The sequence below is a fragment of the Anser cygnoides genome, chromosome 2, assembly GCF_040182565.1.
Source record: "Anser cygnoides isolate HZ-2024a breed goose chromosome 2, Taihu_goose_T2T_genome, whole genome shotgun sequence".
Taxonomy (NCBI): Eukaryota; Metazoa; Chordata; class Aves; order Anseriformes; family Anatidae; genus Anser; species Anser cygnoides.
The window spans coordinates 66,268,455-66,772,500 of record NC_089874.1 but is presented as its reverse complement, the minus strand read 5'-3'; the positions used below and the strand labels follow the sequence as shown (position 1 = coordinate 66,772,500).

The window sequence follows — 504,046 nt, the reverse complement described above, 5'->3', positions numbered from 1 at the left end:
TGTTTAGTGTGAAACAACAGATTTTTCTGTGCAAATGTTTTTGTAGGAGCACACTGTTTTCAGATGTGACCTTATCTACAGAGACTAAAAAGTGCGAAGACAGATCTTGGCAAGATGGTTTCTCAATTTCATGCGGAAAACAAACAGCCCCTCAGCAAAAACAGACATTTCAAGAGGTAAATGCTGTTTGAACAGATGTGCTCATTATTGTGTCTTCTAGAATAAGTGGAAAGCAAACAACTTTTAGAGTATTTAGCATAACAAGATTACAAGGTGGACATTTTCTGGCATTATGTAGGCCTGAGCAGAAAGACATGTACTTCCCAGTCCACTAAATCAGGAAATTTGGTATTTTAATGCACGTACTAACTGGTGAAGTCAGGCAATTGAAAAGTGCTGAAAAAGATGAATGTGAAAAACTCTTTGGGGGAGTTCATCAAAACCTTCCATCACTCAAAAATGGGATTAAATTGGTGTTACATAAAAAAGTTTAATTTTGTTACATAACAACAACAGCCAAACCCTCAGATGAGGGGAGGAAAGACAGCAAAAGGAAGAACATGAAGTTTGAATTTAGGTCTTAATGTTCTCACTCCTGCCTTGTGCATTTGCATGTAACCACAATGGTCACCCAAGCCATGATCTTTCATCTGACACTAATTTTTTAGTTTTCAGACATCACCTGTGCCTCCAAGGACTGAGATGGGACAGAAGGATGTTGTGGACTCCACTTCTGCAAAGCTCAAGAAAGAACTGGAGTGGCAGGTGGAGGAGGTAGGGCGCTACAGTTTGGAGGGGGCTCCTATGTGTCTGTGGTCAAACAGATGCACAGTGTTGTAGTTCCTGCAGCTGATTCATGGTGAAACTGTGGGCAAGTCACTTGTAATCCTGTAGTCTCACTGCAATTGGCAGAACTTTTCAAGCTGATTAAAAATGGATTTCACCCTCTGCTTCCTGTGCTTCTGGGCAGACAGGGAATATGCACACAATCACACATCAAAATGCTTACCAACAGCATCACAATAAAGGCTAACCTGTAAGGTCAGGGGATGTTTACCTCAGCTAATTGCAAAGAAGCAAGTACTCTGAAAATTAAAAAAAAAAAAAAAGTTTTATTTATGTGCTTTTCAAATGCTGTCAACTTCCTGACAACTAAAGGCAACCGGAAAATATGACCAAAATATATTTTAAGGTACTTGAAGACTTACTTTGAAAGCAACCTTCATCTTTCCAATGTCATTAAACAACACTTATTGCTATCTTAATGTTTCAGGCATCTTTCAAAAATGAAGTTATGTCCTTGATCGAAAGCATAACTAAAATTGCAGTTCTTGCAAAGACGCGCCTTCAGACATTTTTTACATTTTCGTTCCATTTTATTTCATAAGTAGGCCTCACAGGGAAACTTTCTGTCATCTTGAACAGAAACTCGTAAGTCTGAAGAATCAAGAACGCTTGTATAAAGAAAATGGAGGAAAAAAAACTACTTCCCACTGCATTGTTTCTCTTTCAAGCATATTTTATTTTAATTTTCAGATTTCTGAATTCCATGAATATAAACTTCATAGGCATCAGCAGGTTCCTTGTTTGGAGGACATAAGACATTTGAAGGTAAGTGGTTTAATAACAACATATCCTGCTATTAAAGCTTTGAGAAAATCTGTAATATGCAGACTTTACATTTTTACAGGATGCACAGAAATGTTCAAACCAAGACATCCTTATTTCCCAAGAGCTAGTTAACTTACATTAGAGCATCTTTTCTGAGGAAGAAAGCAAGTGAAAGATACCCTGGTTAGTGGTTAATACTGAAGTAACCTGTGGTATGCAGGGCTCTTAACCAGGGATGGTGTTTGGTACATAAGATATTTTACCCATGGAAGGAAAAATCCAGTTCCTCTTCTAAAGCCTCTGCAATTTAGACAGATGCAGAAGAATACTTGAGACCAGAGTTGCTGATATTGGTAAAAAAAATCAAGAGGACTCTTTTTTTTTTTTCCCGTTTGTCTGGCTATTCCATTAGTTCCTACATATATCTGCTGTAAGGAATCAGTTGTTGGCTGAATGCATGAATGCACACACATGCATTCTTCCTCTATCTTCTTTTGATTGTAAAACATCCACAAATAACTGGCACAGGTATGATTTGATTCATCATTTTCCGAGAGGAATAAAACCAAATGTCATAGTTAACATTTAGAATGCCTATGGATGGTTATAGAGACATGCAAATCTTACAGCATAGCTCGTGTTTGGTTTCCCATCTTGTCAAACCTGTGACTTCTCCCTCCGCCTCACCCTGCCCAACCTCACCCCCTTCTACCGTTTTCTTGTGACAGGTATGTTTGCAAAAGCTGATGAAAGGGATAGAAGAAAAGGAAAGGGACATTATAAAGGTATCAAAATGCCCTTATGTAGAAAGAAGTATTCATGAGATATGAAGAAAGAGTGTGAAAGTCTACGTGAAGATTATTAACAGTTTGTTGTGTTTGGACTCGGAGCAGTAAAGGTTGTGTTGCTGTAGCTCTGTGATGCTTAACTTTGCCCAGACACAGGCCCACCAAAGATTTGGCTGGCTGTCACTGGCATGACAAAAGTCCCCCATCATTGCTGTCACTGATGCTGGGATGACATAAGACTTGGCTTTCAGATGAGTCAGAGTGACTTTGAGTTTGTGACTTACTCTTTGTGGTTGCTTCTGAAGCTGCCCAAAGCGCATCATATATTATTTGCTCCTGTCACATGCTTTTATCCATGAAGGTATGGGTATGGATATGGTGGTATGGGGTACAAAATCTCTTATTTTGTGGGCATAATAATGACCCTATACCAACAAGCTTTCTTCTCCTGTTTTACTACAGAAGCATGTATTAACACTTGGGTAGCTAATACCTTGGTTGGTCCCTCCAGTGGGAGGGGCTTCAGATTTATGAACATGCTGCTGGGATTTGAATTAGCTTCTTGGAAAATAAATCCTCTATATTCCATCAATCATCATAAGACTTTGAAAAAGCACTATGGTAAACAACATTGACTGTTTTGATTTTCAGATTCCATTTCCTACCTCTCTGCTTTGACTGGTTGATACTTTCTTTTTGTTCAGTATGAATAAAGATTATTTTTTCCCAGCAAATCAATTAAGTACAAGCACTTGTAATAACAAAGTCTACAGCAAAGTTTTGAAATAGTGCATATGCCTGCTAAGCTACAGAAAAGCAAATCTTTTACTGAGGAGGGGCCTCCATAAACCAAGCTGATTTCATTTATGAGTCAGCAGAGCCATGGGATCACAGAGTAATTCAGGTGGGAAGGGAACACAGGGAGGGTCTCTAGTCCAGCCTCCTGCTCAAAGCTCAGTCCAATGTGCTTAGGGCTGTATCCAGATGGGTCTGCAAAAACTCCAAGGACAGAGCCAGCACAACCTCCAAGGCACCTGGACAACCGCCTTGGAGGATCCCCCTGAACTCACTCCATTTCATTGGTATCCATCCTGTATTGGGGGTGATGCAATAGCTGCACATGGTCTAAAGAACGCTGAATAAGAGTGGATAATCCCTCCCTTTGAGCTACGGGCTGTGCTCCCATCCATAGAGGCCAGATGCTGCTGGCCTCCATTGTGGCCAGGGCACACTGGTAGCTCACACTCAGCTCCCTGCTCACCATCCCTAGGCTTTTCCTGGGCTGACTACCTCCTGAGGATGCTTTCATGCTCAGGGCATTCTGCATCCCACCAGCTACTGAGCCCACCACCCATGTGTTTGCATTAGTTTCTACTGATATTGATTAAAAATCATCCCACAGCTTGCTCCTGTGTAGATCCTCTGGGGCCTGCTAAAATAGTCATGCTCCCTCAAAGCCCTTGCCCCAGCATGGACACCAGCTTCGGCTTCTGTCTTTTATCCCATTGCCTATTGTTACCAAAAATAATTTCATTCCTATGAGATTTCTCTTCATTGCTGATATCAGCCACAACTTCTGAAGCTAGAAAGACTGTCAAGCACGCAGTGTGATCACATAATCCTCACTTCTGATAAATGTTTGATGGATAGAAAGTGCTTGTTTGTAGCTTTTTAATACAGTCTATTTACCTTAAAATTTTAACCAATGCTACTGTTTTAATATTAATGCTTTTCCCCTAACATGTTATATTTGATTTTGTTGATTTTTAGGAAAAAAGAGAAATATTGGAAGAAAGAGAACTAGTCTTACAACAGGACAACATCTTAAAGGTATGACATCCTATTACATATCACAGTACATTTTCTTTCTTTGTTTAGACCAGTACCATTCAGTGCTAGCCTTTTGCAAATTTAATTACAAAGCTGTAAAACAGCAAAGCAATAAAGTGAAATACAGTACAAGTAAGAATGCAGGGAGTTAGTCTGTTGTTAGTTTCAGGAACAAAAAAAAAATAATGTAACATTGAGAAATTTTAGTTTAGAAGTTTTGCAGACTGTAGCCAGCAAACCAGAAACTATGCATTTAAAATGATTAAGCTTGTATTGTAGGGAATTTAAGTCATCAAGAAAGTTACTGTAATCCAAACTAATACTGGGAGTGCAGATTCCTGTAGATTTCTATCAGAGACAGTTTGGGAGAGGAGAATAAGGTATTTCCAAGGACAGCACTGATGCAGATCACATGCTAATAAGCTCTGACTTGACTTTTATTTCACTCTAGACTGATGGACTAATATTAAGAATGTTTGTTTTTCTTTTGAACTTTTAAGGACATGCAGATAAAAATAAGCCACTTAGTAGAACAGCTCAAGAACTCTGAACTAATTGGGTTGTAAGTATTAGCAATGCCTTCTATCTTATTTGATAGTATCAAGAATATTTCCACATCAGCAATACCTGAAACATATGTTATTGATTATAAGTTAATACAGTTTATGCAGTATCAAACAAGCTCCTCAAATTTATATGGACTATCTTCTTTTTCTGTTACCTAATCATCCAACCACAGAAATGCAAATTACATTTAGATGTGGAAAGTCTCATCACACTCTTAGCAGATTCCAGGAGCAGCTTATCTTTTCCTCAGAATAGACAAATTGCAGGGCATATCCTGGTTATTTATTTCAATTATCTTTCTGTACCAGGTTCATGTTATTACTTTGCAGAATAAAGAGCAAAAACAACAGCTTGAACAGCAGCAGGAAAGGCTGCAGCTACACAGTTATTTTCAGAGAGTTATTTTCAGAGCAACAGCTCTCTTTTCTTAGCCAGAGTTCAAGTGTCATTAAAATCATGTCCTACCATACTACTGGGCTGTAGTTGCCTGTATGTAGTGAGATACATAAAATCTCTGAATTTCAAAACACCACATCCTCACAGCATGATATAAATAGAGACCAGCCCATGTGCGTTAAGCACTAGGCTTTTCACTCTCACTCTTCCCTTTCTCCACTGTTCTATGGTTCAGAAATCCTCTAAATTCAGTAAATGTGAAGGATTAAGTATTCCTCCTAGCAATCACTCCCTAATTAAGCACAAAGTATGAAGTGCTGGCAGTAGGTATGAGCTGTTTAAAAACTCCTCTTTCAGTCATGTGAAGTGATTTTAGACTCAGTTTTGTTCTCTGTGTTCTGAAGAGTAATGACATTAAGTATGCATCATATGAACTGTAACTACAAAGGCTGAAATATAATATAAGGTTTAAATTAACAAGATTTTTTGAGGTGATTTTTCAGCTCTTCTGCTGTTTACACTGTTAGGGCTCTCGCACACCTAATGGGAAGTTCAGATGCTCTACTTTTAATTGCTGTAGTGTCTCCATCAGACAAAGTTGGAGGACATCACAGAAGAAAATACCAGACCCTTTTTCCCACTGCCATGGTAGTGTACGTTTGATGGGAAGAATCCAGAAATACTAATGCTACTCTCCTGCAATACAATAATCTAAAAAGTATTAGCTCAATACCAATGTTATCCACTCTTACTACTGTGTGGGTTCTTTGGGACTGCAGAGTTTTGTTTGTTGTCCAAGAGTGGATGAACCCACAAATTCAGTTTCCATACAGTAATTGCTAAAAATTACTAGAAAGTAAATGAGTACCTAATCTAGGAGCTTATAAATACATGAGAAGGGACAATACCTCACCAAGAGAAGTTTGGGCCTCTCTGTAAGTAATTGTATAAAATTCAGCAGAAGAATGTATAGCAGCCTTGAAATAATACTGAGAACAACTAAGCAGATGGTCACTACTTTTTTTTTTCTGATTACAGAAAACTTTCAAAGCAATTGCGGAATCAGATAGAAGCCTTGGGAGCAGGAAGCAGGTAAAAGAGAAGGGATGAAAAAATACTCAAGATAAAAGGCATGTGATTTGGTGGAGGGAGAAGTTTGAGTAGTCTGGCAATAAAAGCTGACAAGAAACAAAATCCTGGTTTCAGCCTGTTAGCACAGTCAGCTGGTGTCAACACTCGGCCTGGAAATTCAGCATGTACCTCTCCTCGTCTCTGCTGTTGCTCCTGAAGGATGACTCCAACCTGGAAATCCTTACTGCTCCCCCTTTACCTAAGGTGATGCTGGAGAGAAATGGTTTTTGGAATTTGACTGCCCCCAGACACCATGCTCTTGAGGTCTTTGCTCATGCCTAGACAAAGCAAAGTAGAGATGTCCAACATGAAACATAGCAACATGTACTTCAGGAAAAGAAGGAAACAAAACAAGACCAACCTAGAGACATGAGATTTAAGATAGGCAAAAATAGGAGGAAAGGAGAATAAAATGTTTCTTATAAAGTTCTCAAAGGAAATTCTTGGTTGTGCCATCCGTCTAGTCTTTACCCTTTATTTGTTGCTCTGCAATATTATTTTTAATGAAATTCCGTTTGTAATAAAAAATCAGTAAGAAAGTCCTCTCCACAATCCAAGCATCTGTTAGGTTGCAGCTTCTACTCTTGCTGTAGTTTCATTGTCTTCATTAATGAGCATGAATTGCACAGAGCTGTGTCAGGTGCAATTCCATTGGTGTTTCTTTTTGCTCTGCAGCCAACAAGAAGAGAAGGTGGACAACTGCACAAGCTCTCCCACTCAGAAGACAACCATGGTGAAACAGGTTAGAGAAAAGAGCATTACACTCCTTACACCTGCTCTTGCAGGGCATCCTCCATCTTTCTCTGTTCCAAGCTGGAAACCTCCTTGTTTCATAAGATGTGACTCATCTTTGAGGTTTTCAGCCCCAGTGGTTCCTTATATCACGTCAGCCCGTGGCTTGGGCTCACTACTCCACACTCAGTTTTGTTACTTTGCATCACACTTAGAATTCTTCAATGTTTGTCCTAGAAAAGAGAAAAATTCATTTAAAAGTGATTTATGTCTCTTTTTTCCCTTTCTAGACCCAGACATCAATGACTGGCTACCTAAAAAAATTATCTTCATGTCTTAGGTAGGTGAAATATTTTCAATGCTTGCACATTTGGTTAGTTACACCTACAGCACCATGGTGTTGAGATTATTCTGACTAGTGCTGGAACATCATGGGAGAAACAGCACAAGCAGGGAAGAGAAATGTGCTGCAGGAGTAGAGCTGTTCATGTGTGCAAGCTTAGTGGAAAAACATTAAATACTGAAGTAATTGGGGTGCAGACTGTTCTGGCCCTTGGGTATGTTTAGCTATGAATCTGCTCATCTGCCAACTCTGAAAATGCAGCACTTGCAGCTGGCAAATGTCTCCTTCCCTCAGCATGGGGAAAGGGAGGAAGGCCTAAAGTCTGGGCATGTGGTTCTCTCCTGGGTACGCTGTTGTCAGCCCTCCATTAAACCACTTCTCTGCAGTACTTCCCCCATGAGATGGATCTTGAGAGCAGCTCCTCATGGAAGCAGTTCTCCTTTCACCTGCCTGGACTAAAGTAATGTGGACTCCCTGAGCACCAGGGCAAGTGATGCCACCTCTCTATTTTCTTAGTCTTGGCAGAAGGTGGTTTGAAGAAAAGGAGATATTAATAGATAAAATCTTCAGTTAGTTATCTTGTTGTCACCATAGAACTACTGCTGAAAGTATTTATGTGTATTTCATTAAGGCCGTTGGTGTTAGAGTCACCAACTATTGCTCATTTGCTTTGTCCCCTTACATCACTCCAACACCCACAGCAGTGTCTCCTGACATACATTTGCCTCTCTGTGGTGGTTTTATAAAAGGAAAACAACCTTCAATTTTCCTCTCTGTGGTAGGAAGATTTGGGATTGATCTTGTAGGTAGTTGTCCAGAAAATGGATCAACTGTTGTTTCCCGTCCTGAGGATGGAGAAGCATTTTTACTGCTGCATGACCAAACACAACTGGAAAGTGCTTCTGGCTTGCTTTATCAGTGAGGCTTCATTTCCATTTAAATCTGTGCATTTTATTGTCAGGAAACTGTTAGTGCTAACACAGGGCATTCACCTGTGGAATTAATATTCCAAAAGGAACAGGTAGAAACACATAGGGTTTCTTTGAACAAAACAATGGAAAAGCTGTATTAACTGAGCATGGCTGGGCTCACACTGAATGATATACATTTCAAATATGACCTCAGGCAAATTTCTTCCTTCTAGGCTTCAGTTCCCCACCTGTAAAATGACAATAGTTTTATTTTTCTCCATTTTGTGTCCTCCTCATGTATTCACACTACAAAACCCTTGGTGGCAAGAGCTGTTGTTAAGTATTACACACTTCTCACTGATGGACTACGTGGTAATATTGCCAGCAACAGGAAGGGAGAAGTTTGCTTTGATCAGGGCAAAGAAATACAAGACCAGATACTCCAATAGGCTTTAATTTTAATAGAACTGTTTTGCAGTGTCTCTATTTTTTCCTCTGTGCACTTGTCTTCCTTGTTACAGGAACAGTTTATGGCAGATTGGCAGGCTCTTGCTACATTCTGGCTGCTCTTTTATAGTAATGCTTTTATTTTACAAATACTTATCTGATTTTACCTGGATATGTTGTCTACTGAAGAGCATCTCCCAGAAGTACTTCAAAACTTGTGCATGGCCACATTAACCCTAGAAAATTTTAAAGACTCCACACTGGGCTTTTGTATGGTTGCTGTGTTGCTTCTATGAAGACCCCACTTTACAATAAAGCTGTCATTAATGCTGAAACCACGTGGTGATGTCCGTCTTTCCTGTGTGAACTGCATCAGCCCCTCAGAGGAAGAAACTAAATGCCGTGTACCTCAGCAAGAGGGTGTGTGCTCAAATGCATTCTGCTGTTTGCTGCTGGAGGTGGGTCTGAGATGCAAAAATTGCTTCAACTTCCACATTCTGATCTATCCCCCAAGTCCCCAAATGTCCTGCCCCTATCAGCACAAGCATAGAGATGGAAATCTGTAATTAAATCTAAATAGGATCTTCTGTTGATGCAAATTAAAATGACCCCATTTTAAGCAGAGCAGTGATAACTGATAGGAGCTGAAAATCTATTCTAAAAAATGCCACTTGCAGACAATTGACCTCCTTGCTGCCTAAAAACAGAAGACGTGCAAATGGCCACCCTTGTCCACACAGAGCAATACCACTGCACAACCACAGCGAGCTGCTCATGAAGGATGTTAGGTTTCCACCCTTGTTTACAGTGTAGGGACTATCTACAGCAAGCCCTGGTGTACTTTGGAAGTATCTGTTTTGCACAGACTGCGTGTGTGACAGGGCTTCAGATTTCAAATGCCCTGCATGTCTTCTGTGTGCTTCACTGAGTGGTCAGGCCATCCCCATCCACCACAGCATGCAGAAGGCTTTGATCAAGTTCTCACTGGTCCCATAGGACAGTTCTTTGTGCATGCTTAAAGAAGACTTCCTTTCAGGCTTGGCTGCCTAAGGGCCCTCCATGTCCAAATTTTCTACTCTCCAGAAAGCAAATCTGCACCATCCATCTTTGAATCAGTAGGCTCTCTTTAATCACTGTGGAAAACACACTACATGGTAATGTCATATGGAAGCATTATAAGACATGCAGATTGTTTGTCCTCATTACAAATTTCCTTGCCAAATATCTAAAAGGAGACCAGGATGGCTTTACATACAGAAGATGTGTCTACTTCTGGGTTTTAAAAGGATGTCGAAGTGCTCCAGCAAGTATCAACTGGTATCACTGTTTCCAAGTCTTGCTGATAATGTTCTTCCCTGCGTCTTCCTAATTCACCACTCCTTGGCTGCATGAGAGCTGTGGGACAGTCCTGTCCAGCTGTGGTTACTGACTAAGTCATGCAACACTGAATTAGAGGTGCTGAAGATTAAAATATCCCAGAAAATGGTTTTAACTTCCTTCTTATGTGATCTCCTGGTGCAGATATTTTTGCTCTTTTTAACCGATTAGGAGGAGGATGAAAATTGTTCCCTAATAAGTCATTATCTTGCAGGGCTGTCTTGTTATATGCCCAGTTGCTTTTCATGGGAAGTACCTGATGTGCAAAAGGAGCTAAAACACCAAAGGTTGGGAAATCAAATACACCAAATGTTTATGATGGAGAGAAAGTGTGCTGAAAGCAAAACATGACAGCAAAATGTCCTGTTTCTATGTAGAAAATGGGAGTTTTCAAGTTTGAAAAAGAAAATTCACTAAAGCTATAAAGAGGAAATAGGACTGTAGGAAGCCCATCTTATGAGACGGGACATCTGTAGGAACTGGTGGAGAGCCTCAATGTATGACAAACATCTGTGAAAGTCTGTGAAAATACCATCTAACTGACACGAAATGTTGCATGCTATATTTTCTGCTGCTTTCTGCTTTCCTGCATGCAGCTCAGGGCATGCCTTTAACACAGGCACTCTGTGTCTGACTCCCCACACAGCACAGGGCTCTTGTAACCTGAGGGGAAATTTAGAAGTGTGCTCTGAGAGGAACATCTGTGCTTGTCTCCATTAAAAAAAAATTTCCTAAGCTTGCATTATTTCCTGTAATTGCCATAACCCATCAGTTGTGATCCTTGTGACAGAAGTCATTAATAGAAGAAAGTGCAGTGGGGAATAATTTTAGTACTGTTGTTCAGCTCTGTAAGTGTGAATCTTTGTGGCCAAATGATGACAGAGTTTAAAACACAAGATAAAGCAGCATGGCACTTGATGGTGACAGGAAAGAAAAGAAAAGAAAAGAAAAAAGAAAAGAAAAGAAAAGAAAAGAAAAGAAAAGAAAAGAAAAGAAAAGAAAAGAAAAGAAAAGAAAAGAAAAGAAAAGAAAAGAAAAGAAAAGAAAAGAAAAGAAAAGAAAAGAAAAGAAAAGAAAAGAAAAGAAAAGAAAAGAAAAGAAAAGAAAAGAAAAGAAAAGAAAAGAAAAGAAAAGAAAAGAAAAGAAAAGAAAAGAAAAGAAAAGAAAAGAAAAGACGTTAACAGCCCAGCTTGCAGCTGTGCCAGATGGAGCGGGTGGAAGTTGCTTCAGGGGGGGCATGTGTGGGCAATGGTAGAAGTACAGGAGAGATCAGTTCTCTCTTTGCTGCTAGAAGCCAAAGTAATCTCCCTGTGTGGTCAACTGTCAGCTCTTCCTTCTCTCCTTGGGCAGGAGGAAAGGAACTTTCTGTGTCAGCCCCACAATGCCATGCTGGATGGGACACATGGAAGTATCTCCAGGATCCACAGTGGAAGTGGTAGTGAAGGTGCTGCTGGGAGCTGCCTTTTGAAGTCTGGTAAATAGCTACAGATGCATCTGCCTTGATTTACTGGATCTGCAAGAAGGTCTCAGTTGCCTGGACCAGGGAATAATACCATTCTTTGATATATTGTCACCATTATGCTGGTTGGGATGCTCAGGAGTGCCCCATCCTGATGTAAGCCTGCTTCCCCTGATCAGCAGTGGCTCCACTTCATGTGGCCTGCACCATTGTCCTGGTGTCCACTGTGTCTTGTGGTTGGGGTCACTGGTGTCTGTGATCTCCTCTATAAGGTTTTGTCCTTTTGCCACTTTTTCTACTCTGAGGTGGAGAAAAGGATACTAAAACCAGGTGGCTGATGTGGTCATTTGGGTTCAGGCTGAATTGCCCAATAGATCCTTCCAAATATCTGCAACTGTTTCTCTCTGAACCAGGGAAATGTGTTTAAGGGTTTTCTTTATAATTTAGAAACACAGTGTTAATGAATACTCACAGACCCTCCTCAAAGAGCCTGGAGGTATGGAAGGGCACAGATGTATAACCAGGCACACTGCAAAGCAAGGTCCCATTCCTGTGTGCAGGAGAGCCACCCAAACATTGACACTCTCTAGGGGTCCTAGACAATTATCATTTCTCCCTTCTTTTACTGTTGTTGCCCTGGATGGATTTAAAAAAAAATGCCAGTTCACTGAGGTTTGTTATGGTTGGCTGTGTGGTTACTATATTTGCATGACCCGTTGCCCAGAACAACACTGCCCCTACCAGGTGGCCTTCAACCCACAAAGGACTGAGTGATGTGCATGCAAAAAGTTTAGATGGGTTCACATCTGAAAGCCTGAACAAGTATCTAGAAGAGAAGTTTCTTGAAGGTGACTAAATAGGAAACCACATCAAGCTCAGGAAATCCTTTGCGCTGAAAATAGCTGAAGGACAGCACTCAGGGGAAGTGCCATGTATCTTTGTCCTGTTCTTATTGTCCATGGAGTCTTCTTATGGACATCGTTCTTATACGTTCTGCATGTTAGACACATTTATCAGTGCTATCAGTCCTAACAAAAATGAATACATTTCCCTCCACCCTCACAAAACTCAGGTCCTAAAATAAAAATAATTCATGATTGCGTGGGGGTGGGAGGACACTGGGGGGGGGGGGGGGGGGAGGAGGGAGCCGAAGGAAAATAGTAAAGGCTCAGTAGTCAAAAATGAAGTGGTTTGGGCCAGCCTAGCCCCACTGGTCAGAGGCAAAGGGCCTGACTACGGCTTTATGTGAGGAGCACTGCCACCGGGGATGGGTTGCACAACAGCAGTGCACAAAGCACCCCACATGCAGACCCTGTGGGCATTTTGGGCAGCCCTTTCCCCACCTCTGCGGGTGGTGGAGGCTCACTGCCCAGGGCGCATGCAGTGGTAGTCTTGTTGTAGCCCCTTTGGCTAGATCTTGGAGCATTACTGCAGACAAACATGTTAAGGTGGCCCTCAGGACAGCACTTTAGTCAGAAAATGAGCCTGCTGGCAGGTAACACAGTGGTGATACAGCATTTTCATTTATTCAGGTGCATCTAAGTAGATATGCTGATGTCTTCCATTTTAGATATTTGCATACACTGTGACGGTACCTGCAGGCCTGGGAGAATGAGCAACAGTGGTTTTTCAGGTCTTGTACAAATGCAGTCCTTGTGTTGGCAGGTGGAGATACTCAGATACTGCCAGAGAGAAGACAGAAAGGATGAGTCTGAATAGGAACAGTCCGAAGAGGAACAGGAAGCACGTTCCTCTGTGATTACAGTGGGCTAGTGTCCAGGCATTTGCATGCATTATCTGAATTACTGGGGAGAGGCTTAAGGCTACAGGAGTTAAAGCCAATGATTTCCATATCAAAGGGCTTTTTGAATAAGTATCAGAACAGACATTTCCCTCTCTATGTGTTACGGGTGCTTTTTGTTTTTTTTTTTTTTTCTTTCTTCCTGGGATCAGACAAAGTAACAGCTTAATCTTCTTAAAGAAGCCTTGATAATTTGTTAAGCAAAAATCTGGCTCTGGGATGAGGTTCATAACTTAAAGCCATAGGTGGCCAACCTTGAGCAAACAAGAAATGTCTAGATTTGGAAAAAGGAGATGAAATAATTTCTGTAATTTTCAGGGGAAAAATGCCTAATGTCTCCTAAAACATATCATACTTCCAGGGTGTATTAATGTAATTTCCAAAAACTAAGAGAACTATACTTTAAAGTCTGAGTCACACCATCTGGTTCTGTCACTGCTCAGTGCCCAAAGCATATGGTCAGAGAGAGCATATTTCTTTTCTCCTTCTCTTCTCTCTCCCTTTTTATTCTGCCTAGCCTCAGTATCTTAGTTTTCCTTACAATGAATTTATGTGCATAAGCTATTTATTTGCCTTCTCTCTTAATCTATCTCTGTGGTTGTGAACATTACTTAAGCTGGACCGGTAACTCCACATTTCACCTTGTCAGAAAAATTATTCACCTTGATGCATATTCAGTCTCCTAAATCATGATGTATAAAGAATTAAATTGTTCCTAAATATGTTCATTGTGTCATTTTGCTGCTTGTTTCCCATCACCAAGAACCATTTTCATGTCAATTTACCATTCTGTTTCCAAACTCCCAGGTACAGGGAAATTGTGGTGATAAGGTAAAGCTGTTATCTGCTGATAAAAATGGCTTTGAGCAGCCCTTGTATGCACTATGTTTTTTTAACTACATCATATTTCACTTGAGTGAAACTCTTTGAATACGACCTTTTCATGCTAAATAACTTGAAAAACACACTGAAAGCCATTTTTTGCTAAGACCTTTTAGCTGTGTTGATCTTCAGGTGTGGATCCATAGCACACATGCCTCTCTATCTTAGAATATATATTAACTTTAATGTGAAGAAGATGATATTGTTTCACTCATTCTTGCCTGTAGGCTGCCTGACTGAAGCACTGTTTTCTGACTGTGAAAAACTTCTGAAGCTAGAGAGAAACAAAGGTTAATGGAGGTCCAGCTGCCTGATTCTCGTGGTGGTCGTAGTGATGAAGTTATTGCCAGTGCTGTGCAGTGTGTAATTCCATTAAACCTCCTTGTTACTTTCTGCAAAAACCTCACCATTGCAGAGGATTTGGTTAATACTTCTCTCTCCCTTGTGCCATGTGCAGCTTCCATCTAAGTTTGTGTCCAAAGCATGAGGCATCACTACCATAAGATTATTTCTCCAATGCAGGTCTGCTGGGCATTGCGCATAGCTGTTTATAGAGAAACTGCAGAATTAGTGCCCACAGAGCCACATCAGAGGAGGGCTACTCACAGATTACTGTGTTTCCGTGGAAAGCAGTTCAGTTGCAAGGAGATGAACAGGTCCTGCACAACAATCTCTCCAGCAGAAACTGAATATCCTCAGTTCTCTTTCTGTTTATGATCCCTGACTAAGGAAAAGAGTTTCTGTAGCCCATTATAGTCTTTACTACAGTGATATGTCCAAAATATGGAATGGAATTTGAATAATTGTTTTTACTTCAAGCAAATTTCTGTGGTAGTATTTCAGTTTTACTGTTAATCAATACAGCCTAGCAAAATTCATCAAATTCATCAGTGTGAGAAGAAGCAGATGTGCTGATGTCCTTAACAGCAATCAGGACTGTCTTGATAGAGGGATGTTTAACCTGGATTGACTTATCCAGATGCAGCAATGTTCAACAAAATAACAAATGCATCAACATATGGTACAGACTTGACGTTTTCATTTGACTTTCATTGGTGACCCAATCTTACGGTAAAGGTTTGGAAGAGAAATATACCACCCCAGTTTGGAAAGAAAATACAGTATGACTGCTCAGTAGGAAAACTACAGAGACAGACTTCTGTTTTCAGGGATGAGAACAATTTTGCTGCCTTTGACCAGGAGCTTAGGGAAAGCTGAATGATGCTGGGAAGCAATTAGCGTTACTGCCTGTTATCTGTGGAGTGGTTTGCATGCAGTAGGGAACAATACAACCAAACCTGATGTCCAACAGAACAGCCAGAAGTGTTTTATCTCCCCAGTATGTGAAATGCTGTGTTAAACATAACTAGTATAAATGTTTATTTGAAGAAAAGATTGTCTTTAAGTTAGGGCTTTGGCTTGACACTTTGGATATGTCAAGTGTCTTTCCACCTCTGCCTGGTGCCATGGGTAAATTATTTAGTTCCTGTGAGCCTGAGTATCTTACCTACAAAATTCTGACCCTATTTAATTGTTCTGCTTTGTCTTTCAAAACTTTATAGGTCTAAAATACATGGTCAGCAGTGGATTGACTGTGTGTTTGAGGAGTGTCGGATGCAGCTGCACCCTGACAGTGGGATAGCTGTCCCTAGTGAACAGAAGGGAAGAAAACCTCTCCAAAACGAGTGATCAGTACCTTCCTGAAAGATCTGTGGCTCTGATGTTGTGCTTCACGCAGGAACTTCTCCCCCTGAACGTAGAGCAGACCTCAGGCATCACAGCAGCGCTGCTCTGCCTGGAGCTGCTGAGATGAACCTCTCTCCTACTTCAGAAGAGGAGACAGGGGGACCCTGAGGTGCCTCTCCAGGGGCAGACTGCAGCAGCATTGTCTCTCAATGTTTTCTTTTCCCAAATGACTGTGAAAGCAAAGAGAAAAATACGTATCTCATCTGCATTGAAATTCTCTGCAGAAGAAAACTGAAATCCTTTTAGACCTCTTGCAGCACAGCTCTTTCCCACACACAGGCAAAGCATCAAGCCCTGGTGTGACAAAAACATAGGCAGTAGATCACCTTTCTCCTCCTGCCACCCAGAGATGGCAGGATGCTCGCTAGGGGCAATCCTTGCTCTCTGAGCATCCTGGGGAGCACCTGAGGTTCAAACAAAAGACCAAGGCCCTGAAAAACACAGCAGATGCAAAAATGCCTTCACTTCAGTCAATTTTGTAAATTGCTTGTTTCAGTGGCCATGAAAAAATCTTTCTTTTTATGTTGAAAAATTATTAACTGAGTTGTGAGTTGCCATGGATGCAGTATTTGGTTTATTGCAGACTTTGTTTCTTACTGTTCAGGACTTCACTCTCAGCACTCTCCTGGGCTTATAAATATTGAATAAATTGGCCCACTTTTTCTCAGAAGTCAGAGGCAAAATTGTCAGTAATTTAGAGGTGTGGGCTCAGGTCTGTTATATTGCATTATGTTTTTTATAGCTGTGATCACCTCTATTTTGGCAGTCTCCCGATTCTGCCTGGCAGGTCAGGCTTCCAGTCAGGTATAAATAAATCTTCCAAACAATAAAGAAAAATCATTAAAAAAAAATACCTTCCCCTCTATAAACCCACACAGGCGACTATTTGTCCCTTGGAAGGCTTTTGGCTGGGACTCCATGGCAAACACTCTCGAGTACACAAAAAATTGTAGAGAAACTGCCTCTGCATTGCAGCAAAGTATTTGAAGAAACCAAAGTGATCTGCATATACTGTGGTGTTTAGCTGCAGTAGTTTTCCAGGCAGCCAGTGGCAGGGACTGAATGGATGGTGCTGACAGATAAATATTGTAAAATTTCTCAGACTGACTATAGCTGCAATTACTGTAATGAAACAAAATTTGTCTCTGGCCCTGTCAGAAGTTATTTGCAAAGAAATAGGTAGGGATAGGGTCTAAATCTTCAAAGCCAGTTGGCAATATTGGCAAACTTGCTAAAAAAAATATGGAAATTGCCTTATACTCGGCAGTTCATTCTTCTTCTTCTCTAAACCATTATCTCCCTTTTCAGAGGAAGGAGCTCTGCAGATGCACAGCTTTTTGTATAAATATTCTTTCTCTACAATTAAATCTTAAGTATTTCTTCATGATTAGACAAAAGAAAAAAAGAAAAAAAAAGATTCTCACCACTTCAGGGACAGTCTTGAATTTGAAGCTGCATTTCCTGTGCTCTAGTACAAACCATCAGACTTTAATCCTCCTGTTTATCTACCTGTGCAATTCAAGCCACGCAAGGACAGCTTGGACTGCAATGGAGCATGGGGGCTCAGCAGAGCAGGACCTACTCTGTGAGATGCTCCTCACTGGTAGATCCTGGAACAGTTTTCATGCAGGCTTGCTTCAATGCATTTAATAAGCCATCTTGTGATACTTGCAATGGTAAAAACCTGCCAACACAATTCCTCATTTCCTCAAAAATCTTGAAGCTGTCTACAGTGACCCCTGTCTTACTCAAGTGACTTTTGCATGCAAAATGAGATGTCTAAAATGGAGAACAAGGATAATGTAATGGCTTGGCCAAAGTTGCTCTAAGTAGTAGTATCCATCATTATTATTATTTATTCAGTACTGACAGCTTATATGGCTTACTTTAAACAAACAAACAGAGAAAAACATGGCACTTCAATGCTCTTCTTTTAGGACTTGTTATAGCCATCCCATCTTGCTGTTAACAGTCCTGATTCAGGGACTGCAATTTCAGAGCAGGGTAAGTAATGGGAACACTGGATGCACAGACACCTTTCCAGTGTGGACAAGACAATCCAATTTCTAACTGGGCTGGTCAGAAGGAGAGACACTTTATTTTACTAGGCTGATTAAACTAGTTCCACCCCTCCCCGCTCCAATTTTACCCTCCTGTCCCAGAGGACGTCTGTGTGTTCCCAGGGCTCAGCTCCTGTCTCAGCTGAGGGACAAATAGATAGCCAGGGATGCAACAAAAGCTGGGATGCTTCTGCATTGCCTGAGAGAACGTGAGGGGTACAACACCAGGAAGGACTGATAAAAACATTTTTCTCATGATTACCTGCAAAGGATAATAGTCTGATAACCACTGTAGGAGCACAGTGTGTGCAGCGCACGAGTGCCAAGAAGTTCCTGTGCCCTGCTTCATCCTGGCCCAGTAAAGAATATCTAGAATGCCCTTCATAGGAGTGAGAATGGGGAAACTGTCCTTCCAGCTTCATGTGATTAAAGTCTTAATGCTTCACATCCTGATACACTTTCATTTTCTCAGACTTGACATTCTTGCAAAGGCATGTTTTCAGCTGGAAAACAGTTCTCTGAGACAGAGAGAACAAGACAAAGGGAGAGATGCTCAGCACTGCTTCTTGCTTCTTGGACTACTCAAGCAAAATATTTTCTTCTTTGCAAGCTGGGAGCTTTTTGTCATGCAGTGACAGAAGTTTTTCAATAGTTATGGAAAATCAGTGGAGGAAAAATGAATTCTGGAAGAGAACAACAGCAGTACACAAAGGACATCCTGAGGATTATTGGACCATACTGGGCTCAAGGCGATTGGAAATACTGTAGGTGAAGGGCAAATGAGACTTGACAAAAAATGGTGTATTTGACTTTAAATAAGATTTCATAAATCCGGGCTTTGGGAAGCAAGAGAGGACTGGGAGAACGAATCATCCCAAGCAATTTCAGGGTAGTTTACATAGTCTGACCCTTTACGTCAAGCTACCCATCTCTTCTATTTTTAGTATAACTAGAGATGGGTCCAGAATTTGAGGATTAGAGGTAATACTTCCCAGCATTTGCAGATCTTTGGATAGAGATTTTTGGCTCATCTGTCAGCAAAGATTAGGTGCATTTGCAGAGTTTAGAAGCAGAAGTACACAGGAGTTTTTCCAAGGTTCAGGTTGCGGTACATCTCAAGGCTTTGGATCGAGAAAGTTTTACAAATCAAAACCAGAAGTATCTGAATTGTGAGAACAAAGATAGAAAAGATTTCCACCTGATGATAGTTTTTCTGTTATTCAGTAACACATATTAACATGATTGAAGCTACTTTATGAAGTTCTGGGGTAAAGAAGCTATTGTTCTTATTTCCTAATTGGGCTATATAATAGCTACACTGAATTACACTGGAAGTTTGGAAGTACAGAGGAACTTTCTTAAATAATACCAGTTTGTTAAAATACAATTTGATTTTATTTCTTTAAAGGTTTAATTGCTCAAACCATCATCGCTGCTTCTTACTTTTACTTGGATTGGGAAGGAGACTTCAAATACCCCAGGCAATATTGATTCTTCCATCAGCAAGACCTTGGTCTGCCATGCACATAGCTATGACTGCTTTCCCTGTGTTGTATCTTTGAGTTAAAGCATCAGAGCCATATGGGATATCTGTATGTGAAGCCTGGTTCTGGGAGAATCATATTTTGTTTGCTTTCCCATGAAGACTGTACATAAGCTTGTTTTGCTGTGGTTTGTCTGGAGCTTTTTATTACTGGGAGGGCTGTTTTTTTGTGGCATAAAATAAGAGCTGGTGTCCTTGACACAAAGGCAATTCATATCATCAAGGATTTTGCTTAGGGGTATTTTCTGTTCCACTTGTTAGGCTGAGGTGGCACAAAACAAACACCACTCCCACCGTGGTGGTCATCTTTTCTTGCCTTTCCCAAACAGCAAAATTTATGTTAGCCATGGAAAGTTGGGCTGCTTTTGCAGCTACAGCAGGGAGTGGTACAAGGAAAGGGTTGCAGAAGTGGCTGTCTTCATCAAATGACAATCTTCATCCACGTGCCACGCTAGAAAATGTGACATTATGGGCAATATAACATTAGGGTTTTTTTGAGACACCAGTCATAAAACTGCGTGTTTCCTCCAAGGCTTTCATTCAGATGATTTTACAGCCATTTCAAGTGAAAACAAGGCTGCTCTGACCTTGGCTTGATTAAATGATTTCACTTCACTGAAACTATACTCTTAACAAGCATGTGTCAGAGCTGATTACGTTCATACCCACAAAGTGAAGAACAAGTTCAAATTTGTGGAATTTAATGAATTTCCAGTTAAACAGAAGGAGGGGGAAAGAAGAAAAAACAAACAAAACAAAACAAAAAGGGGAGGGGAAAAACACTTTGAATTCCAGTTCCTGGTTTTGTCTGGGAGTCACAGGAAGGCAGGACCCATTCACTGAAGCAAGTGCACTTAGCAGGTATTTGTAACCTTAAACAGTAGGAGACCACATAGTCTTTTGTTATATTAACAGTTGTTACAGTAATTACTGAACTGATTTCTATCCTTCGATATCTATTATGAGAGGTTCGGCACTTGTGACAGCAAGGATCTATTCTGTTGCTGTATTTTCCAGACAAAACTTATCGAGTATACTGATATTTAAAACCAAGCAAGCAAAATTACCATCATCCGTCTAAATTTAAAATATAGGTATACTATGTAGTAAATACTTGCAATCAGTAGAGCTGAATTCTTGAAACTGAATCTGCTGTCTTCTTTTTCTGCCCCATAAGATGACTCTAGTACAAATATAAGGCTTGGCCAATAAAAGACAGCAAGACATATTCCTTTTCACTAAATATAGGAAAGTCCGTGCACTAGCAATCCAGTGATTCAGTGGCTGAGGTTTGGCATGCTGAAGTAAGTCAGGATAATTCAAGGTTATGGTTCCCTCAGCAACTATATTTCAGTCACAGTGCATGTATATAATAAGACATAAAAGTTAGCATCTCATACCGTGATACAAAATGTTACACATGCCCAAGGGGCTTGGAGTTATGATTTTTTGCCGGAGTTAATTTGGTGCTGTTAGTGGAGTGATTCCTTTAAAGATGCAGTCAAGGTAACATTTTACTTTTAATTTCCCCATAGCCATTTTCTTTGGCCTTGTCAGCTGCAAGAAAAAATCAATGATGCATAAATCTCTGCTCATGTAACTAGGTAGTAATAGTGGAAGATGCACAGTAGGGAGGGCACAGATATGACTATGACTACTTAAAATTTCTTGGAGCTTGATAATACACTTTCTTAAGGATTCTCTTTTATTTCCAGATGCTTAACCTCAACCAATGGAAAGGTACCAATAGAGAATAATGGCTAGAAATAGAAGCAAGATAGTTATTTGCCAAGTCTAACCACCATTTTTTTCTGTTTCAGTCTGAGAATATCATGGTTTCACTTTCAAACAGTCTTCCTCTGACATTCCTCACTCTCTAGCAAGATATTGTCCATACAAAAATACAGAAATACTCTTTAGATAATACAATTCACAGTATGATTTAAGGAAGAGTTCCATCTGGGGGTTTCTCCTGGAAAAAATACCTAACCATAAAGCCAGGGGGAAGCATTTCTCTAACGCCAACGTAGTCAGCATTATTGTCCCACGTTTGGGATGCTATAGACTGGTTTCTTGCTGAGCAATAGACTCTTCCTTCTTCTCGCTCTCTTTCCTCTCTCTTCTTTCCTCTGTAATATAATGTCAACAGTAAATGGAATCAGGAAAGTCAAATGTTGTTCATAAGAATGTACAGCAATAGCCTGAGAAATCCTATTTAATTTAGTCCTTCCGATTGGTTATTTTATACATGACAGATGTACCCAGTGTAATCACCCAGACATAAGTGCATTTCTCAAAAAAGCAACAAGATCCATGCAGTTTCATTAGTAGAGACACAACAGATGTGCTGTGAAATCTAGACGTTGAAAAGCAACTGGGATTTGTTGGTAAAGCTCATGTTTCCAACTGATAGAAGAGGGTATCAAACCTCCTATCACTACTGTACAATCCTTCACCTGTTGCTAACCATAGCGGCTGGTGTTATACATATTGCATTTCATCCGCTGAGCCAAGCAGCAGCGGGTATGAGTTACTCTCCGTAGTCCCAAATCAATATGTGCAGTAACTGAAATTTGGTGGTTTTGAAAAACTGAAGATGGAAGCTTGGTTTTGTGGACTTCACCAGGGACAAAATATCATGCCCTAGTTAAACAGCTGCAGCTATATTTTCACATGTGAATTTAAAGAGGTCTGTTTTTTGTCATCGTTGTTGTTGTTGTTTTTGTTTCCAAAAAGGAGCCTGTTCACACAAACCTACTGGGAGCTGCATGCACTTGATGCCTTTGGAAAGTAGGTCATTACTATGTTTGTGCCTAATTTGGTGTAGCCAAGGCTTCAGCACTGCCCTGATTGCCACAGCAAAGACGATGCAGTAGATGAATGAGAATACAAGCTGGTTATCCCACCTTCCAGACCTGGCTATTGGCTGCATAATGTTTTCTGATGGATAGAAATGGAGAAAAAGCCTTAATTGCCCGTTTTATTTTTCTGTGAATCGATAAATGTATTCTTCTTAAGAGTGCCTAAGCATTGGTGCATCCATATTAAAAGATAATCCTTGTTGTGTTTCTGCTCTGGGCACTATCACAACCACAGAAAAAGAAAACATCATTTTTTGTAATGAGGATTTGATGACTTCTTTGTACTCCCCTGTGCCTGTCCTAGCAAATAATACTGTTATCTGAGGTGGTGGGCCTCAGCTGATGTAGCAATTGCTCTGTAGGTACACCCTCACCCCTCCTTCTCAGGAGCATTGTTATTCTGCATCTGCATCCCTCTTCTATCAGGAATTGGCTGCTCACAGCTTGAGGGATTCCTGCTCCACAGCATCCCTGAGGCAGAGATTTATCAGAAAAACAGAATGTCCAGAAAGAGCAACCTATGCAGTGGTACAGCATTTCTGGACCAGATTCTCAAAATGAAGGTTGAATAACACATATTTTTTGTTCACAGGCAATTACTACTGAACAATCATCAACCACTGGATATGGACATGTAAGGATGCGCTGACTATGACCTGTGCAGAGATTCAGGCTACACCTAGACTGAGTGGTCAGTACTTCCCATAGCAGACCTCGGGATCTCAGTTACCTCAGTATCCAGACCACTAGTTTTTTGGCACATACCATGAATCCCTTCCAGCCCACAGACTCAAGCTTCTGTCCAAGGAAAAATAAAGATAAGGGAAAGACTAGGCCAGCAGCAGGGAGGGGTAAGGTGAGAGGAAGGAGGGCTTATTGCACAGCGGACTCATACCATGTATGAGCTGTGCTGGGGACGAGGTACATCCCCAAGGTATGTTCTCAGACCTGGGAGCACAGACACATCACCTCAAAAGGCAAACAGACATGAAAAACCCTAGGCTGCAGCTAAGTAAGAGAGGCCACAATCTGAATGCTTCCCCACAAGCAGCTCCTGTGCCTATTGAGGTCAACCAGCTGAGGAAGACCAGCTTTTTTTTAATTCTGTCCTTGGACTGGGGATTAGGCCACCAGGAGACATATGATAAATGGTTCTTCAGCCCTACCACAACCTCCTGTTGCCAAAAGATTTTGAAATGGAGGAAAATGCTCTCTAAATCAATACAGACAAGTATAGTTCTGGTTCAGCTAGAGGTTAATACCTGAGCTAAAAGATACATGAAGGCAGGAGGGATTAAATGAATCCTAAAAGTACCGAAAGTAGGGAGGACCACCTGTGTGTTCATGAGGCCATTTTTGTTGAGTCTCAAACAGGACAAACATAGACCCAACAGAAGTAGGGCGAGGAAGATTGGGACAATTTAGCCATATGGCCATGACCATGTGTGTATGATGAAAAGCTGCTGCACCTTCCTTAACTCCCTGCACTCACTGAACATCTGCTCTAGAGCCTGAGGAGAAGACAGGGTCTTTGCAGCTCTAATGGCCCATTGTCCATCATAGGTCAACAGGAGGACCCACAACGTGCTGGCTCAGCTGCTCCATGCAGCTTCATCCCGTTTTACAAAATGAGTACCTTGAACCATTTAACAAAATAAAGGCTCTACTCAGGATAATGGAAATACTTTCTGTACTGAAGGGAAAGCAATGTGAGGAAGCTGCCTGTTGGCCTGCTGTGCTCAGTGGAAGCCAAGGTGAGATATTTAATAATCTTGGGGTTTAAGAGGCTGCAAATTATCCACATCCAGACAGATGAGCGTTGAAAGCCAACATAGCTAATTCTGCCAATGGCAGGTGCATGAACCCAATCAGAGAGTTTGTGCACTTCTTTTGCTCATGAGCGATGATGGAAGAAAGGCCTGGAGCCAGCAGACCAAAGAGTTCCCGTTTGCCATTAGTGCCTAATACTGTGCTGTCTGCTTGTGTGATTGCTTTAACCTCATGCAGTGGTGCTGCTGATCAGTACAACTCCGTGTGTTTGGACAATTTGGGATTAAGGAACTGTTCAAGAGCAAATAATTCCAGTGTGCAGGGGGACTTCATGCAGTGGTGTTTTTCCATAGTTAATTACATTTTGCTAAGTGAAATCTGAGCAGAGAAAGAAATACTTAACACCACCTTTATTTATAACTATTATGTGTCTAAAAGTATCCAGCCATCACAGAATCATAGAATCACAGAGTTTAAGGGGTTGGAAGGGACCTCGAAAGATCATCGGGTCCAACCCCCCTGCCAAAGCAGGTTCCTTAGAGCAGGCTGCCCAGGTAGGCGTCCAGACAGGCCTTGAATATCCCCAGAGAAGGAGACTCCACAACCTCCCTGGGCAGCCTGTTCCAGTGCTCCATCACCATCACTGTGAAGAAGTTCTTTTGCATGTTGGTGCGGAACTTCCTGTGCTCTGTCTTGTGGCCATTGCCTCTTGTCCTATCTCCACAAACCACTAAAAAGAGGTTGACCAAATCCCTCTGATTCCCACACCTCAGGTATTTATACACATTGATGAGATCACCTCTGAGTCTTCTTTTCTCCAGGCTGAACAGACCCAGGTCTCGCAGCCTTTCCTCATAGGGAAGATGCTCCAGGCCCCGTATCATCTTTGTGGCCCTCTGCTGGACTCTTTCCAGGAGTTCCCTGTCTTTTTTGTATTGGGAAGCCCAGAACTGGACACAGTACTCCAGGTGAGGCCTGACCAGGGCAGAGTAGAGGGGGAGGATCACCTCCCTTGACCTGCTGGCCACGCTCCTTTTAATGCATGCCAGGATCCCATTGGCCCTCTTGGCCACGAGGGCACACTGCCGGCTCATGGTCAACCTGTCGTCCACCAGGACCCCCAGGTCCTTCTCCTCAGAGCTCCTCTCCAGCAGGTCGTCCCCCAGCCTGTACTGATACATCCAGTTGTTCCTTCCCAGATGCAGGACTCTACACTTGCTCTTATTAAACCTCGTTTGGTTTCTACCTGCCCATCTCTCCAGCCGGTCCAGGTCTCACTGAATGGCAGCACAGCCTTCTGGCGTGTCAGCCACTCCTCCCAGCTTCGTGTCATTGGCGAACTTGCTGAGGGCAGACACTATTTCCTCATCAAGGTCGTCGATGAAGATGTTGAACAAAACCGAACCCAGCACCAACCCCTGGGGAACGCCGCTAGTCACAGGTCTCCAGCTGGACTCTGCGTCACCGATCACCACCCTCTGAGCTCGCCCAGTCAGCCAGTTCTCAACCCACCTAACTGTCCACTCCTCTATCCCACACTTTCTCAGCTTTGCTATCAGGATGTCATGGGAGACAGTATCAAAAGCCTTGCTAAAGTCAAGGTAGATGACATCCACTGCTCTCCCCCCGTCTACCCAGCTGGTGATGCCATCATAGACGGCAACGAGGTTGGTCGAGCATGACTTCCCCTTGGTGAATCCATGCTGACTACTCCTCATAACATTCTTCTCTTCCAATTGCTTGGAGATAGCATCCAGAAAAAGCTGTTCCAACACCTTTCCAGGGACAGAGGTGAGACTGACTGGCCTGTAGTTTCCCGGATCCTCCTTCTTGCCCTTCTTGAAGACCGGAGTGACATTGGCTATCCACCTCTCCTGTTGTTCAGGACCTTTCAAAGATGATAGAGAGCTGTTTGGCGATCACCTCTGCCAACTCCCTTAGCACACGTGGATGCATCCCATCGGGACCCATGGATTTGTGTGCGTTGAGCCCACTCAGACGCTCCCGAACCACTCTCTTATCAACCACAGGGGAGCCCTCCATTTCCCAGCCCCTTTCTCCTCCCGCCAGGGTCGAGGAATCCCAGGGGGGAGTCCTTGAAGCAAAGACTGAAGCAAAGAAAGCATTCAGTATCTCCGCCTTCTCGGCATCTCCCGTTACCAGGACACCCCCCTCGTTCAGCAAGGGACCCACATTATCCCTAGTCTTCCTTTTACTGCTTACATATTTAAAAAAAACCTTCTTATTATCTTTTATCTCTTTTGCAAGCAAACATGCAAGCAAGCAAGCCATGGCAAGTTAAAAAATACTATGACATGCAAAACAATATCTATCTCATGCAACGTACTTGGTAGCTGTGGGAAATGTTTCCTTTGAGTCCTTGGTAACATGGAAAGTTAGCGGATGAGTGGGAGAATGTGCCAAACAAAGCAGTGGGGCACATGGGAGACACCCACAGACAGAGCAAAGGGCAATTTACAGGCAGTTTCTCCCAGTTGTCATGGTTCAACAGCAGAAAGCGGGAAGGTGCTTGTTAGAAAATCCTAGCACAAAGTGAAATGCTCTTCTTCGTATGTTAGGTTTCCCTCCTGCCTACCCATCCATCCCTCTGTCTCCAAGTACCTTCCACGTAAAACTGTTATTTTGCCATGGGTTTGCAATTGAGAGCTTCATCCCTTGGAACTGGCAACCGGTAGTGGTGATGACCTGAACGCTGACCAGGAGGGAGACAGGCATATTGAAGAAACCACTGGCTTTGGAGGAGCAAAAAAAACGTTGTGAGTTCACCCTGGAATTCAGCAGCATTTTGGAAAGGGATGTTGAAGTAGGACTGGAAATACTGTGGGTATCTTTGTACTGTAGTCAGCCACTTCTCCAGAGCCTGCTGCAGGGAGGCTGCCGGCAGTCAGTTAGGTGAAAGACAGTCAAGTCATCTCTACTCTGCAGTTGTGGTTGAAAGAGCTGTGGATATAGACCTCGAAGTCACAGACATTTCTGTTAGTCTTTCTATGAAACATAATAGAAAAGGAGTTCAAGGATGTAGGGGACAACAACACTGAAAGTAACATAATAAGGGGCCTTATAAAAAGGATGGAGAAGGACTCTTTACTTGGGTAAATAAAGATAGGACATTAAAGGACATAAAGTCATAAAGGTGGCCTGGATGCCATCCTGCGCAACGTGTTCTAGGTGATCCTGCTTGGCAGGGGCATTGGACTAGATGATCTTCAGAGGTCCCTTCCAACCCTGCCCATTCTGTGATTCTGTGGTTCTGTGATGATTCTATGATGACATCATCACTTCAGGTAATCAAGAGATGCTGTTCATTTCTACCATCCTCCTTGGATGGCCAATAGCTGATGATGTTCCTGATATTCTTTAAACAACTCTTGATTTCTCATGCATATTCCCACTTTCTTGGGCCAATTTCCTCATGCCCAGGCTCTTTTTCACCTTCCTAGGTGATAAGTTGATCCCCAGGTTCTTGTTGTTCCTCCTTGATGGTCTCTTCAGGACATCTCCAGTGCTCAGGTGTCCAGCGGCACGTCAAGGATGTCCCTGGCTCCCAGGCACAGTTCCCAGGCCAAAGGCTGAGCTCCCGGCCTGGACCCCAGCCTGGCAGTCATTGCTCCTGTCAGCGTGGAGCAGCCATTTCATGTCAGCATCTTCTCAGGACAGTCAGGTTACTTCTGTAAGTGCTGACATCAGGGGCACCCCGAGACCCTTGTGGTGTTACCCCAGAGTCACTGTCACCTTATGGCCTCACAAAAGACAGCTGTCCATAAGTGCCCTGAGCATCCAGCCTGCGTTGAGTCCAGCTGGTGGCACTTGAGAGGTTGAGGTCCCACAGCTGGAACACGAGAGGTGGAGGTGTTACTGGTGGAAGGTGTGACGTCGGGGTCGTTCCAGTTGCCTGTGAGATGTCAAAGTCCTTCCTGCGGCACAAGAGACACGAGGTCCTTCTGGTGGCAGGTGAGGCACACAGGTCCTTCTGGTGGAACATGAGACATCAACATCCTTCTGGTGGCATGTGAGATGCTGAGATCCCTCTGGTTGCAGTCAAGGCATCGAGGTCCTTCTGGTGGGGCGCAAGGCGTTGAGGGGCTGCTGGTGGGCTGCAAGTCTTGGAGGTTCTGCCATCGACCCGCGAGGGAGGTGCTGAGGACCGAAAGCACTTGATACCCATTTGACATCAGAGCAGCATCCCAGGGAGGACAAGCATCTCCACGCCGGAGCACCTGTGGACACCATGCACCAGCCATGCCAGGAGCTGCTAGCGGAGGCCCCAAGAGAAGAGACCTGCACCATCCTCTTGGGCCCACTGGCCAACGCAGCATGGCTGGAGCCCTGCAGGCACTCCTTCTGCAGTGAGTGCATCCAGCCCTGGGCCACCCACAGAGCCACCTACCCGCTCTGCTGCTGGCCCATCATTGCCATTGTGAGGCTGGTGCCGTGCCCTGTGCAGGACGCCTCAGCCCGCTGGCCCCAGGGAAGGTTCCAGTGCAACACAAGGCCGGGGCGGCGGCAGCAGCAGCAGCGGCAGAGCCCCTCCAGCTACTGGTCCAGCAGTGTCTCGCCCAGGTGCAGGGAGCGCAGACCCTCCATGCCACGACAGCTCGTCCGCAGCGTCTCCTTGCAGTGGGAGCAGGACGGGTGCAGACGGACCCAGTCCCCACTGAACGCCAAAGCCGAGGAAGCGTCATGGCTGCGCAGGGCCCAGCAGAAGGAGCCGGGGGCTGGTGACCACGCAGGCCACCAGCCCGGACCCCGCATTTAAGAAAAAAAAAAATAGATCCTAAAAAGCAACGCAGATGGAAGTCATTTGGGGGATGGGAAATTATTATGGCATTGGGTCACTGGGTGAGGGCAGCAGTCGTAAAGGTGACCATGCCCTAATGGGAAAAAGCTGACAGAAAGAGTCTCCTGAACCTGGGGCAGAAGTAAATGCCAGCCGGCCTGAGAAGTGCCAGCCCAGGAGCCGTACCACAGGGAGCAGTCCTTCAGGAGCGGACTGCTCCAGCATGGGCTCCTCTCCACAGAGCAGCACAGGAAGCTTCTCAGACAAAAGGAGTTCCATTTTGGGTAAAAATCAGGCCTGTTTTATACCATTTATACCTCTTACCCGTAAGAAGGCATAGGACAAGGAGGAATGCTCTTAAAGTAAACGAGGATAGACTAGGCATTAGGAGGAAATTCTTCACTGCAGAAGAGTGTTGAGGCACTGGAACAGGTTGCCAAGAGAAGCTGTGTATGCCCCATCCCTGGAGGTGTTCAAGGCCAGGCTGGATGGGGCCTTCGCCAACCTGATCTAGTGGGTGTCATCCCTGCCTATGGCAGGGGGTTGGAGTGAGATGATCTTTAAGGTCCCTTCCAATTCTGTGATTCTGTGATTCTATGGTAATATTTCAGATACTGCTGCAGCTAAGAGAAAACAAAGGACTGTTTGCTGTCACTTCTCATTAAAATGTGAAGCAATGTCTTTGTGCACTCTGTAAACAGGAATATTTCTTCTTCTCTGTCTGTGGACTTTGAACAGATATAAAACTTGGGTATATCAGTTTCCAGGGAAAATAAAATCTAAATATTTTTCCAAGACACATCAAAAAACTCTCTTCACTATGTGTCTTTCATGATGCATATAGACATAGTGCGAGCTGGGATGAAAAAAAAAAAAAAGAAATAAAAAGAGAGTGAATTTAGCATGTATCCTGCCCATTTTGGAAAATAGCATGGACTAAAAATTGAGTACTCTGCAAAAAAGTTCTTATGGGGTTACCCATCATATTTTTTCACCACCTTAATCACCAGTAAACATGTAGTAGAAGAGTCTGCAGTGACTCTTCCTGCTGCTGTTTCTCTTTGTTTGTTGTTTCTCTTTTGCAAGATATTCCAGCAGAAATTGTTCCTCACGCCACTCTGCCTTCCATGCGTCTAACCTGTAGTTTGCAGTGGTCTAAGTGAAACTGGGACCCACAGCCAGTGCTATTCAGGTATTGCTCTAGAACCAGCATCCTTGGGAGATCTTTTGAGTCACTGACCGTCTCCTACTCTAGCTTCACTAGTGCACAGAGGAGGCCATCAAACCTATTTCCAAGGTTAAGCTCCTTCAAAGTACAGTCCCCCATACCACATAGCTTACTGGGAAATCTCCACATGTGGCTTGCAAAAAACAGGTGCTGCTCTGAAGTACACGCCTATCAATGATGGTTTGGTGCAACCCTCATTTTGCTCTGCTGAACTAACGATGAATCATCCAGGGACAAGAGGGTCTTAATTTCTTTTAGTCCTTCATCTTGCATCACCTTCTGCCTTGGGTGTTATGCTGGTGTGTTTTGATCATCACGATCACATTTCCTCTAGGTTGTACCAGTTTAAAAGATACTTTCCCCCATAAACTCTGAACACCATGGACAATCCCACTGATTTCAGTAAAACAGCTGAAAGACAGCCCACTTTTGAAAATGCAGTGTTACCTTCTGCTTTCAGCATCAGTGACACCATTTAGGAAAAGAATATAACATGTACCTAACCAAGCGGAAGTGGGAGAGAGGAAAAACAAGAAATTAATTTAACACATATGCCTTTATTTTCCCTGCAAATCATGTTCAATTTAGGCCATAATGATTTATTCTAAAAGTGCACTTAACTCCAATTTGGTTCTATATAACAGAACAGATGGGAGAAATCCACAGAGCTGTACTTTTCTGCATAAATAAGAATGATTGAGTTCATATACTGTTTCTTTTTTCTTGTTCTCTCCCTCTGTCCATCTTCAAACATTTGATTTTTGAACATAAATTAAGATAAAATGACAAATAATTCATGTCCTGAATTTAAGTTTCATTCATTTGGGGAGGGAGGAGAAGGGTGAGTTCTCAAATTAGCACATTGTTGTGCAAAAACAACTTCGTCATTCTGCTCTTCCCCCTTCCTCTCCTTGTCCTATATTCCCACACAAATTACATTGTTAATATAGGGCCTACATTGTTTTGTGTTCTGCTTGTGAAGAACACACCGACCAGCAGAGAGAGAGATATTATGTGTATTCCCACAGCTGTGCTGGCACAAATGGAGATGCTGGTGCATCAGCATGGGAGCTATCAAAACAAAGGCAAACAAGGCTGCATTGTTTCAATTTCATTGAGGAAAACAAGAAAGAATATTTTCTTTTCCACTCTTGAAAAAGGAGAAAAATAGAATGACTCTCGTGTTATTTCCAGTTTGAGAAATCAACAGCATAAGGAACTTCTAGAAAAAGAAGAATCACACCTTGAAAAATTAAGGCCAAGTCAATTACCCTTAGGCTTCCTATTGCTTTTCTTTCTGTTTGCCAGTGCTTGCTTTCCAGGCCAGAATCTTTCAGCCAAAGCAGGGCTAGTAGCAACTGCTTTTGCTGGTTTCGCCAGAGCCGAGCCTACGTAACCATCCCAGTGCAGGAACTGCTCATGCTGGCAGCCTGCTTGAACTTTTTCCAGCAAACAATTTTACTGCCCTGGAAATGACTCTGGGCTGGCAAATGTCATTATTTTTATGGGCCGTTGCCTCATTGCAGCACTCCGCTCTATCCACTTTAGTGTAATGTGTCTTTTTATACACTGTTTTACCACCCTGTTATCTCAGCTCCTTATATGAGCATCCTGCTACAACACAGTTTCTTACCATGCTGGCAATGTGCCTTGACATGATGCATTAGCCTCAGCAACACTCTTCTGGGTCCTCTCATCTCCAAGGGCCATGTCTGCCATGGGGGGCAGATTTGGGGAACGTTCTTGTGCCTCTGCAAGCATTTTCCCTCCCCCATGCACATATATACCCCTCCCTAGTCAATTTAGTGCTGCACCTTTGGCTAGTGTTCAGACTTCCACTAGCCTTGCACCACCTCTGGTGGCCCCCCCAGGCTCTCCTCCCACTCACGGTGAAATGTAGCCTTATTTTGGGAGGCTTGGGTTGGACTGGGAATGTGCTCGAGTGAAACATGAGAGTTGGGATAGCTGGATTTGGTATAGTTGGCATGACTGTTGTGGTCTACAGGACTGAGGAAGACAAACATGAGTTTATTCTAGTCTTTAGGAGGAGGAATCTGAAGCCCAGAATATCTGTGGTTAATTGGCTTCCCTAATTTATAGATATCATAAGTTCTTGACAGCATGAACAGACCATCTCTTACAGTAAAAAGTCCCTACCTCACTGGGGACCCCACTTCTGGGGCAACAGAGGACTATTAAACCCAGATGTATTTTGTATATAACTAGCACCATCAAAATGGTATGCTTTAAATGTTCTATTCAATTACCTTTAGATTCCTTTGAAACTTCATCACTGAAAACAAACAGGAACTAAGAGGAGGGGACAATCCCTTTTTGGAATAGAGGGTCTTCCCTTGCAAAAAAAACATCCCTCTGACACTCTCTCTGCTTTTCTGACTGTAAATCAATGACTGTGCTACAAGAACCCACACTGGTGCTAGTTCATTACCCATGCTTCCAGAACTATGCCATGCCAAACACTGCTGATAAATGTATAGCCACGTCTGTTAACTCTTTTCAAAAGTCCACGAACAAGTTAAGAACCCAGAAGTCCTCTTTTAGGAGTGCAGGAGTCCTTCTGTAGGAGTCCAGAAGTTCTTTTTTCCAGATGATGACCCATTAATCCCAAGGAGAAAACTCTTCAGAGGTACAAAAGTGAACGGCAATGATGTCAGATGCTTTTGATTATTATTTCCTCCATGTGGAAATTAAATAGCAGCAAAGTGACATAGATTAATGAACACTTTGGAGGCATTAGCTTTATTAAGTATATTTTTCCCAGTCAGTAAGTAGCATACTGTTGCAAAGGAAAAATAAGTTAAAAATAAGTTATCAACTGCTACAGGTTCCTACTCTGATTCTTGAAGCCGCTTAGCAAACTGTTTGCAGAAATTCTCTTGGCAATAACATAAGTGAAATTTTATTCTGAGGCTATCATCTCAGCTTCCTTCTTCTTTTCCCTTGGTAGACCCTGAGGAGAAGAAACTGTGTCCTATATGAAAGGTCTTGATACAAGAAAGATCCTACCTAGGCCAAGAGGTTGGACCTCATGTCTGTCTCTCCCATCAGGGAGAAGCAGTAGAAAGATTAACATTGATGAACATAGCAAAGACTCCAGAGGTTTTACTGATGGATAAGAGATCGGGAAATGAGAACTCTCTTCTGTAGATTAATTGATCAGTCATTACAATGAGCCCTCTAAGTATTCAAAGGTCTTTCTGCATTTTTTGAGTTGATATTTTCCGATTTGTCCCAGCTGGCTATTTCCTCCATCTGCTTCCTCAACATCCCTTGATCTCAGTTTCAAACTACATTTCTTCCTCATCTCTCTTACCCTCCCTTTCTTTCCTTTTCACTCTTCTCCTCATAAATACCCATCTCCACCAGCTCTCGCCATCTTGACTTCACAAACACACTGACCTGGCCTATGCTGGTTTCCTTTGGGCTGCCTCCCTTGCTGCCTGGCCACTGCTAGGCACATCTTTGCTGCCCAGCCTCATGGAGGACTGTAAGATGGTGGTTTCTGTGCAGATGAAAATGTCACTAGCATTCATAAGTCGCAGGGTTCCAACAGTTAGGGGATGTGTTGCTATTCCATAAAACACTTGTACATCAGTTTTATTAAAAACACAAGCTTCCTTTCTTCATTTGTCTTGGGGAGCTGTGCAATGCACATGCTTTTCATCAAAGAAATGTAAGTATAGTAAAATAAATAATGATTCTTTTTCCTGTTAATTTCCATTGGTGTTGTTCCTTTAGGGTTCTTGACCTATAAGGTACCTATTACAAACTTCTGTGGCTCTAGCCCCTTTTACAGACATAAACTGATGTGGCAGTGGCTTGACCTGGAGCTGCTCACCCCCACCCATGGATAGGACGAGACAACCTGCAGTTCCTGGGCCATGTGTTTGCACGCTGTTATAGCTAGCTGTGCATTTAATTGCTCATTTGCAGACACAAGTGTCCATTTGTATTTCATTGCAAATGGACTGCCAAATTAAGAACCCCGCTCACATGCACCAAATTAAATTTGCCATCCCCAGAGTCCTATTTTGATCCTGCACCCTGGAAAAAGGATGTGGCTACATGCATGCCCCTGGGGCAAATGTAGTCTGGTGGAGGAGAGGGGACTTTACACCTTCATTCAACTGAAAGAGCTAAGCAGGAAGCTGTGAAGGGAACACCATACATTCCTGAGAGGCTGATACTCAGAAGAAGGATAGCTAAAGGCTAGAAAGGCTAAAATTCTTTACCACTTGGAAAAGGATTTGGGGGTTGTCATTTTTTTTCAGGTTTGGGTGTTTTTTTTTTTTTTTGGGGGGGGGAGGGGCAGGGATTGATTGATGTACAAAGCTTGCAAAGAGTAAGAGAAATCCTGAGTTAAATTCAATATTCAAAATTCTACATTTGTGAGCTGTTTAACTGGAATTAGTAATGTTCAAAGTATTTATGAATGGAAGAATTCAAATCCAAAAAAGTTGTGAATGTATCTGTCTGGAGTACCAAGGAGACTGTCCCATGACTAGCTGTCCATTGTATACTCCATTTGCACTGTTTGTATTTGTTCCTGAATATCCTTCGCTACCGGAAGCAATGATTTCTGAAAATTGTTAGGAATCCAAGACTGTAGTTTCCTGTCAAACATCTGCATAGAGCTTTGTTCAGCTTCAAAGCTTAAGTCAACTGTGTTTAATATCTGAATTCGTCTCTGGAGCAGCAGCAACAGCAACTGACAGTAATAAAGCCCTACAGGAAATAAGCTCAAAGTACAGCATATGTGAGACAGGTCTTGCTTAGGTCTATCTTAAAAGCCAGGATAAAAGGCAAAGTCAAGAGGACTCTGCATCAGCAGGTTAAAGTGTGGTTGCCAATTGCTTGCTGGAATTAAAGGGTCTTACAGAGCTCTTCTATTCGTCCCCCTCACACAGAGGCTGCTAGGCGTTAAGTCAGCCAAGGGTCTTAGATTTCTAGCTATTTCAGTGCATTCTGAAGTTGTTTCTATTCTTAATACTCTGTAGCCATTAAATTACAGCCAGCTGTGTCCTGTCACTGACATTTTTTGCAAACTGTTTTTAAAATGTAGCGCTTGCAGTGCAGAGATGTTTGGTTATCCTAGGGCTGGATGACAAAACAGCATATGACACAGCAGGGCAGAGAGCAACCCATGAGCTTGTCCTGCAGTATTTCATAATTAATATGAAATGCAGTCGAAGTGGAGAAGGAACTGGATGCTGGGCAAAACTGATCATGAAAGGGGTTTAAGGTGTAAAGGAAATTAAAGCTCAAGCTCACTTTGCTTAAGTGAACAGGAGCGATATTTTGACATGGTGTTTAACATTTCCCATATGGCTGATGTGAAACCTTTCAAATCATTTTCCTTGTGTGTACAAATGACCCTTTAAAACAAAAGAAGGGAAAAAATTAAAGTGTTGGACTGTTAAAGCCATTTTAATTAAACAATTGAACTGGCCTGTGCATCTCCCAGGTGGAGGGCTGGGATGCTGCTTTAAAAGGCAGCTGCTGGCAGGGCTCTGCTTGTTGCTTGGAAAGGGGGAGGGTGTGGGCTGAAATCCCTCTGCCCTAAGCCTGAGCTTCAGGGGAGCTCGTTTGGTTCTACTTGAATCTCATTCCTGGTATGTAATTGACCACCTGATGGAAAGGTGTTTTTAAAAGAAACTCCTGATATTGAGGATGTCAAGGTGGTTGTGCACAGAGCTAGGGGTGGCTCCATGGGAGTGTGATTTTCCTACAGCTGAGAGTTTTTGTGCTTCTTGAAGGAAATGCTCTGAAATGGTATGACAAGACTGGCAGTCCAAACAGCTGTCTGACTTTGTGAATCAGGAACACAAAGATGTGATGATACAGACCTAATGTCTGGCTATTTCTTTTCCTTTTCTAGTCCAAATTTCCACCTCAAGCTCTGGTTGCAATGCAGTGCTATTTGTTTCATGGCACGGTGTAGTTCCTTTACCCCTGGCATGCAGAAGCTATGCCAGGAGACATGCACAACCCAGATGCTGGCTGGTAATTGTCAGAAATAGCTGGTGAACAGAAAGAAAGGAAAAAAAAAAAAACTGGGGGGAGGCAATCTTACTATGAGAAGTCAGGATACCTCTTCAAATCAGTAACCAAAAAAAAGGTTTCATATAAAAATTTATTTGCAACAAGCAGCCTGACCTGCTTGTCAGGTAACCTTAATATGCCTTGCAAAGGAATTGTGAATCCTAATTAGGCCTTGAAAAGCATCCAGCTCTGCTGAAGAAAGATGCTCCTGAGGGCAGGGGAAGGTGATGAGCATTATTTTGCTGTAGGCTTGCTGTGTTCTATCATCATGTGTTCAAGGGTGCTGAGGGCTGGAATTTTAAAGGTCCTCTCTCCACCACTGAGTGCTTGAAGTTAGGGCTTTCTATTCAGGGAACAAAGACAGAGCTAAATCCACTGAGGCCAGAAATCCTAGAGAAGGGAGGGAGTTCTACCACTTTGCAAAGCAAATTGATTTTTGAGGTATAGAGTGTAAAAATGCTCAGAGGACTGATACTACTTTGCTGTAAAAGCACTATTCCTGCATGGTTCTTGACAGAAGCTGATGCTTGCCCCCAAAGGCAGGGGCAGGTTTGCCTATATGGGGCTTTTCCATAGTGTTCATTTCTGCAGCTCTTGTTTGGCACTGAGGGTGGATGATTTAATTGTTCAGTGCTATTGAATAACACCTGGCAAGAAGCTTGTTTATTTTTTGCTTTCTGCTTTTCTGGAGTTATCTCAAGCAAAAAGATCACCTGATAACCCCCCAAAGAGCAGGGAATGCTCTGAATCCCAGTGGGACAGCAAGCAGCACAGATAATTTCCTCTTTCCCAAATTATCTAATTTTTCAAGCAACTGTTGCTGCCAAGCAGTTTGTCAAATAGATTGAGACAGTTTGGGCTGCAAAAAGAAAGATAAAACATAAGATCCACTGTATTCCTTATTTTCAGTGGAAAACCCAAAATGAGTATGGTCCTCCAGAAAGTAGAAGCTAGGGCAAGAAAAGCAGTGTTTTTTTCTCCACTTAGATGTGGATTGGATTGCAGTCAAGGGCATGACAGCTCCTTCAAGGAGAGCAGTAGCCCATGTTACAAACACTCCTGGCAGGAAGAAAAGACTGCAAAAATCCCAGGATCTTCAAGCTCTATGAATTGCAAAACCCAAGCCCATATACTTCTAATGGTGAAGCATCAGTTCACAAATCCTAATAAGCAAATCCAACAGCAGCTATAAAACAACTCTAACAGGCTATAAATCAACATTGCCAGGACTGCATCCCCTCGGTGTCAGAGGCTTGCCTAATATTGATATTCGTCCTGTTTCACTCCTGTGTGAGTCATGCATTTGGCATGCTTTCCTCCCCACTCCCCCACAGGCAGCAGCAGCAGGAGGAGCGTGTCGTGTCCCTAGCCAGGCGCCTGGTGGGCTTGGTGCCAGCAGCAAGCACGGCTGCCTGGCTGGGTGTTTTACCAACAGGTGGGGCTCGGCTCACCATCCTCAAAGGGCTGGTTTCTTATTTCCTTCATTGGAGATAGCAGAAAGCAGGCACGGTCTGAGCTGCCTCACGTTGGAGGTGGGTACTGAACCTGCTCCATCAGTGCAGGACCTCATGGGACTTCAGTGAAACTCACTATAAATTACTTCACTGATGGAGCTGCTGCTGCTTCCCTGGAGATGTTATGAGCCCTTTTAGCTCTCCACAGGAAGTTTTTCTGTACAACATCCTCTCTGATGGAGAAAAGCACTTCTCCCCCACAATTATGCGTTCAGGGTTGTGGTGAATGTGGGATGCTTTCATAATTCCTTTTATGAATGGGCTGCAGGACTTGCTCTGTACGTTGTACTGAGTTGTGTCAGGGTATGAGAAGATTGGCTTCTGCTTGGGAACAGCAGAATAAGGGAGAAAGTGTCTGAAATCCCATTAGCCTGAGCACACTTCCTCAGCAGGTACCAGACATCACCTATCCAGGTTGAGTGCTGTCTGTTTAGGTGGCAACAGTGGCCTGGGATTCAGAATTTCTTTGGGGAGAGGAAAAAAAAAAAAAAAAGGGGGGGGATGGGCACAGCCCCAGTCCAGTCGTGTGGATGTCTAGCTCATTTTCTGGGTATCAACCCCATATATTGGGATTATGATGCTCTGGTATGGTTACAGCTCTGTGCTTTCTGCTTAACCCCAGGTATTTTTGCTCTCCTTGGCTCTATTTTCACTTTGGTAAAGCTGCAGAAACACAAATATTTGGAAGGGCATAGAAGGAGACAAGGTGGGAGACTGCAGGCTGAGGTGCTGTGCATGGCAGGGAGGAAAGGGGCATGAGAATGGTGTCTGAGATACCATGGCAGTACATGGTCATTTAAATCATGTCTGGAATTGAAGGCATGTTCCTATTAGTATAGTGTGGTAGTAGTGTGTAACACGTTGTTCATGTGTGCTCTGTACTCAGGTCCAGTGGACTGAGGCATGCTGGCTTTTTTGGAAAAGCCACATGCATCAGCTGCGGTCACTTCTAGTCACATTGAGGACCATGGCAACAGGTAAGCATAAGCAGCTGCGCTCATTTTGGTTTGAGGACAGACAACAAGCAAAGGGTGCTAAAAGCAAAAGTAGGACTCCAGCCTTTGAAGACATTTCAGCTGTGACTACTTTCTGGGGGTATTTAGAAGAACTACACCTAGAGCTGAGATTTAAACAACAAAGACCAGAGTAATATCAAGAGAAGTGAAAGTATTCGTCCTGGGGAAGCATTTTAAAAACCCAGGATAATCCAGTGTTGGAGGCAGGATGTAGGAAAGCATGGATGAATGGGTCTGAGCTGGTGATGGCAGTTCCTTTGTCCCTAGAAGAAAGAATAATATAGCTGAGATCCAGAGGAAGCTGAGCAATGAGGATAGCCAGCGGAGGCCTCTGGAATTTAAGTGCTTAGTTTAGTGAAGAAAAAGAAATTGCAGTATTGCATAAATGCAAATAGAAGATGGGCAGTCCACCATAACCTATGGAAAGAATGGGAAAGCAGGTGGGGTATTATTAAATAAGGGGTAAGAAATGTTAATTTATTATGTCTTTAAGGGGAGTTATATGACTTTTCTGAAGTGATTTTTAATGAGAAAGAAGTAATTCTGGAAACACAGCTCATAATTCGTATTGGGAATCAGTGAAGCACACCCACCAAACCAGCTGGAGACTGTTGAGGAAGTTTGAGTAGGTACCAACAGAAACATTTGTAGGAAAAGAGTTGCCCTGAAAGTGCTGACCCACTCCCAGTGCTCCTTGGGACCAGACCGTTGGTTACTCAACTGCTGCACAGCGAGAAGGACAACAGCCCTATCTCCACTGGGTCCAACAAGATATGAGATCCACTGTGGCATGGAGAGCACAGGTCATATCCCTGAACATTTGGCAGGCTGCAATTGCAGCCCATGCTTGTTCACAGGTACAAAGAGGGGCTAAGCCCTGTGTTGTCTTTACATACTTCCACAATCCACGCAATAGGGAACCTAAATGGGTGGATACCCTGCACCAGGTTCAGAACAGAGAAAAGTAAACTTTTTTTGATATTTTCACTTGTTATTCACAGCATGTGGAAAATCAGACATCTTAACTATCATGCTATTGCTGCAACTCTTTCTTTCAGCCCTTGGTAGGGAAGATCTGAGCATTTTGGAAAACAGCCTGCTTGATCATTCACTTGCAGATCCTCATCATGTACCAAGCAGGAAGGACTGCTCACTTTCTCCAAGGAGTGCTTCAGGGCATCGTACAGGCTGTTTTTTCTCAGGGTACGAAGGCCTTTCAGAGAAAAAGAATTCAAAATGCAGCTGGGTTAAAAGAATTATTCTGCCTCTCTTCACCACTTCTGTTTGCTAACAATGGGTTGCCTGTTTCAGATAAACAGTAATTTTAGAAAATTGGCAAACAAAAGTATGTGTGCTCTACTGCAATGCATGAATGCACAGGTGGGAAGATGATAATCCTGGGACCGGTGCTCTTAGCTACTTAGAGTTGAAACATGAACCTGGGTTTACGTTTACAAACAGACAAGTTATAAGGTCTGTGATAACCAGTAACCTGATGATTCCTGATCAAAAGTACAGGATTTGCAGTTATAGCTGTAAGCAAAGACAGAGTTAGCTCAGTGATGCCATTAGTCAGAAGGTTTCTTGAGGAGGATGCACTGTTCTCCAAGGGGCATCTTGACCTGTAGGATTTAGAAGGCCACCTTCTCCCTAGCATTCAGTTTGTTACCAATGTTGTATTGAAGATGGTCTTTTTTCAGGAGAACAGCAAATCTTATTGATGACTTCCACCTCTCTGAAAAGCCATAGTAATTCATGGGCTCAGATGGGCTGTTTTGGGATGGGTTCACCAGCTGCAGTCTGGGGTCTGGTTTTAGATCTGGAGCTCCTGCCTCTGCCCTTCAGCTGCAGCACCAGGTTGAGCAAGCAATGCTGTTCTGCTCAGGGACTGCTCCCTTCCAGACTGAACCTTTGGGAACTGAAGGATAAGCTTTCAGTGAGCACAGTCCAGCTGAGCTGCTTGTGTCATCAATTCACAGCAAGATAAACACATGGTCTCAGTTTCCCTTTCCTAAGGGCTGTGTTTTATAGGTGTCTGTAGGGCAGGCGCTTATGCTGACAGCCTGCCACTCAAACCGCAAGCCGGCGAGCTCTGAAGGTCACCAAGTCAGTTATAGGAAGTGAACCAGAATAAACAGCCTCTTTATCAGTCTTTGTTTTCCAGCAGGCTTGCAGCAAGCTTCAGCATTGCTCTCTGAGGGAAGCTGCCTGCCATGAGATGTCTGGGGATTTATCTGGCTGCGGCTCAGCTCACTCACATGCTTGGTCTCCTCTCCTACATCTGCTTCCTTTCCCACCTCATGCTTGGCACCTTCTGCTTCTGGCTGGTGAGCACAGAGGCTCTGTGAGAGCCAATTTGCAGTTCTCCAGGTTCAGGTAAAGACTGTACTGCCTATGTTATCACAGATTGAATTTTTCTAGTGTTTTTCTCTTGGGAAATTAACCTGTTAAGGCAGCTTGTGCTTCCACGAGCTACTGGGGAACCCCCTGCCTAGGCTTCTGTGTACAGCACATCTCTGATTTCAGCTGGTTTCTAGGCAAAAGCTGGAGGTAGAGGGGTAAGGGCAGCTGTATTAGCCATTGCTCAGCACCTGAAGTAAGCGTGGTAGTGCTTGCTCCAGCCCTGAGAGTACAGCAACTTGCCTTGTGCCAGGCCATCTGCACGGGAAAGGAAACAGGCCATTTTCTCACTTCCCACTCACTAAAACAAAAGCTTGTTCTCAAGGTCTCATGCTTTTTCCTGAACTGTTTCTTCACGGACAACTGCTGCAGACCAGCATGTACTGATAGCATCAAAGTTTCCCTTAGAAATGCTCCAAGGGGTTCAGCTCTGTGGACCACACTGTTGCTATTCACACACACTTTAGGAAGTACTGATCTGCCTGCATCAGAGGAGACTTTTTCTTTCTGTGCTATTGACCTCATGCTTTTCTCAAGTACCACACTGAGGTTGGCATTTTCCATCTCTAGCAGTTGTTGTATTCTTCAGGCTTTGTGCATTACTTGGTGTGCATGCAAACACACACATGCCCCTTGGTGTAACAGTGGCACTAAGCTCACCTCTTTGCTCCTTTTAAAGATGTACTTAACAGTTGTACATGCCTAATCAAAAAGGGAAGATATAGTACATTGAGAGTCCAATTAGCATCTTCAACACTCAGCTGTGAGTGCAATCACCCAACCCCAAAAGATGTGACAAACACTCAGTGGCTAAACACAGTCCTTGAAAAATCATTTGAACTGTTCTTGCCATCAAATTGCAACAAATCCATGCTGGTTTCTAATCCAGAAACTTCTCCTAGCTTTTCATCAATTTCTTTTAAGTGTGGGGTGGCTTAGTGGGTAAGCATCTTTGCATGATTTTCTGTTGGGGTTATCTGAAACTGCAGTGAACAGTTACCCAGAATGGTATGAAGCCCCTAAAAGGGATTTAGCCTTTTTGGCATCCCATTATGGAGTTCGGCTTTTTTTTTGGGGGGGGGGGCGGGGGGGAGGGTGTCTTTTTTTTTGCTACTGTCCCTGTGCTACTGGGTCTGTGGTTTTACCCCTTGCTGCATGTAGTTCACAAGGCAACAGCTGCAGTGAAGCAAGAGGGAAGCTTTCCTTCACAGCCTGATGCCTTGTTGTCCACTGTGGACAGAACCTGCACTAGCACATGCTCAAGACATGAGGAAAAATCTCCTTTTTATCCCTGCATGATTTTATCCTAATGGGTTTGCTACTGGGAGAATCCACTTATTTGGCAAGATCATCTTGACATTTTGGTTGTTTACTTTTTGGCATAAGCACAGTTTGAGAAATAGCTTGGTGGGCCTGTGTTGGGGTAAGACATAGCCAAGTTCTGAAGCTGCCCTGCTGGTGCAGGTGGCAGTCAGTGGGAATTCTATAGTGCTGGGGATGTTGTGTTGAGGCACTGCCATTCCATGGGTCTGCAGAGCAGCTCTAGGGGGCTTTTCCCTAGGAAACTGTTGAAATCCTATGTGCATGAGGAGAGAAAAACACCTAGAACTGGTGTTACTTCAAAGTTTTGAGCTTATTCCTACTATGCTTCACACAAGCTTGGAGTACACCATGTTAAAAAAATTAATGATGTTTAAGGCCTCAGGCAATATGCTAAAACAAGTCTAATTGCAGTTAAGAGTGCAGCATAAATGACTCAGGAAAGCTGCTTGTTAGGAACGGATTAGTTTATTACAGGCAGCTTGTATAGCAAGATGTCTCTTCAAGCACTATCTCTGGCAGGAAGAACTCAAAAGCAGTATCTGGTGGGGAATAGGTGCCCTCCAGTGCCCCTCTGGACTGTCATTACTGTTGTTCCTGTTTATAAAAGCATTTTCTGGCAAAGCATGAGTGTCCAGCTTGAGCTGTCAGCCTACATCTGCTGATGGATCATTGTGCAACCTTGGGCAAGTCCTCTGAGTACACTGGACCTTGTTTCCCAGCACTGAAACCTTTACAATAACTGTCCCCATGCTCACACTGGGTTGTCTGTGACACTTATTCAGTGACTGATTCTGCCTTCCTTCTTCATGCCTTCCTCAGCAAGAAGCCACATTAATTTCACTGAAATTGCTGATCGTAATAAGGGTTTCAGTGGATAAGGGCAGCAGTGAGGTCTGCGGTGACCAGTCTGCACTTGGAGATGTGTGTGGGAAAGACACTGTGTCATTACCAACAGCTAATTACATTATTAAGTTCATTACTGTTTCCTGCAGAAAGGATCAGTATTCAGAGCCTGATGCATTCTCACAAGAAATCAATGGGATACAGAGTTTGTATTCATTTCTCTGAGAGCTCAGTATATCCTTAATGAAGACAGCGAATGGCATAAATTTTATTTAAAAAGTAGCTACTGTGCCTACGTAGGAGCACAGTTGAAGCACAGAATGAAATTTGGGGAAAATGTGTATTTTTAAACAGCAAGGTTTTATTTCTCTCAAGTAATAAAAGCTAACAGCTGTTTTTCCCAATGGAGAGTTTGAAAAGTACTTAAATGCACTTATACCTTACCACTGTGTGAACCACTTTATTTTCTCCTTATGCTACTGTAAGCATCTTTTCCAGTTATATTATTGCTCTCCTTTTCCTCCTTCCTTTGACTTTTGTTGAAATAAGTGGTTCTAGGCAACATCCCACTCTGCCCAGATTTTGACATTTTTATTAACATTTGGAGATGCAGATTAACATTTTAGTTATTCATCAAAGATGATTCCAGTATTGAATACTTACTACTATTTTAGCTGCCCTGCAAGAGGAACACCAAGTTCTCAGCTAAGCAGAAGGAGAGGCTACCTAATTTCACTCTAGCTTCAGTATGAAGCACTGTGTATTTCTTGTCCTCCCTGCTGCAGTCGAGTAGCTCACTGTAAATGTCCTGTAACTCAGTGACTGACAGCTACTGCAGCCCTGTCACTCTTCCCAGAACAGGACACACATAAGAACACTTCTCCTTTCTTTGTAACAGGAGGAAGCCAGTCGCAAATACTAGGAGGAACCAAGGCAGCTCTGCTTTCTCCACCATCAACAGCAGTGCAGTCTTTTGCTGAGAACCCAGGCGTGCAATTAAAGCTAATGTGAACTTCGCTGAGGTATGGCTCATGGGCAGAAATCTGCTCAGAGGGATCCTGCTGGAGGCTAGTAACCTGATAAATGCACGTAGTCTTACTTCTCACCGATGTTCAGTTAGTCTTTTCTTAACGTAACCAATGAAAGTTGCGATGTTTGGCTTTGATCTTGCAAACCTGCAAATCTTCCTCATGCAAAGTATGCCACTGAGCAGGTAGTGCTCCAGTGCTGAAGAGGTCCAGCACTGTATCAAACGATTACTAGATTAGGGGTGATGGAAAGCTGGGCTTCTGGAGGTATAGCATCAGTAGCAGGTATAACAGTGGAATTTCTCACTGTGGGAAAGCACAACTCACTGCTCCCATGCATTATAATTTTGCCACATTTTTCTAAAGCATCTGTTCTGGTCAGTACTAAGAAAAAGATGCTGGATACAGGAGTGTTACAATCTGTTATGACACATCTTACATTCTCTGAAATATCAAGAACAAAGCATCTCTCCTGTGCTCCTGTATGCCTGCAGCTTTTTTGTGACCACATAGTGAACATGTACTATTTGTCAGTAAACTAGCAAGACCAGAGGAAACTGTTAGATGTCTTTATTGATTGTATTGCTGTTCTGCAGCTGATGCTCCCTGAAAAGAAAGCAATCAGAGACAAAATAAGTCTACTTTGCTTTCTTCCTTTCCTAGGCAATTATGTTTTTCCAGGGTTAGTATTTTTCAGATCTCCTGAACCATCCTGGAGGTTATAACTGGCATAATATGAAACTTGGAAAAGCTGCTGATATAGAAAATTCTAACAGCACTCCTCAAGACAGGACACAGGTAAGTAACCTTTGTTATCGGTGGACCACTAGCATCAGTTCCTAGTGCTCAGATATATAGGAACACTTAAAAACACTGCAAACAAAAAAAGCTGACTTTTAAGGCAGAGCTATGGATCCAGCCTATAAGTTCTGTGATATGAAATCCGTGATTCTTCTGTGGACTTTTGTTTAGAGAAGATAAATTTTATTTAATCCCTTTAAGATCAAATAGGCAATAAAAAAAAAAAAAGAAATTCATAAGATTTCCTCAAGTGAGACCTGAAAATAGATGTTAGGAAGGTACATTTGTTTTACTTCTCAGGATGATGGATGAGTAATATTGGTTTGTGTTTTGCTAGTGCATATGTCTGTTTGCTTATATATTAAAAAAAAAAAAAGCCTTAAAGTTTTAATCAAATGTAGATTAAAGGAGGAATGAAAAAGTTTTGGGGGACCACCTGTTACCTCTTCATGTATCCATACCAGTATGATGTGCTTTCATACCAAATGCAGACTGAAAACAAGGGTGGACTTGAGCATTGTGCTGGCTTCTGGAACTTTGCCCCACTGCAGGGGTTAGGGGCCCCCAAGGACCACATTACAAAACAAATTCCAAAAAAAGTTTTGTGTGGCTTTGTGCAGCCTCCCAGTGTGGTGCTGCTCAGAAACAGCAGTAAGATGGTCATGGGGAGACCTCCTGCCTGTGGTCTTTAGGACAAACCTTCTGGTCAACAGCCAGGAACTTATTCTTCCAACAGGTTTATTACTGTGCTGGTTCTGCAGCAAGAGATGGTATGAAAGCAGGAGTTGCCCAGGGACATTGTGTTCTGCTGGAACAAAAAATTCTGAAAAGGCTTCTAGTTGTGCAATCCAGCACACTGTAGTGTACTGTGCACTCATCCAGGTATTAACAAAGGAAAAAAAAAATTCCAATAGCCTTACATTTGCCACTGCTGCTATGAGAAGTGTAATGATACCAGACCAAATTCTGTTCCTGCCTGAAGATGAGACATCCAGAAAAATACTCCTGTTTCCCAGTGGAGTGACTCTGGATTTCCAGTATAGCAAAACAGTACCAAATTCAGCCCATTGTGCTTTGCTTTGTTCTGTTTCTTAGGCACAGAAGAAAACTGTACTAAGTCCTGTCCAAGCAGCGGCCACTAGCTGAGCTATTGTAAAAAGCTGCACCGCCCTCAGGACACGTGGTTGGTACTTTGAGGTTTCTCCAGGCAGACATGGAAAAATTAGAAGCAACTTTTATGAATGCAGGCCTGCTAATGATGTTACTGTGGCAGTTCCTGCTGAGATTATTAAATGAAAAGGCATTTTCATTAAGATGGAAATTCTGGCCCTGCTGAAATCAGTGGCAAGGTTTTGGTTGGGTTGATTGGAGCCTGGATTCCCTCAACCATCTTTTAAAAGCTTTGCTGCTCATTCTCCAGGGAGGGAAAAAAAAAAAAAAAAAAAAAAAAAAAACAGGGGAAAATTAAATTTGCCTTTCCAAGTGATTCTTGTCCCCTCTAGCTAGCAGAAAACCTTAGTGTAGATCCCATTTGTGGGTTATGCTCTTGCCTAAAGAAGAACAGGGCAGAAATCCATTCCTATTGCTTAATAAGCAGTTATGCTTCCTTAGCCAGGAAAGCCAGTTGTCTTAATTGAATGAATAATGTTTTTCCACTATTTCTGATCTTCTGTAAATCAATTACTAATTGTTTTCAGTAGCACCCATCTGTGACAAGCATGATCAGGAGCCTGAGTCAATTATGAGATCACTCTGAATTTACACCAGATGCAACAAGAGTGAGGGAACAGCTGCCACTAGGTTTTCTCATGTGAGGTGAAAATGTTTTGAAGCTGCTTTATATCCCCAGGTGAGCAAATGTATAGTGTGAATCCTTCTCCTACGAATCATATTGTGTTTCTCAATTGTTTCAGTGATAGGCTTTGCAGAATAAATCAAGCTTGCCTAGGCTCTTTTGTCCCCAGTAACCTTGCTAAAAGCTATACAGCCATTTCCTAGGGGCTTTTAGGTTCCCTATTTTCAGATCCCATTTTTTTTTTCCTTGCCTTTTCCAGAACTCTCCTCAAGGGTATTCTTTCATCTAAGGTCTTCTTTCTATCTCTCACAAAGAGATGACTGTAAATGCAGCATCTCAAAAGGAACTAGCCCTGAACTGCTTATTGCCTAGGGAAAATGTAATAAAAGGCTCTTGAGAACAAACTGTAGAGAGAAATGGGCAAATGTAGAGCTGATACAGCTGTGCAGGTACTATGAGGATACTGGGTTTTGTAAAAATATATGATTTTCACAAATTCCAGAAATGAACTGCTATGAAAATGATACTTGGTTGCATATTGTACAGTTTAGGTCAATAGTGTGATCCTTTCATCCTGAGAAAATACCCCAGAGATTGAGCCAATAGGCTTGGCTGGGAATAATACAGTTTCTTTGATCCTGTGGAAGTGTACTAGTGTTCTGTTTTTCTTGCAAGTATGTACAACATCCCACATCAGACAGGTCTGTTTAAAATCCATGATTGCAGCAGGCAGCCAAGGACCAGACCCCCAGCTGGAGAAAACCAATTGAGTGAGGCCTCTTGATTTTAATGGGTGGCCGCAGAGCCATACCACTCCAGCATCCACCTCCCTCATATTAGGATGCAAATAATTACAGCAAGTAATTAGATTTCCTCATCCACACCAGATCCATTCTGTAACCTGGTTTTAGTACTTTGGCAGCAGTAGGCTGTCTGCACCCTCAGAAGCTGTGTAGGAGCCCTTTCCCCATAGCGTTTCTATAAAGGAATAGTTCTTCCTATTTTCATTCTTACCATCTGGCTAAAAAAAAAAAAAAAAAAAAAAAAAAAACCACATGGCTTTAGTTGTAAATTCTTTAGAGGGGGAGCAAATAGATTTTTCAACACCTTCAGATTTCACGGAGAGCCTTTGGTGTCCCTCTTTTTTGGAACGAGTAGAAAACCTGTAGAAAGCATGCTAGTAAGGGGACTTTGCAAAAGAATAAAAGTCCAGTAACAGTTTGTTTAGACCTTCTCGGAGCAGGAGAGGGGAGAGGACGGAGGACACATGACACAATGATTTCCAAGAACAAGTGCCTGCCTGCTCTGTGCCAGGCATGCTGTGTTAATTACAGCACAGCTGGTAGCACTCAGGGTCACAAGTGATCTGCAACACATAGGGCATCAAACTGCATGATGCAAACCAGCATGAACACTCTCTTCCCACCTCTCTTGAGATGCCCATGTTTTTGACGTGTTGTAGGCTCCTCATTTAGATATTGTGATTGTGTAATGCAAGAGCCAGAAAGCTAATCCCTGGGAAAATATTTTTGAAGTGCTTCAGCAACTTACTGTTTTCCAAATTACAGTTTGTAGTGGGCTTTAGCGACAGCTTAAAGGAGAGGAAAAGGACCCTTTTGAATGCACTGAACTCTAGGGTGGTACAACAGAAGAAGAAAGGGCTGTCCTTGCCTGGAGGGAGGACAGGGTGCAGGTGCCCAAAGCCCTTCTCTTTCCCTGTGGTCCTGGGCTGAGAGGGGGATTGCTGCTACAGGGAGCTGCGTTCCCAGCAAGCCTTGGCTTTGGGTTGAGGGGGATTCCCCACACCATAGGGGAGGTAATTCCCTTTTGCGCTGGCTGCAGGAATAGACCAAGAGGTACTGTCCAGAACAGCGTAAAAGCAAGCAGCTGCCAGTGGGGTTGGCTGTTTTTTCTGTATATGGAAGAATTTGCACTGCAAAATCCAAATGGCAGCGTGGGGAGCTCATCGTTGCTGAGCATGAAGCTCCTACCAATGCATAGCATGAGCACAAAGCTGCATTTTATCAGCTGTGTAAAAAGCGCTAAGTTGGATTTTGTGGTGTGGTGCCTGCATCTTGCTGTTTTATTGATGAGTGTCAGTGTCAGAACCCAGGAGCTGGTGTAATGGGATGTCAGTAAGTCATGGGAAGGAAGAGCTTGGGAGGAAAAAAGAAATGAAATTGTATGGTTCTTGTCTAAACATCTCTTTGATGATGAGATAGGTGACAGAAGATGCAAGGGGGAGTAGGGGTAGGGACAAGGCCACAGAGCTGCTACTTTTCTGAGATAAAATAAGCCCCCTGCTATCATTTCAAAACCATAAAGCCTTGAAAAAATGTGATGACTAAATAAGAGAGAAAGATGACCTGATGGCTGATAAAGCAGTAAGATAAACAGTTCAGATAAAGATGGAGAACAAAATAGTGAGAGGAAGTATATTTAGGGAAGTACACCTGAACAAAAGGGAAAGCTGGCATGGCTGGGGATAGTGCCACTGAGGCAGTGGGCCATCCTGCAAAAGAATGAGGCTCATCTGTCTGGGGGGACTCCTAAGTCAGATTTAATTTCCTACTTTATGAGACTGTAATGCTGCTTTGGAAACTGTCTTTTACCCTTTCTCAACAGCGGTTTCATAGAAAAATCCACAACAGAGGACAGAAAAAAAAATGAAACAGAAAGGTGTTTAAATCACCTCAGTGATGAGACAGATCTTTATAACACTGAGAACCAGCTACAGGGAAGTAAAGCCATAAATACTGTTGCACTAGACCAACTGTAAACAGGCTCACTTCATTCCTTGTGATCCAAAGAAGTTTCTGGGGGTAAACAATACAAGAGGGAACGACATTGAGGCATTTGCTAGAGGAAAGTTAAATGTGTGAAAAGCGTGACACATCAAAGAAGTAGTGATGGAATAGTCAAACAATGCAGCTGTAACAAACACGGAGAAAAAGATGCAGAGAAAGCTTTTGGCCTATGTACAGATGAGCTAAGTTTTCTATTCCATCAGCTTGTCTTTTGTTGTTATTTAATTTTTGTCAGTGCAATTCAGTTATATTCTCTGAATATAACTTTAGTTATATTTATTAGTTTATTTTATTAGTTATATTTTAGTTATTTTTAGTTATATTCTCTGAAAATTAATAAAACTGTAGCGTGACCTGATATTGAAGTGTGTGGATTTGGGACTGTAATCTGAGAACCTCCCTCTTTTTTGGCATGGTAAAACCTATCTGCCACTAAGGAGGATGAGCATTCATGACAAGAAATGAAGAAGTCAGAAAGGTCCAGCTTCTAACTGAAACAGCAGCAGCAAGACCAACTGCATCTCCAAATAGGTGGCCTGATACGGTAGGGCTGCTTACTTCATGCTTCTCAGAGAAAGCTCCTCATCCTTTCTCTGCTAAATTCCTTGCTAGTGCTTCCCATGGAGAGGGGAGAAATCAAAAAGGAGTCAAGATCACGCTCGTGTCAGGTCAACTGTCACCCCCCAGAAGCCAGGGAGTTTGTCCAACACAATGGTAGAGCAGGGACTAAGAACTGTTCTTAACACATGTATACCTAACGTATACAGAAGGACAAAAACTGTGGGGGAGAAGGGAAGAAAAACAAAACGAAAATCAAGTAATCCTAGCATGTTCAAGCTTTCTGTAATTTGGCCAACCCTAAAGTCTGAGAAGGGGCAAATTTCCCAGAGAAGTTTCCAAGAAAACAGAACTATTGAAAACATGTTTGAGGGGGGGAGGATGAGTTATCTTATTTATGAGCTTAAAAGGAAAAAAAAAAAAAAAGATTGTACTTCGCCAGTAGGAAACATCTTCATCGCTTCCTTTAGAAGGTTTATCTCACCCTTTATCAAAGAGTGTACTATACTGATGTGATGTTTGTAGGAGTAATCTAGACTCTACAATATTGTCCCTTTGAAAGTGCTGTTCGAGTGGGCAGGCTTGATATGTTTAGCAAGTTCAACCTGCAAAATCCTGCCTGTATTTGTTGCACTCTTTTCCTCTGTGTTCTTCCATATATCACAGCTGGTATATGAGGCTATATTTTCTGAGAAGTGCATCAGAATTTATAAGCCAATTAACAAAAGCTTGAGAGCAGTCTTCTTGCTGTTCTTGTGCCGCACAAATTTTTTTCAGCGGAGAATCACAGCGCTGATTTTATCATAAATCATTAGTCATTATTGCTTTCAGTAAAGCCTTTGACAGCTTGCTTTGTGTAGAGTAGTGGAATATTCCACAGGATGACAAAGCAAACATATGTTCAAGGATCTGTGCAAGACGCTAATTGCAGCAGGGCATGAGGACACGTGTGGGAACACAGTTTAGTAAGCTACTTTCAGTGACATAGAGATGATCCAAATCCCCATAGGTTTTGTACTTCATTTACTTGTGGGAAGATACTCCATAATACCATCAGAGACAGGAATGAGAAGAGAAAGCAGAACTGGCAGCGTTTTATGATATTTTACGCTACTGCAAGACAGTGGGGGACTCTGGTTCATCAAGTAGATCAATATTAAAGTTTCTTCTCTTTGAATGCTCACAGCCAGAACAGAAGATTTGCCATCCAGTTCCTCCATCTGTACCCTGGTTCAAAGTGAAAATCATCTGCACTAGTGGACAGTGAAGAGAGTAAGTGCTTCGACAAAACAAAGAATTTCTTTTTAAAGAAAACCTTTAAAATAAAACCATAGCCATCTGTTGTGTTAAAGCAGATATGCTTTTCACCTTCAGAAAGCTTTACACACATTGACTAATTGGTCCTTGTGACATAAGAGGACTGATATTTTCCCAGTTTGGAGTGGGAAGTCAGCAGGGGCATCTTGTATCCTGGGGCAGGAGTTTAGGCTCCCTGTGAGGCAGAAGAATTGTAATCCTTTTGTAGTAGTCAACAACATTTCCAAGTGGGGGTGTGTGAAGTTAGGCACTTCTAAACCTGCTTACACACTCCTGACAAATGAAAGGCTTGATTTTTTTCACAACTGCTGCACATCCAGATGCTCCCATTGACTTCATAAATACTAAATGTTCAACTTGAATAGGAGCTGCAGGTGCTCAATCCTTTGAATATTATGCCATTAGAAAGGGTGTGAATTAGAGCTACTCAAGTAAAAGTGTCCATTGATTTGTTAGCTGAGCTGGAAAATACTTCCCATGCTCTAAATTTTTTTGAGTTAATCTGAAAATTATTTTTAATCAAAATGACCTTCTGCTCCCATGCATTTTTCTTTTATTATTATTTTGTGTTGAATAAAATGTTTCATTTCATTTTATGCATTGCTTTAAAGAACTTCAGGCAGCTTCAGTCTTGAAAGATCATGAGATTTGCTGTTCTGTCATTTAGAAATGCCAGATTAAAAACTTGCGCTCTTTAGAAAGAAATCATTTTTTGACCTAAAGTATGCATCAAGTTTGATATGAATATATGAACAGTTTTTGCTGACTTAGAACTTCACATTTCAGCAAATAAACCACTCTCCTGTCCCTAACTTTAGGCTTGGGAACTGAACTTGTGACATTCATAGAGTGGTGATTGCTCTGCAATGAAAGCCTTGGATTCACATTCTGCTGATGCAGGCTGGGGCACCTCAGGGACTGCAGCCTCCAGCCATTTGCCTTGCCCCTTTGCTGCAGGTTACCGGCTCTGCAGCAAAGATAATTTGCTGCAGAGACACATCATCTTACACGTTATTGTAAGTACCAGTTTACAGTTTATCTTTAAATGCCAGGCTGTGGACTGAGGCCGCTGGATCATGATCTGACCTATGGAGCCCTACCCAACCTTCGTCCTCCCCTCTTCCCTTATCACTGCCATCTGGGAAGAAAACTTGCCCCAAAATGTTGCTTTTTTGCTTAAAAAAGACAGTCAGAGGTAGATCCATGTGGCAATGATCAGCCTCTGAGTTTCTACTGCCCTCACGTTTGAAACTAGCCTGACCAAGCTCAGCGAGGTGCTGGAGACCTAACTGAACAGAAAAGTTAGTTTGCTGTGCCTGAGCCATTTCTAACCATCTCCTGACCTGGGCATTTTATTGTGCAGTGAGCAAGACGCAGAGGGCTGGCCAGCTGGCACTAAGGTACTTGCAGGGCACCTTCACCTGTCCCTTGTCTACCGCTGGCACTTCTGTATGGCACCATGGTTTCCTCATGTTGGCAAGCCACCTGCCACAGCTTATTCAAATAACAGCAATTGTCTGTTTAAATCCTATGCCTGCCGATTTCCAAAGTAGGTCCTACCTGGAGCAGGAGAGGCTGGGGGGAAAAGATCATTGAAAGCAGAAGTGAGAACTCTTTAAAAACAGGAGACTAAAAATAAAAGGGAGAAATAATAATAAGAGAAATGTGATGCAGCTCCCACTTGCTAGCAATGAAAATCATACCAGAGGGCCATAAATTCCTCAAGGCCTTGATGCTGAGAAGCAGGCAGTGTGTTGAGCTATTGAATAAGGTGAGGATAGCAAAAAGGAAGAGCTAAAAGGAGGCATTGAAAATGGATGATGTAGGTACCCGAGACAAACACATTGAAACGGGGGGGTGTGAGAATGGTGAATCACCTCCAACAGGTTATAATATGACAGGATGTTACCTACATGACCTTTGCCTCAGCTCCTCAAAATTTCTGTAAATTAATCTGCAGTCCAACAACGATGTGAATCAAACACATTATTTATGGCCTTGCAATTTCTCTGAAGAGTCACATACACTGAAGTGGGTTGTTTCAAAAACTGTGGCCCAATTTTTATGTACGTTTGTCCTAAATGAATGCTATTTAGGATATCATGTTAAAGAATGTGTGTTTAAGGGTTAGAGTGTGTAGGAGAGTTCTTTGTAACTGGCGCTGAAGTCTTGTGGATATTTTTGTGTTGGACAGTTGCTTTCCGCCATGAACATTGCACTTCTCAAGAAACGTGCAAAATAAAGTATGGCAGCAGAACAAGATATTTTATAGGCAAAGTAACCTTCTTTAATAATGGAATAATAAATGCAGAAGGGGGAAAGGCTAAGTGCAAATGCTGAAATGCATTCACGAGTGCATTTGTACTGCTTCTGCAGCTGCTGGAGTGTCACTTGCTCATGTGAATTCATTCAGTGAAGCATTTGAAGTCAATCACTGTATTAGGAAAGTGGGCATCCAGCATACCTCTGAGCAGTGAGCTTATACACTTCATTGCTACTTTGCTGCCAGCAATTACTGTTTATCAATTAATATTACGAAAGGATTAAAATGGATGATAGAAAAAACAGTCTGTTATTTGCAGCAAGAAAGTCACAAAGCTGTCATAAGGCTTGTGAGTGAGTCCTTGGAAGGGTTTACTAGTGCAGCAGTGTTCTTTGTGTTTCAATTTGGGATAGGAGGATTTGGCCTTGACTGATAGTGAACTGCGCTGTGCTGTTGCTGGAGAAGGATGTTGTGTTACTTCTATCGGACTCTCTGTACCTGTTTGTTTTCACTGTCTGTTAAAGTCTGTGTTTAGGAGAAAGACTGGCATTTATCATGAGTTTGTGCAGTGTTGAGCTTTCTTGCTAGCTGAAGTCTCTGTAGCCTTTTGCAAAATAAATAACACTGCTGCTGCCCAGAAAAGATGGATCTGTTTTTTAATATTAAAGATCTGTAGTGGTACGTGACATGGCTCTTCATCAGTCAGACCTCAACTGCACATACAACACTGCAGTTGAATTGGTTAAAATAGGCCACTTTTATCAAATATTAACCTGTGTAGAATGCAAGGTGACTGAAAATCTGGTGCACGTTAAAGAAGTTTTGTAGCCTGTAGAAAGAGTAAGCAGCCTATGGTTTGTGCAATGTCGAGTGATGTTATTACTTACAAATCAAACCAGATGGCAAACTGGGTAAATCACAATGCAGTGAGTTTCTTCACAAGACTGGGTTTATTAACAATAGCTGTGCTGGAGTTTTATCATGAGACCCTAAATGAAATTGGAGCTAAAATATATGTTATCTACAAAAACACAGAGAAGAAAATATCTGCCTTGGAGAACTTATAGGTTAAAATAACAAGGTCAAAAATATAGAACAAAAGAAAAGGAAAGAAAGAGAAAGAATAGGAAATGCATTCCTGAAGCTGATATAGATAACCCACAGTTTTATGGTGGATTAAGGGCTCAGGGTTGAGTCAAAACTCGAGAGTCCCCATTTGCTGACTGCCCAGCTCTATCCTTTCAAAAGGAGGAAAACAAAATGAGTAGAAAAGATATTGATCCTTAAATATGGTTGAAACAAATAGGAGGTTTTATCATAACATGCTAATCTGATGACAGATGTAAGGAATGTCACTGTGTGGTGGAAAAGAGACATGGCATGCAGCAAACAACTGTTATGTCTTGAAGAAATGATTAGAATTCCTCTGCTGTCTTTTCCAAGGACTTCTTTTAGTGGCTCTCCGTTCAGCAAAATCCTGCCAGGCATCTGAACTCAGAGCTGCGATGGATTCAAGCTCTCTTGCCATTTCTGCTAACCTCTCTTCAGTCACTGTGGATAAGCTGCCAGTGTTAGATATTTACCCTATCAACAGAGAGATTTCTGCTCATTTCCATGAGTGGTGAATTGAGCCCTGGGAATGGAGGGTGAAAACCCCACTTGGTCACTCCTGTTGGTAGCAATGCTGTGGTAAGCTTTCCTCCCTGTTAAACTGCTCTGCTGCAGGTTCAGGAGTAACCATGGTGAGAACTGTGCAGGTTCCTTGGTGTTAAAATTGATGTGCAGAATTTCTTATCAAAATCAATGAGAGTACTAGGAATAAATAAATGATAAAGCTAGGAAGTACCACTGCAGTTGTTCCATGCTGAAGATCATCTAACTCCCTTGAACTCCTTCTTAAAGTAATAAAAGTGAAGTTTGGCTTGGACCACATTATCAACAAAATGTCTAGTTTGATTTAAACATATATAGTTAGGACCAATCTCTGACAGCCACTGGGCAGCTTTAATGAATAACTGCTTTCACTGAGACAGGACAGAAGCTGTGTTTCCATCTGCAGCTTGCTGAGCTTCAGCATTGCATTGCTATTTGTCTTTTTTTTTTTTTAACTTGTCAAACTTTTAGCTCTTCCCAAGTTTTTCTCCTTCAAACAATGTAATGAAATTGCTTCTGGACTTTATTGTTCATGAACTCCTGAAGAGGTCCTTTATAGGCATGCTAAAGTATAGATCAGCAAGTAAATGACAGTAAAACCAGTTTGTAAACATATGTTTTTCTTTGTAGAAGTAAAATAGGTTAATGGCATGAACACTCTGAGAGCCATTCTTGACCTCTTCATTTTCCTGCTTTTATCTGCTTGGATTTCATAATTGGTATAATGATTATAAATATTGTTATTTCCCAATTATAACTTTTAGCAATCTATTTTATTGTAAATCTATGTCCAGATGAGATAAAAATGAATGCATAAAAATACCTAAACTACTTGTTAGTGTGGGGTTGTTCACAGGTTAACCATGTCTTATATGAGATGTATTTATTTCTTCATTAGGCTGGCTATTCTGCAAATGCTGCCTTCTTTTTGTATGTATACTGTATAGAAATGTATATACAACAGCAGATTTACAGCTTGAATAGATATACTAAAACCAACTCATAATAATCCTCATGTCATAGTGACCTTGTTTGAATGCCCTTCACTAGGATGTTCACATCGATGTATACATAAATATAAAATGCATACATATCTATGTCTATTAGTGCAAACTGACAGGTATAATTTAAGGTCCAGACTATGGAGACCTGCAAGTATATTGCAGCCCAGAAAAACAAGCCTGAAGTTTCTCATACAGTCCATTTTTATCAATGTCATTGTTTGTGAATTTAGGTCAGATCTTCAGGACCTATTTAGAAATATCTAATAGGCCATACATGCACATGTGTGCATGCATAAGTAAATGCAAAAAACTCAACCACAAGAGATAGCTCACACTGTCAAAATAAAGAGAAATTGATCTGTGACTTCGAAAACGTCAAAATGCAACAATACTCCTGTATTTTGTTTCTGTATCCCAACTGGCACCTCTGTATGGTTTGATGGTTACAAATAAGATTCTGTAGTAATTGTATTATATACAAATAAAATACTGATATTATGAAGGGCAATTCATAAAGTCCATAAACACAGTAAAATCCAACCATCTTTGCTAGTGGCTGTAACAAAAGCTATCTTGAATAATCAGTGCCTGAGGAAGGCTTTGGCCAGAAACACTATGACAAAACTCTACTTCTTCAAAAATTGTCAGGGGCTCTTTCATCTCAAGAGCTAAGGTTTTCACTGCAAAAATGATTAATGGCTCTGACGCTCTCTACAGTTTTGGGATAGTCAAGCTGAGATTTTTCCAGGCCAGATTTCAACAGGTGATTAGCACCTACTGGAAGATCCTGATACATCCTTGTTGTCAGGTGAGCCATGCAGGACAGAAATTCTTCCTGGAAACATTTTTGTGTTTGTTTGGTTTGGTTTGGTTGTCTTTTTAAGGTCCCAGCTGAAATAGCCATAAAAATTAAAATGCTTAATTCTTGGTGTTTTCTGTTCCTGCGCTCCCTCTTCTGGCTTTCTAGAATTATTTAGTGAACATCTTACACCCACAACATAAGAACAACTCCAGTATGAAAAGCAGCAGTTGTAATGACAACATGTGTTTTGGTGAAAGACACCATGTAAGGGACTACTATTACACAAATGAGGAAATGCACAGAGCAGCCAAGGACTTCTGTACATATGCATTCCAAGTAAAGTCTTTTGGAGAACAGAAATGCTACTACTCCTGGTGCAATACTTGCAGTACTGTCTATGGATAAACAGGGGGCTTTGCTGGGCTATGCTTTCTGGGTTTCTTCTTTGCTCTCTCTCACAAATGTTGCAACTGAACAGTGTTCTTAATTTTTTTCCCCAGAAACTGGTGGAATTTTTTTTTCAAACTTTTTCCTTTAAATTGAATAACAATAGCATTGTTAAAAAAAAAATCTCCCACCCTTTTTTAAAATACAACTATTGTGGTAGTATACAGCTGAAATCAGTTTTAATCATTTTTATTGCTGAGCCTGAGAGGCAAAAGAGGAAAATCAAAAATGTGGTGTTAAAAATTCTGTGTTTCAAATAGTGTTCATTCTTAGTGTTCTTCAAGCGTCCTTCCTACCACTGTGTGTATGTGTGTTCATCTTCCAAGCCAACCCCCCAAGCAAGCATACTGGGAAACTGGCCCTACACTAACAGTGGAAAATGAGGTAAATGAGTCTTTCTTGTACATCTCACGTTACATTTACAATGCCCTTTTCTATTTTGTAAGCACTTCCTGCTTTTGTTTCAGGCACCACAATGCAGGTACACGTACACACAGAAAAAAATCTCAGTGTTACAAAAATAGTTCAGCTGCCAACTGAACAGCCATTCACCTGATGTTGCTGTTGTCCTTCTTTCAATAAACTACATAGCCATAAGAAACTCTTGGGATGGTTTGATAAGTGGCTTCATATAGAAAGAGTTATATCTATATAGACCTCGTGCTTTCAGTTTTGGAGTTCTACCTTAGTAAAGCAGTGTAAAAAGGTGCTTTGAAATGTGTATTAAACACAGGAAACAACACATCCCAGTGTGATGTACTCAGTCTAGCTTCTTCATGGATTTTACCGTAGGAGGGAGGCCCAAAACTCAATGGCTTTAAGGAAATGTCCCTTGATTGTGGAGAATTCCTGCTGTGGAGAAGTTTCAGACCTTATGCAGAGCCATGCATTAGGAAGCTCTGCTTCCAGGCTGTTGAGGTGTGCTCTCAGTCAGCATTGCATTACATTAAATACAGCAACGTGTGACTCCGGAGAGTCATGTCACTTTGTGCCTCACACACAAGCATCTGCTCAGACCCCATGTGTTGCTGACACGGTGCACCTAAGGGGAGACCCAAAGGCTGCTTCCCCTTCTGGAAAGCCCCCAGCCTTTGTGTGGGATGTAAAAGCCCCCATGAGTGACTGTGGTGCTCTCAGGGCAAAAAGCCACAGGCAAGTCCACTGATGCCCCAGCATGTGGTTTTGTGGTCTGAGGCCTGGGTGTTGCAGGAGGGTGGTTTTGTAGGAAATCCCTGGGGACTTCTGACATGCAGAAAGCTACTCTGAGGCATAGCTCTTTGCAAGATTAGAGCCAGCATTTTGCAGGTTTGGGCCTTCAGGTGCCACGTAATAGTTGACCAACAGTACATTTTGTTATGGCAGAGGTTAGGAGCCGCTGCAGGACAGTAGGGCTTCCTGGCTGTGCTATCAGTTCTTGATGAAGTGAGATGTAAAGAATTTAATGGGTTGTCGTATGGTGTGCCATGCATAGTCCACACAGTAGCAGTAGGTCAAGGCGTTAAAAAACCCAACCGCTTGGTGACTGGGGGAGCTTTTCTCTTGAGGGGACTGAGAAGCAGAAGCGGGGATTCCCTATTTCTCCTCCCCAGCTGATATTAGGGCCCGGGGATCGGCGGAGCCAGGCCGCTGCCGCCCTCTGCTGGCCGGGGCGGGGGCACTTTCTGCCGGCCTCCCGCGGCAGCACTGGGGCCGGCCGGTGGCTGTCGGGGAAGAAACACAGCGATAAAGGGCTAAAAAAAACCAAAACCCGCGTTCTGAAGGCGGCGGGGGAGGTTGGAGATCCTCCGCCGGACCTGTGCGGGAGGGGGAGCGGCCGTCACAGCCGGCGTGCAGGGCGGTGGGATAGAGGCGGGGGTGCCCCGTCCCCGTCTCTGTGTGTCCCCGTCCCCTTTCCACAGGTGCCGCCGAGCCGCGGGGGCCCCCGGGCGGCCTGCACGTCGCGGCCCGGCCGGCAGGAGGAAGGAAGAGGAAGTCAGAGCGGCGGCGGGGAGCCGGCGGCGCCCCGGCATGGGATAGCGTCGGTACCGCGCTCCGGGGACGAGGACGAGAAGGAGGAGGAGGAAGAGGAAGAGGAGAAAGGGGTCCGGCTGGCCCCGCTGCCCGCCGCTGGAGGGAGGTAGGCGGCTGGGGGCCGTCCGGCTCCGGCCCCGTCCCCCCCCCCCCCCCCGGTGCTGGGAGGCCGCTTGTGAGGGGGCGCTGGGGGGCGAGGGGCGCAGGGAGGGCGGGGGCGGCTGGGGGCAGCATGGCCGGAGGGGGCCGGAGCTGGCAGCAAGTGCGGCCCCAAGGGCTGCGGCTCGGCGCTGGGCAGTCCCCAGCCCTCCTTCCCCCTCTTTCTTGGGCACTCGGGGGGGTCTCGGCGGTGGTCCCCCCCCTCCCAGAGTTTGGGGTGCTGGCGGTGCTGAATTTGGTGAGGTGATGTTGCTCGGCAAGGTGGGTGGCAGATCCCAAGATCTCCAAGGCTTCAACCCAGAGTTTATTCTGAACCTCTCTTTTTTTGCAGGACTAACACAACCGGCTGGCTGTACCCCAAGAATGTCGTAAAGCAAATAGAGGAGCTCCTGAAAAATAACGGTGAGTGTGCTTCACCCGAGCGGTGCGGTGGTGGTGGTGGTGGTGGTGGTGCTCACCTCAGAGGAGCACCTCGCAACCTGCCAGAGCTCCGCGTGTGCGACAAACCCAGCGAGAGCGCCAGCGACAATAGCAGTGCAGGAAGCGTGCCGTGGGTTAATTGCTCCAGTGTAAACATGGTTGCCTGTAAGCTGCGTTTTGCGATACGTTTACGGTGCAATTTCAGCAAGGGATGTTTTGAAGTGCGTTCGTAAGCAAGTGTTTTTGCTCCTGCTGTTGTCCCTCGGCTGCCTGATTGCCTGCTGTTAAAATATTTATCTTTTAAGAAGAGGGGGAAATTGAGTAAGAACTGTCCAGAGCCCCGTGTTAGCATCTGAGGACGTTTCCTCCTCTTACTCTTAGCTCTCTCCTCCTTTGCCCCCAAATGCCCAAACACACGTGTGCTGTCGCATCCTCTGTTATATAATCTCTGAGGCATTTATGGATCATTCTTTCTGTGTCGTTCCTGTACGATTGAGTGACGTATCTGGCATGTTACACAGTAAAGAGAAATGTATTTTCATTTTTGTGAAGTTCTTTCAGTTAGAGCTGCAAGCATGCTCTCTTTGAAGGCTGTCTTTCCTTAATTACCCCTTCCCCCCTCCTGTTTCTGAAGCTGTATAAGTAGGTGGTAGACATCTAATCTGATGGCCAGTAACTAGATAAGGAAGAGGAAGAGCAGCGGTGTCTGTTTGCTGGCTTAAGTCCCTCTTGCGTGCTTGTCAGGAAAATATCCACAACTCACATTTCATACAGCTGTTGAAAGTCCAGCAGCAGCTTTAAAAACTCACCATTCAGAAAATAGATTAACGTGGCTAAAACAGCAAAAGGATGCAAAGCAGGTATAGGAAGCGACTGCTGTCAGTGTAAGTCTGTGGGTCCCAGTGTGTGAATGGAACCACTGTGGGGTGTACCTGATGGCCAGGGGAGATAGCAGAGGGGAAGTTGTTTTTCTTTTCTCTCTTGTAATCTGTTTGAAAGTCACTGTGCTCATCTTCTCTGCAGCTTGCAAATTAGGTGCAAATGTCATTGTCTGAGTTTTTTTTTTCTTTATAAAGAAAGGGGGAAAGGATAATGAGCAGGTTTATATCCTTACTGTTTTTTTTTCCTAACATTCTGCACATGCCAGGAAAAACTTAATAGATGTACAATTCAAATAGCTTTTAAGTGGATAGGAAAAATTCTTCATAGCTACTTATTCTGTAACAGTCTTACACGGTCACTGAAAGTATCTGTGATTCAGAAGTCATTATATAAAGAGATACCCTCACACCCTGTGTACTTAAAAGGTAGTACTTCTGTTTTCTCACTGTTGATGTAGAAGTTATGCAGCATTATAAAGGTGTAACTGTTGGTGAAACACTGCTGTGTGTGCTGTACTTCCTGACAGCAATATCGTTCTGCAGCAAATTGCAGATCGAGAGTAACGTAGCGCTCCACCCTTCCTTCCGCCCTTTGTTTTTTTTCTACCTAATAGAAACCCCTTTGATTTTAAGGTTTGGGCCCATAGTCTTTCTTTCTCACAGTGTCCAACCTATGAAGTGGTGTTGGATTATGGTCTAATATTTTCCGTGTTGACACACGGACCATGGAGCTTTCACGTTCACAGATAAGATGTGTGGCTTTCCTATTTTGATGCTTCGGATGGATTTGCTATGTGAGGGGCTGGGAGGCTTAATGGCTGTAGATTTAACTGTAACTGGGAAATGTTTCCACTGAGCTCTGCCAGCGCACCTGCATGCTAACAGGCAGTGCCCTTCTGTTCCATTGTCAGGCTTCTTTTTGATAGATTGCCAACCACAACTTTTCTAATTGTGTGACTTTCAGATAAGGATTTGCTTGGGACTTTGAGGCCATCAGGTAGAATTTTGCTCTTCACTTCTGACTTTATCACTCGATTTTTTTTTTTTTTTTTAGTTTTCTAGAAGTAAATCATCTGTAAAATTTAGTAGTTCTCTTTGTCGTGCTGTGGTGCAAATGTGCAGGATGTCCTTGCATTAAAAAATCTTTGTAGAAGGCAGTGGGATTTTAGGAACTGCAAAACATCATACACCCTTAGAGAAGGCAAAAGTAATGCCTCTTCTGGTTTATATCTCTGTGCGGCTCTGCTGAGGTTTAGCAGGCTTTCTTTTCTGCTGCATCCCTGCAGTGTTGCGAAGGTTTGACTTGAAGGAGAGTGAGGCAGTCAGGTTTCCCTCCCTGTTCAGTCATTATCCTATTAAAAAAGAGATTCTGAAAAGATATTGTTTTATGGTTATGAAGTCAGTGTTGTTTGAACCCCTGTGATTAGAAATTAGAGCAGGACTGTTAAGTGGCTTTAACAGCTATCAAGCCACATTCAGTCATGTCTGTGCTGTATCTTTAAAAGATTTCTCTGCTTTGAATGATTTTTTTTTTTTTTTAAAAAAGGTTCTTGTATTCGTGGCAAGAGGAACCTGCCAAGTACACGTTGTTAAACTTGTGTCAATTTAACAGAGCAACTGTTTAAAGGATTTCGGATTATTTTCCTTCTACTTCAGTCAGTCACCTTCTTTTCTCCTTTTTTCCTCTCTCCAAATATAACACTGGAAAAGGAGAGAAAGAAACTAAAAGCAATTGGCAGAAGCCAGTGTGTTGGCAGGCATTTGATAGTATGGATCATAAGAGGTGATAATATATGTGATGCTTACCATAAAATAAGCTGTATACTTATGCTGTTACAGATTGGCATTTAAGAGCTGAATGGAAGAACAGTCACAAATGCAGAGCTGTCTTTCCATCCACGTTTTTGCATCAGTATACTTGTGAGGATTTGGTTCTGAGGTGTCACCTTTCATTATTGCAAGTGTCATGAGATGTGAAAAGCAGACCAAAGGGCAGGTCGCAGCCCTTCTGCAAGTTTCCTTGTTTTTCTGATCACTCTCCTCATTTAAGAGGGTCGTTAACAAGAAGTATATGCCACAGGGGTGGCTAATGAATGCTCTTTCGTATTCTCTCTGTTTCAGTTCTGACAGAGGTAAACTTCTCTGTTAGTGGCATACGTTCAGGCAGGTGCCACGTATGTGGTACCCATCAGTAGGCTACTAATTTTTCAAGCTGCTGAGTGGAGTGGTTTGTAAAGCACAGGCTTGTGTGAGGAGCAAGGTGAACAGTGATTCATGTGGCACTCATTTGCAAGCACTGGGAAATGCATCGCTGTTTCTCCTAATGGCGGTTTTCCATGGCAGGTCTCTTGTTTTGGCTGTGCTAGGCTTGCTTTCAGTGCCTGCTAGGAGGGGAAGTTGGCTGTGGGAGCGCGGAAGTGATGGGTGAGCTGTTTCTCTGTTCAGCACTAAACCACGCTGTCAGGAAGGCTCGAAGCCACTCCTGCTAGGGATGCCCCTAGCAAAGTGTGTTAGCCCATGTGCAAATGAGCTCGCTTTGGTATTTTTGTAGTCAGTGGCCTTTGGAGCTCTTTAGGAAGCTTAACATACTACTTGGAGACCTTATGCAAGTGACCTATTCTCACTGCTTTTGAGGACATGAGCATACTTTGCTTACTGATGCTTCTGCTCTGCCCCATTTACAGTAAAACAACACTGCAAAGCTCCACAGCAGCTAGCACAAGGGAGGGAGTGGGAACTAGCAGTCAGTCCTGAGGGGAAACATTGCCCCTTTCAGGGTGACTTGATTTAAAGTGTTTGTGAAACAGCACATTCAGTAAAGTGGCTAAAGGAGAGAAAAAAAAAAAGAATTGTTCCCAGACAGATCTATTACAAAATCATAGCTGTGTATGTTCTTGACTTTTGTTTCTGCTTTCCTTCCTTTTTTTTTTTTCTTAATTTTATTTCTGAAAGTTAAACTCTCCTTATCACTTCTTTCTGCATATTTTCCACCCCTACCTTGGTAGTTTATTCTTTTGGTCTTTGACATATTTTCTTATTTATCCTAGCTTGCTGTTTTCACCAACTTTGTCCTGTCCTTAAATTCTTTCCCAGATATTCCCAATGTTACTATTCAGTTAACTAATTTTATTTAAAATTCGCAGGAAAAGCTGTGGACTGCAGTGTCTATCACCTCCAATGTTCTTTCAAAGTCTCTAGCTCCAATTCCCTAACTTATGGAAGCACATGAAGCTCTATGAAACATCGTGTTGTCAGTAACTAAGTAATTTTTTAGTCGCTGCATGAATACTAATACTATAAAATCAAATTCTTTTTGAGCTTGCTTCAGCTGAAAGGGAGAATGGGTCACTGCTTATAAGAGAACTTCACATTCTGGAGTTGTGATGACTTTAAACTCACACTCTTTAATAGAGCAGAAAATGCTTGCTTGAAGATGTTCTAATTTCTGAAAGCTTTTTGTAAATTTGAGTCTGCATAAGTATGAACAAAATGTTCCGTATGGACCTTTTTTCCTTAATGTGTAAAGCTGACAAGTTGTAGATCAAACGCATTCAACATCTTGATGTTAGACAAAAGGAGGGATATACAAGGTATGTCAGCAGGCTCACATAATGTTGTCAGCCTGTTAACCTTCCAGCTTCAGTTAAAATTTTATCTAGTCTCAGGAACTGTATATGACTGGTGCTGTTAAACAGTGTTTTCCTTACAGCTTGTTGTCAGCTTGATGGGAAGAACTGGGGCTCCTAACCTGGTCTGTGAGAAATTTCCAAAAAGTTCAGTCTGTTAGAAACTTCTATGAGGTTGAGCATGTAGCTGTCTCCTTGTGACGATACACACGCTGAAAGTAAAGTGTATATTTTGCGTCTTTGCTGACTTGGAGCCTGTATCTGTTGCTTCTGATGTTGACTTGATCTTTCATGTAGTAACAGGATATGCATAAATGTTCTGAAAATGGGAGAACGATCGTAGTTTTAAAATAATTTATTTAAAACGGTTTTTGCTGTGTTTTGGAGTGATGGAAAAAGGTTTGTAAAACCGATGTTTCAGTAAACTTCCACAAAATGTGTATGTTTTAACCTGTATTTCGAGGGATATAGAACTATCTTAGTGAACTATTTATATATTCATAGTACACACATGAATTCTGGTGCTTGAATTTGTAGTCAAAGTGAAAACATTGCTTACCTATTTTTCTTTCTCTTCTGCCAACGTGCATGGATTGTGTAGTCCAGCAGAAGTGTCAGGTCTGCATGGATCTTGGCTAAGATGCTTCATGTGAATGGTTTAGGCTTTTGTCTGGCCAGACTAGCAATCTGCTGTATAGGCTGTTGAATCTTACTGGAGTGACTGCAGTGGGGGTGACTCTTTAAAATGCTGCTTCATATTTTGTGAGAGAATAATCTATCGAGGTACGGCAATGAGGAATTTATAAATATTCACATAATACCCTCTGGCCAGATAATACAGTTGATTTGTACATTTCTCCTCTAATAATAATAAGAGAAAAATGGTTATGACACAGGTTGGTATAATACGACTTTTACTGTTAGTGCCAATGCATATATTTGTTACATTCCAATACAGTCTTTTCCATTGCTTTGCTTTCTGGAATACAATTGCACATTAGTTTTCATAGCAACAGTCGTGGCTTCAGCTGGAAATTGAAACCTGATAAGTGCTGGCTCAGTGCATGGACTTTTGGATAAACTCTTTTGCTAGCTCTGAGCCAAGCCAACTAAAAAAAAATTTCCCCAAACATAAGTACTGATCTTTACATTTTGGAAAGGATGTACCATTTGGTTGCTGGGCTTTTAAAATGTTGGAGTATGGGCCTTTTTTTAGTTCTCCTCCTTCAAATTTGCTATTTTTTTCCCTTCAATCACCAGGGCACTCAGCTGTTGAAGTTGTACCCCCATGGTTCAAGTGCATTCCTCCTATCAACCTTTTCACCCCACTATCCCTCTTCACACATACTGACATCCCTTCTGTTAACTAAACTCAAACAAAGTTCAGGTCTAAATGTGGGGTCTAAGTCTGATCTCTATTTTGTGTAGGTCTATAAGCTCTTCTCCTATAGATATGCATACAACTTTCTTATTGTGTTTAATCTTCTTTTCCTGAAAAAAGAAAAATGAGGGGGGGAGGCAGAAAATCAGAACAAATGAGAGCTTTCATTGGTCAGCATCAGACAGAACTTTTGGTGGTGGTTGTTAACTACGTAAGAGAAGTCTGTAGAGGAGGGGGAAAAAAAGACCCAACCAACCAAAAAGCCTACAAAGCTGAAAGAAAATGCAAGGTCTTTCCCGCTTTGGACCACTTAATGTAATTTTAACCATATTTATGGCAAGCAATTAAAGATTTGATAGCTGATGCCAGGTCCAGAAAAGAAGGAATAAGTATATGAAAAATAGCCCACATCTTGAACAGAAGTACTGGGGTGGTTTGTTTAAAATTGTAGCTTATGCTAGATGTAGGTCAGACTTTTATGAGGTCTTTTTTTGAAAAGACTAATTTTCATATTTTGCAGTTAAAGTGAAATTTTTACAGAAGTGCATTTGTGGAAAACAAGGTATACAATTTGGAAAGGGAAAAAAACATAACTTCCACACTGTGCTGGTCTCAGCCTTTCTGTTCTGGCTTTCTTGTCTGATGAATTTCGACTTAATGAATCGTCTGCGTCTGTTCTTCCCTTTGTATAAAGTGCTGGCAATTTCAGTCTGATTTCTCGGATTTGCCTTAGTTTATAACATACACATAACTTTATAATGAGCTCTTATAAAAAGCAACGACCTGGGCTTTTATTTCTTGACCTACCAAAAATCAGCTATTTTTTCTTCAGCTGCCATAGGAAGTTAGCTTGTTGGAAAAGTGTGCGTTTGTTCCTAACAACAAGAGTTGGTGGCATTGCACTGTGTTGGGATGTTCTGGAAGGCAGAGGTTTTGAAGATTCCATCCCCTGCAGCTGCAAATGAGTCAGAAAGCACTTTATAGTAAAGGGGATGTGTGTAGAGAAAGATGGGAAGAAAATGATCTACATAATTTTAAATCCAAGGTGGAAGTTCAAGTTCTATTTTAAAACAAATGCATAAGTAAAATGGTCTAGGGCTGTTTGTAAACTGGAATTGTAAATTGATTTCCTGGTCCATATGCCAGACGGATCAAAGCTTCCACTGTTTGGTGGAGTGTGAATTCAAACTAAAACAGTATGTTTTAAGAATTTCTCTCTGTTTCGAGTTGAATAATCTTATGAATTTAAATACCTCACTCTAGAGATAGCAAGGCTTTTTGGCCATGAATTAATATATTTAATGTGTAAATCATATATTAAGGTTGAAAAAAGCACCTGTGCTAGCCTGTAGGCTGCTGTTCTGTAATGGAAAATATGATGATATATGGGGGAAGAAAACAGGAGAGCAAGCGGTCAGGCTTTTATCACCTAAATCAGTAAATAGAGAGCCACCAAACTGGACTAGAAAAAAATCAAACCTAAGTCAACCTGCAGATCCTTTGTTTACAACTAATTGTTCTGACCATGTTCATTGGTCCCCATAAGCCTGACTAAGGGGATAACCCTTGCTTTCCTGTCTTGGGGCTTTTCTTTCTTGATCCATTGAAATTCAGAGCGGAGGGCCCCCTTTAGAGAATGTCTTGTCCCTAGCTGTCTCCTCTGTAACAAAGAGACTCCAGCTGTGGCAATGTGGATTGAAAAGGGAGGTAGCCTCCCAGGCAAGCAATTTGGAGTCATTAAGGAAAAGAGTCGTTTTAATTCCGTTTGGAAATGGGAAGCCAAAGTCATTGCAGTTTTCAGAATGTGTGTGTCCTACACCTGAATTCAGAGGGTACTTGCTCCCTGCCTGGACAGGCCCAGTGTATTCTGCTACAGCTTCCATTTCTGAGATGTGTGATTGCAATTGATTGCATTATCAGTATTGGCCAAAGGGGAAGAAAATTTTGTGTTCTAAGCATCCCAGTCCAAGTCTGTTGCCATTTCACATGCATACTGAATGAGATTAGAGACACTACTTTAAGAGAATCCTTGGGAGATGAGTATCTTATTAAAAATTAATCTGGATTTGTTGTTTTGACAGAAGTATTGCCATTGAAAAAGAGTAATTGGTTGTAATTCTGCTAGCTTGTGAAAGCTGCAGCAAGATCTTATAATCAATAGTAATTATTAAAAGGAACAGGTATGTCTAGTAAGGTCAGCATGGGTACTTGATCTTTGCCCGTTTTATGGAGAAGCTGCAAGTGGTTGCAATACATGGGTATGCTCTCTGTTGATAACCTGAATCAGTTAGAAAACTTGGACCTGTTTTTGAGGATCTTCACAAAGTTGAGTTAAATATTCAAGGAGAGATAGTAGGCAGAATCCAGACTTGAAGGGATGTATTTGCAAGTTATTGTCTGAATAAAAGCTGGCAATATGCCTTTCCTAGGGAAAGCACGGATGGTATGCACCAGCAGTGGGAACTCGTGTTCTTTCCTACTGTTTTTCCAAATTGTAACATGAAGTTACTGCTGCAGCTGTAGTGCCTCAATGAGCTGAATCAGCTTAAAGTGAACAGTTTACTTCTACCTGTATATAAAAAGAATAGATGGAAAATCTCTGCTCAATCTACTGGAAAGTGGTAGAAGAGCCCTTCCTCAGCATCAGGAGGAGCTCAGGACAGCTCCGTCTAGGTCAAACTGTCCAGTATTGAATAAATCTATGTATTAACTGTAGGTAAAAATTCTGGAACTCTTCTAGTGTATGCTGAAGGCAAGAAGAAAAGCATTGGTTGAATTCAGTTGGAGATACTCACTATTGTTTGCATTCATTTCTTAATCAGGTGCTGGCACCAAGCCTCATGAACATGAAGCCAAAGAAAAGGAATCTTTTTGAAAGGTACTTTGTCAACAGCTGTGGACAAAGTTGGCTTTAAAGTGTTACTGAGCCCCTGACAGAATAAACTCTTGAAGGAATATACTAAGGAACTCTCTGGAGCCGTCTGGATTTATGTCAGGGACCATCAGCTCTGTCCTTACTGAAAAAGAATTGCTGTTCCAGTGATGCTGTAGGCAACTGCACTGTCTCTTGGGTAGCAGTCTGTGTGTTACTACAGGTTGTCCATAGGTGAAAATAATGAAGTAGCAATGTGATATAATTAAAAAAAATATTTTCACTTTCAATAATTTTCTGTTTCGTTTTCATAGTGATTTTGTGTCTGGATACCTAAACTTAAAACTCAAAAATCTTAGTTTGTGCTCAGAGAAAGGAGAAAGCCTTCCTTGAATTTTATGGTAAGTTGATGCAAGCCACTAAAATATCTGTGAAGTTACTTTTTCCTTCCTAAGGTCTAATACTGACCTTCAACTACATCTGGTCCCATTGACGAATTCAGGAAATTGGTCAACGTTGAGGGTAATACATGCAATAATTGCAAAGGCTTTTGCTATTATTTGCAGAATAATTTGTATACTGTAAGGGAAGAAGTTGTTCGCTTCTTTCTCACTGGTATGCTACCAAAGCAGGATAACTGCATTTAAGAAACAAAGGACTTTACATGATTTTTGTCTCATTAGAGCAACAATGTATTTGTCTTAGGAAGAGCAGTTTCCATCTTGTTGCCATTGTACCCAACCATATTCGGTTGCTGAAACTTCTGCATAAAATAATGCATCTATCTGCAGTCATTCTTTTAAGCTATTTCTGACAAAACCCAGCATCTTTCTGCAGTTGTCAATGGCTTGCATTGTGCAGCTGTCAAATGAAGAGCAAGAATACACTGGGGAGAACCCTCAGAAATTGTAGTGTTTGGCCTCACTGTTCGTTTCTGCAGTAACAGGGCAGAATTGCTGGCGTGTTATTGGATGTCTGTGGGTCTATGGATTTCATGGCGTAATGTCTCTTCCTTTGTTGCAGTGTATTTTTGTGTATGTAAGAGGAGCAGGTGCTCACTGCTGGTGAATGCCCTTGTATGCTGCCAGCCCTTTTGGAAGGGGAGAAACTTGTGTTTTTTCTTCTGTTTCATAATTGTCAGCGCCAGCGGCATTTTTTATTCTCCGTTTTAAAACCATGTCTTGGACTTCCTTATCTTCTCTTGGAAAACCCAAGGCTGCTAATTTTCGGGCTCTTTGCTGGAGCTGTGCTGCCGGAAGCCTTCCTGGCCTCCGACACTGTCAGCAGAAGGTACCCTTCCTGAAGGAATGGCATGTAGCTGGCGGAGGCTGGGGGATGCTAGGGCTGGTAGTGAGAGGCAGAACTTGGCATAGCAGAGAAACATCTAAATAATCGTGTGTGTTCCTTAAAACTTCTGACAACAGTAAAGGTTAAATGAAGGAGGAGGAAGGAGAAATAAAGCAGAAGAAGAAAGTGTTAGGAGGCCCGACAGGAGCAGGGGAAGGGACTGGCCAGTTTGTTTGGGCAAAGTCTCTTCTGCAGATTAAGCCTGGGAGAGGGAGTTGGTGATCCCTAATGTTTTAGTTCAGTAATTCAAATGTGATGCAAAATTATGTTAGTCTATTTCTACCTAGACTTGGCCACACAAGCTTAGTCTGTAAGGTGTATGGAAATTGAGCTAGAATATTGCTGGGTTGTAGCATACCTTATTTCTGGTTCTGACAAAAGGAAGAGTGATATCTAATTACACAGTCATCAGGTAAATACTCCTCAGCAACACCATTTCTCCTTAAGAGTTAATGTGTGCTTATTTATATATAATAGATTGTCCAACCAGGTGTAAAATCTCTAGCTGGTGACAGGGCAGGACCATAACATGTTCTTTAACAACCTTTGCATCTTCTTGGGGATGATGGTGAAGCCCTGTTGCAGCTCATTGCCCTGCAGGTCAGGAGCCATACACAGTGGCCATTCTCAGAACTGTAACTGTGCTTTCATTTATTTTTTTCCTCCCTCCACCCCATCTTTCTGTCTGCTGTTGCAGAGCCTGTCTGAGTCCTCAGCAGGCAGCTCTGTAGGCTGTCTACCATAAGGCTGCAGTGGGAGTAAGGAAGGTCTTGAGCTAGGAAGCTCTTGAGCTTTTAAGGCCAATCCTAGATTATTGTGGGTCTTTTAAGGTAGGGGTGCGTGTGTGAAGACAGGAAGGATTCTTATTCCCATTAGATTAAAGTGAAACGTCCTTAAGTTTCATTTCTCTCTTTTTGTGTTTGTGTCTGTGTGTAAATAATCCTTTTGATTCTGCACAAACCAAGGAAGACATGGTCATATTCTTTTTTTTTTTCCCCAGTATAAGCATGAATAGTGGTGGAGAAAATGAATGCATGGGTCAGATCAGCTGAGTGGGAAGTATCAGTCTTTTGCAGTTACGCTTCTGACAATAGCTACTTTCTAAAGAACTTGGGAAGTTTTTCTGTGAAGATTTTTAATATGTAGGAGACAGATGGTAATTTGTATTCAAGAAACATTCTTTAAGTCAAAACATTTGGCTTTTATATCCACATGCATGTGCATGGGGGGGCCTGTTTTAAGGACTGAGCATCCTTTGTAATTAAGGGATAATAGTGTATTTTCTTGAAGGCTGAAGATGAATTAAATTAAACAGGTGTATATATGGAGAGGGGGGATTTCAAAAGTTCTTTTCAGAAGATCTGGAAGAGGAGAAGCAGTGAGTTACTGTTTAGTTGAGAATTTAGATGATTTTGGATTAACCTGGGTTCTTTTCTTATGCTTGCTCCTGGAGAGGAACCACATTGACTCAGTTACATGCAGCATGCTTGTAAATTTTACCATGGAGGCAAGCTAAACATGGAGAGAGAAGAGTAATGTCTGCATTTATAGCTTGTTGTCTAAATATGACCGGTCTGTGGGGAGTTGCTGGCAGCCCCTTCTGTGCCACACAGGGGCTCCTCAGCGCCACGGCCTTGACTGAATCCAGCAGCTCTGCAATAACTGACTCATCGCTCCTGTTGCACCTGCACAAGCTTTTCTACCTCTCTGAAGTGCTTTAGCATTCATGCAAAGTTATTGAACTGTGATGAATCACAAACATTTTAAGTAATCCTTTTGTCATCCCACTTGGGTCAAGTACACCTTTCCTAAACAATAGCTTGTTTTTCTACCTAATAATACCTTTTATGTTTTCAGTCAGGAAACTAAAAACCTGAGAAACAAAATGGTGTGCGCAAGCTTACCTTAGCAGGCGCTCTGCACCCCCACTTCTCATTTTCACCTCTGTGCTTAATGATGTGATGAGATTAAAAAGCTCACTGGTCCTGTTAATGCGGTGACATGGACAGGCCGTATAGTGTGACACGTGGAGCTTTGGATGCCAACTCCGTCCCCTCCCTGGGTGTTCACCAGTTGACAGCCAGTTTCCACCAAGGGCCGTGTCTGTCTCAGTATTGCTCATTTGGTCAGATGATGGTTACAGAAACTGCCCAGGAACTCCATGACCCTTCTTCACAAGAGGCCTGTGCTGCTCCAGGATCTCGCTGTCATCACACCAACACGAGCCTGCCAAGCGCGTCATTTGATTTACTGTTCTCATTTTGTGTGTGGACTTATGTAACTGGGAAATGAAAGATTAGATGAGAGACTGGCTATGCAAATAACTGTTGGAAATGGAAGAACAACTTACAGATTGTTAGAACAGCTATAGATTTTTTTTTTTTTAACTTCGGATATTCACAGAATAGTCAACTGGTCCAAAGAAGTGATTCTCCCGCTATATTTAGCCTTGATGTGGCCTCACCTTGAGTACCATGTACAGTTCTGGGCTCCACAGTATAAAAAGGATGTAAAGGTACTTGAAAGTGCCCAGAAGAAGGCAACAAAGCTGGTAAAATGGCTGGAAGGCCTGTCCTGGGAGGAGAGGCTGAGGACGCTTGGGTTGTGTAGCCTGGAGAAGAGAAGGCTGAGAGGAGACCTCACTGCTCTCTGCAATGTCCTGAGGAGGGGAAGACTGGAGAGAGGTGTTGGTCTTTGCTCCCTGGTCACCGAAGACAGGACACGTGGGAATGGCACAAAGCTTTGGATTATATAAAAGGAACAATTTCTTTACTGTGAGGATGGTCAGACACCGAAATGGGCTTCCTAGAAATGGTTGATGCCCCATGCCTGTCAGTGTTCAAGAGGCATTTGGACAATGCCCTCAATAATGTACCTCTGGTTAGCCCTGAAGTGGTCAGGCACTTGGGCTAGATGATCTTTGAAGGTCCCTTCCAACTGAACTATTCTATTTATTTGAAAAACTCAGAAAAGCTAAGGATGGTAATAAATGCTGTATTTCACTGGGACTGGAAGTAGGTCTTGTACAATGAAATGGAAATGTTAACTGAAATCATACATGGAAGACAGCATCAGGTTTAATTCTTCGTTGCTTAACATTTCCAACATTTGTAAGCCAAAGCTTTGGAATGGATTTATGCAGGTGAAATGTTCTGTTAGGTGTGGAGAGCAAGAAGGGCTTCTGTTCCAGAAGTCAGGTCATCCTCCCACCCTCTCAATTTTTACCTTGGTACACTTAGAAATAGCAACAGTCTATTGCTTGTACGGGTGGGATTTGTGTCTTTTCCCCTTCCCTTCTCCAGTAACTTGTAAATTGTTGTCTGATTCAAGCCAAGTCAGCAGAACAGTAGAAGTCTCAAAGATAAAAAGTGCAGACAAGTTTGAGGAAAGCAGGAAACTAGATGGAGCAGAAACTGCAAGGGGAAGACTCGAATGCGAGCCTTATTAAACAGCTGAAAACTTACAGCGGGGATTCAGGTCAGTATGCCTTAACCTTGCTGCTCACAGAGAAGGTGTTTGCTTTGCTGGCTTACATAGATACATGAGAAATGGAATCTCTCACTTCTTTAAGAGAAATGATATGAAAAGCCTGAAAGCCAAAACTTCTGCAAAAAGCAGATTGCCATCTCACAACTTACCTGTCTTGTACCCTGAAATGTGTAGGATTTGATTTTTTTTTTCTTTTTTTTTCTCTTGTTCACAAAGCTTCGCTGTCAGACTAGTTATAAAGGGGCTTCCAGTTAAGTGAGATTCAGGCTTCTCTAAAATTTTCATCAATGTTCAAATAAAAATATTTGGGAACACTTGCTTTAAACGTAAGTTTCAAGACTTTAATTAAAGCTCTATTCATTTTCAGGCAGTTCTGTGCTGGTCAGTCAGTGAAAGAGCAGAACTGGGGAGTGATACTGCTGATGAAAGAGACAACAGAAACCTGAAAAAAACGTTACTGTGGGTCCATATGGGATAGTGCTGTCCAGATGGTAGACAAATACAGATGAAGTGTTATAAGAACTTGCTTTGTTGGGAAGCCCAACTAAAAAGTATTTTTTTTCTGCTTGGTAAAGATGGATTACAAATTATTTTTATGTGCTTGATAAGGAATCTGTTGGAACTTAAACACCCTACAGCATGAACACCTTGCTGCTTAGTTTTTGCTTTAACTGTAAAGTCCACAGATTAGACTTAGTCCTGCAGAGTTGTGGAAGGGAAGTAAAAACTTCCCTGAACATGATGGTTAAGGAAAATGGGATGTTAATTGTTTCCAAATGCTGGCTTGCTTATTCTCTAGAATTTATTACTCATCTCCAACTGGGGAAGCCATGTAAATTCAGATGGCAAGTGGCTAACCAGGCATCAGTTCTGGTGGTCATGTGGTAACTTCTGCCACGACTTTCCTCAGACCTCATTTTGTGGATTGCTTTTTCCTTCTGATTCACAGTTAGCCAAGGGTCTAACCAGGTTGTGTCTTTTCCAGCTGTAACTGGGAGAAAGAACTGGGGAGTTTTGTTATTCCTTCCTACCTGTAACATCATTGCTTACTTCTGATACCTGTTCCTAGATGAAATGAATGGGTGCTGTAACTTGACATCTTTAATATTATTTACTTATATATTTGAAATAGTTAAGTCCCTTCCCAAACTTAGCATAACTTCCTTCTTCAACTTGAGGAAAGCACACTTCTTCAAGATTGTGAAGTGCCTCTCTGTTCCAACAGTTTAATTTATTAAGCACCTTTTTTAGTGATGCTGTTCTTTTCTAAGCCCATGTGGCATCAAGACTGTTGTAAAGTACATCCACAGATTGAATTACAGTTGTCATTTCTGGCTGTGTTTTAGCCCACTCCAAACTTGACTGCCATTTTTGCTCCAGTCTTGGAGGTTTTGTTCTCTTCTGCCGTTAAGTGTTTAAATTCTCACAGGTCTGTTTCATTTATAGTTTTTAAAATCAGATTTATTTTCTAAGTCCTTTTTTGAGAAGGAATGTGTGGGAATGTGTGTATAAACCATAAAAATGTTAGTCCTTTGGGAATCACATAATTTTGCAGTCTGTGTTTCCTACCTACTGATATCTTTAACTAGGCCATGTTTTCCTTTCCTTCCTTATTTTCCTCTCTGGGGAACACTGTTTGGGGTGAACTTTCTTTCTTTAGGATTCTGAATCCCAGTTAGAGTTCCAAGAGTGGGATTATTCGTCTTCTACAGACATTAATTCTGAGTTACTGCTTCTGCAGTCATCCTGCATATTATATGCCTCTTCTGGGTTTGTGGGTTAATATTAATTTAATGCAATTATTTTCAGCTGCTGTCTTTTCCCTTTAAATCCTCTGCTCTGCTAAGCTAATGAAACGCAGCTATTGTGGTGTATGCTGCTGCTCCTCTTACTCAAGGTACTCATAATGTGGAATGCAATAACAAAGATTTTCCTGTCAGCAGTACATGATGGTTCGTAAAGGCCTGCAAGATTTTTTCTTCCTCTAAATACTTCTTTTGGCTTACTATTTTGCCACTTCCTTCCATTTGGAATTTTCTTCTCTTGTGTGTTGTGGTTTAAAAAAAAAATAAATCTCAAATATCTTCAAGTGAATTGCTGATGGTATAGAGGGAAGGAGAGTAAAAGCCTCTGGTCTGCTGGTTCACCTTTCCCTCCAATGCAGATGTGTCCTGAGCGTCTTCTAGGTTTTAAGAACCAGATGTCTGGGATAGTGGAAGTTATGCTCGTTCTTTAATATATGGCACCTGGATGGTGTGTTTTGGGATACCTGGGCTGGTGGCTTCTTGCAACAAGAATTATTGCACTCTTGGAGCTGGATGGCTTTCCAGATGAACTAAAAATGCCCACCTACGTGAGAAGGTGCAGGATTCGGCTTGAAGTCAGCAAGATGACTTCACTGCTGTATCATGTAGGAGGAGAGGATTCACTGCAAGGGAGGCAACATATGTTTAAACTTAAATATCATATAATTAGCCAAACTGGCAAAGGAAACTGTGAAAAACATAAGGAATGTGTATTTAGTCTGTTTTGTGATGTTTGAAGAGTTCCCCAGTGCAAGACCCCCCTACTCTACTACTAATATTTTAAAACCCTTCCTGCCACTGTAATGGATACATTCATCTCTTTCAGGAATAGCTGCAGCCTCACTTGCTCCACGTCTTCCTCAGGTGTGTTGATACACCTGTTGTGGTGGGGAATAAGCTCAGTCAGGGAATGGATCCAGGTTAAAAATAAAATGTTTGTTTTTCTTCAGGCGATTTTTTTCTGCTCACTTGAGACTTGGACCAGCTTCCTGTGCCACACCACAAATAGTTTGCCTGACGTGACTGAGGGGCTATACTGGAGGAGGCAATAAAGCAGGAGAGGCGGGGGAAAAGAGGACAGGGACTGAAAACACAGACCCTGGGAGCAATGTCTCCCCAAATAGACCTTGTGAGGAGATCGTGGTTGTCAATATGGATACAGCAAACTTGTGAATGAGAGCAACATGCCACTCTTCCAGCTGTACATATTTTTAAAGAATACTGACGGGTTGAACTGTGTGTACTCTTCATTATTTAAGTGAAAAGATGGTTTTATTCTTGGCATGGTAGATCCGAGTAAAATCAGCCCCTCTCTTTCACTAAGCTATGAGTCAAGCCTATAAGCTGTTGCTCGCCAAGCATGGGGAGAGGCAGTTGCTGCCCTGAAGATTTCAGCCTAATTGTGTAAGCTCGTACAGAGACGGAGAGGAGCAGCAGCACCAAGAAGGAAAGCAGCATGGCCAAGCTGATAAAGTGGGTCAGAAGCTGTGTCAGGCCAGGTCTTCTGCATCTGCCTGGCTTCCTACTCCCAGTCTGGTTATACTGCCAAGCTCTTTGGCTTTCTGCAGTAATCCCCTTCATCTTCTAGATCTGGACCTGTAACTGCTGACGTGTGGGAGAGAAGGGGGAAGAAAAAAGGGTTGGTATTAATAAACTTCTTCTTTGTGTGGCGTATGGCATCTTGAAATTCACTCGTTCTGGATGTGACATCAATTTGTGGAAAAATCACAGGCATGTGTGTGTTCTGGCTGATGGTGCCAGCAATAGCTACTTACTCTGAATATGTGTGTGAGATCTCGGTGTGAAAAGCCTTCAGCAGGGTGATCCTTTATGTATGCTGACTGAGGGCACTTGCACGACATGGCAGGCAATGCTGACTTAAGTATTTTAGTATTTGAACTAGGCTAGCTATCAAATCCTCATCCTCAGTGCAAACTATGATATGCGTGCACATTACAAACTTTTTGTACTGTAGCCAGACTTAGGAGGAAACAGTCATTTATATGTCTTGTGGTGAAAGTGTTGCTTCCATACTAGATTTTTATGCCTGTTTGTGTCTTCCTGTTCTTTATGCAAAAAAAAAAAGATAATTATCTGAAACCTCTCAAACTCATTTTGTTTTCGTATGGTTGCAGTGAAACCACTGATGCCTCTTACTCTGTCCATGTGTGAGGTGTCATGAGGATGCTGTTCTGTCTGATCAGCTTTGTGCTGGACCTTCATGCTTCCTTGCAAGAGGGATTCTTATGTGGCTTGAAAGTTTTGCGCAGTGACTGTTAAGTGTTGAAGAGCTGAAAAAAGAGCTTTGCAAAAGTCTGGGGAAAGAATTTTCATTTAAAGGTTTGTGTATAGGATGACCTCTGATAGCCATGCACCACCTTATTCTTTGGAGTAATGACACTGCACATGAATCACATTTTCATATGGGTCTAATTTATTTACTAACTGCACTGCTGTCATGTGTCAGAAAAAGTATATTATTTCTGGGGTTACTCACAGAAAGCTGGCACAGTGAAGTGTTTTATGGGGGAAAAAAATACAACACCCTGTACAGTTGCCAAAAGTGTATCTGCTGTCCTTTTCACTTGGAGTACCACCAAACTGGAGAAAAAATTAGTCTCCTATCAAGTAAAGAAAACAAACAAACAATGTCTTATTCTGTCTCATATTTGTAGGTGAGGAGAAAGAAAAATAAATTTGAGGGCTAGCATAGGTTGAGAATTTCTTTGGGGGAAAAAGCACATTTATTAAGAAAACAATAACTCATTTGTATGAAGCCCATATGTGACAGCAGTGTTTTTACATTGCCAAAATAACTCTTGGCTAGTATACTCACAAACTTTTTATAAAGAGATGTGACATGTTGGTCTTCTAGTAATGAATGTGCTCTGAAGTCTTGAGAGATTGGCTTTAAAACAAAACAAAACAAAAAAAACCTGCTCATCTTTTTTTCCCCTGACTGCATTACTGTTTCTCTCACTTTAAACAGAAGGTACTGTATTCCTTCATTGCCTGCCTTCATCAGGTAGGTCTCCTGAATAGCCATGACGGTTATTCTAACCATACTGCAGAGCTGGGTAGCTCTGGTCTATCTTCCTCTCATTACATCAGCATCAGCTGCAAGTTCTTACAGCGGCTCTCTATTAACTGTGTTCTAAGTGTCAAGTTCCTGCAGCTTTATTTTCTTATCCTCAGCTCTTTTCAGATTACTTAATTCATCCTTCATGCTTCTCTTCCCTGTGCTAATAGTGATTCCAAATTTGTCTTTTTTGCCTTGTCTTGACTTTGGCTTTCTCTGTGCTACTTCTGCTTCTGAAGTGCCTTACCAATAGTCTGCTCTGAAACACTTGCCCACGTGTCAGCCAACTTGTAGCAAGAACACTGGCTCAGATGTGCAAACAGGAAGCAATCAAATGCAAAGGAATCAAAATATTCATCCTTCATCTTGGCGTTCTCACTGCATCTTCTCTATTCCCTCCTGTCAGTTAGATGGTTAGTTTCTTACAGAAGACGACATTTTCTGTTTAACTTAGATAACACTGAACACTTTTACAAGTACTCGATAAATAGAAAATCAAATAATTTATCATAGAATCGTATGGGTTGGGAGGGACCTTAAAGATCTTCTAATTCCAGCCCCCCTACCATTGGGGGTTGGATATATATCTATATAATACTCTGTTTTTACAAAAATCACATCCTTGTTCTTTACAAATCCCAATTTTTCTCCCCACTGCAAAGGAGTGTTTACACAATGCAGTCAGGCATCTGAAAACTACTTTGAATCAGACACTTAAGTAGATTTTATTACAGTTTTGGGTTGTTTTTTTGGTCATTCTTGCTTTTTTTTTTTTTTTGAGATTGGTTATTACATTGAGGTTAACGATATTGTCAGTCCTGTGCTGTTTGGATGGTACTGTATCTTACCTTTTGCAGCCCATTAAAACTCTGAAGCCATCTGTTCTTGGCCCCTTCAGGGTCGTTGCTGCTGGGGAGCTGTCTGATCTCCCTGCCCTTATCTCCCAAGTGCTAGGGCATTTCTGCTGCTTTCTAATTGATCTGCTATTGCTGTCTGTCTTCTTGTTCTGCTGGAGCCTGGGTCAGTGCTCACTGTGAAAAGCCTGTTGGGAGGAAGGTCAGTCTGCGCTGAACTGGCAACTCAGGATGCTACAACTGCAACCACATTACATGGCAAGTGAATGTGCTCCAAGCTTAATCTGGAAGCTTCACATCAGGAAAGAGGGCCTGGTTAGTTATTGTAGAAGGAATAATAGTTCACAAGGTTCAAAAGTCCCTCTTGATGTGACCAAAGTACTCACGAATACTTCATTCTGTGCAGCGAATGCTTCTGGCTGCTCCTGTAACACATTATACTGCACACATCCCATTAGCTGGGTGAGCTACTCATCTCTGTTTCACTACAGTTTATTCAGTCATTCCAGATTTATGATGGAAAAAAGAAGTTTGGTTTGTCTGGGTTATCACCTTGTATGTGTTCAGTTAAATGGCATATTTTTATCCTCATTTCACCCCAGATTTAGTTCCTGGTTATGCTTAACAGGCACGGAGTGAACGCACTTCACATTGTGTTTATATTGCTTGCACATTTTTGTGCAGCTCTATTCAATTGCTGATCCTATATTTTAAGCTTTTGTATGCTTCTGGTGTACGTGATTACCTAACAGATTTTTCTCTTGATGTAGTAACTAGTGCTGTCTGGTATTGCTATCTAAGGTGGATATCGTGAGCATAAATACATCGGGTTGTGAGATTTAGTTCTGTAGTAATGGCCCACATAAGAAGTTAGTGGGAAAGAGATTATTTGTGTTCAGTTAAAATGATCAGGAATTCTGGGACTTCCAAACAGTAGAGAATTCTTTAGGTAATGAAGCTGTAACAAAAAGTCAGCTATGTAGCTACAGAATATTTTACTGATACTCAGAAGACAGTCAGGCAATTATTTGAAATTATAAATACCTTAAATCTATTATTACAGACTTGTATTCATAAAAAATGTATCCTAATGTTTGAGAGACCTAGTGTGACACATCAAGTAAATAACAAAGCAGTGAGGAGGCATTTCAGAATGCATTTAAGCTGGAGAGAGTTTTATTTAAATAGGCTGATACTTAATAGAATATTGCTCTTTGTTCTAGATTACAAATCTCTGCTATTTAAATATTTTTCTGTGGAGGTGGGTGATAGGAGTGGGAGGAGATGCATTTCTGGTTTCATCTATAGCCTTGAATTAACTATGAAAAAGGGTGGGTTCTTAATTTGACTAATTTAAGCTAAAATCTCAGCAAAAACAGTTCATAGTCTTCTGCACAAGCTAACAGGTTAGGTTTCAGGCTATAGAAGAGTCTGATTTACTTTTGCATGCTGACTTGTATGAATTATGCAACCTCTTTTAATTTTATATTTATTTTACTTTCATTAGTTGACAATATTAGGAATGTGTGTGGTGTTTGTTGTTGTTGTTCTCCTCCCCAGCAAGACCAAGATGTCAAACACCAACTTAACCATACACTAGTTCCTGCACTTTCATGGTTGGGTCTACTTGCCTTCCCCTCCAACTCTGGCTGCTGACTCATTCCCCTGGGCCACCACCTTCCAGGATGTTGATGTGTAGGTTGGGTGAGGTGGTTGTTGGGCTGCATGCAGGACCTGACCTGCAGAACAGTTTCTATGGCTTTGCTATGGAGTAGCAGCTGTTGGGTGGAAAGACAATGTTAGGAAGAACTACATCTCCAGATCTGGTTGTGTACTACTAAATGTTCTGAACTGAAAGGCAGAGTCCTTCTGTGATTTTACAAAGGAGTTTGTGGGCTGGTTGCTGACTCTCATGCATGGTCATCTTGGTGAAGGGTTTTACACATGCAGTTTTTATGGATGTGGGGAAGCTTTGCCCACAGAAGAATCAGCCTACTTCTTATGCCCTCAAGGAACCTCCTGCTACATATCATCTAGTCACAAGGAAATCTGGAAAACTGCTTCCGAAGGAAGAGCGTTTCAATCAACTGAAATGAAGACATATATGTGAAATTAAACAAGCAAAATCTAATCCTTCTGTAGACAACCAATCTTCACATTAGTAAATAAAAGACTAGCTGTTTTGTGTGAAATCTTCCCTTCAGATTTAAGAGACAATAAAACTGAGAATTCTGGTTGAGACTGAGTTTGAAACTGTTTTTTGCTACAAGCTCAAAAATGAAGATTTGATTTCTAGTAGGTGGGTAACATTTAACCTCAGATCAAGGTGATCTGAATTCTGTTACTTGAGGGTAGGTAAGTGGGAAATTGGTGTGTCATAGTCTGAGGTGAATTTATAGGTCTGCAGCAAATCATCAGTAATCTCCATCTATTATGCTACATATAAGGTTGTTCACCTTCTTTGAAAAAGTGACCTTTAGCGTATGCAGAGAGCTTGTCACCATACTAACACTTGGAAAAATTAATCTGCATTAAGGTTCACTTTGGAAATGGAACATTTAAAATTACAGAGTAGTTCTGTGCAAGAGCTTTTAAGTGCAACTTAAGTGGTTTTAGCTCATTTAGCTCCTCGGTGAAGTACATTAAATCAAATTAAAAGCATTTAAATTTTAACTGAATGGCTCTAAAAGTTTAATGTTGTTTTATTAATCTGCTTTTAGTAACATTTATCTGAATTTACTTCCACTATTTTCTTGTAGGCAAATGGAGACGTTCAGATGAGCTGTAGAAGAGAGTAGCTAGTTTAGTGTAAATTCAAGGATTGTATTTCTTGTGCAGTACCATGATCACGTTGACTAGCTCTCTCTGCTAACTTATATTACCCGGTTCAGTCCTCTGGGTCTCAGATCCTTCATTTATAAATTAATGATACTGATTTTAACATCTTCGAGAAGAGACTAAGAGCCCTCTATGTGAGAAATGGTAAATAACATCTTTGTGATGGTCCTTGGTTAGCATCCAAATGGAAATCTAAAATTTGTCTTTGGCTTTGTTCATTAGTGTAAGAATGAGAATGGAGCTGGGGAAAATCAATGGTTTTCAGGAACTTTGCTCATGAATATAGCTATTTTTTTAAATGAAATTGTGATGGAGACGATCAAACTGTAGGTTTAATGTATGTGGAATTCAGACATCTACATCTGGCCTAGTTTATTAATGTAATATTAAAGTGTGCTTTGTATTTTTTTTTAACACGGAATTTTACATGAGGAAAGTATAATCAAATTAATCAAGAGGTGGTAAATACTTTTTCCCCCTTAGAGAGTTGGAGACAAAATGTGAGAGAAACCTTGCTTTGACTGACCAGAACCTAGTAGTGTAGAAGTTAGTTTACAAAATGGCAGCAGCAGTTTTGGACCTTTCAAAAGACACTACTTTTGCTTCATTGTTCAAGGCTTGATGTAAATCCAGTGACATGGGGTACTTGGGAATAGTAAATGTTGTTATGCACAAACAAGAATGAATGGCTTGAAAGTTTCCTCAGAAATTACTCATGTTGGCATTACAGCATGAGGGCTGTATAATGTTGCTATCTGAGCATACAGACAGTGATTGTAAGGGCTCCCTCTGGATACTCAGCATGATGATTTCTGGCACGTAGTTTTCCTGAACGTGGCAAGATCTAGCAGTGGGCAGTTGTAGCATCTGATGATTTGAATTGCCAAGCGATGCCTTTACACTGAAATCCATAATAAACCAACCTTTTCCTCTCCCACCCACAGCCCCATTGAGAAGTGAAACATACTGAGTTGCAAAAAGTATGTCAAATATGCATTTAAATGCCTTACTTTTCTGACGTTTCATTTAATATGTGCTACATGTGACTTTGAAGCATAATAGCACATTGTCTAACTCCATCAGTTTAGGACAGTGTTTAATCTCAACTGAACAAATGTATTGTTTTACTGTTAAGCAAAAGACATTTGAAATAGGAGAACTGATTTTATACATCTTAAAAAGAAACCAGGATATAGCCATGATATACTTTTTTCTTTTGGATTTACAGAAGTAAGACAGCAAGTAAGTATTACGCCCTCAACCCTAAGCTGAATGCTTAAGGGACAGTAGTTTTGGTAGTAATGCTGAGCCCCTTAAAAGCCAGTTATTTTAACTACCCAGTGTGTATAATAAGGTTTTCAAGGTTTCTTTTAAGTTTTTCTTTAGTTTGATTTCTAAGTTATCAACAGCTTTGAAAACTGAGATCCTGAAAAAATATACATACTTTAATGACAGTATTGGAAGAGTAATTGTTGGTGTGCTGATGTTTATGAAACATCTAGATGGTGGTCTTGAAAGGAAAGGACTCACGGCTTCACTTACTAAAATCACGTTCCTGTGGATATAGCAAAGCTGAGGGAGAATGAGAGAATTCCTAAAAGCATACTTTACAAATTCTGTAGCAAATACTGGTTTGTGCCAATAGCCTTTGTTGTCTTCTGGCAAGTCTTCTGAGGCACAAGGTTTCAAATCACGAGGCATTTGCTACGGGTACAGGTAACTCAGTGATACGTAGTTCAAGTACAAATTGATCCAAAATGCTCTGTACTTAGCAATATTTCAGAAAATGCTAGCTAAAACTGGCTCCGTGTGGATCGTCAGCTGATATCAACTAGAAGTGAGATCTATTGGATACCTCCAAAATGAAAATTTTGCCCTAAGATTGTTTTTAAAATCAACCTTCCTTTTGCTCCCCTCCTTTTTTCTTAAATAACTCTACATTTTGAAATAACAACTTGGCTGGTATCTGTTGTGTATGGTTCCTGGCTATACGCAGTTAGGTAAGAGCATGAGCAAAATGTAAATTCTTTGGTAACGACACAAGATACTACTTTATCACAATTGCTATTTAATTTTTGCAAAAGAACCTCCCACGCTGAATGTTCTTTGAGTTATTTGGGGTAGATTTTTCATGAACAAAATTCTTAGTCATCTTCAGAATCTATGCAATATCTTAAAGAAATAAAGACTTAGCACATTTCAGTAGTTAGTTGGTCTCCTTTTGTATCTTTCTTGATTCCTGCACTGCTTGCTGTGTATGTGAGAAGCTGCTCTTACAGCTGTAGCAGAAGCCTTGAATTAAGGAGTTGAGTGCTGAAATCTTTCCTCCTGGAAACCAATGGGAAAGAGTTTTTCTTCATATTTTCTACTTTAAACTCTGCCAGTCACTTTCTGCATGACCTCGGTGAAGGTCTTATCAGCAGAGTTCATGCTGATAATCTGCACTAGGATCTACCAGGGCAGGAATGCATTACGGGCTGCCACTTTGCAACGTTGCATGCAAGTAGATGGTATGTTGGGCAGTTAACGTATTCCTCCTCCTACGTGGTAGGACCCTTCAGGATGCATGAGGTCCTTCAAGTTTTATCAAAATATAGAGAGACTGCCAAATAAAAAGATACGTTGATCTCTGCTCTGGGTCTGTGCCCTGAACCTCTGTTCCTCAGCTGTTCAGTTTTCATGGGTTTCTATTGTGAATGGGCTTGGATCAGTAGTTTTGTGGAAGGGAGTACTGGGATGCTGAGCAAATCAGCCCTGAAATTGTTGCAGTGAGCATAAGCCCATGGGCAAATCACAGAATTTGGTTGTACCTAGGCAATGATTCATATTTGCATGCCTAACAGTATACGTCAGTAACACGTAAACTGGCAAGTTCCAGAACTTCCCGGAAAGTCTATTGAGATATTTGAGGTCACAAAGTTAGCAGTGATACCAACTCCTGGGGCTTTATTGCAAATATCAACTCCTGATGTTACTCTGAAAGCCTGAGCTCATGAAGCTAAATGACTGCATTAAAAAAAACAAAACAAAACAAAATAAAAAACAACAACAAAAAAACCACATTTGTTCACAGAGGTAATAACTCTTGTTAGTCTAATTGTTATGGAGCCGGAGTAGGTAAACAATTTTAGTTGCAAAAATTTTCTATCATGAAGTGCAAGCAGCAGATTTCAAAGCTAAATTCAAGTTAGCGAATATATCTTTGAACTTGCATAGGTATGTGTCTGACAGGAAAGGGTAGTTATCTGCAGAGTAAAGGGCGCGATGATAAAGCAAAAGAGGAAAGAAGGCTGTCATCTGTGGGAAGGAGTGAGTCAACAGAAGGTCTGTAAAACACGGAGATGTACTTTACAATGTGCAGTAAAACTATTATTTCTGAATCTCATTTTTTTTGGAATATCATTAATTTGTTATGTATTCCAACTATGAGCCGAGGCTTGTTTTTGGAAGGTTGTTGGTGTTTTGTTTCTTTTAATCTCCACAGATAAATGGTTGTTTCTTTTAGATTTTGTTTTAATTGGTTACCCATGTGAGTTTGCTCTGGTACAAAGCAGTATGCATTTAGCTATATTTCATTTCAAATTGTCACGTAAAACTATTTAACAAAACAATATACATCTTATTCTTTTAAAGCAACAGGATTTAAACAGTCATGGTTATAGTGAAGATGATGCATTCAAGCTGAGGAAAATAGTTTTTCATTCCAATTTAGGTACTGAGGATAGCAAACTCTGATTATGTTCCTTTATAATCCACCTATCCCAGCAGAGTGGAAAGGAAAATCTGGAAAGCATACACTGTCTTGCACAAATAATTTGAAAAAGGCCTGCAGGAAAGCTAGCAAGAATTATTTTGAAGATTGTTGCAACTGAGATGCTTGCTCATTCGGACTTTGCTGCATTTGTTCTTTGGTTAAGCCTCAGGAAAACTTGTAGAGGTCCACTGAACTTGGAGGCTATGCCTTAATACTTTGTAAAGCTGTGTAAAGCCTATTATGTACTGAATGTATTAATGTTGCTGTCTTCTATTGCATGGGGACATCACTCTGCATGTTGGAGTGATACGAAGAGCTGGAGCACTGTTAGGGCTTCAGTGTTTTTTTTTTTTTTGTTATTATTATTTCTTCCGAGTGGTGCAGATGAGAAAAATATTGATGTTAACTAGACTCACAAATCTTTTCAGTGGAGGAACGAAACAAAAACTAGCTTCATGGCTTCTTATTTGGGTACTGCTGGCATGGTGGTTAGCTCTGGTTCTTGGGTCCAGGCTTTGGCCAGTGGCTTTGGTGTTGGGGTGCGTGTGGGGAACCAACCTGTTCTTTAGTTCCCTCTCAGTCCTGGGGGCAAGTGGAAGGGAACAGGAGATGCTTTCATATTAGAGGTGTAGTGGCAGTATCTTCAGCTACCAGGAGACATGAAGCTCAAGATCCAGGTCAGCACCGTGAAGGAGAGCAGAGCACACCGGTTAGGAGAGGGTGGCTTCCAACTGCACAATGGTGTTGAGACCGCAGGCCGAGGGAGATATGCTGTGCGTAAGGTTGAAAGCCAATGCCTTCTTATCCCAGGCTGGCTGGCCCTTAGGTTGTTGTCTTCTAGGCTGCTATGCCATGCAATTGTGGTTTGCTTTTTTAATTTTTTTTCCTCCTTCCCTGAGAGGGCTTTTACACAAAGGGATGTGTGCTGTATTTAGGCTTTTTCCTATTGCAGGGTCTGTTTTCTGAGCTCACTCTTAAATCACTGAGCTTATTGAGTGGTATGGCTGTGACACATGCACGGGGTATTTAATTACTTCATGAAATCCAGTTTTATTTTGAAAATGGTGTGTTCCTGCTTAGAAACCTGCATGTGGCTTAGTCTTATTGCTAAGAGGAATATCAAAGCCATTCTGTCCTATACTCCTTATGGAATATAAGTGAGCTAATATGAACTATGCTTGCTTCCAAGAGGTGAGAATGGAACTAAGAAAGCTGAGGGAAGAGATGTTTAAATAGAGCTGGAGTGACTTGAATGTGAATTTTCTTTTTGATTAAAACCTCGGTCACTTGAAGTTTAAAATTATCTTTGCTTTGAAGTGAGGTATCTGTTTATGATGTAACTAGGAATTGTTATTACAGCTAATGAATGTTATTTTAATATTGGGTGGAGTTGTAAAAGCCATTAACTTTTTTTCAAATGACAGAAAGGAAACCCTCTTTTCGTAATATGAAAAGTCAATTACTGTGTTATCAGGAAGAGCTTTAACTAAAAGTATTAAAGGGCTGTGCTCACATAATGAGGGCATTATCAAATGAATTCCCTATGCACAGATTTATAGGGTGATGTATCTTAGCTGGAATTATCTTTAAAACTACCACTTAATCTTAAGTTCTTTATAGTGGGTTAGTTCTGATTTTTATTCTCCATGTCAAGAGAAATATGAAAACAGTTCAGTAAGTTTTATTTTTATACTTTGACCTTAGGACAAAAACTTTTTTTTTTGTGACTTAAAAAGTTGAGCTAATGGAGAGGGTGCTATTGTCCGATCTACCCGTATCCTTTGAAAATAAGCACATGAATAAAGATAATTTCTGACAAAAGTCCTAATTCTTAAATGCTGCAGTTGTGGAGCTCCTCTTTAAATTATGAAGAGGTTGTGTAGGGCTGGGACTGAACTTTTTTCAGGTTGAGGTGCGTTACAGTTTTGTTTTAATGGTATAGGATGGCAGAGACAAATTAATTGCTGTTGTGGTGTAGAAGCATGTAGGGGTTTGAAGAATTATGGAGTTTATGTTGTGCTGAACTGGAGTGATGAAGTACAGATAACAGGCCACAGCTGTGGCCACAAATTAGTCCTCTCCAACTTGATGCTGAAAGTATTGCATTATAATTGCTCTTCTAGGATTACCATGTGGAAAGTCTGATGAATAAAAACAGATCCGAAATGGGGAGGCTAGAACTATGTGCTGCTGCAAATGCTTATTGGGGCTTCATTGCTGCAAAAGCAAGGTGAAGTAAGGTCTTTGCTTTCCTAGCTGGGACCAGTGCTCAGGAGCTGGCTGCTCTTCAGATACTTTCACTGATTTTTACATCTCGCCATTTCCTTAGAGTTAGGGCTCTCAGTCACTCCTTCCTCATACAGCCAGCATGGCTCAGGGGAAGATAAGAGTTGTGATCCTTTCTGCTTACACCAACTGTGGGTGTGTTAGCCAAATTCCTGATGTGGAATCCATCAAGAGTTAGGTTTATAGGGAGGTGTGGGCTGCCTGCCCTGCCACCACAACCATAACCTACACCAATGTGAGCTGCCTCAGTCGTGCCCCCTCACTTGTACTGTGCCTGTGGTGAGTGGTTTCCAAGAGCTAACCTGATAACAAGAAAGTCTTCCACTCCTTTCTGCTGCTTACTGTTCTGCCAGTAGGCTTCCCTGAACTGGGTGATGGTGAGTCTAAGTGGCAGAGGGGACAGACTGCAGCAGTACATCTCTGCAGTTTCATCTGCTGCAGAAACTCATTCAGAATCTGCCTTGTGTGAGTAACGGGTCAGAACGGGTGAGCAGGATGCAAAGTGAGGTCTTGAGGTGACTGTTCAAAGCATCCCCTTTACTTAATTTCAGAAGAACACTTGCAAAATTTTTGGTTAGTGTTTAGGAAAAAAGGTGCCATGTCCTCAGCTCTATTTAGGTTAATGATGCTACATAATTTTTGTAAGAGCTAAGGGTTAGTTTCAGTATGTGTAAGACTTCAGTGAAACTTTAAGGACTACCGTTCAATGTGGTATTATAACAAAGTTTAAAATGGTTGTTGCTTGCACATTTGCTTCCTAACTTCAAAAGAATGAGTTGAAAGAGGGAACAAACTGTGTAGATGAGATATTCCATGACCTGTGCTTCTGTGCATTTGTGCACATACATGTATCTATATATGTATCTAAAATACATATATACTGGGTAATACACAACATATTGTCATACAACGTCTAAAAATGCCTTCATAGAAGCGTAATACTAGTGCAGACTGGGTAAAAGTCTGTCAGTCTCAGCCTAGGTATCATGATACCCTGTTGATTGGCTCACATAACTGGCAGGTAAAACCTTATCACGTTTTTACTGAGACTACATCTGAAAAGAAATTGAATTAAATGCTTAAAACATTAGATGATCCCCCAGAATTGTCACTTATAGGATTTTACTTCTACACCTTTTTTATTTTTCCCTCATGAGGAACGCTTACAAGATGTGATCTCTTCATTTTCCTTTGCTCTCCTTGGCATTTTTACATTGCTTCATACAGTCAAACAACTGTATGTTATTGGGCACAATGTTCCAAAACCCAAATACAAACAAATAAATGAAAAACCTATAGGCCCACAGACCTGTGGTTCGAGTCGAATAGCAGACAAGCAATTGCTAAGAGTGTGGATTGTCCAAGAGCAAGAAAATGAACTGGGGTTGACTGGTTGAAGTTGTCACGGCTGTCTTGTGGTTGCCAGGGTCCTATAAAGTTGTCTAGGGCATTGAGTTTTCTTTAAGGTTATAAAAACAAGGGCCAGCTGTGGCCAAGTGAGGTCTGTAAGTAAGCTTCACTTCTCTCTCTGTCAAGCAGAGGGGCTGGAACTAAGAAGACCCTGAGAGATAAAAGGGAGGGACTGTGCAAGGTTTCTCTCCCCGCCACCCAGATGCTCTTGATCAATCAGTGCAGTTCCCTCCTGGCTTGCAAAAACCTGAGCGTTGTGCTAGAGCTAGGAGTTTCCTGAATGCCCAGAGGAAAGTCTGACACACTTTGGAATGTAGAACAAACATCTGCTGGGATGGGATGCCACTGAAAGCATGGCACCTCTTTCTGCATTGGGGCTGTAATCCAGACTTGCATTCCAGTGAAACAATCTGCGCTGGGGAAGGTGTTTGAAACAGATATTCCAATGTAAGGCACACAGTCGTTCCTTGATGTGAGGATTTATGCATGCACAACTTGGCATCAGTCATCTCTGACCTTTTCAGAGGACTGTTCCTTCTTTCTTGTCAGTACTGTAATATCTTCCAAATTCATTTGGCATTTCAGTGGGTTGATAGATGACCAACTGATGTCTATGTACAGTAGCAGAAGCTGTTTTACATTTGGGATGTAGTATTTTATTATCTGAGTTAGCCTACTTTTGCAACTTTCAAACTGGAATTCCCGTCTGGTCCTTGAAAATTATTAATACATGGTTTTGAGAGAGGAAGTAAGATTGATAGCTATTCTAATATTTGGTATATAAGGCTTTCATGATAAATTGTTTTCTTCTGATTTCTCTGTTCCAGATTACTTTCATAATCTTGAAAAGCAAAAACATTAATAAATCAAAGTGGGTTAGAGATCAGGCACGTGGTTTTATTTTAATAAGGGATAAAGCTGAAATCTTACTGAGTGTACATTGTTCACCACTTGTTCTCTGGGACGTATGAATCAGTCCCTTCATTACTGATTTTGGTGTTACTCTTGGTGCTTATGCTCATGTGCAAAGTTAATATGTTAGGAAAAAAGCCTTTTGTAGCAATGTGAAGTTTCAGCTTCAGAGTACATTTGCTTGATTGATTTATATCTGTCAGCAGGAAGGGGATTTTGAGAAAAGGCACAGTAAGCCTGCAAGCTAGAGAATGAGGTATGATTTTCATGGTTATGCCTTGTGCATAAGGGACATTTTTTCTCAAAGGATTCAGGGTAAGATGTGCTCTGGGGACTGTTTGCTATGTGTGTAGGGAGAAAGGCAGCAGGAAAACCCTTTCTCCTAGGCTCTTCTCAGTGCTCGTGGTTAGTCTTTGGGCTGGTGTGCCAAGAAGAGGCTCAGGTCAGAACCTGGTAGAGGGAGAGTCACGAATAAGGGAATTAAGCACTTTGAAACCCATCCCCTCATCCCCCTTGCTGCTGTATCTACACATAAGTTCTTTGGCTTCTTTTTATCAGAATAGCTGAAAGAGGCTGCTAAATGAAGAAACCAGCTTTCCTTTTGAACTTTTAACCTTCGTGAAAGCTTCAGTAATTGGCTTCTGCAGAGCATAGATTGTTTGAATCTGACATTTAAAAAAAAATACAGGAAGAATGAAATATCCATGTGCACTTCTGAAATTCCCAAATTGTCCGTGAAGATCTTGCTTCGATGTGCTTTAAAAGCTTCAGAAGTGCAGAGAGACTGGGGAGGGGTGAAGTGTCCCTGCTGCATCTCAGCCCGTGAGCAGTGCCAGGATGTGGTCGGGCTGAAATAAGAGTGCAGCAGTTGGTAGAAAAGCTTCACCTGAGGAAAAATGGTTGGTGTGTGTGGATGTAATTTCTTTGAGAGAGAGGAAGAAGGCTTGAGGAATGGGTCATGTCAAGGGAAATAAAGGACTTCCAGGAGAGAAAAGGAAAGAAACCAAAAAGACTGCCAAAGGTGAGAGAGATGAATTGTACTGCCTAGGCTAAAGGTGAGCATTATGCTCGGATTTTTCCTGTGAATGAAAGTCCTGTTTAATGATAAATAAATAAATAAGCAAAAGTTTCTATGCTTTTGTCCATGTTGAAGAGAACACAGTGAAACTCCTGACAGTTGCTGCTCTTTTCTAAGAGTTGATCGTGTGAAACTTTTATGTACTAAAAGCAAGGAAAGAACATTAGAGTAAGCAGGGATTAGACTTTAGTGGGTTTTAAAGCTGTCATCACCTTGTTGTACAAAAGCAAAAATAGTGACTTAAATACAAATGACTTTTGGCCTCTGACTTTTAATAGATGTGTTGTAAGTTAATAATAATAATAATAATAATAATAAAAAAAACACAAAACAACCTAACAGCAGATCCAGGTCAAATCATGCTTTAGCTGACATTTAATCTAAATTGAAAGCTATTTTCAAGCATATCATTCCTAGGTTTCTCATCTATATAAAAGCATAATACATTTTTGCAAACTTGGGAATGGAAATTTCGAGGGGTGCAGCCCAGCAGCGGAGACCTGCAGCCCTTCCTTCCCCACGTACGAGCTAATAGCCATGTGTACATCTCCACACGCATAGCTGTGCAACAGGAAAACGTGCTCAGCAAGGCTGTGTAGCTCTCAGCTGCTGTTAGAAACTGCATGGTTGAGTTTTCTTAACGGAAAGCAGCAATGCATATCGTGGTTAACTTGGCTGGGGGCATGCAAAACTACCTTGCCTTGTTCTTCCTTTTATGATTTTTTTTTTTCTTAAATAAGGTTGGCTAATGAAGCAGAATAAAGAGTGGTGAATTTATGAAAGGAACTCTTAAAAACAGGCAGCTCCTTAGTTTTACAACAGTGCTTCAGCTTGATTTGTTAGAATGCAAGAAGCCTTGAATGGTTTCCCCATAATCTTGCGTCCTGAGAAAACTGGGATCCTTTGTAGCTGTGAGATTTTTCATCTTGCTGTCATGTTATGTGTCTTCAAAGCAAGGGGCCAGTGTTTCCTGTCATGTGCCCGTCTCTTAACATCTGTATTTCCACTTGAGCAATTAAATGGCTAAAAGCAAAAGAGGGTGTCACCAGTAGCCATGCATTAATTCACTGTGTAAAACTGCAGAAATTATTTGGGGCCAGTAAGAGGTAACTGTCAGAGGACAGTGGTCTCTTCCTGTCATGTGTATGTGCTGAAAATAAGGCGGTTGCCAGGAATGGCTGAGCTGAAGAGCCACATGACAAGTTATTCTCAGTTGAGGACAGATTAAACTTTCAGAGCTCTAAAACCAAAGCATATGGTGTTTTGCAAAGTCCCCTGTGCTAAATGGTGAAAGCTTGAAGAGAAGGAAGAAGGCAGTAAGGAGCCTAGCGGTTGTTGCTCGCTGGGCTGTTTTGGAGTATTTGCATTTTGATTGGCTCTGCAGACATTTGTGTGTATGCCTCAGGGACTCTTAAGGTGACAAAAAAGAGCTTTTCATGTAAAGCAAAATGGTAATGAGACTTTGGGCTTGCTCCCTACAGCATGTTCTGTGTGCTTTCTGTCTTGTCTCAAATGAATATAGTGGTGGTGCTTTTATTTTGCCTGAAAAAAATAGTTTCCCTTGCTAGTTTGTTTTATATTAATCTACCTAGAAATGTATTTTTCATTTTGTGCTGGTAGTAAAACTTTTTAATTTGGCAGTGAGAATTCGAAGGCATTGGCCAATAAATATAGCCATAAAATGGTTTACCCTCTTTGTCCCAGCACAAAAGCTGGTATCCTTGTGAGCAGCCCAGTGCGAAGGGTAACTGCAGCATTGTGCTCTGAGATGCTGAGAAGCACAGATTGCATCTTCAGAGTCTGTCAGAAACATCCTTCACTTATACATCTTTTAAAAAATATTTATTATTACTTATTTTTATGACAGGTATCATATTCAAATTGAGTATAGTAGCAAGAAATAGGGATGTAAGCCAGTCTGTTCTCAGAACCTTGAGGGCTGTGGAGGTTAAAATGCAGAAAGAACCGAGCGAGTAGTCAGTCCAAACACACAAATAAATAAGGCAGCTGCCTGTTCTGGGTAATCTGTCAGTCTGATTTAGATACACACCCCTGTAGCCTCCAAATGCCTCACAATGTCTCTGAGGAAGTGTAGTGCCCCATTTTATAGTTGTGGGTTGGAGGCACAGAGGGCCAAAGGGCAAGTACGTGGCCACACACAAAGTCTTTGAATAAAAGACGATTAAACACAAGTGTTCTTGGTCCCAAGTTTAACATCCTACTCTTTGAAGCAGCCTTTCTGTTCATTTTTAACAGTGTAATTACCTACGTGTGGTAGGGAGTTCTTTTCCCCACAGCACTGATTAAAGAGAACAAACTTTGTAGATGTAAGATCTGTTTGCAATTTTTTTCTTTTTTTCCCAGTTTATTATTTTTCTCTGTTGTATCGTGCACTAGCTGCTAATGAATTGGCAAGATGTCATTCTCTCAGTGACACTAAGGTCGAATAACAATCTGTTTTTTGTGTCTCGGGGTTTATTTTGCAAATGCAAAAGTATGGTTTTCTCCCTTGTTTAAATGGGAGCGTTAGACTTTGTCCTGGACACTTAGGCGGCATATTGGCACTTTGGGTATACTGCTCCTTCAGAATTCCCTTCAGGTCAGACCTTCTGCCTTACGTGGTGTTTGTCGTCATTTCTTTCTAGTCCTAGTCAAAGCTGTTGGGACAGTGGGTGGTGAGACCAGCAAGGTAAGAGATGAACACTGAAATCCACCTAATTCTTTGCTGATGTTATACCTCAAGAAGAGAGCTTATGAAGATGTGGCTGGTAGGAACCTGCTCCAGAGTTTGGAGAGTAGCACATGTGAAAAGGGAACTTGAAAAACTTATTTTCCTTCATATTCCCATGTACACAGTCTGTTTAAGTTTTGCACGGCCAGATCGGGGGAGGCAACTGGGAACTGCATGCTGTGGAGAACATGTCTTGGAGCCCTACATACTGGGGTAATGTTCCAAGCAAAGTAGAAGGAAGTTGCATTAACTCACAGAAGAGTAAAATCCCATGTTGGGTATATCATACTCATACAATAGGGGGACTATGAAGAACTCATATGGTAGGAAGATATGAATGGGACTCAACTCCTGGTCTTCAGAGATGCGGAGTCCATCCACACAGCTGGAATTCTGGTAGGCCGTGGCCACACTTCTGTGGACACAGCATCAAGACTGCACAGCCACTAATGTGGAGCATCATTATGCTGTAGGGAAGCATGGATGGGGGGTGATGACTTGGAGCACTCTTCTAGTAGAGGTGAGCACTGCCACTTTTTGGAAATGCTTATGCTTTCAATGCAAATGTGAGTATCACATAATGTAGCATAAAATGAGAGTGGGCAGAGTTCTGTGTTTACTGTTGTCACCATGCTGCCAAACCCATAAAAGCCAAGTTTTGATCTTCAAAACAGAGCAAAAAGTATTGTACTGAAGGGAGAAATAGGAGCCCATTCTGTTTTTAAAGTGATTAATAACAATCACATTTATTACTTGAACATTAGAGATCTATTGATGTTACATTACTATTGCAAGCAGGTAAAAAAAAAAATTTGACAGGGATACTGTTTTGTGCTTTCTTATAGTGTTGGTATTTTCACACAAAGGGCTTTTCAGCCAGGTGTTAACCCTATTGGAAGTTCAAAATTGTCAACTTCAGTCAGAAACTATATTTGAAAACACTTCTAACTGTGTCAAATTGAATTAGACAGTTAAGTGAACAGTGATTTGCTACCCCTCAACCCCAAGTGCAGTGGCGAAATTTAATTTGGGAACACTGAAGTCTGAAAGCAAGAATGATAAAACAGTGGTTATGCTCACCGGGGAGTTGGTGAAGGGATGTTACTTCATTTGTGAAAATTATGAGCTCCAGCGATCAGCAGAGCACTATAAATGTACTTGGATTTTATCCAAATACTTTAATCTTTTAATGTCTATTACAATTATAAGGGAGCTCATTGAGTTAATGAAACATACTGTAATGAGCTTGTAACTGCATATTTTTACATCATTTTCTGCTACTGAATTGAATCTCAGCTATGCGCCATGAACTGTGCACAGGTGAAATAAATCTGTTTTTCAGGCTCAGGGAGTTTCCATGACAGTTTAAGATAAGCAGGTTCTTCCTGCTCTCTTCTTTGCCCCTACCCATTCTTTATGGTGGTCACGCTGATGCTCAGGTGGGTGAGTGTTGGATATGTCTTTGTTTTGTTGGGGTTAGTTTTTGAGCACTCCGTCTTTCTGAACCAGCCTGCTGGTCAAGTACCAAATGCCAGGTTGTGCCACAGGGCCATTGGAGATGTAAGAGCTGCTGGGGAACTGCGCCTCTAATGGCAGGAGCCTGAAGGTTTGGGAGTGAAAAGATTTCAGTTTCGCAGAGACCATAAGGATGATGGCTCAGGATGAGGCTATGTATTACAAAATTTTTAGCATAGAATGGTTGTGAGGATTCATTTTTTCTATCTAATAAGTTAGAGGTATACAGGTTATTATACAGCAAGGGCATCGTGTCCTTTTGGCTGTTGCTGCCAGGCTCTCCCTGTCCTGTAGCTGGCATTTGTAAGTTCTTAGCAGGTAAAATACTTGGTAATAGCTCTGGGGTGGAATTGAGAGTATTAAAATATTTGAGGCACTCTATTTGTTGTTAAGATAATACAGAACAGCATCACACAGCAAGTGGTGGTTCATTTTGAATGGATGTTTTGATAGAAGTCAATTGAGTTGCAGCAGCAATCAGTGACAACTGATGTTCTGGCTCCTGAGAAGGAAACTGCCATGAGTTATTTTGCAGAATAATGTGACTGGCACAGTTCAGTCCTCAGTGTGCAGACAGTGCTGGTCATGTCATCTCTATGCATGTATTGTGGGAAGGTTAAGCACTCAGTTCGTAGATTAGACAATTTGGAAGCAGTGAGTGTTTTGCTCGTTCTTGGCATAGCTGTGCATGTTCCCAGAGATGCTGGAGCAGGAGCTTCATCCAGAGCTTGGAGATGGAAACACAGCTGTGCCATCATCAGCTTTTGATGGTGAGCATTAGTCGAAGCCATCTGGGGAGTCTTAGAGAACCTTTGTAATTATAGTTACTTATGAGATGGAAGTCAGATACCTAGCAAAGCAGATCATATATCCTACAAATGTGACTTTTTAATTGATGGCTTCTTACCTGAACAGTGAAGTAAATTGGCTAATATTTTTAATGAGTTAGGTTCAAGACGGTGATTCTGACCGTAAAATTATTGCCACTTTTTTTCAGATAGTTACACAGAGGACTGATTAACAGCTGCCTTTGGTTTAAATGCAGTGGCTGAATTGGTGCCTTTCCCCCCCAGTCCTCCCCCCCCCCCTTTTTTTTTTAATCATAAGCTGACATGTTAGCATAAATTAGATTCAGTGGGTTTTTAAGTTCATATGTGGGTTTTAATCTGGGAGTGAACACATCACGTTCTGCTGTCCCCATGAGAAAGGAGAGACAGTAATCTTCTCAACTGTTGTCCACTGCTTAAATAGCTTGAATCTCTAGAGCTCACGACTGAAATCAGTCAATGGATGACGTTTGCATCATTCCTTCCTCCTTCCCTGTGCCATGTGGGTTTTAGTGTGGAAAATAATGCACAGTAAAGCTATGGGGTGACCACAGACTATATTGAGTGCTTGAATGTGATGTATTGGACTGTAACACAAAAGCAATTTACAGTAGTTTTCCTGTCAGAAATAGTTTCATCTTGATCTTTAAGATCTTAGTTCAAGTTATAGAAGACTGGAATTATTTGAATGAGTGCTGTCGAATTGCTGGCTGGTAAGAGTTATAGAGATTGTTGTTCCGAAGTTAAAACTGACAGCCATTTTTATTATATTTAGAGAACATTGCTATGACATAGAAGGCAGCCTGCTAAAAGAGCTGCCTTTTTTGCTCATTGTACACACATCTGAGTGCAGAAAAGGCATAACATTTGAACACAGATGGGCAGGCTAGGACTTCAAGTGCTTGGGGTAATTACATCAGTGTACTGAATAGAATCGCAGAAAGGTTGAGGCTGGAAAGGGCTAATGGAAGTCATCTTGGCCAACCATCCTGCTCAAGCAGGGTCACTACTACTTGTGGTTTTGTAATGGACAGATGAGCAAGGGATAGTCCCCTGTTAAAACACTCGGATCTCCTGTTACCAAATGTCACGCTTAATGCAGTTCACCAAGATGCACACAGGGTTCATCACCTCTGGAAGTGTACTGGGTGAGCAGAGTGCTGGCACAGCTGTTACCTTGTAGTCACGTTACTTCTGAATGGTCTCTAGCTTCCCGACAAATCACAATCTGCATTCTGCTTCGATGAATGCGGAGGTTGCCCTGTAGTTGTTTTGGGATGACTGTGTTGACATTTCCTTCCTTAGCATCTCTGTATTCCTGTTTCCAAAGTGGGCTTGCTAATGTCCATTAAAATGCCAGAATAGTCTCAACAACAAATATCTGTTGGAGATGGTCTCTTAAATGCAGAATAGTTCAAGTTATTCCACAAGTTTTAGGTACAGACAAGGTCTCCAATATTAAGTATCTTTTTTTTTTTTGTGTCTGGGTGGCCATAACTTTACTTCCCATGTGCAGTTTCATTGTTTTGCTAAATGTCCTTCGGAGTGCAGGCACTGGAAAGTCTGTAAGTGTTAGAGGCAAGTTGTTCTTTGCAAATATGTGTGTTAATAGCAGAGAGCAAGGTGCCTTGCTAGACAGGGATAGAATTAGGAATTGTATAGTGGTGTTAAGTCAGGAATATATGGACTTTCTTTTCTTTTTGTTTGTGTGACTGTTAGCTGGTTTGATGCATTTATTTCAGTAAGTATGAAAGAAACAGCACTGGTAGGAACACCTGTGTAGACAGAACTGCTTTCTGCTGCAAGATTGAGAAATGTGTTTTTTCTTTTGCTTTTTGTCATCTTTGAAGTGCAGTGTCAGTGCCCTAAGCAGAAGGCTGGATTCTTAAACTTCTTACCTTATCAGACTCCTAATGATAAGTGGTATTTTGCTTGCTGTTTCTCTTATTTCTTGTGAGCATGATGATAAGCATTTGGCTCGGTTCACTTACTGTGGAGTATCAATGTGCATCTCTTTTCCACTCTACTTTTCTTTGCAGAATGATTTCTTTAGAAAATAATTTTTTGTTTCAGTCTTTGACATCCTGTCTGTGTACTGTCAGCTAACTTGGTTATTTCCTTTAGTATTCGTGCATTTGTCTTCTCTTCCTCCATTTGACTGCTAACTTCCTGACTATACCAGTAGTTCTTCCATATGTTATAAGCATCAATAAGGTTTAAAAAAAGCACACAAACTTTTTAATATGCTACTTCTTGATCTTGCTTCTAGCATGGTATAGAACTTCTCCCAATCTTGAACTTATCTTCTTGTATCTGCTGCTTTCTTTGGGATATAGCCAGTCATTGCTGCCTAGATCCAGTCTCTGCTGAAATGAAGCAATCAAGTGTCATCATCTTGACTGAAGATGCTCTTTTGTGTGCTCTTTCTAACCCTCTGATTTATCAAAATGCCAGGAAAATCCCAAGTACCATAGCCAGATCATGTTGGTGATAGAAAGGAAGACTGTGACCTTTTGTTCTTTCTTTACTCTTAGTTGAATCCAATTCAAAACTGATTTTCTGGGTCACAGAACTCTTGATGAACTTTCTCTCTTGAACCTCTTTGATATATTTTCAGCCAACCTGTAATAAACTTATTCTATTTCCAATTACATTGAACTCCTTTGGAGTGTTCTTAGGTGAAACATTGCGAAGTCCACAAAAAATTGTTCCTGTTCTTTGGAGTCATTATATTTACTTTGCTTTATTTTAGTTAATTTCATGGTACCAACTCCCTTTTTTCTTTTTCTCCATAGATTTTTATTGCTGAAACTTTTTTTTTTTCTTCCCACCTGTATGAGCAGCAGCACTGGGTGGAATTGAGATTTAATCTTTTCCCCCATTGCTTTTATTTCTCAGGTATGTGAGACTACATTGAGAGGTAGGAAAAGTAAATTTTATTCAGGTGGAATTCTAGATTTTTTTTCTGTTGTTGTTGCTTGCTTCAGTTTACAAACATCTGGAGTTAGAGCCCCCAATGACAAGAAACATCTCCAAACTAAGCAGCAAGCCCTGATAAAATGTGAAAAGTTTAGGTTAATTCTAACACTTTATGCAGGTTAGTATTTGGTTTTGTTTGCTTAATACCTGCTCCGATTTGACATGCTAGATAGGTTCTCAACACATTTGAAAAATCAAACTTATTGTGAAGCTAAATATAACTTCTTTGACTGTCATGTTGTAACTGTTTTTTCCCCTTGGAATAGTTTTTTGAATATTTGAGTGAGTGGTTTGGTACTTTCCTGATCTCTAGCTTGAAGAGTTTAGATATTAACATCTTCAGTAAATATACCATCCAGTCAGCTGAAGATACTATGAGTGTTAATTAAATTGCTAGAGTAGTTCATATTCCTTGAATAATCACAACCAAGTTTTTAGTTCTTCTCAATTTCCTAAATTATAGGTGTGTAACTCAGATTTCCTTAGTAGAAGGAGCATGGTATTCCCAGAAGCAGGGGAGTTCAAATTAAATAAGTACCCACATTTTTCTAGTACGTTCCAATATGTGCTCTAGAAGCAAAACCAGACAGCCAGCTTGCCTGTATTCCAAGTAGAATCACAGAATGGCTTGGGTTGGAAGGGACCATAAAGACCATTCAGTTCCAACTCCCCTAGCCATAGGCAGGGGTGCTGCCCACTAGACCAGGTTGCCCAAAGTCCGATCCAACCTGGCCTTGAACACCTCCAGGGATGGGGCATACACAGTTTCTCTGGGCAACCTGTGCCAGTGCCTCATCACCCTTCAGAGTAAAGAATTTTGCCCTAATACGTAGTCTAAATTTACACTTGTTTACAACCATTCTCCCGTCTCCCATAACTACACTCCCTGATGAAAAGTCTCTCCCCATCTTTCCTGTTGGCCTCCTTTAAGTACTGGAAAGTTGCTGAAAGGTCTCCCTGGAGCTTTTTCTTCCCTAGGTAGAGCAACCCCAACTCCCTCAGCCTGTCTTCATAGGAGAGGTACTCCAGCCCCTGATCATCTGTATGACCTGCCTCTGGATGTGCTCCAACATGCCAATGTCCTTACGTTGGGGGCCCCAGAGCTGAACCCAGTACACCAGGTGGGGTCTCACAAAAGTGGAGTAGAAGGGGAGAATCACCTCCCTCGACTGCTGGCCACACTTCTAATGCAGCCCAGGATACAGCTGGCTTTCTGGGCTGAATATAGCTCATAGCTCCTGTAGAGCTTTCTTTTCCATTTGTGGCACAGCATCTGGGGATTTTTTTTTTTGATGTGGGTCTGCTGGGCTTTTGTGACTTCTGTCTAGTTTGAGGTGGATAACGCTGAGCCTGTAACAAAGACAAGAAGCCAGCATGAAAGCTTCTTTATGTATATGAAGTGCACATCCAGCCCCCTGGCTTCTGTGCCTTGTTTTCATTCCTTGCAGAGATGGCAGAGCGTATTTACAGCTCCTTAGGCTCGGCTGCTCAGTCATGCAGGCTAACTCCAAAAATAACTCTCTTGGGGGTATTAATCTAGTGTTGGATTACCTTTCTAAAATGGTTAATCGGACGTGGTCCCTGGGGGACCTTTCAAAAGAGCTTGCCACTTGGTTCCTGTTGGCCGGGGCCGCCAGAGTGCAGCGGAGGAGGCTGACGAGGTCTGACAGGACACGGTTATGTAAGGGCCCGAGAGGAGTGCAAGCGCTGGGTTTCTTTGCAGTGGGTTCAGACATAGCTGGGCAGGTTTCAGCCATCAGCCGCCTTCGTGGAGCTGTCTCACGGCACGGAGGGAGCAGCGTGGGGGAACCTGCCTGCCAGCGGGGAGGGCAGGCTTCAGGTCATCCCTACAGATGCTGCCTTTCATCTGAGAGGAGAAACACATGCTTCGTTTTATTACATTCCCGAATGCATGTGGTGTTCCTCTAGTTGTTTTTAAATCATCCACTTCCTTACTTCTGCTGTTCATCAAGTGACCTGGCTCCATGTTTGAATGTCGCATTTCTTCTTTTCTGTAAAAGAAGAAATGAGCTGTTGTAGGCTGCTATTTTCACACACGACTAAAACTTCTAGTCACGTAACTCCTTGTAGCCTTCATTTTTTCTCATGTCTATAGAATAAGAATACAGTTTGTTTCTTTGGAGACGTACTCTGATAGCTGTAAGTATTAAAGCACTCAGATCCTTGTATGGGATGTGCCAGGGAAATGGCAAAACAAGTTTAAGACAAAGCATGTTCTTCTGAGAAAGCTAATTTCATACTCGAATAAAATCCTGGTCTCCACATGCAAGGCATAGATATATGGGGAAAGGTAAATAAGTTTTATTGACATGTGTACTGAATTAATCCTTCAGACTCAGGTAGGTAAATTGAGAGCTGGCATGTGTGTGCTGATGCATTTTTTGCATTAAATTTAACATACCTTGATTTCCAGCTTGAGTGTTTATTACTTTGACTTAGTAAACAACTGGAAGCACTGCAGAGTGTAGTTGAGATGTAGGAATATACTGTATATGGTAATAATAACTTGCAGAATTTGCACTTTAATGGACTAATCTGTCATAGTTCTGAAAAATATAGTTGTGTAAGAAGGCATGCTAAAGCAGTAGGGATCTTTTGGTTGTGGTGGTATTTTTTTTTCTCCTTCAAATTATAAAATAGTGTGCTGCTGAGTGTGGAAGTTGCTTAAACCTCTTCCAGGTTACAGCTGCATGCATGCACTAGGGCGAATGGTAGGTGCCCTCTTTTCCCTCAGACTTCTCCTCTACAGTTGTACACACACATGCATTGTATTGCCTTTGGGTTTTAACTTGAAGATGAATGTTGTAAAAATGAGCAAAGTTGTTACATGCCAATGCTTCTCAGATCCCACTAGGAGAGAGAAGGGAATTGTACTCGAGAAAAATACATAACTAACCCTTCAGTGATGTCCTTGTCCTTTTGCTGTTTGACTGCTGCTGGCATAACAAAAAGCAGTTGAACTTGGTTCTAGTTCTTCATTCATGTCATGTGAATTGATTCCAGTTTAGTAAAAAATTCTCACCAGGGACTGTGCCTTCCTTTTTGTATTGGGCAGTGCCTAACACAGTGTACCAGTGGAATAAATAGTAGGTAATTCATAAATTTCTGCACTGTAGGTTGCAGAATTTTCTTTGCAATCATAATTTTGTGATAACAAATGAACATCTATTTTGACTTCAAAAAAAAAGTGTTTCTGGCATTGACACATAGGTAGAACAAAACCACATTATCTTTCAGATTCTGTGTGGAAATCATAAGACTAATAGCTAGGAAAAAAGTCTGAGCACATGTGACTAGGACGTCCACCAAGAAACAGAAAGGAAAGAAGTTTGTAGTGACAATTCTATATATGCTTTTCAGCATTCAGAGTACACAGATGCTTCTGAGTTGGCCTTCTCCTAGTGGGAGAAGTTGAACTACATCCATTTGTATTGGTTAAAGATCTGTCACTTTGCTTTGTCTTTTGTAACTGTATAAGCATGCATATATTAATTATAATTATGTAGGAGATCTTTAGTGCTAGCCTGCATTAAAAACTAGACACACTGAAATTGCCTTCCGAACGTTGTGACAGAGTTCTCTTGCACCATGCTTTGGAATGCAAATGATCATTTTCCATAGCTGAATGTGATTAACTTACAGTCTGTTTTCTCGACTGTTGTTTCTTAAACCATTTGCCTCCTTTCTGCATGACTTGTTAAGATGGACCACAACTCACTAGAGGAAAATGAGGGCTAGTGTCCACATTTGTATGTGAGTGTGGAAGTTTTCTGCAAATTTATTACTGTGTGATGTTGTTTTGCTTTTACAGTCATGGCTAGTAGTTGTGAATCAAAGCATTTCTTTCAGCATTCACAGCGAGCTTTATGTTAGCTAACCCCCTAGGGGGGATGTCCAGTGTCTTTCCTGCCAGGGAACCCTGTGTTTTCCAGGGCATGCAGGGAGAGGTCTCTCAGGTACCAGGGCAGCCAGCTCTGCTTAAGCATTGCAGACAGTTTAACACCAAACCACCAGGCTGAAACTACAGAGGACTCTTCTGCTGTGGAGGTGAGAAATGCCGTCATTGTAAGCATGTCAGCAAAAAGGCGCGAAGGTCTCAGTTTCATTTTACTGTTGAGGTGGATTAACAGCTCACTGCTGCCAACAGGTCTTGCTTCTTCCCTGCCAAGTTGGGCCATCTCTGGGAAGCTGTTTGACTGGAAAACATAGCAAAAAGCAGACAAACAAAATTATTATTATTATTATTATTATTATTATTTTGCTAGTTAGGATGAATTGAGTCAGCGTGCTACACAGCCAGGGGAGCACTCACAAAAGATGCAAACAGTGGGAGCAATGGATGTTAGGGGAGAGGTGATGGGGGCTTTGTATTATTTGGGCTCTAATGGGGAAGCTGCAGTCAGCAGTGAATACCTGACCATTCTTAATCACCAGCAAGCCAGTCACTTGCTTTAATTGTGTTTAATCCTGGTCCCTTTAATACCTAGCAGGAGCTTCTGTGCATGTACCAATGCAGACAATGTCACTGCATTTCTTAATCAGGTTGTTCTGCCTTTCAAGGCATTTCCTGAAATACAGTCTTATTTAGAGACCATCCATTGTCTTATTTATTGCCTTGCACTTTGCTTTGTGATGATGTGTGATGTTGTCAGCATCAGAACTGCCATTGTTGGAAATAAATTGCTGCAGCGTTGAAGTTCATAATTTTTTTTTGTATGTATTGAGAGCTCCACATAGAACGTAGCAGGGCTGGAGGTTGAGGAGGGCTGGGCCTTTTCAGACTAGACCAGAAGACACGTGTTGGGGGTTAGATAGAGCCATATGCATAAAGGCTGGGCCAGCTTGTAAGCAGTAGAAGATGAAAGTACGAAATTTCTAGATGAAAGCATGGTTGCATGGTTTTGCTCAGGCTGCAGAGTTCATGTTTCTGCTGTAGCTGGAGAAGAGTCCATGGTTAGTCTGGGTTAAGATGAAGCAGCAGTGGAAGGTGGTTAGAGACTTTTTTTTGTTTCATTTCCTGTACTTGTTTGTGGCTTTTGGATGTCTGTTTGGTGTGTTCTGTCAACTCATCCCTTGCCTTAGCTCTTCCAAAGGGTGTACATACGAGAACGTGTCCATGCTTTCACCACTTCCTTTTCTTTTCATCTAAGAAGAAGGGGGCTGCACCTCTGGGGATTTCTGCAGTTTCTTTCTAGAGCCCTATGTGGTAGTGCTCTGTTAGGTCTCGGCAGAAGGCGTGGGAAATGCCACAGTCTAAATGGAGGGCTTGGCAAAGCAAGTGAGCATGTTGCTGTCTGCACAAGGTGCTGTGCCTGACAATTGCAGAGCTTTGCTAATTCAGTGGTGGTCCTGCTGCTGAGCTGGGAGAGGGGTGAGGAAGGTTTGCTTGCAAGCTCAGAGATGCACTGCACCTCTCTGCAAAATATATGTTGTTGTTGCAAGGTTACAAACTTCAGTGAGCCAAAAAGAGACAGAACTTAAATTCTACAAAGCCTGAGGATTTGCCTGTTCCACTTTCCTTTTCTTCTCCAAAATTCACAGCCTGTGCTATTTGACATGTGATCCTGTTGACATTCATGTTCTTGCAGAACTGTGAATGTTTTATGTAGCTGTCTGGTATCGTTATTGATGTATACTGTATCCTTGTGTATTCTTGTCTGATATTTGCCATAGAGGTATTTATATATGGTATCTTTGACTTAGTTAGGTGAGGATGTGTGTGTATATGTATATGTGGAAGCTGCTGTGTTCTGCCTTCTTCCTGACATCCTGGTTGCTATAGTGCAGTGATCTATTTGTGAACACTCAGAAGATCACTGCTATAGTTAAAAGAAACAGTGTTTCCTGGCCATAACTTCCTGGGCAATCTCTTCCTCTGGAGCGCGAGCTGTAACCGATGCCATCACGTTCCCTGGGACTCAAGGAGTGACACCGTAATAGGAGCTTCCTCTAGTTTGTCGCTTTACCCCAAGAGCATATTTAATAATATTTAAAAATAGTTTGTCTATTTAAATCTAATGCATGCCTATTATTCACCGTACATTTCAGTGCTTCGGCCATCTTTCAAACAGGCTGTCTGGCTGTGCAGTGTCGTGGCATTGTGTCCTCTGTTTGCTTTTGTAATATGTGTGATTCTTGTGCTCTTGCACATCCACATACACAGATGTTTTCATGCACCTGCCCAGCCAGGCAAAATGTAGGAAATGAAGCAGCAGTGGTAGAGTTCTGTCTGAACTGCTGTCTTTTTTTTTTTTCCCTTTTCCCTGCAGGTGTGAATGAGAGAGGCTCTCTGCAGTATTTAGTGTCCAGTTGTACTGGCTCCGAAGAACAGCAGCGTCGCAATGCCCCCTCCTGCTGATATAGTGAAGGTGGCGATCGAATGGCCTGGTGCCTTCCCCAAGTTGATGGAAATCGATCAAGTAAGTGCTTGTGCATGTGTGCTCCTATGTACATCTATAGAGGGAGATGGGACATGTACATATGTGTGTGTGTATATATATACACGTGTATTTCTGTGTGTCTGTCTCTGCATTATGTTTGTTTATATGTGCACTTTTCTGTAAGTATGCAGTATATATGCATATACATATATACATATGCAGTATAAGGTGTTTTTACAAGGGGTGTAACCCTTTTCCTGTGTTACTGCTTAATATTTTTGATGTGTTCTGCCACGTTTTTAGATTTTCTCTTTCTTTTTAAACAGCTGCTTAAATGAGACATTTACTGCTTGTGTGACCCACTTAACACTTTTGTGCCTTAGTTTGTTCAACTGTAAAATTGTGGTAATGTTGTTATCTATTGACAGAAAGTCTTCTCAAATTTTTACAGTCAGTGCTTTGCATTTGTAGTATGATCATGCTGAATGGCTGCAGCAAGTGCAGATTTTGGAACTTGAGAAGTAGCATGTTTTGAGCAGGGGAGTCTTTGCTGTTCCTTGTGGGTTTCTCATGGGTTGCCCTGTTTCCCTGGTCATTTCTAGTGCAGTGGCCACAAGGACGAGACTGATTTGAGGCAGTGTACAGAAATTAATAAATTAAAATTTACAAATTAAACTTTCATGTAGGTAATTTGGAGGGGGGCACAGGAGGAAGAGATCAAGTTATACAAGTGCTGCATTTTATGTTCTGGACTTCTCTGAGATTGTTTTTTTGTGACACATGCATTAATATTAAAAAGCAACCTCTTTAAAATTTAGCTACTTACCCATAATGTACTGAAATCTTACAGAATGCTACCTGTTTAGAATAATTATTTCTGTAAATAGTATTCAGAGTGAAGGAAAGCTTGCAAGTACTTAATAGTGTGTTTAGACCCTAATGTATCCAGGGACCAAGAACATTATGAAGCTCTATTGAAGAGGAGAAAATCTGAATTCATGCTGAAAATGTTTTACTGAAATAGGATCCTACTTTCTTCACGCAGTGCAGTTTCACTTCTAGTTAACCCCACTGTGGTGTGTGCCCTGTATTTAGCACTTTGTGGCTTGTTTTCCAGAGCCACTGTGCTTTTCCGTTTTCATTTGCTAAAATTTTTTAGTAAGCATATCTGTGCAGATACAAATCTCTTGCCTTCTGGAGTGAAGAATGTTTTACTTTTTTTTTTCCTCTTATATAACAAATGGCAGACACTGTGCACACTGTGTTCAGAGAAAGATGCATGTTAGTCATGATGAACAACAGCTCATTGCTACCAAGTACGGTGGGGATGAAAAGGATCAAATAGTTTTCAGTCTCCTTCCAAGCAGCAGCAAAATAATACCAAAATGATTGTTTTTAATTTACAAAAGGCCTTAAAGTGACTCTCCAGCCGAAACATATGCGTTATCTAAAATGCAAGCTTATTGTCCTGGAACTTCGGTTTTACCTTTATTATATAAGATTTAGAGAGGACAAGGAAAATGAGTGCTGATTTGTGTGGGGTGCCCCTCTTCCTAGCAAGCCTGTGAGGGCCAGCCAGGTTGTTGGCCAGTTTCCTCATGCCATTTTGTGGGAAGAGAGAAGAGGGAAATTGAGGCTGAAGGGGAGAAGGCTAACAGCAACTTAACTCCTCATTTTGGGGGAAAAGGAGGAATGAGGGTTAAGGAAGGAGCTCGCCCCTTGCCTTTCTGACGTGGAAAATATGGGTAGGATGACGAGATGAAGATGGGAGAGATGCAACCCTTCTTCATATGCATACACACATCTGCATGTTCGCTGTTGTTGGGAATGGGAGAAACGTGGGCATGAGCCTTAAAAACCTGTGGGGTACTGCATACTTCTAAACACACAGCTCTGCTTTTGGTTAACTTGATGCTAACTTTTTCCTGATCTGTTTCCCTTAAAACATATATTTAGTTGAAGAGTTCTAGTGGAGAAGATGATTTGTACCTCAGATAGCTTGCTCCCTGAGATGATAAAGGGCAGGAAGGAAAAGGAAGGCAGAAAAGTGAATTGTACATTGGCCGAGGCACTGCAGCCAAAGAGTACAGTGCTTGCCTCCTAGGTGGGATCTGCCCATTCAAGCACCCTACGATACACATTCTGAAACCACCAAACACTTGATCTGCTCTACCATTTTCCTCCCTTTCTTATCTCTTACCAGCAAGGAAATTGGTGTTTAAAAGAACAGCACTGTATTATTAAAGACAAACTACAAAAACAAAGCAAAAAAATCACCTCACTCTAGCATAATGCAAGCTCTTTGTCTTTCAGTGTACTGAAACTATGCCAAATATTGAAATAAAAATACCATGGAAAACACTACAAAAATATGTATCTTTAGGTTGCTTTTTGTATATGCATGGAAGCATTTATTTATACTCAGTTGCACAGTATTCCCAGTTCACCTTCTGTGTATGTGCATATTTTGCTTAGCAATGAAGAGAGTAAGATAGTTTCAAAATAGTTATTGTGAAACCACAGTAATCGACGTTGGTGTATTGGAAGGTGTTAGGCCTGAGAAGAGCTCATGAGTACTTCTTTTTCCAGCAAATGTTAGTGAACTTCGAATATCTCCCCTTCAAGTGCATGACTTCTGACAATCCGAACGCTGACGTACAGACCTTTTCTAGTTGATGCTTTGCACTATGTTTCTGTATAATAATTGACTTGGACTCATCAATGATGGTTTTAATGTTAAGCAGACAAAATTTGTCTCACTAAGTTAGGGAGGCTCTTTGCCTGCACTAGCAATATATAATAAAGTGCTTTGCTGAACCAGCCTCAGTGCCTAACCTTTCTTTTCATTCATCCAGGAGAGGCACAAGATGGATATTTGGGGATGATAACTATTTTAGCCTACCTATTCAAATCCATTTGTGTTTTGTGTGTTAATGTTCCGTACTAAAACCAGGGTTTCTTTAAACTCTGGGATGAACTTCCTGACCATTGGAGGTAAACACTGGTGCTACACAAAAGAACAGTTTGTAATTAAACTTGGCCGTGCAGTCTTTTCCTCCAGATTTAATTTTAGCAGATGTGAATCTTTACTTTTGCGCAAAGAAAGAAAGCAAAACAACCCCAAACAGTTGTATGATGCTGTTCAAAGTATGATCTGGTCTAGTGGGCAATATTTACAGGAGCAATGTCAAATTAAAATTTATTGTTAAAACAGTGCGATGCATTATGTGGTGAGGGGAACCAGGGGCTGCTTTACATTAACGCTTTCTCTAAGGTTTAGACTTAGTCAGCAAGTTTCTAAGAGTGTGTTTCAAGTTATTGTTGTCTCTTTTCTTCTGCCAGTGTATGTTATAAATGCCATTTTAATTGTTTCTTTTCTTCAGAGGAGTTATTGCACTTCACTGCATATTAAAAGGAAACCAAAGAGATTTTTTAAAGGGACTTTTCAAGTTGTTTTGGGTTTCAGACCTTAAATCTGGACCCTTAGGGAGTGTTAATTGATTTAGCTCAGTGTTTCTCAAACTGCAAGGAGAGATGCAGTTCAAAAGGGGTTGTGAAATGCTTAATTAGAGAAAAGAAAGTGGCACATCGTTTCTACCATGTGTGTTGACTAAGAATAGCTGTAGTTCCTGCAAGTGCTGTCACTAGTAATAGCAGTATACCAATACGATCCTAGCAGCATGAATCTAAATGTATGCAGTATTAGTGAGCACCAGAATTGTTCAGGTGCTGAAGAAGGAAGAGACTTTGACTTCTGCTTATACAAGAGGCTGTGCTGTGAAGTGTTACTCCCAATCCTTAGTGCTGGCTGCAGACTTCAACTCTCTTAAAATCAAGTGGTTAGTGCCAAGGGCATGAAGGAGCGAGAGGGGCGCTTACTTCCTTCCCATAGACCTGTAAAACTATATGAAATCTTACTCCAAAATTGGGAAATTGATCCGAAAGTGGATGAGCCAAAAGGTGGCTGACGTTTCAAAAATACCCACTTGTCTAACTTAAGCCAGTTAGCTAAAGCTAGGGCTTATTTAAAACCAGCTTCCAGGTTTTAAACAAAGACCAAAAATCATTTAATGAGTTATATTACTGTCAGTATTTCAGCTTCACAAAACAGTAGATGAAACTGATTATAAACCAGATAGTAACCAGCATATAATCATAGTGAAAGTATTTAACATTTTTTATTATCCTTTTAGTTTTATTATCATCAGGGATTATTAATAGAACTGGTAAAGGAATTCATATCCACTAAATTAATGTACCATTTTCTTTGTTGGAATAATGAAAGGTCTCAATTTTATTTCTATTTCTGGATTAAAAAAAAAAGTTCTTCAGCAACAAGAATAATATTAGAAGGAATAATGCAGATTTTTTAATACATTGATTATAATTCAGTGCGCTAAGACATGTATACAGAAACAGTACTTTGTTAACATAATGAATCAATCATTGTTAATTGCAATGGATGGTGAAAAATAATGTTTCTTTGAAATAGTGTCCCTCCTTAAGGTCTTGCAGAAATAGTGTCCCAGTGTTCCTGACCCATGGCACAGACAGTGCTAAAGAAGAGCCTCTTTAGAAACAAGATGAAAATTAATGGCGTTCCACCTGTTTTACTCTGGGTCTGATTTTGTTAGCACCATATTGCTAGCCAGAACCTCATGATCGGAGCCTGAATTTTGGTACCCTCAGCCGATGGCCTTCTTAAGGTGAAGGCTGAACGTAACTGTAAAGTCGTTGCATCTGTGCAGAGGCATATGCATTAAGACACAGGGATGCTTGTAACAATTTTTAATTTTTTTTTATTTTAAAAACAGCAGTTGTCTCATCTCTTAAAATTTAATTCTGCTGTATTTAAAGGAAACATTCTGTATAATCATGAGATTCCTGGAGTTACACACCACTTGAATTAATTACAAGATAACTTCATTCACATTCCGGCCCACTGGAGTATCCAGGAACACTTTATAATTCAGTTTCATAATTCTCCTTCCAGGACTCCAAGATTGTACTACAAAAGAGAGCACTATTAAAAACAAACAAACAAACAAAAAAACACTACAGTAAAAATTTTAGTGTCTTCATGTGGAGACCCTTCTACACTGGTAGGTCAGCAATGTGTCAGTCATGAGCTGTGGGTTTGGGGGGGGGGTTAAATTTGGTTTTCAAAGGTATCCATGCCTAATAAAGTGGTTATATGAAAAGCCACATCTTAAAGCCCTGCTTTGTAACTCTTCAAGTCTTCTGAATTGTATTTTAAATATGTGGTGCAAGTATGTTGTAAATGTACTGTAATCCACTGAACTATGGGTCCTTAGGTGTTTTATTACCTTTCAGTACTCTTTTGACTGAGATTTTTGGTGTCCCTATTTGCAAACTACTTAAGGAAGCAAGGGATACTACAGCTTGTTAGGATGACAGGATGTGGCGTAAGAATTTGTAAAATTCTGTTTTGCTTGTTTTAATAGTGTGTTTCACACCAGAGCACTGCTTCTTTGTTTTACAGTTGGTTTATCTTAAATATATGATCTGCAGGGCAATGCTTAGATCTAGTGAAATACAGATTTAAGTGTTAAGATGTCCTTGGGGGAGGGAAGGGAGAAACAGAGGAAACTGCAGCTGAGGGTGTAGAGGAAGAAGAAACCAATGCCTACTTTTCTCCAGTCTTGTGTGTTCTGCAGAACCCCTACTGCTAAATTTATACCAGTTTTTCTGCTGGCACATTAAAATGGCCACCTTAAGGGGCTGTACGCTAAGCCAGTAAAAGCTCTCCCATCAGCAAGCAGAACCCACTGTGGGTTTTGTGTGTCCCCTCTGGGGTGTGAATGTTTCCTGCCTTGGGTTGTGTTGCTGTGCTGACAAAACCTTGTAGTGCTAACCTGGTCTTGGCTGGCTTTTGTGGTCTTGGCTGCTGCGGTGCCCCCATGCTTCAAGTGTCCACTCCCTCAGTGCTCCCCCAAGTGATGGAAATCCTGTTTCCCATCTTGTACAGCTGCCCAGTGCCTAACAAATGAGTCAAGTCTCATTGATGCTCCACTGTAGTCAATGGAGAATTGATTCCAAAAGTAGTTCAGAGCAGGGAAGGCAGGCTGGACTGGCTGAAGTCCAAAGCTGTCCAGGACCTTCCCCTTGCAGGCCTCGTCTCTTGCACAGTGAGAAATCAGCAATGAAACTGAGTCAAGGAGCCAGGTTTCCTGGCGTTTGGTGTGCTGGCCACTGGACAGTCCTGCTGCTGTTTCTGTAGCCCCTGCCATATGATAGTTAACAGGTGAAGCCTCTATTGATCATGAGAAGAGGTGGTTTTCTGTTTTGTAATAGCCATAAAAATGACTTTTGCACTAAAAGATTTGTTAGCAGAATGGTAGCATTAATAACAGACAGAACGGTACATTTACTGGCTTGAGATTCTGCTTTTTGACAGATGTACAGACCAGCAACAGAACTTTGTTTCACACTGGGTGTTTTCTGCTAACAGATGTGCTGCATCTGCTGTTTTTCTGTGATCTGCTTAACAACAGCAAGGGTTTTTCTCTTTACTTCTCTAATTAAAAGGTTTCAGGCAAGGAAAGTGATATCCCAATCGTTATCCAAAACAAAGCTGTGAATCTCTGCTGGCTACTTGAAAAGGAAATGTATTCAGCCTTGGTCTAAAGGAAACTAGTATCTGCAATTCCCCGATATAGCACCATCAGAGCATATCTGAACTGCGCATACAACACAGGATTCCACCCAGATTTAGGCTTCTGTGCTCTTTACAGTTCACACATGTAAATACTTTGTGTGATTTAGAAGTGCTTTAAGTCCAGGTCAATGTACTGCTGACCTAGGCAGCAATGAGTGGTCTGAGCATTTTTTTTTTTTTGCTTGTTCCACAGTTTCCCGAAATCAAAGCAGTGACCTGGGTTCATCCAGCATGCTCATGTTTAGTGCTACCTGTTGAGCGGTTGCCTCTATGGGAAACTCAAGGCATAGGCATGAAAGGATGAAGCTGATGGGGAAATAGTGGGAAATCTGTTTGTGCTCTCCAAGCTGCCTCAGAAGAGGTACAAAATACTGCACAGGCAGCAGCATCCTGCACAGTGCAGGGGTGGTACCAAAGTAGACCAAGTTGGGGATTGTGCGCTCCTTAGTGTGTAGCCTGGGGAGGTGTCCTGAGGAATATGCAGGTGGCGCAGACGTGGTGACTAGGTAGTGCTGCATGGTAGATGTCATTAGGACAAGACTTGGCCAGCATCTCAGACACTTGTACTAACCAGCCAATGCAGGTAAAGCTTTACTGGGTGTGCAAATTTATGTCAATTCTAGCACTGCCTATGCTTAGTGTTCTCCATGTGCACACAGATCCACAGGTCATGAGGCCGTAATTCCTTGTTATTGTTTCCCACTGGATTTCAGCTATCAATTTAATAACTACACTAGGAAGATACTTTTATACTAACTGATGTGTTCAATGCAGATGTTTGTGATATGTTAGCTGAAAGGGGTTATCTCCTATAGGGACCATAAGATTTACTTTGATCTGTGTTATTTCATGCATTAAAGCTACAGCTTGATCTTCTTAAAGCTTTAAGATCATCTCAGCATGTGTAAAAGCACGCTTCAATTTTCCTGGTGTAGGAGAGGATACAGAGACAAAAAATATCCAAAACAATTAAAAGACACTAGTACAAAATAATCATTTTGATGAAGGGAATACTTTGAGATTGTTTTGGATTATCTGATGGTAGGAAATTCTTTGAAGCATGTTAAGTAATAAGGTGAATTTCTTTTTAAATGTAAATGCAGCAAAAATGTATATTTCCGTAAAAATAGTTGTGTGAAGATTGAAATAATCAAAACAATATTCTTTTTCCTTGACATCAGGCAAATATTTACATCTGGGCCAAAAACCAAACATATCTTTGAATGGCCTGCAGAGTAGATTTACTCTGCAGAAAGCAAAGGTAGATGTTTACCTCATCTTTCATGTTTCAAAAAACCATATATCTATAAAATTGACCCCTAATGAGGAGCCCATCACTCACCTTTCTGCCCCTTGCAGAGCAAATAAGGTTGTTGGTGTGGAGGCCCCAGGGCAGATGTGCAGAGCCTCCCTGGGAGGCTGTGGCAGCCCTTGCCTGCTTTCAGCAGTGCCCTGCTCACAGCTGTGAGTGCCTGTGCTGGTGACAATTTGCTTTGCGGGAAAGGGTGAAGTTTTGTCTGGAGAGTTACTTGCAGGGGGAGCAGAGCCCAAAGGATTATGAGGAGCAGTAGCTTATTAGGATTGCAAATGTAAATTATTTTACATTTGTTAATTTGTAAAGCTCACTCTAGTGCTATTGAATTACTGATTGCAAACTTTGTGTCCCAGAAGACTTCCACTTTTTCATCATTCTGTTGCTGTTAACTGACTTGTGCTTAGTCACTTCAGTACTGTGGCAAGAGTGACACGTGGTGGTTTTACCCAGCTCGGCAGCTGAGCTCCACCACAGCCCCTCTCTCACTCCCCCTCCTCAAAGGGGAAAGGGGACAAAATACCATGAAAAGGGCTCAAGGGTTGAGATAAGGATGGGGAGATAACTCAACAATTATTGTGATGGGCAAAACAGAGTAGGGAGATTAGAGAAATGTATTACCTATTACTAACAAGCTAGAGGAGTTAGAAACAGAGAAATCAAACTAAAAACACCTTCCCCCCATCCACCCTCTTCCACTTCCTCCCCCTAAGCAGCACAGGGGAATGAGGACTGGGGGCTATGGTCAGCCTGTAGCACTTTGTCCCTGCTGCTCCCTCACGGTCACTCTCTGCCCCTGCTCCCCGTGGGGTCCCTCCCATGGGATGCTGTCCTTCCCGAACTGATCCTGCGGGGGCTGCCCACAGGCAGCAGCTCTTCAAGAACTGCTCCCACATGGCTCTGTACCACAGGGTCCATCCCCCAGGAGCAAACTGCTCCAGCACGGGTCCCCCATGGGCGGCAGCTCCCCCCAGACCCCCTGCTCCTGCGTGGGCTCCTCTCCACGGGCTGCAGCTCTGGCCCAGGGCCTGCTCCTGCGGGGGCTCTCCATGGGCTGCAGCCTCCTCCAGGCCACATACTCCTGCTCCACCGGGGGCTCCTCCACGGTCTGCAGGGGAACTGCTGCTGTGTGCCTGGAGCACTTTCTGCCCTCTTGCTGCACTGACCTTGGGGGCTGCAGGGCTGGTGCTCGCTCCTTTCTCATAGCTGATGTTGCACAGCATTTTCCCCCTCCCCCCAGTTTCTTAAATCTGCTCTCACAGAGGTGCAAACAACATCCCTCACTGGCTCAGCTCTGGCCAGCAGTGGGTCCCTTTGGAGCCAGCTGAAACTGGCCCTTATCTAATATGGGGCAGCTGATGGGCTTTTCTCACAGAAGACAGCCCTGCAGCCCCCCTGCTACAAGAACCTTGCTATGTAAACCCAATACAGCACAGGAAGACAAAGCAGTACCCTGAAAGGCTGCCTGTGTTAATAATTTTTATTATTTAAGATCCTTGCTTTCATTTTTTAACAATCCCTTATAGGTTCTTGTTGATTTGTTTGAAATGAAATACTTGGAAGAAAAATGAACAAAAACCAATGTCAAATAATAATACAAAGATGACATAGCATAGGAAAAGGGGGAGGGAAATGGGTGGCATTGAGAAAGGATGTGGAAGCTGATGGGGTAGAGGATTTAGAAGTACTGGTATCCTGATTTCGACAGTAATTGTATTCAACCTGTGGATTATTGCAGGTCTAGGTTGCTACAGTTCCTTTTCATCCTGGTTTCCTGTAGTGGGTGGGGAGGAGAGGCAATTATTATTGTCCTTTGTTGTTTTAAATCTGTTAGCTGATACCAATTTATTTTGTGAAGGGAATGAATATCCCAGGTACAAATTCAGTTGAAATAAGCCTATATGGCAGAGGGGTGCATGTGAGTATCCTGAGGAGCGAAGGGGAGGCAGCAAGCAGAGCTGCACGCTCCATTTGGGGTAGCTCACCTGCAAGCTGGCTCGTGCCCATTGGACACCAACTGGGCCTTATCCAGAGCTGGACAGCCCAGTGCTCCTCCATCAGTGGGATTTCTTTTCTTTTTCTTTTTTTTTTTTTTTTTTAAGTTGTGGGGAGGAAAACCTTCTTTCTCTTGTGTGATCTGCCTCATCTGGTCCCAGCTGCACACACAAAGGCGAGAAGATGCTATGGAGAAGGTGCATGCTGGCTGCTGCAGAGGAGAATAGTTTCGTGCTTCTTGCCTTTTCTCTTGTGTACTGGCATTTGCTTTTCATTTAGGCACATAGCAAGTCAGATGAGGATATAGATCCAGATGAAAGCTTCTTTTCCTTTGCTTTTTCCTATGTCAATTTTTAGTTTGATCATGTTCCCTTGTGTGACTCATCTGTGTGGTCACATGAGAACAGTAATAGCAGTGAAAGAGGAAGGGTGGAAAGTAAGGACCCAAAGGGTATGGCAAGAGGGGACAGGATTCTTTCAGCAGTTGCTTTCATTTATCGTCCATTAAAATGCTCATTTTACATTTTAACCTGTGTATAAAAAGATTTAGTTGACTGGACTGTTGAAATAACACATCCTTACCTGAATCTGATGTGAGCAGGGATTTTTCATCCCTTGTTTTCTGTCTGTGCTGTGATGCAGTTTAGAAAACAAATCCAAAAGGAAAAATAATTCTCCCTCCCCATAATACACCCTGCTACTGAGCTGACTTTTAGCCTTATCAATTTTCCATAAACACTAAAGGGAGTCTGCTGCTTTTGGCAACAGTGTTGGCTTCTGGGTTGTTTATAGGTTGTTGTGCAGTTTTCTTTTTTTAAGAATTCAATGAACTGTGATTGTTGAAAGTAAAGAGGAGGCTCCTTGGGTCATTTGGGGAGTTCTCACAAAGCAACAGATGTATGTGATAGATTGTGTGGTCACCAAGTCTTGGAAGACCCTGTAGTCATCCAAAAGTGAAATTTGGTCTGTTTCTTTTTTTTTTTGGCCATCTAACTTCATTTATACTTTGGGTTAAAAACATGCATTTTTCTTTCACCCAGCAATTTCCTAAAAGCGCTTGTGTGTGCACCCTATGTTTAGAGCAACATTCAGGGTATTGCACCATCACCAGACTAGACTGCTCCTTCTGCTTTGGGACCCAAAGCAACAGGGCTGTTTTCAGTCAGTCCAAATGTTTGTGCCTGCAGATGCAGAGAATAAAGCAGAACTGATACATCTGGGATTGTAACACCTTCCAGTTTGTTTTATCAGAGGGGATAAAAGCCTGTATATGCATACTTAGAGAGGGTTACTGTCATCACATGTATGGTATCTGAAAAGGACAAAAAAAAAAAAAAGGTTTAAAAATGTTGAATGTCATCTTGCTTCAGATGTCATTGCTGATATCTGAATTTTCTGTTTCTGCTGGGTAGTGAGATGCAGTACACACAAAAGACACTGATTTCTCAGTGGAGAAGCTGAGTTGATGCTGTATAGGTTAACGATGACAAAAAGGACTGATAATATCATGGAGAATATGTATAGAATAGCTGTCTTTATAGATTATCAGCCCAGAACACCAGAAAACTTTTGGGTCCTTCCAAGCTTAATATTGAAAAGAAAAATAAATACTATTAATTTGTTTTCTTATGTGGAATCTGTGGTTTTGGGATTATTTTCAGACCTCAGGCTGTTCTAATTCAGTGATTTTTATTTTTTTCTTCTCTCCTTAACTAGAAAAAACCACTGTCCTCAATAATAAAAGAAGTCTGCGATGGGTAAGTTCTGTCATACACAACATACTAGATACTAAACCTTTTTGATTTAAGCCAACCAGGAGGTTATGAGTATTCTGAAGAAAGTTTAGATATCCTTTATGACAAGTCATTAGATTTTTCAACCTTGCAGTTGTTTTATCTTTAGATTTTTGGATTTGCAATGTATCATGGATTAACTACTTGCAAAATAAGGTTTCAAACAAAGCTCCTCCATCATATGTGAGTGGTTCAATTAGCCAGTTTGTTGCCATTCTGCACAGAGATGCATTTTTATCCCTCTCACTTTACACTTGTGGTCCCTGTAGAGGACCACAGTTAAGGAAGTGCTGCACTGGTTGTGGCTTGGATTTATAAACACTACCTACTGGATGCTGTAGGCTGGTCCAGTTGATGTGAATGCTCACATGAAACTAAAACGTGGCACTCAAGTCCTGCAGCATGAATTAATAACTGGCTAAGGGAAATGTCTTGCTTTAGATTTGGTATGCAAATATTTGAAAAAATGCTGTTTCCAGCAAGTGCTGCCATAGAGGAAAAGCTAGTTTACATTTGTCAAATTGATGCTGAATTAGCGAGGTGATATTTTGAGTAATGTAATATATCAATTTACTACCATATGCATTGGGCATTAGCATAAAATCGTGGTACTGTATATGTTTTTAGTAGTGTAGTGATCTTGCTAACTGCAAGCGAAGAATTATACTTCCTATTTTTTTATGGATCTGGAATGAATTATCAAATCATTATCAACTTATTTTTGGAGCACTGAAGTGTCAGTGCAGTGACAATGTAGAGCTTTGCTTCAGTTATGTAAAGGGAAAATACTAACTTGTGTATTTGGACTGAGGTTTTCCCCATGTAAGCATGCTTTTTTTTTTTTTTTTAAATTTTGGAGCACATAATTGAAGACTGAGTAAGTATGAGAAATACATGGGAGAGACAGGCACTTGTTTCATCATGGTAAAGTTGTGTAAATGTTTTTTATTTTTAAGGTTTAATTTTGTGATTTACCTTGTTTTCATCTTTCTAAGGTGGTCTCTTGCAAATCATGATCAATTTGCACTGCAACATGCTGATAGTTCTAACTTCTACATCACAGAGAAGGTAGGTAAATCAACACAACTCTTGCACAGCCTATCAAAACAATTGCCACTTTTTTTTTAAACTAATATATATAAAAAATATGAAGCTTTTTCTATAATATGCTGTCAGTGAGAGTGTAGGTACTGGGAGATCTAGTTAATGCTTTTGCACTATTTTCTTTTGTTCAGAAAGGCGAAATAAGTTTGAACGTGCCGAGGCTCTCATGTCTATCAAGTTTAATCAAGCTTCAGCACTGAGGCCATCAGGTTTCATATTTGTACATGTTTAGTATTCTGCTGAAAAGTTGTGTGCAGGAAATTGAAATTTGTAAAGCATGAAGGGCTCTTTGAAGTCTGAGGAGAGTTTCAGTGCATATTGTTTCTCTCTTTGGCTGATCAGGTAGAAATAAGCTTTGACTGTAATATTTGCTACTCCTTCCTGCCTCCCGTCCTGTCTCTATCCTGCTCCGTAAGTTATGTTGCTGCCTCTTTTTGGTCTGCAGATAGCATGGCAGTGGTTGATTCATAAAATGATGCAATGATTTCAGCACAGAGTAATGAAATGGCTGTAGCTGTAATAAAAATGGAATGCCTAGTCTGAATAAATTGGACACGTTCATCTGAATTAGACCAAGTAGTACATTCATTCCTAGCATTACTGATAGAAAAGCTGAAATCAGCAAAAAAAAAATAAAAAGTTTGGAAAGTTGCACAGGATAGTGCTGCAGACGTACAGTTTCTAATCAATGGAAATAGAACGTGATTCAAAACCTGCTGAAGTCGGCATGAAGGTTCCCTAACCTCAGGTTTTAAACTAAATAGACCTGAGCTTAGCTGCATAGAGGCAGATAGCCCTTGCTACTGTCTTGTTATCAGTTCAGTTTTGGCTTACTCTTAAGCTGAAGGGTGTTTTGTTTCTGTTTTGCATTTCACAGTTGTTTAGGAGCTGCTAAACACGGCTGAGACATGACTAACTTTTCTCTTGCTGTAATTCTTATCCACACCCAAGAAATAAAAGGAACTTAGATACAGTTAAACATTTAGAAAGGCTAAATTTAGCAAAACATCTAGAACAGTTGTGCATAAGATAGTGCAGCACTTTTTTTTTTTATTTTATTTAACAGACCAGTTTCAGTTTTTCATTTAACTGTTTGTAACCCCAGCCAAACTTCTTAGTATGTCATAGTTTGTTTTGGGATCTTCCCTTTTCTCTCTCTCTTTTTTTTTTAAATCTTTTTTCTCCTCAAATTTCAATTGTCATGGCCTTTGAAGTGTCTGTCAAAGAAAACTGTTAAAGTAATTACTGGCTACTGTTATTGCTCCACCCAAATTAAACAGTGGGACTGCTTTGCTAATTGCCCTGATTTGTGACACAGCATTTTTCAATATGCTAGACCCAACTGAACTTGCCTGTTGGCATTTAAACTCTGATTGTACAGTGAATATTTCCAAGAAGAAGGGTTGAGCAAATATACTCGTTTGTTGAAGGAATTTGTCCCAATGCAATCAGAAAAGCCTTTCAGGCTTTGCCTCTACCTTTGGTGGGTAGAATCCTGTTTTGAAGAACATAGATGTTTTCTGTTCTGCATGAAAGGAAGTGTGATGGCTTTTGGCTGCCTTTAGAGTGCAACAAGGGTGGAAAAGGATGGTCTTCTAGAATATTTTGGATTGTACTGCAGAGAGGACTTTGAGTTTGTTTATTCTCTACTGAAAACATGCAGTGTCTGACTCTGAGTCACATAAATATGAGAAGAGTTCTAAATGCCACCAGTATTACTCAGATGTCTGTGACTTTTATTAGATATTGTTCAATGTTTATCACTGCTTGTTGGATGGAGGCTATAAAGAGAGGCTTATACAGGCCGTCACCCCTTCTGCATATTTTCCTTCAATTGTGTGTGATAAGATATTGTTGCTTCAGAAACATGAAAAACACCAGGGATGTGGACAAACACGTGCACTTCAATGAAGCTACAGCACTAAAGACTAGGTGGTTAAAGCACACGTTGTTTTAAACTGCCTCTTGCTATGAGATGAGCAGAGCTCCTTTGCTCCAGTAACAACTTCTAATAAGTATTTTTTTTTTCCACTGCTCTCGAAGTATAATTGTATGTCTGTACGTATGCAGGAAAACTGTATTTATAGGTAATGTTTCTGCAGAGCCTGGGTGACTCCTGAATTGAGGCCTTGCAGGTAGGGATGACTTCAAAATATCACTACTTTTAAAATTAACAGAAAGAAAAGCAATTAGTGAAATTTTGTACAAGGTAACAAGAAACTTTGAAGTGAAAATGCTACAAATGTGGGACTGGCAACACATGGCTTACATTTATGTTTTTGTTTTGGGTGGCAAACAGAGCATCTGTGTTTTGGTTGTCATACACAGAACTCTTTATCTTTTGTAGCTGACCTATAGTTCCTGATTATGCCATATATAAATAAAAACAACACCCATACAGTTCTTTCTTTCTTTTTTATTTATGGTTGTATTTGGAAAAAAATGCCTCTACAGGAATAAAAATAACTCCCTCAGACTGTATAAAGGTAGTCTTCTAACAAATATTGAGCCAGGCTGTATTCCTCCTGGAGATGGGGCTTGTCACAGGAGATGCAGTCTGGACTGCTGCCTCCTGGGTTCTGGTTTGGCTACATCTGTGCCCCTGAAAGGGCAGTGGAAAATTTTAATGATTTATTTTGACAGTTGTTTTTAAAAAACAGTAGAAATGAAAGAAGTTATGTGAACAAGAAAATCAAGCAGGCCTAGTGCCTAAGCTCAAGTCTAGCTGGTGTTTTAATCATAATGTCTTTGACTGGTATTGCATTATGATGTGTATTATTATATATATTTCTTAAGTCCTTTGTTATCAGGGAGAGGAGTTTCCTGATAGCTCAAACATCTAAAAGCCTGCCTCCTGAATCAGGATCTCATTGTGCTAGGTGCTGTATAGTAGAGAACAAAAAAAGTCACCTTTGCATCATTCTGACCAAGTTGTAGTTGAATAGATGCTAGTGTACATCAGGTGTAATAACTCAGGAACACTATAGACTCGACAAGCTCAGTTATAGGATAGAAAATGCTATATGAGGAGTAGAAAATGGCTGTATAATTGTGTATGCTAAAAGTGTTCTTGGTCTGAAAACCACAGCTTGGATTTGGTCCATTGTGTTCTTTGGTGGCAAAACTAGGAATCTGGGGAAAGGCAGCTGAGTGGCTCTATGCAGTGCATTTAAGGGTATGCCTCATTGTCACATCTTAAGGAGAACATGGTAGTGTCAGAGAAAATACATAAAAAGGCAAGTGAAATGGTTGATGGGATTGAGCAGCTGCCTGACAATGCAAAGTTTCCTCAGTTTGGTGAGAAAAAAGGCCAGGAGGGGTCAGGATCAACATTTACCAAGTCAGGAAAGTAGTGGACAAGCTGAATGTGGAGCTGCCATTATGAAGTCTGCAAGATGAGAAGTAGGGAGTGCTTGACGAAAGCAGTTAGGGTGTCAGTTTAAAACAGATGAAGGTTCATGCAGCAGCCAATGAACATCTTGAACTTGCTGTCACAAAAGGTTGTAAAAGCAGGCATGGACGAAGTATAGATGTAGCCTCTAACATCTGTAGTGCAACAAATGTGGTTGCTGTGGAAGCATCAAGAGAGTGAAAGCAGTCAGATCATGATCCCGAGTGGCATTTGCTATTCTTACAGCTGGAGGTAGAATATGGGGTTTGATATTACAATAGGCTGACTTGGTAGCAATTTTTTTTTAGGTTCATTTTTAGTCACCAAAAGCTTTAATAAGGTTGAGAGTTAAAAGATGTGGATGTAATTATCAACATTGTATGTCTTGGCATGACAGGCCTGTACTGTTTTAGAAGAAATACTGAGGCAGTTAATCCTCTAATGATATTCATTTTCCGAGAAGCTGCTGGAAACAGGGAATATCTTACATTTCTTTACTTCAGAAATAAAGGATAGCATGTTCCTTGAAAAAACACAAAGCGCTAGCTTTGCATACTGTTTAACTACCTCTATACAAAGACTGCAGAAGCTTGTAAATAAACCAAGTTGCACCCATGTTAGGGTTACAGGATATACCTGATCCTTTACAACTCTACAACCTGAAAACAGTGCGATTCTGCACATAACCTTCTAGCACATGGGCTACCAACACTTTCCTTACCTGAGATCTACAGCCATGCATCAGCATAGTCAGTCATTCAATCTGAAAATTACCTCTTCCTCCCCCCACTTCATTTACAAAAAGGAGGAAAAAATCCAGACCTTTCTTCTGACAGATCCGTGATTTGAACTAACTCACTTTCTAGCAATACAGTCACTGGGGTACTAGAGAAGGGAATGAAAAAAGCTGAACTACCATTTTCTCCAGCAACCTATGCTTACCCCAGCTTGAATACTGTTGAAACCACACCCTTAAAAAAAAAAAAAAAAGTCCCCACTTTGCATGATTTACTTATCTAAAGATGGAGTGATCTACAAAGACAACATGATTAGGTACCGTTTGTTCTGTAAAGCAGCAGAGCTATTACACTGTAGGCAGACATCCTTCTTATGGATTGCAAAAAAAAAGTTGCAAGATATTTTTAACCTGCATCGGTTCCCCAATTCAAGTAACCATAGAGTTGTACCAATAAGACGGAAGCAGGAGCCAGATAACAAGCAGCACCATTATCCTCTGATAACTTGGAATATAAGAGCAGCACCCTGCAAAGTAAACATCAGGAAATGATAGACTTAGCTGGGCACATACTATTGTTGGTGAGATCATGTGGGGAAATGAGAAAAGGGAAGTGGAATGGACGTTTAAAACAACAACAACAACAAAACAACGAATAAAAAGGATGTGTGGGTTTTTGCTAAGTTTAAATCAGTTTTCTGATGCAGTTCACCCGATGCATTTACCCCTAGCAAAGAGGGGTCAGGGCAGGAGCTGTAGCACCTTAAGCAGATGCTGTTACTGAGATAAAAATCTGAAGACCTAAGCCAAGGTGGTGGTTTGCAGTCGGTTTTGCCAAATAAAATCACAGTTTGCTATGATAAAGTAGAGTCTTGCTTTTCAGTCTCTTGGTTTTTCCTGCCTCCATTTTTGTGTGGCATAAACAGTTGTTTAACTACTTGATGAGTCCATGTGTGAACAAACCCAGCTGAAAATTTATCGTTCTGGGGTTTTGACTGGTTCTCTCCAATCCTTCCCTGGACATGATTCAAGGGTCTTGCACCATCCCTTACAGCAGATCATGCAGACTTTTTGTTAAGCAGATATAATGAATTAAAAGGGAACGAGATGATTCTCCTCTCCTCCACCACTCTGAAAAGTTGTCCAAAAAGTACTATAGCCAGCATTTTGGAAGTTGAAGGATTTCATGGGGAAGGAGAGAAGTCAGAACCGTCCCCATTCAGTGTTGTGCTGTGATGTTTGTTCACCGCACCTTGTAAAACCATCCATCCCTCTACATAGGTGGTTGTTCAAGTATGAAGAGGAGTTAAAGAACATTTTTCTGTCAGATGGATCTTACACAGACCTGCTTCATATCAGCTGAACTGGAACAGTTGCACAGTGCTTGTGGTGTACTTGTACCTACGTTCGATTGCTATAACAAACATATTTTCAGAGCCTTTCCTTTTTAGTTTATTATATGTGAGGCAAAATTACAAATTTATTTCAGAAAAATAAACGTGTATGCAGCCTTAAAAACAAACAAAAAAACCACACTTTTTGGTTCTCATCAGTCTTGATGTGGAACTAAATATATAACTAAATATATTGCTATACCACCTACTTAAAAAGGAGGCAAGCAAAAGAAGAATTAAGCTGTTCATAGTGGGACAGGAAGTTTAGCAGGTTGACAGGACAGAATGATTTTGTTTTTCTTTGGAAAATTTAGCCTGAGCCAGAAGTCCTAAAAAGTAAGTCCTAAAAACTTGGACTAACTTGCTGGAGAAGGATGACTACTGTTCTTGAAATCAGCCTGAATGAAGCAGGATTGAAAGTCATTTAGCACATAGATACTCAAATTTTGCTTCTGTCTACTGGAGAAATACACCAATGTCCACTGTTTATTGCTGTAGTCCGTAGGGCAGCATTAGCAGCAAGCATCAAGCAGGCCAGGAGCATGGCCAGTCTGACCTTGTGTGCTACCTGTAGTGTTAGCAATTTCTGAAAGATCTTGCAGGAGCCCCAAAACAGTAAGAAGTTTAAGAATATGAGGGGAATACCATGTCACACTGATGGTAGAGAAAAGGAAAGGCTGAACATAGTTTGGTCCAGTTCAAGTCTGGATTGAAATCAGATATAAATACTCAGAATTTTTACTTTCATCTCACTAAAATTCAGTTGATCAATGAGAACAGATAAATGATTAAAATGTGAATGGAAAAAAAAAAACCACCACCAACCTCCAAAAAACCTCAACCCTATAAGTGGTTCAGTTCTTGTCCTATCATTTGCATATACTCCCACACAGGGAGATTGTAATGGCATGGTGGAATTTCACATGAATGTACAATTGCAAGTTGTATTCAGCAAAAATTGGGTCACAAGCAAAAGCACCTTTGAGGAAGAACAAACACTAGTGGCTCCACACAGCTTGGGGAAGGCGGGAATTAGAAGGATGTCCTGTCTGCAAACACAGCAAGGAGCTGAGTAATGATAATGAAAGCAAAATTGAAGGCAACTCCCTTTGCAGAATAGCACAAAAGTCTCTCAAAACAAATTGAGGGAACTCAGCATCTGCTCTCCTCCATTTCATGCAACAAGCACATAGGGATGAAAAGGAGCAATTGATGTCATCTACCTGGACTTCTTCAAAGCATTTGACACTGTCTTGCATGACATCTTTGTCTCTAAATTGGAGAGACATGGATGTGACAGAGGGACCACTCGGTGGATAAAGATTGGCTGGGTGGTCATACTCAAAGAATTGTGGTTGATGTGTTGATGTTCAGGTGGAGACCAGTGATGAATGGCATTCTTCAGGGGTTGCTGTTGGTTTTATTTCTGTTTAACATCTTTGTTGGTAACACGGACAGTGGGACTGAGTGCGCCCTCAGAAAGTTTGCCGATGGCACCAAGCTGTGTGGTGTGGTCGACATGCTGGAGGGAAGGGATGCCATCCAGAGGGACCTGGACAGGTTTGAGAGGTGGGCCTGCAGAATCACCGAGTGATAAGTTGAGGGGAAATGGCCTCAAGTTGCACCAGGGAGGTTTACATTGGATGTTAGGAGAAATTTCTTTACTGAAAGGGTTCTGTGGCGTTGGAATAGGCTGTCTAGGGAAGTGGTTGAGTCACCACCATACCTGGAGGTCTTTAAGAAACATTTAGGTATAGGTTTGTAGCACAGTTTAGTGGTGGACTCGTCAGTACTATGTTAAAGGTTGTATTTTATGATCTTAGAGGTCTTTTCCAACCTGAATAATTCTATGATAAGGACACGGATGTGTTGGAGCAAGTCCAGATGATGGCTGTGAGGATGACCAGAGGGCTGGAGCACCTCTCCTCAGAAGACAGGTTGAGGCAGTTGGGGTTGTTCAGCCTGGAGAAGAGAAGGCTCCAGGGAGACCTTAAAGCGGCCTTCCAGTACTTAAAGGGGCTTACAGAAATGGTGGGGAGGGACTCTTTGTCAGGGAGTGTAGTGATAGTACAAGGAGGGAATGGCTTTAAAATGAAAGAGAGTAGATTTAGACTAGTTATAAGGACAAAATTCTTCACTCAGAGAGTGGTGAGGCACTGGCACAAGTTGCCCAGAGAAGCTGTGGATGCCCCATCCCTGGAAGTGTTTAAGGCCAGGCTGGATAGGGTCTTGGGCAACCTGGTCTGGTGGGAGGTGTCTCTGCCCATGGCAGAGGAGTTGGAACTGGGTGATCCTTGGGGTCACTTTCAACCCAAATGATTCTATGATAAAGGTGGCAGGAAAGAAGATTTAAAAAGCATAGGGAGTCTTCAAAGGCATCAGATTAAAAAAAAATCCAATGAAATTGTGACTGACTAAGAATAGACTGCTATCAATAAGCAGATGAATGAAATGTCCTTATATTTAAAAGACAACATTAAAAATGGCACCATTATCATCATGGGCTGAGCATAGCTTGGAACTGGCTCACAAAACCCCTCAGCGGGTAAGCTTGTATTCCCAATAGTTGCTCTGATGCAAGGATAAGAGTCACCACATCCTCTGTCTCTAGAAGTGAAGCTAGCATGAACAATGCTCTTTCCCAGCCCCATACTCCTGCGAGGCCCTGCATTGTGGTTTATCACACCCTCTGATCTGAAAAGACAGCTATTTGCAGGCTGTGTTGTAAATTGAACGGTTGCAGTGATCCAGACCTTTGTCTCCCTTCGCCACAAATTCTTGTGTCATGGCAAAAAGATGCTCTCTGGGTAGTTCACAACAGCAGTTGTGATACCCGACATTTACTTGCTGCAGCAGCACTTTTGAGTCAATGATTTAAGGGAGACTTGTCAGCAAGGACTTCACTTCTTCTCCTGACTTGTAACTTTAATTATCATTATGTATGAACAAAAATGACAATTATGTAGCATTTTTGCCCTTCTTTACTACTTGTCCATACTCATCCTGGTGAAAATGTTAGACTTGATAACTCTGTAACATCAAGTATAATTCATAGCTCTAATTTTTTATTGCTGGGTCAGCTTGGAGGAAGATGTAATAAAGTAACAGTAGTGTGGAAATAGGGAACAATTAACTACTTAATGTAAATATGTAAAGAATTCTGAATTTCTTGGCTATTATTCTTTAGCTTGGTCAGCGGTGTCTGTGAAGAAAACTGGTCAAGGGTAAAAATAATGCTGAGTGAGCTATAACCACAGGAACCAATGCTTGTAGGTCATCCTCAAATATGTTAAGCAAACATTCCATTCCAATCAATTGTAGTGGGCTGAATCATGAGGCATTTTGCTTGGTATAACAGGTTATTAAAGTGATAAGACAAATACATGGCAAAATAAACCTCAGTTTTACTTGATAAGTTTTCCAAAGTGTGTCTCCAGAAAAACTCTGAGTATATGACTTGACTGTTTCGATAGGAATTTTTGAAAGCAAATGCACATACCTTCATCCTTTAGTCAGGGTTTGGTGGATTCCTAATGCTCTGCTAACCTTGCTGTTTAAATGCAAGCTTTCTGCATGTGATTTGGACAAAATATTCTATGGCACAATAAAGGCAAAGCTTTGAGAAGGAACATAATCTGATGGCAGATAGAATAGGTTCGTGTTGCTCCAGCCAGTGGATGTGGAAGTCAGAGAGCCCTAAGAAGAGAATGCAAAGCAAACAGTCCAGGTATCTTCTACTTCCTGCAGTGTTTTGTAGTTTTTGTATTTATGCAATTGTATTTGCATGTCTGTTGAAAACTCAGCTTGGAAAGTGTCATGCAAATGTATGGTGCTTGGAAATGCTACATATTTGGTTAGAATAAAATCTTGTGGGTGTAGGTTCTTGCAAGGTGTAATATTTCAAGTGGGGTTGATTTGTATCCATAATACAACTGCTGTCTTAGGCCTAGGTAACATTTATAACAAGTCTATTTTTTTGTTGCAGAGTTTCTTTAGGGACATTTTGGATAGTGATGTTTAAGTAGTTACTTTCTGCTCAGGAATAAGCTTTCCTAATACAGACTGACATCATGAACAACGTCTACAAACATAATGTACAAATGAGAAGCAGAGACATCAGAAATATCTTGGAAGAGGTCTTCCCTGGCGCTTCATTTGCTGTGCCCTGTCCTGAATAGCTGTGGTGCATACAAGGGCGATTACCAAAAGCAGGCTGCTGTGCTGGAATGACGTTCTGTTATTCTGTTAAGGCAATCCACAGGATGCTGTCGCTAATGCTAAGCAGATTAACTGTGTATAAATGTTGCGATTGCAATTAACTGGCATGCTGAATACTGCACCACACAGTTCGTGTAGGAAATTCTCTTGGCTTAACTGTACACTTAGATGCTGTTTCGTGGTAGGCACTTCAGTCGTTATGTAATATGGATAAACAAAACTGGATTTTTGATTGGGGAATATCTCATTCTTTGCAAGGTTTGGCTAGCCTGCTGCATTAGAAACTTGATACTGTGAAAACTTCCAGATAAAAGGCACTGTCAGTTTTCCTTAAGCCTTTGTCTAAATTGGAAATTGAAGACTAGCTGGCTATCTCTTGTGATAGCAGCAACTGAATGCACAGCATAGGACAGACAGATACGTTTGGCTATGAGCCAGGGGTGATTAGAGAAAGGTCTTGTGGGCTGTGGGCTCTGACCTGTGGTGGAATTTGGAGTATGAAACCTTTGGTGTTTCAGATTGATCTTGGTAAATAGACAGAAAGACCCTAAACAAAACTTCCAAGGATGCTTTTATGTATTGTGTGTTCTCTTATTCCTGTGCTATTTTATATAACACCTGCTGACATACAGTCACTCTGGAGAATAGTACTGCCCTTGTCTGTTTGTGGTATCTGAACTTCAGCGAGGTTATCAGCTTCCCTTTTTACGCTTGTTTTAAATTCGTTGGACTGTGGAGAGAATAGGGTGTTTTTAACAAGATCTTTCTCACTTGTTCAAATTCGTTGTGGACTTATGTAATTAGTTTTTTTGTTTTAACTTGTTTACTTGACTGTGTAGAGAGCATTTCAGATTTAGTCTAACATTTCATGGGTTAGGGTTTCAGCTTGTGATAAAAGTACTGTAAGTGAACAAGCTGGTGCATGCTTTCAGTCCGAAGTGACTGCAAAATGTAATTCTCTCTCTCACACAAACACACACACACACACAGGAGTGTACAGAATGATGGAGGAGCCTCCCTACCCCCCTTTAGCAGTACTCAGCTGCTCAGTAAATGCCTTGGGGCTCCTGAGACCATAGTGTTAGCCTCCTCACAGAAAACCCAGCACCTTGTGTTTGCAATGGATTAAGAGTTTGCACATATGCTTGTTGTGGCCCAGATGAAGTGACTTAACTTGTTAAACCACAAACTCATTTGTTCATCTCATTTGGTAGTTCATGTTAGTTGCAGCAGGAAACATGATAAACTCTGTGCTTAAAGTTATTCTGCTGAAAAAATAAGCCTGTGTGGGTGCTCTTTATTTGTTTAAGAACAGTCTATTTACTTAGCTCCAGCACTTTCATAATGATATTAGTGGACGTTCACTTTTCGTAGAACCATACAATCATTTAGGTTGGAAAAGACCTTAAGATCATCAAGTCTACCATCAACCTAACACTACCACCTCTAAACCATGCTGCTAAGTGCCATATCCACACGTCTCTTAAATACCTCTAGGGCTGGAGACCTCACCACATCCCTGGGCAGCCCCTTCCAAGGCCTGGCCACCCTCTCTGAGAGGAAATCCTTCCTGACACCCAGCCTAATCTCCCCCTGGTGCAGCTCGGGGCTGTCACCTCGCATCCTGTCATTTGTCACCTGAGCAAGGAGAGTGACACGCTGCTCCTGGGTGCGGCCTCCTGTCAGGCAGCTGTGGAGAGCGGGGAGCTCTGCCCTCAGCCTCCTCCCCTCCAGGCCGAGCAGCCCCAGGGCCCCCAGCCGCTCCTTACCCCTCTTGTTTTCTCTTCACCAGTTTTGGTGCTCTTCTCTGTATACGCTCAAGCAACCCAAATCTTTTGTGTGGTCAGGGGCTCAAAACTGAGCACAGCGCTCGAGGTGCGGCCTCACCAGAGCTGAGTACAGGAGGACAATCCCTTCCTGCTGGCCACACGATTTCTGATGCAGGCCAGGATGGCACTGGCCTTCTCAGCCACCAAGGCACACCACTGGCTCATGTTCATCCCGCTGTCAACCAGCACCCCCAGGTCCTTTTCTGCTGGCAAGTTTCCAGCCACTCTTCCCCAAGCCTATACGGCTGCATGGGGTTGTTATGACCCAAGTGCAGCACCCAGCACTTAGCCTTGTTGAATCCCATACAAGTGATACAAATAGACATGGCCCATCGATCCAGCCTATCCAGATCCCTCTACAAAGCCTTCCTACCCTCAAGTAGAGGTCAACACTCCCACCCAACTTGGTGTCTGCAAACTCACTGAGGGTGCACTCGATCCCCTCCCCCTAGTCAAGAGCACTGATAAAAATGTTAAACAGAACCAGCCCTCAGTGCTGAGCCCTGGGGGATACCACTGGTGAACAGCCTCCAGCTGGCTTTAAGTCCATTCACTGTGGCCCTTTAGGCCAGACTGCCCAGCCAGATTTTTACTCAATGAACAATACCTCTATCCAAGCCATGAGCAGCCAGTTTCTCCAGGAGAATGCTGTGGGAAACAGTACCAAATGTTTTGCTATAGACCACAGCCTTTTCCTTGTCCACTAAACATGTCATCATATCATAGAAGGAGATCAGGTTCGTCAAACAGGACCTACATTTCATGAACCCACGGTGGCTGAGCCTGATCACCTGGTTGTACTTCACTTTTATTTTATTTATTTATTTATTTTTGCATGTGATTGGTACAGTTTAAGCTGTTTAAATATTATCTGATTTTCTGTTTTTAATGTTGTTGCATACTGGGATTTGCTGCCTTAAAAGTAAAATTGATGTAACTCCATGTGCACATGCATACGTGCATACTCTGGCCTAACCCAGCTGAGGTCCAGTGATTTAGCCTAAGACGTTGATGGAGATGAAGTTAGTCTACGCTGACTGTGTCCTGAAGCAATTACTCATATTCGATTCCACAAATCAGGAGGTGGTAACAGTTTAAGCTGCCACAAGTGTTTGCAAAGTGAGTTTGTTTCAACATTGATTTGGGTTCAACCACACAAATGCACTCTTACCACCTCATACAGATTCCTTAGACATGATGAGGTGTAGCTTTGTCTGATGCTGTTTTACTACAGGAGGAGCAAATCTGGCACTTTGTTAGTGTTATCTCTGCTGTGTAATTAGCCACTCACCTTTTTTTTTTTTTTTTTTTTTTTTTTTTAACCCCTCTCTGGAGTAGAGTCTGTCTGGAATCCATTGGGCTGTTCTGGCAGGAAGGCAATGACACTATCAGGAGGAGACTGCTAGGGGCTCAGATGAGTTAGCTGCATATGTAAGCAATGATGCTGTAAAAAATGTCTCTCTTGTACCCACTGTGTTGTCTGACACTTTAAGTATTTCATTTAGAGTGAAGAAGTGTTGTGGGTGGAGGGTGATCTTGCGGGTAACTAGAACCAATCCCACAGAGGACTTAGGTACCAAGAAAGAGACAATGTACTGGAGTTTTATTTTGGGACTGCTTGACCTGGTTTCAAGCAAGATTTATCCTGTTTTTAGCATTTTGAATTTGAGATTTATCTAACTGGGAGCTGTAAGGATGAAATGAAATTGGGAAAAGTTGCCTGAGAAGAAATACACCTTGATTTATTTGTGTAAACATCAGTCTGCAGAAACCCTGCAGTGTTTTTTAGAAGAAAATTAACTCTTTATCTCTCGAACTGTTAGGGATTCCTCACATTCCTTTGACAAATGAGGATATTGGCCCATGAACAAACTAATGAACCGTGAATGCAGCTGTGAAAGTGTGTTGCGTTGTGCAGAGGTGGTCAGTACCTGTTAGTATGCTTTTTGTGCTGGGTACTGCTGCAATGTTGACCTGTGGTGAACAGAAGGTAGCTTACTGATAGAGGTGCAAGTCTCCCTCGTGCTTACCACAGGGTAAGGCCATGCACATGGGCATTGGCCATAATGTTGTGAGAACACTGTAAGCATGCACCATAACTTATGCCATGGTAACCTTTTCATCTACACGTAGCTTTAGTTTAATTGAACATCTTATGTGAGATTAACAAAGAGAAAATGTTTAATGCCCCCTCTTTCTGTCAGCACGGTAAGGAGAATGGCTTATGGCATGTTTGAACTTTACTTACCACTAACAATAGGGCTTTTTAAAATTTATTTTGTATTTAATTTGAGGGAGACTGCAAAGTTGTGGTGGCAGAGCTCAGTGGTTGGTTCCAGTGGTTTAAGTCAGCATGTTCTTGTTACAGAAAACAGAGAGCCAGTGGGATAAAACTTAAGTCCTGCAGATGTTTAATGACAGGTTTTAGCAAACTTACGAACTCCTCAACTATGTAGCACAGTATCAGAGCCAGACACCATGGACAGTATATTTCAAATAAATCTTTAGAAGTTGCCAGTGGAAGCTAAACTTTGCAAAATATGAAGTCATTCTCAAAAGGGTTTAGATCTGTTAAATATCATGTGAATAGCCACCTATTTCTTGAAGCTAATGTTTGTATGCCTAAATCAGGAACACACTGCATGCATTTTAGCTCACATGTGGAAGGGGGAAGCTTTTGCACATAGACAAGGGAAAGTACTGTTGCTGTTTCAGTGTGGCATTCTGTTTAATGCGCATTTCATCTTTTTATATGTCTTAAGGAAATCCTTGTGGTTTTTTTCTCTTTCAGAATCGTAATGAGATAAAAAATGGAGCAATCCTTCGGTTAACAACATCTCCAGTAAGTTACTGTTCTGTTCTTCTCTCCCTTCAAAGTAAAGATTTGATTAGTAGAATCACTGTGAAGTGATTTATATATTTTCAAGCATTAGCCACACTTTATCCCACAATACCCTTACAAAGGACAGTGATGGTGTGGTCACAAGAAGACTGTATGCGTTGATCTCTTTTTTTGAGTTGTGGGTTGGGATGGTCCCTCTTTAGTGAAATTTTCTGATAGGGTTGGCACAGTGGGGTGTTCTTTTTCTTTCACTTCTCTTCCACTGGGAAGAGCTTTCATGTCCAAAATACCTCTGCTTCCCTGCTGGAACTGCAGCCTCACTCAAGTTCTCCTGTCCTGCCCAAGAGCTCTGAGCCAAGAGAAAAGCCTGAGGGTTGGATATGGGAGCTCTTCTGGGCAGTGCAGGTCAGAGCTTTCCTGCTGTTGGGATTTCTACTGAGTAAGCAGCTGCTATAGTGTTGAGATTTTACTGTTTTGTCTTTATTTTTTCAATACCACCTCCTTGCCAGCTCCTCAAAAAGCATAGCAGAGTTGCTGGTTGCCTTGTAATGGCCTGTTTTCCTGCTGAGTTGAGCCATGCTGTTGCCACATGCTGAAAGCCACTATTAGTCCCAGAAGATGTATTTCTCTGGCAGCAGCAATCACATTTCCTTACTGACAAGCATAGTGTGCCATTGAAATGGTTTACCTCTTTGTGGTGGTGTTTTAGCTTCTGCAGAATCATTGCATTCTTACGGCCAAAATCTGCCCCCATGTACTGCAGCTCATTTAAGCAGGGAAGACAGAGCTGGGGTGCTTTAAATTTTGGCTTCTGTTGAACCTGTTAAGAGTGGTGTCAGATGCAAAATCTTGTTTATCTAGAAGCTACATGGAGATATATACTGGATGGGCCACTTTTCAGCTGTAGGACTTACCCTCAATGTAAAAAAAAAAAAAAAAAAAAGAGAAATGTATGTTGCTAAAAATTTCCTAGGTCCTCCAGATACCATATGCATTTTCACTTGTCCCCAGCATGCTTAACTTGATGGTGATTTATATTAAACTTGGGAGGAGACTGAGTTTGTAATGCATGTTTGTGTATACATAGAAATTGAAGAAGCCATTATGAAAACACATGCATGCCTCTGAAGTTTTTGGTTAAGTGTATCTACGTGAGTGTGTCCTCTTAACAGAAAGCACACCTAAGCAGCAGCTGTCTGAACAAAGACAAGAGATTTCCATTATCCTTTGTCATCTTTTTCACGGTCATATACAGAGCTTTACAGCTGTAGGAGTAAGAGCCATGGTCTTAAGCTGCTGTTGTCAGAGTCTGTGTGACTCCAAAGCTTCTCACTATATGTCATCAGAACAGCCTTGTACATGAGAAACCACTTACCTGTGAAGTAAACCCCATCTGGTGGAGCTTCCTAAGAAACAGAAAGCCCCGGCACCAGCTCCTAACCTTTGGGACTTGTAAGAACAAATATCCAAATATCCACTCCACCAAAAAAGGGCTATTTACTGGCCAGATGTGGGATGTCGTGAAAGCAAAACAACATCTGTGGTTCATCAGGAACCAGTGTGGTCCAAATGCACTGCATCATTCTTCTGTGTAACCACAACGTGGAGTGACAGTATGAGATGACTCATGGAATCCTTCCCCATCTCAAAATCCACAATGAGTTGCACCATGCAAAACTGAACTGAGGCTGTGCTTTGACGTATCTGTGGAAATAGCTGTCTGTCTGCATGGTCACTTGTGCAATTGGAAATACGACCTTCAAACAGAAGACAACTTTTGGATTTATAATGCTTTCTACTAATAGCTGTGGGCAGGAAGGCAGGGCCTTGCATAAGATTCTCCTGTGCTTGTTCTGTTTCTTTGGTCATCTGCCGTAGATTCAGTCAGCCAAGACAGGGCTCCTTAGGATATTGGGCTGTTACCCATTTTCTACCAAGTTAGGGACCATGCTTGCACAAGCCTACAGTTAATAGTGACACAGGGATCCTAATCTGCCATCCTGTTATGAGCTAGAAGGCCAGTCTAGTTTCTAGTTGTCAGTATTGACATTTATCCCTAAACCAGGGCTTATTATCTTTTTTTTTTTTTTTTTAGTTAACTTTTTCCCATAATCAGGGAAGTAACTTGGGTGGAGGTTTTAAAGGTCTGGGTTGGTTTTTGTCAGATTAAAGAGTATTTGTATTCTTTAAATAGAGGTAAAATAAAGTTCTGCATGTTCCTGTACTAGAATAGTGTCTTTGCTTTGAAGGTACTGCCGAAGTGGTCATCATAGAGGTACCTAAAATAGATAGATTAAAGGCTTCCAAGCTGTGGTTTTTAGGCTGGTGACCCACACAATGCTTGTATTTAACCCTGAGAAGCTAACAGGCCATCTGTTTCCATTTTTTCCTCTGAAATTCTATGTGAAAGCAACTGTAGATGGAGGAGATAAAGGGAAGAGCAGGCTGCAAGATATACTTCTGCAATATGGGAATGATGCTTTCCTAGCTCCCAGGGCTAGGTGGAAAATGTTTTTCTCATCCTGTGATAATATTAAGATTCTATTTTTTTTCCTTTTTCCCCCCCTCTGTATCAGTATAAAGCTGAAATTATCTCCTCCTCCCCTCAGGCAAAGAAAATAGTAGCAAAACCACTCTGTGTAGAGGTTGGGGAATTTGAAAGGAGGGAAAGAAAGATTAAAAGAAGTGAAGAGGAGCCCCATACAAATTATCTGGTGCCTGGGATGTGTCCATGTAGCTTCAGAGAGGTCCAAGTTCTACTTTCTGGCTATTGTGGGCAAGAAAAATCTGTCCTGAACTTCACAAGCCTTTTGAGGAAACTTTTTTGAAGAGTTGAGAGGAATAGTCATGGCCAGGTCTGAAGGCTGCAGGAAATTAAAACACATTTCTAGTTCTTAATTTTCATGTAATATAATAGCATCAGAAGCAAAAGTCATGCTATACCCATTCACAGTTGCGTGCCATCAGTCATTGGGAGTTGAGTGAGAAGGACAAGACAGGATCTTCTGAGTTCTGTTGCTGTTAGTCTGAAGTCGTGTATTGCTCATGTACCCATTACAGGTACTATTAAAGATTAAAATGGTGGGGTGAGGGGAAGGAGAAATCTAGGAGAAACACAACAGTATTTTTGGGTTGGCTTCCTTAAAATTAGGATTAGAAATCCAACTTCCCATTATCTAAATGAAATACTTCCTCTTTTTGAATCTCAAATTTAGATAATTTTCGGTGTGCGTATAAGTCTCTTTTTTTCCCCCCTGAAATTCATTGTTAATACTGCAAGAGCAAAACTGCAGTTCTGGTGTGCTGCTAAATCCATTATAAATGCTTGCCTTCAGAGATTTATGACGTGTCTATTTTAGACTTCTTTGAGTTAGAACTTTGCAAACGCCAGTTGTTGGGCCTGGTGGGAATTTGAACTGCCTCTTTGTTTCCGCAGGTCTGTTTGCTAAGTTTGTGCAATTCTCTGAAAGGCTGTTTTTTTCTAAACAATGCTATTTTTTCCTCTATAAACCACTCACCACACAGACACTGTGTTTCCTAGGTAACTTGAATACAGATTGAATTTCTCTCATATTATCTTTGTTCCTATATCATCCTTCTCATTTATTTTTTTGCCATCCTATCATCTTTCTTAACAATTCTTTGTGCTGTTGTGTGTTTTTGCTGTTCTCCATGACCTGTTTCCCCCCCTTGTCCATTTGCATTTCTGAAGGGACTCATCCAATGTTTTTTGTGCAACAACCTTTTTTTGTATTTGAACATATGTGACAGGTGAAATGCCAGATTGTTATTGTCTATTTTGTGATATTCTTATTCCAGTGGATGATGGGTAGGTGTATAAATGAGCTGTAATTACTCCTGAGTGTGAGACTGTTCCAAAAGGACAGCTCTGTCCTGCAATGCAGCAAACAGAGTCCAACCTTTTACTGTCTGCAGCTTTCTTTTGATCAGATCCTGCAAATCCTCATTGTAATGACTAATCATTTTGAAAGGCTGCTAAAATGCTGGGAAGACTAAGCTAAGGAAACTGTTCTCTTTCTCCCTCTGCCTTTAATTTAGCGATTTTGAAACAGAACTGATTATTGGAGCACTAGCTGTTTGTTTTGAAGTAGCTTCTTGGGTACTTAGGAAGACATGGCTTGCTCAAGAACCGTATACCTTTAATGTTGAATCAATGAGTAGCCTTTTCTAATGTAGTGTTTACAGTGCCTGATCATTTGCTTTTATCATGTTTTTTTGTTTTGTTTTGTTTTGTTTTGTTTTTTTTCCCTGGTTGGAGATTGATTGAGTTCTCAAACCTGTGAGTTGTTTGTAGCAGCTGTATTAGCATTTCTAGCATGAGCAATTATGTAAAAAGGTGTGTTTGCTAAGTCATCATAGTGTTTTCCCAGAATGCTTTTACAGATGTGAATAACATGTTTTTTTTTTTTCTCATCTGTGATCTACCGATCTAAGACACATATAAGGGAAGAGTGGGTTTTTCAACTCATTTTTCCTTATGCATCCAAGTCCTCTATCTTTAATGAGTAAAAGTTTGGGGAATCTGATCTAGAATTCATCTACAGTTGCCTTAATCTGTGTTCAACTGACTTAATAACCTTTAAGTTGGGTAAATACATGCATATTTGCAGATCAAGTCTATGACTGTGATTACATTTGTTATGTAGTGGTGAATTAGTTATTATTAAACCCTATACCAAGAGCACTGATTGTGGAAGTCGTTGAGCTACTTTTATATTTGTCTGCACTTAAATACAAGAGGAAGTTTTGGGAAGTGGAGTTGTATTCTGTCTTTTAATAGATAAAGGTTTTGTGTCATGTGTTCAAGTTTCAAAGTCATATTTTAAGTAGTAAGAAAAAATGGTTATTTCAAAAGCAGGGGTAGGAAGAAAGCACTGCTTCTCAAACACTCCTAAGTGGCTACTGATTGCATAAACGTCTTTTAGGCATATTTGCATAATATGTACAGCTATGTATCTGTAATGATTTTATCATGGATTTAGTACACAGCTCTAGATGTGACCATTTCCCTGTTCCTCTGTTTCTGCCTCCTTAACTATGTGTAGTGGTTGCACAGGACTGCTCTGTGAATTACATTTGTACAGTGCTTTGGACTGTAGAAATTGTGCTTGCTGAGTATTAATATAAAAATGTTAAAAAATTAATGCTTTCACTAATTAAAGTGGAATCTCATTGCCTACCTGGCATCAGATGCTAGCCAGTCTTGCTGGGTTTGTTGAATCTGGTTTGCATATAATGATGGTTGTGTAACGTGTTCGCTCCTCCACTGCTTTCTGTCGTATATGCAGTTGTCGGTGAAGTGGCAGTAACACGCCAGGAGGAGGTAGCAGTTTAAACCACCATGGAGTTTCAACACTTATCGATATAAGTATTGATAAGTCACTTAAATCACAGAAGTGCATATTTGGTTAGTAAAAAAATGTATTTGCTAGTTACTGATGTCCTTTTTATCTAGCAGAAAGATGAATAATGTGACTACTATCTACAGGGAAGATGAAAATACTCTTTTTTTTAAATTATTTTTTGCTTTTTGTAAAGAATAAAGAGGAAGACTGATAACATAATCTAAAAACAGCCACAGATAAGAAAATCCATACAGTCCAGATTTCTTCCATAGCACATCAATGTTTCATTGTGGTTGCATTTGGAATGTGTGTCTTCCCTTCTACCCTGGCTTGATGTATTTTGTGTTCTGTACAGAAGCCTCGTGGGCATCTGTGTAATAACTTGCTTTCAAAGTTTGATGCACAAAATCTTCAGTGCCAAACAAGTGATAATTTGATCAGTAGAACCCTTTGTTAGGATGTTCTTGGGATTCCTAACCTCCACATGGCTATCTGAGGCTCTAAGCAAGCCACATCTTGGATTTAGGTCATTAGTTTTCTTTTTAATCTGTCATCCCATCAAGCTGCTTATTTTAAGCACAGCTGTTCTCTAAGGGCAACCTTTCTGGCTGTCCTTAGAGCAAGTCATTTCAAACTAGACATGTAGCTTATGCCTCTTGACAGCCTTTTGAAATGCTTGGTCTTCAACAGCACACATTTTACAAGTCTCCTGTCTTCCTGCCTTTCTAAACAGGAGAGCAGTCAATGCTGTCTTACATTTACTTCAACAACTGTGTTTCTGTTAATTCCTTCATAACACTTCTCAGTTGGGCAGATTTTATATATTTATTTATTGTTCTCACCTGAATGATATTTCAGCAGGAGCAGAGACATGGCAGCTAACGCTATGGTTGCTTTAATGAGCTATGCTCTCTGTCCATCCACTGATGGACATCATTAAATCATTAATGTAAATGATTAATGTAAATCATTAAAATAGCTAATAATGCTAATAATAGCTAATAATGTAAATCATTAAAATAGCTCCCTGGTAAGTACTCCGAGTATATTTCATCTGGGTTTCATTTTTTAATGCAGTCATAAGTGATCTGTACATTCCATAAGCATGTATGAGTGCTATGGCAACAAGGACTAGGAGGCTTGAGAGAACTGCATGGTATTCAATGAAGCGATGTTTTCACCCGTCAGGCACTTGCAATGACAAAGGCCAATGTTACTTTTGGACATGTTTCCAGTGAGACGTGTACCAATGTTTTTATTGAGACAAATATTTGTGTAGGCCATTAATCAAGATCTGCTCTGTCATTTCCTTTTTCCAATATGAGAAGGCTTGAGGTTTGCTGGATGCAGTAGCTTGCAAAACTTGTTTGATGTAGCTCAAGTACAGCTGTGTAGAAACTTTTCTGATGGGGCATTTAGCAATGACATAGTTCAATAAAGCATGGGATGTTAGTAAATTCTCTTTTATGTGCTTAAAACAGGGCTGAACAATTTTTGTAACAAAGAGACATTGCATTATAGATTTTTGTGCTCTGTAGAAGAGACCAAACTGTCTCAGATTTACGATTTTATTTTGTTTTTAGTGTGGTGGATTGCAAAGCTCTCACTGGCTTCACAGGAACTAGGACTAACATATCTCTGTTGAAAGACTGGTCCTGCTGCTGTCCCGCAGCATAGGTGAGCTGTTAATTGCACATCCCTGTGCTGGTCTTCTCTGTTTTGGAGAGAGATAAGGTTAGCTCTTTCCCAGCTGGGTATTGATTCATATGTAATGGAAGTCTAATGGGTAGCAGCAGTTCCCAGTTCCAGGTGTTTATGGTGGGGGTAGGAATCCCTTCTCAAGAGGAAGGGTGAACTTGACAATTAATAAGCTATTGTTAATGCATATGCAGATGAGGTGTTGGACATACAGCAGTTGCAGATGTGATGTGAAAGGGTTTGGAGGAGGATGTTCTGGCTCTGCTCACATATCCTCTTTTGCTTGCTGCTGTGTTACATGTGAGATTACTGTCCCCACCTGTTTGGCCACAGCTCTATTGCCTGTTTTAATTCCTCCGATTTACTGTTTGAGCAACTCAGGAGTGCTGCTCAGTCACAGTGAACCAAGTGTTTTGTTCATCCTTGCTGTTTGCTTCATTTTCACGGGGTCCAGAAGCCTTCAGAAGAAGACCTGCTTCCCATGGAGAGATGGTAGGGTTGTAGCCTTCAGACAGTGAGGGGAGCAGGGGTACTAACCTCCCAGAATCATGGCAGATGACCGAGGACATGCACAGACCTTAATGAGCAAAATTATTTAAGCAATTATTTCCAAAGTCAGGGGAATGTAGCTCCTAGGTTGATACTGAAGACTTTCCAAAGTGCTTCTTTTCTGAGGTAGGTGGGAATTCAGACATTGCATGCATTCTGAGAAAGAGTAATATTTTAAGGATACGTTGCTTCTCTGGATCTTCCCCACTTGTTATACCAGGGAGTCCTGAGAAGATCAAGCTTAATGTAGGGCTTTTTTGATGAGGTAGGAGGTGGCTGTTGAACTTTCAGTTCATGCGGTAGTAGTGATTGCTTGGAATTTTTGTAGCTAATTGTACAATAGCATTTTATCAAAATTTCTTTTGCGTACTCCGAAGAAGGACATGGTTTGGAGGAATTATTTCGTGGCCATCCTGGATGTTGGAAGTTAATGGGATCTATTTTTATATCTTCCATAGGCTTTGGCACATTTGGCACATTTTAGTCTACCAGCTGCTTATGTTTGAGAGAATATATATATGTATATTATTACCATTTAGACAGCCATTGTCCATTACAGAGAGAAGATATAAGTCATTGTTTCTCTACTACAGCTCAAGCCAATTGAGAGTAGGTAATTTATGGTGGCAAAGGGGTGTTTTGGATGACAGGATTGTGCCTTTTATAGATAATGTAACTGCTATGGCTATACCACCTAATGCTTAAGGCATAGAAACGCCCCGAAATAAAGTATATTCTATTTATCTTCAATACTGTCTTAGTTGAAGATGTTAACCACAGTTATATTAACTAGAAAGTATTTCCTCCCTGTACATGCTTCTCTTGAATAGAAAGGTTCTGGGAAAACCTGAGTGTAGACCATACATTCCTTTTTTTCTTTGTTAAAAAAAAAAAAAAGAGGGAAGTAACATTTTTTTTTTCTCAGAGGATACTGGGATACTGGGACATTTAATTTATTAATGTTTGTGAAGCAGTTAAGATTATGTTGAGAGGAAACTTTATCTATAACACAGTAGTTTTACTTTTTCCTTTGTTCTCAGTTTAAATGTTCACTTCCACTAAAAATGTCTACTATCTGAGGACCTTCATGTGCAGAGATGATCATCTCTGTGAAGAGTATATTCATTACTTGAACAGAAAATTAATTGTCTGTCAGTGCAGCCTTTTTTTTTCTTCTTATTTTTCTTCTCTTGCTGAGAAGGAATAAACAAAACCACAGAGAAAGTAACACTGAACAGAATTTACCACTAATCTGGTTTCCTAATCCTAATGGCACAATGGCACATAGCTTCTTATTTACTTTTCGTTCAGTGCAGGCAAGAAGTGAATTTTGGGAAAAAAAAAAAAAAAAAAAGCAAGTATTTGCATATAATGAGGAGGATTCTTTTTCTAAGAGAAGTACTGGCTAGCTATTAACTAATGCTTTTGGGAATTGTGTTTAGGTAAGTGAAAGCATCAGATTGAAACTGCGAGATGTAAAGTATTTGTACAGCTAAACAGAAGGACAAATTCATAATTTAATATGCTTTACTTATATATCCCCTTAGCTTTTTTTTTTTTCTTTAATCATTGGTGTTATGTTTGGATATTGCTGTCTCCTCATCCTGTATTTAAAGTGTTAATGGTCAGAGTAGCCTCATAGATGCGGTATTGAATTAACACAAAGATGTATGAGTGGCAATATAGTATGTGGGAAGTAATCATTCCTATGCTTTTTTTAGAGAGAATATGGGTTTTTGAATTGAGAGCAAGTGGAAGAGAAGAGAGGGAGGAAGGAACAGAAGGCCTGATATTGGGCTCTTTTGACATAACCTGCTTAGGACAGTATATGGTCTTTATTAATAAAGGTCATGAGAAATGCTTAAACCAAGGAAGTGTTGCCAGGAAAAAAAAATGTTGTCATTACTATACTGATACTGTCTGATGTAATTTGTTTTATTCCATTTTTACTTTTATTTATATGACACACTAACTTTTCAAGCCAAAGGCTGTATTTTGTAATGCTTGCATTTTGACTGCCACAATGGGATGTCTATCCATTGCTCAATTTATGATTCTGCAACAATCCAAATAATTATACATAATGGAGGAGTAATACATGAATAATATAATTTTGTAAAAGTAATGTGCATTTGAGCTACTTGAACATTTCAGAGAATGTAAATGTTAAATATCATTAATATTAAATATGGCCATGGTTCCTGTTTGCGCTGACATTTTATTTGTTATAGTCATTGTAACATAAGTTCTTTTGGTTTTGTTTTGTATGCTTTTTCTTTCAGGCTCAAAATGCACAGCAGCTCCATGAAAGGATCCAATCTTCTAGTATGGATGCAAAGTTAGAAGCACTGAAAGACTTAGCAAACTACTCACGGGATGTTACTTTTGCCCAAGAATTTATAAACCTAGATGGCATTTCTCTCCTAACACAAATGGTTGAAAGTGGCACAGAGTAAGTATTCTGCTTAAATTGTGATGTTTCTCCCATATGGTGTATGGATAGACTCTCTTTCTGAGTGCCTGAAGTATTTCTACAAATACTAAGATAACAAAGTGTCAAATCTAAACAGTTCTCTGCTGCTAGGATAGTATATCCATTATCGATGAGAATATATTATGTATTTTTAGTTTTTCCGAACAATGGAATGGTGGGAAAGGGGAGTGAGCAATGTCACAAGTAACCCTCCATGCTACAAAATTTTGAGGAAGACTGTGGTCATAGTTTCTCCCTTTCCCATTAGAATTTAGATAAATCAATGATAGTTTATTAAAAGGCTGATATTTAAGTGATGTCACATGAAAACTGTGTTTTAAATTCAGTGTTTTTCAAAACATTGTAGAACATGTAATGGCAAAGTCTAGTGCTTGCATTTTATTAATACTTCTATTCTTTACCAGAACATCTTAACGATTTTAACCACTGCTGAAATTTTGGACTGTGGTATTGAATGAGTTTTCCTTGTCTTAATGTGGATGCTACAACAACAAATATATCAAATGGATTATTGCACTATTAAATTATGTTTTAAGTTACTGTTTCAAGTAGGTTTTTAAATTCGAGTCGGAGTTTTTAGCGCTTTGCAGTCAGTGTCAACCTCTACTACATATGAGGAGTCAACAGTTCCCACACCCTTTGCTGAGAGAAAATAAACATGCTAAAGGTACCCCTCCACATTCTTTGGGGATGTCCAGTCTTGTGGACTAGGCATCAGAAGTCAGTTGCTGAAATCATTTTAGATCCACTCTCAAATGTGCTTGTGTTCCCTCAGGTTCAAGAAAGTAAGTAATTTAGGGAGTAAAGCAAAAGCAGTAAGTGGCCTTTGAAATGGTATCATCTGTGATGGTCCCATGCAAAATGTACTGTGAATTTTCAAAAGCAAGCAAACAAAAAACAACCAACCAACCAAAAAACCTTCTTAGAATCTAGTAATCCTTAGGTTGGAAAATGTGCATACTCTTGCTGATAAGCCTGTTATGTGGCTAATGGTCTGTTGGACTTTGAATCTCCATTGCCTAACTCCAGTGGTATACTGGAGTTCCTGTATGTCATGGTTTCATCTTCAGTATTTTGGGTTTATGGTCTTTATTTTTTTGCAGTGACATGATCTGTGGCATATATTATGTCACTTTAATAAATAGAAAACTTTTTTAATATATTAGTCAAATCATCTTATATTCATATACTTTTTCTTTAAGGACCGAAATAAATTAAAACTAAAGATAGGTTTAAGTTAATGTAAAAGTATAAACACAATTATATCCACCACTTCCCACTGAACTAATTAAAAAATTTACCGAATGGTCATGCTTGTATGTGCCTAGGAAGATCACAATCAATTTAAAAGTCACTGCCTCTATAGTTTATTTTGTCATGGATTTAGTTAAACGGTTTACCTTTTACACTGTGAAAGGTATTTAAGCTAAAGCTCTTTATTTTGTATTGAAACAGACAAGGAATGTTCACTTTTTTTTTTTTTTTTTTAAAGCACTGCTTTTAGCTTCATCAAGGCTAAAGCAAGTGTCCTCCTCACCCTTCAGATGTGTCTGTACTATTGCTTTGTAGCTGAGAGCTGGGCCAAGCTGTACCATACTGGTCTGGTTTAATAGTTAACTGTTTTCTGGGAGGGGAAATTACTTAAGCCGGCACTGCTGCTGAAAGAAATGCTCAGCAATTTACACCCTGGTAATAATTCATGTCTGAGGGCATAAGTTTTCAGACCACATGGCAGGCTTGTAGACTGGACATATGAGCAGAGTCCCATTGCATTTTTTTTTTATTTTTTTAAGTGGCTTTCCTTTGGAGGAATTTCAGCTTCTTCTTTTGTAAGTGGTGTAATGTATCATCAAAGAGGCATTGATTGATCTACCTGTCTAATCTATTTCTCACAGTTTCTGCCTGTGGGGAGAAACACTGTCTAGTTCAGACACTGAGCAAAGATTCATACTAAATATTTCCAGCATCTTCACATGTTGATGAACATTCAGTACTTACTGCAGTCTTCTTCATATTTATCAATCTAGACAACCTGTATTTCTGTTTTTTCCAAGTCTTCCTTAGCGAAGGGACTTTGTAAAGCAAGGACATCTGTGCTACACCGTGCATTCCCTTCTACTTTTATGCTGTGCATCACTGTCTGATAAACACATGTTTGACAGAACTTGAGATTTAATGAAAGGAGCAAATCCTAATATAAAGAGACTCAACAAACTAAACCTGCTGTGGTGCTGCTGCTTCCCTTTCGGGTCTGACTTCCAGCTATTGATCCTGACCTCCTACTTCAGGGTCTGTCACTCATTGGGCTTCTTGTTTCAACACACTAAGCCAACAGACAAAGTACTTTTGGGTAAGAATCAATAATAGTGATTTTTTTTTTAAACTTGATTATTGTAGAAAAACAACTTTTCAAAATGTCCCGTGAGTGAACAAAGTGTGTGTTGGGGGGGGCGGAAGGGGGGAGGGGGAGAAGAGGAAATATATGGAGGAGAGAGTGGGACAACAAGGACTGACAGCACTTTGAGTTCCCTAATCTGTCAAGGAAAACCAACCGGAGTCAGTAAAATGTTCTCAGATGTTCTCTAGTCCTGCTTTTCCTTGGACTCTCTGCAATGACATTCATGAGACATCCCACAACATGCTGGTTGAACTGGCCAACCTGGCTGAAGGTCTCCTTGCCATTAGCTCCCATACCGGGCCTGCCCCTTCAACTGCATGGCCTTGGGGGCTGTGCTGCTGAACAGGTCACCAAAAAGCTCTCTTCCCTTCTCTTCTCCTTCCTAGTACTTGCCACTTGATGGTATTTTTAACTCTGATCATTTCAGTGTCTGTAGGTTGACCTCCTCAAACAGTTATGTTAATATAACGTGGGGGTGGGATGTTTTGGAGGAGGAAGGAGCCAGAAGTTTGAGGGAAGGCTGGAAACTTCTTTGATGGGCCATGTGTCTTTAATGTGGAGTTATCTTACCCACCTTTGAGTTATTGTTGTTGGGCCAGCCTGGCTTGAACGAGGCTACAATCCAACCGTACAGCTGAGGAACCCGAATGGTTTGATGCTGCTACGAGATGGTCCAGCTCCCTGCCCTCTTCTCCCATTCTTTGTGTGCTAACCCCTGCTTTGCAGCCCAGTTCTGCTGTCTTCCTTGAATTGGGTCTGGTGTCTGGATGCTTCACAAAGCCAATCCAGCTCGTTAACTTGTTTGAGAAATATCCACTTTGGTTTTGCACAGTCAGCTTTTGCTCATTTTGAGACTTGCAGAAGAAAGAGGGGAAGTGGGAGTGAGTGGATGCAGAAAGAGCATGTGGTCTGTCCATCCTGTTCATTCCCCCCCCTCAATACCCTTCTTTATGCTCTGATATTGGAGCCCAGGCCCAGAGATTGGCGTGAAGCCTATGGGGGGCCATGGGGAATGGGACACACGCCCTGAGTCTGGTGCTGCTCTGCGTGGAGCTCCCCTGGGTGCTTTCCTGGCCGCCCGTGGGTTAATACAGCTGAGGTACAACCCTGTGGTGGGTAGAGCCCAGGCTGAGTGGGGCCTCTGTTCATGGTGTGGTGCAGCTGTGCTAGAAATTGATGAATTTTGTTAATTCAGGCTTTATTCTCTATATTCCCCAAAGGGGCAAACAGCGCTCATTAAAAGTACCATCATGCTCAGTATAAGTTTGCTCTGAGGTTTTCTTTGCATGTGGAGCTCATGTTAGGGGCAGCTCTTAAGTTACAATTTGAATCTGTAACTAAATTTTAGTGGGCAGCCTCTGGAAAGCAAGACTCCAGCTACAGCTTTCACCAAGGAAAAGGCCCATGCTGTATTTATACTTGGCTTTATTTATTGTGCTACTTACTCGTTATTTTAGTGAAGCTGATGCTTGTAAAAGTACAGTGGTCAGAGCAAGGGAATGTAAAGTCCTGGGTTTCTAGTTACCTCTGCTTCATTTTGCTGGTGATGGAAAGAAGTAGTAATACAAAAAGTTGACAAGAGCTAGCAGTGTTTCTTATTTAACTTCCTGTATGCTATATCCCTGAATGTTGGAAGAAAAATAAAATGCATTAAAAAAAAAAGCCTTTCCAGTTTCTGATGATAGTATAGCTTGAAAAATAACAAATTAAGAGAGGTCTTTTAAATTTTTATTATTATTTCAATAAATAGTATTATTTCAATATTATTTTGATTTTAATATTACATGTAGTTACCATAATTTGCTCCAGATCTCTTCGAGTGCCTGCTGCTTAGAGCAGAGAAACTGTAGGCATGGTGTGTGCTGGGACAAAGCCATAGGGGTTGCTGGTGAATGGATTGTAAGATGCATGGGACTCTAGTGAAGCTGAGAAAGAATCTTGTCAATATTGATATATTTATATTAGCAGAGATGCAACATGTCTTAGAAACTGTACTTACTTATCTCAGTCCTGCTGTTTGAGGTGGCTCATTGCTGGTTTTCCTTTAGGCTCATTCTTGCTTCCAGAGTATGCTGTGAGTCTTTTATTAAACAACAACAAGAAGTTGTTTTTAAGGTTTATTTTTGTGGTTCAGGTGACCTATAAATAATAGTAGAAGCTACAAGACAAGTTAGGTCGTGAAGAGCAAGTAAATGATGATTCCATTTTGTAATTATCCATGATGCTGAATCATTTCTTATACTTGGTGCTTCTGTTATCACCAAAGAGGTGTGTGTGTGCATACACAAAGTTTTTTTCCTTTTAAGAAACTTCTTCAGAAAGGGATTTCCATAGCACTTCTAGCACTGTTTTTACATTTGAAGCCCAGTTTGTGCCTAGTTAAGGGAATTTGAATATAATGTCAATCTGATTGGATGTATGGACAGTGTAAAAGGGAAGTGTGGGGATGGGTTTCTTCTGCTCTCTCCCCCCACAGAGTGCAATATGCTAAAAAAAAAAAAAAAAAAATAAAAAAAGGCAGAAGGAAAGCAATGCTAGAGGCCAAACTGGAAGAAATAGTCATGTCTCCTTGCTACCCTATCTGAGATAATGTAATTCACTCACTCAGAGATCTGTTCCGTAGTCTAGTCCAGAATTAATATTTTTGGAAAAATATGGCTGTATAGGCAGTCATTCTGATGTTACAGAAGGCTGGTGTAAAGATGTAGTGTATTTTTTCCTTGACATGTCAGATGAGTTGTGTGACTGGGACAGACTCTCAGCCTTCCTTAAAAGGGAAGAAAGAACCCAACTGATAGTTTTTGTAAAGTCCCTATAAGAAAAGGAAAATACAAGTCACAGACCATAAATAATGAAAGCTGTAAAGAGTTAAAAGGAATCTGAATTTATTCTTGTCATTATCAGTAAAAATAATCTCATGACTGGGAAGAAAAAAAGGAAGACCTCTAGTAGAATTTTCAGTTTTTTCTTTCCTTTTTTTTTTTTTACTGGCAGTATCACTGTCTCTGTCACTTGTCATTTGGCTGAAATCACAGATAGCTTTTGCCAAAAAGCTGAGACTATGCAAAGCCTAGCTGCCTTGGCAGTAAGCAGAATTGTTTCTGTTGCTGTTGGGCAGGGAGTTCTTCAGAGGTCCGCTTCGTAGATATGGCTGTGCTGAGTAGCTTTATTGTAGCACAGCAGTGTCACAGGAGCGTGCTGGTTGATGCTGCTCAGACATGGTTACAGATTGTCTGGTTTTAATTTTAAGGGACATGCAACCGTTTTATGGGCAGATCAGAGATGAAAAACTTGCTTCAAATTGTGGTGGCTGTTCAATTTTGTCTTCCTGCTGGAAATAATAAATGTAGCTAGATCAGAGTTATACAGACTTCTCAACAAACATGTATTTGTATATTTTTTTTTCTTTTTTTACCTCTTAACTGAGAGGAGTCTTCTATTGAACATGTGCAGTGGTGGAGTTGGCTGCTGTACAGCTGGAAGTCTCTGAGATGGCATTTGTGCATTATTTAAGGACAAATTGTATTGTTCAGTGAAATACTAGCTCTTGGCTTGTCTTACAGAGATAATACTGTATACCAGCCCAGTGGAAAACTGAAGACAGATTGGTTTGGAATTACTCCAACTTTAACACACTTTTTGGGACAATTGCTCAAATACCTGCTAATGTTTTTTTTCCATCTCAGTCTGATGAGTATTTCAGTACTGCTGTCAAAACACTTAAGCTGCCTTCGCTCACAGCCTCTTGTTCCTGTCCTTCTTTGTTTGAAGAGTTATGCCAATAATATTTATCGCAATCTGGACTGGAAAACTTGTCTAGATTATTAAAAGTGACAATAAAGGCTACTTTTAATACAATATTCCACAACCCAGCTCAGCTCCTTCATTGATGAGCTCACCATGTTGTCCCAGAAAGCAGTTATACAAGCACAACTGACTGGATAAATGGAAAATGAGTTTTTTCAGATGTGCACAGTACTAAACTAGTAGGTCTTTGCAGAATAAAGTACTTCTTTTCCACCCTTCCCTGCTACTGGCTGCATGGTCCATGCTCCTCTTTTTGGTCATCTCAACACTTGGTCAGCTCCAGTGTTCATCTGACTCCTTAGTGAGCAAATTCATATTGCTAATCTGGCAGAAAATAAACCAGCCAATGAAGGGAGGAAAATAATTTTATTTATTTATTTATTTTGACAGCACTGGGCTGTCAGGCTCAGCCGTTCCTGTGAATCTTCACCTGGAAGCATAGATTACTTAATCTGACATTGCTGCCAACATCAATTCGTGTCCAACAGGGGCTTTGTGCAATCTTCATTTCTTAGCGCTTCTATGATGTCAGGAACATGTGACCCGTTGTCTGTAAGACAGAAATATAGAACAGTTTATAAAAATCAGCTAATCCAGTTCTTCCACTGTGGAGATGGTAATGACAGGAGAATGAACCATTGAAGATCACACCTTTGGAGGGAAAAGGGGGAGACTTGCTTCTGCCTGCTCTCCCCTCATCCTAGACGCTTTCGTTCTGGAGTTCTTCTTACTTGGCCTGCGCTTAAGAATATTAGCATTTAAATGACCCCAGTTAAGTATTGATATGAACACCCTGTTGACAGGAACAAGGGAGAGGAGAGGAGACAGTATTATTGGTTTTGGTTTGGCAACCACTTTTGTAAAATGTCATTAAAAAGAGTAATTCTAAGGCAGATTTATGTTTCCAAAATTCTTCAGAGTACCAAGTGCTAGACAAAACTCATTTTTAAAAAATTCATATGAAAATATAGTATTCAAAGAAATAGCAAAAATTAGAAGTAAAGCATAAAATCTTCACTTCTGCAACTTTTCCAGAGTTTTTCTGTCAAGCTGTGGTGACTGTGGATTATTGCCGTGGCTGTGAGGAGTGGGAGTGCTGCTGCACGCATTAAAAATCATTTTGCAGATTTCATCTAAATAATATATTTCAAACCCTCACCACAGGTGTTAGCCAGACTTCATTTATGTGATCACCACACCTGATACAGACAGAATCTAGAAAAATGCACTCCTGTGTATTTGTCTTGTGATTCCTAAATGCTGCCTATTATCCAGACTGTGGGCTATCCTTGTGAGTGCCTGAAAAACAGTGTCCAAGTACAGATTTACTGTGGTTATAGAAGGTCCTTCATCCATCATCCAGTCAGTGTTTTGTTACATGCAGGAGGAAGTTCTTATTTGCATGTTCTACCTTTGCTAATAATGGCCATGGCCAGGGCCATGCTGAATGGAAGGCTTTTATCCTCTGGTGTTTTTGTCCAGCTCTGCAAATATTTAAACAGGGCAGGCTCAGAGACATGGGTTGCGGTGAGTGATATGACTACTTTAGCTCTTTGCATTTCTAACTCCAGTGGGTCTGCACTGGCTACCTCAATGGGACAAAATTTTTAGTAGTTTTCTCCAGTTCAGACAAGCCTTTATTGTGCAGTGCACGTTATCCCAGCTGTGATCAGGACTTGGAGATCTTAGGTTATTGTACAGCAATTTTTGCATGTGAACATGTAGGAGTTGACCCAGTTAGGTCCTTGCTAATATGGTCGCTGCTGGAAGCCACTCTTGACACAACCTACGGTGCACTTTGGGCAAGTTTAGGTCTGTATGGCTTGGGGAGGTCCAAAGGGAACTGCTGGTCCTTGGAATTCAGCCAGAAATGTATCACAAAGTTCCTTTGAGGCCAGACAGGGAAAATATTGTGGCAGCAAAATGTCTAAACCAGTAACTTGTCGTTAATGTTTACTTTGCATTATGTTGGCATTTGTTTTGTGATTTCTCCCTCAATTAAAGTTGCTATCTGTTTTTACGGCTTTCACCACTACAGTATCTGAACCTTTCACAAACGCTAGTTAATTTGCCCTCATAATATTTGGCCATGGTTTTATTCCCATCTGTGCAAGTGCAACTGAAGGACAGCTTCTTAAAAAAAAAAAATATATATATATATTTATATAGGTATCTGGCTAATTATGGTGTCTAGACTAGATCACTAAGATTTTCAGCATTTTTGACCGTGCCTGGGGTAACTCACCCAGGAAGTGTTTCTACAGAACTGTCTGGTTGCTACCACAGCCAGCCCTCCAGGAGAAACAGCAGTTGTGTGTGTGTGTGTGTGTTTATATACATATATGCACACAAAAAGAGGAAAACTAATGGAGGTGGTAGATTGTACTTGTTCCTTTCCAGGCTGACTTGCTCAAAGAGTTAGCTCGATTACTCCTTGAGTGTTAACGTTAACATTCTCTGTGGGTGAACGTGAGCAGTAATGCTGTTAATACCAGGTTATAGGCGTTTGCTTTGATGATTGATAGGATGAAAATAGTATGTGCTTCTTTTGATAACAGCCTCCACCTGTTCAGTGGTGAAAGAAGTGCATCTGTAACCATACTGTACAATGTCACTGCAACATTTGGTGTCATTGATTGACTGCTGCTCTCGTCAGACATTCAGGCAACAGAGATTAATAGAAATTGTTTGCTCTAATATGATGGTTATTTTTCCTCTCAAGTCAAAATTTGCTTCACCAGAAAAGATCTGTATAATTTAATTTTCTTGGTATTTTTCTAAAAAAAAAAAGTTGTTTTATATTGCTTATCTTCTTCTCAAATTAACTAATTACCAGTTAACTCTAGGTGGGTAAAGGTCCTGCAAATGCTAAGGAAGTCACTGTCTAAATGTTTTGTTCTGGGATTAAGATATTTGTTCTTTAATCCCTGGGTTTAGTCATGCAGAAAATGCACCTGATTACATCCTGTTGTGAAAAATCTCTGGCAAAATTGAGCCTGCCTCTTGAAATGCTACCGGTATGCAAACGCCACTCATTCTTCTCTTTGATGTCAAAAAGACACATCACCAATTTCAAATTTACTTGCCACTCAGCTCAGAAGGATGCTAAGAGGTTTTGCTGGCATGTGCTGCATAAGGTTGCTTGGATCCACACACATTTGGGAGCTGACAAAACGCTTTTGTTGTGTTTTTTTTTGTGTGTGCTTGTTACAGTTTAGCACAGTCTCCTGCAGCTCACTGTGTTGGCAGAAGCACAGGAAGGGATGTTTTGCTGAAGATGGGCTCTCCTACTGTAGGAAATGCTTTGAGCTTTTCTGCTAGTAAAAGCATATTAAGGGTAATTTTCTCCCCTTCTTACAACTGTCTGATCCTCCAGATGCTTTTTGTTTGCTTATTACTGCTGGCTACACAGGTAGCTGGGGCAGCAGAAAAAAACAAAGCCATGAAATCCAACAACAAAAAAATCCCATCATAGTTTTAATTTGAGCCTAGCTGTGGCTTATTCTGTGCCTGGATATAGGATAACCTGTTCCATCATTCTCTTCAGGCATGAATATTTCAGCTCACAGCTAGCACTGAATGATGTCAAACTGCTGTCGCTGTAATGTGGTCTTTGTGTTTTCTGCACTTGAGATTACACAAGCCAGCCCTAAAGCTGCTCTGTCTGAGGCTGGTCCTTCTTCCTGAAAAGACACTACATAAATTCAAGCAGTCTAAGTAGAAAGCACAACATTGCTTATGCATAAAAAGAATGGAAAATGCAAGGTAGGAGGAGTCACGGCTGTACCAAAAGAAAAGAAAATAATCTAATCGAGTTCTGGGAGAGCAAGTTGAATCAACAGTTAGAGAGACTGGAGTGTGGGCTGTTGAGAGCAGAATGGCGAGTGCAAAGGGGAAGACCTGGGCAGAAGGGGACAGGGAGGAAGGAGGAACCTCCTTGTTTTCCTGTTGGGCACTAGTCTGCCCAGCCAAACCTCTGAAAGAAGCCTGTGAAACAGATTTAGGGGACATAGGAAGGGGCTAAGTAGGAGACTGACTTTTCCCCCCCACTTGTTTCAAGTGATATTTTACAAAAAAACCACAACAACAGTTACTTGTGTTGGATGCGATTTTTACCATTGATTGTGTCTTTATTTTGGTTTCCTTAGTAGCATAACCAGCAGTTCTGAAGCCAGTTATTACCAGGAAGGTGACTTGCAAATTGTGATTAGTGGACTACAGCTTTCAAACGTGCTTATTGCTTCCCCACCCCCCCCCTTAATATTTGACTTCTAGTTTCTTGAATATATAGTAATATGATGCCAAAGCTTCTTGCTCACTGAGGGTGCACAGCCCTATATCTCAGGGAAAACAAAACAAAACAAACAAAAAAAACACACACAGGAAATGTCTAAATAAAAAATCTTTTAACTGGTATACATTAAACCTCTTGCCACAGCTAGGAACCAAGTGCTTTGGAAGCTACTAGGAAAGTGACAGCATGATGCTGAAAGCTAGTTATGTAGGTGAACCTGCTGGCATCTGAAACAGTGAGTTACATTTCTGTAAGCAGGTCATTGTCTTTCTTAAGTGGGTTGATTCAGCACTTTGGGTCTAGGCATGTCTATCAGGCTGTGAATTAAAAAGCAACAAAGGTAGCAGGTGAGTTTACACACTTTGTAAGACCACTGGACTGTAGTTGTCATTGAGCTGGCATGAAGTGGTTTTGAGCTGTGGAGTAAATACACATCCATGGTTGAAAAGCCAAGGTAATTTTTGTTTGCCTTTGAAGTCGATGGAAAACTTGTCACTGACATCAGAAGATCAGGATTTTGGTCTGTATTGGTTCTAGCTAAGCAACAACTTTCAACCATGCTGACAACTCTGACCTCAGTATTAGTAATGGAGACTGAAAGTAAATACATTTGTTAGACAAGTGATTACATGTCATAGGAATGAGACAGAAAATGCCTATGTGTAAACCTTTGTTGTTTTCTACCAAAGACTTATTTTATACAAATACTTAAATAATTTAGGATGCCTAGGAATGCTTTAATGGTTAAGAGAAATGTTTAATGTTTTCACCTTGTCAATTATCTATTCTATTTTGCTTTTTTGTTAACAGAAATATTCTGAACAAATATTTGAAATTAACTTTGAATGTACTTTCCTTTAACGGATACTGAACTGTTTCTGTTCACAGCAAATTGTTAGTAACTTACTGCCTGCTACTGTGTGTCTGTCTTTAGAATTTTATGAATTAGACTATGAATTTTGTGTGTGTGTATGCATAGGTAATTAGCATACAGATGTTTTAAAGTGTCTCTCCTCACTTGCAAGTTTTAATTTTACAGACGATATCAGAAATTGCAGAAGATAATGAAGCCCTGGTAAGAACCTGATTAGATCATCACCTTGCACACTTCCTCTTCTTTTGCATGACTGAATTCAGGCCCTTGCGCTAATCTTTATATGTAAAAGTGTCTGTGCATATTCATTAAGCCAATCTTCAACCTCTGTTTTCTGCTCTTTGATACCTATTAATAATATCTGATGGAGCCTTTTTTGCTTTGCTTGTGGAATGGGTGCTTTGTTTCTGTAACTTCTGCAGGGGGCTTCTACTATTCTTAAAAAAAATGCGCTTTTTTTTAAAAAAAACTTGAGCAATCAAATTGTTTCCCTGCCTTCTCCATGTTCCTCTCTTAAATTTGTGTGATTTATATGATCAATAGTAGGCAATTCTAATTGTTGAGATTAGTGGATAAAAGAGATCATGCCACTTTGGATTCCTGTTACTTGCTGGTCCCAGTTAGTGCTAATTATTTCAGATAACTGCATAAAGGGAGACCGTAATATAGTAAAGGACTTCTTATCAGAAACTTCTGAAGCATGCTTGTTGCCCTAATGATTTTGAATGTGATTCTTCTCCATGCTTCAAGTTAAACACACACTTCATAGGCTTTAATAAACTGGGACCGCAAGAGATGTTCTATAGTATCTCGGTAGACTTGCAAATTTGTCATGTCAAATGTAGCTAAAAACTAAGCAAGCAAAAGAATAATTAATTGATTAATTGTACATCACTCTGATGTGATTTATCATGCAGGAAATACAGGTCCCCATCCAAATCCACTCTGAATCATGCTTTCACAAAGCTGCTGCAAACCAAGTTCTGAAATATTTATTAAATCATTGCCTAATATATTAAACAGTAAGAATAAATGTGGCAGGAAGCTTAAATCCTTCCTCTACATTCTCTTTCTCAACCTAATACAGAATAACTTGTTTCTTAGGAGAAAAGCTCAGATTCTGAGGAAAATAATTAAAATGTCATGAGGCTTTCAGAATTCTTCGCAGCATGAGCCCTGCTGAGATACCTCCTATGCATTTAGGTGGTGGGTTTTTGTCCCTCATTGATGCGAAAGTAGTTTTGTTTGTTTCTTTCTTTCTTTTGTGGAAGAGTAGTTATACTCCTTCAGTACCTGTCTGCTTCCAAATTCTGTTATCCTGAAGGCTTCTCTACATTAAATTACGTGATTGTCCTGTGAGTAGTCTCAAGACAGTACTACCCTACAGTTGCATTGTGCCCTGGTTTTAGGATCTGGTTATACTGATGATCTGAATTAATTATTTATGGCATAGTTTAGTTATGTTTACTCATGGGAAATAGGCCTTACCCACTTTAAGAGGATACTTACTGATCAGTGTAGATACAGCACATCAGTGAATACAGTAGAAAAGAATGTGTATGTGACTAAAGTTTATTCCAAATTTGAATGTTAAATCCTGATACTGTAAGGTTCAACTTATATCAGGGCACATAGTTCAATATTTTGATTTCTATCAGTAGTGCATGAAACGATACAATTAAAATAACAAATCCTTGAGTTTGGCACTTGTTCTAAGATACCAGACTCTTGTCGGGCAAGACATAAAACTAGTAGCTCCGGAACCTGGTCTGTTCATAACCTTTGAAGATAAAGTAGTTACACTAGTGCTGTAATGACTGTAGTTGTCAAACATCCTCAATATTTTTCACCCATGTATTAATGGGAGAAGGTCCAATGAAACAAAAACTATAAAAATAACCTCAGATCATGGTATAACAAACTAAACATTAAAACTTTGCAGCTTCCAACTGCTATCTTTATTAACAGCTACTTTAAAGAAACCAAATACTAATTAAAAAAAACAAAACAAAACAAACAAACTTACTTTCCATTTACAGGATGGGATATTTCATAAAGTGCAAATATTTCACTTTATCTCTGGTGGCTTGCATATGTTAGCCTGGGGAAGTTGATTTAATTAAAACCTGATTTTCACAGAGAGGGCATGTTTAATAGCTTTCTCCACTGAAGGAAATCCTTCTCCTAAAACGTGAGTTTCTTTTTGTCTGTTCTTTCAGTATTACAGTTTCCTGTTTTATTTTGAGATTTTATTTATCCCATGTTGGCTAATGCTTGGGTTTAAAAAAAAAATTAAAACAGAAAATCCCTGTGGAACAGCTGTATCAGTTGACCTTTCTGCTGTAGTACTGAATTGTAGTCAAACCACGCTGAATGGAGTGATGATATTCCTGTGCAAATAGTTACTCCTATTCTTAAGGAAGGCTTATCTTTTTAGGGAAATTACCATGAAATGAGCAAAAACATGAACTTAAAAGGTGGGGAATAAGAGAAAACGTAACTCTAATCACATCTTCACAAAGAACCACTGTGTAATAGCTCCTCTGGGCTACTTTCTCATGTTGACAATTACTTAATTTACTTAAAAGTGGATTAAGTCCTACTCCATAGTAAGTGTATCTACACCTGGATTTATTCAAGAATAGTTAACGTTCTATTTTAAATTCACAGTCTGTTTTCTTTCTTTCTTTCTTTTTTTTTTTTTTTTTTTTTTTTAAGTGGAGTTAATTTTCAAGCTTAGAGAAGTGCTAATACCAGGGTTACAAAGCTATTTCAGTTTTTTTGGAATGCAAGTGGTTTAAAATCAGTAGGGCTGATCCCTTATAATGAACATGGTGAAACTGTACCACAAAGAAATACTTCAGTGGTGCTTGGTGCGTTGCAAAAAATAATCTGTCAATTGCAGTGTACCAGTTAAGTGTGCTTTCTGTCATCACCTAGAAAAATAGGAGCAGCTACCCTGCAGGTTGTTCAGTCGTTTTCAGCCGTATAGAGTAAATAGCAAGTAAGTGTGAATTGCTCCTAGTTTGATGTGATGGCTTAGCTTCACTCTTGGAAAGCTTGGAGAAGCAAGGAAGTGTAGAAGCAATGAAGAAGAGTCATAGCAATAAAAGAGGTACTTGTTCACGCTGTGCTTACAGAGCATCCTGCTGCATCATTGGACTTCATTTTAGGCTTAGGTTCTTGCAATGATTTTTCCAGAGCACTTGTCCTCTTATGATTAGATAAATTCTGCTCTGTTTAAATTTATTTGTGGCCATTTATCCCTGACAACTCTGACTTACAAAGCTGTTCTTCCTCTTTGATGTTAACCTCAATGAAGTCAGGCCTGCTCAGCTGAGCACAGTTGCTGGATGGAAATTAACCACTTCCTTGACTCCTGCAGCTGGTGGTGGGCTGCAGCTCCCTTGTTGCCTCCTGCCCAGTTCAAGTTCTTTTCTTTGCTGTCTTCCCTCTGCACAGTTAGTTTCAATTCTGTTTTGTCTATGAAAAACATTGTGCAAAGGCGTACTGGCTTTGGCTTCTAGTCCTAATGGGCTGGTAGCGGGATCCTGGTCAGGATGGACAAGCAACTGTTAATTTGCAGTTTTTCCTATGCAACTTCTGTCATGTAAAACATGAAACAGTCCACTAAGCTTTGTAAAAGCTCATACTGATTTTTCTGTGACCTGATGACAGCTTACCCTGATTAATTACCTTGATTTACAGAATCATTTGGACAGCTGAATATTTTTCCATCCTCTATACCAATACAATGTTAATTTCAATGTGTGTAAACATGAATTGAGATTTTTTTCAAAAATATCTATGGAATTTGAGTGATCAAGTCCCATTAATTTAATTTGAGAAGAAATCCAAATTGCATTAGGCAATTTAAATATTTCAAAATATCAGACATAGTTCACAGAATCACAGAATCATCTAGGTTGGAAGAGACCTCCACGATCACCTAGTCCAAACTATGACCTAACACTAACAAGTCCTTCACTAAACCATATCACTAAGCTCAACATCCAAATGTCTTTTAAAGACCTCCAGGGATGGTGACTCAACCACTTCCCTGGGCAGCCCATTCCAATGCCTAACAACCCTTTCAGTAACGGAGTTTTTCCTAATATCCAACCTAAACCTCCCCTGGCGCAACTTTAGCCCATTCCCCCTCATCCTGTCACCAGGCATGTGGGAGAATAGACCACCCCCACCTCGCTACAGCCTCCTTTAAGGTACCTGTAGAGAGCGATAAGGTCGCCCCTAAGCCTCCTCTTCTCCAGGTTGAACAATCCCAGCTCCCTCAGCCGCTCCTCATAAGACTTGTTCTCCAGATCCCTCCAGACCCCTCACCAGCTTCGTTGCCCTTCTCTGGACTCTCTTGAGCACCTCCATGTCCTTCTTGTAGTGAGGGGCCCAAAACTGAACACTACTCGAGGTGTGGCCTCACCAGAGCCTAGTACAGGGGGACGCTCCATACATACATCTGAGGATTACATACACACATATATCTGAGGATTAAAATTACACATGATAAAAAGATGGTTTTGCATGTATAATTAATAATATGCAGGCAGGTGAGAGACAGGCATGGTGGTCAGAGTCACATGCACGTTCTTTTTAGTTTTAGGAAAGAGTAATATCAAAATGTATGGATTTTTTTCTTCGGTTTCAGAAGGTAAGAAAGCAGAAAATTCTTAGGAACATAAATTAGCAGGCATTGACCTGATCTTTGCCTATATTGTAAAAATAAAATGAAAAACAGCTGTTGATTTGCTCTTCAGCAGGTTTGTCCGTGGGTCAAGATGAACAGGCCTTGGGTCAGGGCATGAGCACCCACACTGAAGTGGCTCATGCTGGGATGGCCGACAGCTTTACAGACCACAGCTTTCTGCTTCTTCTGAAACTTTTGCTGTCAGCTGTTTTGGGTGAGGAAGGGCCTTGTGATCAGCTCATCCATACCTGCAATGGTCGTTAGAAGAGGGGAGCCAGACAGCAGAGAATGGGAAACTTGATTGGTTGCCCCAGTGGAAGCCACTTACAAGCCAGAGCCCTGAAGAGGGATTGTACAAGTAGCTTGCCTGATAAGACAGATTATTAAAACGTCAGCAGTGGTGAGAGGTGAAATTGCAATTACACGGTGCATATTTCTGATCACTCTTCCCTCTTGCTGCAATGACATGCACTGAAAAGCACCTTCGTCAGGAATTACTGTCAAACTACTAGGTCATTTCACAAGAGTGGCAAGAGTTTGATAGTTACAGAACTGTCGTGCCTTGTGTTGTGCATTCCTCAGGAAGATTTTATGAAGAACGCCCCATCATTTTTCAGACTTTTTGTATGACTAAAATACTGAGGTTTTGAGTTAAACAGTGCCTACTGCTCATTTTCTAAGATGACTACATTTTATGAACAAGCTTTGATTCCCTTGAAATTTCTTGCATCTACTCTGTCTGCCACTCAATAGTATCAGTGTGTCTGTGCAAGTGTGGATTGAAAATGAAATGCTTGGAAGTCTGTTTCTACCTATCTGCTTGTGTTTAAACACACAACGATGAATCAACACCACTATTTTAATCCTTATCTTGCTAGTTACCCTGGAGATTGCTTTCATCACTAGCTGTGCTATTCCTCATGCTTATCCTTTAAGTCTGGCTTTTGACTTTTGCGATGCTACTTAGTGTATACATGTGTGCAGATGCATATGGATAGATAGATATTTTAAAAAAATACTATGTATATGTGCTGCGTAATATGTGGAGTTGGAGTATTTCTTTCTGCTTGATTACTCCCAGTGTTGCATCTCTTCACTCTCATTAACTGTTTGAAACAGTGTAGTAGGAGTGACACCCAGTGGGGCAGCCTGCCTCATCATTTTAAATTGAAAATACTTTCACTGTCTGGATCCCAAACAATTGCATCAGTGTCACGCCTACTAAAAACAGGTTTATATGTTAATACCAGTGGTTTTGGCTCTATTAATCTAGTTTGCCTCCAAAGCAGTGCAGGAGAATGGATTAGTTGGTGGAATTAATGAATAGTTTTGGCAAGAAGAATGAGACTGCTAAATATAAAGGAATTGTATTGAACTGAATTCTGACTACTACTGTTCTGAAGGAAAATATACATATGCAGGTTTAATAAGGAATCCCTGTGATCTATACTGATTGTTAATGGGCATTAGCTTTCATTTATAGTTACTTTATAGAAGAATATTTATGTACTAAATACAGGTCCGTTGACTAAATTTTTAAATATATAGGGCAATCCAGGGTAGATAAAGATCACAGAATTGTAGGGGTTGGAAGGGGCCTTGAGAGATCATTGGGTCCAAGCCCCCTGCCAAAGCAGGTTCCTTAGAGTAGGCTGCCCAGGTTAAAAAAAAAAAAAAAATAAATAAATTTCTCCCAGCATTAAACTGAGGAGATAATTTATCTCCTTTTAACTTATAAAACTTTTTTATATTTTTCCTATTTATATGTATCTAACTTAGTCTAGCTTTATAAAATAATAGAATTTCACGTATTCATTGAAGTATTCTGACATGAAGATCCATGGGAATTTGGTACAAGTTTTTAAAAGAAAGCCATTCCAAGGGATGCAGTTTTATTTGGATATAAATAAACAACCATTGTGTACAAAAGGAATGGACTGGGGAGAATGAGTACTGGAGTTGATTCTGTTTCCTGCACTGTCTTACTGTTTTCTTTGTATGAAATCCTTGGTTATTTGGAATGCTGATGATGACATTTTAAATCTAATTTAATTCCTAAAAAATTTGCAGTATTAAGAAACAAGCAAACGCCCCCCCAAAAAACAAAACAACAACAACAAAAAACAACTTCCAGATTATGTATGGCTGAACAAACTATTCTTTGTAGAATTTCAGTGGATTTTTTTTAAAGACAGTGTTTTTCTTGTTTGCTCTTTGGTATAGCCTTTTCATTTTCTCATAAATAATCAAAGATGCTGTGGATACCCTTACTGTGGAAAAGAATGGTTTTTTTGTGTGTGTGTGTTGGGCGGTGTTTTGTTTTTTCCTTTACAAAATGTCGAGAGTGTCAAGCTTCATTTTAGCAGAGGGCTGCTGCGGAGTTTTGTCGAAGGTGAGCTATCTTAAATGAAGAGGCCACTATGAGGCTTATTTTGGTGGTAAAATTCACCCTTAATGGCAGATTGTATCAAATCCAGTAAACAATGATATTTGGAATTGCTATGTTAAAACTGATTTTCTGCCTTATTCCTCTGTGGTGCAGTAAACATCTTCTGTTTGCATAGATGTTCACTAATTTGGGCTGGGTTGGCGTAGGACAGTAGGGGATCAAATCACACACCAAGGATTACCAGTTACATTTTTTAACTATGTCTATACTACTAGCCTCAGTTTCCTAACATACTGAGCATTGTAGTTCCAATATGGCAGTTTTTAATTTTGTCTTTTTATTAGGTAAACTGCTGCATTAAAATCAGTGGGACTGTTCATGCTGTTTAGATTGATTGCATGCTTGTGCCCGTTAATGGCTTAGTGGCAGAGTACCTTGCAGGCATTTTGGCGTGCCCATAAAGGTAATTCTGCTTCATCTGGGGCTCTGTGTACTGCTGCTTGTATTGAGTAGTTACCTTGTTGAATGGTTTCTTTGAAATCATTGTGGCTGCTGACTGTTGGGTACCATGCATATAAATAGAAATGAAGCTAATCTTTAAAAGCTGATTTTAACATGGAAGATCAGTGTTAGCTAGTCAGTTTAAAAGCATATTCTTTATGTTGAGTTTAAACCAGTTTTGAACATAGTTAATATGAAGTGCTGAATCTCAATTTTACAGGTAATTATCCACTATAGTGGCCTGCAAACCCTAAGCAATTTGAGATACGGGCTTCGATGAGCGGATGGAATTTTGCAGACCATTTGACATGGTTGCCCATAGATAACCTGAAAATGTGTATCTGTTTATTTAAAAGAAGGAAAATGAGGCATTAACTATTGCAAAATTACTGCTCAATTTCTCTTCCGGAGCATTTCAAAAATACGTTTGTTTCCTTGTAAGAAAATGAATAGACAAACCACTAACTTTCTGCCTTACTGATAGAGGTACCATATCTTGGTGTCTTTGTGTGACATTCAACTAAGAGCATTTTTGGAAGTTGCTAAGAAAAACTTCATTTCTTTTCTTCTGTTATTTTTAAAACTCTGAATTCCACAAGAGAAGTTTAGTCAGACTATCTGATTTCCTTGAACATTGCATGTGGTGTTTTCCTGGGGATTAGTTCTTCTCTTGCAAAATCGCTTCTTCCAAATGACCGTTCTTGATGTCCATGCAAAATTGTTTAAGAGACTATTTTTTGCATGGCCTCTCTTGCTCTTCTGCTACCTCTTAGTCCATGTTTAGCTTCGTTTTCCTGCCTTTCTGAAAGCTTCCTGCTGCTTTATTCCCTCGGTCATTGCTCTGCTGCATTACCGGTAACTGTAGTCATGACTCCTGTCTCTTGCAGCTTTGGAGATATGTTGTCCTTTACACTGACTGCATTTGTTGAGCTGATGGATCATGGGATTGTATCGTGGGATACATTCTCTGTGGCATTCATTAAAAAGGTAAATTTGTAATCAATGCTATGCATTCTGTACCAGTTTGCTTCCACAATTTAAATTTTTTAAGGTGAGTTGTGCTTTCTCTTTTTCAGATACGTTATTTAGGTGATTGCTTGGTCAAAAAGGTACATGAAAATGGAAGTTAAGTGCTATTTAAAATTACAAATATTTTTAATTACAAGATCTAGTCCAACTGTTACAGAATTCTATGGGAGCGAAATTGGATTAGGTTTATTACGTGGACAATTGTTCACTTGGTTACAGTGTGACCTTCTTGTGCATATACCATGCAGTTAAAGTAGAAATCAGTGTTTAGATTTAATATAAATTAAAATGAGTAATAATATATTTCTTGAAACATAAACAGCACTGACATGTTTCCTTTGGGGGTATGGAAGGAAGAGAAATTAGTTAGTTTACAAATTGAAATTATTAAGATGAAATCTACTGAGTTTATCAAGCTAAACACTAGCCCCCTGAGTCCTGCATCTAAGTTCTATGGTTTTGAAAAAGATTTTTCCATGATTTGCAATATTTTTCTTCTTTTCTTACATGTGGGAGTTGCACAAAAACAACAGAAACACTGGAGTACGCCTTAAATGCAGAGGTTTAACAGACCTCAGAAAAAAAAGTTTTAGTTGTTACTGATATAACCATTTCACTTATTGTCATCTTAAATATTGACAGGTTGAAATTGAATAGGGAGGCTCTTTCGTTTATTAAAACAAACTAAACTATTTCTGAAGATTTTTTTTCAAAACAGATTGGAACATATCTTACCTTAAATTGCACTTGTACAAGTTCAAAAGACACCAGAGCTAATTCACTAAAATGATAGCAGGGCTTAGTGGAGCTAATGTAACCTGTGACAAAGATTGCTTTCATTTTTAACCAAATGTGTCAGACTTCTAGTTTAAATTTGGTTGCAAAATTACTACCACCAAAAGAAAGTACAAATTTACTTTTGTTGTCAGAAGTGAAAGAAAGAAACAATTATGAAAAGAGAGTTAGATTTTAAGTTCTGTTTTGGTCATTAAAATGATGGATGTTATTTGTAAGAAAAATTAATATTGATCTAGGTTTTGGACTTTTTGTTTGTTTGCTAATCTTGTAGGCTAGGTAGATTATGATGATGATTGTTATTTTACCATGACAAAGAAAATTACGCACTTGTGTTTTAATTGACTTTATGAGATACAAGGTCAATCCCAGAATGTGTTATTTGCTAGAGGAGACTAAAAATGAGTGTATTAAGAAATTTGCTAAAAATGACTTGAAATCATTCTGCTTAGTGACTCAAAATTATTGGTTTTGTCTTACCCTTTCAACATGTCTTGTACTGTTAGATGTATAGTAACAACTGAAAGAGGTGTTGTGCACCCCTTCTACTGACTCTTTTCTGGTGAAACAGGTGAAAAAGAAAGAGACCAAAGTGAAGAATAGGGGGGTATTAAAACAGAAGGGAAAGAGAAGGACAAAGGAAGACAAAAGTACAGGAAAGAGGCACAAGCATGTCCTGATCTGTCGAGCATTTGTCAGGCAGAACAACCGTGCTCTCTGGAGCTATGAGGGGCGAGGGGCAGAGCTAAAGGAGCACCTTGGGACTGTGTTTCTCTGGTGGGAATCTGCAGCTTTATTCTCCTTTGCTATTCTGACCTTGGCTTTTGGCAGGCCACTTGAGGCTGCTGATGGGCTAGCTCAAGAGGCTGACAGGATGGATAAGAGAGTTGATAAGTTTCTACTAGCTGAAAGGGAATTCTGCAATCCTACTTCAAATGCTTCTGTCCTTTGAAGGTGTCTCTCATGTTAAATGGAAGCCAGACTGGAATGGGAAAGAATTAGGCTGAATGAGTTACTTTTTTTTTTTTTTTTTTTTGTCTTGAATAAATAGTTTCCTAACTAGGATTGTAGAAGCTGGAGGAGACCTCAAGGGAACCTCTAACTGCTCCTAATGACTAACTAGTTGGTGTTGGATGCAGTCCAACCTCTCCCATGTACCTCTCCCATCCTTTGGGTACAAAAAGACTCCAACTGCATAAAGATTCCATCTGCAGCGAACGAGAGTTGACACCTTCAAGTAGAGCTTTGTTCCCTATCTTCAGGGAAAATGTCATAACTTGAAAAACTTTCTTAGAGTAGTCAAGAATCTCTCAAGATGTTTTTCTTGCTCATGACAATAAAGCTTATTTACGTTGAACTTCCATAGCTGCCTAAAGGCTTTGGCTGTCCAGTTTTTACAAAACATCATGATAATTGGATACCAGGGAAAAAAAAAGGTACTCCTCTTTGGTTTCTACAATAGGAGAAATAAAATAAAGGCTTGTAATGTTGGTTAAAGTATTCTTAACTATCTCTTAGAATTATTTATGTAATTGCTGTTTCATAACTATGTGATGGAGTCTTACTCTTGATGAATTGCTTACTCTGCCTTCCAAGATGTACTGTGCAGGAAAAGGGGATGGCAGCAGGGAAACTATCTTTGTGTCTCGCAGCTGCCAGTTGTTTTTTCTGTAGTCAAGTGGAACTCCAGTTCCTTACTTGAAAATGAAATACAAGCTTGAAAACTTTAATAGGCGTAACGACTCTACAGAAACAAAACTGCCTCAGATTTCCCTGTTATTTTCACTTACTGATATCAAAATGGTACAGACAAATAACTAATGAACATATCACTGCTTTGAAAAGTTAGATCAGTTTCCTTCCATTTTTCCCCCTGTGGTGGTTGTGGGTTTGTGGTGGTATTGGTGTGTTTGTTTGTTGTTTTTGTTGCTACTGTAACTTTTAAATTCTTTCCTGACTTTAGGTGATGCTGAAACAGAAGAGCTCAGAATATGTTGTTTATTTTGGTTTCCTATCTACCCTTACTCTATAGGTCCTGTTTCAGCAAAGCACTGAGGCTGATTTTGTAAAGGAATCCTGATTTCTAATTTCCCTTGAAATTGGCAGGAAGCTCAGCACCCAGTTGCTTCTATTGTATGTGGCTACATGTCCCAATAGGACTATGCAGACATTAAGGTTACAGGTACCTTTGCTGAACAAATGGTTTTATCCTTAATGACACACATCTGCGTGACAGGTTTTCATGTGAAAGTGCAAAGCAATTAAGTTTCTTGTTTCTGGAGGGGAGGTTGTATTTCTGTGAGATTGCACTATTTTTAATCATCAGAATTTTTGATAAATGAGTGCAGGATTATTTTTGGATGTTGAAAGCCCTCCTGGCACATGGTGTTCAATAGGCAGAGTTCTCCAGAGAACAGCAAATGACACAAATTCAAGCTCCTATTGATTCTTGTCCTGTTTCTCAGGAAAGCTCTTTTTTCTACATCCAGAACTTCGGATATGGTAATCAAATTTCTTTTTAAACTAATTGTATTCCCTCTGGAAATGGCATGTCTTATTTATCACAGTAGACAAACCTATTATTTCTGGCCTGATTTCATGCTTCAGCAAGGCGGTTATGAATGCACATAGCTTGACATGCAAGTTACCCAGCAGATGTTTTGCATGTATGTCCAGTGTGAGACGTCATAGCTCTTAAAAACACACAAGCCAGACTCAGTTATACCTTGGGCTTGTGTTTATGATGGTAAAAGGCTGTATGGTCCGGGATCAGAAGAATAAATGTGTCTTTCTTAGATTGAGGTTTCATATAATGTTTGATTAGAGCAGGCCCCTAATAAGATTGTTATATCCTAGTGAAGCATTTACTTTGGCACTTGAAATATCATGGAAAAGAGCTGCTGCACCAAGAATGATTCATGTCAAGGCTTGTAAAGAGCATGGTGACAACAGAGTGACAACTTGGGATGCATTCTGGGCATATTGTATTCCTGCTGCACAATTGGTCCATGTGCACCTGGTGACTGAGGCATCTGGAGTGCATTTGGCTGATTGTGTGAACAGTGTAGAGCTGATCTGTGCATGCCCACTGTCCATATTGTGAGATTTCTGGACATTTGGCAGTCCTGGCTGCAGCGTATCAGAAAACAACAGGATTCCATTAAAAGAGGTAGGGTAGTACAGGGCTGAAGAGATGCAGCTTGTCACCCTAAATAGCACAATGTGCATTATTTACTAATGTAAATAGTAGTTGTGCTCAAGACTTGCAGATAGCAGATATTGAAAGCCCAGAGCAGAAGAAGGCTGGTTAAGTTGCTCCTCTCCTATTGTCCATACGTGCATGGGTTGGTTCTTTATTGTTCTGTAAATCCAATGCCTATTTTGTGAACAGACTTGCGTTCTTCATCGCATGTTCTTGTGGCAATGCAAAGCAAGTAGCAGAGCAACAAACAGCGGTGCAATAGGTTAGAAGAACAAAAATTCATCCCTCTTTCCTCACAGTCTCCTACCAAAGTTATTTAAAAAAAAAAAGGGAGTGGGGTGTTGCTGCTTCAGCACTACTCGGAATGTCACAGGGACAAAACAGTGTCATTGTCCCCATGTCAATATCTAGCTGTGAATTTTACAATCGGCAAGGCAGCTTTTCCAGGCAAAGGGCATACCTTTCTTCCTCCAAAAGGAAAATGATACCAAGGTCTAAGTGAGCGTCTAGAATCCAAAACAGTATAATCACGTTAGTGGCTTGTAGCATGACTACTTAAGAAGGGCATGGATAGGTTTCTGGAAAGAATACGTCATATAGACTGCAGTGACCCCATCTCAAGTCTACAAGGAGTAAATAACTAGTCACAGGACATTTCTTGTCTGTGCTTCCTTGGGTACCTTTTTGCTTTTCTATGCTGGTGTAGGTATGTTTCAAGAAAACCCAAGCAGTTCTTGCTTCCTTTGCCAGCGGAAGGTGAGAGGCTTCCCCTGGGAGCTGTGTCTACAGACTGGGAAGCATGCAGAAGAAAGAATATATGCTGCCACATCGTACTGCACAGCTGTGTTGGCTCTGCAGATGTGAACATGCACTAAGTTATTGCCACACTGCAGAAATGTGTAGGTCAGACGTGGTTTCTATTAGTGTGCCATTTGTTCATAGCAGCTTTCAGTAAGAGTGAAGGTTATTATGCATGAACAGCTAGCAAGACAGGATTCTAGATAGAGCTACAGAATCAGTTGTGCTGATAAATGATAATCGACTGAGTTTTAATTTGCAATCTGGAGAGAGCTTTTAATGTTGGTAACAGCAAATAATAAAAAAAAAAGGTGTATTTTGCCGGAGATGCATTTTCCAGAGATATAGATGTAAATTTCTCTTTTGCAGCAATTGCTTTGAGCCTAGAAATTTGTTTAGAGAGCATTGGCTGCACAGATAGTGGAGAGAATGAGCAGAATTCTTGTGATCCTTTCCAAAGTTTCCCTCACAAAAAATATAACAGTTGGAGTTCTTTAATGTTGATTTATCTTGTGCATAACTTCATCTTGAAACAGGTGGCCATTAATATTGACATAAAGATGTGGTGATTCGTGCCAGCTGAAGAATCTGTGCCACTGTGTCCTTTGAAGGTATCTGCAGTGCCTGGTTGAGTGCTCTCAGGTGTTCACTGATGTCTGGCATTTGGACAAGACTACTTCTGTTCTGATGATTTCTGAGCCACTTCCACAGTTTTCTTTCTTCCCTTTCCCTGGTTTCATGACCAGATGCAAATGTTCAAAATGTCTTAATTTGTAGATAGCAAGCTACGTGAACAAGTTTGCCTCGGACATCTCTATCTTACAGCGGTCGCTAGCAATTCTGGAATCGATGGTGCTCAACAGCCATGACCTGTACCAGAAGGTGGCACAGGAGATCACAATTGGGCAGTTAATCCCACATCTCCAGGGGTGAGTGTCTTCAAATGCCACTTGGTATGGTGATTTTTTTTTTCCCAAATGAGCACAGCATTTTGAAAGACTGGTATAAAGACTAGCAGCCTCCTGCATGATTTCCACATCTGTTATAAGTGGCTGAATGACAGGTTAGCAGTTTTCTGGAATTGCTTGATCATAGACTTCTATTGTTATTACTACTGCTTCTAATACACTTTTTCTTGGTGCTAAGCTGCCAGTGTGGTTGGAGGTGGGGAGTGAAAAGAAGAGCACCCAGTAGAGGTTAAAGGCTTTAGAGCCATTAGCATACAGATGGGGTTGCTTTTCTTTGCTCTGGGAAATGTCTAAGACAAAACTGCTCAACTTTTATTGAAGGTACATTTGGAAAGAGAGAAGCTTTCTCTTTAACAGTAATGTGCTGTGGTTAAACAGATGAAAACCACTTCCTTTTTAACATAGGGTAATGTATTATGCAACTAGCTATCCATGCCCCTACTCTCCTGAAAAGCTTTTAATACCAACAGGTTCCTCTCCAGAGCCCTTTTAAGGGATTCCTCATTCTACCTGTAGCTGCTGGACATCTAACAGGAGCTGTTTGGGCATAGTCAGTGGCACTTTGAGATTGTGATTCAGTCCACCATTCTTGAGTGCTGAGTCTCCCTCTGGAACATCTTGTTTCTCGTATGAGTAATAGAGAGAACCTGGATGACTAGATTTGACTACCTAACTTACATATGGGTAACACTAAGTGCAAACAGTCCCTTGACTTTTACCTGCAGTAATGCAACTGGAAGATTAGTTTCTACAGCTTGTGTATTTTTGTCATCTTCTCTCATGTTTATATGTTTTTTCCAAACAGGACAGACCAAGAAATCCAGACATATACCATTGCGGTAATAAATGCACTTTTCCTTAAAGCACCGGATGACAAGAGGCAGGTAAGTTGTTGGGATTTGTTGTATAATCCCCATATCTGGAAGAAAAGTATATTATAGAATCATTTAGGTTGAAAAAGATCTCTAAGATCATCAAGTCCAACTGTTACTCCTGTAGTTGTCCCAGTCACATTTTTTCTGCATTTAATTCCAACTGATACTTGCTGTATTTTTAGTGTCACAGGTATAATATCATGCATTTTAATGGAGCTGCCTACATCTTGTACCAGTATTAGTAGGGATTAAGCATTCTTCTGTGTTTTTGTAGTTCCCTGTAACCTCACATGAACCATATTGACTGTGGCTGGCTGTAGTATTTATTGTACTGAACTCCTTGCCAGCACAGCTTGTAAACTCAGACTACTTTTTGGTAAGTCATTTCCCCCCCAGATTTCTTAACAAAAAGTGTGTTCCTTTTGAAAATGGAAATATCTTGCCATGTAAGCATTTCATAACTGTCAGTGTACTATTTTAAGTTTAGGGCCAGAGATCAGAAACCTCAAAAGGAAGATTCAGGATTGCTAGTTGATGTTAAATGAGGATGGAATGTGATGTGTTATGAAATGGAGAAGTTTTATCCTTGTTTACCAAGTCATTAGCTTGTGTCAAAACAGAGTTAGTCATTTATTTACTTAGTATTTCCATCACCAGAAACAGTAATGATAATTCTTGTGGTGTGACATACTCTTAGTGTCTGGAATGAGTTCATTGGGAGCTGCTGATCCATTCTGATCAAGTCTTTTCTTAGATTTATTTATACTTTTAAATGCTGGGGATTGTTTAAACAAATCCCAAAGCCCTATTGGGCATGTTTTTTCTTTCTTTCCCTTCAGATACATTTTTAAAGTTACAAATTTTCTATAGTTTCATCTATAGACAGGTGAAAGTAAAACCATGATTTAATTTAAAAAAAAAAAAAACACCTTTTTTTTCGTGTTCCTTTTTTCCTTATTCCTCCAATGCAATATTGGGAAGAAGGCACCCAATAATAAAATTTGGAATAAAAACTTGCTTTCAGTTTTTGCATAAATCTATGTCCATGTATGAAAACCAGAGATTTAACTTTTTAAATCTGTAAATGCTTGCTGTTGCTTAGGTTGTTGTGAAAAGTATGCTTTGGTCATATTTGAAGTTGTGACACTATAATGAGTACACCTGTGTTCCTGAAGATGATAGTGGCATCACATGTTCCCAGCAAGCAAAACTGTATTTTACAGTGTAACAATCTAGTTAGCCTGGCAGTAGACCATGCAGACTTCATTTCACCTGTAGTACCTGCTGCCATGACAAAAAAAAAAAATTGTTACAAAGTTTATGATCATCAGAACATTATGACTTGATTTGGCTCAAAGACCGATAGCTCCGCCATTAAAGGAAATTTCATTCAACTTATTAAAACCTAGAATAAATAGTTAGGATCTGTATAGTGGTTAATTGGCAAACCGTATGTTCAGGAAGGGAGATGTCTATTAGCTGTCTACAGGGGCGAATGATATTATTTATTGGATTCTGTCTTTCTAAGAGAACTGAGCTGATGAAGTTCTATGTCTATCCCCCAGTTATCAGACTGGGGGTACTCAAAAGTTACAGTTCAGCACTCACCACTAATATGGTTAGCAGGGAGAAGCTGTGGCATTCAAAATAGCTGATAGTAGATGAAATTGTCTAATGCATTGCACTGGGAATTACCAAGAGCATGCATTTGTGCAAAAATGTCTGCTACAAGCAGAGCATGTGAGAAAAGTCTGCAGGCTGCCAGAACTTGCCCAAGTTCTGGACTAGCCCTGCACCAAACTCCACGTGATTTCGGGAGCCTTGGCACCCTTCCTGCTGGAGACTGGTATGATGTGAACGATTGGCTTGCATTTAAGGAATGGATTTCAGTTTGGTTGCTGGTCTCCTACTTTCTTCTTACTTTATTTCTGTAATGCAAAAAGCCAAAAGTTTCAAGGTTTTTATTTTCTAAATGAGGACTCCCTTGTTGCTTTGCTTCCTGTGCCACTGTTGAGGACTAAATCATCTAGAGAAACCTAGGTTATTTAAATAAGGGCGGGGGGGGGGGGGGAACGGGACAAACCCTTTATATATCAGAAAAAGCCTGTTGAGCAATGAAATAATATCGTGGATGTTTGAAACACTTTTTTTTTTTCCTATTTCCCCAAATTGTTTGCATTTTCAGAGATGTTGCTATGGGAAATGAGGTGTCAAATTTTGTCAAATAATTCTTGTTCTCATTTGTTACTACAATACTTATTATAGAAGAGGCAGCTCATCAGCTGCTAATAGCTCTGCAGACTTCTTGGAGACAAAGTTGGTTTTGTTGTAGTAATAGGCTTTGTGAATGCTTGTTGCTCCTGTCACAGTTTCAGTGACCAAAAATGACAACCCAGTAATGGCGTTTTAATTTCCAGGTGTAAGAGTGAAGTGAGAATTTGATTGTTTCCAAAAAGTAGAATGAATTTCCAATTTTTGGCTTGAATGCAGAGAGGAAAAACAAACAAACAAACAAAAACCTACCTCATTCTTTACCTGTCTGTCTTCTTGCAGTGGACATACTTTGAAAAGGCAGAGCCAGTCTGGTCTCTGTAACATAAGGTGTACCTACCATGTGCCTAGAGCTCCCTCTGCAGTTCAGTTGGGCATTTCCAAAGGGGATGGAAGCATCTGTATCGTTCATTCTTCAGCTGCTACATGCAGTTGAAACCAGCTTTACCAGAAAAGGCTTGAAAGCTGAGTTGCTCAAGATTTCGGTCCCATCTTTCTTCCTTACCATTTCTGTGTTTTGGTGCAAAGAAAACAGTCAGCATCCAGGACTGCCTCCTGCCTCAGAATTAAAATTCTTTTCTTCTTGCAAGCAAGTTCTCACCCTAACAGTAGCTTTATTTATATCATTTCTGCAACCACATTTCAGCAGTCCAGCTCTTCATTTTTACACAATAGTCTCATTTTCACTGCTTTCTAGTTTTTTTGTTTGTTTGTTTGTTTTTAATATAAAACTAACTGGTATGTACTCTACATTACTTTCCAACTCTCACAAAGATTAGCAAGATGTTTTGTTATTTCTCCTGAATGTGAACAATATTTTGATGTGGTGCCAACTACACAGACTGACAGTGCATTCTAAGAATGTCCTTAAGCGTGTGTCAGCGTTGATTTGCTGTGCTGCGTTATGTAAAGCTGATACACAAGTAGATCATTGACTGAAAATACAGCTAGTTCCAAACATTACCCTATTGTGTACGTATAAGTAAGCGGTGTCTAAATAGCAGTGTGCAATATGTTAAGCAAATTATCCAAATCCTTAAAGTGTATGTTTTGTAAACAGGAATGTAAAAGTATTTCCATGATAATTGCTAAGTGTTATAAGATGTTTACATTGCATATGCTAGTGTGTGTGTTCACATGCACACGTACACATTTTTATATTCATGGAAAACATGGTGAAAATTAAAAACAGGTATTTGCTTGTAGGTATGGTTCAGGACTCTAGGCTCTCCTGCTTGATCACTATAAAATATTCTCTCCTAGTCAAATGTCTAAAAATGAAAGTCAAAACAAATCCTGGTTGATAGTGACTTGGCCATTACTTCTAGAAAAAGAAGCAAATTGAAGGCAAAATAGTGAACCAATTTCAGCACTGCTGCCAAAATACAGGGGAGAAGTATTATTTGCTAAGAGGAAACAGAGTTCTAGGCTAAAACTTAGAACATGTGACTTTGAAACAGCCAGAATATTAACATAAATATGCATGTTGTTTGACATCTGCTTTTAAAGCCCTGGCTGACAGATTAGAAACATTTAATGCTGTGTTCTAGAGTGGGAGGCGCAGGGGGAAGTTGTGCTCGAACAGGTGTATGCAAATTCTCTGTTTTACCTGCAAAGGTCTCCTCTGAGATCTTACATTGCTGCGTTTGTATCACTGAAGTCCTCAGCTGGTGAGGACTTGGCTTTTTTTTTCCCCCTCTTTTTCTTAGCAGAGCAATCTGAGTTTGTGGCCCCCAAAATAACTATCATAATTGTAGTTGATATACTGTTTCATTTTGCTTAAAAGAAACACTGTAGAAACATAAGACTAAAGCTTTTTAAGGTGTTGTTCTTATAAATGTAACACTAAAATGCTTGCTTCTAGCTATTACTTTTTTCTCTAATTTAGGAAATGGCAAACATTTTGGCACAAAAGCAGCTTCGCTCCATCATCCTAACTGTAAGTATATAATTTTCAATGTTACTTTTCACTACTAGAGAGAAAAGCAGGCTTGACTTTTGGTGCGTAGAGGTTTTGTCTTCATATATTGTAATTGCGCTCTTGTATCTCACAAGATACATTTTGAAGCCTGTGATACACAAGCTAAAGATCTGGTTATTGAGTGGGTTCAAAATTGTTGATCAGAACGGGTATCTTTCCAGCCCAATAAATTGTGGTTTCTTCATGAAAATGCAATACTGAATAAAAAATAATACCTCAAGGGTTTTATTCCTATGGAGAATGTGAACTTAATTGTGCAGACTAGGGAATGTCTGAGGCATTAATAGTAAGTCCTCTGTGTTAAGGTTTGGACCTGACGACAGCTATGCAAGCCACACAGGGCTTTCCATTTTGCAAAATCAGCTTCTGTGTTTTTGGTTCCACTGGTGATTTTGTGTCTTGATATCAAGTTGCATATGATTTGTCACCACTTACACAAAAGCATGATATATAGCCCAGAGTGAAGTTAATGAATGTAGTATAAAAGACTTACTTCTGCTGTCTTGGAAAATCACAGGGATTTTGTCTTTGACCTTAGCGCAGAACAGATCTTCAAGGAAACAAGGGGAAATTCTCCTTAAAAGGGATGAGTTCAGTATCTGTCATGAGATACCAGACAGTGTAAACAAAACCAAACAAGAAACAAACAAACCCTTGCCCTTTCTCACTCACTGTCATTATTTTAGTGATGCATTAAAAAACAAACAAAATGACAACAACAAAAACAACAAAACAACAATAAAACAAAACAGAATTTGTTTCAGAAGGCATGGTTTTGCATTGCTTGTGTTTATAAAAATTTGGTGTAAGCATAAGGATAACATTCTTAAGTGTTCATATACTGTCATAAAATGCTCAAGTACTTTTTGGCAGACAGATTCTTTTATTCTCTGGAGCTGTACAATATCAATTTTTGTATCCATCTCCTACATGATGATTCTTCCCTTATGTATGCCCTGAGATGTTTAGTTATACCTGGGCCTGTTTCCCCTGTAGAGCCAGCGTGTGTGTTGTGTGTGAAATTGTCCATCAGCTTGGTAACTGCTGTGTGTAGCCCTGTATGTATAAGGTATTGTACACCAATGCATTTCCAAGCCATCTTCCTCATATTGAACAAAGTTGGATTGCCGGATTGCCACGTAATGTTGGCTTCTGCAGCAGTAGCGCTGTTGTATCATTGTATCTACTGATTGTGTTGGTAGCTTGAAAACTTTATGCTCAGGGAACTGCTTAAATATTTTCTTAATACATTCTTTTTTTTTTTTTTTTTAAACAGAACTCTAATGTTCTTGCTAAGGAGTTAATTTTTCTTCAGTTGCTCCCTCTCTTCTGTTTTTGTTTGCTTGTTTTTATTTTCACCACTTCTCATACATGCACAGGCTCTATCTAGTGGCTAAAAGGAGAAAGCTTCAGTGCATTATTAGTGTAAAGTCCTGCTCCTTAGAATTTCTTATGAAGCCTGTAGTTCATCTGAATACCTAGATCAGTAGCGCTGCTTTTGGTTTAAATTTTTTCTGGAGTATACACACACTATTGCATATCAACACATTCTTTCAGAAATGGAAACACCAGAGTCCACCTGGTGGGATTTTCTGATATGGAGGTGTTCACTGGAGTCTGTCTGTCTTTTGCAGCATGTTATCAGGGCACAGAGGGCCATCAATAATGAAATGGCACATCAGCTTTATGTTCTCCAAGTACTTACCTTTAACCTTCTGGAAGACAGAATGATGACAAAAATGGATCCACAGGATCAGGTAAGCATCTGACATGACCTGTTCAGAACAGGGAGAGGACAGCTACTCGTTGCTGTGCGTAAAACTCTTGATGGAGGAAAAGACACTGGCAGGAATTCTTACCTAATCTCTCTCACTTGGGTTGTGATGCTGGATTTTGTTTTCTGGCTGTTGAAAGATGAACTGGCTAATGCATTCCGTGTGCAAAAGTACAGCAAGATGGCCAGGCCTTTCTCCTTAGCATGTAGCTTCATGAACTGAGTTTGGTGTCATCCTGAACTAGAACTCTGAAGCCAGCAGTACAGCCTTTTTTCTTTTTTGTACTTTTCAGAGCCAACTGAGATGCACGGTCCTTCCTAAAAGTGCTCCTGTAGAGCTAAAAATTAATATTTAAATGAAAACTATCTAATATTCTAGAGTTGAGGTTAAATGATGTTATGATCTAAGTAATTTTTGTTGCTATGAACCTGTACAGTAGTTGTTCGTCTTATTGCTCATTGTGTCCAAACACCAGCCTTATGCATAAAGAGGCACTCCCCAAAGAAATTAAAGATTTGATATAGAACCAGTGAACACGAGAGAAGATGTGTTCTGTTTGTTTATTTATTTTTTGTGTGTTTCCTTTTTGGTGCTGTATGAAGGGGAATCTGATTTCATTTTTAAGAGGGAATTTTCTTAAGGCTTAGGATTTGAAGAAAAGGAGATGGGAGAGCAAGATAGTTGTAAACTTGAATAACATCATGCTATAGGATTATCCCCTTCCTGTTTCTTCAGTTTGAGGCAGGAGAGTTTGACTCTCAGGAGAATGTAATACCTAGTGCGTATCTCCACAGACTGTCTGATACGGTGTTGTTAGTATAGATGGTGGGGTGGTTATCACTGTCTGGAGGCATTTCCAGTGATGTGTAGCTGCAGTAAGTCCTCTCTTGCCCATTCCCTTGTCAGCAGAAATAGACAGTCACCAGAAGGATCAGAGTACTGAGCCATTTTGATTTAAGTCAGCAAAGTGCCTAAATACCAGCTTAATTTGAAGTGTGATCTCTTGGCTTCTGTGGTTTCATGTCTGTGGTTAAAATCAAGTGTGTAGTTAGTGGCCTTGCTAACATGGGTCCTGCTTCTGGAAGTCAACCCTTACACATTTCTGCATGAACCCCACAAATATGAGACCTTTGGAAAATGGGAACCACAAAGTCATTCTTGCTGACGGCCTTCGAGTAAGAAGGTAGGGAATTTAGATAAAGGTTGGGCAATGGAGGGAATACAGTATTTTGAAACAGCCTTGTGGTATTGGTTATTAAAATGAGAGGTCAGTTATTTTAACCATTTTTTAACGTTTGTTTGAACCCAGGCTCAACGGGATATCATATTTGAACTGAGAAGAATTGCATTTGATGCAGAATCTGAACCTAACAACAGTAGTGGCAGTATCGAGAAACGCAAATCTATGTATACGCGAGACTATAAAAAACTTGGATTTATTGTGAGTATTTTTGGGTGGTGGGACACTGTACGTGGTTGAATGCATCTGTTGTAGTACATTCTCTAATCAGTCACTTTTCTTATTTGATCTTCTGGCTATTACTAACAGGAGAATATGATAGTTTCTTTATCTTTTTGCAAATCTTTTTAACCCCAAGGGGTTGCTTTAGCAGAAGTTAGGGTTAATTGGAAGAAATAACTATCTAAGGTGGAAGAACATAGTTTTTCATGACATGTCATAATTAATTTAACTTAATCAAATCTTGGATGAACAAGCATTGTCTAACAGATCTGTGGCAAACCTGTAAAGCTATTGTACTCTTAGTAATAATGTGAACTGATGAGCACAATAAATCAGAGGTAGGATTCTATCTATAGCATTTACTTGTAGGATCTTTTGTCTTGGTTGTTTGAAGTCCTTTCATCTGTGAGTAGGGGATGCAGAAACTCCCACTTTGACCTACTCAGACCACTTAGAGATCTGGTCTTGGCTGAAACAACACAATCTGGCTGAACTGTTGAATGCATTTATACTGATGAATAATGTGTATTTTTCCCCCTCTGGAAGCAAAGGGTAGACACATGCATGCACGGACACATGCATGCACGCACGCATGCACACTCTGCAATCAGTATCTTGATTTATTGTTTACTCTAGGTTAGTATGCAGTTTTCTTTCTCCTTAGGTAAAATTGTATACTTTGCATGGTACACGATTGCTGCTGGCCTGGCAGATAGACAGTGAATGTGGTACGGTAGCCACAGTTAGAGGCAGGGTGGTTTCAAACACCGGTACAAGCTGAAGCTTGCTGTGCAGTTTGAGTGCTCTGCTCAGCTCTGTGGCATAGAGCTCAGGATTACCCAGTTCCCCTGTGGTTTAGGGAGGAGGCGTTCTGGGTTCTGGTAGTTGTTTTCATTACTGATGAGTGAGGAAAAATTACTGCTGTATCAGTGCTGTTGCATCTGTAAGGAGTCTTAAGTAAGGGGAAAGGAAGGAACTTGGCGTTGTAAGCATGATAGTAAAATCAGTGCTTTGAAGAAGCTTTTGAATCTCGATAGACAACAACAACAAAAACTATGAATCTGTTCTCTGTTTCTGTGTCATAGAAGACCATTGCTATCTCAGCTTTTAAGATTGGCAACTCCTATGTGAGATGAGCAGAGGACTTTGGGGTCTCAAGGCTAGAACTAAAGGAAAATGCATGCCATGGTTTAGAGATAAACGGGCTGAATGTAGACCCTCTAGCTTGTGGTGAATGAGAACAGAGATTGGTTCTCGCAGACCTTCCATCATACTTGGTGGAAAAGTAACCACTGGCAAGTAAGAAATGGTGATAAACAAGGTTCAGGGCAGGGGGCAAGAGGGAATGCTGAGGTGTAGTGAAGTCGTTGTGGATCTGTACGTACAGAGATTATGGCATATGGAAGAATAAAAGAGGTGAAATTTAAAACAAGTGTTCTCTAGTTGTGGTTGATCACTTTTGGATATTAGCTGTGCATTCCAGTTTTATGAGATGTTGAAGACACTCAGATCCCACTGCTGTCACTGGCATGCCTAAGTATCTAGCACCCCTGAAAGTCTGACCTTGCTTTCTTAGAGGTGGAGCTGGAAAACTCTGTCTGTATAATAAAGCATCCAACATAAACTGAGCCATGACTAGCACACAGATCTGAATTCTAGTCCTGTTTTTCTGCTGCTTAACAAGGAAAGACTAAAGATCAATAGGGTTGTGGGCTGACACTTGTTTTTCCAATGCTTCTGTTTGTCCCACAGGATATATTTTGATTCAGCAGAGCTGAAGTCATTATTAACAACAGTGTGTTTGAACTGATAGCATTGTAGGGGAGATGCTTGGTGTGAATCAAGATGTGTTACTGTCTTGTCTGAGTTTGCAGGAGCTCATGCTGTGTGTGTGCAGCAGGGTTGTCTCTGTTATCTTCATTACTCTCATTTGGGCTGTTCATTGGGAAGCCTACAGAAATCAACAGTTGTCAGGGGTAACAACAGCAGTATTTGCTATGTAATTCTGATGGCTTTCCGACAGGGAATGGCGATTAAAGTCTGGGAGGGAATGGGAACTGCGATCAAAACAATGAAGAAAATGTGGAAGGATAAATAGAAGGAAAGCATAATGGGAGATCAGAAATACAGGCGAGTGAGCTTTTCAGAGTTCCATGATAAGGGTCCTAATGGGAGGCAGGTTATCCCCCTAACAGAATAATGAGGCAATGCACAAATGATAAATATGTTAATTGTAAAGTGTGAGGAGAGTTACTCTGCTCTTGAGCAGAACTTTTTCTTGGAGCTGAGAGTACAGGTGACTCTACATGTATGACTTTTTCCATAGCTGAAAAGGAATTTGACCTTCCTCACAGAGCTGGAGAAGTGCCTGTTGTAGAGCTCAGGCTGGCTCTCAAACAGTGAATCTGACTGAGCCTCACACATGGGCTATGCTCTGACTGGCCTCCAGTTAGCCTATGGCTGCCTTTACCCCACCTACTTCTTTTACCTCTAACATTAAAACGTCTTCAGTGCTTTTGAAAAATGCAGGTAGAAGGATACATAAACAAACCGAACTGTGCCCTGAATAACGGGAGGTTTCTCTTCCTTTTCTTTTGGCTGTCTAACACGAGAAGAAACCCAGCCAAATTGGTGGCTGCCTTCGAATGCTGCTTTCATTCCACTGGTGGTGGTGGTTAGGATGCTAATTTCTTGAACTGATTAAACGTTCTTTCCGAGGGGGAGAGCAAAACCATGTCTAGCCATCCAGTTGTTCCTGGACTGCTTGTTGTCTTTCTGTATGGGAAATGCAGGAATTCTATTCATTTTTCTTGGCCACATGAAAAGGCTTTGCCACATTGCAAATGTAATGTCAACAAAAGAGAAAGTCCAGACGTGGTTTCAGAAGTTTACAATACCATTTGTAAAACTACATAGTTAGAAACCTATATTCAGTTAAAGCAACCACAGGGCCTTTCCAGATGGTCGAGATGTCCAGTGTGAAGTTTATTATGGGTAAAGAGATTTTCAGCAGAGATAGTTTTGAAGAGATTTACTAAAATACTGACAAATACAACAAAAGATGACCCAATTAGGAGATGTAAGATACGTTTCACCTTATTGAATTATTTTTCTGAGGCAATTGCAAATTAAATAGCTTGAGTTCCTTCTTTTCTTCCTGCCTTAAAATCTCTTTCAGCAGTTTATCTATGGCAATTCTTGTAGGAGAAGTAGAGTTTTGCAGACTTGCAAATAATAATGTAGTTTTGTGTTACAGATAGCTAATAGATAAAGGTACAAGTGTTGGCAATGATAAAATTGCTCTTGAAATTTCTAAGCTGTTCAGTTTTGTAGAGTTCACTGCATGTGAAGCTTCAAAAATCTTATTGCATTTGAGTAAACTTTATTCCTATAACCAAAGTAGGCAACAGATATACACAATATCAATTTCTTGAGTTATGTTTTCTCATAGTTCTGTAAATATCATTAAACACATTCACTACAACTTATCACTGACAGTTAAAGTTAGAGGCAGATCTAACCAAATTCTAAGCAATTTAAATAAGTTAAACAGTGAAGAAAAACTGTTTGAGATTTTTTCATTTGTGGTGTGTGGAGCTTTTTTTTTTTCCTTTTGATTTCAATAAAATGTAAGTTGTTTTTATGCATGCAAAAATTCAAGATGGAAAATGATTTCTTTGCTCTGATGTGATAATGATTTCTTAGCCTTGCTGGAATTTATTAGTATAGACAAATAAAATGGACATTAGTACAAGAGATGGGAAGCCAGTGAGGATTTGTCTGACAAAATATGACAATTAAAAGGGAAATTTTAGAATGATCTGTAGTTCTTGTAAAGGTAGACATGGGCTTAACTTAGAAAACAGTTGTGGTGGTGACATAAGAGTGAACATATACTGATGAAATCTCCTGATGAAACAGATCTGGGAGACATCAAGGAAACAATCACCATGTCATACACCAAATTAGATGGCCTTTTGGAGCAGAGACAAAAGTAGGGAAAAAATAGGCAAAAATAGGAGAGATTGTGCACTGTAGTTACAAAAAAGTCAAATGTTAGCCTAGAATATATCTGGAAAGTTAGTTTCCTAGCAGCTGAGCTGTTAAGAACATTTTCTGTGTTTTGGTGACATCATTTAGAGCACTGCATAATTTTAATTGTTTATGCAGTGATTGGGGACTGATTGAATTTAGGACAAGTGCATAGAGCAAGACTTGTGCAGCAATAAGAGAGATTTCTTACAAGAGGTGACTTAAAAAGGTTGCCTTGTTTATTCCACCAGGCTAAACACTGTGTAAATGTCATGTTCACAAATGCTGAGAGGGAGGAAGTCATATGTAAGCTAAAAGGCACTGATGACGATGCATTTAAGGAAAATATGATTATTTTTTAATTGGATTGATGGGGACAAATTTCATTAATAGTTTAAAGATGGAGGTTGATTCTTTATGAAAAGGATTATATACCGTGTTTGACAGTGGTGGATCCAGGAAAAAAAAAATGTACAAAGACTGGGAATAAGGTGAGGGGGTTTATTACCGAGGTCTGAAGGGAAACATGAATAATAGGATAAATAATGACCTTACGTGGCAGCATAGCTGATTTGTTAGACATTACAAAAACTTTCTAATATAAGCTATCTATAATAGATACTTTAGAAGGGTTGTCATGTAGAGATCTTTAGAAAAGAAACTCAATGAATAGTTAAGAGTAATTAAAGCATACCTGATACTTCCTTAGGCAGAATGTAGGCCTGATGAGCTGCTGAGACTTTTTTCAGACTTGCCTCCCCCCGCCCCCCAATCTTCATGTCCCAGATGAGTAACTAATTTGTTTTTTTCTTTTGATCTCATTCTTCAAAAAAATCCTTTGTTTCACAGCACAATATCCAAATAGTGCTTTGAAGATGAAAAACTATTAAGTTTCCTCAGGGGTCCTGTGGTGCTCTTCATAATCTCTTTGAATAGTTCCCTAGCTGAAGCCTAAAGATAGTCCCCATTTAGAGATAAGGGGAAAAATTTTTCCCCTAGACTTTTCTGGCAGAGGAAAGATGCTCAACACTTTATTTTTTTCAGAACACTTTCTTCCTTCTTCAGTGTATGGCTTCTGTTACACCCGTGTGAGTGTTACTTTCCGCAGAGCAGAGCTGAGAGTGTCAAATCAAGTATTTGCAAAATTAAGAACATAGTGACTGTGTTACAGAAGACTGTGTAAGGTGCAAGTTGCCTTGTTGTTTCTAGACATAGCTTTCTCACCAGGCTAAGTCCACGGCTGTCTTAACTGAGAGGTTTGGCCTGAGATTTAAGTAGTCTCTCTTCCACCAGCAAACGGGAATTATTTGTTCAGGACATTGCCTTTGCAAGCACAAGCCATCTATCTGTCAGAGTGACTGTAGTGAGTCAGGATTTTTTCCCTGAGCCGGTGAAATTGAGTCATTCATGAGATCTGGAAGGATTTGAGTAGTCATTTGCAACTGTTCCGTTCATAGCTTTCTAATGTTTCCTCCTCTTGGTGTCGTTAGGCAGCGATAAGAAGTGTTGCATTGTTTATCCTTTGGTGAAGCTTCACCTACAGTAAAGGTCATGCTTTCTTACATTCAGATTCCATTGTTGGATTTGGCAGTGGCAAAAGAACGTCTTCAGAATGTCACTGTGTGTCAGCCTAGATCAAGTCCTTTTTTAAACTTGAAATGGAGAAGCTTGTAGTCTGTAGCTCAATGAGAGAATGGCATAGGTAGCAGGTTTTCAGCACTCCTGAAAATTATTTGTAGTTTTCCATCCTCCACTGTTTTCTCTACCCTCACAACCCTCTGTTTCCATATCTACTGTTTCAAAACTTGTGAAATAATTTATTGCTGGAAGAATAATCAGTTTAGGAAAAATGCCTTTTGCTGAGCTATTTGAATAGGCTGCTTTGCCCTGAGATAGAAGTGACTTAGTTTAGTGACAGTATATCTGTATGTAGCAATGTCCCCCTCTAAAGTAAAGTCCTTTGTCCTTTATTACTGATAGCTAATAATTAAACACCATGAAGCATTGCAGAAAACAGGTCTAATGGAACTTCACTAGAAAGGAGTTTCTTCTCACCTTTCACTGTAGTACATGGTTCATAGATTTAAGTATCCCTTTATTTAACAGAATTAAAATTGCAGATAGTAGTGTGAGACTAGAAAAAAACACATGGTCTTCCCTTTTGCTACTGAAGTTCCTTTTAATATTGAACAAGTGGAGTAAGACAAGAATGTATGTAGCATTTATTAATTTTTTTAACCCTTATGACCACTAGAGGTTGCTGTTCTCTGTTGTTTGCAAACTTTGTTCTGCGTTCCACGATTCAGTTTTGAACCTGAAATTTTTCAGTGGGTATTTCAGAAATAAGTCTTTACTGGTTTATTCCTCATGGTAAGTTTTGGAAGATGAAGGCTAATCATACATCTTTATTTCAATGTGTTATCAGAGAGTGTAGATGTATAGTGACTATTAGTTTTGGTATTTGATCACTTTTTAAGTAGAGACACAGAAATTCATGTTACTGTATTTGTTTTCATAAACACTATGTAGAAGAACTTGAGACAAAAACAACAACAAAACAAAACAAAAAAAACACAACTTGAGGACCTGTTCTGTTATTCCTGTTTTTAAGAGAGTAGCATTTATTGCTAGAATCCTGTTGCTGTATATAGGAATATCATATGAACAAGATCTATTCACTGGGAATAACAGCCCAGAACCTCAAGTAATAATGATCTTGAATCAGTGAAAGCATCTAAACTGATGTAAATGTTTCAAATGTTTGTGTATTTTATATATTAATACATATCTGCATCATAGATATGTCTGCATCAGAAGTGCAACACCCCCACATTGTACTAAAAGAGCGGCAACATTGAATGTTTTTAAGAAAAGGCAGAAAAATATCTTTAAAGCCTTGTTTCATTCCCTTCATTCTTTGTGATATTTAATTACAGGCAGTTTTTCTTCTGTCTGCCTCTGCTTTTCTCCTCCTTTACATTTCACTCTGCTTCAGTCATGATGTTTACTCTCCTTTTGTTCAGCCACAGGCTAATTATAGCCCTCCTGCCCTTCTGTCATAGCTTCTGCCCTGCCACGCTTGCACCCCTCCTTCCTCCAAACCTTTCCAAATGCCTGGCTTTGACTCTTTCCTCACACTGTTACCGTGCGTCCCTCTACTTAGCTTCTGTCCACTCAACTCCTGGTTTCTAGTCATTGCTTTTTCTCTAAGCCTTGAAGATGAGGCCAGGGAATGCCCAGGACAGGCATCACCTTCAGGGGAAAAAACAAAACAAAACAAAAAAACCCTGTATGCTCCATACAGACTTGTGAAATTCAGTGTATCCTGAGTTTTTGTATAATGTGGCCAAATATAGTCTACATTCCAGAGGAATCTCAAGACTGGCACAAAAACAATCCTTTTCCTAAACTAGAACCTCTTCTTACAAAGCGTGACTGGGATGGAGTTCTTCAGCAAAACAACAGTGTAAAAATAAAGTTAATAAGAGCAATGCAGTGTTTAATAAAACATTCCTACAAATGACCAAAGATTCTGCTAAAACCTAAAGGAGATGCTAAGCATTCAGTCCAAACAGAGTAGTTGTAAAGTATCAGAAGCAAAGGAAGTCTCAAAATGGAAAGTGTCAGACGACCATGCCACCTGTGGCTCAGGTTAGTGTTACATGCAATTAAACATCTTTACTGTTTCTGTTTGCTTTTGACATCTTGCTTCCCTACTGATTTATACTGTTTCTTTGACTTTCTGGGATAATGAAGAGCTTTCTGAAGCATTTCTCTCTTGAGTGTTGAGCTTCCCAAATAAACCTTCTCCCTCTGCCTTTCAGAATGCTGCCTGTTTTCCATCGAGACTTTGATAGAAAAATCATGCAGTTGTTTCTGTCTGCATCCAGTGGTTTAGTGAAAGTGAAGAAGTATTTTTTACTGTTGATGATGCTTTTCATTTTCTTCCAGAGAGGTAAAGGATTATACCTGCAAATCTCTACAGATGGGTTTGACTGTGACTTCATTTAGGTTTTATCAAGATGGCTTTGGTTTAAAGAGATCATTGTTTTGACTTAAAAAAACAAACAAACAAACAAACAAAAAAAAACCTTTTAGAAGTAGCTCAAAACTATAGTGGTAGCAGTTGTTAAAGATTGCTGTAAGATGTGAAAGAGAGGATGCATGGAAACTTTAGCCACTTCCAAGTCAGGTTGTTATTTGGCTGCTTAATATCTGAATTGGAAGGTGCCTGGCAAACTGCATGCATTTCTTCATCAGAAGGAGGAAGACTGAAAGGTAGAGAGGAAAAGTTGTAGTTCTTCTTCTCTTCGAGATTTTAAATGTGCATTGGTTAGCTATTTTCAGAAGTTAGTTTTATTTTACTTCATCTTTTTTTTTTTTTTTTCCCCTGGGTGTCTAGGGTGTAAGATACCTCACAGGTGAGGGTTTCTTGCTGCTTGATACATCCCTAGCTGAGCAACCACAAGTGGAGGTACTGAAACCTGTACTAGAAAAGTAGATAAAATACTTAAACTACAAGAAAATGGAAAGGGTAAAGGAAATACAAGTAAATGGATGATGATACCAAGCAAGTAATTAAGGGTTTTACTACTGTATACTGACATTTGGAGCACCACAATCAGTAAGCCCAGTTGTTAATTTACTGTATTTATACATCTTGGAATTACTTGGAATAGAGCTGAACCTCGTTTCAAGACAAAGCTTCTACCTAATTTTTAACATCACACAACAGAGGCCACTAACATCCCACTAGATGTAGGTTGTTAGCAAAAGTTGTTGAACAGCTCAGTTGTATGCAATTACTTACAGAAGAATTATTTCAGCCCGAGAAATACTAGGAAACACTGTTTTATGGTGTAAATTCCCATCTCTGAGTTGCCAGCAATTGTTTGACGTTTAAGCTAAACAATACCTTTTTGGGGGAATAGAAAGTTACTTAAACTGGCTTGCACATTACAGTTTCTTACAGAACTCTAAGCATGGTTTCTTTTCTGGCTGTGACTGATGGGATATTTTCTTTCTGAAATACTAGTTTGTTCCTGTGTCTTAGAGTTTATGCAAGACTGATATGCACCAAGACAGAGATACTTTTTCGCAATCTGGATTTTTTTTCCCAGCAGTCTCTGCAAATCTGTAAAATATGAGATTGTAAACATAGTTTAAGGTCTAACCAGAAAAGCTTAGGTTTGATTTGTAAACATGGCCTGAGTTGGCATTGTGAGCGACAGCAACAAACCATCACTCTGTCTCAAAACTTGAGAGGCAGAAATAGGGCATCCCTGAGGTGCCATGTGCACTTAACCTCCTAATAGAGCCCAGTTCTGATAGGAGCCCACAGGTGTGCAACCTACTGCATTCTTACCCATAAGCACAGTTTTAAATTTACCATTTACCATGAACCAAACATCCCATATTGGAATTGTGATGGAAATAGGATTGCTACGTGCTTTTTGTTGTTGTTCCTTGTTTGTGTGGGAGTTTTTGTTTGTTTTTGAGTGAAACACAGAAGTCACATTGCAGAGTCCTTCAAGGTCAACTTGCCACTGTGGAAGATACCTTTCTGGTATGATTTAGAGCGGGGTAGTCCCCAGGGTTAGTGTTCGATCCACAGTTCTCTTCTGTTGAGCCCTCAAACCACTTTGAGCAGGGCACAGAAGCACGGGTGGATGCCTGCTGAGCACGAGCAGGGAACATCTTGGTCACCCTTCACGTGAGTAGGGCAGAGCCTGGTGAAGATGGCCTCGGGGTACAGCCCCCAAGGGAGAGGGGTGCTTGGCTCTGGCAGTGGAGTAGATGCTGCTCTCAGCCAAATGTGATTGCAGTGTGGTGTACAATGGAAAATGACAAAAAAAAAAAAAGGGATGTCTGATGAAGACCATGAAGTGATGAGCAAATCTGAACATACATCATGAAAAAAATGCATTATCAGTCTTCAGAATCAGATTATTCGCTGCTGACTCTGAATGCTTACAGAGGGGCGCGAAAGAATTACTGCTATTTGGAGACATGAGACTTTAAATAGATGGGAGCAAACCTGAGAACTTCTCTTTTAATAAAAAATCATTCAGTTTTGTACCCAGGAAGTCTGACCTTGTGACATTGCACAGTGTTGATATCTGTGTGTTATACAAGCTACTAAGCTTCTGTAAAAGTGGTACTCTTGGTCTGAGCCAGTATTTGCACAGAAAGAGGTGCCCAGGTCAGATGGATCATTACGGTAACCAAGAACTGGGGCCAGAAAATCCATATGTTGAATCCATTGTTCTTGTTTACCATGCAGCCGCATGCAATTTACCAGAATTGTTTGTCAGAAGCTATGGGCATCTAACAATCTGCACATTGTTAAAATGAATAAATGAGCCTTTTGCCGTGTACTGCTGAATTCCTTTTAGCTTTAGTCCTTCCAGAAGGGAACAGATCAAAAATAAATTAAGAAATAAAGAAAAATCATTTTGATGGGCTGCCAATGTGCTTTGACCTTACCTGTTATCAGTGTAAGAATGAAGTTAAAACTATTCAGAATGAAGTATCTGTAGTTTTGTGTCTATGTGAATGAGCTGAGTCTATATAATCACAATCTTTAATACTTTTTTATAATTTTATGCTTAATATAAATATTAAGTATCATCCTTTAAATCAGTTTCTTAATAGCAAGATGAGATCAGCTTTTTTTTTTTTCCCTTCCAGAGGGAGTGTAAAAGTTTTTGTTTGGTTTTATGCCTTTCCAATATCTTTACTTGTGAAGTTGTAAAAGCTGATTTTGATTAAAAGAGTATGCCTGTTCTGAAGAAAATCCATTAACGGATATACATGTTCTAACGTAAGCTTAGGGTCATCAGAACATTGCATTTGTTGCATGTTTTTATTTACTATTTGCGATTTCACTATTTTGTAAAATCTTGTTTGCCACTCACCCACTGTGTGCATTACAGCTCTAAACTCCTGGGGGCAGGCAAGCTCCGTAAATTTGGATGTGGTAAAGCTTTGAATGATCTGTCTGTTCATCATTAAAGAAGAGTTGTCTTACCACTAATTGCTTTCTAACCCCTTCTCTTAGAGATAGATCTTGGACTTCTTTCTCTAGATGCTATGTACTGCATATCCCTCAGAATTTGCAAACAAAAGAACTAAGTTGAAGAAACAGGCTCCCAGAAACTAGTCAGATATAATGACATCTTTTCTCTTGTATTATGGGCTTCATCTGATTCACTCAGGTAGCTGATTGCCAGTAACGAAGTAATGTTAGTTTTGTGAAACACTGTAAATTCAATTTAGTGTTCATTATTACAAATACTCATTTTTCCTTAAGCCTATGCAGTTTTCAGTGTGTATGTTGCTTATATGTACATACTGCTTTGCTCCTCCCTCCTCTCATTCCTTGTGCTTTTTTGCCTGTTGTAAGATGTAAAGGATAGTAAATAGAGCACACAAAGTGTTTGGATTTTATTCAGTTATGAAGAATTACAATATGGGTAAGAGATGCTCTCTGACTATGCAGTTTCATGAACTCAGGCCTGTAAATGAATTAAGAGATGAGGGGGAGTAGAGCAACTCCTTTGGGAATAATTGATTTTTTTCCCCTTCAAATTAAAAACACCTCCATATCTGAATTCTGAATCTTTTGACTCTTTGATACAGTCTGCTTGTTACACAGCCTCTACACAGAAGGCAATACGTATTCTTTTAAAAACTCCTTAATTCTTTTAATCTTCTTACATTTTTGTGCAACTCCATTCTCTTTTTGATGTTAATCTGGAGGAGCCTGGAGGTATAGCGGAAGAATGCTTGGGCCATACAAAAAGTTGCAAATTTTGCAAAGCACAGCTCCTTTTCACATTTCACATTCCTGTAGAGGGAGGCAAAGAAAAACGGAAGTTGGGTGAACTGAAATTCCACAGCAAATGGATCCAGTCTTTATTATAATTAAAAATGCCGCACTACTGAAGGCAAATGAGGTATGCTATAGTACAGGCATAGACTAATGTTGGTTTAAGACAGAAGTATGGACTCAAAGGCTTTCAGAGTGTGGTCCTATTTTCCGAACCCTTCTATTTTGGTATTTATAAAGCCTGGCTGTTTGTACTTGAGCTGTAGGAAGATTAGACTGTAGGAAGAGTCATTTTGTATATGGGGACTTAGGTCTAAAGACAGCTAAAATATAGATTTGACAGTTTCTTTTACTACAGATTAGTTGCTGTTCTGTGGTTGTGCCATTCCTCCCATAACAAACATCATATCCTTCACTGGAGCTGCTCGTTACAGTACGAAGGATCCTGTCAGAGATCCACTCAAGTCTTCTGAGTGATGATGTACGGGAGAGGCAACTGCAGCAATTAAGTCAGCTGCTTCCCATGTGGCTTTCCTGTAGATAAAACATCCTCAGGAAAATTGCAATGATTATTTTTACCCTGATGTTACTCAAATCCTTATCTAAGTGTTTTTTCTTTCTCTTATAAGGAAATGACGACTGAAAGGTGTTTCAATTAATGTGCTTTAAATTAGAGGCAAATTTTACTTTAAAGAGGTTAGGTAAAATTGCCTGAAGTGTAAATAAAACAATCAAAAAGATGCTCTTGTCTCAGTCTTATTCTTAGAAAATTCTGTCTCAAGAAGCCAAAGACTTGGCAGAACTTGGTTTTGAGCCTTCCATTTTATTTAATAATAAAATTTATTTAATAAAATGGTCAGGAGCTCCTTTTTCTTGTTGATAGGCTATGCAACTTGCATATTTTGGCCAGAAGCTAAAATAAATATTTATGTACACTTGTTAAACATTTTCTATCATTTCATTAACTTTTATACAAAGTGCTTGTTAAATAGCTCTGAACTGTTCTTTAATAAGTAGTCTTTGAAGCATCAGCCAGAACCATTAATGCCTGTACACCAATATACAAACAGTGCCAGCCATTATGCTTAAATAAGAAAAGTCACAGTGTACCTTACTCAGCAGACGTAAAACTTACCTGAACTCAAAAAAAGGCTTTTCGTGCCTAAAATGGACTTAAGAACATGATGTGTACACAAGCGAAGATAGGATTGCTTGGGTACATTTTGATTGTGCCTCGTCTGGCTTCTGTTTAGCTGAAAACATTTAATCTGGGGTTATTTGTAATAGTTTATTGTTATTATTTGTTTACTATCCCTGTGACAACTGTACTCCTATCTTGCATTGGACAAGATATCTTGCATCCCTCAGTGTTGTAGCATTTGTTTTAGATTCTTTGAGGCTTTCAGAGTATTGCCTCTGTCCATAAGGCTTAAGGTCTTGGAACACAAAGCATTAGCTCTATGTAACTGTAAAGCTGCAGTATAAGTACTTAGAAAATATGAAGCATTGTGCAAAAGCTTTATGTCTTGCTTACAAAGTGTAGTTTATTCATGTCTGAAAAAATGCAGTGCTTGTCTTTTCCCATGCTCTGTTGTCTTATCTGATGATTTTAGGTGAGTTTTGTTATGTCACCGTAACGTTCAGGTTTTGTGATTTCTGACCACTGTAGACTCAATTCATGACTGAGACAAACGTCTAGGGGTGATGTATATGGTGCTGTGGTGCTTTACATTAGATTACGTAGTACCTTAGTTAGATCAGGGAGGTTGGAACGAGATGATCTTTAAGGGCCCTTCCAACCCGAGCCATTCTATGATAAGGGAACGTTAGTCAAATTTTGGAATTTTGATGTGCAGATTGCACTTAGATTTCTTTGTTGTTGAGAAGGTCAGTTTTGTATTGGTGAGTTCAAACTTGATCTAGACTGTTGCTTAATGTGTTAGGTATGTTAGAATGAATTTTATTTATGGAGGATGATATTCACAGTCTGTTAACATGTATTGTAAAGCTGTCATGAAAATGCTAAAGCAAGTAGAAATGTTCAAGTATTTGCTGATGAATGAAGCTGGACAAAGCTAGAGATATGTTAAAGTGAAAAATATTACTGCTCTGTAAATATGCAAATATAATTTGTAAGTCTTGTGAAAACTATATCCAGTAGAACTACACTGGAGTTATTTAAATGCTAAGAAGGGTGGGGATGGTATGTGATTTAATTGACTTGAATGCAATGTATCTTAAAAAAAATTTCTACATACTCTTTAAAGATGTAACAGCTGCTGAGCTTGCAGACATCCGACTCAAGGTACACAGTGTTTTTAGTACTTTATTTTTTTTTTTAATTCAGTGATCCTCCAGATAAAAAGTCATTCTATCCCAGATTTGTGTTGGAAAATTCAAAAAGTGGCTTTGGAAGAGAAAAAAAAAATGCACATTTACATACTTAAATAGCTATCAAGGGAAAAACAAATCTGTTTGTTAGTTCTTGCTTTCACTGAGTGCATAGAGGTTGAAAATTCCCAAGTCACTGTTAGATCTCATTAAATTGAATGATGGAAGTTGTATGCATCAGCTCTTTGAATACAGTGCTGTTAAATAAAATGAGAAAATTACTTCCTCGTTAAGAATTTTAGCTGACTAACTTCACAATTTTTTTATGTAGCTTTTTTTCATATTTGTAATTTTTGTGTAAATGAACAGATGAGAACATTTTGTGTGGAAAACTTCAGGAGCATTTATAGAAGGGGTGAATGTTGAGGTTTTGTGCTTACTGATTCTAACATAAGTTTACCAATTCATAATTCACTGAAAATACAACTTGAAATGTTCCTGCCATTCTTGCTCTGAGTTCAGATAGCGCAAACATCCACGTATCTATTACTGTAATTTATGCCTTTGACCTAAGGAAGGTTTTAGTGTAGGTACTCCAGTGATATAGAACAAGGTGATTGCTTTCCTTCCTGGCCCATGAAACAGTAGTTTAGATTTAAAAGCAAGAGGAAAATAAATAATTGCAATTCAAGGAAGGAGGTGATCACTGCCTTTTGCATTATCTTTGTAGCCAGATTGTCCCTTCTTCTGTAAGAAAAAATATGACCAATTTTGAGGGGCATCGTTTTATATTAACACTATTTAAATTTGTCTCTTCTTCAGATGTTCTGAAGTTCTTTTATCATCGGTTCTTCTACAATCCCAATACCTCCCTGGGAACTCCTGTAATGTTTTTGTCATACAAGCCTACAGAATGGAGACATTCAGAATAACATTTCATGTGAACTACATTGGGGTTGGAAAAACAGAAGTTTGCTCTTCCTGTGTGGAACAGCAATTACTGGGTCTAGCACTGACTGCAAGCAGCATTCAGGAATAATTAGCATAACCTGGCAACTGATTTACATAGCTGAACACAGCACTGATGAAAAACCTGTGATAGGCTGTCAATATCTGTCAAGGCAGAAATAAGTAAGTTTGTACCTTTAGTAGACTGTGAATGCACGGAAATAAATGGTGTCTGTGCTTCGGCATAGTCATGTGGAAGGCACTGTTAGGATTAATACAAGGAACTAGCATCGCTTATTCCATTAGTGGTTATCTACAGACAGTGCACCATTACCGTGATTAAGCATCTCAGTGTCAGGACACATTCTTACAGCTGAAATCTATACATCCCTCAGAGATTGCCTTGGAAGCCAAGAGGAAGACAGTGGAGCCATTCAGGATAGATAGAGAGGAAAGCTTTATGCAGCTAGGGCTGCATGAGAATACTAGGTTATCTGATTATAATTACTACACTGGAATTTATCCAGAATAGCTATAATCTTGTGAAACATGCCACATGATTTTATGTTATTTACTTTTTTGATAATGCCACAAGCAGACGTGATTTTGGATTTGCATCTTATCCAGAAGACTGAACTTTCATTTTCACAGTACTCTGCTAAGCTGGCTAACATTCTTGGTGTTTTTGGTATGTCAACGTATATAGCATAAGAACATAAGCTGTTAAATACTGCTCAGAAGCTGAAGGTTATGTAGATATTATTCAGTCTAATGGAAAAAAAAAAAAAGAAATTACCTGAAAAATTGTAGGTGACAAATCTGTTCCCTTTGTATTTCTTGTTTTTTTATAAAGAGAAAAATGGAATGGACTTTATACTAAACAGATGCAGCTAATTTGCTTGAGGTGTTGTTTTCCATATATTTAATAAATTATGTTGTAGGTGGGGATGTTTGAATACTTCTAAATTATTCACTACAGCATTTTAGGTAATTTAGCTTTATATCTCATTTCTAAACCCACTCTCAATCAGTTAATATTTCAATCACAAACATTCAACATGTTAAGAAAAGGATGATTTGGGGAGGGATGGAGAAGGAATAGAACAAAGCAGCCTGCATTCTTTTTGTTTTTGAAGAATAATTGAAGATAATTTACTGTCTCACACACCAGAATTGTGGATCCTGAGTTATTGTCAGCTGGTGTATCTCCAGTGATTTGACTTAATAGAGTTTAAGATCAAGCCCTCATTATCCTGGGATCAAAAGTGACAGAAACTTTTGAAACAGCTGAAAATAGCTGGATATATAGGCTTGACTTGGGAAAAAGTAATGCGATGGAGATGACTTTTCTGATTGAACAGATCTTTATCGATGGTAAGAGACAAAATGAACCCTTGTTACAAATGCAGTGAGATTTCTCTTGTTCCCATTTGTTTTTGTCGATGTTTCCACGTAACTTGAGATGCTAGAATAGGATGAAGGAGAGAACTATTCAGGCAACAGTGGGTCAACCTTTTATTTTGGTATCCTGCTTTTATTTTAACATTGCTTGTAAATACCAGTAAAATGAGTGCTGATTATTCTAATAGCTACAGAAAGGTAGCTGGGTCTTGATACTCTCTGCTTGCCAGTATTTATCTAACTATGTTCTGCCTGTGCTGTAGCATGGCAATGAAGAGAGTATGTGCATCCCTGTGCTGAAGTTCTGCTTGGAAAAGGTGTTATAAAAATGGTACTGTGAGGTTCCCTGTTGACAGCTTCTCAGCAGCTTTCCCAAGGAAAAGTACTCATTATGAGGCAAAGTGGTGTTCCCCAGGACTTTGTATGCATAATGAAGAGAACTTCAAATGTGTAGAAGATCTTACCAGGATGTTCATGTTGGGATTATCAGGGCTAAGGGGGAGCATTTGTTTGTCTGCCAGACCCATCCTCTCAAAAGGATGCACTTTCTGGAATGCTTGAAAATGTCAGGAAGGGAAATGTTCCTCTCCCAGAAGCTAAAGTCTGTTTTGCTTGTCATCTGTGAGAAACAGTCTTGTACTGATTGTAAAAGTGTTCTGGCTGATAAATATATTACATGTCGAAAATGGAAGGTTGAGTTGAGGAAACAGCCATAAAGGACTTTTTTTAAAAAATTAAAGTTGATGAATTTGGGTGATTTTTTTTGGAAAATGCAGTCAACTCACTAAACATTTGTTTTCCACTCTAAACTACTCCCATTCTACTGCATAGATATCTCCCCATAAAAATCTAGGATTTCAGACGTCCTCTTGATTCTCCACTGTGAAGCAGTGAGACTCTGATTGTGTTGCTTGTCGTGCTTCAGAGAACTGGTGTACATGTAAAAAGAATAGACTGTGCACGCTATCCTGATCCCCAAATCTTTGTCTGCTTTTAAAGTGGCAGAAGTAACCTTAATATATAATTTTAACTTTCTAGTATTTCTAATCTTTCATGTGAATATGAATTATTGACTAGCTAAAACCAACATGTCATACATCTAAAGATAAGGCAGGCAAGAGAGTGGAATCCTACATTTCTGCAACTTCATGGCCTGGCAGAATCAACAGGAGGCAAAGTAGTCAGCCTATGCTTTTGTCAGTGAGGTGGGCGGATCAGACCCCAAGTACAGTGCAGAAAGAGATTGACAGAAGAAGAAATCTGTGCTGATCTTTACCATTGTTATATAGTAAGTTTTGTGATGGGAAATGCACTTCTAAAAACTCTCACAGCTGAGTCTTGCAGAATAGAAATACCATCGCAAAGTGACTAGGGAAATCTTTCTGTGTCAGAATGAGTGGAGCTGCAGACATTGAAAAGGTGATAGTGATAAAAGAGACTAGCAGGAGATAAGCATTTTTGATGGAGACATACCCTTGGGTCTTTGTTTTTCTGAGCGGTTCTGTGTTGTTTAAGTCTGTCCACGGCCAGACAAATGTTCAGATTTGTTCAGAAATGTTCAGAACCATGAACTACATGAAACTTACTCAGATGTACATTTAATTCCATCCCATCAAAAGACTGATGGTGTTAATGAATATTTGAGCAAATGTCATTTTGTGTGTAACAAGTGAAACTGAACATTTGAAACTTAGGTGCACGTGGAAGCTGACAAGTTTTGGTTATGTTTGGTATGTTTGTTCATTAATTTCATACTTAAGTTCATAGATTTAAAACTTAACAAAATTTACTTGAATTCCAGATGATGAATCTATTTAATTTCATATACTTTTATCTGAGACCCTTTGTGTTCAGGACTCTACGAGATCCAATAGACTTAATGTGGCTTTTGAATTTAGGAGCTTTTTCTCCTTTTCATGGTTTATTTGAAATCATCCCATAGCATTTGTATAAGTATGTATTGTGGAGGCTGTTTGCATGTGTATCTGCATTTTCATTAATTATTACTTCAAGTTTCTAACACCACCAATGAGTCTATCAGATATATGAAAGACTTGGTTGAGTGCTATAGAAGCACAGATCTCCTTTTTGGAGCTCCATTGCATAGTTAGACAAGTAAATGACTGATAAGCCAGTCTCGTACTGTTTGTGTTTGGCTTTGAAGTTCTTTGAGGTGTGCACCATTTCTGTGTTACAGGTTTTCTACTCAGCAAAAAGGCCTGTGTTGCTGGCCTCTGGCACAGCATGCTAACATGGTGCACATCAAAAATCACAGGTGAGCGGATAGTTTATGGAAATGTACTAATAAAGTGATCTTGTTATCTTTTTTGCAGAATCATGTAAACCCAGCAATGGATTTTACACAGACTCCTCCAGGAATGCTAGCCCTTGACAATATGCTGTATTTCGCTAAACATCACCAGGATGCTTATATACGGGTAAGACTTCTCCTCGATAAGATATGTGCAATTCCCTGTATATACTGATAATGTCCTGTTTATGGTTCAGTTTGAAGAGGAAGGTTCACTGTTAACAGCTAACTATAGGAGGGCAAACCATGTTAACACTGAAACATGTCATGTCTGTATAAGCTGAGTGAAATATTATGGATATTCTCTTAGGCCTGCAAAGAGAAGAGAGATGAGCTTGTGCCTTTTCGGATGAACTATGAGCTCAGAAATGATTGTTTGTGCAGAATTCTCTGCTCTGCTTAAAGCCTACCAAAAATTATCAGGATTTTCTGTGGGAAGGAGGATTTGACTAGCAAATGACTTGATAACTGAGTTGACAGTGTCCTGAGATAACTCTCATCTCTGAGATGCTCCCTAAACTAAAACTATTGCTTTAGGTAAAGTAATGCTTGTAGAAAAACAGGTAAAAAGCATCAGAATTCACTTGCACAACCTGTTCCTTCCCCTGCCCAGTTTACTTCCTACATTTGTTATTTCAAGTGTAGTTAAAACAAGTTGTATTGTTACATCCTTATGGGAAGAGGCATACAGGAGAATAATAGCTGCATCAAATAGAGCAACTTTTCCTGACCTTTAATGAAATAGAATATTTGCCATGAGCAAACCCATCTGGCACAGATGGGAGTAGAAGATAGTCTAGAAAGTCAGAGTCCTGAGCTGGTAGGGATGGTTTAACTACCCCCAGAAAGTGTGTGCCCAGGGGCCTGCATGAGGAAGTTTGCATATAGAGACAGTAAGCACATCAATTGTTTCTACTAAATAGTGAGGAGTGAACTTATATGAAGTAAGCTGTAAGAGTTATCATCTAGTTTTTGTTCTAAGTAGAATAGTGTTAAGGCTGTAATAGGTTTGTAAAGAGTGTGCTGATATCCAAGACAGGATGATTCATGGGTATAATAGGAGACCACAAGATTGTCGGTTTTGCTCTGTAAATACATCTTTCTGCCTCAGTCTGAACCTAGCAGTAACAGACTGTGGCAGTCTGCAATGTGGAATAGTTATTGAACCTGATCAACGCCTGAAATTAAGGGTTATTTCACATACTGAGCAGTGAGTATGTTTTCTGGATAAACTATGCTGAACTGTGGCTTTCTTTATAAAAAAGATATGTGGTTACATTTTCTCATTAGAATTTGGATTTCTCATTTTAAATTTGGGTAAGATCTGGATGGTGTTACTTCATAGGCTTCTTTTTAAAATTCTAAATTTAGAGGATACACACAGTATGGGTTGCCCGTGCATCCCACATAGCACACGTGTATTTTGAAGAAGTCCGAAAGAATTTAAAGAGGACAGAAACTGTTGAAAATGAGCTTTCATTGACTTCTCTCAATTTATTTTTTATTTCTTCTTCATTTTCAAGTTGCAGATGCTGTTTTAAAAATTGGGTCCAGTATAGCATGTAATTAGCCACTTTTTAGAAAGGACTTTGGTGCTCCTCAGCTTTGTTTCTGTAATGCAGTATTTTTGTTGCTGCATTACTGAGAATTGTTGTTGTTATTTTGAGATGCCTGTCTTTATTCTTGTAGGATTCCTTTTACAAGAACGTCTGGGTGTGCCTTATATATTTCTCACCTCAGAAAGAGTACGTGTACACTAGAAATGCCATGCTGAGTCATGCTGAGATAAAATTGCTTGCCAAAAGTTGTTGTGGGAGCTGCTAACACACCTTGGGAATATGTTAGCCTACTTGTCTTTCCAGAGTCAAGGAAACTGCATTTTGCAATGCAGTTAATTGCTGTACCATGGGTCAATTCCTAAGCCCCCAAATTAGATAATATCTGTGCTATGGGGTAATTAAAATTGAGATTGGAAACCAGCATTGGTTTAAAATTAACTTGGAAAATATGAAGTTTTTCCTGACACTGTGCAGTGTATTAAATGAAGATACTATCAGGAAATTGTGATGACTACACCGAGTCTATTGCCAGTGCTATATTTTAATGGGTGGTACAAATCACTGCAGTCTGACCTGCTGATTTCTTAGGATGTCCCAGCTGCATGGCCCTTAGTAAGGTATCTTCATATATTACTGAAAAAGCTGGGTAAGGAGAGGTTAGAAGAGAAGGCAGGCAAGCAGTAAGCAATCTCTTTCCTTTTTGTCTTTTTGTTATGGCTTTCATAGCTGATTCCACTTAGGAGTAATTTGCATAATAAATGGATTAATTAGATGAGAAGGATGTTTGAAGCTGCAGTGACCTTCAGTGAAGGGGGACAGTAAGGCTTCCAAGACCAGTGCCAAGCAAAAGTACTTACAGTGACAGCAAACGTGTTTGCAATGTGTTGAAGAACACGAGTATGAAGGCAGTGAAGCAAATGGGTAACTCTGCATCTTGAAAGCAGGAAGCGTTTGAGGGTGAAAACATAGGTGTGTCACAGCGAAAATGAAAACAAAACCAAGGAAACTTTTAGTTTCAATTTTGATTCCTAACAACTTCCAACATTTCATTTATCTTATTTCTTTTGCCTGTTGCACATTTACTCCTGAAACTATAGCGATGTTTGTTTTTTCTTGCTGTCTTTACTCAGATAAACCAAGTTGTTTTTCTTTATTTATACTTTGTTTTTTTTTAATCTCACTTTGTTTACTATATAAAATGATTGGTGCCTCCTGAAGAAAGGTTGTTTTTTTGTGTGTGTGAAGGAGCATGTTTTCGTTGTGCATGTTCGCTTTGGTTGTGTAGTGTCCTTAGCTGTCATATGGATTTTTTTTTGAAGTCCTATTGAATTAGTCTCTTATTGAGTTAGCTTTTCTTTCTTTCTTTTTTTTTTTTAAATTAATTGTTTGGTGCTATCAGTGACTTTAGTAAAGTGCATGCATTTTTTTCATGTTCCACTTAAATAATCAATTGCTATCATCAGAGGCTTTGCTTTTAAAAGGTGGTGACATAAACTATATGGAATGTATTGATGGAAGTAATGTTGAATCTCTGCAAGAAATTATAAAAGTTTCCGCAGGAAAAAATTGGCAGCTTCCCAAGCTATGTAATTATAGGACAGTCAGAGTGTATAATTAAAGTTAACAGTGAAGAAAATGATGGGAATAAAGCTTTCTGACAGATAAATTTTTTTTGTTCTTTTGGAGCAGACACATTTTCAACCCTAACTGCAATTTGCTCCTTTCCAAAACTACTTCAGTTTCAAGTTCTACTAATTTTAAAAATAAAATTATAAGTTACCATTTAAAACAGACTATTCAATGTAGACACCGTAAGATTTTTCATGCTGGTAACTTGTAGCAGTGTGCATTTGAAACTTTCCTGAGTTGTTAAAAGGGTCTGAGGAAAAACCTTTCCATGGAAATCCTATCATGCTATCAGTATCTCAATTTATTGGTGCTTTGTTGTTGATTTGTTTGGGAATTCATGATACTAGACTATTCAGATTCATTTTGTTTTCAATACAATGAGGAGTGAGGAATAAATATGTGAAAATGAAATATCTTGTATGCATGTGTTTGTAGGCACACGTGCATTCATTTGCCTGATTTTTATTTTGCTTTTTGTCTGTATGCACTTCATTGTTTGCCAATACTGTTGTAAAATAATGAGATCTACTTTGTTTTGTGTAGAGGGCAAGCTGAAGGAACCAAAACGGAGCAGTTCTTTTATTTGTAACCCAGAAAAATTTGAGAGTTATTTGTTGTTTTGTATTTAAATCTGCCACGTTTGTGCCTGAGATGCTTCTATAGATAAAATAATTTTGCAGTTTTGATAACCTGACTCCTACAAGTGCACTCAATATTAGTTTAGATGTTTTTCATAGCAGGCACCAAAATCAGCACTACTTCTGTTGTGAGTGGACTGCTGTTCTTCTTGTATCTTTGTTAATTTAAGTGTTCTCAGGCAGAAAGAGAAGATGCCATAGGGTAAGCTGAACTTAGAGGAAATATACCTTAGCTTCTAATGTGCAACTATTGAAATATTATGTTATTTTACATTTTCCTCAAAGATGTCTAAACATAGTTATAACATTTATCTGGGAAGGAATGGAGGATTTTACTATAGGTTATTGTATTTCACAGATAGTCATCTGAATCTTAGAGAAGTCATATACACCATTGCCTGTGGTGGGGTACGTGAGTCTCATTTTAATGAAGTTGCTTTTGTTGACTTACAAGTTGTGACTAGTCCACATTTTTTTCTTCTGTGCTTATGACCATCCATATTCTAACACGTCTCTCTTCTGTGGAGTAAGATTCCTCCTTGAGAACAGTTATGCTGTGTCTCTTTTTGTTCAAGCACAAAAGATTGCTGCTTCAGGCAGAAACCACAAATAAACGTAGCAGCTCCAGGTATGAGCGCTGGCTAGCTATATGTCTGGATTCTGCTCAGTCGGCTACCCAAGTTTATGCCCATTTTTTGCTATTTATTAGATGAGTAAGCTTTTCATACATTCAGCCTGAAAAAAAAAGTGTTCCTTGGAAAGAGATCATTTTACAGTAATCTGAAATTCAAGAGAAGAGATGGTTTCTCCCTATTCCCAAGGATTATATCTATTTCATGCAGATATTTGTTAGATATTAAATGTGGAAGTGGCAGTATAAAATATCGTCTACAGGGTGGGAAACCAGTGTTGAAATCTATTTTGCGGAGTTGGGCTTACTGATCCTATGGTGTATTTTATAGTGGATCCATTGGTGCTGTATTTTTGTGAATGATGTGCAAGATACGTAGTGGCATGTTCCTAAATTTTCTGTTCTTGTATTTCAGACAAGTATTAAGCTATCAAAATGCTCCAAATCAAAACAACATTAGGACTTTGAGCCAATAGTTATTTTAACTGAAAATTAGAAATTGAGCTGGTTTAGGGTCAGAAATAGAAAATCCCCCTTTCCTCTGCATCTGCTGAGCTGGAAAATCAGTTATTCATACAGCTGTGATGCAGTGACACTTCTTCCCCAGCAGCTACTTGAGTTGCTGCTTTTGGGGAGGTTGAGGAGAGAATGTCTTTTCCTTTTAAGTCTTCAGAAGTCACACTGGAGGAGCAGGTGCTGTTTATGAGCCCCCGTGATGCAGGCAGGAAGATTGCTGGCGTTCTGCAGAGACCTTTCAGAACTTTAATGGGTTGAGTCACAGCCAGACTGCGTGCCGTATACTTTCTAACCCATGCAGTTGTTGTATAGGAGGCTGCCTACACATCCTTCCACCAATTCACAAAGTCTCCTCATGCCTACTCATTCTAGCCTGATCAGATATGAGTAGTCCAACATATAATTTCAGCATTTTCTGAAATAAAACTGAGCCTGATTTCTGCCATACTATTTTTTTCCTCCCAGAAATGATTGGAAAGGGATGTAATTTATTTCTGTTCTGCTAAAGGTAGTGAGAAAAGTGAGCTTTGTTATGCATGTCTTCCTGGTGTGTCTCATGAGACAATGCAATTTTCCACATAAGGCCAAATTGTCTATGCCTTGTGGCTCCCAGTCTCTTAATGTGTTCTTGCTTTCTCTTTTCTCTGTCATACCTGGGGAGAAAAGAAGAGTAGCTATGGAGTCTCATAGGTTTTTCTCATTTCCTCTTTCATGGAGCTTTTGTGATGCTACTAGCTGCCGGTCTCATTGATGTGAGACAAAGGTTGAAGCTTTTCTAATATATCCATACCACAAGAACATTAGAGCACTAATAGGGCCTTTCTTACGTTGTGAGAGAAAAGAAAATTCAAAAACTTGCTACATTATGCAGGTACTGTAGGTTCTTGCTCTCTTCCTCTGCTGTAGGTGAGCAAGATGACTGAGGGAAAATATTGCCCTCTCACATTTGCATGGCGCAGGGATGGAGGAGGAATCATAGAATCATTAGGGTTGGAAAAGACCTCGAAGATCATCTGGTCCAAACATCATGCAGCTACCAATGTCACCCCCTAAACCGTGTCCCTAAGCAGTTTCATGCCCCAACTGGGGCCTGTGAGAAGCGAAGAGCAGATCCTGGTGCAGCTTCTGAAGACGTCGTGGCAGCTGGGCCTTCTCAGTTTTCTTGGGCCTTGCCACCAGGCTTCACAGTGATCTGGTTGTTTTTGCATGGAGTGGCAAAGGAAGAAAGAAGCTGTGTAATATATGAGGACAAGTCGCAGTGTACTTAGCTTTTGATAGAAAGTAAAGACACTATGATTGTGCTTTATGTTAAGGTGTTTATGTGAGAAGCAAAATTTATCCCTAGGTGCAGCTGCTCATGTGGAGCAGAACCATCCAAATTTCACTTCTGATAGTTTGACACTAACTTTTAGGTCGTTTTAAAAGAAGGGGGTGGGGGGCTGGGGGGTGGAACACCATGATGTTCTAAAAAGAAAACCAGCTATTGGAAATAGCCATCTGAGTTAAAGTGCTTTATGGCTGCAGAGTCGAACACTGGCTGTAATGCTACCAGGCCAGTTTGAATTCATCCTGTAACCTGTATGTTGTAACACAAGGACAAAATTGGATACCCACCCACACCCCACCCCATCCCATGTAGGTCTCAGCTTATCTTTCAAATATTGGTTTAACAAACGGCAATTCTAGTGCCTACCTGAGCAAGGCAGACAAAATTGTTGTTTTGTTTAAGTTTTGCCGCAACGAATTTCTGATCTGGCCCAGGAATGTGGAGGAAGGCTGAGATAAGGGGGAGAGGAAACAAGGCAAATTGGAAATAAAATGATGAAGATAACAAGAGGGGTTAGAGGGGACAGTGCTGAGCAAAGGATCTTAAGAGAATGCTGATGCTGAAGCTGAGGAAAATGGCAAGCTGCCTTAGGAGGAAAATGGAGATGAGGATAAATGGGAACTGAATCTGCCTGCAGCAGTGTCCTTTATCTTCCTCAAGAAGTATATCTTTAGGATTTGCTTCCTAGAATTACTTAAGGCATCTCCATGAAATGGGAATGGTGAAGCCTGCCATATGTGATAAGAAAGCTTAAGAGCAGGAAAAGCAGTGTCAAAAAAAAAAAAAAAAAAAGGAGCATCTCTGTAATTTTTGGATATTAAAATGCTGCTAGATTTTCATTTTGGGTCTAGGTAGATTTTTACCATATTTACTAAGCAGCTGCTCTCTGAACCTCTTGATACTAACCTACAGCAGGCTGCTAGAAAACTTGGTCTCTGTTAACGCAGAATGATTTTAGACAGTACAATGAAATGGGTCCAGGGAAATTCTCCTTCCTAACAGTGCAGCAATGCTTGTTGAACTCTCAGCTGTGGGATTTATTACAAGTATTGCTGAAGCTATAGTGGGTCTTGTTGTCTTTCACTCTCTGCATTTACTTCCAAGTCGTAATGAATCTCTATTCTATTGCGAAGCTCTGAGGTTGGTTCAGGTATTACTTCTGCAATCGCTGTGGGCAGTATGTTTTGAGCCAATTTAATTTTTAATGTGAGGGATTAAGGGATTGGCTGAGTTGATATTCCCGGTGAAGGAGCAATACTTCTTCCAGGTAGTTTCATCCTTCTGAATTTTGATAAGGAAGTTTTTGAATATGATACCTGTCTTTACAACTTTAGGTTTTTGTCAGTCATTAACTCTTAGTTGCGGGCATAAACTTCATTATCGAGGCTGATGGCAGACTTTTAAGACCATGGTAGTGAAGTATGGAAAAATTTTCATTTAGTCCACAGCCTCCCCGAGGAGTCTGTTTTGTGTTCCTGAAGAAGTGATGGACTCGATGAATAATTCAATGGAAGATCATAAACGAACAATGTGAAGTTTCCTGCTGTAAAGTTAGAAAATCTTTTGATTTTGTTTCTTTCTGCTGCTGGAGGTTTTACACTATTCCTCTGTGATGTTGGCATAACATTTGAGTTTATTTTATGTTATAAAATATCCATTATATTATATATTATATATTTAAATTTATATTATAAACATATATCCATGCCATTACTACATATCTTTTAAAGGTAGGTTAGCCTTCTTTGGGTGATGCTGAGCAACATTAACTATAATACAAAGAGGAAGTAAAAAAAAATGTATTTCAAAAACAAGAACTAAATATATTCTCTAAGGAGGCTTATTCCTTCCTCGTTCTTTCTAAATGTTTTGTTGGACAATAGGACACTTGAAGGCTGCCTTCCTCTTCTTGAAAACGCTTTTGGCTTCAGAGGAAACTGTGTACTTCAGGCAATTCATATGGCTAAATCCCAGAAGAAATTCAGCTGTCAGCAGTTGCTAAACAACACTGCCTGAAATGTCTACACTAAGACTTCATTTCTCTTCCTGATCATTTCGGTTGTTTTATTTGCGTGTGTTTTGTTGTTGTTTGTTTGTTTGTTTTCTGTTTTTGTTTGTTTTGATATTACTTATTTATTTTTGTATTTGGGAAATGTTTCTGTTGTATTTACAACAGGAATTTTTAAAAGAGAGAAGTACATACATGAGGTAACCTAAAAATAGTAAAAACTGTACAGATCTGTATTCTGTTACAGAGGTTGTCAAATTCCTGTGCCTTAACAGGCTACAAAGTTTCAATTGTAGAAATGCCAAGAAAATGGGTAATGCTGGCTTTCCTAAAAATTTCAGCTCCTTTAATTAAAATATATATATATTTTTTTTTTAAATTCTTCCTTTCTCCCCTTCTGCTAGTCAATTAATCTCATTCTTCTGATTTAATTTTGTTCTCTGTTCTCATTCTATGTATCTTGTTCTTGCAGCTCAGAGAAAGGAAGGAAGAACGTTTGTATTCTTCTTTTTGGTTTTTAAATTACTTCACTTATTTTCCTTTTACCAGCTTGTTATCCTGTCTTGTTCTTTAATATCTTTTCTTCACACAAACTTTGCCTGCCCGCCCTCTCCGGGTAATTTTTTCCCTTTTGTTTTCATTTTCTTGAGATCCATGTCTGTATTTTTTGTTGATTTTTAAGAAAATTGTTTTGTATTTATTGCGTGTTACACATCATGGTTGTTTTTTGCCTTGCCTCATAGTAATGGGCATTAGAGCTTAAAGGAACAGAGAAAGAAAAAATGATCTGCAGCATTTCATATCTCTGTATTGCAAGGTGGTTTTGGATTTTGTCTGTATAATATCTAGCATATTAAAAGCCATTTTTTCATTTTGCATCTTTCCAATTCCATAGCTCTGCAAACAGTAAATAGAGGATAAGCTGGCAGAAGTAGATGCCTAATATCAAAATAAAGGGCTACCAAGCAAATGAGGGCCGAGGTAGGATTAAGGGAAGATGATCAAGGTGCTGAGAGCTCTCCTGCAATGTCCATGGTTTCTGCCTTTAAATATTTTTCTCCCCAGAGTAAAATTTAGCAACCATAGCTGTTGATAGTGAAACATCTGGTAGATCTGCAGCTTGCTGTGGTGGATTTGTGAGGGGGGGCATTGATGATAGACCTCCATTTGAATGAAGGTTATTTGGTCTTCCTCACTGCTTTCCTTTCCTTGCTAAAATAACTGCTGTGATAGAAATGTGTATGTCTACAGAGTGTACTGATGGCTTGATTCACAAGCATTTCCTGTCTAGAGCTGTGTTATGTTTTCCCCTGCTATGGTTTTCACCAGTTTATGGAGCAAACATGTCTATTCTCTCCTTATTTCTCCTCCATAACCAGATTGATAAAGGAAGTAAGATTAAAATTATGCCATTATCAGCTGTATTTATAGCGTTTTACTTTGGAACAGGATATGAGTTGTGAAGTCATGAAAAGAGTATTACAAATATCCTAATGAATGTTGTAAATCTCTTGCCAAGATTAAGAATAATTTTCCTTTGGGACACCCCTCCACACACCTTTTTACCATTGCCGTTTCTTATAGAAGATCCATATTAGTCAAATTTGCCTACAAATTTGCCTTAGATGTAGTAAAGAGTCTTCCATCTTCCTTTCCTGCAGCAATGTAACATGTCAGCTCTGCCTTATTTTGCGCAGCAAACTCTAAAAGATGATGCTTGCAGAGAGAGTGTGAGTGAGGGTTGTTTCAAAGCTGCTTTACATATTGATTACTGAAATTGCCATTTAATTTGCTGTATAGCAATACACAGTTCCTTAAATATTTCTCTGGCATTCTTATTGATTGCTGTAATTCTGCCTTACATTATATGCATATATGGTGTCACCATTAAATATTTATGTGCTCATGAAATGTTAATATGTCGGGTTAATGTGAAACTCAACAAAATGCATCTGCCAGAAGCCAGCAGGAATGCTGATCTGAGAGCTTCCCGTCCCCTCCCCCTTACCCTTTCATTTTGCCTCTTCATTGATTTTATTACCAGTGTTTCTCTGCTGTATCTAAATCTGTGTCAAAGCAGCCCCCTGCTCCAGTATGCAGATTTTACGTTTTATTATGTGAGAGATAAAACACATAATAATAAAACAAGAGAAGTGATCCCAGGGAGGTGTTGAGACACAGCCTTACATTGCATGTGTGCCAATCTGTCGTTGCTCCTGCGTTTGGATATGGAAATGTAGCACTATCCTCCATGAAAGAGACTGGAGCAAGATGACTCATCCACAAGGCAAAGTCATATTCTCATGTTCCTTGAACGGTGGCTGCAGCAACATAAAACAAAAATTGCAGGGGTGTTTCTTTGATTTGATACAGCTGTTATCCAGATGTGACACGGAACAATTAGGTGTAATTTAAACCAAAACTTTTACAAGGAAAATTAAGTCCTCTTGGCAGAGCGGTGACCATGATTCTAATATACCCCGTTGGAAAAGTCCAGTGAAAATCAGTTAGAGTCAGGTATTTATCACATCCTGAATTAGTTTCTAAGCATCTGTGGGAATCGAGGCAAATCTGGTGATAAGAAGACAACAATGAAAACCAAAAAAAAGCGATCTTCCATTTTCACAACGCAGAAAACAACCATCCTTTTACATCCCCGGGGGATGGGTTAGGAGCTGCCCTTTGTAGAGCAGGACTGGAATAGATACTTCTTGGTGAGGAGGTTTCAGCATGCTATGTGAAGCAGATAACTTTCATGCTTGCTTTTGGGTTTTCATTTCATTTTCCCACTTTTACCTTAACTGCCTGACAGCGAAGGCTTCTGCACGCGAGAGAGCATGGATACCTAACAATCACAGCTAAGATCTGGGGGTAGAGGGAAGGTTTTGCTGGCATCCAGTGATGGATCCAGTCCTCCTCTCTGCCACCACCACCTTGTTTTGAGCGAAGTTGCAGCCTTGGAGCCTTTTGTAAATGAGGATTTAGTGGGAACTCTAGGATTTTAGAAAGGAGCACAACATTTTCTGTCATGATGGAAAGCAATGTTGTTTTACTGTTTTGGAAGCTTTCCTTGCTGACAAAGTTGAAAGATTTAAAAAAAACAAACAAACAAACAAAAAAAAAAACATGGTGAAGATAGGAGGTAAGGAGACAGGAGGAATGCAAATCACAGAGCAGTGTCTAAACAATTGTTTGTGAAGAAAATTTAGAGAGCTGCTGAGGTTCTTTGGAGCTTGGCAAAATCTCTTACCTTTAAAATTCATTTTCTTTCTCTCTCCCTCACCCCCAAGCTGTGCAGCAGATGTTTAGGTTGTATTTTTTTCCCATCTTTTTAAAGCTGGTGGCAAAGTTTTTTAGAGCAAAGACAATTCTTACTGCAAATCTGTTTTGACTGTTTGTTTTTTCCTTTTCTCGAGCCTCAGTTTTTCTGCCTTTTCAGGCACACACCTTCAATGAAATCTACAGTATTTTTATAACTCATCTTTCATATACAGTGAAATCTCTTGTTTAGTTGTAGTGCTGGGGAAAATATTATTTCAGGTGCAAAATGGTGTAAAAATGTTCAAGAAGTTCTTTTCTCACATTTTTGCACCGTAATTCAACTGATAATATGAAGACTTTCCTCAAGCTGTTTTTGCAGCATTCATGGGCTTGATGCAAGAGTGAAAACACTGAAATGATTTGCATGCAAGTGTCTCCTGTAATGGAGAAACTGAGCACATTTTCTTACTCTGTGGACTGGAGTTTGATTATTGTCACTTGGATCTTTTTTGGAGCCTGTGAATCCAGCTATGCAATTTTTGTCATATGTTTTTTATGGTTCCTTCTAGGTGTGCTCATGTCTATGAGTCATCATATCTAATTTCCTTTAACCTGCAATTTGAAATGTTTCTTGAATGTTTTAAATATTTCTTTCTCTTTGGCTTCTGATGCAATTTCTTCAAGACAGGACTGGTGCAGAACAGCAACACTGTATAGGAATGGGAAAGCGTCTGGGTTGGTCTTGGAATTGCACTGCTTCTGTGTCACTGCTTCATGCATAGGGAGGCAACATTTCTCTTTGTGTGTGTGTGTGTTTTTGTTTGTTTTGTTTTGTTTTCCTGTCAGCTCATTTCTCCTCTCATTTAGCTGGCGGAAAGGCTTTATGAAAACTTTCCTAAATTCAGTCTGGTGTGTGTTGTAAATGTTGGATGTGGAGTATAGTACTTCAGCTCATGGATTCTTCAAACTGATTATTTTCCATTTTAATTCCTACTTCAGATTGTCCTGGAGAACAGTAGTCGAGAAGACAAGCATGAGTGCCCATTTGGCCGAAGTAGCATTGAGCTGACAAAGATGCTGTGCGAAATACTGAAAGTAGGAGAGCTGCGTAAGTTGGCCTATTTGTTTGACCTCTAAGACACACGGAGTGAGTTCAGTGATACCTGAAGTTTATTTCAGTGCAAGTATTTTATTCTGTGAATCATTTCTCAGTATGGTTACGTATTGAATACTGGCACTCCAAATGATTATGCCTGCTTTTCTGTCTGTCATACTAATTTGCTGGCATTCCGTGAATGAGGGTGGACTGGAGGAAATGGGCATCTGATTTTTGAATTTCTTCTGTGTGAAGCAGGGCTGTTGCATCATTTCCAAAGGGGTACGCTCATGTCCCACCAGGTGACTTCGTTATCCTCTGTGCAGACTTCTTTCTCTTACTGTTCCACGTGCTTGTCTTGTTGGTTTTATGAGTAGTACAATCATTTGTCGTGGGATTGCTCATCGAAATTGACACATCCTGTTTCCTCTTATATATGTAAAGCTCTACCTAAACACCAGATATTATATGTATCATTTACTCTAACACTGTGATACAAAATATTGTATTTTAATACAGAGTAAACAAGCATTAAGTAAAGCTGTCTTTGGCTTCGATTGCAGCCCCCTGACAAATTGTTAGATACTATCAAACAGAAGAGCGTTTCTGTATCTTCATTAGTGTAGAGAGTTGGTGTTTATCAATATATGTAAACTTAAGCTATCCATCAGTAATGTTTTGGATCCTGCTGCAGTCTGTTTGGCAAAGACTACCACAAGTTTCATTTTCATGCTACATGAGCAGGGGGCACAACAGAGATGCTTGTTTTCCTTCCAAGCTGTTTTTTTTTTTTCCCCCTAATAAATGCTTTTTTTTTTTTTACCTTTATGCCCAAGTCCACAAAATGTAATGAGAAGAGCAACTCAGGAAGCAGCAAGCAAGCATATAGGTATCATTGGTTCTTGTTTCTAGCAGCTCTTCAATAGATCTCAGAAGCACTGTTTTAAATGTATGATTTGACTGTTAATACATCCAGGATTTTTAAATGTGGTGTCTTGAGAGACTTTATTGACCGAGGGAAAAACCTCTTTGTGCAATAGGACGGGCTAAAACCCGTGCATTGCTTACAGCTTCCAAATCAATACTCAGTATTTGACAGACACAGACAAATGATATGATGCTTACTTTTGAGTACCATACCAAGTATACCAGTTATTAAGGGTTGCAATCACTATGTCTATAAATGAACAGCTTAGCAACTATTCTAGATGTCTTCAAAAGCAAAAATATGTTGTGTAAGGTGCAGACTGCAGCAGATCCATCTCCCTCAAAATAACTTTATTGCTGCAGTTGAGGTGTCTAAAGCCAAATTATCTGTGATCGGTCTGTCTGATTTTTTTTCTGCTAGTAAATGTAGGAGGGACATACCTTGCCAAAGCTGTAAAGCTATTTGGATTAAGTGCTAAAGATTAATTTTGTTTTACTTCTGTAAATACACCGAAAAATACCTGAAATACTGCTTTGTGTATGATGTCTTTTGTAGATGTCCCATCCCTCCATAGGATTTGCAGTGCATTTTGCTACTAAGAAAAATGATTGATCTACGGGTGAGCCAGGTGTCTCAGACTTCTTCCTTTCCGTGTCATGAGAAGTCATTCAGTAAACAAATCTTTTTGCCACAGACACATTTGTCCACATGCGGGGGCTATTAGAATGTAGATGATTTGCCATGTATGGTACTGTTTATTCTGATTGCTTCTAACTTCTGGATATACAAGCTTTCATATTTTAAATTTTTCATTATCTGGCCTTTTCAAGTAGGGAATGTGAATTGAAAAAAAAAAAGAGGATTTGGTATGGTATGGTGGCTTTGTTATACAAAAAATATGAAAGGAAAGTTATTTTTGCTATCTTCATTTTAGAAAGAATACTTTGTCATCTCTCATTTAGAGTATCTCTACATTTTGGAAGCGTGGGGGTAGTAAGAAAACTAAAAATTTCCCCAAGAATAGCTCTGGCTGAGGGAAATTACCTTTTAATGTTTAAATACCATTTCCTTTGGTGGTGTTAAAGTTGCTTGTCAGTGGATGATGGGTGTGCTTGTTCACAGCAGGCTCCTGTGGTGCTCTTTCATAGGCATGTGAAGTAGTACAGACAGGTTTGATGCCAAGAAATGCACTGGTGCTTCTGTTGATAGAAACCAGATGTAGCACTGTTGACTTCTGTGAAGTCACACTAATCTACAACCACTGAGCACCTGTCTCTGGATGCAGCAATAAGGTTGTGTCATAGCCTTATACTCACAGGGGACAGAGCTAAGGTTACCTCTGTTTCATCTTGACAATTCACCTTTTAACCAGTATGTTTCCTTAATGGTTTTGTTTATATGGAACTATAATTGTCCCTTACAAAGGCCATAATAAAATACCCATTTACAATAATATACAGAGAACAGATTTCTTGAAAATTGCTGTCACAGATGTGCATCTTAAGTGACCTGTGATCAGTCCTATATTTTGTTGAGAAGTGCAAACTAGAACTGACATCTTAGGAAAATATACATTCAGGTTTATTCTTCACTTGCAAATAAATACTGTATTGCTAAATAGGATTGGACATATTAAAAATCAGTAGCTACAGTCTAGGGCAAAGGTGTCCCTGGTAGTTTGTATGTGTTATGTTTCAAAATACGCATTTAGGCTGCTAGTGTTTCTTTAGAAATTCATAACTAGTCATTATTGCACAGGAACACAGAACTTTTTTTTTAATAGTTTCTGAAGTGTATAATTTAAAAGCCACAATAAATTACCTTTTATTCATGAAATATTCAGCAGTAGAAACTTTCCTGAAGTGCAGAGTAGATAAATGCTGCTAGACTGTCCATTATTTATGAAGAGCATTTTAATGGTGATTATACTGCCCTTGTTCCATTGTATTAAATACCTTCAGGCAACAGGAAGGCATTTTACCATTTTTTTTTTTTTTGGTCCTTTCAAGCACTGCATTCATTCCAGAAAAGGACTCACAAGAAAATGTGAAAGGTTTTTCCACTCCTCCAGATTTTGCATTTCTCCAAATCCAAGCACCAGACTTCTTCACTCTTGGACTTTGGTTCCCAAATGTTCATAACTCAGAAATTCATTTCTTCTTCAGCAAAGCACTTAAGCACGAGTTTAAATCTTGTGCAAGAAAAGAAAGCTCAAGTATAAGCTGTGAGCTGAGAATATGTTGACTACTTTATAGAGGTGGATCTGTGGAGCAGAAGAACCAAAAACTTGTGAGGAATGTTGGTGTAGTGTTTAAGTAACATGGAAGTTATTGAAACATACATAAGTCAGTGAAATCTCTGAATCTGGGAAGAGTGGAATATTTGGCTTAAATCTTTTAATCTTACGTAACTGTTGCTGTTAGAAAGGCATTGAAGAGAATGGCTTTACTGACTACTTGCCAAGACACTCATCTTGGCAAATGCTTTGATAATTCTCCTTTCTCCACTAATAGTTTCCTTTGTACATCTTGGATAACAAGCTGATTTGCGTCTTGTCCTCTGTGTCTTAGAGCTGACATCAGCCAGTTACATTCTCACCCCAGCGACCGCACTCATCCCCCTCCTACAGCATAAGGCGCTTTGACGCTCCGCAATACTGATACACAGGCATATTCACAAAGAGCAGATAAAATAAGGCCTTTCATATTTCGTTCTTAGTAGCTATGAAAACTAAGGTAAACCTCCATCTTCCGTCTTCTTTCTGCAGGTTTTGGTACGTGACATAAGTGCTTAGAGGAGAGGAATGCCTCCTAAACAGTCTGCTGGCATTGCAGGGAGACAGTAACAATGCAGATAAATAAAAATGATAATAATAAAAAGAAATACCAGCTTGTAGCCAATGGATGAAGAGTAGATTATTGATGTGTGCAGACAGACAGCTTTCCTCAGATATGCCAATATCATTGCATGCCTGAAGCTATTCTATATATAAGGCATGTCAGACCTTGAGTATTTATAGTGTATTTTTGAGCAGGACACAGATGTTGAACTGAAAATGTTCCCATGTGATTTTTTTGATGGGTGGTGTTTAGGGGCTTTAGCAAAAATTAGCACTCAAGCTTTATGACAGACCACAGGGATATATGCCACATGTCAGAGGATATTTGTCCTAAAGCTTTTGTCAGGTAACTTCTTCACTGGGTTTTCTTGCTTTCTTATTGTGGAGAATTTAATTGTCATGGGCTTCTGTTAGACTTGATCCACTTACAGGATTTTTTTCCTCAAAGGAGAAGATGTAAATGTCAACACATTATAATGCCCTTGATGCTGTTCATACGTGTTCTTGGTATGGATTACTCATTGCAATTATTGCCCAGGTTGCAGAATTGAATTGGTTCAGAAATTCTTACATTATTGTCCCTTTATCAAATAGAACATGCTAGGTACTTAATAGGTATATAGTGCTGTTCATGGCTGTGCCTGCCGAGATGAAGGTAATCAAATCTCATGCTTCAAGGAGTAAGCTGGTTGCTGCAAGGGTTAGGAAGCACTTTTTTTATCTTTGCACAATCCACAATTTGCATTGTAGGATTTTTCTGTTGATCTTTCCCTGAAACCATACTGGTCACTGCAGGATCAGCAGTCGAGACTTGAGGACTCATCTGGTTCGATTTTTCATTGACAGCAAATCCAATGTTTTTATAGTTGAATGTCATATATAAATTTTCCCCCTTGCTTGAAAGGTAATTGCCTTGAAAGGTAATTTTCACTTTCTCCTCCTCTTCTTAAATTTAAATAGAATAAAGCCCCTGAAATAGTAAATAAAATTAAATATTTTTAGTGTTCTCAGGTTTCTTCTTGCAATTTCATCTTCTAGAGACTGAAGCACTTTAGGAGTCAGGAAGTGTATGTTATGAAACTGAACCACTTTTCTTACCAAGGAGGTTTTAGTAAAAGGTAGCAAATTTTCTTTTTCATCCTGAACTTTTGATCCTATCTTTAGAATACAATGAAATAGTTATAAAGAAATCATAACCTCCTTTGTCTTAGCTTTTCAGTGCATTCATTCTCATATATCCACCTTTTTATTCTCATGCTCAAACCATCACCACATCAGATAACTCCCAGTCAGAGCAAAAATTCATCAGATCTTGACTGAAGGTCACAAGATAAACACCATTCAGCCAACTTTGAAAACAATCAGTAGCAGTGAAGGGGGAGGCGTGGAGGGAAAACCTAAAATCCATATTGATCTTGAGTTTTAAGGGCTACTTTGGAAACATTACTAGCAAAATAGCCATTCCTTACTATAGAGGTATTAAATACGCTTGTCCTTCTAATGCAAAGCCAGTAACTTGTGGAGTCATCTAAATTGTACTTTTGTAGGACAGCAGAATATCAGTCTTTGTCAAACAGTCCTCTTGTCCTTTTGGCACAGTCCCTCTGGAAAGAGAATGAAACTCCCTTTCCCTAGGGAGATGCTCCTCTTTTTTTTTTTTACTTGCTCTTAAAAGTCTTAATCTCTGCATGCTTATGGTGAACAGTGAAGTTCTTGCAAAGCATCCAGTGTAATCTTTGAGAACATGAGCAACTGCAGGCACCTTTTGAGCAAGATGATTTGGTTTTACTTCTGTCCTGAGGGACAGTGAGACAGATGTTGGAACATTGCTTTCTACACGTGGCACTGTTGGCTTCAAAGTCAATACAAAGTTGCTAGCCACCCCACTCATGTTTTTCCTATTGTCTATAGCCATATGTCTTTTTTTATAAGTCTTTCATCTCTTTGGAGCAGGGTTTATAACTTGTTTCGTATGTGCAAAGTGCTTAATCTTATGGTGTCCTGAATGCAGGATTCCTTATTTCCTTTAAAATTACATTTACTCAATTTTCAATAATATTATTCATGCAATAATCATGAAATGTGGGAAAAAAACGGACACTTAAGGGCAAGAAAGATGTGTGGATGGAAAAGATTTTCTAGAAATCAATTTATTTTTCCAAAGACAACAAAGAGGTAATATGATTAGGTATGAAGAGCTCTCTTATCTGGTAATGAAAGGGACAGGAAGAATCAAGATTTGGAAGTTAAAGCCTGATAAAATCAAATTGGGAATAAGGCATAGACCTTAGCTGCTGAGGATGCTGAACTAGGGAACTAGCTGAACAAAGGTGAAGAATGATGGGGAGAAAAAAAAAATCTTGAAGTTGATTTCCTGTAAGTAGTGGAAGCTATGGTTTTAGCTAGCTTGATATCATGGTAGAATAAAAGCTGTAAGTTCTTTTAATGTGGTCACTGGAACCAAATTCTAGGTTTTTTTGTTTGGTTGGTTGGTTGTGTGGTTTTTTTTTTGTTCAATGCTATAATGGATGACGTATCACAGAATCACAGAATCGTCTAGGTTGGAAGAAACCTCCAAGATCATCTAGTCCAACCTCTGTCCTAACACTAACAAGACCTCCACTAAACCATATCATTAAGGGCTACATCTAAACATCTTTTAAAGACCTCCAGGGATGGTGACTCAACCACCTCCCTGGGCAGCCCATTCCAATGCCTAACAACCCTTTCGGTAAAGAAGTTCTTCCTAACATCCAACCTAAACCTCCCCTGGCACAACTGTATCCCATTCCCCCTCGTCCTGTCACCAGGCACGTGGGAGAATAGACCAACCCCCACCTCTCTACAGCCTCCTTTAAGGTACCTATAGAGAGCAATGAGGTCTCTCCTGAGCCTCCTCTTCTCCAGGCTAAACAACCCCAGCTCCCTCAGCCACTCCTCGTAAGACTTGTTCTCCAGACCCCTTGCCAGCTTCATTGCCCTTCTCTGGACTCTCTCGAGCACCTCCATGTCCTTCTTGTAGCAAGGGGCCCAAAACTGAACACAGTACTCGAGGTGCGGCCTCACCAGAGCCGAGTACAGGGGGACAATCACTTCCCTAGTCCTGCTGGCCACACTGCTTCTTATACAAGCCAGGATGCTGTTGGCCTTGTTGGCCACCTGAGCACACTGCTGGCTCATATTCAGCTGCCTATCAACCAATACTCCCAGGTCCTTCTCTGCCAGGCAGCTTTCCAACCACTCATCTCCCAGCCTGTAGCGCTGCTTGGGGCTGTTACGCCCCAGGTGCAGGACCCAGCACTTGGCCTTGTTGAACTTCATACAGTTTAACGTAGTAACATTAAAGTCTAGGCATGTGTGTGAAAGCAAACCAGGTGACATGGATAAATATATTAATTATTGCCTTAGGAAAAACTGGGGATTAAATAAAATCTTCAAAATGTGTCCCATTTTGAAAACTCTGCATCTCTTCCTAGCATTGGGGAACCGTTCAGGCTTTTAAAGTTCCCTTCTGCCTGCAGGTTTGCAAGTTCCTTCAGACACCTTAGGTATAGCTAAACATTTGTTGCTTTTCTGGAACAATTTGTGGACGTTTTGAGGGTTGCTCTTTGTTCAGTGACAGGTTAATGCTGAGCAGATTGTACCTAAGAGAAAAATAATCTTGGAATCAATTCTGAGCCTCCTTATTTCACTTTTGTTATTATTTTATAAATACAGATTTGTTAAAAGTAGCCAAAGTCTTCTAGACTTTGCAACAAGTTGTGCTTAAAATTTGCAGTAACCTCTCATGGTTTCACAGCTCTTCTATGCAGGAGGCTGAAAATTTTGCAATTGCTGTGTTTAAAAGAGGCATATAGTTGCTAAATGAATTGTACATAGAATCAAGTAATTTGTAAAAGCTCAGTGTTGCTTTAATAGCAACTTTCAGTCTATCTATCCTGTTGCTTTGTATGTTTCAAAAATGTTTGTATGGGCAATGCTAAAGGATATTCAGGAAGGAAGCAGAAAGTTTTGTAGGTGAAAAAAGAGGGACTAGAGGTTTTGCTGTGCGAAAAAGACAGCATGATTTGGGGGTTTGAGGACAAATCATTAGCAGGTTGTCTGCTAAAATGAGAACCAGCATTTACTGTTCAGTTCCCGTCGTTCCTGAGACAAGGCTGCACTTGCAAAGGATAGAAAGTGTGCTGTATTCTGGCAAACACATGAGGTTTTGCAAATAACATTGCTTTTCTTGAGCAAGTGAATATCCTTGTAACAGCCTGTTGCTGGACTGGCTCTGAGGTAGTGGATGTACCGCTAAGTGTCCCAGGTGGTCCAACACATGGAGCTTCATGGATGTTTGCATGGCACTGGAGGCACTTCTGGATTACTATTGACTGGGTAGTCGAGTCCTCTGTCAGAAAGCTTTATTCTCTTAGGCTTTTTACCTTTGTTTATTCTACGAAAAATTTGGTAATTTTTTTTTTTTTTAAAAAAAAAACAACTTTTTCTGGCTCACAGTAAATACCTTTTTAAAAATCTGCACCTGTGAGGGGAGCTTTAGAGCTTTAAAGTTATTTAAAATTCAGATTGTCAGGCTTCCAAGGAATGAGATCAGACACAATGTCCTGATGTAGTACTAACCAAGGGTAAGGCAGGCACAGAACAGTATAATTACGTTTCTTTGAAGCTTTTCTCTGGTTAGCACATCCTGCTTCTCCTACTGTATGCTGTGCATTGTAAACATGCAGTTTGTGTTTGTTCAGGAAGACATGATGGTTCCTTCCGTTGCTTGGACTGAACAGATAAATATGGATGTTCTTGGTGGGGGGACGACAAAGCAGAGAATAATACTCTTTTCATATAATCGCACTTAATTTTTTTTTGTCACTCAAATGATTGTACCACCTGATACTTTGGAAAGCTACTTTATACTGACTGATCATATACCCAGTTAAAATGGGGGAACCTTTTTAAGGAGGGGTCATCGTTCATTCCTGATGAATTAAAAAGGGCATGTCCTTGACGTATTTCTTTGTAAGAGTTTTTTTCTCAGGGCGTTGATCAAAACAGAGTAGTGAAAGTCTAGATCTTAATATGTTTTCTTTATCCGTCATTCACTAGCAGTACTTTAATGTAAAACATCTAACTGCTTATGTACTTTGTTTTAAGTTTTTACTGTTTATGCTCTGTATGTGCAAGTAAAAGTAACGGTAAAGGTGAGTAACCTGAAGGATTGGATCCACACTCTGAAGGTGATGTAGATATTTAACGTTGAGTTACTAACGTTGCCTACGTGTTGAAATAACATCTGTCACTTTCATTTCCACTGAAATTCTTGCTAACGAAAAGTTTAAGAAAATTAGCTTCTAACAACTAAATTTCACTTGCCCTTCTTGAAGAAATATAAATTAGCTGGAACTGTGATGGGAGAAAGCTGTAGACCCTCAGGCCTTTTACAGACCACAGAGATGTTCGTGTTTCAGCATGAGCTTTTAATTGTGCAGCAGTCTGAAGGATTACATTTTGCTCTGTTTCATGATGAACGATTCAAAGAGTGAGTACAACCACCATTGAAACGGTCTCTTTAGCTGTACTTATTTACTTGGCATTTGGCATTCTCCATACCTGGATTAGCAGAAACTTTGCAGCAAGTGTTTAAATGTGATGAATGCATTTTCAGGGCACATTTTTATGTATTATGACAAGGAAGTGAATTGCTTGGTTTGTAAAATGTCTGAACAATTTAAGCTGAAGTTTTGTCATAGCCACCTTGTGTGAATCAAAAAATAATTTCAGTGTAATTCTTAAGTAAAAGCTTTAATGCCTGCTATTAAGGGAGGGTAAGGACAATTCTGAATTTTGGGAAAGAATTCCCAATAACCTGGAGAGTCGACTTACAATACTAAAACAAATGTAAACGTGATTTTGTGTCATGGGGTAGAGCCGGGGGGCAAATCCTGGCTCCTAGAGAAGTTTTCATCAGGATCTCACCTTTCTCCTTTAGGACATCAGCAAGGTAAGAAATGTCAGGGCTGGTGGAGCCCAGGCCTGTGTCTCAGCCTACCCTCTTCGGAGAGCCTGGGGCTGGCCACATGCTCTCCTCCCCATCACCTTCCTGGCCCTGATTGCACAGAGCTGCTCGCAGGGCCTGCAGGGCACTTTTCCAGCATGCTGCTGGCTCCTTAGGGATGAGAGCGCAGTGCCAGAGTGGCACCTCCTGAAGGAGAAACCCTGTGACCCTCCAAACAGGACCTCTGCTGCCGGTGCCAGGCCCAGGGAAGGGACGCTGGCAGGCTGGGAGCAGAACTGGCTTCTGGTGCTGCTGGCTGGGGAGATGGGGATGGAAGAGTCCTCAGTGCGGTGTGGTCCTCACAACTGCTAAGATGGGATTGCATTTCCTTAGTTAATTGCAACCCAAGTATTCACATTCATCATGTCCCTGTTCTCCATAGACTTAAAGCCATTTATATTACAGCTAGCATAGCTAGAACTTCTATTTCATTATTTTGTGATAGTTTTGACAGAGGATGGCCCTAGTTCTTCTCAAGGGCATCTAATTCCTCTCATATGTATCAGTATGTCTGTCCATACTCTCAGGACAGGCTCTCAGATGAAGCAGTCTCCCATAACTCCTTCTCACCATCTCTTGGGCAAAGTAGAGCTGTACTCTTCATATGCACAAGTTGTGTGACTCTGTATGCTGATAAGTCATTAAGGGAATTGTAATTATATGCTGCCTACTCCAGGAGCCTGTCACAGTAGGCAATTTATTAATAGGGAGGTGTGCATGCATGCACCCATACAGACTCCCAGTCTTTGTCTTCAAAACCAGGTTGTCGTATGAATTTAGGCTCCCATAATACTTTGTTTCGTGTACTAGGGATATCAGAACAAAATGAAACTCTTTGTGGGAAGTTATTAGATATGTGAATGATTTTTTGATGGAGGAGTTGTTACCTGCCCCTGTGCCCCTTTGGCATGGAGAGTTGTGACTTTGTTCTGGATCTTTGCAAGTTGTTAATGAAGGAAAAATTTGTGGCTCAAGTTAGAGATATCTTTGTTATTTTTTTGCCTTAAGTCTCATTTATTACTGATGTATGTGAACAGACTTTATCCTTCTTGCAGCTTCAAATGCTGTGTCTTAACAAACCTCTGGCCTCTAGCACAAGTAGCTCTTAACTCTTTCAGGGCCAAGCTTGCTTTTCCTGGGCCTTTCTAATTTTTATGCACGCAGCTTGCTAATATGCTTGCTAATAATGCCCCAAAGTGGCTGGTGAGCTCTTTTTTTTCTCTCCTAATTATCACTACAGAGTATTAATTTAATTATTCTATTGAGTATCCAAGGAAAGACCCATCACGCCTCTCTTCACATCAAAGAGATACTTGATGACAGACACTTTAAAAAAAAAACAAAACAAAAAAAAACAACAACATGATTATAGCCAATATTATGATGCTTTATGAAGTGACTGATAAGGAGCTAAGGAAAAGCATTGGACTCTTTGTTCATCTGAAGTAGGTTATCAAGACTCAAAATATGATTGCTTGTGTACTTATAACTATGAAATCTTATTGGCGTGATGTTTCACTTTCTTAAACTTCTTGCAATAAGTCCTGTGGTTAATGAGTCCTGGTAAAAAAATGAGTCCTTGGTAAAAAAAAGTAAACGCTTCTTTTCAACCTTTTTAATAAAAAAAACCAACAACTTTGGCCAGACCTAGTAGCTAAAATTGGAAAATATCCAATCTTTCTCCCTTTCTTCTTTATTATTATTATTAATAATTATTATTGTAATTTTTGTTATTATTATAAAACATAGAGGCTTGGGATTTCAAACATGACAGTACTGCAGGTAATGAACAAAGAGAGGCTTAGTGTGGTGCCATGGAGCAACCTGACCATTATTGTGAATAATATTACATTTTGTATTCTAAAAAGACAGAAAATTCTAAAGATGGTTTAGTTCTCGGCTTTTTACTTTTATTGCCTGTTTCTCTCCAAGACTCAGTTTCTCAGATGATGTTTTATGAGGAGCTTGTGATCAGCTTGGAGTAATTCCTTAGGGACCAGCTGAAGGTGCTGTGTGATCTCATTATCCTGGTAACGGCTGATGGTGATATTCTTTGCCTAATTTAGTGCCATAGAGTCTGATGTTCTTGCAGTCTGGAAAGTTCACTGCCTTTTCATATAATAATCCATGATCAGGTTTGTCATAAGCCTATCATCTGAAAGGGCTGGAGGGTCAGAACTCTACAATAATATTTTATTGATGTGCTATATTTAAAGGCATTGAAAATCTTGAGGATTCCTTGTGAGGTGGTATTGTGCTTTACAGACAGATATTTGGTGAATCCTCCTCATTTCCTTCAGCTTTCAACAGCAGAGCCATCAGCTGTCCCTTCATTTCCTTCCCCTCAGGTATTGTGAAGGGTAATTTTAATACTTATTTCCCTGCATTTGAAAATTAGACATTTTGATTTTGGGAACACCTAGCATAGCTGCAGGAATTGCAGTGCAGTTGGTTTAGAACTCAACCTGTTGTATTCTCTGGCTGTACTTTATTTGTGCAATGCTGATGCGCTATTTATTTTTTTCTCTGTTTTTAAATAGCACACCATCATGTTTTAGGAACATTTGAGTTGCATTTTCAATCTTTACCCTAATATTTGCATATTAATAAGCCATTGAAAAACATTATGTAAATTTTATATCATGATGAATATATTATCAAATCAAATGGCCTTTAAGGGTAATTATAGAAAGCTACTAACAGCTAGGGAGATTAAGTTTTGACTTTGTTTAACTTTTCTCTTTTCCTATACAGTGAAGTACCAAAGTCTTGGAACTGATGTAAGCATTTCAGTAATGTCAGAAAAATGTTGGAGAGGAGGCATATCTCACAGAGTTTTTTTCTCTTTCTTATTTTCCGCCAATATTCTTTTTTTCTGTGAAGTCACAGTTGGATATTTCAAATTATTTTCACCTTAAAGATCTATTTTGTTTGTTCAAGTTGAGGACATAGAGCTATTCCAGGCTCTGTGTCTGCAACCTAAAAAAATAAATAAATTTATATGTAAAAGGTATTCTCTTACCAGGCAATTGAGAGCAAAGGGAAGAGGCAGACAGTCTTTCTGCATCATTTTTAAATTAGGAATGGACATCGCAAGACAGATCTAAAAATCACATGATCTCTCGTTTGGCTCTTTTTAGACACGTGTTTTTTGAGATACTGATCTCTTCATGTGTTAGAGTTTAGAAATATATAGTAAATATACCATTCTCACATGTTCTTTGATCACAGGAGATTAGATGGAGTTTCAAGGTGATACCAAATATCATGTGACATGAGAAAAACTGTTTTTTGAAACTTCTGACAGCTCTGGAACTTTGGACGCTTGGACTAGGTGATCGTAGAGATCTTTTCCAACCTTAATGATTCTATGATTCTGTTCTGTGATTCTGGATTAGGCATAGGGAGCACTAGGTAATGATGGAGATGTTCAGCTGAAATTTTTGGACACAATCATAGAATCATAGAATGGCCTGGGTTGAAAAGGACCTTAAAGATGATGTAGTTTCAACCCCCCTGCTCTGGGCAGAGTTGCCGGCCACTAGAGCAGGCTGCCCAGAGTCACACCAAGCCTGGTCTTGAATGCCTTCAGGGATGGGGCATTCACAACCTCCCTGGGCAACCTGTTCCAGTGCCTTAAACAGCTAAGGTTTAAAATCTCATTGAATTTATACCCCTTAGACTTTCCAGTTAGCTGCAGTAGAAGCATCATCTTGTATTACTTAGTTTTGGAGAAGCTGTGCTGACCCTCAGACAAATTTACGCATCATCTCAGCACACTGGAATAGCTATTTCTGCCTCTGCTCACTGACAATGAACAAATAACCAACCATTTCCATCATCAGCAGTTTCTTTCCTCCTCTTTTCCACCCCCAGATTCCAGGGGTGGGTGGTGACAGCTTGAAGTGATTAGATGTATTTTCAGATACCTATTCATTTTGAAAATTAAAAAAAAGTGTTTCTCCTTGTCACTGCTGAATTATGAATTTTTAAATGTTTTTGTAGATGCTTTGGTAAAACTGGCACATTGATGCTGAACATAACTGGCCAAATTTGGGGAGGGGATCCATTATTCACTCCTGTTTAAAACTACCTCTGCAGTGTATATGTTCCTTTTATTTTCCCATTAAATGAACTTCTGCAAAATCCAATATTACTGTACAAGTATTAATGGAAAGCAAATCTTCACATGCATGGACAGTTGCACCACAAGTGGTGTGTTTTATTGGAGATTGGATTTTACTTAATACAGCAGGGTACTGTATTCCCAAAATGCCCTGCCAGAGCATTGGCATAGAGGCAATTATAAAGGATGGATAAAAGATTTGATGTTGCTCTCAGGAATAGGTTATACTCAGCACACATGTATATACAAAATGTGCCATTGCATAATGGCTAATTTACCCGGATATTAATTCTCACTTTCCTAAAAAAAATTTAGAGTTGCAGTAATCCTTCACATGAACTCTTCCTGATTTGTAAAACTTATGTTTATCCATTCACAAAAGAGAAGCACTACCATATGATTTGCATAAGCAGTTGAATTACAGTGTATATGTCGTGTGAGAAGTATTTATGATCCTGCCATCATGGTAAGGCAAAACCTAAGCATTATTTTTGAAAAAACAAGATACAAGAAAATCTAGACAAAAGTAAAGTGAATCTCCTTCCTCATGGGAAGGAGAAAAAAATTAAAGGCTGGGTTGACCTAGATTCTCATACAAAGCAAAATTGAAGTATTTTGAGGTATACAGCTAAATTTCTCCTGTACTGTTTTCATATGGGCACAGTTATGTGAGTATTGTTATGGTATTTTCCTACTTTGGCTCATTCTCACTAAGCTAAGCAACCCCAGTGCGGGAAGCCTTTACATTGCTATAATGAGTTCAGAATTGTACTGGGTTGTACTAGGTTTAAGACTCTGTTTCCACCCTCTTTGTGTCTAAATGGTCTTAGCTTCTCCCCCAGCAAACACAGGCTTGTACTGATGTGTCTATAGTATTATCAATTTTTGTAGATAAATGAAAAGTTTGTACTTTATCAGCTTCCAAATTTGCTGTCAGTAGTGGTTCACAGCTATGTGAAGATTTGTTGTCCTGCATGCTCTTCCAGTATCTGTTTCACAGGAAAAAAAAATATTAAAAAAAAAAAAAAGCCTGATAAAAGCTAGGTAGTAAATCTACATTTCTTCTAACTGAATTAAAACTTAAGCAAAGATGACATTCTGCGCAGTGAGGTTTAATATTGATGCCACCTGAGAAAAGGTATGTTCCCAATACATTTTTGGGATTTCTCATTGTACTTAATGGAACTGAGACATGTTTCCAACTCCTTTCCTATCTTTTTGTATGTCTAGCTTCTCTATGTCACCCTCAGTTTCTGATGCACAGAATGATACCTCTTGGTAGCAATTAATGAATATATTCCTGTCAGGAACCCCAAAATGCATCGGACAGCAAAAGAAGAGGCCTGAACTGTGCCCTACTGATGGTTTCAGAGAACACTGTGACTTACCACATCTAGTATAGCTATGTCTTTTAAAAATAATAATTTCACAGTATCACAGATTTCTAGGTTGGAAGAGACCTCAAGATCATCGAGTCCAACCTTCGACCTAACACTAAGTACTCCACTAAACCATATCGCTAAGCTCTACATCTAAACGTCTTTTAAAGACCTCCAGGGATGGTGACTCCACCACCTCCCTGGGCAGCCCGTTCCAATGCTTAATAACCCTTTCGGTAAAGAAGTACTTCCTAACATCCAACCTAAAACTCCCCTGTCGCAACTTTCGCCCATTCCCCCTCGTCCTGTCACCAGGCACGTAGGAGAACAGACCAACCCCCACCTCTCTACAGCCTCCTTTAAGGTAACTGTAGAGAGCGATAAGGTCGCCCCTGAGCCTCCTCTTCTCCAGGCTGAACAAGCCCAGCTCCCTCAGCCGCTCCTCATAAGACTTGTTCTCCAGACCCCTCACCAGCTTGGTCGCCCTTCTCTGGACTCGCTCGAGCACCTCCATGTCCCTCCTGTAGCGAGGGGCCCAAAACTGAACACAGTACTCAAGGTGCGGCCTCACCAGAGCCGAGTACAGGGGCACAATCACTTCCCTAGACCTGCTGGCCACACTGCTTCTTATACAGGCTAGGATGCTGTTGGCCTTCTTGGCCACCTGGGCACACTGCTGGCTCATAATCAGCCGACTATCAACCAATACTCCCAGGTCCTTCTTGGCCAGGCAGCTTTCCAGCCACTCATCTCCCAGCCTGTAGCGCTGCTTGGGGTTGTTGCGCCCCAGGTGCAGGACCCGGCACTTGGCCTTGTTGAACTTCATACAGTATTTATAATAATAATAATAAAAGTTCTTCCCTGGTACAGTTATATTAGGAAAAAATTGCATGTAGAGTAAGCCTGTTTTATTTCCTTTTTATCAAACATTAATTTGGACGGGTATGCTTCTGTAAATCATCTCATTAGTGGCAGCCCATCTGCTCGCATTTCTTCCGAGATAGCCTAACTCTTGTGCATGTGTGCATATACACAACACAAAGGTTTCCAGTTCCAGTCAGTGTTGATTCCCATTGGACTTCAGGCAAGAGGAGGAAGATTAATGATCTGGGAAGAGGAGAGAAAGTTGCACGCGCTTCAAAACTTGTATGGAGTGGCCTAGCTCTTCTCCCTGATATGCCAGGCATGTATGAGTAATGAGAAATTTTCTCAGTTAAGCTATGGTAAGGATGGTTCTTATTGATTGTACCTGGGCACTAAGGGAAGCAAAGCAAGATTTATTTTTCATGTGTTTACATATCACGGACTTTTTTATCCTATTTTCAAGTTATGCCCTGCTCAACATGGACTGAAACCCTCCATATGGAGTGTTTCAAAGAAATATTTGTTCTGCTACCTTGAGTCTTGCAGTATTTCCATCCGCACAAGCCATATTACAGAACTTCTTGTGGCAGTGTCCATTTTATTGCAATTGGATGATCTGTATGAGGTGGGAGGGAGGGAGTGTTTCTCTCTCATTTCTGTCTCTGAAATGAAAAGAATCATACAGCAATAGGACTTTCGTTTTCTGGATTCCGTTTTATTACTTAGACATTTCTGAGCTGATGTGAGCTATGACTTGAGAATTCCCAGGAGCAAAATTGCAGGTTTTTTTTTTCCCTTTACCACCTGCATTTCTCAAGTGCCAAAGGGTTTTATTACAGCCTGATCGGAAATCTCAGGAGCACCATTCACTTGGAGCAGATTGATGGTGTTCTGAATCTTGTGGCCTTACAAATGTATATTTAATCTTGTTTTGGCGCATGTAGAAAAAGCTGATTGTGTTTTTAAGATGCAAAATAATCTATTTAGTGACAAATCTTTAATACTGATAAACAGCCTACTTGCATTTCTCACAGATGTATGATCTTTTCATTAAAACCTCCTTGGTATACATTAAACCTTGAATGTCTAAGGTCAGATCAAGGACATGTTTAACGTTCGTTGATATGACTGTGACCTGTAATATTGCAGTATATTCGGGGGAAAGAGGAGGTGTAGAAAAAGTATGACATATATGGGACTTACTTCTCCAAAAATTTTAGCTCTCTTTTGTCTCTCTGATGCGTCAGAATGATGGCTGTCATTCCTGTCCTACCTGACACGTGTTCGCATCGTGGTAGCAGTGGCTCTGCAGTGGGTTATACTAGGCTTTCTTGAGAAGATTTCATCTGGAGTGCGTTGCATGCACTGGAAACTCTGTTCATCTTTTACATGGAAGCTTAAAAGTTGCATACAGTAGGGGATGCATTTTAAGTGTGGTAGACATGGCCCTGTCACAGCAAAAATAACTAGGAATTAGGCAGCGACTGAGGCTTTGTCCAGCAGTGACTGGTGGCTTTGAATGCCTTGGTTCTGGAGCGCTTTGAGCCTGAAGTCCATGAGGCTCGATTTTCAGAGTGCCGAATCACCTTGTCAGAAAGCAAGGCCTTTGCTGCACTTTACCACCCAGAGGTAGAAGCCCCAGAAATTAACTTTTGAAAGCTAAGATCAATGCGCTCAGTAGAGATTTTTCAGTTCTTGAGACACTGACAGTCTCTTTGAAATACGTTGTTTGAGTGCAGCTCTTTTCATCTAGGAAAAATGTAATACTGGCAGTATTAAGTATGATGGAGTCATTACTTCTGGAGGTGAAATATCACCGTTGTACCAAATTGAAATCTTTGTGCTGAGACATCACTTTCAAGGAAAATGCATGAGGCTGTCAGGATCTCATTTCCTCTTGATGAGTAGGGAATGCAGCCCCCTGGAACAGAGGGGAATATCCCAAGTAACCATGCAAACACTGTGTTATAAGGGAGAAGGATTGCAGGAAGGGGGGGTGTTCGGTGTACGATGTAAGCAGTGATGGTGACTGCATGTAACAATAAGAAGCCAGCTTTCCCTTAAATGTAAAGTTTTTCTGTCCTTCATTACTGTCTTCCTGTCTCTTATATTTAAAGTAACTCTGTTTCAGAATGTGGATTGGTCAGTTGGCCTGGAGATAAGGCTTTCTGGCAAGCCAGTTTAGCTTCTGTGTTGAATGAAAATGGATTCGAGTAGGTACATAGGGCAAGAAAAGGAAAACTGATGGATTTTGTGATGGTAGAAGCAGAAATCACATTCTTCTGTGCCACTCAGAAAAACAGAGATGAGCACGTGTGGTAGAGGCACAGCTGGATGAGTAATTAATGCAAATGTGGCTAAGATGGCAAAGGGGAAGAGCTACTTTGTGTGAAAATGGGTTGAGTCTTCCTAATGTTGGATGCTTATAGACCCTCACTGATTTATTAAATGATGCAGATTTGCCAGCTTGAGCTCACAAATTCCATTCCACTAATGAAATTTAATTTTTCGGTGCGTGACTTCTAATTGGCAGGTTTATAACCTGCCTGGGATTAGCTCTCTGCGGCTGGAGCCAGATGTTGCTGCGGCAGGTGTTGCAAGAGATTATTTAAATTAAATCTTGGCTGTTGGGGGCCTGCTTCTAGTCCAACTTTCACTCAGTTAAGGCACATTTAAGAGAGGTGCAATGAATGTTGTGTGTGTCGAAATGTTCTTGTAATAAGTCCCATCACTTCAGCCCTTTTGTAAGCTTTTAACTTCTGATGTGAGATTTTTCAGGTAAGGAATCAGTGGAAGGTTTTTGTTTGTTTGTTTGTTTTACTTTTATTTTTATTTTTTATTAACACATACCTTAATCCTATCTAACCCAGTTACTCTAAAGTAACTCAGGGCCAGGGCATTAACTCTCCCAGTGTCCTATTACTTATCAGTGCCAAGGGAGATGAGGTCATGCATGGGTACAGAGCTAGCTAGGGTTGTTTAAACAAAGCTTGACAGCCCCAGGAGAGGTTTGATGTTGTCATTGTAATTGCTTGAGGCTGGAGTTGTGCATGTCACAGAATGCTCCCAACATGTGCTGGCTGGTGCCACCTGGTTCCTGGGCTTGGTCTGTTTCATGATTCATATGGACTGATGGCACAGGGTCACCATCTCAAACAACCAGAGCACGTTTTCCTTTCAGTTCTTCGAAGTGACCAGTGATGTTTCTTCACTGTTGGTGTTTTTGTGGTGAATGTCTATACTGGTTGAGTACGTTCAAGGTTTTCATTTGTTTCTCAGTTAAAATCTGGATTTTTTTGGTGTGAAAATTTCTGTTCTCATCCAATCCTTTTTATTAGGATGGATAAATCAAGTTATGCACAGGACTCTATTGAGATAAATTTGTATAATAATGGTTGGTGTTATTACTACCGTAACATTATATATAGTACTCTATGTCATTAATTTTCTAAGCTTTTATATAAAGAAGAGTTCAGTGTTATTACTGTGATCTTGTAGGTTACTCTGCTGGACATAACTGAAGTAATAAGAATATCTAGGCAATAGCCTCCTAATAAAGGCAGTATCACTAAAGTCTTAATGGATTACAGTGTGCCTGGAGTTCATGACAATGCACACTGGAATGAGAGCGCCTAGATGCTTTGCTTTGCTCTTGGAAGCCTCGTCCTATTCCAGCATTGGTACTAGAATAAAAAGATACCATGGACCTGCTTCCCTTTTATCGACTTTAAAGGACAATCAACACACAGGGATTGTACGGGGCTCAATCAACAAAGACTTTGTCTAAGGAAGCACAGGCAATGTTCAGTGGGCACTGCCCTGCTTGGAGCTAGGTCTGAAAGGCACAACTTGGCATGGATGTAGACAGAAAACTAGTCTACGGACTAGATGCAGTGTTGATTAAAGGAAGCGTGTCTTTGATATCTAGAGCTGGAAGCAGTCCTTGGCAAACAGAATTGCTTGGCTCCCCAAGGGTCTCTGAGCAAATACTTTGAGAATGAAGGCTCATAAAAGATTATGGGGATGTGTTGTGGGTCTTACATTGGATTTCGCCTTGAATTATGGAGTTTCTTCTCTTCCCTGCTCATTAAAGAACAGAAGACAAATTGGAAAAAAATACGTGACTAAGCAATTTGAGGAATACATGGAATCTAATAAATAATTCTTTTAAAATAGGGTCCTTTGCTGATGGTAACCGGAGATGATCTAGCTATGTCATGAGTTATTGAAAGACTAAGGGATCTCAAGCTAGATTGAGGAGTTTAGTTTCTTTTAAGAGCCAGTAAGATTATTAATGTAAACAGTTACCTAGTCGAAGTATTTGCCGCCTGTTTAGTTGTTTTGGGAGTAGTACATTTCGAGTCGTCACTGAAAAATATAAATCAAAAAGAAAAACAAAACAAAAACAATCAAAAAAAAAAAGGAAGAAGATGTGGATCTCCTTGCCTTGAAGTGCTCAAGGACAGGTTGGATGGGGCTTTGGGCAACCTGGTCTAGTGGGAGGAGTCCCTGCCCATGGCAGGGGGGTTGGAACTGGATGATCTTTAAGGTTTCTTCCAACCCAAACCATTGTATAATTCTGTTATAAGATTCACTGCAGGATAAAACATAAAAGGGCATGTTGTTTATGTTTTTTTTTATTTAATTTCTGTCTGGTGATACTATGCTAAATAATATATTCAAATCTGTAGCTGAAATGAGGTGATATAATTGCAACTACTTTGCATTTTTTAAAGGCAGGACAAGAGGGAAATTTCTTATGAGATGTTTAAAAAAAAAAAAAAGCTGGACTGTGCTTAGTTTCATCTCCTTTTCTTATAGCGGTTGTTTTTTGTGTGTTCCAGGAACTATCCCAACTAGTTAGTGAAGGCATTCCCTGAAAGTGCTGTGTTTGCTTTCTGGTATGAGTGTGCAAAGCTTCTCATTTAATCTCCCCCGCTAAAAGAAACTTGAGACTGCTGATTCAGCAAAGGCAGCTTGCCTCGTTGTCCAGGAGGACTGTTTCTTAAGCAAAAGCATGATTAGAGTCTATTCTCCTAATTCAATGCTAGCTTACATTTTTGAAAGTATGTGAAATATAATGACCTACAGTACACTAAACTTAGGCACTTACCAGACATCTCATGTACCTTCCAATTGCTTTATTAAACTGTATTCGCTGTCATAACCTTAACAGAGCACAGAGTTTCTTTGAAAGGCCTCCAAGGAGAATTTCCACCTCTCTAAGTCAGGCTGTAAACTGAGGCAGGTTGCTTAACCCTTCCAGAACAAAGGCATTAGTTCATCTTTACATCTAAACTCAGGAAGAGTGTATAGAATTATTTTAGGAGGACTGGTTCATTAAACACTTACAAATTTAGGTGCAGATCAGACACTGAAGTCAAATAATTGAATACACTGGTATCTGTCAAGCTTGGTGTGTGTGGTTTGTTTTTTTTTTTTTGTATATTTGCTTGGTTTTTTTCCTTTTCTATTCTCTTGCTTGACTGCTTCTGTCTTCTGTAAGTTTCCAGGAAAATGCTGCTCTTTATTTGTTAAGGCTGTCACTGCAGTATATTTTCTGCTTTGCATGAAGACATGGTCTGTGTGGACACCTGCAATTACAAATGAACTTGCTCTAGCAGAGGCAAATTGCTGTAGTAGCCAGGTCAGAGACATCAGTTCAGTCACCAGGCTTGGTGTTGAAATACCACCAGGCTCAGGTTGAAATGCCCTTAAAATTACTTCTCTCTCATTAATGGTTTAATGATCAAAATCTTATCCAGGGACTCTGATTCACTGTTGAGAAGTTGAGCAGTGCTGGCAGTCAGGGACATGCAAAATTGTCCATGAATCAATTAATAGGGAGAAAAAATGTTTACAAATCTAGTGGTTCTCCAGATGGTTTAGAAAATGTGAAGGAAGATGGTGACTAATGCAACCTTCAGTTCCAATGAAAGCACAGTTTACTCGAGTTTGCTCTCTCAGCTGCTTATTAGAAGTGCTTTTAAGAGGTAACATTACATTAGTGATAGTGGCTTATTGTTGTTGAGAAAATGCTAAACTGCAACAACAGGCCATGAACTCAGAACACGTGTAAGATAGTCCCATGGGCTACATCATTAAATTTGACTTAAGCTATTTAATTTCATCTGAGGTTTTGTAGGAGAGCTTGACAGAGCATAATGTATTATTATGTTGCATGGCTATTAGACTTCAATATATCTTCCGTTATGTTTGTATATTGCACACAATTTAATCACCTGGCTTGCTAATATTCCTTTAGTAAAAACATCAAGATAACTTAGGATAAACTGGCTGTTCTTGATTTTGGTCTTTAGAGCTCACTACTGAAACTAACAAATGCTTTTCTACTTTAATATGTTAAGTGTTTTGTTCCTAAGGATTAAAAAGAAGTGAACATCACTCCCAAACCAAAAGATGTCTAACCCAACATAAAACACTACAGGCCAGGTTCTGCCACTTGTTAGTGCTCAGGATTACTGTGATGCACAGTAGATCCACTAGGTGTTGTCTTTCTCATGATCTAAAATGGGTAGTGATGCACACAGAAAAGGATGCTCAGGGCAGTCTTTTATGCTAGGACAAACAAATCAATGCAGCTTATACATCATGTGCAGGAAAGGTGATGTTGAGCTTATTTGTCTGTTACAGCCTCTTTCCAACCACAAAGTCGTGAGGTTCTTTGGCCACTGTAGGAAAACATGTGTTGGGTCTGAAATACTTCTCTGAGGAGCAACAACAGATGGTCCTCAGAAGCTGGTGTCTCTCACCTGGATTCCAACATAGTCAGAACAGCACTGTTGTGTCCTGAATACAGCCTTAGGAGAAGGCCATGAGAGCTCAAAGGAAGGTACTGCTTAAGCATATGAACACTGGAACATAGTCCTTATTTTCTCTCCCATGTACCAAAGCTTGGTATCTTTCCACAAAATGAGTATTTTCACGCTATAAAATGCATAATGATGTATGTTAGACTGTCACCATTTGCACGCAAACAGAAGTGAAGAATAAAGTGTGTGAATGTAGACTCAGTATTGAATGTAAAGACACAGCCTGTGTTTCCTACACGTGTTGGGTGAGTAATGCAGGAACCTGGGTGCCTAGCTGTGAGTATTGTAACTAAGCAAGATTTGCAATAGCAATTCAGAGATGAACATAATCCACAAACTAGACAAGCATTTTAGCTCATTGAACTTCTCTCTTCATTAAATTTGTAGTCCATTGCTTATACTTCTGACAGGGAAGCGTGGTTGTATGCAGCCTACTTTTGATAAGTGCTTTTGTATGTTAACCTTTTGCCAAATAACTATTACTATTTTAAAATATTTATTTTAAAAGTGGTTCATGTCTTTTTTGGGCTTGTTCAAATGAGTCAGCTCAGTCATTTTATAGCTGCTCTCAAATTATGTTGCAGTTTTAATTGTTTGCTTATGAGAAATGAAAATTAAACCAGCAACTGAATTGTTTAAATGTGTAGGTAGTAGAAATACAAATATCTAAAGCCTGAGTAGGGTGTTAGTAACTTATTTGGGATTCTGTGCAACTTGTATGCATTTTAATGTATTGATGCTTCTCACTTTTAGTGTGAGCAAATGAAAGGTCAAATGTGTATCTGATGACCTAACAGGACTTAACACGAAAAAAAAAGATTGTCTATATCCCAAGGTGCTGGCAAGGCTCAAACTGAAATTTTGGAAAAATAACATTAAAAAACAATGAATACTCTAAAAGCAACATGGCTGAACATTTTAGCATTTGTGCTATTTTTTAAAACAGTGATGTATGAAATGTTCCTTAGGGTCTTTTTTGTGTTGTCCCATATCTCACAAAAGGAAAACAAATGTTACAGAAATATATGCAAGGTTTTATTTTACAGGCTTGGGAAAAGAGGTGTCACACAGTCAGACTTTCAGTTGTCTTCAAAAACTTAAGGACTACTTGCCTGTTTTAGTTTTTTTTTTTTTTTTTTTTTAGTTTTTTTTTTTATAAGTGTTTGTCTATGAGACATCTGGGATGGAGTATCTGAATTATTCAGAAGACAGCCCTATTCAATACTGTGGAATATATTTTACCTGTTTGAATTTACATGTAAAGCTCATCTGTTGTCTCAATGGAGATTATGGTTTGCTTACTGTTATGTTTGCAGGATGTGTCTTACTATGTCTGAAGTAAAAACAGGCATACAAAGTCTCTTGTTGATCTGTTAAGAGAATGGCCTGCTATAATTAAATCAGAGAAGACCTGTGATATGCAAAGCTGCGTTTTTCTACTCGTATATGGAAGAATCTTATTTGCAGTTAGCCAATGTAAGGTTTAAGACTGCTTTTATATCATGTTATAATACCTTGGTTTTGCTATATTTTAAGCAGATTATGAAATTTGAAAAATAATCTGCACAGACTGAGGACTCCCAACTGTGCCGCATGTTTTTAATAGCTCAGTGAGCATATATATAAAATCATCTGTTTTTTACCTTTCAGAGCAAGAGCTTTCTCTGCCATCTGCAAGCTAAAAATACCCTTTCCATTTCAGAATAAAGAGACAGTGGTGCTGTACTAAAGGTGTGGGATTGGAGGTGGTGTGAACTGTGAGAGTATCGGCACTCAGAAAACTCAGATTCTTGCAGGTGAAGAAAGCAACCAGAAAATGGGGCACTTTTTTTTTTCTTGTTTTGTTTTTCTTCAGTGGGAATATGTTCCAACTGGTTTTCATTGTGGATATTTGTGAGTGTTGTTGCATTCACCAGCTTCTCTTTGACAACCCATAGAAACAACTCCAAGATTGATGATTTTCATCAACTCGCCGAGTCTGCTTCATTGGCATATCCTAATCAACTTTACTTCATATGACAGTATTTTAGATACAACAAAACACAAACTCATGTCTCATGCTACTTTTTTTTTTTCCCTAAGATATGAGGCAGCTTTAAATCCCTGATAATTGGTTATAGTTCTGTGTTGGCACAAGGTGTTTTCTCTTTAGACTTTCTTGCCTTCTTGTGTTTCAACCTTTCAAGTTCTTAGTTTTTAATTTCATTCCCTACTTACAAAGACAAAGGTCTTTTGTTATTTTTAGTCTGTTTTCTTAACAAAATGAAGCAGATGTGATCAGATTGTCTCTTTGTACCTGTCCCTGTCCTTCCCAATAATTTGGGAACAGGTCATTTTCAACCTAGTTTGGCAATGGGGGGGATATGAAGTTCTGATAAATTTAGAGAAAAAAACTTTCTGAACACACTGGGTTTCTTCACTGTATCCTCCTCATAGCAAGGAGAATCCTTATATCACGCTTCATTAGATATCAACAGATTCTTGTTGGATCTAAATGGAGACTTAAATCCACAGGAAAACAGTTCTCATTGATCCCACTGTTCACTGGAAAACTTAAATAACAACTTCCACAATGCTGGTTTTTCTTATGCTATTGACTTTAGATTTAGGGCTTCAGGTGAAAGCTCAGTGTTGCTGCCATCACAGACCAAAGAGAACTGCTGGCATTTGTTAGGTAAACATTGAGAGCTGGTGATGTGAATGACTCGTTACACAAAGTGTATGTGAAGGCAGAGAACATAATATCCTAAGTGGAGTTCATGCCACTTACCATGCACCTTGTTTGTGAGCTCAACTTCATGAGCCTCCAAGTCCGATGGATGTCCATTTCAACAAAAAAGAAGATGGACAGCAGAGTACGTGAGGTGAGGGATATGACTGCAAGTCATCTGTGTGGAAAGCAATGGAAATGAGAGATGTGCTGAAGTGGAGGCAGTCAGGAGGGATAGGGTCAGCAGAGTCAATGTTAACAGGGAATGCCAGTGTTATTAAATGCTGTCATAGGATAATGGTCTCCCACTGGCATATCAATATGAAGACATTTATGGGCAATTAACGTCAAAGCCAGGCAGAGAAGGAGATAGTGATCCTCTAGTACTGTACCAGCATACAATGCCTTTATTTTTCCCTCCATCAATTGATTGAGGCGCTATGAAGTATTTTATCCAATGGATGTTGGTGCAATTAAGTCACCGTTGCTTTCTATAAAGTTATTAACTTGCTTGCTTTAACATTAATCATTTCAATTGGTTTGGACCTGCTCTACATTATAGCCAACCATGGACTGCCACATCTAAAATCTACAATTTTTATTATGAGAAGTTTGAAGTAATCCTAGGCAAAAGAAGACGTACCTGAACACTTGACAAAAGGAAATGCTTGTGCTTCTGGAAGTTGCTCCTGTTGTGAAATGCTGAAATAAAAATGACACCATACAGAAATCTGTTTTTTGTACAGTGGAACATAAAAGGCAAGATTTCATCCTTGTATTCGATGCAATGCAGAGGAAAATATGCATTCCCTTGAGAAGAGCACAGAGTACATCCTGACTTGCATCCATAGAAAATTATCGATCTAGGGACACAGGAATGCAACACCCTTGTAAATTTGAGCTGCCAAAATGACTGATGACAGCACTTGCAGATACTGTTATAAGTTTGGGCAAAATCAGATATAGCAAAATCTCGTTTATCTGGAAGAACTGACCAGGCACTCTCCTTTGATGGGTTGGTACCAGCAGAACCCCATGTAGACTCCAAAGACCTGCTCTCCTGAGGTGTGATCCTTCAGGAGGTGGTTCAACCTTTAAGGAGATGTGAAGGGCAACAAACCTTCTCTGGTGAAAAGTATGCATTCTGGAAATGAGATTTAGAGAGCAGGTCTCCCACCTACACGTTTACAATAGAGCCTGAATTCACACAGGTAAAGCACTCTTTTTTTCTTTTTTATGTATGGCATACTTCTGAAAGGCTTCTAGGCCAAGTCAACCAGTGATAAATAACGTCTTCACACAGCTCAAGCTTATGGCTACATGTTGACAAATTACCTTCATCAGCTTTTATATTTTTGTCTTCCTTTCGGACACAGGCAAGGTCATTTAAAGCTGTCAGAGATTTTTCGCATCCTTTCTTCCTTTGCTGAGCACTTTTGGGGTGTTTTTGACAGTTCCTTCCATTATGTCAAAATTCCGTTTCTAGAAGAAAATCTGCCCCTCGTCTATGTGTTTTTTGTTGTTGTAGTTTTTGTATGCTTTTTTTTTTAAAGCAATGCTGAAATGTGTAGTCTTTAGCAGATAGTAATTAGGTAATTACAATTAATTCAAAATATTTGTTTTGCATGTTTTGATTCTGTGAAGAAAAGTCTTTATTTTTTTCTCACCATTCAAGTGTTTTAATTAAAATGTCACGCGCCATTTATATTTAACCATTTCACAAAGAAAGTTCACCACCATATGTAGGTTATGTGGACCAATAAAAAAGACTAGGTGACTTTTGTTCTGTAAAATCTGCTTTGCTTTTTCTTCCCCTTGAAAAGACCTGAAAAGAAAGTTACAAAAAGCTTTGAAAAATGAAAAATTAGAACAATTTGCATTTATGGTAATAGAAGAAATAATTCATGGAAAATTAAAAAGTAAATTTAAGTAATTCTTCCCCTGAAAGTGGCATCCTGACCGATTCTGCTCAGTTCATAACCTGGGGCATTCTCAGAAATTATTCTGTAATCTTCTTTCATGCGTTAACTAAGATACAGCCTACTGAGTTTTGGGTTGGAAGACTTTTTTTTTTTTTGTATATAATTTCATCTTTTCTCTGCAGACCAGATCATGGAACTTCCTTTTCATCGTTTTTAGTGAAACTTACTCCTCTATGTATAAGTGAATCAAAATCTAAGCCTGTATAATTAGACTTGGATTGCTACAATTAGTCCTGTACATTTAAGAAAGCTCTCCAAAGTGCTCTAATAAATAGAGGTCCCTTAAAATATCTAACTGCTGTCTGTGCAAGAGTTATTCATCTTCTTCACTGAATATGCAAAGGAAAAACTAGTACATAAAGCAATGTATTATTGCAGTTCTTCAAACACTGTTTCCAAAAGACTTCTTGACACTTGTCTGTTTGAATATATGTGCAAGAACAGAGTTTTTATGTGAATAGTCTCTTTGGCTTCTGATGCTAACTCTTCAAATTAATTAGAAGAAATTTCCCCTGGAAATGTTTGCAGGATATACTCTATCTTGAGATTTATTAATTCTAAGAGAACTGGAGAAAGTATTTCTCACCCTTCCTTTGCCTTGCATTGTTTTATCATTAAAATGATTTGTTTTGATGTTTCAGGTCCCTGACCACAAATGTTCACCCATGCCATGCAGTGTTTCTGTGTGTTAACTGTGTCAAGCAATACTCTACTTTTTTTTATTTTTTTTTTCTGTGAATAATTCTTTTGTGTCTGCTAGGAGAACAGTGTAATTATTTTTTTTTTCATGTTTTTAAGCAGGAAGGATTGACTCAGAAAAACGGCTTGTATCCAGTGTATACACAAATCATTGTTTCCTAAAGTGGAGGAAGAAAGTTTAAAAAAAAAAAACCACAAACCAAAACAAATGCGTATACCTCACCCTCCAACTGCTTCCCATACCCCACCCCCATTACATTCATACCACAAAATATGTGCTCTTGACTTTTTTTCAGATTTTTTTTTCTGTTGAATCTTGTGTTTATTAATTGTAACTAAGCCCAAATTCTCTCTTACGTGACTTGGAAAGTAGCTGGACTGCATTAACTAAAAAACACCCATTGCTTGTGCCAGAACTGCCCTTTTCAGCTAGTCCGGTTATCTCTGACTTTGTAGGATCTGATGGAGTCTTACCTGCATGTAACAAACACTTTATATTTTGGCTGTGGGTAAGGTAGCACAACTGCCCAAAAATGTTACCTGTTAGTTGTTCTCTACCTTCAGAGCATTTGAAAAGTTGATGGTACTAGTAGTAGTGTGATTCAAGAGTCTCTGGGTTCTTTTGCATGTGGCTGTAGATGATGCTCATGTTAAAACATAATTGCTCTCAAGAAAGGTGGAGGTTCCACAAAGGCTTTGTACGAGCATCAGGAGCCCTACTAGAGTTACTCCACTAGAAATGGGCATAATGCAAGGGAGAACTGGAGTCCAAAGAGGACTTCTGGTGAGGCCTGATGTGTCAAGGAAATAAGGGACACTGCAAATTCCTGTGCTTTTACCTATACCTTCTGGTATTATCAGTATATTATAACTGCTGTTCTATGGGAGTAGTGATTATCATTGGATTCTGCATACTGCCTAAATTTTGTTTCTTCTCATTGAAGGAGAGATGTAATGGTCTGACAGGACGTTCACGTTCTGGAGGGCTTTTTAGTTTGTTTTAAATTGTGTCACGCATATGTCCTTCTCGGAGAAGAACTTCTTGACGGTCTTCAACTTTGTAAGTATTAGAGAACTTAATATCCTTTTCTAAGCATCCTCATAAGATTAATACAGTAAGTAAAATGCACTGGTAAATAGTAAGGTTTTGAACAATATTTTGTCATGTGCATCTGTTTGAAAATAGAAAAGACTGAACAAAGGTCAAGCACAGAAAGATCCATACACCCCCACACACCCTGAAAAGACCCCAGCTCCTTGAATAAACTCCAAGATGGGCTCGTTCCAGGATGTCAGCAGCAGTTTGGTTTGTAGTAGTATTCAGTACAGCTAAGATGCTACTCTGTAGATGTTGCATTAAAAAGGCGATGTTTGTTAGAAGTAATATTTTTTAGGCCAACTGATACAGTGGGGGAAAAAGGTTTTGCAAAAATAACCAGACAAGCTTGTAGAAAAAGCTTGCCACATTTTTTTTCTAATTATACCAGAAACAGAATGGAGATGCTTTCAAGCGCCCAACCTCTTACTGAAGCCTGAGAGTTTATTGTTATTGTTTCAGTGCATATCAGTTGGTCTAATAGAATTGTGTCCTACAGCTCTTCCTCTGCTTGCATGTTAGACCTCTGACGGGCTCCATTAGTGCAGCGTGGAGGATGCCACCTTAGGAAGTTAATAATGAGAGAGAGTTGGTATTTTGTGTCAAAATGGTGAAACTTGAATCATTAATGCCTGGCTCATTATTATCAACAAAGGGTACCTGGTAGCAGGCATGCTAGTGGAACATTTATGCCATGATTCATGCAAAATGGGGATCAGCACCATTCATAATCAAAAATGGCCTAGAGGATATTTCAGAACAATAAATAAGCTTCCCTTGTGATATAAATAACGGTCATTTTTTCTGTCTCGCCAATAAACCTATCATAGCTAAACTACTTTTCATGGGGGTGTGGGTATGTAATAAAATAGGAAGATTTATCCCATCCACATGTGTTGGGCTATTCCACTTAGTTCGGTCTCTGGTGCAGAGTCAGTGTGCTCATCTTGTAGCTGTTCTAAGAATGCTGAGATTGAGCAGATGTTCTCTTGCACTCTGTTAACAAACAAGATTCCCGTTTCTGGTTTTATAAGGCTACTTGCCATAATAGTTCATCCCAAATGCAGCTCAGACTCTTTTAGAGCTGTTTTGTTCCTCCTTCTCCTGAAATTACTATAGTTAGCATAACGTGGCAAGCTGAAAAGAAGGTGATTTGGGGGTTACTCGCAGCTTTGGTTGATGAGAGTTTTAGGGCAGCCAGACACTCAGCAGCAGCATTATTTGAGAGGGAAGGGGTAGGTTTTAAGCTGTGAAAAATATATTCACAGAGCAATGAAAGAGTCTTGCTTCTGGAAGATTCAGCACAAGGTATGGCAGCTGCCATCGTTATGCAGTGCCTGGCTGGAGTTAACATTTCCCCGCATATATGTAATTTAGAGGTTTACTTTCAGAAATAAAGCACTGACTTTCATAATCTGGTATTTAAACACAAGAGGTGACTATTAAGACTTTCTGTGGTGGTTTATCAGAGAGATAATCTCTTTATTATTAAAATCTCAGTCATCTATTCAGTAATACTGAATAATCTATTTAATAATAAAAACATTGTGCCTCATTTCTAAAGTCTGTTCTTTTTCTGTCAGTGAGAGCCTAAGATGTAGTTGATTTTACCCCACCTTGCTGGAGCAATGGAGAGCCTATTTGTTAGACTAGCTGAGCGGGGCCTCCTCCAGTCAAAGCTGAATTGAATTATAGGTGCCCAGGGCAAAGTTGTTTCTAACATACCAGTGGATTTATCATGAGAGATGAAACACATTACAGCAGCTAAACAATCACTCTCAGGGGAAGAAAGGAAATACTATCCTTATAGTATGCTTGAGGAAACTGAGTCCCTGGGAAACAGTTGTGTGGTATTGTTCTAGTGTTAGGAAAAAGAGCTTGCTCAGTTCAGTCCCTGTTGATATATCCTAGTTCATAGTTGATGAGGAAAGCTTACTGAAGACAGTACTGGTTTTGGTCCATCCCCACAGCAGTCGTGGTGCAGAGGGGGTTTGTGCTTTGTTGCAATACCAATTAGCCTATGGCAGAGTCTGCCTGGAGTTGCAGCTACTTCAGCTGAGAGCACAATGCAGATTTCTAGAAATATGAAATCTTTGCATATTGGCAATTTCATCGATGTATCTGTGAAGAAAGTAATTGAAAGTGGCAAAGGGGAAAAAGTAACACTGCAATATTCTTAATCATTATGAAACTGTTGGAAAGTATGTTAGAGTGCAGGGAGTAATCTTTAATTAACTTTCTCATTTTATGCATTTATAAGTGTAAGTAATTATCATTCATTAAGACAGCCATGTCAGAATGATTACTGAAATATTTTGAACCATCCCTGACTTCTCTAGTGCTTGCTATGACCAATGATGTAACACCATCATTAGTGCAGTTTGTAGTTGTAAGCAAAAAGTCTTTGTGGTGTTGTGCAGAATAAGCAACTTCAATTTCCTGAAAGGTAGGGTTTTTTCATGTATACACGTGTGGTCAGTAAATTTTCTCACTATGTATGCAGTGAATCAACATTATTCAAGTTAGGGTAGAAAAAAATAATGCAGTTATACCATAAGAGCCAGTCACTAAAAAGTAGCACGCCTAGGCGTAATGGTGTAAATGCAGAGAACAGTACTCTGCATGTACTGCTCTGCAGTACTACTGTGAAGCTGAAAACGAGGGGTTAAACTGGATTGTTGGCCATTGCAGGTAGCCACATCTTAAATTCCCGTTCATGGATTTATTGAGCTCCATCTCTATACTAATTACCACTCTTCTCATGTGTGCAACGGTTGGAAACCTTTTAATTTCCAACCTCAATATATTCAGTATGATTTTCAACCTGTTCATCTTCGTGCCAGCTTTGTTCTATGTTTTAATAGCTCTCTTCTTTCTTTTTCTCTCCCCCTCTCCATGTATTGATGTTATTTCATTTCAGCATTCATCCTGCTAGATTAAATTAGCACAGACATTTCAGCCTATTTCACTCGTTTCATTCAAATACCCTTCTCCATTTGCTGACCATTCTAGAAGTCCTTCCTTGCACTTTGTTCTCAGTTAAGTTTCATATTGTGTGTACAGGGGACCAGAACTGCACGAATTTATTCCAGATTGTATTCTACGTGTTCCTCATACCGTGGTACTGTTACTTCACTACCTGTGTTAGAATTTTCTCTGTGGTTATATTTAAGGCAATTATCATTGCTTTTCTTGGGCTCTTTGTCAAGGCTATGGCTCTGTGTACAAGGTTTTTTTTCTCTGCTGTTTTTTTTATAACTGATGAGTATCAGAGTGTGGCAGAAGTCTGTTCATTTCTCAAAATCTTTCACTTGGCTCTATTCAGTTTCAAAACGTTCTGACTTCTCTGGGTCTCAAAGTCTTTCCTTTATCGCAATCTGATCTTCTGTGGTGGTTTTACTCAGGTGGGCAGTCAAGCTACACCACAGCCGCTCTCTCACTCCCCCTCCTCAAAGGGGAAGGGGGAGAAAATACGATGCAAAGGGCTCAAGGGTTGAGGTAAGGATGGGGAGATCACTCAACAATTATCATGACGGGCAAAACAGACTCAGCATAGGGAGATAGTAAGATTTATTGCCTATTACTAACAAGCTAGAGAAGTGAGAAACGAAGGAAAGAAACCAAAAACGCCTTCCCCCCATCTGCCCTCTTCCACCTCCTCCCCCCGAGCGGCACAGGGGAACGGGGGAATGGAGGTTGTGGTCAGTCTATGGTACTTTGTCTCTGCTGCTCCACAGTCACTCTCTTCCCCTGCGCCATGGGGTCCCTCCCACAGGATGCCGTCCTTCCTGAACTAATCCTGCGGGGGCTGTCCACAGGCAGCAGCTCTTCAAGAACTGCTCCCACATGGCTCAGTACCACGGGGCCCATCCCCCAGGAGCAAACTGCTCCACCACAGGTCCCCCACGGGTGGCAGATCCCCCCAGACCCCCTGCTCCTGCATGGGCTCCTCTCCACCCCGGGGCCTGCTCCTGCGGGGGCTCTCCATGGGCCGCAGCCTCCTCCAGGCCACCTCCACCTGCTCCACCAGGGGCTCCTCCACGGGCTGCAGCGTGGAGATCTGCTCCACGTGGGACCCATGGGCTGCAGGGGGACAGCCTGCTTCACCATGGTCCTCACCACAGGCCGCAGAGGACTTCTGCTCCAGCACCTGGAGCACCTCCTGCCCTTCTGCACTGACCGTGGCGCCTACAATGCTGTTTCTCACTCCTCTCTCTCTCTCCGAGCTGCTGTGGGGCCACAGGTTTTTTTTGTTGTTGTTGTTTTTGTTTTTGTTTTTTCCCCTGTCTTAAATATGCTCTCACAGAGGCGCAAACAACATCGCTTCTTGGCTTGGCTCTGGTCAGCAGTGGGGCCCTTATCTGACATGGGGCAGCTTCTAGATTCTTCTCATAGAAGCCACCCTTATGGTCCTCTGCTACCAAAACCTTGCCACGTAAACCCACTACATCTTCCCTTAGGATACCATCAGCAGGGCATCCTGCTTTGGGATCCAGCAAATTTTGTGGAGGTACACCTACATTTTGTGCCAGTGTCTTTAATGAAAGCATGCTTAAAGAGTCCAAGACTAACATCAGAGAAATTCCTGTAGTACTACTCTTAGCTTGTAACTCTTCTTTTCTTTTTGTCATTTCCAGATTTGGCCAGCATGTCATCCACCTCACCAGTTCTTGCATGAAATCCCATTTTCTCCAGATGAACTAATGATTTTCTGTCAGGCACAGTGTTATATCAAAATATATTTTTAAAGCAAGTCAGGTGCAGGAGAACTAATCTGTCTGCACTACAGATAAAGTCCACCACATTTTACTCATGAGAAACAATAGTTATTTTGTCAAAGGATATTAGATGAGTCAGACTTGATCTCTTCTTGCTAGACCTGTGCAATATTTATTACAGTCTCTGTTCACCTCAGCATTCTTTTATTTACTTTCCCTCAAAATTTGTTCCAAAGCTTTGCCTGTTATTAAGAATAGCCCTGACAAAAAAACCAGTTTCAGCTTCACATCTCCCCCCTCATTTTTTTTTTCAGGTGTAACACTGTGTTTGCTTTCCTATTCTCAAAACATTCTCACACAACAAATTTATTAAAAATCTGCCCCTGCTTGCAAGGCCCTGTGTAGGGCAGAGGGGAAGGACTTTGTGAGTTGGAGGTTAGCCGTTCCGTCCCCCTGTGTTGAGCACAGGGACCTGTGTATCAGGACCTGTGTATCACCTGGGTGGTTTGATACCCTGAATAGGGTGCTTTTGGGAGGTGACAGAAGCCTCATCTGCTCAGGCAGTGATGCTGCTTGGGCTGGGTGTGCGCTGAAGCAGCTTGAGCTGTGCTCCAACTTGTATTGTTGAAAAGCTCTGATAGTTTGATATTACATCTTAAAAAGCTTGACTGTGCTGAGTTTACTTTCAAAGGAATTTCCTTCACGTCTTTCAGGCAAGAGAAGCTTTAACTTCCTAGCAAATCTACTCAAGATAAGTGAAATCCCTAGCATTGTTTGGAGGGGCCCTGGGCTTCTCTAAAATAAATGATAAATATATATTCCTAATGTAAGGAGAAATCAGTTGAGTCTATTTTGAATCAGTTCCAGTTTGAGTTCGTCTGCTCACTGAAGTTATTCTGCTTCAGTTTTAGCACAGGCTGCTCTGAACATGGGGCTAGTCAGTGTCTTGCAGGGGCTGTGGTGGTGGGAGAGGTGCTACCTGTGGTGCCACCTTCTCTGCTAGAGCCAAGGCACCTTTAGTGTTGTCCCACTGAGCCCCACTTCTTGCCAGCTCCCAGCTCTGCCTGATGGGATGGAAGACCCAGAGAACTGAGCTATGGCAGTGAGAACAGGAATGGTCCTAACGCTACGTTTGGCAAGCAAGAGATGGAAACTCATAAGAAAAGACCAGTGAAGCCCTCTTTTTCCCTTCTTAATAAGTATGTTTGCCCTGCCAGAGGGGCAGATACATGCAGTGAGACGTGCCACTGAGGTTACCAGAACAAATACAGCTTGCAGGTAATTTTTTGTAATAAAAAAAACATAGCACTTTGTGGGAGCACAGAAATCAGCGCTATGACCTGCCAGTACCCATGAGGAGCTCTTTGGCTGATGGTTACCTCTGGCAGGAGCAGAAAAACTTGCACTGAGTGGATTTTAGTTCCTCTTGCTCAACGTGTCCCAGCTGAAGGCTGGGGTTTCCATTTTCAGTGGAGTTGTTACTCTGAGCTGCTAATGGCAGTGCACCTCGCAGTTCTGTGCCAGATTGCACTCAGCAGAAGTTTCTGAGTATTGAAGCAGGTTGAGATTCAGTTTGCAAAAAACGACAACAAAGATTCAGAATAGTTTCAATTTAGACTCTGGTCAATTTCTTGCTGGGGAAAATTTCTTGCTGCTGAATTTTAATTGACCATAAGAGAAGTTTCTACTGGTATTCTCAGGTTGAAATGGGGGAGGGGATTGATGTTTTGTTTTTCTCATAAAGTCAGTCTGATGTTTCGTTTGCCTTAGTGGTTTTGAAACCAACGTTTCTAATCTGTCCTATTGGTGATGAAGACATTTAACTATTTCTCCCCAAAAGCATTTGAAATCTCAATTGTTTCTTGTTGGTTTCTTTGGTAATGTTACTTCAGTAACTTTTCACAGCAGGCTGGCCAACTCTTTCCTTTTCCAGATGTATTATTGCACAATTTTTAAATAGATGCAAATAACTTATACAGATGTAAGACCTGATCAGATTCATTCAAGGGAGATTTGAAGAATACTTTCTGAGGGTTTAACAATGTTTTTTGGAACGAATTGATATTGTTTAGCTTGTGTTATGAACCAGTTTATTTTAACAAAAGCAAGACTAGTACACTTGGCTCTTATGTACTGTCTCTTGAGACATGACTGGGATAATGCTTTGTAAAAAACCAGCCAAGCAATAATCCTAAATTTTGAGAACTAATTTTAAACTGGAATGTAGAAGCAAAGAGAAGTCTTGTCTGAGATGATTTTCATTTTTTTTTGCCTGAAATTGCCAAGTGTCTGCAATGGGAGTAATAGGAGAGAATTTCTAAACAGCTTAGCTTAGTTTCTTTTTCAAAAACAGCCATAGTCCGACAGAGAAATCTCAGCTGAAGGTTTTTGCCTGCATTTTCTTGGTTCTGAGAAATCATTATTTTCAAATTTGTAAGTCACAGTTCTGTGATCCTCATACATACAGACATATTTCTGGGGTGAGTAATAATACACTTGGGAAAATAAGACCCTCAAGGAAAAATTAAGACAATTACTCATGGTCAGGGTGGAATAAAGTGATAGAAAAGATATAACTGTCTTCAGAAACTTCAAGGCATGATGTAAAAATTACTTTATTCTGTTCTTCTAGTCAGCAAGGACAAAGCAAATAATGGATTTACAATACAAAAGAGAAAATGTATATCAACAATGACAACAACAAAGCTTGAGACTGGATAAGTAGTGCAACAAGCTACAAGGGAATACTGTGTAGTTATTAACACCAAGGATGTTCTGGCTTAGACCAAATTTCCTCCTTATTAAACTAATTCTGATGGTTTACAAGGATGTGACCTCTGCAAGTCTTAATGCATTTTCTGGGCCTCTTTCCCAGTCTTCCCCACATTCACTTCATTTATACTCAAGGGCTTTTTACACCAAGCATAATGTGAAGAAAACCCACACTGCTTCATTTTTTCCTGAACTAGGGGATTCTCTAAGCTTCTTTGTAACGTAAAGGTTTGGGGTTATAATGAGTTATGTCTGTTAATATTCAGTGTTAATGCCTCAGGATATAGAACAGGAATAATTTCTAATATGTTTGTGCTCTTCAAAATACATTTAAGCAAAAGAGATATTTCCCAGACTAAAATACACTTTTAACTTTTTTTTTTTACCCTAGTGTGACTGAAATGCCGATTTTATTTTTCAGCCTATAAAGAAGAGCAATAAAATACAGTGGGTTGATTTACAGCCTAATTAAACATATCTGAAACATACCTTTTGATGACAGTAGTTTTGCCTATCTTACAGCCGTGGTATCAAATGGCCATGTTCGTATTAGTGGGTGAAGTGTAAAACTCCATTAGAGTAGCTTATGAACTGAATGTGCCACTTGGAAATGTGCTTTATAAATAGCTTCTCTTGTTGCTAAGCCTGTGGTCTAATTAACTTGATTTTGCGCATGCCTCTCCAGAGGTTAAATGTGACATCTGAAGATTAATGTTAACTAATGTCCTTCCAGAGACTGATGTTCACAAAGCCATTTGAAGATGCTTGACACCTATGCAGCGCATTGTGGTAATGATCTCTAATAAATGCACTAACAAGCAGTGAGGTTCAATGTCTCCTGGGCAGCTTGCGCCCTATCATGTGACTGTTACATCTATTTTGTGAGTAGTAATTACTCAGTTTGGTCTGCGTTACAAGAGTACGGTTCAGCAGTTTTATTTTTGTTCTGCTAGGCTGACTTTGGGAATATAGTCCAGATAGTTAAAAGCATAATTTACAGATTAAGACAGTTTGTAGGGGGAGAAAACAATTTAGGCAGTTGTGGCTATATACCTAAGATGCATTTTTCACAGTGAGTTAATGACCTTCACCTCACCAAGACCAACTGGCTTCCAACAGTGACTGAGTTCACGGGGAGAAGCAAGGTTTGCAGTTCCCTACAGATCACTAGATCGTCGCTGCCTCACTTAGCACTGCTGGTTGCCCGCAGCAGATCGATTGAGAATGAAATAGCAGATGGACTATAGACCAGGAGATGTACCCCTACTAGCCTTCTCTGACTTCCTTGAAAATACACACAGTGCCACCACTAGATCACAAGATTATTGCAGCGTTGCTTAGCTCTGTTAGGGTGCCACCAGCCTGCAGTAGATTGCATGGGATTTTCCTGTGCAAATGCGTATACAGTGGTTGTTTTCTTCTTTTCCATGATTCACTTTCACAAAGGGGAAAAAATGTTACTTGGGAATTTCCTGCATATATGTGTAATTATATAGAGAGTCATAAAATCATTTAGGTTGGAAAAGACTTTCAAGATCAAGTCCAACCATCATTATATTTTAAGGGAGGTACACAGTTTGTAGGGATGCAGAAGGAAAGAGAGCACTGCTAAGGTAATTTGTCCTAAATGGAGCTGGAGCAGTAGTGGTGGTACTGCACATAGTTATAAAGAAGTGAAGGAGAGCTAGTAGGGGTGCATTTCCTGGTACTTGAGCAAGCAATATAGTTTCAGCACAGTTCAGAACTAGATCTGACATGAAAGATGAGCTGCTGTTTCTCTAGGATGTGTGATACAGTGCACTTCCCTCACCTTAATCACAGGCAATCATTTTTTGTACTGATACTGATGTCATCTTTCCCTGTTTCTCATTCTGTTACCTTGTTTGGCATTTTGAGTATAGCCAGTCTTGATTCAAAACAAGCAGTTGAATTCAGAGTGTTTTTATTGCCTTTTCTGAGATGGCAGAGGAGCTAGCCTAAGTTTAGCTTTTTCCTTGTTTTCTAGATAACTGATCATTTTGCCTCCTCCAGCTTTTGCACTTTGGTAGCTCGCCTGACTGACTAGGCAGAGGTATCAGGCAGTCAGCCTCAAACCCCACCAGGGTGGCATTGAAGGCAGCCTAACAGACTGTCACGAAAGTGCACCAAAGGAGGCATAACACGTGTACTGACACCTCTGACAGTGAGTGCAGAGGGCTTGCGGCTGGCCTGTGCCAGCTCTGCACGGGAATTCAGTTGTAACCTTTCTTTCTTTATGGAGGAATGACGGAATGACTGGGTACCAGGAAAAAGTCTTCTCTTCCTTCCTGGCTTGCCTTCTTGTTTGTTGCCTTCTCCATCTGCTCATTTGTTTTTCTTCCTTGCGGTTCTCCTGCTGTTGCTCACTTGTAAGATCGAGTAAAGGGGAAAAAAAGTGTTTTTCCAACTAGTTGTCTTTCACAATGACCACATCTTTCTTTGTGTTGTCATTTTAAACATTTGATTTTAATGAGGAGGCCTGTAGGAGGAAAAGAGGAACGTGAGCTGCTTAGACAGCAAGAAGGGACATAAAATAAATAATAATAAAAAATCTGTACTCTTCTCAGGTTACCATTTGCAGTGTTTTTCTGAAGGTTTTCCCAGGCTCCTTCAAGTTTTGCTTACAGATGGAGCCCTAGCCAGCCTATTTAAAGCAGAATTAATTTTCAGTGACAGCTCCTCTCTTGTGAATCGAACAGCATGGTTTGTATTTCAGATGGTAACTAGAGTATCTTCTTGATGAAGTATCTCAGAGAAGGTCTTTGGAGAGACATGAGCTATAACCTATAGTACAGTCTCTGTAGCTTCCAAAATAAAGAAAATGGGTAGTTAGAGGTAAGTGTGCATTTTAGCAAGAATCCTTTACGGAGGAGAAGCAACAAGTTGGTGCTCTCTCGAACAGTCAGAGTAAGAAGTGACAAGTCAGCAATCCTGCCATGAAAGGCAATCCACTGGTGTACTGCTCAGGGGGACATGGAGGAGATACACAAGCGAAAGTAGGACAGGTGCCCACTTCTTCTGCATCTGGAAACTTCTGACTCCAGCCCTCAGTGATCTGGGTTTGTGGTGATGGAACAGTTAACAGAAAACGTGCCAGAGCATAGCATTTAGGAATAAATTTTGCCAATGGGTATTGCAGGGCTAAAATGAGTGGTTACACAGTGTAATTGGCTGCCTTTATGCCGCTCTTTATGAACACTGAGAATATCTGCCTCCCCCGTTGTTGCTGTCATTCTTCTTGATTTGTCTGGAGATACGGATGAGGCCAGTTTCTCTGAAGATTTAGGAGAAAAAGGCTGTTACAGGGAAGGGACTAGGGTGTCAACGTGTAACAGATGTGATCAGGTATTTCCCTGGATAGGTTGGAGCTTGGCTGGCCTTCTGTAAATGCCTCTACCTGTGTTCGTTGTTCTTCAGGTAGACAGTCCGTAGGCTTAGGAATTGTCAGAAAAGTTTTTTTTATTATTATTATTTTTTTAAGCTTTCATGTAGCCGTTGTGTGCTTTGCAGGGTGTCAGGAATCTGACAAAGCAGCGGTGTTAGCCCATGTAAGAAATTTTTGCATGCTATGCCTACTTGTTAAATACTCTTTTGTAGATTCTGCTTGATAAGCGTAATTGCTTTTCAATCTGTATTTTTTACCAGAAGTGACCATAAACATTTCATAGTCCCTAAGTAAAGTTATTGTGTTAATTGGTTAACATGCTTTTATATTGTTATTCAGGGATACTGTAAATATGCTGGAACATAATTGCAGATCTGTGCTTGCACATCTGTGTCTCTTTTTTCACAGAAGATGTTGGTTTTTTTTGGGTATGATGAGCACAAGCCCTTGGTTTTTATACCATTTCAACTGTCATAGAGCTTTCTCCTAGAAGTGCATGACAAATTTGAATGAAGTGCTTTCTCACCTCTGACGACGATACTCCAATTTATCCACCAGGTTTCAAAGCCATGTTTTCTTACCGCTATTGATCACTGCTTTTTTATACTGGAAGTAGTGGAGGAGTGAAGAGGGAAGCCGAGTACTTTCCTGTTTGGCCAGCAAAGTGCTGTGACACATTGTAGAGGCAGTTTAGAGTTATTCATATCTAACACCTGTTTTATCACAAATAAAAATAGGCTTCTTTGGAAAGAAATGGGGAACTCTTATCAGCACGACACTGATTCTCTGCGATCTTTTTCATTTCCTTGTTGTGCATAGGAACCTTTTTAGTAACTTTTGATTTTCTGTTTACATTTCTGAACCACAATGTTTGGTCTTCGGGTCCTTTGTAAGTAGGCAAGGTGCAGTGAAGTCTCTGTATTGACTGATAGTTGCAAAAGGAATTACTTTTATAAAGTCAGCATGTTGTGTGGACATTGCTGGCTGCATGGGTTTCTTTCTGTTGTTCATCATCAGCTCTGGATGTGGAAGGGTGAATCTGTCTGGATTTTGTTCCTCAGCCGCCTCTTTATGGACGTAGCAAAAATGCTGGCTCTCAAGTGCTGGATCTGTTGGTAGTAATAAGTGTGGGGCTTTATTGACTCGTGCTGCGGTAGTTAGGATTCTTTTTCCACTGCTTTTATTTGGGACAATGAGAAAGGGGAATTTTTAAATAGTGTCTCTTTTCATTAATGATATCGTGGGGAGAGGAGGCATGTTTCTCATACAGCAGCAATCACTTTCAGAGTAAATCTGAGTAAGTTAGTGAAGCACTTGAGTTTACATGTGCTGTAAACATCCTAGTCATGCCTGTCTCATCAGGCTTGAGGTTTTTTGGAATCCTCATTTTTCATTGCCTAGTGAAATTACTCTCAGCCTAGAAAAAGGAAAGCTAAGAGACCATAGGAAGCCTTTTGTAAGTACTTTTCTTCCGGCTTCTCTCTATAGCTCTCCTAGTGAGAAATCTCATTGGTTCAGAGAGATGCTGTTGCCTTATATCTCTATGAGGAGTTTGAGCTGGTGTTTTTTGCTGCATGTTAGCAATTTCACATCCTTCCTCTTCCAAGTCAGTATATGGTTAGGTAAGGTAAGCTGTTAGATGTATTTCTAGATAATTTTGCTGCTCTCAAAATGCTATTTACCTTGTTAAAATGTGAGCATTTTTGCCCTGCTTTATGTGATCAACTTGTCACTTTCCCAAATAATGATGTGTATACTACGATGGTGCTGCAAATGCCTAGAGAATTTTAGGCTTCTTGAGCATGCCTACATTGGTTCCCATCCTCTCTTGGACGGAGGTTATCATGGTAACCAGCTGTGTAGGATCCTCTTTTGTAGCAAATGGAAATGAGAAGCAAATCGAATTCTTAATTTTCACTTGAAAAAGGGATCTGGATTGGTTCCTGATACCCTTCTCAGGAATTCTGGGATGACATTTTCACAGACACACACCCACCCCTGGGGAAACTTGTGGCACATCTTGCACAGTTCCTTGGTCCAGTGAGCTTCTTATCCCCTTCTAGTTTCAATGCAAGCAGAACAAAATTCTCAAATAATTCATGTAGGTTCGAAGTTTAACAAATGCAGCTTAGCTCTTTGTATTATTTTACTGTGTCTTGAAACCTGGGTGCTTGTATCTTACCCTCGCAATTCAAAGTAAAAAAGACCAACGGCTTTTGTTCGAATAATAATCAGTCCTTCTAAACAGCACTGTTCCCTAGGAAAGACAATTACACAATTGACAGCAATATTACCACTTTATTGCACTGCCATTGTTAGTGACTTTCTTTGCCTTAAAGTCCGCTGTTTCCCTATCACATGACAGAAGGGTAGCTAAAGGTTTTTGCTCAAATTATTGCCAGCAGACTACAGGGATCAATGGTGTAGATAACTTGGCAATTGCAGTATTTCTGCAGCATTAGGTGCACTTTTTCTTACGTACTGTATGTGTTACTGAGAGAATTTTTGATTGCGTATATAAAAATGGTCATGGCAGTAGTTATTTTTACTTTATCTCATCTTCAGGGAGAAGCAGAAATTACAGTGTTCCTTCTCCTGAGAGAGCTAGTGAGAATTAGTTGCTCTTTGGTTGTCTTCTGTTATTGGCAAATAATAATCCCAGAGGAGGCCATGCCAAGTGGAGATGATATTTCCAAGGTCCGTATTGCACCATTCATTTGTGGATCTTGCTGCACTTCAGAAACTGCAGTGGCTCATTCTGCCACCCCCCTCCTCCCCAATCAAATATTATCATCTCCATTCTGTGAGAGCGGGGAAAACAACAGAGGGGATAAATGACTCACCCAGAATTCAGCAGCAGCTCTGCAATAGAAGAGACAGATCCATGTGGAGACTCGATCACACAGATTCCAGGTACCTTTCAGACAGAGAGGTGTTTTGGAGCCCCCCTCTCACTGGAGCTTTGCAAACCACTTTCCAAAGGCTCTGTGTCACTGATTCCCTCATCTCAAAGCCATGCTGATGGAGGCAATTTCAGGATTTTTTTTCTTGATGTCTTTCTTGGTATGCAGTATCTGTTAATACCACCCCCAGTGCAGAGCTTACTCCTCACCACAGGGTCTGTCTGTCCCTTTACATGTGACAGCATTAATGCCAGGTGACCATATTTATATGGCTGACTGAATAATTTGATTGATTCAAGCTCTCTGCCTGCTCTCGAAATATTTGAGAATACACAGCAATGTTATCACTTTCATTATCTACTATGGAAAATATGTTCTTATGTTTTGTAGACCAGTTGTGCGTAGCTGACATCCATGACAAGGTTTTTCATTTGTGATTAGTAAAATGTGTTTGATGCACAATCCCAGTATGATGGCTCGAAGCCTTAAATTTACAGAGGAGTGGAAAAGCCACTGAAATGTCAATCTGCAGGGGAACTAATTGCACGGATTGCAGAGGAACTAGGCTGTGGAATTTTACAAAGCATTAAACCTTTTTCTGCCTGTGTTGCATAATTATTAATCAAGGAATTATTTCTAGAAAACTTAATGGAAGCATGTACTTTAATTGCTGGCTAAAATATGGCAGTGTAACTTTTGCTGTCCCTCCATTCTTAGTAGGAATGTGAGCTGAGTGTAAGATGTGAGCATAGCTCTTGTGTTCAAGGGTCTGACTGTTTGTTATGTCATACAGTTGTTTCATGGCCAAGGATTTGCAAGGATTTCTAGGATCCTTGTCTTCACATATAGTAGCAGAACGCAAGCTAAAATGTTAGAGTTTACTTATAATTTTTTAGGATTTTTATTTAATTTGAGCATAAACTTGTAGACTTGCAAATCTATTCCTACTGCATTCTATCCTACTAAAAAAATAACGCGTTCGGCCCGTGAAATGGTATTTTTATTTAGTGCACCAGAGTATCGGCAGTTTTTCTTCTGTAATGCAGTGAAGTCAAGATTTTGCAACCTGAAGAAAAACTCTGGGTGTCAACTTTTAGAGTCTTGGCAAATGCAGAGGCTGAGCATCTTATGAGTGTTTGCCAGGTGTTATTGAGATGCTTTTGCATTATCTCTTTAAAAGAGATCAGAAGCCTTTAAGAGTCCTGCTTCCTGGAAAATGACCATTTAAATTGCTCCCAACTTGTCCCCCCTGGCATCATGAATAGATTTTGAAAAGAATGTGTTGGCCGTTTTCCAGATTTCTAATGTTCCTCTTCGTGATAAAGACTGTTATTTATTATTTCACTTGCATTCCAGGATAACCTTCTTCATTTCTTGCATTCAATCAGAATAACCATACGTCACTTTAAAGGTGTGGAGAATGAGTGTCTAGTATCAACATAGTGGTTTAACAGAGTCAGGAGGAAAGCAGAGGTTTTTTAAGATCAAGGGCAGTACCTTGCCTAGAGGGGTGTATTAGTGTGTCTCTGTCTGTTATGGTAGCTTGGTGGGGAGAGGATTACCTTTCTATTACTTCCAAGTATTGTGCAAAATAAATCTAAAGAGAAAAAAAAATCTATTCAGATTATTTTTCCCTTTCCAAGTGGAACATTTTTATGAATATCTACACACAGTTCATTTCTTAAGGTACAGGGAAAGATGGAATCAGTACTGTATCCCCCAATCTGTGTGTTTAAGTAGAAAAGGTGTCAGTTCCAGCTATAGGTGCAGCATTGCCACCAGCTTCTGTTGAACTGGTAGCCTTTGGTTCATACTGGTTTGGGCTGTGAGGAGGTGATGCACCCGCCTGGTGTCTGTCTGGTGCACTTGGCATTTCCTGGAATCTGTTCTGCATGCAGAAATCCCTATTGTCTGTATTCAGTTCACCAAAGCAACTTTGAAATTTAAATCTCTGCTGTACTTCAAGTCAAACAGTTATTGAAACATCATAATGTAATCTGTGCCCTTCCAAGACAGGCTTTTGCAAATATGCAAATACCCAACTGTTCTCAACACACCTGAAAGAAATTCGGCTCTGATGATGTTGTTTCTCATGGGAAGAAGCATTCAGACAAGAGGTAAAAAATGAAGGTATAACTCTTCTTTCTCATTTTTTTCCCCTGTTGTTTCCTACTCATCTGCAGAGGGGACAACACAACATATCAAATTCATTTACCATTTGAACAGTCAGGGACGCTTGAATGTATTTCTCATAATTTAGGAAATGAACGGACAGACACAACTGTTTTGGATAGATACTAAAAATATACACTGAAAGGACCACATAAAGTCTCAGGTAGAAATTCGCTTTTTAAATTTTTTTTATCTTTATTTTTTGGCCAGTGCAATATCTGATGAGAAATGAACTAAGCTTCTTCCTCAAAGTCACAGCTATAGATCAGCTAGAAGCTTGAAGGACTACTTAAATCCCGATAGGTGGCACATTGATCTATGGTTCTGAGAATTGTGCCAAGAAAGGAAAATCAACAAGATCTTCACCTGATTTATGTAGGCCAGACTTTTCTTCTCTGACTTGCCTTTCAAAGGTGATCTCACAGAGACGTAATTAAAACTTGATGAAGTTATTAAATAATCATGATGATTTGTGTCCCTATGCTGCAACCCTGTGTATGTTTCTGTGTTGCTCCCAAATGTGGAAAGTTTTTGCCTGTGAAAATGAAGGTTAGAGAGTGCCAGGCTTCAGGCCAGAAATTTTTTATGCAGCTCTATTGTGAAAGGTCTCCAAATCATTCTAACACCGGATAGCTGTTTACAGTTAGTCAAATTGGAAGTTAGTGAAACAAATCGAAGAAGTTTTTAATCAGTAAAATTCGGAAACCTTTAAATTTGCCCACTTTTTAGAGAGAGGTGATACTCTGGCAGTGGAGATGCTGACTTGGGGCTGGAGGTAGCAGGTTAACACCACAAGTTGTTACCTGGTCTTAACTCTGGCCTAGAAACCACTAATAACATAGTATTGCCTTTTTCTTCATCTTCATCTTGCTTGTACAAAGGAGAAAGAAAGTATTGAGTCAAGGGTTATCTTTCATTAGATATTTAAACACAAAAGAATGTAGGCCTGGTCTGAGTTGCAGCCTATAGATATACTATAATATAAATATTGCTGATGTGCTTCATTTGTGAGGTTTCTGTTGAATTGGATTATTTGGACTACAATTTTAAAGACAAACAAGAAGCAGCCTTTTAAGTCAAATATGGATTTTTTTTCTCTTCTATCTGGATGCTAGTGGGAATTTTGAAGAAGCTGTTTATCATTTGTTTTTGAATTTTTCTTAGCATTTGTTTTGTGCTTTAACACATTGATCCTGTATTTTTTTAACAGGCCTAACTATCTCCATGTATATCAATACCAGCAATTTTCTACTCTTTCCTTTTTGGACTGAAAAGACAAGCCACAATATGTTGTCTAGTTATACAAAAGGTAGGGGGCTAGCACCTCTGATTCTGCATGCAGAGTAGTCAGCATAGTAGATACAGTTTGGAGCTGATTATCGTAAGGAACATGAGTTAGAACTGATAATCAAGTTTCAGAGAATCCCTAGCTTTTCCATTAATTTTGATTTATTGATTTTTATGAGTAGAAGCAGAGATAAGCTCTGGCTCTGAGGAGGATCAGAAAGGCCAGTGTGTGTCGAGGTTATTGCCTTGTTTCGTGCTGTGATTTATACAGTGAAGGTACTGGCTGCATTCTTCAGCTTGGCGTTATTTTATTTCTTCTCATCATTATAGTATTTCATGACTTAAAGACAAGTGCCCTCTGAGAATCTGTTCTGTTGTGTCTCTAACATTATTACAGGCTGAAGGCCTGTTTATTGGAAGTGCTGAGCCCTTGCAGCTTCAGCTGAATGAATGGAAGCTGAAGGTGCTCTGAAAATCATGCCTGAGGCATTTTGTTCTTTTAAAGGGATTGAGCCCTACCTTATAAATATAGGTCTCTGCTTCGACTAATTCCCTGTTGACTGCACATCCTTTGAAGTAAATAGAGATTATTTGATTAGAATGAAACCTATGCTCCAAAATTAACTCTCACCCTCACTACATAGCTGAGGAATTGATTAGATCTTAGTAAATCTGGTGTTAAAATTAAGCCTCAAATTTACAATTAAGCTTCAGAGTTTTGCTTTGCAATTGGGATACTTCATCTTGGGAAAGATCAGAAACCCTGTTTCTTGGGAGCTTCAGATGACTGTAAGCAGAACTTGGGTTTCTATAGCAGCAGGTACTAACATGGCAGGGGTAACTAAACGTGCTGAAAGGGAGGGGTTGTGGCTAGAAAGAGGTACCAAGACCATGAGGTTGTAGCTCATGCAAAGAGTCAGCCTGCCTGCTCCATTCACATCCTCTTGCAGGAAGTCTTCATTCTAATTTCTCCAGTTCCACTGAGAGAAGGTAAATATCAGGCAGTGATGCAGCTTCAAGAAAAAGGGTGTTTTATCTGAGAGCTGAATACTTCTGCCATTCTTGAAGAGAATGAAGCTTACCTAAGCTGTGGCTGTTTGATCCTGAAGGAAGGGAAGATGCTGCTGTATGGACAGGTGAATGACTGCTGAAAAAGACCAAAAGAGTACTGATGCAGAAGTTAAAGATGAAGCTAAGAGATTTAAGGATAAAGTATATGATAAAGGCCTTAGTCAACTAAACTTTTTTTTTTTTTAAGAGCATAAATGTGAAACCTTCTGAGGTGGCACTGCAAGTCATGACAGAGTTTTAAAGATCCTTTTCTGTACTTCTCTAAAGCCCCTTCTGTTCCCAAGTTCCTCAGACAGGCCAAGAGGTCAGCATTGCTTCAGTCCTGCCATTAAATTTTGAAAATCCATTCTTCTCACAAGGAGATTCACAGTCTTGTCAAACTGAACTCTTCCTTTCTGGAATCATCATCATTATACTATTATTTTATTATGCCTTTCTTAAAGCCAGTATTTGATTTAAAAAAAAAAAAAAAGAGTTTTTTTTGTGGGTGGGTGGGTGGGTTGGTTTTGTTTTTTTGGTTGTTGTTGTTCGCCCCCCCTACCCCCCACCCCACCCCACCTCAGATAAGGGGCATATGACGGAAGATCAAAAGATTCAAAGAACAAATTTAATCAGTTATATTTTCATCTATATGTCTCTCTAGATTTCTTTGGTCACCTCTGTGGTATATCCATGTACAATATGGTAGCTCATCTACTGTATCAGCAGAGCTTCACATTTCACTGTGTACTTTGATCTAATATCATGTTGTGATTGATCAGGTTTTGTATTTGGTTCTCAGACAATATGGTGCACGCTGTTAGCAGTGGGGAAGGCTGTTACTTTGATGAGGAGGCTTGTACTTCTGTCTGTCCTTCTCTGTCCTGGCCTGAATGACAAACCTTGGCACAAAAAAAGCACCCATTGAGAGAATATTCAGGGAAATGGATAGTTGCTTCCTCTTGCTCTTGCTGATGGTCCCATACAGGGAGGCACTGTGCTGTTTCATTGCCTTTTAAGACTGTAGTCCGAGGCTGGATTTTCGGGATATTCTTTTGACACCCTTTGCTACTAGAACTAGGATTCCTGTCCATTATGGTACTCACTAAAGTTTACGGCTGGTTGCATTTTATTTTTGTTTGTTTGGTTGGTTGGTTTTGGTAGTTCCTGCCTTTAAATGTTTTATTCCACCGCCCCTTGTTTTTCTGTTTTTAGCCAGTGAGACCTGCAACGATTTCCATCCCATGTTCTTCACCCATGACAGATCATTTGAGGAGTTCTTCTGTATCTGCATTCAGCTCTTGAACAAGACATGGAAGGAAATGAGGGCAACTTCAGAGGACTTCAACAAGGCAAGAAAGGGGGTGGGGAGGGAATAACTGGGCAGGATGTTGAAACAAGGCCATGTTTTCTTCCCTAGAGGCACAGGGATTTACTAATCCCACTTCCGCTGAATACTGTGATGTGTCTTCTCTTCAGATTCTTTGTACATCAGAGAGGCAGCATTTAGAAAGCAGGGGTAGGGGGTGGGAGGTGTAAGGGAGATTCATAGACCTTTTTCAATCATGTTACACTGCAAACTGAAAATAAAAACCTGGCTTGAGGGGAAATTCTGCCTTTTTATGTTAGCAATATTATGCTGAAGTGCTGCAGCCTCTAACGTTGTAAATAATGCAAACAGACTGCTGCAGTGATAATTCTGTGCATCCCTTTCATTTCATACAAGAACTGAAATAGTAAAATATTAAAGAGTGGACACAATCATGACAACGTGCTGTACAATCTGGCCAGCTGAAACAAACCAAAGCAACCAACCATCAGTATTGCACCCTTTTCATTGTAAGAGAAATCTGGAAGTTTCAGACAGTCTTATGACTGACAGCAAAGGTATGGAGAACAGGGGTGTCTGTCTTAATGGGCCCTAGAAATCCTAGTTTAACTCTTTAACATACCAGGAGGCTGAACAGTATCTTTGGCATTTTGTAAGAATGACAAACTCGTGTTTTTGTGGCTTGCTGGCATCTCTATCTTTGTTGGGAACCTTTGCATCTTGCGCCTCTCTGACTGAGATCAAATGTTGATTATAGGGATATTGCTTGAGAATGAAAAGGGAGACTGCTGCATTGTGTCAGCATGTTCCAAAGAAGTGCTCTGATATCACCAGACTCAAACACTATGCAAGAGCTAGTAAAAATGATCATGCCTACCTTCTAACTGGAGCTGTCTATTAATGAAATGATCTAAATGTCCTTTTTCCACTGCAAAAGGAAGGTGAATCCTTCAGACACAGTATGGAATAACCTTTGTTGATTTCTTTTTGGTAAGATAGCAGCAATACCTGAAGGCTGGCAAAACAGAGAAGGGAAGGCCAAAATGCCTGCTGTTGTAGCTAGATAACGTAGAGGCTTGTTCTTGTGTAGAATTTCTGACACGCTTCTCATTCCAAATAGTACAAAGAAGAGCAAAAGGAGCAATGGCGAGATATTCCACTGAAAAGTATAGAAACCTAAAATCAAAGGCTTAAAAGCAATAACCTTTTTATAAAAGACTATATTATATGGTTGTTTAAAACAAATGGATTAATAACTGCCTGTTGCTTACAGGCCTTCTGTCTCAGTAGAAAAAGGATTTGTGTATATAAGTTTCCACAATTTGAATTTGAATATTGTTAGTAATCCCAGGGGAAAAAAATTGTTCTATTTCTGGCAACAGCCCAGATCACCCTAAGAGAAAGTACAGAAATGTACTTGTCTGTGTTAGACACCACTGTAGTGGTACACAAGGTAGTTTCTTCTCTGATCTGATAAATTAGTTATGTTTTATGTTACTGAAAATCCTATGGTTTCACCCAGCAACTCTTTAAGGTTAAGCAGGGTAGGCAGTAGGTCCTGCTGCCTGTGTCACTGAAGACGTAGGAGACCTTTAACTCTATGGGACAAATCCAAAACATGTGCCACCAGGCTACTGAGATTTGTGTGTGGTGGTGGCAATATGGTGCAATTGGTGAGACACCGGTCCAGAATCTTCTTCCTGCTGTAAAGGGGAGGGAATACAAAACTCCCATGACTGTCGTTTCTAGCAGTTCAGTAGTTATGTTCTGCTTATCTAAATCTTTTCTTTTAGTCACAAGGAGATTTTTGTGCTCTTTATCCACTTCAAATGGCATGTGGTGGTGATGTGCATTACTCAGCTGATAGCTTTCTTAAAGGGATCTGTGAGTGAAGCAAACTGTGTTGTTGTGTGGGCTTGTGAAGCACTTCTGGGTTTGTGCAGGATGCGATGTTATGTAGTGGTACCCAAGGTTTACTCATCTGGTTGGTGGCTGATAGCTGCCAGTGCTGATGGCTTTACCAAACCACACAACACCATTTTTAATCCTTACCTGGCAAACAGCTTTGGTTTTCATGGCATGTTAATATTATTTCTTCATCTTTTCTGTGTGCTAAGGGTACCTGTTTTTATGCAATGAGTTTTTGCAAACTTAGCAAGTGAAGGCCATGTGGACACAGGGAGCATTCAGCCCACACTTTCAGGAGTGAAGGGGAATAAAGCAGGGGCCTTAGAAGATGCAGTAGTTTAGCTGCTGTGAAAAATTCTCTTTTCTCCTCTCTTTGTATTACCATTTTTCAGTTTCAGTAACTTGATTGTCGTGGTAATACATGAAACACCACTTTGCTACAGTTTGCTGTCTACCTGAGTGATGGGATCATTCATTTTCTTCCTTCCTTGCTTCCTACCCCAAAATCTCCAAAACAAAATCAGAAGCTCCCAATATATCAGATGGTAACTCTTTACTGAGACCTGGAGATTCCATTTAAAAGCTAATCTGCTTGCTTTCATCTTTAATCATAATTGAAGAGAAGGAGCTTTTTTGTTGAACTTTTATTCACAATAGATTGCATATGAGAGGTGGTAGGAGGTCTGTGTGCACATATGAAGATTTATTTCCTCATCTCCTGCACTTCCTCGCTAAAAGAAGTGAGGTGATTGAATACTTCCCCACTTCAGTTCTTATTCTCAAGGGCTTTTTAAGACACAGATTGACTTTCTTTTGACGATAATATTGTATACTGTGCCATCGTGGTTCCTCAGTCCATGTTCTGGAGATTTCGTATAGCTTTTTTCCCTTCCTGTTTTTCTTTATTTTCTTCGAGTTTAAAAAAAAAAAAAAAAAGGAAAAAAAGTACTTTGTTCACAGTTGAAAAAATGCAACGATGTTTTAGTGAGACATTTATGATCCCATGCTTTGTCTCTCTGATTCTCATTCATTAAAACAGACACCTTTTGTCAGGCTCAGCTCTTGCATTAGCAAAACTCCTTGGATCTCTCTGGTGATAGTATGATACTGTCAGACCTAAAACCTTTTTTACAGTCTCTCAATATACTCATAGATTTCTGAACAGAATAATTCAGTCAGGCAGCTAAGCTTATATTATGCCTGTATAACATTTGAAGACATGCATAATTCATGTCTGGTGAGTTTTCTAGAGAAATTAAGATGCAATGGGGTAGACAGATGTGCAAGTGGCAACAATTCCATTTGAAACCTTTTTGTTTTCCTTTGAGCCTGCAGATGATCAAAGGAAACGTTCAAGCTCTATCCTCCACAATCATTTGTGAGCAGACAGCATGGTTTATGACTTCAGAAATGTAAAGCTTGGAGACAGGATTATATAATCTACGTTTTATTGCTGCAAAAGAAAACATTGTGTATAGATGTTGGAGACAGTGATGACTGTAAGAAAGCTGTACAGATTTATCTCATACTCTAGCACCTAGAAACTTTCATCACCAACCTGCCCATTTAAATAGGTGTTCGTTGGTTGGTTTTTCCTCCTGGAGGGTCTAGCTATTCTCTGCTCAGTCTGCTCAAGGTAACCAGGCCCTGCTGTTACACAGGCTATGATGTACAGGCTGGTTGATTTTTTGTTTATTTTTAACATGATGGTAGGTGGAATTCAAGATACCTGCCCCACTGTAAAATTCCTCCCATGGGGCCAAATTAAAGTACACTCCTAATGGAAAACTGTGTTGATCACCACTAATTTTGCTTAGGTAAATATCCCCGTGTTGCCCTAATGAAGATTTACATTGAAAGAGGGATCCTGTGTTAGTGATCTTGTAAAATACACCTATTATTTATTGTGAGATGAAGAGACCACAGATGGGAGAACATGCAAGGGAAAAGATTATCCTCTCACCTCTGTTCTCCAGATTTGTCTGATGCTTTTTATAGGTTTGAAGTTCACGTGCTAATAGGAAGAAGGGTAAACAAATGGATTATCTTAATTGCAGAGCCAACCATAGTTTGTCTTGTTAGACCTGCAGAACAATATGAACAATTTGCTTATTCTGTGCCTAGTGCCATCTTAAAAACAAACAAACAAAACAAAAAGCAAGGAGAATAAGAATAAAAAATACTGCTTCCAGCAGCAGTATGTAAGAAAAAATGAAATTCCGATTCACCTACTAAGGTTTTGAAGCTGCTTTGTAGAGAATGGGCACCATTGTAGCTGTTTCTATTAGTCTTTTATTAGTCTATAAGGTAGTTTTAGGTTTTTGATGGCCCAAAAATCACTAGTCAAAACAAGGCACAGTTTATCTTTTCAACACAAATGAAGCTGAGTGGAAAACACAAAAACTGAAAGACTTTGAAAGTTCTGTGCTGCTTGGTGCTTGAAATCAAAATCTACTGCATTCACTGAAACTGTAGATTTAGGGAATTGGAAAGCAGAGGAAGGCTGGCTAATGATGCCACTGATGCATTTTTCTCGTTACTGAGAACTCAATTTATTTTGCCCTCTGGCCATGTGTTTGAGATCATTGTAGTATAAAATACCAACTTTTAAATGTTCTGTGAAAATTTGTTTTGTGTTGCTGTAATGAGAAGAAAATTCTCAGAAACGCCCCAAACCCTTTGATTTCAGCACCTTGGCAAAGCTGGCTTCGTTTCACAGCAGCAGGGCTGCGCACCCCGGAGCAGTTGCACTTGTGGTATCTGTCTGTGTCAGTGACGCACGAAACCTTAGCACCGGGTTCCCTTGCAGGAGAGGGGTCTATTCTGCGAGGTGATAATATGCGTCTCTAATGGGTATACACAGGAAAACACTGTGTTGTGTGGTAATCAGTATAGTAGGTATTGTTCACGGTGGCAGCAGTTGCAAACAATAAACGCCCTACGTGAGTCCTGTAATTAAATACCAAAGCAAACAGCAAGGCACTTGATAACTACAAAAGATGTTTATTGCTTATGCTCGGACCCTGTGAACATTTTTCCTCGCTCTGTGACAAGATAACAGAACAGGTAACCAAGCGTAACATAAAAATGAGAAATACCATTTCTTTGCTGGATGGCTGTTCGGAAGTGCCATGCCACAGGTTTCTCAGCTTCTCAGTGTTGTCACACTTTCAGCAGCTAGAGGATGAATAATTGCATAAGGCTGGGTTCGAAGTATGACTAAGTGTTCATGGGCAGGATTTTAAGGAGAGGGGTACTGTGCAAGTGGTGTTTTGTGTGGAAACAAGTGTGGTGGGCCAGCACCACCGCAGGGTAGCCCAAGTTGGCCGTGAGGAAGCAGAGGCCTGTGGGGGTGCTTGGAAAGCATCAGGGCAGCAACATGAAGTGGCCGAGGCAGAGGAGCTGTCGCCTGCTTCTTTGGGTTCCCTGCAAACAGGGGACACTCCAGGGGTAGACGGTTCAAAATGTCCCCCTCACTGCCATGTTGTCCCAGTTTTAGGTGCTAGGCCTTGCCATTTGCTGCAGGCCTAGGAGGAGGAGTCTGTCTCCTCCTGCTCTCAGGTGATCCCCTCCAGTGGCACTAAACAATACCCCTCACTTTTCTCCTCAATAAACCCATTTTACAGGAGGCAAAGGCACACAGAGCCTGAGTATCGTGACAGTGAGGCAACAGCAGGGCCAAAAGCAGAGGCAAGGTATCTGTGCTGCAGCTTCCTCCATCACCTGTGCAGCAGCTCCAGCCCCGTAGCAATGCTTGAGCCTGTGTGTGTGTTTTGCTGCTCAATTGAAGAACCATTACATTAAAGAAAGAAAGAGAGAAAAATTAGTTCAACCAAACCAACTTGCAAGTAAAATCCTTTGGTCAGTCTGTGAACCTGTTTGTTACTTGCTTTTCCTTTCAATGATAAAGAGGAATAAAGAGGGTGGTAAATGGTAAATAGCTCTTCCACAGATGTTCTTCAAAGCAGGCGGTGTTTTCTTGTGGGTGTTTCACCATACTGAAGCAGATGCATTTCACTTCTTTTGAGAGCACTGTTGGAAGGCTTCTGTTTGTGTTTTACGTGTGCGAAAGTCTGGGCCAGTGGAATGATTGAAGCTCTCTGTTAGCTTTATTACACCTTCCCTTGGCAGTGCTTTGTTTATATCAGACAGGGATACTGCAAATAAATTATTTTCACAGAGTGAATTCAGTATTCCCTGGGCTTAGGCAGATTAGCGCAAATTAAATTCCACACTTTCACACCTGAGGCCATTAGCACTATATTAACTCATATTGGAAACAGATAATTGCCATAAATACATTGTATCAATAATTGTGTAATGCATGAATTTATCAAAAACATTTTTTAGAGCAAGACGTTTTGCAAGTCTGCTGCACATCTTATGCAGAAAATGTGACTTTTTAATTGAAAAATACCACCCTGCAAATACAAAGGAATCTCCTAGCAAAGCATAATTAGGGACAGGAACGTTGTCAGGTCTATTGCGTTAGTAATCACTTGCTTAAGATGAGCCTGTTTTAAGCAGTGCAGTTTAATACAGCATAGGGAGAGCCTTTATAAGATCCTTCTCTAGCATTTGGTCAGTGTTTCCTCTGTACTTTTCATGGCCTGGATATTCTAAGTTTATTCCTTCATCAGCTGCTCATTTGGGAATAGCAGTGTTTCAGCTTCTCCATCTCTGCTCTCTGTACATTCATCCACACCTGTCAGATCTCCAAATGTGTCCCACTGTGTTTGTCAAAGTGAGCTTATTACTTGTCTGCTGCTTCTGGCTGCACGAACCTTGAGGAGGGGTGTTTAAGACTCTGAAGATAGTCTTCCATTTACTGAGGGATCCGTCTGTAAAAATCAGATCTAAGTTTAAATATTCAAACCCCAAAGTTGTCACTGTCAAACTCAAAGGAACTGAACAAGTATATTGTGTTTTTAAATGTAGCTAGTTACTTCCTTTTGAGGTTTTTTTCAGTGTTCATTATCATTGTCAAGAATGCAAATACATTGAAAAAACATTAGAGGTAATTTGTGGAATATAAATTCTTATGCTGGACAATGAAGCGGAAAGGAGAGATGCACTCACCCTTTCTCTGCACTTTGTAGCTCATGAGCTGATTTACTAAAGATTTTTTTTTTCATTAAAAGTAGTATCTTTACTACTTTCTGTCTTTGCCAGAAGGCTTTGCAAGTCTTTAGTAGCGGGGTCACATCTTGTTATTATCCTAGCTGAACTATCCTTCTCCAGTGATCACATATACAGCGATTTCATGGAGGTCATAGGCTTTAACAGGAAAAACATTTTAAAGCTGAAATTTTGTGAATTTATTTTCCAGCATGGAGGAAAAAAAAAAAGAAATGGATTCTTCAAGCAGAAAGTAAAGAAATGAAAGGATGTCTCAGCAAAGCACCTCTTATTATTTGACTAAGAAGGGGGGGAAAAAAAGGAAAAAAAAGAAAAAAACAGTTTTAGTAAAATCCATTCCTTGGTCAGAAAGTTTTTTGACTTATCCATTCCTCAGTGATGAAAGTCACCCTTGGTTTCAACAGTCAAATCTCTTATTTGTGAAAATCTTGTCTTCATTGACAGAGTGGATTTTATCTCCCTGCTTTCTAATGAAATCTGTGAGTTACTATAAAACACATGCAGATCTGCTTAACACCCTGTAGATGGCAATTTTTAAAACTGTTGGTACTTAAGATTTTCAAATTGTTTTTCATTTTCATCTCTGTGGGTGCTGATCAAGCTTATAAACATCTCAACCTTCAAAAAGATGATTGAGTGGAAAGCTGGATAACCAGAGGAGAAAAGCTGGGTGTGTGTTATCTGTGCTAACCACTTGTTTTGTGCTCTGTAAGAATGTTTTCCACTGGGAAGGAATTCTTCTCTTGTGTTAGTTGCTGAGAGAAATGCTATAACCTAACTGGAACTGTCACCAAAGCAGCATATTTTGTGATATTGCCCCCGTCAGTCTTGACTTAAAGTGTAGATAATAATCAGATCCTGGGAACCACTCTTGTGTCTGTATTTTTATTTCTTCTTTCTAGGATATGTTTTTGTAGTACAGTTAAATCAGAGGTGCATGGCATATGGCTTTTTGCTGCATGAGTTGCTGCTGATGTGAATGTCAGTGGGCATATAATACCAGATTTTCATTTTGTGAATCACAATGCATGGATTTCAGCCCAAGAGCTCCCTAGACTATAGACCTTATTATAGGCAAATAAAAAAGAGAAAGGGGGCGGAGGGAGATGATGTCTCAAAGATTTTGTTTCAGTTGAAATGAGGTTATTGTGATGAATGATGCAGCTGACGATGAGATTTTTATAGCTTTTCTTAGAGCAGCAGAAGAGCTCATGTTATTGCTGTTTCACTCTAAGTAATTGTAATCTAAATAGCACTGTGGTTGAAAAGAGCAGCAAAACTCTTTCATACGTGTCTCATAAGCAAAGCTGGGGCTTTTTGTTGTTTTTGTCTCATCTGTCCTTACACAAATGCCCTTCGTTGTTTGGAATTTACGTCTTGCATCTTGATAGAATACGTCAGTCACCATTAAAAAGGCGTTTGCCAATCAGTCTGCTGCATGTCTCTATTTTTAGCAGATGAGGTAACTGGCTGGCATCTGAAAAAACACTCCTGTTACCCAATGTGCCACTGTAAATGGGGAACGGGTGGCTCGGTTGTGATAGAGGCATTTGGGAGGGGAGGGCTGCTGGGAGAGGGAGCGAGCGGGAGGAGGAGATGGGGTGTGGGTGTGGGTGTGCTCTCCCGTTCTCTTGTTTTCTCAGCTGTGTCTGTACCGCACACACGGGGCCAAGGGGGGAGGTACCTGCCTCTGCTGGTTTTCCTTAGGCTACCTGGGGTACTGGCAGCAGTGAAGATACAACAGAGTTAGTCCTGCACAGGCTGTGTGAAGCCTGCAGGAGCTGGATATACATCTGCGTCCCTGCAGCTTTGCTGCCATTTGTCTACCAAATGTAGTTCTCCTGTCTGGTCACAGCGCTGACAGAGAGACTTTGAAAGTCTTTCTGAAGGAAGTGTGAGGTTTTGCCCCACAGAGTTTTGGGGCTCGAGATTTTTAGGAATGGTGTGAGGCTGATGTGTGTGAGCTGCCATTTATCCATTGAGAGCAAAGTAGAGGAAAGTGTCTCTATCCTTATCGAGGCAATATGACCCATCCTTCTTTGACCTTTCATCTCTACACTGTTGATCTGGATAGCCATATGGAAAATGCACTGGGTTTACTGATGACTTAAAGAGAATTTTTTGATAGGATCCCTCCTACATCCTCAAATTTACCGTTACGTGTTGGTCGTGACAAGCAGAGAAACAAGGCCCCAGGTAATGCGTGTGAAAGTTGAGGAATATCACCTTAGAAGATGAGTGCAGGAATGGAGAGAGATTTAGTATGCAAGTATATTAACCCAAACAACACAAACAGGTAAAAAGTCAAAAACCAAACTCTGTGTTAGAATCCTTGAAAAAGACACTAGTGCAGCTGATTAAAGATCTTGCTGTGTCAGTGGAAGATATTAATGCCATGACCATGAAACTAAAATGCTTGAGAACCATCCTTGCGTCAAGAATGTCAAGTCTGCATCTGGAAGAATGGAAGCATCTGGGGAAATAGCTTCCACACATGCTTTGAATTTTATGGTAATTTTTCTCTCTGGAGATGTATCTTCAGATTTCAAGCACCAGTTTTCTGTCTCAGAGATTTTGGCTGATCTTTGTTGTGTTGCTGGTATAAGAACCTCAGCAGCAAGGACTTAAAAATCACAGTTGTATGCATTTTATATGGACTGGTAAAGGTGGCCTGGAACTTTTTTGTAGTTGTTACTTAACCAAAGATCCAAAGGAAGCTGCAGATCCCACTGTATCATTATTATGCTGTCAGCCTTTTCAGAGGCGATTGATCATCCCTTCATAGTGAAAATAACATCTCAAAAGTCACCAAGTAGGAAAATGGAACATCCCTATTTTTGCAAAATCAGATGTGAGATGAAGGATGTAATCTCGTAGCTGTCAAGATTTGCAGATTCCTTCCAAGAACACTCTTCTATGTAAGTTAGGAATTTAGAAGTTGCTAAAGGGCTGTTTTCTTCCTGGATATATAAATATATATATATAAATCTAAATTTATCTGATTGCCATATAACTGATACTTATTCTGCATTTTAAAGTCTGTATGTGTTTGTTTGTCTTTTAAAGCACATGCATAAACTAGTGACTGGATATTTTTAGGGGAAAAAAAACCAACACAACACTTAGAAATCTTACTGGATTTCTCTCTAAGTCAAACTTCCTTTAGCCTCTCTCCCTGGTCAATACCCTGGTCTCCAACAGGATTTATTCCCCAGTCTTTCCTTCTGTCTCTCCCCTTTCCTTGAGAGCAATGGCTTGTCTCTTAAGGCTGCTTCCACCTGACATAAAGAGGGTGTTAATGACTTTTCTCACTTTTTGAAGATGGGGTGTCTGCTGACTACTTTGCACTGCCACATTTCCTGTCATGAAACCAGAAAAGGCCTATGGAGGTTGTAGAATATTGGAAGCCAGCTCATGAAGCCAGGGTAGTGTCTGCTGGCAGCTGTCTATTTCAGCAGTGGTAGAAATCTGAAAGACAGTATTCAAATCTTAAAGTCAAAATTGCATGCACAGATATGATTCTTATTCCTGAAGATGTAGCTATATGAACAAAAAAGGCTTCACTCATGAGTAACTGCATAAACACAACATTTTAATAGCAATAATAGAGAACTGAATGTGCCTTTATCCATCCTAATTTCACATAGGCTGTAAGGTTTAATTTACTTAAAGAAAAGAACTATCTCCATGAATCTGTGATATAAACCTCACATAGGAAGTATTGTATGTGTGCAGCCTGTAAATGGCTTAGGATATATACATGGTCTAAATGGCCCTTTGCTGTCTAAAATCTCAAAGGTACCAGCTAAAGGAAAATCTTTAAACTGGTGACTCTACTTAGAAAGAAAAGGACAGTCTCTCTATAAAACTTATTTAGTTTTGCGTGAGTTTTGTTTTTTTTATTGGCTTGTTGCTTTTAAGCTGTAGAGAACAGAATGTTTCATAGCTGCTCAATTTGCTTCAGTTATTATAATTTGAAAGAATTTGATGATTCTAATTTCCTTCTCTATGCTTCTTGATTTTAGTACTAGAGTAATACTTCAGTATCTAGTATTGATTTTTACCAAGGCTAGGGCTTTGAAATTAATTTCTGCACCACAGCAAGCTGAGGATACGTGATTGCCAATGCAAACTGAGGGCTCAGACTAATTTCATGTTTTATGAATATAATTGTAGGTCTTTGCTTGTAGGATGGTCCCTGTTTTGATGAGTGCCGTGAATCAGCAGTGCACCCTTGTGTGATGTAGACTATCTGCAGGCTGGGTTCCATTAGCTAAAGCATAGCAAGCAGGTCAAAGGAAGTGACTGTTCCCCCCATTTGGCACTTGAGAGGCAGCATCTGGAGTAGTGTGTCCAGTTTTGTGCCCCAGTAAAGAGGAGAGATTTACCAAACAGAGCTAATCCAACAAACGGACAGCAAGATGATTAAGTGGGGTGGAGCATATGGTGTTCAAGGGGGACTGTGAAGGAACTAGACGTGCTCAGCCTGAAACTGGCTGCAGTGAGGAGGTTGGATCCAGTTGCTGTCATGCTCCACTACCTGAATGAGAAACTATAGAGAAAAGATGTATGCCCCTCTCAGAAGTACACAGTGGAAGGAGAAAAGACAATGGCCACAAATTGCAGTGAACGAAACTCCAGATGGATGTAAGGAAAAAATATTCCCAAATACTGATACTGGAACAGGTTGCACAGAGCAATTGTGGAATCTTCATCCTTGGAGAAGCTCAAAATTCCTCCAGGCAAAAGGCCCTGAAGAACCAGCTGGCTTAGGCTTCAGGTTAGTTCTGCTGTGCTTGCAGGATTCGGTGACCCATGGAACTTCGTAGCAACCTGAATTATTCTGTGGTTCCTTGTGTAAAAAAATACTGTCTTATCAAGTAGGAAACAGGGAGAAACGGTAACTCATATCGTTAATCATCACTAAAACTAACACAGATACATACAGCATTAACCAATCTCATAACATTTTTCTAATGTTAAAGAAAATGCTGAAGATCTACTTTGTGTTAGGTGCACTAGCCAAATGCCACTACTCAAGCTTTCCCTATTAACTGTAGTGACCCCTCCGAAGTAGTTTTAGCTTGTTGTAGTTCTGACAGCTGACCTGTTATTACTCAGGGATGTTCAAGTTCCTTACACGTGAGGTCAAAAGCGTTTCCTAAAAAATTTCTTGGTAACAGGTAGATAAGTATATTTTAGTAAATATTTACCATTGGCCACTACTGCAGCTCTGCTGACGTAGTAATGTCTAACCACAGTAACCCATTAGTATATTTGAGCCCTAATGCTTAGAGAAGCCAACATGTGTAACATTGTAAAATGATGGCTGGCTACTAATGGTCTGGGATTTTTTTTGGTAGTTTTGTAATTTTTTTTTTTTTAGCTAAACTTTCATTATCTGCAGGATCTGACTATTTGCTCTATGCTGCTCCACTCTCCAGGGAAGTTTATTTCTTTTGTGCACAGGTTTCTGGCCAAAGGACAGTGTCATCTAAATGGTTAAACAAATGGTTTAACAAATGGTTAAAAAGGAGAAAGGAACGATGATATAAATATTTTTTTAGTTGGATAACAAGAATAGATAAGTGACATTTTGCATCATGTTGCCTACAGAATCAGTGGTAGAGTTGGGAAATCCATCTGCACCTCACTTGTCAGTGCTTTAAAGACAGGACAACCCTTTCTTAGTTTCTTTTCTCCTGTACTGATGCACTATTCTGTTAGCAAGAAGACATTTTTTCTTCTTTCCCTTTCGCTTTCTCTCTTTTTCTGTGATGGAAGCACCTTCCACACTTAAGCAAGATTTTCTTCCCTTTGTTTGCATCCTTTGCATCCTTTGTTAAAGTAACAAAATGCTTGGATACGGTGTTTGCTACATTTTTGTTGTAAGTTTCTGAAGTGACGATATGTTGGACTTGGGACAGTAATGAGAAAGGATAAGTTAAAAATGAAGAGATGGCATTCATACTGTCTTTCTGTTCAGTCTCATGTGCAGCTTTAGTGAACAGTAAGCATAAGACAGCAAGGACAAGAGAACTGGAACTATCAGAAACTGAAATTTAGGTTAAAAATTTTCTCTCTTTAAATAACAAGGAAGACTATAGTCATAAATGATGAATTTAATAATCAAGCAGCATTTGTCAGTTTGTACATACACGACCACAGCACACACCATGCTCACTGCGATGACGAAGACAAACTGGGACAAGCTGTACTCACAGCAAGCCTAGTACTGCAGCTGGCTTTGGGCAGGCTCCTGCAGCTGTCACAGATGTTACAGGTGCTCTGGGTTGGGTGTAAGATCCACGTGTGAGTCTGGGACCTTGGATCTAGAAGCAGGTACCTTCACACTGCCTGGCTTCAGTACAAGCAGGGGTGCTGTTGCTGCCAAGGAGAGACTGTGCCCCAGCCTTTTCCCAAAACAGTTCCCCACTGTCCAAATTTGAAATCTAGTTTCATGCTAACTCAAAAATATTAAGCCCCACTAGATAGGATAGCTCAGGTGTTGAAAGCAGCCAGATGTCACTGTGGGCTGTAGTTCCAACAGAAAGGTTGTCTACGGTGACAGCATCAAAAAAGAGTGATATTGGAAGCTTTGCATCCTACAGAGCAAAGCTATTCTGATTAAACTAATAATTTTAAAATAAGAAGGCTGCAGAGAGGGACCAAGATAACCAGCAAATCACTTCTTTCTATTTTTCTAAATAGTACAAAGTGTTATTAAAAATGAAATAAATTAAGAGCTGTTAAAAATATATCCAGGAATCAAAGGAAGAAAAGCAGGCATAAAAAATGTGCAAGCACCAATAAGCTGCAGAAATTTTCCTTGGACACGTTGCAGTACCTTTTCAAAGCAGCATATGGGGTTTATTCTGGTGACTCTAATTTTAACATGAATGGAAGTCACGTGGAATGCTCCTGGCATACTGCTTTGAAAATATATCCCTTCACGATTAAGGAAGACTGAAGTCTTTTTAAACCTCTCTTTCTTTTATTTTTTATTTTTAACAATTCTGAAATGCTTCACAGGAAAGCATTAATGGAATGAGAATGCTACAACCTTGTATAAAGTAGTAATGTAACAGGTAGAAATACTACTGGCTTAGCACTGTAAATATGTTTGTGTTTCAGAGCCCCTGGGAATGGGAGGGAGAAGACACAAAACTTGGAGTTTGTATGCACTTTTGCAACTGCCTCTGCATTGCTTGACCTTTATAAATTTGTCTCTTTGCTTTTGAAGTAATGATTCCACCTACAGCTTGCAAAGGAGCAGGGAGTACATACATCTGTATTGCATCCACAAGGATAAAATAATTTGGGGGGGGGGGGGGGGGCGGAGAGATCAGAAAACACCCAGGGCTGTCTATTCCTCTCTCTTTCTACCATTTGCTACATCAGAACAAGTTAAAGAAAGATCAAGTTCCATCTGTCAGTCTGTCTTTCCTTCTCCCTCTTAACTGGTGCGCCCAGCTGAGGACAGAGTCCCTGTCAGAAGCCCACCTCTTCCTCCCTATGTTGCTTCTCTGCTGCAGCAAGGCTTGTAGTTGATGGGTTCACTGGTTCTTCAGACCTGTGCAGACATTTGGATCCAAAAATTGCTTTGAAAAAAGTTGAGCATGATACATTGAACACAGTTTTGAAACACAATCTCACATATTTTGATGGACCTGTTAAAAAGCTAGGACTGACTGTTCAGGAGTCCCAAGGAAAGCCGTGGGACTCCAGTACATCATCCAAAGAAGCTTAACTTTTCACTGCAGTTGGGATGTATAGTCTCTTTGGAAGATGTAAAGATACCAGCCATATATTGGGCAGGAGCAGATATTATCTTGTTTTCTGACATCATGAAAAGGTTATAGTAAAACAATCTTAGATTCATCAGTATTGGCTTTTTCCCTCCTTAGTTATAAGGGGTAGGGGTGATATAAATGGTATGAGTTTACAAAGTCTGATCTTATAGCATCTCAGAGGTATAGAAGTGTGACATGAGCCAGCAATGTGTGCTCTCAGCCCAGAAAGCCAACCGTATCCTGGGCTGCACCAGAAGAAGTGTGGCCAGCAGGTTGAAGGAGGTGATTGCCCCCCTCTGCTCCACTCTGCTCATGTGAGACCCTACCTGGAGTGTTGTATTCAGTTGTAGGGCCCCCAGCCAAGAAGGACATGGATGTATTAGAGAGAGTCCAGAGAAGGGCCACAAAGATGATCAAGGGGCTGGAGCACCTCTCCTATGAAGACAGGCAGAGGGAGTTGGGGTTGTTCAGCCTGGAGGAGAGAAGGCTCTGGGGAGACCTTATAGTGGCCTTCCTGTACCTAAAGGGGGCCTACAGAAAAGCTGGGGAGGGGACTCTCTTTCAGGGGGTGTAGCGATAGGACAAGGAGTAATGGTTTTAAGCTAGAAGGGTGTAGATTTTGATTAGATATAAGGAAGAAATTTTTTACTGTGAGGGTGGTGAGGCACTGGGACAGGTTGCCTAGAGAAGCTGTGGATGCCCAATACCTGGAAATGTTCAAGGCCAGGTTGGATGGAGCTTTGGACGACCTGATCTAGTGGGAGGTGTCCTTGCCCATGGCAGGGCATTGGAATTAGGTGGTCTTTAAGGTCCTTTCCAACCCAAGCCATTCTATGATTCCATTTTTTAGCATTGGTTTTTATCAGTGTGTGTGTGTGTATATGTATGAAAGGCTGAAAATATTAGCAGCAACAAAACACCCACAAAGCAGTGAGTAAAACTTTCCTAGGAAATTAATGACATGATATTCCTGTAAGTGCTCTTTTAATTTTTGATGTCTGCATCTGCAGTCAAGAATGGCAAAGAACAAAAGACCGAATGATTTTAGCAAGCTGCTTGCTGTTGTGGCAATCAAACCATTGATATATCCAGTAGAATAAAAATTCTTGCTGAGTGCCCTCCTGATGGCAAATGAGCACAGGGTGAACAGCAGAAAGACCTGTAAGTCTAAGAAGTCCTGTTGTTTTTGGGAGCAGGGGTTCAATGAAGAGATGAAGTACAAGGTGGGATTTGGTGGGATTTGTCTCTGAGATGACAAGCATGGCCATGCTGCAGTATTGATGGCATCTTTAGCAAGCAGATGATTGAGACTGCAGGAATAGGCACTCTGCAGATCGATTAGCGAGAGACTCATTAGTGGGAAGGAAGTTATGAGCAGATGCAACAGTCCTGACAAAACGAGCCAGAACACTGATAGAGCTGGGCCTGGTGTGTGGGCTGAATGTGAAGTAGGGTTGCTGGAGAGAGGTTCAGAGAGTCCTTTCCGACAGCCGGTCCTTCCTACCCATCTTCAGAGAAAACAATCTTAACAGTTACTTGAAATGTTTTGAAAAGGATAAGACAGAAAATGTCCATAAAAACATACAGATGAATACAGACACGAAGACAGTGAGGGGTATGGACAGACACCTCTGGTGAACTTCCAAAGATGCAGAGAAAAGTGACTTTTCCTTTCCTAATATATTTTTCTTTTTTTTTTTTTTTCCCTTCCAACTGAGAATGTGAGGTTTATTTTTATAACTTTGGTTTTGTGTGGGCTGCTCCTTTAGGGCTCAAGCATCTCCCTTGATTGTTCACAATTTCTCATTGCCTCTCTTACTAATACTTATCTTGGTATCACCAAGCCAAAAAAAAAAAAAAATTGCCTGCCTTTTCTCCTTTTCAGAAAGCCTTCACCAGTGGTATGTTACATCAGGACACTGCGCTCACCTGTCCTTCAGACCTGTTGATTTTCCAAGTGGGGTGTTAATTTGCTTTATTGTTATGTGTTGTTTCTCCAGTCATTCTGACATGGTTGCCACTTTCCAGACTTAAAAAATGAGATGCACTAGGCAACAAAAGAAAGAGGGTATTTATATGAGATTTATTTAAGCAAGAGACTTCATTTAAACAAGCCTATTTATAAAGCCAGGCTATTTATACTACCCATGGCTGTGAATGGGCGTGTGTGGGCACACTTCTGTTGTGCAAGCACCACGTGTTTGGGGTATGTATATTTGGCTGCATGCTTCCATGTACATGGGGAAGGACTGCAAAAAGTGGCTGTTAGTGCCTTTGAGAAGGGGGTGTTTGCAAACCCTAGCTTAACCTTGGGAGGCTCTGAATCCTGTGGAAACAAAGGTGTTTTACCGGGGCTTGGCACAGGAGGGGTAGTAGCTCATTTTGTGAGCTCTAAATTGCCCTGTGGTGGTGTGGAGGGTATTGCCCTCCCTAGCTAAAGCTAGTGTCCACTTGGCAAATTGCTCTTATCAGAATATACTTGCAAAAAATAACAATGTGGGAAACAGCCCTGTTTTCAGTTTATGTGAGCATTAATTTCCCCTTCGTGCATGTGTGAGGTGGAAGCAGATGGAGTTTGTTCTTCACAAGAAAGTGTGTTGGGTGCTTGCTGAACCTGGAGACTTGACTTGTGTTTTCTTCTCATTAAGGATGGTCTTGGCAATCCCTTTGTGCACCTGCAAGGCCTTCTGACACCCTTCCATGTGAGTCTGCAATGCGAAAGTAGTGTGAAATGAATAGGATACATGGTGGCTAGGCCACCATCAACAGCTCTTAAAATAATGGTCATGAGGTCTTTGAACAGCAGCTGAGAAGGTGAACCAGGGCAGAGAGAATTTTAATCAAACTGTTTTCAGTACACTCTCTTTTGAAACATCATCAACCAGCATTGTCGTTTGGTTCTTAATGTGCATAATCACACTGGCACAGTTCCTCTAAAGGCAGTGTGTCTGGGTGTTATTCCTAAATAACACAGAGCAGAAGCTTTTGAAATTAAAACACACACAGAGAAAATTCTCCTGAATGAAAATCCTAATTTCTTTTTCTGGAGTGTCTAGACAAGAATATACAGGGCTTTTAGAAATCCAGAGATGTTCACTAATGTCATCCATTGTGCAATTCCTAAAGTTGTGTGCAGGTCTCACAGTACTAACTTCTTCTCTATGAGCAAAAGGGAGCATGAGTTGTGTGTGAATAGATTTTATCTTCCCGTGCAGCAGATGTCCTGACACATGGACTGCTGCAGTCAGTGGGGTAAGTAATCTCCTGTTTAAGTAGTTTCTAAGTACCCATTTGTTATTAAAGTATTAAAAAAATCGTACATCACTATTTAAAAGGTGAACCATGACATCATAGTAAACTCAGTTGGATAAATTTTTCCTTTTTTTTTTTTTTTGTCCTTCCTATCGTTCTCTGATCTTGTTAAAAGCTGAAAAGTAAAATAAATCATTCCATTGCCATCTTATATGATCAAGCAGAGATTTAATCAGCGTTTTCTGGAAGAACTTAATGCCCTAATGAATGAGATGGAAGGGAGCATGCTTGCGTGTAAGAGAGGCAAGACCAAATCCGTACATGGCATGCTCCATTTCAGCAGAGGCGGTAGCACAATGTTCATTTCTCAGTTCCCATCCTGTGGAGAGGAAGCATTAAAGGAAAGTCTCAGACCGTTTGGATTGCAGGTAAATCCAGCTTGTGTCTCTTGTCTGGCAGGCTGTGCAAAGCAAGTGCTGGAGAAGTAGCTAAAGGTAGAAGAGTATTGTGGGTATAACGATGCAGTGAAATGAAATTGTTCTGTCCTGGCCATGTGTACTCCACACCAAGTGAGTGAATGAAAGAACTGAGATGAAGATCACATGATGGAAAGTTCTCTCAGCAAAGTGTCAAAGGATTTTCGATACAAATGAACAAGCACTTGAACAAAATGGGAGAGGATGGAGCAGGGAAATCCTAAACCCAATGTGATATACTAGGCAGAGAGCACTCTCATAGGGTAAATATACAGGAATTTAAAAAATAGAACAAGGTAATCATTGTGGCCTTTGCAGTTGTGTACTTGGAGGGCTGTGTAAGGAATCTTGAAGTTGATGATGTGCACTGTGAAACCTTTTTCTGTCTAGTGCCATAATTTGTTGTAACTGATTTGAAATTCTAAAGTGCCCTCTCATGCCATATGACTGCTATGTATACTTGAAATGGCAAGACTCAAACATTGCAGATGACTGCAGGGGCTTGTGTATTTTAAGGTTGCTTTATATGATAGTGTGGAGTTAACATTGGAGGTGGAAACGGAGCCTACAGTTGTGCTGTCTAGACTGGGAAGTCTCCTTTCACCACCCAGACTGTATGTAATCATTTAGCAATAGGAAAACTGAGAAATATTCCTGTCAGTTCCTGTAGCCAATTTTGGGATTGTTTGTAGGCTGTCTATGGCTTAGCTGAAGAACTTCGGTTGTCAAAGAAGATGAAGTATTGCAGATTCAACACCCTTAAGAATCATTGTCCAAACTGTTGCTATGTCCAAGACCATCATATGAACCTCCAAAGTTCTGATTTCATTCGTATGTAATGGGTAGAGATTTTCTTTACCCCACTTTACTGCATCGTAAAGGCAGAGTGATATGATTTAGAGTGAATGCAGTGGACTGAAAGTGATACACTGCACAACCAATATTTCACTGCTGCAGCAGTCCCTGTTTTACCACCCTGAGTGCTCCATCAAACACACAGGCAGCATCTAACTATCTTTTAACATATGCATGCATCCTCAGAAGATGGGGGGGAGCTTGTCTAGTGGTGCGGGAAGAGACTTGAATGCTCCTTGTGTTCAAAATACAAGCGAAAGTAGTGAATACTGAACATGCACATTGGTGCCTGGATGGTGGAATCAAAGCAGTCCATGCTTTGCAGAATGAAAGGTTCTATGTTTTGTAATTCGTATAGACCTTCCTGGGTGATACGGTGGCAGATCACCTCTGAAGGTCATGTCTAATCTGATTTGCAAAGCTGTGTTCCTGACAGTGTTTTCAGCAGCTTACATGTCACTGAGGTTTCCTAGTCAGATTAGCTGTGTGGTTTGTAGTGAGGCTGTCTTCAGTGGCAGAAAGGATAGACATTTCTTTATACTGTGGCCCAGCATTTTCATTTTTCCTTTGTGCAGATGCAGAAAAGCTTATTTCAGTTGCATTAGCATTTAAACAAACAAACAAACAACAACAAAAAAAACCTGAATGTTTGAAATAAAATGATAGTAAAGGAAGCGTAAGATTTTCTGATACTAGGTTTTGGGTGAAACTGAGCTAAATGTGAAATACAGCCCTAAAAGTTTCTGAAATGCTTTTCAGAAGTATTCAGAAGTATTTTTCTGAACCTGAAACCCAGTCCGGACTGGGTCCTAACTTCTGCTTCATGTGAAAAGGCAATCTGTAGGTATTCCTGGGATAAGTGAATAGGACTGGCAGTTCCTGGTGTAAGTCAGCTGCTTCTACAAATGGACTTTTGAAAGAGCCGGAAAGCTCACTGAAAATGGACAGGTAATTTATGATCTTGGATGAGGAGTCACCGGGAGCCGACCAGCAAGTCTGTGACTTAGTTTTAGTAGGTTAACCATCTTCTCCATGTAGGTATCTAGAATTAAAAAAAAGTAAAATCCACGATCTGGAAGGATGAGTAAGCATTATATCACCATTGATTGTTTCTCAGCTCCCACACACAAACAGGTCTCTGCCCATGACAGCATCCTTCTGAGAGTGGCTGTCGGATTGGCAAGAAGCATCTTCGGTATGAAGCCTTCCTGGAAATCGTTGAGCCTTTCAGTTGAACAACTTCATTTTATCTCACATTCTTAGAAGATTTTTCACAAATCTACTTTATTATGTGTCTTTGAAATTGCCTGGATTTTTCTAGCCTTGAATTTTTGATCTCCTGTAAAAGCTTTCTTATGCATTTGCGCCCTGTCCTGCTTCAGAGTGTAGCAAAGTTCTTAATCTGTTTATTCTTACACCACAACCTTGGGAGGAAAGGAAATGCAATTTACAGGAGGGATTACTAAGAATGAGTGTGGCAAGGGGTGAGGTTTCCTGCAGTTAAATCTAGCAGCTTGTTGCTGTCAGAAGCAGCCATTGCTGTCACTTCTGCTCCTTTCCTATGGCAGGGAAAGGCCTTAAAAATGGGTCTTCTGAGTTCCTGACTGGTTGCCCTAATCTGGGGCGCAGTTTTCTGCCTGTCAGTGGGTGAAATGCAGATGAAGAGTTTTGGAAACTGGGCCAAGGAAAGGTTTCTCAGATACGTCAAAGTGGCACTGATAATCATTACGTTTGTTCAGAGTAGTGCTTTGTTAAACAAAACCTAATGGAGGGTTTTGAACTCTGGGTATCATACAGCAGAAAGGAGCAATTTATATGATTAGGAAGTTCTCCAATTTAATATTGGTTTAAAAAACAAATTTCAGTGTTGAGACCCACTAGGAGGATTACAGTTGTTTTTTCTGTCATTTTATGTATTTATGGTTTGTGTGACTATTTTAGGCTCTGCATGTTGGCAACACTTTCAGTCCATAAGACACAGCAATTAGAGCTAGCCAACTGAATGTTGAAACCGCTGAGCTGCGTTATCATTCACACACAAATGATGGGTTACGCTCCACATCCTCAAACCACCCTCTCCCCTGTGTGATTTGGGTAGAAGGAGCAGGGGAGAGGGATGGAACTGGAAATAAACTTTTTTTTCCAGCCAGTCCTGACAGCAAATCTAGGGTTTTTAATTAGCTTCCCTTCCCCTAAAACGCACATGAACATCTTTCCACAGTTTAAGGTTTCAGAACTAAAGGAGTGACCACAAAAGCCTGCAGGGTCAGGGTAATGATTACAGAAACCATGCTGCAGGAAGCAGTAGGTCATGCTTCTTTAAAGGAAAATGAAAAGCCAGAAGTACAGCATTGCAAGAAGTGAATCCTTAGGACATCCTGATCTGTTTAAAAAACATGGTTCTCTTCAAAACTCATTTCTAAGTCAAAAATGAGAATTGAGTGAGAGATGCCTTGAGAAGACACATCTGGTGCATCTCTTTCTGTTCTTGGCCTTGCTCTTGAGCACTAGACTCACAGGCTTCAAAGACCTGCCTGGACTTCAGATTAGGCCTGCAGGAGGCTGGCAGAAGAGATTTAACCAGAGGTGGCCTTCATTATACAAGGAGATCTGGGAGTCCACCTGCAGGGTTCTGTCAGGCTGCGTTTTAAAATGCCGCTACTTACAGTGGTTATTGCAGTGGAATTCTCTTATTTGAACAATACAGGATTTTTATTTCTTTTTCCCCAGTGGTCTTCATTTTTTGTTCTTCTTTAAGTTAAATAAATGAAAGTAAATGTTCATGACAAAGGAACACGTCTTCCTTTTTTTCCTCTGAAATTCTTCTCTAACACCATTACAATAGTATGTCAGCATCTCATAGTCTTTCTGGTTTTATCCCTGTAATATAAATGCATGCATTTAGGTAATATTCCCATTTTACAGATTCAGTAACAGAAGATGGAGTAAGTGAATGGTGTGTTTGGGTGCCCCAAAGAAAGTCTGAAGAGCAGCCAAAATTGCCCCAAACTGCCAGTTCCCTTTGCTGACTTCACTGCTGGCCTATGGATCTCCTCTCTCTCAGCTGTTGCTTCCTCTCCTCTTCTGACCTAGTTGTCTCTCCTTTCTAGTATTGTCAGGGGGTAGGACAGAGATTCATATCTATGGACAACAAGCCTTTTGAGCCTGAAGGTCTCCTGGTGGCCTGTTTCATCAGCCCCAGGCAGAACAGGGACTCCCAGCGGAGAGCTGGTTGCATCAGGGCTCAGGTAGCCTCCTGTGGATGTTGGGTGCAATTTTGGAAGACTGTGCACAAAACAGCAGATTGCTTGGCAAGCTTCATAATAGCGGTGTCAGTTTTGATCCCAATTTGGACAGGTGCAGTTTAAGGAACTGGAAAGTGAAATGTAGCATTTTGATGGCCTGTACAGTAATCTGGGCTCGTGTTGGCCCATTACTCGAACTGGAAATAGGGGTAATGGGGTAGTGTCTGGGTACGCAGGGAGCATGCCTCCTTAGCACACACATATGTACAAGTAAGTGCTCCTGGGATACGTCTGTGCATAGCCATGTTTGCACAAGGAGAAAGCCAATGTGTGCACAGCTCTGCCTGTGTGCACAGCTCTGCCTGTGTGCACTTTCCCAGTGCCCGTGAAAAGAGAAGGCAAACTCGCAATGAAACCAGCAGTGAGAGCGGGGGAGAGCGGTGAGATTGCAGTTGATTATGAGCCTGGCAGCAGATGTGCTCCACAAACCCAGCCTGCAGCATCCAGGCAGTTTCCATGGTGATGGAGCGAGTAATTGTGGAGCTCAGCGAGCTCCCCCACCAAGGTGGACGCGGGTGCCTTGTCCCCACCGGCTCTTCCTCACTCCCTCCGGGTCCTGGGGAAGCCAAGTCAGGAGGGGGGGGACACGCGGAGATGGGGAGCTGGGATTATTTTTTTCTTTATATTTTCTTTCTTTCTTTATTTCCTCCTGGCTGATGCTGGGAAAGTGGCGCTCTTCCTGGGAAATATGGTCTCCCGAGCTGCGAAATAAATGGGCAGGAGTTTCCCCGAAATGGGAGCTGGCTGCCATTGGCTGCCGTCGCCCCGCCGTGCCAATGGGAGCCCGACTGGCCGTCGGCACCCGCAACATAAGCAAAGCTACACGCTCGCCCGGCAGCGCTGGGACCAGCGAGCAAAGGTGTGCAAAGGGGGGGGGGCCCTCCTCTCACATGGCTATGCCGAGGACGGATCTCATTAGAGAGCCTTGTCGGAGACCATCTGCTGCTTGCGCGCATTGTGCCTTCTGCAAAAAGCAGCATTAAGTCACTCGCTCGCTGTCGTGTGGGAGGCGAATTTGTCGTCGGGAAGGATGGAGCTACGGGATCTCTGTAAGTAAATCCCTGTACTTTATCTTGCTGTTGCAGCCCGAGTGCGGATCGATAAGCAGTGTCATTGGTCAAGGAGTGGCGAAAGGAAATTAGCAGCAACTGTAAATAGCGGGAAGGGTCTCTTGGTTTTGTTTCACACGTAGTCAGCTGTGTTCTTACTAATGGTTCCAGGCATTGGACAAACTAGTTAGCTGTTTGCTTTGCCTTGGGTGGTTGTTTAACCTGATTGAGTCTGTGCAAGGATGCTCTATACTCAGAGGCATTTCAGGATCCTCTGGGTTTGAAAAGGAGAGCGAGCCACATGGAACAGAATAGTGCTGGCACAAAACTCCAAGGCGTCCGTGTGCAGTCACTGGCACTTGTACTGTCAGCGTATAATGATAACAGGTGCGTTATTGCAATGGTTTGTAAAGCACTAGTTCAGACACTGAGCCAAGGAAACACGAGTTGCTCACCATGCCTCGCTGTTCTCAGCACAGACAGTCGTTGCTTTTCCTGCCCTCTCTCTTCTTTTTTCTTTTTCATTTCTTTATTGGAGGAGACTTTAAAAAAGGCATGTAATTCAAAAGCTTTCTTGCTTGTTGATGAAACAGGCGAGTGCATGGTAAGTGTGGAAGAGTTTCCCTATTCAGCATTGCAGAATTTGATAGAAGTTGATTCCCTCGCCTGTTGGGACTCTGCATTTGCTTCTGTAAAGCAGAAACAGTACATTTAGAAGGGTGGGGGGTGGGAGGGTGCAAATCTGTCCCTATGTAGCCCTCTGGGGTTACTTGAGTTACACCAGCAATGAATTTGGTTCAGCATTGTTTGTCTTTTACCAGGTATTTGCCATTAGACTCAGTGCTTTGCTGTATAGAGCTGGTGAATGACTCTGCTTAACCCTCTCAGAGGCTGTTGTCATCTTAGCTGGTTTGTGAAAGCATATAGGAGGGAGGACAGGAACAAAAAGATGTAGAAGAAAGTTTCTATATTTTTACTCTGTGCCTGAGCTAGTCAATGGGTGTAAGGAATTTTATAGTAACCAAATTAGGTGTACAAATCAGATGAAGCTGACTGCCTTTTAGGGATCCGTTTTCAGTGTGTTGTGTTCATTTTAGAAATAAATGCAAAACTTCCTTTCCTGGTGCTGGGAGCTGCTGTGAAGTGGCATTGCTGCCTGGAAATCTCATGCTGAAGGTGTGCTTTTTGGAGAAGGCTTAGCTGGTCAGCTTTGCTTTAGAGATGCTGCCTTGCAAGTTGTGGCAGGAAGGTGTATCTGAGCTTATTCCTTCTGTTGAAGGAATCAACATCACCTCAGATGTCGATGCAGAAAGGAATTGTTAGTGTTTTAAAGAACCATTCGATCAAATTAAATTAGAGAAATACAGAATGTGGAAATCAGTGCATCGATTCACTGAAAGTGTCTGCTGGGGAAGGCTATAGTAAGCTCCTCTGTGTACTTTTGAGTGTTAAACCTGATGTGTAACTAAAGCAGGAGAACCCCTCATTACGTTTGACTTTACTGCCTTTTGTTGAGATGTGGGTGCAAGTCACTCTCCCTGTGTTTTCCAGGGATATTGGGGTCGCCTTTTATTGAAATGGTGGCCCCAGGCATCCCTTGGCACTGGACTTAAAAGCAGTGTATTTTTCCTAATGTGTGCAAAAGAGAGAGAACTGTTAGCTCTTACTGCAGAAATTATTTTTGTTTAGCAGTGATGGAAGTGACAAAAATAAATTTTTTGAAATAGATATTTGGCTACTCTGTCACCTTCCCCTGAGACTTGTATCATACACTTGTATTTACTCAGCACTGATGATGTAGCTGAAGATCCCATAATGTACAGCAGTCTAGGCAAAGAGATGTGCCCACTCCCCATCCTAGAGGTGGATGCTTTGATCTAGGCTGAGATACTTCATAAAAAGCTGAGGGAGAACTTGGACTCCTGCACATCTGGGCATGGTTTGTCTCTGGCTCCAGACTGGTCATTTGATACACATCAAAATGAAGCTCCGTTGCATCTTTCTGAGTTTTTATTTCTATACCTCCTACCTTCTGCTTTATTTTCTGATTGATAATGTAGGAGCCTAGGAGAACGTTATCTTTTAAGGTCACTGCAACTTTAATATGATATTTTAGTTCTTGTTAATGCTCCAGGGATATAGCTCAAACAATACAAACCTCTTGAGTTTAGTCACTCACATTAGACAAATAATAAAGACTGTTCCTATATCTCCCATAACCTTGTTTAAAGGGATTTGTTTACTTGTCTATCCCTGTGCATTAGCAGATAAAAGGAGGGCAGTGGGGAGGGAGAGCCTATAACTGCTAAGCTTTGTATGGTGCATTGTACCAGTCTGTCTGAGGGCTTCAAACCACAGTAGTGCTGGAGGTAGAAAAATCTGTGCTGCAATAAAAGCCACATTTGCATTAGATTTTTTGACCTAATGGTGCAGAGAACAGTTGCTTGTCATTAATGCTTGGGGATGATCTATGTGGGAGAAGCATTTCGTATTCCCAGGCTATAAGAGTTCCAGCAACAGAGGAGTGAGTAGGCTTCAGTGAGAGCTGTGGCATGCTGGCAGCAGTTGGGAGGACACAGAAGCTGAAAAATGCTATCTTGGGGTAGCTTTAATTGATTGCATTGGAAAACACTTGGTTTGATGGGCTAATATGTCTTCTAAAATGCTTGGTGCCAGACCAAATCGGCATACCTCCATTGGCTTACACTAGAAACCACCAGACATTGATCTGATCTTCAGTCTTAAGCTTAAGTTTTTCTTGGAAGAGCAAGACTTTTGAAAGGCAGTGGGTTAATTTTCCTCTCCCTTTACCTCAGCAACAGTGATGTTGAAAATCAGAGTAGAATGGGTAGTGCACATCTTTTGGCTTGTTTCATTGCACTTTAAACTTAATGGGTTATCTGTCCTTTGTCTACTCAGAAAGCCTCATTCCCATCTGTTTGTCTATACTGGAAATGTAGAGCAGAATGCTAGAAGAGAGGTTTGCTTTGATGAGAAAGTAACACCATGGGTGGTGACTCTTCACTTTCTGTACATCCACAAGTACTAAACTGGCATATTTCACTGTTTCCCTTGATCTTAACCCCCCTTCCATTTCAGTACAAACATAGATCTCATTTGTGTTCTCGTTAAATAGATGCTAGATCCATCAGTCTTCAGTTTTCCCTCAGCTGTATTTTTATTTTCACCCAATTATTCAAGTAGGTAGGTAGTTCTTCTGCAAACTACAAGCCAAATGCTGTCCTTTAGGTGTTTCTGAGGTTGATATGTTCAAAGGAATTGCAGGCAGTGATAAATCTGAATGAGACTAAAAGCTCAAATACAAACATTTCCTTATTTTTGTTCGTGTCTGGAAAAAGTTACTCCATGCTAGGATATGGCTTCCATCGAACATCGTGGCAAGTCACAGAAAGCTCGCTCTCCCTGTTCAGTACACACACACTCGCATCTCAGATGGCAAGTGCACACAACAAAGCAACACCAAGCGCAGATTAAAAATGGAACAGCAGTAAAACAAAGACGAGTGAATCGTGAAAAGCCCATTGATTTGCTTGACACCCATTTTGTTCAACATTGTGCAGCACTAATCTGAAAACTCCTGTGCGTCACAAAAAGTTTTCGGAACAATAAGAACTGTCAATCCCAGCAGATTTTACAGACCTGTCATTACTCTTTCATTGTCTTGAAGCACTAAGTGGCATACAGAAAGATTTTTGGCAGGATTTCAGTAATGGTCTCGTAAAGAGGAATCGCGTGTCACTACCTCACATACGTTATCGTTTGCAAATAGAGTGTAGCCCAGCACAGGCCCCTAGAAGCATGTCTGTCCCCATCCTAGTGTGATTATTTTAAGGTGCTTGTTTATTTTGTCTGTTAAAAAACAAACAAGCAAAAACCAAAAAACTTTTCACTCTTCTTAACTGCAAAAATCTAAAAGCAAGAAATTAGAGACTTCCTTTCACATTTTGACTCGATGCCTTTTAGAGACTTAGAATCACTGTAATAAATTCACATCCCGCTCCACTTGCTGCTGCCTGGGAAGGAGATGGGAGCATTGGCAGTGATGGCCACAAGCAGAAATTTTTATCTGCTCCCTTAGAGCATCCAGGTCCTCACCTACTTCAGTGAGGGCAAATGTCCTGCTGCTCTGCCATGTGTCCTTTCACTCCTGATGCTTTTCTCCCCTGTTAAGAAAACTCCCCATCATTAGGAGCTACAAGCCATTCTTAGGGCCATGTCTTTGTAAGTAGAAGCATGGTGGGAAGAGAGGTTGGCTTTGTATGAGGGAGACACAATTTTAAATTTTTTTTTATATCCAAAATCAGAGGCCATTTAACTGGACATTTTGGTTTCCAGACTCCCTCTTCCTAGTGTAGCATCATCCAAATACATACCTTACCCAAATAAAATTATGATGAGATATAGCAGGAGACATGACTTTCACTCTGAAAACGAAAACGTGAATTGAATTATGCATCCTTGGCATCAGTAACTTGCAGAGCCCATACATACTGCAATAAATCTGTAGCAGTTTGAAAAGTCTGTAGTGCATAGATCGCCTTCTTTGTGGATTTCACACAAATTGTTTCTCTACTTAAGCATTAAATGGTTTTGAAAAAAAAAGGATGCAAAAGTCAGGCCTTGAGGGAAGTAAATGACCTTCATATAAACTAGAACTTTGATTAGTTGTAGTTTGGGTCTTTTAAACTCCTCTATAATGCAAAAAATCAATCTTGTAATGGGGTGAAAAAGGAGATCTTCATATTAATGTTCATATTAATGTTAGCACGCTGTCAAATTAATACATCAAATAATATGCTCTTATTCGGAGTTGGTGGACTGCTTTTATCAGCGCTTTTGATGTGGCAAAGAAAGCGTTTGTTCCATAGCTAGAAACCCAACTCTTTTAGTCTTCTCTTCTCTTTGAACTTCAATTTTCTTAAGACTTAGAACTTCGTTATACAGAGAGCAGCTTTCACAGATAGGTATTTCAAGATTCACATCCAAAGACATATTAGAAGCCACACAAAGGGATTTTCTTTTAAACTAGATTTTCAAATATATGTAACCTTCTGGCTTGACCCCTGGATCCACTCCCAGGCTGTATTTCAAGGAAAAGTATCTACCCACTTATGGTTATCACCACCAAGATCAAAGCTGTCACTTTATTCTGACACCTGTGAGAATGAAATGGATGTAAAAAAAAAAAAAAAAAAAAAAAAGTGGGGGAAATGGTGAAAAGATTTGAATGAGTTCACATTTATAAAAGACACGCACCCACGGATCTCGGAAACGAGGGGAAGACTTGCAGGGTAAGCTGCAGATCTTCTGCTCAGAAGCAACAGAACGTTTCTTTATTTGTTAGTCTCACCCAGGTAATTAAACAGACTTGAAAACATAAACAATTATAGATTTTCCAGATCTCTACAAATATAGCTCCCTTTGCTATGAAAGTTATTAAGGTTCTAACTTTAGGGTGGATTTTCTGCCGGCTGTCTATTGGAAGCCACTGTGAAGGATGGTGTTATCTTAATGCTGCCTTTGGAGCCTCTCATCAAAGTGTAGTGTCTTTCCATTTCCAGCCTTATCTGGCAAAGCTGTAAACTGTCATAGATTTATCCCAGCCACAGTGAGTGCTTCCCAAAGGACTGCCTTAACTGTCCCTTTAGGTATCTGCAGAGGTAGAAATGCAGCTATTTGTGTTTCTTGCTGACCTGAGTGTAAACAGCAGAGGAACTTTGCAGAGCCTGTCTGCCCTCCATGTAGATCAGGGACAGAAGGCCCAGGGGCATCAAGGTGTGCGTTTGGCTCTGTCGTGCCCATGCCTCAGCACTACCAGCCACAGCAGAGCCCCTGGCTTTCAGCCAGCCAGGATATGCTAAACCATGCTGGAGCCAATGGCCTGAACCCCATCCAAGGGGAGCCTGTCCCAGTTTTTGTCACCCCAGCAAGGTAGTCACCTCTGCATCTGATAATTCACCACAGTGCCAAGGAACATTGTGGCTGGAAGAACCTTGTTCTGTAGGAAAACTAATTCAGAGTCCCTGTCTTCAACACAAGGTGTTAAAATATATCTTTGGCTCTAGCCACAGGGAAGAACCATAGATCAACCTGTCTTCTCTCCTGTATCTCTCTGTGCCTTCACAAGGGACCTTTTCCTCCCCTTCTTCTCCACGCTCACATTTTCTAGGGTAGAATTCACCCATGTGGCTGACAGAAGCTCTGCTCAGTCTGCAGAAAGGCGAGCTTCCCTGATGTAAGGGTCTTCACCGCCTCTTCAGACTCTCATCATGCTTTGAAATACAGCTGCAGAGCTGTAATGATGTCCATGAAACCTCCCACTTTTACACTGCTAGCTGCTTTGGTGCATAAAGTAAATAGGCAACGGCCTGAGTTAGAAATACCTCTGATGTTTTGCAACAGCAACAAGAAGTTGGATTATATCTATATATATATTAATATTTGGTCCTGATTTTTTCTGCCTTTAAATGCTATTATAAGCCAGTTAAATATTTAATGAAAGTGTGGAAAGTTTATTCACAGTTGTTTCCCAGATAAATTCCTTTGTTCTCATCTCCTATAACTTACCTTTTTAAATCCCCTGTTCAAATTAACACCCCATCTCAAATAACAAAATGTTTGGGGGTTGTGCTTAAAATGTATTAAGTCACATTTTCAGTTGCAAGTGAAATTGTGCTGTTTTCTAATGCTACAGAAAAAGTACAAGAGAGTCTCAAACAAAGTAAGTTTTGCTTGTTCGTGCATGAAATTATATATGAACCCACCTTTGCATGCAGGATTTCCACCATTCAAAACTCATGGGCCTCTGCTCCAGACTGAACTTTTCACTAATTCCAGTAAGCGTTTTCACTGCAAAAGATTGTAGCCCAGAGAATTTCATGACTTGGACTTTTACAAATATTTATGGTAAAAGCTAGAAGCTTCTAACCAAGAGTTTATTTGGTGGGGTAAATATTAGGAGTTTCAGACATACAGATCTGAGCACTAGCATTTATCATCGATTTGATACGAAAAACAATTGCTAGATGTGTGTTGGGTTTTCTCGATTATAAAGCACTTTGCTGCCAGGTTTCAACCAAGGAGATAGTCACCTTTCTGTCAAGTATTACTGGGTATTGGTAATTGAAAGAAACTTGTTTTTTCAGTCAAAGAGATATGTGACAGATTTGTAAAGTGACAAGTATAGGAAAGAACCCCAGCTAATTATATGATTTTAAACTTAAACACCAGAGCTCAGTAGCTACTTGCTCCAGAAGTTTGCCTGAGCTATGATCAAGGGAATCAAGGGGTCATCTTTCTGGTGGAATGAAGTGGCCAAATTATGCCATGAAGGAAGTCAAACGGCACATGTTCCTAAGGAAAGCAAAAGATGTCAAGTAGCAAAACAAACAACGGTTCTGATTACCGTTATATAAAAAAAAAATGTTTGTTCCACCAGGGATAACAGCTTGCTACTTGCTTTGCTCTCAGGATGCAGGGAGAAAGGAAGAGGAAAAGGTACGTGTAGCCAAGTTGGCTGGTACAGTCCAGCAGCACAGTCAATCAAGTTGTTTCATCATTCCAAGTCATTCTGTAGTAGCACTGATTTATCTTGCTGCCTTGCGGTTGTCCCCTGTTGATAATTTCAGTTTTGTCAAGAGACAGCAGAGGTTTTGCTGAAAACCTGCAAGCTCCTCTTACCTGCAGCGAACAGTAGGAGAGCAGAGTAAGGTTTTTTCCTTTCCATTGATGCCTATTATAAGCCTTAAAGGTGTAGGAAATCTTTTTTTTTTTTTTTAAGAATACACTATTTTTAAAATTACATTGACTCAGCAGAAGGATGTATGTACTTTAGATCATAATAGGTTGATAATCAAGCCTTGTTATGTATGCTTAACTCTTTAAATCTAGCTGTAACATTTTACTTTTATTTTAATTCTCCAGTGGACTGGTACAGTCTTGATATGATAGCAAAGAGACTGCTGGTTTGTTATATATATAATAAATATCTTAGTTATAGGTGTTACTCTTCAGTTTTCTATTTCTTCAGTTCTCTGTGTGTGTGAGAGAGAGATAGAGAGTGGAGATAATTAACTAAAATACATTTCATTTATATCTAGGAGCAGGCTGCTTAATAACAAATTCTCTAGTTCCCTATTGTGTTAAGCAGAACTACACATAGGAGCCATTTTATATAATTCAGTGGGATTAATCCAATATGCATGTGCTACCGAAATGTGATTTGAGCCTCTTTGAAAAGTATCTGCGGTTCTTTGGAAAGCTGGGTCCCTTAGATTTGGGGAAAGGAGATTTTTTTATTTTTTTTTAATATGGCACTAGGATGCAAGAATCCAATTAGAAATTACTGTAAAATCCAGTTTTATGAAGTAGGAGGAGATAACGAGTATTCCTGACACTGCTGGTGTAAAAAGAAGAGGAAATATATGTGTTGTGTGTAAAGATGTAATAAATAGTCTAGTAATAATTCACCTTTTGGTTAGTCCTGTAGTCCTAGAAGACTTCATACGAATGCAATTCACAAGCTCTTCCCTGGAAATGTGAATTTCTATAGGACATGCAAAACACTTGTCTTGCCAGGTTATTTTTATTTTTCCTATGTAATTCTAGGCATATTTAAAAGACTTCTTCAAAAAAAAAAAAAGTACCTAAATTAATACATACACTGTACTGACAAATGTATGAGTAAAACAAGGCAGTACAGCAGCCTAAAGATGTTACCTACCATTCAAGTTATTTTCCTGCTGGTATCAGCCTTGAGAAGGAGTTGAGTTCTGAAAACATTTTACTTAAAAAGGTTTTTGGTATGAGCCTGAAAAAGAAGAAAGAGAGCAGATTTCTACTTTCTATTTAGTGTGTATTTTCAGGGCTGATGGAGAGGAAGATTAAACTCTGTGTGTTTGACAGCAGCATTTGAGCACTGGAGTGAAATTCTATCTGCTCTGCTCTTAATCCTGTGGTAATTCGGGATCTGTAACCACTGATTTCTAAGCATGATAATCCAGCCCCCTGCAGTCAGTGGTGTTGGTCTCATCAAGAGCCTCAATGGTCTTCCTGGTCTTTAAACTGAAAGCAGCTTAACCTGGTTGACGGTTAAGTGTTGTTGGATTTTCTTTTAAATGAGTTTGGCTGGTCTAGTTGTTCCGTTCAATGTAATGCTGGGATGTCATTCTTCTCTTTTTCGGAGCTTTTAATGATGGCCTTACTGAAGTAATGATGAAAAGTATCCCTACTTAGTAATCCCACCTCTGGTGAAACTTCAGTTAGCATCATGAAATAGAGCTTTCCTCTACAGCCTGTTGGCTCTGCTTACTGATCTGGAAGTCTACATTTTCCCTGGGTGCATTGTATCATTAAGGCTTGCCTTGCCACAGGGCAAGTGAGAGAGAATACTTCATGGTAGCCTTTAATGATTTCACTGAAGTATCAGCATGAGTTGGTTAAAACACCTCCGGTACAGACATCTATCCTACCCTATGTGTTCCGGATTGGAATTAGAAAGGAAGACAAAGGGAGACACTTTTTAGGCACATCACAGTGCAAACCCATAAAATGAAATGCTGTTAATAAACCTTCAGAATTAGGTGATTCTCTTTTTAAATACTAAATCACTTGCATTTCTCCCACAATTTTATTTTAGAAATCTGTTCCTAAGATAAAGGAAATCAGAAGCATAAATACCTGGATATGCTATAAAACCCATGGCCCTGTTTCCAGCAATGCAGGTATCAGGAATGAGATCATAGATGTTCATGGATGTCTTCCAGTAGCTTTTCACTGACATCAGTGATCCCTTAGATTTGCTCCAGGTTAGTATTAGACAGACATAATAAATTCGATAGTGGCCAAATTGATCTTCTATCAGAAGGTACCCTATAGGCGTATCATACAAATAATCTACAGAGATGCATGTGATACTAGTTAGAAAGGTAGCTAGCTACCTTCTAAATATATACTAAATTTACATATAAGTTATATAATTCGCAAGAAAGGTCATCACTTCCTGAGGTCTTTACTACATTTGCTTGAAACCAGGAAAAGTAGTACAGGCTTGTCTCTAAAGATCTGGCAATGTGAAGTCAGAATCACTGTGTGTGTGGCCAGAGCAGCATGACGGCTGGAAAGTACTCAGCAAAAGCCAAGAGGGGAAAGCAGGGAGCAAGTCCCTGCAGTGTTTGAGGGCAAAGAAGAGTTAATGATGGGGAAGGCAGAACTGCAAGCCAAGATTTGTTGTAGCTGGCAGTCTGTGTTGTGAAGGGAAGAGAAAACATTCATGCCATGTCCAGAATGGAAATACCAAGACCAACCTTGAACAAGAAGGTATTATTTATATTTGGCAGGCTTGCTATCTCTGAGAAGCAGCAGGGGAGAAAGCACCATCTCATGGTGTGGTTTATGACTAAGTCAGGCTGACACAGACTGCTTCAGTTCCTCCATCTACCACAGACTTTTTCTGCTAACTTGAACCAAGGAAGAGAACTTCACTCTTGCACCCTGGTTCTCCATCTGTGACATGCATGAGCAAAAACGCTGTCCAGACATAGTGGTATGCTGCAGGTAGAAAATATGCTGAAGATTCAATGATGTGGTTCAGAGCAAGAAAAAATAGACTAGAGCCCCTACGGTTAGGATTTCCTTGAAAATGGCCTGAAATAAAGTGCAAACCCTGTTTACCAATGTAAACTTGTTATACTAGCCAACGGCACTTTTATAATTAAAGCATCAAGATTCTAGTTGCTTAAAAGAGATGTGAAAATTCCTTTAACAAAAGCGGCTTTGTAGAGAAGCATGAAAAAACAGCGCTATGTGCAAACCCTGAAATTGCTCCTGATGTTCAGTTAAACTTGTTTCTGACCCACTGGGTTCAAATGAGGGCCATTTTTCTTCAAAACTCAAATTCATCAGTTCTAGAGCAGTCAAATTCAGCTCTGAAAGAGCTGAAGTGCGAACAATTGTACTTTATAGCATGTGTGAAAGCACATGACAGGCAATATCTGGGCCTTGTTGAGGTTTAGACTAGACCAGTGGTGCCAGCTTGGTGAGCCATGCTGGGCCAGGTAAAAGTTCCAGGTCACGGGCTGCTTCACTGTTAGGTGATTAGGGTGGCCCTGCACCGTGGCCAGAGCCAATGTGTCTTCTTCCTGTGCATGTATCGCCTCTCAGAGAAAGATGTAGGCCTGTTGTGCCGTGGGAAGCTTGCAGGTTGGCTCCTGTGGGAGAGAGGAATGGGGCAACCCTCAAAAAAGGAGAGCAAGTGAGAAGAGGCTACATGAATTGTTTTGGAAGCAGTAGGTAGCTCAGCTTCAATTAGATGGCTATTGAAGAGACCTTTTCCACCTTTTTACCTGCAAATGCTGGTATTGGAAAAGGTATTTGACTAATTTCTGTATCACTTACATTTTTCCAATTGTTTCCAGTTACTTTGGGATGCTTTAGTTCATCAAAATGATTAAAAGCTGATGTAGCATCTTCACTGTGTTGTCCGAATAACGATCATCTTTAAGGAAGAAAAGATTGGGAAATGTAAAAATAGGCTACAAAAAGTGTGCCCTGTGAGGATAAAAAATGCTGAGTCCTCCAGTGTTTCTACTGTTAATACTTTGCCCTTCCACCCCCATTTTTCTTTTTCTAGCCTAATAGTGGCAGCTGATGCAATAATGGACTCCTGCACGTTTTTAGACCTAAGGTATACAGTCACATTTAAAACCTGACATCTTTATCTTTCTGGAATATGAACACTACTTGAAGCCTACAACTGAAACAATTAGCGATAAAACAGAAAGCAGCTTAATAATAATAATAATAAAAAGTTCTCCAGCTTACAGATACATTTTGAGAATTTATTAAAAGTAAGCAAAAGAAAAAAATTCAAGTAGGTGAACAAGCCTCAGAGTACTTAGCTGTATCTTATGGGTTCTGAGACTATAAATGATTTAAACTAAAAGCCATTTGAGAATACACAATAGAAGAATGGGCTTTGACAGCAGCAGAGGGAGCAGAATAGAAATGTAGTGTTACTATATGTACTGCTCACATTAAAAACAGCAACCAACAGGAGGAATTTGAACTAAACTCTGTGAGCATGTATCTTTAGAGCTCTTATTAATGGGTTGTTCTGTTCCTCTCCCAGTTTCTCTTGACCCTTTTCTGAGGGCTAAATTAATCCCTTGTGCAGCTCAGCTGAAGATAATGAAGTTGCCCCAGGGTATGAATGTAGCCCTTGGGTTTGACCTACAGAAGGCTGAGCCTCTGTTCTTTGCTATGTTTTCAGGCAGTTTTGTTTATGTTGGATTAATTAAAAACACCCTCTCCATTCCCCAGGCTTATATGCTCTCCTGTGCAGAATAAAGGAAGCTCCAATGCCCTGCCTCGCTCAGCCTATCCATGCCTGTGCAAAGACACAGTGGAAAATGCAGCTAACAAAGGGAATTTAATGTCCCTGATCATATTTGCGAGCAAAAATGCACATGTTCTGATAGAACCTGTGTGGGCAACCTTTATGATGGGAAGGGATGCTTTGGATTTCTTACAGGCTGTTCTGGAGCTTGTTGCTTATGTTTTTGGCTCCATAGGTATTGCTTGTATTTGGCCAGCAAGGTTGAGTTTTGTTGGAGATGAAAGCAAGGCATCAAACCATGTGGTCATCTGGAATTTGCTCTAGGGTGCATGTACTGAAATGCCCCTTCCTGTCCCTACATACTAGACTTCTAAAAGGTTTTAAAACAGATTATTTTTTTCATGACATATGAATAAATCACTTTCCACAAACGGTACCACTTTTAAGTCCAGAAAGATAGGTTATATCCAGTGTGAGAGATGGATTGTAATCTAGTACAAAGTCCCCTAATTTTTCTACATATTTTGACTGCAGTAACTTTCCCCTTTCGTTTTTCTTTCTCTTTTCTCTTTCTTTCTTTCCCTGCATCCTTCATTCTATGCTACCAGTGTGCAGGTACCTCGGTACCACAGACTGGCCAAGCAGGGACTGGTGCTTTGCTGCAAGGCATCAGAAGTCAAATACCACTGAGAGACAGAAGTTGCCCTCATGAAAGCAGTCAGAGCAAGAAAGCATTCGGCTCCTTTACCTCAGTGCCATGAAAGCCAGGTGGAGCCAGCCAAATCCCCTCCATCCGCCTCCTCCCCTGCCACCACCTTTTTCTTCTTTACCCTGTAAATTGCCTGTGGGTTGGGGTTTAAGCTGGATTTAAAATACCCTGTGTATATTAGTTTATTCCTTCATGAATCAGGAGATTTGGCACATCTGTGTCTTAGTGTAAGCACTTCATTTCACGGCTCAGTAACATCGGAGACAGACGGACAGGTTAGTTTGTCATGGAGGACAATGGATGGCTTCTGACAACTTGGAACTCTTCACAACTAGTAACAGCACCAGCGTACTGAAATTTGCAAAAGGATAAGTTTCCTTAAGGTCAAAACCAACCTGTGAACACCAAAAGGGAATTTACAGGATGTCCTTAACCACATCCCAGTGATGTTTCTGAGGGCCAGTCTGTGTGCTGGTCCTTTGCCATTGTGACCGTCTGGTCACTTGACTACCATCTGTCAAGAGGGTGTACTCAAACAAAGGAGAGTGGTTGGCTCAGAAAGACTTTTTTCAATGTCTGTGGTTGTGTTAGATTTATTTTGCATTGATTCTGGAGAATGCTGATTAATATAAATCATCTTGTATTGCGACACTTGACCAAGGCCTATAATCATGCCACTACTTCAGCTGTGTCTGATTGAGAAGTCCCCAGATTAAGCAGAGTATTTACAGCAAGGAGTCCCCTCTTTGCCAGCTGGAAGGCTGAAACCAGCTGCATTCTGAAATTTGAAGGAAAGAAAGGAAGAATCTCTGAATTGTTTTATAAAATGGTCTCTTCCTCATTACCCTAATCACATAAGTATGCTGAAGGCTGCAATCAGAGCTTTCTTCCTTGTTTGTTTTTTTTTCTTTCTTTTTTTTTTCTTTCTCTTAAATCAGGCTCAAGAAAAAAGATTAACGAACATTGGACTGAAAAGAATCACTGGGATCACCCAGGTCATATCCCTGCAACTCAGTAGTAGACATTAGAGCAGAGGAGACCATTAAACTTCTCTTACATGTGTCTCATTGCATGTTGCAGGATACAACATTTCTCAATGTCCTTTAAGCCACGTGGATCTACATAGAAAACAAAGCTGTCTACGTAATATGCCATGGTATAGGTCAAGGGGACTGCTGATCTTGGGACCTTTCAGTGTCCCGAGATACATTTCATTTCTTAAATGAAATAGTCTCATATCTGAGGATTACATTTCTTAAATGAAGTTCCTAGGTAATGCAAAGGAAAGCAAAAATACCCATCATTTCCAGTTGTACTACTGCACCTTAGCATCTTAGTCCAAAGTGGCATTGATTTAAGCACTGAATGTGCCTTCTCCCATCCACTGTCTTAGATGTAGCAGTTGCCAGTCTTCAATGCTGGGGAGAAAGATAGAAGCAGAATGTATTGAAGGATTAAGTGATGTGTCCAAGGTCATACAAAGGCATCTGTGGCAGTCAGCAATCAGATCAATGCAACCTAGATGTTGACACAGTGCATAAATTAAAGGAATGGCCTACTTTCAGTTGTTTTTTAGTATTTTAAGTTAGAAAATAACCTTCAAGTAATATCCAGAAATAGTCTCTGCCAAGTTTTTAACTCAGCTCTACTCAAGCAGTGGAAATTGGTAATATTTAACCTGTTTTTAAAAAGAATTCCTGGCTATCCATGGACATATCGAACTCCAGTCGAGTACTTAAACTCAATCTGTCTTTTCTCATTACTATTACCATGAGTCTTCTCTTCTTTTAAGGAGTATTCCTATTGCTGTGACCTCTGTCAAAGCTTAACAAATGAGGTGTGGTTTCACCAGCGAAGGCTTGGGCTAGGGGCTTTGTTTGCTTTCTGGCATGTTAGGACAAATGTTTATCAGATCAGCATGGAGCAATAGCACAGCAATAGCTAAACCAGATCTGGGAAAGCACAATTGAAGCATTGACATTGCAAGTATAAAACTTGGAATATAATGAAATGGAATGAACGGTACTGTGCTCTGGCTGTGGATTGGTTTGAGTGCAGAAAAACTTTGAACCCTAGAGGTCCCATAGCACACTCTTGGATTCTCTTATTTGTTAAGGGAAAGAACAATTAAGCAGTTGTGGATATGCTCTGCATATTCTAAGATCTTTTGTCACCAGTAGACCGATCCTGTGAGATCCTGAACATTATCAGATCTCAACATTTTTGTTTTCTATTGAAAAAAAAAATGAGGAAGGACTCCTGCTGCAGGAGACAAGACCAGAAAATTCTCTAAATAAATAAAAGGTCTAGAATCCTCTTGTTTTTGAGAAATGTCTCTGTTAAAAATGTTACTCTCCACAATTGGGGCATCTCTGCCTTGCATGTAACATCCCTGCTTAGCATGCTAGATAAAAGTCACATCTGTGGCTCCATTTGTCTAACAAGCAGTTTTCCTGCAAGCTCTCTAATATTTACCCTGGGGGGAGTTTGTAGACCTTATCTGAGAGGAGGAATTACTTTGTTGTATCTTTGGCATGCACTTTAAACAATATTCAAAAATCAGCTGAAACCACACTATATAAAGAGGATTCTTTTTGTGAGTCACAGTGGAAAAAACAAAAGTGAGAAATTTCCCTGTTCTATTTTCTGTCTCTACTCTGCATCCTAGCCCTTGGCTAGGAAGCTGTTTAAGTCATAGGGCATTATAATTAATATTAAAACAAACAAAAGCAAATCTAAGAGACTTTCTGATGTACTTTGGTGTTCTCATTCACCTGTTCCCCTCATCACTTAGATGGCTCTTAGATTGGCATGTATTTTACTGGTGTCCTACATACATTGGTGTAAAATCACACAATACATTCCTCACCTGACAGAATAATTTAATCCTTATTCTTTATATTATTTATTGCAAAATGCTTCTACTGCTCCTGCTTTAAGCCCTGCCCTGCTTTCTCCATTCCTGTCCTTTGAGTTTGCAGGAAATGTAGATTGCCAATGGATTATATGGCAGAGTGCTGACCCATAGAGAGGTGATGGCTTGTTTAGGTTTGACCCAAAGTGCTCTCAGGAGTTGGTTTGTGGTAGCAGTTATGTTCTTGTATTAGCTAAAATGGAAAGTGATGTAAATTTATTTTGCTGGGTTTGATTGCAACTTTCAATTGAACTGTATCTCTGAGAATAGTCCTTTGGAGCAACAGCCTCTGCTTAGCCACCCAAAGGTACTGGCAGAAGCCAGTCCTGCTACCTTAGACTGTCCTGGTGGTGCAACCCAGCTTCTGACCTGAAGCAATGGGACAGAAACTAGAGGTTAGTTACTCTTTCTTGCCTCCTTCATATAGTCTCAGGCGCGGCTGTCATTTGGTGATGGAAATGTCAGCCAGGCTTGAGATCACCTGTGCATTTCATTCCTGGGACTTGGCTGTAAAATTGTAGTTCACTTCTGAAGGCAAACCCACTGAAATTTTGCTTGAAAACTTCTCTGCTTGAAAATGATAGCTATGTTTACAACAGTAGCAGCAGTAGCCAAACTTTCAAAAAGGAAACCTTTTTGTTGTTGGGGGGGGGGGAGGGGGGTGTTGTTTTTGGTAGTGTAAAATCTCAGTTTGGCCTTGGCAGGGAAATGCCATGCTGCTGCTGCTGGAACAGGACAAATAAATGGGCTCTTTAGAGTTGACATCCCCTAAGCTTTCCAGCATTCTGGAGGATCCCCAAAGCCCCATGGAAACCAGATGCATTCCTGCTGCAACAATTAATGTAACCGACCCTTGCAGGAAGGGAACATTTAGGGGGGGAAATGTTACAGTATTTTCCTTTGGAAAATTCCACTATTGACATGAAAAACAGCAGGGTAACAGTAAAGATGGATTGCAAATTTTGACAGCACTGACAGGTAAATATTGGCTTTGTGCAAACAAGTTTCTATAAATAACCCGTCTGCTCCAGAAACTCCACAGATGGCAGCAGGGCTGCCGGGGTATTGATTTACCCACTGTGCTCAGTGCAGAAAAGCACAGCTGTCAGCTTTGCTGTTCTCCTCATTCAGACTGTTGCTCCTGCTCCTGCTGAGAGCTGTGTGCCTTGTTCACCATTTTTCTTTGGCAAGTGGAGATTAAGATTAAGAGCCCAAAAGAAATAATTTGAAAGGAAAACCTGCCAAAACAACTAGGAACAAATGAACAAGTGCAGAGAGTAACTACAGAAAATACTGTATATATGTGTTCCACACACCAAAAGCCAGCAGGAAGCTCTCTCTCTTGCTCAGTCTGTGTCAGGTAATTTAATACATCTTACAGTGGTCTTCAGAGAGCCAGGAGACCATGGTGGACTTGAAGGGCAAGGAAAGCTTATGAAGAAGCCATAAAGCGCTTGTACATCACGGGGAGTGACAGGCAGACATTCAAGTTGAGGACTAGAACCTGGTAGTATCATTTGGGGGATCTTCCATGCAAATAGAGGTTCTGCCAAAAACCCCTAACAGCTACAGAAGACTTACCAATAAATGGCAGTCAAATAGGGAAATACTTATATTTGTCACGATTATGTTTTTGGCTTTTATGACCCTTTTGAGGGCAGCCTAAATCTCAGGATTATGAATTTCAGGCATCAGCCTGCCAGCACAATCACTGTCTCATTTGCAAAAATGTTGATTTACAGGCATAATATCAGGAATTGCTTTTTAAAGGAACATCTCAGACTTCGTAATCTGTTCCCTCAAAGTGTTTGCCTGCGGTGCAGGTTCATTCCTAAGGCTCATCAGTCAGCAGAGCTGTGTATCTCCTGGGGCAGACACAGTGTATGCCATTTGAAGGCATTTTATGCTGTTCTTATGTGTAATCTCTGTGTAATTACACAATCAACCCAGATGATGAAAGTTCTGTTGTTATAGCTACATCTGCATTAGGGATTTTGCCCAGAACAACTTGGTGCAGTTTTTGTTGTTGTTTTGTTTGGTCTGGTCTTTTTTGCAAGTAACTGGCATAGCTAAGATGGCAAAAACTAAGTAGAGATGTGACCTAGTTGAAAGCATTTTTCCCAAGATAGACCAAGTGTTTTTTATGCGACAAGAGCTTGAAAAAACAGGGCTGTGAAAAGGGCCATGCAAATATCTTAGGATTTTTTGAGATAATTGTCATTACTTTGTATAATAATTACGTTCAATAATAGTTTAACTAGGCAAACCGTAAGTAGCAGGGCACAAAGAGTTGTCAAGAGGAGATTTCTGTCTGAGCTGCAGAATGTTACCAGACTGAAAGTGCCAAATGTTAGCCATTTCTAGAGAGACAGCATGTCTATTGCCTTGATTTATTTTTTTAGGCATTTTTAAATGTTAGTGAATCTCCTGTGTGTCTTGTAGAAGTTACATCGTTCCATTCAAAGCTGTTCTTTTCACACACTGAAGTTCTGCCTTGGTTTGCTGAAACAACAAGCTGGAAGAATCTTGGCTTCTGAGTTGCAGGCCAGTAAATTCACAAATACAAGGACAGGTCAACGAGCTTTCTTTCCATGTGTGCATGCTGTTGCCCATTCTGTTTGAAGCTGAACCCCACACAACTCACTCTGTTCCTACTGCCATCCCTGTCTGCTTCCCAGAGCTTGGTGAGATGCTTCACCTTTCATGCCTAGATGCATGGGATGAGGTGTGCAAGCTACAAAAGAAGCTAAATACAATGTGCTAAATGTTTTTACACTGAACAGACCATCCTGCTGCTGAACACATTTCAAGTGTTTTGTTAGATTTTTCTCTCATGTATAATGTATAAATATGGATTTATACATTGTATTAATACATTGTTTTAAATACTTATGTCTCAAGCTGTGACTGAAATCAGAGTCCGCTCTGGTTTGAAATCTCATTTCTCGTGACACAGATTCAACAGAGGAATAAAATACCAATTTGTGTCGCTCAGAGAAGGAGAAAAGAGGTACCCTGTAAGAGTATAATGCAATGTGATGTCAGTTGTCACTGCTGTGTACAACTGAGAAGCTTAGTGACCTGTGAGCTACCATTTCCTTGCTCTCTCATTTGAAGTACAGTTCATGACATTTTCATCATAGTGTTATTGCAGTCCTTTTTCTTAAATGTGACCTGTAGGAAGAGAGGTAAGAGTTTCATTCAGAGAAAGCAACATCAAATTATTCCCAAAAGCCAGTCAAAACTTCAGCTGCTGTTAATTGTCGTAACTCTATGGTTGGTGATGTGGACAGTTTACAAGGGCTAGAGCCACTCGTATGTCTAAGGATAATTGCAGACTTCTCTGATGTTTGTTTTGTTGATGCTGTTGTTTATTTGATTGTTTTTAGGAGAGAAGTTTGTGTTTTCTAGTAGATAATAATACAGAACCATCAGTGTTGGATGCAGACTATCATAATAGCCATGGTAGAGATGATTTGGAATGACAACAGTAAGATTGATGAAGCCTCAGAAATGTTAGATAAGCATTAAATAAACTTAAAAAGTAGAAAGTGATCCTCTAAAGTGGATGTAGTCACCTAAAGCATCTTAAAAGCCTTTCCAGAATATATGTGCCAACTCTAGTTCAGAGTAGTTACTGCACTTTAAATAAATGTCATTTTTTTCTGCAACGTTTTCCTTTTGCAAATCATTAAAATTGCTCCTAATTTATGATTGTGGGATCAGAATAACTAAAAGAGGAAAAAATGGATAGTTTTAATTGTAATTAATTAAAGTCAAAACTCCCACAATTAAAAGGAATGTCTAAATTGCCAACTAAAAAAAACACGTTATCCATTGATGATACAAGTAAGCACATTGCATGAATGACCATTTAAATTACCGTGTGTAATTCTACATGTGTATAGAATTAACGTGAAAGCCTACATGTATGTACAGTGGTGTACAGGAGCAGTGGGACTTGACAAGATGAACCTTCCAAGGTCCCTTCCGATGTCAGTTTTTCTGTGATACGTTAGTAAGAGGCCTGTACGTCCTCCATAGTATTTTCTTGGGGCAATGATTTTTCATCTCTTTCTGTCAAAGCATGTCATGCATCACATTGAGTGAATGTTTTCCTAGGTTAATCACTAATTTGTCTCTGTATCAGTAAATATGTTGCCATGGGCACTGTAATAGCAGAACCGAGAGATGAGCTTTTGCCTGGTTGGAGCTGAAAAATGCCTATTTTTATTTTTGATACCCACTTGTTCAATCACAAATGAGGATAAGAGGATAAAGAAGCATGTTCCACTGCCTCTTTAGAATTTAATTATAGAAACATGTTTCCCATGCACTTTCCAATATGTAGATAATATTTACTATATGTTCATTACTTGTAGTTTTTGGACAAAGCTCTTCTTTTATTGGGCTTTACATTTCTTCACCAGATTGCTGTACAAAAGTGTAGTCTCCTACATATGATCAACAATGAGAAATCACATCCCTTTTCTACACTCCAACATGAACAATACCCATCTTGTTTTTTGCTGTGTCCCATTATTTAACATTCAATTTCTTCCCTAAAGTACACTATGCTTCCAGAATGGTGCATGATGAATTACTTAGTTGTGCAAATTTAAATCCCAGAGTGACTCATCCCTTATTTGCTTTTGTTTTGTTTTGTTTCTTTTTGTTTGTTTGTTTCTTTGTTTTTGTTTGTTTTAAAGAAAGAGGATTAAACTGTATAAATGGAACGTCGTCATGGTTTATTTTGTTAGCATCTGTGGTGATGAGTCTTTGACCTACATTTATAGTGGGCAGTATGCTCTTGCCCTATATCTGGATAATGAATGACAGAAACATTAGTATGGGTTGACCTCTTTTTGGAACATTTTTTGGTAATTTTATATCTAATGGAAATACTAAGGTAAGAATCATCAGTTAATAAAATCCAAAAGAAGAAGGAACTAGAGAAAAGATTTAGGCTGATACAAACACGAGTTACTTGGAAACAATTTACATAAAGAGCCCCTGCTTTTAAGAAGTCTTTTGTTTGTTTACATGAGATGCTCATGGACAAGATTATTGCATCCTACAGCAGTGTATCTGTTCTGAAAGGTTTGAGCAGGGTTAACAAGTCATCCTTGAAAGCTGATTTTCTCCAAAGCCTCCAGAAAGCCAAGCTAAGTCTGTAAGCATGCACCTCCAGCCTATTAGTTCTGAAGACTTTGACCTCCGAGTAATGCATATGGAAACATGGGCACTGCGCTCCTTTGTGATGCCTTTTCTTTCCCTTACAGCGGTGTTGCATTGATATGTTGAGGGAAGTGCATGTTCATAACCTCTATTAATACTAATGGTCTTTACGGTTCAATAGGAGAATATAACCCTGTAGGACTTGGGCATGGTTTGCGTCATCAGTATTGCTGTCAAAATTGCATGTTTTCCCCCTTGAAAATTGCTGCCAAATTAAACAGATTTTTGAGGAAACCGTTCTAAATGGAAACAGATGAGTTACTTCTGATTAGTTTGAAGTAGTTTGTAGGTCTTACGCACTGTAAGCAAAACGTGAAGAGAAAAATTATTGAAGTTATTTAGTATTCAAACCAATGTGATACTTTTGTTCCATTATTTCTTTGAAAATCTAATGTCAATGTAGTGATACATAATTAAAAGATACAACTTCAAAGAAGGAGCTCTTCTAGAGGAGTCAATAGCAACATCCCTCTGTCCTTCAGCAGTCTGTTTTCAAATTGCTGTCCAACCAACGTCTGAGGTTTTATTATTTCTAGAAACATACTGGCTGTAACTTGCTCTAAGTTAGCACATATATCGATGGTATAAAAAATGTAAGTTCAGTTTCCCACAGGTGTTGAAAGGTCACTTTTTCAACAAATTCACAAACTGGCAAAAACAAACCTGTCTTCTCTTTGAATTTTTAATAGCATCCCTTTTTCTGTGTGGAGTTCAGAGGGCAACACTTCTTTAGTGTAGAGGCAGCAGCTGAATGATCCAGCAAGTGTTTCACAGAGATCAGCATGCATTTGTTCAGTTAATTTTATGTCTGTTTGAATGTACTTTTCATGGGTTTGATACGTACGTTCAGCAGCTCTACTTATTTTTCTTCCTGGGTCCTATGTATTGTATTTGAAGGCTTTCAGCGTGGCTTTTATTCTACCAGAGGAAAGCACTTTGAAGGACTTTAGTTAAGGACAGAATACATTAGGAAAGGCAGTGGGAAATAAATACTGAGGGCAATAAGGGGTCTCAGGAAGGGTTATTTAATAGAAATTTAGGTGAGAGGCAGCTAATCAAAATCTTAGCATAAGTGGAAACAAGCGTAAGTTATCAATCAGATGTCAGAAAACCTTTCTCCCTTTGTTCACAGGAAAATGTGCAGCTCAAATTTTTTTCTTTCATTTTTAAGTATAATGTTTCCAAAACTTCTTAGACAGTAAATTATATATCCATACGTAAGTCGGAGAGAGTTTTTCCATATGCTGCAGCATGGAGAGGTTATCAGGTTATACATTTCTTTCAGGTTTTTTTTCCCTTTTGTTTTTAGTACACCCTCTGTCAAGGCATTGAGGTGCTAATATAAGAATTTTTAGGACATCCTGAAAAACCTGCTGTGTTCAATAACCTCTGCAGCATGGATGACTGCGATCAGTGTTCTCTGGCCTTACGTTATCCCTTGATCATACTCTTTCTGAGGCATGGGGAGAAGTCTTTCAAATAGCTAGGTCCTACCTTCTATAGTGTTTTAAATGCCAGGACCAGGATTTCAAATGGGTGAAGCTTTAAATCAGGATCTGAGCCAAATCACTTGATTGTCATCTACCAGCTTCTTTGAAAAGCCAGGTGGATGGTGCCCAGCTTTAATGTTCATTTATACCTGCTGCAGCCAGCAGACTGGTGGATATTGGTGAATAGTAGAAATGGGGGTCCCATTCCTCCCCCCTCACCTTTTTTTTTTTTTTTTTTGTCCTTTAACAGTGCCACTTTTTGGAAAAATAATAGAAAATGTAGAAATCGCTATTCCTTGTTGATCTTCTAAATTGAACTTGGCATAGTTGCAATTTCAAGGCAAAGGTGTGTGGGATTTTCACAAGGATATACTTTTTTTTACATTTTCTGTAATTGCTTGAAGCCTAAGGGGGACCTGGATTTAGGTAACACTTCACAACATTTTTGAAGGAAAAAATACAGATTTGTATTTTTATTCAAAGTTTAAAAAACAAAGCCATGGCTAAAGCCGACTGGCAGGTTACATTAATTGACTTCAAATAACAATTCCAAGTATTGTTCCCAGTCCTGCTTCACCCACTGAAATTAATTTTGCCCAGAATAGTGACAGTATTATAATGGAAACTGGTTTATAATAGAAACAGTTGAATTTTTTTGTTTGTTTTATTTTAAGTACACCTCACAGTGTGGTTCCTCATGTTTCTCTATGGATTGACTTCCAATTTATCAGGATATGTGAATTTTGTGAAGGATGAGCAAATAAGGTGTTTCGGGTTTTCATGGCATTTTTTTATATCTCACAGATATGAATGTGCACTCAGGCACGTACACATTTTGCTTTCACCCTCTTTCCAAAGTCCTTGTAAAAGTATCTTGTGGTTATAATTTTAAAAACAGTTGTTTTCAGGATGTTTTTAATCACATCTGGATAGAAGCCTGATTTTTCAGCTATAGTCTTTAATTAAAATGTAATACAATTTGAAAGAATTAAGTGCTTACCAGAAATCGTGTCCTAAACTACGTAATCACACATACTGTGAGCTTATTGAATATTTATACAAATGTACAATTAAAGATTGGTCATCCTGACGTGGAAAATAATTATAAAAAAAGGAAATGCTTAAGTGATAATAGAAACTCAGCAGCTGGAAACCTGTCGGATGCTAAATGGTAAAAATATAGACTTGGAGGGTAGGTTGTGACACTAAAGCAAAACTCACAGAATCACAGAATGGTTTGGATTGGAAGGGACCTTAAATTCATTTAATTCTGGGGTCTTTTGCACTTAACATCGGTTGCCTATAACCTATTTTGTATGCTATGAATTATCATAACTTTCATGCCTGGAAAGAAACAGATGAACACAGAATTATTATTTAGTTGGTATGTTTTTCTCCTGATTCAGTTAAATGGATCCACTCCCTACTCTGAATTTTTAAGTGGTATAGAGCAATCCTACGAATTCTTGTCCTGTATGGCAGGGTATTAAATTACCACTGCAGATCTGTATACTTTCGCCCTCACTTAACTTATTTAACCTACTCATTATACCTCTTCTTCAGGAGTATGGTAGTCAGCCATTCAGTCTACAGATAAACATGGAAGACACTGAAATCTCTTTTCAATGACCTAGGGCAAGAAAGTGCTTGAAATACTATAATATCTCCTGGATAACCCAGAGTAAGATGAGTCTTGGGATACAATCCAAAGATGGTTTTGGAGATGTTCTTGTTTTTTCAGAACCTCATGTTCACAGTGTTTTTTATTATTATTATTTTTTAGTGTTGCTTTCAAGTAAGAGTTTGTGTATAACATTTTTATAAAATGAGGAAATGTATAATATTATAGCATGCCACCATACTCTGGTTTGGTTCTGGATTTTTAAAGATCTGGTCTTCTATTACTGGGGATGTGTCTCTTTCCAATACCCCCTGAGCACCTCAGAAGTAGGAATCAGGAAATGGAGTACTATTTGTAGTCATAGTGGGACCTAACCAGGTGCCTAGATTTTGGGGTCGAGTGTCATGACAAGCTCCATAGGAAATCCATGACATCCACATAGGCTGGGCAGATGTAACATAGGATCTACAGGTACTCCTTGTCCTCCCATGGCAGCAGCTAGAAGTCACGGGCATATTGTGAGAGTCCTATAAACACTTGAAACCTAACCCCTTTTAACTCTGTCTCCTGCAAGTGATCTTCAGGAGAAAAGGAGAGTGATGTCTTTCATGTGCTTTCTTTGTAGAGATACCCTACTCTTGAAAACATTAGTCTTTGTTTATGCCATCCTTAGCAGACCTAGGCCACAGACTCCCCTGCCGTCACCATGTTATCTCCAAGATCATCTGTGATTAATCTGGAGAACAAATGTGGGTTTATTGAAGAGTAAGCTTGAGGTACCATAGATTATTGTCTTCCATAGTCATTCATAGAGTGGACTTCCGGCTGTCATGTTCCTGAGGAAAAATAGATACAAAAATTAGATTAACAACCTACATGTTGACTGTTAAAAGTTAACTGTACAGGATCTGATACTGCTAGGCTGCAGAAAATCAGCTGTCCACATCTAAGGTTTGAAGAAAACTTTCCTATAATGACTTAGAGCTTGAAAAACTTTTCCAACAAGGATTGGCACAGGAGACAGGTAGCAGACTAAACAGATGCCCCAGTACATGGGTTGCTCTATATGGTGACTTTATGAGGTGATAAGTCATTTTGAATTAATGCTTTTCTGTGCTATATTTATGAGTATGTTTTGATGATTATTTCTTGAGTCAGTCTTACAGTAATGTGTTTCTCTGGGTTCTGGATCACCTGTTCTTAATGGATTGCTCATGCCATTAAACAAAGCCTAGACTCCTTCTTTTCTATACAGAAAATAGTAATATTTGTCCAGATCTGTGGGCTGACAGATTAATATTTGGATGGCTCTTTCATCTTGCTGAGGAGCAGGAACATCTGGAAAATGTGGTACTGTCATTTTCCATAGTTTAGAGAGGATTACTAGAAACAATTGTATCAGAATCTGAATACTTCTGGGAGACTGCTGAAGTGCAGCAGTCATCCACCACCTTTTTTCAGACAGGGGTGATAACATGGCATGGGTTTCAGTACAGTAATGAAACAGTTTTTGCAAGGTAGAAAGTTGCTCATTTGGGTAAATGCTTATTCCAAAGAGACTATAAAAAATAGAAAGATTTAAAAAGACTTGAAATAGCAAGGAAATATATCAAAGAAATATGATAGAAATGAAAAATACACCCCTACAATTAAAACCACACATTCTGTTGGTCAGGTATTTCATTTATGTACTTACTCTGTAGGCTAATTCAGTGGTTTTAAAACTTCTGGATTGTGGAATTGTACTGTGATGTACAATTACTTGGTCTAAGCTAAACATGTGCCTATTAAGTTGAATTTATGCTAATTCTGTCCCAGTTAAACAGCTGACAATGTTATTGGCTGCACTACTAAATTGCTTTCCTAGGAGACATCCCGTTAAATAAGCCATGTACCCAAAGTGGAATATAATGAATTACATTTTTACATAAGCTTAATATGTTTTACATCTGTAATCAGGATAAATTATGTTCACTGTGGATGACAAAAGATTTCTTGGGTCATGTTGTCCAGTCCTTAGTGAGCATGGAACTTATCATGTGACTTCCGCAGTTAATTTTTAAATAGCTTAGGCTGTTTCTTCCATTTGTCTTGGAAGGTGATTCCACAACCTGACATTACTTCTCTGATATATAGCCAAAATGCTGCTTTCTTCTGGTTTTGTTCATTTCCTCACAGTTATTCCCTTCACAGAGTACTTATATGCTAAGAGCAGTTGAGCACCGATCCATTCAGATAAACACCTTTACTTTTCTGGATAGTCTCACTAAAATCAGAGTGTCTGGGTAAATTTGACTGCAAAACTTGCCCTTTTGTTCATTACAGACTTTAGCTACTTGTTCCAGGTTATAGGTTTCCACTGTTCTCTAACAGCTCATTATGCCAGCTGGATCTGGAAGGAACATTGTCCTCTACTCAGTACTGGCAACCCTCCCTGGGATGAGGAAGATGAAGCAGAAGGTCTACTAGTAAAGTGAAGGCTGCCCTCCAGCATGATATGTTAAGTCTGTGTTAAGTGACACTTGAAGTAGATCAGCATCTCAAGTAACCTGGATGTGAATAATACTCCATTTTTTGATAGGCTGATATTGGTTATAGTTCAGGTATAGTAATCATGTGAATTGTAATGATGATGTTTTTAGGAACAAAAGCATGGATTCTCCAAAATTCTGTTGATCTGGTTTTATAAGCAGATTGCTTACAAATGCATTCATATGTTTGAGTGCAGGCTATTGCAGTCATAGGGAACTGCAAAAAAAAGCAGGAAACATGGGTCACAGTCCAGACAGCTACAGGGCAGATCTCCTCAAATTGGCAAATAATGAGTGTTTGCTAGTCTGCTTCATATGCCAAAAGAGATGGAGAGCAATGAGCAGTAGATTGGATATGAGACTATGTAAAGGACTTTGAATAAGAGATTCAGTGCTCATGAATAAAGGTAAAAGCCACTTGTACACTATCGCTAAGACAGAAACGTAGTTATCAGTTACAGAAACATAGCTATCAGTTACAGAACCAGCACATGCTTTCTATTCATGTTTTTTTTAAGAGGAGTCAAACAATGTTATTCCCAGGGATCCTAGAACAATAGAAATCTATCATATATGCAAGCCATGTCAGTTGTAAGCTCAATCCACAAAAATCTTTTCAAGACTAATGAGAAACATAATGATGCTTAGTTGGTTTTCTGGAACATGACAGTAGACATACTCACTAGTGAAAGTAATACAAGTTCAGTAAGCAAGAATTATTTAAGAAGAAAAATAATTAAGAAAGATTTCATTGCATCTCATCTTTCCTCCTTAATGATTTCCAATCCTTCATAGCACTTCAGGAAGCTGACCATTTGTTGGTTAGTTGAGGCTAGTTGTTGGCCTTGAGAGGTGATTACACTGGAGGTGAAGCTGTACTCTCACGACTGCTGCGTGGCAGTATGTGCTACACTGAGTGTGGGCAAGAGCAGTGGTTCAGGGTCTTGCCTCATCTGTATGCCCAAAAAGGTATATTTTTGATAGCCGTTTACTGTAGTTTGCATATTTTCATAAACTGAAACCTATTGTTTAGATATTCATAATGAATTTATAGTGAGAACTAGTGGAACTCCACAGAATTCAGTCATCTAAGTGGTTGAACATTTGCTGGGCTCCATTTACACCATGGGAAACAGTGGATTCTATAATATCCTGCGTGTTGAAGGAAGGGCATAAAAGTCAAGAGGCCAGGACCCAGGACTTTGCCTCAGAGGCAGTCCAGTGCCACTCACATGGAGCTGCTGTACAGCCTTGTGAGTTCTGCTTCGTCATGTATGTGTTCTATTTTATTTTTTGTCTAATCTAAAATACACCTTTTTTTCAGCATGGACAGTATGTTCCTTGCTTACTTGGCAATCAGCATATGTGGCAACATACCATCACATAAAAAACAAGATGGTTGGGAGAGTATTCGTTCTTATGTATTTGGTCTAGGCAGCAGAAACAGGATGGAGGAGTGGGTGGGAAGGGAGATTGTGTACCCATCTTCCTGGGAAGCTTGTGGAATAGACTTTGAACTGGTAGGATTGATACACGAGTGAAAATGTCAAGAGGTTACTTACTTGGCAGCACATTGTGGCACTTTTTTTTTTTTTTTAGGATTCCATCAGCTCCAAAAACAGTCTTGGAAATCTCAAATGAAGGGAGAAATGCTGAGAATATAGACAGTAGTTTGATATCTGAAGAGTGAAGATCACATTGCAAAAGTAGTAACAGGAAAGAAAAAAAAGAGTACATCTGGTTAGGGTGGATGCACAGATAGCATATCTGAATGTGGCATATTGAAAGTGATACCTACATTAGAGAACACAAATATATATGTACCTGTATTTTGTCTCTGGGCATTTAAACATTTGACAAATCACGGCTGGGATTTGTCAAGAGCCAATCTATCTATCAAGTTCTCTCTTAGCAGAGCAATGCAATTCAAACACATTATTATGCCATCAAGCTCCAGACCTACGTTTTTCCATACGCAGTTTGAAATGTCCACTGCCAGTCATGTTATTAACATGCTTTGACTTGGCTCACACAACCACTTAGTGAATCTGCAGGTGTATGGGGAAAAAATGCAGCTAGCTCAGTTTTGGATTTTGAGGTTCATTTTACAATCCTCCAAAACTCTGACAACTATCTAACCTGAGAAAACATACCATGCCACTTTTGTAGCAAAGAATCAGGAGAGGGATGTTACAGAGCAGGCTTGCAGCAGACATAAGAAGCATGTGTGAGCCTGCATTACTGTATCTCTACACTGTACATCCATGCAGATTGATCCAAGTGTTGGCAAAGAGGGATTTGTGTGGGAAGAAAAGCTGCCTAAGCCAGCATCTGTATCTTGAATACGTTCCCACAGTAAAACCACTCTTTCAGAGTGAATGCACTCCCACCTATGGCTAAGTCTTAAAAGTATCTAAATTGGTCCCTGCATGTTATGTGTGCCATGTGTCTAGGTATGCATTAATTCCTTTCTGCTAATCCGTTCTATAATTTGGACTTTAGACAAATATCTTCATCTGGAGGCATTTCCTACACCCAAAATAAAAATGAATGGGTTTCAGTAGTTCATGGTGCAGCTTGGCATTAATTGTTTTTGTTGTTGTTATTGTTGTTTTTAACTCTGCCCAATAATCCTTGTTAAGATTATTTCAGGTTAATTTTCCTATTGCGCATATAGTAAGGAAAGTGATATGAATTTGTGGCTACATAATTGCAAAAGGCCTTAATGATCCTTCTTTCCTCACAGAAGACTCTTCTTCTTGTAGGCAATTATGACTAGGGAGAAGGGAATTCTTTAGGAATCGTCTCGTATACAATTTAGGACATGGAGCCATATGTTAATATGTATGGATGAGAAGGAGAGAACTTTGACTAGGAGCATTCCCAAATCCTTAGGTCAGAATGTCATTTTTTTTCCATTTTGTTACAATTTTCCTAGTTTTAGTGCATTTTAGCCACTTCACTTCTGTTGAATACAATTGCAGAAGCCCATTATAGGCTCTTAAATGTTATTTTTGAACCAGAAGAATGGAGATACAAAGGGTGATTAAATTAGTCATGTAAGTGGTGGATTCCCTAACTCTCAGTGTCTGCAAATCTTAGCCAGATGCTAGTCTAAGATGTATTAGAGATCTGTTCAGTGCATATGTAACTCCAGAATAAAACATCCTTTTCTGGGAGGAGTTCAGGATAGTTGATCTAATAGTCCCTTTGGAACTTAGAAGCTCTGAATCTTGTATGCCAAATTGCAAAGGAGACTGAAGAAGGTGAAATTGGGCTATGGCAGCTGATATAATACTTTTTTTTTTTTATAGAGTTTAGTAAGCATTGCACTGTGATTTTCTTAAGCTAGAGAGCAAAATTTGGACTGCTGTCCTGTAATAGAGGTAGTCAATTTTCCCTTTCCTTTGGCCACAGCGCTCTGGAACACACGCCATAGCTGGACACTAACAGTGGCTGCAAAAGAGGAGATGCTCACCTTGTTCATCTGCTGGGTGCAATTTCAGGTCAGACAAGTACAGGAAGAAAAGGATTTTTACAACAGAATATATTTGACATGGCATTCCTGTTGAAAGCGTAAATATAAAACAAATTTCTGCAGCCTATTCCCTAGAGTTTTCCCTCAGCATGGTTGCTTATACTTGTAGCAAGGCCTCTACAAAGTAGATCACATACTTTTAGCTGATCCCTTAAAAACTGGCCAGAACTTTGTTGGAATAAATTAATGCCATTGATTGTACACAGTAGAACTAAGCATATTTAGTCCAAGAGAGAGTTTTGCTAAATGTATTATAGCAGTTGTAGTAGAAAATGTTAGCAATTAGGGCGGTCCTGCTCTACAATGTGATTTAATGATCATCACTTTGCCCAGTGGATATCTATCTGTGCTGTGGGAATTCTTTACCGTTGTGATTTTCCTTTCCTTTTTCTCCTTTTTCCTCTCCAGTTTCTGTGCTTATGAGTGAGAAGACTGCACACTTCTGGTGCATATATAACCTGTATAATTGCTAGCAAGTGTCCCTCACCAGTGCCCACAGAAGTTTGTTAATGTGACCTTTACAACAATTAACATACAGGCTTTGGAGCTCCCTGTCATGTTTACAAAGCCACATTCCCAAATTTCAGATGAACTGCTATCTGGAATTATTTTCCTTTTGCAGATATCTCTGGTGACAGCAATAAAATAAGCACATGTCAATCATACACCTGAGATGGTAAATATTGTCATCACTGGCAAAAATCCATGTGTGGTACTGGTTATGGAAAGTGTAACAGAACCTCTCGTGGTGTTGGTTCAAGTTTCTTGTTTTACCAAACTGCTGGGAACTACCAAAAATAATACAGCACGATATGCCTGAAATAGCATCATTTATTTTACTGCTCTGACACATTTGAGGTTGCACAGAAAGAACAGATCTGTGCATTCCTTTCCTTCCTGAGGAGCTCATAACAACTCTCCCGCAGTAAAAATTGCTGTAAAATTCTATTTTAATTCTTTCTGAATTAGAGTGCTGTGGACATACTTGAGACATACCCCATTTTTATTTAATTCATTTTATTTTATTCATTAAATTCATTTATTATATTCATTTATTGATAGATCTGTAAAAGAAAATAGCAGTTTAGTACTTTAAAAAAAGAAGAAAAAAAAAAGGCACAAGAAGTTGGTAAAAGAACATCATAAAAGCCCCCAGGACAGGTTCCATATTGACAGAAACAAATGTCTCTATTCCCACTATTTGCTGTGAATAGCTCTTTAGCAAGTTGTGGATCGCCATCACTCTCATCTGCCTCACTCCCCCCCAAAAGCAAAAACCTTTCCTTTCCAAGCTGGGTGTGTTTTGTGTCCCTCTGAGCCCAGATATAGGTTATTTCTGTTATTGGGAGGATTGAGAAAGCAACTGCTTTTTGCTAGTGATTTTCTTTACACACCCAGCAGAGAGCAAAAGATGGAATATTTCTATTTTAGCAACAAAATAATTGCTTAATTTTCAACTAGAACTGAAGTATAATTCATGACTCTCAAAAGTATGATAGTTTTGTGCAGCACGGCCTTGCAGGGCATATTCTGCAATCAAATCAGCCAGTTGTGTTCCCCAGATCTCCTGTCAGATGGATATTCCAAAGAGCATTAGGAAAAACCTTTTACTTGCATCTTCCCTGAGTCAGTCATCCTTGATTGGTCTTATCTAAACATTGTGTTTTAGAAAGACAGATCTATTTAGAATGGGGCAGTACACCGTAAAATTCGTATCTGTCCTTTGTGTCCAAGTGGGAGTTCAGTTCACAAGAGGCCAGTGTGAAGGCAGACAATGTAGTAACAGCCAGCGTGCAGAAGGCATGGTGGGAGTCTTGCTATTGATGAGGTTAATTTGTTATCCACTGTGGGACAAAAGGTGAAAAAAACCACGCTGACCTAGCCGAAGCAGTATTTATACGTATGTGTGTTTGTATGGCAGGGAACAGCAGTGAGAGGAAAGCCATGGAAGAAGCAAGAATAAGTAAAACAAGATTGATTTATTGGCTTTAAATTGTTCATCTGTATTCCATTCTCCACTGTGCTGTAGAGGAGGAGAATGGCTCCGACTCCATGGTTGGGGAAGAGAGCAAGAGAGGGGGAGGAAGGTGATATCTATCACAGGCACCAAAAGTGTTTAATTTTCCAGAGGCTCTGATTAAACAAATGTTGCTGCTGCCTGGCAGCCCTTGCAGACGTTTGTTGGGACAGAACTAATCAGGAGGTAATTTGTCTGCTGCAATAAGCAGGGTGGCTTGGCAGCACGTTTGTGACAGGGTCTTTTTTCTAAGTTTCCCCAGAGCAGCCGAATTTCCCAAGCTTCCTTCCTTGATCGAGGTAATGCCACCAGCTTTCTTAAGGATGGGGATTTGCTGTTGTTGGGCCCAGCTGGGGTAAATACTCACCACAAATACTGATGTGTAACCATTGGTAAATTGATTATGGAACCCTGGCGATTACCAGGAGGAGGTCAAAAGGAGCGCACCATGGGACTGGTGGAAGGAGGATTGCTGTCATGCAGAACTGGCGCTGAAAGGGGGTAGGCTTTGTCATGTGCTTGAGAGAAGAAATGATTTCACTGCTGCCTATTGATGTTATCGCACGTGAACAGGAGCTGAAGGGGCCGAGAGAGAAATGCCTTGCACATAAGAACAGTCCGTGTTGTCTGGACATGAGCAAGGTAGGGCCTGGAAAACTGGCATAGATGTACCAGTGCTGCATATGGACAAGGATGCCACAGTATCTCACCTGTTTACCCGACTGAGGTTTACCTGTACTTTAAACCATACCTATCTCCTTTAGTGACCTTTTCCACTCACCCTTGTGCGACTATGGGAACCCGAGTCACAGCATAGCTGAGTGCAGATTGCCCCAGCTGTTGGGGGATGCTTCAGGCGATTCTCCAGCACAGATGAGGATGAAAGCTGTCCTTCCCTCTGATATTTTCTGAATTTCCCAAGTGCATGGACAAGGAGTCATGTGAAATGATTATTGCATCCTGCAAGTTATAAAGCTTATCTATATTTATTGACTTTAGTTCTCATGATGTACAGTGGGGGAATGGGCTCCCTTGCAGTAGTGCAGCTGTAGGTGAGTAAGCAGATAAGCTGAATGACCTAAGTTATCTGAACTCACTTTGCCTTTTGCCTTTCATCTCTTCTTTTCTTACACCTTCTAGATGTTTCTGCCATCTACTATTTGTCCGTTGTGTGCGTAAAGGATATGTGACAGTACAGCAAATAAGTGGTTCTGCATGAGCTTACCAGGGCCCCTCTGTCCAGGAGGGATGACGCCACGATCAAATTATGCAGTCCACTTACAGGAGCGGTTATAAAATCTTAATGCCACTCTGGGAAGGACATGTATATTATCAAAATCTTATTTCTGTAGGGAATTAGGAAGTTTAAAAATACATGTGACTAAAATCATGCCTGTGACTAGAAGGCAGTCTGCCTGATTAATGTCCAATCCAAATGTCCTGGGCTCATGGGAAAAGAAAGATGAATGGAAAACTGATGGAAAACAGCTACAAAAATGACATAACGTTCCTAATGGTGAAACTGTTGTCATTTTAATGCCTCTTGACTCTGCATGACTTGAGGTAAGCACTGCCAGCCCTTAAAAAGTCAGGAATCACAGTCTTTCAATGCCCTTGACCTCATTGTTTCCAGGCCTGCAGAGCTATGAGATGAGAGGGGACCTTAAAGCTCTGCTATTCTGTTGTCTAGGAAACCTGTTACTAGATCAAGACTGATCTTTGCCTCTCTTGGGATGGACTTAGGCTTGATGTCCACCTTTGTTTGGAGGTTTCCTTTTAAGTGGAAGTGAAAGAAAATATTATTGCCTATTGTTTCTGTAAAGATACAGGGAATATTGCTTAAGCAATTGTTTTTATAAAATAAAATAAAGAGTTTGTGTTACCTGTGCAGTTGGGATGGTTGGATAAAGTCACGGAGATTTCTGGTAGGGGACAAGTGATAACATCAAAGCCGATCCTTCTTGTGCCTCACACAGATGCCATCTTGGCTTCTGTAGGGCACAGCTACAAGTATGGAGAGAAATGTGCTTGCACAGAACAGATTTCCCTCTCAGCTGTACTTAGACACATTTGCATTGTACTCAGAAGTCTAAACTAAGAAGTGGTCTCAGCTGGGCAAATCTTTGAGCATCTCAGGAATGGAAAAGCTTTCCCCTCTTATTGGTTCTGATAAGATGGAAACTGGAAGTTTAACATCTGCTCCTTCCAAGGAGTAAATTTAGTAAGTCTGAGAGATGTCTTTAAATATGCAGGTTTATAAACTCTCTGAAATGGAGAGCTGTCTGTCCTGTCTAGCATTCTGTTTTCTGTCCAGTGGAGCCTGAAGCTTGTTTTACTCTATCAAGGAAATGTAAAATCAAGGGGAAAAACCCGTGGCACACTCTGCTGAGCTCCTTTGGTAGGATAAGATATTTTGCAGTCCTTGGGAACGAAATGTTCTCTGTATACCAAAGAGAAACTCTTTTACGAACCGAGGCTGCTCAGCAGGGCATCCACAACTGCGTCAGAGATGTCAGTGCTGCAGCCACACTTGTTTTGTACAACCAATATGTGTGCCAAGTTTGCACTTAAAAACAGGTTTCCTTGTGGTTTAGGAGGAAAAAAATTACACATCTCTGTCACACCTACTTATGCAAAATCCATTCAGAATAGAAGCTTTGCTTTTCTGATTTCAGAGAAGGAACAACAGGAAGGAGAATGATAGGGGCACTACTGTTATGCATGTGACATGTTTCAAGCATGGCTCTTGCCTGAGGAGAAGCAAAGTACCTCAGGAAAAGCACAGCACTGAAGGAGGACAAGTCCATGTGCCCAACAAACATGGTTTGAGATAACAATTCATGTCAGGCTGGTGTGCTTGGGGAAGGGGTGCTTGGGGGAGCCTGTAGTTCAAAGGGTCTCCCTTTTTCTGTTGGCAGATGGAGATGCAGAGTGCCACCAGGCTCTGCTGCTCCACAAGAAGTGCTCTTCTCTTTCCAAGTGCATGTGCTTTCCATTTGCATACATTGCAATGGACAGCATGTGGTTAATACCTTTGCTCCAGCTGACGTCCATCCCTCTCAACGCTCAAGACTTCCAGATCCCCGTGGAAGTCCTTCTCCCTCTTTTCCCAGCTAGGGGATTGAGGGAATGAAGAGTGTCTATTTGACAGTCAGAATAAAAACAGTCTAGGAAGAGTGAGCATCTCAGACATGCAGGAGCTTCCAGTACTATCTTAAGCCCCTGGAGTGGAAGAAGAGGACCAGGATGGGCCAGGACCGCAGGAGGAGCAGTGGATAGGGGTGGTTTGATCGGGCAGGCTGGGAGCTGCAGCAGAAGGAGGGTGACCCAAGGTTTTACCTGTGGCTAAGGGAGACTGGGTTCCAGGTGCCCTTTTAGGCATCGCTGTGAAGAAATGCACGGAGGGTGCCCAGCGGCTCTCCTGCTGCTTGCAGCACTTGAATGTAAATGATGTGGGGGCTGGCAGGGCATAGGGAAGATGCTACAGCTGCAGAGCCCCTGACCCTCGCAGGCAGGCTGGGTTCTGGAGAGGATGCGCTTCCTGAAGAGGCACTGTGCCCTAACAATAATTTTCCTCGGCAGTAAAAATGCACTTGTTTTATGTACTCGGAGCCTGAGATTAGTCTGATCCAGTAACATCCTTCAGCAGCGGACTTCTTAAATCAGACACACACAACGCAGAGGAAAAAATATGGTAATTTACATCCTCTGTATTCCCCACCATAGGCACATCACAATAGGGCTCCTGTTCCCTCTCGTCTCCTTCCCCTCTCTGAGCACAGCGAGGTTCCTCCCACCTGCCCACAGCCCTTCAGCGCTTGAGCATAACTCCCACACCAGCCTCTCTGCCAGAGCCTCCCCCCAGCCTCCCTTCAGCTGCCGGAGCTGCCTCCATCTGCAGACTGCTCTGCTTGCTGTGCTCAGAGGTTTGAGTTTTAAGCTGTCTGTTGAGATATTTTTTCTTCTCGGCAGTGTTTGGCTATTGATTTATGCTCCCTCCTCATCACCAGCATCTCATTTCAGGGCAGCAGGTGATGGTAAGCACCCTCAGGAAGCCGAAGCAGAAGGAGCTTCTTGGTGGGGTGAGAGGGGTGCCTGATCTGTGGCTTCTGTCCCTAATCCCAGGGCAGCCACTTTCCTGCCAGAGGTCATCCCAAGCCCATATGGCACATAGTCTGAACTCACACCCAAGTGCCCCACACTCCCTAAAGCTTACTGGATGTTGACAGCATTTTAACTTCACAGCTTTGTGCGTTGTGCATATGTTTGGTAGGTATAATTCATCTCTCTGGATGTTTCCTACCATAAGAAACCTCTTACCCGTGTGCAGATTTTGTTACTCAGTTTCACCTCTTTTCACTGTTTCCCACAATTGCTACTAGATAGGGTATGTATGAAAGTGCTGTCATTGGCAGCTGTTTGACGACTGATGTGTAAGACCCATTTGAAACTGATTATTGTTGGGTTTACTGTTTTTTTTTTCCAGGTTATTCTATATCTGCTCCAACAGTGAGAAAAGAATATCTGATGCACAACTGTCAGTTTGTTACTGATTGTCTAAGTAGCCCTAGGCCTAAAACGAGGAGATATACCTGATGCCATCTTTTTACTGATTATTCCTTGTTCGTGGTTTTCTTTATTTTAAGAAGTAGGTCTGGAGGTACAAGCAGAAGAAAAAGGATTAAAATGAGAAATTGACCAAAAAGAGGAAAATGACAAATAATACGTGGGCTGCAGTATTACAGAAATCCAAGAATAAATAAGGCTTCTGTTAAAGTGCTTTGAGGGGGAGGTTGATGATAATTTTTTTATATTTTTATTTCAAAGTGAGATATCTAACTTCTTTAGATAAATGTTTTAAGTGTCTTAAAAACTAGCCAATGTTAACAAAACCACCTGAAAATAGATTTTACTGGACTACTTCTGTGAACAGCAGGTTGACAAAAGGAAAAAAAATCATCCAAATTAATTGATTATATCAGTGGTAGATATATTATTGCAAAAGCAATCCAGATTCAAGGCTCTTGCATGTTAGACCTATGCATACATGTAGAAAGGCTAATTTGCAATAGCCCCTGCAGATTTATTGTTCTTCTGCCACCACTCACTGTCTCTTGCAATATAATGACTTCTCAACAGGGCAGTTGCCAGGTTCTTAAGCACAGTCGTCTTAAGCACAGTGTTCAGTGGCTTTTCTCAGATGCTTCAATCTAGACAGAAATACTTCATTTCAGTCCTTTAATCTGCTTCTCTCTCCTCAAGTTTTATCCTACTTTGCAAGGAGGTGGGGAAGGACGAGCTTAAATTTTGAAGATGTTGAATTATTTCCCAGCCAACTCAGCTTGATGACAGTAACGCCAGCGGTCAGTTTGATCTCATTGTCCCTGTTATCTCTTTTTGATAATCACCACGTGACACTGGAAAGCAGTCCTTAAAATGGTGTAAATTAGGGATTTTTTGCTGACAGACAAACTACGTGAATTTACCCACAGATTAAAACTCTCCTTGTGCATGGGGAGCTGTTCTGCTTTTCTCTCAGTGGGTGAAGTTATGCTTACTTTGCCTCCCCCACAAAACCTGCCAGTGGCACTTTCCTCACTTTTCTTCGAGCCCTCTTAGATACCCACATCTTTCCTTTGCAGCCACTGGGGACTGCTCTGCGTGCAGTGAAAAGCTGGCCTGTGGTGTACAGATGTTTCCTCTGCCTGGGGAAGCTGGCCTGGGGAAGCACACAGGAGCTGTGGGGACAATACGCTATTAGGGAATTCGCTGCCTTGTTTTCTCCTTGGCACTTTCCTCAAAAGAAAGCAGTGCACCTGGGCTAAGAGAGGTTTTCCTAATGAGCAGCTACATCGGTTGTGTTTTTTAACATCCTAATTAGGAAGTATTCGTATCCAAACTTGCTGTGTTGCTATCTCTGTTGGTGATGCAAACTGATAATTTGGAGAGACATTAAGTTGTTACTGCATGTATTTTTCATGTGGTTATCAGAAATTCAGGATTTGTGAGCTTTATGAGCAGTGTACTTGAAGACGCATCAAAAGCACAGCTTTGGGGAGGGCAGGTGGCTGGTCATTTGGGAAAGGAAGGGCTTCTGCATCCTGCCCAGCCACGAAAGGATCCCCCACATTCGTCCTTGCTGTGGTGCAGGCCAGAGTCTATATCAAGAGCTGTGCGTATGTAGATATACTGCGAACACTCAATAAGAAAACTAGAATTCTGTCTTCATCAGGAAGTATTTACCTATCTTTGAATCTTATCCTGCTGTTCATGAAGGTGTCTGTATCAAACAGCAATTCTGATGACTTGTGTTTATGTACAAGGTAATGAGCAATTTGCTGTTCTTAAGACCTTGGTGCTGTCACCTCAAAACATCTTTTCTTTTTAACAGGATGCTACTTAGACCAGATTTCTATTGGAATAGTTTATTGCTTTCTTGAGGAGCTCTAATAGGTAGCTTTTTTCCCTCTATTTCCTTCTGACAGCTTTCGAAAATGGGAACAAAGCTAATAATAGTACTTTGCACCTACATAAGTCCTTTTATCTGATGAACTCAGATGTGCATTGTAAAGGCTGGAAGGTTCTTACAGTCTTACCATGAACTAAAAACAATAAATGCTTTCCTACCCATGCTACGGCAGAGACAATGTGATGTATGATGCAGGTGCAAGTTGGATTCCCAAGACAGCACTGGTTTATGTGGTGCAAGGGAGCCTTGCAGGGTGTCGGAATTAATTTCACTCTAATTCAGTAATACTTTAACATGTACCAAATATGTGCCCTACTTTAATGTTGATACAGGACTTGGATACAGTGATGGTGATCGGTGCTGGATCAGGATAGCAGCTTCTTATTTCTGCCTTTACCAACTGTAATAGCGACTGGCTGCCTTGTGCTCTCCATAGGCTGTCTGTCCAGCAGCCATCATTTTTGTCTGCTTGGTAGGTGATGGCTGTTGCGTTGCAGCACCAGCTGTGCTGAGGTCATATGTAGCTTGGTAGAAACTGATAATGTGCAAAAGAAGCTTGCAGGGCCTCTGTGCAGCATGGAGGGTGCCAATAGCCATGGATCAGTCAGTTCTGGACACGGGTTACTTCAAAAAATATATGTATATATATTTTAATTTATTCAAAGCACCTCCCTAGCATTCTGTGTCCCTGTAAATCACTGAACCCCACCAAACGAGGCCCAGCACAGATGTATCCTGACCCATGGTCCTCCCCCAACGGAGATGAGACTGAGGAAGCTGATGCAAAGGCGTATTTGAAGATGCGGGTGCTGGTGGCAGGTGAAGTGGCAGGAGGTAATCCTCCTCCCCATGCCAGTGGCCGGCAGCGGTGCCCCCCGTCTCTTCTGCCTCCCTGGCTCGCTCCTGCCTGAGAACCAGCAGCCCGTCTCCCGCTCTGTCGCTGCTGGGTCCCTGGGCACTTCGCCCAGTTCACAGCTGCTGTGGGGAGCTGCTGTTTTTCTCTCTCCTACTATAATAGCACCGTTATAAGGCTCCCCCTGGCCTGTCTCTCCTCTGCAACAGAATGTCGCATGCTTCCGCGTGTGGCTTCTGCCGGGATATTTGGGTTCATTGAGTGTGATCCTGGGAGCTGTTTGTAACTCTAGAAAGAGGAGGGGGGGGAAGAGAAAATGAAAGGCAGGCCAGGGAAAACCCAGTCTGCAGCAGGAATTAAACAGAAAATACTAAAAACAAGAAGTGGGTTTGCAAGGGAAAACAGCTCTCACTGAACTGGCTGTGTGGAGGTGTGGGGCAGTGACGCTGCAGACATCTGCATTTTGCGTTCTTCTAGGCAGACTTGGAGGTGCCCAGAAAACACTGAAATCTCATTTTTTCAGTGGAAACCCGGTAATACCCGGTAATAAAAGAGGAGTCTGTTTAAAGAAAATTCCAGAGATGCTTGTCTGCTCTCAGCAGTCTCTGGACTTGATGCATTCTTCATGGCAGAAAAGATATGGGAGATTTCCAAAAGAGTCTGATGTTGGAATATCAGGTGTGTCATATTTTCCATCTGGCTGTGTTTTGTGATCAAGTGGTAGTCCTTCAAAAATACGTGCTTCATGTTGGTGCCAGGTTCATCCAGGCTTACCCCCTTTATCCTGTTTTTTTCCCAGATGTGTTTCACACAGTCATTTCCAAGTTCCACCATCACCAACTTTCCCTGGCTTTACAAGCTCCATATCTCCAGCCTGTTTCCACCTGCTGCACATTGTGACTATGCAGTGGTTTCCCCTCAACTCTATCCTATTGCCTCTATGAGCACTTCGTACAAAGAAACACGGGTTGCACCAATTCCACTAATTTCCCTTACAGGAATTTTCTCTCCCTTTCTGTCTGCCTTCCGTTAGGATAAAATAGCGTAAGATTTTGAGAGAACTTTTTGCGTTCATTGCCTCACATGCTGCACTCTTATTTACATAGTACAGCAGAGGATTCAAAAGAGGAATAGCATCCTGGTATCCTTCACTTCAGTCCTAGACTTCTCATAACCAAAATATGATGCAGGTGTCTGGACACACTATGCCTGTGCCCCTGGACTATGTTCTAGCATGATGTTGATGTTTGCCATTTGGCTTCTTTCTCAACTCAGGCAAATTTACTGAAGCAAATCCTTTGTGTAATCGTGTGTGAAGTAGTGAGGGAATCTCAGAATGAGGCTTTTTTTGTTGGTGTTGTTGACTTCTGCAATCTGGAGCGCACAGAATTCGACTCCAGCTTTCAAAGGAAAACAAATAGCTTGCATTTAATTCTAAAAACAGCTCTTGCCCCAAAACACAGAGTAAATAGTCATGGAGTTGTGGGAAAGGAGGAGTGTGCTGGCTTGTTAGAATTGTAGATTACTGACAGTGTGGAAAGAAGTGCAGTGATTTATGGTCATATGGAAAGGAGTGCAGTGATAACATTCAAGTTACCAGAGAAAGGGTCTTTTATCACTGAGATTGTAAGCTTTTCTCTATCCATAACTCACTAGTTAGCTACAGATTAACACTATTTTAAGACACTGTTTACCATCCTAGGCAGGATTGATGCGTTTCCGGAGATGTGTGTTTCTGTGCATGTCATTGGTAGTTTCCAATCAATACTTGGAAGTAAACATGAAGCCAAATACTGCAGTCTTGTCTTAATCTTTCTGTGAGAAAATTTCCCTTGTCCCTTATTTAACATCAGTAAAGGGAACAGGAGAAAAAAATAAAATGGGAATGTAGTATTGATGTTGTATTCACTGGAAGAAAAAAGTGTGACTTCCAGGTGCTTCCTATACACGTAGTGAAAGGGGTTGGGGCAAAGAAAGCAGTCCACACAGGTCTGATGGTCATTGGTATGTCTTAGTTAAGATTACATATAGCTGTAGAGGGCTTGCCCTGTGCTCATGGAAGTGTATCTTATTCCTGAAGAAAAGGATTGGGTAACCTCAGAGGTTTGTTCCATTCCTAATTTCCCTGACTAGCGGATTGGTTTTGTAATCAAGGTGAGGTGATTGAATGCTTTGGAACAGTTGATGTTAGTATTACCTGTGAGATAAATCACTGTTATCTATCCCGGGGAGTAGTTTATTTTCCTGTACTGCATATAGGTCTCAAAAAAGCTTTCCTTTGATCTGGGGGAGAAAAGATTGCTCCTTTGCAGCAATCAAAAATCAGGTCTCTGAAGCCATAAACCATTCCAGTGCATTTTTTAGAATGAGGTATGGCAAAACATGTCATCCGTGCTTTTTCTTCTAAGAACAGTCTAGTTGAATTCTTTATATGCTTGGTTACATGCCATAACTCAAGGGGGAAAATAACATGCATTGTTCTTGTTATTCATATGAGCAGTACAGTAATGATATAACTACGCAAGGCAAAGATCACATTGAACTAGACTGCACAAATTCAGAATTTTAAAAAAATAAATATATAATAATTTCAGAACATTTTTAAATTGCAATGAAAACATCTTTTTTCCTTTTTTATCCCAGCATATAGATATTTTGTGTATGTTTGTCAGATCCAAGTGGACCTCTTGGTTTGTAATAGTCCTGACAGCACTTATTACAATCTGTCAAGTCAGTAATTTGTGAGCTCAGGATTTACAGAAAAATTTTTAGAGCTAGCATCTAACAAGTCATGGTGCATTTAATCTTTTCATTGCTTCACATATTTTTGTGAATCATTCAGTTAATTCATGTAACTATTTTTATTCTTGTGGCACTGACTGGACTTTCTGATACCAATACAACTATCACTTGAAACGGTTCTGTAGACATGTTTTACAGCTCACTGCTTTCTTCAGTGACATGAATGTGAAAACAAGGGTTTACCTAAAAAGTATTATAGTCTATTTGTTGTAAATTATGATGCATATTGAAATGTAAGTTCATTTAGAGGAAAAGTAAATCTGCACAACTGCCTTTTTGTATGGTTCCTAGATGTTCAGCCCAGTCAATTACCATAACTGGGAGGACAAGCACGTGAGTGGGTTGAATTAAATGGTCCTACATGGTTTTAGTGAACATTTGGCTCCCACATTCATCAGGAAAACCTACGCAAATAATGTAGTTCTCTAATTCAACCCCAAAACACATTTTCAGTCCTTCTAATAGGTTTTATTCAGCAGAAACTTTGAAAGTTTTGTCCTTAAAAAAAAAAAAGTCAAAAAAGGTATCACTGAAGTGGTGAATGACGTTTAACTAAAGCCTAGAACAACAAAAGCTGAAGCTTCTGACTTCTACCTATCATTTTCTTTTCCTTTGTTCATGCGAATAACAGATAAAAATGAGATGGTACTTTGAAATTCCTTACTTGGGTGCTTATAGTTTGAGTGGTGGGCCAACTTTTAGACTTGCTGGAGAACCACAGAAGTATTTGCAAAGCTGGTCAAAATTACAGTGCTTTTGCATAACGAGTTTAGTCAAGATTAACATTTTTCATAGGCAAATTTCCTTTTCTGTGGAAAACGTATATGGGAATATACTATATTGCCTGGTGCTTTGTGCTAGCTGGTGTGTCTCTGATTTGCCCAGATGATTAGGGACAATCCGGCTCACCAACAGGCCAATATTGGAGTCACTATTCCACCCGAGCTATTGCACCTATGTCATGCCATGTCATGATAGCAGACCTCTATTTCTTTTGGTATTGTAAAGACACAAACATGGTACACTGGCCCCCCCTCCCCTCAGAAGTGGAGCTGAGGAGTCCCTGGAGCTGGCTGGGAAAAGAGAAAGGGACCAAGAAAGCAGGGATAGTGGCAGGCTTGGTTCATGTACAACTCCATGGGGTCTGGAGATCTTTTCAGAACTGCAACTGGTCATGCCTTTATTTGATTTTGGTTTTATGTCAGCTAAAGGAGATAGGAAGATGTGACGCTGTAATGCAAAGTGTTGTTCTGAATTTTTCATGTTTATCAGATGTACTGAGCAATGTTTCTAGCCTCTTCTGATCCCTTTTTAAAAAATCCTCTTCCCAGCTTTTCCTGTGTTTCAGTCCACTCAGTCTTTTTTTATTCATCATCAATACCCAAAACTTCAGGTTGGTTTTTTTTTGTTGGTGGTGGTGGTTCTTTTGGAGTTTGTTGTTGTTGTTTATTTGTTTTTAAACGCTTTCCTATGGGAAAAACTACCTATTAGAATCTTATCCTTGCTTTCCTTCTGTAGAATGAGCTGTTTGCGAGTATATTAATTTTCACTTAGTGTAAGTCCTTTAATGTAATCATGTATTGTAAGGGAAAAACCACTCATATGTATGTTCCTAATCATGGGTAATTCATATTATTTGCCTTTAGAATTCACAAGCGTGTTATCTGACATGTTAATTGTTACATTGGTATCTGACTAAGGATACAAATATCTCCTAATTTTTCCCCCTCCCCTCACTTAACGTTTTGTTTAAGGAGATCAGTGCATTTTGTCTGTGAAAAGCCCTGAATTAAATGCTACCCACCAATGATTTTGTGCATGTTTCATTTTGCCAAAGGAGGTTGTCAGACACTGGGGGAAATAACGTAATATTGGTTGACCTAAGAGTTTAATTAACTGACAAGTAAGCTTACAAAAACTGTCATATTAACTTTGTACATCATTTTACTGGGGCAGAAAAGCTTTGTCACACAGCACTCATTCATTTCTTGCTTTGCTTACCTTAGGGCGTGAAGCACAAAAAGGAAATAAACATGTTCCTTATTTCTGATGCAAATAGTATTCTGCAAATATTGAATGTAGGGAGGACATTTCCTATCTATCAGTCAATCCTGTTTCACCCTAATACAACCCAAATAAGTGGTATTTGACTTGCATCTTTAGATAAGCATTGTTTACTCTGTTTTGGACTGAACCCTCAGACGTGAGATTAGCATATGGTTTCTACCCTGCAAGAAGCCAGTGGACAGCTTCTACATTGTCATTTACCAAAAGGTTTGAATACTTTATGGACTGTGTTTATGTGCTCTTTGATGATGATTCTAAATCCACTTGCATTTCAACTATGTAAAGGACCGCTGTTCCCTTCCCTTTCTATTACTATCAATATTACCCACAGCTTCCTCAGGCCAGTCCTTAAGGAAGGTTTTCCTTCAGAGAACTGCTTTCTGAGCTATGACATTATAATAAATGTACCATTTCCCTCATCTTTTGCTCTTCTCCCATTTCCTTTTAACTCATCTTTTACCTTTAGTCTTCGTTTTCTACTGAAATGCAACATCTATCAGAGCCACAGTCTCTCTCTCTCATTTTTCTTCTTCAAACTTTTCCATCCTTTCATTTATTTTGTCGCTAATTATCAGCCAGATGCTTTCCTCCGCATGTTAATACTCGCTGCTAGAACCTCTGTTTCTGGTCTGGTCACTTTTCCTTGTTTATAGCATCTTTCCTACTAGCTGCCTTTCTGTTTCCTTTGTCTACTTCTGTCTGTTAACGGTCATTGTTAAAATTATTTTCTTGTTCATTCCTCTAGCCATATATTACCCTTCATTGGAATTTCTTTGGTAGGCTTTTGTCCTTTTCCTCAATCAAATTCAAGCTGTTTTTTGCTCCCAGCCAAAGACGCTGCCTTTGTTCTTGTCTTTAATTGAGCAAATCAATTTTAACATTGAAAAATAACTGGTGGCCTCGCAGATACCTAGTGCTTCCCTATCAGGATGTAGATATCCAAGGGAAGAATGATCAGTGCAACTAACAGAATTCTGGGAGCTACTTCAGAAAGTGGCAAGTGAAGCTGTGACCACAGGCTCTTCTTGCAGAGGAGGAGTATCCTGGGGATGCAGCAATTAGTGGTCCATTGCCACTGAAGCTATGCAATTTTACAAAATGCTCACATCCAATAGCAGAATTAGCCTTTTTTTTTTTCTTTTTCCCTAAGGGAATGAACATTTTTACATCAGCTCCTTCATATTCAGTCTCTTCTCTGCCCTCTTCCTTGTTTGTTCTCAGCCCCCATTTCTCACCATGTTTCAGAGTGCTCACCAGTCTTGTTCTTGTGACCCTGAGGCTGTTGTTCTTCCCTTCTTACTAGCCTGGAGCCCCTGGAGGAATGTAATGAATCCCCTATCCCCTCTTGTGTAGTCTTTGATTAATGACAGTCTCAGCCTATCAGTTCCCAGGAACTGTGTGGTATCAGCCTGGTCTCCCACATCTGTGATTAATTAGTCAAGGGAATAGAAAAAGCTGGAAAAATCAAAACCACTCTGAAATGTGTTGGCTTTGCTTCAGCTTCAGCCTTTCTTCCTTCATCACTAAGGAAGGAAGATCTGGGTTGGACCTCAGAATCCAGGCCAGGCTCCTTCACATTCTTTTCACTCTTCCTCACCAGAAGACAGGTATGTTTTGGTTTCTGAGGCAATGAACAAGGTTTCACATTGAAGAGATCTATTACTACAGCATTGAGCTTCCAAACACCTGCTGTAAGCCTTTTAAACAACTTGTATAGAACTGCTATCACATCTCCTACCTCTCAGCTCCATCATCACATATGCTGGGTATGCTCATTTGTTCATACTAGGTATTCCTGTAAAATGATGGTCATTGCTGAACTCAATAATGATAGTGATACCACATGGAAACAGACTTCTTGGTTTGATCAAAACCATTGCATTGTTTCAAGTTTCTTTCCTGTAGACAGAAAAATGTCTTGGTTCATACTAGAAAAGTATACTCACAAGCAAAAGGAAAGAAAGGAAAGCCAAAACCCCAACATTTTTTTTTTCACAATTGATTTTAAATTCTGCAGAAAATGAAGAGATAAAAATGTATCAGAGCTTATACCTGCTAAATCTTTTGACAGCCGCTTCCTCATCCCACTGCCTGAAAATGAATCAACTTAATTATTCCTGTCATTGTATACATGCAGCTGGCTTAGAGTTGCCTCTTTATCATTGGCTCCAGCTACTGTCCTTGTATGCTGCAATAGTTAAGAAGATTGAAAACTGTTTTTTGTTACTGTTGTTGCTTTAGGTTTGGGATTTTTTGTTTGTTTGTTTGTTTTGTTAGTTTTTTTATAATTCCGAAGTATGCACACTGTAATAGAACAAATGATCAGGGATTTTGATGTCTCTCATCAATGTTTAGATTGTCCCAACACTGAGCTTAAATTTACTTGTGTAGGATGGCATGTTTGGATTAATATTCTAAAACAATGCAGAGTGAAAGCTTGTTGCAGGCTGTGACCAATGTACTAGTGTAGTGAAGTCACAGATTGCAATATGTGGAGATAGAAAAACAAAGAATAGCATTAAATTTTCTTACAAGGACCTTGAAGTCTCTCAGGATTACTCTTCTGAGTAGTCTGGAAATATAACCATTGATCTAGTTAAGACAATTCTTCTGTTGGAATAGCCTAAAAAATTGTCTTGAATTACCTGGAGCACGCTTTAAATATGTAAAGTTTTCATTAAAGTGGTTGACAGGTTGCTTGTAAACTGAAGTCATTTCCCTTCCCTTCAGAATTAGATTTTCTTTATGGCCTCCTTTGTCAGTAAGCACTGTTCATTAAGAATGATTTGGCCATTTCATTCTACAACCTTATTTTTTGCCTGCACTGTTGATTTAACTGAAGGAAATCCCATTGTGACTAAAATGATCAAGCTGGATCTCAATAACTGTATGATATTTTCTTCTTCCTTTTTTTACATTGTACGAATGGAGCTGTTTCTTTTCAGCAATGTTTAGATAGGAAGGAAGCAAGGTATGAATTGCAAAGATATGTCTTCCCTCTAGTTTTCTGGTTGTTGTCTTGTTGATTTTTTTTTAAGTGGTCACATGTAAAAGCCAATGAATGCAGCCTTAAAATGTCTCACATCTCAGATTCTTCAAGTCTGGTTGCAGAGGGGGAGGGTCTCTGGATATAGCACTGTCCAGTGAGTTGTCTTTTATCATACACTGCAAAGAGATGGGGAATCACGCTTTGCAGAACTTGCTAATTCTGAGCCAAATTATGAAAGCACCAAACCCAGTACATCATTGTTGGACTCATGACTTAAATCTGAGTCTTGTCCATGCAGAAGGAAGGTAGATTGTCAGATTAATGGCAATCATTTAGTACAACGTACCAACAGACACACATGCCTGAGTTATCTACCAAGCAGCAATCAGTGTAACACATGGCACAAGATAGTAGAAGTATAACACAGCGCTTCTGTGACAGTCTTTGCATCTTTCTTGAGTGACTTGTGAGAGGGGCATTACATGTGAAAAGGCATGCTAATTCAATAGAAGCAGTGAAGTTGTGGGGAAGTTATGAGAAGCATTCATCTTCTACCTGTTCTTCTGCAGGTGGGTTGTTGTGAATCTGCAGCCTTCTGGGATGTTCTGGGGGTGATTTCTGAGAAGATTGGTGCTGCAAGTTTGTAGAAAGAGGGTTTCTGGTGTGTGGAAGGCTCAGACTTAAATTTCCAGAAGCTTTGCAGGTAGTGGTTGGATGTCTTAAATGGCAGCCAGTCTTCTCAGGTCATGCTAAAGACAAACTTTGCACTGGTATGGTATGTTATGGTATAGTAGAATAGAGAGGTGGCCATTTTGTGCTGCTTATAGTTGCAGACAAGTTGCTGAAATGTAGTCACTGGGAAGGTTGCAGTATAGTTGGGTGTCAGGCTCTGACAATTTTCTCTTCTTGACATTGATGCCTTCTCACTTTTTGTTTCCTCGTTGTAGAGCCTAAGTGTTCAGACTTCTCCACAATCCTTAAAGGCACAAGCTTTATTTGCATAGATAAAAGTCCTTGTGGCAAGAGGCAGGAGTGAGAAGAAAGAACAAAAGAGGAGGAAGTGCTGGAGAGGCAAAATAATCAGAATGTGATATGACAGAGATTAGGTCAAATAAGCAAAATACAAAGGAAGACAAAAACAGTTTAACAAAAAAGATGCATAATTTAATGTTATGGTGATATCAACCAGAGAAATGAAAGGCAGATTAGGTGGATACAAAAGGCTGAGAAGAAGGTCCTGTGGGTCATGGCTGTTCAAAGAAGTTGTTTGTTTGTTTGTTTGTTTGTTTGTTTGTTTTCTCTCTACTGTCTTTCTCTTACTGTCTTCAGTGAATTTACCTGTCTTAGTCATAATGCAGAACTTGGGATTCTCATACCACACAAAAGGTCATCAGAAAAAAAGGACGTGATTGAAAGCAAACGTGCCCTCTGAAACCCTCATCTCTCAGTAAGAGAAGCAAAGTGTAATGTAATTAAAAGAACTGTCTACAGTGTTTATGTGCAATTACACTGAGTAGAGCATACCTTTAATTTCATTGTAAGGTCAGATACACATGGAGGAAGGGTTGATGCTGTCTTTCATACAGCAGTATTCAAGGGCTGGCAACTCAGCTTTAGAAATTTCAGACAGATTAGAGGATCTTGGCAGTGGTTCCCAAATGCTCAGGAGACTCACTGCAACCAACAGCTTTGACATTTTGGCCAGCTAGTTAAATATTGTTGGCTATAAACATTACAAGGCAATTGATCACCCCCTTATGCGCTGGGCCTGGGGCATAAGCTTCCTGCCTTCTGTCTGGGGAGCAAGGGGAGCCAATAAACCAAGTAGCTCTTTGATGATACCTTGTGAATAACTTTCCAGATCACAGTGAAGAAGAAGAATTTGCATTATTTGCACGTTACGTTAACCACAACATAGAGTACCAGAGAAAGGAGACAAGGGTCTGTACAAGATTTTGCAACTAAGCATAACTGAGAGCACCCGTAGTCCTGATTACAGGCCTATGTTTGCTCGCAGCTTTGGTTTAGGGCTGAAAAATCAGGGCAGTATGGTGGTGGTAGTTAGCACAGCAGTGTAGTATGCTTAGTTTAGCAGTTATACTCTGCCTATATGTTTGAAATGGCAATAATTTGTTGCTTTCTAGCAGACAGGGAATTTGATCCCATCCGCAGTGGGACTTAAGTGTCTGAATTAAACGTCTGAATTTCTGCACTTTTTTTTTTTTTGCATGATAGTACAGAATTGATGACTGCAGCCTGAGTATAAAACCACGTGTAGTAAACTTGTCTGGTGCAACTTCTCAGCAGGCCTGAGAAAGTGGAAGTGAAGCCAGCAGTTGAATGTCATACTCTCTGTGACAGTGAACAGTTAAGCACAGTTCGCCGGGAGTTTGGACATTAGTATTAGGAGGTACTATGTTTTCAAAAGGAAAGCTTGGTTTCCAGTCTCTCCCCTCTTTTCCCTTCCTAGTACCAGTATGGTTGCTAATAATAGTAATTAATTGCAATTAATAATGTATAACTATATAAAATATAAATTAAAATTAATTAGCAGCAATTAGTAGTCGTTGCCAAGAAGGCAGAAAGCGCAGGAGAGAAGATAATTTTAAATATCCAGCTTATTGCTAAGGCTGTCTGCTTAAGTTTTCTCCACTGTTCCTTTAAGGTTATTTCTTTCATTGTGTTTCCTAAGCCCTTTGGGTATTAAAACAAGACCCAGTGATATCACTAGGAGAATGCCACTAATCTCATTGGACAGTGTAGCAATTCGTTAACATTCAGGTGTTATGTTTGCTTGGCCTTACTGTTTGTAGTTTCTGAGGTGTGACAGCATGTTTATTACTTAGACTGGTATGATCTGGTGAGTGCACTCTAATGCAGTCAAGGAGGCATTACTACCTCTAAGCAATTGGATGGCAGTCAAGAGGAGTTTGTCTTTCAGATGGGGAAGTAGCAGGTTCCCACAGGCTAAGCAGTTATTCAGAAGGGTTTGGCTGCATGCGGTCACCATCTGAAAACAGATACTTCTCTATATAAAAGGCACAGTGCATAGCTGTAGAGTACAGAACTCAAAGTTGTTTTTTACCATCAAACCAAGTTTTAGACTTGCTCAGACACACAGCAATGTACCTACTAGATTTGTAAGAGTGGATGGAGAGGAGCTCTGCTTTGTCTGGGCCAGATTTCCAAGATTTACTGAAGTAGCATCTTAATTGCAAGGATGCATGGAAATGTGGTGAAGGCATTTGCTTTCCAGCTGGGCCAACAGCTTTTTGAGAAACATCTTGCTCTTCTTGAAGTAAATCTCTGGGATGGATGTTGTCCCTATAGTAAGGAAGGAGACTATCTTCCATTTTTTAATTGCTTACTTTCAATTGCTGGCCACAGCTAAAATGAGTGTTTAGATCACATCTAGGAAATAATTTACCTCTCAGGAAGCAAAAATAAAAAAACATAGTACAGGCAATGACAGTTACAAGACTAAGACTACACGTGTGAACCAATGAAATATTCATATGTGAAGTTAAGTTTCCAGAATGATTAGGGAACCTCTGAGGGGCTAAGCTTCTGTTTTAAGATACATGATGAAAGTGGAAGAACAAAGGAAAATGAATGGTGCAGAAAAAGCTCTTGGCCTCTGTGTAGCTGTTAATTTCTGTCATGTCTGCTTTCATACCGTGGCAGTGGTTGCTGTTTCCTACTGCTTTCTAGATGTTGGGTTTGGGTGGAATAGGCCTTTCTAAAACTGACACTGTGTTTTCAGCCAACTTTAGCACAGCATCGGATAAATGTTTCAAGGTGTGTGATTTGCACCAGCACCAAAGAAATAAATCCAGAATTCGGAGAGAGAGACGGTAATCTCTGATATGTAATTATTTGAACTAAAGCCAAGCAATTCCTCTTAGTTAACTGTGTCTCAGCAGTTTTCTCTGATAAAATAATTATTATGCAGATTGATGGCTGTTGCCCAGTCATCCTTCATTCTCATTTTTGGTTTGCATTGTTTATGGCATTACTTCAAAAGCAATCCTGTAATATCCCTGGCAAATTTATCTCTCTCTTCTGACTAATCAAGTTCTCTTTCGTTCACTGTATATGATAATAATGTGCCTGCAGTGTAGAGCTCTCACAGGATTACCAAAAGGTTGAGGTTGGAAGGGACCTCTGGAAGTCAGCTGGTCCAACCGTCCTGCTGAAGCAGGGCCACCTAGAGCTGCATGCCCAGGACCATGTCCATGCGGCTTTTGGGAGGGAGACTCCACAATCTCTCTGGGCAGCCTGTGAAAAAGTGTTTCCTGATGTTCACAAGGAATCTCCTGTGTTTCAGTTTGTGCTCCCTTCTTGTCCTTTCACTGGACACCACTGAAAAGAGTCTGTCTCCCTATTCTTTGCACCCTCCCATCAGATATTTATATACTCTCATGAGATCTCCCTGAATTTTCTCTTCTCTGGGCTGAACAGTCCTAACTCTCACAGCCTTTCCACATTGGAGAGATGCTCCAGTTCCTTCATCATCTTGGTGGCCCTTTGCTGGACTCTCCCCAGTATGTCCGTCTTTCTCTTGTGCTGGGGAGCCTAGAACTGGACACACCAATCTCTCTCCATCTCAGAGACCATGGAGATTCATGGTAAACTTGCTGAGGACTGAAGCAACGTAGCTACAAGGCAGAACAGGGAGAGGGAACTGGAAGTGCTTGGATAGCAAATAATAATGATCACAAGGACAGTCGCATGGCCAGACCCTCCCTCCTTTCACCATGATAGCAATGAGGGAAACAACAGACCACAGTTTGTGGCTTATCACTACTGGCCTTTAGTCAGGAGAACACCTTTAAGGCCCAGTAGGAGAGTTGTAAGACCTGAAAAACACTGCAGTATGTACTGGCTGGTACACATCACCTGGGTCAAGCTGGCAGAAATCAGGATGTGCATCTGCACTCTCAGCAACTTAGGACTTCACAGCTTTTTTATGCTGTTACAAGTGCATTGTTGTATGCATGCCTGTACCCGACATGACAGGACTATCATCTCAGCTCAGAATCCAGAAGAGCCACGCTACTGCTGCCACGAGCACACGAGCCACAGACAGAGCAGGATTTACAGTCCTGTAACCACCAATCGTAGTTCAGCTGTTGGGAGACTGTCAAGTGATAAATGACCCTTTCCCCACCAGTCCCCCAAAATCATAATTTTCTTGTTACAGAGCAGATGGGCTTTTGCTGTAAGCTGTGTTGCCCTGCCAGAAGTTAGCTTATTTTCTGGTTATGCTACTGAGAAATTGACTTGAGACCAGATAGTACTAATCTTCTGTACCTCGGTGGTGGGCTGGACTCAGCTGGCCGCCAGGTGCCCACCAAGCTGCTCTCTCACTCCCGCTCCTCAGCAAGACAAGGAGGAGAAAAAACAATGAAGCAGCTCATGGGCTGAGATAAGGCCATGGAGATCGGTCACCAATTGCAGTCACAGGCAAAACAGACTCAGCTTGGGGAAGATTAATTTAATTTACTGCAATTATAACAGAGTAGGGCAGTGAGAACCAAAATAAAAACAACCAACTAACCAAACAAAAAACTAAAACCACCTTCCCGCCACCCCTCCTTCTTCCCAGGCTCACCTCCAATCTCAATTCTTCCATCTCCTCCCCTCGAACAGCACAGGGGAATGGGATCTGCGGTCAGTCCCTGATGTTTCGTCTCCACCATTCCCTCACAGTCACTCTCTGCCTCTGCTCCCCATGGGGTCCCTTCCACAGGATGCCGTCCTTCCCGAACTAATCCTGCGGGGGCTGCCCACAGGCAGCAGCTCTTCAAGAACTGCTCCCACATGGCTCAGTACCGCGGGGTCCATCCCCCGGGAGCAAACTGCTCCACCACAGGTCCCCCATGGGCAGCAGCTTCCCCCAGGCCCCCTGCTCCTGCGTGGGCTCCTCTCCACGGGCTGCAGCTCCGGCCCGGGGCCTGCTCCTGCGGGGGCTCTCCATGGGCCGCAGCCTCCTCCAGGCCACATCCACCTGCTCCACCGGGGGCTCCTCCCCGGGCTGCAGCGTGGAGATCTGCTCCATGTGGGACCCATGGGCTGCAGGGGGACAGCCTGCTCCACCAGGGACTTCTCCACAGGCCGCAGGGGAACTGCTGCACAGATGCCCATAAACCCAGTACAACCTGGAAACCTTACGCTGACACAGAATAAGATTTGAGACAAAAACACAGAAGGTGTTAACACAGGTTTTCTTTTCCCTTCCTTGTCAACCACAGGTAATGCAGGTAGTGAAAGAACAGATAATGAGAGCACTCACTACCAAGCCTAGCTCACTGGATCAGTTCAAGAGCAAGCTTCAGAATCTCAGTTACACAGAAATACTGAAAATACGCCAGTCTGAAAGAATGAACCAGGAAGATTTCCAGTCTCGCCCAATTCTGTAAGTGCTGTCTTCTCTCCTAACCTATTTTTGCATGGAAGTATTAACAAATGTGAATGATGTTTGTCAGCTCTTCAGGGGGAACTGAAGTAAGAAAGCTGTCCAGAGAGCTGTGCTCAAAAGCAGTAGTGCAGCATCTGTCTGCACAATGTGTATATGTTTTCTTCTGCTGGGACTCCCAACTTTTTCTTTGAGTTCAGTTAAACCAGATTTATCAAATCCCTATAGGGTCTCACCTGGCTTACTTGTAAAAAACAATGCTCTGACATTTCCTGGCTTTGTATGATTGTGTTTATGAGCCTGTTTTTGTTGTCAGGAATGACCTTTTTTATTTGTATTTTTTAAAACTTTGTCTTCTGTCTAAGGGCATTTAAAAATTGCAGATGCCATTTCTCTGAGCCAGACAAGATGTTCAGAACAAGAGGACTGACTCCAGAAAAGAGTGGGGTTACGTATTACTGTCTTTACTGATAGCATTATCTTTGGTGTTAATGAAAAGCCATTATTTATTTGTAAAGGATAACATTCTGGCAGCGAGACAATGGGATTCTCATTTCTCTGTTATTTACTCCAAATAATCAAATGCTAATATCGCCACCACAGCTCCTGCCTGCTGCTCAGAATACCCTTTGTTCTGTTATGTAAAAAATGGAGGCTATACTTGGCTCTGGACCAGGGCTCATGGCTGAACTAATGGCACAGGACAGGTTCAGACTCTGCAGTGCACAAAGGATGTGCTGAGAATAGCAGGAACCTTTTGAGATCAGCAGAGAAATAGTGAGGATTCCAGAAGCATCAGTTGAAATGTCATGAAATCTTGACTATGTTTGAAGTGTAAAGGCTCATGATTTTCCAAATCTCCTTTACAAGGCAAAGCTGTAGAGAAGGATTTGGACCAGGGAATTTGAGAACTCAGATGCAAGATGCTCATTTTGATTTGTTTCTAAAGGATATAGATATATCTAAGCTCCAGGGACACGTTCATCCAAGGGCAGCCGGGCAACAGTGGAAGCATAAACTAAGTGGAATTACGCACTTAAATTTTAATCATACCAATGTGGATCAAAGGGAGAATGCTTCTTTTATGTTTTCAATGTATTAGGAGATAGGACCTAATGCCCAATTAGAACTGATGTCACTCATAGTAATGTATCAATTAAACAGTTACAAATAATTCCAGTCATTTTGCATCATTACACTGCTCAGAAATCCCCTGCCATTCCCCTGCAATGTTTAGTGGTTCCAAGCCACTCAGTAGTGCTAAGCTTGTCACCAAAGCTTCTAGTTTTCCTTGCTTCCCCTATGAGTCAACTGTTTAACTATGATACAGGTCAGCTTTTTATATTCTCACGCAGCATTGCCTAGCTTTGTTAAACTTGCTAGTGCCCTCTGCAAGCTCTTTATTCACAGTATTGCTCTGGTTAGTTGCTGCCACAGTGCAGAATTTCCTTCCCTATCGTGGAATGAATGAAACAGCTAACACAAATAGTTAAAAGCAAATGAAATGTTACCAGAGGACTCATTTCAGATTCTGGACAAAGGCTAAGCCTAAAGGTTATAGAGGCTAACTGAATCGATAAGGTGTTTAAGCAATCACAACTGCATTTGCAGAGATTTGGCTGTATGCATTTGCATTTTGATTGCATCCATGATCACTTATTCTTGACAGTAAAAAGAAACGGTTCTTTCATTTTCCCATTTGATTTGATTCCGTGTACTGAACTCTCTCAAATTGCACAGATGACACGACTGATAGAAGTACAGAATCATGGTCCCATTGTAGGAAAAGAGACTGTGAGTGAAGAGAGCAATCGTGGTTGTGCTGTATATTTTAAAGCCTTACAGATAAGCTAAAAGAGATTGTGCACAGCTGAATGTAAAGTCAGTGGGCCTTGTTTAATTCTGCTTGAGCTTATGGCAGTCAGATGATGTTTTTTCCTGCCTTTAACATGATAAAAGTCTTTCTTTTGCTGTTCTTTGTATAAAGTACTGATGTTCTGAGTTTTTAAGCTGCTGGATGAGGGAAGTTTCAGTTAAGTTGGACTGGAGTGTAAGCTGAAAAGTAGTGCTCTAGATCCCTGTAAATGCAGCAACCTTTTTTTCCAACAAGTAATTGTTTCTTTTACATGATCATTGTTTCACGTGGAGCTCATTTTTTCAGAGGGAAAGTAAGAAGTCCTACAGCACAGAAAGCATTCAAGAGCTTGGGATCATTACTGATCATCCAAACTGCCATTGCACAACAAAACTATAAAATATCACTGGTTTATTTGCAATGGCTGTGGAAGAAGGTGTGTAGGAAGGAATCCTATTGGCCTGTAGAGAACCAGAGATCTCCTTGACATGTTATGTGGCAGTAGGGATGGTTTAATACTGGATAAAGTTCTGATGTCCATATGGAAACTTGCTGGTTAAAGGTAGTTCATGCCAGTTAGGGAGCCATTGCTAAGTAATATCTGGCTGACAATCAGTACATACAGGAATATAGATGGAGGGTGTGGACGCTTTTCAGCTTTTTGTCTTTACAAATTTCTCTGCAATATTGGAAAGAGTCACTAGTGCCTGCTCTGAATGCAGAAAGTGGTTAGGAGAGGGCATAGCTACCAGCTAGAAAGATAAAAGGACAAAACCACACAAAATGATTTAAATGCCTGCAATGTGTCCCATCCTGGAAAGGGATTATAAGCTGGAAAGGTAATAGCTTAATTATAAGCAGGAAAGGTAAAAGCTGGATTGGATTGAACTAGTGCCGAAGAAGAGCTAGTTTCGTTTGAATAATTAAAAAAAATAATCCAATAGTTTTCAGATTTGAAGACAGGTCTGTTATTTTAAAAGCATGTAACTGATGGCAGGATTTTGCCTATAGTGCTGAGACCAGTGAGATCAGAAAATTACCGATCATATATTACTCTGTAGTTCCCTCAACCCATCTGTCATATCAGCCCACTGACTTTTGTCATTCTTACATCACAGGAACACAGGAGGAAGCTAACAGCAATTTTTAAAGCCTTACACTTTCCTAGTTTGTTCTCTCTCTCTTTTCACAAGGCACAAACTGTTCAGTTGATGTCATCTGAAGGAGAATAAATAATTTTATCCCAAAATATATTTGCATTTATGATCTTCCTTTAGCTCTTTGTTCCTCTGTGTGCTCAAGCACGGGGACTGTAAAACTGAAGAAAGTACTACCTCTGAGCTACCCCCTTCAGAGGGGATTACCTGTTTATTTTTGGATTGGTTAGAAATCCTTCTCTTCCTCTGATTTGTAAAGGGCATATAGGACTCTAGAGGACAGAACAGGGAATACTCTGGGTTTTAATAACCAGATGTTAATGTGCTGGATGACCCATTCTTTTTTTTTTTTTTTACCAGTAGTGTCTTATAACTATAATCTTATGATATCTTTTAACACCTTTCTAATGACAGTCATCCAATTTCTAAATTAAACTACCTAAACATCACACTAATGTTTTTATCAGTTTTGAATGTTTGAATTCAGCTAGAATGTTTCAATCCAGCTAGAGACAAAGCTTATAGCTTAGACCGTTCAGTAATCTGCACTGTGTTTTAACACGGTTTTCCTCTGCCCCTGCTCCCAGCTTTTACCTGAGGAATGGGGAGGCACATCAGCTCTGAAAGGCAGGATGTTTATTCAAGCACAAAATTGTTCTGATCACAGTATTTAACTATTCAGTGTTTTCCTGCCTTAGTTCTCAATAAGAAAACAATAGTGTTTGAAATTATCCTAAAGGACTTATAATACATTTCCGAAAGGTGGCCTGTTTCTATAGTTACAATGCTTGCTTGCTTTTTGACCAGCCATATTTTCCCAGCTTGTAAATATGCAGTGGGTTATGCATCAAGTACTCCAACCATTTTGTTAATACTTGGGAGAACGATGGCTTTTCTGTTTAAAGCCCTGATGTCTCTAACAGAGAACTTCCAGTGGCTTCAATGGGGTGTTGGCAGATCAAAAGTACAGGATCAACATGAATGTGGAAATCAGCAGAGACCAAACTTCCTAAGAAGTGAGACATTTTTATTTTATCGATGGAATAGCACAGCTTTGCTTTCTTTTGATGATGACTGCTGGAACATACTGCCAGACAGAATGATTTTTGGTATTACCTAATGTGCGCAGCAATGCAAAATTATGGTTCTGACACACTTCATATTTTATAAACCATCTACACGTTCAGTTATTTTTTTAATCTTACCAGGCTTACTGTCAAGTTGATGTTTCAACCTGTCTTTTATGTATTCTTAGTGAATCTAAGTGAGGATATAACTGATGAATTCAGACACCTCTGAATCCATATGATGGTATATGAACTCAAGCTTTAAATATTACACGCATATTTTTTCCACCTAGTTCTTGACACTTTTAACTCTTTTATCAAAGTAGGATGTAGAAAATGGATTTCCTGAAGGATATATAATAACATTTCTAAATGCACAGCAGGTTTATGCAATCCTGGGCAAGGGTAAAACTTGATCTTTGAGCAGTCCCCATCGTGGGTTACTCTTCCACCCAATTCTGCTAGTAACAAATTAATTGAACTGCATAGGATCAATAAGAAACATATAGAGCTGGTAATCATTTTGGCTCATTGGCATTGCTCGTTGCTGTTTTTTCTTGTTATTTCACAGTGTGTTTTAGCCTTCTTGTATTGTCCTAAATGCTAGTAAAGTATACTAGCAGAGGATTGTACGACAAAAGGTGACAGACCCTCAAATAAGCTTCACAATGTTCCTGCAATGAAAGAGCATTATTTGCTGCAGAGAAAGCTTGTTGATGCTTTATAGGAAGTGTTATTTTTAGATGCATAAACTGAGAAACAAGTAAGTTACTTGCCTGAGTCATACACTGATGCTGTAGTGGGGAGATGTCTAGAACAGAGATACCCTGACTCCCATGCCTTGTTATAAGAGAACATTTTATTTTTTCTGGAGCAGGCTAGATTCTGACCTGGGCATGCCTCTCACTGTTGTCTCCTTTGGACAGAAACATCTTGTGAGACTCTCCATCTTAGAGGAAAGAGGATGGATTTTGATTGAATCTCACAAGTGCCTATTTTCTTTCCTCCCAAGGGAACTAAAGGAGAAGATTCAGCCTGAGATCTTAGAACTGATCAAGCAGCAACGTCTTAATCGACTTGTGGAGGGTACCTGCTTTAGGAAACTCAACAGTCGACGTCGACAAGGTACAGCTGAGACTTCCTGGTCTGACTTTTTATTATCACTTCTGTCTAAAAGTTGAGATGATGAGTACTGCTCTTACTAACAAAAAGCTTGGTTTTATTGCTGCCTTGACTGCTTTTACTAGGGAACATCTGAAAGAATCTCCTAGTTGCAATTGTAGAATTTTCTCTGTTTCACTGGAACTGGTTTTGGTTTCATCTGGAATAAGTCCAGCATTTGATGAAAATCTCAAGCAGCAGTCTGAACTTAGTATTTTAATTTCTGCCTCGGTGTCCAGTCGCCTTGTTCTCTCAGAACAAAATTTCTACCTCTGCAGGAATAGCACATATAACTTTGTGTAGCCACAATTTGAGTGTCTCAGAGTTGGATCATCTATTTTCTTGTAGGTTTATTTAAATTATATTACTAAACAAATAACAGATGTCCAGTACTTTTATACATGTGATGAGCTCATTTTGTACCTTTCCCTCTAGTACTGCCTGTCCTTAGTTTTTGCCATGAATTACCATATACATTAAATATATTATGGTGTTCAAATGTACTTTTAAAAAACACTTAGATCAGTAATTTGTTTACATTCAGATGAATAATGATTGACATGAGAAGATTATTTTCCCAATCTTATGAGTCATTGCTCTGTACTAGATTTACAGCTCGTTTTATACAGTAAAACTCTTTATGGTTCTTTTTCCCCTCATAGGGGCACGCTTCTTTCTTAAGACAAAGTAATGGGTATATAGTGTAAATTGAGCAGATTAATTAGAATTTTATCCAAAAAATTCCCTTTAGAACCCCTATTTTGTGAAGATTCAGACTGCTGTTTGTTTCCCAACTGCAAATGCAATGAAAAATAGAAAGTTACAAAAACTAAGTACTGCCAAAGATCAATATTTGAGACCTTCAAATCAATTGTGAAAAGTTGCTTTTCTCACAGAAGGAAGAATCCCTGCAGTGCCTGATTTCTAAGAAAGAAGCAGGCAATTTTCCTTAATGTTGAGTGGTTATTTTGGAAAATTCCAAGCCTTTATCAAAGAGTCAAGTTGCAGAAAAATATGATGCAGCTTTATTTACTCTCTGTCAAGACTACAAACACCTATAAAGCCCTTTGAGCAGAATTTAGGGAAAGAACATTAATATTCCACTGTGACTTCCGTACAGATTTCATAAGAAGGCATGATGATATGTGTTTCCCTTCAGCAACATCTTTGTGGAGTGAATGTAGCTGAAGTAATGTGTAGTTTTGTTTGGCTATCAGTACTGAGGGGTTTTTATTTTATTGTTTTCAGAACCTTAATCCAAATGACTGAAATTCTAGGGAAGGAGCAGGGTCTGTGGCAAACCTTCTTGTTTTGGCAGATCTCCAAGAAGAAGTTAGACTATTTTATCTTAAGCTGTTGTCAGTCCATAACTCATAGGATCAAAAATCTTAGAAGATATAAATTGGTTCAACTTATTTGAGTGGACCTGAAGATAATAATAAACAAAAGAAAAAGAATAATAGCAACTTGATCTTCTGGTCCACAGTTAAGAACATTACTGTGTACTATGCCTTGGAGTGAACTGTATGGGCCACCAAATTAATTGCTTCGACGTCATGTTTATTCAGGGCCAAAAGAGTTCATGATTCTTTGGAAACAAAATATTTGTTTCCGTGCCTCAAAGAGCTTACTTACCTTCTCTGAAGGTTGTTTGGTTTGGTTTGGTTTGTTGGTTAGTGGTTTGGATTTTTTTTTCGCTTTGTCAGATAAATGTCCATTTAGAAGGGCATGTTTCCACATGCCTTAGAGTTGTGTGTACTTTATGTCAGTCTTCCTTTATTCCCTGAAGTGAAAGTGTAAGGTATCCCCCTGGGAAAAAGGGAGGGAAAAGACACAACAACCATTACTAAAGATGAGTAGACTCACCAAAGTCTAACACTATGTAATCCAATGAACAAGGAAAGCATGGTAAACACAAACATGTTTGGTTTATAAGCTGTTTAATTGGGAACTGTCCCTTTTAAGGTATGTACAGTGCCTGGCATAGTCCAAATAGCGAATAATTGCAGCTGACACAAAGTGGAAGAAGCTCTCTTGAAACTTGCCTCTTTCCTTCAGTGTTACCTGTACCCCAGCCAGAGCAAGCTCTAAACCAGGCCTGTTGTGATGTCAAGAACTAGAAGATGAGCTAAAGTGAAGGACCAGAGGCTTAGCAAATGATGCTAAACATCAAGGCAGACCAGCTTTCAGATAACTCCCCTGTATGTCCTACTAAAAATGGTACAAGTCCCTAACTCCCAAGTGTGCCTTCTCTTACCTTTACCCTACCTCCCCATCTCTTATCCCCTAACCCACCCCACAGTAAGTGTGCCCTGTGCTTACTGAGGGGATCAGCAGGCGCCCCATCACCTGCCCACTGCCCCAGCTTGCTTTCTGTGGAGCATGGCCATGGTCCATCCAGGTTGACTTTGCGCCAAAACAGGAATGGGGAATGCTGTGAGGCATCACGGTTTGCCCGTTAGGTGGCAACCTCCCTTGTAAGAGTAGTGAGATCAGGTAACTGTTCTACCTCAGCATGTGTACTGCTCCTTTTACATTTCTTATAATTCTTTTTTCTCTTGAGACAATCTTGGGACAAATGTTGCAAATCTACAGATTACACAAGAGGAACCTACACAGGAGAAGCTGAAAGCATTAAATTGCCTATTTAAAAAATAATTAACTGGCATTATTCCACAATAAAGACTCCAGAGCAAACTTCCATTAAGACTGTTGTTTGAACATGTGGTAGGACACACATGGTTAGTCACAGTAAGTCGAAACAATTGATTTACAAAAAAAAAAAAAAAAAACAAGGAGGGAGATTACATCCTCTTACGACCTTCTGAGAGGAGGTGAAAAACATTTCTTACATACAAGGCATTGGAGCACATCCAGTCCAACAGGTGATTCTTTGCAGGGAGCGGGGCTGAAGGTTAAGCAGTGAAGTATCTGTAATCAGATCTCTGCCTTTTGTATTCCAGCACGGGATTGTTGTTCAGCAGGGTCTCTCTGCAGCTGAAATCCAGAAATACTATTATTGTCCCAGCAGGATCCTTGCCACTTCCAAAGAGTACATGGCCTTTGCCTTGCAACGTTTCACAGATGAACTGCAGTACTAACTCCTGTTTTTATTAGACATTCTTAATCAATAGGAAATGAAACAGTAAAATCTGGTCTGCCGTTCTGGTCACACTGTTCAATGGCAGGTTGTGAAGCTCTGCAAATCCCCACTTTGTTCTCTGACTGTGGACATCAGCTGACAGACAGCCCTCTTCAGCGTTCTCCTTCCTTTGGTAATTCCTAAAAGAAAGGGGTGAAGACTAAATCAAAAGCCTACAAAGCTCTTTATAGCCCTAAAAGTTATTTTTTTCCAGTAGAGCTAAGTAGCAGATAAAGACATTTTTTGGGGAATAATAGATACTTCTGTAGCTGTCATCCAGTATATTTGTAGTTTGTTGCTGGGTGCACCCTTGGAAATAAATTACCCTTTTAGCTTTATAAAAGATTATAGAGAAATTGCATGCTATCAAAGTGGTTTTGCAGTCGAAGACAAGGTTTCTTGAACAGTTATATTTGGAAGAGAAAGAAAGCCTGATGATGCACACTACTATATTAAAACACAAGGCAGAGTATTTTTTTTTAGTAACCTGGAAAGAGAAGAATTAAAAAAAAATCAAGCAAAGACAAGTTTTCCATCTCTTGCTAGGATAAGTGACTCACACTTTTGAATGAGAACACACTTTGTCTTTTTTCTGCAAAAAGCTACTGCTGCTACTTTGTTCCATCCTCCGTACTCCCATAAAAATAATATTGTTCAAGTATGTGACATGCTGAGAGGAACTGGTTAACCAAAGTGCCTCTGGCATTACCACAAGCCAATTAATTGCCAAGCCTTTGCAGAGCTTGTTGGCTTTCATCTAACCAGTTAAGACCAGTTAGAGTGACAGTGTGTCACTGTGGTAAGTATCTTAGAGAAACAGCACAGTGAAAGAGAAAGGGTGAGTCCACAAACATGTATCTAAAAGCTACATCCAAATATGTATGTTTTTACTGACATTGTAACACGTGTGTTCCCTTTGCTAAATGCGTGATCAAGCCTTTCTTTAAAAAAAAACAAAAAAACAACCCACCTTTCTTTTTTAGTAATCTGGAACATATCCTGGGATAAAAGGTATGCTCACAGACTTTTTTCGTTGAACATCTGAGCTATTTTCTCTCCAGAGGTCTAACTCTACAGCACTTCTGTACTAACCACCGCAATTCTTCACTTGGGATAGCATTGTTAAGGGTGTATGAGTCATTGACCATTAATGCACATGGAAACACCATATGTATGGCCACGCGCTCTGTAGCCCATCATCAAAATGTTCTGTGCCCTACTATTTGGTCACAGTTTTGAATATTACTCTTCTAGCCAAATTGGTAGCTGGTTTTGCTATTCAGTATTTTTTTTTAACCTTGTTTGTAAGCTTTAACAATGTGCTAGGATATGTTTAACCCATTAGCTGTTCTAACAATTGTTTGAAGTTTTAATGTTTAAAACTTTTTCAGGCTTAAAAAACAAATCAAAACAAACAAATAAAAAATCACAACAGAACGACTACTACAGTTTCCCAAAGAAGAATCTCTAGCACTTGAATTTGATTGCATCAGAGGTCAGCGAACTAAGAGACAGATAGCTCAGTGGCAAAGTTAAATACTAGTGCCTGAAAATTGCAATGAAATCATATTGTATCTAAAGACTCAGTGTTCAGCAACCACCCCTCCTTCAGTGTGTACACATACACACAGATCTCTCTTGAGGAGTGCAGGGGCTGTTGAGAATTCGTGGCACTTCAGCTTAGCAGATTTGTATTTAAGAGCTCTGGAGGTTTTGGTCAGTAGTTTTTCATTGTTTTATAAGCACTACTGTCTAATCATAGTAGAGAAGAGTTCAGGGTTCTCTTTTTTCTTTTACATGCTTTTTTGGTTTATCTATTTAGAGCTGAAAGTAAATGCTCGCCACCTCCCACATGCTCTTGTGTAATTAAGGCTTCTTTCACCCTTCTTGTCAGTGGGAACAATTTCATGCAATATTTATTTTGACTGCAGCATTACTTTATACACTCCACTTCCAACAAAATTGTGTTCAGCACCTGTACTAGTAAAATAACATGCATCCCATTCAAAGCTGCTTCCCTCCAAGGCGCCGTGATCTTGCATAAGTGGGTTATTGTCTGATAAACTGTAATGTCACATAGAGGAAAAGAAGAACCCCAGCTGGCTAAGGCTGAGGTGGTTGTAGAGGCTCCGGGAAGGCAGGAAGGATTACATCCCATCACTGATGTGCCGTCTGCCCTGCTCAGCCTGGCTGCTGCGGTCGCTCGGTGGCTGTGGCTGAGGGAACCTCGTTAGTTCCATTTATAGGTTTCATTTAAGGGCTTTCCCCTTGACAGCCAAGCTGTGGTATGATGGCAGTTATTAGTGAGCCCACAGGAGGATCGCACTGGACATGCTTCAAGCTTCACTCTATGGCTATTAGTTCTTTAATTAACCTTGGGTTATGGGGAATTGTTGTAAGAGACTCCGCAAGCCTTCAGAGCAAGGCTTTCTTACGATAAAACCACCTCTTCCTGAAAATGAAGTACAGAAATTTTCACTGGGCCTTTTCTCCTTCTTTTGTTATTGGAGCAGGGGGTTGAAATGGGAACAAGGTTACCAAAATGGTCTAACTCTTAGGAGGCTGAAGAAGCAACCTTTTTCAAACCCTCAATAAAAACCATAGCCCCGCACTAAGTCAAAAGGAATTCATAATATTTTATTTTATTTTATTTTATTTTGTTTTATTTTATTTTTATTTTTATTTTATCCAGTTATATCATCCTCTTCACCAGGTTATTGACAAAGTAGTGAGACCACGTTGGCTTTTATTAGGGAAAAAATGGTAGTTGTAATCTTAGTGTCAGAAGGATATATTGTCCTGAACAGTCTTGGAAGCACAGAAGTTGCAGTTAAAGCTAGGTATGTAGCCTCCTGCTACAGTCACTAGAGGCTTTTCTGTGGTAGACAAGGCGCAAGACAGTCTATCATCAGGTTTAACAGGATATATTTTTTAAGCATCAGGTTTTGAAATGCTTCTGGTAGAGTTCTCTGTAAAATTTCTGAATCTAGAAAAGTTTCACACGCATCCTTCTGATGCACAAGCTGCCCGACAAATTGCTTTTGTGTGTGTTCTTCAGATGACAATCTACTGAATGAATGCTCCTGCTTGCTCTTGTTTCAAATCCCTACAAATGCTTTGTAAGTGGGGTTTTCCTCTTGACCCCATACTGTGCAATATGGTATGTGCTGCTTACGGTCCTGTAATGCTTATATTTCAGCAGCTCTTTTTGTATCACAGAATCATCATCTCAGGCTCTCCTACCCACACACCTCTTAGTAGTGTGTATGTCTTTGAAGCAAGTAAACAGAATCTTCCCCATCACTGTGTTGACCTTTTGCCAGTGGTTGGTAAGGTCTTTTGAAACTTTTCAGAAGAAGCGACTGCACACTCAGTAAGTGGGTTGAAATGTGTGGTTTATTTTCTCCAAACATTTTTGCATTTTGACAAAATCTTCTAAAAAGCTGTATGGAAGCCCACTTTTGCCATTCAAACTGAATTGCCTTTCTCTGTGTTATATTGCATTGTATTTTAAATGGCTGGCTAGGGGACTTCAGAGGGTCCTTTAAAAAGAAGTAGGGTCCGTGAAGATTTTACTGAAGGATCGAAGTCCTTGCTTTGCTAACACCCAGATGCTGGCTCTGGTGACTGTACAGCTCCTCCGGCGTTTTATCCCAGCTGTGGCTTCATCCGCTCCCAGCGACAGCAGCATGATGGGGCTTTGTCAGTGCTAGCATTTCCCCTAAACTCTCCCTTCAGCTGCTGCCTGGGGCAGCATCAGTGCTACCAGCAGTGAGAGGAGCACAGAGGCAGAGAAGCCCCCCGCCTCCCCCCAGCACTTTAACGTCTCGCCTTGCTCCAAGATTCTGGAGATTTATAGCTTGGCTGTAACAAGACTGTATTTTTGACAGCTTAACATTGTGATCTATTTATTAAATAGAAAGTGCCCTGACAAGAAAAGGTAACCTTGTTCTTGCTGTTTCAGAAAGGGAATTGGCCAGCACCACCCTTGCCCGCTAGGCAGCATGGTAACCCTGCTCTGCAAAGCTGATGTTCTTCAGGGGTTAGATTTTAACAAATATCACTAAGGGCAGTTATATCCTGAGAAACAGGATTTGGCAGGAGGCATAAATATACATTTCCTAGGAAGGGCTAAAATGCAAAGAGGAATGTGATACATGCCCATTTGTGAACACACCAACCACTGAGTTATCTACAAGACAATGGACTTAATGTTTTTAAAATCTTTGCGTGTTCGCTGTGTTCAATCTCCCCATAAATATGGGAGTGTTCTCTCAACTACAAAAAGACATGAGTCAAAATTTTCTTAAGTTATGGAATATCTCAAATGTATCAATATTTGGATGTCCAACAGGTGACATCTGGCAGGGCTTAATTCTCACATAGGGGGTTCAAAATAATGAATCTTTTATGGGTGTGTTAAATTTAGCGGCTTAATGCAGTGGTTACTTACCTAGTATGTAATATCATGGGTAACATAATATCATGTAAAACTAAGTCAGCTGCCTCTTGCTAGTATTTGTCTTTGCAACCAGTGGCAAAATCAAGACAGAAATGGTAAATGAATGCCAGCTATGTTTAAGCAAGTGAAATTACTGGGCAAAGTCCCTGCCCTACTTTCCATACATAACAAATATTTCTTCTAAAAAAAAAAGAGGGGGCCAGTCCTTCCCTGTAGCGCCTCATTTGAGTATCCAGTTGATAATGCTAATGAAGACATGTCATTGACCTTGTTTAATGCCTTTATTTTAACAGACAAATTTTGGTATTGTCGACTTTCGCCGAATCATAAGGTGTTGCACTACGGAGACTTGGAAGAAAGTCCCCAGGGAGAAGTCCCTCATGATTCCTTGCAAGATAAATGTAAGTCATGCACAAGGATTGTGCTACTTTTGCTTCTTTCAAGCTCTTTATAACTAGTAGTGGGTTCTTCTTAATACAGGACGTTATCAACAGCTCTGTTCATGAAGACAGATAGCAGAGGACATTTACTCATGCATTCAAACACTGCTGTCCTTGTTTTGGCAAGCATGTGTGAGGACTGAGCTCAGCTTCCCAATGAGCTTATAATTTCATTCAGTTTGGAAATGTCGTGCATTTCATGGGGAGGAACACAGTTTATTTTCATTCCTCATCTAACTGCAGATGTCACATTAAAATACTTTGACATATTCAGAAGCACTTCCTGTCCATGGAGACGGCTGTTTCTTCTGCTGCAAACAATCTAGTGACTGGAGGAGAAATCCGTGGCAAACAGAGGTCTTTTTCATTATCATAGCAAGTGGACTTAAAGACAACACATTGCTGTGAGTGGTGTTGATAGGACCTCACAGTTACTTTGTTGGGAGGGGGCGTGCCTTTGTGACAGCTCCTACCATGAGATTTCTTGGGATATTTGGTAGGGACCAAAGTCATTTTGGAACCCTTCAGAAAATCATGCTCTCATGAAAAGTTCTCCTTAGTCCTTCAACGTGACTTGTAGAGGTTCAACCTGCAGTCCCAGGGAAGCTGTTTTTGATGACTGAGACAATGACCAGTGTGGTTCCGTCATCAGAAAATGACATCAAGAAATCAAGCACTGAATAAGGAATAATTTTTTTCTGTTCTTTTCTGAACTGCCATTAGTAATAAACGCCATTCTCAGCTTTATCAAATCAGACACACTTGTACAAGTATTCAAGTTGGTGGTTCCATTTCTTTCATGAAATAACAGAGAGAATAATTTTGCAGATGACAGAAGTTTCTCCAGCCTGCAAACTGAGAAAGGAGAAAATCAGTGATTTAAATTTTCTGTATGTTAGTACAACAAAGAACTGTTTCTCTTCTCTGGTCCCCCAACCTATCTGCAGGCAGCACCTTTTAAAATTTCTAAGTGTTCCCAGACACAGACTTGGAGGGAAGGAAGAACCTGTCTAATGCTGAAGCCCTGACAGTTCACTGTCACATTCACTTGTTTTTAGTACCTTCCTCCAGGATGTTTCAGGCTTTTACTGCAGTCTTGGCAGAATGTAGGACAGGTTCTCAAATTGCTGCATTGGCACTGGAAGACACTATCTTACTGGACAAGGGTTAGAGAAATTGCCCTTGAAAGTTACAGTAGTATGAGAATGGCAGAAAAAGAATGAAGGTCACACTTGAGTTGCAGGCACAGTTCCTGGACCAGCAGTTCCCAGATTTGGTTGCTTTGAGCATATTTCCATGCTCAAAACCCCAACCCGGACTGCAGGCTTCACTTTGCATTTGCATTTCCCACATGCTCTTGAGACTACTTGGGAATGTCACCATCCCATTGGGACAGCAGGATCCTGCTTTAGGAACCAGTGGGTCAGACCCATGTGTTCCCTGTGCATGCCTGCTGGCAGTGCAGATCCTGATGCAGTTTGAGGAAGATACGGTTATTTCTTAAATTTCTCAGACTTTTCAGGCTGTGAAAGATGTAAGATTTACCATACTGTGCCCCACATTAGGGTTTAGTGAAACGGAGTTGAGAATATTACAAGATGTGAGATTATAAAGCGGCACTATTTTAAACAGGTCAGGCCAAACTGGCTTAGGAATTTTACAGAATATTTTCAAAAAATACTTAAGTGTTCTGTGGATAGATATATACTGGATTTTGAGCTATTAAGGTCTGAATATGATGTTTAACGTTCTCCATGTACCAAATGTGGTGGTTTCCATCTCTGGGGAAGGATGTGCCTTTAGATGATCTCACTCTTCTCACTTTTGCTGATTGTTAAGATTGTCAGTACTTGTGAGCAGGTCAACAGATGAAAGAAAATAAGTATGTAAGAAACTGGAGGGCTGAGAGAAGTAGCATAGGACATTTTGTGTGCTCCTTGCCCAGCCTGAATAACTAGTGTCTATTTTCAAAAACTAAACGGTGGCTGGTTTGTTGTTTGGTTGGTTGGTTTTGGTTGTTTTTTTTTGTTTGTTTGTTGTTGTTGTTGTTGTTTTGTTTGTTGTTGTTTGTTTTGTGTGTGTGTTGTTCTTGTTGTTGTTTTTTATTTTATATTTTTAGACTTTTTTACTTCTGTGAATGTCATTTCTCTCTTCAGGTTGGCACAGTTAAACAAACTGTTCCAGCTGGAACAGAAAGCAACTGCCCTCTTTTTCAGGGCTCTATCCTTTGTGAGCACACCGAACCTGTGCTTAGACCCTCCAGGATCTTGTAGTCATCTTCTGGTACCATTTGAAGTCTCAGGCTTTCATATTATTATGCTGTTCTATATATATGATGCTTTCCTGAAGTTGCAATGATAATTAATAATTTATAGATTGTAGAAACTTTGTCTCTTGCTGACAGTATTGTATTGTGGATTGTATAGATTCTCTGTAATGTAATTACAGTTGGAAAATTGACTTCCACTTGAAGCTTAGAGAAATTTATCTTGATGTTTTAATGACCTCATGAGGTTTACTCTCTGAGTGAGTCTGGGTGACAGCGTCTTCCAAAACTTTTTATAACTTTTTTTTTTTTTAATGATTTCTGATAATTTTTCTTCTTAAAGCAATTGGAATGGGTCATTATAAGCCTTGGTAGTCCTCATTCCTGTTAGTACTAGAAGTGACTAAAATGCTGATGGCAGTAAGAAAAAAACATATATATATATATTTGAAAAACTTAGAGAGGCATTAACAGAAGGACAGCAGTATCAAGTGAGATCAAGGGTCCAGCATGCCCAGGATCCTCTCTCCACATGTCTGGGGAAGAGCAAAAAGAGGGCAGGCATATTACATTAAGTAAGACAGTGATCAGTGTATGCTGTGTAGGTACACAAATACACCAAGTACACATAAAAACTATCAAGATGCAGGTACATGTCTATATGAAAAGCTTTTTCCTAAGGTAATCTCAACAGGCAAGAAAATATCAGCTTTTTATCACAGAAACATCTAGGTTGGAAGAGACCTCCAAGATCACCTAGTCCAACTTCTGACCTAACACTAACAAGTCCTCCACTAAACCATATCATTAAGGGCTACATCTAAACGTCTTTTAAAGACCTCCAGGGATGGTGACTCAACCACTTTCCTGGGCAGCCCATTCCAATGCCTAACAACCCTTTCGGTAAAGAAGTTCTTCCTAATATCCAACCTAAACCTCCCCTGGCACAACTTTAGCCATTCCCCCTCGTCCTGTCACCAGGCACGTGGGAGAATAGACCAACACCCACCTTGCTACAGCCTCCTTTAAGGTACCTATAGAGAGCGATAAGGTCGCCCCTGAACTTCCTCTTCTCCAGGATGAACAACCCCAGCTCCCTCAGCCGCTCCTCGTAAGACTTGTTCTTCAGACCCCTCACCAGCTTCGTTGCCCTTCTCTGGACTGTCTCGAGCACCTCGATGTCCTTCCTGTAGTGAGGGGCCCAAAACTGAACACAGTACTCGAGGTGCAGCCTCACCAGAGCCGAGTACAGGGGGACGATCATTTCCCTAGTCCTGTTGGCCACATTGTTTCTTATACAAGGCAGGATGCTCTTAGCCTTGTTGGCCACCTGAGCACACTGCTGGCTCATATTCAGCCGACTATCAACCAATACTCCCAGGTCCTTCTCTGCCAGGCAAAATGCTTGATGCTTGAAATTTTCTCCAGATGCTTGAAATTTTGTCAGGAACCACTGATGCCTGTTCTAGTTGTTCTTACAGATTTATTTCTTAGAACAGACTGGAAATGATGGTGTGTGTGTTTGTATACAGTTTTAATGCTCTGGTCTTGCCTCTTTTTAGATTCTGTAGCTTTTACACAGCTTGATTATAACCCATCTTCTGTTTTTTTTGCTGTTTGTTTTGTTTTGTTTTTGTCATTGCTTTTGGATTTTTTAATGCAGTGCCAGTGGCAGATATAAAAGCTGTTGTGACTGGGAAAGACTGCCCTCACATGAAGGAGAAAGGAGCTCTTAAACAAAACAAGGTATGTTTCTCAAACTCTTATAAATGCATACCCTGGAATACAAAGCTTGTCAACTTGACCTTCCCTAAACTAATACAGATATTTTTCATTCCAGTCTGCCACCTTTCTGTATATACACACACACTTTGTTTTCGCCTCAGCCCATCTGAGTTAAATTATTAGGACAGCCTACTTTCCTTTACTCAGATTTCATGACAGATGTGCATTGTGATATGCCCAGAGCACATTAGGATAGTCTTTAATAGTGATGCCTTCTACCTCTAAAGTCAAGCGGTTTTGACTGCTGCTATAGAGCAGAGCAGCAGTGACTGTTGGTATCTACTCTTACGTTGTCTCTGATAAATAACTAGCTTGTTCCAGCTGTATTCTCCAATGAGTTGACATACAGTGAACACAGGCACATGCCAAAATTGCAGTTAATGTCCAGCTGTTGATAACTTCAAATCCATTCAGGTAGAAAAATTACTGCCAACAAAAGGATGTATGGTAGATGCTAGGTAGTTAATGAGGTGAATAAGGATGTGTTCAGCAGTGCATTTGGAAAAAAAATGTAGGAGACATGGTTAGCTTCAATTAGATTTATGCTACGTTTCAGAATTTCAGGTTGAGCTTAAGCTAAGACTCAAGTTGTACACTGCCAGAATCTTGCACGTTTTTGTTAGTAACAATTGCCACCACAGCAGGAAGAAATTGAATTACTAGCAAAGTCTCACTTATTTGATGGTGAAGGTATTCATACCATATCATATGATATATATTAATGAAATTTCCATTGGGTTGTGCTGTCTGACCTTACAAGTAAGAATGAGATCCTAATGATGTTCAGTCTGACCTAGAACCACAACCTGAGCTTTGTGAGACGGATCAGAGGATTTGAGTCAGTTTCTAGTTAACTGAAATTGAGGAGTTTGGGGTCCAACTAGAAAGAGATTTTGGTGGACAAAATTCTAAAGTTAAGAGTTCCTGCTTCGAGACTTTGAAAACAAAATGCACACACCTAGTATCCAAATAAAATATGGAGAAAACAATTCTGAGAGGAGCTATAGAAAATGAAAGGACACTGTCAAAACTATGTCACACAACTGTTGCAGCTTCATTGCTGACTTTTCTTGCCTTAACTATGGCTGGAGGGAGATATACAGAGCATCTCAATTGTTCATGTATAAGAAACACAGGCAAAGATGCTTTAAATCTATCAGGATACCGTCATTTCTTTTCAGCATTAACTTTACACGGTCAGAAATGAAAAAAAGTCAAGCCAAGCAAGGAAAAAAGTCCCAGGAGTATCTTTCCTTGTTAATTTTTGGAATCAGAGCACTAACACACGTGCACAATAGATTGCATACAACTCATATCTCAAGTTACAGATGAACCATCAACAGCATTTTGCTGGGGCATTTATATGATGCATATAAAGTATTTTTAGTGCTTCCTTGTCTTAGCTCTCATATGTCCTCACAAAGAGGAAAGATAGGAGCAACGAAAGCAGTGGGTGTCAGTGACGGAAATGTGTCATCTTTATGGAGCAGTAATGTCTAGATAGTATTTAATGCTAAATAGCAGAGCTGCAGATCATTTTGTCCTCAGCTGTCAGCATTGTCCCATTTCCTTGGGTAAAATGGCTTTGGACTGGTGTAAACTTCTGGCTGGGGATGTGAAGATCAGGAGCTGATAGGTAGCACATCTGCATCCACAGCTGTTGTACAATATTGCAACAACTTAACCAGCATCATAGGAATAACACATCATTGTTTGCTGAGTACCAAGTTAATGTGGACAGTGAGATGAAAAGGAAAAAGCCCAGCACAGGATGCAATTTGGCTGATTTTGATGTATGAAACCTTTCCCTTCTTGGAATTTCACACTTGGTGATATATTTTTTGAGAGGTCTTTTTGTTTGGTGCTTTCTCTGTGTGTGTGTGTGTGTGTGTGTATTTATAAGGTGTATATATATACATATATTGACCACCTTAATGTTTATTTATTGGCTGAAAAGAAAATAGAATGGCAGAATGCCACTGCTCTGAATATAGCTGGAACTGGCAGAATGTCCATAACAAAGGCTTCAGCATCTCATCATTTGCTGGCACATGGCTATTATTCTTCCAGTGGGATCATTTAGAAATAAATAAGAGTTAAACTTAGTTGAAATTTGCATGCTTATGAAGCTGGAACAACATGATAGGACCAGACCTGAGTCCATCATTGTTCATCTTGTGTTCTTAAATTTGAAGTCCCCTTTTCTGACTCTTGAGTAATATTAATTAATTTCAAGGACAAGAAATATACTAGATTTTGCAGCATTCAAAACAAAGCTTGAGAGAAGAATTTGGATAAAATATTGCTGTGTATTTGTACATATTCTTCTTTCAACCTTTATTTGCTGATGCAGCAGGCTTCAGGCTTGATGCGTTTTTATTCAGCAGAACTGATTCTGCTCACTTCGCTGTTCCTTTGCAGCTTCCCTTTTATTTCATGTTGGTTGAACAAGTGCCCTGCCACTGCATGTATATGTAATTCTCTGAAGAGGTTCTTCTGACTCTGGCAAGTAAACTTAACATGGCTGTTATCTCAGCCTTTGGCAAAAGACATTGGCTGAGGCTGTTGACAACAGAGTAGGGAGAGGTACTGAGGTCATTACAGCTGCATGGGATCACTCAGCTACAAAGACTTAAGATATCAGTTTATCATAAATAGTGTGTCTCCTATTGGCCTATATGAGAGACTGAAGGAGAGAGGGAGAAGTTTTGGGAATGGAAGAGCATGTTTCCCCTCATACCACCTGCAATAGCTTTCCCTGTGGAATTGAAACCAATTGAAATTCAATTCCCTGTGGAACTGAAATGTCCAGCAACCAGGTGCAGCCTCTTTTTTCCTGTTTTCAGGAATGTACCTCAAAAGAGAGGCACATTGTGGGTCCCAGTGCCATTTCCCTTTGCAAGCATCTAGGGAAGGACAGATGTCTGAAATGTGCAAGGGTGGAAGGAGTTAAAAGTGTCAAGGGAGTGAGTTCGTCAGGTTGAGGTGGGGGTGGGGTGTAAAGCAAAACAAAGAAGGAAGGAACTGATTTTCCTGGAAGGAAGAAATGATAGGGGAGGAAGACCAGAGACCAAAAGATCTAGATCTGGTGTAAAAGGCTGGAGTGGAAAATGACTTTGAGAAAAATTGAGAAGTAGGACAGAAAACAGAAGAGATGGCTAATGGAGACTGAACAGTTTTCCTTTAGGAACTGTTCATTCCTCAAAATCCTCACCTGTCGTTGATGAGAACATAACAAAACCGTGTGGGTGGTCAGCCACAGGTAAGCCAGCTCAACTACTGAGACCACTGTCAGTGTGGAGGGACAATTGGCAACTCCAGCTCCTTAGGCTTCCATTTCCCTTGATGGTTTGCTGTGCCTGAGATGATAGAGATGCTGGAGTCTGGAAGTTGTAATTCCTGAGCCTTTAAGTCCCAGTAGCAGCCAACAAAGAAGCTGAACTGGAGCCAGGGCTGCCAAACTTCCACTTTCCCACATAAAAGGAAGCTTGGCACCTTCGGTCTAGGCCTTTCTGTCTACTTGACTGGGAATGACCAAACCTGTGTCCTTGGGATGTTCCTCTTTCAGGCAGGAATTTTCTCTTCTTTTCCTTTGTTTGAAATAAAGAAGATCTTCAGTCCTTTGAAATTCCTCAAAGGACAAATATTCAGAGGCCAGGCTTGTAGGATTGTTGGCCTTCATGACATTCAGGAACTTCATAGTAGAGTAGTAAAAGCCCTTTTTGCAATGATGTATTTCATTTTCACAACCTCAGTCACATGACTTGGCATGTTCTGATGTCAATAATTTATAACACTCTGTGAGGAGATAATGCCAGGTTTGTGTGGGTAGAGGTAAATTTGTTTGTGTAATGAGAGATATCACTCTTAATAAGGTGTGGCTGAGAGACATGCCTAAAACTCCAAAAGGCTATGTGAAGCATGAGCAATTTGTTTGCTTAATGCACCAACGGTATTAGTAGCTGCAGCTTCCTTGGGCACAGACTTGTCTCCTGTGGCTTGGCAATACAGCAAATGGGACCTAATAACTAAATTCAAGGAAACCAACAGCATTTCCCATGAGATCCTGATCTATGCTCAGCCAAGATTATCCCTAAGGATTACAAGTTTTTATGATTCAGATTCTGCTCTTAATCAGACAGGTTCAAAAATGAAGTAACCCTTACTGAAATCCAAGAATCTGTGCCAGTTTTGAATCACGAGATCAGGTTAGGAATCCAGACCAACATTTATGCTGCAGTTCCTGCAGTCAAATCTTCTGTTTTAAAACCAGGTGTAGTAAATTTAAGAAGCAATGCTCTTGTTGCTGCTGGCATGCAGGGCCTGTTGTCAGCTGAGAGTCAGCGAAGGTGACCAGTATTGGTACTGTGAGGCTCAGGAAGACAAGAGGCATAAGGAATAGGACTTATGATACAGATTAAAGTAGTTCTGAGTCAGCATTCTCCTGCTGGAGCCATTTTTTTTTCCCCACAAAGTAATTATTTCTGTATCAGCTAGCTTACAGGTTGTGAAATTCTTGTAGCAGTGCTTGTAGTGATGTGTGCAGTAACCATTATAACATTATGTGCTTACTGCTGGACAGTGAAAGTTCATTATTTATTCAAATTGGTTGTGTTTCCCCATAGGAACCTAGCTCCAGGTGCCTTTTAGGGAAGACCCACGCTTAATGAATTCACTTTGGCAACCTTTAAAATTCCATCTTTAGTGCTGAGGAGAAAAATGATGATTTTTCCTCTCCTAAGATTAATTTTGGTCTTCACAACCAAGTAAGCCAGATTGTTCAGTTTGAGTCTTCTGATTCTCATTCAGGTAAAGACAAAATGACAGAAATCTCCTGAGAATTAATAATTTCACAGATTTCCAGCAGTGAACAAAAACATCAGTATATATCAGAAGATTAACTGTCCTGACAAGATTTTTGACATAGGGAATCAAACCTAGAGAATTTTGCTAGTTTGCAAGTCAATCCATGCAAATTGAAGAAACCATGGGCCTTCACAGAGAGTTTGTTGCATGTGTACTATTATCGGTTATATTGATTTTAGTCCTCACCATTACCTAGCTCAAATCTGAACTCAAAGTAATCTGTGACCAAGTGAGTAGCAGTCAGCACTAAGCGAGGTGAGTTAGCTTCATCTGAAGCATCTGTGTTGGGCTTCGTGCAGTCTGGTACTCCTGCATCTTTGGCCAGGCAAGGGGAGTATCATAACCTATTTTCTCACTTGTTTTGGGGAACAAGGGGTAGTAAAGAAAGAAAGATCTCAATGCCTGAGTGCTTCTCATGGTGCATTAACATATGTTTCTTTGTCTTATTCCAGGAAGTGCTAGAGCTTGCGTTCTCTATATTGTATGACTCAAGTGGCCAGTTGAATTTCATTGCTCCGGACAAGCATGAGGTAAGTCAAGTTTGGGGTACAGAAACTTCTTTGAAGCCTTCTTAGTTCCCTTGTGGTAGCAGCCAGCTTTTAAGGAACATAAGAATGGTCATGCTGTCACAGAGTACAGGACAATCTGAACCTGTGTCATATCTCACAACAACCTGAAAGCACAGGGATTAGTATGTGAGCAAGACCTTCTGCAATCTTCATGCATATCCTGAGCTACATGTTTTCTATTTGAATGCCATAGAGCACCATGGGATCTGAATTCCAGGACAGTATTTCTAAGCCCTACTGAAATGCATACCATAAGAGAAAGAAAAGAGCTTGGGCACAGACCTCACAGTTACACAGACCTTGCTCATCATTTCCTGGTGTAATAAAGATTTCTCTTTGTCTGGTCTGCTTTAGACACTAGAGTATTTTGCTGTGTGTTCACTTTGGTGAACTTTATTTCAACACCAATGATATGCACAGGCAGGCTGTTCATGAATCACTGCTGTCCTCAGATCATCTTGATCGTGCCAATATAATCAGGGGAAGTTTTACCATCCCTAGGTCTCAATTTCAGCCAATGACTTGTGTTCTCCAGAACAGCATATCCCATTTTCTTCATTTCATGCTGCTTAAGACCATTTATGACAGGTGATCACAGAATGTCCTTTCTCTTGCATCTCCATAGGTTGATGCAAAAGGGGTTTGCAATCGGTCTCACTTGCATAAAGACAGTTTAAATACAAATAGCAAGGCACAATGGCAGTCTCCCCCCGCTCCTTTCTCTTACTTGATAACAAAACAAAATAGACAACATCATTGCCTTTTGGAAGATGATGGAACTAATTTATCTAATTATGTGGAATAATCAAAAGTGATTCACTCCGAGAACTTGGAATTTCCAAATAAAGATTTAGCAGAGTACCCTGTATTAAAAAAGTAAAGAAGTAGTAAAGTTTTCCCTTCTTGTCTGTAAAGTCACAGGAGTTAGTTTTTCATCTGCACACTTATTTTATGGTGTTACGTTCACCTCAGTCTCAGTTCAGGTCACAGGTCTCAGTTCAGGACACTGCCTCGAGATGATGAAACACAGAAGACTGCATTTAACTGCATTATACTGTAGTGTTATTAAAGTGCATGAAATTGCATTGCAAGTGAAGTATATTTAGTTACACAGCTTCAACATTTGCAATTCTGGATAAAAACCTTCAAATAAAAGTTAATTTTAGGAGAAGAAATGAGGTTATACTCATTTGGATTTTCCTGGGTATTAATTTTTGAGTGTCATTTTCAAGTATGTTCATTCCAGAGAAAGATTTGCTGGTCAATTTTCATCCAAGAGAAATGAGCAGTAGGCTCCAGGCATAATGCACCATTAGAGCTGTCAGTCTAAGCCAAACACAATCGTCTTCATCTTTTAAACTGGATGTATGTTAGAGGCTTTCTGATATAAATTCTCCAGAAATTAAATTCTAGCCTGTTTCAGCTCGTAAGAGCCATTGGTCATGAAAATCAACAATTTTTTCAGCTACTTCTCTGGCAAATATAGCTTAAGGTTTCAAGTGTATTTTAATGGTCTAAATGTTCAACAACTGCTACTGCATCCTACTGATGGGCAGTAGCATCGTGAGATGTACTAACCCCTTGCTAGTGGTTGTGATAACATGCCTATTATCTTTATTTCTCTTTTTGATCATGTGCAGCTTCTTTGAAGCAAAATGAGTATGCTCAAAAAAGGGGCTAAAGGCAGCAATCTCTGCTGCTACTTCACAGTTCCCAAGTGAACATTTCCCAAAGGGCACCTCCCTTTCCCTGGACTTTTTCATGGCCTATAGAGGAGTGAGTTGCAATTCAAGTAAAAATTACAAGTATACAGAGGGAGCACCCATGAGGGAAAGCAAATAAGTTGTTCTGAAGCTCATGACTCTTCATCAAAGTGACTGAGATGCTTGTTGATAAAAATGCTGGCTTAGCCATGTTGTCAACTTGGGAGATTTGATAGGTAACATCTCTTGATTTCGAAAGCTTTGCATGAAGTGCCAGAAATATTAGTGCATTATGTTAGTACATGAAATCTGTAAGGTCAGACTTACGGGGTGATTTTTTTCAAATACTTCTGCAGTCCTTGTGATTGTAGAGAGATTTGAATTGGGAATAGAGTGTGACCTAAAAACAAAAATAGAACTAGGATCATAGGATAATTCAGATTGTAAGAGACCTTGGGAGGTCCTCTGTTCAACCTCTTGCTCAGAGCAGGTCAGCAGTGAACTCAGATCAGGTTGCTCGGGGCTGTATCCAGATGGATCTGGAAAACCTTCAAGAATGGAGCCTGCACAACCTTTCTGGTTGTCTGGTTCCGCTGCTTGACTCCCAAGGTATTTCTTTAATAAAATCTCATTACAGAACCAATGTCGTTGAGATTTGGACCTCATTTTTTTACTCTTAAATTTGGCAATACCCTTAGCCATCTGTTGGAGCTTACTGCTAGCCAGAGAATTCAGCACTGTGAGATCACTCCATCGTATTTGTTTTTCATTTGAATACTAATAGCTGGTTTCAACTACACAGCAAAAAGGTGGATTAATCTTATCCTTGATTTTTGACAGAGAAACTGATGAGGGAAGCTATAATTAGGTTTCATTGGAATTTTATGAAAATGAATCTGTAGTAAATTAATTTTTCAGTGGCTCTTAGTCTGTTTTGCATATTAAAAAGAAAAAAGCTTCTGAATGAGTGCCTCTGTTTTTCCACCATCTCATTAGGATTTCTCTCTGCTCAAAATGTGCAGGAGTTTAATTAGATGCACTTGCCAACATGGAGATTAGAGAGGAAGCCCCTTTTCCAGGCCATTGCACTCATCTGAATTGTGGCCAGAATTTGGTTTCTGTGGGCCCTGAATGAGTTACATCTGGAAGAGGAAAGAACCGTAGTTCTGCTTTCTGGCTCACTGCAATTCCTCCTTGGAGAAAGTGCTGGCTATACTCACTGAGCAGGTGATGGACGATTTACGTCAGGTGCTGCATCTATTGAATGGATGCACTGCACTTATGTAACCTGAGCAGAGCCTTTTGCCTTTCTGATCCTTTTCTTAAAATGAATACTGGGGAAACTTTCCCAAATAAAGATTTTAAGTTGATAGTAAAAAATAAATAAAAGTAGTATGTTTTAAAATAATTACATTTCTAGGATAGCTCTTTTCTTGATAATCTGCATACACTCCACAAAAGCTGCATACTTTAAAAGTCTTCAGTGACATACTTTGAGGGCCTAGAATAGGCAAGGTAATTGCTTCCTTAGTACTGTGAGCAGGACAGCCTGAACCATCAAGTCTTTTCTAGATAGCTAATCTCATACCAAAGCTGCAGCATGGCTTTCCAACACCCTGGATGAAATTCTAGCTCTGCTCCTGTTTCATTACTGACTTAAATGGGTCGGATTTCACTTTGGATGTTGAAGTGTGTTAACTATCCTATTTTAAATGCATGCCCTTTTTCTAGATGGAGACATACCCCAAGAGGGGGTTTTCTCTCTGTCTTAAAAATAATCTTCATTTCTGCTGTAGGATGAAGTCAACTGTGACTATCTTTAAACTTGGCAATATCATGTAGCAAATGGTCAGCTAAATTTAAAATCCATTTTTTTTTTGGCATGAAATCTAGCAGAAGTATTTGTAAGATAAAAATGTAGTTACGGTTGATTTAATTTTCCCCTGCAAACTAGGACACAAGTTCATGATTGCAATCTTTATTTTTAGATGGTAGCATTTGAGTACGTCTGTTCATAGTTGCATAAATGGCTTATAGTAATAAATGAAAGGGACTTGTTTGATTTAAGTTGACTGTAGATCACCAATCTCCAACTGCTTTGTTGCATATTAAAAATATTCAGCCCATGTTTATCTCAAGCTGTCAGTCATTGAGAAAGATAACATCTCCTATTATGAAAAAGTTAACAACAAAGAGAAGGGATTTAGAGGCCAGTTCAGCATTTGCAGCATTTGGAATTACACCGGGTAGCTTGGCATTTAATTTTCATGAAGGACACAGCATTGACTGACTGCAGTTTTTGCAATATGTTATTTTGTGCTCTGTAAAATAGTGGTAAAGTAGGCATGGGTATGTCAATGGGAGCCTATTCCCACACATGTCAGTTGATACCACCTTATTATGGCTTGTTTTGCTGTAAATTAGATAGTTGGTAGAGGATTTCTTACAGAAGGAGTAAAGGTGAATTTTGGCTGGTATTCACCTCACCTAACTTAGCTGTCTTGGAATTAAAAGTTTGGTGTAGGATAATCAGGCTCTCTTCTAAGTACTGGGGAAAGAGAAAGACGGGGAGAAGGAGGCATCTCCATATGTTCGGTGTCCTAGGTTAGGTATCATTCTTTCTCCCATAACTGTTGAGAACAAGAAGCTTGGAGGAGATACCTAACTGTCCAACCACCTACATATTGTCATTTCTTCTCAGTTTAAGGGAGTTCTTCACCTATTTTCTGAGCACATCAGTGGAACATGCCTTCTTCATAATACAAGCTGGTAGAATGAATCAACCTCATTTTAGGTCTCCTTGAGGGAGCAGTAACTGTGGAGGACCAAGCCAGACAAACAATTTATGTGCAGAAAGTCTATTAATGATAATTTTTATCTTTTCCCCATGCAGTATTGTGTATGGACCGATGGGCTGAATGCCCTCCTTGGGAAGGATATGTTGAGTGATCTAACGCGGAATGACTTAGACACGCTGCTCAGCATGGAGATAAAGCTACGCCTCCTTGACTTGGAAAACATACAGATCCCAGATGCTCCCCCACCTATCCCAAAGGAGCCCAGCAACTACGACTTTGTCTATGACTGTAACTGAGGCTGCCACTGAAACTTGCTTCGAAACTGGAAATATTATAACTGGAGAGATATAAAAAAAAAAAAAGGAAAGAAAGAAAAGAAGAGTTTGTGAGAAAAAAAGAAAAGCCGGTTGTGCACCTTGGATTTTGGCTTTGGGGAGGAGTGTAGAAACACTTGCATTCCTCCCTGTTCCCTGCATCCCATCCTTCCCCATTCCCATCTTCCCCATTGCTCATCCAAATCCACATTGCTTTAATTAACTTTTAATTGCAGGCCATTGGCCTTGCTTAAGGCAAAGACTGCCACTAAGAAGCACCCTCCCAAGGACTTTTTTTACATTTTTAATACTGGAATAGACATTCTTAACTAAAGGATGGTGTTATCAAACTGCATGCCTGTGACACCCACTTGGCAGGGCAGAGGCTTTAACTGGAAGGAGGAGGGAGGTAGGGAGCAGAAGCAGCTACTGTAAGCAGATTTCCCCAGGCACTCCCAAGAGTCTGCTCACAACTGAATCCAATGCAATGACAAAAAAAAATGTTAACTGCTTCCCAGTACTCACGCCATTCGTCACTGTCATTATTCTTTCCACTGTCATCTCAATTCTCGTCACCAGCCTTCACCTAACTGATCAGCTCCCATAATGGAAAGTCTGCAGGTTTTTGCTGTACCATACGCTGCAATGCTGCAACAGCTTTTAACTTCTTTTCCTCCCAGCTCTTAAATAGGCCTACACTAGCAGATCACTAGTACAAACTGTGTATGAAGCCACCGTTGTGTCCTGTCCCTGTAGCATTCCCTAAGCCTCAATTGCCTCTAAAATTGGCTTGTTGCTATTCAAAGTGATTTTTATTTTCTTGGTCCAAAGTTCAATAGTAATTTCCACAAATTAATTATAACTGCCAAACATTCAGGTTTACATTGTTGTCATTGCTACAGTTTTAAGAATTTGCAAGGGATTTTTTTTTGTACGGGTTCTAATTTTTTTATTTTATTTTGCCAAACAAATATATTTAAAGAAAACTAATTTCATTGTGAGTACTTTGGGGGGGCAATATTTTTACTTAATTTCCATTTGGAACATTTGCCCTGGAGGGAGAAAACAATATTCCCTTCAACTTTGCCGTTGAATAAAAATCTGAGTTGTGATGATTCTTGGAACATTGTTTTTCTTCTGAAGTTGTCTTTTATTCTTTATGGTGCTAGCAATTCTCAAGTGTTTGTTCCAAAGAGGAGAGAGAAAGGCTGAATCTTTCTCATCTGCATCTGATTTAATTATTCGTTTGTGGTGACAAGGATAAGGTGAGTCCAGAGATCTCCACTTGCCATAGGTACACAAGCCTTCCTGTAACAAGGAGCCTTTCAGAAATCTAAAATCAAACCGCAGTGATGTTCTCATGGTCAGTTCAAGGCTGCTGCCTTGAGCCTGTGTGCTATCGTACCTGTACTTGTGCTTCCATTTACTCTATGGAGAGGGTTCCCTCCCTGCTCTTCCTTTTCTTCTAGGTATTTCACCAAGTTCAGTCTCTCATTAAGTGCTGGGTCTAGATCTAGAGGAACCCACCAGCACTTACAGCTGAAGACAGATTTTTATTTGTGAAGGTTCCTCTCCTGCTCAGACCCAGCCTAAAAAGACTGAAGGGGTTTTATCAGATCTGGTGCTAGAGAGGAACCTAGAGGGTGGTTCCAGTTTAGATGGACACAGAGGACCTCAGCTGAGGTGGCCTTTGCTCCATGCAGCTGTCTGGGGCAGTCATCCTGACTGACCTCACGCCAGGTGAGAAGAGAAATGATGTCCTTCAGGTGCAACTATACAGAGGATGAGGAAACCATGGTATTGAGTTCAGGCAGGAGAGTCCTAAGGAAGGTACCACCTTCCTGAAGTTGCACTTGCAGTATTCCGTGAATGTCTTGATTTATCAGGAGGCATAAATTGGTAAAGTAAGGAAAAAAGAAACTGAGTTAAATGCTGGAGTAGAAAGTTAGGATAGACCACAGCCTGAGAGAAAATTCAATACAAGTGAGAATAGGGATGTACAATGTGAGATGTAGGAGTTTGAGATATTTTATTCTGTGGAGCTTTGTCAAACTATAGCAAAGGTAGAGAGGGGTTAGGAATGAGTAGAAGCAAGGCACTGCCTGCTGCAGGGAATCTGGGAGGAGTCCTGGAGAAGGGGATGGAGTTAGGAACACATTTCTTTACCAGACACTGATGGCTGCCTGAAGACAAGGCTGAGAGCAGAACAGAGAATCCAAGTTGTTTTATTAATCTCTCTGACCCAGCTGGGTGACTTGGCTGTGCATAACCTTTGCTTTTTATTTACAGACTGCAGAGCTAGCGCTTCAGATGGGTATTGCTCATTGTCAAAATAAACACCTTTCTCTTCTAAGCAGTAAGAGCCAAACACTGCCTGTTCAGGGGCAATCAGATGTGGTGATCTTAGCAGGAATGCATCTGTGTGAGAATCAGAAAGGAGCAAACAAAAACCTTCCCCCTGAGGATGAATTGAGCAGGAGGAAAAGGTTAGACTTGGCTCCCCCACAAAGGTGAGTGCCCCAAATTGCAGGCATGCTAAATTTGTCACCCCCCACGTGTCCTGCCTGTGCAATAAGAGAGAAGAGGCTTGAGCGATGCGTTGGCGTAATAGCCCATGCAGCTATTTTAAAAGCACTCCCACAGCACTCTGAAGGGTCACGGTGCAAACACGAATCCTGCCTTCAGTTTCTAGAGCTGTCATACAAGCTTTCTTCACCATTATGAAATTAAAAAAAAAATGTTTAATGATGAACAAGTATCCCGCTGCTTCCCATTCATTTAAAAAAAAAAAAAGCAAGAATGAAAATAGCAAATTCATTTGCTAGTGCTGTTGTGTGTTCTGGAAAAGCTTTTAAGGCTTCCAATTCAAAGAATTCAAAGAGTTTCAGCAGCAAAAAAAAAAAAAAACTGTTGAAGTTTTGTGTGTAATTTCAAAACATTAAGTGGGTAATTGCTTGTAAAAGCTATAAAGAGGAAAGAATAAAAAAAAGTCTAATTTTAGCTCCTGTTTTTGAAGTGACTTTTCCTTTGGAAGTTAATATATTCCTTTACAAGAAAATATGAATCAAGAAAAATATGCATCTTAAGTCAGCTGTTTGTCCTGCTTATAAGGACAAGGAGAAGAGCGGCAATGCTAAGTAATCCTGCACAAAAGAAAGCTATGTGTCATGGAAAGAGCGAGCTCTCATGGCTTTCATTACTTCTTTTCAGAAGCAATTTTTTTTTTTTTTTTAGCATGAAGAACACTTCTATTAAACATTACTACTTACAGAGAAAATAACATTCTCTTACAAAGAGGCAGGTAGGTGATGACTGTCTTTGGGGTTGCAAAATTACCGTGCAAGATCTTGGTTATTTCATTTGTGAAATCTTCATGCCCTATCCAGGACTGCATTTTGCTCACTCGGGGTGCTTGTTACCAGCATTGCTCTCACATCAGTAGTTCCCAGTAATGCAGGCAAGTCACATGTGTATGGGAATGTGCAGGCTTGTATGGGAGTCTGGTGGGATCCACTGCCCACTCTTGTCTTTGGCAGGCAGCCGAGCCACAAGGGCACTCTACTGCCCACAGCAGCCTCGTAGCCGGCCACTGAACAGCTCATAAAAGGAGGAGGGATGCAAGGGTGGAAGACCAAAAATCCCCTCCTGACAGGGAGGAAGGGTGGCATGTGCATGAAATGTCCCTGAATGCCCATCTGCTCTGTCATTGCTTATTGTTGCACAGGGCTGTGGTGGCTCTGGTGTGCCCAGTTCTGCAGTGGTGGAAGCTGATCATCCTGAACAGTAACCAGAAATGGAGGGTGTCTGGAGGAGACGAACACTCTTTTAATGCCATATCCCTGCCTTCCTCTCTTTTGTTGCTGCTACTGCTTGTTTATTGCTGACAGGTAAATGCCAGTAGCTTCACTGTCATGAAAGTCATTTGTGTAAGGAGTGTAATAAGATGAATGTGAGATTTTACCCACCTGTAGTTTTGTTCCTCTTGAGAGGGAAAGAAAAAAAAAAAGAGTCTAGCCCTTAAATCTTGCCCTTACCTCTGGACATCTTATGTGTCAGAAACAGACTTGGAACTGTGAGCACCTGACCTAAGAAAAGAGCTCTTCCCTTTGCAGGAGCATCAAGGAGCTGGAAGTAAAAAAAATTTCACATCCCCAGGACCTCTGCATGGTGCTGAGGAGAAAAACCCTGCAAGATCTGGAAGACATTTGTAGGACAGAGCCTGTGTCGTTTACACTGGCTGAGTTGTCATTGCTTTCCCCAGAGCTTGCTAAATCAGGACGAGACTCGCTCAGTGCTCCCTCACTAGATGATAATTATATTTGAATATTAAACATCCACATGGCTTACACAAGTTCCCTGATTAACAAAGCACTTAGGTTTATTCCCATGCAGCAGAAGAGACTTGATTTCAGTTTGATGAACAGGCACCTAAATTTAGGTGTGTGCCCATGGACCTGGCTGGATGAGGGTTGTGTGAGCAGAAAGGCAATTTTACCAGTTGCTGGGTTTTCATGACATGCTTGCAGGCAAAGCAAGTAATCGCTTTTCTGTTTGATGTGTAACTGGGCGGGGTGCCACTGGTTACCTCAGGAAGCTGCAGGAGATGCTGCCTGATTATTCAATGCCACTCCAGCTGCTTCACATGTCTTTGGGACTTATACAGAGGTAAATGAAAGGAGTACCCCTATCGGCTTGAAATCAGGCTGAAACTTGAAAGGAGAATGGTGTCAAGTGCACAGTTTTGTTGGGATAGGACCATGTGTAAAATGGATGTTGGAAAAGGCATGAATTTTTATTGCAGGGTGATTTCAAAGTGCTGATTCAGAGAGCTCAGTTCTGCAGCAGCCTGGTGAGGGCAAGGTTAAAAGAACTGGAGGCAGCTCCAAACCCATTTAGTGACATGTATTTACATTTTCTATTCCCTTTGAGCTGGGAGGCCTTGAAAGTCTCTGAAGAGTAGAGCTGTCCTGGTGATGCTTAGCTTGCAGAGACATGCATAGGGCACAGGAAACGTTTCCTTAGCCATCCTTCTTCTCCATGTGGAGAGATTGCTATTGGAAATAGAAGGGTTGTCTAAACTGATGCATTTTTTCCAACATATAATTTCTCTGCAATACCCCTCGAGTTGTCATGTGGGGCTCAATAGCTTTTGTGGCTTTATACTATCTTGAAAGAGCCATACACCAAACCCATCTCCCATCTTATTTGTCTCCTGTTTATCGGCCATTTCCTATGAGATGTGGCCCATAGGACAGTCATGGAGCCAGGGGACCCAGAGCAGCCTGTCCCAAGGAGGACTCTGGCCTTGACTTTCAGCCTGGGGAGGATACAGCCCCAAGTCAGCAGTGCACACAGGGAGGGGAAGGCAAAAGAGACACCAAATATAACTTTGCCAAGTGATGCAGCCAAGGACAGACTTTCTTTCCTGTGACACATAAGGATGTGTCTTGAATGACTTTATTTCAATTGTCATTAGAGGATTTTGCAGCCTGATTGAGCACCGCAGTTAAACTCTCCCTTGATGAAAGCTCCTGAGTCTAATTTTAATCTTGTTGGCAGCCCAGTGTTCAGCCTAAGCTGATTGTGTTTTGGGACTCCGTCAGGTTGCTGTGCGGGAAGGAAGGCTGGTTGTCTTTTGCTTAATAAGAGGAAGCATTTGTTACACAATTTACATCTGTATCCTTTCGGTTTCTCTTGAAACGTCTCAGATTTGATGTCACCTTCCCCAGGGGATGAGGACATCCACAAAGAGTTTTGCTGTCCCACCAAGCAGGCCACACAAAGCCAGGAGAAGTGACGTAGGGATCTGCCGGGCTTTGAAAACCAAAGTCTTCTGTAAATGCTTAAAACAAGGACACTAAGGACGCTGGTGGCTGTGGAGGGAGAGGCAGCACACTGTGCAAAGCTGCTGACTGCTTGCATCTTTCCCGGATGAAAATTGCTCATCCACGGGGTTTTCCCAGGGCACAGCTCGCTCCGCCAGGCGCCCGCTCCCCCCTTCCTCCCCGCAGGCAGCAGAAGCCTGGTGCATCTCAGTAGCTTAGAGCTGTGAGCAGGGGAACATGTGAAAGGTTCCTCTGCCAGCAGGATGACATTTAAACAGCGACAGTAGGATTATGTCTGCTGGCTTTTCTTTTTTTTTTCTTTTTCACTTGCGCATATTGCTCGACTCACGATACCCTCTGTCAGCCTCGGTCCTGCCTCAAAGCCCTGGGTTTTCCACCTTGCTGTCCTAGGGTCGATGCAGTGACACCTTACATCTCTGCACCATCGCACTGATCACAAATTGCCCAAATGCAGCCCAGCAGAGCCAGCTTTCACATAAAACACAATTCTTGTGTTTCTCAGGTTTCCAATACAGTTCAAGCTCCCCTCAAAACTGAGGCTGAGGTATTGAAATGAGCTTGCAGTTGGCTTCTTCAACATCACATGAGGTTATGCTTTCAGCCAAAGCTTCTCCTTTGGTGAGGACCCTCACAGAGTCCTCCACGTTAATTTTCATACAACCCGTAAGAGTTTGGCATCTCCCAGCCTCCAATTTCTTGTCAAATCCACCAACTCCTAGGTGGATGCATAATGCACATACACACAGGGAACAAGTGCCTCATATCCCTCTCCCCCAGAAAAAGTCTAAACCCAGCACATTTGTAGCTTGACTGTGTCCAGTGCTCCAGTGGGCAGCATCCAGATGAGAGGGCATGAAGAAAAATCAGAGCCAGGGGCATGCTGGTGGAGGTCAGTAGGTTGGTGGGGATGCATGGAGGAGGATGTACGCAGGGGATGTTGGGGCAACACATATGAATTTAGCTGAGCTGTTGCTTTGGGAGGGAACCTGAGAAGCTAAAGCAGCCAAAACCTGCTGCTCAGGGTGCTACGGATCACGGTCTCCTTTGGAAAAATGGTAGAGTTCCAGGCCTTTTTTTATTTCTAAGATTTAAAGCATAGTAAAAAGTTACAACTGAAACAAAATATGATTTTTGTGGATTGTTTTTCACCATCTATTAGAAATTATACATTGTGGGACTTTTTTTTTCTTTTTTTTCTTTTTTTTTTTTTCCAGGAAACAAGCCAAATTGCAGAAGTCTTGATACCCTCCCTCAGATCAAAAATGCTGGTCTCTGTACAGCCCCAGAACCTTTAAATCCAAACCTGCATAATCTGAAGAAAACTATCCCACCTGCCTGTACAGCTGGCTTGAAAAATAAGGTGCGCACTACAAGTCCCTCAACAGTAAGTGCCACAGAATGAATTGCCTTATTTGCACCCAAATATTTTTTTCTGGCAAACTGGTTTGATGAAGAAAGTAATCCAACCCCCTCGCCCCCCACCCCCCCAGTTTTGCAGCATATGAAGGAATGGCCATAGCCATGAATCAAAGCTGTGCTCATGGAGGAAAAAAGAAACAAACAAGCAGTGACTGCCTTCATTGTTTAGCTTGGTTTTAATCAAACCCAAGTCACTTTAAACTCCCAGACTTCAGGGGGCTTCTTAGCTACAGGCTTTTGAAGACAGGTTTCTGAATTAAGCTAATTAGTCAAGTGACTAGCAAGTATTCATTTGGATACTTCACCCTGATGGCAGAAAAAAAAAGAAAGTGATGTGGATTTAACAATTTTGTTCATGCAGAGCAGAGAAATGAGGCACAGGCAGTAGTGGTGGTGTGGTCAGCTTGGGCCTGAGCACAAACTTGCTCTTGCTGGCCCTGGATGGTGCCCCATCCACCCCAGGATGGGCACCAAGCTCCTGCCATGCCCAGCAAGCCCTCACCAGTGGGGCATTACTGCCTGCTGTCCATTTTCCAGTGCTTTGTGCTGTTTAGTTTCCTGGAGTCTTATACCATGAAGACCAATCCCATCAAGCCAGCAGGAGATGTAGTGGAGCAGTTGCCACCTTCTTGCGTTGTGATGAGGTTTACTAGACCCTTGACTATGGTCATCTAGGGAGGAGAAAACAATTCCCACTGCTGCCAGTATCCATGTCATCCATGCCAGCATCCATTCGGGCCCCAGCGTGGTGGGATGGGGCTGAAGCTGCGCTTCCCATGTTTTAAGAGAGGGAAAGGCATAGCTGTCACTGCCCGGCTGGCTAAGCTCCTGATGCGAATGAGACTGCCTGCTCCTACTAATGGCACGTCAAGGCACCCAAGATGCTGTAGGAGCACAATTTTATGCCAGGTATCAGAGAAGGGAAAAAATGACAGTAGGGTGAGATGAGAACTCGGAGATACTCCCCATTTGCTAACGGACTAGTAATTCTCTTGCTGACACATTAAAAAAGGCATTTTCCAGGCTCCTGAAAGTGTCAGTGAAGGCCCATTTCCATCAGCCACCTTTGCAGTTTCACAGCTTCCCAAGCGCGTTGATGCAGGCTCCTTTGGGCAATGGTCCCTGTCGCTCAGCCAGCTTTGTAATGCACCGTGCCTTCTTCCAGCAGGCCGTGAATGGTAAATGCCGAGATAAGTGCACCCAGCTCGTGCTTGGACTATGATGTAGCCCTATGGCAGTGTCATCTAACACGAGCCAGAAGTGCAGCACTGGCTGCAGTTTGGTCCAGAATTTATTTGGGCACCCCAGCTGAAGATGCTAAATGTTCTTTTTATGCCCTGATGTGAGGAGGATTTGGGCCAGGCTGTGATTTAGTCCTAAAATACTCTGGAACAAAAACCCAGAAGTTAGTCTTTTGGGGAGATAAGTATGCTTATCTTCAAGGAAGTAGCTGTGATATGAAAGTAAAAGAGGATTTGATTCTGCTGTTACAATGAAGATAATAAATATTCATCTCAGAAAGACAGAGGTGGGTGCGAGGATGATAAAACAGGTGTGCAGGTCTGGAGCGACAGGTGCTGAATAACTCCTGAGGAGGACCCTGGGATTTAGAGAAAGCATCAGGAGATTTAATGTCTCACATGAGCCATTCCCTGCGCCCGGGCAGAAGGAGGTCTGTTCTGTCCCGGCAATTCCCCTGCCATGAGCACGAAGAATAGCTCTGAGCAGCCCGTCACAACTGGGACAAACGCAGGATTAATAGTGTCTCCTGCTGGCTTGTACCCTACTGAACGCATTGTGGTCTGTACCTCCAGGGGATGGGAAGGTCTTATTAATTAATTCTCTTAATTCAAGCACCTGTAACTGATTTATGTGCAGTCTAGGGCCTGATCCTGCAGGATGTCAGCTGACTTTGGCAAGGCACACAGCTTTCCAAATCCCCAGCAGAGGGGAGCTATGGGATCTTGTGTGACAATGATAATTGGGAAACCCAAACCATATTTTCACCAGTGCATCTAATATATTGCATTTTTTGCCCATCAGTGCTGCAGATTCATCCTGTTTCTTGCAGTGAGACTGTGCTCAGTGCCACCACCCTAGATGCACCACCCCTGCACGCACAGCTTCCCTTCAGGGACGGCTGCATCCTGCCTCTCCCACCCGGGCAGTCACTGGTGAGCCCAGCCAGCCTTGGCAAGGACATTTGCTGCAGGAGCTGGTCCCACGCTGCCCAGCACCCTGAGCCAGAGCCACGTAGCTCTGCTGCGACTGCTGTGCTTCAGGATGGCCAGTGAGGTGCCCCTTGCATCCCTCAGGGCAGTTCTGGACACAAATAAATGTATTTATTTATATTCGCCTATCTAGTCCATGAGTTAGAGGTACAGCCATGAAAATGGCATTTATTTAGCACCAAAACTAGCTTTTAAAATTGAGCAAGACTGATCCTGTCAGGCCCCTCAAATGGGAGGCTTGCTCTTATCCTCGCGCAATAAGGTGTTTCAAGATTATTGTCCTTTTCAATACACATTGAATCTCTCCTTCCCTTTGTATCGTGGAGATGGCACAAAATCATGAAAGCCCTTGAATTAACTATTGCAGATAGGTAAACTAACAGATAACATCTTCTTCCTTTAGTCAAGGGGGAAAAAAGCCTGCTTCGGTGTTTTTCTGTCCCTTTGAATGTCTTTTCTAGATGGTTGTCTATTCTCCCAGGATGTACCCAGTGTGTGCTCACGCCTGTCTGCCTGCAGTCTTCCTTCAGCAAAAGCAGCCTGTAATTCTGCCTGCACCCTGCCCTTCTCCGAAAATGCTGAAAGCACATGTTTATGCTACGGCAGCATTGCTCTGTGGCATGTCCCAAGTGCCCCCACACAGGAAGAAGCAGTTTTAAGAAGTGATGAAATACCTGCATGCAGGCAAAATGAGCCATTTGGTGAAATACAGTAAGTGGCTTCTCTTGGAAGGGTTTTTCTCCCTCTTGCAGATACCTTGGGAGAGAGCCAGGGAGTGAAGGGAAGCTGTGGAAATGGCGGCCTCAGATGGCCGGAGGGGCTGAGGCCCACCAGCCAAGCCCTGCAGGCCAGGCCTCACATCGGAGTGACTGCACCCAGCCAAAGGGAGCACTGCCCGAAGTAAAGCTGAGGATGGAAAGCATCCGTAACACGTGTACTGTGTAAACAGTGGCGATTAGTAGGTCAGATTTTCATGGCTGAGGTCTTAGGTCCCAGCAACTCAGCACTGTAAAACATGCTAGACTTTTTTTTGGGGGGGATAGGGTTGGAAGATTTGCTGGGTACCCTTCCTATTGCAAATCCAAAACAGCATTTCAACCCATACGTGGGAAGATTTACCTTGCTGAGAGGAAGGGAATGATTCATTTTCACTTGGGCACCATAGTCTCACACAGTCAGGTAAGCTTTTCTGGAGCAACAGCACACTTTCCTTGGGCCTGGCTGCTCACTGACTGCCTTGTGGGGAGTGAAAACCACATCCAGGGTCATGGGAATGCACCTTTGACTTTGTCTCCTGATGCTCTCCAGAGAGCCACAGCCAAACCTGGAGGAGTTGTGTCCCAGAGCACCCTCCCTCCTGCATCCCAGTAGAAATGCTTAGGATCCTCTGCAGAAAACAAGCTCACCCTGCAAGGGGAGTCCTTCAGTGAAGTGGATCCTCCTTGGAGGTGCGAGGGAGCACAGAGGATGCTGTCACAGGTGCACAAGAAAAGTGGGGGCTTGGGAGATGCTGCAGCAGCCGATGCGCTTGGCAGGAGCAGGACTGGGTCACCTCTCTGAAAAGACAAGCCTGATAAATATAGACAGAGAGTTTGGGATAAAAGTTACAGCTTACCTTCATCTGCATTAACGATAGTTATTTTTGCTAGTCATCAAAAGAAACTGCTGAATGTAGGATTAAAGCAAAGAAATGGTGTAGACATATGAATTATGAATTTTTCATCACGAATTATTGCCTAAAATAGTGTGATGCACCAAATAGATCTAGGGCAAGTGTTCTGTAGTTTTGAAGGGCTGGAAATAACACCAGCTTCAGAGAAAAGAAAAATACTTTATTTCTGTATTTTAAAAAAAATTGGGCAACATTCCCATTTGACATCCAGTAGTTCCTAATCTCTCTCTGCAACATTTGCCACAGCGATGCTTCTAGGTTTTGGCTGCTCATCTCAGCTGCTTCACTGGGATGTAATTTTCAGAAGGTCAGAGCTGAGCATGTGCCAAAACCCAGCTGTCAGGAGGGGATTAGAGAACCAAACACTGAGATGTCCAAACCCAGCTGGTCATTTTGGGACAGGAACGTGACCCTAGCTTTCCTACCTCTTTTCACTTCCTCACCACTAATGCCCAGGAACTTGCAACACGGGTTCATTAAAATTTCTTAAACAGCTTTCACTGTGGTTTCCACATCAGACCTTTGGGGCAAGAAGCACTCTTTCCAGAGGATTCCCAAGGCAGGATTTTGGCTCTGCCTCCCCTGCAAACCTCACTGGGATGGCAGCTCCCTCGAGGTACCTGGTTCTGCATGAGGGTGGGGAAGAAGAAATGCTCCTCCCTCTGCTCAACAGAAGGTGAAAAGGGGGAAGGCTTGGGTAGAAATAAAACCCGGGTGAGATCTAGATACTGAGATCACTGGATAGCTGCACTAATATCTTTGTTTATTGTGGCTACCAAGACCCCGTGCTGATGGCACACCTGTATGCCATGCTACTCTTCTGCCCCAGACCAAAAGAAACTTTGGTCTACTGCCTGCACAGCTCCTCAAACAAAATGAAATTCCCTGTCACTCTCACACATTATCTTTTATCTGGGCTTGCACAAACACTGCTGCTGCTGTATCGCTCGAAGGCAGGCTTATTGAGTCTCACTGCTGGGCATCTTCAGCACCACAGCTGCCCAGAAAGCAGCACGTCCATGTACCACGCACAGGGATGGAATAGGTTTGAGTGTACACAGCTTGATGATTGTTATGATTTCTGCTTCCTGGTAAATGCTGCCTCACGTTTCTTGGGGTCCGAATGCTAGAAGTGGCTGCTGCTTTGTGCTCAGGCAATCTCCAGAACTCCTGATGTGGCTTCTTCCTTGGCATTATGTGATGGGAAATATAGGTGAGGAGTGGCAGACTTGCTGCTGGGGTGTCTGTCTGCTACCTCTCTGTACGGCTGAAAGAGCCACTTTTTTCAGTCTCAGAAGCATGGGAGAGGTTCGCTTCTCCTCCGGGTGGTGAAGCTCTCTGCGTGAAGGTCACTCAGTCCCCGTTTTGTTGGTCTTCTGGGCATAGTGTCAGACCAAGATGTTTACTTGGATATGTGTGTTGTGAGAAATGACTCCCATGAGGGGAAGGAGGTTTGTTGGAGGTTATTTAACACCCTTGAGGCTTGTTAATTTATGTCCATTACTTTAAATATACATGAGTGCTGAGTCTACATGATGAATGGTGGCAAACGAATAGCCAGGAGACAAAATCCACAAATATTCCAAAAACTACTCATTTATTTTCTAAGCCAGAAAGAGGAGGGAGATACTACTTCCATGCTGTGCTTCAGTAACACCCCTGATTCTTCCTCTCTCTCTTTATTATCTGGCTGTGTGACATTCACCTTATGTCATTTAGGCAAACAAAAGAGAGTTTAGGATCAGACCTGGATAATCCTTCTCACCTGCTGCAGTGTTCAGCATCTTGATGTAAAATTAAAAGAAAAAAGATGATCAGGAAAGCCCAACCAACACGTTATTGTGGCTGTGCACGTCTTTGCAGGAAAAAAGAGTTGGGCCTGGCATCAGCAGGCTTGAAGCACTTCATTGTGTTAGAGCAATTGATTTGCAAGGCAGAAGATTGTCTGCTCTTCTTGTCTGAACAATTTAGTTGGCTAGACTTTGCTAATGCATATGGTTATACCCCTCATATTTAATAAACGTTGCACTGGGCATATATCAGGTTTCTAACAGGATTCAGTAACTCACTGCTGGGTATTATGGCTCTTTTTTATGCATCCAGAGTGAGAGCAGAAAGACATCAGAAAGGTATTTTAACACAGTGCATATTTCTCTGAAATGCTATTTATGTTTAATTGAACCGGCTAGTTAAATCAGCTGAAAAGGACTGCGGAAGGCCAGTAAAGAGAAAGAGAGTCAGCCAAGCAGTCAGCTGTCCCACCGCACACAAAGGACGGTGTCCTGGTGGAGGATTTAATGACTCCCATGTATGCCGAGGGACCGGAGAACAGGTGGAGATATCCTGCACTCAGGGGACATCTTGAGAGGAAAACAAATGTCATGCTTTCTCCCTCACTCATGTGGTTTTATAATCTTTGTGCCCCTGGTTTTGGTTCTTGCGGGGCTGTTCCTAGTTGTGAAGGCAGGAGTCGTGCCTGTGGTATCCAGCTCCCAGTCCCTTCTGGGGGGAATTAACTCATCAGATTTGCATCAAGGCCAGCCATATGCCTGACCAGGCCTGACCGAAGGAGCCTGAACAAGTACTGTGGTGGTTAGCTGTTTTTCTCTAATGTCCCAAATTCTGGAATGGGCCAGAAAAATGACAGTACAGCGATGTACATACTGATTCCAAAGCAAGAAAGAGACAAATCTGGGGGATGTCCAGCCAGGGTAAAGCAGCAGAAAGATGGAAGAAAGCTTCTCCTAACACAGAGCTACTTTGGAGAGGCACATTTCTGCTTTATGGTGAGGTGGCCACAAATGGTGGTAATTAAAACCAGCTGTCCATGTCATCTTCTCATATATATGCAAGGCTCAACCACTGATGTCAGGGTAGTACGTCAGCATAAAATCTGCTGCAAAGGAAAAGGCAGACTGTTGCAAATAAGTCCTTTAGGAGTTTTCAGTGATAAATCCAAAAGATCAAGATCTAAGGGCTGACCTGGTGCCTGAGTTTGGTTTGTCTAACACCAAAGAGTGTCAGTGAGGAGGGTGCAAGCTTCACTGGCCATAACCTTACCCCTAGCTCATCTGAGCTGGTGAGCCTGCAGTCCTCCAAGTGCATTGAGTACTTTCATGCAGCCTGACGTCCCTACAAAGAAAGAAAACTCTGTCCGTGGCTGGCTGACCAGTCACTTGCTTAATTAATACTTGAAGAATCAGCTTGTGCTGCCTTGGCGTATTTATCTATGGATGATGGATGCTGTCCCTGCAGGATCGTTTTGCTGATGGAAACTGTCCAGCTCACCTGCAGGTCTTTCAATGTTGAAGCAAATCAGCAAAATGCCTCTTTGAAAAGACAAAAACATCCCTCAAACCCAACCTTCCTCCTATTGTTGAACTGCAAAGTGCCATCAATGGTACTTTTATTGCACAGGTCCCATTTCTGAGCAAAGAAGTCCCAGTGCAAGCCTCAAATAATACATTTAGATAATCTTGTGAAATGTGGTGTGCGCTAAAAATGCCTCCTATGCCATTTGCCGCGTACCCTAACCCAAACACTGGGAATAATTACCTTTTATTTTTGGCACACGCTCTATGTTGAGATGCAGAGACAGTGGAGCTGCATGTCTTTGGTTTGTGTGATAGGAGGAAAAGATCAAACAGAGCAAATGTCATCCAACATTTGTTTTTCTTCTCCTTTGACGTTGTGCTCTTCCATTGTAAACACCTCTAACCTGGCAGCACCTGGGGTGAGCTTTCCCCCACCAACATGCCCTCAATCGGCGCTAACCCTTGTGTCTAATGGGTGGTTACATTTCTGACAAAACCCAACACAACAGCGATAGCTCCGCAGCAATCAGTGCGGGAAGCTGGATTCTGGCTTGCCGAGTGAGCTACAAGCTATTTATGGCCAAGCGATAATGGGAGAAAAACGCTGTCATGCTGAGTTGGTAATGCTTGGCTCTTACTTCTTCTGGATTTAAATGAGTACCCAAACTGCAGGGCACTGCAGAGTTCCGACCCAGGCTGAATGACTTGTATTTACATCTGGCTCTTAGTTACTCTATTACCTAAGTGCTCCAACTAAGCCCTTCTAATTAATCCTTTCTCGGTAGCAGTGCCATACCTGCTTGCTCCCTACTTAACAGATTTGTTTCTTTTGTCTAGGTGATGGCAAGAATTAGGTCTTATTTAGACGTGAGCAGGCTCAAAATTGTGCCCATGCAACTTGAAAGGAAAAAAATCTACATCGGTAAGATTACTTGTGAATTTATAGTGACATTTGTACATAGCGAGAACACAACAGGCAAGTTTGGGTTTTTTTGGACTAAGGCTAATCAAGCAAGAAAATTCAACACCAGTAATGAAGCTGTATTTTTCACGGTTCCCTGTCTGAAAGTCCTAAGAGTCTTGTTGAGTCTTGTTTCCACATTTTGCTATATACCAAGCTGAAGTAAGCAGTCAGTGATTTACATTTCCAAATGCATAGATATCAACAGCTCTTGCAAGCTGGCACAGTTAATTTCATTAAAGGTTGCAGAATAAAGGATAATCATCTCAGCTACAGCTTGGCAATAGCTTGGAACAAATTTTCAGATAGGAGTGTAGGAAAATATTGCTTTAAATGCTTTCCCTGCAGCTTTGAATGACAATGAGATTGAGAGAGACTCTGAAATAGATGCATAACTTGAACTGCAAGCAGCAACTGATAAGGAAACTGGGGCAGAAGGAATGACTCAGTTGGATGTGGTGCAGAAGCAAATCCATATGGGGCTTTGGAAATGTTCATCCATGCCAGTGATAATGCACCAACCGTGGAGCTGATTATGACAGCCACAGAAATCCTGAGAGCAGCAATGAAAAATAACCAACGCAAAGAACCAGAGGGAACCTCAGCGTCAAAGGGCACAAAGGACGGCGTTCGGAAAATAAAAGGAAGAGAAGGGACTGAGAGGATCTTTGATCTAAAGGCTTCTTCCTGCAGGTTTTATCTCTTCAGCCAGAAAAATACAAGGCATATGCCTATTCCCTTAAGAACTGAACAACATGTCAAATAGGAGAAAGAGACAGAGAGAGAGACAGGGAGAAGACCTCCCAAAATAACAGTTAGTCATCATAAAAATGCTTGCATGAATGTGACAGAGGAAAAAACAAACAAACAAACAAACAAAAAACCACATATATCAAAAATAAATATGTAACAAGATCTAACCAAACAGTATTAAAAAACTGCAGTAGTGTGTGCAGTGACTTGGACATAATAGGGTAGATAAATATACAGTGCCAGCTGATCTCCTTTCATAAGATGACTATTCCATATTTCAAGGGAGCGTATCCCTTTTCCAACTGATCAGTCCCTGCTTCTGACAGATGACATACATACTGATGCTTATTTGTCCTGTTTTGTGGCCTCAAGTGAGTATTTTCCATTCCCTTTTCTTTTCGTGGGCTTTTTTCAGTGTGTCTGCCATGCACGTAAACAGGTCTTCAGGGACCCATGACAGAAAGCAACACTGAGAATAACTCCCTCCTGCATCTCATTTCGCACTTTTAGTGACAATCACATGAAGCATCCCCTTTGGGGAGAGGGTGACTTCAGGAGCTCTGGCAGCGGTGTTTAAGCCCTTATTCAGAAGATCAGAAGCCATAAATCTGTTTCATTGCATCTCTGTCAGGGGCAGCAACAGGGGAGGCTGAAACCTTACCCACCCCCTAGCTCATATTGAAGTACAAGCAATGAAAGAGTGTTATGGGTCCTTCAGACCCCAGAAACCACACTCCTATTCTTGGAACCTGCCATGGAGATTGTATTTCTTCACTAGATGTGCACACGCACTGCCGCTGTGTCCTCTGCACTCACGGAAATTTAGGTTGGATTCTGCTCTGCTTCATCTGCTTTGCCTCGGGTTTTTTGGCAGCCTGGCACGTGTGTACATTTCTCTCAGCTCTCTCTAAATTCAGAGAGGCTTGGGGGTACAAATGGAGAGCTTGAGTCAGGAGATACCAAGTAGGGCATGTAATTGTCCATTAGTCCTTGTGACCTTCTCTGGGGCCTGTCATCTGGTGGCAGCCAAAGCCCTCTCTTAGGGGGGTGTCCCCCATGCACCACACTTACTGCTGGCCTACATGCGGGAGTGGGGCAACTGGTGCTAGCTCTGTGAACTTTGTGCTCTACAAATCCCCAAGAAGCATAACCTGGAAGGATGTAATCATCTCCCGTGTCAAGCAGGGTGACCCCTGTGTCTGCAGAAGGCCAGCACACCCAGTGCTGGAGGCGGGCAGCACCTCCTGAGCCAGGTTTGTCCCATCTCTCTTTTTCCTGGCTTAGATGTTATGCACAAATGTAATGGAAGTGTTTATGATCAAATCCCTTCCTTTGGGACAGATCTGATGTGTTTTATTTTACCTCCCATTAATGTCATTTACGTATGATGCTAAGAAGAGACAACATCACATGTTCCTGTGCCAAAGCCAACCTGGCAAAAGGCAGGACTTGCTATCTGATTTAAGTGGGAGAAAGAAAGATTTAACATCGGGAGGGGGTAAATTCCCAGCTGGCCTCTAATTCTACACATGCATATCCCCTGTTTGTCTGACCAAATTGCATATTTCTAAAGCTTCAAATTTTTCTTTAATTGGTGTAAGAGCTTCACAAATGCATGAGGTCTAGTGAAAAACAGCACTGCATTACACACAATTCTGGGTTATCTCACCACTCTTTTGAACCTCAAATGCAAGAAAATAACCCGGCTGATGAGGGGATAGAGTGGTATGCTCTGCAGGTTTACACGCTGGGGAGCAGCTTGGGAGCTGCCTATATACAGTCTAAGTGCTGTTGTTTAGATTTGTGTTTCACTACAGTGATAAAGTGGAAACCATTCCAAAGACCTCAGTGCTAGCAAGATTTTTTTCCTTGTCTATTATTAGCACTCTGCTTTAGCAGCAAGCACTCATGAGCCAATACGCACAATTTTAAAGGACTTCAAAGTGTCATCGGGAACCAAGTGATATGTATGTTAAAAAGGGTTTAATGGAGCTGCAGTCACTGTAGCACAGCGGCTTTTTATAGCAAGTTTTTACAGTGTTAAGAAAAACATTCTGCAGATTTCAGTAGGGCTGGCATATGGATAAGGTACTTTGCACTATGATTTTTGTTTATCTGCTATTAAAAAAAAAAAAGCAGAAAAGGGGAGCTGCTCTGAACATTGCTAGCTATACGAAGAATGATAAGCAGGAACAGGTCTGCAAAGCTCAGCAAGAGCTATTAGCTGTATTTTGAGTGTATTTTTTTTCCTAAAAAAAGGAAAAACATACATTTGCAAGCCAATGGCTTGGTTTAGAGAATGAATATATACAGTGATATATATTCATATTGAAATTGTTAACCTTTTTTTTTTTTTTTTTTTTTTTTTTTCCAGAGCCACTGGATTACAAAACTGTGGACCACAAGGCAAATTGTTCCCCAGAGCTGAGGCAGACTTTCAGTGACCATCTCTGAAAGCGCCTTAGGTTGGGCTCCCGCTGAAGAGAAACCTTAAGAAGCCATTCACAAAAACCATGTTAAATACTAGAGATGACATGATTGCTGTGGGGTCATATTGATCTGCAGGAGTGGCTGAGGATTTGGCAGGGAATCATTGATTTTAAAGATGAGAAACTGCTGATTTATATTATCTGTGTTTCCCTTTACAGCACCGTTTACGAGTCTGCTTTAATTATGCCTGGGAAGTCTGTAGAGATGCCAAATGAGACAGGCTCCTCATCGCACTTCAGCGTCCTGCAGCGAAAGCCTGCCCACATCTGGGAGAGCCGACTACAAGCCTTCAGGCCAGGGAACGGCTGGCTGCAGCCTCGTCTGGGAGAACAACACAGGCAGGAAAACCCTTTAGCTGTTGTGCCTGCCCGAACAGGGAAAGATCAGCATTTCCAAACCTCGTAGGCAGCTGGCGGATGCACACAAGGCTGGTGGGAGCAGGGCTGCCCCAGCCCGCTCCCAGAGATGCAGCTCACTTCGCTCCCACTGTTGCCATTGCGCCAGCAGCTGCCAGCCCATCCTCCTGACTCGGTCTCTGCCACCAGCAGCCTCTTTCTGTTATTTTTTTTAATTTTATTTTTATCCCATCCTCCCGTATGGAAACCCTGCTCTAAAGAAGCAGGAGAGTATTTATTTATTTACTTATCTGAGCGGAGGAAGGCAGAGGAGTGCTGGGGTGGGGGGGAAGGGTTTTGTGGGTTGTTTTCTTTTTGCAACACTAGTTGCTCAGGGGAGTGTCTTGCGTTATTAATGCTGAGTGGCTCCGGCAGCTACTGTGGTTTTAAGGTCGTTAGTCACCCGCTGCTGGCGCAGGAGAAGCGAGAGCGCTGAGCCAGAGCTGCTCAGGCAACCCTCTTTGTCCCGCCAGGCCGGCAGGTTGGGAAGAGCTGCAAGCGGGGCCGCGGGGCCATGGGGGGGTGCGGAGAGCAGCTGGGGCCGCAGGGACATACCCCCCTCACCATGGCCATGGGGTGAGTGTGGGGTGCTCCCTGCGTCCCGTAGGGGCAGGCCGGGGAGCAGCCCTGCATCATATTTTACACCCCACGGGAGCTGCCAGTGCGACAGGGATGCAGGATGCTCCCCGCACATTAAGGGAATGCAGGTGCACGTGCGCTCTTCCCATCTGATTGTTGTTTTTCTTTTTTTTTTTTTTTTCTCTCTCTTTCCTTAGGATGAGGGCCTCTAGGCAGACATTTCTTAATTTATTCTGCATCCTCTGGCTGCTGCTGCTGCTGAAGGCTGCCTCTTGCTCCCCTCTGCCCAGCGGAGACGACTCACTGCCCCCTTTGCTCCCCTCCGGGCTGTACAAAGGACACACCTGTGTCGGTATGTATGCAGGCTCTGTTTGCCTGCCCGGCTAGTTCATTTGTTACGGCACTGGTGAGCAGAGCACTGCTGTGCACATCGTAAATCACTCCTTTATCTGTTCCTACAGCTGTACTGCAAAATACTCAAAGTCTTTGGCGAAATTGTCACTTAAGATGTTGCAAGGCCAGTGTGGGGTCTGGAGTTGTTTTATGATATTGTTTTTGAGCGGCTGCTTCCCAAAGTTCACGTTTTTTTTGCTCTACAGGGAATGGTGTCTGAAGCTCTGGCTTCAGCATTTATAGGTCTGGGACCTGGAAAACAGGTGGTGGTGGCAGTTCCTGATGCTAGTTGTGGGTCAGTCTGTGTAGTGTGTAGCCACAGGAGGACACGCTGTCCCCCGGCTCATGTAGGGTCTCCTCGGTGATTCCGTTTCCCAGGAGACCACTCTTGAGAGTAGCTGGTCCTTGCTTGGGCCACAGAGAAAGGCCTGGAAGGTTGTTGCCCAAGGTGCTCGCATGCTGCAGCTGAAATTCCCCAGGACCTGCCGGCATGGCTGATCCCTGTGCTGGTTTTGGGGCCAAGGGGTGCCAGCAGAGGGGGACACCAGGGTAGTCCCATCTGCTGTGGTCGCTGGCAGCCAACAAACTGCCAGGGCTTCTTCCTCCCATCTCTCCTTCTCACGAGTGCATCTGCACTTCCCATGTGCTCCCTGAACAGGACTGTGGCAGCCCGGCTGGGGCGGGGGGGGGGTACGTTTTGGCAGCCCCCTCCCACAGTACCAACATGCCTGTGAGGATCTCCACAGCAGCTGTGGCTGGGAGCATTGTGCAGCCCTGACACTCCTGACTAATTTCTTCCCAAAGCAGAACTGGTGACGCCAGTGTCAGCGTGACCTGGGGGTATCTCTGCGTCAGGAGGGCTGTCGGTGCGACACTCTGTATGCCTAGAGGGATGTGGCGGCTTGCATCTTTCATGCACACAAATGTATAAACCACATCCATCAGTTAACTTTATGACCCAATGTTTTATATTGTCTTTTTTTATCTTTCGGGGCATTTTTGTGCCGTAAACATAAATCACGTTGCAGTTCTCCATGCCTCAGAAGGCAATATTTTAACCAAAAATTATTTTCATTGTGTCTCAAGGAACACAATTAGAAATAATTCTAAGCTCGATTGAAATTTTGTTGTTGTCGTTGTTTGTTTGTTTCCCATGCTCCCAAGCCACCCAAAGTGTGGGTCTGAGCAGCGCTCAGGCAGGGTGAATGGAAAGCAGAGTGAAGTCATGGTGCTGGGACTCGAGTAGCCCCAGCCAGGGCTCAGCTGCCAGCCAGAAAATGAAAGCAAGTGGCGAAAAGCAGAAATGGCTGCCTGGGACCGCTGCTGCTGGAACAGGTAGTGAGAGGGAAGTGGTGCTTTTTAATGGCCAGATCTTTAGTCAGCTGCATTTTTAATGGCACGGAGGAAAAGGTGAGCATGCTTCCCCTAGGATTATTGTAGCTGAATTTTTAAAATTTCAGATCTGAGTGTTGTCTGCCCTTTCGAGCTACTTCATGAGCACCTAGTTGCCCCATCGAGGCTCAAAAGCCCTAAATGGCCCCCAGAGACTTTCACCACTCCTGTAAGCCACAAGAGAGAAGCCTGCAGGGCATTGAAGTGGCACGAGGCAGGGCTGGTGCCCACAGGCACGCTGGCTGTGATCTAGGCCCAGCGATCACCCCAGGGCTTTGTGGGTTAGCTGCTCTCTTGGCTAGCTCTTGGAAAGGAGGACGAGCTGCCTGTGCCTCTTCCCTTTCACAAAGGGGACAGGGGTGGTGGTTGCACTGGAGCAGGGGTAGCGTCTGGTTTGGTGGCCAGCCCTCCTCAGAGCAGAAATGAAGTCGAGATGCACCACATCTCTGGGAGAGCAAGTGTGATTTCCTTTCAACAGCTTGACCACAGACCCTGTTAGCTCAGTTTTCTGTCTGGGAAGGCATCAGAAGAGAGTTGTGAGAACTTCCGCTGACTTTTTGGCCATATAGACCAAGGCAGCATTTTTAACATTAGAGACGCCTACTGCGAAACGTAGAGGAGTTTTTCTTGAAGAAATGGACTTTCTCAATTAAATGCTTGGTCAGGGGGCTAATCTTTTGAAAACATTTGTCTCATTTATTTTTTTTGTAAGTGAAATGAGGTGTCTGCACATTGAATAGTCATTTCTGAGCACTGCTCTGTGTGCACAACCCACGTGATGGAGATTACTATGTTAATAGCCAGTGCCAGTGAGGAAATAGATGCTCTTTCAGTTACAAAACACAGAAAATATTTTCCATAAAATCTTTCCACTGAAAGTAGCACCCACCTTGAAGAAGTATGTAGAAATTATATGATGGGAGAGCAAAGTACAGCTCTGGTACCCCAGCTGAATGTGTTACAATTTGGTCACCCTTTTTCTGCTCCCCTTGCTAGCGGCACTCCCTGGGTAGGCACCACCTCCCCCAGGATGTTCTGGTCATACTGGGGAAACGGCTGGGTCATTTTTGATGCATTTTCCTGGGGAAAAAAAAAATATAAAAAGGCTGCTTCATTCAAAGAACGACTTTTCACAATTGACTTGGTATAAAAAAAAAGCATCTGGAACATGCTCCCCCTAGAAAGGGATTTAATGCTGCTGCCTTTTAGAATTATGGAAAAAAGGGGGCAAGGACCTGGTGATAATCCTCTTGGCCTTGAGATCGGATCCAGTGCTCCTAAGTAATTCCTAAACATCTCCAACCTTCTTTTAAATAGGTACTAGAGAGCAGAGCTTCCACATGGTCTTTCCTTGGTCCTGTCTTCAGAGAAAGCTTCCCAGCACCTGACAGTCTCTTTTCTCCATCCATGAAAGCTGTCTCCTGCCTCCCCAGGCTGGGGAAATGCTCCCTCTTCTGCATATAGTGAAACCAGCTCAGGTTCTCCCTCTGGTCTTCTTGCAGGCTTTGCATGTGATACACTCTTCTGCTTTGTCCTAATGACAGGTGAAATGGCTTTCATACGTTTTCCTCTATGTGAATACCCATGAAGATGTTTTTTCCTCATGCAAAGACAGTGAGTTTATGGTCTGTGCACTGTTTTGGGAGCTGGATGCTAGATTTGGTTTTAGTTTCTGGGTTTGTTTTTAATTGGCAGTATGTCTTAAGGGATTTCTTCAGGACAAGACCTAGAAAACCTCTTGCTAGAAGCAGCCTGAGAGTTTCATTGGGGCATCCGGAGAGCAAGATGCTGTGTGTTTTTCTCTCAGGAATTAAGTATGAGTGTGACCTTTGAATACTCAGCTCAGGCCTTTGACATTTCCCATCTGTTAAATGAGGAAAATACCACCCATTTCACGAGGCAAGTAAACGTTTACTTAAGCTAATGCTAATGTACCCAAAGATAGTACAGTAACCCCCAGTAACTAGTAATGCCAATGTTAATATTTCTTTATATGTAAGATGATGTTCATTATTTATATACTATTTCTGAAACTGTTGTAAAGGTTTTATTCCCCTTCTGAATTATGACAGAGCCCTTAAAGTGTCTGCAAATTGTCCTGTACTCTAACAAAGTCAAATTCATCCAGAAGTGTCTGAAGCACCCTCAGGAGAGGCAGAAGTTGCCCTGGAAAACAGGGGAGATGCTGAAAGACAGGAAGGAACTGCTGCATTCATCTCTTCAAAATGGTGAAAAAAGGAAATTCGGGGAACTGTAGGTCAGTTAAGCATCAATTCCTGGAAAACTCATGCAGTAATTAATCAAAATTTTTTCAAAGCACCTTTCAAAAATAAATATGAATAAGAGCCTAATGATTTATCAAGGAGAATCAGTGTCAGACCAACCTAATTTTCTCTGATGACAGGATAAGAGCATGTAGACACAGAAGAAGCAGTAGATGATATAGCTTGATTTTAGTAAGGCTTTTGGAACCACCTCAGCACTAATCTGATGGCTGAGAGTTGTGTGACACTGATTAAGTTTCTACACAGCACAATAAAACTGGTGAATGGCCTTGTTCAGAGAGTAATTACAAATGGCCCACTCCCTATGCGGAAGGATGTACAAAATCAGATCTTTCTTAGACCTCAACTTTGAATGTACTATCATTCCATATTTTGTTTAGCCTGGATAATAGAGTGGTATTAAATTAATAGCTCAGATAAAACTGAGAAGGCTTGCAAGTATAGTGTAGGGCAGGATTATATTCAAAACAGTCTTGAAAACTTGGAGTAGTTGTCCCACAAAAAAAAAAAAAATTATTTCAACACAGGTATGCAGATGAGGAATGGCTGGCTAGGTAGCATCCCCAGGGAAGATCATCTGGGCTTGTAGTGGCACAATGATGGCATGCTGTCAGGATGAACGCACACACTGCAGACACCAAGATGCGTGAACAGGAGTTAGCTTGCAAGACATGTGAAGTAACCCACTACCTTTCTCAGCACTGACAAAGCCCCTGAGGAATTTCTGCATTCCCTTTTGGGGCTGTGCATCAAGAATGAAGCAGAGTGACTGGAGATTTCAGAGGAAAACAAACATAAACTATAAAGCATGATTGAATAAATTGGAGTTAATTAGTCTAGAGAGGACAAACTTGAGAAAAGATGTTAAATCTGTTCTCAAAAACATTAAAGGGGTGATTTATCCTCCAGGATCCTAACAGACACAGCAATAAATAATGGAAATAAATACTATTCAGATTAGGGGCATTCAGGTTAGGAAGAGTGTATTCCAGTGGTAACAATAAGTAAGCACTGTCATCAGTTCCTGAGGAGGCCGTAGAAGACCTCATTAGAGGTCTTAACATTTCTGTGTCTACCCTGTCCCTTAGGAACAGCACGGACACCATTGATTAGCTGCTAGACTAGAGGTGTGTGTAGGATGGCTTCTTCCCGGACGGCGTTTCTGGCTCTCTCTTGTGTGACTGCAAGCATCATTTGCAAATAGCAGAGTTTATTTATTTTCTCCCCAGCAGCAGGCTGCCCTGCTCTTTTTGCCGATTAACTTTGGCTGCCCTTTTTGGAATGAGGCTATTAGTCAGGAAGTGCTCGATACACCCGGACAGCAGCGCTTTCCATCTTCTTTGCTAGCAAAGTGAGATCCTGTGGGTCAGCAGCCAGGGAAGCAAATTTCACTGCCTTTGTGCTCAATATAATGCCGTTCTCAGTAACCTTCATGGGTTACCTCTTCCGTTCACCCATGAGAATGTAATTCCTAATGTATGAAGATGTGTGGTTTTCAAACATATTTTCAGCTCCGGTTATATTAAAAAATGGATGTTTCGGAGCTGCCCAGCTGTACAAAACACCAGCTCCCACCTGTGTTGATTTGTGTGATAGTCGATGTCCCCAGCAGCTCGCCTCTGTCTAGCTGTGTGTGGATGCGGGGATGAAATACGCCCGCAGAGTGGCAGCAGGACCAGTGGAATTTGGAGCTCCCAAAAACTTTATGCAGTGGGATTCGCCAAAGGGGGCTGAAGGCTTTTCATCACCACGCTCAGACAAAGCGGATGTGTGCATATTGTCTGGGGAGGCACCATGACAGCACCTATAATACACACCTCGATGAGTCCTGTAAAAAGGCCATGCCCGATATCGGTGTAGCACCACGATGGATCTCACTGAAAGTCTGGGCTTGGTTTCGATTGCAGTTAACTCGGTATCAAGCTGCAGCACCTCTGTTCACTTCACTGACATTGGTCAGTTAACACAGCAGCAAAACTTTGTCTGATGATCAGCAATAAATAGCAAATTTAACTGCAGCCTTTTTTGCTACGATTGTTCTTCGGACAGAAAAACCACAGGCATGAGTAGTGCGGAAGATATGAAAGCAACTCTTAAAAAGGAAATATTTTCTACAGCAATTTGTATTTTTCAACAACTGATGGTAAAAATTTAATTTTCAAGATCACCCCAAGTCCTATTGAAAGTTTATGACTCTAAAATGTAAATATATCTACTGATCTCAATAAAAAGGTGTGCTTTGCATACCTACCTAAATACGTACATTTGGGTGTAAATACACACACATATATGTGCATATACAGACATGGGTAGTCTTGTATGTCACTGATGCTTGCCTTTAGTATATGTTTTCTTTAATCTTATTTATTTAGTATTGTCTGTTTGATTGCTGATTGCCACAACATGTGTGCCTCCCACTCCTGTTCATATGTTAGCCCTACACAGAACTTCAGAACAACCTGCTTATATTTAAGGCAATCATTTTCAGTGCTTTTAGGAACTGTACATCTGAAACAAGTTTTGTGCATTCCAAATCTTAAAATGGTCAAATCTTTGAAGACTGGATGAAATTATCCATGTGGCTTACTGTTTGGCACAGGACAAGGGAACAGTCCCAATGTCAAGAGATAATAAAACTGCCTCTGCCACCATTCAGGCTTCAGTACATTTTTAATACTCTTCCCAGATTTGAAAATGAAAAATATGTTAATGGCACACATACATTTTTTTAATTAATTAAAGTAATTTTCCATTGGAAATGCCTGGGGTTATAGATCTTGTTAAATAGGGCTCTTTAAAGTATACTACAGGAAACACCAGGGATGCATTTAGCTGGCAGGTATAGATACCAGAGTGTTCCACTAGATGGAAACTAAATTTTCTGTACCAGCGTAACGATATCAGAGTCCTCATAGGACGTCTTAAGGAAACAGTAATGAATGAGTAGAGCTCTGAAGCTCAGGGTCTAAAGTGTCTTACTGCTGTTGCATGAGCTGCAGAGGCATGAGCAACAGAAATGATAATTGATATTCCAGGGTTAGCTATTTTTGTTACAGAGCTATGATACACTTGAGATACTGCTATATTGACATCAAAATTTCAAAAACATCTTTACCCAGTATACTATATGTGATTTTATGCCCAGTGTCAGTTTTGGGAGTACTATACCATTTAGCATTTTCAGGATATTTTATGACACTTGGCAAATTTATGGCAAAAAAGGTCTTGTATACACCAACATATTAGAATACAGATACCTATAATTATATTCCATCACATCAGTATCTCTATGAAATACAATACCTCTAACTGTGAATGGAATAAGAAACAAAGTCTGAGTTAAAAGACTTTCATAGTCACATCCCTTTCTAAATAGTCTTTCAAAGCAACAAACGCTGCAGATGCACATGGAAAATAACAATCCTAACTTTGCTTATACACTTACATCTGTTGAGCTGACTATTTGCATGCTGGAAGGAAATCCAGAGATTTCAATGGGTTGTTCTTTGAAGGTATCAGCTCAGTGCTCAGAAGCAGCAGTAGAATGCAAAATGGGTATGGGGAAGTATTAGGAAAGGTATATATAGTGGAAAAGAAATCTTTCCTGTATTGGGCATTGAATATCCATGGTCTGTCTGCACCTGGAGTACCCATGTACAGTTTTGTTCCCCATCTCAGGGGAGAAAACAGTAGACCTGCTGACTTCTAATTAGCTCCCCACACTCATTTCAAATAGGAATGCCTTATTTGGGGTTGAACTGGACCTGGATTAGGCAAATTAGGAAAGAGATGTTTTTACTCCAGAACATTAGCATCAGCATGAGAAGTCACAATATGATCTGATACACTTTGTAGACTACCTCTGGGAACTCGACCTCTGTATAATTCATTTTAAAAGATGTACTGGAACCCACAACATGAAATGATCGTCCGAAATGGAAGAAGTGAAGCCCATGTTTCATGAAAACTTTCGTCTTCTATATAGAACCAGGAATGTGATAGATGGATTTGTTTTTACAGGGGCTTTACTGCTGCAGACAGGTATTTGAGGCAGAGGCCTGTTCACCAAGTGAGGCTCCAGCTCCTGCCACACAGGGAGCAGGCAGGGTAACTACAGCCTAGTGGGCAGGGCTTGTGGAGAGCTATTTGTGTCCAAGGCCACTTTTCTTGGCTTATTTCCTTCTTGTGCTTCAGGGGTACAGCTAATTTATAGCTGGGGAATGGTGATATGGCTGGATGGGCAAGAAAAGACTCCAACACTCACGAGCATGAGCAAAAAATGGCAAAGGAGGATGTGCTAGGTGCCAGAAATCCATTTAACAGGACAAAAATATCCACAAATCCAAAACTCAGAAAAGCATCTCTCAGCATCCAGACACTCCTTGACATCTGAAGGTATAATTCTAATTATAGATCCTTTCAAACATGTGCAGCAGAAGTGGATTAAGTTAAATAGTCTGTTCAAACTGCCAGAGGCTTTGTGGCTAGGAAGTGAATCTCTAGCTCTGATTTTATTATTGGGGTATGATTTTTTTTTCCAAGAGTATTGGAAACATCATTTTATTATTACATGCTATTTTCAAATACACAGGGAGAAGTACTTCCTGATGTGTATTTTCAGATTACTGCTGCTGAGCAAAATGGTTATGGTTCTCTCTTATCTCTTCAGAAATTAATAGCAGATGGGACAAACTACCACTAAAAGAGACAAGTGTTTTATTAATACCAAAGTCTAGTTTCTAATGGCTGGTAGGCATTATACCACCAATGAATTTCTTCCAGAGAAAACATCCTTCAGCCTGGCAAGGTGTTGAAACCTGTTATTGAAGTGTGACAGCAAAGTCAATTTCTTGAAACTTGTTTCTAACGAAATTCGTATGCAACTACAAAAAAGAAAAGTTGAGCTTTTCATCATCTTTGATTATGAAGCCTATCTACCCAGACCCAGACCAGACCCTACACTGCAGGGAAGTCCAGGAAACTGCCCTAGGGTGAAGGGTGTTAGTGATTGGACATTCCTTGCTGAGAGGCACTGAAGCACCAATTTGCCATCTGGACAATCTCTCCAGAGATGTTTGCTGCCTGCTGGGAACCCACAGTCATGATATCACGAAGAGGCTACCAAGCCTGGTAAAGCCAAGGAGCTAAAACCCATCCCTACTTTTTCATGTAGGGTTGAATAAGGCTGCAGTGAGGTGACTCTGAAATATCAAAAAGGGTTCTGTGTCCCTCAGAAAGATGTTGAAGGGATCAGGAGCACAGGTACTGTTCTCTATCCTCCCAGTTGGAGTCTGGGACCCCAAAAGAAGGAGATGGATGGATCAGGTGAACAATTTGCTGCATGACTAGTGCCATACTCAGGGGTTTGGGTTCTACGATCTCAGACGCACCTTTGAGAGACTGGGCATGCTGACACTGGATGGGGTTCACCTGAGCAAGTGGGGCAAGAGCGTTGTGGGCAGCTGCCTGGCCGAGGGGAGCCTGTTGCTGAGGCCTTCCTGCTTCAGCTACAAGAAGCGTTGTGCCCGCAGGCTCTCACCTGGACGTGGACCTCGACCCCTGGACGTCTGCTGGGAGAGCAGCACAGCAGACTGCAAGCAACTCAGGAGACTCCTGCGGTGCACTAAGGGTAACTTCAAGGCCCAGGTTTGTGGCAAACCAGCCAGAGGAGAAGCATTGCTGGGCCTGGTGCTCCCCAACACAGACAAACTCGTTAACGAGGCTGAGACTGGAGGCAGCCTGGGCTGCAGCAACCACACCATGGCTGAGTTTGTGATCTGAGGAATATGGGCCCGGCATAGAGCAAAGTCGGGACCATGAACATTAGGAGACCAAATTCCCAGCTATTTAAAGAATTAGTGGATGAGACCCCATGGGACACTGACCTTGGTGACAGAGCAACTGATCAGAGCTGGCAACTCTTTAAGAACACTTAGAGTGCAAGAGCTCTCAATCCTCATGTGTAAGAAATCAAGCAGGGAAGGCAGGAAAAGGGGATGGCTGAGCCATCAGTTTGCCTGCTGGGCAAACTGAGTTGCAGTCAACAGCTCTATGTCCAGGTGGAGGCCAGTGACAAGTGGTGTTCCTCAGGGGTCTGTCTTGGGACCAGTGCAGTTTAATATCTTTGTTAATGACATAGACAGTGGAGTCAAGTGCACCCTCAGCAAGTTTGCAGATGACACCAAGCTGAGCAGTGCAGTTGATATACCAGAAGGAAGGGATGCCATCCAAAGGGACCTGGACAAGCTAGATAAGTGGGCCCATGTGAACCTAATGAGATTCAACAAGTCCAAGTGCAAGGTGCTGCACCTGGGTCGGGGCAATCCCAGACATGAGAACAGACTGGGAGAAGAACTCATTGAGAGCAGCCCTGCAGAGAAGGACTTGGGAGTTCTGGTGGATGAAAAGCTCTACACAAGCCAGCAGTGCATGCTTGCAGCCCAGAAGGCCAACTGCATCCTGAGCTGCATCAACAGAGGGGTGGCCAGCAGGGTGAGGGAAGTGATTGTGCCCCTTGTGAGGGGGATTGTGCGGCCCCACTTGGAATACTGCTTCCAGGTCTGGAGCCCCCAGCAGAGGAAAGATGTGGGGCTGTTTGAATGGTTCCAGAGGAGGGCCATGAGGATAATCAGAGGGCTGGAGCACCTCTCCTGTGAAGAAGGTCTGAGAGAGCTGGGACTGTTCAGCCTGGAGAAGAAAAGGCTCCGGGGAGACCTCACTGTGTCCTTTCAGTACCTAAAGGGGGGTTATAAAAAGATGAAGAGTGACTTTTTACATGGGCAGATAGTGATAGGACAAGTGGGTATAGTTTTAAACTAAAAGAGGGGAGATTTAGATTAGATGCTAGAAGGAAATTCTTTGCTCAGGGTGTTGAGGCACTGGGACAGGTTGCCCAGAGAAGCTGTGGATGCCCCATTCCTGGAGGTGTTCAAGGTGAGGTCAAATGGGGCTTTGGGCAACCTGGTCAGGTGGGAGGTGTCCCTGCCCATGGCAGGGGGTTGGAACTGTGTGATCTTTAAGGTCCCTTCCAACTCAAGTCATTCTATGATACATTGCTTTGTATGTGCCCAGCTCATAATGATAAATAAATCACATGTAAATATGTAGTAAATTAAAAGCAAGCAATAGTTGCTAATGACTGTCCAGATCTGGAAGTGCTTTTCTACAGATCCCAGAGTATTAAGAAGTTTATATTCTCACACACAAGTAATCATACTTAATTATAGCAGTGAAATTTCCACAGTTGAAGACATATGATTTCCCCCTGTCATTTTTAGCTATTTTCCATTTTTAGCCTACAGGATTAAGACCTTTTAAAGGTTAGGATAACTTGTTAGCATTTCTGATGATTTGCTTACTTAGCATGCAGGGACATTTCTGTTGATTTTGTTAGGGGGTAGTGGCTTCTTGTGCTGCAGCCAGCCATGAATCCTTTTCCTACCACTAAATCCAGAGGAAGATGTCCTATATGATGAGAAACAAGGATTTGTAGTAGGAGCAAGGATAGTCTGAGTTAACTTCAGTTTATGGACACTAACCCCTTGAGGCTTTACCTATAGCCCAACACAGGACATAGGTTCTCCTAGAGAATAAATCTGAGTTGCTCCCTGGGGAGAGTGTGTTTTTTATCCAAAAATCAGGGAGCATGGGTGGGGTTGACTCCCTGGACTGGAGTGAGTCCTTACACGTTCCTCCTTTTCCTGAGTAACTTAAAGTCTCCAAGAGCTGCTCCTGATGACCTCAGTCTAGAGGAAGGGCTCTGAAGTCACCAGGGGCATGGCCTGTGGTGGGACAATAAGAAGTGCCAGCAGACCAGGAGGAGCAAAGAGCCACAGCATCTGAGGCTAAGGACACCTCTAACTGGAAGTGCAGACCCCCTTGAAAATCAGTCAAGTCTTTCTTCACCTGCTTGTCCTGCCATGTGCAGTGTTTCATCTGGAGAAACTGCATTCAAGGGGAGCACTCGAAGAATGAAGTTGTGGCTGATGGGTGCCTGCAGCAGGGAGGGGTTTTAGCATCCTCTGTGTGACAGTAAAGATGAGTTTATGAGAGCAAACACCCTGAAGTTCAGCTCCGTGGGTTTTTCCCAAGTTGCCAGGCTATTATTGTTATTTATATTCATTATTGTTATTTATATTCATTTAGCATGCAGTAGCCCAAGGTACTGCATTAAGTACTTCACCATCTCAGAAATGACTCTGTTAATTCTCAGGCAAAGCAAATCTCCCTTTGGGCCTGGTTCAATAGACACAGAAGTGCCTGACTGACTTAATCAACATGAAAAACTTCCATTTAATTGCCAGGAGACCTCTTCCTGAGTAGGGTTACCTGAATGATTGTTTTTGTGATTAAGTATTCTGTTTCTATTTGGCAGAGCTGGACCAAAAATAGCTATTTTCCCCCCTCTGCAGTACTTTGACAAACATGAGAGAGAAAATGTCTTACATCTTCAGTGGAGGCTGTCTTTCTGTATTCCAGAGGAAAGTGAAGCGCCAAGGGTATTTTTATCCTCAGGACAACCTGTTGGATTTTGAGCGTTGCTCAGGCTGTGCTTCCGCTGCCCCTTTGTCTGCACTGATCCTAGCAGAGGAGGGAAGACCTGGCTGTGATAACAAATGTGAGTTAATGAGACCATGGCTGATTAGACAGGAGAGGAACTTCTTTGTTTCCTCACAATGAGACAATCTCTCGGCCAGCTGCTTAGTCTGCCTTTAGTGTGAATAACTCCGCTTTGGTTCAAGCTCAGAGCCATTCGTGGTTGGGGCAGCAGGCAGCGTCATTCTCCCAGTGGTGACAATTTGTGAGCTCCATCATGGTGGTGCATGCAGAGGTCCTGCAGAGGATGCTGGAGGTGGCAGACAGACTTTTAGAATGCTGGACACAGCCAGGGCCCCCTGTTCCTGTGCTGGGTTTCCTTCTCTCCTTCTCATATTCACCCCTCAAGGACTCCTGGATTCATATCTGCTAATCACTGGTATGTCCTCATTCATAGCTTCATTAAGCAATGATTGGTAAAACAATAGAAACTGTTTTTTTTTTTTTTTCTTTTTTCAGAAAATATCAAAGGACTGCCTTGTTTCTATCTTTCCTCTTGGACTTCTTTTTGTCTTTCTGACTTCTAGACAGCAAGATATTTAGATGAAAGCTCAACCTTAGTAAGAGAAGAAAGGAAGGCATGGAAAGAATATGTTTTGTGGTTAAGGCATCATTTTGGTCATTTAATTTTTCTGAGCCTCTCTCCTCATGAATAAAACAGACACAGTAAAAAGGCAGGGGACAGGTAATTTTGTCTCTGATTTGCTTACATATGTTAATAATACAGCCTTGTAACTACCAAGAGAGGCAACACACACCTTGCAGGATGTCTGGAGGATGTGCACCACTGTCTCAGCACTAAGTGATGGAGCCCATGCTACTGTCACAAATAAACCAGGGTCTGTTTTCTGTCTGTGGGTCCAGTGCAGGACATGGCTTGCATGCAAACAACTGAAGTCTCTTTATGAGCCATTGTGTTTTTAATTAACTTAATTCCTTGGACTAGCTTGTGTGTTTTGCAGGGCTGAGAGAAGAAGGAATGACTTGTTTCGGGGTTTTCTCTTGGTTGAATCTGTCTCCATATACTCTCTTATTCTTCTAGGCTGATGAGAGGTAATGGCATCCTTTATAAATAATTCTGCAGAGGACTTTGAGTGAGAGTTTTGTTTAATAAGTATGGAGAAGTGGGCTTTTATCTTTGCAAAAGAGGTGGCAAGTTCATTGTAATTTCCACTGAATTACTGTTTTTGGTGCAGGAGGAGTAACAGACAAATCAAAGATATTGGAACTGCAAGTTCCAATTATTCTACCTCCTCTTTGACTTGCCACTTGATCCATAGGAGCATTGAAGTTATTTATGTTGAAAAATACCACTTTGATTTAATAGCACATAGGCACTTGGTAGGAATTTAAAAGCTCACTTAGAAGAGTCGTGCCAGTCTAGAAACCTAAACATTAATTCTCTTGAGATCTGGAAAGAGATGGATCCTCATCCACTTCTAAATGTTGCAGCTTCCCTCCATTTCTGGACTTGTCAGTGACAATTTTGAGAGCTGAGATTCCTTGTACCAGGGAAGAAAGAAGGTTCAGCTACAGGGATTTTGAGGAGAAATCTTTATTCATGCTGCTGGAAATTGGCCTTCTGGCTCCCTGTCTCCTGGCTGCCTGGGATACCCACCTGTGTTACGCAGGCTCTGAGTCCAGGCTGGGACCTCACACTCCCTGTTGTGAAGTGTAACTATTTTTGTTAGAGTTGACATCACCAAATGTGTTTTGTTTGTTTGTTTGTTTGTTTAATAAAACGATGGAGCCACTGCAGAAAGAGAGAGTGCAATGCCGGCTCACAGCAATTTAAAAATCTGCCTGAAATGAGAGGGTTATGGTCATCGTGTGAATTTGGAATTATTTGTATATGCAGATGACACTGAACCTTCTTCATCTTAAAAGTATCAGAAAATTAGTGCATCACACCTTACTATGATGTGTAAGCTCTTGGGTCTCAGCTGTACCCACTCCAAGCAGCAGCTAAGCTTTATTCCTGCTTACACCAAGATTAGTGATGTGACATGATCACCTTCGTAGTTCAGAGGAAATGGCTTCTTTACAACCATAGGAGAGCAAAAAGAACCCAGTGGCATTCTGGCTTTAGGAAATGGCTAGCTGGGCCTAATGGCCCTACACATGCCAAACACCACTGGTCTTCAGAGGAAAGCCTGTGAAGAAATGGTGCCACAGTGGTTGTGTGATGCTTCATGGCTGTCAGCACACACGTCTGGTCCATGACATTTCTTCTTCAGGCAGCCACAACACCCATTTATTTTTTAGTTTTGGTAGCTTTCTGTGTGGCTTGTGTGAACAAGAAGTCCCATCAGGTACAGACATGTGTCCTTTTTTGTGTGAGAGGTACCAGGAGGGCAGGAGGCAAAGCAGACAGCTGTAAGCTGCAGCTCTCCACTGCACTCCTTGGTTTTCATCCTTGAAAGGATGGAAAATCCTTTATTTAACAGCAATGTCCAGTGCTGTAAAAGCCAGACTGTTCTGCACTTTCCTTTTACATCGACATGTCTCTCTGATAACCTACATGTTTTTGAATAAAGTCAGAAATTTACAGTTATTCACTCCCCCCAAACCCCAAGCACTCATCTGCCATGGAGCATGTCAAGATATTAAATGCCCAATGACACCTGAAGTGTGGCACAAGGTGCTTCATCACACAATGGGGATAACTGTATTCACTCTGTTTGTTTGTTTGAAGGATGTGTGCTTGTGGTCTCTGTGATTGAACAGCTTGCACAGTGGCACAACAGTACAGTAAAGGCAGCCGTGGAGAGACTGTGCAACTACATACCTGGTAAGTACCAAATAATGTGCCATATGTTACATCGGTACTGCTGTATTTCTCTGTTAATTAAAAATTCACACATTGAGTCTGAAAAAGCCTTAGCCACTTCTTGTGCAGCATCTAAAATCAATGTAGCTGAAAGATAGCCAGGTGCTATCTGCAGGGAAAACATGGCTTCAGCAGAGCTGGGATTTTGTCCCAAAGTTACAGTGAATGGGGTTGTATTATGCCCACATGCCTGTCAGTCCCTTTCTCCCTGCTCTTTGTCTCCCTTTGTCTCTTTGTTAACAGTTTAAAAATAGTCAGATTCAATGTATGTCCAGCCACTCCTCTTCCTTGTTGTTACGGGTCTTTATAACAACTGAGAAGATTAAAATATTTTCAGCATGGATAGGAAGCCACTATTGTAAAATCACAAAAATTAGCTGAGGTTGACAATGATAAGATGTGAACCATTTGGTCTGCACAGAAAAGCTATTGAAATGTAACTGATGAGAAAAATTTCAAAAGTGAGAGCTATTCCATATGAATATATGTGGACTCCCACTTTTCTTGCTCTTATTTTATCTGCCCAAGGGAGTCTCTCTGTCCAAGCACGTCTCTAAATAGAGAACAGTTTGAATACCAAAATAGCTTTGTGCTTCACAGACCAATCCTACAACTATTTAAGTAGCTAGATCTCCCATTAATGTCATCTTTTTAACTTTATGAATGCAAAAAGGTTGCTTAGGATTCTACATTAAAGAGCCATTTATATAGGCCTTCATGAATTGTATCTCTGAGAAACCATCTTGTTCTATAGACCTCAGTTTCATGGAAGATGCATGTAGAATATTAATTCCTTCCTTTCCAAGACATTATTTCCTGATACAGGATGAGGTGGGGAGGTAATTACTGGAATTCATTCATTGACAGAATGATGCTTATCTTATTTCTATTCCATAAGTAATATCCTCAGTGTTTTAAATTATAGGCACATAACTATGAAGTTGCAATTAGAAGCGCTGATCCTGATATTAAAATACAATTTTCTTCTTTAAAACATGACATGCTAGGTCTATGATCATGATTCACTCCATGGACTGTGTTCAGCTGACATGTCAAGATATTTCTTTTCAACTGCCATTCTTCACACACATAAAATCCTATTATCCCTTTAGTTAAGGCTGTATAATCCAGTTACCTTCTATGAGATGCATGGATACACCCAATAGAAAAAAATGACCCTGAACTTGAAAGGAGTGAAAAATCCTAGGGATTGTGCAGGAGCTACTGTGTAACCCAATTTATCCTCCCCTAGGAGGTGAACTCTGTAGCCCAGCAGGATTCATCAGCTTCCTCTAGCTCCTTGAAACAATAGAAAAGCTTGGATACTCATGAGGAGCAAGCCTATTAAATCAGGCCATGCCATTTTTGCTGAAGGAACCATTTCATTATTAGACACATGCCTACAATTAGGTGTTAGAATAACTGTGACAAATGGATGGCAATGAGATTTTTCTGGGGACAAAAAGGGAATAAGCACTCTTTTTTTTTTTTTTGTTAAAGGGCCTCATAATTTTGATTGCAATGAAGGGGAGTTGGATCACGTCTTCAGTGCAGTTACATGCTGTTCAAAAACAAAAACAGTTTAAAGAACAAGAGAGGAATACAGCCAATCCCTCTCAATCCCATAGGCTGTGTAGAAGACAGTCACATGCTGGCATGAAAATATTTGTATGTGCCATGTATGTGATTTGAGTGACAATAAAACTATGAAAATATTAACAGTAACATCACCAGTGAAGGAGCAGACAGAAACGACAGGTCTGGAGGAATGGGCAGTATTTGTGGTAAAAGGGATGTTAGCAAGAATATGTGTTTGCCTGGATCCTGGCTCTCTGCTGAATGAAAGAGAGGTGTCTGATACCTGAAATGTGCTTTGAGACTGTCTGCCTTGGTGTTGCCTCCAAGTCATGCTCTGCTTCTGTCAACCACTGCTGTGTAAACACCTCAGAGCTTGAGTGGAAATGGCAACATGATTAATACCATCTTTCCTGCAAATATTTATCCTCTGGGACTCAGCCAGGATTTGTGTTTCTAACACTACAAAGCTATAGAGGAAAAATAAATAAATAAATATTTTTTTATCATGTAAGAACAAGGCAGTTAGGGGATTTCTTCCCTGAAGCAGTGGAGAAGGAAGTATACTTACTTCTGGCCAAGCACCTCAAAGTTTTTCTCTAAATTCTCCAGTGTTTAGTTTAGTTTAAGCTCTTATCTTGTCCCTGAACATTCAACATTATTTGTCATCATTTCTTTCTTTTCCCCTCCTTTATGACTTACACAGCTTCTTCCCAAAAGAGCTTTCTCTCTGTAGCGTCCTCTTCTTGTGTGAGTTCAGGAGGTTTGTGGACACACAAATACAGGGCATGTCCTGTAAACACGACTTGTGGCTCAGGTCTGTTTGTTGGAAGCCTGAATGGCATTGGCATCTTCCAAGAGGACTCTACTTGTCCAACAATAATCTTATATAATTGCAGCTCTTTTCACCACCAGTCATTCTCCCCTTTGTCCCCTCTTTGGGCAGCTAGAAGCCAACCTTGTCATGGGCACAAGGAAATCAGCACTTAGCAATGTGCCTGGCCAGCAGGCCCCCAGCACCAGCTCCCTAGAGCTGATGGCCAGCCAAACCCTCCCCTCCTCGCAGCCTCCAGCGCTGGCTGTGGCAGCTCTCTGGCTCCTCTGGGGCCAGAAACCTTGTGGAAATCAGCTGGTTTGGGAAACCTGCATGGAGAGCATCCCCTGTGATGCCCCAGGGACGGGCTGGGGAAGCCAGCCACCTTCTGTGGGCTGCCGGAGGGAGCCAGGAGCCCCACTGGCCAGCCTCATCCAAGGGTGCTGTAATCAGAAATGATACCAAATGCAGGGTTATTGATGTCTGTGATGCCTTTCCTTTTAGGTGAACAAGAATAAAATCTAATTCCAGCCAGGAGACCAATTTTTGACTCGCAGATAGCTCCTAAAAAGCCAATAGAGAGGTATTATGTGGCAAAGAAGGCAAAGAAATGAAGCTAATAACTTGATTGAAATAAAATATCTGGCATGGGATAAGAAAAATCAGCTGCTGCTGTTACAAGAGCTGTCTGCAACACTGAATGAGTAGGAGGGTGCTGGGGAAATTGTGCTTCCACTCCCTGCTGCACCTTCCAGGGCCGTGTCCTCGTTTCTCTAGGGTGAGCACAGCCAGGGCCATGGATGTGCAAGAGGAAATGACTTCTCTCAGGAATTTCACCAGCTGTGAGTTTGCTGGTGCAACCCAGCCTCTTGGTGGCTTCTACCAGCAGCAGTGCTGCCCAGGCAAGGCACAGCACCTCCTCTGCAGGACGCGTGCATGGTTAGCCAGATCCTGGCTGCTCAGGCTGGGAAACAGTCTCTTTTCAGGGGTTGTAAAGTGGTGGAGGGGCTGCTTTTTTGCAACGGTACCTTAAAGAAATCTCTGACGAGCTGTCTTCTGCAGGGCCTGGAGGGCACACTGCACCCAGATTCAAGAAAGACCCCTGAGCCAGCACATGGCTGGAGACTGTGAAAGGCACCAACATGCAAAGTGTCAAATATTTGTCTGAATGTTATTACTCCTGCTCTATACAAAGCAGGATCTTCTACCTTGCAAAATCCCCCAGAGACACAGAGGCAGCTCCAGCAGTAATGTGAAGTCCTTCATCACTTGCTGCACTTTATCTATTTGTTTTTTTTCTTCTTTTAAGCCCATCACAGTTTGCTTAAACTGCTCAGAAAATGCTGCAGCATTCATGATTTGTTTTGGCTTTCACGTGATGCAATGCTCAGAACGTTTAGCAAATGCTTGTTATTCTTTTCAGTCTTTTCCATGTGGCTTGTCTAAAGCCAGAGAAGGGCTTCATATCCCAGCCTAGGTCAGAAATTCAGGAGTTCACCCATTCTCTGGTTCTATGCTGAGGTCACAGTCACACACATTTCTCTTAGATAAATCGTCATTCACCTAAAGCAAATCTTGCTGTGTTTTGACTGTCATTAAACCAGTTTCACTGTGCTGAGTTACTTTAAAAACATATGTTTTCTAGAAAAACTTCAAGGTTTCTGTTACGTCCTTGCTGAACTTTACGGACCTCACATAGCCGAACTGTAAGTATACCTGTATCTTCTCAAGTCCTGGCTTAGTTTGTGCTTTCAGAAGTATGGATGCACTATCAGACTGAAGTGCAGGGTTTCCGTTCCTAAAATCACCTGGTTACTAAAGCAGAGATGCTTGAGAGCAATTCCAGCTTGGTATTTGGCACAGCTGTTCCTGAGTGAATAAATACAGGCTGCTGCTGCTAACCACTTTCATGCTGCATTTGCCTCTCAGATCAGGCCCACCTGATGTAATTACCTTTTGAAATTCAGCTTGTTTGGCTGAGGGAGGAATCTGAATAACCTGTGTGTGCAAGACAGGTTCAACAGAGTCCCACTATGTTAACACTTGTCTCTCATTTTCCCTTTTATCTTTAATCAAGATTTCTAATTGTCAGCTCCTACATGCTCTTAGCCCTGACCTTGATACACACTCTTGGGGAAGCCCACTAAGTAATGTAAGTGATTAAAGAAAAATAACATAGATCATTTTATTCCCCTTCGAAAGTTCTTAGTTTAATTAACAGAGCTGTTGCTAGACCTTCTCCTTCCCTAGGGTTTTTATTTTTATTTTTAAAACTAGCCAAGGGACTGCAAAGTGCTTACAGGACTAAGAAGTGCTCCAATCAAACATTTTAATTTAATTCTTGATTGGTGCAGAGGTGTGTCCCAAAAAGAAGGAAACAGTCCTAGCACTTGCGCTTGGTGATTAAAGGTTAAGGATCTTTGAAGGATTTCTGGTTATTTTCCTGAGTTAATGACTGAACATTCATGTGTGCCAAATTGCATATGCATTAACTTTAACCTTTAAATCTTTGTCAGACTTTTGATTGATTAAAAAACAGAAGAGTCATAATGCATTTGGTTCAGGTGCTGCATATCGAGTGCAGTGCTTTTTTGTCATCCAATTTTAAATGCTGAGTAGCATACCATGGCAGAAAGTTATTTAGGGTTTAACAGTACACAGAGCAGTGGTTATGGGCTATGATGAAGTGCGCTGAGGCTGTCATGTAGTGCTGAGATTTAGCTTCCCATGGGAATAGCTTCTGCTTCCAAGCACCCAAAAGAACATAATTGTCTCTGTTTTTGCACCATTTCCTTTAGCATAGACAGGGAAATGAATGCTGATGTGGTCTGCCATTCCTTGAGGCTGTGTAAACAGGATCCAGGACAACCACTTTGTCATCTTTACCCTCCTCCCAAGGTGAGTTGCTTTTTGACTTCTTTCAAAGTTGTGAGCTGTGGATGGCTCCTTAAGCTGGGATTGAGAAGTATAGAGGCTTCCAGGCCATGTGCATTGTCTGGGGAAAAAAAATCAACATTTTTAATATGGATGCTTTCAGAAAATGCCTGTCTGAATGGAAGGTATACAGTATGCTGTTTGGAGCGTCAGCAATGTGGCTGTCAGAAAGTGGGAATTACAGTGCCAACCTTCCTTTTACCAGCCTGGGTCAGAGAGGGAGAGTAGACCAAAAAAACTCATTATCTCCAGACTTTATTGTTAAGCAGTGCAATAACCCCCAAGCTGATACTCAGCTGCAGTTCACCTATACCCCTGCGTTACCATGGCATGAGAAGTTATCCTGCATTGTCTGATCAGCTGTAACAGCCTGCATGGGCCTTAGCTTCCCACCACAAATGTGGGGTTATTTGACTTGGCTTGGTCTGCTGTGGGAGAGGTTTAAGCTAACTTGCACGACCTTTTCCACAGGCTAGAAATGTATGCAGTTACCACGGCAGTGGGGATAGATGGTTATTATGCCGTGGGGACTTGACTGTGTGTCAGAGCTCAGTGACACTCGGGCATAAACACACGTGCACAGGCGTTCAAACAGATATACTTGATTGTGGTGGTTGCTTTCAGTCACCGTGCAGCCCAGTTTGCACTGAAACCTGAGAGCAATAGTGGCTGTCTGGCAACGTCAAAAACCAAGTGATTCACTGAGGTGTCTATTTTTGGAAATATTTTTCCTGCATCTGGATAAAGTCCTCCCTGATTTCTAAAGGTTTGCATAAGATATTTTTACACAGGGTCTTGCCTAGCAGCCACTGAAATCAGTGAGAGCCTTTTTATGGGCTTCAATGAGCTGTGGTTCATCTCCAGGATGGATTTAGTTCACCCAATATTAAGAGCTGCAGAAACACTTGTATTCCAATAATGACAACAGAATTTATTTTATAACAGGTGGGTGCCCCATATGACTTTCATGCCCTGTGCTATGTCAACGTAAAGATATATGGGTGTGCAGCCAGGCAGGGATGAAAGAAAATGTGTGCTGGAGAAGAGAGGGCCCACACTAACCTGATTCAACCAGGACATTGTCCGAAGTTTATCAAACATGTTTCTTCAGAAATTCTCCATCTGAACTGGTAAAACAGTTCATGGCTCTTTCCACCTTTCCCAAAGCACATCAGATCTGCCCTGTTGTGGGTGCTCTATTACAGGTCTTTACTCATCCCACAAATTTTTTTAGTCTCCAACAGTTTCTGCCCTGATAATTGCATGGGTTTTTTTCCTCCTCTTCACTTGTTATAGCAGCAGAGACTTTGTCAGTGACTGTAGTCTTTTTTTTCCCCATTTTTGTTCTTGTTATAATTAGGAGTCCTCAAGCTGGAGGTGAGAGGCTAGCAGGCTTTCCTAGTGTAGCAGGGCAAGCAGGAGGACAGCTGTGGCACCAGTGGCTGCACATACACTGCAGTGCCAGCCCCAGACACATATTTTTCATATGGACTTCCTTGCTTGTGTCAGGGGAAAAAAAAGAAGTTTAAACCATCCTGCACCCTGACTTCTGCTTGAGGCAGAAGTGCAAGCCACCTCTTGGGGTGACAGAGGATGCAGGCAATGAACCTCAGTTAAAGAGAGGGATGGGCTCTCCGTGTAAGCAAAAATTTTCCCTGATTTGGCAGACTGTGAAGCTCAGGGCAATTTCTAAAGGTCACAGCTAGCCCTGCACAGGCACAAAAGAGGCCAAGCCAAGGGCAAATGGGATGTTTTAGCAAGTGAGGGCAGCTTTTTAGCCAGTTTCAGGAGTGTTTGTTATAACCCTTTGCACCAAAATCAGGGTATTCTTACCCATCCTCCCTGTTTTGTTTTGTTTTTTTTGTTTGTTTTTTTTTTTTTTTTTTTTTTGTGGCTGTGCAGCAGCAAAAGCTCTCCCTTCCAAGTGGTGGTTATGTCCCACTTTCTGTCAAGGCATACTTGCTTCTCACCAAGATTAAGGGAGCCCTATTAACAAAATGATTTCTTTACCCAAGCTTTGGTCTCCATTTTAGCACATTTGATGTCCCCAGACAGCGCAGTGAGATGGGAGGAGAAGAGCAGGGCTCTGAATTCATGCTCAGGTGGTTGATAAATTGCCCACAGTAACTCAGTGACAAGTCAGACTGGGTAAAGATGAATTACAGGTGGAGAAAAAAAAATAATATACAGTCAGAGACACAGATGCATAAAATGCAGTTTACCTCACATTTGCTCCTTTGGTTTGTAATTTGATTGATCACTTCTGTTATATGAGCCTGCAAGTGCTGGCTCAGTCCCCTGCCAAGTATTTGAGCAAGACTTTAATACTAATGACTGCTTTGTTCAACAATATTGATTTTTCAGGTTCTTCATTTATTCATTTAGACTTTTGGATGCACATTTTTCAAGAATTAGTATTGTGTTTGTACTGACAAAGGGAGTGAAATGCAAGCTGAGCTACTTGCCCTTATGAAGGAGTATAATGTTCTGGTTTTAATTGTCTTTAACATGGTAAATATCAACACATAGCTGCTTTTTCAATCTAGTTTATTTTGATACGTTTCTATGATGTTGCTCTAGTGAGATCACATGTGTCAAGGAAAGAGCCATGTCTTCAGAGACCCAGCAAACTATCTGCATAATTGAGATGTTGCATACCACGTAAATGGTATATGCACTATATTACTTATCTCTGACAAATTAGCTGAAATTAATTTTTTGCCAACCTGCCTGAAGCCATTAGTGCTCTGTGATTATTCTAGGAGACTTGGCTCCAACTGTGAATAAAAACCACTGCTCTCTTTTCATGGAGCAAAGCTCTCGGCAAGGAGCTGGAGGGCAGAGTCTCATCAGCAAGCTGCCTGGCAGGGCAGTCCTGGGGCTGAAAGAGGGTCGTTTTGGGAGCAGACGTTGACGTTGGTGGGGAGAAGTGGAAGGACGATGAGGTGTTGGTGCAGGTCACCAGCATGGCTGTACAGTGCCACTGAGTAAGCAGATTTCACTTGGTGTGGGGTCCTGTGACCCCACCTCATTGCCACCAATGGCTTATAGACCAGGGCTAGAAAGGCAGGTGCATGTGAAGGCTCTCCTGCTGTATGTTTCTTTGCTACCAGAGGCTGTCCGCTCCCTGTTGTATGAGAAAAGTGGCCCTGGGGACTCATCCAAGTCAGGAGGCCAAATAGCATGGTGCAGTCGAAGTGACATGTAGGTTTGCCACTGGCAGCTGAGGTCTGGGGGGCATCTACAGTTGCTGTAACATGCCTTGTGGCTAAAGTTGCATCAGTAGAGAATAGTCTAATGATGGCTGCAGCACTGCACAGAAACGTTGCCAGTGGCTACATTTATCCAAGCTAGTTGCTTTAGGATGACAGGATATTGTTTTAGCCAAAAATGTTCGTCAACTCCAATGATGGAGGATTTTCTGCACTGGGTCCTGTGACATAGGGGTTTTCCTTCACCAAGTGAAAAGGGCTGACATAGGGTGAGGGCTTTGGCACTGCCTGCCATCCTCATGTTCTGGTCCAGGTAGTGAGCAGGTTTGCAGGAGGCTCATCTCAATTTCTCCCTAGATTGTGTTAAGCCAGCTGGCCTGTTCAGTTAAATGGCAATACTTTAATTGATTTTGTTGGGGCTAGAATAATGGCTTGATTTCAGCACTGGTGTCCTGCTGCTGCCAGTCTCCTGAACAGCTGGTGTTGGAAGGAGCCTTCATTCTTCTTTCTGCCCTTCAGAGTGCCTTTTTTGCTCCAGATTATTAGAGGCCTTCTGACTGCAGACTTTAGCTTCATCTCCAGTAGCAGAATTTTACTGGGAGTCATCTTGTATCAGCAAAAATATACATATTTATGCTAATGTCATTTTATCCTACCAAAGTAAGCTTCATTGTCACAAGTGCTGATGCTGGTTCATGTCCCCACTGTCAAACCTTTCACTCTGAACAAAACAAAAGACATATCTCTCATGGATATTACTGTGGGCAGCCTGCTCTTTGCAGCAAGCCTGGTTGTGAAGCTTGCATCTGAGTACTGTGGCTAGGATTCGTAGTTTTTCTGGGTGACATGGACTGGCTGAGCACTTTGGTCACGTTACAAAGCCAGTGCAGTAGAGTTAACAGAAGTTTTGTTTCTAGGAAAATGAGAACTAAAATTAAGGTGTTTCACACATTTGAATAGGGATCTGTCCTTGGCCTTGCTAGGAGCCTCTTGCAAAAGATGGTTATGAAAAAACAAAAGGATACAAACAGTTGGGCTAGATTGAGTGGCAGTCCTGGGCATAAACAAGTGTCCAAAACTGCTCATGTCTGCCTGGGTGACTGTCCAAGCAAGTGCATGCACGCACACTTCAGCCAAATGAAGAGAAACCTTTGGCATGCTCTTCTAGCTGGTTTCCAGCTTGGGATCTCTCAGCTACAGCTCAGACTTTACAAACTAGAAGCCAACGAAGTCTGACTATGGAAAGCAACTGTCTGGGGTTTCATAGAATAAAAACACTGCTACTACTTTCTCTCATTCCTCTCCCTTTTCCAGTGAAAATGCAAACCACTTACCAGGTGGTGAGGCAGAACCGAGCTGTGGGGTGGGAGTGCTTCTGCATTCTTGAGGAGACCAAGCTGCCAGCCAAAGGCAAACCTTGTCTCTGTGCCGTTTCCTTGCTTTACAGCCATAGGCCATAAAACAAGATGTTGGGAGGTGGGATAAGGTCCTGGGAAGCAAAATCTCCTTTCTGGAGATAGGCAAAACCTTCTGAAATATGAAGTGTTTCTGCTGCACTCAGAACTGAGCCCTGAAGAAACATCTGACAGGCAAGCTAAAGAAGGCAGCACTCGTTTCTCCCCTTTCACTTTTTTTCTCAGCATCGCCTCTGCTCTCATTCATTAGCAGAAAATAAAATGCAAAACTAAAACACCATAATCCTAACCTTCCATGAAAGAAACCAGTGTTTGGGGCAGGAGAATGGCAGGCAAGAGTGTGAGGACAAGGTGTTGCTCATGGATGTGAGCTCTGTGTTTTGCAGAGGCCAAGGAGAAAAAGTAAATCCCAGTGTTGCACCCAGAACACACAGAGTCCAAGTCCAAAAGAAACAAGTGGATTAAAATGGCCAGAAATCGGATTAGTTCTTTAGGGAGGAGAAAGCTCTGAGTCAAGACTTGCATGTTTTAGATCTGGGCTTGCAAAGAAGGTCCCTATTTTGATTCCTGAGCATGTATAATTTGGTTTGGTTGTCCCATGCCATCGTAATGATTCCCCTTAAAGCCTCTGCAGGATGAAAGGTGGGAGCTATAGAACAAATCTCATTTTTGCTGGTGCTGCTTAATGAGCTCTGCAATGTTTTTGTACCTTGATATGCCTATTCCTGGTAAAAAGATGATGAAAATGAGTTAGAAAGGGAACTGTTGGAATGTTTTGTAAATATCTGCTCTCCTATCTAGCCAGGATAGAGCTGGCTAACAAGGATAATAAATGAGAGACAGTTAAAGTTGCTTCATGTATTTGTTTATGATGAGGAATAGACCTGTTTACAAAAAATAAAAAAATAAAAAAAAATAATAATTTAAAGCTGGGAATACCAGGGGTCTGTGGAGGGCATTAAAGGAAGGCAGTGACTGAAAACCCAGTGACCACATCCCAGCCCCATCCATGGCACAGGCATCTTGTGCACTATGACAGCAATCAGCTGGCTAGGCTGAGCTGATTTGGGTGGATGGGGCTGGCTGCTCTCTGGGCTCCGCACACCCATGTCCATCAGCTGCCAGATCCCTGGGAGCCCAGTCCTGTCCTTTCTTTTACACTTTCTCAGCACTGTATTGCTGTAGCTGTCTAAAGTGTGTGCTCGTGCATTGCTGCCAAGAGCAGGAAACGTTTCTCTCCTCCTGCCCAGCAGAAAGGGTTTGATGAGCCTTACCTCCTCGGAAACTTTTCATGCATTGTATTCTATTTTAAGCCAGTTTCCGCATCCGAGCCTCAAGTCCTTTTATTGCAGAAAAGACAGCAACTGGTAGCGCACACAACATAACTGTTGCAAATGCAGGATGTATGTTTGATTTTGGGGACAGAACTTGCCCAGTGGGATGAAACTAGAAAACATTATCTTGGCTCCTTCCTAGTATCTCTCATCTATTATTTATGACATACCCACATTTTTATAAGACTAGAGACACAAAGATGGTTTACATATGTATAAAGCACTTAGAAGTCTGTGTTCCTTGCTGCTTGTTCTTATTTTTCCTTATCCTTTTCTATTGTTAACCATAAATTTTTGACCCTTGAATCTCTCAATTAATTTGCTTTGATGACTGCGTAAATCAATTATCATGACATGCTAAATTTTATCCACAGTAAAAAATGTTGATAATGGTTACTTGAAATGCAAATATATGCTGCTTTAATATTCCAAGCTGGCATGCCCGCTGTTCAGTAAGGTGCTGTCACTTAAGGGATATTCTCTTTCTTTTAGAAATGCTTTAGTACTTTATACAGTAGGCTGGGCTGTAGGAGGAACTGATAGGAGGTCATCTTCTGACAGAATATTTTGTCCTTACTAACCATTTTGATAAGAATCAAAGTGCTAAATATATTTATTACACAGCAGTGCGTTTTTTTCTTTCCATTTGAGAATTTCAAAAGTAATTGATTTTTTTTTAACCAATCATCAAAGCCCACAGAACAGAAGCAGTTCTTTCTTCTGAAAGAGGGCAAATGAGCAGTACTTTCAGCCTTCTTTATGCTAAATGCTGAGGGAAAAGGCAGTGGCCTTCACGCAAAGTCTTCATAGATATTACTGTTTGCCAAGATAGCCTTATATAAGCAGGACAGTATGTGGGATTTATCATCATTGAGATGGAAGAATATTGTCCAAAAAGGAGAATGGAGCAGCAGGAGGAAGCACAGTGATGACAATTCACCAAAAGCAAATGCTTTTGCCTGAAGTTTGCACCCAAGTCTGCAAGCTGAGATCATCTCAGGGCATCCAGCTGCTGTCTTATTAATAGGGTTTCCTCATGTGTATGGTATCCCTGCTGCTCCCCAGGGACATTTCTCAGTGCTTGGCAGTCCCCAGCTGTGGTAACCAGCAGATGGTGCACGTTCAACCACAGCCCTGCCACACGCTTCATGGCATGGCCATCTTCCTGGTGGCTACAGGTTCCTGGCTGTCCCTTGCACTTGCAGTTGGTGCCTTCTGCGAGAAATTTCCTCTCCTCCTTTGAGGAGCATGTGTGTTACCTGGGGGGGAGTTTGGGGAATTGAGGTATCCCTGGTAGTTGATGTCTTTGTGATCCATGGCCTTATAATGGCCAGCTGATGTTCTATTGACAAGAGTGTCTTTCCAAGGTCTTTTCTAGCCCTGTTTTCAATAGTTCTCCCATTCTTCTTTTCTGTTTAAATGCAATTATCCTCATTTTGAAAGAATCCCAAAATGCTTCTTCAATGCAATTTTACATGACCCAACAGCAAGGCAATTCTTTCTGTTGTCAGCAAGTACTTTCCCTCCAGGACAGGTATTCCCAGAATGAAGAGATGACCTTCCTAGAGTCCAAGTAGGAGATTTGCCTTTCAGATGTTATTCCCTCCTGTCCTGCACTCTGGCTGTTTCTCTGCTGGGATGAACCTCAGATGAGGTTAGCCCCCATGCATGCAAGACCATACTCTACCATAGCAAGTCAGACTGGCAGCACAAACATAACCCTTTTCTGACCATCTAGCGAATGGGTTACTTTTCTGCAGGAATCATGGAGAAGCCGGTTTTCTGCAGCTCACGTGATGCAGTCAGGATATGAATTTCAGCTTTTAAACTGATCTGGACTATGCTTTAGGAAAAAAATGATGCCCTGGAGCAAAATAAATGAACTCTTGCCACTGGAATTTCATATAGGGTGATCAGATAATTGATTGCTAGTTCAATAAAAAGTAGATGATGATGAGTTTGTGAACTCATACATCATTTTTGTGCTGTGACTGATATTAAATAATAAAAATAAGAAAAAAAAAAGGAGGAGAAAAAATGGTAAGATACTGTGAAGCTGATCTCTTTTTCCTTGTTTTTGTCTTTTTTTTCTTGCTTTCCTAGGTGGGGCTGAGTACTGCAATATGGAAAGCAAAAAGGATTTTGAAGACTTCCAAGGATCTGGTAAGAAATCAGTGGCATTAGGGTGTTTTACGCTGTATTTGCATTTTATCAAGAGTAAGTCCTTGCTCGTTTTGGCTAATTGTGAACCTATCTGATCATCATAGAATTGGATGCTGACTTGCTCCTAGCTAGTGTAGGATCTTCTCTATCAAGTGAGACTGGAAAGGAGAGGGAGATTACAGAGGGGAAATGTAAAATATGGGGAGAGCAGGTGAAACCTCACAAAAAATGCAGACTCCTTTTAAAGTATGGATAACTGTCTGTACCCACCCAAGACATAAATTTGTGTCTGAAATTTGTGCAGCAGCTGAGGACATCACATGTGTTGGCTCCATAGTGCAGCTCCACACTGAGACACTCACTTGTGAAAAATACAAGCATGTAGAAATCTTGTTTAGATTTTTTTTTCAAAGTTAGGTATTTTCCACTCAGCCTTGCGCTGTGCCCTTACTCCCAGAGATGCATCCTTCCTTCAAACTTCTGTCAGTGTTTATCATTGCTGAGCCTCAGCTCCTCCTCATTTCATGCTTCCCCTTTGCCATCCCTGCCTTGCCCTTGTAGCCATATGTAGGGGGAAGTCTCATGAGCTGCGTTGCTGCCTCAGAGCACAGTGAGTGCTCTTTGGGGTTGTCTGAAATTCAGGCAGTGGCCTAAATGCAAATTCTACTTAGTTTTTCCTTTCTGTGCCTCTAAACTTGAAAGTTGGGATTGGAAATCTGCCTCCATCAGTTTTCAGATTATAGTAGATCTCTTCTCAGTGGCAGAGAAGGGAAGAGCTGCTTTTATTCTGATTTATGAAAGTCAGCTCAGCTATAGAGTTCGCTTCCAGTTGTCTTCAGGCACTTAATGCAGAGCAAATGTTTTTTGTTCTTTGTGAAGAAATTATTGATACTGCTTCTTCCTGAACCCTCACTGTGTTGCTACTCACAAAACAGAAAATCAAGGTGCCTAATTAGCCTTTGGGCAATTGCCAAATTGTGATGCCAGGGAAATAAACAATGCACTGGAGAGATGGGTCTCCGTTCCTGCAGAACAGCAACCAGCAGGATCTTATTCATTTTCCTTCCTTTTTGGTGCTGTGCTTCTGATGGCTTGAGATTTCCACTCAAATTACATGCCATTTCTAATCCCCTTCCCAAGTCCATGTGCTAATGCCTGCAGCGTGACACTGAGTCAAGGAGGACCTCGCTGTCGGACTGAGCCTGGGCACAGGTGTGGGGATGGAGAGGGATCAATGTGCAACTGCTGCTTCTCAGGATGCAGGGCTCCTTACCTCCTTTGCATGTGCTCCACAAGACGGAATGAGGAGGGCAATCCCTCCTCTTTTCTACCCTTGGCATGGCAGGCTGCATCCATTGTGTGGCAGGCTGTGGCTGGCTTCCACGGGCCAGCCATACCATGTCCTTTGGGCTCTCCAAGGTAGGTTGGTATCAGTTCTTGGCACAATGGAGTCTCTTCCAACTTGCTAATGCTCTTCTGTGTCCTCAAAGCCGCCCCGCAATGCCTCTATACCTCCTTGTTCTCTATTGTTGTGCCCTTGGCCTCTTGCAGCTCCTACTTGCCCCTTATCAGCAGGAAGGATGAGCAGGCTGTGCCCTGGCTAAATGCAGCGTGGCTGAGCTGGGCTCCAGTGTATTTCGAAGCCTACATAACTGCACAATATGAGGTCAGCTCAAATTAAAACAAATAGCATGTCATTACTTGGGCTTCTCCTGCAGTTATTCCTAGTGTGTTTCTTGAAATGATCTTTTTAGAAACACATTTTAAAGCTAGAAAATTTAAAATAACACTAGGGGCATAACTGTCTCTTGCAGCTTCCCCTTCACCTGGGTTGCAGTTAATTTCATCTGAAATCCCGAAAAGCAATGTAGTAAGAAGCAGAAAGGAATGTCACCAGGAGAGCGCAGTGTGTATTGCCCTGCATGAGCCCCTGCATAGTCCAGAATGGCAACGTGTGATGAAAGCTGGAGGATCCGAGAACACCCTGCACGTGGTACATGGACATCTCTGCATCCAGGCCAGAGAAAATAGAAAAGCATTCACTGGGCCTCTTTTGAGCTTTGACCCACGTTGGAGGGAAACAACAAGTTATATCTGTGCATTCTTCCCACAGCCACTATTTTGGGTTCTTTTGTCCTGTGATGTGTTTGGGGAAAGGACTCCCCAGCCTTCTGGAGCGGTTCTTGCAAGCTAACTGTCCCCAGCTCTGCTTGGCAGCTGTATGCAGCTGTGCATAAAACAGAGGTGATTATGGCTGTTGGCAAGGAGAATGGGAGGTCTGCCTGGCTGCCAGGGCCATCGTATTTACTGGGCATTTCTTAGGAACATTATAGGTTTGGGAAAAAGGTATTTTCCGGATGTAGAGTTCTGTTGAAAAAGGCTACAACCCAAAATATCTAATAAGTATCTCCATTCATTAAATGTAGTAAGCCATCTGTGAGTGACTGCTTTAAAACAAACACCAGGGGCATTTTTTTTTTTGTAAAACCAATTAAAATAATTACTGAAATGTCATTATGGAATGCTAATAGGCATTGAGGAAAAGTTATCAATCACTGTGAGCACCTCCAGCACTAACTTTTCTTATGGATGGAAAAGATACCAAGAGGCATATTTCAGCAACAACAGAGAAAAAAATACTTCAGGCAGAAGAGTTGTGGCATTAGCATTTAATGAGAGTAAGCTCCATGCTTACAGTCCTGTAGTGACTACATGTTGTCTGTAACTCATACTTCTGCAGCAGGAGAAGTGGGAAGCCACAGAGGGAGCCAAAAGAGAATTGTAAGGCAGAGCAGATCGTGAACCAGCCTCTTGCTCACCCACTAAGGCTACTCAAGGGAAAGTAGCCTGCCTCTTCCCTAAGACATGTTCTGCAATTGTAGCATGGCTCAGCTGGGAATGTGCCTGCTCGCCCGTGTTCTTCTCTCTTACATGTGCACACAAAAATTATCCCTGTGCTCCTTTGCTGCCTTTTGAGGCCATGTAAGCAAAGCCAAAGAGTTACATCTGGGCCCCACTTACTGTGAGGACGCAAAGGCTGGGGACCCAGCAGCAGCTGCAGACAACTTCTGCAGCTAGTCCTCAAAGCCCAGCTCAGCATAGCCCATACTTCTCCCAGGACACCATCATGCCAAAGCTGGGCAGTCTGCTGGGGCTGCAGGATTGTCTCTGAAGCTAATGGAGCACTAGTTGGCTGCAATTTTCATGACTAGCTGAGAAAAAGGCAGGAAAGGTTTTATTCTACTTACAGCAAAGGGTGAACTTTAAGTGAAGCCTGAGAGCAGAATAAAAAGAGGTCTGCTTTATTAATTTATTTATTGGAAGCCCTGTAGTTTGTATTTCTGGCAGAGTTTTGGCTCCAGATGCCTTAACTTCAAAGACTTTGCCTGCTGTGATTTAGGCTGAAGTGAGAAGCCAACAGCTCAAATGAAGACAGCACAGATCTTAACATGATGGAAAGCTTTAAAAGCCTCTAGTGTTTTTCTAGGCAGCCCTGGGATTAGTCCTACATGGAGGAGGTGGGGGAAGTGGTTTCTTTTTTCCAGGAAGGCATACAGAGGTTTGCAAAGCACTTTGAGAAAGCTGGCATCCTGCTTTCATGCCTCCCAGTCTCTGCCTACCTGGCCATATGTGCATAGGCACGCACACCCTCCACAGCTGTGCACTGTCATTACACAGTAGAAGAGAGAGGATGAAAACCTGCACTAAAATTGTGCCACTAAGCTATGTGGTTGGTTAGATGGCAAACAATGAGGTGTCAAGGTAAAAACATGATATTTGCAGAGAGAGGGCCAAGCGTAAAGTGGAGGGCTGCATTCCTGTTGCCCAAGGCCCCATCCAGCCTGGCCTTGAACACCTCCAGTGATGGGGCAGCCACAGTTTCTCTGGGCAACCTGTGCTAGTGCCTCACCACCCTCTGAGTAAAGAATTTCCAACCAGCATCTAATCTAAATCTTCCTTCTTTTTAGTATAAAACCATTCCCCCTTGTCCTGTCACTGTCTCCCCATGTCATTTGAGTTTGACAGGGCTGAGGAGAGTTCACTGGGGTTTTCTGCAGGTTTCTTGTCTCTTGGCTCCCCCGAGTCCTCCTTTTTTCTTCCCACTCTGAACAGAGTGGGACTCTCATCTCCACCATCCCTTGTTGCCTATCCAAGCGAACACCTTCCTGCCTTTGCTGGAGCTGCAGGGCAGTGCCCTAAGCACCGCTGCAGGGCTGCGCCTCTGCCCTGCAGTGACACCTCAGAGTCCTCCATCATTCAGAACTTTATATGCTGAAGTTACTGCCCCTCATGGCAATTAGCAGCCTTGCATTGTCCTCTCCTGAGTTGTATCCAGCCCTTACCTTCTGTTTGATGTTAGGTTTGGGTTGTAATCTCATTAGCACAAGAACCATCTTACTTTTCTTCTGTGTATGCAAAGTGTGTAACACAAGGGACTGACCCAAGGATAGAAGTGCTATGACAATATAAATAATTACCATCCTTTGCATAAAGTAATGAGTATGTCCATCTGCTCAACTGCTTCATATTTACATGCTGAATACAGCCTTAGTAAGCACAGTTAATTAGACTGTGCACTGACTAACCCTCTGTATTTATTGGCCACCTGAACACTCTTGGTGTTTAAAGACTACCTGAACTTATGAAACCACATTAGCAGCACACTTGTGGGGTTGATCTCCAATGCAGCACAGTGTTTTGTAACCTGAGAATTCACTAGGAAGATCTCTCTTGGCTCCTGAAGCTTCCTGGATTGGCCCATGATTATGGTGTACTAGAGATGAAAGTTCATCCTGCAGCAGCTGCCTTTTGCAGGTTGCAGGGCTGACCAAGATAAAAACTAGTTATGAGATTCCCAAGTAAAAAAATCTCATGAAAAATCAAGGACATTCTATGCAAACACTGGATCTTCCCATTTCTCCCCTTTTTGGAGTTGCTTTTGAGTTTTGGCTTATCCAAAGCTCCCCACCAAGTGTGCAGAAACCAGACTTTTAGCCTCAATGTGTGTTCCGTTCACTTGTTCTGCACTAAGTATCAGACACTGTTGTATTTATCCAACATGAGAACTGCAGTTTTTATGGAAGGTGAAAAAAGTAACTTTGGTACATGACAGGAGACAGCTTCATGAGAGCTTCTTCCGTTTAGTTTTACAGCTTTCTGAAAATAAGCATTATTGGTTTGTGAAATGTTCAGTTGAAATCCCAATGTTGACTGCTGTGTCACGTCTAAATCCTCAAATCCTCTGGCATGTAGCATCCTTAGTGGAGTTATTGGTGTTTTCAGATGTTATTAGGCAGAAAACAGGTGATGTAGCTCTGGATTTGACTGATAAAATATCCCAAGCCACATGGCCTCTATGAACTAATGTATTCATCTTTTATCTTCCTCCACTCCAGAAAAGCACCACAAGGTTCTCAAATCTATGTGCATTTCCTCTTCTGGCTAACCTATGTGAGAAGATTAAATAGTACGTATAAACTTTTGAGTCCTCAACCACTAACAGAGTATGGTACATTCCTTTCATTCAAAAAAGAAAATCCTCAGCTTAACAAATCTCCGTATGCTTTACTGCTGTTTCTTTCCTTCATACGACCACTGTCCAGGCAGTGCAGAGGGTTCAGGCAGGTGAGAGTGCTTGGAGAGATCCCTGTGCTTTTGCAATACTTAAAATATTTGCATACATATAGTTAGCAGCTCTGAGAGTACAAATATACTCTTATGTAGGGCTGAGCCCTCAGTTCATACACACAAAGATACGACACATCCAAATGGGAGCTGTTTTTCTCCTGAGATTTCTCGAGTCCCAGAAATATCTCTGTTGTGTTATTCACCAAGTTGTGGTGCCCACAGCTCAACACCAAAAGCCATACTCTACTGAGCTGAGGGCAAGCAGCAGCTACATAACTCTGTAAGGAATACCAATTAATATGAAATAAGAACAACTTCATGCCACTGCTAGCTTAGGGTCAGAGTTTCTAAGAAAGGCCAAGGACATCAGCTGGATTATTTCTCCTAAAGCATGTTTTTTACCTGACAATATAAGCATTTGTTTGTGCAAAGTGGTATGCGAATGGCAAGTCTTCTAGGCCTGTCACAACAGAAGAGAGGTGGCGTAAGGAGTTGAGGGATGCATATCAGAATGGGAGTATGCCATTTATTTTTAACAGAAGGTTTCCATCAGCATAAAACCCCATTCTGCAGCTCTTTCCCAGGTAGAAGACTTCTGTTAATACTACGTATCTGGCAGATTGCAAGATGTGCCAGGCTGAGTTTGGTATTTATGTCCAAAAGTGAGTTACTTTTACTGCAGATTTGATGCCCCAACTTGTTCTAGAGGCTGTGGATTCAATATTGCAGCCACACAGGAGGCCATCAGCTTCGCCTCTGGTGCTCACTCAGCAGATATTGAAAGAAATCACGATTTGCTCCTTTAGGCAGAATCACTTTGAGGTACAAGCACAGAACTAAAACTGAATGGGGAACTGTGAAGAACATGAATTCTATTCTGAACACCTTTTTTTTTTTTTTCTGAATAGGTTTCCTTCCATATGTTAACACGGTGTTTGTTGTTTTTGTTTTTGCAGTGTCATAAGAAATAAACTACCTTTTGAAGATTTTGATGGAGATAAATTTAGTACTTTCCCAGTAAGCAAAGCCTTTCCTTTGGTACAATAATCCCTTGATAATGAGAATGTCTATGAGATTCCTCCTACTTTCTGCCAAGCCTTATTCATTCATGTGAAAATGAGTGAAATCTAGAGTTTTTTTCCCTTTTTTTTTCTGGATTAAAAAAATCATTCATTTATGTCATCTGGGGAGATGTACACATAAAGCTGTGCTTCCCACAAAAGCAAATTGCTCTGCTACAAAGTGTTCTGTTTATTGAATTAAAACGAGGTAAAGTAACATCAAGTTAAAAAAAAAAAAAATAAGAAAATTGCCAGCTTATTTTATTTCAGCAACAAAGTGCGCAAGGTGTTATTTTTTAAAGCTTAGATTCTGGAATACAACCCATTTACTGGGCTTTATTCCTGCACCTAGAGTTAGATTTTCATTTTAGATATTTTAAATTAGAAGTGCCAGGGTAACAATGAGCATCCTATTTGCGTGCTTCTCCTGGCTTTTAGACATTGCGGGGCTATCACTGGCGAGGCAGAGACTGCGATGACAGAAACACCACCGTGTACCCTGGCAGACGGTAAAGCTTTTAAGTATTTTAAATAATTTAATTATTTCTAATACTTGTGGCTTTGTGAAGCATGAGATCCATATTTGTTTTTGGCCAAGTTGAGGGGACATCACTGCTTTGTGCTTAATTTCACTGTGATGGAGATGAGAGGGGATGGTTGAGACCAGGGATGGGGTATATTAGGCTGAGGGGTGAAAATCTGATGTGTTTTGTGCGTACCATGCTTGTCATCAGTGCCAAGAGGGAGGCTGTGCTCCAGCCCTCATGCACTGAATTTGGAGTCGGGTTTGGTGAATTTCAACAAAAATTCAAAAAGAAGGAAAAGGGCAGGAAAAAAGGACAGGTCTTCTGCAAAAGTCATCCCCATTCACTTCTCCAAAGTGAAAATGCAAACTGAATGGGTAAGTTGCATTTGACATCCTCCTGTATTGACTTCAAATTAATATTTCATTTTGCAAGAAAAATTACCTCTCCTGGACTCAAATGGAAAATAAACACCCTTCTGTGCAGAAAGGAATTTCTAATTATTTTACATTCTTCATAGAAAATGGCACAAATGATCTGATTTCCTCCAAAGCGTCTTTTTTCTTTATTTTCTGTAACACTGTATACCGTTTTGTAACTCTGTTTTAGCCCTGATAATTGGGATGTGAAAAGTGACTCTAACTGTAATGGCATATGGGTAAGTAAAAGAAGTTGCATTTTCAAATTTCTTCCTGATTACCTTTTCTTTTTTTTCCCTCCTTTTGAATTAGTCCATAAATGGGTGGATTTTTTATTATTCTGGTTTATTAACTGATTTGGATTATTCCATGTATTTACTGCCTTGGATATTCCAAGTAATAAAATTGTATTTATTAAACTATAAGGAAACAGAATAAGCAGATATGAGAGTTTGTTTATTGATGTTTATGATTATTTAAATTATAGCTATTATAATTAAAATGTATACACACTTATTAGAACAAGTTAATGGAAAGTGTCGTTATTATAATGCAATGCTTCCTACAGGCAAACATTCAAGACATAAATTCTCAGTCTCTGTTTTGCACTAGCATTTTTCAGGCACCTGATATGATAGAGACTTTCATCTGCCTTTTCTCTCCTCCAACAGGGCATGGATCCAAAGGATGGAATTCCCTATGAGGAGAAATTCTGCAAAGGTGAATCTTTAAAGTCAGTGCAAGAAGCAATTTGTATTTTGTATTCATTTCATAGATGTTTTAGTATTTGCATGGTCATTACCAATGTAGGGGAAAGAAAATGGGCTTCACAACTTCATGAGAAAGAAAAATGGCACACATCCTTTTTTCTTGTTTAATCTTGAAGATAGGCAGAGATAACCTGTGAACAGCACAGGCTGCTGGTAATGTTCTGTTAAAAGCTACTGTGGTTATTATGTTGAAACACATAGATCAGGGACACCAGCAAATGGAGTCATTGCCTCTGCAACTTCAGTGCTGCCTTAAGCCCAACTGAGGAAGCAGTTGGGTGTCCATGTGTGCCCAGGTGGACCACTGGTGTGCCAGCAGTGCTGTCTGGGAGATAAGGTTATCAGAAGCAGTGTGGGTGCGCGGTGTACGCACGCACACAAAGAACGCCCTCACTAAACCACCACTGGCTGCTCACCTTGCCTGACATTTACAACAACGTCCTGGAGGTGAGCCATTCCCTGGCAAGCCTTTCCAATATTTTTCAGTGAAAGGCAATCTTCAAATGTACGAAGAAGTTTGATTATATATATAATATATACATAATTACCAAACTGCCAGATTGTTCCAGCAGAAATGCTTGTGTGAGTAGTGCACCCACCACCCAGTCCTGCTATAAAGAGCTTTGAGTGGTTTCCTGAGTAATCCCATTTAACTAAATGTTTAAGTATCTTTCATACATGTTCTATGGATAGTAAAAATAAACGTTGGCTGAACAGCAGAGCCTGTGCTGAAATTACATCCTTGAGTACAACCAAGATTTTTTTTCTGATTAGCAAGTTTTCTCCCTGTTATTCATGTATTCATGCCCAGTACCCAGGTGTTTCCCTAGGGTTGACTTTTAGTATGTTTTTTTACTGCAGGTGGTATGAAAATCCAATTGTAGGGCCTGAACATTTTGGCCATACGAAGGGCAGTGTACTCAGACTGCATCAGCTGCTGCTGCTGCTCTTCAAGCACTGCTCTCCATGCTCTGCTTCATTGCTCTTTTAGGGGTGCTTTACCTGCCAGGACCATTTCATACCATTAATCAAATGTGTTAATTAGGTGCAGACTCACGAGGTGTTGTGCTGTTGGGAGACTCAGCCGGCGCGCATTTCCACATCCCCCCTGAGTGGATGACCGTCACGCAGATGTCAGCGGTGAGAAATTGCACCCAGTTTGTCAAAATTGCTGTTTACTTTCTCCCCTCTGCCATGGGTTGAGGTGCCTGGTTTTGAAATACGTGTTCTGGGCTGTTTTCCCTCATCTTTGGCATATATGAAATAGGATGGGGAACTCAAGCATGCAGGCTCTGAGGCTTGTTGCACAAATATGTCTGCAGAGGTGTGGGGGTCACACAGGCGTTTGCAATAGACTTGTCCTAAAGGAAATGGTTTCTGTAACAACTGTAGAGTATCACCAGCACAGTGACGTCTATCTTTGGGCAGTATTCCAGCATTTCCCTTTTCAACAAAATGCGCCTGGCTGTGAATTACGCTGAGATTCAGCTGTTGCAGGTCACTGATGTGAATGATATAACAGGAGAAAAGATCATTCAAGCAAAGAGTAATTGGAAGGGGGAGAGAGAAATTCACAGGCATGCTCCTGTCCTTTGTTGCTCCCACGAGCCCCACTACCCGGAGCTGGTGTGGCTCCCTGGCCAGGGAGGACTGTGTTGTCTTTCCCTGCATGAGGGCCCTGTTGCACGGATGTGCAGATTGCCTCTGCCCGTTATCCCTGGGGAACACCTGCTACTCCTCAATTGGCCTCTGTGGAAAAGGGATCTGGAAAATTTCATGAAAACAATCCTTATTCCAAAATTTCAGCAAGTGACAGTGCTTTTGGAGGTCTGAGAGTTTCATGCATTCTCCCTCTTTTGCTCCCAGAGCTAAGCTGATTTAAATATTGCCAATTAGCAGTTGTTTTTCTTTGTTAAACGTTTATGAGCAATGATTAGATGAATGACACTGATGACAGAGCTGATGAAGAACCTAATAAATTAGCACTAATGGTAATTGATATTATCTTGTCTAATAAAGATGATAATAACACTGATGGTGATGATGATTCTGGCAGTAACAATGGTGGCAGGGCCACGTAGGCAACAATAATTTCAGACTATGTCAGCATTTTATTATCACATATATGAGGGTTTAGAAAGCATTTCTCTTCCTTGAAACTTGCTGGTCTTCGCTTGTTGGTCCACTAGTTGTATGGACCGAGAGCTGGTCATGGCATGCAGAGCCAGAAGCTTCGAGGTCTGGAGCTGGAGAGCAGATCATGAAGTGGGTTTTGGTGCCCCTTGTTACAGTCTGATGGGCATCAAGCAACTTGTGTGGCTCTTTCTGTGCAAAATCCAAAAACTATTTTCTCTCAGTGCTAAACTCCAGCCGGCTGGCATGCTGGGAAGAGCAAGGGCTGTCTGGAAAGAGAGAAGTGTTTTTTTCCCCACAGGAAGGGTGCCTCAAGTCATGCCAAGGGAGGTTTAGATTAGATGTCAGAAAGAATTTCTTCACAGAAATGGTGGTCAGGCATTGGAAGGGGCTACCCAGGGAGGTGGTGGAGTCCCCAGCCCTGGAGGTATTTAAGAGTGTGTCAATGTTGCGCTTAGGGACATGGTTTAGTGGTGGATTTGCAGTGTTACATGATGGTTGGACTCGATGATCTTATGGGTCTTTTCCAACCAAAATGATTCCATAGTTCCATGATTCTAAGTTAGAGCTAAAGCCCTGCACTAGGGGAATGAGCGAGGAGAGAGATATTTCCCTCTAGCTTTTCTTCGTCACTCCATTCACCCACAGTATAGGAAATAAATGGAGTTAAGGCATCGCTGGAACTGGAGAAGCTAAATACAGCTGTTTGCAAACTTTCCTACTGACCTGGCAAGTATACAACAGTTAAATATTAATGCAGAAATACAGAGAGTTCAGTGCTGTAAATGAACAAGTGTCTGAACTCTAAGAACACTAAAATATTTAACTTGCAGCTCACCCTAACTAAGAAAGTTGTCACCTGTGCACAAAATTGTTATCAAAGAAATTTCTAAGCTAATTCAGACTTTGTTGCTGCCTCCTTCTCTTGCTTGCCCTCTGCGTCTCACTCTTCGTGTGCATGGAATAGCAATAGCAGCAGCTTACCCTGCTCTGGGGTCTTGTAGTTGCAATATTTCTCTCTCGATCTGTAGTGTTAAATCCTGTTGGCAAATGTCCTTCATGTGCAGGTTTAATTAATGAATTAAGATTAAAAAGGAAAACGGTTATTTTTGAGCATTTGAAAAATTATTCCGGATATTTCTTCAAAGCAAGGGAAGAATGAAAATGGGGACAACTGTTGCATGCAAACACTTTGCAGTGAGATGTCTGCATGAGAAGTGTCCCTTCCTTCCTGTCATCCTTTTTCCCTCCCCTCTCTCTCATTGTCTCCCTCTTTCAAATGCAAAAATGAAAGGGTTAAAGCAGCAGGTCATGGTTTTCCATCCCTGTAAAAGCCAAGAGCTAGCAGTGTGATCTGAGGCTAGTCAAAGTGCACCTTTCATGGTCAATAGGCACCCACCCTTTCTCAGTACTAAGTCTTCCTTGAGGGGAATTTCTGAGCACATCTAGGGCTGGTTTTGTAATCAGAGAGAGCATGGAGTGTCTACATCCTAACTGCAGAGAAACCATCCTTAATTTGGGATCACAACAATAATCTGATGCTCAGGCTCTATGAGGATAATGCGTTAGCCTCATCTACCTGCTGTTAACTGGTGCTATCAAGCTCAAGAAACTTCACTTTGATTCTGCCAAAATTTCTTTGATAAGACACACTGAAAAATTAGTTGATCAAATGGTTTCCTCTACAGTCAATACTAGAGTCAGTTCAAAGCTTTAATTTCCATTTCAATGGCGTCTCAGCCCTCTGCATGGAATACCGAATAGGGCTTTCCCCCTCAAGAATTTTACCATGTTCCAGGGAAAACTTTGTGTGCCTCTTAATTCAAATTTATGAAATGCAATATTTTATTGCATTACTGATTTTCTCTATTTTTACATATGTTTTATATATTTCATATTTATCCTTACACTTGTTCACGTATACAAGTGCTTACATATACAACTGTAAAGTAAAATCTGCGCTTTAACAATACTGCAGGCCCTCTTGTTAATCAGCACCACATCAGCAGCAGCTGTTAATTCCTGCTTTAGAGCTAATTAGGTGGGGAAATAATTTTATGAGAGAGATGCTGAGAATTCAGTTAAGAGGCTCTGCAAAATGGGTGCTTCTCCTGATTACGCTACCATGCAAAGGAGCAGAAAAGTTGAACAAGGGAAGAATGAGAATACGAAAGAGAAATTTCCTCACTGAAGTGGGCTCAGGATGTCATTTGGGTAACTGGCTGATCAGCAGGGGAGTGACCAGATGGACACCTAATTTGGTGCTGAACAGTTTTGAAATTCAGATCCCTGCTCTGTATTCTCATAGACCACTGCTGGAAAGCTGTTGTATGGAAAGCTGTTCTATGCTGGGCTTTGGATTTCTCTGTCTAGCTGGGAACCAGTCACAAATAAAGTTACCATCTCCCTTAGAGTACTTTCTTCCCCCCAAAAGCATATGGAGACACTACTCGGTGTGGAGAGTATTCATTACAAGGTGGACACATCTTTGAAAGCTATACTCAGATAGATGTGTTATTTCTCCAGATCTGAAAGTTAAAGCCAACAACAACAAAAAACTACCCTATGTAGCATTAGGGAAAGTCACAGGTACCTCAGTTGCAAAGTTTTTGACCAACATGGTGCTGTCAAGTCCCAAAATCTACCATATGGGTATCTGGCTGAGGTGCAGCAACACTGAGAAAAAAACGTTAGGACCATCACTGAGGATACCTGCTCGCATGTTCCTGTGGAAGCAGCAGAGCACATGGCTGCGTCCTCAACCTCCAATCACGCCGTTAAATCCCCAAACACTCATTGCACAATTACAGGGAGGGAGTTATTCAGATGTAAGAAGGGGCTGAGTCACCCTTATTTTAGCTTCCTTCTTGTCAACTGGTCTTGGGTTTACCAGTCCTTTCTCCTGTACAGAAGTTCAGCAAGAATTGAGCTGAATGCTCATTCCTTTGACACGAAAATTCTGACACTAAAAATAAAGTGTAATGCAGTAGACATGCTTTTTATGAGATTTAACAAAGCAGAAGATATACTGTTAGTTTTGTCTGTGGATGGTTTTTGTGGAAAGCTAATGTTAAAAACACTAGTGTGTCTAGCAATGGATATTGCACTCCTGCTGCTCTGTCCATCTGCTTACAATTGACTTCCAAATAGCTACTAAATGCAGCATTTTTCTGTTGTTTGTCTGGGATAGGAGCTTACATTTAAATCTCATTTTAGAGATCATTTTATCTGGAGATAAAAGCAATACATTTATAAAAGTGCTGGAGATACCCTTTCTAGGAAGATGCATTTAAACACTCTTGGATCTCTATTTCATGCTAAATAAAGAGAAAAATAAATCCCACATCTATCTGTAATCCACTATATCCACAAAATATCTACTTGCCCGCAAACTCAAAAGGTTTCCAGGTTTCATTTAAATAAGAGGTTCATACTATATATTTCCTATGAAAAATAAAAAATTCCACCATCATTTCTTTAAAAGTGAGTTCAGGATATCCTGATCACTTGTCTCTCTGACTTCTTTTCCCTCCATCCCCCCACTACAAATAACAGCAAATTGATCTGTGGAAGTCTTTTTAAAAGCATTCTCTAGCTTTTTTCTAAATCCAGTAATTTGCAGGCAAGTTTCTCCCAACTAGCACTGTGATGACTAAGATGCTGTATTTTGGAGGAAGTAAGGTAATAATTTTACTAATTTCACATTTATATCCCTTGCAACTTCACAGCGAGAGTCTAAATGCAGTACACGATTTATAAAAAGATAGGATGCTCTCTCCTCACAAGCTCTAAGGTCTGCTTATTTTTATACTTAGAATATTATCGGCGGTACTTAATGCTGCAAAGAGAATTTGAACATCATTAAAAACACTATAAAAACAAACACCTAATTCTCCTTCAAATTAAGGGTTACTTCATCACATTCACAATTTCTGCAAGTGCCATTTCTAAAGGCTCATATGAGCATTACATTTCCAGGGTCCTTTTTTGGCCATATTTTGAAAAATCTCTTGGCATGGTAATGCTGAGCAGTCTTCCATTTAAGCTAACTTTGTCCAGCACAGCTTGGTGCATGCCTTTAGCATTAGCCATGGATTTGGCTGCCTGGTGCAAGAGAAACAGGAGGGTTCTGGGAGACGTGTCTCAAGCTGGGACACATCTAGGAGATGAGAAGGTTCCTTCGAAGTGAGACCCGTCTGCAGCATTTGAGACTAAAATACAGCCTTTGAAGCTAGGTTGGAAAAACTTTCTAATCATTCTCTGCTAAAATATGACACGTAGGCTGAAGCATGTTTTCTCAGCCAGAATAGTCTAGAGAATGGTATTTAAACAAGGCTGTGCTCAGAAGTTTTGAGCTAAAAGTCAGCATAGATCCACCTCTAGTGTGGGTCACATTTGCATCTGAGATTAAGCAAAATGCATTCTGTTAGACCGTGCTTTCCAAATTGCAACCCTGTGAGTTCAAGGTCTAGCATTCTTGTGAAATTTCCATTAAATACTCATCTTCACCTTTTGGTTCTGAAATATCTCGAAAAGTCTGGTTTTAAGTGCTTTGCTGGAGCAGTGTCAATGCCAAACGTATATACAGTTTTTAAATGCAGCTATAATTCTGGGCTCAAACATTTCTTTGCAAAACCATTTGCAATCAGATTCTGGCTAATTCATATTTAAGCTAAGTTTGCAGGCGGGAAAAAAAGAAAAAAAAAAAAACAGTTAAAAAAGTTAAAAATTATTATGGGCCTTGTCCAAGGAAAACATTATTGTGGAGTGCTAATGGAAATAATGAGAGGCTTGGTCATAGAAGGGTTTGATTAAAAAAAATATTTAATCTGTTTTGGGCTCTCTGTATATACATACATGCTGTGACTAGTAAGAGACCATATCTACAGCTTGCTCTATGTTAAGTCACTTATTTCAATGTTTCAGCTGCCTTTAAATAATCCAAATACTCCAAATGGCCAAGCCATGCTGTACCCCTCCATTTCTGCTTAGCCCTTTGATTAAGGGCCTGTTTGTACACAAAGCTATCACATTTGAAGAAGACAGGTTTGGAAGTTCCCTCCAGTCTTTAACATATGTATGTGTGTGTATGTGTATATATGTGTGTGTGTGTGTGTGTGTGTGTGCATATACAGATACAGCCAAGGATACAAGCACATATATATGAGAGAGAACCAACTGAAAGCTATTAAGCCAGACCCATTTTCACCCTGGTAACTAATGCAGATCTACCGTAAGTAGGTCAAATACGCTGTTTCATGCTTTACGCTGGCATCTGCTTGCATTAGGCTTCTCAGAGCTCGGCTTCAGGATTTCATCCCCCCTCATTCCTTCCCTCCCCCCTTCTTTTCTCTCCTCCCCTTTCCCACCATCTCCCCCCAGTCTCTTACAAAGCCTGTAGCCATATACTCAGGCTAAACTCCTGTTCACATAAATGATAATTTTGTGAGAAGGAGGACTTTTTGGGGACACCAGGATTTAGCTCTCAGTTACCTCTGACCTTCTTGGAGGAAAAACTACCATCTGCTTGCTGTTGATAGCAGTGCGGGTTTAAGGAAACCCTACAATTGATTCAAAAGAAAAGGAAGCTAATAAATTACACCGATTAAATCAGCCTGTAATTTCTCTTATTTTATGTTTTGACCTTCTTTTGGTTATTACCTTTTTCATCAACAGTTTTTCAGTTTGAGTATGCTGGATTTATGCATTTGTCTTTGTAAGCATAGTCCAGACTAGGAGAAGCTGGAAATTTACTGCATGTTCTTGTCCTTGTGCAGCAACACAATTTCTTGAGGCCATTTTTCTCGTCTTTCACCAGTTTTGGCACTTTCACAAATCAAAGTGGAGATGAACTGGGCACAGTGTTTCGAATGTGCAGCAGAGCTTGCATCTGCATTGAGGCTTTTGCAGAGGCAGTCACTTAAAATAAATACAAAAAAAAAAAGCATTAGGGAGTAATACCAGCAAAAGCAGGAAAAGAGGACATTTGCAGTAAAGACCAGTTAGAGGTTTTTAAAAGCTGGATGCTCATGGTTTATGACGTTAGAGAGAGCAAGGGAGTTTGGACTGAATTCAGCATCATCCCTGCCTTCCCCTCCATCTGCAATAGAGGCTGGGGACACTGTGCTGTCTACTCTTCCTGTGCCCAGGTGGACCCACCTTTGGGCAGGGCAGTGTTGCAGCAAAGAGCTGCCGCCTTGGCAGTCTGCACCTGCAGCATGTGCTACACCTCAGGAGGAGTTTTGGACCCCTCCAAAATCAAAGGGTGCCAGTAGATGCGATTCAGCCATCTCTGTGTGCCACTGGTTCTGCTCCTCCTTCATCCACCCCTTCGTAAGCCTGTCATGCAAGACTCAACTTCTTAAGTACATGTGTAAATAAGTACCACTATACCTATTGTTACAATTGTTGGTTTGGGGCTGTGAATATGAAACCAGGCTGATTTAAAAATTTCTCTTTCAGAAATCATTTGCTAACCTCCCCATGGCTTTCACTGACGAGCTTGACTGGCCCCAGTTCTCAGAGATCACTGGGTTCCTGAACTCCACCATTGGGTAAGCTAATGGATGAGGAGGGTGAGCTGTAACAAGTTTGAAGGCCCTCAAAACATTGTGAGACAAATAGTACTTGGAAGGAAAGACAAAAAACACTAGTCAGCTTGATTTCTGAAATCAAGGTAATCTAGCAATATTTTAAAAATCTTAAATATATGGACATTACTGTGTCCTTAGAAGGAAGAAAAAAAGAAAAGAAAAAAAAAAGTAGTAAAAAAAAATTATCTCAAACTTCTGGGGCAGGGAGAAATAAGCATGACTGAAACTAACAAAATCAGCATTTTCCTTTTTTTTTTTTCTCCCCTTTTCATCCTGTTTCCTTTTTGTTGTTGAAACAGTAGAATAAATGATAACCTGAGGTTATTTTGATGGTGTTCCTTTTGGGGGAAAAGGTGATCTTTCTTCCCCATTCTTTTGTTTTGTTTTTTTCACATTGAGAGGGAAGTTGCAAAAGAATAAGGGAAAAGTATGTGACTTGATTTACCTTGTTGAATCACTTCATGTGGATGGGGAAGACTGCTGGGATAGATGGAGAGAAAAAAAAGTCTAAGTCTCAGCCAGAAGGTAAAGAAAATAAAGTGCAAACATAAAGAAAACACCTTGAAATATCGGCATTTTGAACTGTGAAGTAAAAGAAAAAAAAAAAAAGAAGTATTTTTCAGTCATCTTTTTGGCTAGCATTAAGAGACCATTGCCTCCTGCCAGAACTAAAGGGTACAATACCTCAAAAGTGCCTGGTCTGGCCTGGGTTCTAGGTATTTTTTATTTGATGTGTCTAAGACAGGTCATGAATACAGTGAAATGCCAAACTTGCATGAGGCAAGTCTACAGAGGCCCTTACACCAACAGAACTAAAACTTGGCACAGTATACTGTCTTCCAGGAAAGATATCTGCTGCACCATACAGTTGTTCCTTCTGCTTGTTCTTTTCTGCCTGTGCACAAACCAGACTCCCAACCTCAGTTACATTCACAGGGTGTGTGTTTTAATGTTGTATACTACTTGACAAGCCAAACAGAGAAGACCCATGCAGCCTCCTCATTCAGAGATAGCAACAAAACTGGCCTTTACAGATCGATTACAATATCCAGCTGCTCTATACACAGTAATTAACTGGGTTGCAAAGGATCTGAAGTTGGCAAGTGACAGGAGCTTAGTACCGACCCTGGCATTGCCAGCAATAGACCTTGGGCCAGTGTTGAGTTTTTGATCTCTTTTTTAACCTCTTCCATGCCTGGAAGAAAATAAAGGAGGACTGCTTGGGAGTTTTTTTTTGTTTGTTTGTTTTTTGCATTTTCAAGAGAAGCAGCTCAAAATCTCACAGCACAACAATGAAGTCTAGAGGAGACCAGTAGGTAATGTGCAGTGGGAGAGGACAACTTGCAGAAGGCTCCCATTTACACCGAGCTTGCAGAAACAGAGATGCAAACTGATGCAGGCTGTGCCCATCCTTTCCACCCCCTAATCAGTGAAGAGGGATGCCACGGATTAGCTAAGGAGTGTATGCTCTGACCAAGAAGTTTTGTTTGCTTCTCCTCATCCCCCCGCCTGCTATACTGAAAGCCAAAGACCTCCCACATTCCTTGCATAGCCTATCACTTGCTTACTAGTTAGTGTTATCATATGTTTCTATGTAGGTAGTTACTTTTTATTGCTGGTTTCAAAACTTATAATTGTCTTATGTTCCTCTGCATTTGTTGAAGTTGGCTGTTCTTGAGCCATGGTATTTCGGTTATCTGATTTCTTCGATGCCTAAGTTCAAACACAAGATCAACAGCTCCGATAGCCATGGCCAGGTACTCGTGGCTCAGAGCATGGCCTTCTCATCAGCTTCCCTGTGGGCTGTTATCCTTTTCATTGCATTTTAATTTTTCTTGACAGTGCAAAGTAATGGAGAAAAGTAATCAAAATCAAATTTAACCTGTCTTCTGATCAATCCACCGGAGATTTATGGCACTGGGAAATGAATGCCCTGACAATATTTCTTCTCCTTTAATTCTTCTTCCACAACAGCCAATTGAAAAGTCAATTAGTGAGCAATCAACAGGATTGTTTTGGTAAATGATGTATAGGAAAAAGGTTCTTAAACACCTTGCCTGAAAGATTAGGGTGAAAGCAGCCAGGATGAACAATCCAAACAAAACTCTCCAACCATTTATTGCTTCTCAGAGAATGTTGGAGCATCCATTTTAGGCCATGCTATTGAAAATGAATGAATTTTATGATCTCAAAAAAAAAGAGAAATTGTAAAATGGAAGTATATGCACAACTGGTGCACAGTGTTGTTCAGAGACAAAAACAAACTTTTTAAATATTGGACTTGTTTTCATCCACATCATAAACATTTAGTGGCTTGCATTTTCTCAATTTATTTCAGAGGCTGGACAGATTCTCTATATCTACGTTTACGCAGGAGAAATCGCTGTAATCACAGAGACTTACAGAACATTTCCCAAAATGGTAAGTTAACTTATTTCACTTTTTTTTTTTTTTTAATCTTGTAAGTCTGATATTTGATGTGGCTTTAATGAACATCTACCAGAAACAAAGAGAAAACCCTTCCAAATTGCATGCATGTCTTGTGGAAAAAATAGTGACCAGCACTTATTTAACTCAGCGTCCTTCCTTGGTCGCTTTTATCTGTGCTTTTACTACGGACTTCCACTGAAACAAAGATCAGTGTACCCCACTGTAACTCTCATTGTTTTTTTCCCCAGTGACCAAAAGGGGGAATGTGAGGGGTGTTGCTGGTAGTGACAGAGCTAAGAGGCCTGACCCCATCTCCTCTGGAGGCTATGGCATGGTGCCTGCTTGCTTGCACACCCCTTCTCTCCATCCCCGTTGGGGATGCTGGGGGTCCTACGCTGCACCCCACAGTAACACAGGGAGGCTCACAGGACTGCCACACCAGCAGGCAGAGAAGGCACAAAACTGTCCCCAGCCTCACAGCAAGGGTGTCTGTGATGTCCTGCAAGGCCTTTGTCCAAAAACCAACATCCGTCTGCAAAACTGGAGCAGTCAGTGGTGCAGGTGGCTTTGTGTGCACTTAGACCAGATTTTAAAGAAGTAATCAAGGACACAAAGGTAAATTAGGACAAAACTTAGCACTGTTTTGTCAATAATTAATTTTGTGAGGCTGGCTTAACATCTTCTTCCTATAAAATAACATCCTGTGTTAGCAAGGTTATATGCAGCAGGCCTAATCTACCCAGAAATAAGGAAGGGGTCTTCTTATACGGTACCTCACAGGAAATGTTCATGTAAGTGAAGAAGAGGAAGATTAATACAAGAAATAAAAGGTGGGTAAAGAGACAACTAAACAGAGAAAAGCACTTGGTTTGAGAAAGGAGACATGCTCCTGAGCCCAACAGCAATAGAGATGTCTGAAGGAATGTTAAAATACTTTGGCAATTCAACAAAACAAAGATTAAAAGGGATTACAGTCCTGGTTTTGAATCTTTCAAGGCATAAACACCAGAAAGAGAGAAGAATGGTTTAAACCATGGTTTAAATGGACACTTCTGGTACAAGAGCATGGGTTTTCATTAATCATACCTATATTTGTAGTGGGAACATTAATAAAGGTTACTACCTAAGAGTGAAAACCTAGAATAGCCCTCAAAACAGAGGAGTGGGGGTAAAAAGAAGCCCAGAGCTGTTTCAAGACAGAGTTTGATTAAATCTGCCAAAGTGGTTGCATGAAGGGATGAGAGTAATCTCCCTTTGAAATTAAGGTTTATGATGTTAACTATTGTGTGTCAGATTAAGTGATGTCCCCAACAGTGGATTTAAAAGATACTTGGTCATTCTGTGATTACCACATTGTGTTTGCACTGTATTTAATTTTCATTCTTCAGAAAACTGGCTGCAAAAGTTAGGGAAAATTGGGCGGATAGCTTGGTTTTCTGGGGTGATGATGAGTCATGTTGGCCACAAGTGAGGAGCACTGCTGCACTAGTTTCTAGTGTTATATAGAAATGTGTTAAATGCTGGGGATTAGGTTTTCTGCCAGATTTAGGATCAGAAAGGGTCTGCCCCGACTCCCAGCTCCATGAGCCAGGTCTCACAGGGTTGAAGATGTTGTCCAAGCAGGTAGTATGGTGCAAGGATCCCTTGCAGGCTCAGGTGGGCTTTTTCATCAGAGAGTTCCCCTCAGGTGCCAGCACCTAAACCACTGGCAATGCCTCCATAAACCTTCCTCCTTCCTGAGGCACATGTATTTCTGAAGCTTTCAGTCTTTTTGCACAAATATATGGCAATGTCTTTGGTATTGTGGCTGGCTATGGATACTTCTCACCTCGTCTGTCAGATGCAGGGCACTGGGGTTGGTGGCTTCCATGACCACAGTCCCTCAGGTATCCCTTCTGGTGGGGGAATAACAAAAGGCCAAAAAAGATGAGGTCAACAGTTCTTATCATCTATAGCCAGTTAACCTCAGTGCCTGATACCCTATCACCCTGTTCTGTTCTCTTTAACTTAATAGGAGACGTGCTTTCCCTTCTTCTTTCTTCCCAATTCCCCCCTACATTTAAACCAAAAAAAAAAAAAAGGGGGGGGGGGGGAGAGGGGTCTTATTGTGTGCATCATTTCTTTTTACACACCTCTCTCTCACGCTTACACTGCAGACACCTGCAGGATATAAAAAGAGGTGAGCCTGTGTCAGGGCAAAAGAATCTGAAAAAAATTACAAGTGATAGAAAAATCCCAGAGTATCTTCCCTCAGTATCTTATCTTAATCATCACATTGACACAGTACTGTAAAGGTTCAATTTTCTTGCCTTGTTTGGCATAATGGTTTCCCAGAATGGGAGGATTTAAATGGGCACTGTCAGTGTCAGTGAAGCTAAAAGCTGACCACCACCCTGACATAGTCGCAGCTGGGAGAGCTTGATTTTCCTCCAAAAATACTGCTTCCCCAGAGAGATGCAATGAAAGGGAGAGGTGCTGGAGCTGAGGGTCAGCTGGGGGTCTGTGGATGCACAGCAAGCAGCTCACACTCCTAATCAACATTCTCCATCAACATTTTAATTTATTTGTTCATTGTTTTCAGCATGGTTTTATTGTTTTGCCTCCTGGCATCTTCACACAGGCTTGCAGACCATGTGTTATTTCTGGTTTTTGACTGACTCAGAGAGATCCTAAGATGTGAGGGACGGGTATGAATGCTCAGGTGTGGGGTCTGAAAGTTCTTCTGAATGTCCTCCATCACCTGTTGAAAACCCCTTGCTTCTATCAAGAAGCATCCTGACAGTAAAATCAGTTGCTAGAATATTAAAAAATTAAAATAATAATAATAAAGCATATTAAGTAAATATGGAGAAAGTGAATACCCTATGAATTTCTAAATAACTACAGAACAATTTTGTAATTATCGTCTATGTTTTTCTTGAGATACATGGATACCATATGTTATATCAGAACATGGGTATATTGTATATTTCTTTACTACTCATAGGCTGATCTGTCTCTTTGGGATTCTTGTCCTTGACCAGAAAAATTAAGCCTTGTTAATACATGTCATAGCTCACTAAGCAATCAAGCACCAGATAGCTCATTGTGGCTTCAAAACCAGTTAAGAAATAATATAAATATATATATATATGTATGATATATAATGTATAATATATAATTTCAGCAGTTTTGGAAATTCTAGTCAGCCCAGAGTTCATCTGGGGAAAACTGGAGACTTTTTTCTTTGCATCTTTGCATTTCCAATTGCTTTCACAGCAGAAAGGATCTAAAGATTAGTAAGCAAGAAGCCATTCTCAGCCACGTAGCACTTTTGGTGCTATCTGGACCAAGTCACTTCTGTGCAGGTCAGTACTGCTCCTTGTCAGCAGCTCTGCACACCTCAGAAATATTTCAAGGCTCATGAAATTTGGGTTTATTCACAAGTGGAAGTAAACCCATCCCTGACTCCTCACCAAAACTAATAAATGCCACTGGTCCGAAAAAGTTTGAAAAGTGACAGAGAGGGGGGCAGTAGCGGTCCAGGAGTCGCTGGGAGACATTCAACAGTGCAAGGGTAGCTGAATTTCAAATACTTACTCTGCCTGGTCTCTTCTTTCTCTCTTGAATGTGTTTATCAGAAATTACATCGTGGATCATAAGCACTTCCTTGATGACTCAATTTACCCATTAAAACACTTCTCTAAAAAAGCCCTTCATTTTCTTTATCTTTCAACTTGATTTTTAGCTGTGCCAATGCTTTCCACTGAGATGCCCATAACTACCTACGCTTGTGGAGGTAATACCTATCCAAGAAGAGCCTCTTACCTTTTGTAAATGCGTCTTTAATTTCCAGAGATCCTGAATAATTTATTTGCGCTAGCACTGCAGCCTCAGTCCAGGGAGTGATGCAGCAGAATGGCTTAACAAAGGGACACTGAATTTGATCTGAAAAAGGGATATTAAACAGAAAAAAAAAAAAAATCAGCTAGCAGTGGTTCTGTTCTAAGCCATATTTTCTAAGGACTGTGTGGGGATCTTATTCAGCTGAAAAGAGCTTCTCAACAGGAGGACTGGATTTTGTATGGAGTAGCAGCCCTCAAGAGAGAGGCAACAGAGAGATACGTTCATTTTTAGCTTGGAAGAACTGGATTATTTAAAACATAAATGATTCGTTGATATATGCAGTTGGCATCACTGTCAGCGACAGTAACAAAGGCACCACTATTAAAATGCAAAGTGTATTATTGCTACCTCAGGGGTTTATCTCTTAGATCTTTTCCCGACACCAATCCGGCGGAGATTTAATGATGTTCTGCCCACAACATTCCCCATAAGAGCTGCGGGGGGACAGGATTTTCTCCTCAAAGCAAGCTTCAAGGCACAATGCAGAAAAGAGGAGAAGAAAGACCAGAGTGGAGCTGAGCAGAGAACAGGGGCATAATACAAGAAGAGAAGGAGTGAGAAAAGAGGATAGAGAATGAAGATATTGCAAAATAGAAACAAGTATAGAGCATAAGGCCTGCACCTGAAGTTTGTGTTTCTGTATGCTGCTATGGGGTGGGCTGCTTGCAGTCATGGCCTTGGTCTAATCTTAAACAAAGCATAATTTCTTTTCTGGCTTCTTCTTTGCTGTCACTCTTGCACTGCAGGTGATGGAGTTTGATTTGCATGCTGTGGATAGCTGGGATGTGTATGCACAGCCTTCAAAGTCCCGCTAGTAAATTTTACGCTTAAAAGCTTTCCTGATTAAGAAATGCTTCTCTGATTCAAGACATAAATGAAACACGATTGATATTCACAGATGCTTAGGTTTAGCTAGTTCTTTTCCTGGAGGAGGAGAGATTTGCATCCAACCATTTGGGTGAATTGCTATTTAAATGCAGATAATCCGGAGGGCTGCAGCTGGCCAAATGCTATTTTTCGTAAGTCTGCCACTGGTGGCAAGAGCAATACAGGCACCCCAATGTTGGTGTATAGTGCCATTTAAGATGCTTTGCAATATCTTTCCCACCTCCAGCTGTCTCTCCAGAAGTGCACAATCTCTAAGGCATCCTGTGTTGTATCTGCCATCCCTGCTGCAGGTGTCCTGGATACTCTGAGATGTCAAAAATGGCACTTGGTGCCTATGTTTAGGGCTTGCATCACTCCCAACGTGACAAAGCTGTGAGACACTTACTCTCTTAGAGGAGTGAGAACAGTTCCCTTTGCAATTTATAGGGAAAGTTAAAAGTAGATTGACTGTTGACAAGTCAGGTTGGCTGGTTTACAAGAGACTACTATGTTCAACAGATGGGAAGAAGCTGCTAGATCTGGATTAAAAGCCAGATCCAAACAACCCAGCACTTAAAAGCATTTGATTTTCTACAGTCTGATATGTGGAACTCATGTGAGAGGCAGCAGGTCACTGGATTTGGCTTTACTTCCTAATGCTGGCACCCAAAAATTTAGAGATGACCTGTTGCTCGATTTTTATTTAATAAAATAAAATAAAATACTCCTACATTCTTAGAAATGTGCAATGAAATTGAGTTTTGCTTTTCATTTTGTTTGTCACTGTAACAGTGTTGTACTATTCCTCTTATTCCCACTGCATGTGATCAGGTGGTTCTTCAAGAAATCTCCTCAATTTAATGAAAAGGTGAGTGTTTGATGGGATTTGAAGACTGACTGCAGGTACAGAAATGTGTCTGGGGTCCTACACCCTCAAATGGAAGAAGCAGAGCCCTGTAATGAATGTGTTATCCAGAAGTGTCTCAAGAAGCAGAGCTTCACTTGGCCACTCCGCCCTAAGTACTGTTGGTCTCTTCTCTGGTATCAACATTCATTAACAGAGGAAAAACTGTTTTCGGATGTGGATGTCACCATCCACAGGGCCTTGACCCTAAGCCAATGGAGTATTTCCAGTGATTTTAGGGAAGAGGCTAAGTTTTTTGGGTCTCCCTGACTCCATTACTCCTGGTTTGTAGCAATGTGGATAGACACAGGCAGGCCTGCTGTGTTATCTCCATATGGGTATGATTGAGTAGCTACCAGATAGGGAGAGGCAGCAGCTCTCCTTTTCAGATGAATTTGGGTCAGCCATGGGATGGTTGCATTTAACTTAGACTGCTCCATGCTGATGTAGTTCACGTCCTAAGAGATTTATAGTTCTCTGCTGCAGAGAAAGTATTAATGAATCCTTCCTCTCTAGCACTGAACTGCAAGCCACATCCTGATTTGATCTTGAGCCCAATCCTACACATAAACTTAGTTGTCAGCCACACATAGTCTTCTTCTCCCATCTCTAACTAAAAACCTCCTGACTTGATTTATGGCTTTGCCCTGAAATGGAGCTGCTTGATTTGGCTTCTGAATACTGCAAAGATAGAAAACCAGCAAGAAAAACAGTGAAAAAGACAAGTCCATGAGGGGATAAGAGGGACAAGGAAAAAATTAATATGTAAGAACATGGATTAAAATACAAAATTATAGGGAAAAAAAAAGAAAAAGAAAAAAAAATAAAGCCTAGAAGCGTAGTCATCTGAGCATTGGCCAAAATTGAACAAGCTACTTCCAATTCACATGGTGTGTGATTCAGACATTGAGAATATATTTGCCCATTAATATGCTGCTGATTTGCCTTTCAGCTTGGCTAGAAACCAGCTGTTGGACAATCCAGCCATAGTTATCTATGCTACAATTGGGAATGACGTCTGCAACGGGTAAGGTCTAATCAGTACTAACATTTATATGGTCATAAATTTGGCTTCTTTAGAGTACTCCTGGCTTTTTGGACATTTCTGTCTCATTGCTTTGAGCCTACCCTTAATGGCATTTTTTCTTTGCTGCTGATCTTTGCTTCATTCTTATTTTTCTGCTAAAAATACTGGTTATCTCCTTACCTGTCTCTGTTGTTGACACCTACCTGTCTTTATTCAGAGCTTGTCCGTCTTTCTTTCACAGTGATAAAATGACCAAAGGCATGTTTGAAGCTTAATATTTCTTGCAAAGTAGATGAAATGAAAACAACAGGAGGAAAAAAAAGGAGCATTATGAGCATGTATATCCGTCTTATCCAGTGTACCATCTCCCATCAGATGAGGTAGCGATGAGGTAGAGGTCTACCTTTTCTGAAGAACCATGGTGTGGTCCTCTGTCAAGGTCTGATTTCACCCTGCCTCTGAGCACGCTGCCTGCAGCCTTCATTGTGCTCTCCTAACAGGTTTTTTGTCTTTCTGGCTTTACTCCTGTCACAAGCTCAGCAGGAGAATGAACTGAAGCTTTCCAAACTAACAGTTCTGGCACTACCCATTAACAACGCTCGCAGGGGCACACAGAGGTCACCATTTTGATGCTTCTCTTCCTCCCATAGTGAGAAATCCGCAGCCCAGAAAGTTCACACAAAAGCCACCTTTCAACCAGGCCAATGCACAGCACATCCACGCTCCAGCTTTGATTTTGTAAGTGGTCCAAATGGACACTTTGTCGGCCTAACATTATTTTCACCTTGATGGAGCTTCAGATTGCCTTTTTAGCCAGTGATGTGGTTTAACCCAGCAGACAGCTAAACACCACACAGTCATTTGCTCGTTCCACCTCCCTGCAGTGGGATGGGGGAGAAAATTGAAAAGTGCAAGAATTCCTGGGATGAGATAAGGACCATTTAATAAGGAAGAAAAAAAATAAAGAAAAAAACATATGTATATTAAAACAAGTGATGCACAATGCAATTGCCCACCACCTGCTGATCAATGCCCAGCCATTCTCAGAGCAGCAGCCCCCCCAGATTTATTGCTGAGAATGAGCCCATGGGATATGGGACATCCCTGTGGTCAGTGTGTGTGCCAGCTGTCCTGGCTGTGTCCCCTCCCAGCTCCTGGCGCACCCCCAGCCTCCTCGCTGGCGGGGCAGCACCAGGAGCTGAAACCCTTGTCCCTGTGCAAGCATTGCTCTGCAGCAGCTAAAAGATGGGTGTGTTATTGTTCTTATCCTAAATCCAGAACACAGCACCATAGCAGCTACTGGGAAGACAATTAACTCTGTCCCAGCCAAAACCAGGACAGACAAAGAAATAAATCTGATTAACATGGACACTTTCAAAACACTAAAAACATTTTATTAAATGATGCACATGCAGCTAAGTCTCCTTTCAGAGCTTTTAAAGTCTCACCTGCAAATTGTGTAATTAAGTTGGAGCTATTATTAAGGCTGCCAGGCTTTGCCTCTAAAACACCCCATTTTCAGTGGCCTAAAACTTTGCTTATCAGCAAGTTCACCATTGCACTGAGTGGGAAAAGCAGTCACAGCCATCCCTCCAGGCCTCCTGCTGCCTGCTGGCATGGCTGTCCTGGGCATCTGGTTATCCAGAAGCTTCTGGAGTATTGCTACAACCACCTCCAAGGTGATGAATCCTACTAAAAATAAAAGACTTCAGCGGTGTCTTCTTGCACGCATGGGCCAGGCTCTGTTGAGCATGTATTTCAACTCTGCTGTTTTGCTAAAGTCACTGCTTTTCCCTCTGATTAACTCCCCATGCTGCAGGTTAATCCTTTTGCTTCCCCTGTGTCTAACCCTGCTTTCTATTCTTGCCTAAAGAAAAAGAGAATCTCTCCACAAAATTTAAACCATTTTGGCCTTGCATCATCTACTTGTATGTTCCAAAACAGTATTACTCAAAATGCCGCTTGTTGTTTTTTCCCAGTGCCTATTACCTGGCAGAGACACTCTTGTCTGCTCCAATTCTCTTTGCTGTCTGTTTTTCTCCACAACACCTGTAGCATCAAAAGAAGCTGTGGCTGTGGTGATCCCTGTGACTCCAGCAAGGAAAGGTGCTGCAGCTCCTATAGAAACACACTGTTTCCATCGAGTAGGGTGGGTAGCAGAGAGGGATTTTTGAGGATCCAGTCATTGTCTGGCTCTGATAATACCCACAGAGGTTACAGAGGATGTGGAGCATCTGATGGACCTGACTTTAAACCTAAAGCTAGACAAATAAAAACCTTTTCAAGGACAGCTTTAAAGTGCAGTAATAGAGCCCTTCTGGTCATATCCTGTATTTTGCCTTCAGATGAGAGAGCAATGTGCTGAGCACAGCTTTTAGCCAAAGAATTGTTAAAATGCCAGTATTTCATCCCATGTGAAGAGCGGGTCAATGTGTTACGTGGATGCTCATAGAGGAAAAAGATAATGAAATTGGCAGCATGCGTTGTATGTTCCCAGTAGTCTCCACACTGTGGTGTCCAAACAGAGGGGTTAGAAAAATAAAGACAGATGGCAACGGTATCTCTCAGCCCACTGAGGTGTAAATGTGGGACACATGGACCTGAAACAACAACAAAAAAAAAGCAACAAGAAAATAATGAACACCAGCAGCCCCAGACGCGATGCAGTTACTGTGTGTTAGTTGCATTTGGGGTAAGGCACTGCTTCTCCAGCCTCTCTTTCCCAGCTTTGCAGTTACGTATGTATATGTATGTGCATATGTGCATGCATACATATGGGCACGTGAGCTCTCAATGAAAACCACACGTGCACCTGGTGGCCCCGTATGCCAGTGGCCCAAACACTGGGCATGTTACAGTTGTGATTAGAAAGCAGCACTGAGGATGAAACATGGTCTGGGGAGGATTTATTTGGATTGGTGGTGTGAGACCAGACCTGCCCTGCAGGATGTGGTGGTACCAGGTGCTGGAGAAGGTCTCCGTGCAGCCAAGCACCCTACCATTGATGGCCGTTTGCTTATGTGCTGACACGATGAGTGGTGGCAAACATCAGCTTACAGAGGTCCCAGGTGTGCAGAAGCCATCCCTGTTGCTGCCTCCCTTATTGCACAAGCCAAAATGCATGTACCTACAAGACAGCTTGCTTCTTGGCTGGTTTTAATTTCAAAGCCTGGCACAGAGAGGAAATGTGAAGAAATGCATAGAAACACCTGTGTGACTTCAGCAGAGAATGACAGGAGGTTGTGGAGCTACGAATGTCATATTAATTTCATCTCCTGCTGATGTGTTTGCTTGCCGTAGCGGCCTTACATCAGAGCAGTATTTTGAAATCAAGTGCAGCAACACCTGTAGGCAAAAATGAAGTAATTTAAGGGCAAAACCACAGTCTTATCTCAAAAGTACCTTGCTCGGGTGGCTGTCACAAGCATGAGCTTGAATCTTAATGCTGTTTTTCAGTTCTCCCTAACCAGAAATTCTCAAATGCTGTAGAAGCACATTCTGCATTAAGATAAGTTTCTAGGCCCAGGGAACGTGTCTAATTACTATATTGTATGCAAAATGCAGCAGCTAAAGAACCCCAAATCCTAATTAGGGGAATGCAGTTCTCCCACAGGGAACTCAGTTACCCCAGAGCACAACCATTTCTGGATGTCTAGTCCTCAAGACAAAACAGCAAAGCTTGTGAAGGCTCCTGCTTTCGGAGGGCATTCACCAACAAGCAATCCTGCTTGATTTCCCAACATCTCAGTCATCCCCACACTGAGTTTGCCCTTCTCTTACCCATGGGAAAGCCATAGGTTGGGGGCATGGAACTCAAAGGACTTCTCCAGGGAAAGGTCTCCATCCTCCTGTATCACATGGAAGATTTGAGCATGCTCTTAGGATGAAGGCTTCCCGAAAAAGCCCTTTGTCTCTGAAAACCTTGGTCAAGCTGAGTCGCACCACCACGGCAGGACCAGCCTCATTTCCCCAGCCCTTGGCTCCTGCCGGGACAGGATTACCTCATTGGGAATGTTTTCACCCTCTTCTTCATCACCCTTTGCAGATGCATGGCAATAGCTCTAAGGGGAGAGCACACAAGTGCCCTTTATATAATAAAGTGGTTGTTTCAATAATATAACTAGAGCAGGGTTCTCTAGGTAGCCTGGGGGAGTTTGTTTGTTTTTCTTATACAAGTTGAAATGTATTTCAACTTCAGGATTTTATTTTCCTGCAGCATTTACAGCTATGTGCAAGGGAAGGACAAACCGGAGTCTGGGAGTCTGGATTGGAGAGGTTCAGGCCCACTGGCAAGCTATAAAACATGGGCATTTAGTCCATGTGGGACACTGTCACAGCTCCTGCATCCGAGTGGACATTTCTGAGGACTATTTTAGCTTCAATACCTCCTCCTTCCTCCAGTCTCCTATATTCATTTGGACCCCTCAGTGCTCTCTTGCAGCATGGTGGTAGGAGGTGTACAAGATGTGGGAGGCAAAGCCACCTTAGATATTCCTACCTGGCGTAATTGAACAGGATGTTGAATGGGAGGTACACACAGCAAGTAGTGGGGGAAGCCATCCTTGCATCTGTTCTGGGGCATCCCTCACCCTGAAGCCATGTGTGCAGAACAGCACTGGTTCCCCCAGTTTGAATCACAGAGGCTAAAATAAAATCACCAGGTGCAGTAGCCTGGGGATTCCTTTTCCTGATGAAACTTGGCTTAGACATCAGACCAGTCAAATGGCAGTCCCAGACTGGAGTTTGACAAGTATGCCATGGTCGGTATCTTTGCAATCAGCAAAAAGAGCATGGGCTTTTAATGACTAGAAACTGGCAAGTTTCTGGATTTATAGCAAGTGGCTTGAGATGCTCTGCAACAGCTGCAAAGAGTGAGGCTCTCTAGTGGTTCTACATGGATCTCAGCACCACGAGAAACCAATATAGTCATAGTCTGCTTCATAGCTCCCATTCACCACTTGGTAGTGTAAATAAAGACTAACTCATTTCAAACAATGGGATTGCTCTACCATAAAACTAGGAAGAGAGCTAAGGCTTTTCTCCTGCGTGGAGGTCACTCCACAAAAAAGGGTTGCATGTCTGCCTGTGTTTTTATCAGGGAGAAGGCTTTTCTTTGTTACACTGAGGGAGATTTCTGCATCACTTTTTGTTTTGGCAATAAGAACAAGAGATTAAAGCACATTAGCATCACTTCTATGAGGTTTTATTTAGCTAACCTAACATGTAAGAACAGAAGACAAGAAAACACTTTAATTTCAGGTGCCTGTTTGGTGGCACTGTATTACCTGACACAATGTCCTGTTTGTGTCCTCTCCTTCTGCAGGAACCATGACACCCTGGCTCACATGACAACCCCCAAAGAAATGCTCTCCAATGTCATACAAGCTCTGCGTTACCTGGACTCACGGCTTCCAAACGGCAGCCACGTGATTTTAACAGGCTTGGTGGATGGACGCTTCCTCTGGGATAATCTGCATGACAGATACCATCCTCTAGGTAAATATGAGATGTTGTGGGGTCCTCTCGGCTATCTGCCCGCTCGTGTTTCCTTCTCTCCCTGAATAATTTATGGATCTGTTGACATATTTCAAGCAAACCTGACAGAGTGGAGGAGATCTGGAAAATATGAGCTGGATATTGGCTGTACAGTAGAAGTAAGAGAGTCACCCCCAGTGCAGAATAGAGTACCTAGAGCGCAGATCCCTATGGTGCCCATGCCCCACCCCCCCACCCCCCACCAGCCAGACCCAATCAGCTCCAAACCAGGCTCAACATATGCTGTGGATGTGCAAACAAGATGTTCTGCTTTAGTCCTGTCCCAAAATTGTGGCCAGCCTGACCATGCTTCATTCTGGATCTTGTTACAGGTGGAGCTTGATATCTGGTGAGCAGCTCCACTCACTGACCGATGGGTGTCTTGATAATGCTGGGTGTGGACTGGGACAGAATTAATCCAGGGAGTTGCAAAAGACTGAGCAGATGCTAAAGGAATAAATTTTCCACAAGCTCTGGGTGTCTGGCACCTCCTACGCTGCATACAGGTGTAACAACTGAAACATCACTCCTTGTATAGGCACGTCTTGGGTCTTTCTCTCAGAGTGCAGTTTCCGTAAGGTTCTTTGAGGCAGTGTTTGCAGGGATTTGGAGGCTAACTTTGGGAGCCTATCTCCTCAGAGCACACTGAGAGCACATGCAGAGAAGCTGCATGTCTGACCATTGACTGACCACTTGCTCATGCTATGTCAAACAGCAAAGAGGAACATCATCATGGTGGAGTTGCATTAACACATGACAATACCAGACATCCTGCACTGTGGTTAGGCTGGTGTCTGTGTCTCTGGGGTCAGTGTGGGCACATTTCCATGGAGAATTGGGACATTTATGGGGTGGCAGGTTTGGAAACTTGTTCGAGAACCCCTTCTCTACAAATTCCTACCACCCCAAAGTCAATAAAGAAAGAATGTGAAATATTTCATCCTGCTAGCAAAATGTGTTTTTATACAAGCAAGTATGTTCGACATTCTCCATTTTAGTGTAGGCATAAAGAACCAACGAGGCCATTCTGCTGTCAAGTTTTAGACCAAAAGCATGTTCCTTTTGTCTCTGGGTAAATGAATCTCCCATGCATCTAAGTGGGAAGTTGTTGCCATATTAGTCCTCATCAGTAAATGGAGAGAGAAAGAGAAGCTAATGCACATCATTAAAATGGTAGATTACATCTTCAGATGAATTTGGCAACCACAGGGTATTAGAGCTTTGAAGAAGCACTGTGCCTGGTTTCCCAAGGTTAATCATTGCCAATGGCCCCATAGATTCTTCTTAATATTCTACATGTTATTTTATCCCTCTAAAGTACATGCCTCTTAGGAAGTCTGAGGTATCCATTTCTGCTGTTTTCTTGATTCATCGTCACATTTTCTCTAATAAGCACTGTATTATTATGAAGTGAAAGCAGAAAAAAAAAAAAAAACAACAAAAAACTCCCATCCCTTCTGGCACAGAGTGAGCCTGTGATAATTATTTTTCAGTCACATAAACGCACTTCTTTGCTTGAGTGCATGTTTATCACATGGGCAGTTCCTCTACTGGATATCTAATTATCAGAGCTAACACGTAGCATTTTTGGCACAAGCCAAACCAGGAGCGCTTAGCTATACGACCAGTTGGCAATTTTTCAGAGGGCTTCATTCGCCTTGGAGGGAACCGATTAATCCTAAGCAGCATTCTGCAGCAAGATATCACTTCTGGCAGATCCTCTGATGGGTTGTGAGGAGGTTTCCCTGCTTGGCAGCCAGTCAGGCACCACCAGACATCGCTCTGGGTTTCAGCCAAAATACCCACCTGGGCTCACGTCAGCCAAACCCATCAGCTGCTGCAGCCCTTTGCTCCCCATTCCCCCCCACAGCCCATCTCAGAGCCTGACACTTTGGGGCTATGTGGGTCTGGGACATCCCCACCAACCCTTGATCTCTGAGGTCCCCAATCATTTCCGTGGGGAACGGATACTGCTGCAGGGTGAGATAGGCAGGAGTTGCACCTGTATTGTGGAGATCCTACAAAGCAGCCCGAGGAGCCTGTTTAATTTGGGTGATATCATACTCTGCAGTTCCTGAAACAGCAATGACAAAAACTACAGGTTTCAACACTGCAAAAATAATGAAGTCTGATGGGATGCTCAGTGTGCCACAAACTCAGAGAACTGAGTGTCCATTTAATCTCCATCCTGGCTGTAGTCACCAAAGAAGCAAAAGAATTGATAAAATGGGTATTTTTCTTAACAAGCAAGGTTACTGTGCAGCATAGTGAATTTCAGGGAATGTCAACCGGGTGTTTAACTTGGTGCTTGAATTTGCTCACCCACAGAAAAGTATCCATGTCCCTCAGTGACAGCAAAATTGTTTCTCCCTTGTAAGGCTGTCCTCTCTGAGATAGATGCAAAGCTTGGGGTACACACACTCACCTTCAGCCTTCCTTTTGGCTGTGCAATGGCTGTGTTTTGTTCGGAGACTGAGATGTGCAAATGGATGGCATACCAGTCAGCACCTCCCAGACCCACAAGGGTGGTCGTGGTGGGGCTCCCAGGGTGCCTCTCCCCAGCTGGGGCTCTGATGCATGGGGAGGAACACGTGTAGCCACAAAAAAAAGTGATGGTGGTGCATTTGGCCATTGGCCATGCAGAGCTTTCTTCTCTGTGTTTTGCAGGGCAGCTGAACAGAGACATCACCTACAGCCAGCTTTACTCTTTCCTCAACTGCCTCGAGGTAAGGTCTGCCTTAGGAGCATCCCTCTGCTCTCCTCTGCTCTCCGCCTGCCCACTGATAATGTGCTGTCTCCTCTGCCCACCTAGGTGAGCCCCTGCAATGGCTGGCTGACTCCCAACGAGACCCTCAGGAACCTGACCTCAGAGGTAAGGAGGAATACCAACTCTGCGGTGGTTGCAGAAATCCACCCTCTTGCCCCTGTACGTTTTATAGAATGATAGGATTATCTAGGTTGGAAAAGACCTTCAGGATCATCAAGTCCAACCACAAACCTGACCTGCCGAGTCCCTTCACTCAGCCATGCCCTTGTGCTGTATCCACACAACTCTTAAACACCTCCAGGGATGGAGACCTCACCTCTTCCCAGGGCAGGCCCTTCCAATGCCTGACTGCCCCCTCCATGTAGAAATTCTTCCTAAATACAAGATGTCTTGTGTTGTACATCAAAGTGTCTTCACTGAGGAGCACAGGACCCCCCAAATCCTTTCACAATAGCCAGAACAGATAAAAAAGCCTTGTGTAGATGTAAGACAACAAAAGGCATGGTTTAGATGTAAGACGACAAAAGGAATATGCAACAATTCCATGTCAAGAGAAAGTTTAAATTGAGTCTATGTAGTGATATAGTTTTTGCTTTAGTCTTTTATATGATTAATGGTTTCTTGGCCTAAACCTGATATCCCAAATGCAAGACATCAGCTCTTTTTTTTTTTTTTTCTTCCAAAGCTGTGGAAACTTCCATGCCCACCCTTTGAAACACCTCGCAGGCTCTCAGAGCAGCACAGTTAAGCTGCAGGCTTTCTAAATGAGCTCCTGTGGTGATCCCTCAGCTGTCCAAATTCATTCCTGGGGAATGTGATCTCCCTTAGACAAAAAACGTTCAGGGTCCTGCTCTTTGAGGTGAAAATGTGCCTGGTGAGGAAGAAACTGCTTATGGAGAAGGTAGTTGCTAGCATGGAGTGTTGATGGCATAGATTTTGCTGGCACCAGGAGCAGCCCCTGCGAGCAAGATCCTGGCCTGGTCTCTGTCAGGGCTTTGTGCTGATCTCCCTTAGGCACATTGCTGTGGCCTTAATCACCAGGTGGTACAGACAGGAGCACACAGGCAGCAGGCAGGAGTGGGAGCAGCCGGACATGGGTGTCCTTTTAAACTGTCCTTTTAAAAATCTGGCGGCACATCATAGCAGCCACTTATTCCCTGATTTTTAACCCTGCCCCCTGCAGCCATGTAAAAGAACCAGTAAGCAGATATAGACAAAGGTGTCATCTCTGTGCATTGTCATACTAATGTATGCATTCAGTAAACAGAAAATATGGCCTTAATTTCACCAAGGTTTACATACAGGTTTCATTTTATGTCCCATCCCTCTTGACTTATTAAGAACATTCCTAAATCTTTACAGGACTGCAGCTTATATGTTACCTACACCTCAGGACATACAGGACATGTAACTGCAGTCCACGTACAATTCCTGTGTCTGCAGGGCATGAATTAATCTTCCTCCTGGCTTCCTGTCTGAAACTAATTGTCTATGTTATCATCCAAACTGCGCATGTTAAATATTTAGGAGATCCTGATCTCTGTTACGGCTGTAGAAATCACACTGGATATATCAGTTAGGTCTGTGGCCGAGGGAGCTAATTTACTCCACTGAAAGTAAGAGCAGAATGTGGTCTGGCTAGCTGAGTGCCAGTACGCATGACGCAGCAGCAGGAAGGATAATGGGAAAGGGGGAACATTTATCGTCTGCAGAAAGTTTCTGTTTTCTTTAAGAGGATTGGAAATGACGGGGCTGCCACTTGTCAAGAGGCCTCTGAAAATGAGAGAGCCTGAATAATTATACAGGACTAGAGCTGCTGCTAGAAGGGGTTTGTGGTAAAATAACTGTATGCTGTGTTCATCGTATTATCTCAGATGAGGTCTCAGTGCAAATCTGCAATGGCTCATTGCATCGCGAGCAGGGTAGCCCAAAGGCAGAGAATGTCTGGTGCATGTCTGTGTCACGATAAAGAACCCTGATTCTCCTTTCCCCCAGTTACAGGGGGATATTAGCTATGAAATTCCTGCCTGCACATCAGAGACAAAACCAAAACCCATTCAATAGCAGCGTGAGTATCAATGAATTGACATCAAATTGTTCGATTTTTGCAGAGAGCCTTACAGCTTTCCAACGTCCTGAAAGAAATAGCGAGATCTGAGAAATTTGGCAACTTCGATGTTTTCTACATGGATTTCCCACTGAGACAAAGTAAGTTGCTTTTCTCTCTCCTTGTCTCTCAGGCAGCGTTCAGTCCTGTGCTGAGCTGCTAATGCCCTCTCTACATGTTAGCTCTGTACCAAGGCAGCCTGGGTGACCCTGGTGGCACTGCCTCCAGAAGACGAATTTTTCTTGGCCAGTTTTCCTCCCTGAGTAACATAGCTGCCCTCCCTTAGCTCAGTGTTTTCAAAAGCATCTCTCCCAATAAGAACTGGCTTACTTCCTGTGCTTCCTCAAGCACCAGAATACCTCTGCAGCATTGACTCCAGGACCTTACAAAACTCATCCTTATGTGATCTTAAGTGACATTAGGGAAGTGCATTACCTAATTCACTTTCTTCTGTAACTGACATTTTAAAGGGGGAAAAAAAAAAAAAAAAAAAAGAGCCAGGAATGTATATGCTTGCTCCTCCATTTTAAGAAAAGGATCAGCATGGGGTGAGGGACTGAGGTGGGCAATGTATTCAAGCAGTTAGACAGTGATGGAAAAGCAGGAAAACAGCTTTTTTCCTACATCCAGACTGAACCTCTTGTGTTTCAACTTATACCCATTGCCTCTTGCCCCACCTTGTACTGCTGTGAAGACCCCGTCCCTGTCCCCTTGTCACCTTCCTGAGGGCACTGGGGGCCACAGGCAGCTATCCCCTGAAGCCACCTCTTCCCCAGGGCAAACCATCCCCATCCCTCAGCTCATGGGGCAGAAGCTCCAGCCCTGGCCACCCTTGGGGCCTCCCTAATACCATGAATTTTTAGATTCTGTAAAGAATACATAATAATAATAAAATCTGATCTGCATTTCTTTATATTGGTATTCAAAAGGAGAGGTCCTGCTCGAAAAAAAAAATTGCCTGGGGACCATATGTTCTTTTATTTTTAATTTTTTTTTAATGATAATTTAAATCCCAAAATGTAGACAGCTAAATCTGGAGCCATGAAGGGACAGAAGCAGCCTGGCAGTACTTCAAAGTGTACATCTCTGACACCTCTCCCCATCAGTGTCTGGGTGTCCTTGGAAGCACGAAGCTGCCGAGGCATCGAAGATTATCGCAAAAGTCTCAGCCGCAGCCAAACCCCATCAAAACTCACTAAATTATTTTATCCTCTACGACACAGTTCATGAAGCTGGGTCTGGGTCTCATGCAGACCACCGAGGGAGGAGGTAAAGAAGACGATGGGAGAGGGAGTTTTTCCACCCAAAACTTAGCTTGGAGACACAGACCTCACTGCAAGTTAGATATCATAGCACAGAGTTTCAGGATGTCCGAGTCTCTCTGTGGGTTTTATATCAGCTACTTAATATTTAACAAGTCATTAGGGTTTGGAACAAACTACCTGCTGGGTAGGCAAATTACTTTAATAAGTTCAATTGCTAACTTCAGGTAATTTATTTGCTTTCACGAAAAGAAACATCTTAATATAATTTGCTGTTCTTGATTACAGCGCATTAAATAAATGAGGTAAACAAAATCACACATGCACATACAAACATCGGCTCTGACAGACACTTTGTGAAGTTTCCTGCAGCCCTGGTGCTAACCATGTGAGCTTCCCGTCAGTAAAGCTGTCAGTTTGCGAGCGCGCTCAAAAGCGAGCTAAGGCTGCTGACCTACTTTCCCGGTCTCTTTCTGAAGCAAGTGCAGATCCTCCCCTAGACTCTCCAGACATCAAATATTTAGTGGTGGTTTCATGCTGTGATGAGGACACTGACTCCAGGCAGGCCTGTGCATGTGTACATAGCAGCTCCCAACCTCCTTGGAATGAAAACAGGGTATACCAGCATTTATTGTAGGTTTAGATGGACAGTCAAGCTCAGATGCTGCCTTTGGCTGAAGTGCTTAGCGGTTCTATAAAGAAGGGGCGCAATAAATACAGGGTGTGGGTTGCTTTTCTTGTGGAGATGTGAGCAAACCCTATTGTAGTCCAGCCTAGGCAATGGGCACTTTTAAGGCAATCTCCGGCTGTACTCAAGATTTGTCCAAGAATTTGCTCTAGGATTTTTGGAGATCAAATATAATGGAATAAATTGACCTTTCTTGATAGAAACCTTACTTGCTATTTCTGGACTGGAACAGTAGCATGTCTACCAAGCTTTTTTTACAGCACACAGCCTCATACTCGGTGTATAACATCATATAGGGGTTAGGCAAGTTCACACTGTGTGTGTATGTTGTGCGCACTTTTAATCCCTGGTGTAAAATAGGATGAAAATGTTTTCATGTCCAATATCACGCAATTTTGAAGCAGGCCTTCAAGCCCTGTGCCTTGAAACAAGTTACTTTGGTGTTGAATAAAGCTTCTCAAGTACATTTCTATAATTAAAGCAGGAACACTGCCAGTCTGTGAATTCCAAGTCACAATGAGCACCAGGTATCACTTCTTGACACAACAGCCAGAGTCCAGTGAACGGTGGCAGTTCTAGGTCAGAACTGTAGCACTTGAAAGGAGAACATTTTTCTCATGACGGGATGCCTGTATAACACTATTAAGAATTCTTAATCTGTCATTATAAAAAAAGATATGAAATTTACAGTCTGTTAATGCTATATCCACCAGTCCCGTGTTTGATCACTCTACAGCCCTTTTGAAGAAAGCAAGCTTTTTACTTCTCTAATGGCTCTGGGGCTTACAGTACAGCAGCATTTGCATTGAATGTCATGCTTATGTAATTCAAAAGGTTATTCTGTTGGAGTTGAAAAAGATCACTCAGAAGAAAAGTAACTGAAAATGACATCTTATTCCTGCAGACATCAGCCCCGGAAAATACTGTGTTACCCTCTATTTCTCTAAAAATCACTGTTTTCTTTAGCTTTTCTTCATATATGTACACACACACATTTTTTTGCTCTGCTGAAGCTGCAACTCAAATGGGAAATACAGAAGTATTAAATCAGTATTAAATAATTTATAGCTTTACTCACTACAGCATCAGTCTTAGTTAGGAGGGAAAGCGAATTCTTTTACAATCATTTATGTTCAAAGCACTTCCTTTCATAAATATTGCAGATAAAAAAAAAACACTAAAAAAAAACAATAAAAGCTTAAATACTGTCCCAAGGAGAGGGGGATTGCATGCAGTATTGGCTCTGACAACTTCATATAAATTATCATAATCTTCATGCAGAGCCGTTGTGAGCTTAAAAGTAGCGAGGGCCTTGGGAGGAGGAGGAGGGGGCCCATCTCCGCGCAGTGCCATAACCCCTATGCTTATGTGCTTGGCAGCGGCCGAGGAGTGGCGCAAGATGGGCGGCGAGCCCTGGCAGCTGATCGAGCCGGTTGATGGCTTCCACCCCAGCCAGGTAAAATCCAGAACCAAGGTGAGGGGGTCGCAGAGTGGGAGGGATGCCAGCGCCCGCATTGGGTTGGCTGCTCACACTGCCTGTGGTGCTCACGTGTCCTGCAGCAGGGATGGGGGGGGGGGGTTCTTTCACGAGAGACCCTGACCCTGTCCCTACCCATAAATAAGACCATGGTGAAGACCCTGCCCATGTCCATGCCCCTACATCTCACATCCTCAGCCTCCAAGGCCACAGAACCCCCCCCCCCATCCTAGCCTGGAACAGTTTTTGTTTTGAAGCCATACCTATAAACTGGCTTATGCACTGCAGCCACATGATGAAGCACTTCTCTCCCAATTCCTTGGCCTCCAAGGATGGGTGGCTGGGGAAAGTTTGTAGTCAGAAATGAATGAAAGGGAAGGAGAAACAGCTGCTTGGCTGTAACTCCTCACTTTGCTAACCTTATGCAAGGTTTGCCCTGTTCCCACCATGCTCATTTTCAGAGTACCTCTTTTCTGAACCTGCGCAATGCTTTGGGAGAGCACGTCCTGCAGTCTCCTACAAGCAAAGCAATGCATTTTCTATAGGCTAGCTTCGGGTTTCAAGTATGTACACAGTTGAAAATAAATTCATATTTGAAATATTAAAGTGGAAACAAAAGAGTGGCCCATCTTGCTGGTATGGCCCAGAGTAAAACTGTATGACTGCCCAGCAAACAGTGCTACAAGGGGCCAATCCCTGTGCCCAAAAGCACAGACTGAATTTCTGAGGCAGTTTTATGATGGGAGCCAACCCCCACACACATATTCTCTGTCGACTGCCTCTTCAGCCAGTGGGGACAGGCGTAGGGACATCCAAAGCATAAGTGCTTTCCTTGCTGTCTTTTACATCCATGCTGGTCAGCTGAATAAAATGGTGGCTGGCTCACCTTTGCCATGTCAGAAGAATTTCCTGGTCACAGAGGGACCCCTTCATAGCAGAAATAATGCCTGCTTGGCTACCAGGCCGTACCACGAGGAAGCTGTGGGAAAGTATGGGCTTAGAGCCTGAGGACATGGGGGAAGCGTGTCTGGATATTTTCGGTGCAGGCCTTTTAAAAGGAAGCAATTAGAGAAAACTTGGCAAACGAAACAGGAGTGAAAGCAGTGATGAAACAAACCCCATTCCCACTCCCACCATCTGGGGAAAATACACAGAATGAGGCTGGAGCAGAGCAGGGAAGGTCTTTGTGTTATTTTTATGCCTTACCCCGATACCCAGAGGCTGGCCTGAGGCTTCCTATAGCCACCAGCAACCAGCCACCAAGGGAGCCAAGTTCACTGGGTCACAGCGTCCCCTCAAGGCTCTTGCCCACATCCTGCACCCCACCAGCTGCTGCAAGGCAGCATGGAGTCGGGCACAGCAAGTGTTCATCTTGAAGGGAACCTTCCTAAGTCAAAAGAAAGTTGCAGAAGGGCATGGAAGGGCAGCTACCAACCCAGGCACAGCTCCCAGCACGGCAGGCTGCAGGCCCTGGCCACATGCTGCTGTATTTCACTCCCCCTGGGCCTGGCATCCTGCGGTCGTTACCATCTCCCTCTCCTGCTGTTAGGATGACGTTACTGCTTTTATAGGTACATTTTCCCGTACAGTCAAGGTGCCAGCTGTAGATATGCCTCACTTCAAGTGAGTTATTGCCTTTCTAGGATTTATTAATTAGCCTTATCCAAACATCCACTGCTTTAAATCCATTTTTCTTTTCCTGCTGTTATAGGGACGTCTGTTATCAACACAGCGCTGTTTGGACTGAGACAGAGCACTCTGCTCTGAAAGAGTGGCTCTCAGGACAAAGAAGGGGAAGTGTGAGCACAGCGTGATATTTAAGAGTACGCTTGAGAGAGATGATAAACAACTCACTCACTCGTCATGCAAGTTTTATTTAAAGTTTTACTTTATAATGGCGTGAATGCCTCTGGCCAGATATGGCTTTAATACCATCTAGTGCTGCCTAGCACAAAAGTTGATGCTTGTCAAGTGAAGGAGTTCTTTTACTTCCATCTTTGCAGCTATTCTCCACTTGTCACACACAGCCTGACAAATAAATATGACTGATAAGTCCTAACTCAATCTGTTTTACAGCATTTTTCTCAAAGATCTCAAAGCATTAGAGAAACAGTCATGAATATTTGAACTGAGCAGCACCCTAAGGAAAATACACACATTTTAGCTCTTGCCTTCAGATGCAGAAAAACTGAGCATGGGGTATGAGAAGCACAGTGCCATGGTGAGCTGGAGGAACACCATGCTCCCCCCTTGTTTCTATGCACCACTGGGCAGAAGAAGTCTGATGTCTGCCCTGGATTTCACCTGCCATTTATCTGGCATCTCATTAATTGAAGAAATAAATAATCCACTTGTGTAAACAGGTGTCAGCACATATATCCAATAGACCATCATTCCAATTATGCAGTAGAGTGGAAGGGAATTGAACCTTCCTAACAGACAGCCATAGACAAATCACTGCAAAGAGAAGGAAGAGGAAAAAAAAAACAAGAAGGCAACCATCCATTTGTCCCATCAGAGCTATTCTGTTTTTTCATGCATTGAAAAAGGCTAGGCTAGGACACTTAGAGAAAAAAAAATTATCACAGTATCACAGTATCACAGATTTCTAGGTTGGAAGAGACCTCAAGATCATCGAGTCCAACCTCCGACCTAACACTAAGTACTCCACTAAACCATATCGCTAAGCTCTACATCTAAACGTCTTTTAAAGACCTCCAGGGATGGTGACTCCACCACCTCCCTGGGCAGCCCATTCCAATGCTTAATAACCCTTTCGGTAAAGAAGTACTTCCTAACATCCAACCTAAAACTCCCCTGTCGCAACTTTCGCCCATTCCCCCTCGTCCTGTCACCAGGCACGTAGGAGAACAGACCAACCCCCACCTCTTTACAGCCTCCTTTAAGGTAACTGTAGAGAGCGATAAGGTCGCCCCTGAGCCTCCTCTTCTCCAGGCTGAACAAGCCCAGCTCCCTCAGCCGCTCCTCGTAAGACTTGTTCTCCAGACCCCTCACCAGCTTGGTCGCCCTTCTCTGGACTCGCTCGAGCACGTCCATGTCCTTCCTGTAGCGAGGGGCCCAAAACTGAACACAGTACTCGAGGTGCGGCCTCACCAGAGCCGAGTACAGGGGCACAATCACTTCCCTAGACCTGCTGGCCACACTGCTTCTTATGCAGGCCAGGATGCTGTTGGCCTTCTTGGCCACCTGGGCACACTGCTGGCTCATATTCAGCCGACTATCAACCAATACTCCCAGGTCCCTCTCGGCCAGGCAGCTTTCCAGCCACTCATCTCCCAGCCTGTAGCTCTGCTTGGGGTTGTTGCGCCCCAGGTGCAGGACCCGGCACTTGGCCTTGTTGAACTTCATACAGTTGGCCTCAGCCCATCGGTCCAGCCTATCCAGATCCTCCTGCAGAGCCTTCCTGCCCTCGAGCAGATCGACACACGCACTTAGCTTGGTGTCATCTGCAAACTTGCTGAGGGTGCACTGGACGCCCTCATCCAGATCATCAATAAAGATATTAAAGAGGACCGGCCCCAGTACCGAGCCCTGGGGGACACCACTAGTGACCGGCCTCCAACCAGATTTGACTCCATTCACCACAACTCTCTGGGCCCGGCTATCCAGCCAGTTTCTAACCCAGCGAAGCGTACGCCAGTCCAAGCCCCGAGCAGCCAGTTTCTTGAGGAGAATGTTGTGGGGAACTGTGTCAAAAGCCTTACTGAGGTCAAGGTAAACCACATCCACAGCCTTTCCCTCATCCACCAAGCGCGTCACTTGGTCATAGAAGGAGATCAGGTTCGTCAAGCAGGACCTGCCTTTCATAAACCCATGCTGACTGGGCCTGATCGCCTGCTTGCCCTGCAAGTGCCGCGTGATGACCCTCAAGATAATCTGCTCCATGAGCTTTCCTGGCACTGAGGTCAAACTGACAGGCCTATAGTTCCCCGGGTCTGCCCTGCGGCCCTTCTTATAGATGGGCGTCACATTGGCTAGCCGCCAGTCAACTGGGACCTCCCCCGATAGCCAGGACTGCCGATAAATGATGGAAAGCGGCTCGGCCAGCTCCTCCGCCAGTTCTTTCAGTACCCTCGGGTGCATCCCATGCGGCCCCATCGACTTGCGCACATCCAAGCTCCGTAGCAGGTCGCCAACCATTTCCTCACGGATAGCGAAGGCCACGTCCTGCTCCCCATCCCCTTCCACCAGCTCAAGGCACTGGGTATCCAGAGAACAACCGGTATTGCCGCTAAAGACTGAGGCAAAGGCGGCATTAAGCACCTCAGCCTTTTCCTCATCCTTAGTAACTAGGTTTCCCCTCGCATCCAGTAAAGGATGGAGATTCTCCTTAGTCCTCCGTTTCGCGTTGATATATTTGTAAAAGGATTTTTTTGTTGTCTTTAACGGCAGTAGCCAGGTTGAGCTCCAGATGAGCTTTGGCCTTTCTAATTTTCTCCCTGCTCAGCCTCGCTACATCCTTGTAGTCCTCCTCAGTGGCCCGCCCTTTTTTCCAAAGATTATAAACCCTCTTTTTTCTGCTAAGCACAAGCAGCAACTCTCTGTTGAGCCAGGCCGGTCTTCTTCCACGCCGGCTCGTCTTTGGACACGTGGGGACGGACCGCTCCTGTGCCATCACGATTTCCTTCTTGAGGAGCGCCCAGCCTTCCTGGACTCCTCTGCCCTTCAGAACCGCCTCCCAAGGGACTCGGCCAACCAGCGTCCTGATAGTCTCCATAGTGTCCACAGAGAGTATTTTGTATCTAAGAACCCTTGAAGGAAGGGATAAACACCAAGCACTCGTGTTTAGCCCAGCCCAGAACTATATTTCATTATGGGACATTCCTACAGGAAGAAGAGCATTTTCCTGTGTGTTTTCATTAAGCTGCAAAACTGGAGATTACTCATTCTTGGCATATCTGTATTTCTCTTAAGTTTAAACACTAAAACACCCAGATCAATCTGTAAGTGGATGAAATTCACACCATTTACTTTTAACATCTAAAAGCATGATGTCTGAGTCCTCCCAAGATCCCTCTAGAGTCATCTCTGAGACAGTACTTCCCCAAGTCCTGCTTGATTGTCCTTGGAAGAAATTTCTTTCCCTTGACAAGAGGGGGAGCCCAGGGGCTTTCAGCAGCTTTTCCTTCCTACAAATCTCACTGCAAACCATCCTGAGTGCCAGATGGCTTCAAGGACATTGCTTCTGTCTGGAACAGCTGATTGCTTTGTTTGTATGGCATGACCATGCATTTCAAGAGGATTCTGTGCAAATGGCTTCATTTCTTGCTTTTATGAAGTTACAACTGAGAACGCAAAAGCCCTGAGCATCACAAACTGGAAACAGGGATGCTTGGAAGATTCTTAATGATTATGTACAGGCAGGAAAGCACAGCTTGAGTGTGATTAGATTCTCCCTTTTTCTTTTTTTAAGTCTTAGGAAAGCACATTATAACCAGGGAAGAGAAAAAAGTGAAACAAAACACATCAGATTAGTTGTGTATTTACACTTTGCTGAGAAACATTCCCATCCCCATTTTGGTACAGAAGGAAAAAACAGCCAAAAGCTGCTAAAATAACACAACCACCTCAAAGTCACAGTCATCCAGGACTTTATGAAAAATAGGCAATATTTCCTTTAAAAATTTTTCAGGATTTTATTTATTTATTAATTAAGATTAAAATTAAAAAATGCAAAAAATAAAAATAAATGTAACTGGTGCCAAAACACAAGCTGTTTGGAATTTAAAAAGGACCTATGAGAGAAATGATTTCTTGAATCATGAACCTTTCTCTGTGCCTCACCACTCATCCAGTGTAAATTATCAGCACCATGTGAGCAGGTGTCTGAGCAGGACCTATGTTATTTAGGACATTCTAAGCACGTCTTAAATTGCAATCAACAGCAGTCTGAACACTGTAGAGTGTACCTCCTGTGATACTCTTTCACTCTTTCAGGGGGGTACAACATGCAAAGATAGTGGGTATTGTTTTGTTTTAAAAAAAAAAAAAGTCATCCTGCTAAAAACATAAGGAAGGTTTAGGGACTTGTGAAGGAGGTTTGGAGACTCCCATGCCAAAAAGGACCACTCTGACACAGAGAGGTCTCAACCGCCTGGCAGCTGCTGAGTGTCCCAGAACCTTGTTTAGTCACATTAGGAATTTGTACCAAGAAAAAAAATGCCATGTTACAAAATCTCCCCTATTCTTCTCCCCTGCCTAATGTCTAATAGCTTAATGAGGTTGCAAATGACAAGAGTCCAAGAGCTTCCACCCTGCAAATGTGGCTCTCTGTACATTAGCTCTGAATAAAGTTTTCTTCTCCTGGCCCATCATTACAGCTTTTTTTCAAAAGCACAGCATAAAAAACTGCATAAAATTTCCCTAAAGGTTCCAGTCTCTTTCTGAAACAGGGTTCAAATAGTTTGAGTCCATAAATCCATCTTGGCCCTTCGTACGAAGGCTTTGTTAGCCCTATTTAAGCCTTGTAATTATAATCAATGTTAGCATGAGTTTCAGACTTGAAAGTAAAGTTACTATATAGGAAAAATATAACCATAGGTCAAAAGTTGAAACAAAAAAGCATTAGCAGGGTGTGAAAACTTGGTTAAAGGAGAATCAGGCTATTCTCTTTCCCTTTCTCCTACCCTTGATGATTTTCACCCTGGCAAAACAGTAGATACAATTTCTCTTTAGTGCATAACTTCTAGGGCAAACACTCTGTAAAGGCTAGAGCAGTTCTGATAGCGAGGAGAAAAGCTATTTTACCATTTTCTGCAGGTCTCATGGGAAAAGGCTCTGAAGACAGCCAGCAGCAGGTGTGGACTTAGAGAATCAGAGGTGGTTAGTTTTGAACCTGGATATAATTGGGCCTCTTTTTCCCAGCACCTGGGGTTTTCTTACAGGATAACAAAGAGAATAGTTATTAGAAGTATCAGAGGAATTCAAGAGCATGAATTCCTTTGGACTGGCAAGAGATTTATGCTTTATGTCCAAGCAGTGCTTTTTGAAATAATGCTTTGGGGAAAAAAAGTGAGACCCTGTGGCTTTTGAACAGAAGTTTGTTGACCAGATACTGTAGGCATCAGGAAATGGTTGAAGACTCTCATTAGACCTGACCATCTGCTTGTATGTCTTTATTTTCCTGTAATTGATAAAAATAATTTACAACACTTTTGCAAAGACAAAGCACAACTGTAACAGAGAGTAGAACTTTATGCTTGCAAACTCCACATACGGTCACATTTTCCTTCTATGATATATAGCTTAAAAAGGGTTATTCAATGTAAGGCTTCAAATCTGATCTTTAAAAAAAAAAAAAGAAAAGAAAAGAAAAGAAAAGAAACACCTTTTTGGAATCCCCCCCTGCCCATTTTATCAGAAATGAGCTCTTGTTGATAAATCCAGTACTTGCTCTGGTCAGGGAAGTACAGATATGTAATCCTCACCTTATTTTACTGTTCAAATGGATTTTCATCTATTCAGGCAGCTGGAACAGAGTATTTTCTTTGGCTAGAGGTTACGCTCCATCACATTTATGGAGGGGAGTCTGCCTTCTGATGGGGACTGGTATAAAACCACTGAATTATACAGGCACAAGAAATTGATAGTATTTGTGCTGTTCACAGATTGCTGCAGCCCTGGGAACAAGCATTACCTGGCAGAAGGCACTACATGAATGGCCTCAAGTGCTTGGAAAGGAGAATCCATTCAACGACCAGATTGAAGCTATATTCAAAGATCAAGGTGGACACTGACTCCCAAACTGCCAGAGCCACAGTTTACAGGGATGCCTCCTGGTACATTCCAGAAAACAACATGATTAGAGACCAAAACAAAAGAAAATAGAGGGCACAAGTTATCAGAGCCACACTTATTTTTGTTGTTGTTGTTCAAAATAGCAGTACAAAGAGACAGTAGTGCTGAAGTTAGCATAGCAGCATTCTTTTCAGTGCTGTATCTTAACTGCAAAGTCACCCACCTGTACAATTAGACTGGGCTTTTTCTGTGGAGCTACAAAAATAAAATAAAATCAAAGGATACTTGCCAGCTAGACCATTCATTGTACTGGTTTGCAAATGCATAATAAGATTGTTTCCACATATAGCAACCCCCTAGCCGTACCTCATTGTTTTCCCTGCAGAACGGTATTTCTGGGCTTTCGATTTGTACTGTTCAACAGTTAATCTGATCCCAAAAGGGGCGGGAGGGGGAACCCAATCTAATCTTGTTGCTATGAGTTGTATACATGTAATTACCTCAACTGTCAATATATTATTTAGCTGCTATTTGCTTATTAAAATGTGCGAGGAATAACAAGACACTAGATGTTAGATTTGCCTGGCAGCATTAGTTCAGTTTGACTGAGCACAGGTTCCCTTTTCCACCATTAATGAGCTCGTAACTTGACAACCCTTCAAGTATTTAACACAGCTTGCTTTTTAAAGCTTTAACACATCTCTACTCTTTAGCTTCATAACACATGCAATAGGCACTATAAGTCCCATGCATTTTGCAGGTATGACCTAAGGAATTGCTGAAGGTAATGGGCAGCTCTTACCTGCTCTACTTTATACACAGTATTAAAGATTGAGAATTAAAAGTATTTATTTCACCAGCTCACCCAATACTTTTAGCAAAAGGCAAACAAGAACACAACAAAAAGAAAAAAACACCACCACAGAATACCCAAGCAAAATTAGATACAGCTCTACTAGCAGCCCTACTGGTGATAAAGGGATCAGACAGCATAAAATAGCACAAATTACACGTGGAAAAATATGGTAAATAGAAAGTGTTAACACAGCATGACTAAAGCCATCAAAATTAGCCAGGGCTCAGTTATACTTGGTCTATTTTTTGTTCTGAATGTGTCTGTGTATATGGCTGCATCAGCTGTGACCCAGCTCTGAGGCTACAGGACAGACAGACGGCCTGGCTGTGTGCAGGCCCAAGCACACCGGCCACATCTGTAGGAGCTGTGTCTGCTCCGTAGTTTGAAGAGGCAGAGGAGTACTTGCAAATACTGTTTTGATTGAAGCAAATCCTAAATACCCTATTTTTTTGTACTTCTTTTTTAAGTACAGTCAATGCAGCATCTTTTATTAAGATTAAATTCTTCTGGGACAACTGCTGATGTTTGAGGAAATACTCGTCATCTTCTTTAGGAAATCAAGAGGGAATGCACTTTAATTGAATGATACTTACTATCATATGTCCCACTTCATTCAAGGCATTCAGATGTTACCAAATAGCCACTGTCTCCCAAGAAACAGTTTCAACTCAGTCGTCCTCAGACATGCCTCTGCTATTGGTCGCACACTGGAACAGGCTCCCCAGGGAAGCAGTCACTGCACCAAGCCTGTCAGAATTTAAAAAGCATTTGGACTGTGCACTTAGTCCCATGGTCTAAAATTCTGGGTAGACCTGTGTGGTACCAGGAGTTGGACTTGATGATCCTTATGGGTCCCTTCCAACTCAGGATATTCTATGATTCTATTTAGTGCTAGAAGAGGAAACATACCTGCTTGCTGTACAAAAATCTCTGCCAAATGGCACAGTGTTCAATATACGCTTTCCAGGTCAGGTTTCTTACTGTCATTAAAAACAAAACCAGGACAAAAGCAAGTGCATCTACATTGTTTTACAATAGACCACGTACAGCAAGGACAATACCTCCAGACTCATATTGGATAATTTCCTTTATACCAAAACACAGAAATGCGGCAATCAAACGAGGGAAGAGAACACTGTGTTTAGAAGCCAAATTTTCAAGCAGTTACTGCATCCCAATTGAGTTTAGGCTTTGATAATGCCAATTAAGAGTTTTAAAAGCTAGTAAGACTCAAATTTCCTCAGTTAAAATAAGCTTCATTGCCCAGAGCAAAGCATATTCATTTGTAGAATTTCTTATTAGTAAGCATCTTGAAATTGTGTACAATGGAAAAAAAGAAGACTAAGAGGATGTTCTAAATTTATAAAAAGGCAAGAGAGACCTGAAATCCCCAAAGCTCTTAGACTTGCCCTAGCAGTGTAATTAATCCATGCTTAATACAGTCTTTGAGGGACTTGACAAAATGGGCTTGCCACTGGCTGCAGGAGCACTAATCAAAGCATATGTCACACCTTAGCAGCAAACTCTCCAATTCAGCACTAAAATCAGGCGGTATACAGAAACTTCATTTGTAACTAATGCAGTAACTATTTGCCAGTAAAGATGAATTTGGGGTGTATTATGCCACCACCTTTTACAAGTACTACATCTCTTTGTTGTTTCAAAAATACAAAAAATAGTTGAAGATCTGCATGCCCAAATGCTTTTTGAGCAGCACTGGTAAGTTAAATGCCCAATTTTAAACAGCTGGTTCTGACAAAGCTTAATCTAAAGCAGTAGTGAGCTATGTATTCTAGTCTATTTCCCTAATTTAACCATCTCCTGATGCTTAGGATGAAGATGACAAATGCCTGAGTAAAAGAAAAAAAATTGCTCTTGGGAAGTTAGGTATAGCACCATGAAATCAAGCTTTATTAACAGTACAGATTTTTAAGAAGGAATGTCTTATCACGGGCATCCCCCCCACATAGTTGGATGATGTAGATACAGGGGGATTTCATCAATGCCTTACAGCACATGGTTTCAATGCACTAAACGTAGGAGGCTTTTGCTGTTGTTTTTCTGTTCAACTATTTTATAACAACTTAATGCTTTGCAATCTGACAGTATCAGAGAAACTATTTTTGAATTATAGAGGTACATCTACCTGAAGCTATTTGAATTCACTGGGCCTGGCCTATTCCAAAAGGGTCAACTATAAATATGAGAAAACTCTAACCTGTAGAGCTGAAAGCTCTCACCTCGTCGTGACATTTCTATCCAAAACTTTTCAAACTCTGTGGCTGTATTTGGCTTTCCACTTCAGGAAGAAAAAAAAAAAAAACAAAAAAAACAAACATGCAAGACCTCTAGGATTCTGTGATTCAGACAGAGCACAATCATTTTTTAATGTTATGGTAGAGTAAAAGTTTAAAGTGAACTGTTGTTCTGTAGTCTCTCTGCTTTCAACATTCATCAAGGTTCTAATACACTTGCAGAAAAAAACCCTCACATATTAACCATGTTATCCCTCTCCCTCACATCTGCGTTTTCCTTACTCCCTCATGTCTATCTTGCAGTGCTCAGAAAACAGATGAACCCTGACGTTTTTGAAAAAGTTTTTCCACAGCTCACCCTTGAAGGAACTGGGAAATGTGAGAGGGGAGGAGGTATGCATTAGTGCAACCCAGTAGAGGTGTAAATGGATGTTTATTGCTAAGCTGGTGTCACGTGCTTCTGCTGACTGCAGCAGTACATTTGATCACTGACAGTGTGTTCAGGTCAGGTTTTTTAATTTGCATCACCTATTACAGTTTATACATTTCCTTGATATTTTTTCCGTCTTCAGCAATAATAAAACACATTGGTTTCTACAATGGATAATAGCCCAAATTGAAAATACAGTCCAAATGAAAGCATGTCACTCCTTTCTATAGACTCTTGCTTCATAACTCAGCCTACCGTGTATCCATGGATGAAATTTGCACTGCCACTGTTCATATTCCATTGCTACTCTGCTGCCATGTCTTTACCACATGAGACAAGAACCATCTCTCATCACATTCAATGAACTGCTGATGTCTAGCTGCCTTTACACCCATGTATGTCCCAACCATATTCATGGTAATTGCCCACAAACAATCTGGTGCTAGCTACCCTTGAGATGTTGTGTTATATTCCCAAATCAAGAGGTATTTTTGGATATACATACTGAATAGAATACTGAATAGAATTTCCCAAACACCACATGGAATCTAGCTTTTTGTCTTCAGCCTTATGTCTCAAATGCATAGATGATATTAGGAGAAGTTGCATAAAGATTTATTATTTATTTTAAAGGGATAAAATATATCTCAATACATAATTTGGAAATATTTAAGGACATCTGAAAAAAATAGATTTAAAAGCAAAAGTACAAAAGTGTCTGGATGAAAACAATTTAAGATAACAGAATTTAGTGTTTCAAGTGTGAATATACAACAGCAGTAACAACTTAAAAGTATTCCACTACTGCATTTGCAATAGTGGGGTAATGAGATAGTATTTCACTAAGCCCAGTGAAAAAGCTGTGAAAACTGCAAGTTTTTACTGACTAGTTCTGCCTTTTTAATGATGGGTCTGAAGTACTCTTTTTGTCTGCATTTATGGACATGACTATGGTGGTGGAGAAGATCCATACTTTTGGCAAGAGTATTAGTTGGTAGACAGCAGCTTTAGAGTATCTTACAGAAAAAGCAATTTTATAACCTACTTCTGGTTCTCAAATGGAGTAGAATTCAAGCTTTTATAAACCACAAGTTCTAAGACTTACTGACATACACAAACCTAGAACTAATTTTTATGTAGCAGTCCTAACAAAAATATTAAAGACCTTTCATTTCTATCAAAGTGCAATGTACTGCATACATAATTCCATACCTGTAAACCATATAGCATACATGCAATTATCCATACCAGTTTGGTATGAGAAACGGCATAAAAATCTAATACAAAGAAGTATGAATATTGTGCACATCTTTTGTTCTGACCAGAAGAAAAGGACATTGTGCAAGCAAGAAATACTTATGCTGCATGTTGTAGAATAAAATTTACTATTAACTACTTTGCCTGATCATTATAAGAAATGCTCCAACATTAAAATTCCTGCTTCAGCACCATCCTTCTAATATAACTCTGAGCTAATGTTTTTTTCAGGGAGCTGAGTTAACTAGTAAGTTTGTGTATTCACTAGCTTCCCCCACCCTCCTCATCCTCCAGAAGTGCGATTTCCTCCAATAATTTAGTTATTTCAAGAAGAGAATGTGCTTAGCTAAAGAGACTTCCAAAAAAAAGGAGTTATATAAATATTTAGCATATTTAGAAACTGCTAATTGCTTCCTACCATACTGAAAAGCTAGGAAAAAAGTTTTAAAACTCTTAAAGTGAGATAAAAATACTGCATAAAAGTCCTGTATAAAGGTATGTACTCTCAAATTTAAAGCTTAGTTGATCCAGAGAACTTTCCACAAATTTTCATTTAACTTTTTTTTTGTGTAGTTCATGTGGCCTTTTGCATATATATATTTTCTTCATATTCCCCTTCCAGTGTTTAAGGCTTTCCAATTGGTTTATAGCAAGCATCAGGTTGCCACATACGAAGATCAACAAGAACTTGGTTTAGCTTTTGCATCCAAAGGTTACGCTCTTCTTTAGTATCAGCAGACAGCCAATTCCTAAAAAGCAAAGAACCCAATGAGTTAGATACCTTCCCCCCTAGTTATTCTGAAAAAGCGATCATCTATGGAATCCCAAATAGCAGGTGAAAAATGAAATATTCCAGAATTCTGCAGAGTACTGCCAAGCTATCTGGCATTTCCACTTCTAGAAACATCAAGTTTTTTATTCTCAGAAGAAAGAAGTGGGACAGTAAGACAAAACATGATTAAGGTGATCAAGACAGCTTAAGTATCATCCAGAAATCTTAGCATTTTAATTATCTTTGCATTGGCATGCCAAAGTTGTAAGGCTACATTATTAAAACCATCACACAAGGCAAGACATGCCCCCCCCCAATAACCTCCCCCCCACAACCTTCACAAACCATGATTTTATCCACTCACTTTGTAACACAGAGTGTGTCTCTGCACTGGCTAACAAGGGTTTCTCTATCATCTTCCCTCTGCGGACGGACAGTTATCAGTTCAAAAGTGTTGGGACGGGCACAGAACTCCCTGTTAGCAGGTTCAATCTGACGATTAGTGCAGTTAGCCAAGTTTATCCGGCCCAAAGGATGCTGAAAGTGAAGTTAATCATCAGTTAAGAATATTGTTCTGAAGACTAATTCTGAACATATGCTCTGACAATTTTTCCATATGAAGTGAATTCCACTCCCCACCCAAATAAATAGAAGTCTATTATTGCTCTTTTTAATGTGAAAAGTAGAATAGGTGAAGCAAGATAACAGACAACAAAATAGGCCCTGCTCTGCCACATACAATACAGTTAACAAATCCATCCTTACCAGAGGCTTAGACTAGAAAAATACGTTCACCCTTTTCTTTTTTCCTTTCAAGAGAAACTTGCTTTTAAACTCAAAAATTCAGGAGAGCTTGGTAATAAAATCCAAGCCGATAGAGCAAGCTCTACCAAAGCCTACAGAAGGCAGGCACTTCAGGAATGCTTTGTATCATTCTCATCAAAACTTGTAAGTATATGGATTCACCTTCAAACATTCAACTAAGGCACTTAAGTGTAGAGTCCAGCTGCTTTAGCTCCCTCTATAGTTAGTGGCTAGACCTCTTCAGGGAGCATTTCCATTTTCGAGGCAGTTATTTCTTCCCACTGACTACAGAGGGAGGCTTAGCTGTATGCCTAAAGTTAGTTACAGACCTTGGCTCCAATTCATCACACCTACAGAATACCTCACACCACGGAAACATCACAAGCAGTTCTTGATTAGGAGAAAAGCTTGCTATTTATTGGGCATATTCATTATGCTATTCCAGAGACAGTTAATACAACCTAGGTTACAACAAAAAAGGATAGCTCCATCTCAATGAATATTAAGAAACAGTTCCCATAGATATACATATATATACACCAACCTGCAAAGCTTATCTAAAAAACATATCATAATTTAAAGCAATCATTGTTCAACACTGGTATTTCTGAGCTACATGTATCTTCGCATAATAGAACAGACATAGCAGGTAGGGGTAAGGGGAGGCATATAAGGATAGAGTTTAATATTGCTGTAGATGATAAATAAGAGCATATCTATATTATTCTTTAAGTATACCTTTCTCAGTTACAGTGACAAGTCTATAACATTTTCAAGAACAGAACAATCTAAGACAAATCAAAGCAGCTTTCTTGTGCACAAAAGCAGAACAGGAAGCTTTTTCTTGATCAATTTTTTGCCTTTTTTAATTACAGTAGGCAGAGATTTTTCCTGTCTCCTGGCAAGGAAAGAGTACGTTGATATATTTTGGCATTGTCAACTACCAGCATATGGTCTTCCTCTGCTAGCAGGAAGAAATTAAACTCAGGCAGCTGAATTGGTGTAGAAGACCCAAAAGGACCAGAGCTCACCACAGAACTTGGGAAAGAAAGTGTTCTGCCAACAAACAAGCAAACATTTAATGGCAAATTGCTTAAGTGAGTCAGGAAAAAAAGCCTCTTGAAAGCAACTGGAAAGGTTTCAGTACACACTGCAGGAACAGGCTAAAGAGACAGGAAAGTTCACTTTACTGACAGATGAACCTCTCTGATTTGGTGCATTAGCCAGACAATACCATGAGTTTCTGCAAGAACTATATAAATCTACCAGTTTCAGCTATAATGTGGGAGCTGCAAGAAAACAACAACTGCAAGCAAGATACTCCATAATTACATTTATGCTTCTACAATATAGAAGGATTGTCCAGTCTCAGTTTTCACCATATCGAGTATTAAAGTCAGTGTTTGGTCTAAAGATTAGGGTAGATAGATACAGCTTGCTTACCAAGCTGTACAAGCCTGATCGATTTCAGTTAAGTAATCTCTAGATTAGTCTTTTGACAAATATAATGGAAAGCCTTAAAACTAAAAGGAAAATTGAATATGGATTTTCCTCCAATTTTCTTCTTCCCCACCAGATATGGTCAATTTTTAAACTTGCCCTTGTTTAGGTCATATTTATGACAAGTCTCCATTCCCCAAATAAACTTTAAGAGCTTGAATCTCATGCTTTGCATATAGTTACCTGAAACCTAAAGCATTGCTGTCTTTAAAAGTGATCAGTGAATTGCATAGGGTACTACAGAACTTTATAGGCTTGATCTTTCTTTATAAACAGAATTACCTTTCGTTTTTCGTCATCTGGGTATGTCCAGTAAGATATACAGTTTCCATAAAGTACACACCAGCGCCTATGCCATGCTCCAAATCCACTAACATCTTCAAACATAGTCTTTAAAAAAAAGGAAAAAATATTATCACCTTCAGCTTTGTCTGTACTCAGCTATTTTCCCTACAGAATGGTTCTGCAAGTACAACCCTTCATTGCAGTAAACGTAAAAGCAGGAAAAAAAATATACTGGGAGAAACTTCTATTAGTATATTTCCAGACAGTGTAGAAAATGAACTTACACTGTTACTCTTAAGTTTGCAGCCTTTGGCTCAAAATGCACCTAATCCCAGCCACTTTAAATGACTAGATTTTAATACTGACCGTAGTAAGCATTCCTATCATTTTAATACAATGGAGGGTTATTTATAGAAGATACTTTCTGCAGAGTTCACAAGACACATACTAGTATAACACAAATTATTATGATTAGGTATATGAGTCATCTTTGACTTACAGGTCAGGATTACAAAGTGTATGTCTGGCTATTCTGCAGGCTACATTCAGTAGTCCAGTCAGTTTAAAAGAAATTAGAAATCAATTTTGTTTGTGTTGGCAGTTTATTTTATTAGATACTGTATTATGTCAATTTCAAGGCCCATTTCCCTGATATTGAAATAGAAAGTTTAGTATCTACCTTCTATCTCTGATCCCTCTTGAACTTGCACAGAACATTTTCTTCGAATTAAAGTGTTGTGTTTTCCACTCTTTGTAATTCATACTATATATTTTTAATGGCACAGGGTGTTTGCAAACCCTCACTCTGAAAAATTTAATATGCACACCATTCTCCAGGTTTCACATACTGTATAGTAAGAGTAAACACACGGTTTATAATCCCTGCACAAAAATATGGGATAGCAAACAATCCTGTTAAATGTTTGCATCTAATCAAAGGTGAACAGACTTCATTAAGTAAAAGGAAAGGAGACAGAACTGCTTAAAAAATAAAGAAATTCTGCCTTATGAATACACTAGAGTAACAGTAAAGTTTAATGTTTTGCTGAATTATTTTCATAGCACATTTACTGCCATCTGATGGATAGAAGCTTAACAGCTTCATCTATTAGGCTGAGGTGCTCTTTATGCAAGTCCAGATTTAAAAAGAGAACTGCTTAAGATGTTTTGCAAAAAGTAGCATAGCTTCCTTGTTAAGTTAAAGTATGTGCACACAGTGAGGAAAACCTCTTTTGCTAGAAATAATTTTTATATGAGACCAAAAAAATCTAAGATGTCTTGTAAGAGTTTCTGGCAGGGAAATTAGAATCTCATCTCGTGACACACAGACTATAGCAAATGAAAGTTAACTCAAGTTCAGAATAACAGGGAAACTGTTTACAATAAAAACATACAAACTAAAATTCTAGTGAGAGGCAACAGTACTAGAGATAGCTTTAATTTATGCTGCTTTAGAACATAAGCTAGAAAAGTGTTGGGATTTGGTTCAGGAAGAAAAATAAATCTTAGTTTTGCTAAGATTCACTATCACCAAATGCATGTGTGAAGTTAAAATAGTGACTATATTTAGTAAGACTTATTTCCACGGAAGGAATTTGAAGTGAATATCTTACCAAGAACCCTTTTTCCTCCACAGAAGAGTCCACTTGGCATTTTAACTTTAAATATATATGACCCTCCAAAGGAGACAAAACAGGAACCTGCAAAAAGTAAAACAATTAGTCATTTGATTTTGACACCTCTCAACATCTACTCTACCAGCTCAAGCAAGTCACCTGCACCAGAAAGTTAGCACTGTCTTGTTCTGAGGATCCACAGCCAGAAAGTAGTGATCAAGCAGGACAGTAATAATCAACAATTCTTTCAAGTTCATTGACAAGCTTTTCAAGATTTATTAATTTGCTCAGGATATATGCGCAAGCATGCTTCTGTCTAGAAGAAACAGGCATGTTGGACGTTGGTTATAAACCAACAAGCAAGGTTATAAAAAACACATGGCAGCAGTCCACATCCTACAAGCTTCTGCCTCAGTTTGACATTAAGCTGCTTAAAAAACAAAGTGGGTTTAAACAGGATTGGTACTTGGATGACATAAGCATTTCCAGTAGATACTGATGTTGCAGTGCCTATTCAGAAAAATATTTGTGCAAAAAAACAATTCCTGGAAGAAGAGAAAGTAACAATAGTAGTTCTTGACTGTCACTTAAGGTGTGACACTACATGTTCCATCAGGAAGTGTTGCAAACATTCCAACTCTTGCAAACTTCCAAACTGCAGTAAAATGCATTTCTGAATGAGGGCATTAAGGAATTTTTGTCAATTCCCCAATTTTGTGTGTTCTGGATTCCTTTCTATTTTGCGTCAGACAAAAGCACTTACTTGGATTATGAAGAGTTTACTAACAAAGAGTTGTGTGACAGTAAAGTGAAAGTGTTGTATAGCAAATTGAACATTTCAGTTATGCAGAGCCTACAACACCATTACTAATTAAAAAAGGTCTCAGAACATCCTCCTGTACGTGTAGTGTACGTATTCTGTTGACATTCTAGTCAACAATATATCCCTTTCAAAATGAAGTAGGGTGAAGGTACTGAGAAGAAAGCAATCTGTTGAATAAACAGCTAAATGAAGAGAAAACTGAAGTCCATGACTAGCCTAGCTTGCTTTCTGGTATGGTCATTCAGATACCCACCATAAAAAGAAGTTGGCTTACTGTCAAGGAAGATAATCTAATGAGACTCAAGATAACCCTCAAAAGTTTGCAAAAAAAATAATTTTCTTAGGAGAACTTGGATTACACGTAGAAGATGATAGGCATTAAGCTTACCACCTTAATTTTGTGAGAAAACATACATAAAATTCTTTTTCTTCTGAAATCCAAGAAGAGTTAGCTACACAAAGCTATTTTCAGAGATTAAAAAATTATTTCTTTTAAGCACATTAATTTACATAATTCCTAAAAACGCAAAAATGCATACACCAGGCAAAATATTTCAACTGCACATTTGTATACAGATAAGAACCTCATTTTGATGGGCTTAGTACTTTCAAAACTTTAGTTCTTTATGATCACTTGTTGCTTAAAATTTGCTTAAAGGTTGTATTCAAGCAAGGTCTTGACCAAACAAGAAAAAAGATTTAGCTCCTGAGCAATATTAGTTTTCTTCAACAAGCTGAGTTAAACCGGTATTTAGGCTGCTCGTGGTTTTTCTATCGATCTCTTTCAGCACAGTAGCCAATTTTAAGTTCCATACAGCTCAACAAGAAACTGGCTTAAGTTTCCTGGCTAACAAACTTTCAGAGAGACATGATACATTTTGAAGAAAAGCCATTGTCTAGTCAACTAGGAAGACAAGAGACAAGCTAGTTAAGGAAAAACGCTAGTGGTCTTAACTGAGTTCTATCAGCATCCTTAGCATTCTACAATACAAGAAGTCAAATTCTTCAAATTTTTTTTTTAAGCCTCCCAGCATCTCGTTATAAAAAAGTGCTTACAAGGACATATTAAGTATACATTAGAATTTTTAAAAACTGCAAGAGATTAGAGGGCAGACAGACGTAAGCAACATGCATTAGGAAGCAGTTTCCTATTTAGTTATAAACTAAGCAATCATAGCAACCTTGTCCCGGAACATATAGCTCAATAGTTCTCTTTCCTCCCCTTCAAAATTCATCTATGGAAAAAAAAAACACGCTCAATGTAGTCAGTACAATGTTAAAGGTTGTTTGTTTGTTTCTTGGGGGGCGGGGGGGGGGGGGGGGAGTGTGTGTGTGGGGAAGAACAGTTACATGAGTGGATTTTGATCCTATCTGCTCTGAATTTTAGCTGTGCATAACATAACTGGGAGGAATGAAACTCGAAACCCATTGAGTTGGCAGTTTATTTTATATTAGAAATGAGTGGGGCCAAGTTTAAGAGCAGCTGTTCAGTGCAAGCACAGGCCACAGCAAAACTGAAGCTTTGCAGAGGTCATAATTTCACAAAAAGCTAACTGAAAATGGGAAATTCTTATTCGCAACTGTTGAAGTCATGCACCTGGAAGAAGTTAACCAAATCAGTTTCCATGTTTTCTCAATAATCCTATTTGAACATTGTGTTTATACTATAGTTTACTCATCCAGCCCAGTGTTCAGTCCTAAAGAACAAACTAAAAAGGCTCAAACCCACATTGCCAAGTATAAAGTAAAAGCTGTTTTCCATAACACCCAGAGCAATGGGTTTTCAATAACTAAGTCACATGCAAAATGAGATCTATGCATAGCTCTTGGTAAGGGGAATGTTTGTGCTGAAGAAACAAAGCTGGTACACATATAGTAGCAGTACAATTCAACTGTAAGGTCTGCAGACTGTTTCAATAGAGGAGTCTGCTTCTATACATAGAAGTAAATCTTCTGAAGAGCAAATTTGGATTATTCTGATCTTTTGTTTTTAATCTTGTGCACAAACAACCATTCTTGCTGTGTCATGTCTTGTCTGAAGCTATAGTTGCAATACTACTATCATCACAATAAGCTAATTAGTCTAGAAGAAAATTTCTTCTGACACTGCCATTTGGATAAAGCTGCAATTTAGTACTGGCATAATCTGTTGCCGCTTCAAAATTAATTTAAATTAGCTTAAAATAGCTGCTGGCATAAACACCTATTAAAATAGCTTTTAGGTGCAAGATGTTACAAGGTTAGAGTTTACAATGAATGCAAGAATATTTTTTTTTAAAATAACTTACTGGTAAGAGCCAATAAACATTGTTTAGACAGGGAACTAAGGTATAAAACTTGATAATAGCTCTCAAAAAATAAAGATAACTTGTTTCTACAAATTTAATTGGGTGAGAAAAACTTGTACTCCTAAAGAAACTTATACTCCTAACTATATTCATCTCGGAGTAACTTCATTATTAAACACAATAAATATACTTAGATACTTAATAATACAGTATTTAATATTTGACAGTAAAAGCAACAAGCAAGGTGAAGACTATGTAGAGAGATGCCAACTGTATACATTAATTTTGTCAACAACAGCAATCAGTAACCAAAACACATTCACTATCTTTGCACAGATATACCATACGTTGGGCTACAGAGAAGAGCCAACACCTGTCATAACAAAGTCTTTTTCTGTTGTATCTTAAAAAGACAGTTCAGTCATCTGAAGTTTATGAGTAAAATCTGTGTATGTTTATATAAATACATACATGCACACAAACATTTATTTATGTAGCAATTTCATTTCTAGAGCAGTAATTTTGCCTGGAAACAGTAAACTCAGGCGCATTCATTTCATTCTAATGTTATGCGATTATCTTTAGATTAGTAAACAGTAATATCCATTACCTTTTCCAACGCAAATTTGGCATTTCCTACAGAAGACAATGATAGCTTGTGGGATCCAACAAGGATGAAATTAGTAGTGCGGACTGCATTAGGGCCGCCTGGACTGGTCATGGCTGTGGAGAAAAGTTCAAGGCAAGTTGTAATACAACATGCAACTGAGATGCTGCAGTGCTTAAGTGGCCACATATGTACTACCGTATAAATGCCCTACTCAGTACTCCAGAAGCACTCTTTGCAGTACAGCCCAGCAGCACATTCAGACAGGATCTTTGTATACCCCATTGCTCCACAGCAGACCTTTTCTTTATTAAAAAGCTTTGAAACATTTGCAAAGGATAAGATAACTCACTTTAAGAGGTGTGAGGGGGGGCAGAGCACACTCTAGGGCATACCACAAAGCACACACTCTGCAATAGGGACTCAAAAAGAGGTTAACAGATTTGGAAGTCAAGTAACACACTGCAGTCTTCCAGAACTCGCATGCATGCATTTCTGTACCAATAGAAACAAGCCATATAGCTTAGGCACAGGAATCAGACTAGTTGCAGCAGCATTGTAGACATCTCAGAGTTAGTTCACGAGCTCCTTATTGCTACATTTTTATACTAAAGCTAGCTCAAGTATGTCAAACGTAAGTTAGACAAATGTATAACCCATTTTGAAGTAGTCAGAGAAACTCATAGATGCTATTCTCCCCAAGCATCAGAAAACATGTTAAAAACATGACAAAAATACTTCATAATCTGTTCATATTTTCAAGAATCTCCAAGTTTGCTCTATATTACTTTGTTGATATGAGGCTCTAGTTTACATCTGAGTCCATCTTTTCAGGAACAGAATTTAAACTACAGTATCTGGTATCAGATGCGTGATTTTGAGGGAGCTGGGGTTGTTTAGCCTCGAGAAGAGGAGGCTCAGGGGAGACCTCATCGCTCTCTATAGGTACCTTAAAGGAGGCTGTAGCGAGGTGGGGGTTGGTCTATTCTCCCATGTGCCTGGTGACAGGACGAGGGGGAATGGGCTAAAGTTGCGCCAGGGGAGGTTTAGGTTGGATGTTAGGAAGAACTTCTTTACTGAAAGGGTTGTTAGGCATTGGAATGGGCTGCCCAGGGAGGTGGTTGAGTCACCATCCCTGGAGGTCTTTAAAAGACGTTTAGATGTAGCCCTTAGTGATATGGTTTAGTGGAGGACTTGTTAGTGTTAGGGCAGAGGTTGGACTAGATGATCTTGGAGGTCTCTTCCAACCTAGACGATTCTGTGATTTTGGTTTTGCAAAGAAGTTCCACCAAACATAGTAACTTAGATATAAAGATATAATACTTAGCAATTGTAACTGGCAAACTGGCCTAATTCTGCATTTATTAAATGTAATTATCATGGTACAAGTATTATTTATTAATACACCACTTTTGATAGCAATGTTATTATTTATCTTGGTATAACATGCTTAGATTCTGCTTACCTGGAGTAAGAAGGGTGCTTTTCTAGAAAGAGAGAAAAACAAAAGCTTAGAGGGAAAATAGTTTGAGAATTCTACACAAGACTAAATTAGGTTGAGAGAAACTAGATTTGAAGTAATTGAAAAAAATGAAATCCAGATAAACATGTACTAACTGCATATTTCCAGCATCATGTATTCAGAGCTGTTACCTATTTCTTGAGCTGATGCTGAAGAGTTTGGCAGAAAGCTGCACAGTTTACAGTTTCAAGTAAGGGACACAAAAAGCCTGTTACAGGCACAGCCTTATTAAGGTATGGGAATACAGCCTTTGGAAGTAGTCATATTGAGAGCCTGTTACAGTATTACATTCATACTTACAGAGGTGATAGATGTTAATAATCTCTTTGGAGTGATAACCTGCAAAAAACCCACAATGAATGCATTTGGATTTCATGCTACTTAAGTTGTCCATTACATTAACATCAAAATTAAACTTTAAGGCTTATCATCTAAATCAATTTTGAACAGATACTAGCTCTTTTTATGAGTCAGTCTTTTTTTTTGAACCCAGAGTGACTGTAGTGACTTTCAGTGGAAAAAATGCTTTGCAAAGATGTACTGCAGAAAAGTTTATATTAGTCTATTACATACTTAACATGCATCTGAGAAAGCAATCTTGGTAGACCTTTTTCTTTTCTGCAACATGGCTTCAAAGTTACATTTGCTTATTATAGAAAGATATTAACAAGTACAGAGATGTTCAACGTGCTACTGTTGTACATTATCTATATTTCCAGGTGAAAGTCCCAAAGTTTGAAATAAGATTGTATATTAAATGAACTAGAATTATGTATGCATCTATTCTTGAACCTGAAAGACAAATGCAATAAGCTTGTCAAAAAGCAGCTACAGTATGCCATCAGCCCCACATTGGCAACTTACCTTGAGTTCCACAAACACATTCAGTATTAAGTGAAGATTTCTGTAAACTAAGACACAGGATAGAAAAACCCTGGACTTCAAACTGGTTTTATCGGGGGATAGGTGGAAGCATGTTTTCACTGCAATACGGAAGTAAAAATTTAAGGAATTTACTGTTCTCAGAGACAGGATTTTAAGCATTCATCCCATTTTCTTTGAAGGATGCTCAAGTTACTCATTTTTACATTGAGACATCTTAACAAGGAGGAAATGGGACCTAAAACTGTTAAAACACTATGTGCCCAACTGTTGGAATGGCAAGCAGAAAGTCACCTCCAGTGAGCTACTGGCTTGTTTTGGGTCACAAAGCCTTAATGAAGCACAAGCAGTTGAAACGTGCATGCTATGAAGGCTGAAGCATTTACTTCCAAGGCATTATTAAAACACCTGCTTTAGAAATAAGCACCTATTGCTTTTACTTAATGCTGGAAAGAAAAAAGCGTTACAGTTGATCAATAGAACTTTTAAGACAAGTCAAACTGCAGGGTAGGGCATACAGACTTATGGAATTTAAGTGAAATGGAGAATAAGGGTAAACCGTTATCAAGGGCAACCACACTTATTAAATAAAAAGTCTGCAAAGCACAGTGTTTTGCAGAATTAATAAGACTGTCTCCCCAAATGGATTTCAGATTCAAGGTGCTGCAGGTCCAATCCACTAATAGCTGCAGGACTCTTTAACCTATCTGTTATCAGGAATATTCCATAAAGGAATAAGAGGAGCAAAAGCAACAGATTGTCTAAAACTATTAGTCAGTTATCCCTGAAAACTGCAGTTGTCTTAGTGTACCTTCTGTTGAAATACAACATAGTGATTTTCATGTTCCATTTACCTTAGATTTATTTGCCTTTTTTCTTTTATCAGTGCTTGCAACTTCTTTTCTCTGCACCTGTAAGGCAAGAAGATATTAAGAAAGCATGACACATCATTCCCCCTTATGTATCCTTTTGACAGAGACTGATACATACCAAACTGTAAACTTCTAGATTTATTTCAAAGTCATTTGACACATCATGCCTAAAAGGGAGAAGTGGAAAACAAGTTAAACCACAGACTGCAACAAAGAAGGCTTTTTTGTTGTTGTTGTTAAGTGTTACTCATTGCTTCTTCCCTCCTCCTGTTCCCTAAAACTCTGCAAGGAGCAGCTAGGAATATCTAGGTTCTACTCAAAAGAAGCTTAGACTGACTATTAGTCAGCTCTATCACTCTTATTAGTAAGCCCTCGTTTGTTCCTACAGGTCAATAGGGATGTCTGAAATCCTTTCACTTCTGCAATACTACTCCCCAGTGCAAGCAGCCCCCAGTGCAAGCAGCATTGCTGTTCCTAAAACCCCAAGGTTTACTACCTCAAGATGCTTTCTAGAACTCCAAGAACAAAAGTAAAGGAGGGATAAGGGGTAGAAAGAATACATCTACCATTTCTCAAAATGCACTCCTTCAGTCCACTGCTGGCCCACATTTCCACAAAGAAAGATTGCTTTCTAAATGAATGTGTTGGACTTTAAAAAGTGAGGGTTTTTTTGTTTGCTTTTTAAACAAACCAGCCATTTGAATTCACATCCTTTTAGCTAACATTTGAGGACTGAAGCTTTAGTTTTAACAAAACTATTTTTGAGACACCAAAACCAAATAGCTATATAAAGTGTTAGTTGCTGCAGAAGAAACACCATCTCAGAGAGCAATTTATTCATCATTAGAGGTTCCAGGGGAGAACAATCATAGAAAAAGCAATAGACAAATTAGCTGATGAATGGTGGAATAAATCTAGATTACTCTTTTGAAGAGTGCATTCTAGCTATTTCTTAAGTCTAGAAACACTCATGCCACAAGGCCTCACCCTATTTGTTTGCAGAATAAAGCATTCTTATATAAAAACGTTATTGAAAATATTCATGTATGCTCCATCAGAGATGGAACCGGTTCCAGAAGTTTCTTTACACTTATACTTACATAGTAAATGTTGTAGTAAAAGTAAGAGCATCTCCATTCAGGGAGCTGGCAGTACTTGCTAATGGAGTTGCAACCATATTTTCTGCTCCAGATCTCAGTATTATCACATAGTAGTAGTTTGCTGCTTCTGCAAATATATTTCAGATTTAGATGGTTTTGTTAGCAAAAGTCGTCCAAGTATCCAAAGAAATCTAGAGTACCGCACTGCCATTAAACATGCCTCTGTTTCATCCTACTTTGACATTTGTATTTAGTCGAGATTCACTTATAAACTAATTCTGAAAACAAGTTATTTTTCCTAATGTGTCCACTACTGGAATCGTCTTCACAGAATTCACAAGTGCATTATGGCCTGGTACATCTCAGGCCAGACCTATACTACCCAGTACATGAGAAGAAAGAGGAAGAACTTTCAGTCAGACTCAGAAATTAATCTTAGTTCCTTATTCCCTAGGCCTACCAGCTTAACCACACATCAGCTTTTACTTTTTTACCCATTCTCATAATTTTTAGTCCTGTGAATGAGCTTGTTGTCCAGGCAATCCATTTCCCTAACTTTTCACATAAGGAAAAAAGAAAGAATATAAGAGCATATCTCAATAATGTCAGATGACTTGAAGGTTTGGTGTTTGTGCACCAAGTTGATGCATTGCATAATGTCATGTTAAAAACAAAACAGCTTGGTTCGTCTGTTATGTAGGACAAGTCAGCTTTCAGAACAAATGGTCTACAGTCCAGTAAGCACCAGTTTGTAACCTTTGTATCTGACATTCTCTTCAGAGATAATGATTCATAGAGTTTGTTCTCGTGCACAATATATAGCAAATGCTGCACTTCCAGAATACAATTTTGATAAGTAATTCTTAGTCGTTTGATTAGGCCATTTGGTTGCAAGAATTACTGAAACAAACTAAACTGTTTTGTAACCATTAAGGATATTTTTCTATAAATGCAGATGAATTCTCTCATACAGGAACTGTACTGTGTCAGGAGGTTAAATGGGAGTACCAGACAATCTATGTTCTTTGTAATATATATTTGAAGATACTAAAAACACATTTCATATTTCATAGCATAGTTAAAAAGAAAACAAGAAATGCTACATACGAATTCATAAGTAGTTCTGGAACAAGTATAAAATAAGAAATGTCCACTGACTTTTGCTCTCAAATTTTAGTGAAGCAAGAAGTATGACCCTGTTAGAAACCAGCTACAATCAAGTTTTACAACAACATTACAAAAAAAAGCACTCATTGCAGTCTTGCAGATTCTTTAAACAATCACTTGACAAAGAAGCTTACTAAGGTCCAGAGACTATCCTGGAACAACAAAGAAAGATTCTTCTCAGAAAGAGTGGTCAAGCATTGGAACAGGTTGCCCAGGGAGGTGGTAGAGTCACCGCCCCGGGGTGTTCAAGGAAAGGTTGGACATGGTGCTTAGGGACATGGTTTAGTGGGTGACACTGGTAGTAGGGTGATTGTTGGACCAGGTGATCTTGGAAGTCTTTTCCAACCCTAATGATTTTATGATTCCCAGATACTATTCTAGAACAGAAGAAAAAAATACCCACTTTAATGACTTAAATATAGCAAGATAATTTATAAATATCAGTCATCTATTAAGTATTTTGGGGTGTTAACAGGACAAAAAAATATTTAGTCACTATTTCAGAACACCTCAGAAGTCAGAATTTACATAATGATATTTAGTACTAGACTTGCATCCATGGAAAAATTCCAAGGCAGTAAGAAAGGCCTGAAACAAAAGTTTTACTTCCTTCCCAACAAGTTAGAAAAAGATATTTCTGTGGTTCTTTAAGACTGGGCTGGGAAAGTCACTCTAAGTCTTCTGAGCATCACAAGCCAGAAGAGGATGACACTAAAAAGAGACCAGGGAAAAAAAAGTATTGAAGACTTAGCCAAAAACAGACTGATTAAGTGTACTTGCTAGGTTTTCCATTGCACCCAGAGTTCTGAGGAGCACCAACACATAGGACAAGAAAAAAAGCAAACAAGAAGAATAAATAAATCCATGTAGGGAAATTAGGGAAACACTGAGAGAAGGTGTGTAACTTTCAGTTGCTACTGTTACCTGGTTTTTGAACTGTACCACAAACAAAGTCTGCTTTTAGAGGTAGACGCATCTCTGAAATAGAAACGGATCCCCTGGATGGGGTAAACTCAGAAGATGTGGAAGCAGCTTTATTTCTTTTAAGAAGAGGTCCCTCGCTCTTCAGTTTATTTAATTCTTCCAATAAAGCAGTTCTCTTCTCAGCTGTATAGAGAAATTAATGAATTGTAGTTGTAAGAGGGTAAGTAGTACTGAACATAAACAAGCATTGTTTTTTTTTTTTAATACAGGCATGCAAAATGCAACAGAAATGTTAGTCGCCTTTCAAAAAAGTAGGAATATTTGAGACAAGAAAGATACCAGAAATATTTTCCTGCCTACTGGAAAAATTGAGACAGAATAGATGTTATCACCTCTTTTTCAACATGAAGAGCTATAGATAAGCAAGTACAAGGTAACATCATAAATGGAGTTTTCAGACTCTAGTTTTGAGTGTTCACACTCTAAAGAATCTGACTTGCATCTAAAAACCTACTTGCAAGGAGAAGTAGTCTCTCTGCTTCCGCTTCCTCTTGCGACCCTTTTCCATGTTCTTCATCAAAACAGCAATTCAGAGCTTGGCTAGCTTGATAAATCACTGTCTGCTGCATGTTAATCTCATTATTCAGCTCCTATAGTAAAACAGTGGTTGAAATAATAATATGTCAAAAAAAACGAAGCTGAACACCTTGAGACTAACATTTTGGCTATGCTTCAGAAAAGTTACAAAATCAAACCACAAAAAAAAACTTGCAGCTTACAGTTTTACTTCTGCAAACAAATATTCCAGCTCAACTTTTTTTCTACCCCAGAGGTAATTTAAATATGGTGGTGAGTATGTATGTTATATATCCAGGATAGTCTTCCATTTGACCACTGGCAGCAGCAGCTAAACAGAAAATCAGCAGCATACATGATGAGGCACCAGTGAAGATCAGAGTATTGCCTACTGAAAGCACGTGGCTGTGAATCCTGCCTAAATCAGAGACGACAAAATATATTTCCCCATCCTCTTTTCAAAACTATGTCTTGTTTTCTTCAGACAAGTACTTTATAGCGTGATCCCATTAAAGGATGCATTAGCTCATCAAGTCATGTTGTACAATTCCATACTATTAAGCCTTTATGCACGACAACCTAATTTAACATACTACTTGAAACAGCAAATGTTCTAGTCATTTGCAGGTTGAATTAGGTTAAGAAATATTACATCAGCAGAAAGATTTTTAAAACATTAGATACCTGCATCTTCTTTTTGATATTAATTTGATCAGATGGTCCATTCTTTTTTGTTTCCAGTTTGGAAGCAACATCTTCTTTGCGAACAATGATTTGCTTTATTGAAGGACGATCTACTTCTTTAAGTCTTTGAGATCTATACGCATCAACACTTTTAAAACAGGGAACAGCATTAAATGCATTTTGCATACTTGCCAAGAATTTTTACACATACACACTTTTATTTATGCACCTACATACATAAATCAGTCAATATTTTCCATTGTGACTAAACAATTTTAAAATAAAAGTACTCAACTCACTTTAAATTTAAGCAACAGGTCACAGAAGTGACCTTTGGTAAAGGCTAAGAACTTTAAAAAGCTTCTTTTGTAGTTTAAGCAGCATCTTCCATTAGATGAGTTAAAAAATGCTATGCGGCATCTTAGCTCACGTACTTACAGAATCTTTTCGATTTTATTACCTATACAGGAGGTTGCGATCTTCTGATGTAGAGCTAATACTGTCTCCAGATTCTGCCCTGGGGACTTTAGTCCTTTGGAACTTATCAGACTTCAGACTTACATCACTGACACTGCTATCCCCACCGACTGACTTACAAGGAGAAACAAAGGCCTAGGGAGATGAAGAAGTTGCATTACAAATATCCGTTCATGTTAATCATGACGTATTTCCTCTTACCCTTATACGTTTTATGATTACATATATGCAGTAAGTTTAGAGGAAGCTGAATACTATTTAAGCAGATAGTTTACAAATATTTCCTAGGATGTGGGGAACACTACTTTTTTTTTTAAAGATGTTAACAGAGCAACTTCCAGCACTTTTCACCCTTAGTTCTCAAACTAGTGCAGTTAAATAATTAAGATCTTCACTAGTAACTGCTTCATTGAATGCATGCATACAAGTCCAGTGTGAGTAATAGATCTATATATTAAAGCTTGATTTAGCAAAAGCTAAATCACTTGTTTAACATAGCATATTAGATGCTATTTTACTTCCAGAGAAACAAAAAAACTTCAGGTGTTTTACCTTATTATGCTTTCATTAGCAAAGTGTCATTTGACTTTATTTGCCCAGGTATCACAATACACCAAAAACATAACTGTTTACAAGCAAGCATCACATCTCTTTAAAAGACATAAGCCCTTCCCCACCTCCCAAGAGCTCTCACCTCTGGACCAACAGATTCCACTAGAGGAGTTAACAGAGACATTGATGAAATATTTAGTGACTCTTCCTGCTCATCCTCATCACTTTCACCTTCTAGGCTTATGCTCATTTCTTTCTTCAGCTTTTCTATGTCTGGACCATCCTCTTGAAGAATTTCAAAGATTTCACTTATCACTTTTGAGCTATTCATCTCATCATCCACACTCATTTCAACTTCACATACATCATCTGAAACGGGATGTTTAAAAAATATTAGTAGCATCAAGACAAAATATTTCTGTTTATATAGTAAGACTAAAGAGTTGACAGACAAACCAAACATTTTCACTTTTCAAGCAAGATCAATTAAAAAGCACTATACTCATGCAAGTAGAATCCTAAATTTTACTTCCATCCTCATTTTTACATACTATTAGCCCTTAAACTGCGTAATTCCCCAACAGTGATACAGAGAAGCAAAACAGAGATGCGCTTGTTAGACAAGTTTCAACATTTCAACTCAAACAAATCTGAAACTGCAGTCTCCCATAGTACACTAGTTATTGCTGTCCTTTCCCAGATGTTTAGCATCAGTTTTGGTATTTCTTGAAGACTAACATCAAGACAAGAATTATGACAGATATACATAAAACAAGTCAGGAAACTGATTACAAAGCATATACACATGAGTATCAGCAAATGTAGAGAATTCATTATTCAAACCTGAAAGATATTAACACTGGTGGACAAGTGAGAACAGACAGCTAAGCACATTAATATATATCTAATCAATACAAACCATTCGGTTTCTCAGCACATTGTTCAAGTTGAGAGACAGACACTGCTTTTACAGAGCTCTTCGGATGAGTAATCTTCAGAGGACTGGAATTATCAGTCTCTTCACATTTAGGAGCATCTGAGAAGTTCATCAAAAAAGTCAGTGAAGATTGTCTAGCCTTCTGTTTTATTTATTTAAAGTATTGAGTTTTGGAAGATTGTCAATGTAGCTGACAACTTAAAAAAACACTGCTAAATCAAGTTACATCGCTGTCAAAGAGTATCGGAATACACATCCTCCACAACCAGTGCAGCTAGACTTCTGTATCATCAGAAAATTGATAGCATGAGAAAAAATGCTGAAGCCATGGCAGAGGGCAACCACTCCAGCAAAACGGAATTACAACAAAAAACACCACACCCAAGCCCAACCTAAAAGCAGCATATTATTATGCATTTATAGACACGCGTTTGAGAGCCTGTTTGCCCATAAAGTGTATGAGCAGCATTTAAAGAAGTTCACTGTTTTCAGAGAGCTCAAGGCTCGTCCACTCACTGAACATCAGATAGGATGTCACAAGCATCTCAATTCTTTTTACATCTCCTACTAGAATAATGTCATAACAGGATATTGGCAAGGGAAGAGTTTGTGTAAGTTCGGATACTCAGGTACAGTGTAAATAAAGTCTGTAACTGGCCATTCTCACTCACTGTCTAAACTCAGCATATGTGAAGATGTGAAACATCAGTAAACCTACTGAGAAACAAAGGCAGTCTGCCTTGCCAACCCTTCAAGCAGTACAGGGGTGCAGAATGCTATTGTATGAGAAGATTTTTATAAGAAGATTTAGGCAAATCAGCAACTAAATAAGGTCATACTGAGGTCCAGTTCCACACATCAGTACTACTATCCTTTTTATCCATGTATGAATGCTAAGGGCAATGCTTCAGTCCAGTATTAACCACAGACAGACAGTGACAGTTCTCACCTGAAGATTCTACACTGGGAGACTTGGGTGGCCTGTCATCTGCTGGTATGTCTTCCGCTGATCCAGAAGCAGTGGCATCAGAACGAGAACGTTTTGGACTAGCTTGAGATGGGCTATCCTGCCGAAAACAAGAATATAGTACGTTCAGGTGCCAGTGTTCAAAGTGACTAACAAATACTACCTGAGACAAACACGCTGCAGTACCTGCTAGAAAAAAAAAACAGAGGTTACCTATCCAATATCAAGAAAGACCCTATTTAAGAAAGTCAGATGAAGTAGTAAATACTAAATTGAGTGGCTGTGTGAAGAGCTTCTAGGATGGTCTTTCTTGGGGTGTGGGAGACATAGTATTTATATATTAAAAATAAGCCCACATTTCTTACATAGGATTATAAGTAGTAGCACACTAACCATCAAAAATAACTCATTCAGCTCAAGTCAGTATCAAGTGTCTCTAACTGACTCTATTAGAGGAAAAAATCCAATGTTTCATTTATAATCATACAATGTACTTGAGAAGCAGTCTCACATAGCCTGGGTATTTATAAAGCTTAGATTTTTCATCTTTTATCTACATTTGTGCCTCTACCTCCATGTTCAGAACACGTAAAAGCAATTCACACATCTTTTGATGCATGCAGCTAACACATTACCATTTTAGCTTCTGGAAGTTTACTCTTCAAACTATCACTTCTCTCTGCGCCCCACAGATTGCCCCTGTCAAACCGGCCACGAATACATGCAAGTTCTCGTTCACGTTCCTAAGCAAATAAAAGGGGATAGGTGAAAAGTTGACGGCTTTAAGACATCAAGACAGTTCACATTCCTCAGGCAGGTGGAATATTCCTCAAGCTCATGTACAAGCTATGAATGTAGCAAGCCATACCTGCTTAAGCTGAAGCACTAAACTGGCAGTAGAGGAATTTTCATTTTGTTTGAGAAGCCTTTCCTGGATTGTCCGTGTATTTGGAGTGACAATGGGTGTTCTGTACCCTGGTGTATTCGTAGCAGGACTGCGTGCACTATGCTCTTGACAGCGTTCTCCAAAGCGTTCCAGGAACGGCTTAATTCCTGATCCCCCTACAAGAACAATTATCTTACTTTAAAGGAAACTCAAACACAAATCACAACACAGTTCTACATCCCACTGAAGGTTCTCAGTGAAACAATTAAGATGTCTCCTTTAAAGCTCTTAGTGTTACATTTTATACAAACTAAACTTGAAGTGCCAGTCACTACTATAACAGAACACTGAAGTTATTAAAGCAGCAAATCAGAGCAAATAGATGTCCCTCTCTTTCTAAGTTCCACATCCAATACACCAGTTTATTACTCCAATTGGTCTGCTTTTTCCAGCATTTCCTCTAAACCAACCTCATTTGCATATTTCATCTGAACGAGCATCCTACAACATAAGCGGGATACATTGTTTGAAATCCACCTCACTTTATCGAGCTTATCTTTCATTGTCAGCATATCTAGAGACATGCACTTACTCTACTGGCCCTCATTTCAAGGAGTTCAGGCTGCCAGTCTACATTTCTAACCCAGAAAGCAGTTGAATATAACACTGGGGAAGATCACTTGTTCTAACACCAGTGCTATCACTGAAAGAAAAGATACTATGCAAAATTAGAGTATCTACATGGCCTTCAAGACTGGAAGTATTTACTTTTGATTTCTTCTAACATACCCATGCTCTTTCTTTTACTTCTTATCTACGGGATACTTGTTATAACCAACAATTGCAAATAAGTTTTTAAATAGTCTGAAGTAATGTTAGTGGCATACATTTTTACATAAAGAAGAGTTGGATTGGTTTTGCTTTCAAGAGTTACTAAAAATACATCCAAAAAAATACCCTTGCAAAATATGGAAGCTGTACAACTTCCATTTATCATAGACTTCTTCAGTACTTTACTGGAGTTACATCAGATAACGTACGTTTCCTGCTCTGTTACTGTAAGTTTTTAACTAGCATGTAGTTTTTCAACACAGGTGGTTTGAACAAGGATTCACTGCAGCTGAAAAAAACAGCTTACCTGGTGTTGTGGGTTTATCCTTAGGTTCGAGTTGCACATGTGTTCCTTTGACTGGCTCTTCTTTGGACTGAACTGGTTGAGACAAAGTTGATTTTACTGGTTGTGTAAGTTTTTCAATTTTCTGAGGACTGCAGGGATTCTCTATTAGTGGCTGTCGTACTTTAGATTCCTTAGAAGTAGGCACAGTGATGCTCGAGGATTGTGTTATAAAATTATTTGAATCCTTAACCAGAAAAATAAAAGGAGTAACATTAAAGCGTGACTGTACAATCATTCTCTGAAGATGAAAATGAAAGAAAACATTCTGCACAGCATGCTATAAAACACATTCCATCACAAATAGAAAGAACTGACAAACAATGTTGTACAATGTTTAAAGCATCTTGATCCAGTGTTTCAAATTGTTTCAGTATTTGATTCCAGTTTCTTTTTGCCAGCTACATCAGGTAGTTTCTCATGTTTCCCTAAACAAGATAACACATGGCAGATTATTGCTATTTCATAAAAGGAACAATAAGCATTTGGCACTATTAATTTCAGCAGGCTGACTGAATTTTCATACAGCATTAATATTTAGAGTTTCAGACAGTTAACTATATGAAGTTATAGTGAAACTCCAAAAGGTTATTTGTTACTTTAAGAATCCCCTTCTGATAATCAAAAGAGCAGCAATTGATTACTTTGGTACCAACATTTACAAGGCTCATACACTCAGCTTTCAGTCTCAAAAAAATAAGTCTAAGCTGTTTCAGGTCCGCTGTTAAGAAAAGAATATGTGGGATTGCAATACAGGAAAAGCCGTAAATCAACTAAGACTGTTCATGCTAAACATTTAAGTTTGTTAGCAACATTCAGACTAAACAGGTATGAGTTAGCATTTGTCCCCCCAGTACCCAAATCAGTTGTTAATCAGCAATTAATCAGACACTCACCGCTATCTTTGAGTTTGCTGGTTTATTAATAGAAGCCTCAACAAGCCTTTGAGAACAGGATGCAGCTTCCTGCTTTACACTGCTACTATTGATTCTAGCAGATGCTCCACTTGTAGTGGACAATTTGGATAAACAAGTAGTGCCAGGCTGTTCTTGTGCATTGTTTTGCTTTGCAGATGGATGACTTAGGTCATCTTCCCAGGAGCCAATTGTAGCAGCAAGGTTAGCTAAACGGCCCCTTCTCCCAATAGGAGTATTGCTCCCCAGAGCATTAGCTGTCTGCTTCGGTGGAGAAACAGGCAGGTCTTTTGACTGGAGTGGGGACAGAGGAGCACATTCAGAGGGATCTGGAAAAGAGAACACACATTTTCCTAATAATATTGAGATTATTTGCATTTCGCTCTATGTTGAGTTTATCAATAGTTAGATACTCTGAAAGCACTGAGACTAATCAAGTTAAAGCTCATTGCAAAGCCAACACTTTCAACCAGCAGTTTACTAGTTTTACATCACTGTTGTGATGAGCTTCACGCTAGTAGCTAAAAGATGTCTAAAACTGAGCTGTAGTCAGCTTCATTTTAGGCCTTTTCCAGTGCTGTCTACAAGAATTCTGTACAAAAACATCAACATTCTCTCACACACAAAAAATTGTCTACTACCACACATTGTCATCTATAAAAACACTGAAAGACACCAGTACTATTTAGCAACTGAAACATACCCTCACTATCCCAGCAGCGTCGCTGTTCTGCCAGTTTCTGCATACGTGTTTTAACTGAAAGGGCTGCAGGAGTTTCTGACTTGATGGTTGTTTTTCCTTTCTCAAGAGGCTGAGCCAATGAAGCTCTGTTAGATGCAGCTATGTGTGACTCTGAAGTCACCTCAGGAGAACGATGGCTTGTAGAACTTGAAGGAACAGGCTGCACATTCTCTATACTGGAAGCTTGAGTCTCCGTATTGCTTGAGCATAGCCTCTTAGATGGTGACGGTTTTGTACTAGGTTTTGCTGTATAGGTGATAGTATTCAAGCAAATTAGTATTCAAATAATCAAAACATTCTCAGAGACTGTACAAAACTGCAATGCAAACAAAGTTAAGATCAATAATCTAACAGACCTTTCAAAATCTGGCATGATCTTTGGCATTATATGATTATTTTTAAATAGCTTACTAATTATTTAGAGCAGCAGCTTTCAGGTTAAGCTAAACATTAGCCATATTCCCTCAGGTAACTGCATCCATTGCTGTCTACCTTTCAATAACCACTGAAGGGTTTTCACTTGCCATCAAAACAAAATAAAATGAAACTAGCATCAAGAGACATCCTACAAAAAGCTTAAAAAAGATTACCTTCTTCACCAGGAAAAGATGCCTGGTTACCAGTTTCTAGCAGGGGCTCTCTGACCCTCTTGGTCTGCACTGTAGGTCTCACTCCCATGTTGGGCCGCTCAGCCATTTTCTTCTGCAGGTTCTCTCGCCTTGCCCGGGTTCGTTCAAGCAGTTTCTGAGAGTCAGTAAATCATGTTACTATACACTCCAGTGTTTTTACTGGTAACAGTTCAAACTAAAAACATTTGAATTTTTACTGTCATAAGCATATACCAAGATCCACAATACCAGAAATGTAGAATAATTACATTAAGACAGATATGGCTCTCAACTGCTGATAACTGATCCACTGTACAGCAATGCTACAGAAACATTTAAAGTTTGATTTCTTGATTAGTTATCCCTACCTCCTCCTGAAGACAGAGCAAAACAAACATGTTTTCTACACTGTCATCTATATGGTTTTTCTGACTTCCTCCCGTTACTCACTGCAACAAGCCCTGATCTCCACACTTCTATGTCACCATTGCAACACACACAGCTTCTCCCATTCTCAGCAAGTTAGATAAGAGTTAGCTCACACTGCAGCAAATTCCAAGCTACCTTCTTTCTATCTGGCTGGCCAGTTCACGTTTGTAGGTTATCTGAAGGATTTTGGCCTACCAAACAGATACCAGGCTCCAACACTTTCTTCATTGATTTGGGTCTTACCAGCTAGCCACACAATTTCATGAAAACTGCTGAAAGTTTGAGACATCTACTGTTAAATTAAAAACAGATGCAGCTACCCAGTAAATTTCAAGTTCCAGTTATCAATGAGTGTCTCCCATAAGCTTGGTTTTTTTTTTTTTTCAAAGAAAATCAAGCTAGAGAGACAAGCAATGTCAAAAACGGAGAAAAGAGACTTCGATAGACCCTGAAGTAATCAGAAACATTAGATAGTAATTTCATTTTTTCACTGAACCACCACATGACAGCGTTGAATTGTCAAGTCTGAATAGTTGTCTTCTTCAACATGTTGCTGAAGATATGCTCAAGCATTTCTTGAACACTGACCTGATTGGCATTAACCCTCTAACAACAACAACAAAACAACAACATTAAAGTGGTTCTGAATTGTCCATAAGAAAAATAACAGGCTGTTAAAATACAGGAAAAAAGTGGCTATTGCACTGTCTAAATCAAAGGTGAACTTCTTTTTACGAAATAGTTAATGTCATAGCTGTCTGTCTAAATGTACAGGAGATTTATCACGATCCATTTTATGCAGGAAAACTTGCAACGAGGTGTCAATTAAACTTTAAGAAGTTCTTTCATTCCCTACCTTTTGGAACTTGGCATAGTATAACCATATTCCATATGAAATAGCTGTTTCTGTGAATGTTCTTCTACACTACCAGAGAGTAATTCCTTATAGCATCCAAGTTTGAAATAGTATTTTTTTTTACTGCATTCATAAATCAAGGTAACTGTTTGATCACATTTAAATAATGCTTAGTTACTACTTTGATCTAGGTTTCAAGGCACTTTGAGACAAGAAACTGCGTGGTCAAACCAATGGCCTTTAAAGTGAAGCATATAAACTGCACTTGTTTGGTGGCACATAAATTATTGTACGAACTGTGCCAGCCATTATCTGTCCTGTCACATAGCAATTAAATACACATTTTGCATTTTTAACTGTGTAAGGCTGAAGTCTTACACAATGTTTCATTGTAGGGCTACACAGGACAAATGGAACATCAATCACAACAGTTTTCTGAGAAAGCTTCTTCCCTAGCTTCCAAAGAAGGTGGGGGAAAATTTCAAATAAAAACAGAAACACAAAGTGCCAGCAGTGCCTTCACTATAAGTTGCATGCAGTTGTGTCCACAGCCAGTTTTCTTACTCCAACCCCCAAAAGGCAGAGCTACAAAGCATTCAAATGATACACACAAATAAAGCATAAGCTGTACAAGTTAGCAGTGCTTCTTGCACAAATTTGAGTACATCTTCCAAAACAATGTTCCTACATTTCTATTCAAATGCAGTTGCATTCCTTTCCTTTGGTAGTTGAGTAAAATGGAGTTTCAGTTGCTACAAGGTGGATGTCATTTCACAGGAATGCACGCCTCTGTTGTTGATCTCGAAATTCCATTGGCTTTTTCCACCTCAAATTTTCCATGCAACTGCCGTAATTCAAACTCTGCTATTACACACGATGAGTAAGCCAGTTACCAGAACTTAAGACTTACTTTTCAAGTTCATCATAAAGGTATTTACTACCAGTACATTCTCTGTTTGTTCTGATGACAGACAATATTTCAGAGTAGGACATACCTATTTCTTTATATCTAGGAATTTGAAAGCTATTACGTCATACTTAGAGGATTCACGGTTTGCATTGCAAAAGCACCTTCTAAAAATCAGAAAACATCTTCCCACTTTAAATGATGACAATCTTGCCTTTGAAGAAAAAAAAAATACGTCTTAAGGTACATCTAAGAACCGTACTTAGCAGTCTTAGAGAAGACAGGCCCCCATGTGACTAGAAGAGTGTGCTGCAACTACCCTGGCTTTGCTAGCAAAATGCAGCAAAGGGAGCAAGTTTATCCACAGCACTGAAGGAACAGCTACACTCAGACTTCACATATGCAAACTTTTCTTCAAGCAACTGCATCACTTTTTTCTCTTTGGTCATCCTGCATGCTAGGAGTCATTCTACCAAACGAAGACCTTTGTGCAAGAAAGTGAATTATACAATCAACTACCAACTGAAAGTCACAAATGATGTATTTACTGTGATTCTAAAAAAGCATCCACCATCTCCCCCAGTGTTCCATATGAACAGTTTGGCTGACACCCAGCAGGTTATTAGATTTTGCTTGTAAGATTAATCAAAAGAAACATTACTTTAGAACTGTCTGGTTCGAAAGTATTGCACTGTATCTTGCAGAAAGATTTAAGCTTATAGTGATTGAGACTAACAAGTTTGTTTGTTTGTTTTTTTAACTGCAAGGTCAAGTGACTGAAAACTGAATAAACAGCATGCATATTTTGGCCAGTAAAGGGTTGAATTATACTGCTTTACATAAGCACCACTTACAATGCCTCACCAGCTCACTGCAAACAAAAGAATAAAGTTATGTGCATACAAAAATTATCTGAAAGTAGTTAAGCTAAGAAAGGTCATATTAAAAAAAAAAAAGGACAGATTTATAGTAGGACATACTTTATAGTAGATAGCAATAAAGTTTCCTTTGCAGAAAACCTTTCTGAGGAACGTTAGCAAACTTGGATTCAGATATGTTAATATTGGTCAGATTTTTATATAACAGGGAAATGTCCTCCACAGCATAGACGTTCTTGACAAGGCAAAATCTTAGGCATTCGGTGATACTAGCAAACATCTGAATGAAGTTTACACTAAGGAGCGGCCTCTGTGTTGGTCCTAGCTTTTCAAAGCCAGTTATCTACACAAAGGGCGTGCCAAGGTTGGAATATTTCCCAGCATGCAAAACCATTTCAAATCTGATTCAGAATTCTGGACTTGCCACTTTATTTAAGACTAGCCTCATCATGTTACTCACTTCCTATTAAGGAAGCAGTTTGTAGATGTTTATGTTTGGCAAACCTTACAAGGAGGTGGCATAAACCCAACTTGGCATGGCAGATCAACACCTTGCTTTGAGTTTCTTTAAGTCAATTCTGTACAGTCCTCCTTTATGGGCACTTGATTTACTATAGGTGTGCCAATTTGATGTGTAGATGGCTTTCAAGGGAAGGAAAGCTATTTCACCAATGTAGTTGACTTTTTTTTTAATAATTCAGTTTTTGAAATTAATTTAGTTTTTGGTTAAACAGTCTGTGGACTCAAGGCCAATCGTTTTCCCTATGGCATTTCTTAGTTGTTACAAGACAGCTCCGTGGCTTTACATCTGCCTGACATAAGACCAGAGCACAGCGCAGCATCCTTCCAAAGCCCCCAACCCTCACACAGACTCAAGGCAGCCAACCCCAGTCACCTCATAACACAAGCACACACCCCAAACGCACTATAACAGCTGACTTTTTTTTCTTTTTTAAAAAAGAGGAAGCGCGCCCGCAAATTGGAGTTCCCCATCTCAAGAGGCAACAGAGCCAGACAGGACGGGTTTCTAACGAGAACGCCGGCTGTCTTGGGAAGGCCGGGAGAAAAGCAGCCGCCGAAGGGCCAGACGATGCCGGCAGCCATCTCCCCGGCCTGGAGGCGCCGCTCCCCCCCGCCGCCCCCTGAGCGCACCTCAGTGAAGGGGTCCATCGCCGCCACCTCAGGGTGCCTCAGGCCGCCCCAACCGCTCCGCCGTTTGAATTTCAGCGCCCGCCCCGCCTGCGCATGCGCCCGCCCGCTCCTCCTCTAGTGGGCGGGGAGTGACGGGAGCGTTGTCCAATCAGCACGCTGCCCGCCCTGCTCTCCTGCCCCTCCTCTGCGTGAGGTGGCTTGGTCCGGTCGCCATGATAGCTCTCCCCACCCTCTATGGTAGCTTTCCTACCGCCTCTTCCTGTCTCAGACCAGAATAAAGAAAACCTGTATTTCTGTGAAATAAAAAACAGGGGGTGGCCCCCTTGCTGGCGAGTAGAGCGGTGGTGCCCGATGAGCCCCCACAGCTTGCTGGCAGTGCTCAGTAGCAGTGCCCTGGTGCCTTCCTGCCCCGAGGTTTTTGTTTTTACAGGCGGTGTTGGCAAAAAACCAGGGCACTACATATGTGAACTGGGGAGACTTATAACCCAGTGCAGTTGGAAAAGTTGTAGCCCCTTCTCACAGCTCTGACATTTGTCCTTGTGTTGCACCGCGTCACCAAACCCAACCCAGCGGCTCCTTGTTCTGCTGGCCTCTTTATTTCCTCACCCCCTTCTTGAAAACGCCGGTGTTCGGGCACTGAATTGGCAGAGGCTTATCTGGTGCTCAGATCCAGCCCTTGGCACTGTAAGAAATGGTCCAGCAATTCGTGCCACTAAGGGGTTTTGAAGGGTTAACATTGAGGCCTGGGTTTAGGCGAGAAGAGAACAAATGGATTTCTTCGGAGAAAAACTGCTGACTTTGCACGAATGTGCAGTAACTTCTGACAGCCGGCCAAGAGACCACTAGATAAGGAGGAAGAATATGAGCCTCCCTGTCTCCCTGTCCGAGCGGCCCCCGAGAAAGTAACAGAGACTGATAAGCAGGTGCACCTGGAAGGACGTCGGATTCGGGAAACCAATTATAATAACCTTGCCTCTTTTAGAAGTAGTAATAAATATGTATTAGCCTAGGAGTATAAAAAATTAGATGCCTTACGTAACGGGTGTGCGTCCCGGTGGAGCAGAGACTCCCGGCGCACCCAGCGCTGTTTGCTTGCCTCTATTCGTTTAATAAATTGTAAACTCTGATTGTAATCCTATTTGGGACTCAGTCATTTATAACAGCACCATCTCGCTCATCCTTGTGTGTTACGTGCCATCTCAACTACAGCTTGGTTCTTGTCACCAGTATTCACCCCAGTAGGCTGCTCCATGTCTGACTGCATGTATAATTAAAACCTGTCTAATTTCCAGCTTATTCATTACATATTTGCACTCCTTTATGCCTTTTTGCTCATTATTTTTCGTGACCTTGCATGAATACCCTTCTTCCTTAGCATCATGCTGCTGGCCTCTTGGATTACATATAGGCAGCAGTCATTTCCTCTTCCAACCTTTGTTTTGCTGGATAAACCACGCACTTTTAATCGTTGCTCATTATAAAATCTCTCCAATGCCTTGCTAGCAAGCAGCATGGAATCAATATGCAGCAGAATCTAAAATTACAACATTGAATAACCTCTGAAGGGATCTTCAAGATTGGACATCCTGGCCAGCAAAAGTCCTTGCATTGCTCTCAGATGTGTGAGGGTTGGAGCAGTCCGAGGTCCAGGCTCAGAATTGGTCATGTGCCAGGCTGCCAGGGAATTAAACGGAGACCCATCATGAGACTCATTCGTAATCTCTGAACCAGCCTTTAAGGTGATAAGAAGGGAGAGGCATCATTTCAAGATGGGACTAGTTGAAGCTATCACTGGGAAACAATAGAAACATTCCTTTAATTGATCAGTGAAAAATCAGTGCAGGCAAATACCAGAAGACAAAGTAGCCAATATGGAGTTCAAAGCCCTGGACTGAAAATAAAGAGAGGGAATTACCATTAAGTCTTTTCTCTCTCCTACCACCCCAAAAGAAGAAAGTCATGCACAATTTGAGCCCCCCCCCCCCCGTATTTTTTTTATTACAAAACAGAATTGCTGCAATTTAAACGGTTTTTTTTGCTTTACATGTGGATCTGTAAGATTTATATAGAGCAGTTCCCATTGCCATTGATGCATTTCCAAATGTGTTTTTATCCACTTCTGTCATTGTTCAAATGTCAGGACACAGTGCACGATGCTCTGCCTAAGGGCCTTATCCAGCTAGCCAAAATAGCGTGAGCTGTGCTGTCAGCGTACATAACAATCTCATCTGCTATGTAATACTATAAAGAAGGAAATAAACATTTTATTCTGTAAAAGAAATTTCCCATAAAAATTATTTCTATGAAGTTTATTCTGAAAAATAAAATCAAGATTCTTAGAAGTGCATAACTGCTTACAAGGTTAATGCAACATGCATGTGACAAATTTCCTTTCCTTTTGGTCTCTACAGAGACAATAATTACTTCATTACTTTGATCCAGACCCAGGGGGACTCTGCTAGAATTAAATAAGAATAGTTACTTTCTCTGTTTATCAGAGGGTTATGTCTGTCTTCCAGAAGAGCAACAGACAGTAAATATAAGATTGGTATGCTGCTCAAGAGAGCCAAGGAAGGACACCGGTCTTTCTTGGGACTGGTGCCACAGAGTGGCTATGAGGTCCATTGTCTGCAGAACAGTGGGGGGCAAGGCCTGTAGCAATGTAATTTCTAATCGGGGTTATTTTCTTCCTAAGAATTAAATAGAACTAGCAAGTTATGGAAAAAATCAAGGGAGGTTTTGCAATCTGAAGGCATAAAGAAAGAGGGAGAGAAAGAAAGGAATGCCATGTTGAAACCAGTAAGACAATGGGCCAGCTCTGCCTACTAAACAGCTTTATATTTTATGCAAGCCTTTTGCATTCAAAAACTATGAACCCTTCACTGTCTCCTCACCCCACGTGATATGGTTTAAGATTTCATCTTGCTGGGGGTAGCTAATGAAGAATAATCTCTTCTGTAACGATAAATAACATACTGCAAAGCACTTGTGGCGCGCTTTTTTGCTGACTTGCAGTTTTCATGGGAATTGAGAACATGGGCACCAAAAACAGTTATTTGTCATTTAACATGGCAAGAAAAACATTTTTGCTTTCCCAGTTCTTCCCTTCAAATTTTTTAAAGCATAGTGACTGTTTTCAGGAGTCTCTCATCTTTCAGAGGGTTATAGGAGTTTGTATTAGCCCTTTTCAGAGTACTTTTTAACTAACAAGGAGAGTGCTAGCCAAAGATTTTGTAGGTCTGGCTTCCTTACAATACCAATACAATCACAAATGTAAAGTATTGAAGACAAAAAACGCTAATCCCAGTGTAGTCCACTGTATAGTTCTGTATAGTTCTGTTCTATAATCCTCAGAGAATATTTCCTAAAACTTTATTTCTGATGAGAAATGGAGTTCATGATTCTGAGAATAATATCCCACATTTTTTGCACAGAAAAATCTCAGTAATCATGTAATTCAAAGAAAAATACTACTTCCAACCTGTAAAAATCATTTCCTTTTCACAGCTAAATGATTCAGACTGAAAGTTGATGTTCAAATATCTTGCCCTTGCAAACAAATTTCAATCTACTGCATGGCAGTGCAGTACATTATAATACAGTGTGTAGTAATAGTCCTTGTAGTTTAGATTTACACACAAAAAGCATTTTAATAGAAAATTCACTCTTCAAACAGTAGTATAGGCATGTCACTGGGAGTTTACAGACTCTGGTGATACCATCAACTAAAACTCTTTGCATCTTCCTTTGAGGTATTCGTACACATTGACAAGATACCCCTTGAGCCTTCTCTTTTCCAGGCTGAACAGTCACAGCTCTCTAAGGAGAAGTGCTTCTCACTAAATATCCTAGTGTGCTGGCGTATTTGACCCGGGAAAAGGTAATTTCACCGCCAGACAGGAAATAGAAGGGTTGGCCCATAGTGTGGCAAAACACAGTGGTTTATTAAATGATTAGAATAATTTATGGTGGCCAGCACTTAAGATCTGTTCTCTGCCAAGCCGAAGGTGATTATACTGCTTTTGTCAGCTCATATGATAATCACACATGCAAGTTAGTCTGGTATTATCCAGTAAAGGAATATAGTTATGTCGGGAACGATGCACGTTTGGTGAGTAAGTAACTCAGTGCAGCTGCAGGCATGATGTGGATTTAAATTAGGGTTCTCAGAGCATATGTCTGTCTTCCAGTAGCCCTAGGAGGAGATTCATAATCAACTCAACCAGACTAAGAGAACAGAAGACCACATAACCATTACAGCATAACTTTCATTTGGGACTGTGCTTTATCATACCAAAAGCGCTCATTCGTTAACCTGCCTTGGTAAGCACAGCTGGGGGGAAAACCCTTAAACTGCACATTTGCTGAGGGAATATATGTTAACTTTTCAAAACATACAGAATGATTTTCAAATAGCATGTATTTTATTTATTCCCTCACTTGTCCTTTGCAAAATATGGGGGGGATCCTCAAGAAAACACCGGCTTACAGAAGATACCATTTATAGTAGTGGTTGGAGAAGCACACTGTTACTTATATTCCACAATAAATTACCATTTCATGACATTGATGGATTAGTGTTACTGTTGTTAGAGATCAAATGCACCATCTTACACTAGCAGCAACTGAGGAAAAATCACTGTTACTGAAGCTGGAGGGACAAATGAAAATATTGTGGGGAGTAAAGGAAAAAAAAAGAGAGAAGATAGAAGAATGGCAGCTAGTAAGGCAAGATAACAAAAAATAGAAGGAAAAGACAGAAAAGAAGATAAATGAAAATGGAAAAATAGTGAAACAAGTAATGAGACAAACCTCATATTTCAATAACAACAGGAGATACTTGTCAAGTGGTCTCAATTTCAGAAAAAAACAAACAAAAGAACACAAAACCTCTGGTTAGTTGAACTCTGCATTTTTACAAGTCTGTGGGAGTTAAGGAACATTTGTCTTGTACTCTGAAGAAATTCATTATGTTCACAATTTTCTTAGTTTAATATTATATTTGTATCAATAAATCACTGAAAGTTTCTCAGGACCTTTTGTTTAGGTCTCCTGATCTCAATTTACACAGAAGACAGAGAATTACAAAGACTTCCTTCTTTCGTGTCTCAATTATAAAATACCTTCTCTTCTTTCTCCATCCATACAGTACAACTGTACAATTTGCTGACATAAAAATTCTGAAACAAAGGGCCTGAGAGTACTTAAGTGCCATTATGTTAATTTAGACCATTACGTTAATATACAGTACCCAAGGATTTGCTTGCAACTCTGTAGCATAATGCAAACAGAATAATTGCATTATCACATCAGCAATCTCACCAACCAAAACAGTATCATATTTTATAATCCTGAAAGAACTTTCTGAAAGATAGAAAAAGAAGGGGGGGAGGGTTCTTCTTGAAAAAAAACTTTTTTTTTTTTTTCACAAACAAAAAAGTATTTCATCAGCTCTAATCCCTTTTTTGAAGACTCAGTATGCTGTAAATTCAGCAGATGATACTTTTCTGACCTCTCTATTCTTGCCATCTTATCCTTGTAGTTTAAATAAATAAATTATAAGACACATAAAATATACCATGAGTAATGGTATATTTGGCATCAGGAAGCCCAAGGACAGTACCTACAAAATTACCTTGATGTTATTAAAATGAAAGTAGGTGCTCCAAGTGTGGTGCATGGCCCATATGCTTTGCTAAACAAAGAAACACCTAAGGGTATGAAATGGGTCTTACATGAGTTCATGACTTCTTGCTCGTTGCTTTTCGTGTCATTCTTTTGAAAATAAATCGTACAGTGACATGAAATCTGTGCAGTAGTAGCATGTCTACACTAGAGGGTGTTACTTGTACAGGATTTTAGGATGAATTTTGCTTTGGAAATACGTTTTTCTCTGTTTGGGGAGAGGAAGAAAAGCATACCTGAAATAAATAGTAGCTGAAGCTACAGAGAGAAAATCTACTGAAATCTGAACAAACACAACTAAAATATAATGGTGATGATATTTATTTTCCCCACAGCTACCCATGAGGGACACTGGTAATAGAGTCATCTCTGCTACAGGAGAAACTACATATATAGTTACACAGAGACTCTGTTAGAGATGAGTAAACATACCTGATATTTCAATCTGCTTACTGCAAAAATCCATTTTGACCTGGAAGAGAATCTAACTAAAGGAATATGAAAAGAGTCACAGTGACTCTTGGCACTCAACTCTCTTTCCTGCGTGGAGCAGCCTGCCAACCATTTACAAGTGGCTGGGTATGGGCAGCTTGTCTTCTAAACATCTAATCCAAAAATCTCTTTTGAATTCAGCGGATCTGTAAAAAGGCAAGATGATATGTGCCCTCCTCTGCTCCCCACCTCAGAGACCTTGGAGCGCCCACTCTGTGACTCCGATAATGCCGTGATAAAGTCGTACCTGGGGAACCTCCAAAAACAGAGATGAAATGGAAGAGAAAAAAGTCTGAAGAGAACTCTGTCTTGGCTTACACTTCTCCCAGGCTCCAACACTAAATGCTTCCATCAGCTGAATGACCAGGTACTGCTCTAAAGGGATTTTTCACCATGGAGAAAATAATTCAAAACTGATTATATTGCGGGAAAAAGAAGCAACATTGCTACAAACCGTGGAGGAACCTGCAAAGTAAAGGTAGGAAGCAGTGACAGGCGTGACTTGAAAACTGGAAAAAGAAAGTGGGGTTACACCTTGGGTTCTGCCCCTCATTGAGCCCCATGCTTTTCCTTGAAAACAGGACAAACCAGAAGACCACCTTCTGCAGGACAAATAAAACTCGTTCTGCTCTATAGATCCTGTCCTAGGTAAGAGGATTTGGAGGTCCAATGCAATGAAGGGTTTTGCTGAAAAAGTAGTTTGTTGCACTTTCCCCAGATGCTGGGTCTTTGCCCACTGAAGTCAACTGCAAAGGGTATCCTCTCCACAGCATGGGCTCTAGCTCTAGGAGAGCATTGACCTTCATTCTGCCAAGTATGATACAATCTCATATATTAGTGCACAAATTACATCTTGCAAAATGCTGCTAAGAGTGTTTTGTGTTTTTTGGATATCCCCTTTTCATTTTCTAACTCTGCTAGGCAGCCTGGACCAGCAAAAACCAGGAGATCAAGCAGACAGTGTGGAAGAGAAGATATGGAAATGAACGGCAATGAGGAGAACATTGTGCTTTTCTCATGTTGGTGAAGAAATAAAGTCCCCACCTGACCAGCCAAAATTTTCTATGCAAACATTCATTTTTCAACTGAAATTATCCTAGCGCTGCAGAAGAGTTGGAAGACAAAAAGTCCCAAAGACAAAGTATGAACATTTTGAAAATTCTCACAATTTGGGTCAGATTTTTGCCAGCCCCTGTGCTGCCTCCCTGGTGTCGGTGTGGCCACGGTGAGGTACCTCTGACTCCCAGGGGTACTGTCCTGCCCTTCTCAGAAAGACCCTGGCAGTAACAAGGCACTGCCATGAAAATGGGTGGACGGTTTGAGGAGGATAAGTCTGGGGAGGTGTCTTTGTCCACCATCTGTGTTGTAAGCTATGCATGCATGGCTGTGACTGATACATTTATATAACCCATGTCTCTGCCATAGGAAAGGAAGTAGCCCCTTCCTTCCTAGTAGGCTTTTGTGAGTGTACAAAGCTGAGCACATTTTTCCAGGAAATGACTTCTAGAAATCCACCTTCTCCACTGACTGAGCTAATTTCCTTATAAAGCTGTATATGCAATACATACTTCTGATTTTTTCCCCCTTACTGATCAAGGACAATGATTGGTTACATTTCGAGGTTCACATCATGGATTTTACTCTGCTTTCATTTCTGTGAATGTTACTAAAAGCTTTGCCTGCATTTGGTTTTTCATTGTCAGGCTGGGTTTATGGTATTGAGCCTCCTTGGCAAACAGCAGGAACAAATTCGGCGGACAAATCAATCCAAATACTGGAGCTGTAACAAGTTGTACTCTGCAAGGCATCTTTAAATAGCAGTCCCATTGAATAGTAATGTTTGTATGAGTAACGCTCTACAAGCATGTGCTGCCTTCAGTGTGTACCAGAGGTGTGGGATGCAGCTGGAATCAGACAGCAATGTCAGACATTTCAGAATGAGTTTCTAGAAAGAGTGTGACTGGGAGGGTGGTCAACTGGAGTCACTTGGTCAAAGAAATTGCTTGGTCAGAAGATACGCAGCCAGCTAAGTCATTAAGTCGCGGAGGGGAGGCTAATCTTGCCACTCCAATGGCCCCGAAGCTGTGCCAAATTATGCAGTTATTTAAGTACTCTCACTCTCAGCTTGCCTACTTCCTCTGTCAGCACAGAGAAGTGAAAGGAAGATGGAGTGAATGTGAGAGATGAACAAAATAAAGCAGACATTAAAATAAGTTTGTGTATATTTATACATATATATATTTAAAACCCCAATGCACATATAAGCATACATATTTATATATACGTGTTTGAATTTTGCAGTGTTAGCTTTTGGCAAGTTTAGAGATGAATAAAATGGATCACTGCTCTTCTGGGCCCTACATGCTGCAGAGATTACTGATGCTAATATTCTTTCAAAGATACTCTTCTATGTACTAGACATTACAGTATTGCTGGCCAGGTAAATATGAAATAATTATCTCTGAAAATAATGGCATGCTGAAGTTGAGCTTAAAATACAAGATGCACATACCATCTTTAATTCTGTCTCTAACAACAGGCAAGTGATATCCAGATACAGATTTTATTTATGTTGTGAAACTGTATTGTATTAGATGTACTCCACAGTGTGGCTCTTGTCAAAACCTTACTGTTCGTCCCCATGTCATCTCACCTTGTTGCAGTGCCATCTGTGCCAGCCGTACTGCCAGCTTCCATCCCTGCAGACTTTCAAACTCAGATGCCTTTGAGGTCAGAACTGTTACAAGTACATTAAATACATGTATGTATATATATCATTCTTGTAATATATATTGAGATACCTAGCATTTTTTTTTTTAATTTTTATTTTTTGACTGAGCTTTCTATGTGATGTTTTTAATCACCAAACATGACAAAGCTTGCTCTGAGTCAAAGAGGCATATGGGGGCAGCTGGCCTTTTAGCATTTCTTCTCTGTGCCTTCTGCTGCTGCTTTTGTCATCCTTGTAGCATGACCTAACAAAACCTTCAAGCCAACCTGCAAAGCAAAAAAGCCAACAGGGGAAAAAAAATGCTGGAGGCAGTAGATTCAGGTTTGACTGAATGCCAAAGCACTTGTTGGAAAAGGACTCGGGCACAAGGAGAAGGGGGCAGGAGAGAGGAAACAAGAAGAGGAGGCAAGCTCTGGAGGGAGTAAGGAGAAGGAATATAAGCATATAACACGCTTAGCAAAAGCTGGAGCTACTGGTTTCATTGGTATGGCTTCCAAGCATAAGCAAAGTATAATCTCTAAAATGAGAATTTAGAGTCTAAACACCAAAACTGACTGGGGAATTATGGTAAAGTGGTATATTGACTTCACATTGTAGCAGCCATCTACCCTTTCTTTACCTGCTATGCTGATTATTTCCACTGCTTGAACTGGTTCACTAATGGGTTTATTTTTTTTTCCCCTGTAATTCTCATATATCACAAGCAAACTGTAACTAATAGTGATAGCTTTGTCTACCTACATTTAAAACTGTTTACTCAGTTCCTGCAATTTGAGATTTGGAGACAAGCCTGCGGGTTCCAGATACAACAGCGCTTGCGAAGAGGTTTTTTTAGGTTAAACTTGGACACGTTAACAGAGCGTGTATCCCCGCTGTTCCTAAAAGAATTCAAGTTAAAAAGGGCATCCGGTCTGACAGCTAGGTATAGCTGTGCTTTAGTACTAGCTCTTGCATTAGGCTCTGAGAAAAAGAGACACCTCAGTCTTGTCATAGCTGGTCTTAAGAGTCTCTCTCTTTGTCTGTGAGGCAGTACTAGATCAAATGAAAATATGCTTTAAAGGTTTTATTTTGTTGTTTGTTTGTTTTTCCTTAATACCCTATACTATAACTATCAGACCAGCACTCTGTGGGGCTAGTCCAGCCACACAGTTTTAGGGTTGCCTCTGTACAGGTTGCTCTAAGAAGGATTTGTGAAGTTCAATACAACTCGTTCAGGTTGGGCACAGAAAGGGCGGGACAGAGACAGGGGCTCAGAGCAGCATCAACGAGAGCTGTGGACTCTCCACCCCTGCTTGTGGTGGCACAAACGGGTCCCATACGTTGCAGGATGCTGTTACGGAGGGATGTGTGTGTGCACTGTGTTGTGGGTGTGAATGTACTAACAGGCGGGAAAGGCAGCAGACATTTTGAGCAACTCAACCAAAGCAGTGTGCTGCCTCACAGCTTTCCTCTCCTGGCAGATCACTTCATTCACATAAGGTATGTTGAGCAGTGTTATGCCTGTAAGTTCCTTTCAATTAAATTACTTCCTCCATCAAGTGCTGGCCATTTAGAAAAGTAAAATGCATTAACAAACTAAAATATATTCCAGTGCAGTCTGACTGTAGTAACACCCTTAGGCTTGCGGGAAGGGTGTGAAGCCGTCCTCCACCACACCTTCATGAATTGGTTACACAACTGTAATCACCAAGTTGCAGTAACTTACTCCTATCAGATGTTTAATAGGCATTTTAAAACGCGTGCAGAGTACGCTTCAAGGAGTGAGAGATTTCACAAGTAAAGCAACAGCAGGATGCAATACAAAGCCCATCTGCTGCTTTACATTCCAGCAATTGCTCACCAAATTACAAAAACCTTCCTTATTACCAGTATAAGGC

At 40.8% G+C, this 504,046-nt stretch overlaps 4 protein-coding genes and 1 long non-coding RNA gene across 15 annotated transcripts in view; 4 read left to right on the top strand and 1 right to left on the bottom strand.

Moving 5' to 3' along the window:
- LOC106044347 (uncharacterized) overlaps positions 1 to 11,616 on the top strand; it is a 20,126-nt gene extending 8,510 nt beyond the window's left edge. For 2 of the 4 annotated variants that reach the window (XM_013194328.1, XM_013194330.2), the window contains 10 exons: positions 47 to 176; positions 669 to 774; positions 1,537 to 1,611; positions 2,340 to 2,396; positions 4,170 to 4,229; positions 4,730 to 4,791; positions 6,231 to 6,284; positions 6,999 to 7,065; positions 7,346 to 7,395; positions 8,831 to 9,091. In XM_013194328.1, the coding sequence (XP_013049782.1) occupies positions 115 to 176; positions 669 to 774; positions 1,537 to 1,611; positions 2,340 to 2,396; positions 4,170 to 4,229; positions 4,730 to 4,791; positions 6,231 to 6,284; positions 6,999 to 7,065; positions 7,346 to 7,395; positions 8,831 to 8,990 (753 nt within the window). In that variant the 5' untranslated portion in view covers positions 47 to 114 and the 3' untranslated portion in view covers positions 8,991 to 9,091. Of the gene's footprint in view, positions 1 to 46; positions 177 to 668; positions 775 to 1,536; positions 1,612 to 2,339; positions 2,397 to 4,169; positions 4,230 to 4,729; positions 4,792 to 6,230; positions 6,285 to 6,998; positions 7,066 to 7,345; positions 7,396 to 8,830; positions 9,092 to 11,483 lie in introns of those variants that run through there. The other 2 variants (XM_066992297.1, XM_066992298.1) reach the window with 2 other exon arrangements.
- A 24,214-nt stretch (positions 11,617 to 35,830) lies between these two features.
- Positions 35,831 to 58,031, top strand: LOC106044366 (uncharacterized). The gene is made up of 8 exons (XR_010829370.1): positions 35,831 to 35,914; positions 38,745 to 38,835; positions 41,039 to 41,250; positions 44,339 to 45,266; positions 46,970 to 47,118; positions 51,616 to 51,701; positions 52,565 to 52,762; positions 55,453 to 58,031. It is a non-coding gene; the product is annotated as an uncharacterized lncRNA (long non-coding RNA).
- A 1,543-nt stretch (positions 58,032 to 59,574) lies between these two features.
- ELMO1 (engulfment and cell motility 1) lies at positions 59,575 to 365,249 on the top strand. Of its 6 annotated transcripts, none has more exons than XM_048075567.2 (24): positions 59,576 to 60,031; positions 60,416 to 60,486; positions 106,459 to 106,608; positions 118,272 to 118,312; positions 119,344 to 119,416; positions 133,812 to 133,862; positions 143,758 to 143,927; positions 155,508 to 155,543; positions 163,822 to 163,921; positions 164,011 to 164,043; positions 169,536 to 169,687; positions 170,532 to 170,610; positions 174,761 to 174,811; positions 176,488 to 176,610; positions 177,938 to 178,069; positions 196,967 to 197,071; positions 209,513 to 209,621; positions 258,638 to 258,774; positions 336,377 to 336,540; positions 341,632 to 341,744; positions 349,678 to 349,785; positions 353,754 to 353,836; positions 359,194 to 359,271; positions 363,907 to 365,249. In XM_048075567.2, exons 3-24 carry the CDS (start codon positions 106,531 to 106,533, stop codon positions 364,105 to 364,107), a joined length of 2,217 nt encoding a protein of 738 aa, XP_047931524.1. In that variant the 5' UTR covers positions 59,576 to 60,031; positions 60,416 to 60,486; positions 106,459 to 106,530; the 3' UTR covers positions 364,108 to 365,249. The 6 variants fall into 6 exon arrangements, with proteins under 6 accessions (XP_047931529.1, XP_047931524.1, XP_047931528.1 ...); XM_048075570.2 differs by lacking the exon at positions 59,576 to 60,031 and adding an exon at positions 60,166 to 60,322; XM_048075568.2 differs by lacking the exon at positions 59,576 to 60,031 and adding an exon at positions 60,167 to 60,345.
- Positions 365,250 to 383,626: 18,377 nt separating this feature from the next.
- Positions 383,627 to 463,842, top strand: AOAH (acyloxyacyl hydrolase). 2 transcript variants are annotated; one of them, XM_066992282.1, is made up of 22 exons: positions 383,627 to 383,782; positions 383,983 to 384,137; positions 399,146 to 399,241; positions 403,315 to 403,375; positions 404,468 to 404,567; positions 412,668 to 412,727; positions 418,124 to 418,194; positions 419,312 to 419,372; positions 419,855 to 419,925; positions 420,550 to 420,598; positions 421,031 to 421,079; positions 422,175 to 422,269; positions 429,725 to 429,816; positions 432,194 to 432,276; positions 437,869 to 437,905; positions 438,894 to 438,968; positions 444,292 to 444,464; positions 447,171 to 447,229; positions 447,316 to 447,375; positions 449,382 to 449,478; positions 452,707 to 452,783; positions 454,516 to 455,097. In XM_066992282.1, exons 1-22 carry the CDS (start codon positions 383,721 to 383,723, stop codon positions 454,549 to 454,551), a joined length of 1,719 nt encoding a protein of 572 aa, XP_066848383.1. In that variant the 5' UTR covers positions 383,627 to 383,720; the 3' UTR covers positions 454,552 to 455,097. The 2 variants fall into 2 exon arrangements, with proteins under 2 accessions (XP_066848383.1, XP_013049788.1); XM_013194334.3 differs by lacking the exon at positions 454,516 to 455,097 and adding an exon at positions 460,433 to 463,842 and having other exon boundaries at positions 383,628 to 383,782.
- Positions 463,843 to 464,711: 869 nt separating this feature from the next.
- On the bottom strand, positions 464,712 to 493,405 carry ANLN (anillin, actin binding protein). Of its 2 annotated transcripts, XM_048075565.2 has the most exons (25): positions 493,262 to 493,405; positions 489,022 to 489,175; positions 488,393 to 488,677; positions 487,672 to 488,018; positions 486,740 to 486,962; positions 485,584 to 485,777; positions 485,351 to 485,458; positions 484,698 to 484,815; positions 483,731 to 483,847; positions 482,954 to 483,180; positions 482,243 to 482,394; positions 481,783 to 481,930; positions 481,037 to 481,172; positions 480,523 to 480,705; positions 478,432 to 478,558; positions 477,450 to 477,498; positions 477,314 to 477,370; positions 475,878 to 475,916; positions 475,521 to 475,542; positions 474,059 to 474,171; positions 472,342 to 472,395; positions 470,335 to 470,421; positions 468,719 to 468,826; positions 466,497 to 466,669; positions 464,712 to 466,109 (listed from the first exon to the last, which is right to left on the bottom strand). In XM_048075565.2, exons 1-25 carry the CDS (start codon positions 493,277 to 493,279, stop codon positions 465,986 to 465,988), a joined length of 3,363 nt encoding a protein of 1,120 aa, XP_047931522.2. In that variant the 5' UTR covers positions 493,280 to 493,405; the 3' UTR covers positions 464,712 to 465,985. The 2 variants fall into 2 exon arrangements, with proteins under 2 accessions (XP_047931522.2, XP_013049787.2); XM_013194333.3 differs by lacking the exon at positions 472,342 to 472,395.
- Between the last annotated feature and the right edge of the window lie 10,641 nt (positions 493,406 to 504,046).

Bases quoted from the DNA above. Each gene is read 5' to 3' on its own strand.
- ELMO1 (XM_048075567.2), top strand. From the start codon at position 106,531: ATGCCCCCTCCTGCTGATATAGTGAAGGTGGCGATCGAATGGCCTGGT. The intron at 143,928-155,507 runs GTAAGTATTCTG...TTAATTTTACAG, and splicing joins ATGGTTGAAAGTGGCACAGA to ACGATATCAGAAATTGCAGA. The intron at 349,786-353,753 runs GTAAGTCATGCA...TTTTTAATGCAG, and splicing joins TGATTCCTTGCAAGATAAAT to TGCCAGTGGCAGATATAAAA.
- AOAH (XM_013194334.3), top strand. From the start codon at position 383,721: ATGGGGGGGTGCGGAGAGCAGCTGGGGCCGCAGGGACATACCCCCCTC. The intron at 383,783-383,982 runs GTGAGTGTGGGG...CTCTTTCCTTAG, and splicing joins CCCCTCACCATGGCCATGGG to GATGAGGGCCTCTAGGCAGA. The intron at 419,373-419,854 runs GTAAGCAAAGCC...CCTGGCTTTTAG, and splicing joins ATAAATTTAGTACTTTCCCA to ACATTGCGGGGCTATCACTG.
- ANLN (XM_048075565.2), bottom strand. The intron at 485,459-485,583 runs GTATGGCTTGCT...TTATTTGCTTAG, and splicing joins TAGTGCTTCAGCTTAAGCAG to GAACGTGAACGAGAACTTGC. The intron at 470,422-472,341 runs GTTGCTATGATT...TACTTTTTGCAG, and splicing joins GCTATATGTTCCGGGACAAG to GTTCCTGTTTTGTCTCCTTT.